The sequence below is a fragment of the Musca domestica genome, unplaced genomic scaffold, assembly GCF_030504385.1.
Source record: "Musca domestica strain aabys unplaced genomic scaffold, Musca_domestica.polishedcontigs.V.1.1 1, whole genome shotgun sequence".
In the NCBI taxonomy this organism is placed as follows: domain Eukaryota; kingdom Metazoa; phylum Arthropoda; class Insecta; order Diptera; family Muscidae; genus Musca; species Musca domestica.
Window position 1 is genome coordinate 34,152,195 of NW_026712114.1, and position 421,067 is coordinate 34,573,261.

Here is a 421,067-nt window from a genome sequence, read left to right on the forward strand (position 1 = left end):
TTGACATATCCACCTAGTTTAAATGGTCCTACGATCATTCATCAGTGGAATTCCATATTAATTTCAGAATTAATTTAGTAAAGAAATGAAAAAGAATGCAAGGTGGGCCGTGGGGGCCTGTCCTATCGGTCCATTCCTTATCCTACCTTTCCCACAAAAATGGTAAAGTAGGTTAATGGCTATACCGCCGCAAACAAACTACGCTTAAAATATAATTGTATCCCGATCGTTGTCTCACTGCTAGTTAAATATCAGAGTCTTCTCTTTGTAAGATATATGTCCCTGTGCAAACACCCTGCATATTACACGCACATTGAGACGAAAGGAAACGAACACTACCTAGACGTTTGTGGATTTCAACACTTTCGGGTAGATCCAAATTAGCCTGGTTATATAAACCGAATAATACCGAACCGAAAACATATCACCTATCTGTCACCGAGTCAAAATAAATTCGATTTTTTTCGACCCAAGAGCAACATAAACCCTAATATTACCGAGAACAAAACACCTTATCACCTCTATGTCAACCAAAATCCGAATACTTAAGAGCAGTAACTATTAAGCCTACTAGTCAGGTTCACAATCTGAATTGCGGGTTCAGCACTTATATAACTTGGCTGATGCATATTTCTTATACTATATCATCTACTGCTGCCACTAAGCCACTCGTCCGACAGAAATTGTTCGAAAACTAGAGAAGCGACTTGATCGAAACCCGCGTCGCAGTGGCCGAAAAATTGCTTGTCAGCTGAAAATATCGCAATATTCCATTCGGTAAATATTGGAAACTGAGCTCGAGCTGCAAGAACTTACACCGCAACAGAAAAAAAGACTCAAAAGAGCTAAAGAGTTGCTTCGCTTGGCCGAAAGTAGAGAACTGCCGAATTTGGTTTTCTCCGATGAGAAAACATTCGTTGTCCAGCAGTTTGTAAACAAATAAAATGATCGGGTTTACTTGCCAAAGAGGTCAGCTGAAAATGTGCACCATCGGTTGGCCATCAGAACTCAAGCGCCGGCCATGGTGATGGTATGGGATGGATGGTATGGCCATAACAGCCGATGGTCGCTCTCCGCTCATATTAATCGACCGTGGCATCAGAATATATACCGAATATTATCGCGAAAATATTCTGGAGAGTGTATTAAAGCCTTGGGCACGCAAACATTTTGGCCGCAAACATTTGGATATTCCAACAGGACTCAGCACGCGCCAGCTAGCAATGGTTACAAAATGAGGTTCCTCGCTTCATTTCCAGCGCACAATGGCCACCAAAATCTCCGGATACCAATCCGTTGCACTATTGTGTCTGGAGTATTCTAGAAAGTAAGGTTGGCACTACAAAATCACCTCAAGCAAGCGCTTCGCCGGGAATGGGCCAAAATACCACAGAGCAACATTCGGACAACGTGTGACGGTTTCATTGGCCGTTTGAAGGCCATAATTCATGCCAAAGTTGACCAATTCGAACAAATCTTAAAGTTGATGTAATTTCCGACATTTTTTCTTTCATTCAATAAAGTTAAAAAAAAATGTGAAAATGATGGCGTTTGACTTTATTTAAGTTATTGACATTATTTAAGGTATTTCTTCTGAAAATGTTGAACTTTTATAGGGGAAGATCCCAGAAGATGTCGATCATATTTGTTATCTCTGAACTCATTTTTAGTTTGATACAAATATTACGATGTAACAAATTTGTCTGTTGGGCCGTCTCGAAATGGTCTCGGTAGGCATTTCTGGCTGGCGGTGGTTGAGAGTATAAAAATTGATGGATTGGCAGTCATTGGATGGAATGAGGCAAACTCTATCCATTTCAATAGTTAAACGCCATTATGGTTGATTTAAGGAGTAGCTCCAACCCAAGATGGTTTTAACTTTTATAGATGACCCCTATAAAGTTTTCTCATAAAATGAAAAAAAAAAAAACATTCTTAGCCAATAATATTAATATCTTCATTTTCCTGGCGCCCAAATGATTTAGAGCATTTTAACACTTTTCGAGGTAGTATTCAATGTCTGTTTCGTTTTCCTTTCTTTTGTCTATTGTTGTTTTTTCTTTTAAATGCATTTGAATGAGGATTTATGTCCTTATCTCGAAAAATGAAAAGGAAGTCAGTGTTGGGGATGGCGTCTAAAGAAGGCCATAAAAATGTGACTCTCTTTTAAAACTCGTTGTCGCATTAAGGGAAGACTTTTGTTATTGTAGTTATTCTTACTTGTGTACTGCCAATTGGCTTTAGAGGACCTTTTTTTGTATAAAATCCTCCCATTAACCAAAAAGATTTCAATAGATGTTGACCTTTGGAATAATCTCACAGGAAGTGTGAATGTCAACGGCCATTATGGAAGAGCCAAAAAAAGAAGATTTGCTAAAGCCTTTAGAGGAATCCCAAGTGAATCCCAATTGTAACCAAAATTGATTTGTAAAATAATAATTAAAACTATTTATGATAAAGTGATGAATGATAGATTCCATGAAAATTATATTAGGAAAGCGTTCCCAAGGGACAATATTTTCGTTGAAAATGTCTTAAATTGAAACTCGATTTTAATTGAAAGATAAATCGCCTGGCAATTTATCTAAACAGACATCAGTCACTTCATAGCATGACAATGACATAAATTTTCTTCTTCTCATGGTCTTTCAATGTAATTTTTCCCACTTTTCCATCATTAAATCAATAGCCGAAATTTTCTTTCATCTTCCATTGTTGCTTCGATGATTTTCACAAAAACATCGAAATAAACCCAACCAAAACGAAATGAAATGTTTTTTCATTTCCAAATTCGAGGAAACTATCACTTTCCATTTCCATTGATTTCCGACTTTTTAATGTGATAAAGGTTCGTGCAACAAACCACACAGAGGCAGACTCACACACAGACCCACACACCATTGGCATTTGTCATCGAAAGGATGACTGGATAAAAATCAGACAGACAAACGAAGAGACATATCGACTAATGTCATAGGCACTCATTCCGTAGATGAAGGATGACAATGATGCTGGCTGGCGGACCGACTGACTGGCTGGTGTTAATGAAATTGCTGTAAACAAACAACAACAACAATAAAAGAACAACAATGAGACAACGACAATTGGTATAATGGCAGGCAACAAAATAAAACAACAAATCATGCAACAAAGTTTCTTCAAAATTCATCAATTCACTGGCTTTGCTGCAGAGACGAGACTGACATGAACATTTTATGTAAACACACAGCATTACCGATTTATTACCGGTGTCGCTGGCATCAGTCATCCTCTCCCTGGAAGTGTCGTTAGTACGGTAGATACATGTGCATGCATCTGTAATAAGGTTGAGGGTGTAAATGAGTATGGCTGTGTGTGCAATCTATCATGGTGCAGCAGCTGTACATGCAACACTTTTGGAGGAAGAAGACATTAATATTTAAGGAATTATGGCCATTTTAAAATATTCACTAATTCATGCCTTAAAACTGATAACAAATAATAGCTAAAAACCCCGACAAGTCAATATTTAAGGAGTTAAGGCCATTTTAAAATATACACTGAATTCATGCCCTTAAAACTGATCACAAATTATATATGAAAACCTCGACAAGTCAATATTTAGGGAGCTATGGCCATTTTAAAATGTTCGCTAATTCATACACTGAAAACTGATCACAAATAATAGCTAAAAACCCGAAAAGTCAATATTTAAGGAGTTATGGCGATTTTAAAATATTCACTTATTCATGCCCTAAAAACCGATCAGAAATAAAATATAAAAACCCCGAAAGGTCAATATTTAAGGTGTTATGGCCATTTTAAAATATTCACTAATTCATGCCCCAAAAACTGATCACGAATAATAGCTAAAAACCCCGAAAAGTCAATATTTAAAGAGTTATGGCCATTTTAAAATATTCACTAATTCATGCCCTAAAAAGTCCCTAAAACCCCAAAAAGTCAATATTTAAGGAGTTATGACCATTTTAAAATATTCACTAATTCATGCCCTAAAAACTGATCGCAGATAATAGCTAAAAACTACAACAAGTTAATATTTAAGGAGTTATGGCCATTTTAAAATATTCACAAATTCATGACCTAAAAGCTGATCAGAAATAAAAGATAAAAACCCCGAAAGGCCAATATTTAAGGTGTTATGGCCATTTGAAAATATTCACAAATTCATGGCCTAAAAACTGATCACAAAAAATAGCTAAAAACCCCGAAAAGTCAATATTAAAGATGTTATGGCCATTTTAAAATATTCACCAATTCATGCCCTGAAAACTGGTCACAAAAAATAGCTAAAAACTACGAAAAGTCAATATTTAAGGAGTTACGGCCATTTTATGGTTATTTTAAAAATTGTTATAAACTTTAAGAAACTAACAGATTAAACATGCTAAATAGAAAATTTTCAGACATCAGTCATGTTCTTTACTACAAATACTTCCCCAAAGTACAGGGTTGCCCATATTCGACGGACCCATCTGGCAACGCCATAACTTTTGACAGAGATGTCACATCGCTTAATGACATACCGCGTTTGAAGCGTCAGTCCAATCAGATTTTTAACATGAACCAATACACGCCACGCGAGCGCTGTGAAATAGTTGAAATTTACATTCAACAAAAGAAGTCAATTGTGAAAAAAAATGTGAGAAGTGCGCCTTCTAAGAACACCATTAAGCGTTTTTACGAAAAATTTTCGACTGGTAAGACTCTTTCTAATCCGAAGAGGCCACATAAAAGTCGACCAAGGCGATCGGCCGAGAATATCGCTGCCGTTCGAGCCAGTGTTTAGAGGTCCCCAAGAACATCCCAAAAACGCCGTTCTCAGCAGTTGGGCATGGCTCGGTCTACTTTACAACGGATTATTCGGACAAGCCTCGTCGATTGGAATGGGCCCAACCCAAGTTAAAAAGTTTCGGTCGGTTTTGCCGACAGATGTATACCCTCAGCCAATGTTCGATTATTTTAAAATCTGTTGACTTCTGGTTTGATTGATCAAATATTTAAACCTTTATGCAGTTGGTTCCGAAGGAATTGGCCAATATTGGCCATTTCGTGTCGGACCTAAATAAATATGATATAAATATTGCGGCGTGCTAGGTTTGGACTGTGTTGTGTTAATGGAAATTTTGGGATGTACCAGGTCATAAATAGAATCGGATGTCAATTTCGCTTTTTATGAGCTTCATGGATTTTCAAAATTTTGAGCATTTGTGGGAGAGGTACCAGAATGAGTGAACCGACGGATCTTTTCTTAGTGGAAATAATGGGATGTATGAAATATAAAGAGAACCTGATTTCGGGTTTTATAAAAGTTTTGGTTATTCAAAACTTTGACCCCTTGTGAGGGAGATACCAGAAAGAGTGGACCGATATATTCCATCTTAACACCAGATCTTGGATTTATGAAATATTGGAATTATAATTATTCAAAATGTTTACCCTTTGTGGGGGAGGTACTTGATGGAGTGGACCGATATTGTCCATTTTCACACCTGACCTTGCACTGGCGTAAATATTAGGATATGCAAAGTTGGAACAAAATCGGATTATCCTTTCTCTTTCTGTGCAAAAAATATTTTTTTTTTAAATTTCGACCTTTTGTGGGGGATGTACCAGAGGGAGTGGACCGATATATTCCGTCTTAACATCAGACCTTGGGTTAATATAAATATTGGGATGTGTGAAATTTGAAGACAATCGGACTCTTACATCACATTTTATGAGAGTTAATTATTCAAAATTTTGACCATTTGTGGGGGAGGTACTTGATGGAGTAGACCGATATTGTCTATTTTCACACCTGACCTAGCACGGACGCAAATATTAGTATATGCTAAGTTGGAGCAAAATCGGATTATCGTTTCTCTTTCTGTGCAGAAAATATATTTTTTGAAAATTTCGACCTTTTGTGGGGGAGGTACCAGAAGGAGTGGACCGATATTGCCCATCTCCGAACTCGATCTAAGTTTGACAAAAATATTACGATGTACCAAGTTTGGACCAAAGCGGATACTCCCTTCGAGAGTTATCGTGCCCACCAGCCAGCCAGACAGGCAGACGGACGGACGGACATCGCTAGATCGACTCCAAATGTTCTAAAACGGATTTGGTCCAAAGAGACCTAGGGTCTAAAACCGTTATTTCCACTAGGCACGTTTTGACCGTATCAAATGATATATACCCTCTGTAGCCATATGGCTGAGGGTATAAAAACATGGGTCCGTCGAATATGGGCAAACCTGTATTAAGAAACCTGCAAAAAATAAGTTTAGAATAGATTTCCATAAACACTATTTGCATCCAAAAAGTTCGTTAACACCCTTTTCGCTTCATACAAAAACAATTAAATTATACCCTCCCTACAGCACCAAAAAAAAAAACCATACACATTCACATTAAAAATGGAGGAGGTGTGCCAGATATTTCCTGTCTGTCATTTAATTAAATTATTTATTAAGATTACCCATAAAACAGTTATTATTTTGACACGCGGATACAAAACAATTTAAATATTTAATAACAGAGGGATTCCATTTACATCACAAGAAGGATAGAGGCACAATTTGGAACCCAAAACGTAGTAATGTTTTGAATGTTTTTCTGAACCAAAAAAATGTGGAAATTTTTAAAAGTATTTCTTGAAGACTGGTATAACCGCCAAACCTGTTTTTAATAGTTTTACTGAAAGAATATCAAAGCTATTAATTTGGTATTTTTTGAGAATTATTTTCAATAAGTGACTGAATTTTTTTTAGTTTTTTATACCCTACACCACATAGTGGTAAGGTAATTATGTCTTTGTGCATTTGTTTGTAACTGGGAAAAGTAAGCAAGATAGACCCATAGTTACTTTTGAGGATCTTCATAGAATCACTTTCTGAGTCGATTTATTCATTTCAGCCCGTCAGATCGCATTTATTGTCTGATTGAAATGAAACTTTGCAAACAATATTTATTTGGCCCAAGGACGAACCCTATTGAAATTGGTGATAATCGGATCAGATTTAGATATAGATCATATATATATACCTTCAACCGATTTCAGGTTAATTGTGCACCAAATGACCAATATAAGTCTAAATGACCTGCATTTTGGCACATCAAACCGAATTCAGATATATAACTATAGCACCCATATATATGTTTCATCTGATTTGGTGTTTAAGTCCCTCACATGCGTAATAAGCACTTCCCAACAATGATATTTGGTACCAGATATCAGATACAGCCCAGAAATACATCTTTCAAATTGCATCAAGATCCGTTCAGATTTGGATATAGCTCTCACATATATATCCGATTTCGTGTTAATTGTCTTGTCTAGGTCTTAAATATCCTTAATTCGATTTCAGGTTTATTGTGCAAATAATGGCTAATATCAGCCAAAATAGCGTGAATTTCGGGGCATATGTTTCCATTTTGTGGAACTCGGCTCCGATAAATATTTTTTAATATTATCCTTCTCATGCACTCTATAGCAATGTTATTTGGTATTAAAGAATTAAATGTCTACGCCAAAGTTCGTGAAAATCGATTCAGAATTGGATATGCCTCCCATATATTAGTTCCCTATGAAATCTAACTGATCTTAAGCCAAATGTTGGTAGGTGGTATGAGTAGCTGCTATATTAAATAAATTATTTTGTCACGGGAGATCTACTAAATATGCATAGTGGTGTAGGGTATCATAAAGTCGGCCCCGCCTGACTTTTGACTTTTCCTTACTTGTTTTCTGTTGGGATATCGGAGCCACCAATGTGGAGTTATTGAACAAATTTTCTATTAGACTTTTGCAGATTTTAACGTGAAATAATTTCAAAAATTTTCACATTCATATAAAAATATGAACTTTTACAATTTTTTTTAAACACCCAACAGAGCCACAACTGTTGATTTACCAATAATATATTTTTAAGAAGTATTGAAACTACAAGCCTGGAAATTTTTTGAGAATACTTTTCAAGAACCAATAAGCTAAAACCTTGGAGTTTTTAAGAACAACGATTTTTTGAGAATTTTTTTCAATTGCAATCAAGACTAGAAGCTTGGATCTGGATCTAACAGCTATAGGGCCTTGAATTACATTTTTCAAGGGCTTTTAGAGTTACAGGCGTAAATTAATGGATCTACAAGTGCGGATATTTTCGAGGACCAATATTGCGACAAGGGTGGATTTTTAAGAATATTTCTCCAGAAAAAATGTTACAAATTTCACATTATTCTTGGACAAATTCAAATGCTGGGTGAGATAAAAAAAAACTGCAACAAAGTCAAACGCCATCATTTTTACCATTTTTTTTAAGTTTTATTAAATGAGAGCAAAAAATGCCGGTAATAGCATCAAATTTTAGAATAAGTTTAAATTTGTTCGAATTGGCCACCTTTAGCACGAATTATGGCCTTCAAATGGCCAATGAAACCGTCACACGCTGCCCGAATGTTGCTCTGCGGTATTTTGGCCCATTCCCGGCGAAGCGCTTGCTCAGCTAACGAGCCATTTTTCGGCCACTGCGACACGGGTTTCGATCATGTCGCTTCTTTTTTTTTCGAACCATTTCTGCTGATGTTGCTGTTTTCTTCCATCCACTTCATTGACGTCGGGCTATGTTGCCAGTATCACAGTTACGAACGATGATACGAGACAAAAAAGATTTATTCACATTTAAATGCTGGAGTGCTCTAACAATAGCCACTTGTGGTTTTCCAGCCAAATATAAAGAAATCTCACTATCACGCTTGAATTCCATCACGAATAATTTTTTTCTGGAAAATGCTCACCAAAATGCTTTTGTACGCTTGTAAACAATATAATGAGCTGTTACTAGAATAATTTTAACGGCTGTCGGACGAGTGGCTTAGAAATGACAGCAGTCTGAAGTTGGTTGCAGTGCTTTGACCTCGTCCTGTATGTGAGAGCAATATCCAATTCTTGACCGATCTCGATAAAATTTAGCCAGGGTTTTTCTGAGTTGTATTTGTTATAATTCCTCAAATATCGTTTTTACAGAGTGCATATTATGGCTGCGGAGGACAAAAATAACAAATCAGGTGAACAATATATATGGGAGCTATAGCTATACTTGAAACGATTTCGATAAAATTTGGCATAAATATTTTCAGGCCTAATCTGGTCGTGAAAAATTCCATACTATTTGGGCTGATATTACACGTTAGGTGAACAATAAAAAGCATATTGGACGAAAATATATGTGGGATCTATATCTAAATTTTGACCGATTATCTCCATTTTCAATAGGGTTCGTCCTTGGTTCAAACTAATTATTTGTCCAAAATTTCATCTGGATCGGGCAATAAATGCGACCTGTAGTTACTTTTTAAAACAGATCGACTCAGAATGTGATTTTATGCAGATCATCAAAAGGAACAATGGGTCTATCTCGTTTCCTTTTGTCGGTTACAAACAAATGCACAAACCTTGGGGTATAAAAATTCTTTTAAACTCAGCATTACTATTTAGTAATTCATTACCATCGTTCTCCACTAATAAACAAACGTTGTTATAATAAAAACAACAATAAAGGGATTAAGCCTGACCATTTTGCAACAACAAAATATTATGGTATCCCGAACAAAAAAGGCAACATTGTTCTATTCAGAAAAATTTTTACAAAATTCACATTACTTCTGGACTAGTCCAAAATAGTTATTAAAAAAACTTCTTAATATTCCTTAATTAGGTCTTTCGAAAAAATGTCTTAAAATCCACATTTGTTGCTCTGATAGTCCCTTTAAAAAACTCTAAACCAACTCGACTTTTGTCGCTCTCATTGTTCTTGAGAAAATTTCTGTAAAAAATGCACTGTAATAATTACATTAAAGAGCTAGCGTTTATTGCTCTGCTAGTCCTTATGAAAATTTCTTTAAAAATCATGTCATTTATCGCTCTGTTAGTCCTTTTGATTTTTTTTTTTTTAAATCTAAGTTTTTAGATCTCATAGTCCTTAAGAAAATTTCTTTAAAAAGCCCACATTTTTCGCTCGCCTAGTCCTTTTGAAATGTTCTTTAATTTTTTTCTTTAAGAAAATTTCTTTAAAAGTCCACGTTTGTGGCTCTCATAGTTCTTAAAAAAATTTGTTTAAAAAGTCAACGTTTGTGGCTCTCATAGTCCTTAAAAAATTTGTTTAAAAAGTCAACGTTTGTGGCTCTCATAGGCCTTTAAAAAATTGTTTAAAAAGTCCACGTTTGTGGCTCTCATAGTCCTTAAAAAAATTGTTTAAAAAGTCCACGTTTGTAGCTCTCATAGTCCTTAAAAAAATTATTTAAAAAGTCCACGTTTGTAGCTCTCATAGTCCTTAAAAAAATTTGTTTAAAAAGTCCACGTTTGTGGCTCTCATAGTCCTTAAAAAAAATTCTTTAAAAAGTCCACGTTTGTGGCTCTCATAGTTCTTAAAAAAATTTGTTTAAAAAGTCAACGTTTGTGGCTCTCATAGTCCTTAAAAAATTTTGTTTAAAAAGTCCACGTTTGTGGCTCTCATAGTCCTTAAAAAAATTATTTAAAAAGTCCACGTTTGTAGCTCTCATAGTCCTTAAAAAAATTTGTTTAAAAAGTCCACGTTTGTGGCTCTCATAGTCCTTAAAAAAATTGTTTAAAAAGTCCATGTTTGTGGTTCTCATAGTCCTTAAAAAAATTTGTTTAAAAAGTCCACGATTGTGGCTCTCATAGTCCTTAAAAAACTGTTTAAAAAGTCCATGTTTGTGGTCCTTAAAAAAAATTGTTTAAAAAATCCACGTTTGTGGCTCTCATAGTACTTAAGAAAATTTGTTTAGAAAGTCCACGTTTTTGGCTCTCATAGTCCTTAAGAAAATTTGTTTAAAAAGTCCACGTTTATGGCTCTGCTAGCTAGCTTCTGCTAGCCCTTAAGAACATTTCTGTAAAAAATCCACGTTTATGGCTCTGTTAGTCCAAAGAAATTTAGTTTAAAAAATCCACGTTTATGGCTCTGTTAGTCCTTAAGAAATTTTCTTTAAAAATCCAGGTTTATGGCTCTGCTGCTCCTTGAACATTTTGATTAAAAATACAGTCTTCTAGTCGCTAAGAAAATTTTCTACAAATCCACGTTTGGAACTCTAGTATTTCTTGAGATTTCTTTTCTTTAAAAAATCCACTTGTGGCTCTGATAGTCCTTGGAAAAAATTCTTTAAATAATTTCCGTTTGTGGCACTGATAGTCCTAGAGGATATTTATTTAAAAAATCCACCTTTGTGGCTCTGATAGTCCTTGAGGAGATTTCTTTAAAAAATCCACGTTTGTGGCTCTGATAGTCCTTGAGAAAATTAAAAAAGAAAAATAAATGCACATTATGGATCAGCTAATCCTTGACGAAATTTCTTTGAAAGCTCTTTGGGGCTTTAATAGTCCTTGTGAAAATTTCTTTAAACAATCCCCGCTTGTGGCCCTGATTGACCTCCAGAAAATTTATTTTAAATATGCACACGTTTGTGGTTCTAAGAGTCCTTTTTACAATTCTTAAAAAATCTATTAAATTTTTAACCGGAAATTTAAAAATGTTGGTCTTTGTTACTTTCGTGGAAATTAAGTTATCAAACGTTGAACGTTGTTTTGACATTTAGCTGAAGTGTTAGCCAGACTATAATTATACATAATTAGTTAATGAGTTAATTGTCTGTTTACTGTCCCAAACTAGAAGAAAATGTTTTAATTGAAGCCAGTTTTATGCAATTTTAATGAGGCAAGTGTAAACAAAAGGACACCACCGAGACAGGGAAGTGTTTCAAATTTTCAACAGCCCTTGAAGGTAAAGGACCAAAAAAACCAAAAGTTGTAAGTGAAAACGCAACAACCCGCAATAAATTACTTGGGACATTATTTGCTTTTCGTTTGTGCCAGCTTGCAATTACCAAATGGCTGAAGTGGAGCGTTACTTTGAAGATTTCGTCAATCTTCCGTGTGTGCTGTTGAAAACATTGGGCTATGATTTTCTGGAAATATCCCGTCCATGGTTGGCAAGGTGGCTAATGAAGCTGTACTTTTTTCTGACCTTGATCTGCTGTTTGTATTGCACCTACTTTGTGACGGATGAAATTTTTGCGGACATTGTGTCCGGAGCCAACAATTTGCCACTGCTTCTGCGTCTTATCAACGATTTCAATTACAATGCCATTGGAATACTGAAAAGTTTCTATTTCTTTCGCAATATAAAATCAAAGAAGGAACTTTTTCGAAAATTTCGTGAAATTTTCCCCACATCCATTGAGGATCGTTTTGCCTATCGCGTAAATGAGAGCTATTGGCCGAGATGGATTACAACGACTCTGTATTTGTATTTTTGTGCCACGGCTTTGATACTCTTTTCACCCTTGGCCGAATCTATAATTGAATATTTTGTGGATCTGATAAAGGTGGGTTATGCTGATGCCGAATTCACCTATCATAAATTGTACGAGGAACAATCGTATGTCGTTGACCATCGGAATCCTTTGGGCTATATGGTGATTTATTCAATGGAAGTTATGAACAGTCATTATGCCATTGTATTCAATATTTGTCCCGATATTTGGTTAATTGCCTATGCCATACAGCTGTGCATGCATTTCGATTACATATCGAGGAATTTGGAGTCATATGAACCCATGGAAAAGAGACAACAAAAAGATTTAAAGGTCATGGCAGAATTGGTGAGAAAACATCAAATTTTATTGGAGTAAGTAAAGAATTGTTTTAAGAAATTTTCTCAAGGACAGAGAGCCAAAAATGTGGATTTTTTAAGAAATTTTTCTAAAGGACTATCAGAGCCAAACAAATTTTCAAAAGGATTGTAGAAGTTGCAAACGTTGATTTTTTCCAGAACTATCAGAGGAGCCCCAAACCTTGAGTCCCAAACTTGGACTATCAGAGTCAAAAACGTGGATTTTTAAAAGAACGTTTTCTGAAGAACTATCGGGACCATAAACGTGGATATTTAAAGAAAATTTCCTAAAGGACTATTTTGGCCATAAACATGGATTTTTAAAGGACTATTAGGAATATAAACGTGGATTTTTTAGAGAATATTTCCCAAAGGACTATTTTGGCCATAAACATTGATTTTTAAAGGACTATAAGGAATATAAACGTGGATTTTTTAGAGAATATTTCCTAAAGGACTAAATAAAATTTCCTAAAGGACTATCAGGACCATAAAGTGAATTTTTTAAAGAAAATTTCCTAAAGGACTATCAGGACCTTAAACGTGAAAGTGGATTTTTTAAAGAATATTTCCCAAAGGACTAAAGAAAATTTCCTAAAGGACTATCAGGACCATAAAGTGATTTTTAAAGAGCATTTCCTAAAGGACTATCCGGACCTTGAACGTGAAACGTTCCTAATGGACTATCAGGACCTTAAACGTGAAACGTGGATTTTTTAAAGAAAATTTCCTAAAGGACTATCAGGACCTTAAACGTAAAACGTGGACTTTTTTTAGAAAATTTCCTAAAGGACTTAAACGTGAAACGTGGATTTTTTTAAAGAAAATTTCCTAAAGGACTATAAGGACCATAAATGTGGATTTTTTTAAAGAAAATTTCCAAAAGGAATATTAAGACCATAGACGGGGATTTTTTTTAAAGAATATTTCCAAAAGGAGTATTAGGATCATAAGAAAATTTCCAAAGGGCCTCTAAGGGCCATAAACTTGGATTTTTTTAAAGAAAATTTCCAAAGGGCCTATAAGGACCATAAACGTGGATTTTTTTTTAAAGAAAATTTCCTAAAGGACTTTAACAGCCATTTTCAAGTTCTTTAGCAGCCATAAACTTCCATTTTTGCAGAATTGTTCTTTTTCAAACTTGGAATTAAAAAAAAATCCTCAAGTTCTTTCACAGCCATAAACTTGGATTTTTACAGAATTTTTCAAAAGGATTATCAGATACACAAACTTGGGTAATTTAAAGGAATTTTCCAAAAGACTATCACAACGACGAAAGTGGATTATATAGAAAATTTTTAAAGGATCATCACAACGACCAACGTGTTTTTTTTTAAAGAAATTGACTAAAGGACTATCAGAGCCATGGTGGCTTCAAGAAAATGTCTTATGGACTATTAGAGCCATAAAAGTGTATTGTTTAAAGAAATTCAAGGACTTTCAGAGTCACAAATGTGGATTACATAAATAAATTTCCTCAAGGACTATCAGAGCCACACACTTCGATTTGTTAAAGGAATTCTCTCAAGGACTATTAAACAAACGTGGATTTTTTAAAGAATTGTTAAAAAAGACTATCACAGCCACAAACGTATGTTAAAAACATTTTCTAAGAACTTCAGTGCCACAAACGTTTTTTAAATAATTTTTCAAGAGGATCGCGCTATCACAGCCATAAACATAGATTTTTTAAATAAATTTTCTTAAGGACACGAACTATCAAAAACACAAATTTGGTTTATTCAAAGAAATTTTCCCAAGGACTATCAGAAATTTCCTGGATTTTAAAAAGTAATCTTTTAAAGACTATCAGAGCCATAAATGTGAATTTTCTAAGAAATATTCCTAAGGACTAACAGAGTAACAAACGTGGATTTTTAAAGAAATTTTCTCAATGGTTATCAGATCTACAGGCTTCGATTTTTCAAAGAAATTTTGCCTCGGACTATCAGAGCCAGAAACGTGGATTTTATAATGCATTTTTATGTTTTTTTTTTTTGTTCTGTTTATTTTAAGACTGGCGGATGACCTAAAGGAAATCTTTAGTCTACTTGTTCTGGTCATGCTGTTCTCAACAGTAGCTACACTTTTCTGTGCAGCGGTGTATGTCCTCACTCAAGGTATAAATAAAAATGTTCTGGGATATATGGCTTTTTTGCCCACCAGTTTGGGTCAATATTTTATGGTTTGCTATTATGGTCAACTTATAATCAATAAGGTATTATTGAACATTTTGAAATATTCCGCAACTCAATTTTTTTTTTATTTTTAGAGCCTACAAATTGGCGAGGCGGCCTACAGTCAAACCTGGTACAATGGTTGCCAAAGCTACAAGAAATCCATTTTGGCAATATTGGGACGAGCTCAACGTCAGTGCGAAATAAATGCGGGAGGCTTTCAAACCACAAACCTTAAGGGTTTCGAATCGGTTGGTTTCTTAACATTTTAAAATAGATGAATACATTTTGATACCATATTTCGTTTCTTAGGTCATGCGTATGACTTTTCAGTTGTTTACCCTATGGCGTACCATGATGGAACCAAAATAATTTGTTTAACAGATCAAGCAATTAGTGTCATGAAAGAATAAGGTGATTAGTAACAGTTGAAATCCTAATAGAATGCATCACTCATTCTACCTATAGTTTTTAGCAAGTTAGTAGAGAGCAAAATAAATAAATAATAATGCTAATATAAATTTATTTATTTGAATTCAAAGATCGGTATTTTCTATAGGACATAGCGAAATGTATAACCTTTATTTAAAGTCAGCAACATTTATATACCAAGAAAACGTCAAAAGAGGTGATGATTGGCTATAACCCCCAAACTTTTTTTGTTTTGTAAAGTTTTTGTCTACACTTTAAGAATGAAAATTAGAACCAAACCAACCATTTGAAATAAACCCTACAAATAAACCATCAATTAATGATGTATTCTTCGAATACGGATTCGTTACTGGAATGTTCTAACAATTAGCTAACGGACACCTCTTCAGAACAGTTCAATTTAGTTGTAATTCAAAACTTCTGTGGAAAGGTGTACAGAAACTATGTGGACCTGCAGACTAATGTTCTGATTGAACAACAAACCAAAGGACAGCATTAGCAATCCGTTCACTAACATTCCATAAATCATCTCGTATCATGGGGACCCAGGTAATTAGCCAGGTTTACCAACCTCCGCATTTTCTCTCCCATGACAAAAGTGCATATCAATGTTTTAGTCAAAGAATATCGGATAAGCTTATCGCAGTGCGTACTGAATACTGGTAGTATAAGCACATTTAGCATAAGTAGAATAAGTGAATTATAAAGCATATTTTTCTCTATATCAGAATAATAACAAAGCCAACCATATTTCTCTACTTGTCACAAAAAAATGAATTTCTGTACGAATCCTTGACCCTGACGAACTACTCCATCCTAAGTTAAATAAACATTTATTTACAAGAGGTAACATTTTTCGAAATTCTTCCTCTGGTACGAGCGGTATTAGAACCAGGGGACATGGTTTTGCTTAGTTTCCTGGAATTCTTGGCGTAACCAAAGCAAATCGATAGCGTCGTTTTATTTCAATTTTGTCAAGAAGTCCTCAGAAGTCTTTGAAACCAAATGGTGAAATCCACATTTTTTTGCCATGAAGTTCGTTTTGGGAAATATAGAGTCACCTAAACAATATCCCATTTAATCAAAACTATTATCTTATCTTTTCCATGTTAAAATCTACAAAAAAGCTAGAAATGAAACAGGAGGAACGGACCCTACCTTCCACCGCTCCATACGTCTCTGATATCAGGTTGTAAAATTTTAATTCGTCTAGAAATGAAGAGTCGGCGAAAAATCGTAGATTTCAATATAAAAGTTGGGGCATTACAGGGTCAAAATATTGACACCTCTGTTATCAAAATATCATACCAACATAGTTACCAATGTCAGAAATTAAAAAATATATATATTATTTATTTTTATTATTACCCCCTTTAAAATCCGACTAGGAAATTTACGGTATGTCTATGTATGTCGAAAGAAAATGAATTGAATTTCTGGAAGAGGCGCCGCACAGAGGGGTCAAATCACAAAACACGGAGATGATTTGAAATATGAAATTCGTCTTTTGGAATAAATGCTTTTAAACTATTATAGAACACTAAATTCTACTTCAGTACCGAAAATTTCACACTGGTAAAGTTGAGAAATATTTCACTTTTTCGCAAGAAGAAGAAGAAAAAAAATGTCTTTGGTTTTTTGAAGTACAATAATTTTGTTTTTTTCTCTTTAGAAGTGATAATTTTAAAATTTCAACATCGAATACAGGTAGTTATCAGTGTTTTAGATTAAAAAAAAATTAAAAAATGCCGATTTTGTTTAATTAAAAAATTGGTGAAAATAGTCAATTTACGTTGATCTAGTTCTCTGTTTTACTTGTTTTTACACCCTCCACCACCCAGGGTTTATTAGCTTTGTCATTCACTTTGTAACTCCTCAAAATATTCATAATAGGCCCTACAAAGTAATGTAGCCGTTGTATTAGGACCTATACGACGGCGTGACCTGCATAGGCAACTTTTGTCATAAGCCATTAGAATATTTAAATGCGAAACTTGAAAAAGAAATCGGTGAATAATGTTGCTAAAATCATCAATGTACCGAATATCGGGAGCTACAATTTTCTGTCATAGGCTGTAGTATCCATTACGAATTTCAAATACCAAATTTAAAGCGATTTCGGTGAATACTGTCGCTAAAATAATCAAAATACCGAAAAGAGGGAGGTACCATTATATAAGGGCTATACCAAAACGTGGACCTACATGGCCCATTTTCAATACCAAAAGTCCTGGTTTTTGAAATCATGTCTAGAGCCCTGTCCAGATGTTAGCCTTATTCTTGACCGATGGCATTTGCCCAACATTTACGCACATCATCTATATATATGTATATGTATGTATGCGGAAAAACTTTACAAAATGTAAAATTCAAAATTTTAAAATTTATATATATATATATATATATATATATATATATAAATTTTAAAATTTTGAATTTTACATTTTGTAAAGTTTTTCCGCATACATACATATACATATATATAGATACATACATATACACACACACACACATATATATATATATATATATATATATATATATATATATATATATATATATATATATATATATATATATATATATATATATATATATATATATATATATATATATATATATATATATATACATATATATATATATATATATATATGTATATGTATGTATCTATATATATGTATATGTATGTATGCGGAAAAACTTTACAAAATGTAAAATTCAAAATTTAAATTTATATATATATATATATATATATATATATATATATATATATATATATATATATATATATATATATATATAGTATATATATACATATATAGTACCTTAAAACATAGTGTTGTGGTATGCGGAAAAACTTTACAAAATGTAAAATTCAAAATTTTAAGTCAAATTAAAAAAAATAGCATGCGATAAAAAAATGAAAAACATTTAACAAAAATATTTTATTGTCGTACTTTTACGCGATTTTCTTCGATTTTATTTAATCAACCTTCTGTGTTTCGTAACATCGCTCGTTACCGTGATACTGGTAACGTAGCCCGACGTCAAGGAAGTGTACGGAAGAAAACAGCAACATCAGCAGAAATGGTTCGAAAAGTAAAGAGGCGACTTGATCGAAACCCACGTCGCAGTTGCCGAAAAATGGCTCGTGGACGGAACATATCGCAATATTCCATTCAGCAAATATTGGAAAAAGAGTTCGGGGTAAAGTCATTGAAATTTCAAAAAATGCAAGAACTTTCACCGCAACAGAAAGAAAATAGACTCAAAAGAGGTAAAGAGTTGCTTTGCTTGGCCGAAAGTGGTGAACTGCCGAATTTGGTTTTCGCCAATGAGAAAACATTCGTTGTCCAGCAGTTTGTAAACAAAAAACATGATCTCTTTACTTGCCCATGAGGTCAGCTGAAAATGTGCACCTTCGGTTGGCCAAAAGAACTCAAGCGCCGGCCATGGTGATGGTGTGGGCCGCCATAACGATGGTTGCTTTCCGCTCGTATTAATTGACCGTGGCATTTGAATAAATGCCGAAAATATTCTGGAGGTTTAAAGCCTTGGGCACGCAAACATTTTGGTCGCAGACCTTGGACATTCCAACAGAACACAGCACCAAAAAATGAGGGTCCTCGCTTCATTTCCAGCGCACAATGGCCACCAAAATCTCCGGATTCTAATCCGCTGGACTATTGTGTCTGGAATATTTTGGAAAACAAGATTGGCACTAAAAAATACCAAAGTGTCGATCACCTCATGTAAGCGCTTCGCCGGGAATGGACCAAAATAGCGCAGGACAACATTTGGGCAGCGTGTGATGGTTTCATTGGGCGTTTGAAGGCCATAATTCGAGCTAAAGGTGACCAATTCGAAAAAATCTACACTTATTCTGAAATTTGATGCTATTTCCGACATTTTTTGCTTTTGTTCAATAAAATAATTAAAAAATATAAAAATGTAAAAATTATGGCGTTTGATTTTGTTGCAGCTTTTTTTATTTCACCCTGTATATATGATTTGGACGAGGTTAAAAATTAAATGAAATGAAAATGTTGGAAATGTTCGTATTTTTTGACATAAAAGTTATAGCTTATTTTACCCGCTAAATATTGCCCGATTACCTTCCAAATTGGTAGATTTCTTCCCAGTCCCAACTCCATGCAAAATTCCGCGTCGATTGGTTCCTAATTGTGGCTTGTAGAGCAACTTCAAAATCAGGAAATTTTTCTGTTTTTGGTCTATTTAACCCCTTAATATTTTGAGATCACCTCCAAAAACAATAGGCTTCTCTTCTGACCCAATCCCCACCTCCATTTTCAATTTCGTGAGAATCGGGCTATAATTAAGGCGGAAGGACATACAGAGCTAGATCGACTCAGCTCGGCCAGATAGAAAGATCCATATATATTTTCCGACATTGAGGACCAATATTTCGAGGTGTTAAATAATTTTTAGCCCAATTAAACTTATAATACCCCTAACACATAGTGGTGTAGGGTATAAACATAATTATAGAAACAATGACAAATAAAAGTTTGAATAATCCAAAAAAAAATGGTTTCGAAATTCTATTCCATAGACCTTCCCAAGTAATTGCACATTGTCTTAGCCGTTTAAAATAGCTAAATTGGTAACTATGTGGTTATGGTATCATAACAACAGAGCTATTTTCACCTGGTGACAATATTTTCAATGAAATGGGCGCGAAACGTTTTATAAATGTATTTGCTTGACAAATCCTGGCTAAAAGACAAAACACTGGTTAAATTTATACAGACATCATAATTATTTTATTTGGTTATTAACCTAATTGTCCGTTTAATAATGTGGCAATTAACTTGTTGTATTTTTCATTGAATCAAAGTGTAAATAGAAGGATTTGAGGTCAACAGAGGATATATTAAAATGACAACAATTAAAGGTAAATACGATCAGAGCACCGAATGGATGGAGAGTGAAAATAATAACAATGAGAAAATGAAAAAAAGAAAAATGTATTCAGTTTTCAACAACCATTGACCGTAATGGCTACAACAGAACGTTACTTTGAGGATTTTGTAAATATGCCCTGTGCGTTGCTGAGAACACTGGGCATTGATTTTCTCAATATATCCCGCTCATTGCTGGCAAAGTGCCTTATGCAGCTGTATTTTGTTCTCTCGTTGCTCTCCTGTCTCTATTGCACTTATTTTGTGATGGAAATGGCTGTGAGAGAAATCCACTGTGGATCAGGAAATTTACCATTGATTCTACGCCTCGTCGACGACATTTTTCACAGTCTCAATGGGTTACTTAAAAGTTATTATTTCTTTCGTATTTGGAAATCAAATAAAAGTTTGTTCAATAGATTTTGTGAAATTTTTCCCATTTCCATGGAAGATCGTCGGGAATATCGTGTCAATGACTACTATTGGCCCCGATGGATTACGTGCATGGTGTATGTGCAATGTGGTGCCATTGCTGTGATTATATTTTCACCATTTGCTGCAACATTAAAGGATTACTTTTTGGCCATATTGAAATTTGGATTTGCCGATGCGAAATTTAGTTATCATATATTGTATGAAGAACATACATATATCGTGGATCATCAGAGGCCTACAGGATACATATTTATCTACTCAGTGCTGGCTATGGGCACTCAATACGCGGTAATATTTAATATATGTCCCGACATATGGCTGGTTGCCTATGCCATACAGCTATGCATGCATTTCGATTACATTTCAAGGAATCTGGAAAACTATGAACCCAAAGAGGAAAGATCACACAAGGACTTGGAAGTTGTGGCGAAATTGGTTAAGAAACATCAAATTTTATTGGAGTAAGTAGTATTTTTTTCTAACTGATTCTGTCTGTCTCTCATTAGTTATACCTTCAGCCATATGGCTGATTTAATACGGCCAAATCGTGCTTCATCGAAAAAGCGGTTTTTGGTTTCTAGCTCTCTTTGGACCAAATCCACTTTAGGACATTTGTAGTCGATCTAGGGGTGTCCGTCCGTATGTCTGACTGGCTAGGGTTTGTTACAATAATAATATGGTACAATATGATTCAATATTTGGATTAATATGATTCAATATTTGCCGAATGGAATATTGCGATATGGTTAGCTCACGAGCCATTTTTCAGCCATTGCGGCGCAGGTTTCATTCAAGTCGCTTCCATACTTTTCGAACCATTTCTGCTGATGTTGCGGTTTTCTTCCGTCCACTTCCATTACGTCGGGCTACGCTACCAGTATCACGGTAACGAGCGATGGTACGAGACACAGAAGATTTATTCACATTTAAATGCTGGAGTGCTCTAATGATAGCCACTTGTGGTCTTCCAGTCAAATATAGAGAAATCACACTATCACGCTTAAATCCCACCACGAATAACTTTTTTTCTGAAAAATTCTCACCAAAGTGCTTTTGTACCCTCGTAAACAATATAATGAGCTGTCACTGGAATAATTTTACAGCAGTCTTAAGTTGGTTGCAGTTTTTTCTTCTCATCCTGTACTTAGTAAGGTCTATCATGAATATCTCGAGGAGTTATAAATGGAATGACAAAGCTAATATACCCTCCATAGAATGGTGGAGGATATAAAATCTTCACAATTTGTTCTCCAAAAATCTAAGATTATTAGGTCTTAAATTCATGAAAATTCACAATTTTTCTTCAGCAATTTTCAGGAGATGTCCTCGACTGTTTTATCTTTTTTCTTAAAAAAATTAACCATTTTTCCTAAAGAATGTTCATTCTTTGTGGGGAAGGTACCAGAAAGAGTAAATCGATTTCGTCCCTTTTCTCACCTGACCTATGAATATTAAATATTAAGCACTACACACTTTCAAACCAAATTTTATATAAAAATATTCTCAACTTCCAGTCTTGCCAATGACTTAAGGAAAACCTTCAACATACTGGTTCTCATCATGCTATTTTCAACTGTGGTAACTCTCTTCGGTGCAGCTGTTTATGTTCTAACCCAAGGAATCAATTCCAATGTTCTTGGCTATTTGGCTTTTCTACCCACAACGCTGGGACAATACTTTATGGTTTGCTATTATGGCCAATTAATTATCAATAAGGTAATAATTATTTTGCAACACGAAGGCACCATAGAAGACATTTTTTTTTTAATTTTCCTTCCTCTAGAGTTTACGAATTGGTGATGCGGCCTACAGTCAAACCTGGTACAACGGTTGTCAAAGCTATAAGAAATCTATATTGGCAATTTTGGGTCGATCACAATCTCAGTGTGAAATTAATGCAGGTGGATTTCAAACGACGAACCTAAAGGCGTTTGAGGGGGTAAAGTTTGGATATAAATTTGCTGAATCCATTTTAGAATTTAAGTTTTCTTTTTAGGTTATACGAATGACATTTCAACTGTTTGCCGTATGGCGTACCCTAATGGAACCGAAGTAATTGTTGATCCTTTAATATTTGTATTTAACTAGATATGTATACATATAAGGTTTAAATGTACTCGTCCGAATGAATAAATAAAAAACATTCTTTTGTAATATAAAATTTATATTTCATGAGCGTTTAGCAAATTTTCCTTCGAAAATGAAATTTTGCACTAGGGTTTTAGGAAATTCTTATTAAAAGTGTATGAAAAGTACTAAAAATTTAATACAAACGAAATGAGGAAGAATTCTGAAACTTGAAATGAGAGTTACTGATGGAGTGCAGGATGTCTGTACCAAAGGGTTTTTGGATATTCGAACTATAAGGCTCTGAAAGGCTCTAAAATGGTGCTAAATTTCTAAAATCGTACCTTTGGTACTATGTGAACTTGAAATTTGGTATTACAATCAAGGTTCGAAAGTAAATTTCTTACATGAAGGTGGTTTTGAAAATGTATACTATACGTGCGAACTGTACTAAATGGAAAAGTTCGGCTTAGGGTGAACGGATGAAGTTATAATTTTAAAAGTATGAAGTTATAATTGGGATCGCTGTTGGTGGTAGGTTTGTGTACAGAGGTGCTTTTAGAAATGTGTACTATAATTGTACGAAAAGTACTAAATAGTACTATATTCGGTAAAATTTGATATTGGGTGAATACAGGGTGAGATAAACAAAAACCTGCAACAAAGTCAAACGCCTTAATTTTTTACATTTTTTTTTTTAATTTTATTAAATGAAAGCAAAAAATGTCGGAAACAGCATCAAATTGTAGAATAAGTTTAGATTTGTTCGAATTGGTCACCTTTGGCACGAATTATGGTCTTCAAACGGCCAATGAAACAGTCACACGCTGCCCGAATATCGCTTGCTTGAGCTGATCGACACTTTGGTATTTTTTAGTGTCCACCTTTCTTTCTAAAATACTCCAGACACAAAAGTCCAACAGATTGGTATCCGGAGATTTTGGTGGCCATGTGCGCTGGAAACAGAGCAAGGAACCTCATTTTGTAACCATTCTTGGGTGGCGTGTGCTGAGTGCGATGGTACTTAGTTCTGTTGAAATGTCCAAGGTTCGCGGCCAAAATGTTTGCGTGCCCAACGCTTTAATACATCCTCCAGAATATTTTCGCAATAATATTCGGCATTTATTACGATAACACGGTCGATTAATACGTGCGGAGAGCGACCATCGGCTGTTATGGCGGCCCACACCATCACCATGCCCGGCGCTTGAGTTCTGGTGGCCAACCGAACGTGCACATTTTCAACTGACCTCTTTGGCAAGTAAACACGATAATTTTGTTTGTTTACAAACGGCTAGACAACGAATGTTTTCTCATCGGAGAAAACCAAATTCGGCAGTTCACTACTTTTGGCCAAGTGAAGCAACTCTTCAGCTCTTTTGAGTCTATTTTCTTTCCGTTGCGGTGTAAGTTCTTGCACTCTTTGCAAATTCAATGCCTTTATCTCGAGCTCATTTTTCAATATTTGCCGAATGGAATATCTGTCATAGACTCTAGTATCCATTACGAACTTCAAATACCAAATTTGAAACAGTTCCGGTGAATAATGTCGCTAAAATCATCAAAATACCGAATATCGAGAGGTACCATTATATGAGGGCTATATGAAAACGTGGAACTACATGGCCCATTTACGAACTTAACCTGCCTACTAGAAAAATAAACATGTGTGCAAAATTTTAGCCATCTATCTCAATTCATTCGAAAGATAGCGTGATTACAACAGACGGACAGACGGACAGACAGACAGACGGACATCGCTAAATCGTCTTAGAATTTTACGCTGATCAAGAATATATATACTTTGTTGGGTCTGACATGAGTATTTCGAGGAGTTACAAACGGAATGACAAAGTTAATTTACCCTCCATAGTATGGTGGAGGGTATAAAAAGGTACAACCTGCTCAATGTCGAGAATTTATTCAAGTTATTTTTTACTCGCATGACTACCCGTCCAAATTCGAACGAGTTTCATTTTTTAATCGAATTCGAATGAGTATTTCGCATCTCTGCCTTAAATCAACAACCCAGTCACGGAAGTCTATAAGAGGTCTTATTTTTATAGAAGACCTGTAAACTGTACTCTTCCTTCTTTATTGGGTGTTGCACTTCATTGAACGTATTGAATGCAATATACCTAATGACGGAAGAATTAGCTTATTGACACGGCTTAATTGCATTTCTTGTCAATCTTGCGGTTTGTCATGAAATAGAAAATAAGTTAATAAAATATGCCTTTAAGAATAATAAATTATTCCCTATTTCTTCTACAATAATGATGTAGTTTCAAAGGGACAAAGGGTAAAAGAAAGTATTTTATTCCCCAGTTTTTATATTGTCTTCAATCCTTGAAAGGAAATGAAGGTTACCGCGGTAAAAGTCAAGGTACTACCTTAAGTAAGGATATATTAATAAATATCAGTATTTTCTTTTTCTTTCAGTTCTCCTCTTCTGCTTTGAAAACAGCGGAAAAAGAACTGTACTTTGATGATTTTGTAAAACTACCATGCGTCTTGGTGAGGACGATTGGCTATGATTTTATCGACAAACCCCGTCCATTGTGGCTAAGGGCCTTGATGCTGCTGTATTTGGTTCTGTGTCTGATATTTTGTGCTTGGTTCACATATTTTGCATGGGATTTTATGATGGCCGAAATAGCTGCGGGAGCCAATGATCTGGCACTGGTTTTACGTCTCAGCGTTGATGTGATTTACAATGTTGCGGCCATTGTAAAAAGTTTATTTTTCTTTCGCAACTTGAAGTCTCTTAAAAGTTTGTTGCAAAGATTTCGCGACATTTTCCCGATTTCTCGGGAAGATCGTCTGGCATATCGCGTGAACGACTATTATTGGCCCAAATGGATAACGACGATACTTTATATGCAATTGTTTGCCCTTTCTATAATTCTGTTTTTGCCATTTGTTGAAGCAGTCTATGAATACTTTGGAGCCCTACTAACGGTTGGTTATGCCAATGCCAAGTTTGGTTATTATCGAATGTATCCGGAGACAACCTATGGCATTAATCATTATAACCCGCTGGGCTATATCATCGTCTATACGATGGACATTATGAATGGACATTATTGTACGGTTTGGATGATGGGTCCGGATGTGTGGCTGGTGGCATTTTCTATACAACTTTGCATGCATTTCGATTATGTTTCCCGGACTTTGGAAAACTACAAACCGTCTAAGAAGAGAGCTGCACAGGATTTGAGGGTCCTGGCAGAATTGGTTAGAAAACATCAGACAGTATTGAAGTAAGTTGAAAAGAAAAACAATTACAGCAGTTTCGGTCGGGTTTATAACCTCCTATATATGAAAACTTAACTTATGGCCATAAAAGATTTAATACAGGGTGAGATAAAAAACTGCAACAAAGTCAAACGCCAAAAGTTTTAATTTTTTTTTTTTCAATTTTATTGAATGAAAGCAAAAATGTCGGAAATAGCATCAATAGCAATAAGTTTAGATTTGTTCGAATTGGCCGCCTTTGGCACGAATTATGGCCTTCAATGAAACCGTCACACGCTGTCCGAATGTTGTTCTACGTTATTTTGGTCCATTCCCGGCGAAGCGCTTGCTTGAGGTGATCGACACTTTGGTATTTTTCAGTGCCAACCTTGCTTTCCAAAATACTCCAGACACAATAGTCCAAGGGATTGGTATCAGGAGATTTTGGTGCCCATTGTGCGCTGTAAATGTAGTAGTCCTCCAGAATATTTTCGCGATAATATTCGGCATTTATTGTGATGCCGCATTCGATTAATACGTGCTGAGACAGACCATCGGATGTTATGGCGGCCCACATCTTCACCATGGCCGGCGCTTGAGTTCTGGTGGCCAACCGAAGGTGCACATTTTCACCTGACCTCTTTGGCAAGCAAACACGATCAGTTTGTATGGTTATAAACTGCTGGAAAACGCATGTTTTCTCATCGGAGAAAACCAAATTCGGCAGTTCACCACTTTCGGCCAAGCGAAGCAACTCTTTAGCTTTTTTGAGTCTATTTTCTTTCTGTTGCTGTTGCGGTGTAAGTTCTTGCACTTTTTTAATTTCTAATTTTTCCGAATGGAATATTGCGATATGATCAGCTCAAAAGCCAAAGTCGCTTATTTACTTTTCGAACCATTTTTGTTGATGTTGCTGATTTCTCCCGTCCACTTCCTTGACGTCGGGCTACACTACCAGTATTACGGTAACGAGCGATAGGTACGAGACACAAAAGATTTATTCACATTTTAATGCTGGAGTTCTCTAACGATAACCACTTGTGGTTTTCCAGCCAAATATAAAGAAATCATACTATCACGCTTGAATTCCATCACAAAGAAGTTTTATTTTGGAAAATGCTCACCAAAATGCTTTTGTACGCTTGTAAACAATAAAATGTGCTGTCACTGGAATAATTTTGAACAGCTGTCGGACGAGTGGCTTAGAAATGACAACAGTCTGAAGTTGGTTGCCGTTTTTTCATCTCACCCTGTATGTACTTTGTCGGGTCTTCGAATATTCCGAGTTTTTGTAAATGGAATCCTCAATATAATTACCTTTTATTTTATGGTAGAGGGTGTAAAATGTAAGGTTCAACTATTCAAAATAAACAAATAATTCCTGTATTGAACCTTTTCTAGGTTAGCCGATGACGTGCAGGAAAATTTCAGTGTCCTGATTTTGGTTATGCTATTTTCGACCGCGTCCATTCTGTTCGGTGCTGCCGAATTGGTTATAACTCAAGGTATAACAGCCCATGTTCTAGGCTATTTGGCATTTGTCCCGACCGGTGTTGGGCAATTCTATATGATCTGCTATTATGGCCAATTAATTATCAATAAGGTATTAAGCGAAATTGAAAAAGGATTCCAAAACATTTTTGAATTTTTATTTTCCATTCAGAGTTTGCAGGTAAGTGAAGCGGCCTATAATCAAACCTGGTACAATGGCTGTCAGAGTTATAAAAAATCCATATTAACCATTATGCGTCGGGCTCAATGTCACAGTGAAATTAATGCTGGCGGTTTTCAAACAACCAATTTAATGGCCTTTGAGTCGGTAAGTTTTTGTTTGATTGGGTGACTTTTTGGAATTGGTATTGAATTTGCTTTTGTTTTTAAGGTTATGCGCATGACATATCAATTGTTTGCAATATGGAGTACTATGACGTCATCAAAATAGACATTTTTACTACAAGCTAAATACATTTTATTCTTGAGACACGATAATGTTTACCTTATTAAAAATCTTTAAATTTTTATTCACATAATTTGCCATATTATTTGCACCTTAATATCAGAAATATAAAAAAAAAAAAATTTGAATAAAATAATTACATTAAAAACTACTGATGTTCATACTGATTCATCTGGTTCTGCTTCTGAGTTCAAATTCAAAACGAAGAAGACCTGTACAGGGTTGCCCATATTCGACGGACCTTTGGGCCCATTCCAATCGACGAGGCTTGTCCGCAGGCAACAATCTTTGCGTCTATTGAATTTTGTACGGGAACAAATGCAAATCAATGCGAATAATCCGTTGTAAAGTGGACCGAGCCATGCCCAACTGCTGAGAACGGCGTTTTTGGGATGTTCTTGGGACCTCTCAACACTGGCTCGTACGGCAGCGATATGCTCGGCCGATCACCCTGGTCGACTTTTATATGGCCTCTTCGGATTAGAAAGAGCCTTATCAGTTGAAAATTTTTCGTATAAACGCTTAAAGGTGTTCTTAGAAGGCGCACTTCTCACATTTTTTAATGTTTTAAAACCACGTTGAGTTTTCACAATTGACTTCTTCTGTTGAATGGAAATTTCAACTATTTCAGAGCGCTCTTGAGGCGTGTATTGGTTCATGGTAAAAATCTCCTTGGACTGACGCTTCAAACGCGGTATGTCATTAAGCGATGTGACATCTCTGTCCAAAGTTATGGCGTTGCCAGATGGGTCCGTCGAATATGGGCAACCCTGTATTTGTAGGTTGGAGCAACAATTAACCATAAACTGTTTAGACCCAACAAAGTATATATATTCTTGATCATCAAAGTATATATATTGTAATCACGCTAGAGTCAAATCGAATAAAGATAGGAAGCTAAAATTTTGCACTGATCAGTCTTTTGTCTGCAGGCAGCTCAATTTCGAAGATGGGCTATATCGGTCCACGATATCGTATAGCAACCATATAACGGTACCCCATGATATTCGGTATTTTGATGTTTGTAGCCAATGAAATTACCTTAAAGTCCATACTAGAAGTTCGTTTTGGTTTTGGTTTTTCAAAACTGTGACCCTTTGTGGGGGAGGTACCTGAAGGAAAGGTCCGATCTCTACCATCTTTATAACAGATCTTAAGTTGATGGAAATATTGAGATGTGCCAAGTCTGAAAGATTTGACATTGATATTCAAAATTTTTACCCTATTTTGGGGAGGTACTAGAAGGAGTGGACCGATATATTCCATCTTCACACCAGACCTTGGGTTACTAAAAATATTATGATGTGTGTAATTTCAAGGCAATCGAGCTCTTACATCACATTATATGAATGTTAGAATTATTCAAAATGTTGACCCCTTGTGGGCAGGTACCAGAAGGAGTGGACCGATATTGTCTATTTTCGCACCTGACGTAGCACTGATGCAAATATTGGGATTCGCAAAGTGGTAGCGAAATCGGATTATCCTTCCTCTTTCTGTGCAGTAAAATCTGAAGTTGGTTGTAGTTTTTCATCTCACCCTGTATGTACTTTATCGGGTCTTCGAATATTCCGAGGTTTTGTAAATGGAATCCTCAATATAATTACCTTTTATTTTAAGGTAGAGGGTGTAAAATGTAAGGTTCAACTGAACAAATGAACAAATAATTCCTGTATTGAACCTTTTCTAGGTGAGCCGATGGCGTGCAGGACAATTTCAGTGTCGAAGTGGGAGCGAAATCGGATTATCCTTCCTCTTTCTGTGCAGTAAAATATTATTTTGAGGTACCAGAAGTAGTGGACCCATATTGCCCATCTCCGAACTCGATCTAAGTTTGATAATAATATTACGATGTACCAAGTTTGGACCAAATCGGATACTGTCTTCGAGAGCCAGCCAGACAGACGGACGGACGTCGCTAGATCGACTCCAAATTTCCCGAAACGGATTTGGTTCAAAGAGACTTAGGGTCTACAACCGTAATTTCGATGAGGCACGTTTTGACCGTATCAAATGATACATACCCTCCGTAGCCATATGGAGCACGTTTTAGCCGTATCAAATGATATATACCCTCTGTAGCCATATGGCTGAGGGTATAACTAAATATCCGATTGATTCGATTTTAATCGCGACTGAAGAATTCTCGCACGATGGAACACCCAAAAGTACGAGATTTACAATAAATTTACTCTGAACTCTTTTATATATGAGGGCTCTCCTGTTTGCAAAATATACAAGAGTAGAATCAACGAATCGATTTCGAACGAAGTTTACTCCCACTCGAAAATAGACAAAGCATACTCGTTTTTTTTCGAGTCGCATGAAGAAGAATTCTGCATATATATTTTTTCACACGCAGTAGCACTCCTGCTCGAATTCGATCGAATTTAACTTTTCACTCGAATTCGAGAGAGAACTTCTGAGCATAGCTTATGATTTATAACAATGTTACCTTATTATTTGACAAAGTCGGATTTTTGAAATTGAAAGTAATGTTTTCAAAACTGAGATCTAAGTTTCGCCTTAAAAATGCCTCAGAGCGAATGTCTGCTGTCAAACCTTTAGCCATATGGCTACCGGGGGTATATATCATTCGATACCGCAAAAAAGGTGCCCCATCGAAATAACGATTTTAGACCCTAGATCTCTCTTTGAACTAAATCCATAAATGGAAGAATAATCCTACATGCACAGCACTATTTCGTATAACACTCTGTTTGATGAAATGACTCAAAATGTTGAAAAGTAACTCCATTTTGTTAAGTAAATTCAGAATTTCGGTTGATTCTTTTTGAAATAATTTGTAAGTGCCAATAAATCGGTAAATATTGCAGCCCTGGTTGGGAACAACATTAATTCTGTAACAGAAAGGATTTTATTGGAACAGGCTTGTATTCCATAAAGATGCGAGGGAATTATTGTTCAAAACTTATTTATATACTCTGTTACGTTCCTATAATCCTGTAACAAGTAAGCAAAGGCTATAGTCGTGCGGGGCCGACCATGTGATACCCTACAACACTACAATATGTTAGAAGCCCCCTTATATCCAGATCGATTTTGGAAGATTTCGCTTTTGAAATTATGTCACGAGACATTGACTAGAGACATTTGCCCAATATTGAAGCACTCCGTCATGCTGTTAGTTGTTGTGGTCATTTTCCATCCAAAATGCTAGAATCCTTCCCTGTACTTAACGCTTTTCTCAGGCGTGTCGATTGGCTTCAATTGTGTGATCAGGAATTTTTTTCTGTTTTTGGTTCATTTGAACCCCTAAATATTTTACAATCATCTCCAAAATTAAGATGCCCCTCTGTATCTCTAAATTTAGAGTCATCTAAATGATTTGCTTGTCTACGATATTTGGCTATATTCGTCACCGAAATATTACAAAATGTACACTTTAATATTATAAGTCAAATTCAAAAAAATCGCATGCGATAAAAATGTGAAAAAATAAAAAAAATTCACAAAATACTACAAAACCTATATTAACATCAATATTGAAATCTTTTTAAGCGATTTTTTTAGATTTTATACTTTTATGCCAAGAGGGCATTCTGAATTGACAATTTTTGTTAAAATCGGTCCATCCATACTTGAGATAAAAGCATTATAGCTAAAATCCCCTTCCTTTGTATATACACATTGTATATATTTCGCTATATATATCCGATACATTAACTGTCGGCATCGACGTAACGGTAAGAATTGACCTGTTCGTCTGTTTGTGATTTCGTCGGGATTAAAAATATTCGCGTTTTAATGGAAAATTTGACTTTTATTTAACACAAATGTTATGGTCTATTTCACCCACTAAATATTACCCGATGATTATCAAAATTGGAAGACTTCTAGCACTCCCAAGCTCTAGCTCCATGCTAACTTCCGCTTCAATTGATCCATAATTGCAAAATCAGGAAATTTTTCAGTTTTTGGTCTAACCACTAAATATTATGCGATAATCTCCAAAAACAATAGGGTTCTATTCTGATCATAACCCCACCTCCATTTTCATTTTCGTGAGGATCGGTCTATAATTGCGACCTGTAGAGTGATTACAAATTAACATGGACAAGACGGACAGACGGACATACATAGCTAGATCGACTCAGCTCGGCGAGATAGGAAGATCCATACATACTTTCCTATGTGGGAAATCAATATTTCGAGGTGTTACATACTTTTTTGTCCAATCAAACTTATAATACCCCAACACATAGTGTTGTAGGGTATAAAAACCCAAAGCTCTATAAAGATTTTAAAGAAATTGAACGGTTAGAAAACATCAGACTATATTAGAGTAAGTACACATTTCAAACAAATTCAAAAGTTACAATCGAAATTGTATTTAAAAATTGAAGGTCTCCTCTCCAAATAAGCCTTATAAAAAGGAACTTAACTGTAGAAGGCCTACAAAACTTTTGTTTACTATGGAGATTTTGTGGCATTTCTCGCGGTGTAGGAAAACTCTTTCCACCCGGCATATCTTTGCATTTAAACCTCTATTCCAACATCTATGAATATTTCCTGAGCTTGCGGTTAATGCTTCACTCATAAGAATATACCAACTTCATTAAAACGATTATTAAGTAATTTTCCAATGTATCCTGTAATTTTATACAATTATATACCTCCATCATCATAGTACAAAGATTTGACCATGGCTAGATATTAAGGCATCACCAATCCTTAAAGGAAGTAAAGTTTGCAGTGCAGGTTCAAAGCTAGGTATTCTTGTTGTAAGTATATTTTCAAACTGATATTAATATTCCCGTAGCCCTCTTTTCAGGTTTTTTCTTCAAAAAATGACAACAAAAGAGCGGACCTTTGCAGATCTGGCTAAGCTGCCCTGTGTATTGCTGAAAACTTTGGGTTATGACTTTCTCGACCAGCCACGTCCGCGGTGGCTAAGGATGCTCTTGACGTTATATTTCGTACTGTGTCTAATGTGTTGTTCGTATTTCACTTATTTTGCATTGGATTTTGCTGTGGCCGAATTGGCTGTCGGAGCAAAAGATTTGCCATTGCTTCTACGGCTGATCGATGATATTGTCCACAATGTGGTTGGAATTCTTAAGAGTTATTTTTTCATTCGTAATTCGAGATCAATTAAAAAGTTGTACAAGAAATTTGGCGACATTTTTCCCATCTCTATGGAGGATCGTTTGGCCTATCGTGTGGATGAGTATTATTGGCCCAAATGGATTACAACCATACTCTATATGCAATTGTGTGCCCTGACAATAATACTTTTTGTGCCTTTTGCTGAATCGATTTTCGAATATGTAGGAGCCCTAATCAGCCTGGGTTATGGGAATGCTAAATTCGGTTACTATAGAATGTATGAGGAGACATCGTATGGCTTTGGTCATCACAATTTCCTGGGGTATGTTGTTTCGTATTCTCTGGACGTCATGAATGCTCTGTATTCCGCCATTTGGATGATATGTACAGATATTTGGCTCGTCGCCTTTGCTTTGCAACTCTGCATGCATTTCGATTATATTTCTCGAACCTTGGAAAACTACGAACCCCACAAGGAGAGATCACAGGACGACGAAAAAGTACTGGCAGGATTGGTTAGAAAACATCAGACTATATTAGAGTAAGTACACATTTCGAACAAATGTAAAAGTTACAATCGGTCTAAAATATCAACATAAATTAATGGAACTTAAGTTGATTTTCCGGAACTTAAGGGAAAATTTATTTTTTTGGTTCCAAAATCAAATTTCATTTAACCATATTTTCACAATTTTTTTTTCTTCCAGGCTAGCAGATGAATTGAAGATAAACTTCAGCGCCTTGATTCTGGTTATGTTATTCTCAACTATCTCAATGCTTTTTGGGGCAGCTGAATTGGTACTGACCCAAGGTATAACAACTCATGTTATTGGTTATTTGGCCTATGTACCCACCAGTGTTGGCCAGTTCTTTATGGTCTGCTACTATGGGCAATTAATTATCAATAAGGTACTAGGATTAAAAAAAAAAACGAATAAGTACAGGGTGAGATAAAAAAAAACTGCAACAAAGTCAAACCCCATAATTTTTTATTTATTTTTTTTTTTTAATTTTATTGAATGAAAACAAAAAATGTCGGAAATAGCATCAACTTTTAGAATAAGTTTAGATTTGTTCGAATTGATCACCTTTGGCATGAATTATGGCCTTCAAACGGCCAATGAAACGCTGCCCGAATGTTGCTCTCCGGTATTTTGACCCATTCCCGGCGAAGGCTTGATCGACTTTTTTTGTGCCAACCTTGCTTTACAAAATAATCCTGACACAATAATCCAACGGATTAGTATCCGGAAATTTTGGTGGCCATTGTGCGCTGGAAATGAGGCGGGGAACCTCATTTTGTAACCATTATTGGGGGGTAGGTTTCTGAGTGCGATGTTGCTGATGTTCCTGTTGGAATGTCTAAGGTCTGCGGCCAAAATCTTTGCGTGCCCAAGGCTTTACAACACCCTCCAGAATATTTTCGCGATAATATTCGGCATTTATTCTGTTGCCCTGTTGCCACGGTCGATTAATACGAGCGGAGAGCTACCATCGGCTGTTATGGCGGCCCACACAATCATCATGGCCGGCGCTTGAGTTCTGGTGGCCAACCGAAGGTGCACATTTTTAGCTGACCTCTTTGGCAATTAAACACGATCATTTGGTTTGTTTACAAACTGCTGGACAAAGAATGTTTTCTCATCGGAGAAAACCAAATTCGGCAGTTCACCACTTTCGGCCAAACGAAGCAACTCTTTAGCTCTTTTGAGTCTATTTTATTTCTGTTGCTGTTGCGGTGTAAGTTCTTGCACTTTTTGGAAGTTCAATGGCTTTATCCCGAGCTCATTTTTCAATAATTGTCGAATGGAATATTGCGATATGTTCAGCTCACGAGCCATTTTTCGGTCACTGCGACGACGCGAGTTTCGATCAAGTCGCTTCTTTGCTTTTCGCACCATTTCTGCTGATGTTGCTTTTTTCTTCCGTCCACTTCCTTGAGGTCGCGCTACGCTACCAGTATCACGGTAACGAGCAATGGTACGAGGCACAAAAGATTTATTCACAATTAAATGCTGGAGTGTTCTAACGACAGCCAATTGTGGTTTTCCAGACAGAAATGACAGCAGTCTGAAGTTGGTTGCAGTTTTTTCATCCCACCCTGTTTATATAAATTCAAAAATCTCATTTGACATTTAGAGTTTAAGGGTAAGTGAGGCGGCCTATAGCCAAACCTGGTACAATGGCTCACAAAGTTATAAAAAATCCATATTAACCATTATGCGTCGGGCTCAACGCCACAGTGAAATCAATGCTGGCGGTTTTCAAACAACTAATTTAATGGCCTTTGAGTCGGTAAGTGAATGGTGTCGAAGGAATTTAGTTTTTTTTTTATTATTTTTTGGTTTTTTTTAGGTTATGCGTATGACATATCAATTGTTTGCCATATGGAGCACTATCATGGAATCGAAATAAAAACAAACATATGGGATGGGAAAACTGTTAGAACGAATCAATTTTACCCAATTTAAAATATTTCAAGTTTTTATTATGAATTAAATGAATAAGTTGCATTTGAATATTTTATTCAATATTTAATGCTTGTAGCCTAAAAGTATGCATCACACATTTACTATAACATTTTTTCAGTAATCTATGTGTAAAAATAGTAACATTGTGTTAGTAATTGATGTTCACTAGAAAGCGTGAACCGATTTTATTTCTGCAAACTCCTTATAAAATGTGATGTCAATACCGAGGTTTTTATGTGTATTGGAGAATTTGTTACAGCTGTTTAAATGAACACTGCATTCATTTTGGCATATGTATTTTGGAAATATTTCACTGAGCCAGTGACTGACTGATTCATCAACATCGAGGCGAAACGGCTGAAGAAAGTATATTGAACCTTAGAAGATAAGTCAATGAGGGTGTGTAGGAGTAAATAATGCGAACTGTAAATGTACTATAATTGAAAGCAATATTTAATGCCTGTAGTCTAAAAGTATGCATCACACATTTACAATAAAATTTATTTCATTAGTCCCTATGTGTAAAAAAAGTAGCATTTTGTTAGTGATTGATGTTCTGTGGAATGCATGAACCGATTTATTTTCTACAAACTTCATATGAAAGGTGATGTCAATATCGAGGTTTTGATGTGTATCGGGTCATTTCGAAACATGTATTTTGGAAATATTTCATTCAGCGAGTGACTGACTGATTCATCAATACCCAGACGAAACAGCTAAAAGAAAAATTAAATTAGACAAACAGATAGAGCTGGAATTCTTAAATTTGGAACTAGGGTCTCAAATGGTTCTGCCTCTAAGTCCAGTCTCAGCCAGTAAAAAAGCTGTTAATATCCTCCACCATTTGGTACAAATTTCGCAATTTCCAAAAACAAAAAAATAAATCCCTTAAAAATTCTGTTAAAATCTGTTTATAATGTAGCTAAAATCATCAAAATACCGAATATGGGGGGTGCCGTTATATGGGGGCTATACGAAGACGTGGACCTGCACAGACAATTTTCTGGCATGGGCTGAAGTATCCATTACGAACTTCACATGCAAAATTTGAAACAATCCCGGTAAATAATGTCGCTAAAATCATTAAAATACCGAATATCGGGGGGTACCGCTATATGGGGGCTATATGAAGACGTGGACCTCCATGACTCATTTTTTGACTTAGGATGTAGTATCCATTACGAACCTCAAATACCAAATTTGAAACAATTCCGGTAAACAATGTCGCTAAAATCATCAAAATACCGAATATCGGGGGGTACCGTTATATGGGGGCTACACGAAGACGTGGACCTGCACAGATAATTTTCTGTTTAAGGCTGTAGTATTCATTTCGAACTTCAAGTGCCAAATTTGAAACAATTCCGGTGAATAATGTCTCTAAAATCATCAAAATACCGAATATCGGGAGGTGCCGTTATATGGGGGCTATATGATAACTTGGACCTACATGGCTCATTTACGAACTTAACCTGCCTACTGGCAAAATATACATGTGTGCAAAATTTTAGCCTTCTATCTCAATTTGTTCGATAGATAGCGTGATTACAACAGACAGACAGACAGACGGACATGGCTAAATCGTCTTAGAATTTTACGCTGATCAAGAATATATATACTTTGTTGGGTCTGACATGACTATTTCGAGGAGTTACAAACGGAATGACAAAATTAATATACCCTCCATAGTATAGTGGAGGGTATAAAAAGGATGCAACCTGTACGGGTTGGGTACAGAGACTGGAGTAAGGTGAGCAGGTTTGTCTGAACAGCGAAAAAGGTGCAGCGTGTCATGTGGACCTGTGCCAAAAGTTGGGCAGATGTTCTGCACATCGCTGTCGATCCGGACCCAATAGGAATTGTGGCGGCTGCACCATCCGGATCTTAATTGAGCCAAAACTACTCCGTTTGTCAGGGCAGCTCTTGCTCTTCAGCTGCGATGGGAGGGGGATAGTGTCCTAGTACAGTATTCACTCCTTCCATAACTTCTGAGACCGCGTTAGAGTGAATACTATTCAGTCCCGCTTGATAGGCCTGTTGATCTAGAGGCTCTCCCTTATACCTTTGTACCCCTCTCTCTAGATCATGAAGGTTTTTCCTTACGTGCCTGGGCGGAGGTTGCCTATGCACCAGATGGTGATTCGGATGGCTCTGTCGGTAACACCCAAGTAGGTATTGCATTGGCAGCATTTTTTATGCTGTCGCACCGGCTAGACCTTCACCTCCTCATGTAGGTGGTCGACAGGTGTCTTGAGGGCGCACCGAATGCACCAGGAGGCATGCACCATGAGGAGAATGCACCGTGAGGAGGCATTCTGGCAGGACTGCACCGGAGCCCCACAGTTTACCACAGACCGGCGTATCGCGTTGTAAGAGCTCAACAAGGTTTCCTTGTCAGCTCCCCAAGTGCTGTCGGCCAGAGACTTGAGAACCTTGTTCCTACTTTCAAACTTATCACAGATAGCTGTGGTATGAGCGGACGACTTGAAAAGTCTATCGAATGTGACCCTAAGACCTTGGGGTACCTGGTGGTCGGAATTACAACTCCATCGACCTGCACATTCGAAGATAACTCCTATATATCTGCCACCTGAACATCAGATGGGATAGGCAGTACTCTGAAGCGGCGATTGGTATATTCTCTGAACTCTTGACAATTGGCCTTCCCATGGTTAAGGATACTGCTGCGTTCAGAGTCTATGAAATCGAACGATGGATATGTCCAGCGAACTGTGAAAGTCTCCCCTTATTCTGGTTGGCGCGCCCTCATTCACTGTGCAAAACGTGAAGCTAGCGATTTGCTCAGCCAGCGCCATGCCTCTCTGGTCATTACCTAGGACGAATGAGGTTTTTATGTGTATCTATGATGGGAATTGACATCCCCTAGCACCAGACGTCTATAGCCTACCAGAAGTGAACTGATATTGGACATATAACGTGAGGCTCAACTATTTAACGGCGGACTTTACACGTTAAGCAACTCTAACTCGGCGATTCCACACTTGACCACTACCCCAAGACATTCCACGTACGGGTCACTAGGGTAAAGCTCAGGCGAGATAGGTTTGTACTGGACAGATTGGAGCAATATGAACGCTAATTCTCCACCTCTGGTGCGATCCTTTCTCAATACATTGTATCCATCACAACTTTGAAGCCTGAAAGTGGTACTCAACTTCCTTTTTCTGGATCGCTGCGACCTTGATGTTCTTCCGATTCATGAAGCTTACAATTTCGTTGATCTTACCTCGGAGACCATCACAGTTGAATTGGAGAAACAATGCATTGTGTAGAACTTGAAACTGCTGGTGGGTAGATTTGATCAAAATATATTTTTGTCCTGTGGAACTTAATGGTACTTTGGATTGGATATAAAGCGTACTACAAAGGTCATTGTGAGACAGGTAATGGGCAGTTTTTGTAACTGCTTGCTATGCAATGTATGAAAAGTATTAAATTCGGTACGAAATGTAGGAATAGAGTTGGAATTATGAATTTTGGTATTAGGATCATTATAAGCACTTTGCAGCTATTGGGCAAGGAAATGGATTTGGAAATGTGTAGTATATAAAAAGTACTAAATGGTATACGAGTATATTTATTTGGTATACATTTATATATATTATAAATGTTGTAATCTAGATAACTACGAAGTTCAGAAGACAAGGAGATAGGTCAACAATCAGAAGACCAAAATCTCATTACAAAATTATGGTTTTATAACGTGCATTTTGCCATCAATAAATAATTATCTAGTATCCTAAGACCTTGATTAAACATGGGAAGTAAAAACTTACCAAAGTGCCAACAAGAGCCAATAAATAATAATTAGATCCCTGCCCATGAAATTGATAGCTTTTTTTGGAAAATATAAATATTGGATACCATAAAGAGCATAGCAGAAAAGTATTAACACTTTATTGAAAGTGTTAAAGAAAAGTGTTAATATTTTATTGTTAAAAAATATAGTAAAAAATGTAATTATTTATTTTATTTAAAAGCAAACCAACATTCTCGCCCATCAATTCTTCTTATCGAAAACAGCATGTTTAAGCACAGCGAAAAACCGATAACTTTCACTCATAACCTAAAAATGTTTAAAATTGTATTTTTTGAGGTTTTTAAAAAAAATGGTGAGAGATGGATCGGAGAAAACTTAAAAATAGGTATCTCCAAAAGTCCTCGGTAGAATATTCCTAAAAAATCTATGACTTCAACTCTGATGATCATTTAAAAATTGTTCTTCAAAACCCCCCGAAAGGTTCTCAGATAATCCTTCCCAAAATATAACCTCAAATACTCATTCCTCAAAAAAATCCTTGGTTATGCCTCAAGAGTCTTTGAAAAATAATTTTTAAACATCTACAGGGTTGCCCATATTCGACGGACCTATGGGCTCTTTGGGCCGATTCCAATCGACGAGGCTTGTCCGCAGGCAACATTCTTTGCGTCAATTGAATTTTGTACGGGAACAAATGCAAATCAATGCGAATAATCCGTTGTAAAGTGGACCGAGCCATGCCCAACTGCTGAGAACGGCGTTTCTGGGATGTTCTTGGGGACCTCTTAACACTGGCTCGTACGGCAGCGATATTCTCGGCCGATCGCCGTGGTCGTCTTTTATATGGCCTCTTCGGATTAGAAAGAGCCTTACCTAAATTTCAACTATTTCAGAGCGCTCGCGTGGCGTGTATTGGTTCATGGTAAAAATCCGCTTGGACTGACGCTTCAAACGCGGTATGTCATTAAGCGATGTGACATCACTGTCAAAAGTTATGGCGTTGCCAGATGGGTCCGTCGAATATGGGCAACCCAAATTTGATATACTTGCTTCTAAACTGAATTTGGTTGGATTTACCAAAATTCAGGTCACTAGGACTTATATTGGCCATTTAGTGCACAATCAACCCAAAATCGCTTGAAGATATATGGAAGCTATATCCAAATCTGATCCGATTATCACCAATTTCAATAGGGTTCGTCCTTGGGCCAAACAAATATTGTTTGAAAAATGTGATCTCAATTGGATAATAAATGCGACCTGCATTTTGTTTACAAGAATACATGAACGGACGGATGGACGGACTGACATGCATAAATCGACTCAGAAAGTGATTCTATGAATATACTCAAAAGTAACTATGGCTCTCCCTCGTTTCCTTCTCCTTGTTACAAATAAATGCACAGTCTGGCTCTAGAAATTTAAAAGTCCAAGGTTTTTTGATCCTATAGTCTTTAAAAAATATATTTTTTTGAATCCAGGATAATCTCCCAAAATATAGCTACCGGACTCCAATAGTCTTTGAAAAATCAATTATATAAAATCCAGTCTTTAAAAATATGGATTATAATTTAAAAATTTTATGGATTTAAAAAATGCAGAATTTTGGGAAATCAGGATTTTAATATGATAGTCTTTAAAAAATATTCAAGTTTCGATAGCTTTGAAAGTCCTTGAAAAAAAAATATTTTTAAAAAATCCAAGATTCTGACTCAGAAATTCCTAGAAAACATATTGTGGAAATTAAAGATTCTGGCTCCAATAGCCCTTAACATATTTTTGTATTCCATGCTCAAATAGTTATTGAAAATGTACATTGGCTCTGATAGTCCTTAAACGATGTTTTTAATAAATCTGGGATTCTCTGATGATCCTTGAAATATTAAAAATCCTGGATTCTGTTGCTAATAATCATCGGCAAAATTATCTTGGAAATCTTTTTCTTGAAATCACAAGATAGTAACCTAGAAAAGAATGGAGGATTCTGGCCTTGATACACCTAAGAAAAAACTCTATAGTCATTCGTAACAATTTTTTTTTGAAAATCTACGCTTGGAGATCCTTGAAAAAAAAAACGTTAAAAATAAGAGACCTTTGAAAAATATTCTTATATACTAAGGCGTATAGAAGACCCTTCCCTGATCCATCGAAATTATTCACCAATTACAAAAAATCTGTTTAGAATTTCTTACCATCCGAAATGATCCTAAACTAACAGAACTAAGGCCATAGGCTTTCAATTTCATCGACCTCTGTGAGCGAGTCATAATAACTAAAACTGATTTTTTATATGATGGCGAACCATTGTACCAGGCATGATTGTAGGCAGCTGCACCCACATTTTCACTCTAAAAAAAATAATATTTTGACATACCAAATTTCGAAGCTTTGATTCATATTTTAAACTCACAGACGAAACAAGTCTTTGGCCATAGAAGCAAATCAAATAGTACTGGCCAACGACACAGGGCAGAAAGGCAACGTACTCCAGCAGTTCCTTCCCCACACCTTGTGTCAAGGTGTAAATGCCGGCACAGCAAATTGTGGCAGCAGTGGATATCAAAATTAGTAGCAGTTGGACACCAAATACCGTGTTGACATCATCTGCAATGCTAAGAGGATTTAAAGCATTAATCCCAACAACGAAAATAGAAAATCGAAAAATTACTTCAATAAAATTTGATGTTTTTGTGAAAACCCTGCAATAAATTGTGTATCCCTTAAATGATGTTCCACACGAGGCTCATAGTGCTCCAAAATCTTGATCAAATAATCCAAATGCATGCACAACTGCATGGCGTAGCATAGAAGCCAAATATCTCCACAAACATTACAGATGATGACAAACTGGGCGTGGAACAGTTCTATGCTGTAGGTGAGCACATAGGCAAATGGACTGCGATGATCGAAACTATAGGGAATATCATATAGTTTAATATAGCCAAATTGGGCCTCATTCCAACCCAAGCGACCGACACCAATTACAAACACAATAACACTTTCCAATAGCGGCGAAAGGACAATAAATGCCACTGCCCCGAAATAGAAATAAATCACCGTCAACATCCATTTGGGCCAGAAAAATGCATTAACGCGATACAAAATTCGCTCCCTTCCAGCTTTAGGATAGATTTCCCTCAACACTCGATTAATAGCTGCAGCATCCGTGATACGATTTTTAAATGCCAAATATTTCATTATCGCAAATAGGCCATAATTAAAACCGGAGAGCAGACGTAAAAACAATTCCAAGTTTGGTACTCCAGACAGAAACATCAAGAAGACCTGCTGCGAAATGAAATAGAAACAATAGATGTGACTGGAAACGGTCACCACAGCATACAGCCTCAGCAAGAGTGTTTGCCATTTTGTACGTTTGCGCTCCGAGAAATCTCTGCCATAAATTCGCATTAAATAATTTGGCAAATGGCAAAAGTCGCGAAAATCTCTTTGAAAATTCACTCGGGCTTTTTTCACACGAACTATGGACATTTTATTGGTTTAGAATTTACTTTAGGACTGCTACTCTTATTCTCTTTGGCAAGGCAAAGTAAATGATGAAATTTAAAATGCAACAATAATTTCTTTTTTCCGGTCTACCACCGGACACTTTGTAATTGCATTTCAGTTTTCTCGCCTTGACGAACTCTGCGCGCAAAGCCTTTAAATTTCCATTGAATTCAAAGTCAATTCATGAATTAATAATTTGAAAATGAAAACGTGTCATTTTACGTCACCTAAACCAATTGTTGACAGTGGCTTAACTAGTTTCGTGGTGGCGTTATTAACGACTGACTGATAATCAATGCACCAAAGGAAATGGCTTGGAGACAGAATCTTAAATTTTGAGAAATCAAAAATCGTGTAAAACAAGTTAAAATGTATCAGTCGGTTTTGCCGACAGGTGTATACCCCCAGCCTTGAGTTATGATTATTCAAACTGTTCAGCCTTTATGAGGGAGGTTCCGAAGCAGTTGGACAATATTGACCAGTTCGTATCAGGCCTAAGATGATAAAAATACAGGGTTGCCCATATTCGACGGACCCATCTGGCAACGCCATAACTTTTGACAGAGATGTCACATCGCTTAATGACATATCGCGTTTGAAGCATCAGTCCAAGCAGATTTTTACCATGAACCAATACACGCCACGCGAGCGCTCTGAAATTTACATTCAACAGAAGAAGTCAAGAAGGTAAGGCTCTTTTTAATCCGAAGAGGCCATATAAAATTCGACCAAGGCGATCGGCCGAGAATATCGCTGCCGTACGAGCCAGTGTTGAGAGGTCCCCAAGAACATCCCAAAAACGCCGTTCTCAGCAGTTGGGCATGGCTCGGTCCACTTTACAACGAATTATTCGCATTGATTTGCATTTGTTCCCGTACAAAATTCAATTGACGCAAAGAATGTTGCCTGCGGACAAGCCTCGTCGATTGGAATGGGCCCAAAGCACCCAAAGTTCCGTCGAATATGGGCAACCCTGTATTACAACGTACCGGACTACTTCCTATACTTTATATGAGATATTTGCAAATTCTTGGAAAAAGTGGAAATATGCGTGAAGTATTCCATTTTCATATTTCATCTAATACAAATAAAAATATTGGTATGCGCAAAATTTGAAGGGAATCGAACTTTTATATGCAATTTTATGTGAAATCATAAATTTCGATATATCACATATTCATATCAGATTTTTAAGAAGAAGAAGAAGAATTTAAGAGAAATATTTAGATATCGCAAGTTGTAAAGAATCGCCGACTTGTTTCACAAGTTATGACAGATATAAGTATTGGAAATTGTGACCCTTTGTGGGTGAGATACCAGAGGGGATTGGCAGATATATATCATCTTCATCTTCACAACAGATCTTGTGAAATCTGAGGAGAGTTGGATTCTTATTTCGATTTCTTTGAGCGTTTTGTTTTTCAAAAATCTTGAACCCTTTGTAGTGGTAGCGAAAGAAATGGTCCAATCTTTACCATATTTATAACATATCTTGTGTTGAGGTAAATATTGAATATTAATTGAATGGAATCGGAAGTTAATTTCGCGTTTTATGATCTTCATGAATATTCTAAATTTTGACCCTTTATGGCTGATATATTCCATTTTCACACCAGACCTTGCGTTAATAAAAGTATTGTGATGTGTGTAATTTGAAGACAATCGGACACTTAGATCACAATTTATAAGAGTTTTAATTATTCAAAATTTTGACCATTCATTGGGAAAGTACCAGAAGGATTGCACCGATATTGTCCATTTTCACACCTGATGCAAATATTTGAATTCCCAAAGTTGGAGCAAAATCGGATTATCATTTCTCTTCTTGTGTAGTAAAATATATATTTTTTTTTAAAATTTCTACCTTTTGTGGGGGATACACCAGAAGGAGTGGACCGATATTGCTTATCTCCGAACTCGATCTAATTTTGATAATAATATTACGATATACCAAGTTTGGACCAAGTCGGATACTCCCTTCGAGAGTTCTCGTGAGCACCAGCCAGACAGACAGACGGACGGACGGACATCGCTAGATCGCCTCCAAATATCCTGAAACGGATTTGGCCCAAAAAGACCTAGGTTCATGAATATTGTACCAGTGGCATTGGTACTAAAAATTACTAAAAGTGCTAAAAGTAGAGCTAAATTTGCTCGTTTCTAATCGTGAATAAAACATATTGTCGAGTGGGATTGCTTGAAGAATACCAGTTTTAAACGAAGTTAACTCTAAACTATTTTTTATTAAGTGGGAGTTATAAAATACTCCGGATTGATATCCGGAGATTTTGGTGGCCATTGTGCGCTGGAAATGAAGCGAGGAACCTCGTTTTGTAACCATTCTTGGATGGCGCGTGCTGAGTGCGATGGTGCTGAGTCCTGTTGGAATGTCCAAGGTCTGCGGCCAAAATGTTTGCGTGTCCAAGGCTTTAATACACCAGAATATTTTCGCCATAATATTCGGCATTTATTCTGATGCCACAGTCGATTAATACGAGCGGAGAGCCACCTTTGGCTGTTATGGCGGCCCACACCATCACCATGGCCGGCGCTTGAGTTCTGGTGGCCAACCGAAGGTGCACATTTTCAGCTGACCTCTCTGGCAAGTAAACACGATAATTTTGTTTGTTTACAAACTGCTGGACAACGAATGTTTTCTCATCGGGGAAAACCAAATTCGGCAGTTCACCGCTTTCGTCAAGCGAGGCAACTCCTTAGCTCTTTTGAGTGTATTTTCTTTCTGTTGCGGTGCAAGTTCTTGCACTTTTTGGAATTTCAATGGCTTTGCCTCCAGCTCATTTTTCAATATTTGTCGAATGGAATATGGCGATATTTTCAGCTCACGAGCCATTTTTCGGCTACTGCGACGCGAGTTTCGATCAAGTCGCTTCTTTACTTTTCGAACCATTTCTGCTGATGTTGCTGTTTTCTTCCATCCACTTCGTCCATCCACTGACGTCGCGCTAGAGCTACCGGTATCACGGTAACGAGCGATGATAGGAGACTCAAAAGATTTATTCACATTTAAATTCTGGAGTGTTCTAACGATTGCCACTTGTGGTTTTCCAGCCAAATATAAAGAAATCACACTATCACGCTTGAATTCCATCACGAATAACTTTTTGTCTAGAAAATTCTTACCAAAATACTTTTTTAAGGCCTGTAAACAATATAATGAGCCGTCACTGGAATAATTTTAACAGCTGTCGGAAGAGTGGCTTAGAAATGACAGCAGTCTGAAGTGGGTTGCATTTTTTTCATCTCACCCTGTATAGGTGACGAAAATGTCGGCATAACAACCTTTTAAATAAAAAGTTTCAAAATACATTTTATATAATACAGCTCGTTCTTATTTCACAATCTCGTACAAACTCGTTTGTGATGTGATATTATTTTTTATTTATTTGAAATATATATTGTTTTGAAGAATGTTGATGACATTAAATTCGATTCATATCATTAAGTACTTAAATGTTCTATTAAAAAGTCCTCACTTTAAACAAAACATCCATATAAACATAACTAGCAATTCAATTAACACCAGGCCAAATGTATGGCAGAATGCAAAAAACGATCAAAACTTTTTTATTTGAGAAATTGAAAAGAAGTCAGCGACACATTGCACAGATGGGCCTCCCTATGGCATAAAGGGTGGCTAATTAAAAAAAATTGAAAATATTCCATTAATTTACAAGAAGAATATGTCTGTCCATCGGAAAGGCATATTAAATAATTGCTTTAAGAATAAATGCTTGAAATGAAATATCATGTTACTTCGACTGAGTAGGGATGCCGACATGGAAAACACTTTCGATGAGTATCTTCTGCACTCATTGATTTCTGAAAGATGTTGATTTCTAAGAATATTTTTGAAGGATCTTAAGAACTATAATATTAGACGTTCGAAAGACCCTAAGAGCTACAATTCTCGTTTTTAGAATAGTTTTTAAGAACTTCCAGACGACCTTCAGGACCTTGAGGAACCTTCAAGGTTACAATCGTAAAATTTTAAAGCATGATTTAAAAACAAAAAAAATGAACGACTTCACCGCTTTAGTAGCGGAGTTTTTAGAAGACCATTCAGAGCTATAATTGAATTTTTTAAAGAATATTTTTCAAGGCCCTCAAAGCTATAATCGTGGATTTTTTAAAGAATATTTTTAATGGCCCTTAAGAGCTATAATCATGGATTTTTAAAAAATATTTTTTGAAGGTCCTTAGGGGCTATAATCTTGGATTTTTAAAAAATATTTTTTGAAGGCCCTTAAGTTATAATCGTGGATTTTTAGAAAATATTTTTTTAAAGGCCTTAAGAGCTATAATCGTGGATTTTTAAAAAATATTTTTTGAAGGCCCTTAAGAGCTATAATCGTGGATTTTTAAAAAATATTTTTAAAAGCCCTTAAGAGCTATAATCGTGGATTTTTAAGAAAATATTTTTGATGGCCCTCAAGAGCTATAATCTTGGATTTTTAAAAAATATTTTTTGAAGGCCCTTAAGAGCTATAATCGTGGATTTTTAAGAAAATATTTTTGATGGCCCTCAAGAGCTATAATCGTGGATTTTTAAAAAATATTTTTGAAAGCCCTTAAGAGCTATAATCGTGGATTTTTAAGAAAATATTTTTTGAAGGCCCTTAAGAGCTATAATCGTGGATTTTTAAAAAATATTTTTTGAAGGCCCTTAAGAGCTACAATCGTGGATTTTTAAAAAATATTTTTTGAAGGCCCTTAAGAGCTACAATCGTGGATTTTTAAAAAATATTTTTTGAAGGCCCTTAAGAGCTACCATCGTGGATTTTTTAAAAATATTTTTTGAAGGCCCTTAAGAGCTACAATCGTGGATTTTTAAAAAATATTTTTTGAAGGCCCTTAAGAGCTACAATCGTGGATTTTTTAAAAATATTTTTTGAAGGCCCTTAAGAGCTATAATCGTGGATTTTTTAAAAATATTTTTTGAAGGCCCTTAAGAGCTATAATCGTGGATTTTTAAGAAAATATTTTTTGATGGCCCTTAAGAGCTATAATCTTGGATTTTTAAAAAATATTTGTTGATGGCCCTTAAGAGCTATAATCGTGGATTTTTAAAAAATATTTTTTGAAGGCCCTTAAGAGCTATAATCGTGGATTTTTAAAAAATATTTTTTGAAGGCCCTTAAGAGCTATAATCGTGGATTTTTAAAAAATATTTTTTGAAGGCCCTTAAGAGCTATAATCGTGGATTTTTAAAAAATATTTTTTGAAGGCCCTTAAGAGCTACAATCGTGGATTTTTAAAAAATATTTTTTGAAGGCCCTTAAGAGCTACAATCGTGGATTTTTTAAAAATATTTTTTGAAGGCCCTTAAGAGCTACAATCGTGGATTTTTAAAAAATATTTTTTGAAGGCCCTTAAGAGCTACAATCGTGGATTTTTTAAAAATATTTTTTGAAGGCCCTTAAGAGCTATAATCGTGGATTTTTAAGAAAATATTTTTTGATGGCCCTTAAGAGCTATAATCGTGGATTTTTAAAAAATATTTTTTGAAGGCCCTTAAGAGCTATAATCGTGGATTTTTAAAAAATATTTTTTGAAGGCCCTTAAGAGCTATAATCGTGGATTTTTAAAAAATATTTTTGAAGGCCCTTAAGAGCTATAATCGTGGATTTTTAAAAAATATTTTTTGAAGGCCCTTAAGAGATATAATCTTGGATTTTAAGAAAATATTTTTTGATGGCCCTTAAGGGCTATAATCGTGGATTTTTAAAAAAATATTTTTGAAGGCCCTTAAGAGCTATAATCGTGTATTTTTAAGAAAATATTTTTTGATGGCCCTTAAAAGCTATATTCGTGGATTTTTAAAAAATATTTTTTGAAGGCCCTTAAGAGCTATAATCGTGGATTTTTAAGAAAATATTTTTTGAAGGCCCTTAAGAGCTATAATCGTGGATTTTTAAGAAAATATTTTTTGAAGGCCCTTAAGAGCTATAATCGTGAATTTTTAAAAAATATTTTTTTTTAGCCCTTAAGAGCCTATAATCGTGGATTTTTAAAAAATATTTTTTGAAGGCCCTTAAGGGCTATAATCGTGGATTTTTAAAAATATTTTTGAAGGCCCTTAAGAGCTATAATCATGGATTGTTTAAATAATATTTTTGAGGCCTTCAGACCTACAGTTGTGAGTTTTTTAAAGAATATTTTTGAATGCCCTTAGGAGCTATAATCGTGGATTTAAAAAAAGTTTTTGCAGGTCCTTAAGAGCTATAATCGTGGATTTTCAAAAAATGTTTTTGCAGGTCCTTAAGAGCTATAATCGTGGATTTTCAAAAAATGTTTTTGAAGGTCCTTACAGTCGTGGATTTTGTAGAAGACCCTTCAGAGCTATAACCGTTGCTTTTTTAAAATAATATTTTGAAGACCCTTCAGGTCTTTAATCGTGGATTTCTTAAAGAACATTTTTGAGGGCCCTTCAGAACAATAATCATGGATTCTTTAGAGATTTTTTTTGTGAGGGCCCTTCAAAGCTATAATCGTGGATTTTTAAAAAATATTTTTTGAAGGACCTTCTGAGCTAACAATATTTTTAGAAGGATCTTTAGTGGACTTTTTTACAGAACCTTCAGAGCTAAAAACGTGGATTTTTAAAAAAATATTTTTTGAAGGACCTTCATAATTCAGAGCTAAAAAATATTTTTGAAGGACTTTTTTAAAGGACCTTCAGAGCCATTATCATGGACTTTTTTAAAGAATCTTCAGAGCTATAACCGTGGACTTTTTAAAGGACCTTCAGAGCTATAATCGTGGACTTTTTAAAGGACCTGCAGACGTATAATCGGGGACTTTTTAAAGGACCTTCAGAGCTACAATCGTGAATTTTTTAAAGAATATTTTTGAAGGACATTCAGAGATAAACGTGGATTAAAAAATGATAAACCTTCAGAGCTATAATCGTAAATTTTTTAAAGAATATTTTTATATATTTTTTGAAATAATATTCATAAAAGGACTTTCAGATCTAAAATGTTTTTGAAGGACCTTCAGAGCTATAATCGTCGGCTGTTAAAGGATATTTTTTGAAGGACACTCAGAGCACAATCGAGGATTTTTTAAGAATGTTTCTTAAGGACCTATAATCGAGGATTTTTAAAGCATATTTTGGAAGAACCTTGAAAGCTATGATCGTGTATATTTTAAAGAATATTTTTTGTGAAGTATCTTCAGAAGTATAATTGAGGATTTTTGGAAATATTTCTGAAGGACCTTCAGATATACTCGTGAAATTTTAAAGTAAGTATTTAAAGGACAATAAAATTTATGATCCTGGTTGTTTAAAAACCAACAGGTTGGTCTTCGTATAGAAGACCTGCAGGTTGGATATTTTTGAAATGCCTTCAGAGCTACAGAATATTTGTTACAACGACCTTTAGACCTAAATCGTAGATTTTTTCAAGAATATTTTGAAAACTGTTGTTTTTTTAAATATATTTTCTTTGTTGAATTTTGTAAAATACTTTTTGAAGGACCTTCAGGGCGTACTCATCACTTTTTTTAAATATTTTTGAAGAATTCGCATATATTTTAAACAAATAATTTCAGGGGGTTTGTTGTTTCCGACATAGTAATCCCTAAATCATACCACCACATCACATTGGACACAAGTATAATGTCTAAGTGGTTATGTACCCATAACCACTAATGAAGAATGAACAAGAGGGCCAAAGTGGGAAGACCACAACCGCAGAAGCAGTTCATAAAATTATTTCATATGATTTGCATACGGAATAAATCTAAAGCAGCAGTCATAGGAGCTGAAAGAATGCTAAAAACAACAACAACGACGCCAACTAATAAGGAACACAGCCACAACAACATGTAGAAGCCAAGAAGTATGAAGGAGCAGAGCAGATCAAGGCAACACAACAAATGGGTGATATTGAAGAAATTGTATAAAAGATTGAGGTCTATCAACAAGAACAGCCAATAATAAAGTCATTGCGGAGGGGAGGCATAAAACCTGAAGTAAACTAGGGAGAAACGTCGACCCATCAGCTACTGCCAACTGATTGAATAAATGAATGAACTAAGGAAAGAATGAAAAAGGAACGAACCACTCAATAAAACTTCATATGAACGAACTGTCATAAGCATGCTTGCACCAGAAAGAACTGTTCAACAATGGCAGCAGTGTTAAGCATATAGTGTTTCTAGGGAGTAGCAACAACAGGAACAACAATAACAGCAACAATACTACTCGTTGTAATTGTTGAATCCATTGTTGTTTTAGTTGGTGTCAATGTTAAATTTCTGTCTATGCGGGTGGGTGGGTGTTTGCTTGGCGGGGTGCGGTAATTATTGAATACATCATCATCGTCGTTGCCGTTGCTGTCGCCGACATCGTAATCAGCAACATTGCAGAAAGTTATGAGCTAGCTGCTCAACTGCTGGCAATAAAGATGACGACTGTCTGATGTCTGTGTTATGAAGTGATATCAGAAAGAAGACATATTCGATATAAGTATGCACATTAAGTTAATAATAGGGTGTGACGAAAAAAATGTGTCCTTCAAAAGGTCATCTAAAGATATAAGACCTTTTGCAGTTTTTTAATACTCCTAACAAGTCTCGTGTTGATGAGAGAACTTTAATTGTTTTTTTAAAGATAGATTGGCTCTAAGATATTCTTAAGATTGAAAATCTTTTCAGGTCTTTTATGAATAGAAGACAATCGGATTTATGGTTGTAGTTATATTGAGAATATGTTCTAAAGGGCCATTGGAATAATATTTTTAGAGGAAGGAGTTTTTTAATGTTATAGAGGACATTTAGTTCTGATTCTGATTTTAAGGAATATTTTTAAAAAATCTTTAATGAATTGTTAGGAGTATTTTTAAAGGATCGTCAAAGCTATAATCGTGGACTTTGAATAATAATCTGGGGTTTAGAGTAGTTTTTTTATGGAACCTCAGAAATATTATATACAGGGTGAGATGAAAAAACAGCAACCAACTTCAAACTGCTGTCATTTCTAAGCCAATCGTCCGACAGCTGTTAAAATTATTCCAGTGACAGCTCATTACATTTACTTAAGCATTTTGGTGAGAATTTTCCAGAAAAAAAGTTATTCGTGATGGAATTCAAACGTGATTTCTTTATATTTGGCTGAAAAACCACAAGTGACTATCGTTAGACCATCCCAGCATTATAATGTGAATAAATCTTTTGTGTCTCGTACCATCGCTCATTACCATGATACTGGTAGCGTAGCCCAACGTCAAGGAAGTGGACGAATGAAAACAGAAACATCAGAAAAATGGTTCAAAAATAAGGAAGCGACTTGATCGAACTCGCGTCGCAATGGCTCGTGAACTAGACATATCACAATATTCCATTCAGCAAATATTGAAAAATGAACCATTGAAATTTCAAAAAGTGCAAGAACTTACACCGCAACAGAAAGAGAATAGACTCAAAAGAGCTAAAGAGTTGCTTAGCTTTGTCGAAAGTGGTGAACTGCCGAATTTAGTTTTCTACGATGGGAAAACATTTGTTGTCCAGCAGTTTGTAAACAAACAAAATTATCGTGTTTACTTGCCAAAGAGGTCAGCTGAAAATGTGCACCTTCGGTTGGCCACCAGAACTCAAGCGCCGGCCATGGTAATGGTGTGGGCCGCCATAACAGCCGATGGTCGTTCTCCGCTCGTATTAATCGACCGTGACATCAGAATAAATGCCGAATATTATCGCGAAAATATTCTGGAGGGTGTATTAAAGCCTTGGACATGCAAACATTTTGACCGAAGACCTTGGACATTCCAACAGGACTCTGCACCATCGCACTCAGCACGCGCCACCAAAGAATGGTTACAAAATTAGGTTCCTCGCTTTATTTCCAGTGCAAAATGACCACCAAAATCTCCAGATTCCAATCCGTTGGACTATTGTATCTGGAGTATTTTGGAAAGCAAGGTTGGCACTAAAAAATACCAAAGTGATGATCCCCTCAAGCAAGAGTTTCGCCGGGAATGGGCCAAAATACCGCAGAGCAACATTCGGGCAACGTGTGACGGTTTCATTGGCCATAATTCGTGCCAAAGGGGACCAATTCGAACAAATCTAAACTTATTTCAACCAGTAAAGAAAGTCCTAAAGTCGGGCGGGGCCGATTTTATGATACCCTACACCACTTTGCTAATTTAGTTGAGCTCCACTTAATAATTAAAAGTTTTTGTGGGAGAATTCAATCATACACGCTATGATTATAATTATAATTTAAAATTCAAAGGACTAAATATGCCGAAGCATTTGTATCTTTTAAATTCGGACTTGTATTGCCCATTTGGTGCGAAATTAATTAGAAATCGGATATGGGAACTATATCCAAATCTGAACCGATCTCGATAAAATTTGGCAAAGATATTTCGGAGCTGTATTTGATATATTTCCCTGAATATCGTTGTTACGGAGTGCATATTACGGCTGTGGGTAACAAATACAATAAATCGGATGAACAATATATATGGGGCTATAACTATATCTGAACCGATCTTCACTAAATTTGGCATACTACCTTCTAAACTAAATTCGGTCGTATGTGCCAAATTCCATCCCATTTGGACAAATATTAGATGTTTGGTGCACAATAAATGGTAAATCGGACGAAGTTATATATGGGAGTTATATCCAAATCTGAACCGATCTCGATAAAATGTAGCAAAGGTATTTCTGAGCTGCATTTGATATATTTCCCCAAATATTGTTGTTACAGAGTGCATATTACGGCTGCGGAGGACAAAAATAACAAATCGGATGAACAATATATATGGGAGCTAAAGCTATATTTGAACCGATTTCGATAAAATTTGGCATACTTATTTTCAGGCCTGATATTACACGTTTGGTGCACAATAAAAGGTAAATCGGACGAAGCTATATCTAAATTTTTACCGATTATCTCCAATTTCAATAGGGTTCGTCCTTGGGCCAAACATATGTTGTTTGCAAAATTTCATCTTAATCGGATAATAAATGCGACCTGCATTTTGTTCACAAGAATACATGGACAGACGGACTGACATGCATAAATCAACTCAGAAAGTGATTCTATGCAGATCATCAAAATGAACTATGGGTCTATCTCGTTTCCTTTTGCCTGTTACAAACAAATGCACAAAGATATAATACCCTGACCACCTTGTGGTGTAGGGTATAAAAATTTGATGTTATTTCCGACATTGTTTGCTTTCATTCTGTAAAATTTAAAAAAAATGGAAAAATTATGGCGTTTGACTTTGTTGCTGTGTTTTATCTCACCCTGTACGTCGTTAGCTGAAGTTACAACAACTGTGGAAATGGACTTTATTGTTCCACTCTTTTTGAATCCCTTCAAATTCAAAATTTACCGAAGAAATTCAGATATGTCACATATAAACGGAGGGAAGTATCCAATATAGTCCCGATTTGACACATCGTAACACACAACCCCCAAGGTTTAAAACAGAGAATACTAATACCAAAAACCTTTATTCATAAAAATGTCCACTCCTTCTGACACCTCTCTCACAAAGGGTCAACATATCTGCCGAAACACCGACTTAATGTTTTTAAGTAGTTGCACAGAATATTGATATAGGAATGTTGTAGATAATAATGTATGTTCCCACCATACTGAAAACTTGTCGACCATGGTCTCAATGAATCCTTTAATTTATATATTTTTAAATAAACTCCAAGAATATTGGTACATCTTTAATTTTGAACAATTTCAAAATTATTTAAATAGTTTGCATCTATTAAATCATTTATGTATATCTTTCCACATTTTCTTTATTAAAATAATAATGAATTTGGCCTTCTTTAATATTCTAATGGTTCTATCGCAATAATTTACTTGCCATAATTATAAAAATCCACAGTACATGGCAAACATTACTTAGTTCTCAAGTCATTGATGATTTTATTACCCTTTTCATTGTTTCTCCGTTGCTTTTTTCTTATGTCTTTTATCGCATTTCTACAGAAAGACATCTTTTAATTGAAAGCATTTATATTCGTGGAATAAATTATAAAGAAATTGATGAAAAAGTTCATGCAAGGCACCAAAATTCATTCTTCTGCTCCATCTCGAATGAAGAAAAAACTACTCTCCCATACGCACAGAATTGGTTTATGGCGACATACAGAGTCAGTCAGCCTGACGTTGCTCATTCATTCGATTAAAGATATTTTGCTTATTTTCTTCATCGCTTTGAGTTGTTCTGCGCTAAGGCGGAAAGAAGTATCTTTCTTGACTGGAAATTGACACAAATGACAAGTCATAAACTTGATGTACATTTGCTTTCAAAGAGAGAAGAGATCTTTTAACAAATTCTCCTTACCCCCACTCCTTTCCATAATGTGGAAATTGCAAAAGTGGGATTTATATAGAAATGAATGAAGCTCCCCAAGACCAGACGATGAGGAGAAGAGTCACTTTAATGCACCACATATAAACGAATACCTCCCCTCCCATATCAATGCAAGCAACCGTCGTTGTCGTCATCATCATCATCTTTTCACTCCACCACCCAATTCAGCGACAATTTTCACTTTATGATTTCATTTAATTTGTTCTTCGTTTATTTTCTTTCTTCACTTTTTATTGGTTGTTAAAGAATTATTTTTCTGTAATTATTATGGTTCGGCTGGTTATGGCTTTTATGATGACGATGATGATCGCTTGGCGATAAGAATGAAAAAATCAATTTATTTTCACTTTTATACGAGAAAGCTAATTGATTTGGATAAATGGTGGTCAAGCGGTTAATAAAAAACGTATATGACTTGAAGAACATTATTTTTTAAACGGTCTTCTATATTCGAAAACCCCGAAAAGGGGTCCAATTAACAGAATAAAGTTCTAAAAACTGGTAGGCCGAGAAAGGTTAAAAAAGTTAAAAAGTATCAGTCGGTTTACCCTCAGCCAGTGTTCGATTATTTAAATATATTTTGACTTCTAGGTAGGTTCCGAGGGAATGGGTCAATATTGTCCATTTCGTATCGGTCCTAAATAAATCTGATATAAATAGTGCAACGTGCCAGCTTTAGACTACATTGGTTACTTCCTCCATTATGTATGAAATGTGTGATAATTACTAGATGATGTTAAAATATGCGTGAGGTGCCAGATATATAGTCGACGGAAGTATTCCCTTCATCCTTCATACTTCATCTAATACAGATAAAAATATTGGTATGGCCAAAATTACAAGAAAATCGAACCTTTATATCCAATTTCAATCGTAAATTCATATTTATCCCAGGTTTCTGGTTGAGAGAGGCTTATTCACAAGTTATGACATTTTAAAGTATTGTGAAAATTGTGATCCTTTGTGGGTGAGGTACTAGACGGGGTTCGCAGATATATATCAATTCACAATAGATGTCGTGTAAGTAAAAATGTTTGGATGCTTATTTCGCTTTCTTTTAGCGTTTTGTTTTTCAAATCTTAACCCCAATGTGGGGGAGGTACCAGAAGAAATGGCCCGACACATTCGATCTTTATAACAGATCTTGTGTTGATGGAAATATGAATGGAATCGGATGTTAATTTCGCGTTTCATTAGTTTCATGGATATTCAAAAATTCTGAACCTTTGAGGTGCCAGAAGGAGTGGACCGATATATCCCATCTTTACAGCAGATCTTGTGTTAGTAGAAATAATGGGATGTGTGAAGTATGAAGAGACCCGGATGCCTATATCGTTGTGGTTATTCAATAAAGTTTGACCTTTTGTAGGTGAGGTACCAGAAGGAATGGTCCGATCTTGTGTTCATAGAAATAATTAGACGTGGCAAGTCTGAATAGAGTTGGCTGTTCATTTCGCCTTTTATGAACTTCATGAATATTCAAAATTTTGACCCTTTGTGGCGGAGGTACTGGAAGCAGTGGACCGATACATTCATCTTTACACCAGACCTTGAGTAATTAAAAATATTTTTTGAAGTGTGGACGTTGAAGGCATTCGGATTTTTACATCATCATCCGAGGGTTTAAATCCTTTATTTTGATGAGGCACGTTTTGGCCGTATTAAATGATATATACAGCGTGAGATAAATAAACTTCAAACGGCCAATGAAACCGTCACACGCTGCCCGAATGTTGCTCTGCGGTATTTTGGCTCATTCCCGGCGAAGAGCTTGCTTGAGGTGATCGACATTTTGGTATTTTTCAGTGCCAACCATGCTTCCCAAAATACTCCAGACACAATAGTCCAACGGATTGGTATCCGGAGATTTTGGTGGTCATTGTGCGCTGGAAATGAAGCGAGAAACCTCATTTTGTAACCATTCTTGGGTGGCGCGTGCTGAGTGCGATGGTGCTGAGTCCTATTGGAATGTCCAAGGTCTGCGGCCAAAATGTTTGCGTGCCAAGGCTTTAATACATTTCGCGATAATATTCGACATTTATTCTGTGCTTGAGTTCTAGTGGCCAACCGAAGGTAAACATTTCAGCTGACCTCTTTGGCAAGTTAACACGATGATGTTTTCTCATAGAAGAAAACCAAATTCGGCAGTTCACCACTTTCGGCCAAACGAAGCAATTCTTTAACTCTTTGAGTCTATTTTCATTCTGTTGCGGTGAAAGTTCTTAAACGTTTTGGAATTTCAATGGATTTACCCCAAGTTCATTGCAATATGTTCAGTTCGCAAGCCATTTTTCGGCCACTGCGACCCGGGCTTCGATCAAGTCGCTTCTTTACTTTTCGAACCATTTCTGCTGATGTGGCTGTTTCGATTTCCGTCCACTTTCTTGACGTGACGGTAACGAGCGATGGTACGAGACACAAAAGATTTATTCACATTTAAATACTGGAGTGCTCTAACGATAGCCACTTGTGGTTTTCCAGCCAAATATAAAGAAATCACACTATTACGCTTGAATTCCATCAGGAATAACTTTTTTCCTGGAAAATTTCCACCAAAATGCTTTTGTACGCTTGCAAACAATATAATGAGCTGTCACTGGAACAATTTTAACAGCTGTCGGACGAGTGGCTTAGAAATGACAGCAGTCTGAAGTTGGTTGCAGTTTTTTCATCTCACTATGTACATGTACGAAGTGTACAATACATCGTTCCTGGCACGCATTCCTGGAGCGGCTATAGCTAAGATGATATCTGATCAAATGCATTGACCAATTATCTCTCAAATAATACGACTTAAGAATTTTTGGTAATCTTTTTAAATAGTTGACGGACGGTACTGGTTGCAGCACTGTCCCGAGAATTCTGTTATGAAGCACTAGCATCAAACTCAGTTGAAAAACTATGTATGCGAATGACAGAGTTGTTGTTAAATTTCAGAAATCAAAGATTTTTAAAAACGAATCATACTATATTTAATGCAGCTGCATAAATTATATTGTTAATATAAATGATAAAGGCAAGGATGACGTAGACTCACTGGTATCATAATTAACACAGGGCATTCCAACATTAATTTAAATTCCGATCCAAACGAGTTTGGAGAAAACAATCCGCACAATAGTGAAATAATTCAAACCACTTAAAATTTTAAATCGACAGTTGCTATTTGAATCTTTTTATAAAAGGGAAGTTCTCTACATTCAATAGCAAAAATCGTCCTTACATACCAATATCCTAAAAATACATGAATCAAATGTTAAAAACAATATCAACTCTTTTAGAACCAATGGATTCTAGACCATGTTGGAATCTGAACAAAAATGAATGGTGGACATTGTGTGTTTTATTATTTGGGATATCTCAATTCGTCCTTGTATGACAAAGTTTTCACAGATGTATGTTACCATCGTATCGTTATGGTGTTATGCTATTTTCCGGCTTAAGTTGAGTTTAGGGCTAGGGTCAGATTGACCTGAAATGTTTACCACGTGTAGATCTTTTTGGAAAATGAAAAAATCCAAAAAATTGTTTTTGTACCGGAACTTTTCGAAAAACCCAAAAGTCGAAAATGGGCTCATTATGGGGTATTAAAAACATAGCCTACACCCTGCCCATTCCAAAATGGTGCCATAGGTATTGATATCTCTTGTAGTTCCGTAGACATTAGTGTTGCAAATCATGAAATTGGAATTTTCTCCACTAATATATATCTAACCTTATAGCTTTGTAGTTCCGAAGATATTGACTTTAAAGTCGAATTTCGACTACATACAAAAATTACAATGTTTAGAAAAACTATGGATCGCGTAGTCGGTGTTGAACATACCCCCGAGGAGAAAATGCGAAGAAAAGCCGAATACCGGCTAACTACAAAAATTAAAATGTTTAGAAAAACTAAAATCCCCGATCGACGTAAAAATGCTTAGATACAAAAGTGGGTACTTTTGTAGCTAAAATTTTAAAATGATCCGAGCATAACGCATAAACTCAACTTGCTCTCAGAAATTCATTGAATGGGATAACGTTCCGAAAAAGTACTCTTTTCGCACTCTTCTAGAATATATACAAATAAACGTATATGAATAATTTTTGGTACCTAAAGAAATAATGTTCAATAATCACAAACGGACTTGCAAACAAAAAGGCCCACGGTGTGATCAAAATTTAACTAAAATCCGATTTGAAGACTTTCCATTTCGATTAAATCAACATTTTATTTTTTATTCGCTTTAACACAACAACTATGAGCTATAATCTATCAATACGATGTAAACAGTTTCGGCCTCAAATTTAAACTGCTCCCTCACACATTAGTCCTTTGGGTCATGTGGCAATTTGAAACCAACCATATCGGCAGTTTCTCGCACAGTTCTTTCGCCTCGGCCATGAAACTCCTTGTACAGTTCATTGTATTTACGAATGCTGGACAAATAGGTTTGATAGGTCTGTGCCAAAGACAAAGCTTCATCGCGGGCCTTGCACAGTTGTTGATCTGTGGTTTGGAATTTTTTGTATTGAGCCAAAATGTAACGGGAGGCCAGGTTGTTCTTTATACAGCCATTTGGAGAGGCGGCACGAAGTTCTGCCAATAAACCGCGTAAAGTTTTGACAGCAGCCATTCTATTAGAAGGGAATGACATTTTAAGAGTTCTAATTAACAATCCGCAAATTATTTGTGAGGAAATCCATGAAAACTTACTTGAAGTTGATTATTAAACAACACAAACAGAACCACACTACAATCAATAAGTTTTTTTTCCTCCTTCGATTAAATAAACAAACAGCTGTTACGAATTACGGCAGCTGATTGTCAAATGTGAGAAATGTCAAACGTACAGTAACGAATGAGTACCACTCGTTGTAATTCTACTACTCGTTGGTAAATATTTCAATTTGAACCGTTTATTTACATATGAAACTCAGTTATTCGAAGTGCCAAAGCAATACAACAGTAAATATTTGAACACCTCCACCATTGGGTAAAGAAAAAAAATTTGTATAAAGGTATCTGAATTCAAACGTGTTACACTTTAAACTACGAATATCAGTAAAACCGTTCGGATAAAGCTGTTAAACTTTTCAAAAAAAAAAAACAAACCAGTAAGGAAAGTCCAAAAGTCCGGCGGGGCCGATATTATGATACCCTACACCACTTTGCTAATTTAGTTGAGCTCCACATAACAATTTAAAGTTTTTATGGGAGAATTCAATCATACACGCTATGATTATAATTATAATTTAAAATTCAAAGGACTAAATATGCCAAAGCATATGTATCTTTTAAATTCGGACTTGTATTGCCCATTTGGTTCAAAATTAATTTGGAATCAGATAAAGATATATATGAGATCTCGATAAAATTTGGCAAAGATATTTCCGAGCTGTATTTGATATATTTCCCTGAATATCGTTGTTACGGAGTGCATATTACGGCTGTGGGTAACAAATACAACAAATCGGACGAACAATATATATGGGAGCTATAGCTACATCTAAACCGATCTTCACCAAATTTGGCATACTACCTTCTAGACTCAATTCGGTCGCATGTGCCAAATTCCATCCCATTTGGGCAAATATTAGTTATATATGGGAGCTATATCCAAATCTGAACCGATTCTGGACAAATCCGTGATAAAATGTGGCAAAAATCATCAAGACACCGAATATCCGGAGTGAACCTATGTATACTAAGTTCCGCCACCGAAGCTAAAACCCATTGCGAACTACAAATGCCAATTTTTAGACAAATCCGTGGAAAATGTGTCAAAAATTATCAAAAAAGCGAATATTGGAAGGTACCTTTATATGGGGGCCATACAAAAACGTTAACCGATATATCTCATTTTCAATACCAACCACCCTAGACACAATGCAAATTGTTGTGTCAAATTTTGTAGTCTGTATGATGTGGACTGTATTGTGATACCAACAGACAGACAGACTTAATGACGGACATCGTTAAATCGACTTAGAATTTTATGCTGATCATGAATGAATATACAAGGTGAGATGAAAAAACTGCAACCAACTTCTTACTGCTGTCTTTTGTGTCTCGTACCATCGCTCGTAACCGTGATACTGGTAGCGTTGCCCAATGTCAACGCTGAACATATCGCAATATTCCATTCGGCATATATTGAAAAATAAGCTCGGAGTAAAGCCATTGAAATTCCAAAAAGTGCAAGAACTTACACCGCAACAGAATGAAAATAGACTCAAAAGAGCTAACGAGTTGCTTCGCTTGACCGAAAGTGGTGAACTGTCGAATTTGGTTTTCTCCGATGAGAAAACATTTGTTGTCCAGCAGTTTGTAAACAAACAAAATGATCGTGTTTACTTGCCAAAGAGGTCAGCTAAAAATGTGCTCCTTCGGTTGACCAACAGAACTCAAACGCCGGCCATGGTGATGGTGTGGGCCGTCATAACAGCCGATGGTCGCTCTCCGATCGTATTAATCGACCGTGGCATCAAAATAAATGCAGCGCACAATGGCCACCAAAATCTCCGGATACCAATCCGTTGGACTATTGTGTCTGGAGGAATTTGGAAAGCAAGGTTAGCACTAAAAACACCAGACGTTCTTCAGCTGCAATGGATGGGTGGATGCCGAGGAAGGCATTCATACTGTACTTGGTGGCATTTATGACTGCATGGAATGGTTCAGGTCTATTTGAAAGGCTTCATGTAAATATCAATATCATTGGACTTCTCTCTCTAGATCGTGCACGTCCTTCATGACACGCCTGGATTGGGGAGTTTTATCCACCATATTATAATTCGAATGACTTCCACGATAATACTCAAGCAGGTAGTGCAACGAAAGCATATGGTTATGCTGACGTACCGGAAGGACGTTCTCGACACCCTATCGCAGTTTTGAGGGCAACATTCTGGCAGATCTGAAAATTCTTCCTCTGCGTAGCACTTTTGTTCACAGGCCGTACTAAGGTCGCATAGCTGACCAGAGTGCAACCTATCGCGTTATAAGAGGTCAACAAGATATTCTTGTCCGTACACCAAACGGATTGACCCGAAACCACAACATCGCAGTTTCGACCAACGGCTGCAACCTCAGTGTATACATATTCGGGTCTTTCAAACTTTGTTGAGGTCCTTGACATCCTTGACTAGTAAGACGCGGTTTCTTATCCGTCGACATGAATGTAGACCACACAGTAAAGCCACTTCTCTGTCACTTCTTCCGAATGATAGACAAATATTATTCCGTGAGCATCCAACAAAACTGGTTAATTTACGGGGTACAAAAGGTCGCTTATCCTCATGGCGAAATTTAATCCTGGGGTAGGAATCCTAGCAGGTCACTGCAACATAAGGTTGATTATTTCCGAATGGGCCGGCAATTACACTGACTACTGTAGGCTCTGTCAGGATGATGAGGAGACTGAAACGTTTGAACATTTGCTTTGGAATTGTCCGATTTTGTTCGGTGTAAGTCTTATGGGAGCACAAATTACCCCCGATTTGACTTCCATCTACGATAAAGAACCAGCAACTATTCTACACCTGGTCAGGAAATAAAAGTGACTAAAACGATACGATAATATCCCAACATGAATAATAACATTTTATTTACAACCCTCACCTCTAATCTATTTCTGTGTACTATTTTTCAATTCTTCTCTACATATCTCTCACTCTATTCCTTTCTTTTATATATAGGTTGAACCTAATGAACCATTAGGTCTAACTCAGCGTATCTTTTTACTTCTATTGTCAGTTCTTTGACTCTGTGATATAGCGGAGCTCATTTTCTCTGAAAATCCCATGGAAATTTTTTTGGCTATCGAACATCGAATGGATTTGGTAGCTTTCGGATTTGTATAATTGAATTATTTGAATTCTTGAAGATATGGCTCCCAGATGTAAAGGATTCAGACAGTCTATAAATAAAACTGGGATGGGTTGAGACTAGAGAAATCTCGTAGGTCGTATAACTTAATTAACTCATCTTCACACATATCATTTCAAATACCGAATATAAAATAAGTTATCATTTTAGCAAAGGATTACCTAGCCTTCGTATTATTGCTAGATTTGTTAAATTGTATTAGCAACATGTTTATATGCTATATTCAGTATCTTGCTAGTGAGAAACCAACATTTGTCGTTACAGATAAAGACCTATAAAAAGTGACAATAATTCATAAAATCCGTCGGCAATATTGGGCTATGATAAAATATTCCAAAAATATAATGTCCCTGAAATTAGCTTTATGTAAAGGGTCTGTTTCTGTATGCCGATACGAAAGAGGATGCGTTAGAATCAACCATTTTAAATGTGTATTTTCTTTCGCATTCATTTCTTTATCGATTTACAAAAATATACCCTTAACTAAAACTAAGTTTAGGGCCGTAAACATTTTTATTGCCTAAATAAATTCGTTATGTAAATCTTCTTTTTTTATTTAAATGACATATTTGCTTACCACACTAATACTAAACTTATGGACAATTAGTTTGTAAATTCAATCCCGCCCACTAAGATGACAAAACAACGTCATCCATTTTGACATCATTATCATCCTTGTCGATACTCAACTCCAGAACAACATCCTCATCTATGGACATGAGCTCCTTGATGCTCTTGGCATCATCATCGTCTTTGATTTCAATTTTCTCCACAATATCACGTTCCATAAAACCACGTCTACGGCCAGTTTTTCCAGACTGCGATCCAGATTCAACTTCATCATCACTAAGACCATCGAGTAAGGTTAAATTAATAACATTTGATTTATTCGATCCTGAACCGACAATTTCTTCATCATCACTTTTACTAGTTTCCTCATCACTGGAACTATCTTCCGCCAATTGAGCTTCCAGCTCACGCACTGCATACATGAGAACAGAAAAATCTTTTTGTCTCTTTTCAAATTTACGTTCCAATTTCATTTTCTTTTCATTCAATTCGGCCAACTCCTTTTGTAATGATTCGATGTGTTTTTGTGTCTCCTTGCGATCCGGCTGCTGTTTAATCACCTTGGCCAATTGGTCATATTCCATTTTATTTTTACGTATTTGTTTGGCTGTTACTAGCTCTTTTTTGCTTTCTTCGATCTCCTGTTTGGCTGCTTCAATGTTTTTCTCAATGGTCTGTGATAGCTGCTGATAGTTTTCCAATTCTTTGTCAATCATTTGGCTGGTTCGTTCCGTTTTGGCTGCAGCGAACTGACATTGGGCTAATTGGGCCATCAAGCGATCGTAGATAATTTGGCTATAGAATTTTTGCAAAATGGGATAAATGTTGTGTTATTAAAGATGGGGAAATTGTCTTAAATGTAGTCGTTGGCTTATAGCTATGAATGAATTTCATGCAAATGAATGGATGCTTGCGGCTAAATTTATCGTATTGAACCCATAATCGACAAAAAGATAATAAATGTAATGTTAACGATGAAATTTCATTATTTCGTCCATAGAAAGTAAAACAAAACTTTTTTCCTCGGAAGACTTAATTTGATAAATAAGCGAGGATGTTTTTTTAGTAATGGCCATCGCAAATTAAATAATATGTATTACAGCAGTCCATGATGTGTTCCAACGTTGATAATTTAAAATTTTTACCCGTGGACTACTAAATTACTTGAATAAAATACTTCAAATCGTATACCCTTCAAATACTATCCACAAATTCTTTTGAGGCTACTTTAGCAGTCCAAAGGCTAATTCCATCACGAATAACTTTTTTTCTGAAAATTTTCATCAAAATGCTTTTGTACGTTTGTAAACAATATAATGTGCTGTCACTTGAATAATTTTAACAGCTGTCGGGCGAGTGGCTTAGAACTGACAGCAGTCTGAAGTTGGTTCCAGTTTTTTCATCTCACCCTGTGTAAATAGTAACGCAAATACGTGGATGGGTCTTGAAAAATTTCAATGTACAATCTATGGTTTAGAACCCAAAATAAATTGGTTTTATGCGAATGTGGGAACATAACCTGCAAATTTTGGAGTTATATACACTAATAATACCATATACAAAGCTTTTCATTCCGCTTCAGTTTTTTGCAGATAAAATCTGAACTAGAAAGACGCAAACTGACCAAGTAAAAATAATATCAATCAGTCGGTTAGCAACCCCTATGCCATATTGTCCAAGTGTTTAAAAATTAGTATTTAGGGAAGCAAGTTTGATATTCTATCCAAGAAACGGAAGAGAATATAGAGTCCCTAACGATGGACATTACTAAATAGCACAGAACTAACGTTTATTTCGAAAAACGCATAGTTTCAATAGCTCCCTTCTTTAAATATTGACAATAATTTAGAAAAATGCACTGAATAAACACTTGCCGAAGTCCAGGATTGTTCGAAAGGAATACAGTTGTTGAGTTCAGAGAGTCACCCTCCACATATGCAAGTATTTCATAATTCAATATATATTTTTCAATTAGTAAGAAGTGTTTTTAGATTTAAATTTACAAAATTAGGCTAAAAACACGTACGCTCCTAATAACAACCTACGGAGAACTTACCGCACAGGTGTACCAAGTATCGCCATAAATAATGTATTGTGCTTCTTAGATATAAAGCAGCCTCTTGAACAAAGACCTGTCAGGCAGACCAGACCAATACGTATCTGAAACAGCAGCCCTGACAAAATCGTTGTAGTCAATGGATACCCCTGTGGGAACGACTCTAGTTTAGTAAAAACTCTTCGATTGTTTCGAAGTTATTTTCCAGAGGTAGGTATTTTTAGCCTGATTCCAGAAAACTAGCTTATGAAAATACCTATCCAACAAGTGGTCACATTATGGGGTAAGTGGTTATAGTTCTGAAATTATAGTCAAATTATCGATTTCTTGGACCCGGTTTTTTTTAAAAACCCCCAAAAAGTCAAAAAATGGCCCATTATGGGGGTCAACAAAATTGATGCTAAATTATAGCTGACACCTTTCCAAAATTCTACAATTTGTGCTAATCCCTTTTTCGGGTCCAGATATATGGGTCTTTCCATCCGCATAACCCGATTCTAACCAGTTTATTAAAATTATGTTCTCAATAAAAAAGGTTTATTTCGCGTAGCCGTCGTTTGATACAAGCACCAAATTTAGAAAACTTTGATTCATGTTAGCCGGTATTGTACATAATCAGAGAAAATCACAAGCCCCGGCCGAAGTCTGGCTATTTACAAAAAGTGTTAAATTTAGAAAACTTTAGTTCGCGTGAGCCGGTGTAGGACATACTCAGAGGAGAAAATCTAAAGAACGGGCCGAAGACCGGCTACAATATTGTCTTTGTCGGGTAATTGGACCTGGTTCCAGTCGGGGTCTTAAATCCGGGCTTTGGGGTTAAAAATCGAAAAAATTGAAGAGTTTTTAATAAGCTAGAGTTAAGTCTCTTGAATGCAGCTGGTAGATGTGGAAATTAAAGCACGGTAATGCTATCAATTTAACACATATCCTGACCAAATATGACCAAATTTAAGTTGTCAATGAAGCGATGGGCCTTCTATGAAATTAGAATGAAAAAAAAAAAGATCAACACTCACTTGTTTTCCGGTGAATCGTTCTTTGAATACATCCACTTCAGGAACTGTTTCAACAGCATATTAAGACGCCGGTCGTCGCCTGTGCCATCTCCATCAATCAGGAGACGTTTCTTGATAATTTCCTCTAAAAACAATATGATATTAATTATTTCATTTACAATATAGTGACAACAACAAACCATCTGTCATTTTTAATTGATTTTTTAAGTAGTTGTAATAAAAAATTTAACTTTTTCCCCCGAAATGTATTCAAAACGCCACACGAAAAGGGAGAAAATAAAGAATGGGCAATAAATGCTCGTTGCAAAGCCAATTTGGCTTTGTTTACGAATGAGAAATGGGGAAATGTTACCATCAGCTGATGATTTGAAACCGAAGTCGAGCAATGTTGTCGGCGACGGCATACTGGAGTCTAGTTAATTCAACAGCCTGTTCCACGATCTCGAAAGAAAATTTGTGCGAACGAAGGCTACTCACTCACTTTCGTATAAGAATGCGTTCCACTAACTTTCGTTCTTTCTTTCGCATAGCCTTACGTGATTCAGTGTTGCTAAATATTTTTTTGGAAAAATTAATCGCGAAATAAGGCAAAAAAAAGCGCCAAATGTCTAATTTAAACGCGAAAAAGCAGCAGTGGCTCTGTCTCAGCTGACATTTCAGTTGTAAACAAACAAATTGTAAATAAACAAACAAAATAAAATTTCTAGTGATTGTGTTCAAACTATTTGTGCTCTTAGAAAATAAAAAAAAGAATATTTCCGTAGCCCTATTTTTTATGGATGATGTGGAGGAGGTTCAAAATGTGCCACGGAGGCATTTAAGAGATGCTTCGAATTTATTTGAAGTACCTAACAACCAGTAAGTATGATTGTATTTTTACATTTTTGAAATAATAAAAAATAATTTTTCTAGGTTTGTGGCCAATTTTCGTGTGTCGAAGCAAGTTTTCGGGCTCTTTTGGATATGATGGAAGAGAAGTGGGTGCCCGGTTGCAGAACTACCCAAATCCGCCCCGATTTAAAACTTCTTCTGCTGCTTCCAAAAATTGGCACTCCTCTGGCGAACACAGGATTCTCCTCCATATACCCGCAGCTGTGTAGTTGATGATTTTTTCGTGCTGGAATTGAGAAAATAAAAAAATATATATTTGTTGTTCACATATTAAATTGCATTTATTATTTTTACTTACCTTTTTGTTTCTATTTTGAATCAAGCAATGTTTATGTTAAAACAATTTTCCTTAATTGTTATTATACGATAGCAAACACACAAGTGACTGATTTTGACATTTGTGTTCGCATGCGTACGAAAGAAAAAAGATAGTGGAACGCAAAATTACACTGAAATGCTTACGTTTTCGTTCGCTTTGATTTTCGTGCAAATTTTCGTTCTGATGGATTTTAGTGGAACGGAAATCAGCTGTTTGTCGTGTAAAAGTTGTGCGAACGTGTTCTTTCGATATCGTGGAACTGGCTGCAAGTGTATAATAAAAAAATCCTCTTGAAGGAGTTTTAAGGTGAGAATAAACAAAGCGTACATCTGCTTGGCTTAAAGGTGAGAATATATGAAACGTTTTTTTGACAGGTCATCAGGTGGCTGCTTTGTGAAATAACAAATAAGTTTTATGGTGAAAATACATAAAAGGCCTATTTAACTGGCTTAAAGGTGAGGATGCATAAAACGCTCTTTTGACTGGAAGTTTTAGGTTTACTTAGTTCGATTTTGGCCCTGCCCCTTTGTTCTTTGACGAAAAAGCCAGCCGATGGCTTAGGTGGACGCATGGTACAAAAGATATCAAGGTAGGGCTATGATACCATATGATTTCAATTTTTTTATTTTCTTGGCTTAATATGTCATCTTTATTTGTTTATGTAAGTGTTTTCTTTTCAATAACAAAAAAATTGTTCAGAAAACATTCAAATTCGGATGTTTTCAAAGAGTTTTTGTAGCAAAATAATCCTTCAGAGATATATAGAACCTGGTTTTGAAAAGAAGTGTTGACCTTTCATTCAGTTTTCGCGGTTTTCAATTATTTATTCAAAATAAATGCAACAAGTTGTTTTACCTTGAATTCATTGTACCATGGGTGGACGCATGGTACAATGAATTCAAGGTAGGGCAGAACTACCATATGATTTCAATTTTTTTATTTTCTTGGCTTAATATGTCATCTTTATTTGTTTATGTATGTGTTTTCTTTTCAATAATAAAAAAATTGTTCAGAAAATATTCAAATTCGGGTGTTTTCAAAATGTTTATTTCAACGTATGCATCTACAAAATCTAGAGTTTTTGTAGCGAAATAATCCTATAGAGATATGTAGTACATGATTTTGAAAAGAAGTTTTGACCTTTCATTCAGTTATCGCGTTTTTCAATTATTTATTCAAAACAAATGCAACAAGTTGTTTGATTTTTTATTGTTTTGATACTAATTCTGACATTACAAGCCAAACAGGTAGACCTCTATACTTGCAATTTTTTCAAAGTTGACCTATCTTCTCTTCATTGTACCATGGGTGGACGTACATAAAGAGTTTTTTTGACTGACATAAGTCATCGGCTGACCTGTATTATTCTACCATGACAAAAATATATCATTCGACAAAGACGTTTGCTCTGTTCCTGAACCTGCAAGAATATCCTAGGTTTGCAATTTTTTTTGATATCATAGAGGGTATTGGTTATCTTAGTAAAAACTTTTACATTCTTGCAATTCTAGAACAGACCAGTTGCCATGGTAGGAGAATATTGGTAGACGCATCGATTCATCTGCTGGGACAATGAACTGTCCAACCATGGTACAATGAAGAGAAGGTAGGTCAACTTTGAAAAAATTACAAGTATAGAGGTTTACCTGTTTGGCTTGTAATGTCAGAATTAGTATCAAAACAATAAAAATTCAAACAACTTGTTGCATTTATTTTGAATAAATAATTGAAAACCGCGAAAACTGAATGAAAGGTCAACACTTCTTTTCAAAACCAGGTTCTATATATCTCTAAAGGATTATTTTGCTACAAAAACTCTAGATTTTGTCGATGCATACGTGAAAAAAACATTTTGAAAACACCCGAATTTGAATGTTTTCTGAACAATTTTTTGTTATTGAAAAGAAAACACTTACATAAACAAATAAATATGACATATTAAGCCAAGAAAATAAAAAAATTGAAATCATATGGTATCATAGCCCTACCTTGATATCATTGTACCATGTGTCCAACCAATTTTGGAATTGAAAATGTTGAATGAAAAATTATTTAAATTTGAAAAAATGTTTGAAAAATGCGTATTATAATTACCTCCGAATGACGTCGTATAAGAAATCATATAAAAATCTACTTATATTTGAAAAGACATTAAATTTTTTTTGACATATTAATGGTCCCTAGCGTTGATGCATCTACCTGTATTCTTTTACCATGCCAGTTGCTACACTTTGCATTCTAACAACAATAAAAAATTAACAGCCTGTTCCACGATCTCGAAAGAAAATTTGTGCGAACGAAGGCTACTCACTCACTTTCGTATAAGAATGCGTTCCACTAACTTTCGTTCTTTCTTTCGCATAGCCTTACGTGATTCAGTGTTGCTAAATATTTTTTTGGAAAAATTAATCGCGAAATAAGGCAAAAAAAGCGCCAAATGTCTAATTTAAACGCGAAAAAGCAGCAGTGGCTCTGTCTCAACTGACATTTCAGTTGTAAACAAACAAATTGTAAATAAACAAACAAAATAAAATTTCTAGTGATTGTGTTCAAACTATTTGTGCTCTTAGAAAATAAAAAAAAAGAATATTTCCGTAGCCCTATTTTTTATGGATGATGTGGAGGAGGTTCAAAATGTGCCACGGAGGCATTTAAGAGATGCTTCGAATTTATTTGAAGTACCTAACAACCAGTAAGTATGATTGTATTTTTACATTTTTGAAATAATAAAAAATGATTTTTTCTAGGTTTGTGGCCAATTTTCGTGTGTCGAAGCAAGTTTTCGGGCTCTTTTGGATATGATGGAAGAGAAGTGGGTGCCCGGTTGCAGAACTACCCAAATCCGCCCCGATTTAAAACTTCTTCTGCTGCTTCCAAAAATTGGCACTCCTCTGGCGAACACAGGATTCTCCTCCATATACCCGCAGCTGTGTAGTTGATGATTTTTTCGTGCTGGAATTGAGAAAATAAAAAAATATATATTTGTTGTTCACATATTAAATTGCATTTATTATTTTTACTTACCTTTTTGTTTCTATTTTGAATCAAGCAATGTTTATGTTAAAACAATTTTCCTTAATTGTTATTATACGATAGCAAACACACAAGTGACTGATTTTGACATTTGTGTTCGCATGCGTACGAAAGAAAAAAGATAGTGGAACGCAAAATTACACTGAAATGCTTACGTTTTCGTTCGCTTTGATTTTCGTGCAAATTTTCGTTCTGATGGATTTTAGTGGAACGGAAATCAGCTGTTTGTCGTGTAAAAGTTGTGCGAACGTGTTCTTTCGATATCGTGGAACTGGCTGTAAATTTGTATCTGCTGACAATTATACATAGAAATATGTATTATCTTTCTTGCAGACGGTCACTAATGTAAACAATGAACACATTCAATTGTCTTCTTAATAGCTTTTTCACTACATAATTTTTGGGTTGGCAACTCCAAATCTCTCTCTCTATTTCTTGTCTTGTTTCTCATATCTTTGGCACCACGGCGGTGGTTTTGCTCTGGCAGCTTTGTAATCCGTTTGTTTATAGATTGATAAAGAACAACACAACATTCGTTTTTTACCCAAAAAAGACTGCTTGTTTTTGTTCCACTGGTTGGGAGGAAAATCTTTGGATCTTTCATCCAACTACTAAACATGGATTACAACTCCTGCCCCCGTGTAAATGCCATATTCCGGAATCAGCCGAGTTACACATATTTCAACAAATCCATTGCTGATCCTAAGGATAATGTCTATTTGTTGCTACATGAAATCGAGAGCCATTTTATGGAGCCACAGCAGCTGGCAGACAAAAGGTGTTTTGAAAATGTTACAATTGTTGATCCTCGAAACCAAAAGTTGGTCACAGACATCGTATACGATTACACCACAACGCTGACCACAAAAGCATTTCATTCTCCACGAGCATCATGTTTAAATGGTGCACAGCATAGTATTGGAATGAGAGTGGTAAAGGCGCGTCAGGATGGTACAGAATTGGCAGAAGATGACTATCTGATATGGCATCGAATGGAAAGTAAATGTTTAAAAGAGACACAGCAATTCCAGAAATTCGTCTATGAATATAATCAAACAAATAAAGAATTGATATATAGCCCGGCAAGGCAGCTCATGGATTTATATAAACAATGGTATGGCAGGAAAGCGGAGAGGTTACTGAAGAAATGTCCTGAGGTATCGTATAATACACATTTGGGCTTGCCTCATTTAAGGGTGTGTAAGGATGCCCTAAAGGAACAATGGGCAGAAATTGTTGAAGTTCAAGTGGACCCATTAGTGAACATGTTAAGCAATAAGGAAATGAATATGCAAAATATAAAAAGAAAATTGGAAATGTATTGCCAAGATTTTGTTGATTCTGAGTCCCGTAGAGAGCAACTAGAAGAGGAAGCAAAGAATGATTTTGTAAAGTCAACAGAAGCTGCAGAGGAGTTCCCCTTATACTTCATACCTTTTGATTCATTATTGTTTCTCTTAACGGCAGGAGATTATCTGGACTTACCCATGGAAATGTTGCTAGACATAAAGGAAAGAGATACAGATCAGAAATATTTAGTTATGGATTTACCCTTGCCTCCACGCCAAATGGGCTGGCATACATGGAAACAAGTGGCGGAGCAAGCTGCCATGTCTTATCTCAGTCGAATTTCGGAACACCAGACAGATAAAGAGAAAGAAAATGAAGTGTTTCCTAATTCCGATCACAATATTCCCTATGAGTTAAAAACTATTGAGGAATATATGGAATCATATGGCCAACGAGATAAGAAATATTGCCAATTTTCTCAAACCAACTGCAAATGGCAGCTAAAGGCCAAAGAAAAGGATTTGATACAAAGTATCCACACAATTGTTCCAACTAATCTCACAAAGGATTCCATTAAATTGGAATATAAACCGACATTTGGTTGTGAACTACAAACAAAGTATGAATTGCTCAGGGAGTGGTTCAAACTAAAATTACTGAATAAAACATCCAGTACATGCCATCGTTTGGATGTAAACAATTTTCAAACTTTGCTAGCCGAATCGCAGACTCTGGATAAACTACAGTTTCAATTATCCACCATGTATCATATACAAATACCACAGCTACTTTGTAATCTTTATGAATTCCTAAACCTGTTAACACAAATGCCTTGCGGCCACTATATGTTACGTTTCAATCCCAAATTTCGGGATAAATTTATGCTTTGCAAGCCCTCGGATGAAATTACACAGAACACCATTCACCTACATCAGTTGCTTAAAACCGAACCCTCGGAATTGTTGTTTATGGCCCAACAAAGCTATTTACCCATAGCTGATAATCTTTGTAGTTTAATGCATGTTCAACACAAGCTTATACCTTGCACCTTTAGACCCATGGCTAGGTGGCGACATGAGAAGTTACAGAAAAATGAAAAAGGCAATGCCAATGATTTCATCATAAATGATCGAAAATGTATATTAAACAAGATAGAAAAGAAAAAGAAAGCAGTTGAGGACCGTTTATCTGCATTGCGCAAAGCTCGAAAGAAGAAAACCCAAAGAGAAAACAGAATAAAACGCAAATTAAACCAGAACAATGAAGAGAAAGATCTACAGCGGGAAATCGAGTTCGATCAGCAGATTATTGGTAGCTAAATTCGGAATGTAATTCCCGAGTTACTGATAATGGCCGTAGAACTAAAATTAAAGCTCAATATCAATTGGATTGGAATACATGTTTTAAAAAAACTGTGCCTTCATTTTGTTGTGTTGAGTAAGATATGTCTTCCTGGTATAAATAATCGGAAGCACTTTGTTATGGAATTTTACACAGTTGCTTCTGTCAATTTCGAAACAACAACAAAGAACCAAGAGCCTGTATTTGTGGAAATTTCACATCATTGTTGTTTTAAATCAATTATTTTACAATAATCAGTCTCTTCCGGAACTGCAAGAATGTACGAGTTTTTACTGCGAGAACCGATTTTCCCTTTATGATATCCTAAACAATTGCAAAATTATTAGATTCTTGCAGTTTCTGGAACAGAGCATTGGCTAGGATAATTAATAGCATTATTTTTATAATAATATTGTCCATATACCTTTAAGAACAAACCAAATGTATATTAAAATACATTAAAAATATTTTTATTAAAAAAACAAGAAAAATATATAGCAAAACTTGTAATTTTTGTCTTCTTACTCCTACATTGCCTATGCATCCTTACGCTATACTTAATTTAGCAAAATCTTCGGCAGAAATCATTTCCCCATCATTATCATTGTACTTTGGTGCCTCCTTTTTCGTCCAAAACGCGGCGTCATCCAATTTTAGCTTACCACGTGGAAATATATGCACCGACAAATCGTTAAATATATTTTGTACTTCATAATCATCGTCCAATGGCAATTCTTCGCCATATGGCATTATATCGAGTATGTAGGCAGCATCCAAACGCAATAAACGTTCTGGTTTTGAGCACGATAAACTCTCGAAACTATTATTTATTAATATTACATTCGATAATAAATCAGGTTGCCAATTGCTCCACAGTAGATTGTTGGTCAAACAGTTGGGGCAATGGGGCAAGTAAAATAACGTATAGACATCAGCTTCATATTTGCCTTCACAGTTCTCTGTCATTACCAGACATTTTAGCTTTTGCAGTATTTCCTTTTCACTCTGGCGAAATACAGGATCAAAGTATATTGCCTCTTGTATTTCGAAATGACTTTGGGTGCACAAAATAAATGCCAGTTGGTGGAGGGCTTGAAAGTTCCGGGTAAAGGGTCCAATGCCTAAACACACTAATCTTTTGGGTGTGACTGCAGGGCTATTTTCTTCCACCTTCGAATTGATTTTCGCAAAAGATTCTTTAAGTGTCACCATGGCCTGGGTAAAATAGTCACTGTCTTCCATGCGTTCCCGCAAGGCATCTAGTTTCCTTGAATCAAAACACAGTTAATTCTCAGTTTTAAATCTTCTTTAGTTTATAAATTCCTTACACCATAAACTTGTCCACATCAACCTCGGGGAAATCTTTCTCATATCCTTTGTCCGACAATCTACGGGTCCTTTTGTTTATACTTTTGTGGGCAATCCATTTCTTGCGTGTCACCGTACGAAACTCCTCACTCATAGTTAAGGTGGTCTACTTCTTTCTGAGGTAGTATTTGACTTTCCCGAGGAAAGTTTTAATACAAAATATATGAATAAAATTAATATTTTTTCATATAATACTAAACTCGTTTGTTTTTCTTTTTTTTGGTAAAATACGACGTATTTATGTTTACATTACAGCAACAGGCCGTGTAGTGTCAATGGAGCCATGCAAAAGCTGAGTGATGTGAAAACTACATGTACTTTCCAGTTACTGCAATACGTAACGTTAGTTTACTTTTTGTGTGACCTAGAATTGTACTGAATATAAATGTGAGAATATATATATAAAAAAACCAAAGGACTATAATAAAGACAAAAAGAATGAACAAACTGATGGGTTTAAAAAAAAAGTGGAAAGTCTTAAAAAAACACAGGTACTTAATTACGACCAAAAGATTTTTGAAGAGACCTGATGTGTTAATATAGAGCAAAGATATTCATAGAAAACAGTAGTGGGATTCTTTAATTCATTTTTCGAGTTAATTTTTTGTTATAAAAAGAAGTTAAAGTTGAAAAAAATTGGTATCTATCAGTAGGTCTTACCGACTGCTTTGATTTCGTCGCAAACTTACCGATAAATTTCGTAAATTACCGAAATTATAAGCATTTTAAGTTTACCGGCTATTGTCGGTAACTCAAAAAATGAGTTAGAGAATTCCACTACAGAGGACGTTTGAAATACTTGAAATCTTAATTGACTCCAGTATTTTTTAGAGGAACCTAAGACTTTAAAAAAACACAAGTCATTTTAAAGACCAAAGGCCATTTTAGGAACCCAAGGTCATTTTAAGACCAGAGGTCAGACTAGATGTTATTTCAAAGATCAAAGTCATGTTTAATGATTTTTAAGACCAGAGGCCGTTTTAAAGACCAGAGGTCATTTTAAAGAAAAAAAGTCATTTTAAAGACCAGAGGCCATTTTAAAAGACAAGAGGTCATTTGAAGGACCGGATGTAATTTTAGGAACCAAAGGTCATTTTAGGGACGAGATTTCCTTTTGAAGACTAGGGGTAATTTTAAAGACCAGAGGTAATATTAAGACCCGAGGTCATTTTAAAGGCCAGATGCCATTTTAAAGACCAGAAGTCAGTTTAACGATCAGATACCATTTTAAAGACCAGAGGTCATTTTAAAGATCAGAGGTCATTTTGAAGACCAGAGGTCATTTTAAAGGCCAGATGCCATTTTAAAGACCAGAAGTCAGTTTAAAGATCAGAGGTTATTTTAAAGACCAGTAGTCATTTTAGAGAACGGGACAGAGGATATATTGAAGATCAGAGATCATTTTAAAGACAGAGACAGAGGTTATATCGAAGGTCAGAGGTCATTTTAAAGACCGAGACAGAGGTTATAACGAAGGCCAGAGGCCATTTTAAAGATCAGAGGCCATTTTAAAGACCAGAGGTTATATTGAGGACCAGAGGCAACTTTAAAGACCAGAGGTTATATTGAAGACCAGAGGCCATTTTAAACACCAGAGGTAATTTTAAAGGCCAGGTCATTTTAAAGACATAGGATCACTTTAAAGACCTAAGGTCACTTTAAAGACCAGATGTCATTTTAAAGGTCGATCTCCAGACAATATAGTTTTTATAAAGCCAAACAGATTACCTCAGTGCCAACAGGCCTTTGTCCAGACAAACACTTCTTAATTAGGACCAAAAGTATTTTACGGAGAACACAACTCTCAGTGAGGTTCAGTGGTTTTTATGAGACTATCAGGTCTTTATCAGGCTTTAGGTGTGTCTGGTTACTTTTCCTGCAGGAATTGTCCAGCAACATCTTTCTGAATGAGAAGAAGAAGAGTTGCAAGTGATTGCAAGAAGAAATTTTTCCAGCAAGAATTTGCAAACTCTCACTGAAAGAACTGTCAAAATTTCTCTCTCTCGCTCTCTTTTGCAGAACTTTCGGGTTAGCAGACGAATTCCAGTAACAATTTGTAACAATTGTTACAAATTTTAGGGTAACCTGACACACCTTTTGTCAACCCCAATTAATGGCATCATCTGGTAAAAACATAAAAAAGGACCAGGAAGATAATTTTTTTAGTTTTTAAATTTTGACCCATTCCAATTAATGAGAAAATAAAAAAAAATGGAAAGAAAAATTCCAAGATCGAACTTGAGACTCCTCAATTTTCCAGATACAACATTTCCAAATTTGATCCACTCTCTACAATTATTGCGCTGTTTTAGATATGTCTCTCTCGGAATTTTTAACATTGCTTGGCATATTTACATATGTATTTTTCAGCAACTGTATTTTGGTTATTTTACAATATTTTTCATCAACTCGATTGAATATTTTTAAACCTTTTATGGTTTTTCACAAGAAATGCAATATTCATGTGAAATTCCGTACCGTACTAATTATGACAGGCGATTAGCGATTTTATCAAGAATTTTAATCTGTAGTTTAGAAGGGACTATCTTGAGGGAAGGCAATATCCTTTCATAAAATATGACACAATTACCTGCTAGCAAACACCTTTGGCATGAGAAAGGAAATACCTTCCTCTAAGCCTTACCTGAATGCAAGAGATTATTTTAAAAGCATTGCGTTAGAGCTATAAAAACACTGGTTTACGGAAAGCATTTTAACACTTCAATACTGGAAATAGAGGCTGACACATATCTTTTAAAACAGTGTTATTTTCAAAGTAATCGGTAAGAAATTAGTTCAACATGGATTCACAAGAGCCACGTAATAACAATGAGAATTTCTACTACATTGCCAAAGATAGGTGAGTCTCAAAATGAATACCCTAAAGTATTATAAAAATATAAAAAAAATATAATTAATTTTTAATTTGCAGATCATTCAATTCAAGCGGTTATCTGTCGGAGGACAATACCAGCATTATGGTATCGTGGGACGAAGATAGTTTCTATATTAATGACCAAAACGAGGACAATGTACCGATACTTGATGAGTCATCGGTCTCAGCGAATTCGGTTTGATCCAGCGATGCCACAGTTAAAAGGGAATTCAAATTTATAAAATTCTCCTAATTTAAGCTGTACGTGAAATGAGGATCAATCCGAATATAGTTCCTTAAGAGATTTGTAATTAATAAATAGGGTATACGTGTGTATCGATATCTTCTGAAAATGAGATGTAAAATATGAAAATGAAAAAAAAAAAAACAAAAATTATAATTTTAAATAAATAAGAGCAACTTTTATAAAAAAATGATGTTCGTTTGAATTAAAATACAGGATGAGAAGAAAAATCTGCAACCAACTTCAGACTGCTGTCATTTCTAAGCCACTCGTCGGACAGCTGTTAAAATTATTCCAGTGACAGCTCATTATATTGTTTACAAGCCTGCAAAAGCATTTTGGGTGGCATTGTTTGATTTTCTTGATTTCTTTATTTTTGCTGGAAAACCTCAAGTGGCTATCGTTAGAGCATCCAGCATTTGAATGTGAATAAATATTTTGTGTCTCGTACCTTCGCTCATTACTGTGATACGGTAGCGTAGCACGACGTCAAGCAATCGATTGGAAGAAACCAGCAACATCAGCAGAAATGGGTCGAAAAATAAAGAAGCGACTTGATCGAAACCCGCGTCGAAGTGGACGAAAAAAGGCTCGTGAGCTCAACATATCACAATATTCTATTCGGCAAATATCGAATTATGAGCTCGGGGTAAGGCCATTGAAATTCCAAAAAGTGCAAGAACTTACACCGCAACAGAAAGAAAATAGACTCAAAAAAAAAACTAAGGAGTTGCTTCACTTGGCCGAAAGTGGTGAACTGCCGAATTTGGTTTTCTCCGATGAGAAAACATTCGTTGTCCAACAGTTTGTAAACCAACAAAATGATCGTGTTTACTTGCCAAAGAGGCTAGCTGAAAATGTGCACCTACGGGTGGCCACCACAACTCAAGCATGGTGATGGTGTGGGCCGCCATAACAGCCGATGGTCGCTCTCCGCTCATATTAATCGACCGTGGCATCAGAATAAATGCAGCATATTATCACGAAAATATTCTGGAGGGCACGAACACATTTTGCCCGCAGACCTTGGACATTTAAACAGGACTCAGCAGCATCGCACTCAGCACGCGCCATCCAAAAAAGATAGCTAAAATCTAGCTATTTATCGACATGAATAAATGAAATATTCAAGGATTAAAAAAAAAAAAAAAAAAAAAAAAACAAGTAAAACGCTGAATACTCTCCACCATTCGGCAATTTTCAAAAAAATAAAATCCGTTAAAAATTCTGTTGAAATCTTAAAAATACCGAATGTAGCCGTTATATTATGGTCTGTACGACTACGTGGACCTGCATAGGCAACTTTTGTCCTAAGCCATTACAATAATCAAATGCGAAACTTGGAAAAAAATTCGGTGAATAATATAGCTAAAATCATCAAAATACCGAATATAGAGAGGTAATATTATATTGGGGCTATAACAAAAAGTGGACCTGCACAGACAATTTTCTGTTATAGGCTGTAGTATCCATTACGAACTTCAAATACCAAATTTGAAACAACTCGGGAGGTACCATTATATGGGTGTTATACCAAAACGTGGACCTACATGGCCCATTTTAAAAACCAAAAGTCCCGATGAAAAAGTATACATTTGAGTAAAATTTTATCAACCTACTTCATTTTGTTCGGAAGCTAGAGTGATTTCCACAGACGGGCATCGCTAAATCATAGAATTTTGAATAGTTTGGAATTTTGCACATACAACCGAATTTGGCCTTAAAATAAGTATGCCAAATTTGATCGAAATCGGTTCGGATATAGCGCATATATTGTTCATCCGATTTGTTATTTTTGCCTCCGCAGCCGTAATATGCACTCTGTAACAATAATATTTGGGGAAATATATCAAATGCAGCTCAGAAATACCCTTGCTAAATTTTATCGAGATCGGTTCAGATATATAGATGGATATAGCTCCCATATATAACTTCGTCCGATTTACCTTTTATTGTGTACCAAATGCCTAATATTTGCCCAAATAGGATGGAATTTGGCACATACGACCGAATTTAGTCTAGAAGGTAGTATGCCAAATTTGGTGAAGATCGGTTCAGATATAGCTATAGCTCCCATATATATTGTTCATCCGATTTGTTGTATTTGTTACCCACAGCCATAATATGTACTCCGTAACAACGATATTCAGGGAAATATACCAAATACAGCTCAGAAATATCTTTGCCAAATTTTATTGAGATCGGTTCAGATTTGGATATAGCTCCCATATATATCTTTATCCGATTTCAAATTAATTCTGCATCAAATGGGCAATACAAGTCCGAATTTAAAAGATACAAATGCTTCGGCACATTTAGTCCTTCGAACTTTAAATTATAATTATAATCATAGCTTGTATGATTGAATTCTCCCATAAAAACTTATAATTATTATTTGGAGCTATACAAAATTAGCAAAGTGGGGTAGGGTATCATAAATTCGGCCCCGCCTTACTTTAGGACTTTCTTTATTGGTTTTTAGACTAAAAGACTTATATTTTGGTGTTTTTTCCAAATATTTCAAATTATCATACCCAAACTTGGAAATTGGCGTTGCTTTTATTTAGTCTGCGGTAGGCACATCATACAACTTGTATTTATTTCGTATTCCGAGAGATTAAATCCATTTTGCTATTTAGGTATGCACTCGAGGTGCATTTTTAATTCGATCATCATTCCGGAAATTCATGTGGCTTCGATATTCTGCTGAGTTTTTCTTATTTTTTTTTAATTTAAATGAACGAGAGCATTGTTTTGAAGAGATATATTGACTTACAATTACAAATGCATTGCATTCAAAGAGAATGATCTCCTGAACTGAATATCTCCCGAAAATTAAGAGACTAAAAAAAAGAGTTTACTGCATGTCTTACAAGTGTTTTTCTAATTTTTAAGAATGGCATTATGTTTTCAGTGGTTGGAGTGGGGGGTCTTCAATAGAAGAGGCCATTATCCCACTATCGAACATTTTCATCGTCATTCAGTCTCAATGCTTTATTTTTTGGGGTACTACTCCACACATCTATTACGATCATGTTCGTCGTGGATAATGGAAAAACAGTGAAAATAAAACTAAAAGAAAACAATGAAAATAGTAAAAATGTACAGTGATTTAAACTGATATTTAAAAGTGAAAGAGTGTTTGAGTGTTTACAAAGCTCAGCATAAGTTGTAAATACTTGTTCACAAATTCACGGTAATAGCACCTGATACAGGCTCTAAAAACTCTTCGTTTGTAGATTTTTAAATAATTGTTGTAAAATCCACGGTAATAGAGCCTGGTACAGATTCTACAAATGTTTAAAAATCCACGTTTATAGGCCTGGTTTCAAAAAATCCTCGATATAGTACAGTTTGAAAAAACTGTTACCGTTATAAGGGGACTATACGAAAACGTGATTCTGCACAGACAGTAATATTTGTAGTATCCATTACGATCTTTAAATACGACATCTCAAACAATTCCGGTGAATAATGTCGCTAAAATCATCAAAATTCCGAATATAGGGAGTTACCGTTATATGGGGGCTATACGAAGACGTGGACTTGCACAGACAATTTTCTGTCATACGTTGTAGTACCCATTACGAACTTCAAATTTGAAACAACTCCTGTAAAGATTGACGCTAAAATCATCAAAATACCAAAAAAAGGGAGGTATCATTATATGGGGGCTATACCAAAACGTGGACTTACATCACCCATTTTCAATACCAAAAGTCCTGCAGACATAATACACATTTGAGTAAAATTTTATCAACCTATTTCATTTCGTTTGGAAGCTAGAGTGATTTCCACAGACGGATATACGGACGGACATCGCTAAATCGACATAGAATTTTATGCTGATCAAGAATATATACATACTTTGTGGGGTCTAAAATGTATGTAAAAAGTCCTAGGAAAAGTTGATCAAAAAAATTGGGGAAATTTTCCGGATATTTTTTTTGGAACATTTGAGCAGTTTATAGTAAAATTTGATGAGGAATATTTTTGTCTTTGACGTTATCCTTCTAAAATGATGCTTTATTGAAGATTTTAAACTCTTAAAAAGTACGCCTTCTACCCTAAAACGTTTTGGTTAAGGTATATATATGAATTCCTGACTTTTATATAAGATTTAGACTCTTCGTGTCTTCTAGTTTTATGACAAATAATTTTGTAGAATATTTTGACTTGCTACGATCAAATTTACACATAGTTTTTAACCATATTCTAAAAATGCTGGCCAAAAAGGTCTTTTTAATCCTTTTCCAAAAATAAAGCAAATATAAATATATAAAAGGATTAAAAACATCGTTTGTCCTCCATATACCAAATATCCTCCTGTCCACAATATTCCTTGGAATATGGAGGATATTTTGGAATATGGAGGAGTAAGGCTTTTTGGTCTTTTTTATATATTTATATTTGCTTTATTTTTGGAAAAGGACTAAAAAGACCTTTTTTGGCTAGCTCGAGGTTAAACATTTTCAAAATATTCTTCGTATTTTTAACTCCAATATTGCTGAAGACACTACATACCTAAAATTCACGGAATTCCAAGGAATCTTAGCCTGAAAATTGCCAAAAGTGTGGAGGAGAGGGAACTTGGCATTCCCTATTTTGGTTACTTTGTCGATGTAAATTTTCAAAACGTATCTTCATATTTTAGCTCCACTTTCATAATCTCTTGAGATTTCCCCTTATTTATTGGAAAAAATTTGAATTTTGTCGCCCAGTGTAAACTCTTACTTTTCTTGAGAATAATAAAAATAAAAAAATTACTAAACACTTCATTATTTCTTTAGCTTTATGTGGTATTGTAGGCTTTTATACTGAGTATAGGTTTAAAGATAATGTTTAAAATCCACACCTCAGTTGTAGAAAGAAATTAAAAAAAAAATCCAGGTTTATAGAGCCCAGTATAGGTTTGAAACCTTTTTATATAGAGCCTACGTTAAAAAAATTAATGTTTATAGGGCTTAGGTTATGGTCGATGAATACAGGCATCAACGCTTAGGAACATCATATGTCACAAATTTTAAAAGTTTTTTTCAAAAATAAGTAGATTTTTATATGTTATACGACGACAATCGGAGCTTGTTATGCATTATTTATTTTCCAGAATTGGTTTGACAGTTTATTGTCCCAGCAGCTGTGCCGATGCCACTACAGGTTATAGTTATAGCTTTAAAATAATGTTGACAAATCCTGGTTTATAGGAGCTCAAGAGAGATTTGTGAGATTGTTTAAAAATCCATGTTAATAAAGGTCAGCAAATTGAATATAATGTTAAAAATTCACATTTATATGGATCAGCATAATGTCAACAGTTTGACCGGGCCGAAGTTTTCATACCCTCCACTATTTGGAAGGAACTTGAAAATTAAAAAAAATAAATCGTCGAAAAGTATTGTTTAAATGAAAACCGTTATATGGGTGCTATACGAAGACGTGGCGCTAGATAAGTAAATTTTTGTCATAGGCTGTAGTACCGAATCCGAACTTCAAACACGAAATGTAAAACAGTTTCGTTAAATAATGTCGTTAAAATCATCAAAATACCGTTATATGTGGGCTATACAAAGACATGAAGCTGCATAGACAATTTTCTGCCATAAGCTGTAGTGCCCATTCAGATCTTTAAATACGAAATTTGATTTTTTTTTAATATTATTGAATGAAAGCAATAAATGTCGGAAATAGCATCAACTTTTAGAATAAGTTTAGATTTGTTCGAATTGGTCACCTATGGCACGAATTATAGCCTTCAAACGGCCAATGATGCAATGGCCTTCAAACGACCGTCACACACTGCTTCAATGTTGCTTTGCGGTATTTTTGCCCATTCCGTGCGAAGCGCTTACTTGAGGTGATCGACACTTTGGTATTTTTTAGTGCCAACCTTGCTTTTGAAAATACTCCAGACACAATAGTCCAACGGATTGGCATTTGGAGATTTTGGTGGCCATTGTGCGCTGAAAATGAAGCGAGGAACCTCATTTTGTAACCATTATTGCGTGTGCTGAGTACGATAGTGTTGAGTCCTGTTGGAATGTCCAAGATCTGCGGCCAAAATGTTTGCGTGCCCAAGGCTTTAATACACCCTCTAGAATATTTTCGCGATAATATTCGGCATTTATTCTGATGCCACAGTCGATTAATACGAGCGGAGAGCGATAACCGGCTGTTATGGCGGCCCACCCATCACCATGGCCGGCGCTTGAGTTCTGGTGGCCAGCCGAAGCTGCACATTTTCAGCTAGCCTCTTTGGCAAGTAAACACGATCATTTTGTTTGTTTACAAACTGCTAGACAACGAATGTTTTCTCATCGGAAAAAAACAAATTCGGGAGTTCACTATTCCATCACGAATAACTTTTTTTCTGGAAAATTCTCACCAAAATGCTTTTGTACGCTTGTAAACAATATAATGAGCTGTCACTGGAATAATTTTAAGAACTGTCGGTCGATTGGCTTGGAAATGACAGCAGTCTGAATTTGGTTGCAATTGGCTCAGCTCAGATATGTTGAAAGTATGCGTTATCTATTTTTGAGATTTCCAACCACTGTGCCCTGTTAATAGACATAAACAGTGGGTAGCCATGCAACAATGGTGCAGTTGATCGATGCATCAAAAGACAAATAAACATAAAAAGCAAAAAAGAAACATAAAATGTAACTTTGTACAAATCTTAGCAATGCATTTTCTTATAACTCGGAAAGGGAGATGAGGGTACACTTCATACACTCAATGGGAGAGTGGGAGAAGCCGTTCAAGTAACGGATAAAATTTAAAGTGTCCGTTGAAAAAAAATTTAAAGAGCATCTTAGTGGAGAACACTTGCTCTGAGTGGTTGGATTTTAGTTTTGGGGTCTCTCTGCTCTCTCGCTCAGTAAAGTCTTATAAGGTAAAGTGAAGTGGAGCATGTGTTTCATTTGTTGTTGCTGCTCATGTTTTGTGGTCACTGCTGTTTTGTTTCTGTTGTGCATTGAGAAAACACGTTTTTGGTGTGTTTCTTTGCCCAGAGAGTCTGTTGTCTCGGCATGTTTGGATATTTGGATAGTGGGGAGCAACAATGGATAAAGTTTTCTTATTTTATAGATGTGTATGTGTGCGAGTTGTGCAAAATTGTAGGCCTTTGGTACGTTCACTGTCGGTCGTTCAAGAAAGATCAGTTAGTTTGTGAGCGTCAAGTAAAGGAGTTTAAACGTCTGCGTATCGCTAGATTTTTGAATGAAATTTCGAATGATCGTTAAGATTTGTGTGTTCTTTTAAGTTCATGTTTTATTGATCGATCAGTGGAATTTCGTTAAACGAGTAAACGGTAAACGGCGTGTCTTATTAATAAATGTGCGGTTTGTTTTTCGTGCGACTAACACAAAAAGTTCAGCAAGCCGGAATTCAAACCTATGGATAATTTTTGCGCAAATAAATAAAAATCCTAACAGAAAAAAGAAAACCGCTTTCTAAAAGTCATTTGATTCTATGCAAAGAAATACAACAAAAAAACCGCCTGCAAATTGTTCAAGTCAATACAAATATTACAGTGAATCATTTTGAGTGAAAAAAGTGTTTCGAATTGAAATCAAAAAATAAATAAAGAAAAAAAAAACAAACAAATACAAATAAAACTTCAAAACTAACATTGCGAATTGCCGAACAACAAAAACCAACAACGACTTAAGTACGAATCGAGCAGAAAAACCTGTATCAATCATCCAATATTATTAAAGTGGAATTGATTTTCAAACGAAGTGTTAATTCTTTTCCAAACCATACAAGAACAACAACATCAACGAGAAGAAGAAAAAAATCGAAATCTTTTGTTGTTTACCAAATTATTAGAACCGTTATTCACAAATCGTTATTTTGATTTAGCTTGGCTTAACATCCCATCGCGGTGTCCCCAAAAAAAGTAAGACACCAACATCAGCAACAACAAAACAAACAAATCATTTTGAATTCTGCTGCTACTGCTGCTTGTTCTACCAAAGACAATCAATCGTGCTGAAATTTGCATAAATTGTGTCTATCTCCCTCTCTCCGCGGTGTTCGTCTGTTCTCATTTCACCTGAACGCAGTTAACTGGCCGCGTATTTTTACGAGAGTGTATATTTGTGTGTATGTGTGCGTATCGAGTATTTTGTGTGGTGTAAATCCATCCCCCCACAACCGCCACCCCTTTTTAACTGCTTTTGTGAGAATTTTGTGAATTGTGTGTTCTTCGTTCATTCGACGAGAAACGATTTTTTTCCAGCTGGATATTCGGATTGGATTTCTTTACGGATATTTTTCATCGTCATCATCCTCTGCAAGAATACGATACCACACCGGAGTTTTGTTTTTGTTGGAGTAATTTAAACGAAAAGGTAAGCATAAAGTATGAATGGATAACTATTTCGGTGTAAATTAATATCTCCCGAAAAAATCATATTTTTTACACTGAGGGAAATAATTGGGTTTTGGAAGTGAAATGATGAGTTTAGGAGGGAAAAGGAAAAACGTGGAAGAAGTAATCGATACTTTTATACCTATAAAATTAAAAAAAATCCGGCGCTTTTAAAGTAACCATTGCAAATTAACCTAAATAGAGCCGTCGAAGTGATATTTTTGTCCCTTTTTAAAAAAAAAGTGACTAAAAATTCCCTTTTTTGTCGTAAAATTCTGTTTTAGGATTCAAAATCTATCGAAACTATTTACGGTACCTAAATGCCACATGTTTATAAATATTAAATACCTTCACGTTTTAGGGTTAAGATCGTCTATATGTAAAATTCTCCTACTAAACATGAATTCGAAATATTCTTGATTGAATTCCACTTTAATTCATCAAATAACTGATTCCAATATATAAAACACATCTTTGTAACAATGTTGCCGAAAAACCCGGAATAATTTCTTATATCTTGAGTATTATTTTTATACCCTCCCTCCGTTTGTAACTTATACAAAATAATCATTTCGATCAGCATAAAATCGAAAATTTATTTAGTCATGTCCATCCGTCTGTCTATTGCTCGTTTCCGCCTTACGATAGAAAGTTCGCAAAGAGCTTTATTTTTCAGCAGGAAGTACAATTTTCGAAAATTGGCTATATCACTTAATATCATTTACTTATACATCTCATTGTACCCTCCACCTTGGAAAGAATTCAATTTGTCATTTCGTTTGTAACACCTCTAAATATCCGTCATAGACCGCATAAAGTATATATTCATGATCAGCATTATCTGATCTGTCTGTCTGTTGAAACCACGATACAGCTCACATTATTTGACATACAGCTTTCAAATTTGGCACAGTTGTTTGCATTGTGTCTAGGATGGTTGGTATTGAAAATGAGATATATCGCTCCACGTTTTCGTATAGCCTCCATATTAGAGTACATCCCGGTATTCGGTATTTTCATGGTTTTTAGCACATTTTTCTACGGATTTGTCTAAAGATTGGTATTTGTAGGTCATAATGGGTTGTAGCTCCTGTGGCGGAACATTGTATCTATAGGTCCACGTATAGCCCCTACATAATGGGACGTCCGGATGTTCAGCATTTTGATGATTTTTGACACATTTTTCCACGGATTTGTCTAAAAATTGGTATTTGTAGTTTGTTATAGGTTCTAGCTCTAGTGGCAGAACATTGTACATATAGGTCCACGTTTTCGTATAGCCCCCACATAATGGGACGTCCGGATATTCAGTATTTTTCCACATTTTTCCACGGATTTGTCTAAAAATTAGTATTTGTACTTCTTAATGGGTTTTCTCTCCGGTGCAAAACATTGAATATCTAGGTCCATGTTTTCCTATACCCCTAACACAACGGTAAATCCCTATAGTCGGTATTTTAATGATTTTTGCCACATTTTTTCCACGGATTTGTCTAAAAATTGGTATCTGTAGTTAGTAATGAGTTCTGGTTTCGGAGCAATTACGTGGAATATCTAGGTCCACCTTTTCCTAAAGCGCACATATAACGGTTCCTTCGGATGTTCGGTATTTTGACGAGTTATTTCCACATTTTCTAATAGATTAGTGTGAAATTTGGTATTTGTACTTCATAATGGGCTCTACAACCGGTGTCAAAACATTGCCCACATTTGTCCTTGTCATCCAAGTGACATTTATCCACGAAATTATGTCAACTTTGGTATTTAAGACTCGCAACCGTTGTCTATATAGGTTCCCGTTTTAATATGGTCCTCATATAACGGCACCAACCATTCTCCTACCGACCTTACTGGAGTTTGTAGTTTAAAGTGGAACACGTTTGAATCCAGATACTTTTGCATGAAAACGTTTTCTTTACCCAATGGTGGAGTGTATTAAAAGTTCGGCCCGGCCGAATTTATTGTCTTTTTCCTTGTTTTTAAGTCATTTCCAAACGAAAATGTTTAAAGTTTTGTAGTTAAAGTTATTTATGGGAACTAAGTTCTATGGCAGAAAAAAATTTCTTTACAGGTCTATGTTTTCCTATACAATATACAACTGTGGCTCCCGTTATTGGAAATTTTGATTACATTGACATTTTCAACGTTATATGATACAATTTGGTACTTGGAGCTATTAATGAACACTCAACTCATTTGGCATAAAAGTTTTTATACACTGCCATGTTTCGCAATAGGTCCGATATGACGACAATTGGGTATTTTCATAATTTTCATAAAAGAGCTGGGTATTTGCCAGATACATTCAAAATTTGACGATTATATTAAAAAGTAAAAAACTGAAAGTTCGGCCGGGCTAAACTTTGTATACCCTCAACCATTTGAAACTAATTTGGCAATTTTCAAAAAAATAAAATCCGTTAACAATTCTGTTAAAATCTTACAAATACCGAATGTAACCGTTATATTAGGGTTTATACGACGACGTGGAAAAAATCGGTGAATAATGTAGCTAAAATCATCAAAATACCGAATATAGGGAGGTACCATGGGCTATACCAAAACTTGGACCTTCACAGACACTTTTTTGTCATAGGCTGTAGTATTCATTACGAACTTAAAATACCAAATTTGAGTAATATCGCTAAAATCGTCAAAATACCGAATATCATGGACCTTCACAAACAATTTTCTGCCTTAGACTGTAGTATCCATTACAAACATAAAATACCGAATTTGAAATAATTCCGGTGAATAATGTCGCTAAAATCATCAAAATACCGAAAATAGGGAGGTGCAATTATGTGGGGGCTAGCTATACCAAAACGTTTACCTATATGGTCCATTTTCAATACCAAAAGTCCTGCAGACATAATAGACATTTGAGTAAAATTTTATCAATCTACTTCATTTCGTTCGGAAGCTAGAGTGATTTCCACAGACGGATAGAAGGACGGACATCGGATAGACGGACTGATCAAGGATATATATATATATAAACTTTGTGGGGTCTAAAATGTATATTTCGAGGTGTTACAAACGGAATGACAAACTTAATATACCCTCCATACTATGGTGAAGGGTATAAAAACACGGATGATTTTTAAAAGTTTGATCTTCTAGCACTTTTTTAACTGCCCGTGGAAATTACTGCACAATAAAATTTCAAACATAATTTGTAATAAATATAAATAATACATCCCTTAAAGCTTACGTCAGTGATTTCTAAACACAAAAAAATCCCAATGTCAATATATCAATAACAATCTTTATTGTTCTAATATCTCATTGTTATGGGATCTTATGACCCCAAAAATAGAAAAAAAAAACACATTGCCCCAAGAATCTATCGAAACGAAAATGTTAATTTTTCATCGGGAAACAAAAACAAAAATGTGTAAATGAACTTTTTTAGATAAAAAAATATTCTTTTGTGTGGTCTAATCCGAATTGAGATCATGACCAGCTTATTGGTCACAGTCATTGGGACGTGAATTGGGGATATGTCACGATCTACTTCATTTCGATTGTTTGTGATTAGGGATTTATTAACACTTTATTATACCATATATTTGTTTTGTTTTCTCTCGTTTTTTTCGTTTAAATAAGAGAAAGGAAATGTGGAACATGTCGGATAAATATTCCAAAGAATTTTTTGGGTTTACTTAAAAATTGTTTATGAAAATTGTAAATAAAAATTAATTTTAAGAAATGTTTGTTTGTTTTGTATTTTTTTAATAAATGGCAAAGTATGAAGGCTATATTAACTTTGTCATTCCATTTGTAACTCCTCGAAACACCTATGTCCGACATAATAAAGTATATATTCTTGATTAGTGTCTCTGTTGTAATCACGCTATCTTTCGAATGAATAGAGATAGAAGGGTAACATTTCGCATACATGTGTATTTTTCCAGTAAATGGAAAATGTCGGTCCACGTTTTCACATAGCTCTCCTCCCCCTTTTAACGGTACCTCTTAATATTCGGTATTTTGATGATTTTAACGACATTATAGACCGGAATTATTTCGAATTTCGTATTTAAAGTTCGTAATGGATACTTCAAGCTATGATATGTATACCTCACATGTAACGGTGCCTCCCTTTTTCGGTATTTTGATGATATTATTGACGTCATTTAACGGAATTGTTTTAAACTTCGCATTTTTAAAGGTCCTAATGAGTACTACAGCCTATGAAAAAAATATTTATGCAGCTCCACGTCTTCGTATAGCCCCTATAAAACGGTACCTCCCAATTTTCGGTATTTTTATAATGTTAGAGTTATTAAAGACTGGAATTTCGTATTTAAGGTTCGTAATAGTCTATGTCTTCGTATAGCCCCCGTCTGCAGGCCCATGTCTTCGTATAGCCGCCATATAACGATGTTCCTCAATATATATGATATATTATTTTAGCGACATTATTCACCGGAATTTTTTCAAATTTCGTATTTAAATTTCGTAATGGTGGAGGGTATTAAAAGTTCGGAACGGCCAAACTTAGGTGATTTTTTACTTGTTTTATTTCCTGTAAGATTGATCGATCTAAGATCATAGCTTTTTATACCATGGTTATAGAGCATTTATCATTTAGACCCTACGTCTTTTTGGACTAAATCCGTTTCAGGACATTAAGATTCGATCTGGGGGTGTCCGTCCATCCGTTCGTCCATCTGGCTGGTCTCTCGAAACCAGAATCCGATTAGGTCAAAACTTGGTACATCGTAATATAGATATCAGACTTAGATCGAGTTCGGAGATGGACAATATTGGTGTACTCTTTCTGGTACCTCCTCCACAAAAGGTCAACATTTTCACAGAAAATAATGTACCTCATTCAAAAAGGGAGGAAAATCCAAATTTGTGCAATCTAATATTTTTATTGATACTAATTGAAGTGTAAAAATGGGTAATATCGGCCCACTCCATTTAGTACCTCCCTACAAAGAGTCATATATTGACTATATTGGTCCACTCCTTCTTTTATCTCACCCACAAAGGGTCAGAATTTTGTAAAACTAAAACGCTCATAAAATGAGAAATATGTGTCCGATTCTCTTCAAATTGTACACATCCCAATTTTTCTATGAACAGAAGAGCTGAGGTGAAGATGGAATATACCGGACTACTCCTTCTAGTACCTCTCTCACACAAGGGGTCAAAATTTTGAATATCCAAAACAGTCATAAGATGCGAAGTAAGCTTCCGATTCTCTTCAAATTTTAATTCCAATATGATTACCAAGTTTTACAAGATCTGGAATATACCGGCTCACTCCTTCTAGTACCTCCACCACAAATGTGTCAACATTTTAGAACCAAAACGCACATAAAACGGGAAATAAACTTCCATTTCTTTTTTTTTTTCAAATTCAATACATTCCAATATTTCTATGAGTACAAGAAGATGGAATATATCGAACTACCTCCCCCACAAGAAGGTCAACATTTTGAATAGCCAAAATACTCATAAAATGGGAACTAAGCTAAGGATTCTCTTCATATTCAGATATTTCGTCCAACACAAGATCTTGTTTTCAGATGATAGATGTTGGCCCAACACTTCTAGTAACTGCCTCAAATTTTTGAAACAAAACGCTCATAAAATGCGTAATAAGCTGCGGATTCTCTTCAAGTTTTACACATCCCAATACTAGTATTTGTATCAATACAAGAGCAGATGATGGTGGAATATATCGGACTACTTCTTTTGGTTCCTCCACTACAAACATTTATTCTCATAAAATTTGAATAAAAATTCGATTTTATTTAAATTTTAGGCATTTAAATCGGTATGGATGAAGTGGAATACTTCAGCCCACTTTATCTTTTACCTCATGCACATTTCTATATTTTCCAACAAAATTATCACATCCAGGGTGAGATGAAAAAACTGCAACCAACTTCAGACTGCTGTCATATCTTAGCCACTCTTCCGAAAGCGCTTAAAGTTATTCCAGTGACAGCTTATTATATTGTTTACAAGCGTAAAAAAGCATTTTGGTGATAATTTTCCAGAAAAAAGTTATTTGTGATGGAAATCAAGCGTGATAGTGTGATTCTTTATATTTGGCTGGCAAACCACAAGTGGCTATCGTTAGAGCACTACAGCATTTAAATGTGAAAAAAAGGTTGGGTCTCGTACCATCGCTCGTTACCGTGATACTGGTAGCGTAGCCCGACGTCAAGGAAGTGGACGAAAGAAAACAACAAGAAGTGAAAAATGGCACCGTGGCATCAGAATAAATGCCGAATATGATCGCGAAAATATTCTGGAGGGTGTATTAAAGTCTTGGGTACGCAAACATTTTGGCCGCAGACCTTGGACATTTCAACAGGACTCAGCACCATCACACTCAGCACGCGCCACCCAAGAATAGTTATAAAATAAGGTTCCACGCTTCATTTCCAGCGCACAATGGCCACCAAAATCTCCGGATACCAACCTGTTGGACTATTGTCTCTGGAGTATTTTGGAAAGCAAGGTTGGCACTGATATTTTTTCAAAGTGTCGATCAACTCAAGTAAGCGCTTCGCCGGGAATGGTCCAAAATACCGCAGAGCAACATTAGGGCAGCGTGTGACGGTTTCATTGACCGTTTAAAGGCCATAATTCGTGCTAAAGGAGACTATTTTTTAATGTAAAAATTGTGGCGTTTGACTTTGTTGCAGTTTTTTTAAATCTCACCCTGTACTCATAAGTCGCGAACTAAGCTACCGCTTCTCTTCAGATTTCACACATCCCAATACTTCGTCCAACACAAGATCTTATTTTCAGATGCTAGTAACTACACCAATTTTTTGAAACAAAACGCCCATTAAAAGCTAAATAAGCTTCCGATTCTCTTCAAGTGAAGAAACTTTTTAACGTGTTATGTTTTATTCCGATCGTTGGGAAATGAATGTAGTTACCATTGAAATTAAATATGGAACAATAATTTACATATTGCCCCATATTCAAAACGATTACTCTTACCCCAAAATGTTGTGGAACTAAAAAATTAATTAATTAAAATTAACCTTGTTAAGAAAGACAAACAAAATTATGTTAACAAAAGAATGGAGCATCAGGGAAATGCTCCGAAGCTCCAAAAAAGACCTTGTCAAAAATCATAAACCATAACATTATTTTGCCCAATAAGGGGGTGAAGATTTGCGCAAAGCAATGCCTACAAAATTATGAAAATTTCATCAAAACAAATGGCGGAAGCATAAGCATGAAGGGTCACATACCTACATACCTACATCAGTAAAAACAAACTTTCAATTTTTGTTAAGTAAATCTGAACAAAAAAGAAACAAACAATAAATTATGTTTTCAGATGAAGTACTTGGTGGTGTGACACAGCGTTTTTTGGGGACGATTCTCAACCGTGAACTTATATTTTTTATGTGATTTTTTTTCGGATGAAAGATAGGTAGGAAATCATGATCATGGTTATGTATGTTTGAGTTAAATATGGAAGGCAAAAGGAAAATGTCAACTCATATTTTGATGTTAACAAATGGAGTAATTCCAAAAATCATATCTAAAATTAAAAGCATAACCTCTAACAAAGGTTCACTTTGAATGTGGGTTAAGCTGCCACTTTTCAGACGGGAATGTTAGCCAACCTTGAAATTTTTTGGATAACCATTAGAAGTGTGCGATAAGTTTAAGGAGTTGTTGGTCCATAAAAGGCAAAGGCTTTGTTTGCCTACTATCAACATTTATTTATTTATTTTTCTTTCGAATATCAAGATTTTTAGCTGTCAATTAAAGCCGGATCATGAAAAAAATGTGGTCCCACAAAAATCAATTCATTTGAGTCACTGGCTATTAATTTCCGCTTTTTATTCTCTCAACAACAAAGCCAGTCGTTTGTTTTGATACCTGACATTCACATGTTTGTTGTTATTGCTATTGCTTTTTCAGATTTAATTATTTCTATTCTCCAACATTTATTCGCTATGTAGATGACGAAAGCCCATAATAGCTAGCCAGCTTAGGCCGGCAATCTTTTATTTATTGACCATATCTTGTCAATTAGAAGTCAGGGTGCTCCCTTTCCACCATCCTCTCTTTCTGTGGGGCTGTTTGATTTCATTTTAATTTGATTTCTTACCAATTGGAGAACTTTTGCTATTTTGAAAACAAAAAAAAAAAACAAATCTGTCTACTGTCTGTCGGGGTCCATTCATCACAATTCATTAACAGACATGATTTTATGGTAGAAAAAAAAAGCAGCGTAGCAGTAGTTCATCGTCTAATATGCTGTGGGTGTACACCATCGCTGGCTTCCATAAAAGTAAGCTGCGGCAGTATTTGATTAAAACGACGCCATCTACCAGAAAGGTTTCCAAGAAATCAACGAAGCGGCTTAATTTGTCTTTGATATTTATTTCTGATTTGCAACATTTACAACATTTTAATTGATTTGGAATTTTGCGTGGATTTTTGTTTTAAACTTTGTCGTTTTTTTTTTTTAAATTAACTAAATTAACAATTCATGGCATTTGATTACACAAGGTGGTGTCATGCTAATTAGCATTTATTCTTGTGGGAGAGAATGTTACGTATTTAGCAAAACAAACTTGGTATAGGCTTTATTTATTTTCCTCTGAGATGAGAAAGGAAAACTGTCCCTCAGACATATTTTATTTAATTTATTTAAAAAGTGGGTAGAATTTTTATCACAGATATTCCGGTAACGCATTTTCGAATCGAATTCTTTAAAAAAATAATTAATTTTTTTTGGTTGGTTTAATGGTTGAGTGATCTGTTTGATAATTTTATTTGGCTTTGTTTATTAATGTTCTCAATTGATCTCAATCCATGGCTTTAAAATTTTTCGAGATTTGCCTTCATCAAAAATAAAACTTTTCGATCTTTCGATTTTGTGCAATCAGCTAAAATTCGATTTAAGATATTGACTTTTGAAGCATTCCAATTTAGCTTTCAGCAAAATTCGTCCTTCCGATTTTGTCTAATCAGCTAATACCGACTTTCAATATCGATCAAATTCGATTTTGATTTCAATGTTTTTATACCCTCCATTATAGTATGGTAGGTATATTATGTTTGTCATTCCGTTTGTAACACCTCTAAATATTCACTTTAGACCCCATAAAGTATATATATTCTTGATCAGCATAAAATTTCTATAGTTTCCGTCTATCCGTCTGTGGAAATCACACCAGCTTCCGAAATTGAAAATGGGACATGTAGTTCCACGTTTTGGTATAGTCCCCATATAATGGTACCTCCCCATATTCAGTATTTTGATGATTTTAGCGACATTATTCACCAGAATGGTTTCAAATTTGGTACTTAAAGTTCATAATGGATACTACAGCCTAAAACAGAAAAGTGTCTGTGCAGATTCACGTCTTCGTATAGGCCCCATATAACGGTACCTCCCATTATTTGGTATTTTGATGATTTTAGTGACATTATTCACCAGAATGGTTTCAAATTTGTTACTTAAAGTTCGTAATGGATACTACAGCCTAAAACAGAAAAGTGTATGTTCAGGTTCATCCCCCATATAACGGTAACGGTATATCCCCCACATAACGGTACCTCCCGATATTCTGTATTTTTATGATTTTAGCGACATTATTCACCGGAATTGTTTCAATTTTGGTATTAGAAGTTCGTAATAGATACTACAGCCTATGACAGAAAATTGTCGGTGCAGGTCCACGTTTTGGTATAGTACCTCCATATATTCTGTATTTTGATGATGCTTCTCCACGTCGTCGTATAGACCCTAATTTAAAGGCTACATTCGGTATTTTTAAGATTTTAGCAACATTTTTAAAGGATTTTATTTTTTTTTTGCAAATGGCCGAATTCGTTCCAAATGCTAGAGGGTACTCAAATTTCAGTCTGGCCGAACTTACAGCATTTTTACTTGTTTTGGATATCTGGCTTGAATGAAAATGAAAATTCGAAAAAATCTCAAAATTAAAAGTCAATTAATCCGATTTATTGTTTTAGGTATGACTTTCTTTTTCTCTTTAATTTTCAACGAGTACTGCTGCCAGAATTCTATGATATTATCAATCGCACTATTTTAGCTGGCTTTGTTAATATACACAAAATGTCCAATTAGCAGCTTCACGAAGTCGCTTGACTTCTAAACCGCAATGATAATTCTTTCGATCATCTGTCTAGCCGACTACTGCACCGAACAACTCTTAAAAGGAGAATCCGATTCGGCCTACACATGAAACATTGTAATATTTTTATACCCTCAGCCATATGGCTACAGAAGGTATTCAGGGTGAGATAAAAAAAACTGCAACAAAGTCAAACGCCATAATTTTTCTATTTTTTTTTTTTACATTTTATTGAATGAAAACAAAAAAATGTATGAAATAGAATCAAATTTTAGAATAAGTTTAGATTCGTTCGAATTGGTTATCTTTAGCACGAATTATTTCCTTCAAACAGCCAATGAAACCGTCACACGTCACCGAATGTTGCTCTGCGGTGATCGACTCTTTGGAATTTTTTAGTGTCAACCTTGATTTCCAAAATACTCCAGCCACAATAGTCCAACGGATTAGTATCCGGAAATGTTGGTGTCCATTGTTCGCTGGAAATGAAGCGAGGAACCTCATTTTGTAACCATTCTTGGGTGGCGCGTGCTGAATGCGATGAGCCCTATTGGAATATCCTCTAGAATATTTTCGCGATAATATTCGGCATTTATTCTGATGTCGATTAATACGAGTGGAGAGCGACCATCAGTTGTTATGGCGGCCCACATCGTCACCATGGCCGGCGCTTGAGTTCTGGTGGCCAATCGAAGTTGCACATTTTCAGCTGACCTCTTTGGCAAGTAAACGCGATAATTTTGTTTGTTTATAAACTTCTGCTCAATGAATGTTTTCTCATCGCACAAAGCCAAATTCGGCAGTTCACCACTTTCGGCCAAGCTAAGCAACTCTTTAGCTCTTTTGAGCCTATTTTCTTTCTGTTGCGGTTCTTGCACTTTTTGAAATTTCAATGTCATTTTTCAATATCTGCCGAATGGAATATTGCGATATGTTTAGCTCACGATCCAATTTTCGGCCACCGCGACACGGGTTTCGATCAAGTTGCTTCTTTACTTTTTGAGCCATTTCTGCTGATGTTGCTGTTTTCTTCGCCCCTTTCCCCAAATAGCCAAATTTACGATTTCTGTGCATCCTAATCCATGCAATGTCTTTTGTTGGGATAAAAATCCAGAATCAAATTGCTTTTAACAATGTTGTTTGCCATTTAAATGTATTTATTTCAGAATAAACAGAGCTCAGAAATGAATGTAAGTTTCACTCTTTAGTCGAATTCGAGCGGTAGTAGAATAAATAGCGAGTATACACCTTTTTCCCTTCTCTTCTGCTCGAATAAGAGCAACTATGCTTTGCACATTAATGAGTGGAGTAAAGTTCTCTCTAATCCGAGCAGATTCTACTATTGCCGAGTACTTTTTTTAAGTATGTGAATTTTTCAACTATGTGCCGATATTACTCATTACTTGGTAATGTCAAACAAAATCCAATTCCAAATAGTATTTAATAAAGCAATTATTTGTTAAGGAAATTTTTTAGCCAAATTTAATTTGGATCTCCTAGTTTTAAATATCCATAAACCTCTTTGATTTTCCATTTTTCCAAAACATTCTCATAATTCGATTTTTTGTTCGCTGTTTATACCCTACAACACTATGTGTTGGGGGTATTATAAGTTTGATTGGGCCAAAAATTATGTAACACCTCGAAATATTGGTTTCCCACATAGGAAAGTATATATGGATCTTCCTAGCTCGCCGAGCTGAGTCGATCTAGCTATGTATGTCCGTCCGTCCGTCTGTCCGTCTGTCCATGTTAATTTGTAATCACTCTACAGGTCGCAATTATGGCCCGATCTTCATGAAATTTAGAATGTAAGTGGGGCTTGGACCAGAATAGAACCCTATTGCTTTTTGAGATGATCGCCAAATGTTTAGGGGTTGAAATGGACCAAATACTGAAAAAATGTCGGATTTTGCAGTAGCTATACAGGTCGCAATTATAGACCATTCGACGCAAAATTTCGTGTATAGATAGAGTTTAGGGCGGGGAAGAAGCCTACTAATTTGGGTGGTCATCGGATAATATTTAGCGGGTAAAATAGACCATATCTTTTGTGTTGAAAAAAATCAAAATTTTTCATTAAACCGTGAATATTTTAAATCCCGGCGAAATCACAAAGCCATCACAAGGTTACTTTTGACCTTACATTGATGTTATTATCCAACAAATCGGATATATAGCAATATATGTGCGATATATATGTCTATCAAAGAAGATATGCTTGAAAGATCTCTTATATGTCGAGAACGGCTGAACTGATTTCGACAGTTCTCATTAATTCAGAATGGCCTCTTGGCAGGAAAGAAGAAACGTCTAAAAAAATCGCATAAAAATATCTCTCTAAAGATGAAAATATTGATTTTGTAAAATTGTCTCATATTTTTTCAATTTTGTCATATTTTTGGCATATTTTCATTTTGAATTAAACATTTGGTAATATTTCTACAGCTAAAAAAACTAAGTAGTTAGAATATCAAGATATAATATACAGATCTCATTTACGGCCCGATCCTTACGAAATTTTGCATGGGGATAAGATGAGGGTCAGAATAGAAACCTACTCTTTTTGGAGATGATCGCCATATATTTAAGGGTTGAAATGGACCAAAAAACTGCAAAATTGTCGGCAGGTCGTAATTATCGCCCGATTCTCACGCACATTTGAATGGGGGTTACCTCACATTGCAAAAGCCAAGCAGTTTCGGATGGCCATCCAAAAATATTCAATGTGTGAAGGAGTTTGCCAACTTTTATAGACAAAATACGAAAATGTCCATTCCAGTGACTTTTTGGAGAATTCACAAATACAGGAAAGACGCACTTCCGACTATTTCGTTAACGCTGATTTTGTTGAAGAATATAGTCAAATGTCAGTATCTCATATAGATGCGTTTCAGTCAAAAAACAATAATAAATGTTAATCTTTTGCCACTTCTGAGAGGTTATAAGTCTTTGGGAAATATTGGTTCCAGATCTAGGAAGACCATTTACGTGCAACATCTACCAATAAATTGGAAATGAGCAAATTAGTTTAAGTTGCTATTATTCGAAAATTAGAGAACGAAACCTGATGGTTTTCTTTTATTATTTGTCACAATATCTTGTGGAATTCTTTCGAGTATCTTGCCTATATAAACTGTATCGTTTATTGTAGTGTTGTAGGGTACTCAACGGTCGGCCCCGCTCGACTGTAGCCTTTGCTTACTTGTTTTTTTTTTTTGCTTTTATTTGTGGCGCTGGTCGCATTGTTACATAAAATGTTATTACAACTTCTTTGTTCGAATGAAAAACTAAGACATTGTAAGTAGATGGATTTTTATCTTTGCCATCCACCCCAACTCTCCCTGGCAACAATGTATATACATCGATGTAACTGCTAGCCTCAAAGTAACGGCTCTGTTAATGGTGATGGCGTTAAGACGGCATTAAAAATTAACACCACTCGAGAGTGAAATCCTCCTAAAAAAAGAGTTTTTCGTTAGTACAAGGCGCGATGACTTGGAATTGGATGGAGGAGACCCAGAGATACCATCTCACCAATTGTGTGTCTGTCCCATCATTAATGTTTTCTACAATTTGTTTATCTATTTTCTTTTCAGTTGTTATTTCTCGAATAAAATAGCTGATGGGGCCTTTTTAGTCTTACACTGTTTTGTAATGTAAAACACAATTTTTTTTCTCCTCGTTTTACTCTTCCTATTACTGGCAGTTTTGTGGTTTTTCAAAATCCCCAACATGCACAATTCGCATTAACACTTTTGTCTGGGTCGAAGTGGGTAACAATGTGGCATGGATTTTTGGACAAAGTGGTTTGTTGTTAAAACCGGTGGTTTTTTCCCTTGGATGGTGTCATTAAGTGTTAGTAATACTCCTGTGTGGTGTCAGAGAATTAAGTCTTATCGCAATTGTTAAATCTCCTTGTGTTGAAGGTATGGTGAAGTACCATAACCATCTAGTTGCAGTTTAGTGCTGTAAATAAAATATTAAAGATAATTTAGGTATATTTTAGAATAGGAGATCAGAAGGACTGCATATTACACGATCGGAAGGTCTTCTTCTTATAGAAGACGAGAAGATTTTTTTTGTAGAAGACGAAAAGGTCTTCTTATAGACGACCCGAAAATCCTCGCATAGAATACGAGAAGTTCTTCGCATAGAAGACGAGAAGGTCTACTTATATAGGGCTGTGAATAGTTTTTTGGAAGAAGGTTCCATAAAGAAAGCCCATAAAAAAGACCAAAAATTCTTCCCAAAGAAGACCAGAAGATCCCTCTCATAGAAGACAACAAGGTATTCTCATATAAGGCCAGAAGACAAGAAGAAGGTAATCTCATTGAAGATCAGAAGAAGATCTTCTCATTGCACACCATGGAAGATCTTCTCATGGAGGACCAGAAGAAGGTCTTCGCATGGAAGACCAGAAGGAGGTCTTCTCATGGACGACTAGAAGAAGGTCTTCTCATAGAAGGCCAGAAGAAGGTCTTCGTATAGAAGACCGAAAGAAGGTATTCTTATAGATGACCAGAAGGTCTTTCATTGAAGAAGATCAGAAGATGTTAATATAGAAGACCAGATGGCTTTCTTTTAGAAGAAGACCAGAAGGTCTTCTTATAGAAGACCAGAAGAAGGTATTCTCATAGAAGACCAGAAGAAGGTCTTCTCATAGAAGACCAGAAGAAGGTCTTCTCATAGAAGACCAGAAGAAGGTCTTCTCATAGAAGACCAGAAGAAGGTCTTCTCATAGAAGACCAGAAGAAGGTCTTCTCATAGAAGACCAGAAGAAGATCTTCTCATAGAAGACCAGAAGAAGGTCTTCTTATGGAAGACCGAAGGAAGGTCTTCTTATTGAATACCAAAAAAAGGTCTTTTCATAGATGACCAGAAGAAAGTTTTCTTCTCATAGAACACAAGAAAAAGGTCTTACCATAGAAGACCAGAAAAAGGTCTTCTTATAGAAGACCAGAAAAAGCTCTTCTTATAGCAGACCAGAAGAAGGTCTTCTCATAGAAGTCCAGAAGAAGGTCTTCTCATAGATTACCAGAAGATGGTCTTCTCATAGAAGACCCGAAGGAGGTCTTCTTATTAAAGACCGAAAGAAGGTATTCCCATTGAAGAGGGTCGTCTCATAGAAGACCACAAGATGGTCTTCTCATAGAGAACCACAAGAAGGTCTTCTAATCGTAGACCGCATGAAGGTCTTCTTATAGAAGACCAGAAGCTTGGCTTCTCGTGGAAAACCAGAAGATTGGCTTCTCGTGGAAAACCAGAAGCTTGGCTTCTCATGGAAAACCAGAAGCTGGTCTTCTCAAAGAACACCAGAAGCTGGTCTTCTCAAAGAACACCAGAAGCCGGTCTTCTCAAAGAGCATCAACAGCTGATCTTATCATAGAATACCAGAAGCTGATCTTCTCAAAGAAGGCCAGAAGCAGGTCTTCTCAAAGAAGGCCAGAAGCAGGTCTTCTCATAGAAGACCAGAAGGAGCTCTTCTCATATAAGATCAGAAGGAAGTTTTCTTATAGAAGACCTGAAGAAAGGTCTTCTCATAGAAGACAAGAAGAAGATCTTCTCATAGAAGACCAAAGGAACGTCTTCTCATAGAAGGCCAGCAGCAGGTCTTCTCACAGAAGACCAGAAGGAGGTCTTCTCATATAAGACCAGAAGGAAGTTTTCTTATAGAAGACCTGAAGAAGGTCTTCGTGAAGAAGACCTGAAGAAATTCTTCGCAAGGAAGACCTGAAGAAGGTCTTCGTGAAGAAGACCAGAAGCTTGACTTCTCATGGAAAACCAGAAACTGGTCTCTCAAAGAACACCAGCAGCTGATTCCCAAAGAAGACCAGAAGATCCCTCTCATAGAAGACAACAAGGTATTCTCATATAAGGCCAGAAGACAAGAAGAAGGTAATCTCATTGAAGATCAGAAGAAGATCTTCTCATTGCACACCATGGAAGATCTTCTCATGGAGGACCAGAAGAAGGTCTTCGCATGGAAGACCAGAAGGAGGTCTTCTCATGGACGACTAGAAGAAGGTCTTCTCATAGAAGGCCAGAAGAAGACCAGAAGCTGCTCTTCTCAAAGAAGGCCAGAAGCAGGTCTTCTCACAGAAGGCCAGAAGCAAGTCTTCTCATAGAAGACCAAAAGGAGGCCTTCGCATAGAAGACCAGAAGAAGGCCTTTCTATAGAAGACCAGAAGAAGGCCTTTCTATAGAAGACCAGAAGAAAGCCTTTCTATAGAATACCAGCAGAAGGCCTTCTATAGCCTTCTATAAGAAGATGAGAAGAAGGTCTTCGAAAAGAAAACCAGAAGAAGGCATTCTCATTGAAGACCAGAGAAGGTCTTCTCATAGAAGACCAAAAACAGGTGTTCTCTCAGAGAAGACCTGAAGAAGGTCTTCTCATAGAAGACCTAAAAAGGTCTTTTCAGAGGTCTTGTAATAGAATACCAGAAGATGGTCTTCTCATAGAAGACCCGAAGGGGGTCTTCTCAAAGAAGTCCAGAATGTCTTTCTATAGAAGACCAGAAGAAGGTCTTCTCATAGATAATGAGAAGTAGGTCTTCGCATAAAAAACCAGAAGAAGGTCTTCTCATAGAAGACCAGTATGTTTTCTTAAGAAGTACACCAGAGGTTCTTCGTCTATAACAAAACCAGAAAGTCTTTACCCAGTGCTCCTAGTCCAAGAATTAATTTTTTTTTTCATTTTGATACCTTCTACTTTGAATGGATGAGGTCACATATTTGTGGCCACTTACACGTGTGGCTATCCAAACGCAATTGTGGCGGTAATTGCGTCTAGTTGGTTTTTCGCATGACAAAACATTCAAAACGGTGAATTACCAAGGTGATGACAGCGGAGGCAGTTCCGTTGATTATTGTGGGAGGTAAGGCAATTGGAAATATTCAAAGGTCAAAATTGAAAAAACCCCAAACATCATCATCATCATCATCATGAAAGTGTGAAGCAACATTTTTGGCCCTGGGCAATGTCCAAAGAAGACAATTCAACTTTTACAAAAAAAAAAAAAAAAAAAATATTCATTTTTTAGGTTAAATATTTTACAAATATTTGAAGAAATTCAATGAATTCCATATTGAATAAAAAAGTCAAACTACACTGCTCAATATCATTGCCTACTTGAGAAAGAAAGCGAAATTGAAAATTACCAACAACAACGGCTACAGTACGGATTGATATAGCCGTCATATTTCATTGGAAACAAAAAAAGCACACACTCATACATATCTGTCGAATATGGATGGATTCACGCACTGGGATGTTTGTATGGGGCACTGTCATCATTACCGCTAATCAATGTTTTGTACAACAACAAAAACATTGTGATGGATCGGACAGATCGGACATCAATGTTGATGATTGTTGTATTTTTGTTTACTTCAATGACATGGTGCTGTTTCTTAACTAAATTAGTCCCGCTTTACAACCGACTGGGGCCAGATCATTCATACAGCCAGTCAAGTACTGGATTCCATTATGTTTTATTATTCACTTTTAATTTTGTTTTTCATTCATTCACTCTTCCCTCTCTGCCTGCTTTTCTTCTTCCCCCTTCCCCCTTCCCCCACGCTCTCCACATTTGTTAAAAAAAAATTAAAACTTTCTCTTGGCCTAAGTCTGCCACTTTTGGATCTGTAAGTGTTTTTTGGTTTGTTTGTAACTTGATTTAAACGACTGTCTGTCTGTCCGTCCGTCCACCCGACCACCCGCCAGCCAATTGGCCTGCTCTCTCATCTCTTACCTCTGTTGGGGTTTTAGTTACAGTTGGTGTTTATTTTTTTCCCTCAGCTTTAAAATTTTCTTACACATAACGTGTTTATTGCCGTCAAAACAATGCTCCGCACAATGCTCTGATGACAACAACAAACACAACTGGTGCGGGATTCAGAAAATTGAGGGTATATTCAATTTGTCATTGCGTTTGCAACACTTGGAAATATTAGTCGGAGACCCCACAAGGTGAGGAGGGTGGGAGGTAATCCACAAAGGGCCAGACTCAGACTATTATAGTTTTTTTTACCAGGTGGTATTTCTACTTATTTAAGCCGATTTAGCGAAGTCTCTATGTCTTCAAAAAAAAAAAAAAAAAAAAAATGAATGTATGAAGTTTTGTAAATATGTTTGAAGAACTCCTAAATTGTTTTGCATTGAAAAAAAAGGGCCACGTTAATATCCCGACCCTTTATCACAGTATATTCAGATTTTCGGATTTTTGCAATTTCAGCAAAAATGTTCAATCAAAACAGCTGTATTTCAATACTTCGGGCTCTCCTTATGTTATTTGTTATTCTTCCTAAAATCATCACTAAAGGTCCTTCTTCATTTGTAAAATATGACAATACAGGGTGAGATGAAAAAACTGCAACCAATTTCAGACTGTTGTCATTTCTAAGCCACTCGTCCGACAGCTGTTAAAATTATTTCAGTGACAGCTCATTATATTGTTTACAAGCGTACAAAAGCATTTTGGTGAGAATTTTCCAGAAAAAACGTTATTCGTGATGGGAAACCACAAGTGGCTATCGTCAGAGCAATTCAGCATTTAAATGTGTACCATCGCTCGTTACCCTGATGCTGGTAGCGTAGGCCGATGTCAAGAAAGTGGACGGAAAAAAACAGCAACATCAGCAGAAATGGTTCGAAGAGTAAAGAAGCGACTTGATCGAAACCCGCGTCGCAGTGGCTGAAAAATGGCTCGTGAGCTGGACATATCGCAATATTCCATTGGGCATATATTAAAAAAAAATAACTCGGGATAAAGCCATTAAAATTCCAAAAATTACAAGAACTTATACCGCAACAGAAAAAAATAGACTTAAAAGAGCTAAAGAGTTGCTTCGCTTGGCCGAAAGTGGTGAACTGCCGAATTTGGGTTTCTCCGATGAGAAAACATTCGTTGTCCTGCAGTTTGTAAACAAACATAACGATCATGTTTTCTTGCCAAAGAGGTCAGCTGAAAATGTGCACCTTCGGTTGGCCACCAAAACTCAAGCGCCGACCATGGTGATGGTGTGTGCCGCCATATCAGCCGATGGTCGCTGTCCGCTCGTATTAATCGAACGTGGCATCAAAATAAATGCCGAATATTATCGCGAAAATATTCTGGAGGGTGTATTAAAGCCTTGGGCACGAAAACATTTTGGGCGCAGGCCTTGGGCATGAGAACATATTGACCATTAGGACTCAGCACCGTCTCACTCAGCACGCGCCACCCATGAATGGTTACAAAATGAGGTTTCTCGCTTCATTTTCAGCGCTGGTAGGGGATGTAGGAATAGAGCCGGATCGAGATGAGTACAGGGTGAGATAAAAAAAAATTGCAACAAAGTCAAACGCCATAATTTTTATTTATTTTTTTTTAAATTTTATTGAATGAAAGCAAAAAATTTCGGAAATCACATCAACATTTAGAATAAGTTTAGATTTGTTCGAATTGGTCACCTTTGGCACGAATTTTGGCCTGTGAAACCGTCACACGCTGCCCAAATGTTGCTCTGCTTGAGGTGATCGACACTTTGGTATTTTTTAGTGCCAACCTTGCTTTATAAATTACTCCAGACACAATAGTCCAACAGATTGGTATTCGGCAGTTCACCACTTTCGGCCAAGCGAAGCAACTCTCTAGCTCTTTTGAGTCTATTTTCTTTATGTTGCGGTGTAAGTTCTTACACTTTTTGAAATTCATCACGCTTGAATTACATCACGAATATTTTTTTTTCTGGAAAATTCTCACCAAAATGCTTTTGTACACTTGTAAACAATAAAATGAGCTGTCACTGGAATAATTTTAACAGCTGTCGGACGGGTGGCTTGGAAATGACAGCAGTCCGAAGTTGGCTGCAGTTTTTTTATCTCACCTTGCATATTAAATTTAGTACCATTTAGATTTTTTCGTACACGTTATAGTACGGATATCACCGAAATTCACCCTTTATCTAAGAGCTAACTCACTCACAGTAATTCCTATATCAAGATTCACAATCGAAGCTCTATTTCTACACTTTACTCCAACTTTCGTACCAATTCCAGTTTTATTCCTTCCCTCTAGGCCAAATTTAGTACCATTTAGTATTTTTCGTAAACTTATTGTACGGATTTTCAGAACGATCTATTTCTATAGTAATTTCAACATTCGACTTTTAACAATACACCCCAAAACCAAATTGGACCCAAATTAGTACTATTTGGTACAGATCTTAGACTAAGTACGCCTTTCCGAACCACCTCCACATATCAGCCCTAATTTCCAAAATTGATTCTCACACCAAAATTCAAGATTATTTTTCTCCCCGTTTACATAAATCCATATGGTACTAAATCTAGTGCATTTTAGTACGATTGGTACACTTAGTTTTCGAATTTCTACTTTTGTGTACTTTTCGTACATTTTCTGTACTGGTTTCCCGAACGCCTTCTTTCTATACTCAATTTTATCCATTCACCCCAAACCAAATTTTTCCGAAATCAAGAACCACTCTCTTATATCTACCTTGCATCCCAGACTTAATTCTGATATCAAATTTCAAGATTTTACTTCTATCCGTTCATTTGAAAGGAACTTGACAAAAAAATCGTAGAACAATGCCATTTAAATGGAAACCGTTATTTGGGGGCTATACGAAGTCATGGACCTACATAGATAATTTTCAGTCTTAGGTTGAAGTATTCATTACGAACTTCAAATTCGAAATTTGAAACAATTTCGGTGAGTAATGTCGCTAAAATCATCAAAATACGGAGGGTATAAAAATGGTACCAAATTTAGAACCATTTAGTGCAATTCTCACACTTACTACACATTTTTATCCACTCTACTTTCCAAACTTAATTCAAAGAAAGAATGATCAAGATTTTGCTTCTATCCCTTGACATACTAACAAATGTGTACAAAATTAAGAGCTCTTGGTTCACCTATAGATCGAATTTCAGAAAAAACAAGTAAGCAAAGGCTATAGTCGTGCGGTGCCGATCATGTGATACTCTACAACACTACAATATGTTCAAAGTCTCCTTATATCCAAATCCATTTTGTAAAGTTTAGTTTTTGAAATAATGTCAGAGAGCCCTGCCCAGATGTTACCCTGTCTTACCCTATTCATGTACTCCGACGTGTTATATTCAATTTCACACGAAAGTTGTGGTCCGTTTTATAGTTAAATATAATCCAATAGTCATACAAAATGCTAGACTTCTTCATTGTCCTTAACACGCTTCTAATGCGAAATTTCGTGTCGATTAGTTTTCAATTGTGGTTTAATGGAAATTGTCCTATTTTCTTACATAAAAGTTAGGGTCTATTTTATCCGCTAAATATTGTCTGATGGCCGCCCAAATTGGTAGGCTTCTGCCCAGTCCTAAACTCTAACTCCATGCAAATTTCCGCGTCATTTGGTTCATAATTGTGGTCTACAGAGCAACTGTAAAATCAAGAAAATTGTCTGTTTTTGGTCCATTTCAACCCCTAAATATCGTGCGATCATCTCCAAAAACAATAGGGTTCTTTTCTGATCATAACCCCACCTCCATTTTCAATTTCGTGAGGATCGGTTCATAATTGCGACCTGTAGATTGATTACAAATTAACATGGACAGACGGACGGACGGACATGCATAGCTAGATCGACTCAGCTCGGCGAGCTAGGAAGATCCATATATACTTTCCTATGTGGGAAAAAAATATTTCGATGTCTTACATAATTTTTGGCCCAACCAAACTTATAATACCCCCAACACATAGTGTTGTAGGTTATAAATAGTACAGCCTACTGCTACTACTACAGTCCTACCCACCGTCAGCGACCCTCATTCGTGGCACCTTGCGTTTGTCCAATACAATAGATTATATTTTTAGAACACTTATAGTTCGACTTACCAAAACAACCCAGCTTTGCCTCACTTTTTTTAGACCCACATGCAAAATGTCGAGATTAGTTCTAATTTGGTATTTCATTTTCTCAGAGGATACAATCGGCTTAAATGTTCAATGCAGATCCACTTTTTGGTAAAGATGCCATGCTATATTTTCGGTAATTCATATTTTAGGCTTTCAGTGAGTAGTTCAACTAGTCTAAAAATATTCAATATAACTATGGCCTCCTTATAACGGGACTTCCGAAATTTAAAGATTTTGAGGATAACCTATTTGGCCATAAGTCAAATTTTGACATGGTGTAGGGTATAAAAAATTCGGCTGTCGGAATTTAAAGCCGTTTTTTATACCCTACACCACAAGGTGGTCAGGGTATTATGTCTTTGCGAATTTGTTTGTAACAGGGAGAAGGAAGCGAGATAGACCCATAGTTCCTTTTGATGATCTGCATAGAATCACATTCTGAGTCGATTTATGCATGTCCGTCCGTCTGTCCATGTATTTTTGTAAACAAAGTACAGTTCGCATTTATTACCCTATCCAGATGAAATTTTGCACAAATCATTTGTTTGGCCCAAGGACGAACCCTATTGAAATTGGAGGTAATCGACCAAAATTTAGATATAGCTTCCATATATATCTTCGTCCGATTTGCTTTTTATTGTGCACCAAACGTGTAATATCAGTCCGAATAGTATGGAATTTTGCACGTACGATCAGATTGGACCTGAAAATAAGTATGCCAAATTTGATCGAAATCGGTTCAGATATAGCTATAGCTCCCATATATATTGTTTATCCGATTTGTTATTTTTGTCCTCCGCAGCCGTAATATGCAGTCTGTAACAACAATATTTGGGGAAATATATCAAATGCAGCTCAGAAATACCTTTGCTAAATTTTATCGAGATCGGTTCAGATTTTGATATAGCTCCCATATGAAACTTCGTCCGATTTACCTTTTATTGTACAGCAAACTTCTAATATGAGCCCAAATTGGATGAAATTCGGCACTTACGACCGAATTGAGCCTAGAAGCTAGTATGTCAAATTTGGTGAAGATCGGTTCAGATAAAGCTATAGCTCCCATATATACTGTTCATCCGATTTGTCATATTTGTTACCCACGGCCGTAATGTGCACTCCGTATTCAAGGAAATATATCAAATACAGCTCAGAAATATCTTTGCCAAATTTTATCGAGATTGGTTCCGATTTGGATATAGCTCCCATATATATCTTTATCCGATTTCAAATTAATTGTGCACCAAAAGGGTAATACAAGTCCGAATTTAAAAGATACAAATGCTTCGGCACATTTAGTCCTTTGAACTTTAAATTATAATTATAATCATAGCGTGTATGATTAAATTCTCCCATAAAAACTTTTAATTGTTATGCGCTGCTCTACTAAATTAGCAAAGTGGTGTAGGGTATCATAAAGTCGGCCCGACCGACTTTAAGACTTTCCTTACTGCTTCTTTTATTGCATTACATATTGTGATTTCAACTCATTTGTCAAGTTGTTTATTCGTCGTCGTCGACTTTTTTGTAGCTGCTTTGTTTTAGTTGTTGTTATTTACTTTTTCCTTTGCTACTTTTCAATTTAGAAAAAAAACAACTTTTTTGTTTGTTATCGTTTTATTGTCGTGGAGACGACAGATACAATAGGTTTCGGATTTCATTACTTGCACTTGTAGTTCGGATTAAACTTTTCCATGTAGCCTTTTTTCGCTAAAAATGGGAATGAAGGTTTGTCGTTGTTGTCTTGGTGTGTGTTTGTAATACTGTTACACCTTTCATGCATTATTAAAAACAACTTAGAATCAGTAAAAATAATTCTTGGAAATATATTGCAAAGTTTAAACTTCAGTGAAAGTAAAAAAAAAAATGGGAAATTCAAGGAAGTATCCCGATTAGTCACAATCTAGCGCCATATGTCATGAGATGGACATATATCAAATTTGTCATTCCGTTTGCTACAATTCGAAATATAAATACTAACGTAGAACTTATACAAAATTACGAATTGGATGCAATTTCATCATTATGGTGCTCAGGAAATACGAACCCTGCAGAAAATCTTCAATATGGCTCCACTAGTCAAGTTCGTAGATTCTGATGCTGATTCGTACAAAAACTCTTGAAGGGGGTATAACGTCGTAATGGTTTCATAAAACGTTCATCAAGTTCGAAGATTGGTCATATCAGTGGTACCTCCACACAAGGTAGGGCAGAACTACCATATGATTTCAATTTTTTTATTTTATTGGCTTAATATGTCATCTTTATTTCTTTATGTATGTGTTTTCTTTTCAATAATAAAAAAATTGTTCAGAAAATATTCAAATTCGGGTGTTTTCAAAATGTTTATTTCAACGTATGCATCTACAAAATCTAGAGTTTTTGTAGCGAAATAATCCTATAGAGATATGTAGTACATGATTTTGAAAAGAAGTTTTGACCTTTCATTCAGTTATCGCGTTTTTCAATTATCTATTCAAAACAAATGCAACAAGTTGTTTGATTTTTTATTGTTTTGATACTAATTCTGACATTACAAGCCAAACAGGTAGACCTCTATACTTGCAATTTTTTCAAAGTTGACCTACCTTCTCTTCATTGTACCATGGTTGTAACTATTATTAAATTCGAAATGCTATTCCGATTTCTACAAATTTCGCTCATGACATTCTCTCCACCAATATTAGAGCTGGTGTGAAGATGGAATATTAAGGAGCATTTTTCGAAGCCTCTCCCATTAATTGTGAAAGCTAGAGAATAGAGTTCTATTAGATAGAGAAGTTTTTTTTCATATTTTTTGCATATATTTAATGCAACAAAGTCAAACGCCATAATTTTTACATATTTTTTTTTAAATTTATTGAATGAAAGGAAAAAATGTCGGAATAACATCAAATTTTAGAATAAGTTTAGATTTGTTCGAATTGGTCACCTTTTGCACGAATTATTGCCTTCAAACGGCCAATGAAACCGTCACACGCTGCCCGAATGTTGCTCTGCGGTATTTTGGCCCATTCCCGGCGAAGCGCTTGCTTGGGGTGATCGACACCGGTATTTTTTAGTACCAACTTTTCCAAAATGCTCCAGGCACAATAGTCCAACGGATTGATATCTGGAGATTTTGGTGGCCATTGTGCGCTGGAAATGAAACGAGAAACCTTACCAAAATGTTTGCGTGCCCAAGGCTTTAATAGGCCCTCCAGAATATTTTCGCGATAATATTCGGCATTTATTCTGATGCCACGGTCGATTAATACGAGCGGAGAGCGACCAACGGCTGTTATGGCGGCCCACACCTGCTCTTGAGTTCTGGTGGTCAAACGCACATTTTCAGCTGACCTCTTTGGAAAGTTTGTTTGCTTACAAACTGCTGGACAAGGAATGTTTTCTCATCGGAGAAAACCAAATTCGGCAGTTCACCACCTTCGGCCAAGAGAGTATATTTTCTTTCTGCTGCGGTATAAGTTCTTGCACTTTTTGGAATTTCAATGGCTTTTCCCCGAGCTCATGTTTCAATGTTTGCCGAATGGAATATTGCGATATGTTCAGCTCACGACCCATTTTTCGCGATGGAGGTGTCGATCAAGTCGCATCTTTAATTTTCGAACCATTTCTGCTGATGTTGCTGTTTCCTTCCGTCAACCTCATTGACGTCGGTATCACGGTAATGAACGATGATACAAAAGTTTTATTCACATTTAAATGTTGGAGTGCTCTAACGATAGCCACATGTGGTTTTTCAGCCAAATATAAAGAAATAACACTATCACGCTTTAATTCCATCACGAATAACTTTTTTTTCTGGAAAATTCTCACCAAAATATAATGAGCTGTTATTGGAATAATTTTATCAGCTTTCGGACGAGTGACTTAGGAAGGGCAGAAGTCTGACGTTGGTTGCAGTTTTTTCATCTCAACCTGTAAGAATCTTCCTATCCCACCGATCTGAGTCAATCTAGATTTGTGTGTCCGCCCGCCAGTCTGCCATGTTAATTTATAACCCGCTACAGGTCAAATGGATGGCCCGAACCTCACCTCAAATTTCGCATTGAGTTAGGGGATAGAAGCCTATTGTTGTTGAAGATGATCGCAAAATATTTAGAGGTTGAAATGGACCAAAAATTGAGAACAATTGTCACGGAATTTAGCATGAAGAAAGAGATTTGGACGGAGGAATGTAATAATGACAAAATCCTAATCATTACATCTTGAATTCCAATGATTTTTTCAAGTCCAATTATATATCCTATATATATTATAGTGTTGTAGGGTATCGCATGGTCGGCCGCGCACGTCTATAGCCTGCGCTTACTTGCTTTCCAAAGTTTTTATATATCAAATGGTATCAACATTCCGTCCCGGATGAGCTTAACACATTTCACTTGTTTTTATATTCACTTTAACTTTTCTTCCAAAACTAACTGTATTTTTTTGAAAACGTTTATGTCAATCTTAGTCTCTTCGAATCCTTATTAATGCAGTAATGTGTGTCATTTCCGTTTTGCCAACATCCATTAGATAATCAGATAATTGATGGATATGCAAATGAAACGTGATAACATGTTTATTGCCTTTTCATCGGCGAAACATTTGATGATTACATGTTCATTAAATAATAATAATATTTATGCAAATGTACGAAAACAAACAACAGGTGGTGTTGTTTATATAAATTAAAATTTAATTACAGGTTATATAATTTTTTCTGCTATAAACAATTTCCAAAACAAAAAAAAAAAAACATTACTTCCTTTATTAATAATCATTTGATAGCATTGACACCATAAATATGACGATTATTGGAAACATTTCTCAGTGAAAAGATCTTAATTTTCCTTTAAATGTCTACTAGGAAGCTGTGAGAGAAAATTTTAAATGAAACTGTATCCATTAGAATTTAATGATTCTGATTTCTTCTTTTATGTTAAACCAATGCATTACAATTCTCATTGACTTCATCAAAACACATATTGCAACACAGTTTGATTTATTTCCTACAAAACCAAGTATTTTTAAACCCTCCACCATACTATGGAGGGTATATCAATTTTGTCATTCCGTTTGTAACTCCTCGAAATACTCATGTCAGACCCAACAAAGTATATATATTCTTGATCAGCGTATTATTGATCATGTCCGTCTGTCTGTCTGTCTGTCTGTTGTAATCACGCTATCTTTCGAACAAATTGAGATAGAAGACTAAAACTTTGCACACATGTATATTTTGCCAGTAGGCAGGTTAAGTTCGTAAATGGGCCATGTAGGTCCAAGTTATCATATAGCCCGCATATAACGGCACCTCCCGATATTCGGTATTTTGATGATTTTAGCGACATTATTCACCGGAATTGTTTAAAATTTGGCATTTGAAGTTCGCAACGGATACTACAGCCTAAGACAGAAAATTATCTGTGCAGGTCCACGTCTTCGTATAGCCCCCATATAACGGTACCCCCGATATTCGGTATTTTAATGATTTCAGCGACATTATTTACCGGAATCGTTGCAAATTTGTTCTTTGAAGTTCGTAATGGATACTACATCCTAAATCAAAAAATGGGCCATGTAGGTCCACGTCTTCATATAGCCCCCATATAACGGTACCCCCTGATATTCGGTATTTTGATGATTTTAGCGACATTATTTAACGGAATCTTTCCAAATTTGGTATTTGAAGTTCGCAATAGATACTTACGCATAAAACAGAAAATGGGCCATGTCAGTCCACGTCTTGGTATAGCCCCCATATACCGCACCCCCCGACATTCGGTATTTTGATGATTTTAGCGACATTATTTACCGGGATTGTTTAAAATTTCGCATGTGAAGTTCGTAATGGGTACTTCAGCCCATGCCAGAAAATTGTCTGTGCAGGTCCACGTCTTCATATAGCCCCCATATAACGGTACCCCCCGATATTCGGTATTTTGATGATTTTAGCGACATTATTTAACGGAATTGTTTTAAATTTGGTATTTGAAGTTCGCAATAGATACAGCAGCATAAAACAGAAAATGGGCCATGTAGGTCCACGTCTTCGTATAGCCCCTATATACCGTACCCCACGATATTCGTTATTTTGATGATTTTAGCGACACTATTTAACGGAATCGTTCCAAATTTGGTATTTGAAGTTCGTAATAGATACTGCAGCATAAAATAGAAAATGGGCTATGTAGGTCCACTTTTTCGTATAGCCCCCATATACCGTACCCCCCGATATTCGGTATTTTGATGATTTTAGCGACATTATTTACCGGGATTGTTTAAAATTTTGCATGTGAAGTTCGTACTGGATACTACATCCTAAGTCAAAAAATGAGCCATGTAGGTCCACGTCTTCGTATAGCCCCCATATAACGGTACCCCCTATATTCGGTATTTTGATAATTTTAGCTACATTATAAACTGATTTTTCTCTAAGTTTCGCATTTAAATATTGTAATAACTTATGACAAAAGTTGCCTATGCAGGTCTACGTCGCCGTTTAGGCATTCGGCATTTTTAAGATTTTAACAGAATTTTTAACGGATTTTATTTTTTTCTTTGGAAATTGCCAAATTTGTACCAAATGGTGGAGGATATTAAAAGTTCGGCCCGGCCGAACTTACAGCTTTTTTACTTGTTAATTAATGGAGTTGTAAAACCATTTCATTTTTTTAAGACAAGAAGGTTAAGGAAAGCTCATAATTGCTGTCATTTCTCTTTGAAATCTATTTAAACGAGAAAAAAAATCGACTGCATAAAGTAATGAATTTTTCCTTTCTGTACAAATCTCCACTGACATACAAAAATGATGGACTTGCTTTTTTGATTTGAAAGTAAAAAAAAAACTACATTGCTCCAATTTTTTGTTGTGGCTGTTGTTTTTCTTTGCTACTCAAATACCTACATGAGCTTCATTAGCAAAGAAAATCAATTCAATAATTGAAACAATCAATCAATCAAGTTTTCACCTCATCTCGCATAGCTCTCGGTTTTTTTTGTTGCTTTTGGGATGGGTTGGCAGTTGGTTTGTTGATTTCATTTTCAAATCTAACCAGGCAGTGAAAATGGTCATGAGGTGTGTGCACACACACACACCCATAGCATTGCAGCTTAGCTTTAGATAGACATCTTCACTTTTTATCACGTTTCTTTGTTAATAATTGAGTTTTAATAGAAATTTATTGTTGTCGATTTTTTATGCAGTTATGTGCATATTTATGTATGTTTGTTTTCTTGTATGGTATTCCACAATTGTAGAAATTTTCATTTTTTTTTTGTTAACATGAAATCGAAATGATTTAGTTTCTAAAAGGAAAGTAGTATATGATTTTTCTCATTTACTGCTAGTTTTTCTTATCAATGTAGAAAATGCTGAAAATCGGATGCTGTATTTACACAACAACCATAAATTATGCGATGACCACCTGTTTTCCGTATTTCCAGACTTTGATAGGCATCTGTATGCGAAAACCCGGAAAATATATTCCAGAATTTCCGATCAGGATGTCTCCTACAAGCTGTTTTATCATATTCTTAAAAAAATAAATAAAATAGACACAACTATGAACATTTAGTAGAGCTCTCGTAAAAAAGGTTTATATTGGGAATTTCTGAGCTCTATAAGATATCTGGTATAAAATATTTTTATTATAGACTGCATATTCCGAAACTGGGAGATTTAAACACCAAATCGATTGATACATGTATGAGAACAAATTTGAAATACTTGCTTCTAGGCAAAATTCGGTTGGAAGTGCAAAAATTCACTCCATTTGGGCTAATATTAGCCATTTTGTGCACAACAAACCTGAAATCGGATAATGATATATATGACAGCTTTATCCAAATCTTAAACCATCTTTATAAAATTGAATACAATTAGTTCTTGGCTGTATCTAATAGCAAGCACCAAAAATTATTCTTGTATCGAGCATTTTACGAATTTTAGGGACTTAAACACCAAATAGATATGGGAGCTATAGCTATATCTCCAAATCTGAACCGATTTCGATAAAATTGCCAAATATCACGGTTGTGGAGTGCATATTAGGAATGTGAGGGACCTAAAGACCATATCGGATGAAACATATATATGGGAGCTATAGCTATATCTGAACCGATTTTAATGCACTTGTTTTTAGACTGAACTCGGTCGGATATTCCATAATTCAGGTCATTTGGTGCACAACTAACCAGAAATCGGTTGAGGATATATTTGGGAGCTATATCCCAATCTGAACCGATATACTTATTTCAGAGCTGTATTTGATATCTGGTACCAAAAATCATTTTTGTGGAATGCATCATACGCTTGTGAGGAACTTTAAACCCCAAATTGGATTTACTTGCTTCTACATGACATAATTCGGTGGATATACCATGACCGGTGCTTGAAGGTACATATTTTCAGCTGACCTCTATGGCAAGTAAACACGATCATTTTGTTTGTTTACAAACTGCTGGACAACAAATGTTTTCTCATCGGAGAAAATCAAATTCGGCAGTTCACCACTTTTGGCTACGAACGAAAACGAAGCTACTCTTTAGCTCTTTGAGTCTATTTTCTTTCTGTTGCGGTGTAAGTTCATGCACTTTTTGGAATTTCAATGGCTTTACCCCGAGCTCATTTTTCAATATTTGCCGAATGGAATACTCCGATATGTTCAGCTCACGAGCCATTTTACTGCGACGCGGGTTTTCATCAAGTCGCTTCTTTACTTTTCGAACAATTTCTGCTGGTGTTGCTGTTTTCTTCCGTCCACTTCTTTGACGTCGGGGTACGCTACTAGTATCACGGTAACGAGCGATGATACGAGACAAAAAAGATTTATTCACATTTAAATGCTGGAGTGCTCTAACGATAGCTAAATGTAAATATAATGAGCTGTCATTTGACTAATTTTAACAGCTGTCGGACGATTGGCTTAGAAATGACAGTAGTCTGAAGTTGGTTGCAGATTTTTCATCTCACTCTGTATACTTTCTTGGCTTTAAACATTTCAATGTAATTTTTGGTATATGGCCACCACGACTATATTACACAAAGACCATTCTGGAGGTTTAATTTTCGACCAGCTTTATATATTTTTGCTCTAAATGCGTCAATTTTGCTTGTAGACATATCCATTCAACAAAAAATGCACCTCATCATTGAAGAGAAATTTGTTCTATATACAATTCTGATTGACCACTGTCTTTCGAAATAAATTTCCAGGATTTGAAAGCGTTGCTCTGGAGTTAACGTACTCACAATGATTTACCAAACAATACTGTCTTTCTGTGGAAATCTATCTAGCTTCGGAACGAAATTAAGTTAGTCGATGAAAGTTTGCCGAGATGCATATTAGGGCCGTAGAATTGTTGGTATTAGAAATAGGTAAGAAATATCTTTGCCAAGTTTGCCTGTTAATAGAGATTCATGTTCAGTTATAGTCTCCATATAACTGTGCCCCGGGTAATTCGGTAGTTTCTTGATTTATGTCACATTATTGGCCGGAATTGAACCTCCCTATAATCGCTATTTTGCTGATTTTAGCCACTCTTTTCACAGGAATTGGAATTTGGAGTTCGCAACGGGTACTATTTCTTATGACAGAAAATTGCCTGTGCAGATCCACGTTTTCGTATAGGTCCCGATATAACGGTAACTCACTGTATTTTTATACCCTGTGCATTTGTTTGTAACAGGCAAAAGGAAACGATATAGACCCATAGTTCCTTTTGATGATCTGCATAGAATCACATTCTTATTCGATTTATGCATGTCCGTCCGTCTGTCCATGTATTTTTGTAAACAAAGTACAGTTCGCAATTATTGTCCTATCCAGATGAAATTTTGCACAAATCATTTGTTTGGCTCAAGGACGAACCCTATTGAAATTGGAGATAATCGAACAAAATTTAGATATAGCTCCCATATATATCTTCGTCCGATTTGCCTTTTATTGTGCACCAAACGTGTAATATCAGCCCGAATAGTATAAAATTTTGCACATACAACCAAATTAGGCCTGAAAATAAGTATTTGATCGAAATCGGTTCAGATATAGCTATAGCTTCCATATATATTGTTCATCCGATTTGTTATTTTTGTCCTTCGCAGCCGTAATATGCACTCTGTTTCAACAATATTTGGGGGAAAATATATCAAATACAGCTCAGAAATACATTTGCTAAATTGTATCGAAATCGGTTCAGATTTGGATATAGCCCACATATATAACTTCGTCCGATTTACATTTCATTGTGCACGAAACGTCTAATATTTGCCCAAATTGGATGAAATTTGGCACTTACGACCGAATTGAATCTAGAAGCTAGTATGTCAAATTTGGTGAAGATCGGGGCAGATATGGCTATAGCTCCCATATATACTGTTTGTTCATCCGATTTGTCATATTTGTTACCCACAGCCGTAATATGCACTCCGTAACAACGATATTCAGGGAAATATATCAAATACAGCTCAGAAATATCTTTGCTAAATTTTATCGAGATCGGTTCCTATTTGGATATAGCTCCCATATGTATTTTTATTTGATTTCAAATTAATTGTCAAATAAGTCCGAATTTATAAGATACAAATGCTTCGGCATATTTAGTCCTTTGAACTTTAAATTATAATTATGATCATAGCTTGTATGATTGAATTCTCCCATAAAAACTTTTAATTGTTATGCGGAGCTCTACTAAATTAGCAAAGTGGTGTAGGGTATCATAAAGTCGGCCCCGCCCGACTTTAAGACCTTCTTTACTGGTTTTAAATTGAAAAATATTAAAAATGTATGCCTTTGTTTTAACAATTTATATTTTTTACTTTTTTCCAGGTACATTTGTAAACTCATCTTTTATCTTAAAGGTAATTTTTAAAAAAATATAAATTTTATTTTATTCATTTTGCTTCTTCTTTTTTAAATCCACCCAACTTTGTTTGTAATGCTTTGAAAACAATTTTGTGTAATTTTATGTAGTCTTCAATGGAAAGCCCTTGATGATTTCATTTTTTTTCTTCATCATCCTTATCGAAGTTATTATTGCTATTACAATCAAACCAAGTGCTTTAAAGTTTCAAGGCACAGTGGTGTCGAAAGAAACCTTTGGTAGACATTATTTTAGTCCATTTTTTAAAATCGAACAGTGGTAAGGGTATTATGCCTTTGTGCATTTGTTTGTTACAGGGAGAAGGAAGCGAGACGGACCCACAGTTACTTTTGAGGATATTCATAGAATCACTTTCTGAGTCGATTTAAGCATGTCAGTCCGTCTATGCATTTTTGTGAACAAAATACAGGTCACATTTATTATCCGATTGAGGTGAAACTTTGCAAACAATATTTGTTTGGCCCAAGGACGAACCCTATTGAAATTGGTGATAATCGGATCAGATTTAGATAAAGCTCCGATATATCTTCAACCTATTTGGGGTTAATGGTGCTCTAAATCGCCAATATAAGTCCAAATGACCTGTATTTTGGTACATACGACCGAATTCAGTTCAGAAGCAAGTACATCAAATTTGGAGAAAAACCGGTTCAGATATAGCTATAGCTCCCATATATATGTTTCATCCGATTTGGGGATTTAAGTCCCTCACATACACTCCACAAGAATTATATTTGTACCAAATGTTAGATACATCCCAGAAATACCTCTAACAAATCGGTCGGTTCTGATTTGTATATAGCTACCATATATATCTTTAACCGTTTTCGGGTTAATTGTGCGCCAAATTGCCAATATCAGTCCAAATGACCTGAATTTTGGCACATCCGACCGAACTCAGTCTAGAAGCAAGTACATCAAATTTGGAAAATCGGTTCAGATATAGTTATAGCTCCCATATGTATGTTTCATCCGATTTGGTGTTTAAGTCCCTCACATTGGCAATATGCATTCGACAACAATCATATTTGATACCAGATATCTTATAAAACTGGGAAATACCTTTGCCAAATTTTGTCGATAACAGCTAACATTTGGATATAGCTCCCATGTATATCCTTAATCCGATTTCAAGTTTATTGTGCAAATAATGGTTAATATCATCCCAAATGGAATGACGTACGTTCCCATTTTGTGCAACTCGGCTCCGATACACACACACACACACACACACACACACACACACATATATATATATATATATATATATATATATATATATATATATATATATATATATATATATATATATATATATATATATATATATATATATGTTTAGTAGAGCTCCCGCAAAAAAAGAATTTATTTCAAGTAGAACATACCACACAAAAGTCGGGCATGTTTAGTAGAGCTCCAGCAAAAAAAGAATTTATTTCAAGTAGAACATACCACATATATATATATATATATATATATATATATATATATATATATATATATATATATATATATATATATATATATATATATATGTGGTATGTTCTACTTGAAATAAATTCTTTTTTTGCTGGAGCTCTACTAAACATGCCCGACTTTTGACTTTTCCTTACTGGTATTTTTATACCCTCAGCCATATGGCTACAGAGGGTATATATCATTTGATACGGTCAAAACGTGCCCAGTCGAAATAATAGTTTTAGACCTTAGGTCTCTTTGGACCAAATCCGTTTCAGAACATTTGGAGTCGATCTACGGATGTCCGTCCGTCCGTCCGTCCGTCCGTCTGTCTGGCTGGTGCGCACGATAACTCTCAAAGGGAATATCCGATTTGATTCAAACTTGGTACATCGTCATATTTTTGTCAAACTTAGATCGAGTTCGGAGATGAGCAATATCGGCCCAGTCCTTCTGGTACCTCCCACACAAAATGTCAAAATTTTCAAAGAAAATAATTTATTGCACAGAAAGAGAAAGGATAATCCGATTTTTCTCGAACTTTGCGAATCCTAATATTTTCATCAGTGCTACGTCATGTGCGAAAATGGACAATATCGGTCCACTCCATCAGGAAGATCCCCCACAAAGGGTCAAAACTCTTTTAAAATGTTATGTAAGAGTCCGATAATCTTCAAATTTCACACATCCCAATAATTTTATTAGCCCAAGGAAACGGAATGTATCCGTCCACTCCTTCTGGTACCTCCCCCACAAAAGGTCGAAATTTTACAAAAATAATTTTTGCACAAAAAGAGAAACGATAATCCGACTTTGCTCGAACTTTGCAAATCCTCATATTTTCATCAGTGCTAGGTCATGTGCGACAATATCGGTCCACTCCATCAAGTACCTCCCCCACAAAGGGTAAAAATTTTGAATAATTAAAGCTCTTATAAAATGTGATGTAAGACTCCGATAGCCTTCAAATTCCACACATCCCAATAATTTTATTAGTCCAAGTCTGGTGCAAAAACGGAATGTATCGGTTCACTCCTTCTGGTACCTCCCCCACAAAAGGTCAAAATTAAAAAAAAAAAAAAAAAAATATATATATATATATATATATATATATATATATATATATATATATATATATATATATATATATATAATATATTCTTTGCAAAGAAAGAGAAACGATTAGCCGATTTTGCTCTAACTTTGCAAATCCTAATATTTGCGTCAGTGCTAGGCCGGGTGCGAAAATGGACAGTATCGGTCCACTCCATCAAGTACCTCACCCATAAAGGGTCAACATTTTGAATAATTATAACTCTTAAATAATGTGATGTAAGGATCCGAACGTCCTCAAATTTCACGTATTCCAATAATTGTATAAACCCAAGATCTAGTGTTAACATGGGATGTATAGAACCACTCCTTCTGGTATCTCCCCCACAAAGTGTCGAAATTTTGAATACCCATGAAGCTCATAAAACACCAAATTAACATCAAATTCCATTTAGACTTGGCACATCTCAATATTTCTATCAACACAAGATCTGTTATAAAGGTGGTATAGATTGAACCATTTCTTCTCCCCCATACATAGGGTTCAAGATTTTGAAAAACAAAACACTCAAATAAAGCGAATATATATGAGTCGATATAATCCATACCAGGAACGTCGGAATATTTATATCCTATTTTTGGGTCCGATACAAAATTACAATATTGGCCCATTCCTTCGGAACCTGCTCCATAGAAGGTCAAACGTTTGAAAAATTGTAACACTAGTCAAATTATATTTAAATAATCGAACACAGGCTGAGGGTAGATATCTGTCGGCGATACCGACCTGTACTTTTTAACTTGTTTTTAAAGATTTTTCTTCGAGATTTGGTCTTTTAGGTGTGTTTTTTATGTCACAAAAAAAGTTCGATATAAAACTTAAGAAAAAATTGTTCTCATCAGAACACAGAACCTATTGAATCACTAGGGACTATATGAAATATTCTACTGACATACATAAGTTAGTAATATGAAAAATGAAATATCTTGCTCTTGTTTGTCTTTTTCGATTAATTTCCATCCCTTTCTTACCCCGATATTGCTCTACAAACAGCACTGAGCCAAATGAGTTTTCTGTGGCCAATGATGATTCTTAAGATGCTCAATTTATACTCATTCATATGTAGATTTGTTTTAATCACCTTTTGCTTCACTGTACCCAGACTGCAGTTTTGCTCCAACTTTGTAAACTTTTAGCCAAGTTGTGACAACGAAGTTGTTTTCTTTTTTAATGCAACGCTCCCTCTGCCCCCGCCCCCGACCACTGCAGTTGGTTGTTGTCACTGCCGATTGTCTGCAAAGTGTTGTGTCTGCGTTGTCTTGTTGTGTTTTTACACCACCATAAAATATATAAAAAACACAATTTTGTAGTAACAACTTTTTATCCGATTTAAGAAAAATCTACAACAATTACTAGAGGAGAAAAACATTTGTAAGCTGTAAACTAAGGTAAAAAATGCGTACATTCGCACTGTCCTGACTTGGGGAAAACACGTTTTGTGTGATCAATCGAAATGTTTTGGTTTTTCTTTTTCGAATGCATTTTTTGCCTCTAAAATTCATAACAAATACATTTTTTTTGCATTGGCTAAAATCTATCTTCGATGGTGGTTGGTGGTGGGGCTGGTGTGTGTGGTCCGTCGGTCAGTTCATCAATGGTGGAGTATTGAAAGATTACAAGTTTTAGAAAAAAATATTTCAAAAATTTTTATGGACACTGGAGAAGTTGGATTTAATGATGATGTTGCTGTTGTTGGTGTTGATGGTGTCTAATGAAGATTTCACTTTATTTTTATCGATTTAATGGAGGGAAAAATCCAGGCAAGCAATAATAAGTTAAGGTGGCATTGGAATTTGTCAGGTTTTTATGTCCTTTTAGAGGGAGAATTGCAGTAAACAAAATCTGATGACCTTTTATGTAGAATTATTTTTTAGGAACATTTAAAATAGATTTCGAAAACTTAATGTTGGTTTTGAAATAAATTGGGACTTAGTTTCCACTTTGAGACAGCTCACAGTAGTTTTATACCCTCAGCCATATGGCTAGAGATGGTTAATATCATTTGATACGGTCAAAACGTGCCTAGTCGAAATAATGGTTTTAGACCCTAGATCTCTTTGGACTAAATCTGTTTCAGGACATTTGGAGACAATGTAGCGATGTCCGTCCCTATGTCTGGAAGGGAGTATCCGATCCGGTCCAAACTTGTACAACGTAATATTACTGTCGAACTTAGATCGAGTTCGGAGATGGGCGATATCGAACCCATCAAAAAAATTTGAAATTTTCAAAAAATATATTTTCTGCGCAGAAGATAATAATAATAATATAAGATAATCCGATTTTTCTCCAAATTTGCAAATTCAAATATTTGCGTCAAAGCTAGGTCGGGTGCGAAAATGGACAATAATGTGAACTCTATCAAGTACCTCCCCACAAGGCGTCAAAATTTTGAATAATTACAACTCTTATAAAATGTGATGTAAGAGTCCGATTGTTTTTTAGATTTAACACATCCCAATAATTTTATTAACCCAAGGTCTGACGTAAAGGTGGAATACATCGGACCACTCATTCTGGTACACCCCCCAAAAGGTCGAAATTTTTAATATGCATTATGCTTATATAAAACGCGAAATAAACATTCGATTCCATTTAGACTTGGCACATCTGAATATTGCCATCAACACAGGATCTGTTATAAAGGCGGAAGGGATCGGACCATTCCTTCTGGTATTTTGTCCCATTCTCGGCAGTGCCAATCATGCTTTCCAAAATACTCCAGACACAATTGTCCAACGAATTGGTATCTGGAGATTTTGGTCGCCATAGTGCGCTGGAAATGAAGCGAGGTACCTCATTTTGTAACCATTCTTGGGTGGCGAGTGCTGAGTCCTGCTGGAATGTTTGCCCTTTAATAAGCCTTCAGAATATTTTCGCGGTAATATTCGGCATTTTTTCTGATGCCACGGTCAATTAATACGAGCGGAGAGCGACCATCGGCTGTTATGGGGGCCCACACCATCACCATGGCCGTCGCTTGAGTTCTGGTGGCCAACCGAAGGTGCACATTTTCAGCTGACCTCTTTGGCAAGTGAACACGATCATTTTGTTTGTTTACAAACTGCTGGACAACGAATGTTTTCTCATCGGAGAAGACCAAATTCGGCAGTTCACCACTTTCGGTCACGCGAAGCAACTCTTTAGCTCTTTTGAGTCTATCTTCTTTTTGTTGCGGTGTAAGTTCTTGCACTTTTTGAAATCTCAATGGCTTTACCCCGAGTTCATTTTTCAGTATTTGCCGAATGGAATATTGCGATATGTTCAGCTCACGAGCCATTTTTCGGCCACTGCGACGCGTGTTTCGATCAAGTCGCTTCTTTACTTTTCGAACCATACCTGCTGATGTTGCTATTTTTTTTCGGGCTACGCTACCAGTACGAGACACAAAAGATTTATTCACAAATAAATGCAGGATGCTACTGCTCTAACGATAGCCACATTTGGTTTTCCAGTCAAATATAAAGAAATCACACTATCACGCTTGAATTCCATCCCAAATAACTTTTTTTCTGGAAAATCCTCACCAAAATGATTTTGTACGCTTGTAAACAATATAATGGGCTGTCACTGGAATAATTTTAACAGCTGTCGAACGAGTGGCTGAGAAATGACAGCAGTCTGAAGTTGGCTGCAGTTTTTTTTATCTCTCTCTTTGTGGATGATCGGGAGGTCTTCCCTCATAGAAATCCGGACGGTATTCTGCCGTAGAAGACCGAGAGGGTTTCTGTCATAGGAGACCGGGAGGTCTTCTGTCATTGAAGATCAGGAGATCTTCTCTCGTGGAATACCTGGACGTCTTTTCTCATGAAATTCCTTGACGTTTTCTCTGATAGAAGACGTGGAGGTCTTTTCTCATGAAATTCCTTGACGTTTTCTCTCATAGAAGACGTGGAGGTCTTCTCTCATAGAAAGTCATGAAAACTTTGTCCTGACCATCTCATTTTAAATACATCGAATTGCCATGAAAATTTACAAAACAAGACAGTAAATATTTTCAAATTTTTTTAATATGGATATAAAAGTTTCAATATTTTTGGGAGAGGGTGGCCTTTATTGAGCGCATTTCATGACTGGATGGTAAAAGTTCATTATGCAACCAAGGTATTTGTTGGGTTATTTCTTCCAAACCTGAAATAATTCCCACCTAACATGATGTGGGTACACCGGGTGAAAAACAAAAAAAAAAAATCATAAACTTTCAGATGATCCAGTTACCACAACTTACCAATATCAATATTATTGATGTTCAAAACTAGTTGTCCAACCATGCCTTGAAACTCTTGCACTTGAAATCATGTTTACTTCCTTTCCGATAAGCAATGAAAACTTGTAAAGTTTTCCTCAACAACAACAGCAACATCCAAACTACCACCCAGAGGGGTAAAAAAGAAAAACATAAAATTCGTGAAAATACTTTCACAAGCCCACGGACGAACTAACCATTCGACAAACAAACAAATAAAATATGGAAAAATAAACCAGAAGTTGGAATTGAAAATCTGAGAAAATATTTGTGAATGCCACATTGTTTTTGTTTGGCTGCGGCTGTGAGCTTTTATGGGGTCTGTCTGCCTGCAGAAATTTATACAACCGGTGAAAAAAAAAAAAACTAACCAAGCACTTCAGGTGGATGAAAAGCCATTGGAAGTTTTTTCACAAACACACAAAAATTAATGAAAAACTATTTTTTTTCCTCTCATTTTATCGCTACAAGGAAATAAAAAACAAAACAACAAAAAATATTCATTAACATCACTTGATAGCTTCAGATATTTATTTCAGCAGTTTTCCTGTATTCTCTTTTCGTCTATCTTTTTCCCCTCTCGCCCACCGCTTTGAAATCCATCGCATTTGTGAAATGTTGTGTGTTTTTTCTTTCTTTCTCATTACCCTTGTCACGCACAGCTTTGTGGCGGATTTTTAATTGGTTTTGACTTGTTAAGTTAAATCGTGGCAAATAAGTGTTAAGGCTTTGATTTAAACAATTAACTTTGGTCTAAATAATATGCGGCTAGGAAATAATTATAAAATCTTAAAGCAACGGCAAAAACATTGCCCAAAGATAATTGACGACAGGCCTTTGGAGAAGGAAGGAAGTTGCATTGTTTTGAGGTGTAGGCTTTAGCGTTGGGCATTAATTGAATTCGACACATCGTACAATGAGCCGTAGTGAAATTGCGATTTTCACATTCCATTTCAAAATCACAATTTTGTTTATCTTTGAAATGTTCACACGAAATTATGCAACAATAATTGATTTTTTAATGAAAAATGTCAGCTTTCTGTAAGAGGTTTAAGTAGCAATACAGGGCTGGAAAATTAATAAGGAAGATCTCATAGAAGCATTAGGGCATTTTACCACAGAAGACAAAAAGGTCTTGGAATTCTTTTTTTAGAGATGACCTGGAGGCCCTCTTTTAGAGAAGACCTGAAACTTCTCTAAACAATGTCTAATTTACCTGGAGGTTTTTTTGTCATAGAATACCTTGAGATCTTTTTTATAGAAGGCATGGAAGTTACCTTTTTCCATAGAAAACCCGGAGTTCTGTTTCTTTTATGGAAGACCCGGATATATTATTTGTCTATAGAAGACATGGAGATATTCTCTCATAAAACACCGGGAGTTCTTCTCTCGTAGAACGACGGGAGGTCTTCTCTCATAGAAGACCAAGACTAGTAGAAGACCTTATAAAAGACCTGGAGATCTTCTCCCATGGAAGACCTGGAGGTCTTCTCACATAGAAGACCGGGAGATCTTCTTTCATAGAAGGCCGAGAGGTTCTCTCTCATATAAGACCTGGAGGTATTCTCTCATAGAAGACCAAAAGGTATTTTCTCATAAAAGGATTGTAGCTTTTTAGAAGTCTTCTGCCATAGAAGACTTGGAGGTCTTCTCTCATAGAAGACTTGAAGATCTTCTCACATAAAGACTTAGAGGTCTTCTCACATACGAGACCTGGTTACCTCCTATCGTAGAAGAAATGGAGTTCCCCTTTCATTGAAGATCTAGAGGTATTTTCTTTAATAGAAGAAGTGGTGGTCTTCTTTCCCAGAAGACCTGGAGGTCTTCTCTCATAAAAGACGTAGAGGTCTTCTCTCATAGAAGACGTAGAGGTCTTCTCTCATAAAAAACGTAGAGGTCTTCTCTGATAGAAGAAGATCTCCTATTGTAGAAGAAATGGAGTTATTCTTTCATTGAAGACATGGAGGTCCTCGGTCATAGAAGACCTGAAGTTCCTTTCTCATAGGAGAGGCAGAGGTATTTCCTCATAGAAGACCTGGAGGTCTTCTTTCGTAGAAGAATTGGAGGTATTCTCTCAAAGAAAGCCTGGAGGTCTTCTCTCTTTGACGACATGGAGACCCTAGGTCATAGAAGGCCTAGAGGTCTTCTCTAATAGAAGACGTAGAGGTCTTCATTCATAGAAGACGCAGAGGTCTTCTTTCGTGGAGGACCTGAAAAATGTTTTCTCATACCTGGAGGTCTTCTCTATCAGAAGTCCTGTATGTCTTCTCTAACAAGGAGGTCTTCTCTCATAGAAGAAGTGGTGGTTTTTTTCCTTTCTCATAAAAGACGTGGAGGTATTTTTTCATAAAAACGTGTAGGTTTTCTCTTACAGAAGACTTAAAAATGTTCTCTCATAGAAGACCTGGAGGTCTTCTATCATAGAAGATGGAGGCCTTTCCTCGTGAAAGACCTGGAGGTCATGGCACGTAGAAGCCCAGAAGGGCTTCTCTCATTGAAGATCTGTAGGTCTTCTCTCAAAGAAGACATGATAAATGTTATTTCATAGAAGACTTGGAGGTCTTCCCTGACAGAAGAAGATCAGAAGTTCTTCTCACATAGAAGAAGACCAGGAGGTCGTCTCTTATAGAATATCTTATGTCACAGAAAATCTTTAGGTCTTCTTTCATGGAAGACTAGGAGGTCTTCTCCTATAGAAGATCTAGAGTCACAAAAAAACCTAAAGGTTAATCTTCTGATGTAGAAGTTCGAAAACCGGATTTCCCCCGAAAGAAGTCTTGGTCTTGAGACCATGTTTTTTTGTAAAGGGCAGGGGGCTGGTCCTGTGCTTGAGAAGACCAGAAGCTTGTCTTCAGAAGACCACAAGCAAGACTTTTGCTAAAGAATACCCCAAGCTAGTCTTCCTGAATCCGGTATTTTTTCATTAGATACCATAGGGTGTTAATTTTCTCTCGTTGCATTTCAGAATTTCCTCTCATTTTGTTTGGCTTTCCAATTAAGACATTTATTTGTTTTAACACTGACCACATAATTTCCCTTTCATTCGACAAAACGCATTTCTTTTCTCTTCACTTCTGAAGGGTTTATTAGTCGCTAAAATTAAATTAAAATCGTTTCACTTTAATTAGCAGCGTCCCATCGATTGCTGCAGTTTTGGAAGAAAGCCCAACATTCCATTATGCATTCAACAGCAGCGACGGCAGCGGCAGCAGCAGCAACAGCGATGAGGCAATACTTACAGAGTTAATTTCTTTAATATTTTTGTTGTTGTTGTCGTCGTCAAAGTCATTTGGCCTCTGCCATGATGACGTTGGAATGGATACCCATCGATCCATCCACCACCACCATCGCCACCCATTTGCAACGCATTTTTCAGTTTTCAAAAGAAAATGTTTCGAATATTTGACTTCCAGTGAGAGGGCTGACTGCGTTGATTTGGAATTTTGACTTGAGAAAATTGTCTCACTCGATCGTCTGCCGCTCTGGCAGATTGTCTGTCAGCCCAGCCCGCCTGCCCATTCGTGTGTGTGACTTGGAAGTTCAAGCATTTGCATTGTCTTTAATGCTGTCACTACCACTGCTGGTTGGCTGGCTGGCTGACAGACTACTTGGACTCTCCACAATTTCGAGGGGTTTCAGTTTCACCACAGCCCCTCCACTCAGTCAGTATCATTTCAGAGTTGACCGTGTGAGTTGGTTTTCGATTTCACGTTTCGTGCGTTCGGTGCTTTTCTTAAGTTTATTTTCATTTATTTATTTAGTTTTGTGTGTTTCTCTGTGCACTGCGCTCTTGTCCGTTTGTTTGGATTGGATTCGGTTCGCTACGTTTCGGTGTTTTTGTTTTTATTTATGTTTGACGGCGAAAGTTGTTCCACCATCATCATCATCGGTTTGATCTTCTTCTTTTTCGCCCGTTCGTCTTCTGATATTTTTTTTCGAAAAGTGAAGTGAAATGCGTTGCTTGCTTTTGTCCATTTTAAGAAAAAAGAGTAGTGAGGCGGAATTGTAGAGAAGAAACCAGAAAAGTGATAACAAAAAAGTCTGTTGTTTTAAATAAATTATTTTTGGAAGAAAATAATAATAAAAAATAAATATTAAAAAAATATATAAATTGTTTTTCAAGTGAAGAAAATTATAATAAAATAGTTTAACCGACATTTGCTGGAGAAGACGGAGAAAGTCATTGATTTATGGAATATACATATTTTTTGGAGTAATTTTCATTTAATATTAAAATTTTAAAATAACTTTAAAGGTAAAAAATAAATTAATTGTTTTTGTGTGACTGAAATTATTTTTATGTTTGAGAATATTTTATATTATGTAGTTGCCAATGGTCTAAATTAATAAAAAAAAAATAATTTGGCATCAAACATTTTGTGTTTAAAGCGATCGGTGGCCCTTAGAAGACTGTCATAGAGCCCGCCAGATTTTTCTTAACTCCTTCGTTGCGGAGAAATTTGTTTTCCGCTTTTTATTCACAATCATCAATTTTGGGCTGCTGATTCCCGAAATGAAAATACATACGACTGAAAGTAGTACCGGTGTGTTGGGAATATTCCCCAGAATTATCCAAAATTCCTACCACAATTATAATTTCCGAGCATCAAAACTAGTTAAGATCCAGTTTATTGGACGGAATTTACAGTGTGAGATGAAAAACTGCAATCAACTTCACACCTCTGTCATTTCTAAGCCACTCGTCCGACAGCTGTTAAAATTATTCCAGTGACAGCTCATTATATTGTTAACAAGCGTACAAAAGCATTTTGGCGAGAATTTTCCAGAAAAAAAGTTATTCGTGATGTAATTCAAGCGTGATAGTGTGTTTTCTTGCCAAAGAGGTCAGCTGAAAATGTGCACCTTCGGTTGGCCATCAGAACTCAAGCGAAGGCCATTGTGATGGTATGTGCCGTACATAAGAGCGGATGGTCGCTCTCTACTCGTATAAATCGACCGTGGCATTAGAAAAAATGCCGAATATTATCGCGAAAATATTCTGAAGGGAGTATCGCGACAATATTCTGGAGGGGGTATTTAAGCCTTGGGCACGCAAACATTTTGGCCGCAGACCTTGGACATTCAAACAGGACTTAGCACGCGACACCCAAAAATGGTTACAAAATGAGGTTCCTCGCTTCATTTGCAGCGCACAATGGCCACCAAAATATCCGGATACCAATCCGTTGGACTATTGTGGCTGGAGTATTCTGGAAAGCAAGGTTGGCACTAAAAATACCAAAGTGTCGATCACCTCAAGCAAGCGCTTCGCAGGGAATGGACCAAAATAGAGCAGAGCAACATTCGGGCAGCATGTAACGGTTTCATTGGCCGTTTGAAGGCCATAATTCATGCCAAAGGTGACCAATTCGAACAAATCTAAACTTATTCTAAAATTTGATGCTATTTCCGACATTTTTTGCATTCATTCAATAAAATGTAAAAAATAAAAAAAATTGTCTAAAATCATTAAATTACGAAATGTTTGGCGTACTTTTCTGTGGTGACTATATGAAAACATGGTTCTGCATAGAAATGACGGAATACCAACCAACTTTGAAAAAATTTAATTGAAAATTATGTTTTAAATCATCCAAAGACGGGATATGAAGTAGGTACCGCTATATGGTCTCTATACCACCATTTGGAGCGATATAACAAATCATGGACCTACAGGGTTGCCCATATTCGACGGACCCATTTGGCAACGCCATAACTTTTGACAGAGATGTCACATCGCTTAATGACATACCGCGTTTGAAGCGTCAGTCCAAGCAGATTTTTACCATGAACCAATACACGCCACGCGGGCGCTCTGATATAGTTGAAATTTACATTCAACAGAAGAAGTCAATGTGCTTTTAAAACATTAAAAAATGTGAGAAGTGCGCCTTCTAGGAACACCATTAAGCGTTTATACGAAAAATTTTCGACTGGTAAGGCTCTTTCTAATCCGAAGAGGCCATATAAAAGTCGACCAAGGCGATCGGCCGAGAATATCGCTGCCGTACGAGCCAGTGTTAAGAGGTCCCCAAGAACATCCCAAAAAACGCCGTTCTCAGCAGTTGGGCATGTCTCGGTCCACTTTACTACGGATTATTCGCATTGATTTGCATTTGTTCTCGTACAAAATTCAATTGACCAAAGGGCCCAATAGTCCGTCGAATATGGGCAACCCTGTATATGTCAATACCAATAACTCTAGTGACTTTAAATACATTTCAGTTAAATTTGGTCATTTCGGAAGCTAGAGTGATTTTCACAGACGGACGGACAGAATGATTGGCTAAAGGGAGAGAAAAAAAAATAAACTTTGTCTAATAAGAATTTATACTATTTGCTTTTCCTTTTTTCAAAATACCTTTACTATAATTAAAGATTCTTCTCCCTTTGAAATATGATATTATGGATATCGATTTCTGTACGAAAAATTTTAATTGCATCCCAAAATAAAACAATACCGAACCAACGCCACCAAAAGTAAACAAAATATTAAAAACCACTTCCTCCTAATGGTGGACCATCCGCAACAATATTTTGTTGTGATTTACAGCCACAGGCCTGCATGGTGTCGTGTTGTTACTTGAGGGTGGTTATGCGCGTGTCATTGACACATTCAATTTTCCAAAAACAGAAGAGGAAAAATCAGAGCACTAAGAAAATAAACAAAAAAACAAAATTTTCACATTTAGGAAAAATTCCACAGTTAATTGAGTTTTTTCCGTCGACTAAGGCGTCTTCTTATGCCCTATAATGATCTCAAGTACCCTGATCTCAATTTGTAAGTGTGTTTTGGTATTCTGCTGCGGGTGCGTAAGAGAAAAGAGGGGGAGGAATGACGATGGAATCAATAAAATGATATTTATTACAAGTGAGAGTGTGAGAGGGAGAAGGGCAATACAATGTGATACTCTGTTAATTGATCTGTTATGAAATGCAGCCATTTGAAGAAAGTGTCATTTTCAGTATATATAAAAAATAAATAAAAACAAGTAAGCAAAGGCTATAGTCGAGCGGGGCCGACCCTACAACACTATAATAAGTGATACAGTTTATATAGGCGAGATACTCGAATGAATTCCACAAGATATTGTGACAAATAATAAAAGAAAACCATCAGGTTTCCTTCTTTAATTTTCGAATAATAGCAACTTAAACTAATTTGCTCATTTCCAATTTATTGGTAGATGTTGCACGTAAATGGTCTTCCTAGATCTGAAACCAATATTTCCCAAAGACCTATAATCTCTCAGAAGTGGAAAAGATTAACATTTATTATTGGTTTTTGACTGAAACGCATCTATATGAGATACAGACATTTGACTATATTCTTCAACGAAATCAGCGTTAACGACATAGTCAGAAGTGTGTCTTTCCTGTATTTGTGAATTCTCCAAAAAGTCACTGGAATCGACATTTTCGTATTTTGTCTACAAAAGTTGGCAAACTATTTCACACATTGAATATTCTTGGATGGCCATCCAAAACTGCTTGGCTTTTGCAATGTCCGGTAACCCCCATTCAAATGTGCGTGAGGGTCGGGCGATAATTACGACCTGCTGACAATTTTGCAGTTTTTTGGTCCATTTCAACTCCTAAATATATGGCGATCATCTCCAAAAAGAGTAGGCTTCTATTCTGACCCTCTCCATGCAAAATTTCGGACCATAAATTCGATCTGTGTATGATATCCTGATATCCTAACTACTTTGTTTTGTTAGCTGTAGAAATATTACCAAATGTTTAATTCAAAATGAAAATATGCCAAAAATATGACAAAATTGAAAAAATATGAGAAAATTTTACAAAATCAATATTTTCATCTTTAGAGAGATATTTTTATGCCATTTTTTTAGACGTTTTTTTTTTCCTGCCAAGAGGCTATTCTGAATTAATGAGAACTGTCGAAATCAGTTCAACCGTTCTCGACATATATGACATCTTTCAAGCATATCTTCTTTGATAGACATATATATCGCACATATTTTGCTATATATCCGATTTGTTGTCTGTTAACATCAATGTAAAGATCAGAAGTAACCTTGTCATGGCTTTGTGATTTCGCCGGGATTTAAAATATTCGCGGTTTAATGAAAAATTTTGAATTTTTTTAACAAAAAAGATATGGTCTATTTTACCCGCTAAATATTATCCGATGACCACCCGAATTGGTAGGCTTCTTCCCTGCCCTAAACTCTAGCTACATGCGAATTTCCGCGTCGATTGGTCTATAATTGCGACCTGTATAGCTACTGCAAAATCCGACATTTTTTCAGTATTTGGTCCATTTCAACCCCTAAACATTTGGCGATCATCTCCAAAAGCAATAGGGTTTTATTCTGACCCGAACCCCACCTTCGTGCAAAATTTCATAAGGATCGGGCCATAATTGCGACCTGTAGTGTTATTACAAATTAACAAATTAACTTTGTCATTCTTCTTCGAAATATTTAAGTTAGACCCTACAGGGTATATATATTCGTGATCAGTGTACAATCAAAGCCAATTAAGCGAAGTCCGTTGTTTAAGGGACAATATCGGTCCACGATCCTCATATATAATTGAACCTCCCTGTATTCTGATATTCTCAGGCACATTGCAGAATTGATTAGGGGGTTGTATTAGGTTATTTTTTGGTGGTCCATGTTTTCCTATAGCACCGATATAATTGTATGTCCGGATATTTGGTGTTTTTAAGATTTTAACCACATTTTCTTTTTTATACCCTCAGCCACATGGCTAGAGAGCGTATATATCATTTGATACCACCAAAACGTGGCTCATCGAAATAACGGTTTTAGACCCTAGGTCTCTTTGGACCAAATCCGTTTCAAGACATTTAGAGTCGATCTAGCGACGTCTGTCTGGCTGGCTAGTGTGCATGATAACTCTCAAAGGGAGTATCCGATTTGGTCCAAAGTCAGTACATCATAATAATATTATCAAACTTAGAACGAGTTCGGAGATGGGCAATATCGGTTCACTCCTTCTGGTACCTCCACCACAAAGGGTCGAAATTTTCAAAACAATATTTAACTGCACAGAAAGAGAAAGGATAATCCGATTTTGCTGCGACTTAGCAAATCCTAATATTTGCATCAGTGCTAGGTCACGTGCAATGGGAAATATCGGTCCACTACATCAAGTCCACTCCTTCTGCTACTTCCCCCACAAAGGGTTAAAATTTTTAATATCCATCAAACTCACAAAACGCGAAATTTACATCCAAATCCATTCAGACTTGGCACATCTCAATATTTCCATCAACACAAGATCTGTTATAAAGTTAGTAGAGATCGGACCATTTCTTCCGGTAACTCCTTCACAAGAACGCTCAAAGAAAGCGAAATAATCACCAAACTCTTTTCAACTCTCTTATATATCTATAAACCCCTTGTGGTACCTCACCCACAAAGGGTCATAATTTTCAATACTTTTATCTGTCATAACTTGTCATAATTGTCGACAAAACCGACTAATATTTTTAACTTCTTTTTCAATAACTTTGGCTTTAACTTTGTTTCTTTAGGCATAGAACACTTCTACTTCAGAGTACCGTCCATATACAGGGTGATATAAAAAATCGCAACCAATTCAAACACCATAATCTTTAAATTTTATTGAATGAAAGTAAAAAATGTCGGAAATAGCATAAAATTTTAGAATAAGTTTAGATTTATTCGAATTGGCCACCTTTGGCACGAATTATGGCCTTCAAACGGCCAATGAAACCGTCACATGCTGCTCGAATGTTGCTCTGCGGTATTTTGACCCATTTCCGGTGAAGCGCTTACTTGAGGTAATCGACACATTGGTTTTTTTAGTGCCAAACTTGCTTACCAAAATACTCCAGAAACAATAGTCCAACGGATTGGTATCCGGAGATTTTGGTGGCCATTGTGCGCTGGAAATGAAGCGAGGAACCTCATTCTGTAATCATTCTTGGGTGGCGCGTGCTGAGTGCGATGGTGCTGAGTCCTGTTGGAAGGTCCACGGTCTGCGGCCAAAGTGTTTGCGTGCCCAAGGCATTAATACACCCTCCAGGATATTTTCGCCATAATATTCGGCATTTCGTCAACCGAAGATGCACATTTTCAGCTGACTTCTTTGGCAAGTATGATCGTGTTATTTTGTTTGTTTACAAACTGCTGGACTACGAAAGTTTTTTCATCGGAGAAAACCAAATCCGGCAGTTCACCACTTTCGGACAAGCGAAGCAACTTTTTAGCTCTATTGAGTCTATTTTCTTTCTGTTGCGGTGTAAGCTTTTGCACTTTTTGGGATTTCAATGGCTTTACCCCCAACTCATTTTTCAATATTTGCCGAATAGAATATTGCGATATGTTCAGTTCACGAGCCATTTTTCGGCCAATGTAACGCGGGTTTCGATCAAGTCGTCTTTTTTTACTTTTCGAACCATTTCTGCTGATGTTGCTGTTTTCTTCCGTCCACTTCCTATCACGCTTTAATTTGATCACGAATAACTTTTTTTCTGAAAAATTTTCACCAAAATGCATTTGTGCGCTTGTAAATAATGTAATGATCTGTCACTGGAATAATTTTGAACAGTTGTTGGATGAGTGGCTTAGAAATGACAGCAGTCTGAAATTGGTTACAGTTTTTTCAGCTCACCCTGTGTAGGATCATCCTGATTTCATTAACTTTGAGCGTCTTAACATTATTTCCCAGTTGTTGATAAGAATGATGTTTTCTAGAGTATTTATTTTGGAATACCCCCTATTTATCCCAAGTTCACGTTCCTAACTAATTTAGTCTGATATGGGGCAGATTTTAGCGCAGTTGTTGGTTTAAATTAGAAAAGCAGTACTCCAAAAGAGTTTTACATTTCCTAATTGATTTTCAGTTTTATGACCCTTTCCTTTTCCACGAGGAAACCAACATGCGCAATCTAAGCCAAATCGACTATATAACATTGAGAAGGTGTGGCTAAGGGCCATACCAAAAGGGGGACCTATATTGATAATTTTTTGTAAATAGCATTTGTAAACAATAAAAGAAAAAATATCTAGTAGCTCTTCGGTTCATGGGAAACAGTTCAAAAGACCTATTAAACCACCTTTAAAAGAATTTTGGTAAGAGGGCCCTTAAAAGGCCCTATGCCTATTTAAGGTTTAAAGTCTCCTGTCTGTGGTACGGTTAGAGGACCTCCACCCATAGCAGATCTCTATACGTCTTCCTTCTAGAGACAACGTTTTACAGCTTTTCTAACAATATAAGCTCACTTAAAAGTCCCACGTTCATAACAGAAAACCAGGATCCCTAAATATTTACGGAGAATAATGTACTTTTACTTTTCGAAAATGTAAATTCAAAAATTTCAATTCATTATATTGCAATTTGCATTTCCTAATTATTGTTTAAACAAATATTATTTTTCTTATGAACAACATTAAAACACCAGTGAGAGTGAATGTGTGTTAAAATGCTTTCTTTTTTATTTTCTTTTTTTTTCAATTTTTCCCCCAATATTTCTTAAAAATTATGACTACAACAACAAAAACGATTGTGCAATAGCCAATTTAAAATAACAATTTCTTTTCTTTTTCTACAATTTCTATTTTCAGGTATGTACCTGCCAATGGACTGGCGATTTATGCAAATTACCACCACCCAATAGTCATCCGACGGTCCGTCCGTCCCCCACTCACCAAATCGAATTGTCAATGAATGGTCGTTTTTACATGATGTAAGTCAACAGTTGGCCAAAAACAACCAACGGGTCTTTACTTTCTTTGAGTGTGCGGTTTCGGTAAATTGTTTACTTTGATTAACATCACGTTTTGGTCATTCACTTGTTGCTGTCACTGTTGTGGTTGTTGTTATTATTTGGTTGTCCAAATTTGCTATTAACCATTATTTAATTTTCTTTACCAAATATAGTTAAAGGTTTGTTTATGCTGGTCTTTCCCTCTGCGTCTCTCTCAACCATGGCTAAACGATTTTGGCACCCCCCCTTTATTTCTCCATTCAACATGTGATCTGCTTCGAATGCATAGCCAACTGGTGTTGATGTCGATGATGATTGTGGTCAGCTACACAGACATCAGCTACTGAAGTGAACCGAACATTGCTCACGTTTCTTTACAAAATGTTATTTCACCTGTTTATCGATTCAAATCAGAGCCATCAATGAGTTTAGGGTTCAAATGATGTGTCTGTCATTCATGAGGTTGGGGAGGAGGCGGAGATATAAAAACTATCATTCGATGAGTTGTAAAAGTTTTATTGTGGCATAAAATGTTTTGAGTGATTTTTGGGAATGAATGAAAATTAAATTGAAAATTAAAAGGCTTTTAAATTGAAGTGAGTGAGAATTATATAAGATTAGATTTTTCCACACAAATTTCCTCCTAGACATTCTCACGGCTGAAAATTATATATTTTTATACTCAGCATATAGCTACAGCGGGTATATATAATTTGATACGTGCAAAATGTGCCTTATCGAATTAACGGTTTTAGACTCTAGGTCCCTTTGGACTAAATCCGTTTCAGAACATTTGGAGTCGATCTAAGGGTGTCCGTCTGCGTGCCTGGTGCGACCGATAACTCTCGAAGGGGGTATCCGATTTGGTCCAAGTTTGATATATGGACAATATCGGTCTTCCTCTTCTAGTACCACAAAAATCCACCACCCTCCCCAAAAGGTCAACATTTTCAAAAAAAACAGAAAGGATACTCCCATTTTGTTCAAACTTTGCAAATCCTAATATTTGTAAAAATTCTAGGTAAGATACGAAAATAGACAATATAGAACCTCCCACACAAAGGGCCAAATTTTTGAATAATTATACAGGGTGAGATGAAAAACCTGCAAACAACTTCTGACTGCTGTCATTTCTAAGCCACTCGTCCGACAGCTCTTAAAATTACTCCAGTGACAGCTCATTATATTTTTTACAAGCGTACAAAAGCATTTTGGTGAGAATTTTCCAGAAAAAAGTTATTCGGGATGGAATTCAAGCGTGATAGTGTGATTTCTTTATATTTGGCAGGAAAACCACAAGTGGCTATCGTTAAAGCACTCCAGCATTTAAATGTGAATAAAACTTTTGTGTCTTCTACTATCGCTTGTTACCGTGATACTGGCAGCGTAGCCCGACGTCAAGGAAGTGGAGGAAGAAAACAGCAACAGCAGAACTGGACAACAATATTCCATTCGGCAAATATTGAAAAATGAGCTCGGGGTAAAGCCATTGAAATTCCGAAAAGTGCAAGAACTTACATCGCAACAGAAAGAAAATAGACACAAAAGAGCTAAAGAGTTGCTTCGCTTCCCCGAAAGTGGTGAACTGTCGAATTCAGTTTTCTCAGATGAGAAAACATTCGTTGTCATTCGCAGTTTGTAAACAAACAAAATGATCGTGTTTACTCGGCAAAGAGTTCAGCTGAAAATGTGCACCTTCGGTTGGCCACCAGAACTCATGCGCCAGCAATGGTGATAGTGTGGGCTTCCATAACAGCCGATGGCCGGTATTCTGAAGGGTGTATTAAAGCCTTGGGCACGCAGACATTTTTGTCGCAGACCTTGGACATTCCAACAGGACTCAGCACCATCGCACTCAGCACGCGCCACCCAAGAATGGTTACAAAATGAGGTTTCTCGCTTCATTTCCAGCGCACAATGGCCACCAAAATCTCCGGATACCAATCCCTTTGATTTTTGTGTCTAGAGTATTTAGGAAAGCAAGGTTGGCACTTAAAAATACCAAAGTGTCGATCACCTCAAGCAAGCGCTTCTCCGGGAATGGGCGAAAATACCACAGAGCAACATTCGGGCAGCATGTGACGGTTTCATTTGCCGTTTGAAGGGTACAATTCCTGCCAATGAAGACCAATTCGAACAAATCTAAACTTATTCTAAAATTTGATGCTATTTCCGACATTTGTTGCTTTCATTCAATAAAATTAAAAAAATGTAAAAATGATGGCGTTTGACTTTGTTTTAGTTTTTTTAACTCTCCATGTTATATAGCATAGAAGACACCTGTCCTTCTATAGCATAAGAGACCCTTTGGTATTGTTTAGCATGCTAACACTATAGTCTAGACCTTGAGTCTTAAAAAAATCGCCTTTTATGAATGTCTTTTGTAAACTTTTTTTTAGATAAAAAAAAATATTTTTTAAAGAAAATTTTCAATTTACCTGGAGAGAAAAATCATTCAGTTTATCCTTTAAAAGAAAAATAAAATCATTCAAAAAAACTGAGCATCGAATAGAAACAAACCTAAATTGAATAATTCCATAGACACCGGTATTTCACATTTGCAATATACGAAAAGTAAAAAAACTACAAAAAAACTCAAAAAAAAAAAAAAACACTCCAAAGTCTAACACCAGCATTTTAACAACAAAACAAAAACACATCTAATATCCAATTGTTTTTGGGTTGCACAATAGAAAAATTTGCGAAAAATTCACAAACCAAATGGAAACAACGAAAACAATGCAGTTGATTTTGGTAGTCGAAGGGGGGGTGGGTAGTGATGGCAGGTGGTGATGACGGCAAGTGGTGGCAAATGATTTAAAACAATGAACTCACTCGATTTACAAAAAAAAAAAACCGCCCTCTACCTCCTGACGCTGCTGCAACTCACCGCCATTGATTTCGTGGAACCCCGGCGTAAATAATGAAAACTTTTTGAGTTAGAAATACCCGACCAAACGACGGACGGACGAACTACCGACCAACCGACCATTGTTGCGAATTGAAATCACTTTTGTGTTTTGTTCAATTCACTACGAGCTGTTTTGTGCTACTCAATTATTAAACAATTGTTGTTATGGTTGTTGTTGTTGCTCTTATTCCAATTCTATGGACCTGCTGCATCGTATTTAGAAATTTTACAAGGTGTTAAATTGGTCTGTTTTTTGTTTTTGTTTTATTTAATAATGGCTACAATAAATGCACTTGTTTTGGTGTAATTGAATGGAAAATTGTCACCATTGTTGGTCGCGGTACTTGAAGCGTTTCGAAGTTATTTAACAACAAACGATTGTGGATCTTTGTTTCAGTTGTTGAAAAATATTCATTTGTTTGGGGAGGCTGGAAAATGTCTATAGAAATTCATTTGTTCCCAGTCAGAGCTGGCTACTTTATGAGTGATTAGTCCATATTGATCATGAAAAAAGACAATATTTGCAAGTTAGAAAAACCAGAAGTTTGAATGAATTTAAAATCATATTGCCAAAAATTCGTAATTCATCAGATAACCAATATTAAGTGCCCAGAATTCCAATCGCAATCATATACAAAAGGTTCCCAATTATTTTCGTTATACTATTTTGTGAAATATTTTACAACTTTGCTCAGAAATTAACCTTACGATAAATTTCAAAGTTTTGTACAATTTTGTACCACTTATTTTTGTAAGTACCAATTTTGTTAGAGATCCCATGTTATCGCAGCCCAAAACCAAAAACGTTACTTATACAAAATTTCGAATTTCTATATCCTTCCGATTACTCAATGTCTAACAGTACTTGCTTACCTTTAAAGTACAAATTTCCAGAAAAGCTACATTATCTAAGAACTTTATACCAAGATAAACCCTGAATTAAAATTTCTAAGAGTAAACTCTTACCGATAACAAAGTCTATTGTTTTTAATTTTGGTACTGTTTGTACTAAAAAATCCCGACGAAAAATTTCGAAATTGTAGCTTTTAACGATCTCACATTTTCTGCGAACCATTTTGTGTCACTTAACACATTTCCCTCCTTTCAACTCTCACTTCATATACTTGACTTCTCACTTCACTACGCTTAGCATGAACCGTAAGTCAAATTTTAAGCTCTTACAGTAAGTTCTACAGGGTGAGATAAAAAAACTGCATTGGTCTTCTTTGGCAAGAATTATAGCCTTCAAACGGCAAATGAAACCGTCGCACGCTGCCCGAATGTTGCTCTTTAAAAAATATTTTTTTTTAATTAGAAAAAAGTTTACAAAAAACATTCATAAAAGGCGATTTTTTTTTTAAGACTCAAGGTCTAGACTATAGTGTTAGCATGCTAAACAATACCAAAGGGTATCTTATGCTATAGAAGGACAGGTGTCTTCTATGCTATATAACATGGAAAGTTAAAAAAACTAAAACAAAGTCAAACGCCATAATTTTTACATTTTTTTTTTTAATTTTATTGAATGAAAGCAACAAATATCGGAAATAGCATAAAATTTTAGAATAAGTTTAGATTTGTTCGAATTGGTCTCCTTTGGCAGGAATTATACCCTTCAAACGGCAAATGAAACCGTCACACGCTGCCCGAATGTTGTTCTGTGGTATTTTGGCCCATTACCGGCGAAACGCTTGCTTGAGGTGATCGACATTTTGGTATTTTTAAGTGCCAACCTTGCTTTCCAAAATACTCCAGACACAAAATTCAAAGGGATTGGTATCCGGAGATTTTGGTGGCCATTGTGCGCTGGAAATGAAGCGAGGAACCCCATTTTGTAACCATTCTTGGATGGCGCATGCTGAGTGCGATGGTGCTGGTCCCTGTTGGAATGTCCAAGGTCTACGGCCAAAATGTTTGCGTGTCCGAGGCTTTAATACAACCTCCAGATTATTTTCGCGATAATATTCGGCAATTTATTCTGATGCCACTGTCGATTAATACGAGCGGAGAGCGACCATCGGCTGTTATGGCGGCCCACACCATCACCATGACCGGTGCTTGAGTTCTGGTGGCCAACCGAAGGTGCACATTTTCAGCCAGACCTCTTTGGCAAGTAAACACGATCATTTTGTTTGTTTACAAACTGCTGGACAACGCATATTTTCTCATCGGAGAACACCAAATTCGGCAGTTAACCACTTTCGGCCAAGCGAAGCAACTCTTTAGCTCTTTTGAGTCTATTTTGTTTCTGTTGCGGTGTAAGTTCTTGCACTTTTTGGAATTTCAATGGCTTTACCTCGAGCTCATTTTTTCAATATTTTCCGAATGGAATATTGCGATATGTTCACCTTACGAGCCATTTTTCGGTCGCTTCTTAATTTTTCGAACCATTTTTGCTGATGTTGCTGTTTTCTTCCGTCCACTTCCTTGACGTCGGGCTACGCTACCAGTATCACGGTAACGAGCGATGGTACGAGACACAAAAGATTTATTCACATTTAAATGCTGGAGTGCTCTAACGATAGCCTCTTTTGGTTTTCCAGCCAAATATAAAGCAATCACACTATCACGCTTGAATTCCATCACGAATAACTTTTTTTTCTGGAAAATTCTCTCCAAAATGCTTTTGTATTTGCTTGTAAACAATATAAAGTGCTGTCAATGGAATAATTTTAACAGCTGTCGGACGAGTGGCTTAGAAATGACAGTCGTCTGAAGTTGTTTGCAGTTTTTTTCATTTCACCCTGTAGGTACAAACGGTCTTCCATGCTATTGAAGACCAAAGGATCTTTTATGCCATTAGAGGCCAAAGGGTCTTCTATGCTATAGAAGAACTAATGTTCTCCTATTCTATATATGCTCCAGAAGACCCAATTGTCCTCTATTCTATAGAAGACCCAATGGTCCTCTTTTCTATAGAAGACCAAATGGTTTTTAATGCTAAAGAAGACCTAGGGGTCTTCTATGCTATAGGAGACCAAGGGGTCTTCTATGCTATAGAATACCAAATGGTCTTCTGTGCTTTAGAGGACCAAAGGGTCTTTTATGCCATAGAAGACCAAAGGGTCCTTATTGCTATAGAAGTCTTAAAGCTGTTTTATGCTACCAAAAGGTCTTCTATGCTATAGAAGACCAAAGGGAAGACCAAGACCAAGGTTTCTATGCTATAGAATGCCAAAGGGTCTTCAATGCTATAGAAGAACAAAGGGCCGAAAGCACCACGCATACCACGCATAGCACCACGCATACCAGTTTGGAGCCTATCAGCTCCGGAATAACATGGAATGGATGCAAACGCATACGGATGTGGAATTGATCCTTATCCTATTGAAGTCCAAAGGATCTTTTATACTAAAGAAACGGTCTTCTGTGCTATGGAAGAACAAAGGTTCTTCTGTGATATAGAAGCCCAAAGGGTCTTCTGTGCTATAGCAGTCCATAGAGTCTTCCATGTTATAGAAGACCAAGGGGTCTTCCATGTTATAGAAGACCAAGGGGTCTTCTATGCTATAGAAGACCAAAGGGTAATTCTATAATTGCTTTGGAATGGCTCTGGATATTTTCTAAATATTTTCTATTATTTTTCCTCCTGCACACCACATTTTCAAACTCAATCTGAAGAAGTGTTTCCATAGTTCAATGCTATGCAGGAATTTGATTTTTACCAATAATCCATTCAGTCCAGTCAATAGAAAATTTCAAATTCTTTTCTCTGTGTGTGTGTGTGTGTATGTTTCTGTACACGCGCAATATCGGCTATAATTTAATTAAAATTTTGCGGTTTATTAATTATTCATGCCCGTCTTTTGTTCTCTTTGATTTCAGTTTGAGGCTACATCCGTTCTTCTTTCGTTGGTTGTTTGTGGTGTTGTTGTTGTTTGCCTTACATCCATCCCACCGTTTTGCATATTTTTCAAATGCACTGCCACATTTCTAACGTTGTTCAATTGGAAACTGTAAACAATCATTTGCTATTGTTAGTTGTTTTTTCTTCTTTCCCCAAGAACCCCCACCCCCCACATCCACTGCTCCCGCATTCATTGCATCTGCATATCATTGCTTTATTGGCATACTTTGAATATAGCATCTTTGTGCTGCAGTACATTTCAATGAATCTAAGGCAAATGTTTTCACAGACATTTTCAACTGCTGGCAGCTATATCTTCTTCCTCTTCCTCTTCGCCATCGTCCTCACCCTCATCATCTTGGCAATCTGCATATCAACGCATATGTTTTGTTCAATTTTCTAAGATGTTTGCTTGCTGCTTGCAAGATGAATGAACTCTATCCATCCAACCAATCAGACAATCATTCAGGAAACCAAGCAAACAGCCATTCCATGGAAGCCCTGTCCATGCCATACCATGCCACGCCACGCCACGCCACGCCATACCATCCAATGCTATGCACCCAACATCACATCAGCCAAACCGCATTCGTTCGTTCATTCATAGCTGAGTTAAGTTGTGTGGAATATCTTTATAGCTCTGACGATTCAGATCATCTCCACATTAAGTCACACGCAGAAGCATTATTTTTTATTTTCTTTATTTTTTTTTATAAATAAAAAACTGTGGTTTTTTGTTACGGCATTAGCAGTCTTATGTGTGTGAGAAGAAATGTTTTATTTTAAATTGCTGTTGTTATAAAAATGCTCATTTTTATAAACGATTTTTTTTTGGAGACCCAAAAAGGGGCCAACATTTCTCTCCAAAAAATAGCAAAACGTCTGTTTCTATGTATCCCTTAATCAAAACGTCAAAAAGATAATTGTTCACCCAATGATGGTACAGGTGGTACATTTGTAGTACTTTTTGCTCTTTTTGGTACAGGTGGTACATTTGTAGTACTTTTTGCACCCCTTTAGTAAGCATTTTCACAATAACAATATTTGTAAGTTTTAGTACCTTTAGACTAGAAATAACAACACATCCGGTTTAGTTCAAAAATTAGTGAACTCAATGCAAATTTTTCTGATCGCTTAATGGGATGTCCCTTTTGTACTTTTTGTTACCTTGAGGCACTAACTCCTGTCATATACCCTTAGTCAAATGTTGTATGTTCTAACCTCTATCAATCGCTTGCTTTATGTCCGGCTTAACTAACCCCTCCGCACCAATAGTGACTCCTTGATAAATTCCACGAATCTTTCTTTAATTTTTTATCTACGGTTATATTAAACCGTCCCTCAGCCATTACTTAATCTACAGGATGAGATGAAAAAACTGCAACAAACTTCAGACTGCTGTCATTCCTAAGCCACTCGTCCGACAGCTGTTAAAATTATTCCAGTGACAGCTCATTATATTGTTTACAAGCGTACAAAAGCATTTTGGTGAGAATTTTTCAGAAATAAAAGTTATTCGTGATGGAATTCAAGCGTGATAATGTGATTTCTTTACATTTGGCTGGAAACCCACAAGTGGCTATCGTTAGAGCACTCCAGCATTTAAATGTGAATAAATCTTTTTTGTCTCGTACAATCGCTCGTTACCGTTACCGACACTGGTAGCGTAGCCCGACGTCAAGGAAATGGACGGAAGAAAACAGCAACATCAGCAGAAATGGTTCGAAAAGTAAAGAAGCGACTTGATCGAAACCCACGTCGCATGACCGAAAAATGACTCGTGAGATATACATATCGCAATATGCTATTCGGCAAATATTGAAAAATGAGCTCGGGGTAAAGTCATTGAAATTCCCAAAAGTCCAAAAACTTACACCTCAACAGAAAGAAAATAGACTCAAAAGAGCTAAAGAGTTGCTTCGCTTGACCGAAAGTCATGAACTGCCGATTTTGGATTTCTCCGATGAGAAAAGATTCGTTGTCCAGCAGTTTGTAAACAAACAAAATGATCGTGTTTACTTGCCAAAGAAGTCATCTGAGCATGTGAACCTTCGGTTGGCCACCAGAACTGAAGAGCCGGCCATGGTGATGGCGTGGACCGCCACAACAGACGATGGTCGCTCTACGCTCGTATTAATCGACCGTGGCATCAGAATAAATGCCGAATATTATCGCGAAAATATTCTGGAGGGTGTGTTAAAGCCTTGGGCACGCAAACATTTTGGCCGCAGACCTTGGACATTCCAACAGGACTCAGCACCATCGCACTCAGCACGTGGTGTGCACAAGAATGGTTACAAAATGAGGTTCCTCGCTTCATTTCCAGAGCACAATGGCCACCAAAATCTCCGGATACCAATCCGTTGGACTATTTTGTCTGGAGTATTTTGGAAAGCAAGGCAAGAAAGCAAGCAATACCAAAGTGTTGATCACCTCAAGCAAGCGCTTCGCCGGGAATGGGTCAAAATACCGCAGAGCAACATTCGGGCAGCGTGTGACGGTTTCGTTGGCCGTTTGAAGGATATAATTCGTGCCAAAGGTGACCACTTCGAACAAATCTAAACTTATTCTAAAATTTAATGCTATTTCCGGCATTTGTTGCTTTAATGCAATAAAATTTAAAAAAAAAAAAAAATTTAAAAATTATGGCGTTTGACTTTGTTGCAGTTTTTATCTCACCTTGTATTTGGGAATTCTAAATCCGTATTTCCCAAAACAACCACTGTCCAATGCTATGATGCCAGCATCCATTTCTTTCCCAAAATACAACATGTGGCTGTGACATTACGTTGACATTCTGTATCTGTTGTCCGTATTACAAAAGTGCATCAACATGTGTCTGTCTGTCGCACTGGCGACTCCATGGTATTCACTTAACATATGCGTTTTTTAAAGAATACAAAGTGTCCATATATGTTTTGTTTTTTTTTTTTTCTCCGACGAAATGAAAGCAAAACTGAAAGCAGAGGAAAATCGGCAATAAATATTGTGGTCTCTAAGAAAAGTTTCGAATGTACACATTTAAGATACATGCTCATAATGAGCAGACATATGTTCTCGTTGGCTATCCTTTCTTTGGTGACTGAATTTCCCAAACCCCCTTTTTTGTCTCTCTCGTCAGGTCCCTTAAATTGTCATTATGTAAAGTGATAGGCGACAGTTGATGATCGCGATGAGATGACAGAGAAGTGATCATTAGAGCCATGGGTTTTTTTTCGTGACATTTCATCTCAATAATGATGTTTGCATACATGTGTGTCAAATGGTGATCGACAACAATGATGCTGTTGTTTGTTGTTGATGGCGAATATGATAATCAGGTTATTGTTAATGTTGTAGGAGGAGATATATGATGACATTTGTTGTTGTTGTCGTTATTGTTATTGTTTGTTTCTGTGATGTGGCAAAACGCGATTCTGATTGCTGTTGAATATGTCACCAGTTCATCATTGTCATTTCATTTGTCTCTCACCATGAAATTGTATGAGATCGATGTTGGTGACATATGTGTGATTGTGATGGTTGGTGTCTCTGTGTCTTTGTGTGTGTGTGAATATTTATGACATCAATTGTTTAAACTGTTGTTTTCCGGCTCCTCCGATAATTATCTTCGAAGACGGATCAGTTTTGTTTGTGTATCCATTTGGTTCATTTTTACTGCCATGCTGCTGTTGTTTTTGTTGATCGTCGGACATTATTTCACTGCTTCGCTCGTTTGCATGATTTTAATGGAGAGGATCATTAATCTGTCATTTTTATGGAATTAATTGCTTTGTCACTCAGATTTGGAAACAGTTGATGTGCTCCCCAACAAAAATGGGTCTATACGAGAGGGGTACAAATGAGGGGCATAATTGGGTAAATTTATATTTTTAGTATGGCAAAGGGTCACTCCTGGTGTTAAGGTATGGGATAGGGCTGGATATTGAGAAACTCGTACTTTACAAATGCGAAAAGCTAACGGATACGAATTTTTTGCAGGTCTTTGTCAACGGTAATCATAATGTAGTACAGGGTACAGAATATTGAAAGTTCGTATTCTGCAGATGCGAAAAGTACAAAATATTGTATTATTGGAATGGAGCGATCACAAAGAGCTAAAGGTATGCATATATTTCATTTGGAAGTTTACCGAGGAGAATATTAGTAAAACCATAATGGACCCACTTCATTTTTTTCTGTCCAAAACTATTTCAACGTCTCTATATGTAACACTAGAAACAAACAGTGACCTCAATATCAAATTTCAGCTCTATTTCTTTACCTAATACACAATTTAATAACATTTAATATGCAAATATGCAACAATCTACATCTCTCCGTCCTAGACAGCAGACACAATGTAGTAAAATTTAGAACTTTCAAACAATTATATATTATATATGTTGTTTATATTACAATTTACCAAACCACCACTGGATCTTAACTCCAAAGACCAACAGAGACCTCAATATCAAGTTTCTGAATTCCAATACCAAATTCAGTACTTTCCGTTGACTCGTAATAAATATTTCGAAAACCATACAATACCTTAATCCTAGATAGCAACAGTAATATAAAATTTCAGGGTATCAGCTCTATCCCCTCACCCAATAACAAATTGAGAACTATTTACTACTTTTCGTACAAATATGGGACACATTTCCAAACCCAACTCTAAATCTCAATTCCATATACCCCAATATCAAAATTTGGGATTCCAGCACTATCTTTTCATCCAATTTAGTACCACTTTGTTCTTTTGAACAATTATAGTAAACACTTTCAAATCCACCTATATATCTTAACCACAGACCCCAATAGGTACCTTAACATCAAATTTGAGGATTTTAGCCCTATCTTTTCACCCAATACCAAATATACAGGGTGAGAAAGAAAAACTGCAACAAAGTCAAAAGCCATAATTTTTACATTTTTTTAAATTTTATTGAATGAAAGCAAAAAATGTCGGAAATAGCTCCAAATTTTAGAATATGATTAGATTTGTTTATTATTTAGAATAAGTTTATACTTTGCCCGAATTATGGCCTTCAAATGGCCAATGAAACCGTCACACGTTGCCGGAATGTTGCTTTGCTGTATTTTGGCCCACTCCCGGCGAAGCGCTTGCTTGACATTTGGTATTTGGTATTTTTCAGACACAAAAGTACAAGCGATTGGTATCCTGAGATTTTGGTGGCCATTGTGCGCTGGAAATGAAGCGAGGAACCAGTTTGTAACCATTCTTGGGTGGCGAGTGCAATGGTGCTGTGTCCTGTAGGAATGTCCAAGGTCTGCGGCCAAATACTAATAATTAATACACCCTTCAGAATATTTTCGCAATAATATTCGGCATTTATTTTGATGCCACGCGCGAGCGACCATCGGCTATTATGGCGGCCCACACCATCACCATGGCCGGCGCTTGAGTTCTGGTGGCCAACCGAAGGTGAACATTTTCAGCTGACCTCTTTGGCCAGTATACACGATCATTTTGTTTGTTTACAAACTGCTGGACAACGAATGTTTTCTCATCAGAGAAAACCAAATTCGACAGTTCTCCACTTTCGGTCAAGCGAAGCAACTCTATAGCTCTATTGAGTCTAGTTTCTTTCTGTTGCTGTTGCGGTGTAAGTTCTTGCACTTTTTGGAATTTCAATGGCTTTATCCCGAGTTAATTTTTTCAATATTTGGCGGATGAAATATTGCAATATGTTCTGCTCACAAGTCATTTTTCTTCGATCACTGCGACGCGGGTTTCGTTCAAGTCGCTTCCTTACTTTTCGAACCATTTCTGCTGATGTTGCTGTTTTCTTCCGTCCACTTGCTTGACGTCGGGCTACGCTGCCAGTATCACGGTAACGAGCGATGGTACGAGACACAAAAGGTTTATTCACATTTAAATGCTGGAGTGCTCTAACGAGAGCCACATGTGGTTTTCCAGTAAAATATATAGAAATCACACTATCACGCTTGATTTCCATCACGAATAACTTTTTTTCTGGAAAATTCTCACCAAAATGCTTTGGTACGCTTGTAAACAATATAATGAGCTGTCGCTGGAATAGTTTTAACAGCTGTCGGATGAGTGGCTTAGAAATGACAGCAGTCTGTTTAGATTAAGATTCACACAGATGGCCCCACAGCCTTCTTGATTTTTATACCCTCCACTTTGGAAAGGAGGGTATATTAACTTTGTCATTCCGTTTGTAACATCCATAAATATTCGTCGTAGACCCCATAAAGTATATATATTCATAATCAGCATAAAATTCTAAGTCGATATAACGATGTCCGTCTGTCTGTCTGTCCGTCTGTCTGTCTGTTGAAATCATGATACAGCTCACATTATTTGACGTAGAGCGCCAAAATTTAGCAGAGCTATTTGTATTGTGTCTGGGATGGTTGGTATTGAAAATGAGATATATCGGTCCACGTTCTGGTATAGTCCCCATATAACGGTACCTCTAGATATTCGGTATTTTGATTATTTATTCCACATTTTTTCACGGATTTGTCTGAAAATTGGTACTTGTAGGTCATAATCGGTCCCTGTGCTTGTAGCAAAACATTGCATGTATGGGTCCACATTTTGGTATAGCCCCCATATAAAAGTACCTCCAGATATTCGGTATTTTAATTTTTTTTGCCACATTTTTTGACGGATTTGTCTAAAAATTGGTATTTTTTGGTTTTTTGATGATTTATGCCACATTTTTTCAAGAATTTCTCTAAAAATTGGTAGTTGTAGATCATAATGGGTCCCAGTTCGTGTGGCGAGTCATTGTAATTATAGGTCCACGTTTTGGTATAGCCCCCATATAACGGTACCTTCCGATATTCGGTAATTTGATGATTTTTGCAACATTTTTTTAAGGATTTGTCTGAAAATTGGTATTTGTAGATCATAATGGGTTCTAGCTCCTTTGGCGAAACATTGTATGTGTAGGTGTAGGATTTGGTATATGCCCGATATTTTAATGGTTTTTGCCACATTTCTTCTAATGATTCCTCTACCCTAAGGTGGAGGGTATTAAAAGTTAGGCCCGGCCGAGCTTAATGTTTTTTTACTTGTTGTTTTATAATTTGGCTGTTTTAGGGGAGTTTAAGCCATTAATGCTTAAAGTTACTATATTTGGGGAAAATAAAACTAATTTTTGAATAAACATTTTGGGATACACCCTTCAACCTTGGGCGAGAAAACGTTGTAACATGATTGTCAATTTCTGAATGGCTGATATGGCTGATTTAAAGATTTGTCATATTTTTTGAATTTTTTTCCCGATATACTATATTTTTTATATAAAATAGTTCTTTATATAAAATAGTTCTCCAAAATCGATAGATCTTCTCGTTTCTTCACTGCAAAATTTCATTTATAAAGCACTAAGCACATATTTCATATTTCAATCCCACTTGAATCACTTCTCTCATTTATCACAACGAACGCGTATTGTTCCCCATTTGATTTATCATTTCAAATCAATGACACAAAAAAAAGAAACCAGCTCAAATCCATGTCGATTGTCTATTTTTATTTCCGCAGACAATAATTTAAGAATTATTGTTGTTGTGTCATTAAGTCACATTTATTTATAAATAATTACATTGCAAATATGAAATTATAACAGAAAAAAAAATTATGTCCAATTTTGAAATAGGGGAGGGGGAAAATGTTAGCAAGACATTGCAGAAAATATTTACAACCAACACAATTGGCCATTTATAAGTCATTTTGAAATGAAAAATCTTTCTTCACTTCTACGCCTTTAATAATTACATTTTGGAATTGGCTTGTGTCTCGGGGTGGTGGTAGTGCTGGTGATTATTATAAAATTAATGTCATATTAATGTGGCTATTTTGCGGTCGAATTTAGTTTATAATTTAATATTTTGTTGTTGGAATACGGTCAAAGGGGGGTACAATAAAAATTAAAATCTTGTTATCTTTAAACTTATGGAAACTACATTTTTTTTATTTTTAAAAGTAAATGAGAGCTCTTGACTCATGTTCACTTAATAAATTAAAGGATACAAATTTTAACAGAAAATGTCAAATAAATAATTATAAACATATTTTTCATTTCATATTTTTAGTTGATAAGATTCCAAGCCCTTAGCTCAAAGCTTTACAGATTATCTTTCGAAAACATTGCAGGTCCCACTGTAATCCATAAACCACAGTCGTTTTTTCTTATTTTTTCAAATCAACTGGGCGTCTTAAGAAACAGTTATGACAGCATGCCACGATGACAAATGGAGTGACTGACTGAAGTCAATTTGAATCATCAAACTTTATTGTAAAAATGGTTGACAATTTGTTAAGCGTTGACTTAGTTTCCTTGTAGGGCGGACAGCTGAACAGAACAACACTGCGGATTCTAAAGCCATTCAAATGGAAAATTAATTAGCTGAGATCATTAAATCTGTTTATAGAAATGATTGCAATGATTAAATAAAACAAAATGACTGACGAAGATAATGATATTTAGATAAAATCGCAACTTAAAGCAGAGAACAATCACACACACACACATACAATGACATTAACTCTTCACCAGAAATTACCCAACCCCTTACCAACAAGTTAAAAAGTATCAGTCGGTATTGCCGCCAGATATATACCCTCAGCCTAAATTCGATTATTTAAATATATTTTGACTAGTGCTAAGATTATTCAAACGTTTGACCCTCCATGTAGCAGGTCCCGAAGGAATGGGCCAATATTGCCCATTTCCTATCGGACTCAAAAATATGATATAAATATTGAGACAGATGTGCCAAGTCTAAATGAAATCGGATGTTAATTTGGCGTTTTATGAACTTCCTGGGTACTCAAAATTTCAATATTTTGTGGGGAAGGTACAAGAAGGAGTGGACCGATGTATTCGCCCTTCACACCAGACCATGGGTTAATACAAATATTAGGATGTGTGAAATTTGAAGACAATCGGATTCTTACATCACATTTTATGAGAGTTGTAATTATTCAAAATTTTTACCATTTGTGGGGGAGGTACTTGATGGAGTGGACCGATATTGTCCATTTTCACACCTGATCTAGCACTGACGCAAATATTAGGATTTGCAAAGTTGGAGCAAAATCGGATTATCCTTTCTCTTTCTGTGCAAAAAATATATTTTTTGAAAATTTCGAAGGCCGTATCAAATGATGTATACCCTCTGAAGCCATATGGCTGAGAATATAAAAATATATTTGGCGACAATACAGCTTGATAATAATGTTATAACAAGTCCCAGAAGAAATGGTTTGATCTCTACCATCTTTATAACAGATCTTGCGTTGATGGAATTATTGAGATGTACTAAGTCTGAATGGAATCAGATGTTAATTTCGCATTTTACGTGCTTCATGGATATTCAAAATTGTTGGGGAGGTACAGAAGGAGCGATATATCCCATCACGAAACTGATCTTGTGTTAGTAGAAATAATGGGATGTATGAAATATAAAGAGAACCTAATGCTTATTTCGGATGTTATAAACGTTTTGGTTATTCGAAACATTGACCCTTTGTGGAGGAGGTACCAGAAGGAATGGTCCAATATCTTTCGTCTTTATAACAGATACTGTGTTGATAAAAATATTTAGAGGTGCTTCATGGATATTCAAAATTTCGACCTTATGTGGGGGAGGTACCAGAAGGAGTGGACCTATATATTCCATCTTAACACCAGACCTTGGATTAATAAAAATATTGGGATGTGTGAACTTTGAATACATTCGGACTCCTACTTTACATTTTATAAGAGTTGTTATTGTTCAAAATTGTGACCCTTTGGGGGAGAGGTAGTTGATAGAGTGAACCGATACTGTTCATTTCCGCCCCTTACCTAGCCCTGAAGCAAGCACTAGGTTTTGCAAAGTTGGGAAAAAAATGAATTATCCTTTCTCTCTCTGTGCAGTAAAATGTTTTCTTTAAAAATTCCGGTCTTTTGTGGAGTTGGTACCAGAAGGAGTGAACCAATATTGCCCATCTCCGAACTCGATCTAAGTTTGACAAAAATATTACGACGTACCATGTTTGGACCAAATCGGATACTCCCATCGGGAGTTAATGTGCGCACCAGTAAGTCGGACTGACAGACGGACGGATTTCTTGTAAAATTGTCGCTCGAAATTGTTTTCTTTTGGTAAAAAGCAAAATCACGTGAATTAAGGACCCATTTCCGTACTTAGTAATATTAGTGGATGAGATGCAGAAGCTAAAATAAGGGAGGATCAAGTAATGATTGACGGCGGTGCAGACTTAGTACGTCCAACTATAAAACCTACTTATGTTGAATTTTATACCCTACACCATAGTATGAAGGGTATATTAAGTTTGTCATTCCGTTTGTAACACATCGAAATATGAATTTTAGACCCCAAAAAATATTTATTCTTGATCAGCATAAAATTATATGTCGATTTAGCGATGCCTGTCCATCTGTCCGTCATTCTAGCCTCCGAATGAATTGAAGTAGGTTGATACAATTTTACTCAAATGTGGGTTTGGTCTGCAGGACTTTTGATATTGAAAATCGGCTATATATAGTTTTACGTTTTCGTATAGCCCCCATATATCTGTACCTCCAGATATTCGATATTCTGATGCTTTTAGCATAATGACGCATAAAGACCGGAATTGTTTCAAATTTCGTATTTCAAGTTCCTAATGGGTTCTACAGCCTACGACAGAAAATTGTATATGCAGATCCACGTCTTTGTATAGCCCCAATATAACAGAATTTGGATGATTTTAGCGACATTATTCACCGATTTTTTTTATTCAAGTTTCGCATTTGAATATTGTAATGGTTTATGACAAAAGTTGCCTATGCAGGTCCACGTTGTCATATAGACCCTAATATAACCGCTACATTCGGTATTTTTAAGATTTTAACAGAATATTTAACTGAATTTATTATTATTGAAACTTGCCAAAATCGTTCCTATTGGTGGAGGGTATTCGAAGATCGGCCCAGCCGAACTTACAGCTTTTTTACTTGTTTTATAGAAGAGAAGGTACATAGAGAGATCTACAGAAAGTCTCCTATATTAAGAATGGTTATTTTGGTGCTCTAAATGTATACCTTGGAAAAATTCTACTTATTAATAACCTCTAGAAGGGCTTGTAGATAAAGAAGACGTATAAATGACCTTCGTTTATAAAAGATTTTCTAAGCAAGTATGCTGCTTAAAATCTTAGTGTCTGTAAAAAACAAGTGAAAAATATCCTACTTTAAAGAAGACCTCCGAAAAAAATCGATCGAATTTGTAAAAAAAGTGAAACTTACTCGAATTCGAGTAGAAAAAAAAATGAGCAAACTCAATTGATTTAAATCAGGGAAATATGAAACGTGTCGGATGTTTGATTCAAAATTCTGAAAATTCTCGGATGTTTGACCTGCAATTTGGCAAATTTTCGGATGTATGATCCAAATTCCGGAAAAATATGATTATTTTCGATAATTATATCCGAAAATCGGGCAAATTGATTATTTTTTCCGAAATTAGGAAAGTTATCGGAAAAAAGTCTAATATTGAAAAAAGATTTTTCCGAAAATCGTTTGATGTTCCTTTCTATGGCACATCCCATAGTTCCATAGTTAGTTTTTAGAGCACTAGAGTTGAGTTGTTTAATTTCACCACTTTTAGTACCCTTGGGGTTATGTTACCTTTGTTATTCTGTTTGTAACTCCTCGAAATATTCATGAGAGATCTTAAAAAGTATATACATTCTGGATGAGGTTGAAATTCTTACTTTCTTACTTTCTGTGACATGCCAGTGGTTGAATAAGGGGTTTGGTTGCTGTTTTGTAAGTAATTACGTTTGCCATTATTTGGTATTATGATATTATTGTATTTTCTAGATAAAAATCCTCAGGGGCATCCTAATACTCTTTGGAAAACACCTTTTCCTTTCTTCTTTAAGTATCTCTCGATTATCCTCTAGTATTTTACAATCAAAATGCAATAACATTTTACAACTTCTTGGCCCCATCCCATTTGATAACCCCAAGTTAACTACGTCAAGGTTATTTTTAGTCGCTTCCATGAAATCCAATAATAGCTTAACAAAAAAAAAATAACCACCTTCACCAAAAAAGGAGAAACGAATTCAACAACAGCAGAAGATTAGTGTGGGTGTTGCTGTTGCAAATCCAAAAAAAAAAAAAAGCGAAAAAAAAAACATGAAAGAAAGAAGAAAAACATTATCATGGCTAACATGCAAAATACCAGCCACGCATTGTGGCCAATAAACCTTTGGCTATCTGTGGCAGATAAGACAGCAGCTCAGCTCAAGACAGCAAACAGATGGACTGAACTGGACTGACAGTCAGACAGACAAACAAAAAAGTTCATTGAATTTCAAAATTATACAATTTGTTGTTGTCTTTTTTTTTTGTTTGTTTGATTTCTTTGTTGCTTAAGTTCGAACCGAACAGATTTTGGTAGGAGAAAAAGACACGGGGAGGTGGGTAAAGATAATCCGAATTAGTTATTATTTGTTTATTTCGTTAGTATTACAATACAGATGTGGATTTATATATTTCTTGTTTGCGTTTATGATTTCGTTAACGAACCACGTACGTACATACGAGTACTGTGTCAAAAATGTTGTTATTTTCTCGTAACTAATCTCTATTGCAAAATAGTTTACTCCGCGGTATAGTTCTCCTTTTTTGTACAAGCGGGAAGTTACGCAAATTTGTTTTTGTTATTGGTATGGCTAACACTCAGGTTACTCAGGTCTTTTTTAAAATGTGGTTTTAAAATGAAAATAGATTTTCTATTATTTTTGGCTTGTGCCAAATTTTTTCTGTCAACCTGTAAAAATCTTCCATATGCGTAAACTGATTAAAAACGAGTCATATATGCCATGGAATGACAACCAAAGATTTGACTATATTTGTATGTACCGTGGATGAAGAAAAAAAAGCAATGGGATTATGTGATTGGTCGTTAATACAGGGTGAGATGAAAAAACTGCAATCAATTTCAGATTGCTGTCATTTCTAAGCCACTCGTCCGACAGCTGTTAAATTATTCCAGTGACAGCTCATTATAATGTTTACAAGCGTACAAAAGCATTTTGGTAAGAATTTTCCAGAAAAAAAGTTATTCGTGATGAAATTCAAGCGTGATAGTGTGATTTCTTCATATTTGGCTGGAAAACCACAAGTGGCTATCGTTAGAGCACTCCAGCATTTAAATGTAAATAAATCTTTTGTGTCTGGTATCATCGCTCCTAATCGTGATACTGGTAGCGTATCCCGACGTCATGCAAGTGGATGCAAGAAAACAGAAATATCAGCAGAAATGTTTCGAAAAGTTAAGAAGCGACTTGATCGAAACCCGCGTCACTGTGGCCGAAAAAGGGTTCGTCAGCTGAATATATCGCAATATTCCATTCGGCAAATATTGAAAAATGAGCTCGGGGTAAAACCATTGAAATTCCAACAAGTAAAAAAGCTGTAAGTTCCCGAACTTTTAATACCCTCCACTATTTGGTAAAAAATTTGGCAATTTCCAAAAAAAAAAAAAAAAATCCGTGAAAAATGCTGTTAAAATCTTAAAAATACCGAATGCCTATACGACGACTTGGACCTGCATAGGCAACTTTTGTCATAAGTTATTACAATATTTAAATGCGAAACTTGAAGAAAACTCTGTTTATGATGTAGCTAAAATCATCAAAATACCGAATATAGGGGGTACCGTTATATGGGGGCTATACGAAGACGTGGACCTGCACAGATAATTTTCTAGCATGGGCTGAACTATCCATTACGAACTTCACATGCGAAATTTGAAACAATCCCGGTAAATAATGTTGCTAAAATCATCAAAATACCGAATGTCGGAGGGTACGGTCTATGGGGCTATACGAAGACGTGGACCTACATGGCCCATTTCCTATTTTATGCTGCAGTATCTATTACGAACTTTAAATACCAAATTTGGAACGATTCCGTTAAATAATGTCGCTAAAATCATTAAAATACCGAATATCGGGGGGTACCGTTATATGGGGGCTATATGAAGACGTGTACCTACATATCTCATTTTTTGACTTAGGATGTAGTATCCATTACGAACTTCCAATGCCAAATTTGAAACAATTCCGGTGAATAATGGCGCTAAAATCATCAAAATACCGAATTTTGGGAGGTACCGTTATATGGGGGCTATACACAGACGTGGACCTGCGCAGACAATTTTCTGTCATAGGCTGTAGCATCAATTACGAATCTCAAATACAAAATTTGAAACAATTCCGGGGAATAATGTCGCTAATATCATAAAAATACCGAATATCGGGAGGTACCGTTATATGGGGGCTATATGAAAACGTGGACCTACATGGCCTATTTACGAACTTAACCTGCCTACTGGAAAAATAAACACGTGTGCAAAATTTAAGCCTTCTATCTCAATTCGTTCGAAAGACAGCGTGATTACAACAGACAGACAGACGGACATGGCTAAATCGACTTAGAATTTTACTCTGATCGAGAATATATATACTTTGTTGGGTCTGACATGAGTATTTCGAGGAGTTACAAACGGAATGACAAAGTTTATATACCCTCCATAGTATGGTGGAGGGTATAAATAGACTCCAAAGAGCTAAAGAGTTGCTTCGCTTGGCCGACAGTGGTGGAACTGCCGAATTTGGTTTACTCCGATGAGAAAACATTCGTTGTCCAGCAGTTTGTAAACAAACAAAATGATCGTGTTTACTTGCCAAAGAGGTCTGCTGAAAATGTGCACCTTCGGTTGGCTACCAGAACTCAAGCACCGGCAATGGTGATGGTGTGGGCCGCCATAACAGCCGAAGGTCGCTCTCCGCTCGTATTAATCGACCATGGCATCAGAATATCATCGTGAAAATATTACACGTTTGGTGCACAATCAAAGGTAAATCGGACGAAGTTATATATGGGAGCTATATCCAAATCCGAACCGATCTCAATAAAATTTAGCAAATGTATTTCTGAGCTGCATTTGATATATTTCCCCAAATATTGTTGTTGCAGAGTGCATGTTACGGCTGCAGAAGACAAAAATAACAAATCGGATGAACATTATATATCGGAGCTATAGCTATATCTGAACCGATTTCGATCAAATTTAGCATACTTATTTTCAGGCCTTATTTGGTTGTATGTGCAAAATTCCATAAAATTCGGGCTGATATTACACGTTTGGTGCACAATAAAATTAAAATCGGAGGAAGATATATACGGGAGCTACGTCTAAATTTTGACCGATTATCTCCAATTTCAATAGGGTTCGTCCTTGGGCCAAACAAATGATCTGTGCAAAATTTCATCTGGATCGGGCAATAAATGCGACCTGTACTTTGTTTACAAAAATACATGGACAGACGGACGGACGGACGGACGGACATAAATCGACTCAGAATGTGATTCTATGCAGATCATCAAAAGGAACTATGGGTCTATCTCGTTTCCTTTTGCCTGTTACAAACAAATGCACAAAGACATAATATCCTGACCACCTTGTGGTGTAGGGTATAAAAACAAAAAGGTAGAAACGATTTTGTCTGTGACTGGGTATAGATTTTTATACCCTCCACCTTGGAAAGGAGGGTATATTAACTTTGTCATTCCGTTTGTAACATCCCTAAATATTCGTTTTAGACCCCATAAAGTATATATATTCATAATCAGCATAAAATTCTAAGTCGATTTAACGATGTCCGTCTGTCTGTCTGTCCGTCTGTCTGTCCGTCTGTCTGTCTGTTGAAATCACGATACAGCCCACATTATTTGACGTAGAGCTCCAAAATTTAGCAGAGCTATTTGCATTGTGTCTAGGATGGTTGGTATTGAAAATGAGATATATCGGTCCACGTTCTGGTATAGTCCCCATATAACGGTACCTCCCGATATTCGGTATTTTGATGATTTATGCCACATTTTTTCACGGATTTGTCTTAAAATTGGTATTTGTAGGACATAGCGGGTCCCTGAGCGTGTGGCAAAACATTGCATGTATAGGTCCACGTTGTGGTATAGCCCCCATATAAAGGTTCCTCCCGATATTTAGTATTTTAGTTTTTGTTTTTACCACATTTTTTCACGGATTTGTCTGAAAATCGGTATTTGTTGGTCGTAATGGGTTCCAGCTCCGGTGGCGAAACATTGTAATTATAGGTCCACGTTTTGGTATAGCCCCCATATAACGGTACCTCCCCATAATCGGCATTTTAATGGTTTTTGCCACATTTCTTCTAATGTTTCTTTTACCCTAAGGTGGAGGGTATTAAAAGTTTGGCCCGGCCGAACTTAATGTTTTTTTACTTGTTTTCTATTAAAAAAGAATCATTTATAATAAATTATTAATTTATATTTTTATAAGCTAACTAACTTTTTGTTCTTTTTTCTTTCTTTCAGGTATGTTTTGGAAATTTAAGCAAATTGTAATTCATAAATCCATTAAAAAATGTAAGTTTACCAAAAATTGTATTTTTCATACGATAAATAATTTCTGTAAAACCAAACAAACTGATTATCTTCTATTATCTAATTTGTTTAAATTTACAAACAAGTTTCTACGCAAAATACAACATTATGCCATAATTGAATTATGTCTAAAATTTGTTGGTCCGTCATCTTTATTGCTAGTGAACTTGCACCTTGCACAACCGTCCGCCCGCAAGCCCATACACATTTTTCTGTGTGCATTTAATAACAAAATACCATTTTGTAATTTTCAGAATTCGCCATTCATTCAATTTTGTGTTTGTTTTCAAATATTTTTATCTACATCACCGAGGATTTCCTTTTCAATTACCTTTCACGGCATTTGATTTCACTTGGAAATAAAAGAAGAAAAAAAAAAACAACATCGTCCAAAAAGACGGTCAAGATCATAGCTAACTGAATAAATGGCCACACTGATGGACAACAGCTGAAACCATTTTTGGTTTTTGATTGCCAGGCTGACCAAATATGTAAAATAGCCATCACTTAGATCTCTGAACGCAAACAATGGCGCTGGAAATGAAGAAGATTATCCAAAAAACTGCAAACGATGATATATAAGGCCCCATTCACAAGAAGCATTCATTGGCCATTTTTTGTTGATGATTTCAAATGGAAATGAAGATGAGTTTGTCGTTTTTGTGACTATTTATGGCCACTCACGGTGGCGTACCATTTAGAGGCCATTTTCGGTTTGCGCTACTTCATTTAGGTAGCTTTTTTCTGCTGAAGTTATATATAAATTGTAGTAATTTTTTAACAAAGTATTATTAGCACTATCTACAATGTACAGGGTGAGATAAAACAGAAACTGCAACAAAGTCAAACGCCATAATTTTTATATATTTTTATTGAAATGAAAGCAAAAATGTCGGCAATAGCATCAAATTTTAGAATAAGTTTAGATTTATTAGAATTGGACACTTATGGCACGAATTATGGCCTTTAAACGGCCAATGAAACTGTCACACGAATGTTGTTTTGCGGTATTTGCCAATTTCCGGCGAAGCGTTTGCTTGAGGTGCTTTCCAAAATACTCCAGACACAATAGCCCAACGGATTGGTATCCGGAGATTTTGGTGGCCATTGTTCGCTGGAAATATAGCGAGGAGCCTTACCATTCTTTGTTGGCGTGTGATGAGCAAGATGTGTCTGTGTGCCCAAGACTATAAACCACTCTCCAGAATATTTTCACAATTTATTCGGCATTTATTCTGATGCCACGGTCGATTAATACGAGCGTAGAGCGACCATCGGCTGTTATGGTGGCCCACACCATCACCATTGCCGGCGCTTGAGTTATGGTGGCCAGCGATCCAACAACCGACCAACGATAGGTGTCAAAAGTTCGGATATAGGGTCAAAAGTTCGAATAATCTTAACTGAAGTCAAATTACATTTAAATAATCGAATATTGGATGAGGGTATACATCTGTCGGCAAAACCGACTGATTCTTTTTAACTTGTTTTTTTTTTTTAAATTTCGACCTTTGGTGGGGAGGTACCAAAAGTAGTGGACCGATATGTTCCATATTAACACCAGACTTTGTGCTAATAAAAATATTGGGATGTGTGAAGTTTAAAGATAACCAGACTCTTACATAACATTTTATAAGCGTTGTAATTTTTCAAAATTTTGATCCTTAGTAGGGAGGGAGGTACTTGATGGAGTGGATCGATATTATCAATTTTCGCACCTGACCCAGCTAATGTAAATAATGGGACTTACAAAGTTGAAGCAAAATCGGACTGTCCTTTCTCTTTCTGTGCAGTAAAATATCTTTTTTGACAATTTCTACCTTTTGTGGGGGATACACCAGAAGGAGTGGGCCGATATTGCTTATCTCCGAACTCGATCTAATTTTGATAATAATATTACGATATACCAAGTTTGGACCAAATCGGATACTCCCTTCGAGAGTTATCGAGCGCACCAGCCAGCCAGCCAGACAGACGGACGGATATCGCTAGATTGACTCCAAATGTCCTAAAACGGATTTGGTCCAAAGAGACCTAGAGTCTAAAACTGTTATTTCGGCTAGGCACGTTTTGACCGTATCAAATGATACATCTCTCTCTCTAGCCATATGGCTGAGGGTATAGAAATAGACTCTTGATTTTAAAGTGTATTTTTTTATACCCTCCACCATACTATGGAGGGTATATTAATTTTGTCATTCCGTTTGTAACTCCTCGAAATACTCATGTCAGGCCCAATAAAGTATATATATTCTTGATCAGCGTAAAATTCTAAGACGATTTAGCAATGTCCGTCTGTCTCTCTGTCTGTCTGTTGTACTCACGCTATCTTTCGAACAAATTGAGATAGAAGGCTAAAATTTTGCACACATGTATATTTTGCCAGTAGGCAGGTTAAGTTCGTAAATGGGCCATGTAGGTCCAAGTTATCATATAGCTCCCATATAACGGTACCTCCCGATATTCGGTATTTTGATGATTTTCGCGACATTGTTTGACGGAGTCGTTTCAAATTTGGTATTTGAAGTTCGTAATGGATACTACAGCCTAAGACAGAAAATTATCTGTGCAGGTCCACGTCTTCGTGTAGCCCCCATATAACGGTACCCCCCGATATTCGGTATTTTGATGATTTTATCGACATTATTCACGGGAATTGTTTCAAATTTGGTACTTGAAGTTCAAAATGGATAATACACCCTTAAGACAGAAAATTGTCTGTGCAGGTTCACGTCTTCGTATAGCTCCCATATAACGGTACCCCCCATATTTGATATTTTGATGATTTTAGCTACATTATTCACCGGAATTTTTTCAAAATTGGTATTTGAAGTTCGTTATGGGAACTACAGTCTGTGACAGAAAATTGTCTATGCTGGTCCAGGTCTTCGCACTGCTCCAATTTACCGGCACCTCCTTATATACGATATTTTGATGATTTTAGCTACACTATTCACCGTTTATTTCAAGTTTTGAATTTGAATATGGTAATGGCTTATGACAAACAATGCCTATGAATGTCCACGTTGTATAGACTCCAATATTACGGCTATATTCGGTATTTTTAAAATTTTAACAGAATTTTTTAAGGATTTTATTTTTTGAAAATTTCCAACTTCGTTGCAAATTGTGCTTTTTAACTTGTTAAACCTTAGAATTTTATCTAAAAAAGCAAATTTTAGGGCCCCTAAAGATCTATACTGAAGAGATTCCCTTGCAATTAACTCAAAATCAAGTTGTTATGAATCTCTCTCTGAAGGGAGGGACTCTGTCCACTAATTCAAACACGTTTTTCATCATGACATGCTGATTCTTCTTTAACAAACCATAAACACAAATCTAACAAAATAAAAATCCAAAAAGAAATAATACCAGAGACCTTTAGGGGCCAAGCAACGGTTTAATGTAATTGTTGTGTTGTTTTTCTTTAAACGCGTTTTGTTGTTATTATCATCATCATCATCGAATGCAACAAAGCAAGCGGCAGTGGCGAGTGGCTGCCGGCCAGAATGGTTGTTGGTCTTTGCTTGTTGTCCATGATGTTGATGATGCAGATGATAATCTCAAAAGTTTCTTCTTCAGTTTCTGTTGTCTTTCAAATGCGAATGCATTTCCATCAGAGGTTTTTCCAACTGCATCTTCATCATCAGTGGGCTTGCTTCTTTTTCTTTGTTGTTGCTGTCGTTCGTCTTTTCTATTTAGTTATTGCTTTGTTGAAAATTTATGTAAATAAATATATGGTCCAATAGTTTGATGTCAAGGAAACACAACTAATGCTCACCACCACCATCACCATGGCCACTTGGCCATTTGTTGCATGGGTGTTGGTTGCAGGCATGTATTTGTATGCATGCATGTATATATGTGAATTGTGTGCCGGCCTCTATGTCATTTACCTTTTGTTGGTGTTGTGTGGTTTTGGGGGGATTATTGTTCTCTTTTTTTATATTTTGTTAAGTTTATTTTTGTTTGAATGTTGCAATCGTAAATTTTGTTAACTTAAAAAGGCCCATAAAAATGTTGAATGTATTCTTTTGTCGCCTAAAAGGGAGACAAGAGGCGAGGTTTAATGGGCGAGTGTTTATCCCCATTGTGTGTTTTTCCCTTTTTATGTCTTCCAATTTAGGACCAATTTAAGGTAGATTCTTTGTAATATTGTCATTCGTTTTATGTTTTTTTTTTCTTCTTTCTTTTCCCTCCTCTCATTTTTTGAGATTGAGATATGTTACGATGTCACAATTTACCTTACAAATTGTTGTTGAGAGCCAAAGGGAAATTTATGGGATTTTAAATTCTGTTGAAAGTCAATAGGGATTTTCTTTTGATTTTTGATTTATAGCCGAAATAAATTTTAAAAATAAAAATTTATTAAATATTGAAATAACCGGATATGAGTTGTCTTATGAAAATACGTATTTCTTGGTAATTTGGAGATGAAATGTTGTGTCTACAGGTTGAGATGATAAAAACTGCAAGCAACTTCAGACTGCTGTGATTTCTAAGCCACTCGTCCGACAGTTGTTAAAATTATTCCAGTGACAGCTCATTTTATTGTTTACAAGCGTACAAAAGCATTTTGGTTAGAATTTTCCAGAAAAAAAAGTTATTCGTAATGGAATTCAAGCGTGATAGGTGATTTCTTTATATTTGGCTGGCTATCGCTAGAGCACTCCAGTATTTAAATGTGAATAAATCTTTTGTGTCTCGTACCATCGCTCGTTACCGTGATACTGGTAGCGTATCCCGACGTCAAGGAAGTGGACGGAAGAAAACAGCAACATCAGCAGAAATGGTTCGAAAAATGGCTTGTAAGCTATACACATCGCAATATTCCAATCGGCAAATATTAAAAAATGTGCTCGGGGTAAAGCCATTGAAATTCCCAAAAGTGCAAGAACTTACATCGCAACATAAAGAAAATAGACTCAAAAGAGCTAAAGAGTTGCTTCGCGTGACCGAAAGTGGTGAATTTGGTTTTCTCCGGTGATTGAACATTCGTTGTCCAGCAGTTTGTAAACAAACAGAATTATCGTTTTTACTTGCCAAAGAGGTCAGCTGAAAATGGGTGCCTTCGGTTGCCCACCAGAACTCAAGCGCCGGCCATGGTAATGGTGTGGGCCGCCATAACAGCCGATGTTCGCTCTCCGCTCGTATTAATCGATAGTGGCATCAGAATAAATGTCGAATATTATAGCGAAAATAATCTGGAGGGTATATTAAAGCCTTGGCACGCAAATATTTTGGACCATGGATATTCCAACAGAACTCAGCACCATCGCACTCAGCACGCGCCACCCAATAATGGTTACAAAATTAGGTTCCTCGCTTCATTTCCAGCGCAAAATCGCTACCAAAATCTCCGGATTGTGGAAAGCAAGGTTGACACTAAAAAACATCAAAGTGTTGATCACCTCAAGCAAGCGCTTCGCCGGGAATGGGCCACAATACCGCAGAGCAACATTCGGGCAGCGTGTGACGTTTTCATTGACCGTTTGAAGGCCATAATTCGTGCCAAAGGTGACCAATTCGAACAAATCTAAACTTAGTCTGAAATTTGATGCTATTTCCGATTTTTTTTCTTTCATTCAATGAAAAAAAAAAAAAATGTAAAAATTATGGCGTTTGACTTTCTTGCCGTTTTTATACCCTCCACCATACTATGGAGGGTATATTAATTTTGTCATTCCCTTTTGTAACTCCTCGAAATACTCATGTCAGACCCAACAAAGTATATATATTCTCGATCAGCGTAAAATTCTAAGTCGATTTAGCCATGTCCACGCTACGCTATCTTTCGAACAAATTGAGATAGAAGGCTAAAATTTTGCACACATGTATATTTTGCCAGTAGGCAGATTAAGTTCGTAAATGGGCCATGTGGGTCTAAGTTGTCATATAGCCCCCATATAACGGTACCTCCCGATATTCGGTATTTTGATGATTTTAGCGACATTATTCACCGGAATTGTTTCAAATTTGGCATTTGAAGTTCGTAATGGATACTACAGCCTAAGACAGAAAATAATCTGTGTAGGTCCACGTCTTCGTATAGCCCCTATATAACGGTACCTCCCGATATTCGGTACTTTGATGATTTTAGCGACATTATTTAACGGAATCGTTCCAAATTTGGTATTTGAAGTTCGTAATGGATGCTGCAGCATAAAACAGAAAATGGGCCATGTAGGTCCACGTCTTCGTATAGCCCCTATATAACGGTACCCCCCGATATTCGGTATTTTGATGATTTTAGCGACATTATTTACCGGAATCGTTTCAAAGTTGGCATTTGTAGTTCGTAATAGATGCTGCAGCATAAAACAGAAAATGGGCCATGTAGGTCCACGTCTTCGTATAGCCCCCATATACCGTACCCCCCGATATTCGGTATTTTGATGATTTTAGCGACATTATTCACCGGAATTGTTTCAAATTTGGCATTTGAAGTTCGTAATGGATGCTTCAGCCCATGCCAGAAAATTGTCTGTGCAGGCCTCCATAACGGTACACCCTATATTCGGTGTTTTGATGATTTTAGCTATATTATAAACAGATTTTTCTTCAAGTTTCGCATTAAAATATTGTAATAACTTATGACAAAAGTTGCCTATGCAGGTCCACGTCGTCGTATAGGCATTCGGTATTTTTAATATTTTAACAGAATTTTTAACGGATTTTATTTTTTGGGAAATTGCCAAATTTGTACCAAATGGTGGAGGCTATTTAAAGTTCGGCTCGGCCGAACTTACAGCTTATTTACTTGTTTTTTTTTCATTCAATGACATAAAAAATGTAAAAATTATGGCGTTTGACTTTCTTGCCGTTTTTTTTATCTCACCCTTACGAAATACAGACAATTTTATTGAAAATGTTTCTAAATGTTGCTGTGAATATTTATTGGTCATTCCCCATTTGCTTTGTTTTTTAACAAATAAATTTATTCATTTCTTTAAAGTTTTATGTTTTCCGCTTCCCTGTGAACTTTCCAATCCATTCTCACAAAAGTTTTCGCACATTTTCACAACCCGCCCCAAAAGAAAACATTTTACTTAAGAAACAACAAATGGGAAATGCGAAAGGAAAACTCAAACCCATATTTATTTGTTACCTCTAATAATTCGCAATGGTTGGAATACAACTGCACACATTCTGGCTTAATTGATTAGACTCCATGCTCTCTGCTTAGCATTTGTTGGAACCTTTTGTGTTGTGTGGGATGAAGCCCAACTCCATATTTCTTGCAAAGAGTGGCTTAGAAATATCCGCATGAATATTCATAATTCCTTCGTGCTGTTTAGTTGTAAAATAATCACATTATCATTTTATTGTTGTTCATAATTTAATTGTATACATTTTGTTGACGTTTAAGCGATCTTCATCTTATCTTAAGTGGAGACCATGGCCCTCTGGACAACCGACAAGTTGTGCGAAAGGTGGAGGAGAAAAAAAGCTATAGATGATGAATAACAAATAATAGCCTGGGAGAACTTAAGTTCAGGCACGCACGATTTTCATCTTTAGAACCGGATTTGAAGATATTATATTGTGTGTGTGTGTGTGACAAGTGCCTGCAGTTGTATGGAGATTGCGAAAAGAAGTTGTGAGAATGCCTCATATTTTAAAATGAATAGAAACGCTAATGGGTATTGAGACTGTTGTGAAACAAAAATCAGTTTGAGTTTCAGTATTTTCAAATATTGAAAACTTCATAAATCATAATAATTCCAACAAATTTTAATGCTTACTAAGCTATAGAAAATACTTTTCAAATATTTTCAGAAAATTATTTATACTAGTAGAAGAGTAAATTGATTGACTGACTATAATCTTGAAATTTCGGGTGAAATTTCACTCTTGGTTCGCAGGTGTTAGATAAGGCTGTATTTTTGGAAAATCGTTCTAGAACTAACCGGTACTTTATATGGTACCTTTTGTATTTGACGAACCAGTCGAGCTTGGAATGGGGGTGACTAATGGTGGCTGTACCAAAGCGTTTTATGGAAACTCACACTGGAAGTGTACGAAAAGTACTTAAATGAACAACATTTGGTCTTTTTTCGTATAATGTGAAACGTTAGAGTTAGCAATACCCTCCACCATTTGCAACGAAATTGGCAATTTTCAAAAAAAAAAAACTGTTTAAAATTCTTTTAAAATCATAAGAATACCGAATATAGGGAGGTACCGTTATATGGGTGCTATACGAAGACGTGGGCCTGCACAGACAATTTTCCATCTAATTTTGAACAATTCCGATTAATAATTTCGCTAAAATTATCAAAATACCAAATATCGGGAGGTTCAGTTATATGGGGGCTATACGAAGACGTGGACTTGCAGTGACAATTTTCTGTCTTAGGCTGAAGTATCCATTTCGAACTTCAAATACTAAACTATTCCGGTGAATAATGTCCCTTAACTCACCAAAATACCGAAAATAGGGAAGTACCATTATATGGGGGCTATACCAAAACGTGGACCTACATGACCCTTTTTTAATATCAATAGTCCAGCAGACATGATATACATTTGAGTAAAATTTTATCAACTTTCTTCATTTCGTTCGGAAGCTATAGTGATTTCCACTGACGGACAGTCGGGCGGACATCGCTAAATCGGCATAAAATTTTATGGTGATCAAGAATTTATATGCTTTGTGGGGTCTAAAATGTACAGGCTGAGATAAAAACTGCAACAAAGTCAAAAGCCATACTTTTTATATTTTTTTTTAAATATTATTGAATAACGTTTAGATTTTTTCGAACTGGTCACCTTTGGCACCGATTATGGCCTTCAAACGGCAAATGAAAAAGTCACACGCTGCCCGAATGTTGCTCTGCGGTTTTAGGCCCATTCTCGGCGAAGCGCTTGCTTAAGGTGATCGACACTTTGGTATTTTTTAGTGCCAACCTTGCTCTATAAAATACTCCAGATACAATAGTTCAACGGATTGGTATCCGGAGATTTTGGGAGAATGAAGCAAGGACCTCATTTTGTAACCATTCTTGGGTGGCGCGTGCTGAGTGCGGTGGTGTTGAGTCCTGTTGGCATGTCCAAGGTTTGCGGCCAAAATGTTTGAGTGCCCAAGGCTTTAATACACCCTCCAGAATATTTTCGCGATAATATTCGGCATTTATCCACGGTCTATTAATACAAGTGGAGAGCACCCTCGCCTGTTATGGCGGCCCACACCATCACCATGCCCGATGCTTGAGTTCGGGTTGCCAACCGAATGTGCACATTTTCAGCTGACCTCGTTGGCAAGTAAACACGACCATTTTGTTTGTTTACAAACTGCTTCTCATCGGAGAAAACAAAATTCGGCAGTTCACCACTTTCGGGCAAGCGAAGCAACTCTTTAGCTCTTTTGAGTCTATTTTCTTTCTGTTGCGGTGTAAGTTCTTGGACTTTTTGGAATTTCAATGGCTTTACCTCGAGCTCATTTTTCAATATTTGCCGAATGGAATATTGCGATATGTTCAGCTCACGAGCCATTTTTCGGCCACTACGACGCGGTTCGTTACTTTTCGAACCATTTCTGCTGATGTTGCTTTTTTCTTCCGTCCCCTTCCTTGACGTCGGGCTACGCTACCAGTTTCACGGTAATGAGCTGTCACTGGAATAATTTTAACAGCTGTCGGACCAGTAGCTTAGAAATGACAGCACTCTGAAGTAGGTTGCAGTTTTTATACCCTCCACCATAGTATGGATGGTATATTAAGTTTGTCATTCCGTTTGTAACACCTCGAAATATACATTTTAGACCTCACAAGGCATATATATTCTTGATCTGCATAAAATTCTATGTCGATTTAGCGATGTCCGTCTATCCGTCTGTGGAAATCACTCTAGCTTCCGAACGAAATGAAGTAGGTTGATAAAATTTTACTCAAATGTTTATTATGTCTGCATGACTTTTGGCATTGAAATGGAAAATGGACACATTTTGATATAGCCCCCACATAACGGTACCGATATTCGGTATTTTAATGATTTTACGACATTATTCACCGGAATTGTTTCAAATTTGGTATTTTATGTCCGTAGTGGATACTACAAGCTAAGACAGAAAATTGTCTGCGCAGGTCCACGTCTTCGTATAGCCCCCATAGAAGAGTACATCCCGATATTCGGTATTTTTATGATTTTAGATACAGTATTCACCGATTTTTTTTTTAAGATTCGCATTTGAATATTGTAATGGCTTTTGGCAAAAGTGGTCTATGCAGGTCCATGTCGTCGTATAGACCTTAATATTACGGCTACATTCGGTATTTTTAAGATTTTAACAGCATTTTTTTTATCGGATTTATTTTTTTGAAAATTGCCAAATTCGTTCCAAATGGTGGAGGGTGTTCAAAGTTCGTCTCGGCCGAACATAAAGATTTTCACTTGTTTCATCGCACCCTGTCCAGCTTTTGGTAAGGCCCTTACAAAAAGATACCCCCTGATTTTATTTATTCTGGTGGCCATGTCATATTTACCAAAAGGAGATTCATTTGGTTGCGAATTTTTTCTATCATAAAGCTCCCAATCTCATAAAGCTCCCAAGTTTAAGCTATGTTATTTATTTTAATAAATTTTAATAATTTAGTAATTTTGTTCAACCTTGAACCAAACGTGATGATTTATTCGTAAATCAACCGGACATAACATACAATGTTTAAAGAAGCGGCTTTAAATCCCCTTTCCCGACACGTAGCCAGTTTTCAAGTACTCAGATGAGCGCAGAAGCACAAGTATTTAAGCCATGACATAGACATGGAATTTAATGTCAAATTTTCCTCTTCACATTGGCGTTGATGACATGTTGTTAAGTGAGAAAGCGTGTACGACAGCAGCGCTAGTTGTTGTCGTCGTCGTCGTCCAAACAGCCATTACTAGGAAAATGTTATATAAGCATTATTTACGCTTATTTAAAAAGAAGACAACGCAAGAACGACAACAGAACAAGTTCGAGAAAAAAAAAAAAACTGAAAAACAGTTTTGTTTCGGCTTAAATAACGTAATTTCATATTTAAAGCCCGACTTTAGAAGAACGAGAAGCGACAAGAGTAATGGCTACAAAAATAAAACTTCAAAGCACATTACGTTTGGTGGCAGCAGAACTATTTTCTTGGAACCCCCCCCCCCCCCCCCTTTTTTTTATACGAGTCTGTGTTTCAGGCAAAACAGATGTTTGTCACCGCAATTCTGTGCTGCGTTTGCTTCATTCTTTTGGGCTGTGGCTCCATCTTCAGTCAATGACACATTTACCTCTCATCCATGCAAGCAAACGCTTGGAGACTTGGTGCGTGTATGGTGCAATTCAAGAACAAATAAGGCGCCTTTACGGGAACTTGTTTGACAAAAGAAAACTCATAATTTTTCCTAACGTTTCTCTCTGCAAAAAAAAACAAAAACGATTTTAAGCTGGCAAACCAAGCCTAACAAATTGTCAGTTTTAACAAGCCTCCTCTATGGCATTTTATGCAAACCGTTATTCTATTAAAAAAAAAACCAAAAACGCTTAAAACCACTTTTTTCTTGACAATTTTTATTAAACTTTTAACTCCTTGGATACAATTCGAAGCCAAATGAACTGCCAGTTTTACGCTTCAATTAATCAAAAACAAAATACAACAAAGGCAAAAAAATTAAGTCAAGGAAGCCTATTGTTGTACACCACCCGGCCCGCCTGCCACTGCATTTGATTGAGAGTTATGGTTGAAGGCAAATCAGGCTGAAAGAAGTTAAAAGCCCAGCCGATATCGGTAGCAATTGCATGTGTGTGTGTGTGGAAGGAAGTAAAAGAAAAACACAAATTGTTGCCTAGAATTCAATTGAAATGAATTGCTACGAAACTGTCAATTCTATGCTTCATTGAAGCAGAAAACTTTTGTATTTCGGATTCCGATTTGAGGGCCTTTTTTCTCCTTTTTTGTTAGCAGTTTCTTCGATTTTCCTCAAGTCGTCAAAGCGGCAATATTTTTTTTTTACATTTGATTACCCAAAATAACCATTGAAAGTCAGTCATGCCAATTGCTGTTCGCAACAATGTTTGCTACAGTTTCTTTTTTGGGTGGAGTTTTTTGAACTGTCTTTCTTTTTTTTGACGTAAAAGGGGAAGTGCATATGTATTTTAATGCAACAATGAATGCAATTCCATATTGTGGGGGTCATCAATTTTTAAAAATAAGTTTATATGGAAATTTCCTATGAATTCAAAACCTATAGAAGATCTTCAGAACATATAAAATATATAAAGTTTGTCATTCCGTTTGTAACACCTTGAAATATTTACATTTTAGACCCCACAAAGTATTTATATTCTTCATCAGCACTATGTCTATTTAGCGAATTCCGTCCGTCTGTCGAAATCACTCTAGCTTCCGAACGAAATGATGTAGGTTGATAAAATTTTACTCAAATGTGTATCCATCTGCAGAATTTTTCGTATTGAATATGGGTCATGTAGGTCCATGATTTCGTATAGCCCCCATATTACGTTACCTACCGATATTCGGTACTTTGATGATTATAACGAGATTATATACCGGAATTGTATCAAATTTGGTATTTGAAGTTCGTAATGGATACTACAGCCTATGATAGAAAATTGCCTGTGCAGGTCCACGTCTTCGTATAGCTCCCATATAACGGTACCTCGCGATATTCGGTATTTTGATGATTTTAGCGACATCATTCACCGGAGTTGTCTCAAATTTGGCATTTGAATTTCGTAGTGAATACTACAGCCTATGGCAGAAAATTTTGTGTGCAGATCCACGTCTTCGCCACGCCCTCATATAATTGTACCCCCCTATATTCGGTATTTTGATGATTTTTGCGACATTATTAACCGGAATTGTTTCCAATTTGGTATTTGAATTTCGTAGTGGATACTACAGTCTATACCAGAAAATTATCTCTTCAGGTCATCGTTTTGGTATAACCTCCATAGTACCTCCCTATATTCGATTATTGGTGATTTTAGCAACATTATAAACAGATATTTTTTTTTTCAAGTTTCGCATTTGAATATTGTAGAAGCTTATGACAGAAGTTGCCTATGCAGGTCCACGTCGTCGTATATATCCTAATATAACGGCTACATTCGGTATTTTTAAGATTTTAACAGAATTTTTAACGGTTTTTATTTTTTTGAAAATTGCCTAGTTCGTTCCAAATGGTGGAGATTATTCAAAGTTCGGCCAGGTCGACCTTAGCTGCTTTTTTATACCCTCCACCTTGGAAAGAAGGGTATCTTAACTTTGTCATTCCGTTTGTAAAATCCTTAAATATTCGTCGTAGACCCCATAAAGTATATATATTCATAATCAGCATAAAATTCTAAGTCGATTTAACGATGTCCGTCTGTCTGTCCGTCTGTCGTTGAAATCACGATACAGCCCACATTATTTGACGTAGAGCGCCAAAATTTAGCAGAGCAATTTGTGTCTTGGATGGTTGGTATTGAAAATGAGATATATCGGTCCACGTTCTGGTATAGTCCCCATATAACGGTACCTCCCGATATTCGGTATTTTGATGATTTATGCCACATTTTTTCACGGATTTGTCTGAAAATTGGTATTTGTAGGTCATAACGGGTCCCTGTGCGTGTGGCAAAACATTGCATGTATAGGTCCACGTTATGGTATAGTCCCCATATAAAGGTACCTCCCGATATTCGGTATTTTAATTTTTTTTTGCCACAATTTTTCACGGATTTGTCTAAAAATTAGTATTTGTTGGTCATAATGGGTTCCAGCTCCGGTGGCGAAACTTTACATGTATGGGTCCACGATTTGGTATAGCCCCCATATAACGGTACCTCCCGATATTCGGCGTTTTAATGGTTTTTGCCACATTTCTTCTAATGTTTCCTTTACCCTAAGGTGGAGGGTATTAAAAGTTTGTCCCGGCCGAACTTAATGTTTTTTACTTGTTACTTGTTATATCTATAAATGGCCTTCCAAGGTTTGAGGACTTCTATTGATAGAACATCTTTAAGAGGTCTTCTGCAGATGAACTCTGAAAGGAATACTATGGATATAGTGCCTGTAGAACGTATTCTAGTTGGAAGACTTATTATGGTCTTCTGAGTAGAGAAAAGTATTTTGAATGAGAATCTTCTGAATATCTTTTAAAGGTATAAAGCCTGCACATGGGCTTGTACGACTGAATAGGCTTTTAATTTACGATCTTTAGAGTATCTTCTGTTCAAAAAGATAAAATATACGTTTAAATCCCTGGGAAACATATTTCTTTAAAAATATCCCATATATGGTCTCCTATGAATGGAGGATGTATAGAAAGTTTTCCAATAAATGAATACTCCTGTATGAATGCCCTGTTTAACTAGCTCAACATAGTTAACCCGGCTCACTATAGTCACCTGCTCATTTAGTTCCCCTTGATCGCTAAAGTTTCCCGTGCCCACCTGATTTACTAGATATTTCTAATCCAAATTTTTTCGTTTGAATACAAAAACAAAACGCATTCGAATCCCACTAAAAATTGGTCCATTGACCTCATCGTCGTCTATGCTATGAAAAATAGACACTTAATAAATTAAATTTCGGATTTCTAAATACATATTTCCCGTTAAGTTTTCTTATTATACCGCCCAGCCCGCTGAGTGAATTTTTATTACACATTGTCGAACATATTTTTAATTATTGTGGTTATTATTGAGGAGGAACTATGGATTTAATTAAAGAAAGCAAACACAAAAACAAACATTTTCGAAGCCAATACGCCATGTCGACGATACATTACCACCAATGAAGTTAGAGAAAAATGGGAGATGGAATGGAACTACGACCACCACATGTTGAGTTCATCGATGAATATAATTCTGGGGGTAATGTTTTGTGTTTTTTTTTTTTTTGGAAATTTCGGTAGTGGTGGCGGCTGCTGCTGTGCCTAAATTGGTAGCTTTACAATAACCACAGATGGCATACGAGTATCAATGGACAAACAAGGGAAATATGTTAATTATTGTTGTATACCGTTGTAATTACCATGTTGCTGTTTTTAGGGCGCAACCATGGGGGAGGATGTGCTGCTGCTGCTGCTACAAATGCTGTGCAAATTTAACAGCATGACTATTTATAGGAAAGAATAAAAAAAGTTTAGTTCTTAATAGTTTTTTGAGGTTATTGGCATAGAAAATGGGTGTTACGTTTTCACAGGGGTAGGGGAAAGGGAATTGAAGTAATTTATACATTTTAACAACAAGTGATTTAATTGTATATGGAGGTTAATGACTTTTGGTTTATGGATGTGTTCTATAATTAAAATATGGTTTTCTTATACCACATTTTGGTTTGTGGCATTACTTAGAGAACTCTATAATGGAATTACTACATTATTCTAGTTACTTTAATACATACTTCCAACTCCCAGCTAACATTTTTTCAGAGACCTCTGATTTTAGATTTTTTCCGAGATTTCGAATGATTTTTTTTTAGAAATTTGCCGATTTCTCAAAACAAGTAAAAAAGCAATATGTTTGGCCGGGCCGAACTATAAATACCCTCCACCATTTAGAACGAGTTTGGAAACTTTCAAAAAAAAAATCCGTTAAAAATTCTGTTAAAATTAAAAAGAACGAATAAAGAAAGTCCATGCGAAGACATGGATATAACATTCAAATACGAAATTTAAAAAAATCCAGTGAGTAATGTAGCTAAAATCGTCAAAATACTGAATATAGGGAGGTACTGTTATATCGGGGCTATACGTCGTCCTGGACCTGTGTGCTATGCGATATCGTGGACCTATATAGACATTTCTCTTCCAGGGGGCAAAGTGCTTAGAAAGATCTTCCAGTACAGGGTGAGATAAAAACAAGTTAAAAAGCAGTAAGTTCGGCCGGGCCGAACTTTTAACACCCTCCACCATTTGCAACGAATTTGGACATTTTTAAAAAATAAAATCCTTAAAAAATTCTGTTAAAATTTTAAAAATGTCTAATATAGCCGTTATATTGGGGTCTATACGACGTGGACATACATAGGCATTGTTTGTCATAAGCCATTACCATATTCAAATTCGAAACTTGAAATAAACGGTGAATAATGTAGCTAAAATCATCAAAATATCGTATATAAGGAGGTGCCGTTAAATTGGAGCTGTGCGAAGACCTGGACCAGCATAGACAATTTTCTGTCACAGGCTGTAACATCCATTACGAACTTCAAATACCACATCTCAAACAATTTCGGTGGGTATTGTACCTAAAATGGTCAAAATACCGAATATAGGAATGTACTGATATATGGGGCCTATACGAAGACCTAGACCCGCACAGACAATTTCCTGTCACAGACTGTGGTTCCCATAACGAACTTCAAATACCAATTTTGAAACAATTCCGGTGAATAATGTCGCTAAAATCATCAAAATACCGAATATAGGGAGGTACCGTTATATGGGGGCTATACGAAGACGTGGACCTGCACAGACAATTTTCTGTCTTAGGCTGTAGTATTCATTTTGAACTTCAAATACCAAAGTAGAAACAATCCCGGTGAATAATGTCACTAAAATCATCAAAATACCGAATATAGGGAGGTACCGTTATATGGGGGCTATATGAAAACGTGGACCTACATCGCCCATTTACGAACTTAACCTGCCTACTGGAAAAATAAACATGTGTGCAAATTTTTAGCCATCTATTTCAATTCATTCGAAAGATTGAATGATTGTCTGTTGAAAGCGTGATTACAACAGACAGACGGACAGACAGACGGACAGGCAGACAGACAGACAGACGGAGATCGCTAAATCGACTTAGAATTTTACGCTGATCAAGAATATATATACTTTGTTGGGTCTGACATGAGTATTTCGAGGAGTTACAAACGGAATGACAGAGTTAATATACCCTCCATAGTATGGTGGAGGGTATAAAAACTGCAACCAACTTAAATGCCTTAATTTTTAGATTTTTTTTAAATTTTATTGAATGAAAGCATGAAATGTCGGAAATAGCATCAAATTTTAGAATAAGTTTAGATTTGTTCGAATTGGCCACCTTTGCCACGAATTATGACCTTCAAACGGCCAATGAAACCCTCATACGCTGTCCTGCGGTATTTTGGCCCATTCCCGGCAAAGCGCTTGCTTGAAGTGATCGACACTTTGGTATTTTTTAGGGCCAACCTTGCTTTCCAAAATACTCCGTACACAATAGTCCAGCGGATTCGTATCTGAAGATTTTGGTGGCAATTGTGCGCTGGAAATGAAGCAAGGAACCTCATTTTGTAACAATTCTTGGGTGGCGCGTGCTGAGTCCTGTTGGAATGGATGGTGCTGAGTCCTGTTGGAATGTCCAAGGTCTGCGGCCAAAATGTTTGTGTACCCAAGGCGTTAATACACCCTCCAGAATATTTTCGTGATAATATTCGGCATTTATTCTGATGCCACGGTCGATTAATTAGAGCGGAGACCATCAGCTGTTATGGCGGCCCACACCATCACCATGGCCGGTGCTTGAATTCTGGTGGCCAACCGAAGGCGCAAATTTTCAGCTGACCTCTTTGGCAAGTAAACACGATCATTTTGTTTGTTAACAAACTGCTGGACAATGAATGTTTTCTCATCGGAGAAAACCAAAATCGGCAGTTCACCACTTTCGGTCAAGCGAAGCAACTCTTAAGTTCTTTTGAGTCTATTTTCTTTCTGTTGCGGTGTAAGTTCTTGCACTTTTTGGAATTTCAATGGCTTTACCCCTAGCAATATGTTAAGCTCACGAGCCATTTTTCGGCCACGGCGATGAGGGTTTCGTTCAAGTCGCTTCTTTACTTTTCATACCATTTCTGCTGATGTTGCTGTTTTCTTCGGGCTACGCTACAAATATCACGGTAACGAGGGATGATACGAGACACAAAAGATTTATTCACATTTAAATGCTGGAGTGATCTAACGACAGTCACTTGTGCTTTTCCAGCCAAATACAAAGAAAACACACTATCGCGCTTGAGTTCCATCACGAATATCTTTTTTTTCTGGAAAACTCTCGCCAAAATGCTTTTGTACGCTTGTAAACAATATAATCAGCTGTCACTGGAATAATTTTAACAGCTGTCGGACGAGTGGCTCAAAAATGACAGCAGTCTGAAATTGATTGTAGTTTTTTCATCTCACCCTGTATAAACAATACTCTTGCAGGGGGGAAAGTACTAAGAAGGAACACCTTTTGTGGATTTCCAGACAATTTCATTCAAAAATTTGACTACAGTCATCAAAATACCGAATATCGGGGGATACCGTTCGAAAATACCGTTCAGCAGATATTCGGTCCGAACCCGGCATAAAATTTTATCTAGGTAAGTTTTTCAACAAAGTCGTTAACAAATTTTCGCCACCTCCAATTACAAGAGAAACAAAATTTCTACAAATTGTTTTTGATTAAAAAATATTTAAAAGCCAAGAAAAGCAATTACACCATCAACATCAGACCCGGCCAATAGAGAGACCAAAACCTTTTTTGTTTTGTTTTTGCCACCCGGCTTGTCAGCTGCAACTAAATGGTCAAGGTGAAAGTTGTGACACATGTTAAGCTTAGATACTGACAACAACAACGCCAGCACCATTACTAACTAACTGACAACGACCATAACTAAGTGATTTTAGCCAAAAAAAAGCAAAAAACACACCAAAATGGCCACTTAATAAGACTGTCAGCCTGGCTAGCAAACCATTTACCCCCACCACCAGCACCACCACCACCGTCATTTTAACTGGACAGCATCGTTTAAAGTTTAAAACTCGCTCCAAATCAAGTTAACGATTTCTTACCTTAGATAAGCGAACCCATTTCTATTGAAATTGTGGCTTGCAAAACTAAGAAATCGTCAGAAAAAAGTTATTTCGAAATAATTTTAAACAGGTTGCCAGGTTGCAGAGATAGATAGATTGTGTTAACGACTATGAAATTTAACGGATGATTTATGGTTAAGAAAACCGAAAAAATTTGCTTCCATTAAAATGGAAATCAAAACGGAAAACAACAAACAACAAGAAAAGCGTGTGCGCTTTAATGATGTTGCCAATGGTGCCTTTTGGCCAGAAACGAAAAATATTTTAGAATTCAAAAAAAAAAAAAAAAAAAATATTGAAAATGGTTGTTAATGATTTAGTTTATAATAGTGGCCAATAGGGACGTTTTAAGGGAATTTCAAATATTCCGGGAAATTTGTTGAACATTTGTAAGGAAATCAGATTCTGGTGATCTACAGCCAGGCAAATAATCGTCAGTCAGGAGAACCTTTGGGAACCTGGTGAATTAAGTGAACTATTAAAAGAAAAGTGAACAATAATTTTCATAGAGGCAGTCAGGTGAAGTTGGAATAGATAGATTGACGAGTATGGAAATTGAAAACAAACGAGTAGATTGCAGCAGTTTAAATTCAGTTACCATTCGTTTGAGGTCAGATTTGATAGTTCTGCCAAGAAATTGATTTTCTTTCAAAGACCAATTTTCAAAGTGTGATTTTGACAAAGACTTTTTCATTTTGAACTATAGTGATCGAGGTGAACTGTAGTGAGCCTAGTGAACTACTGTGAGCCAGGTGAACTATAGAGATCCAGGTGAACTGTAGTGAGCCATGAGAACTATAGCGAGCCAGGTGAACTATTGTGAGCAAGGTGAACTATAGTGAGCAAGGTGAACTATAGTGAGCAAGGTGAACTATAGTGAGCCTAGTGAACCACAGTGAACGAGGTGAACTACAGGGTGAGTTGAAAAAGTTGCAAACAACTTCAGTCTGCTGTCATTTCTAAGCCACTAGTCCGATATCAGTTAAAATTATTCCAGTGACAGCTCATTATATTGTTTATAAGCGTTCAAAAGCATTTTGGTGAGAATTTTCCAGAAAAAAAGTTATTCGTGATGGAATTCAAGCGTGTGATGTCTTTATATTTGGCTGGAAAAAACACAAGTGGCTATCGTTAGAGCGCTCCAACATTTAAATGTGAATAAATTTTTGTGTCTCGTACCATCGTTCGTTACCGTGATACTGGTAGTGTAGCCCAACGTCAAGGAAGTGGACGGAAGAAAACAGCAACATCAGCAGAAATGGTTTGAAAAGTAAAGAAGCGACTTGATCGAAACCCGCGTCGCAGTGACCGAAAAATGGCTCGTAAGCTGAACATGTCGCAATATTCCATTCGACAAATATTGACAAATGAGCTCGGGGTAAAATTCTAAAAAGTGCAAGAACATACACCGCATCAGAAAGAAAATAGACTCAAAAGAGCTGAGGAGTTGCTTCGCTTGGCCGAAACTGGTGAACTGACGAATTTGGTTTTCTCCGATGAGAAAACATTCGTTGTCCTGCAGTTTGTAAACAAACAAAATTATGGTGTTTACTTGCCTAAGAGGTCAGCTAGAAATGTGCACTTTCGGTTGGCCACCAGAACTCAAGCGCTGGCCATGGTGATGGTGTAGGCCACCAAAACAGCCGAAGGTCGCTCTCCGCTCGTATTAATTGTCCGTGACATTAGAAAAATGCCGAATATTATCGCGAAAATATTCCCGAGGTGTATTAAAGCCTTGGGAACGCAAACATTTTGGCAGCGCCACCCAAGAATTGTTAAAAAATGAGGTTCCTCGTTTCATTTCCAGCGCACAATGGCCACCAAAATCTTCGGATACCAATTCGTTGGACTATTGTGTCGGGAGTATTTTGAAAAGCAAGGTTGGGACTAAACAATACCAAAGTGTCGATCACCTCAAGCAAGCGCTTCACCGGCAATGGGTCAAAATACCGCAGAGCAACATTGGGAAGCGTGTGACGGTTTCATTGACCGTATGAAGGTCATAGTTCGTGCCAAAGGTGACCAATTCGAACAACTCTGAACCTATTCTAAAAGTTTATGTTATTTCCGACATTTCATGCTTTCATTCAATAAATTTAAAAAAATGTAAAGATAATGGCATTTGGCTTTGTTGCAGTTTTTTTTTTATTTCACCCTGTTTATCTGCAAAAATTAGAACTTTTCCCAATTTGCTGCAAATTTTCTTTCGCTGTGGAATAGCCAGCCTGGGTTGTGATATATTCCAAATCGACTCGACATTTGGCCGAAGAACACAGAACTCCTTTAAGGTTCTTCGGCCAAATGTTGTTAAGAACCTTATATATAGTTTTGACCATATACAAAGTAAGATCCCTGTAGTTTGATATATGTTTCTTAATATTTAGGATAGAGCTTTGTAATTTGATAGAGATTTTTAAATTTCATTCAGAGTCATTAGAGCAGAAAATGGGTCATATCGGTCCACTATTTGGACTAGTCTCCTTGTAAGAATAATTCTGATTTCAAATATTTTTACTACATACTTCCCTAAAATATTCCCCTATTTTTATCTACATTTATTTCATTTTTTTCTTGTTTCTGAAATTAATCTTAGGTGGATTTTCCTTCAAAAATATGATCGAAACTATTTAATCTTTCACTGCCATAGCAAAAATGATAAGCAATGCACGCTGCCTTCAACCACTGATTTTGAAAATATTTTGGTTTAATTTTTTTAGAACAATAACTACATTCACAAAATTGAAGTGAGGTACACCCTAAAAAAATTGTAATCAGCTGGTCGATATGTTATGGGTCTAGATTTCATTACGATTACCATTTTTATACAATTGTTTCGAACTTTTCGCCCCGTCGTTTGTTTACCTCTGAAGAAGAATTCCGAATTAATATGATTCTCTGGTTTCCTTTTGTGGGTTATTTGATATTTCCATAGGTTGTGGCAACACGTTTTGTTAAATTAGCTGTTTGTGTCATTTCGTTTGCCATTTTAGCAGCGCAAATTGTGCTGGATATTCATTCTTACGAAAATGTCATTTACATGAACTTTACAAAACAAATTTTAAAGGTTAAAATTTCAAAAGTTTTTGGCAAGCAAAAAAGAAAAACAATTAAGAATACAAATACCATTTACATTTCCTTTAGCAATTCGAATAAGAAATTCAATACTTTTTGAGGTTTTTCGTGTGTTTGAAAATTAATTACAAGGAAGTTGAACAAAATGTGGGGTTCAAAGCCATTTTGGAGGGGAGGATAAAACACAAAGAGACCGGTTAAAATTCTTGTTCAAATATTTGAAAATGAGGCTAAAGTGGGACATTGCTCAGAGTGGAGAAGTCCTATTGCTTAAGTCCCCTTTGCTTACAAAAACTAGCTACTAAAAATCTGGTTGTCTTTGGCGTTTGCATATCAACCACAACTTTGGTATTTGGTCGCTGGTCTTTGCTATGAATGTGGAGAAATCGCATTCATGGGAATAGAATGTATCTATTTGATGTCAAGTTGTTGTTTTTAATGCATGTTACCAATGCCACCACCAATCAAACCAACCAACCAACTCCCCTACCCCCTCTCTAACCGGTAGGACTCATATAATCAAGTGTTTAGCTCAAAGTCTTTGGTTACAATATTTTTATACCCTCCACCATAGTATGCAGGGTATATTTAGTTTGTCATTCTTTTTGTAACACCTCGAAATATACATTTTAGACCCCACAAAGTATATATATTCTTGATCAGCATAAAATTCTATGTCGATTTAGCTATATCCGCCCGTTTGTGGAAATCACTCTAGCTTCCGAACGAAATAAAGTAGGTTGATAAAATTTTACTCAAATGTATATTATGTCTGCAGGACTTTAGGTATTGAAAATGGGTCATGTGGGTCCACGTAGCCCCCTATAACGGTATTCTCCTCCCGATATTCGGATTTTTGATGATTTTAGCTATATTATTTATCGGAATTGTTTCATATTTGGTATTTGATGTTCGTATTGGATACTACAGCCTATGATAGAAAATTGTCTGTGCAAGTGCACGTCTTCGTAATGCCCCGATATATCGGAACCTCCCTATATTCAGTATTTTGATGATTTGAACGACATAGGTTTCAAATTTGTTATGTAAAGTTCGTAATGGATACTACAGCCTATGACAGAAAAGTGTCTGTGCATGTCCACGTTGTGGTGTAGCATTCATATTCGGTATTTTGATGATTTTAGTTAGATTATTCACCTCTTTTTTTCAAATGTTGCCTATACAGGTCCGCGTCGTCCTATAGACCCTAATATAACGGCTACATTAGATAGAATTTTTAACGGTTTTAATCTTCTTTAAAATTGCCAAATTCGTTCCAAATGGTGGAGTTTGTTCAAAGATCGACCCGGCTGAACTTATAGGTTTTTATACCCGACACCACAAGGTGGTCAGGGTATTATGTCTTTGTGCATTTGTTTGTAATAGGCAAAAGGAAACGAGATAGACCCATAGTTCCTTTTGATGATTTGCATAGAATCACATTCTGAGTCGATTCATGTCCGTCCGTCTGTCCATTTATTTTTGTAAACAAAGTACAGGTCGCATTTATTGCCCGATCCAGTTAATATTTTGCACAGATCATTTGTTTGACCCAAGGACGAACCCTATTGAAATTGGAAATAATCGGTTAAAATTTAGATATAGCTCCCATATATATCTTCGTCCGATTTGCTTTTTATTGTGCACTAAACGTGTAATATCAGTCGGAATAGTATGGAATTTTGCACGTACGATCAGATTGGACCTGAAAATAAGTATGCCAAATTTGATCGAAATCGGTTCAGATATAGCTATAGCTCCCATATATATTGTTCATCCGATTTGTTATTTTTGTCCACCGCCGCCGTAATATACACTCTGCAACAACAATATTTGGGGAAATATATCAAATACAGCTCAGAAATACCTTTGCTAAATTTTATCGAGATCGGTTCAGATTTGGATATAGCTCCCATATATAACTTCGTCCGATTTACCTTTTATTGTGCACCAAACGTCTAATATTTGTCCAAATGGGATGGAATTTGGCACTTACGACCGAATTGAGTGTTGAAGCTAGTATATCAAATTTGGTGAAGATCGGTTCTGATATTGCTATAGCTCTCATATATACTCTTCATCCGATTTGTTATCTTTGTTACCCACAGCTGTAATCCGTAACAACGATATTCAGGAAAATATATCAAATACAGCTCAGAAATATCTTTGCCAAATTTTATCGAGATCGGTTCAGATTTGGATATAGCTCCCATATATCTTTATCCGATTTCAAGTTAATTGTGCACAAAATGGGCAATACAATTCCGAATTTAAAAGATACAAAAGCTTCGGCATATTTAGTCCTTTGAACTTTAAATTATAATTATATTCATAGCGTGTATGATTGAATTCTACCATAAAAACTTTTAATTGCTATACGGAGCTCTACTAAATTAGCAAAGTGGTGTAGGGTATCATAAAGTCGGCCCCGCCCGACTTTAAGACTTTCTTTACTGTTTTTTTTTTTTTTTTCAAATATTGCCTATGCAGGTCCGCGTCGTCCTATAGACCCTAATATAACGGCTACATTTGACAGAATTTTTAACGGATTTTATTTTTTTTTTTGAAAATTGCCAAATTCGTTCCAAATGGTGCAGGGTATTCAAAGATCGACCCGGCTGTATTTACAGCTTTTTTACTTGTTTCCGCTGGTGTGTCTCTTAGAGGAGAATATCAACAAAAAATAACAGTTTACAGTTCTAATCATAGCTTTGACTTCCTTAAGTTTTTCTTACGTTCCGTTGCCCTCCCTCTTACCACTCTGCGCTCATACTGTGGCATAAATTCTATTGCAGTTGGCGTCAGGACCAACTGGTTTTTATTTTTGCGCTGCTGTTACTAGTTTTCTGGTTGCCTGGTTGGCACAAAAAATCTATTACTCAAGAATATAGCCGTTCTTTTGACCAACTTTTTCTTTTGAATGACCAATCTTGGTTGTGCCGGTTGACTGGTTGACTGGCTGGCTGACTTGTTGAGTTGTTGTTATTGTATCCAAACAAATCGGGCTTTCATTTCTAACATGGATTACCATTAGATACCTGGTGCCTGGAGATGTTGCCAATTTAATTTGTATGTCTTTCCTTGGAAAAATCTTGTCTATTGGCATTTTTCTGCCATTTGCCGGAAATTAGGTTAAATCATCGAATAAATATTCTGCCTGCCTGCCGGTCAATGCAATGCAATTTTTTTGGCTAATTTAGGTCATGGCTTACTATGTTTGTTCCTTCGTTCATTTTTACTGGCAATGCGTTTCTTTGGAAAACTTTAAGAAACAGGCTTCCAAAGTAGTTGTATTGGCTGGAAGTTATGACGTTCTTTCAGGTCAGGAATTTCATGTTAACCGTTACCACTAAAAATAAGTAACTGGGTTTTTGGTGGCAACAATATTGGCAAACTGTTAGATAGCATAGTATATGGAAATTCGTGAAAAATATTGACTATTTGACCTCGATTTCGCAACAATTACGTAATTAGGTTAAATTGGTATGCTATATTAAAAGTAGATTGGTGGAGAGATATTTCTTCCAACATAGACTTGGTTTTGAATTTACATTTACATAAAAAATGATCTAAATTGCGTTCGATTTAAACAGGAAATTATTAATTTCATTATTTTTTTTTGTAAATTTCAGGTACATATATATTTCAATTTCTTCCTGGATATTTGATGGTTATTTCAAAAAAGGTATTTTTAAACTGTATCTTATTGCCATTCATCTTTGCAAAATTTGGGTGGTATAAGTTTACCCAAACAAAATCATTGTGACTTTGCTTGTCCTGTCATTCCTGGCCAATCATCTGTATATTTTGAAAAGATAAAGATATTTTCATTGGCAGAGAGTTATAATAATTCAATTTTTTTACCCATTATGGTGGAGTTATCATAGGAGTGAATCCATATAACCCATATCTAAACCAGATTCCATGGTTGTTGATAGAGATATTCGAAGTTTCAAGAAATTAGTATAAATGGTTTGCATCATTAAAAATTTTTACTTTTTGCTGGGGAGGTACCAAAAGGAGTGGACCCATAAAATCCATATTCATACTAAATCTAGGGAAGGGTGGAGTTTTGCGTTGAGCGATTTTTTTTTCGTTTTAATATACTCGTTTGCTCTATGCTACGTAAAGTTAAAGATAGAGCTTTTATATTTGGTACATACCTACAGAGTGAGATAAAGAAACTGCAACCAAGTCAAATCCCATAATTTTTACATTTTTATACCCTACACCACAAGGTGGTCAGGGTATTATGTCTTTGTGCATTTGTTTGTAACAGGCAAAAGGAAACGAGATAGACCCATAGTTCCTTTTGATGATCTGCATAGAATCACATTCTCAGTCGATTTATGCATGTCCGTCCGTCCGTCTGTCCGTCTGCCCATGTATTTCTGTAAACAAAGTACAGGTCCCATTTTTTGCCCGATCCAGATGAAATTTTGCACAGATCATTTGTTTGGCCCAAGGTCGAACCCTATTGAAATTGGAGATAATCGGTCAAAATTTAGATATAGCTCCCATATATATCTTCGTTCGATTTGCCTTTTATTGTGCACCAAACGTGTAATATCAGTCCGAATAGTGTGGAATTTTGCAAGTACGATCAGATTGGACCTGAAAATAAGTATGCCAAAATTGATCGAAATCGGTTCAGATATAGCTATAGCTCCCATATATATATTGTTCATCCGATTTGTTATTTTTGTCCTCCGCAGCCGCAATATTCACTCTGTAAAAACGATATTTGGGGTAATATATCAAATTCAGCTCAGAAATACATTTGCTAAATTTTATTGAGATCGGTTCAGATTTGGATATAGCTCCCATATATAGCTTCGTCCGATTTACCTTTTATTGTGCACCAAACCTCTAATATTTGCCCAAATTGGATGAAATTTGGCACTTACGACCGAATTGAGTCTAGAAGCCAGTATGTCAAATTCGGTTCAGATATAGCTATAGCTCCCATATATACTGTTCATCCGATTTGTCATATTTGTTACCCACAGCCGTAATATGCACTCCGTACCAACGATATTCAGGGAAATATATCAAATACAACTCGGAAATATCTTATCCAAATTTTATCGAGATCGGTTCCGATTTGGATATAGCTCCCATATATACTTTTATCCGATTTCAAATTAATTGTGCACCAAATGGGCAATACAATTCCGAATTTAAAAGATACAAATGCTTCGGCATATTTAGTTCTTTGAACTTTAAATTATAATTATAATCATAGCGTGTATGATTGAATTCTCCCATAAAAATTTTTAATTGTTATGCGCAGCTCTACTAAATTAGCAAAGTCGGCCCCGCCCGACTTTAAGACTTTCATTATTGTTTTTTTTTTTAATTTACTGTCGGGAGTAGCATCAAATTTTAGAATAAGTTTAGATTTGTTCGAATTGGTCACCTTTTCACGAATTATGGCCTTCAAATGAAACCGTCACACGCTGCCCGAATGTTGCTCTGCGGTATTTTGGCCCATTCCCGGCGAAGCACTTGCTTGAGGTTATCGATACTTTGGTATTTTTTAATGTCAACCTTGCTTTCCAAAATGCTCCAGACAATAGTGCAACATATTGGTATATGGAGATTTTGGTGCGCTGGAAATGAAGCGAGGAACCTCATTTTGTAACCATTGTTGGGTGGCGCGTGCTGAGTGCAATGGTGCCGAGTCCTGTTGAAATGTCCAAGGTCTGCGGCGAAAATGTTTGCGTGCCCAAGGCTTAATACAACCTCCAGAATATTTTGGCGATAATATTCGGCATTTATTTTGATGCTACGGTCGATTAATACGTGCGGAGAGCTACCATCGGTTGCTATGGCGGCCCACACCATCACCATGGCCGGCGCTTGATTTCTGGTGGCCAACCAAAGTTGCATATTTTCAGCTGACCTCTTTGGCAAGTTTGGCAAGCTGGAAAACAAATGTTTTATCATCGGAGAAAACTAAATTCGGCAGTTCACCCCTTTCTGTCAAGCGAAGCAACTCTTTAGCTCTTTTGAGTCTATTTTCATTCAGTTGCGGTGTAAGCTCTTGCACTTTTTCGAATTTCAATGGCTTTACGCCGAACTCATTTTTCAATATTTGTCAAATGGGATATTGCGATATGTTCAGCTTACAAGCCATTATTCAGCCACTGCGACGCGGGTTTCGATCACGCTTATTTACTTTTCACCATTACCATTTCTGCTGATGTTGCTGTTTTCTTCCGTCCACTTCCTTGAAGTCGGGCTACGCTACCAGTAGCACGGTAACGAGCGATGATACGAGACACAAAAGATTTATTCACATTTAAATGCTGGAGTGCTCTTACGATAGCCACTTATGGTTTTCCAGCCAACACTATCACGCTTGAATTTCATTACGAATAACTTTTTTTTGGGGAAAATTCTCACCAAAATGCTTTTGTACGCATGTAAACAATATAATGAGCTGTCACTGGAATAATTTTAAGAGCTGTCGGACGAGTGGCTTAGAAATGACAGCAGTCTGAAGTTGGTTGCAGTTATTTCATCTCACCCTGTATGGAAGAGCAGAGCGCAAATAAAACGTAAACATATCGCAGGTTATGGGACAATATTTAGAGGACTAATCAACTATGGAAAAATATCTCCAAGGAATACACTATAGGAAGAAAACCTCTTAAAGGTCTTCTGGGAAAGGGAGATATTTAGAAGAACTTTTGGTGGACCCTTGCTTTTAAAAACCTTAAGATCGATTGGTGAATTATTAAAATATTTTTAATATATTTTTCATAAACCTCCAAAACCATTATCGTGAAATTCGTACAGGTATTTTTTTTTCAAAAACCATCAGCGTCATAATCGTGGTTTTTTAAATATATTTCGGTGTTCTTCAGAAAAATATTCAAGTATTTTTGAACATTATTTTTCAAGACCATATATAGATATATATATATTATAAAAATATATTTTTAATATATTTTTCAAAAGCCTCCAGAACCATTATCGTGAAACTTGTACAGGTATTTTTCCAAAAACCATCAGTGTCATAATCGTGGGTTTCTAAATATTTTTTCGGTGTTCTTCATCAAGGATTTTTGAAAATTTTTTTTAAAGACCACAGGAAATATAACTGTGGATTTTTTAATTCTATTTTCTTTTTCCTTTTTTTTATTTTTTTTCCTTACGTCAGACGTTTTAAAAATTACCTTTCAAGAAGTCATAATATTTTATTTATATTTTTTGAAATTACTCTGTGGAGTTTTACTGATAAAAAAAATAGGAGCATCACAGTAAACATCATTCAAAAATCGTTCGTATAGGCTACTTTTAATAGATTTTACCAAAAAAGTTAATTGCCACTAATGACAAGCGGTTTCTTTTTTTTCTCTCTCCCAAATCTCCATAGAATTTGCAAAAGAAAAATAAATCATTTGCGCCAAACACAAACATACATAAACATTCATATGTACATATCTACATGTGATAAATTCTGGGTATTGAAAACAAACAACTCCGCAATTCCGATTGAACAAAAAAAAAACAATTCTTTTCGATATTTATGATAAATCATTGTCTAAAAAAACACCAGCTACCAGCAAATGACAGTAGAAAATATTTATTTTAGCAAAAAATTAAAAAAACGACGTCCACAAAAAAAAAAAAAAACGCATAGCTGAAGGTCATTACTGGATAAACGAGTTTCTGTTATGGTGTTCATGTTGGTTCGTTGTTTTTTTTTTTTTGTTCACGCCATTGTCTTTAAATGCCGAAACGACGACAGTAAACGGCAAAAAAATGTATTCCTCCGACAGAGCATCAAGTATCACCTTTATGGCCAAGTGAGTGTGACAGGCTTGATTTGCTGAGGAGCAACTGGCACAGGGGTGGACAACAACGAATAAAAGATGCAAGATCCCCCCAATGCTCTCCCCCATCACCGCCAAGCTACCAAATTGCCATACCTGAGGGGTCGTTAAATGTCAGACACGATACGACGATGCCACAGCCAGTCATTCCATTAAATGTTAAACGCTGCTCCAGTCTTGACGTTCGTAAGCGTTTTGTGTTCATATTTACAGTTGCATTATTAACATATTAAATCTATGACATGAATGTGCCTGCAATGTGAAAATTATTGTAGGAAAATAGTTATGTGGCTGTGGCTGCTGCCGCATGCTACCGATAAACGGAAGAAAATAGCACAAGAGACAACATAAGACACTGACAGGTACCGGGATGCTTATTACATACAAAATAAGGAAGAAAACTCACTGAATATTAATTCATTAATACAAGGCAATAACAAAAACCACATATCTCTACAATATAGCTATGGCAGGGATGGGAGGACAATAATAAGGAAAACTGTCGTAGGTTATGGGACAAGATCTTTGAGAGGTCTACAGGTAGAAAGTTTGATTGGTCTTCAATATAAATAGGAGATATCTCAAAATTCTTCTTCCTCTACGAGGTATTTTGAAAAAAGGCCTAAGGGGTCTCCGGGAGAAGGACCACCAAAGCCAAAATTGTGGATTTTAAAATATACAATTCAAAGAACACCAGAAGCAGTATTGTGGAATTTTGCAAGTATCACCGTAATCGTGAATTTATTTTGATATATATTTTAGGCACCGCCAGCGCCATAGTCATAGATTGAGCAGTTATTTAAGGACCCCCAGGGCCATTATCGTTGATTATCACATATATTTTTAAGGACCAACAGAGCTATAATCGTGGATTTTTAATAATATTTTTTCAAAGGTCAATCAGAGCCATAGTCATGAATTTGTATGAATATATTTTTCAAGGAGCACCAGAACCATTACCTAGGGTTTTTATTTTAATTTAGCAGACAGACCTATAAGAGAAAGAGCTCAAAGAGGTCTTCTGTAAAACGGAATACATCCGAAAGTCTTCTGAGAAGTCTTATAGATCAAAGGCCAATGGTGGGTTTCTGAGGACCTCCATAAGTCTTTTTCCCTCCAGAGATCTTCAATAGAAATAAGACTAAGAAAAATAATCTAAATAAAGAAGACCCACTTTTTGCAGAAAAAGAAGACCTTACGTGGGTTGTCTACCAAAAAGACATTCTAGGTGTTTTTTTCTAAAAAAGAGCTCACAAGACTTCTTAGAATAGTAAAAGGTTTACCCTACACCACAAGGTGGTCAGGGTATTATGTCTTTGTGCATTTGTTTGTAACAGGCAGTAGGAAACGAGATAGACCCATAGTTCCTTTTGATGGTCTGCATAGAATCACATTCTGAGTCGATTTATGTATGTCCGTCCGTCTGTCCATGTATTTTTGTAAACAAAGTACAGGTCGCATTTATTGCCGATCCAGATGAAATTTAGCACAGATCATTTGTTTGGCCCAAGGACGAACCCTATTAAAATTGGAGATAATCGGTCACAATTTAGATATAGCTCCCATATATATCTTCGTCCGATTTACCTTTTATTGTGCACAAAACGTGTAATATCAGGCCGAATAGTATGGAATTTTTTCAGATTGGACCTGAAAATAAGTATGCCAAATTTGATCGAAATCGGTTCAGATATAGCTATAGCTCCCATATATATTGTTCATCCGATTTGTTATTTTTGTCCCCCGCAGCCGTAATATGCACTCTGTAACAACAATATTTGGGGAAATATATCAAATACAGGTCAGAAATACATTTGCTAAATTTTATCGAGATCGGTTCAGATTTGGATATAGCTCCCATATATAACTTCGTCCGATTTACCTTTGATTGTGCACCAAACGTCTAATATTTGCCCAAATTGGATGAAATTTGGCACTTACGACCGAATTGAGTCTAGAAGCTAGTATGTCAAATTTGGTGAAGATAGGTTCAGATATAGCAATAGCTTCCATATATATTGTTCATCCGATTTCTTATATTTGTTACCCACAACCGTAATATGCACTCCGTAACAACGATATTCAGGGAAATGTATCAAATACAGGTCAGAAATATCTTTGCCAAATTTTATGGAGATCGGTTCAGATTTCGATATAGCTCCCATATATATCTTTATATGATTTCAAATGGGCAATACAAGTCCGAATTTAAAAGATACAAATGCTTCGGCACATTTAGTCCTTTGAACTTTAAATTATAATTATAATCATAGCGTTTATGATTGAATTCTCCCGTAAAAACTTTTAATTGTTATGCGCAGCTTTACTAAATTAGGAAAGTGGCGTAGGGTATCATAAAATCGGCCCCGCCCGACTTTAAGACTTTCTTTACTGGATTTATTTTGTATTTTATGGAAAACTTTTAAGAAGCCTTTTACAGAAACACAGAGAGATCTTCCATCTAAAAGAGTATCCAAGATAATAATGTCTTAATAGATATTCTATAAAACCCCTTTAAGGCTTCTGTAGAAGTAATAAAATTGAAATTTCTATGGACAAAGACAGAGATCTTCTGATGTAAAAAAACACTTTTAAGGGCACTTCTATGGAGTCAAGATATTTAGATAATGTTTTATTGAAAAAAGAAAAATATTTAAGAAGGCTTCAATGGAAAAAAAACTCCGTTGGCCAGTTTACTATAGACTAAAACCTTTTGAGTACGGCTTCTGTATTTGTTCTTTTTTTTAGATAGAAAACCTTTTGAAAGGTATTCCCCATACAGAATGCTTTTGAGGATTTCTCACACTTGATCCGGCAGAATGATACTCATGGCGCAATGGGGATTCGGAAACACCAAATTTGGCTCCTCTGAAATTAAATTTGAAACTTTTTAATACAGGGTTGTCCATATTCGACGGACCCATGTTTTTTTTTTTTTTAAATCAAAGAAACAAATAAAAATTTGGCGGTTGGCAATGTTAATCATTTAATTTGTTCCAAGTAGATTTGTTTGCATCAATTTTTGAATATGATATCTCTCAAATTGCCGCCTCTGCCCTTTTTGCTGCATTTTCCATCGTTTTTGCCAACATTTCGGCCGGAATAGCGGATATTTCTTCACGAATGTTGTCCTTGAGCTCTTCTACGGTCCTTGGCTTGTTAACGTAAACCTTTGACTTCAAATATCCCCACAAGAAGAAGTCAGGCGGCGTCAAATCGGGCGAACGCGGTGGCCAGTCCAAATCACCACTTTTCGACATCAAACGGCCCGGAAACAAATTCTTCAGAAAATCGATTGTTATGCGACTTGTGTGCGGTGGAGCACACAGAACCAGAACTGCCTCATACGCTTACGACGAATAATTGGCATTTCAAAATTGGTCATCATGTCGCGATAACGCTCCTGATTGATGGTAACAGCATGGCCATTTTCATTTTGGAAGAAAAACGGCACAATGACCGTTTTCACACTAACGCCGCACCAAACTGTGACTTTTTCGTCATGAAGAGGCACTTCTTGAATCTCCTGAGGATTTTCAGTGGCGTAAAAACGGCAATTTTGCTTGTTTACGGTCCCATTCAATCTGAAATGGGATTCATCGCACATGATAATTTTGTTCCAAAATTGCTCGTCATCTTCGGCCATTTCGACGACTCTTTAGGCCCATTCCAATCGACGAGGCTTGTCCGCAGGCAACATTATTTGCGTCAATTGAATTTTGTACGGGAACGAATGCAAATCAATGCGAGAATGGCGTTTTTGGGATGTTCTCGGGGACCTCTCAACACTGGCTCGTACGGCAGCGATATTCTCGGCCGATCGCCTTGGTTGACTTTCATATGGCCTCTTCGGATTAGAAAGAGCCTTACCAGTCGAAAATTTTTCGTATAAACGCTTAATGGTGTTCTTAGAAGGCGCACTTCTCACATTTTCTGTTGAATGTAAATTTCAACTATTTCAGAGCGCTCGCGTGGCGTGTATTGGTTCATGGTAAAAATCTGCTTGGACTGACGCTTCAAACGCGGTATGTCATTAAGCGATGTGACATCGCTGTCAAAAGTTATGGCGTTGCCAGATGGGTCCGTCGAATATGGGCAACCCTGTATTTGGGAACGAAGTACACTTCATAAGCTGACGGTTAACTACGGTTATTACTTTGACTTATTATTGTATTGGGAATATTTAAAAAAAGTGACATATTTTTTCCAGAAAATATCCTTTTTTTGTTTTTAAATGAGTAAAATATTTTTTTTTTTTGGTGGATCTGTTTACGAACCTATTAACGACTGTGCAAAATGTGCGGTTTGTACCTTGGCTAACTTTTTTATACTAAGAAAATCTTCTGAAGTTAAAGTTTCTCCATTGATCCCGAAATATGTGGACAATTCCAAATTCCTAAACCGTCCCTTTTTTATTAAATAGTCCCTTTTTTATTAAATAAATAAAACGCAGTGACATGAAGCGCTAGAGTGTACAGATACTGCAGTAGAAACCAACAACACCAAAATCTGTAATTTATACATAAATAATGAATGCAATCAATTCAACTCAGCTGGCAGAGTCAATGCATGGAAGAGTTGACGTTGAAAACGTTTTAATGAACGGTCGTCATCAATATCGAAAAAAAAAAATAAATAAAAAAAAACAGCATCCACACCAACCTTCATTCTGGTTACTTCAAGCAACCGTATCCACATCACATTCACACTAACACACATGGGGCTCTGGAGCTAAAACCAAACATACCACCAAAATCCATGCAGAGTAAATTGCAGTTCAAAGTGCCACAAGTACGTGTTTATGATTGTGGTGGTGGAAGTAGTGGTAAGGAAGGTGTTCGTTGTTGTTTTCAATTCGAGCTGGATGACTGATTAAATGACACTTGCCACCAAAAAAGCAAAAACACAAAAGCAAAAATAAAGCATTGGCGTTAATGCGTTGTCATGCACTCACCATCCAGAGGCCACATAATCTTCACTCCGCACACATCTCACCGTTCGATACCACGAATGTCACCATAACCACCGCCACGCCGCCATCATCATCATCATCAGCATCGTTCGCGTATCCACCATTTTTATGGACATATTACAAGAGTTCAGTTAATGGAAGCGAGAGCAAAAGCCATAATCCTCTACACGTGTCTTTGTGTGGTGTTGGCTTGTCAATGGCTTTTTGTTATGTTTTTAACGGAAATTTTGAATAATTCTATGAAAATTGTGGAAAATAATTAAAAGTGGGAAAAATCCGAGGAACTTTTCAATGGGATTGTTCAGGGATTAACATGATAGTCTTATTCCGCGCGCGCTCTCTCTCTCACTTCACTTTGTTCTTTCCTGCTGTTATGAGTAAGGGCGTATAATTGTTAACATAAAGTATACGCAGTCCAGTGCAACTCGAGTGTGGCACATAGTTTCTCAGTAGAAAATTAGATATGAAAATATATACACTTAAGACTCAGATTTTCAAATATACAAATCATTTTAAAAGACAACGACGAAGTTTTGAATTTCATACACAGTAACTCTCAAAGTACTAATCCAAAAATCATACCATCATCATAATGATGGTCAAACAAATCTTGAAAGATTCTTGACACTTGTATTCCTCCTGAGCTAGGAATATTCTTCAAAATATTTGTTAAGTAAATTTTGCCGCAAACTATCATACAGAGATTTAAAATTCCGAACACTAATGGTCGGGCCGAACTTTTAATAGCCTGGAAAGAATTTGGCACTTTTACAAAAAAAAAAAAAAATAAATAAATAAATAAATAAAAAAATAATAAATAAAATCGGTAAAAAATTCTCTTAAAATCTTAAAACTACCGATTGTAGCCGTTATATTATATGACGACGTGGGCCTGCATAGGCAACTTTTGCCATAAGCCATTACAATACTCAAATGCGAAACTAAAAAAAAAAATCGATAAATAATGTAGCTAAAACAATCAAAATACTATTACATGGGGGGCTATACGCAGACATGGGCCTTAGGCTGTAGTATCCATTACTCCGATGAATACCAAATGAGTACAGGGTGAAATGAAAAAACTGCAACAAACTTCAGACTGCTGTGATTTCTAAGCCACTCGTCCGACAGCTGTTAAAATTATTCCAGTGATAGTCCATTATATTATTTATAAGCGTTCAAAAGCATTTTGGTGAGAATTTTCCAGAAAAAAAGTTATTCGTGATGGAATTCAAGCGTGATAGTGTGATTTCTTTATATTTGGCTGGAAAACCACAAGTGGCTAGCGTTAGAGCACTCCAGCATTTAAATGTGGATAAATCTTTTGTATCTGGTACCATCGCTCATTACCGCTCATGATACTGGTAGCGTAGCCCGACATCAAGAAAGTGGGCGGAAGAAAACAGCAACATCAGCAGAAATGGTTCGAGAAGTAAAGAAACGACTTGATCGAAACCCCCGTCGCAGTAGCCGACAAATGGCACGTGAGCTGAACATATCGCAATATTCCATTCGCAAATAATGAAAAATGAGCTCGGGGTAAAGCCATTGAAATTACAAAAAGTGCAAGAACTTACACCGCAACTGAAATAAAATAGACTCAAAAGAGCAAAAGAGTTGTTTCGCTTGGCCAAAAGTGGTGAACTGCTGAATTTTTTCTTTTCTCCGATGAGAAAACATTCGTTGTCCAGCAGTTTGTAAACAAACAAAATGAGCGTGTTTACTTGCCAAAGAGGTCAGCTGAAAATGTGCACCAGAACTCAAGCGATGCCGATGGTCGCTCTCCGCTCGTATTAAGCGGCCGTGGCATCAGATAAATGCCGAATATTACCGCGAAAATATTCTGGAGGGTGTATTAAAGCCTTGGGCACCCAAGCAAGCACCATCGCACTCAGCACGCGCCACCCAACAAAATGAGGTTCCTCACTTCATTTCCAGCGCACAGTGGCCACCAATATCTCCGGATACCAATCCGTTGAACTACTGTGTCTGGAGTATTTTGGAAAGCAAGGTTGGCACTAAAAATACTTAAGTGTCGATCAGCTCAAGCAAGCGCTTCGCCGGGAATGGGCCAACATACCGCAGAGCATCATTCGGGCAGCGGTTTCATTGGTGGTTTGAAGGCCATGGTGACCAATTCGAACAAATCTAAACTTATTCTAACATGTTATGCTATTTCCGACATATTTTACTTCCATTCAAAAGAATTACTTTCGTTTGACTTTTTTGCATTTTTTTTATCTCACCCTGTATTTAAACATGTAAAAAAGTTGAAAGTTCTGCCGGGCCGAACTTTTAACACCCTCCACCATTTGGAACGAATATGGCAATTTTCAAAAAAATAAAATCCGTTAAAAATTCTGTTAAAATCTTAAAAATAACGAATGTAGCCGTTATATTAGGACTTATACGACTACGTGGGCCTGTATAGGCAACTTTTGTCATAGCCATTGGAATATTCAAATGCGAAACTTCAAAGAAAATTTCGGTGACTAATGTAGCTAAAGTCATAAAAAAAGAATATAGGGAGGAACCATTATATGGGGGCTTTAACAAAATGTGGACATGCATAGATAACTTTCTGCCATAGGATGCAGTATTCATCACGAATTTCAATTACCATTATATGGGTGCTGTACCAAAATGTAGACCTGCACAGACAACATTCTGTCATAGGCTACAGTATCCATTACGAACTTCAAAGAGCAAATTTGAAAATAATCAAAAAACCGAATGTAGGTAGGTACCATTATATGGGTGCTATACCAAAAAGTGGACCTGCACAGACAACTTTCTGGCATAGGCTGCAGTATTCATTACGAACTTCAAACACCAAATTTGAAACAATTCCGGTATATATTGTCGATAAAATCATCAAAATAACGAATATACAGAGGTACCATTATATGAGGGCTATACCAAAACGTGGATCTACATGTCCTATTTTCAATACCAAAAGTCCTGCAGACATGATACACCTTTGAGTAAAACTTTATCAACCTTGTTTTATTTCGACATATAATTTATGCTGATCAAGAATATACATATCTTGCGGGGTCTACAATGTATATTTCGAGGTGTTACAAACGGAATGACAAACTTAATATACCCTCCATACTATGGTGGAGGGTATAAAAATCCACGTCTATATCCCTGATAGTTCTTCAAAATTACATTTAAAAATCCCAGATAATACCTCTAGTGGTCTTTGGAAAAGTAAATTGAAAACTCCACGATCACCACGATGATGTCTTTGGAAAAAAATGTTCAGAAATCTTCGGTTAAAGTTAAAAAATCCACGATAAAAAAATCTACGATTGAATATTTACAAAATAGACGATTATGACTCTGGTGGTTCTTAAAACAATATAAAAACTCACGATTGAGGGTCTGGCGGTTTTGGAAAAAATATATTTAAAAAATACACGAATATAGCTATGCAGGGACTACCTACAATTGTCCAGCATAAATCCTCTTTTGATATGTTATGAAATCCAATGTCACCCGATCATATCATCCTGTTTTTTTTTTGTTAAATCCATTAATTTTAATGACATGTCGTTAATAACTTAACCATCATCGATTTGAAAAAATCACGTTTTTCCCATCATGTTTTGAAAAGTGTTTTACCTTCAATCATCCTAGCCTGATATGGCTCAGACCCCCTTGCTCAATAAACTATGGCTCCGTATCAAAATATCAATATCTGCCAATGCAAGCAAATGCTAGAAAATACCATGAAAAATGCGCGCGCGCAATAAAACGTTTTATTTATTTGGACTTTTAAAACGTTTAAAGTTTATTCAACCCTAAATTTTTTGTAAAAAAAAAAATAAATAAAAATTGTAGACGTCGTCGTTTTTTTTCATTATTGACAACAATTTAATGCAATTTTATGTTTTTGTGGGAAAGAAAAACAATGACATCGTCTCGCTGCTGCCACTGCTGCTGATATCGCCAACGAAATCAAGTTTGGCAATGCCAAAGTGTAGTTGAGAAAAAAAAAAACGAAACATTAAACGAAAATTAAATTTGCAATAAATTTCCAAAAAAACAGACAACAACAATCCATTGTCAATGCGCGAGTTTATTTAAGCCCGACTTGTCTTAAAGGCTACAGCTGCCTTAGCAGAGGAGCAGGGCTTAAACAATTGGTGAAGCCAAAGTTTTGTTTGGCGTTTTACAATTTTTGTTTGCATAAACTTGTCCCATTGGCGATGGAGAAAAATAAAAAACAAGTAATGAAATCAAAATTTCAAATTAAATAATTGCCAATGACAAGCTTGGCAAATAATGAATTGTTGTCCCAAATTCCAAGCACGTAAAAACGTTTCAAGTTTGAAATTCAAATACGCTTTTTCTTTCTTTTGTTCGTCTGCCAAGAAGTTGCCAAAGAAGAAGATTTCTAGAGAATATCAAAAACTCATTCATTTTTGGATGAGAAATAATGGGCAAAATTTTACCTTGGGCTATCAAAGCTTTGGTAGTCTTCCAAAACTAATCTTTAAAGACTCCCTGAAAAAATAAAATCAAACAAACATATTGAGGTCTAAACGACAACGTCGACCTGCATAGATAACTTTTGTCGTAAGCCATAACAATACTCAAATGCGAAACTTGAAAAAAAAAAATCGGTGAATAATGTAGCTAAAATCATCAATATAGGGAGGTACTATTATATGGAGGATATACCAAAATGTGGACCTTTACAGACAATTTTCTGTCTTAGGCTGCAGTATACATTACAAACTCTAAATACCAAAACAATTCCGATGAATAATGTCGAAAAATCATTAAAATACGAATTTCGGGAGGTATGTGGGCTATACAAAGATGTAGGCCTGCACAGACAATTTTCTGTCATAGGCTGTATTATTCATTACGAACTTCAAATACCAAATTTGAAACAACTCCGGTGAATACTGTTGCTAAAATCAACAAAGTACCGAAAATCGGGTGGTACCGTTATATGGGGGATATACGAAGACGTAGACCTGCAAAGACAATATCCTGAGGCTGTGGTATTCATTACGAACTTCAAATACCAAATTTAAAACAATTCCGGTGAATATTGTTTCTAAAATCAACAAAGTACCGAATATCGGGAGCTAGCGTTATATGGGGGCTATAATCTACTTCATTTCGTTCGGAAGTTAGAGAGATTTCCACAGACGAACAGACGGAGCTGATCAAGAATATATGTACTTTGTGGGGTGTAAAATGTACAGGGTTGTCCATATTCGAGAGGTCCCCAAGAACATCCCAAAAACGCCGTTCTCAGCAGTTGGGCATGGCTCGGTCCACTTTACAACGGATTATTCGCATTGATTTGCATTTGTTCCCGTACAAAATTCAATTGACGCAAAGAATGTTGCCTGCGGACAAGCCTCGTCGATTGGAATGGGCCCAAAGAGTCATGGGTCCGTCGAATATGGGCAACCCGTATATTTCGAGCTGTTACAAACGGAATAACAAACTTAATATACCCTCCATACTATGGTGTAGGGTATAAAAATATATACTGGGTTCTTGTAGCTGTGTTTATCCTTCAAAAATGATTTTAAAAAATCCAAAAAAAGAAATATAATCGTGGATTTTATCAGTGAACGTTTTCAAGGACCTCACGTGACATAATCACTATAGCCATAATGGAGGATTTCATAAATACGTTTTACAGAACCTCCAGAGTCATCATTCGACAAAATCGACGGATATTTTTTAACTTGTTTAGAACTTGTTCATGATACTATTTTGTTCAGATCCATTCTATGAGAAATGGTTGATTTTTATACGTTCCACCATGTCATTCCGTTTGTAACACCTCGAAATATACATTTTAGACCCAACAAAGTATATATATTCTTGATCAGCATAAAATTCTCTGTCGATTTAGCAATGTTCGTCACTCTAACTTCTGAAAGAACTGAAGTAGATTGATAAAATTTTACTCAAATGTATATTATGTCTGCAGGACTTTTGGTGTTGAAAATGGGTCATCAGGTCCACTTTTTGGTATAGCCCCCATATAACGGCACCTCCCGATATTCCGTATTTTGATGATTTCAGCGTCATTATTGACCGGATTTGTTTCAAATTTGGTATTTGAAGTTCGTAATGGATACTACAGCCCAAGGCAGAAAATTGTCTGTGCAGGTCCACGTCTTCGTATAGCCCCATATAACGGTACCTCCCGATATTCGGTATTTCGATGATTTTGGCGACATTATTTATCGGAATTGTTTCAAATTTGGTATTTGAAGCTCCTAATAAATACTATAACCTATGACAGAAAGTTGCCTGTGCCGGTCCATAGCACCCATAGTTATTCGATATTTTGATGAATTTATCGACTTTATTCACCGGAATTGTTTCAAATTTGGTATTCTGTAGTATCTATTACAGCCTAAGGCAGAAAATTGTCAGTGCAGGTCGACGTTTTCGTATAGCCCCCATATAACGGTACCTTCCGATATTCGGTATTTTGATGACTTTAACTACATCATTCACCGATTTTTTTTTCTAAGTTTCGCTTTTGAATATTGTAATGGCTTATGACAAAAGTTACCTATGCAGCTCCATGTCGTCGTATTGACCCTAATATAACAGCTATATTCGGTATTTCTAAGATTTCAACGGAATTTGTAACGGATTTTATTGTTTTTGAGAATTGCTAAATTCGCTCCAAATGGTGGAGGGTATTCAAAGTTCGGCCCGGCCGAACTTACAGCTTTTTTACTTGTTTTAAATAATATTGAAGATCTATTTGATCCGTAATCGCAATTGCAATTTCTTTACTTTTCTCTAAACAATGGCTCCATATATGCAAATTCCTCGGCGAACACTCTTCTAAATAATTGCTCCATCATTCTGTTTTCTTCAATCTAATTTTCCGTTGTTATTTGAATTAAAAAAAAAAAAAAAAACACAAAACAAAAGAATGCCAACATTTTTCTATGCGCTCTGATTCCATTACAGTTGTGCTGAGAATATAAATATGATTTATGCAAATATTCTCGTGGAGAGAGGGGACGTGTGATGGGGGAGAGGACAACAATTGTGGCACTATTAAGAGCCACTTAGACAATCACATTTCTGCCATTTGTCTTAAGCAAAAAATAAGAAAAAGAGATTGCTGAGCCCATTGCTCTAGTTTGCCTTGATCTATTGTAAACTTGTTGCTGTTGTTACTGGCGTTCTTTAAATGGATAGCTATTCTAGGTTGAGCTTCGGGCTTCAATGACGTATTATTTTTAGCTTTTATTATTTTGCTATAATTTTCGCATTAAATCATGGCGATAGTTAAATTTTTTTCGCCTCAAAACACTTAATTAATTGATTTGTGCTGTTTATGAAGTTAATTGGTGGTGTTCTGGTTATGTTTATTATAGCCTTCACCATTGTATAGAGGGTATATTAAGTTTGTTATTCCGTTTGTAACATCCCTAAATATTCGTCGTAGACCTCATATATAAATATATATATATTCATAATCAGCATAAATTTCTGAGTCGATTTAGCGAAGTCCGTCTGTCCGTCCGGCTGTCTGTTGAAATCACGATACAGCCCACATCATTTGACGTAGAGCGTCAAAATTTAGCATAACAATTTGTATTATGTCTAGGATGGTTGGTATTGAAAATGAGATATATCGGTCCACATTTTGGTATATTACCCACATAACGGTACCTCCAGATATTCGGTATTTTGGTGACTTTTGCCACACTTTTTTCACAGATTTGTCTAAAAGTTGGTATTTGTTGGTCACAATGGGTTCTAGCTCCGGTGGTGAGACATTGCATGAATAGGTCCACGTTTTGGTATAGCTCCCATATAATGGTACCTGCCGATATTCGGTATTTTGATGATTTTTGCTCCATTTTCCCACGAATATGTCTAAAAATTGGTATTTGTGGGTTATAATGAGCTCTAATGTTTTCTTTACCCTAAGGTGGAGGGTATTAAAAGTTTGGCCCCGTCGAACTTAATGTTTTTTTACTTGTTATTTTTACGAATATCGAATATAATATTTTTAATCTTATCAGAGTATTAAATCGTGGATATTTTTTGAAGCTTCTTAGAAATTACAATTGTGGATTATTTTTAAAAAACTTGAAGGACCTGCAGTCATAACCGGGGATTACAAACTTTTACATAAAAATATTTTTTTTTTAAATATTTTTGAAGAACTATTGGAAATGTTCACTTGGAGTTGTTAAAAAAATGTTTTTGAAGGACTTTGCGGGATATGAAAGTATATTTTCTAGGAATATTTCTGTAGGACCTTCAGATACGTACTCTTGGATTTTTAAGAATAATTTTTTATTTTGAAAAAATTCTTGAAGGATCTTTTTTATAGTTTTTTTAGGTTTCAAAAGGCTTATTTCTGAAGGATCTTCAGAGAGATACTCATGGATTTTTAAGAATATTTTTACGGATATTTGATTATTATAATCATGATTTGTAATACTTTTTAAAAGACTTTATAATTAAAAAAAAAGACTAATAATTAACGTGGTTTTAAAGATAACATTTTTTATGATTTATGGGCCAATAATCGCGATTTTCAAAAAAAAAAAAAAAAAAAAATAGAAGGACTTTAGGAATAGTATTCGTGGATTTACAAATAAGGATTTTGAAGATCATTTCTTGAAAGGCTTTGGGGCAAGAATAATTGAAAAAAATCATAATTTTTTTATATTTTGTTGAAAAACATTGGAACGAGCTTTAAATACCCTGCACCATTTGGAACGAATTTGGCAAATTTCAAAAAATAAAATGCGTTACAAATTCAGTTAAAATCTTAAAAATGCCGCATGTATACGGCGACGTGGACCTGCATAGGCAACTCATGTTCTAAGCCATTACAATATACAAATGCGAAACTTGGAAAAAATATGTGGGCTATACCAAAATGTGGACCTGCACAAACAAATTTCTGTCATAGAACTTCAAATACCAAATTAAAAAAAATTCCGGTAAATAATATCGCTAAAATCATAAAAATACCGAATATCGGGAGGTACCGAATATGGGAGCCATACGAACACACCTGCACAATTTTTTGTTATAGGCTGTAATATCCATTACGAACTTCAAATAGCAAATTTGAAACAATTCCGGTGAATAAAGTCATAAAAATACCAAAAAGAAAAAATAAGAAGAAACCATTATTTGGGGGCTATATCAAAAGTCCTACAAACATAATATACATTTAAGTAAAATTGTATCAACCTACTTCATTTCGTTTGGAAGCTAGAATGATTTCCACAGACGAACAGACATCGCTAAATCGACATAGAATTTAATGGTGATCAAGAATATATATACTTTGTGGGGTCTAAAATTCATATTTCGAGCTATTACAAATGGAATGACAAACTTACTATACTATGGTGGAGAGTATACAAATTCTCTAATCGAAATTATGTTGGGTTCTGAGCACTAGCAATTCCCTGTCTTCTGGCCCATACAAACAGGCAAATTTCTAAATTTATGACGAAATCTGACTTAAATTCTCAGTTTTTTCCATTCTTGCTAAATGCATATAATTAATTCTTCTTTGAGCACGGCCTTGTGCAGGTGATTTATTCAGAATTACATTTTTTTAAGAAAAAGCCAAAGCCTAACCACTTGACTCCATTAGCTTGTAAAGCGCACCAAAACGACACGCCTTTATTTATATACGATACAAGATTTCAATCACGACTAAGAAAAACAATGCCAGAGCTCTCGATAGACATTGTGAAATTCAAGTTTATGGTTCATAGCTAAACAACAATCATGGTTATTTGTTAGTGTTTAAAAGTCCGCATATGCAGCTGCAACAAATTGTTACTCGATGGTGGTGGCCAAGGTGTAGCCAGAGAATTCTTGAGGTATCGGTTAGTAGTAATTAGATTCTGAGTTGCGGTTATTTTCTAAAAAGAAAAACAAGCATAAGTACATACATACATACATAAATATATAGATAGATACAGATATTCTAATTGTTAGTGATTTGTATTAGAGTTATTTGTATTCTTGGTATTATTGAAGAGAATTATTGATTGTACACTTAAAAAGACTTAGTGAACAATACACACGTACATAGAAGTCCTTTCAAAGGCTTTTAGTTCATGGAAAAAACATGTAAAAAGCTGTAAGTTCGGCCGGGCCGAACTTTTAATACCCTCCACCATTTGGAATAAATTTGGCAATTTTCACAAAAAAAAAAAAACGAAATCCGTTAAAAATTCTGTTAAAATATTAAAAAATACTGAATGTAGCCATTATATTAGGGTGTATACGACGACGTGGACCTGCATAGGCACTTTTGTCATTAGCCATTACAATATTAAATTTGAAAAAAAAAAGAAATCGCTGAATAATGTCGCTAAAATCATCAAAATACCGAATATCGGGGTGTACCGTTATATAGGGGCTATACGAAGACGGATACCTGCACAGACAATTTTCTGTCATAGGCTGTAGTATCCATTACGAACTTAAAATACCAAATTTGATACACTTCCAGTTAATAATGTCGCTAATATCATCAAAATACCAAATATCGGGAGGTATCGTTATATCAGGGCTACACGAAGACGTGGAGCTGCACAAACAATTTTCGGTCATAGGCTGTAGTTTCCATTTCGAACTTCAAATAACAAATTTGAAACATTTTGCGGTGAATAATGTCGCTTAAATCACCAAAATAACGAAAATAGTAGTACATCCCTATAGCTCCCTTATATGGGGACTTTACCAAAACGTGGACCTACATGGCCCATTTTCAATACCAAAGGTCCTGCAGATATATTAAACATTTGAGTAAAATTGTATCAACCTACTTAATTTTGTTCGAAAGGTAGAGTGATTTCTACAGACGTAGAGACCGACGGACATTGTTTAATCGACGTAGAATTTTATGCTGATCAAGAATATACAGGGTTGCCCATATTCGACGGGCCTTTGGGCCCATTCCAATCGACGAGGCTTGTCCGCAGGCAAAATTCTTTGCGTCAATTGAACAAATGCAAATAAATGCGAATAATCCGTTGTAAAGTGGACCGAGCCATGCCCAACTGCTGGGAACGGCGTTTTTGGGATGTTCTTGGGGACCTCTTAACACTGGAAAATTTTTCGTATAAACGCTTAATGGTGTTCTTAGAAGGCGCACTTCTCACATTTTTTAATGTTTTAGAAGCACGTTGAGTTTTCAGAATTGACTTCTTGTAAATTTCAACTATTTCAGAGCGCTCGTGTGGCGTGTATTGGTTCATGGTAAAAATCTGCTTGGACTGACGCTTCAAACGCGGTATGTCATTAAGCGATGTGACATCTCTGTCAAAAGTTATGGCGTTGCCAGATGGGTCCGTCGAATATGGGTAACCCTTATATACTTTGTGGGGTCTAAAATGTTTATTTCGAGGTGTTGACGGAATGACAAACTTAGTATGCACTCCATACTATGGTGGAGGGTATAAAAAGGTCGAACGCGAACTGTTAAAACAAATCTAAAATTTTAAGGTGGACTTTTCGCCGACGAAGTAGATAGCACCTGCTAGTCAATCTATAAAATATCTACAGCCTATAGTAGATCTTGGAAAGGTTTGATGGGATACTCTGTGTGTAGGCGTATGAACAACATGGATGAACCTTAGGAGAACTTTTCTCTAGAGTAGATCTTAGGAAAGTGACAGCACCCCTCATCGGTCGTCTATAGTGATAAGAGGACCTCTGGAAGGTCTTCCTTCTACAGAAAATATTGTGAAGGTCTTCTATTTGTAAATTACCTGTAACAGTTTTTGTCTTTAGAAAACCTCAAGTAGACCTCTTAAAAGCCTTCTTCATGAAGAAACCTTATTTGACGACCTTTTTTTTGCTCAGTGTAATATTTCTGAAACATTGTCCATTCCCTGAATCACACACATGCTCGTATGTATGTACATTTCTATATTCATATCGTTTGGATTTCTTAACATTCTCAATGATCTCTAACTGGTTCTTTAAGTTTTGTGTGATTGCTTTACGACTTCGAACATTCACCACCACAACTCGCCATGGAAAATTTGTTATTGCTTCCAGCAGAAATTTAATTAAACAACAATTTCTTATATCTTTTTCTTATTTCTATGTTTTTTTTTTTATTGTTCATAACATTGTTTTTACACTTTTACACAAAATAAAGCACAAATCAAGAATATTGTTGTCCGCAAGAAAAGCAAAAAAAAACACAAACAGTTATTATGAATTCTAAATGAGAGCCAGAGGATTTCTAAACTTCTGTTCGTTTCTAGTTGTGGTGATAGTGGTGGCGGCATATTTGTGGTTGGTTTTTTTTATTTTTTTCAGTTCTGTTCTAGCAGCTACTCTCTGCTAATGGTGGTATCGAATTTTAGCCTTAGGTCGAAATAAGCCAGCCAGTCAGCCAGTCAGCTATCTAGCTAGCTTAGCTAGACCACAAATCTGTCGATCATATCAAAGGTATATTTCACAGGGGCAATATAGAATTCTAATGGTATATTCGAAATCAAAGTATTGTAATCTGTCAATTTCTGGAATTGAATTCTCAGCTGTATTGAAATGATACATGTACATGTGTATGGGAATGTACCAGTGTCAGTTGGATTAATTATCTGAATATTTGGATACATGTGAGTGTTTGTTTTCAGTTCAAAGAAAAATGCTTTGGTGTCATGAAAATCAATGTTATTGGTTTTATTTTCGAATTAGAATTTTATCGGTTTTGGTTGTCATAGAAGCCAATGTTATTGGAAATAAACCAAGTTGCTTACAGCTGTCACTTTTCAATTGCTTTGGATTTTTTTAAACAATTTTTAAAGGATATTCAAAGGACCAAAACTGTGGATTTTTTAAACAATTTTTAAAGGACTAGGAACTTGGATTTTTTAAAGAATTTTTAAAGGACATTTAAAGGACAATAAACGTGGATTTTTAAAGAATTTTTAAAGGATATTCAAAGGACTAAAAATGTGTATTCTTTAAACAATTTTTAAAGCATATTTAAAAGACCATAAACGTGGATTTTTTAAAGAATTTTTAAAGGACCATAAACGTGGATTTTTAAAGATTTTTTAAAGGACTATAAACGTGGATTTTTAAAGATTTTTTAAAGGATATTTAAAGGACCATAAACGTGGATTTTTTAAAGGACTATAAACGTGGATTTTTAAAGATTTTTTAAAGGATATTTAAAGGACCATAAACGTGGATTTTTTAAGGATTTTTTAAAGAATTTTTAAAGGACCATAAACGTGGATTTTTTAATGATTTTTTAAAGAATTTTTAAAGGACCATAAACGTGGATTTTTTAAGGATTTTTTAAAGAATTTTTAAAGGACCATAAACGTGGGTTTTTTAAAGGACTATAAACGTGGATTTTTAAATATTTTTTAAAGGATATTTAAAGGACCATAAACGTGGATTTTTAAATATTTTTAAAGGATATTTAAAGGACCATAAACGTGGATTTTTAAAGATTTTTTAAAGGATATTTAAAGGACCATAAACGTGGATTTTTAAAGATTTTTTAAAGGATATTTAAAGGACCATAAACGTGGATTTTTAAAGATTTTTTAAAGGATATTTAAAGGACCATAAACGTGGATTTTTAAAGATTTTTTAAAGGATATTTAAAGGACCATAAACGTGGATTTTTAAAGATTTTTTAAAGGACATTTAAAGGACCATAAACGTGGATTTTTAAAGATTTTTTAAAGGATATTTAAAGGACCATAAACATGGATTTTTCAAATAATTTTTAAAGGACCATAAACCTCAAATCTGCAAAGCAGCTTTATGAGTAAGTTCACAATAAAAAAAATACTTACGCTATCTCCGGCAACTCCAGTGGGTTGCTGAAAGCTTTTCTCGTCACCTTTTCTGAGCGTTCTTCGTCCAACAACACAAAAACTACCACTGCTGAGGCCATCTTACTTTATTTATAGCGACTTATTCCTTTTGTTATTTACTTTACTTTTACTGATATTTTAATGACAAATAAACAAACAACACATGTAAGCAACAGCAGCTGTTTCGAACATTGGTTTTATTTACATTCGAAATTGACAAAACCAACTTGGTTTCATGACACCAAATGAAACCAACATTGGTTTACAAAAACGACAATAAGCAAAACCGACATGGTTTCTGTGACAGCCCTGATTAAGTTTGTCATTCCGTTTGGTTTGGAATTGTCTGAAAATCCACACAAGGAGTTCCTTGTGAGTACCTAACCCCTGGAAGAGAATTGTCTACATAGGTCCACAATATCCCCCCTATAATGGCACATTCCGATATTCAATATTTTTATGATTTTAGCCACATTTATCAGTGGAATTTTCTTAAAATTCACACAAGGGGTAACTGTACCCCCAGATATTTGTTATTTTCATAACTTCTGCCATTATTCAACGAAATTGTTTCAAATTTCGTATATGAAGATCGGAACCGTTACTACAACCTATGACACAAATCACTTATGTATGTCTTCGTATAGCCTTCATATAGCGGTTTTCATTTGGGCGGTATTTTTCAACGGAATTTTTTTTGAAAATGGAATAAGAAGTTTGTCCCGGCCGAACTTAGCTGCTTTTTTACTTGTTATACATGAATTAATTTAATAAATTGTTACAAAATCCGCGATTTTTTGATATAACTTCTTGAAAATCAGCAATTTTTGGCAAAGAAATATGTGGTCATTGGAAAAACCCTCCATATGTGGCTGGGAAATCTTCAGTACATATTTCTATAAAAATACCCAATTTGACACCGGAAACCTCGAAAAAACCTAAAGGTGTACAATTTTTGGATGAAAGTTTTTAAAATGATATTAATAAATTTACGATTCTTTTCCTGAGCTATGAAATTTTGAATATATTCTTCTTTACATTCAATATTTTGTGGCTAAAATATTTCTGAAATAAAAAACATTAAAGACAATATCTTCAATTTATCCTTAAATAATTCACAAGTTTTGAGTAAAATTAGGAAAAAAATCGAGTTTAAATGATTAATTTATACCTTGGAAGTCCATTAACAAGCATAAAAGAGGCTATGTTCGAACATTTAATACCCTCCACCATTTGGAAGAAACTTGTAATTTTCCCAAAAAAAAAAAAAAATCCGAAAACTACTACTTAATTGAAACCCGTTATATGGGGACCATACGAAGACGAAGGCCTGCTAACGAAATTGTTTGGCATAGGTTGTAGTACCCATTAAGACCTTCCAATACGAAGTTTGAAATGATTCCGGTGAATAATGTTGCTGAAATCATCAAAATACCGAGTATCGGGAGGAACTATCATATGGGGGCTATACGAAGACGTGGACCAGCACGGACAATTTTCTGTCATAGGCTGTAGTATCCATTGCGAACTTCAAATACCAAAGTAGAAACAATTTCGGTGAATAATGTCACCAAAATCATAAAAATACCGAAAATAGAATGGTACCTCCATTCTATGGTGGCTATACCAAAAGGTGGACCTACATGGCCCATTTTCAATACCAAAAGTCCTGCGGTCATAGTACATATACATTTGAGTAAAATTTTATCAGCCTACTTCATTTCGTTCGGAAGCTAGAGTGATTTCCACAGACGGACGGACATGGCTAAATCGACATAGAATTTAATGCTGATGAAGAATATTTATACTTTGTGGACTCTAAAATCTATATTTCGAGGTGTTACAAACGGAATGACAAACTTAATATATCCTCCATACTATTGTGGAGGGATCAGGATGAAATATTAGGTCGACTTTCATTTTTGACAGTGAAATGTGTTGATGAAAAGCTTTTGAAATACTGTCAAGTCGATGGTACCAAAGCAATGTAAGATAGCTTTTTCCAGCAGTATTCTGCAACAGAAGAAGGAACCCATTACAAACTCTACTTACCAAATTATATACGATTCCGCTGAAAATGTTTCTAAGATCATCGGAATACCGAATAAAGGCAGGTGCCGCAATATGGGGACTATGGGAAAACGCGAAACAACATACACAACATTCTGGCAAAGGAGTTAAAACACGTTACCAACCCTAAGTACAGAATTGTGAACAATCGTCAAAATACCGAATATCGGGAGGTACGTTTTCGTATAGCCTCCATCTATTCGAAAACATGGACAAAATGGCCCATTTACGCACTTAACATTCAAACGCCAATGAAACCATCACACGCTGCCCAAATGTTTCTCTGTGGTATTTTGACCCATTACCGGCGAAGCGCTTGCTTGTGATGATCCACACTTTGATATATTTTAGTGCCAACCTTGCGTTCCAAAATAATCCAGACACAATAGTCCAACGGATTGGATTCCGAAGATTTTGGTGGCAATTGTGCGCTCTAAATGAACCTGAAGGAACGTCATTTTGTAACCATTCTTGGGTGACGCGTCCTGAGAGCGATGGTGCTAAGTCCTGTTGGAATGTCCAAGGTCTGCGGCCAAAATGTTTGCGTGCCCAAGGCTTTAATACACCCTCCAGAATATTTTCGCGATAATATTTGGCATTTATTCTGATGCCACGGTCGATTAATACGAGCGTAGAGCGACTATCGGCTGTTATGGCGGTCCACACCATCACCATGGCCGGGACTTGAGTTCTGGTGTCCAACCAAAGGTGCACATTTTCAGCTGACCTCTTTGGCAAATAAACACGATCATTTTGTTTGTTTACAAACTGCTGAAAAACGAATGTTGTCTCATCGGAGAAAACCAAATACGGCAGCTCACCACTTTCAGCCAACTCGGAAGCAATTTTGTAGCTCTTTTGAGTCTACTTTCTCTATGTTGCGGTGTAAGCTCTTGCAATTTTTGGAATTTCAATGGCTTTACCTCGAGCTCATTTTTCAATATTTGCCGAATGGAATATTGCGATATATTCAGCTCACGAGCCATTTTTCGGCCAGCACGGGGTTCGATCACGTTTTTTTTTTAGTTTTCGAACCAATTCTGCTGATGTTGCTGTTTTCTTCCGTCCACTTCCTTGATGTCGGGCTACGCCACCAGTATTACGGTACGAGACCCAAAAGATTTATTCACATTTAAATGCTGAAGTGCCCTGACAATAGCCACTTGTGGGTTTCCAGCCAAATATAAAGAAATCACATTATCACGATTGAATTCTATCACGAATAACTTTTTTTCTAGAAAATTCTCACCAATATGCTTTTGCATGCTTGTAAACAATATAACAGCTTTTAACAGCTGTCGGACTAGTGGCTTGGAAATGACAGCAGTCTGTAGTTGGTTGTAGCTGTTTCATCTCACCCAATGACAAAGATAATGTACCTTCAATACAAAATATTTGACTTAATAAAAATATTGCGATATTTGGATATTATTTCGCTTTATTTGGGGAAGGTACCAAAAGGGGTGAACCTATGCAGCCGTGCGGTGTTTGAAGAAAATCAGGGTCTAGTTTTACAGGGTTGTCTATATTCGACGGACCCATCTGGCAACGCCATAACTTTTGACAGAGATGTCACATCGCTACCGCGTGAAGCGTTAGTCCAAGCAGATTTTTACCATGAACCAATACACGCGCTCTGAAATAGTTGAAATTTACATTCAACAGAAGAAGTCAATTGTGAAAAAAAAAAATGTGAGAAGTGCGCCTTAAGAACACCATTAAGCGTTTATACGAAAAATTTTCGACTGGTAAAGCTCTTTCTAATCCGAAGAGGCCATATAAAAGTCGACCAAGGCGATCGGCCGAGAATATCGCTGCCGTACGAGCCAGTGTTAAAAGGTCCCCAAGAACATCCCAAAAACGCCGTTCTCAGCAGTTGGGCATGGTTCGGTCCACTTTACAACGGATTGTTCGCATTGATTTGCATTTGTTCCTGTACAAAATTCAATTGACGCAAAGAATGTTGCCTGCGGACAAGCCTCGTCGATTGGAATGGGCCCCTGTACATATCTTCAGTATAATCTTTATTTAATTTATTAAAGATTTTTAACCTAAATTTTTGATAAAATTCAGCGAATTTGATTAAATTTTAGAATTATTCTCATTATTCACATTTAATTATGTTTAGGAGCAATTATTTTTACATACAAAATTCTATTGCCCTCCAATTGTTCCCCTACATATTTCTGCTTAAACTCTTGTCATAAATTCCCATTTATTAACAGCCAACATTTCGCTTCTCTATTTTTTTCTAACTTTAATTACAGATTACTGGATAATTGTATGTCTTCACTTTCATCAAACCAGCAGCAAATAAAAACAACAACAACAACGTCACTAGGGTAAGTAAAAATCAAGCTATCCATATGCCAAACAGCAAAAGACTGCGGCATAACATTTCACTTACCGAGCCACAATAAGAATCTCATCAACTCGTCTTAAAACTAAGATGCCACAAAGCACTTACCCTTTAGAGAACGCACCACGGAAAGAAAGTCTGGATGGATGGTTGGATGGTCGGTAGACCGTTACGCATGCGTTTAAGAATTTTTCATTGCCATGGAGGGGTGAGGAGCCGGGGACGGGGAGGGGGCAGGTCAATTTCAATGGCTTAATGAAGAAAAGAATGTGGTTTTATTGAAATGAAATGAAAGAAAGAAAAGAAAAAGAATAAAGAAAACATAAATTAAGATCTACAAATAGAAGAAATGCTATTATTAACTGCAACATTGTTGGGATCTTGTGGGTTTTCATAGCCAATGGATTTTATACGATTTCACTTGAATGGAAATGAAAAAAATTAAAAATCTGACAATAGGGGAAATTAAAAAGCAAGACTTATGTATACTCTCCTCTATGTAAACACCTGATTTATGTCGAAAAGTCGGATCTAAAATCCCGAAATAGCTATATACCAGGACTAGGCAGAGAAATTCGAATTCGATTTTGTGATTGATAAAGATAAGAAAAAAGAAGATAAAACAAGTAAAAAATCAGTAAGTTCGGCCGGGCCGAACTTTGAATACCCTCCACCATTTGGAACGAATTAGAAAATTTTCAAAAAAATAAAATCCATTAAAAATTCGTTTAAAATCTTTAAAATATCTAATATAGGAAGGTGCCGATATATGGGGGATATACGATATTGTGGACCTATAAAGACCAATCTATGTCTGCGTGTAAAGTACTCACAAGGAACTCCTTGTCTGGATTTTCAGATAATTCCATTGGAAAAAGTGGCTAAAATCAACAAAATACCGAATATAGGGGAGTACCGTTATATGGGGGATATACGATATAGTGGACCTATATAAACAACTGTTTTTGAGGGCCCACAAGGGAATCCTTTTGTGGAATTTCAGGCAATTCCATTGAAAAATGTGGCTAAAATCATCAAAATACCGAATACCGTAGGGGTACCGTTATATGGGAGATATAGGATATTGTGGACCTATATAGATAATTCTCTGCTGAGGTATAAAGTACCGACAAGGAACTTCTTGTGTGGATTTTCGGGGAGTACCGTTATACGGGAGATATACGATATCGTGGACCTGTATAGACAATTCTCTCACAGGGGGTAAAGTACTTGCAAGGAACTACTTGTGTGGATTTTAAGACAATTCCATTGAAAAATGTGGCTAACATAATCAAAATACCAAATATCGGGGGTACCGTTATATGGGGGCTATACGATATTGTGGACCTATATAGATAATTCTCTGCCGAGACATAAAGTACCCACAAGGAACTTCTTGTGTGGATTTTCAGACAGTTCCGTTGAAAAATATGGCTAAAATCATCAAAATGCCTAATACCGGGGGGTACTGTTATATGGGGGCTATACGATATTGTGGACCTATATAGATAATTCTCTGTCGAGGTATAAAGTACCCACAAGGAACTACTTTTGTGGATTTTCAGACAATTCCATTGAAAAATGTGGCTAACATAATCAAAATACCGAATATCGGGGGTACCGTTATATGGGGCTATACGATATCGTGGACCGATATAGCCCATCTTCGAACCAGCATAAATTCCGAATTTTATCGCGAAAATATTCTGGAGGGTGTATCAAACATTTTGGCCGCAGACCTTGCACATTCCAACAGGACTCAGCACCATCGCACTCAGCATGCGCCACCCGCCAATCTCCGAATACCTATCCGTTGGACTATTGTGTCTGGAGTATTTTGGAAATCAAGGTTGGCACTAAAAAATACCAAAGTGTCGATCACCGAAAATGGAAACCTTCGGTTGGCCACCAGAACTCAAGCGCCGGTCATGGTGATGGTGTGGGACGCTCTTATTAATCGACCGTGACATCAAAATAAATGCCGAATATTATAGCGAAAATATTCTGGAGGGTGTATTAAAGACTTGGAGACGCAAACATTTTGGCCGTACCCTTAGACATTCCAACAGGACTCAGCCCATCGCACACCAAGAATGATTACAAAATGATGTTCTTCGCTTCATTTCCAGCACACAATGGCCACCAAAATCTCCGGATACCAATCCGTTGAACTATTGTGTCTGGAGTATTTTGTAAGGTTGGCACTAAAAAATACCAAAGTATCGATCACCTCAAGCAAGCGATTCGCCTTGAATGGGCCAAAATACCGCAAAGCAACATTCGGCAGCGTGTGACGGTTTCATTGGCCGTTTGAAGGCCATAATTCGTGCCAAAGGTGACCAATTCGAACAAATCTAAACATATTCTAAAATTTGATGCTGTTTCTGACATTTTTGGTTTTCATTCAATAAAATTAAAAAAAAAAAAAATTAAAAATGATGGCGTTTGATTTTGTTGCAGTTTTTTATCTCATCCTGTATATATTGTTGATCAGCATAAAATTCTATGTCGATTTAGCTCTCCGTCTGTCCGTCTATGGAAATCACTTTAGCTTTCGAAAGTAAAAATAGTAGGTTGATAAAATTGTACTCAAATGTATATCGTGCCTGCAGGACTTTTGGTATTGAAAACGGGCCATGTAGGTCCACGTTTTCGAATAGCCCCCATATAATGGAACCTCCCGATATTCGGTATTTTAGTGATTTAAGCGTCATTATTCGCCGGAGCGACATTTTTCAAATTTGGTATTTGAAGTTCGTAATGCATACTCTAGCCTATAGCAAAAAAAAAATGGCTCTGCAGGTCCACGTCTTCGCATAGCCGCCATATAACGGTACCTCTCGATATTATTAACCGGAATTGTTTCAAATTACCTATTTAGAGTTCGTAATGGGAACTACAGTCTGTGACAGAAAATCGTCTATGCAGGTCCAGGTCTTCGTATAGCCCCCATATAACTGCACCTTCCGATATTTTGATGATATTAGCGACATTATTCACCAGAACTGTTTCAAATTTCGTATTTTAAGTTTGGAAAAAAACAATAAATAACCATTAAAGAAAGTCTTAAAGTCGGGCGGGGCCGACTTTATGATACCCTACACCACTTTTCTAATTTAGTAGAGCTCCGCATAACAATTAAAAGTTTTTATGGGAGAATTCAATCATACACGCTATGATTATAATAATAATTTAAAGTTCAAAGGACTAAATATGACGAAGCATTTGTATCTTTTAAATTCGGACTTGTATTGTCCATTTGGTCGCAATTAATTTGAAATCGGATAAAAATATATATGGGAGCTATATCCAAATCGGAACCGATCTTGATAAACTTTGGCAAAGATATTTCTGAGCTGTATTTGATATATTTCCTTGAATATCGTTGAAATGGATATTACGGCTGTGGGTAACAAATATAACAAATCGGATGAACAGTACATATAGGAGCTATGTCTATATCTACCTTCTAGACTCAATTCGGTCGTATGTGCCAAATCCAATTTGGGCAAATATTAGACGTTTGATGCACAATAAAAGGTAAATCGGACGAAGATATATATGGGAGCTATATCCAAATCTGAACCGATCTCGATAAAATTTAGCAAAGGTATTTCTGAGCTGCATTTGATATATTTCCCCAAATATTGTTGTAACAGAGTGCATATAACGGCTGCGGAGGACAAAAATAACAAATCGGATGTTCAATATATATGGCTATATCTGAACCGATATCGATCGAATTTAGCATACTTATTTTCAGGTCCAATCTAATCGTACGTGCAAAATTCCATACTATTCGGACTGATATTACACGTTTGGTGCACAATAAAAGGCAAATCGGACGAAGATATATATGGGAGCTATATCTAAATTTTTACCGATTATCTCCAATTTCAATAGGGTTCCTCCTTGGGCCAAACAAATAATTGGTGCAAAATTTCATCTGGATAGAGCAATAAATGCGAACTGTACTTTGTTTACAAAAATACATGGACAGACGGACAGACGGACGGACGGACGGACATGCATAAATCGACTCAGAATGTGATTCTATGCAGATCATCAAAAGGAACTATGTGTCTATCTCGTTTCCTTTTGCCTGTTACAAACAAATGCACAAAGACATAATACCCTGACCACCTTGTGGTGTAGGGTATAATTACTTATGCAGCACCTCGTCTTTGTATAGCTTCCATATAAAGGATTTCATTGTGGCATTATTTTTCAGTGGATTTTTTGAAAATTTTCAAATTATAAAAAGTTCGGCCCCAGCGAACTTAGCTGCTTTTATACCCTCCACCATACTATGGAGGGTATATTAACTTTGTCATTCCGTTTGTAACTCCTCGAAATACTCATGTCAGGCCCAATAAAGTATATACATTCTTGATCAGCGTAAAATTCTAAGTCGATTTAGCCATGTACGTCTGTCTGTCTGTTGTAATCACGCTATCTTTCGAACGAATTGAGATAGAAGGCTAAAATTTTGCACAAATGCTTATTTTTTCAGTAGGCACGTTAAGTTCGTAAATGGGCCATGTAGGTCCACGTTTTCATATAGCCCCCATATAACGGTACCTCCCGATATTCGGTATTTTGATGATTTTAGCGACATTATTTACCGGAATTGTTTCAACTTTGATATTTGAAGTTCGAAATGGTTACTACAGCCTATGACAGAAAATTATCTGGGCAGGTCCACGTCTTCGTATAGCCCCCATATAACGGTACCTCCCTATATTCGGTATTTTGATGATATTAGCGACATTATTCACCGGAATTGTTCCAAATTACGTATTTAGAGTTCGTAATGGGAACTACAGTCTGTGACAGAAAAATGTCTATGCAGGTCCAGGTCTTCGTATAGACCCCATATATCAGTACCTCCCTATATTCGGTATTTTGACGAGTTTAGGTACAATACCCACCGAAAGTGTTTGAGATGTCGTATTTGACGTTCGTAGTGGATGCTAGAGCCTTTGACATGCTGGTCCAGGTGTTCGCACAGCTCCGATATAACGGTACCTCCCTATATACGATATTTTGATTATTTTAGAAACATTATTCACCGTTTATTTCAAGTTTGGAATTTGAATATGGTAATGACTTATGTCAAACAATGCCTATGTCGATCCACGTCATATAGACCCCAATATAAGGGCAATATTCGGAATTTTTAAAATTTAACAGAATTTTTTAAGGATTTTATTTTTTTTAAATTTCCAAATTCGTTCCAAATGGTACACGGTATTCAAAGTTTGGCCCGGTCGAACTTACTGCTATTAAACATTTTATTTCTCTTTCAGTATTTCTATTAGATTTTTTTTTAAATCTGTTACAAACTTAGCACTTTATACAAATTCTCATTTTAAATTTGTTCATGGCTAAAAATGTTCAAAATGTCGTGTTGTAAGACGCAGGCATTCTCTCGTTCATTCACAGACAAAATACTTTGTCCTAAAGTTTATAGAACGGTCAAATGAAATTTTGTTAAAAATAGAAAACGAACGATGATTTTTTTCTGTTTATGCTTTGTTTTGGTTTCTGGTTTTTTGGAAGTAAAACTTTTGGGTTGACATTAGCATGACAAATGCAGAACAAATAAATAAAATAAAAAAAAAACAACAAAGAAAAACAGATGCGATTGTTTGTGATGGTTGGTCACAACGAATCAACTTCAAAATCAAAGTACAAAAGAAAACTTAAAAAGTTTATTTTTTATACTTGAGAGTTTTCTTTTAATACTCTTAAAATCGTTCCGCCTATAATAATTTTAGAAGAAAATTATACTCTTTATTTTAAAGCAAAAGCATCGATTTTATTTGTTTGATATTTGATACACATTTAATTTCCTTAATCTCATAAACTTTTGTTTTCCTTCTCCTCCAACCCTCTTTTTTGATTTTTTCGCTCTTAACCCATTTTCCAATTATCCTTAACTTTGGATATTATTACTTCCACTACTATGATTGTTGTGGAGAGGAAATTTCATTTTATTACTCGTACCCCTGCAAGAGCTGTTATTACCAGTCTCAAACGTCATTAGCTTAACGTTTGCAAACGGCAAAATGAAAATGGCAAACAATTCCCATTCCCAATACCATTTCCATAAAACAACACCACTCTGCACCACTCAGCGGCTGCCGATTGCAGCATCGATAATAAACAGCCTTGCCAAAGTTATCGTAGAGGCAGACAGGCTGGGCTTTCCTCTTGCAACTCTGAGCATCTGCAATATTTGGATTTGTATCGCAGCATAGAGAGTGGTTGCCGCTGCATTGGGGGAAATTAAATAAGAGCAGTGCCACACCCCAACCGAAATCTCCTTTTGTGGCCGAAAAATTCATTCAACGAAAATCACGAAACACTTTCGAAATACATAGCTGCAGAGTGCAGTGGTGCCAGCTAGGGCACAGTGGTTCGAAATGGAGAGATTGTAGGAGAGTTATTATTTGTTTGGAAAAATGTTGGTATGTAAAGGGTGTTTGTTTAAGTGCGATAGAACTTGAAATTGTAAAAAATAACACAAAAAATTAAATTTTAATCAATTTTTTTTAATCGAAAGATCAATACGTGACATTAACATTTGAAAATGATTTCGGGCATATGGGCACCGCGGCTGTTCTTAACGAAGTGCATTCTGGACGAGCACTGCTGGCGTATGTCACGTCAAAGAAAATAATCGAGAGGTGTCAAATCGGACGACCTTGGAGGCCAATTGACAGGTCCACTTCTCGAAATCAACTTATCGACAAATTTTGATTTCAATAAGTCGATGGTTGCGTTCGCCGTATGGCACGTAGCGCCATCCTGTTGAAACCACATCTCCTCCGGATCAATGTCATCCATATTTTTAAACAAAAAATCATTGATCATGGTGCGGTAACGATCTCCATTGACCGTAACGCGAGCTCCGGGATCATTTTTAAAGATAATAAGGTCCGATGATGCCACCAGCGTGAAAAGCGCACCATACGGTGCATTTTTCTGGATGTAATGAAGTCTTCAGGGTCTCTTGTGGTTTGGTCTCACTCCATATGCGGAAATTCTGCTTATTATCAAACCCGTTAAGCCAAAATGCTCCTCATCGCTGAACACAATTTTGCGATAAAACAATGGGTCATTTGCCAACTGCTCTAGAGCCTGATTTTCAAAGTAAATTCGAATAATAATTTAAAAAACACCCTTTATAACCCAGCTATGGAAAAAGGATAATTTTTCACCTTAAAATTTTTGCAGAAGGCCTCTGAAGTATACACAAATGCAATGTTAATCTAATCATTTTCGTTTGTTGAGTTCATGAAAGATTCCGTGTCTAAGATTTATATCCAATTTTATTCGAAATCATAAATTCCACATTCATCTCAGGTTTCTGGTTGAGAGAAGTATTTTAGATATAGCAAGTTTTAAAGAATCGCTGACTTGATTCGCAAGTTATGACAGACAAAGGTATTGGAAACTGTGACTCTTTTTTTGTGAGGTACACGAAGGAGTTCGCAGATATATATCATCTTCATAAGAGTTCTTGTGAATCTTGTGTTAGGAAAAATGCTTGTGTGTGTGAAAATTGGCGAGTGTTGGAGTTTCGCTTTCCTTGAGCATTTTTTATACCCTACAACACTATGTGTTGGGGGTATTGTAAGGTTGATTGGGCCAAAAATTATGTAACACATCCAAAATATTGGTTTCCAACATAGGAAAGTATATATGGATCTTCCTATCTCGCCAAGCTGAGTCGATCTAGCTATGCATGTCCGTCCGTCCGTCTGTCCGTCTGTCCATGTTAATTTGTAAACACTCTACAGGTCGCAATTATGGCCGGATCTTCACGAAATTAATGGAGGTAGGGCTAGGGTCAGAAGAGAACCCTATTTCTTTTGGAGATGATCGCATAATATTTACCGGTTGAAATGGACCAAAAACTGAAAAAATCCTGATTTTTCAGTTGCTCTATAGGTCGCAATTATAGACCAATCAAAGCGGAAGTTAGCATGGGGCTAGAGCTTAGGGCTGGGCAGGAGTCTTCCACTTTTGATGGTCATCGGGTAATATTTAGTGGGTAAAAAAGGCTACAACATTTGTGTTAAATAAAAGTCAAATTTGCTATTAAACCGCGAATATTTTTAATTCCGGCGAAATCATAAATCGACGAACTGGTCAATTCTGACCGTTACGTAGATGCCGCTGGTAAATATATCAGATATATATAGAAAAATATATACAATGTATATATACAAAGGAGCATCCCCTAGCTGGAATGCTTATATCTCAAGAATGGCTGGACAGATTTTGACAAATGTTGTCAATTCAGAATGTCCTCTTGGCATAAAAGTATAAAATCTAAAAAAATCGCATAAAAAATGCCAATAATGATGTTAATAGAGATTTTGTAGTATTTTGTGACATTTTTTTATATTTTCATATTTTTATCGCATGCGATTTTTTCAATTTGACTTATAAAATTTTTTAAAAATTTTCACCTTACAAAACAGGTTGGATTTATTATATAAGGATTGCAAATATCGTCCGATCCTCACGAAAATGTTCACAAGGGTAGGGTAAGGCTGGGAAGGGCTATTCCTATAGTTTTCAAAGATGTCCGCAATATATTAGGGGTTAAAATGGACCAACAACTAAAAATTTTCCTGAATTTGTAGCCAATATAAAAGTCCCAAATAGAAAACAGAGGACTCGAAATCTCGCATAAAGTCATAGTTTAGGACAGCGGGTACAATGGACCACTAATTTTGTGTGAAAAAAATAACAGCATTACTTACAGGCGATATCCGAAATACACAAAAAGCAAACTTCTGGCTTTTTTATGCTGATTTCGTTGACGAATGTAGCCAAATATATAGATGAGTCTCAATTTGGAGATAAAGAGGACATACTTTTGGAGATGATCGCAAAATATTTAGGGGTTAAAATGAACCAAAAACAGAAAAAAATTCCTGATCACACAGTTGAAGACAATCGACACGCCTAAGAAGAGAGTTAAGAACAGCGAAGAATTCTAGCATTTTTGATGACCATTGGATTATATTTAGCTTCAAAGTGGACCACACAACTAAAAGCACGACGGAGTGCGTAAATATTGGGCAAATGTCCCTTGTGACATAAGCGAAATCTTCCAAAATGGATTTGGACATAAGGGGGCTGCTAAGATATTTTAGTGTTGTAGGGTATCACATGGTCGGCCCCGCACGGCTATAGCCTTTGCTTACTTGTTTTTTTTTTTTTTTTTTTTTTTCAAAATATTGAACCCTATGTGGTGGAGGTACCAAATGGTCCGATCTCAACCATCTTCATAACAGATCTTGTGTTCATGGAAATGTATCAAGTCTGAATGAATTCGGATGTTAATTTCACGTTATATGATTCAACATTTTGACCCTTTGTGGAAGAGGTACCAGAAGGAATGCATTGATCCCTACCATCTTTTTAACAGATCTTGTGTTGATAGAAATATTGAGTTTTCCCAAATCTGAATGGAATCGAATGTCAATTTCGTGTTTTATGAGCTTCACGGATATACAAAATTTTGACACCTAGTAGGGGAGGTTTTGATGGAGTGAACCGATATGGTCCATTTTCGCACCTGACCTACCACTGATGCGAATATTAGTATTTGCAAAGTAGGAGTATAATTTGATTATCATTTCACCTTACTCCCTTCGAGAGTTGTCGTGCGCACCAGCCAACTAGACGGACGGAAGGACGAACATCATTAAATCCAAAATCGTTATTTCGATGAGGCATCCTTTGTAGCCATATGGTTGAGGGTATAACAAGTAAAAAAACATTAAGTTCGGCCGGGCCAAACTTTTAATACCCTCCACCTCAGGGTAAATGAAACATTAGAAGAAATGTGGCAAAAACCATAAAAATGCCGAATATCGGGAGGTACCGTTATATGGGGGCTATACCAAATCGTGGACCTAAACATGCAATGTTTCGCCAAAGGAGCTAGGACCCATTATGACCTACAAATACCAACTTTCAGACAAATCCGTGAAAAAATGTGGCAAAAATCATCAAATTACCGAACATCGGGACGTACCGTTATATGGGGCCTATACCAAAACGTGGACCTATAATTACAATGACTCGCCACACGAACTGGGACCCATTATAATCTACAACTACCAATTTTCAGGGAAATTCTTGAAAAAATGTGTCAAAAATCATCGAAATACCGAATATTGGGAGGTACCGTTATATGGGGACTATATCAAAACGTGGACCTGTACATACAATGTTTCGCCACACGAACTAGGACCCGTTATGATCCACAAATACCAATTTTTAGACAAATCAGTGAATACAAATTGCTCTGCTCACTCTGTGAGGGATCACTTTTAATCCGAAGGTTTCAGATAAAGCTGGGTTTTTGGAAACTAGTACTAGAACGGTACGAGAAGTAGAGCTTTTAAATTTGGAATGAAGGCTACTGATGGTGTGTATGAAGGATGTGTCAAAGGTTTTTTTTGGAAATTCACACTATAAGTGTACAAAAAGTACTTGAATGTATTACTTTTGGTACCATTTCGTAACATGTGAACGGTTAGAGGTAAAAATTTACAATAGAAATCATTGTTGGTACAATTAGAATTTAGGGGATGGGATGGAGCTGGAATCCTGAAATTTGAAAGTAATATTGTTGGCTGGGTGTAGGATTGCGAAATGGAGGTAGTTTTCCAAATGTATACTTATGTGTACGAAAAGTACTGCGTGTTACTCAATTTGGTACAACTTGTTTTTGAGTAAAACGATACTGAGATTAGGAATTACTGTGGGATTACTGTGAGAGTGTAAGATATACCACAATCATAGGAAGCTTTAGAAATTCGTACTTCGTGTACTAAATGGTACTAAATTTGGTACATTTTGGATTAGTATGAACCGATAGGGCTGGAATCCTGAAATAGCAAACTGGGATTTCTATTGGATTGTATGATGCAGGTTGTTATGGATATGTGTACATTTGTGTGTACTAAATTTGGTACAAATTGGAATTCTGTTGTATCGGTACAACACAAAAAAGTACACATATCCAAGTAAAATTCTGAAATTTGAAAATAAAATTTCGACGGAATTGTATGATTGATGTATGGAGATTGTTTTGGAAATTTGAAGTATAGGATTGGGGTATATAGGAAATTTTGGGAAATTTGTACTTATGTGTACTAATTTTGGTACAATTTGGATATGTGGAGTTGGAATTTCGAAATTTTGTTGGAGTTGGAATCCTGAAATTTGATATTAAGGTCACTCACTGTTAGTGTATGTGTTTAAGATATGGAGGTGATTTTGGAAATCTATACTATGATTGTTCGAAAATTACTAAGTGGTACTTAATTGGGTATTGGATGAAGAGATAGAGTTGCAAACCCGAAATTTGATATTAAGGTCTCTGTTGGTATTTGCAACTGAGACATGACGGTTTTAAAAAATATCTGTTACAGATGTTCGAAATGTGCTAAATTGAGCTATATTTGGTATTAGGTGAAGGAATAGAGCGGACACCGTAAAGGTACAGTCTTATGCTATATCCAACCATCACGGGACCTGTGATATAATTTCAAATATTAATTTTAAACTTTAAAACTTTAAGATAATATCTTTTTATTTTACCATACTTAACCCACTGTCCAGCAACGACATAACCAGCAACCAACCATTCAATCCCAAGTGTATCAAAAATGTACAATTGTTATTCATGTTGATGGTGATGACTTCTATCAGAGCCAAAACTAGGCTTTTAAAAATTCATATAGACTTGCTTGTGTGTGTGTGCGTTTGATACTATGCAGCTATGTAGCTTAGGGTATTTTATTCCATATGGATTTGTGTCTATAAAAAAAAATTTCGAAAATACACACACACAAAGAGCTTTCCGTTATTATAGATAGGATGACATCTCCAAAAACTGACAGCAGCTACGTTTTTACAAATGCCCCGAAAATCAGTGCATTTTGATGCATGCATTGGTGCATCATCTTCATAGCTCTTTGTTTTTGAATTGTTGGTATCACTTTCACTAACTGCTGCTGGCCTATAAATCATTTTCTTAATTTCCCTTTTTGTTATCAAAAAAAAGGTTTGTGGTTTGTTACATATGTAACTGTTGTTAGGTTATTGTCTGAATTTTTGTTAGTTACATTGTCTATGGCCAAGAAAAAGGAAAAATCCGTTAGATCCATTGAAAACTCTTCAATAGCATTCAAATTAGGAAATATATGCATATTTCTTCTTGTACTTGAATTGTGGAATTTCAGATTACCAGAGAAACGAAAGTACCGTATTAAACCAGTAAGGAAAATACAAAAGTCGGGCGGGGCCGACTATATGGTACCCTACACCACTATGTATATTTAGCAGAGCTCCCGTAACAAAATAATTTATTTCAAGTAGGTCATACCACCTATCAATATTTGCTTGGCGAAGGATCATATCAAAAAAATATATATCGGACCCGAGTTGCACAAAATGGAAACATACGTCCCGAAATTCACTCCATTTGGGCTGATATAAGCCATTGCACAATAAACCTGAAATCGGATTAAGGATATATATTTGGGAGCTATATCCAAATCTTAGCCGTTCTCGATAAAATTTGTCAAAATTTTGAATAATTACAACTCTCATAAAATGTGATGTAAGAGTCCGATGGTCTTCAAATTTCCCACATCCCAATATTTATATTTACCCAAGGTCTGGTGTTGAGATGAACAATGCTGGTTCACTCCTTTTGGTACCTCCCCCACAAAATGTCGAAATTTTCAACAAATATATTTTTTGCACAGAAAGAGAAAGGATAATCCGATTTGGCTCCAACTTTGCATATCCTAAAATTTGCGTCAGTACTAGGTCAGGTGTGAAAATGGATAATATGGGTCCACTCCATCAAGTACCTCCCCCACAAATGGTCAAAATTTTTAATAATTACAATCTCACTAAATGTGATTTAAAAGTCCGATTGTCTTCAAATTTCACACATCCTAATACTTGTATTAACCCATGGCCTGGTGTGAAGGGGGAATACATCGGTCCACTCCTTCTGGTACCTCCTCCACAAAATATTGAAATTTTGAGTACCCAGGAAGCTCATAAAACGCCAAATTAACATCCGATTCCATTTAGACTTGGCACATCAGTCTCAATATTTATATCATATTTTTGGGTCCGATAGGAAATGGGCAATATTGGCCCATTCCTTCGGGACCTGCTCCATGGAGGGTCAAACGTTTGAATAATCTTAACACTAGTCAAAATATATTTAAATAATCGAATATAGGCTGAGGGTATACATATATCTGGCGGCAATACCGACTGATACTTTTCAACTTGTGGGCCACTTTAAAAACTTTTTTACAAGGACTTTGTGATCAAAAACCATGCTCCTCCTGACAAAACTCGAGGTTTTCTAAGGATATCATTATGAGGACTTTCTCGCTAAATGGGTTATTAGGGTGTTAATCTGGTTCTAATGATTAAAGACTTTTTAGCAAAAATGGTATCAGGTTTGTCATAGGCCTTCCCTTAATCTTACAAAATGAGTTATCCATGACTCATAAACTGTCCATGGAATGGGGGTTTCTTTTTTTAAATCACATTTGCTTAACATCCCCTCAGCTATTACATAAACTGATTAAATTTTCCCATACGTGAACCAATTCAAATTGTGTGTTGGTGTGTGTGTGTGCTCTGTCACCTCTTCTTCACATCATTCGCCATAATAAGTTTTAATTTAATTTATTATTTGCAAGTCTTCTTTACGGTGATGAGGAAGATTCGTATATTTTTTCATTTCTTTGAGCGACAACAAAATCTTATTTAATATGATTGAGAATGATAAGCAAACGCGTGTAGCTGCAGTAGCGCGTTAATGAATGACTGCCATACGCACACGATCAACAGCAGAAGCAGCAGCAACATCTATGTATGAAAGCATTAGGTTTGCTTGTAATACTTACACGCTTCTTCTTCATCATATTGTTATTAACTTTAAATGAATGCAGCACAGAGAAAAAGTTTATGTTTAATAAGAAGAAATGAAGTTAATTAAAAAAACTGGGGAGAAATGGGGAGAGAAAGGCGAACGCCAAAGGAAAAAAATTGAATTATGAAATACAACTTTTCAATTCCGCATACCACCGTCGTCAGTCAACAGCAACAATGACGACGAAGACTGCTTTTCATTTAAAGAATGCAGTGTTTTGAATGGTAATGGAATTATTGAATTGATGCTGAACGTGTTACAATGACACACTGATGTAATAGGTTTTTTAAGTAGTGAATGCAATTCATTGAATATTACTCGTGTGATGATCCAGTTGTAATAAAGCAACAAATATTAAAAATATTTTATTTTTATTTTACAAAAATATAAAGTTTATAAAAAACCAAAGAAATTTAATGGCACTAACTTCGGTCATAATTTGAGTTTGCTTTATGGCGAAGAGCAACGAATACAAAAGGCGAAACTAAAATATTGTGAAAATCCTTCTTTTTCTAACGTCTGTTTCAAATAGGGGGCTAAAAAACTAAAAATACCAGACGGTGACCCAAATTATTATACCCTACACCACATAGTGGTAAGGGTATTATGTCTTTGTGCATTTGTTTGTAACATGTAGAAGGAAGTGAGATAGGCCCATAGTTGCTTTTGATAATCTTCATAGAATCACTTTCTGAGTCGATTTATGCATGTCAGTCCGTCTGTTCGTCCATCCATCCATGTATTCTTGTGAACAAAATGCAGGTCGCATTTATTATCCGATTGAGGTGAAATTTTGCAAGTAATATTTGTTTGACCCAAGGACGAACCCTATTGATTGATAATAATCGGATCAGATATCTTCAACCGATTTCGGGTTAATTGTGCACCAAATGGCTAATATAATTCCTTAATCAGATTGAGATATAGCTTTCATATATATTTTTACCCGATATCAGGTTTATTGTGCTTCAAATGGCTAATATCAGCCTGAATGGACTGAATTTTGACAATTCTGACTGAATTCATCCAAGAGCAAGTATTTCAATATTAGTGAAATTGGGTTCAGATATAGCTGTTGCTCTCATATATATGTTTCATCCGATTTGAGGTTTTAAGTCCCTCACAAGCGTAGTATGGAGTCCTCAACAATGATATTTGATACCGAAAATCAGACACAGCTCTGAAATAAGCGTATCAAATCGTTTCAGATTTGGATATAGCTCCCATATAAATCCTCAACCGATCGATTGTGTTCAAAATAGTCAATATCAGTCTAAAAGACCTGAATTTTGGAATATCCGTCCGAATTCTGTCTAGAAGCAAGTACATTAAATTTACTGAAAATCGGTCCAGATATACCTATAGCTACCATATGTATGCTTCATCTGATTTGATGTTTAAGTCCCTCACATTCGTAATATGCATTCCACAACAATGATATTTGGTACCAGATATCTTATAAAGCTCGGAAATATCTCTGCCAAATTTTATAAAGATCAGTTAATATTTGGATACAGGTCCCATATATATCTTCAACCGATTTCGGGTTAATTGTGCACCAAATGGCCAATATCTGTCAAAAAGTCCGCAATTTTGGTTCATCCGACCGAAGTCAGTCTGGAAGCAAGTACATCAAATTTCGAGAAAATCGGTTCAGATATAGCTATAGCACCCATATATAAGTTTCATCCTATTTGGTGTTTAAGCCCCTCACATTCTTAATATGTATTCGACAACAATGATATTTGGTACAAGATATCTTATAAAGCTAGGAAATACCTTTGCAAATTTTTATCGAGAACGAGTAAGATTTAGATATAGCTCCCAAGTATATATCCTTAATCCGATTTCAGGTTTATTGTGCAAATAATGACTAATATCAGGATGGAGTGAATTTCGGGATGGACGTTTCCATTTTGTACAACTCGACTCCGATGTATATTTTTTTATATAATCCTTCTCTAAGTGATATCACGTACACTACAATGTACGACAAAAATAAATTTTTCCGAGATTTTTTTTCAAATTTTGCATTTAAAGTTCGTAATGAGTACTACAATCTATAAAAAAATCGCCTAAGCAGGTTCACTTTTTAGTATAACCCCCAGATAACGATAATTACTTATATTCGGTATTTTGATGATTTTGGCGGTATTTTTCACCAGAATTGTTTTGAATTTCGTAATTGAGGTTCGAAATGGGTACTACAGCCAATTACAAAAAATACTTCTGAAGGAACAAGTCTTCGTAAAGCTTTAATGTAAGGAGTACTATTTTAGAGGCATTTTCTAGGGAATTATTATGAAATTTTTAAGTTCCTTCAAAATGATGGGTGTTAAAAGTTTGACCCGACTGCACCTGCCTGCTTTTTTACTTGTTTTAGCTCTAATTTCAAAATCAATGATTTTCATGATTTCCCTCGCCCCACACATATTTTTTGCAAATTTTATTGCTGCTTATTTTTAGATTCCATGGCTAATTTTGATGATATCCACCATCCAAGGTCTACAAAAAAAAAAAAAAAAATACAAATTAACAAATTAACATTTTGCAACTGCACAATTATTGTTATTCATAATTTGTAGTAATAACCTAATATAATGTATTTTTAATCGTTTGCGCACTTTAGATATATTTTTCCCATCCGCATTATAACATTTTATAAAATAGTACTTGAAAAAAAAACTTGTGCTTTAGTCGGATGGAACTCATGATGGACCTTGTGATTACATTTTAATGATTCTTGCATTGCAACAACGCCTTGAACAAATAACTGGCCAATTTTTTAGTTCGAGTCTCAAAAATTACAAACAAATGGTGACCATAAACAGAGAGCAGACCTTGTATCTGCTAAATTTGTGCATTTTGTTGGAAATAATTTTGTTTTTCAAAAGACAACAAATTTTAAATCCATAAACAAATATTGGTTGGATGATATCAACAGCTTATTTTTCCCATCAACTAAAACGACTTTAAATGGCCAGTCAGCCACTCAATGCAAATATTTTCAAAATTCGAGAAAAAAACAATGCATTTATTTTCAAAACAAATTTCAAATCTTATTAACCCACTCACAAAATTGGGCACTCAGACAGAAAAAAATAATAAACAAGCAATGACAGAATTGAAACGAATGAAAGAGCATTACCAAAATTGTTAATTTCACATTTGTCAGATTTGGATTAGAGGCAGTGGTGGGGCTGTGTCGGTTGTGTGACAGTATTTTGGATGACTGTCTGATTGTTCTTCCCACCAAATTAACTGTAACCATGAAAACCAGACACGAGAGAGCTATAGAGAAAGAAGTCTTCAAAGTTCGAGTTTAATCTGAAACCATTGCCACTGAGACATCATTACCGTCATCATCGTCAAATGTGGCAACCATTTGAAAGATGGTTGTAGGTCGGTTCATTTTTCATTTGACTGCTTTTTTTTGTTTAATTATAAGTTTCTTACTTGGTTTTGATTTTTTTTCTGTTTTTTTTTGTTACTTTTTGTCTCGCCGCTTAATTGCTGTGAGACCGTAAATTTGGAAATTAACATGAAAAATCTTTGTTCCACAAAAAAAAAAAAAAAAAACACTTTCACTTGTTGTAACTTCATTGAAACCCCACAGAAAAAAAAACCGAAGAGAAAAAAGTTAGAGGCAGTACCAAGTTATTTGTTGTTGCTGGCAACTTATGTCGTATGCCAACTCAAAGGCTAATGTAAATGAACTACTGAATAGGCAGTCGTTTCAACACAATGCTTTTTTTTGATAAGAAACAAGCAGTAAGGAAAACTCAAAAGTCGGGCCGGGCAGACTCTATGATACCCTACACCACTATGCATATTTAGTAGAGCTCCCGTAACAAAAGAATTTATTTCAAGTAGATCATACCACCTACCAACATTTGCCTTTAGAGCAGCTATAATTTGCAGTTCAGTGGGAACTAAGATATGGGAGGCATATCCAATTTTGAATCGATTTTCACAAAATTTGACGAACACATTTTAATTTTATATACAAAATAAAATTGCTATAGAGTGCATGAGAAAGATTATATTAAAAAACCAGTAAAGAAAGTCCTAAAGTCGGGCGGGGCCGACTTTATGATACCCTACACCACTTTGCTAATTTAGTAGAGCTCCACATAACAATTAAAAGTTTTTATGGGAGAATTATAATTATAATTTAAAGTTCAAAGGACTAAATATGCCGAAGCCTCTGTATCTTTTGAAATTCGGATTTGTATTGCACATTTGGTGCACAATAAATTTAAAATCAGATAAAGATATAGATGGGAGCTATATCCAAATCTGAACCGATCTCGATAGAATTCGGCTAAGATTTTTCTGTGCTGTATTTGATATATTTCCCTGAATATCGTTGTTACGGAGTGCATATTACGGTTGTGGGTAACAAATATAACAAATCGGATGAATAATATATATGGAAGCTATAGCTATATCGGAACCGATCTTCACCAAATTTGACATACTAGCTTCTAGAATCAATTCGATCGTAAGTGCCAAATTTTATCCAATTTGGGCAAATATTAGACGCTTGGTGCACAATAAAAGGTAAATCGGACGAAGTTATATATGGGAGCTATATCCAAATCTGAACCGATCTCGATAAAATTTAGCAAATGTATTTCTGAGCTGTATTTGATATATTTCCCCAAATATTGTTGTTGCATAGTGAATATTACGGCGGCGGTGGACAAAAATAACAAATCGGATGAACAATATATATGGGAGCTATAGCTATATCTATACCGATTTCGATCAAATTTGGCATACATATTTTCAGGCCTAATTTGGGTGTATATGCAAAATTCCATACAATTCGGGCTGATATTACACGTTTGGTGCACAATAAAAGGCAAATCGGACGAATATATATATGGGAGCTATATCTAAATTTTGACCCATTATCTCCAATTTCAATAGGGTTCGTCCTTGGTCCAAACAAAAGATCTTTGCAAATTTTCATCTGGATCGGGCAATAAATGCGACCTGTACCTTGTTTACAAAAATACATGGACAGACGGACGGACGGACATGCATAATTCGACTCAGAATGTGATTCTATGCAGATCCTCAAAAGGAACTATGGGTCTATCTTGTTTCCTTCTGCCTGTTACAAACAAATGCACAAAGACATAATACCCTGACCACCTTGTGGTGTAGGGTATAAATATATATCGGAGGCGAGTTCCACAAAAGTCACACCATTTGGGCTGATATTAACCATTATTTGCACAATAAACCTGAAATCGGATTAATGATATTTTGGAGCTATATCCAAATCTTAGCCGATCTCGATAAATTTTGGGAAAGGTATTTCCGAGCTCTATAAGATATCTGGTACCAAATATCATTGTTGTCGAATGTATATTATGAATTTTAGGGACTTAAACACCAAATCGGATGAATAATTTTTACTTTTTAAAAATTTAGGAAATAGTATCAAATTCCAGAATAAGTTTAGATTTGTTTGAATTGGTCACCTTTAGCACGAATTATGGCCTTCAAAGGGCCAATGAAACTGTCACACGCTGCCCGAATGTTGCTCTGCCATATTTTGGTCCATTCCCGGCGAAGCGCTTGCTTGAGGTGATCGACACTTTGGAATTTTTTAGTGCCAACCTTGCTTTCCAAACTACTCCAGACACAATAGTCCAACGGATTGGTATCTGGAGATTTTGGTGACCATTTTGCGCTGGAAATGAAACGGGAAACATAATTTTCATCCTCCAGAATATTTTCGCGATAATATTCGGCATTTATTCTGATGTGACGGTCGATTAATACGAACCGCGAGCGACCATCGGCTGTTATGGCGGCCCACACCATCACCATTGCCGCACTTGAGGTCTGGTGGCCAACCGAAGGTGCATATTTTCAACAGGTAAACACGATCATTTTGTTTGTTTACAAACTGCTGGACAACGAATGTTTTCTCATCGGAATAAACCAAATTCGGCAGTTCACCACTTTCGGGCAAGCGAAGCAACTCTTTAGCTCTTTTGAGTCTATTTTACTTCTGTTGCGGTGTAAGTTCTTGCACTTTTTGAAATTTCTAAGGTTTTACCCCGAGTTCATTTTTCAATATTTGCCGAAAGGAATATTGCGATATGTTCAGTTCAGGAGCCATTTTTCGGACACTGTAAACAAGTATTTCAATTTTAGAGAAAATCAGTTCAGATATAGCTATAGCTCCCATACTTATGTTTCATCCGATTTGGTATTTGAAGTCCCTCACAAGCGTAATATGCATTCCACAACAATGATCTTTGGTACCAGATATCAAATACAGCGCTGAAATAAGCGTATCAAATTTTGTCAAGATCGGTTCAGATTTGGATATAGTTCCCATATATATCCTCAACCGATTTCGGGTTGATTGTACACCAAATGACCAATATCTGTCAAAAAGTCCGGAATTTTGGTTCATCCGACCGAATTCAGTCTAGAAGCAAGTACTTCAAATTTGGAAAAAATCGGTTCAGATATAGCTATAGCTCCCATATATAAGTTTCATCTTATTTGGTGTTTAAGCCCCTCACATTCGTAATATGTATTCGACAACAATGATATTTGGTACCAGATATCTTATAAAGCTAGGAAATACCTTTGCAAATTTTTATCGAGAACGACTAAGATTTAGATATAGCTCCCAAGTATTTCAGGTTTATTGTGCAAATAATGTCTAATATCAGGCCAAATGGAGTGAATTTCGGGATGGACGTTTCCATTTTGTGCAACTCGACTCCGATATATATTTTTTTAATATAATCCTTCGCCAATGCGGCCTGTATTTTGTTCACAAGAATATATGGACGGTCGGACGGACTGACATGCATAAATCGACTCAGAAAGTAAATCTATGAAGATCCTCAAAAGTAACTATGGTCCTAACTCGCTTCCCGCTACATGTTACAAACAAATGCAAAAAGACATTATACCCTTACCACTATGTGGTGTAGGGTATAATAACTGGTAGTCGACTTAGAGTTTGGTTGGGATGAAAGCTTTCATGTAACCCAGTGCAGATCTTTTGCTCTCAAGGAAACAAAAATACATAGACATGTACATGTGTAGCTAGGTATGTAGTTTTTCTGGGTGGATATGCTAATATAGCTGATGTCTTGACAAGACACTTGACATGTGACATGTTATGTGAATTTGAAAATGAATAGACAAATAATTATAGGAATTATAGGAATGCATAGGAGGAAATCATTTTTCGTTGAAAATAGGAAATTAGTGAGGATTTGAGCAAGAGATTCGGAATGGAAAATAATGGAATGCTGATTCTTTCCGTCATCTGTTTCCCTAATTTTCGTAAATTAATGGGTAAGGGCAATATTAATAAGTCATGGTCAAACGAAATATTAGCCTCTAAAATTATTTAAAGATCGGAGCTCGGATTTTAAGAACATGTTTAAAGGTCTATACAAATTGTTGTTGTTCAATATTGTACAATAAATATAAACTAAAAAACTTTTCACTGCTGATGTATACCCCGAGCCTTACGTTATGATCATTCAATCTGTTGACCCTTTTAGGAGGGAGGTTCCGAAGAAGTGGGCCAATATCGTATTACATTTAGGCTATATCGACTACTTTATTCATTTTTGGAAAATGTTGAACTTTGCCTTAGGTACAAGATATCTAGGTAGGTCGATATCTATCATCTTCAGGAAAGATCTTTTATTAGTTGGAGTATTGGAATTTGCGAAGTTTAGAAAGAGTTTTAATTATTCAAAAGTTTGACCCTTTACGCCGGAGATACTTGATGGGGTGGCCGATATATTCCTGTTTCGTACCATATATAGCACTGATGAAAAATTTGGGATTTGCAAAGGTTGCAAAAAATTGGATGATTCTTTCTTGTTCTATTTGGCTAATTATTTTCTGTGTTAATTTTGGGGGAGGTCAGACCTGTCGGAGCTTCAACAATGGAATGTTGGAGATCTGTCGGATTTCGTAGCTAAACTCATGATTTTTATACCCTCAGCCACATGGCTAGAGAGGGTATCTATCATTTGATACGGTCAAAACTTGCCTCATCGAAATAACGGTTTTAGACCCTAGGTCTCGTCGGACCAAATCCTTTTCAGGACATTTTGATTCGAACTAGCGTTGTCCGTCGGTCCGTCAGTCTGCCTGCTGGTGCGCACGATAACTGTCGAAAGGAGTATCCGATTCGGTCCAAACTTGGTACATTGTCAAACTTAGATTGAGTTTGGAGATGGGCATAATCGGTACCTCCTCCACAAAAGGTCGAAATTTTCAAAACATATATATATATATATAGATATATATATAGATTTTGCTCCAACTTTGCAAATCCTAATATTTGCGTCAGTGATAGGTTAGGTGCAAAAATGGACTATATCGGTACACTGCATCAAGTACACCCCCCCCCCACAAAGGGTCAAAATTTTGATTAATAACAACTCTTATAAAATGTGAATAAGAGTCCGATTATCTTCAAATTTCACATATCCCAATATTTTTATTACCCCAAGATCTGGTGTTAAGATGGAATATATCGGTCCACTCGTTCTGGTACCTCCCCCACAAAAAGTCGAAATTTTGCAAAAAAAAAATAAATAAATAAAAAAATATTTTCTGCCTAGAAAGAGAAGCGATAATCCGATTTTGTTGCAACTTTGGAAATTCTAATACTTGCGTCACTGATAGGTTAGGTGCGAAAATGGACAATATCGGTCCACTGCATCAAGTACCTCCCCACAAAGGGTCAAAATTTTGAGTAATAACAACTCTTATAAAATGTGAATAAGAGTCCGATTATCTTCAAATTTCACACATCCCAATATTTTTATTAATCCAAGATCTGGTGTTAAGATGGTATATTTATGGGTCCACTCCTTCCGGTACCTTCCGGTACCTCCACCACAATTTTTTTTTTTGAATATCAATTAAAGTCATAAAACGCGAAATTAAAAGCCGATTCCATTTAGACTTGGCACATCTCAATAATTCTATCCACACAGGATCTGTTATAAAGACGGTAGAGATCGGACCCTTCCTTCTGGTACCTCCCCCACAAGGGTCAACGTTTTGAATAACCGAAACGTTTATGAAATCCGAAATAAGCATTATATTTTCACACATCCCATTATTTCTACTAAAACAAGATCTGTCGTGAAGATGGGATATATCGGTACACTCCTTGTAGTACCTCCCCCACAAAGGCTCACAATTTTTAATATCTATGAAGCTCTTAAAACGTGAAATTAACATCTGATACCATGTAGACTTAGTACACATCAACATTTTAATAAACGCGAGATCTGTTATAAAGATGGTAGAGATCGGTTAATTCATTCTAGTACCTCCCCTTCACAGGGTTCAAGCTTTTTATGAACAAGACGCTCAAAGAAAGCGAAATAAATGATACATATCTGAATATTGGGAAGTTATATGGGGGCTATACGAAGACGTGGACCTGCACAGACAATTTTCTGTCTTAAGCTGAAGTATCCATTACGAACTTCAAGTACCAAATTTGAAACAATTCCGGTGAATAATGCCGCTTAAATCACCAAAATATCAAATCGGAGGTACCGTTTTATGGGGGCTATACCAAAACGTGGACCTACATGGCCAATTTTCAATACCAAAAGTCCTGCAGACGTAATATATATTTGAGTATAATTTTATCAATCAACTTCATTTCGTTCGGAAGCTAGAGTGATTTCCACAGACGGACATCGCTAAATCGACATAATTTTTTTTTGTTGATCGGGATTTTTGAGGTCTAAAATTTATATTTCATGGTGTTACAAACAGAATGTCAAACTCAATATACCCTCCATACTATGGTGGAGGGTGTATTAATATAAAATTATCCGTCGACATGGTTTGTTTTACAAAAATTAGATCCATTAAAATATGGGATATATCGGTCCAGTATTTCTGGTATTTTTGGTACAAATGGTCAAATCATAAAAATAATAATGATTCCACATATTAATCTAAGCTTTATGAAAAGTAATATTTTTAGCATCCTAAAGTCAAGCGAAAATAGACAGAGCCCAAATTTCGAATAATCATATTTTTCTATAAAAGTGAAGTGAGTTTTTGTTTTTTTTCAATCTAAGCACATCTCAATATTACTGTCAACATTAAACATATATGGGCTACGTGGTTCCAATATTTCTGGTACCCAGCCTCAAATTGCAAACATTTTGAAAACTCATAAATCGATCATGTAGTCCATGATTAAGTCCCAAATTAGCGAAACATAATATCACTCTTTAATCAGGTTTGAACATCATCAGTGTCGGATTGTAAATCTCATAGAAAGCTATGGATGTGCCCAAAGAAATCGAACATTTCCTTTTGTAGTATTTAAATTATTTTGTTTTATAAATTTAATCGTTTTATTATTTAAACTATAATTTTGTTCTAAATCAAAAAATAACACATAATGCAAAAAAATTTTAGTCACTTTCCAGTAGCGAAAAATGTTCCTAATAAGCCTTATGATACGGGGTACTGGATCGTCTAAGCAAATAGCTCTTCCATTTTTGTAGTATTTGAAAACACAATTTTAATATTCACTCGCACATGCCTAAAATTCTCATAAGACTCTCAGACACAATAAAGGTTCCGACTACCATTCACTCTTTTTTTTTAAGCAGCCCATGCATCCTCCTTATTCAGGATGCAAACAATTTAGAAATTGTTAAGTGTCTAGCATATAATTTCCTTTTATTTAAAGCGCATAAAGAAGGACGAAAAAAAAACATTTGTGAGTGTGTGTGTGTGTGTGTGTATTTGCAGCCAGGGAGGGGTAATGGGGTTCTGCTATTAAATATAATTAAACAGTAGCTGGTGGAAAATTGAAGTTAATTGTAATTGAAGGGTTTCTTGGGTCGCCTGTTCTTGTTGTTGTTGTTTGTCGGCTAGTAATGAAATAATTATTACTTGTTGCCCTTTTCTGCACTTCAGAGTGCAGCGAAACAAAGCGAAGAAGAGTGAATGAAAATCCTATTTCAATTTTCGTTTTTTTTTTTTTTTTTTTTTTTTTTTTTTTTCAAAAAACAACAATAAAATTGCGTGGTGTGAGAAACGCTAAATAATTGGCAGATTGTCGTTTGTCTTCGCAGCCAAAGTTCATTGTCTTGGCAGACATGTTTCCAGACTAATGAAGAAGGGGGTGAGGAAGGGTGGGGTTGTAGAGGAGAGGGGGAGAAGAAACAAGTAAAAAAGCTGTAAGTTCGGCCGGGTCGAACTTTGTATATCCTCCACCATTTGGTTCAAATTTGGCAATTTTTAAAAAAATAAAATCCGTTAAAAATTCTGTTAAAATCTTAAAAATACCGAATGTAGCCGTATATTAGGGTCTATACGACGACGTGGACCTTCATTGGCAAAGAAACATAAAACAAAACATCTGTTTATAATGTAGCTAAAATCATCAAAATACCGAATATATGGAGGTACCATGAGGGTTATAAACGTGGACCTGCACAGACAATTTTCTAGCATAGGCTATAGTATCCATTACGAACTTCAAATGCGAAATTTGAAACAAGTCCGGTAAATAATATCGCTAAAATCATCAAAATACCGAATATGAGGAGGACCGTTATATGGGGGCTATTCGAAGACGTCGACCTTCACAGGCTATAGTATTCATTACGAAATTCAAATTTCAAATATGAAATCGTTCAGGTAAATAATGCCGCTAAAATCATCGAAATACCGAATATCGGGAGGTAACGTTATATTGGGGCTATACGAAGACATGACATGATGATTTATGCATGTCAGTCCGTCTGTCCGTCCGTCCGTCCGTCCGTCTGTCCATGTATTCTTGTGAACAAAACGCAGGTCGCATTTATTATCCGATTGAGATGAAATTTTGCAAACAACATTTGTTTGGCCCAAGGACGAACCCTATTGAAATTGGAGATAATCGGTAAAAATTTAGATATAGCTCCCATATATATCTTCGTCCGATTTGCCTTTTATTGTGCACCAAACGTGTAATATCAGGCCGAATAGTATGGAATTTTGCACATACAACCAAATTAGGCCTGAAAATAAGTATGCTAAATTTTATCGAAATCGCTTCAGATATAGCTATAGCTCCCATATATATTGTTCATCCGATTTGTTATTTTTGTCCTCCGCAGACGTAATATGCACTCTGTAACAACAATATTTGGGAAAATATATCAAATGCAGCTCAGAAATACCTTTGCTAAATTTTATCGAGATCGGTTCAGATTTGGATATAGCTTCTATAAATAACTTCGTCCGATTTACCCTTTATTTTGCACCAAACGTCTAATATTTGCCCAAATGGGATGGAATTTGGCACATACGACCGAATTGAGTCTAGAAGCTAGTATGTCAAATTTTGTGAAGATCGGTTCAGATATAGCTATAGCTTCCATATATACTGTTCATCCGATTTGTTATATATGTTCCCCACAGCCGTAATATGCACTCCGTAACAAATATATCAAATACAGCTCAAAAATATCTTTACCAAATTTTATCGAGATCGGTTCAGATTTGGATATAGTTCCCATATATATTTTTATCCGATTTCAAATTAATTTCGCACCAAATGGGCAATACAAGTCCGAATTTAAAAGATACAAATGATTCGGCATATTTAGTCCTTTGAATTTTAAATTTTAATTATAGTCATAGCGTGTATGATTGAATTCTCCCATAAAAATTTTTAATTATTAAGTGAAGCTCAACTAAATTAGCAAAGTGGTGTAGGGTATCATAAAATCGGCCCCGCCCGACTTTAGGACTTTCTTTACTGGTTTGTTTGTATATATCTTCATCATCACTTGGTTTGTCCCTTTCATTTTTATTTAATTTGTCATTCAGTCATGCAGCCAGTCAGTCAGTCATTTATTTATTCATTCATTAGAGTAATATCTCTGCTGCATTGCCTGGGCTGCTTGATAAGCTTGGCCATTGGCCCGCCAGCCATCCACGTTCATTTTCATTATTGTCATTTGGCAAAGAAAAAAAGTTTTTCTTACGTTTCTCTATTTGAGTTTTTTTCAGGTTTTTTTTTTGGCCAACTGTCACTTTGGTCTCTGTTGACATCGGCAACAGCCAAAACATGGCCATTGTCTTGCTGCTGTTACAACAGCCCTTCGCCTTCATCTCCACCTCCACTTCCAATGTACCAAACGCATTCATTCCTATATTTCCCTACAATAGTTGACTGAATGGCTGGCTGGCTGGCTGACTATATTTGGACATCATCAAAGTCATTGTCATATGGATGACAATGTCATCATCATCATCATTATTATGCATTCGTAGATGACAATGGCTTCGCCGATTCGAATGTGCATTTGGGTGTTGAGTGTTGACACTTTCGCGCAACACATGTTCAGCCAAATTGGATACTTCTCCTTTTGTCATTGCCCTCATCATCATTGTCTAACTTCCCTGTTATCTGGCCTACCCATTGAAGAAGAGGTCTCCCACATCTGCTGGACTGCATTTTGGACTATTGTCACAAAACCTATTAAAAATTTTAATCATTTTGTCAACGTTTTCATATTCAAAGTGGCATTAACTGAAGTGTCAATCAAATAACAGTGCCAACAAAAATAATAATAATAACAACAATGACAACGACAACGACAGCAATAAAATAATAATGCTAAATGACACTTAAATTGACACTAACATTGTCAACATTTTGGCGGGGGCTAATTCTGAAGGACATGTCCTTGAAATGAATTTTAAACACATAGAAATTGGTACTTGATGCTTGGGAGCGTTGTCGATACAAGGAAGGTAATATTTATAATGTTCGATATTTAGGTGGGTGCGTATACAGTGTGAGATAAAAAAAACTGCAACAAAGTACATTTTTTTCAATGTTATTGAATGAAAACAAAAGATGTCGGAAATACAGGGTTGCCCATATTTGACGGACCTTCGGGCCCTTTGGGCCCATTCCAATCGACGGCTTGTCCGCAGGCAACATTCTTTGCGTCAATTGAATTTTGTACGGGAACAAATGCAAATCAATGCGAATAATCCGTTGTAAAGTGGACCGAGCCATGCCCAACTGCTGACAACGGCGTTTTTGGGATGTTCTTGGGGACCTCTCAACACTGGCTCGTACGGCAGTGATATTCTCGGCCGATCGCCTTGGTCGACTTTTATATGGCCTCTTCGGATTAGAAAGAGCCTTACCAGTCGAACATTTTTCGTATAAACGCTTAATGGTGTTCTTTGAAGGCGCACTTCTCAAATTTTTTAATGTTTTAAAATCAGGTTGAGTTTTCACAATTGACTTCTTCTGTTGAATGTAAATTTCAACTATTTCAGAACGCTCGCGTGGCGTGTATTGGTTCATGGTAAAAATCTGTTTGGACTGACGCTTCAAACGCGGTACGTCATCAAACGATGTGACGTCTCTATCAAAAGTTATGGCGTTGCCAGATGGGTCCGACGAATATGGGCAATCCTGCAGCATTAAATTTTAGAATAAGTTTAGATATGTTTGAATTGGTGACCTTTGGCACGAATTATGGCCTTCAATCGGCCAATGAAACCGTCACACGCTGCCCGAATGTTGCTCTGCGGTATTTTAGTCCATTCCCGTCGAAACGCTTGCTGGAGGTGATCGACACTTTGGTATTTTTTAGTGCCAACCTTGATTTCCAAAATACTCCAGACACAATACTCCAACGGATAGGTATTCGGAGATTTTGGTAGCCATTGTGCGCTGGAAATGAAGCGAGGAACTCATTTTGTAACCATTCTTGAGTGACGCGTGCTGAGTGCGATGTTGCTGAACCCTGTTGGAATGTCCAAGGTCTCCGGCCTAAATGTTTGCGTGCCCAAGGCTTTCATACACCCTCCAGAATATTTTCGTGTATATATATTCGGAATATATATATCGAATATATATTCGGAATTTATTCTGATGCCACGGCCGATTAATACGAGCGGAGAGCGACCATCGGCTGTTATGGCGACCCACACCATCACCGTGGCTGGCGCTTGAGTTTTGGTGGCCAACCGAAGGTGCCCATTTGCAGCTGACCTCTTTTGCAAGTAAACACGATCATTTTGGTTGTTTATAAACTGCTCGACAACGAATGTTTTCTCATCGGAGAAAACCAAATTCGGCAGTTCACCACTTTCGGTCAAGCGAAGTAACTCTCTCTCTCTTTTGAGTCTATTTTCTTTCTGTTGCGGTGTAAGTTCTTGGACTTTTTGGAATTTCAATGGCTCGCTTTTCAATATTTGCCGAATGGAATATTGCGATATGTTCAGCTCACGAGCCATTTTACGGCCACTGCGACGCGGGTTTCGATCAAGTCGCTTCTTTACTTTTCGAATAATTTTTGCTGATGTTGCTGTTTTCTTCCGTCCACTTCCTTGACGTCGGCCTACGCTACCAGTATCACACTAACGAGCGATGGTACGAGACACAAATGATTTATTCACATTTAAATACTGGAGTTCTCTAACGATAGCCACTTGTGGTTTTCTAGACAAATATAAAGAAATCACACTGTCACGCTTGAATAACTTTTTTTCTGGAAAACTCTAACCAAAATGTTTTTGTACGCTTGTAAACAATATAATGAGCTGTTACTGCAATAATTTTAACAACTGTCGGACGAGTGGCTTATGACATGACAGCAGTCTGAAGTTGGTTGCAGTTTTTTCATCTCACCCTATAGATGTCACTGTTGGTGTCTCTGATTAAGGTATGCAGGTGGTTTTGGAAACGTTTACTATAAATGTACGAAAAGTACCAAAAAGTACTATATTTGGTACAATTTGGTATTGGATGAACAGATAGTGCTTGAAATCTGAAATTTGGTATTAGGGTCTCTGTTCTGCCTGGACTGGACTGGACCATGGATGTAGTTTCAAAAATGCGTTTAAAAATGGTACGAAAAATACTAAATTGTACTAAATTTGTTATTGGGTGAAGAAAATTATGGAATTCTCAAAGCTAACATTGAGGTCTCTGTTGGTATATGGGATGGAGTACCTATCTCCATTTGGAAATATCTACTATAATTTTTAGAAAAGTACTAAGTTATACTAAATTTGCTATTGGGTGAAGGAAAAGAGCTGAAATTATGAAATTTGATAGGGATGTCTTTCTTGGTGTCTGTGGCTGAGAGAAGGAGGTGGTTTTGAAATTGTTTGCTAAAATTGGTCCAATAGTACTAAATGGTACTAAATTGGGTATTGGATGAAGAGATAGAGCTTGAATCCTGACGTTTGATATTGAGGTCTCTGTTGTTATCTGGAATTGAGATACGGAGGTGTTTTAGAAAAGGTATACTATAATTATACGAAAAGTACCAAATAGTACTGAATATGGCATTGGGTGAATGAATAGAGCTGGAATACTGAAATTTAATATGGAGGCCACTGGAGGTGGAGGTGGGTGTTGGAATAGAGCTTTAATCCTGAAATGTGATATTAAGGTCTCTGTTGGTTTCTGACAAACGTTGAAACAGTTTTGTACTGTTGTACCTTCGGGATATTAAAAAAAAACAGGGTATTAATTTCAGCCATTTTAACACGAATCTTAAGGCATAATCAATAGCCAAGTTTCCAGCCGATTTGTATATTATATAATTGTTTTCTCATTATACAAGACATACAAATTCATTTTTTGTAATTCATATTTCCATTCCCCCTCCCCGCCTAATGTTGTTATAGCTCCTCTCAACAAAGAACTAACTTTAAAAAGCATTTTGAAAATGTTCAAATTTAATTTAAAGCTTAAATATTTTGTAGCACTTCCATTATCCATCATCGCCAAATGTTTGATGTGCTGCTGCTGGAAATTTCCCCCCGCCACCACAGCAGCAACGACATGACACTTTAATTTCTCACGAATTTTCCTTCAAACAAATGAACAAGCAAACAATAGACACGAACGTGATCCTTGGAGAGCACGTTTTCCTACAGATTTTCAAATGAAAGTACGAAATAACTAATGCTTTGTAAATTTATTTTGATGGAGAAGCAAAGAGGAACGTGGCGAATGAACAGAGATGCTTAGGAAATTGGATTAAAGTGAAATAAAAACAAGTTAAAAAGTATCAGTCGGTTTTGCCGACGGACCATAGTATGGAGGATATGTGAAGTTTGTCATTCCATTTCTAAAACCTCGAAATATACATTTTAGACCCCACAAAGTATATATATTCTTGATCAGCATAAAATTCTATGTTGGATTAGCGATGTCCGTCCGTCCTTCCGTGTGCCCGTCTGTGGTAATCACTCTAGCTTCCGTTGATAAAATATATATAGAGTATAGAGTATATTATATCTGCGTGCCGTTTGGTACTGAAAATGGGCCATGTAGGTCTACGTGTTGCTATAGCCCCCATATAATAGGACCTCCCTATTTTTGGTATTTTGGTGATTTAAGCGACATTATTAATCGGAATTGTTTCAAATTTGACATACGTGTTGCTATAGCCCCCATATAATAGGACCTCCCTATTTTTGGTATTTTGGTGATTTAAGCGACATTATTAATCGGAATTGTTTCAAATTTGACATTTGAAGTTCGTAATGGACACTGCAGCCTTTGAGAGCCCCTATATACAGGGTTGCCCATATTCCCAAAGAGTCATCGAAATGGCCGAAGATGACGAGCAATTTTGGAACAAAATTATCATGTCCGATGAAGCCCATTTCACATTAAATGGGACCGTAAATAAGCAAAATTGCCGTTTTTACGCCACTGAAAATCCTCAGGAGATTCAAGAAGTGCCTCTTCATGACGAAAAAGTTACAGTTTGGTGCGGCGTTAGTGCGAAAACGGTCATTGGGCCGTTTTTCTTCCAAAATGAAAATGGCCATGCTGTTACCATCAATCAGGAGCGTTATCGCGACATGATGACCAATTTTGTGATGCCAATTATTCGTCGAAAGCGTATAAGGCAGTTCTGGTTTCAACAAGATGGCGCTCCACCGCACACAACTCGCATAACAATCGATTTTCTGAAGAATTTGTTTCCGGGCCGTTTGATGTCGAAAAGTGGTGATTTGGACTGGCCACCGCGTTCGCCCGATTTGACGCCGCCTGACTTCTTCTTGTGGGGATATTTGATGTCAAAGGTTTACGTTAACAAGCCAAGGACCGTAGAAGAGCTCAAGGACAACATTCGTGAAGAAATAGCCGCTATTCCGGCCGAAATGTTGGAAAATGCAGCAAAAAGGGCACAATACGTCATCAACGCCAGAGGCGGCCATTTGAGAGATATCATATTCAAAAATTGATGTAAAATTAAATGATTAAAATTGCCAACCGCCAAATTTTTATTTTTTTTCTTTGATTTAAAAAAAAAAAAAAAACATGGGTCCGTCGAATATGGGCAACCCTGTAATAGTATCGATATTTTAAAGATTTTACCAGAATTTTTAACGGACTTTATTTTTTTTTTTTTTTTTTGAAAATTGCCAAATTCTATCCATAAGATGGAGGGTATTAAAAGTTCGGCCCGGCCGAATTTCATATTCATCTCAGGTTTCTGGTTGAGAGAAATATTTGGATATAGGAAGTTGTTAAAAATCTCTGACGCAAATTATGAGAGATAAAAGTATTGAATGGTAATATGGAGATTAAGCAAGTCTGAATTGAATCGGATGTTAATTTTACGTCTTATGAGCTTCATGGTGATTCAAAATTGCCTGAAGGATCGGTTTAATCTCTACCATCTTTATAACAGATCCTATGTTGATAGAAATACGCCAGATACGCCAAGTGTAAGTGGCCTCGGATATTATTTTCGCGTTTAATGATCTTACTGGATATTCAAAATTTTGTGGGGGAGATACTGGAAGAAGTGGACCGATGTATTCCACTTTAGCACCAAATCTTAGAAATCTTGAAGACAATCGGATTCTTAAATTACATTTTATAAATGTCATAATTATTCAAAATTTTAACCCTTTGTGGGGGAGGTACTTGATGGAGTAGACCGATATTGTCAATTTTCGCACCTAACCTAGCACTGACGCAAATATTAGGATTTGCAAAGTTGGAGCAAAATCGGATTATCGCTTCTCTTTCTGTACAAACAATACATATTTCGTTTTGAAGATTTCGACCTTTAGTGGGGTGGTACAAGAAGTAGTGGTCCGATATATTCCATCTGAACACCAGACCTCGGGTTAATAAAATTATTGGGATGTGTGAAAATTTTAAGACATCCGATTCTTACATCACATTTTATAAAAGATGTACAGGGTCCTATATTCGACGGACCCATTTCAATCGACGAGGCTTGTCCGCAGGCAACATTCTTTGCGTCAATTGAATTTTGTATGGGAACAAATGCAAATCAATGCGAATAATCCGTTGTAAAGTGGACCGAGCCATGCCAAACTACTGAGAACCTCGTTCTTGGGATGTTCTTGGGGACCTCTCAACACTGGCTCGTACGGCAGCAATATTCTCGGCCGATCGCCTTGGTCGACTTTTATATGGCCTCTTCGGATTAGAAAGAGCCTTACCAGTCGAAAATGTTTCGTATAAACGCTTAATGGTGTTCTTAGAAGGCGCACTTCTCACATTTTTTTTGTATTGGTTCATGGTAAAAATCTGCTTGGACTGACGCTTCAAACGCGATATGTCATTAAGCGATGTGGCATCTCTGTCAAAAGTTATGGCGTTGCCGGATGGGTCCGTCGAATATGGGCAACCCTGTAATTATTGAAAATGTTGAACCTTTGTGGGAGAGGTACTTGATGGAGTGAAGCGATAGGATTTGTAAGGTTGGAGCAAAATCGGATTATCGTTTCTCTTTCTGTAAAGAAAATATATTTTTTTTTAAATTTCGACCTTTTGTGGGGGAGGTGCTAGAAGGAGGGGACCGAACTCAATCTAAGTTTGACAAGAATATTACGATGTACCAAGTTTGGACCAAATCAGATACTCCCTTCGAGAGTTATCGTGCGCACCAGCCAGCCAGACAGACAGACAGATGGACGGACATCGCTAGATCGACTCCAAATGTCCTGAAACGGATTTGAGAGCTAGGGTCTAAAAACGTTATTTCGAATAGGCACGTTTTGACCGTATCAAATGATATATACCCTATCTAGACTTATGGCTGAGGGTATAAAAATAGAAATTACTAACTCAAAAAATACATCCATTGGCTTTGACCACTATTTAAGTAAATTAGCGATATGTATTTATTTGTGATAAATACTTTTATTATCTGAAAGTCTACCTAATTTATATAAGCTATGAAATCTCTTACATTAGCATAATTATCTAGTATTCAAATAATTACATAAAGTTTCGAAAAAATACTCAAAACCTTTGTAATAAAATTAAATTTAAAAAACAAACACCAATGTGCTGGCTGTTGCCCGGTTTGCCCAATTTGACATAGAGTTCATTTCAAATGCTCTGTTTTTTTTTAAATCAGTGAAAAAAAAGTGAAATGAAGTCACGTGCCTGACAGACGGACAGACGACCTGCCTTCCTGGTGGTGTTGTAAAACCCAAAGACATTGTTTCGTAGTCTAACTGCTGGAACACATTGAAAATTAGATTAAAATTTAAATAAAAACGATGGAGAAATGCAAACGAAACGAAATTGCATGGCCGAGATTGCACAAAACATTTCCAGGGAAATGTACGTTTTTCGAAGAAAAGTTACGAAAATGTAAATGAAGTAAGGCAACAATGTTTGGAAATAGGGAGAAATTTGAAAATTAAAAATTAAAAATAATATGCATATTTTAAAGGTTTTTTTGTCAAATGTTTGCCTCGTTTGTGTAGCCCCCATTAAATTTTGAACATTTTTTAAATGAATCATAAAATGCATAATAAATTACCCCCAATTCAAAATATGCGCTCACAACTCATTACTGGCTAATAAAGTCACATTTAGTCAGAGATGGCGTTGCTGCAACGCTGGCTGTTAGTTGAAGGACTCGATGTCGGTCTCCCTCCCCAATACTTGTCATTTCCTAATTAAGCTAAATGTTGGTGATACTCGCTCGGGTGTTGGTTTCATTGCTCACTCTTTACATTGAAACATATTTATGGACACACACACACACACACAAACACATATGGATATGCCAAGGAATCTAGAACATTGCTCTTGGTATGTGTGTGTGTGTGTGTTTACACACATTAACATCAATATTTACGCAATGAAACCGAAACTGCAAAAGCTAAACAAAATGTTGATGCTTTAAACAACATCGAAGGAAGGCTGCTTGGCATGGCTTGGCTGACTGAATGACTGACTGCCAGTTTGCCATTCAAGCTGCCAACTACAAAGCTCTCCGATGGTGGAACACACTCCACTCTACTCGACACATGAGGGCGCCATCAAGTAGTGTTTGTGGGTTTCACTTACAAAAATTATGAAATTCTATATGATTCGGATGTTGTGTTGTTGTAGGGGGCTATTTCAATGTTTTCTCTGTTCGTTGTTGTTGTTGTTGTTTGTCTTTAGTTTTGTTATTTTTGCATATAATTATGGCTCAGGCAAAAAAAAAAAAAACAAAAAAAAAACGAAACTTGGCAAATGCCGCAAAAACGAAACTACAAAACATATGTTGTTAAAATAAACGCACTGCCAAGTCTCTATGAGTCGGGGTAAAACATCTGAAAAAGGGGGGTCAATTGTAAGAATTATTGGGATGACAGTATTTCGAGTTTTACAGGGTTGCCCGTATTCGACGGACCCATCTGGCAACGCCATAACTTTTAACAGAGATGTCACATCGCTTAATGACATACCACGTTTGAAGCGTCAGTCCAAGCAGATTTTTACCATGAACCAATACACGCCACGCGAACGCTCTGAAATAGTTGAAATTTACAAGAAGTCAATTGTGAAAACTCAACGTGCTTTTAAAACATTAAAAAATGTGAGAAGTGCGCCTTCTAAGAACACCATTAAGCGTTTATATAAAAAATTTTCGACTGGTAAGGCTCTTTCTAATCCGAAGATGCCATATAAAAGTCGACCAAGGTGATCGGCCGAGAATATCGCTGCCGTACTAGCTAGTGTTGAGAGGTCTCCAAGAACATCCCAAAAACGCCGTTCTCAGCAGTTGGGCATGGCTCGGTCCACTTTACAACGGATTATTCGCATTGATTTGCATTTGTTCCCGTACAAAATTCAATTGACGCAAAGAATGTTGCCTGCGGACAAGCCTCGTCGATTGGAATGGGCCCAAAGGGCTCAAAGGTCCGTCGAATATGGGCAACCCTGTATTTATGTAAGAACTTTTGGTAGCCCAGGTTTTAATTATTTCCAGGTTCTTGACCATATTTGCCATATTTTCGAATCGATCTTTGAGAACATTTGCGGAAGATATTTTACATGCGTATAAAGGATGCCCAAAACAAAGAGCCATAGAATAAAATATTGCTCTTGGAATTCAAAATTAGGGGGTACATTGATAAGTAATTTATGTCATAGGCTGTAGTAAAGGTTCCGAACTTTATGTACGAAAATACCGAATATTTGGGGGGTAGACAATTCTCTTATAGGGTAAAAATTACTCACAAGGAACTCCTTGTGTGAATTTTCAGACAACTCCCTTGAAAAATGTGGTTAAAATCTTCAAAATACCGAATATCGGGAGGAACCGTTATATAGGGGATATATATAGACAATTCTCTTTCAGAGGGGGTAATGTACTCACAAGGAACTCCTTTTGTGGATTTCAAGTCAATTCTATTGAAAAATGTGGCTACAATCATCAAAATACCGAATATCGGGGGGCTATACGATATCGTGGACCGATATAACCCATCTTCAAACTTGACTTGCCTCCAGACATAAGACAGATCTGTGCAAAATTTAAGCTTCCTATCTTAATTCGTTTTGACTGTAGCGTGATTACACAGACGAACGGACGGACGGACAGGGCTAAATCGGCTGTTGCACAGTGGCGTCTTAGGAAAAAGTGCAGCAAATCCGGAAAAAGTGCTAAATTTTGTCAAGAATAAAACTTATTGATATTTTTTTTTTATGGTAAGCATTAAGGTGAAAATACCCAAAACGTTTTTTAACTGGCTTAAGACATCGGCTGGCTTCTTCCTAAATTTATTCCTAAATTTATGGTTTATTCTGATAAATATACAGGATGAGATAAAAAAAAAAACTGCAAAAAGTCAAACGTCATAATTTTTAATTTTTTTTTTAATTCTATAGAATGAAGCAAAAAATGTCGGAAATACCATCAAATTTCTGAATAAGTTTAGATATGTTCGAATTGGTCACCTTTGGCACGAATTATGGCCTTCAAACGGCCAATATAACCGTTACACACTGCCCGAATGTTGCTCTGCGGCATTTTGACCCATTCCCGGCGAAGCGCTTGCTTGTGGTGATCGACACTGGCATTTTTCTAAAATACTCCAGACACAATATTCCAACCGATTGGTATCCGGAGATTTTGGTGGCCATTGTGCGCTAGAAATGAAGAGAGGAACCTCATTTTGTAACCATTCTCGGGTGGCTCGTGCTAAGTCTTGTTGGAATGTACAAGCTCTGCGGCCAAAATGTCTGCGTGATCAAGGCTTAAATACACCCTCCAGAATATTTTCGCGATAATATTCGGCATTTATACTGATGCCACGGTCGATTAATACGAGCGGAGAGCGACCATCGGCTGTTATGGTGGCCCACAACATCACCATGACCGGCGATTGGGTTCTGGTGGTCAACCGACCTCAGCTGACCTCTTTGGCAAGTAAACATGTTTGTTTACAAACTGCTGGACAACGAAGGTTTTCTCATCGGAGAAAACCAAATTCGGCAGTTCACCACTTTCGGCCAAGCGAAGCAACTCTCTCTCTCTTTTGAGTCTATTTTCTTTCTGTTGCAGTGTAAGTTCTTGCACTTATTGGAATATCAATGGCTTTACCCCGAGCTCAGTTTTCAATATTTGCCGAAAGGAATATTGCGATATATTCAGCTCACGTGCCATTTTTCGGCCACTGCTATGTGGGTTTCGATCAAGACGCTTCTTTATTTTTAAACCATTTCTGCTGATGTTGCTGTTTTCCTCCGTCCAACTCCTTGACGCCGGGCTACGCTACCAGTATCACGGTAATAAGCGATGGTACGAGACACAAACGATTTATTCGCATTTAAATGCTGGAGTGCTCTAACGATAGCCACTTGTGGTTTTCCAGCCAAATATAAAGAAATCACACCATCACGCGTGAGTTCCATCACGAATAACTTTTTTTCTGGAAAATTCTCACCAAAATTCTTTTGTACGATTGTAAACAATACTGGAATTATTTAAACAGCTGACGGACGAGTGGCTTAGAAATGACAGCAGTCTGAAGTTGGTTGCTGTTTTTTTTTTCATCTCACCCTGTAGAGAAGTTCTTTTCAAGCACTTTACTCCCTGGAGGGGAAATATCTATATAGGTCTACGATATCGTATAGCCCACAGACAACGATGCCCCATGGATATAAAATATTTTAGGGTCATCATTCACCGGAGTTGTTTCAAATTTCGTACCTAGAATTCGTAATGGATAATATAGCCTATGACATAAAATTGTACGCAGGCCCACGCCTTTGAATAGTCTCCATATACCGGTACATCCCAATATTTGGAATTTTGATGATTTAAGGGACATTATGCACCAGAATTGTTTCAAATTTCGTATTTAGAGTTCGTAATGGGAACTACACTATGACAGAAAATTGTGTATGCAGGTCCAGGCATTCGTATAGGCCTCATATGTCTACACTGAGGGAAAAATCCCGTTGCGAAATCAAGCACGTATGTTGTCATTTTCGCAACGACCCGTTGTTATATTTTTCAACAACGGCTGTTGGTGAATTGTGCACGAACGTGCTCAAATTGACACCGAGACGTGGTCAACTTTCGGTACCAACAACAGCCGTGCTTAATTTGTCCATTTGTAATATTGGTAATTGCAGCCGATTACACACGAGTAAAAAATGACAACGGTGGTGCATGATTCACACACGGTCGTTGTCAATATGACACCGGTCGTGTATGAATTATGCACCACCACCTGCATAATGATGCACCACCGTTGTTACTTTGTACACCGACGTGCATGAATCGTACACGATCGTTGCCATTTTAGCAACTACCGTGTATGAATCATGCACCACCGTTGTCATTTTTTTTACTCGTGTGCAATCGGCTGCATATTTACCATTTTTTCCGTGTTATTGAAAGAGAAAGGACGCATTGTGCAAAAAATTTATTGAAAATGAATAATAATTCGCAAGATCCTCAAAATATCATTGGTGAGTTGTTAGAAATCGATGGCAATATTGTTGTGGTTCGCGATACAAACCATTGCAGCAGTCAAGATGCGGAAAACAATGAGGACGATTATATGTTAAGGGAGTTCTTAAAAGGAATAAATATGGAGTCGCTTTTTGAACAATTAAAAGGTAAGTAAATAAAAATGAATTTTTCAGTTAATCAGTGTAATTAACAAAGAATTTTCTTTTTTGTTCTTTTAGCATCACATGTAACATTTCGCAGCTTGCAGTACTTGAAAAAAGAAGATTTAAAGGAAGCAGTGCCACCATTGGGACTGCGTGTTGAATTCAGAGAAAAGCTCTTTGCTTGGAAAAAACGAAAGGTACGTATTATTTGTTTTACAGAGTTGAACTCAGTATTAATATTGTCATAACAATAGCTCGGGATTGATGACGAAACTATGTCAGTTCCATCTAAAATAGGTGAATGGTGGAAACGCAACGAGACACCTGCAAGTACTCCTGGTACTCCCGACACTACAGGTTCGAACTGCTCAAAAGCCAAAGGAATTTTGTCAGAGGTAAGGTAAGAGTAATATTTGTGTAAGCATAGTTAATGTAGTTTTTTTATTTAATATAGGATCTAACGGAATTGTTAACACATACCTCGAAGGGGAAACTAGCGCTTGAATGTAGTAGCGTTAATAAGAAATTAAGTGACGAGCAAAGAGATGATATAATTAATATAATTATTGAAGATATTTTAACCAACAATGTTACTCTTTACACTCAAGACTATATGCGCATATTGGATGAAATTTGTTCCGTTTTTCCTCTTGAAAACGAAATGAGGGTAAGATTAACAATATAAACAACGTATCTGATTATGTAGTTTCTTAACTTATAATATGTCTTTATTTTTAGGATTATTATTACATTTCAAGAAAAGGAAAGAACAACGCAAGCGGAAAACTTTATGCCAAGTATAGAAACAAGAAGTCCAAAAGAATAAAGCTTTTGATTTCCGAGCCTAGCACAAGCAAAGCAGCAACTCACACATCTCCTAATTTTTGTAACAAAGATGTTCCCGAAATTGATGAATCAGTTGAAAATTCATTGAAAGCTTCCTTACTAAGAGAATGTAATGATTGGGGATCGATCTGCGAAAAATTTGTTAAATCAAATATGTATTTATATTGAATTTATGTAATTGGTTTCGTTCAATAAAATACTTTTCAAAAAATGTCGTTTCTTCTACTAAGGGTATAAAATGGAAAAGGAACGGATATCAAAAAATGACTACCATTGATTTCAATCTGACAACGGGCGTTGACAATCCGACAACGGAGCGTTGACAATCTGACAACGAAGCGTTGACGATCTGACAACGAAGCGTTGACAATCTGACAACGGGGCGTGCTCGAAATGACCACGTATGTGCTCATTTCATGCACATCTGTTGTTGAAATCGTTGCCAAAATCTCGGTGTCAAAATGACAACAGCGTGCTCATTTTGACACCAAACGTGGTTGATACACTATCATACACGGATGTGGTCATTTCATACACGGATGTTGTCATTTTTTCTCTGGGTGTATACATCCATATAACGATACATCCCAATATACGGTATTTTGATGATTTTAGCTACATTATTCACCGAACTTTTTTTCAAGCTTCGTATTTGAATGTTTTAATGGTTTATGACAGACCCGTATAGACCTCAATATAACGGCTATATTCGGTATTTTAAAGATTTTAACAGAATTTTTAGATGATGTCATTTAGAGGATGTTACTTTTTATAACAGTGTTGGCTTGTTTGTTTGGGATACCATAGTATTTTGTTGTTGCAAAATGGTCAGGCTTAATCCGTATATTGTTGTTTTTATAAAAACAATGCTTGTTTATTAGTGGAGAATGATGGTAATGTTTACCAGGGGTAAGGCAGGGAATACATAGGTTTCGGAAAGAGCCATCAGTCCTCATCAGATCCCTTGTTTTTTTGCCTGGGATTATTTTAAAAATATAAAAAAATAAAAATAAATATAGCCCTCCAAAAAATCCTTGACAAATTTCCAATTTTTTTTTTTAGTAATTAACCTTCAACCTACTGTAAATAAAGTTATATATAAACATCTTTTATAGGCCCTTTAACTTCACAATTTCTCTCACCCCAAATAACTTTAACCCAATTTACCCTTTAATTCACTGAAGTTTACTTGAAGTTGGAGTTAAGTAATTTTTTTTAACAATTTGTTTTGTGTGTTTTTTTGTGGGTTTAAAATTTTTGCTGAAATTTATTGTGGTTACATAGAGGGCGATATCCGTTTTTTTTGCAATAAACACCTTCAACAAATCCAAAAATAAAAAAACGAACAATATTGCATAGCTTACAGCACCAAACGACCACATAATTAATTACTCAACAGCAATTATTCATTTATCACATAAAATCTAATAATTGTTTTTCCATAAAACAAAAAATAATTACAACACTTTACATTTGGAATAACTCAATTATAGTTTGTCAAAGTAATTGCCAAATTTAAATAATAAATTTGAAAATTACACTTTAGAATTTCTCAAAAGTGGGAGTGTTAATAAGATTTAGAGTGGGGGATTTTTTAATGAAGCCGAAGAAGGATGATAGAAAACTCTATGGAAAATATATATGATGGATCCAAGCCACGCCTTTACCTTGGCCCCTAGCTATCTATGGTCCTTAGAAATATTCCATAATCGTCAAAGAGGACTATGTAAAAGTTGCCTGTTGCAATTTTATAACTAAATGTGGTTTGAAAAAAATATATATAAACAAGTTAAAAAGCAGTAAGTTCGGCCGGGCCGATCTTTTAATACCCTCCACCATTTGAAACGAATTTGGAAATTTTCAAAAAATAAAATCCTTAAAAAATTCTGTTAAAATTTTAAAAATGCCGAATATAGCCGTTATATTTGGGTCTATACGACGTGGACATACATAGGCATTGTTTGTCATAAGCCATTACCATATTCAAATTCGAAACTTGAAATAAACCGTGAATAATGTAGCTAAAATCATCAAAATGTCGTATATCAAGAGGTGCCGTTAAATTGGAGCTGTGCGAAGACCTGGACTAGCATAGACAATTTTCTGTCACAGGCTGTAGCATCCATTAAGAACGTCAAATACCACATCTCAAACAATTTCGGTGGGTATTGTACCTAAAATCGTCAAAATACCGAATATAGGGAGGTACTGATATATGGGGCCTATACGAAGACCTGGACCCGCACAGGCAATTTTCTGTCACAGACTGTAGTTCCCATAACGAACTTCAAATACCAATTTTGAAACAATTCGGGCAAATAATGTCGCTAAAATCATCAAAATACCGAATATAGGGAGGTACCGTTATATGGAAGGCGTGGACCTGCACAGACAATTTTCTGTCTTAGGGTGTAGTATCGATTTTGAAAACCAAATACCAAATTTGAAACAATTCCCGTGAATAATGTCGTTAAAATCATTAAAATACCGAATATCGGGAGGTACCGTTATATGGGGGCTATATGATAACATGGACCTACATGGCCCATTTACGAACTTAACCTGCCTACTGGAAAAATAAACATGTGTGCAAAATTTTAACCATCTATCTCAATTCATTCGAAAGATAGCGTGATTACAACAGACAGACGGACAGATAGACAGAGGGACATCGCTATATCGACTTAGAATTTTATGCTGATCAAAAATATATATATACTTTGTTGGGTCTGACATGAGTATTTTGAGGAGTTACAAACGAAATGACAAAGTTATATACCCTCCATAGTATGGTGGAGGGTATAAAAATGCTAAAAATGTTTGTCAAGAGTTTTTTTTTCGATTTTTGTTTAGGGACCGCTTTACCAATAATTTCAAAAAAATCTTATTATTTTTTTTTAATCCCAAAGAAAGTTCATAGAAACTCAATATGACCTTCGGGCTACAACTTTTTCTACAGCATAGCTTTTGTCCATTACCACTTTTTTTCTTTAATTTGAAGATGTTCCTTCTGTCTACCATCAATGTCTGTAAAATCTAGAAATCCTCTCTAAAGTTAATTAAAATTATTCTTTGTTTAATACTTCAAGTGTACGCCAACAACAACTTAAAAAAACTCACAGTATCTATGGGATACAAACACTAAAAATGCCTTGAAAATTACATAGAAAAGGCCAATCAATGCACAAAACTTTGAGATGGCCTTTAACAATAAAGAAGAAAAAAAAAAATAATAGTAATAATAACAAAACATACACAAACACAGCAACCACTTGACTGGCTAATGGAGAAAGACATACAATCAGTGGGACGGACGGACGGACAGACAAGACAATACCTGTGTAGAGCTAAGCTATACACTTTACAACTTTTTAAGAAGAACAAAAAAGCGACGAGTAGACAGCATAAGAATCAGATAACGCCGGCTAACCCAGCAAACATCGTCATGTAAAATTCACGATTATAGAAAATATTAAACTATGGTTACAACAGTATACAGGGTGAGATAAAAAAATGCAACCAATTTCAGACTGCTATAATTTCTAAGCCACTCGTCCGACAGCTGCTAAAATTGTTCATTATATTGTTTACAAGCGTACAAAAGCAAATTTTCCGGAAAACAAGTAATTCGCGATGGAATTCAAGCGTGATAGTGTGATTTCTTTATATTTGGCTGGAAAACCACAAGTGGCTATCGTTAGAGCACTACAGCAATTAAATGTGAAATGTGTGAATCTCGTATCATCGCTCGTCACCGTGATACTGGTAGCATAGCCCGACGTCAAGGAAGTGGACGGAAGAAAACAGCGACATCGGAAGAAAACAGCAACATCCGCAGAAATGGCTCGAAAAGTAAAGAAGCGACTTGGTCGAAACCCGCATCGCAGTGGCCGAAAAATGGCTCGAGAGCTGAACATATCGCAATATTCCATTCGCCCATCGCCAAAAAGTGCAAGATTTACACCGCAACAGATAGAAAATAGACTCAAAAGAGGTAAAGAGTTGCTTCAATTGACCGAAAGTGGTGAACTGCCGAATTTCGTTTTCTTTGACGAGAAAATATTCGTTGTTCAGGAGTTTGTAAATAAACAAAATAATTGTGTTTACTTGCCAACGACGTCAGCTGATAATGTGTACCTTCGGTTGGCCACCAGAAGTCAAGTGCTGGCCATGGTGATGGTGTGGACCGCCACAACAGCCGATGTTCGCTCGTATTAATCCACCGCGGCAGCGAATTTTATCGCGAAAATATTCTGGAGTGTGTATTAAAGCCTTAGGCACGCAAACATTTTGGCCGCAGACTTTGGACATTCCAACAAGACTCAGCACCATCGCACTCAGCACGCGCTACCCATGATTGGTTACAGAATGATGTTCCCCGCTTCATTTCCAGCGCACAATGGCCACCAAAATCTCCGCATACCAATCCGTTGGATTGTTGTGTCTGGAGTATTTTGGAGAGCAATGTTGGCACTAAAAAATACCAAAGTGTCGATCACCTCAAGCAAGCGCTTCGCCGGGAATGGGTCAAAATACCGCAGAATAACATTCGGGCAGCGTGTGACGGTTTCATTGGCCATTTGAAGGCCATATTCGTGCCAAAGGTGACCAATTCGAACAAATCTAAACATATTCTAAAATTTGATGCTATTTCCGACATTTTTGGCTTTCGTTCAATAAAATTAAAAAAAGTAAAAATTATGGTGTTTGACTTTGTTGCAGTTTTTTTTTTATCTCACTCTGTAGTATCCATTACGAACTTCAAATACCAAATTTGAAACGATTCCGGTGAATAATGCCCCCTACTATATGGGGCATTATTCTATACCAGAACTAGGTCCACGTTTTGGTATAGCTCCCATGGCCCATTTTCAATACCAAAAATCCTGCAAACATAATATACATTTGAGTAAAATTTTATCAACGTACTTCATTTCGTTCGGAAGCTAGAGTGATTTCCATAGTCGGACGGACATCGCTAAATCAACATAGAATTTTATGCTGATCAAGGATATATATACTTAGAGGGGTCTAAAATGTATATTTCGAGTTGTTACAAACGGAATGACAAACATAATATACCCTCCATAATATAAAAACATTCTTAAAATATAATAGTCACGGCCCCACTAATACTTAAAAATTATGGTTCTAATAGTCATTTTAAAAAATTCGCAAAAAAAAAAATATATAATATTACTTAAAAGTTTCAATGACGTTCATGGACTTTTTCAGACACATTTTTATGCTTCCAATTTCCTTTAAATACATTCTAAAAAACAACGTTCTTGGGGTTTTGACCTCCGTCCAAAACATCCACAACTATAGCTGCGATGGTTTTTATCAATCCATTCCTTTTCTCCTTGTTCACTGGGTTTTTTCTTTTGTAAGCTTGTTTCAATCCAAAATGCACTTAGACTTTGTTTTATCTAGCGCATGTACATAGTTAGCATGGAACATGGAAAACTAACATAGAACTTATATACAGACGACGCACACACTCGGCCATACTCATACTTGTGTGTGATTATCGTAAATGCTTACCCACAAATTTAGTTTGGAGAGGCTCAGAGAAACCCAGAAAGGTGCACCAAACACACACAGAAAAACTAAAATGTACTCGTACACAAGTAACGAATGCACACACACACACTGGGAGCTACATACGTTTTACAATCCAACCTTACTTTAATTGGTAACTTGTATTACCAGACATTACTTAATTTGAGAACACAGCAACAGCAAAAACCTGAGCTTCAAAACAATCCCCAAAAAAATAAGTATAAAAACCACATGTGTACAAAATACAAGTGACACATTCACACACATATACAAAAACTTACAAAAAAAAAGTTGAAGAACAAAACCAGAGAATGTCATATTGAGATTCTATGCCACATTGTTTTCAAACAAAAGTGAACTTTGGCAAAAACTATGTCTTTGTTGTAGAGCAGCAGCAGCAGCAGCAACAAAGGTTATTGGGTGGGTCAAAAGTTAGTGGAACAAAGAATAAAAAAGGAAATTATGAAAGGGGTCTTTAAAGCACAAATGGAATTAGAAAGTGATGATAGGTTATCTTCTATTGGTTTGAAAAGAAAAAATATTCTTTGTCTAGACGATATTTTCAAGTTCTTCTATAGTCTGTAAATATCCAGTATTATGTCTCCAAAGGTCCTTCAAAAAACTTAGAACCTAGAAAGTTATATATCCAAAGATTCATAAATATTTTTTTAAAAAATCCCCGATTATGCCTCCATAGGTCTGTCAATAGTGAACAGATTTCGAAGGTATCGTACAGTCTCTAAGACCCATAACCGAGGAGTTTTTAGAAAATATTATGAGAAACTATTTTTGTTAAATTATTTGTTGAAGAAGAATTTTTAAGATTAGCGGAACTTCTATTATTTCCATTACAGCCATAATCATAAATTTTCAAGATTATTTTTTAAAGGACCGCAGACCACAAAGTTTGTTGCCATAATAGATTTTTAAAAATAAATTGAGGACATACTGAGTTTTAATTAAAATCAAAATAGTGAATTTGGTATAATAATCGGGATAATGACACATCCCGATATTCGGTATTTTGGTGATTTAAGCGACATTATTCATACTCCATATCGTAATGGATACTACAGCCTATGACAGAAAATTGTCCGTGCGGCTCCACTCCTTTGTATAGCCCCCATATAATGATACATCCCGATATTCGGTATTTTGATGATTTTAACAATACTTCAGCCTAAGATAGAAATTGTCTGTGCAGGTCCACGTTTTCGTATGGCCCTAATATAACAGTACCTACCGATATTCGGTACTTTGATGATTTTAGCAACATTATTCACCAGAATTGTTTCCAATTTGGTATTTGATATTCGTAATGGACTCTACAGCCTGAGACCGAAAATTGTTTGTGCAGGTTCACGTCTTCGTATAGCCCCCATACAACGGCACCTCCCGATATTCGGTATTTTGTTGATTTTATCGAGACGAAAAAACTGCAAACAACTTCAGACTGCTGTCATTCCTAAGCCACTCGTCCGACAATTGTTAAAATTATTTCAGTGACAGCTCATTATATTGTTTACAAGCGTAGAAAAGCATTTTGGTGAGAGTTTTCCAGGAAAAAAGTTATTAGTGATGGAATTCAAGCGTGATTTCTTTATATTTGGCTGCAAAGCAACAAGTGGCTATCGTTAGAGCACTCCAGCATTTAAATGTGAATAAATATTTTGTGTCTCGTACCATCGCTCGTTACCGTGATACTGGCAGCGTAGCCAGACGTCATGGAAGTGGACGGAAGAAAACAGCAACATCAGCAGAAATGGTTTGAAAAGTAAATGGTTTGAAAAAATGGCTCGTGAGCTGAACATATCGCAATATTCCATTCCGTAAATATTTAAAAATGAGCTCGAGGTAAACTATTGAAATTGTAAAAAGTGCAAGAACTAACACCGCCACAGAAAGAGAATAGACTCAAAAGAGCTAAAAAGTTGTTTCGCTTGGCCTAAAGTGGTGAACTGCTGAATTTGGTTTTCTCCGATAAGAATAGATTCGTTGTCCAGCAGTTTGAAAACAAATAAAATGATCGTGTTTACTTTCCAAAGAGTTCAGCTGAAAATGTGCACCTTCGGTTGGCCACCAGAGCTCAAGCGCCGGCCTTGGTGATGGTGTGGGCCGCCATAACAGACGATGGTCGCTCTACGCTCGTATTAATCGACCGTGGCATCAGAATAAATGCCGAATATTATCGCGAAAATATTCTGGAGGGTGTATTAAAGCTTTGGGCACGCAAACATTTTTGCCGTAGACCTTGGACAGGACCAACAGGACTCAGCATCCTGGCACTCAGCACGCGCCACCGAAGAATGGTTACAAAATAAGGCTCCTCGCTTCATTTCCAGCGCACAATGGCCACCAGAATTTCCGGATACCCATCCGTCGGACTATTGTGTCCGGAGTATTTTGGAAAGCAAGGTTGGCACTAAAAAATACAAAGTGTCGATCACCTTAAGCAAGCGCTTCGCCGGGAATTTTCCAAAATACCGCATAGCAACATTCGAGCATCGTGTGAAGGTTTCATTGGCCGTTTAAGGCCATAATTCGTGGCAGAGGTGACCAATTCGAACAAATCTAAACTTATTCTAAAATTTGCTGCTATTGCCAACTTATGCTTTTATTCAAGAAAATAAAAATAATGGCGGATTGATAAATATATTTTTAGAAAATCGTGGCTTTTTTTTAAATTAATATATTTTTTTAGAAAATTTTGGATTTTTTAAAAGAAAATCATGGATTTTTTAATTTTTTTTAAGAAAATCGTGGATTTTTATTAAATATTTTCTTAAGAGGATTTTTTAACAATATTTTTTAAAGAAAATAGTAAAATATTTTTGAAAAGAAAGGAAACTAAAAATCAGGAAAAAAGAAAATAGTGGATTTAAAAAAATGTATGGGAAATAGGATTGCCGTGGATTTATTAACAAATGAGCTTGCCGTGACCAATTCGCACAAATCTAAACTTATTCTAAAATTTGATGCTATTTCCGACTTTTTAGATATTCCTGTGGCGAAATTTTTTATACACTACAACACTATGTGTTGGGGGTATTATAAGTTTGATTGGGCAAAAAATTATGTAACACCACGAAATATTGGTTTCCCACATAGGAAAGTATATATGGACCTTCCTAGCTCGCCGAGCTGAGTCGATCTAGCTATGTATGTCCGTCCGTCCGTCTGTCCGTCTGTCCATGTTAATTTGTAATCACTCTACAGGTCGCAATTATGGCCCGATCTTCACGAAATTTAGAATGGAGTTTGGGGCTAGGGCCAGAATAGAACCCTATTTCTTTTGGAGATGATCGCATAATATTTAGGGGTTGAAATGGACCAAAAACTGAAAAAAAACCTGATTTTGCAGTTGCTCTACAGGTCGCAATTGTAGACCAATCAAAGCGGAAGTTAGCATGGCGCTAGAGCTTAGGGCTGGGCAGAAGCCTTCCAATTTTGATGGTTATCGGGTAATATTTAGTGGGTGAAAGAGGCCACAACATTTGTGTTAAATAAAAGTCAAAATTTCCTTTAAACAGCGAATATTTTAAACCCCGGCGAAATCACAAATAGACGAACAGGTCAATTCTGATCGTAACGTAGATGCCGATAGCAAATATGTCGGTTATATATAGCGAAATATATAAAATGTGTATATACAAAGGAAGGGGATGTGCATTTTATGCTTATATCTCAAGAATGGCTGAACCGATTTTGACAAATTTTGTCAATTCAGAATGCCCTCTTCACATAAAGGAATAAAATGTAAAAAAATCGCATAAAAAGGTATCAATAATTATGCTAGTATAGATTTTGTAGTATTTTGTGACATTTTTTTTATTTTTTCATATTTTTTATCGCATACGATTTTTTCAATTTGACTTATAATATTGAAACTATAAATATTACAAAATATGATATTTTTTCACCTTACAACACAGGTTGGGGTTTTTATATACAGATTGCAATTATCGTCCGATCCTCACGAAAATTTATACAAGGGTAGGGTTAGGCACAGAAAGGCTAGGCCTATTGTTTTCAAAGATGTCCGCAATATATTAGGGGTTGAAATTGACCAACAACTAAAAATTTTCCTGATTTTGCAGCCGTTGTAAAGGTCACAAGTAAAAACCAAAGGACACAAAATCTCACATGAAGTTAGAGTTTAGGACAGCGGGTTGAATGGACCACTACTTTTGTGTGAAAAAATACTAGCATTACTTACAGACGATATCCGAAATACACAAAAGGCGAACTTCTGGCTTTTTTATGCTGATTTCGCTGACGAATATAGCAGCATTTCGTATACAAGCAAATCATATAGATGAGCCTAAATTTGAGATACAGAGGGGCCTATGGCACTTTTTTGCATTTTAGATAATCGCAAAATATTTAGGTTTTCAAATGAACCACAAACAGAAAAATGTTTCCAAAATAAATTTGGACGTAAGGGGACTTCTAACATATTGCAGTGTTGTAGGGTATCACATGGTCGTCCCCGCACGGCTATAGCCTTTGCTTACTTGTTTTTAAATAAAATCTTTATAAAGCATTTTCTTTATATAGAAGATCTGTTACAGATAGAAGAGTTTTACAGGTCTTTGGTTGGCGGTAGATGTTTTCTAAAATCCTCTATAGACAAAAATAGTTTAATGGTCTTGCAAGACAGAAATCTTCTAAAAGTTGATACCGATTAAATTTTTGTATACTATATTTCGTGTCACCCTGTATCAATTATTATAGTCCGACAGCAAGCGATTGTTATCGTAGATATTGTTGTAGTTAAAGAAACAGAAGAGAAAAATTCAAGTGCTCCACTCTAGGTGTTTCTTACTTCTTCTTCTTCTTCATTTTTTACTCCTATGCTTTGATGCAGATGGTCTTCTTCGTATTGACATTTATACGAGTATCTGTGTCTATGTACATGTGTTTTGTATTTTGTATCTAACGCCAAAACAACTAAACTAAACTAAAGTAGATGTTGTAGAAACAATAACAATTTCCCAAACAAATAACATTTACACTCGACAGACAACCAAAAGATGAGTGTAGCCGCACAAAATAATGACTTCAAATCCAACCATGGATTTGACAAATTTTTTAACATTTTTTTCCCCAAACTGGTTAACACTGCCACTAACTAATAAAGGCAATTGCAAGAAATAGAAACTGACAAGCTTAACTGACAAAGACATTTATTGTTTTGTTGTCAAATTTGCTTTAGAGAACTTCATGGCAAGTTGTCTGTTTTTGTTTGTCGGATGGATTAACTAACAAATAAAGCAAATCTCATAATATTTAAGCTTTTAAATTAACAAGTCACTAAATGTAAATTTGTTTTCAAAGTTATTTTTTTAAATTTATTTTTTATATTTCAGTTCATGAGAAATATTTTTTTCATGATTATTTCCAAAAATTGTTGTTTTAAAAAAACAAATAATTTCAACGTCATTTGTCCACTGAGTCATTCCAAAATAACAAATTTGCATAAACCGCTAAAATGTTATTGATTTCGATTGTTTTTGTTTCCTATATAATAAAAAAAATATTGGCATGGAGATTTGTGAGTCTGATTTTGTGTGTCTCTCCCTGCAAATAAATGAGCAATTTATTTGGCAATCATTCAATAAATATTGCTTTAAAGAAATGACATAACAAAAAATGTGCAAGCCATGAGAAAATTAAATCATAAACAATATTCGAAAATTTATTGGGGTTTCTGTTTTGAAGATTTTATTCGATATTTCAATTTTGAAGCCTTCTGTTTTTTATTGTCCAAGAATGGTTTTTAATGGAATTTTTGGTGAGGAATGTAGACTGTGGGCTATATTTTAAATGTAGAAACAAAGGGAGAGTCCGGGCCCACAAAACAGTGGTAATGATGGATCTTCGGAAAAATTCTTAAAAATTAAGAAAAACATCAAAGTATGGCTCCATTGTTTTTGAGAATTATTTTCATTGCCCCCAAGAATTATATTTAAAAAGTCCACGACAACCTTATCGCTCCAAGAATTTTTTTAAAAAGTCCACGACAACCTTATCGCTCCAAGAATTTTTTTAAAAAGTCCACGACAACCTCATCGCCCAAGAATTATTTTTAAAATCCACGGCTATATTATTTGCTCTAAAAATATATTTTAAAAAATCCACAACTATATTATTTGCCCTAAAAATATATTTTAAAAAATCCACGACTATATTATTTACCCTAAAAATATATTCTAAAAAATCCACGACTATATTATTTGCCCTAAAAATATATTTAAATAAAAATCCACGACTATATTATTTGCCCTAAAATGTTTAAAAAAATTCGGGACTATATTATTTGCCCTAAAAATATTTTTAAAAATCCACGGCTATATTATTTGCCCTAAAAATATATTTTCAAAAATCCACAACTATATTATTTTCCCGAAAAATATTTTTAAAAATCCACGGCTATATTATTTGCCCAAAAAATATATTTTAAAAAATCTAAACTATATTATTTGCCCTAAAAATATTTTTAAAAATCCACAACTATATTATTTACCCTAAAATATTTGTAAAAAATCAACGACTATTTATTTGCAATAAAATATTTTTTTTTAATGCACGACAAACTTATTGGTGTTAAAAAATTAAAAAAGGATGACAATCTCATTGTCCATAACAATTTTTTTCTAAATCCACGACAAGCTCATTTCCCTTAATTTGTTTATAAATCTACGACAACTTTATTTCCCATATGTTTTTTTTTTAAATCCACGATTTCCTTTTTTCCTGATTTTTAGTTTCATTTAACAAGTACGCGATTTTCTTTTCAAATACATTTTACAATTTTCTTTAAAAAACATTGTTAAAAAATCTTCTTAAGAAAATATTTATAAAAAAATTCACGATTTTCTTAAAAAAAATAAAAAATCCATGATTTTCTTTTAAAAAATATTTTTAAAAATCCAAGATATTCTTTAGAAATATATTTATTTTTAAAAGAGATTTTCTAAAAATATATTTGTAAATCCGCCATTATTTTTAATTTTTTAAATTTTTTTGAATGAAAGTATGTGTCAGAAATAACTGATGCCACGGTCGATTAATACGAGTAAAGAGCGACCATAGGCTGTTATGGCTGCCTACACCATGAGGGCATAAAACAATTCACACCTATCCCATTTTTCAAAAAATATTTTTAAAAAATCCAGGACAATCTCATAGTCCACGACTATCTTTGTGGACCTTAAAATAAATTTAGAAAATCCACGACTCTCTTTGTGGACTTTAAAATAATTTTAGAAAATCCACGACTATCTTTGTGGACCTTAAAATAATTTTAGAAAATCCACGACTATCTTTGTGGACTTTAAAATAATTTTAGAAAATCCACGACTATCTTTGTGGACCTAAAAATAATTTTAGAAAATCCACGACTATCTTTTTGGACCTAAAAATAATTTTAGAAACTTCACGACTATATTTTTGGACCTAAAAATAATTTTAGAAAATCCACGACTATCTTTTTGTCCCTAAAAATAATTTTATAAAATCCACGACTATTTTTGGCCCTAAAAATATATCTAAAAAATCCGCTATTATTATTATGGCCCTAAAAATAATTTTAAAAAATCGAGGACTAGCTTTTTGGCCATAAAAATAATTTTAAAAAATCGACGACTATCTTTTTGGCTCCATAAAATAATTTAAAAAATTGCACGAAAATCTCAAGGCCCTTAAAATATTAAAAAAACACGACAATCTCATATTCTCTAATTCAAAAAACAAATCCTGAAAAAAATCAATTTTCACACTTTTCGCGAAATAAAATGTTCCTTTATTCGCCCCATTTTTTAAACATCTTTGCGATTTTAAATTAAACATTTTTGAGTTAAACGAACAAAAATTGTTTCCCCACCAATTGAGGCGGCAAATTATCAAAGAGAAGACATCATGACTGGATGCCACACTGCTGGCTAAATGTTTGACTGACTGGCAAAGTGCACAAAAATTCCTTAATGCACTGCTTTTGTTTTAAAGAGCCAACGAGAAGGAGAAGCAAGAAAAAAAAAAAAACAAAGAATAATCGACTGTATAAATGTTACAAACGATCCGACAGAAACAACAACAACAATGAATGCACTCGACATGGAACCCTTCAAAGAAGCAATTATAAAACATTTTTCGCTAGAGATTCTTGTAAGAAGTTCATGTAGACCGATTTTGTTGCTGCTAAAAAGCCCAAAATGAGAAAAAACATTGTAGCAAAGTGAAACTAAAAATTTTTTTAAGACAAACAACAACAAAGAAAATATATTTTTTGCAATTAAAACAAATAATTTTAATGGGTGTTATTTTTTCTCTCTATTTTTTGCAGATAGAATTTTGGAAACAAATCACAAGAACCCAGGAGACAAGGAAAGGCAATATTTCTTTAAGGAAACAATTTAAGGTGAGTCATAATTTTCAACTTTGAACAACGAATTTATTCCAGAATTTTGGAAATCATAAATTCTCATATTTTGAAATTTCGATTTTAAAAATATTATATTTACGGTTTTATGGTATTATTTTTCAAAATGTCCATTTTATAAATATTCAAATTGTATAATTTATTGTCAAAACGTTTCGAAAGATATTAATAGCCTAAACTAGAATAGAAACATTTCATTAATCAGATTAACAGCAGAGACAACATCTGTGAGATTATATCTCCCCATTCATTCATTCAGATATCTTCAAATCATTGCCTATTCCTAATTTCCATATTCATATTAATACATACATATATAAGTGTGAATCAACCAGGTCATCTCTCCACAATCTTCACATAATTTATGGTAATCCGCCACAATATCAAACTGGGCCACAATTTTTTTTTTTTCTTTCATACATGTCGAAGAAGTCTAGACTAGAACCATTCGTGCAGACCGAACACAGACGGTAGGAATTAAATCAAAGTGAAATAATTTAAACTGAAGACTGATATTTGTAAACATTCAGACAAACAGACAGACCTTCACTTTTTTCCGCTTATGTAGGCAAAGTAGGCGAGTTTAAGGTGATATATGCGGCAATCAATTGCAGAAGACAGGGAGGAAGAGAAATAGCTTCTTTCTTCCATATTTTTCAAATAAGAAAAATATGCATAAATTTAAATGCAATTAACTAACAAATAATAAATCTCTCTAAAGGAATTCTTATAATTTAGTCGTGAAGAGTCCAGAAGTGTTGCACCGTATTTTTGTGTGGATAAATAGGGGTTGAAATTCCATATTTATACCCTACACCACATAGTGGTAAGGGTATTATGTCTTTGTGCATTTGTTATACCCTACACCACAAGGTGGTCAGGGTATTATGTCTTTGTGTATTTGTTTGTAACAGGCAAAAGGAAACGAGATAGACCCATAGTTCCTTTTGATGATCTGCATAGAATCACATTCTGAGTCGATTTATGCATGTCCGTCCGTCCGTCTGTCTAAGTATTTTTGTAAACAAGGCACAGTTCGCATGAAATTTTGCACAAATCATTTGTTTGGCCCAAGGACGAACCCTATTGAAATTGGAGATAATCGGTCAAAATTTAGATATAGCTCCCATATATATCTTCGTCCGATTTGCTTTTATTGTGCACCAAACGTGTAATATCAGTCCGAATAGTATGGAATTTTGCACGTACGATCAGATTGGACCTGAAAATAAGTATGCCAAATTTGATCGAAATCGGTTCAGATATAGCTATAGCTCCCATGTATATTTTTCATCCGATTTGTTATTTTAGTCCTCCGCAGCCGTAATATGCACTCTGTAACAACAATATTTGGGGAAATATATCAAATACAGTTCAGAAATACCTTTGCTAAATTTTATCGAGATCGGTTCAGATTTGGATATAGCTCCCATATATAACTTCGTCCGATTTACCTTTTATTGTACACCAAACTTCTAATATTTTCCCAAATTAGATGAAATTTGGCACTTACTGAATTGAGTCTAGAAGCTAGTGTGCCAAATTTGATGAAGATCGGTTCAGATATAGCTATAGCTCCCATATATACTGTTCATGCGATTTGTCATATTTGTTACCCGCAGCCGTAATGTGCACTCCGTAACAACGATATTCAAGGAAATATATGAAATACAGCTCAGAAATATCTTTGCCAAATTTTATCGAGATCGGTTCCGATTTGGATATAGCTCCTATATATATCTTCATCTGATTTCAAAGTAATTTTGCACCAAATGGGCAATACAAGTCGGAACTTAAAAGATACAAATGCTTCGGCATATTTTGTCCTTTGAATTTTAAATTATAATTTTAATCATAGCGTGTATGATTGAATTCTCCCATAAAAACTTTTAATTGTTATGCGCAGCTCTACTAAATTAGCAACGTGGTGTAGGGTATCATAAAGTCGGCCCCGCCCGTCTTTAAGACTTTCTTTACTGGTTTGTAACATGAAGAAGGGCATAGAATCATATTTTGAGTCGATTTATGCATGTCAGTCCGTCTGTCCATGTATTTTTGTAAACAAAATGCAGGTCGCATTTATTATTCGATTGAGATGAAATTTTCCAAATAACATTTGTATGACTCAAGGACGAATCCTATTGAAATTGGTGAAAATCTGTCCAAATTTAGATATAACTTCCATATATATCTACGACCGATTTTAGGTCAGGATTATTGTGGCCCAAATGGCTAATATCAGCCCAAATGGGCATGAATTTTGGTATTTCCTACCGAATTCAGCCTACTAGCATGTACTTCAAATTTGGTTAAAATTGGTTCAGATATAGCTATAGCTCCCATATAAATGTTTCGTCCGTTTTTAGGTTTCTTGTGCACCAAATGGCTAATATAAGTCCGAATGGTGTGAATTTGGGCACTTCCGACCGAATTTAGTATAGAAATAAGTACTTTAAATTTGTTGGGAATCGGCTCAGATATAACTACAGCTCCCATATATACGGTTCATCCGATTTGGTGTTTAAGTCCCTTAAATTCGTAAAATGCACGATAAAAGAATAATATTTGGTATTTGACATCAGATCTTGGCTGTATCTGTTTTCAATTTTATAAAGATCGGTTCCGATTTGGATATAGCTCCCATATATATAATTATCAGATGTCAGGTTTATTGTGAACCAAATGGCTAATATTATACCAAATGGTGTGAATTTTCGCAATTCAACCGGGTTTAGCATAGAAGCAAGAATTTCAATTTTGCTCCCATATATATGTTTCATCCGAATTTTAAAAGTCCGCAATGTCGGATGGGCCTTATAAAAACATTACGCCCAACGATCGGTTTAAAGTATACACATACTTGATCAGCATAAAATCCTATGTCGGTTTAGCGATGACCGTCCGTCTATCTGTCTGTCTATTTGTGGAAATCGCTCAAGCTTTCGAACGAAATGAAGAAGGTTGATGAAATTTTACACAAATGTAGGGCTTCTGCAAGACTTTTGGTATTGAAAATGGTTCATGTAGGTCCACGTTTTGTAAAGCCTCCATATAATGGTACCTCCCTATTTTCGGAATTTTGGTGATTTAAGCGACATAACTCCCCGAAAATGTTTTAAATTTGGTATTTGAAGTTCGAAATGGATACTACAGCCTAAGACAGAAAATTGCCCGTGCAGGTCCACGTCTTCTTATAGCCCCCATATAACGGTACCGCCCGATATTCAGTATTTTGATGATTTTAGCGACATTACTCACCTGAATTATTTCAGATTTGGTATTTGAAGATCGTAATGGATACTACAGTCTATTACAGAAAATTTTGTGTTCCGGTTCACGTTTTCGTATAACTTCCCTGGTACCTCTCTATATTCGGTATTTTGATGATTTTAGCTACCTTATGAACAGATTCTTTTTTCAAGTTCCGCATTTGAATATTGTAATTCTTAAGACAAAAGTTGCCCATGCAGGTGCACGTCGTCGACCATTAAATAACGACTACATTCGGTATTTTAAAGATTTTTACAGAATTTTTAACGGATTTTATTATTATTATTATTGTTTTTTTTTTTTTTTAAATTCCCAATTCCGTTCCAAATGGTGGAGGGTATTCAAAGTTCGGCCTGGCCGAACTTACAGCTTTTTTACTTGTTTTTTTTTTACAAAACTTTTCCAAAGTCTCCATGAGATTCCAGCAATGTACGTTTACTCAATACCAAATTTAGGAAGATTTACTACTTTCAGAATAATCTAAGTACTCATTTACAAAACCGTTCCATATCTCAACCCAAGACTCCAGCAGTTACTGCTTTATAAAATGTCACCGTTTCAGTTCAATTTCTTTACCCAATGCCAATTTTAGTACCATTTAATACTTTCACTACATCAATAGAACGGATTTCTAAACCACCGCCAAATCTCAAACACAGATACCATCAATAATATCAAAATTATATCCAAATACCTTCACCCAATACCAAATATGGATGGTACACAGTACTTATCTCAAAATAATTATATTTCCAAAACCTTCTCCATATATTCAGGTTACACATGAACAGCTACTTTAAGAACAATTTTCAGAAAAACCTTAGAAATCACCAATATCGTAAAGATTCAAATATGGCATATGAAACACTTAAGCATGGGAGCGTCCACATACATATACATATGTGTCTGTAAATGTATAGATGTTCTACTTTTATTCCCGATTTCTTGTCGAGCTCATGTACCACACCGATTTTCAAAATCAAAGTATTATTTTCTCCCTAACCACTGTCCAATATCGGAACTAAATTTCACGAAAATCCACAACTGTTTAAGAAATATTGATGACATACTTCCCCACTTCTGTGTCTTTTCTACTCATTCTTTGCCATTTCACACTTCGTAGATACAAATCACATTTCATTGAGTTGTAAATCATTAAGACAAATAAACACCACTACGACCTGGAAAACTAACGTTCCTCAAAGTAATTTCTCCCCGCCAGTAATGGTTCTATGAGTGGAGAATTTCAAACAAACAGAGATATTTTAAAGCCAAATGAATGCATTTATTTCCAATGTCCAACTGTGATTTATTTATTTACTCTGGCTCAAGTTGAAATGAATTCTCCTCTCCAATTTGAGGAACAAATTAAATTTCAGAATTTATCTATTGTTTGTGATTTACTGAACTTTAAGATATTAATTGAAGATATTGCGGGTGTGGGTTTTCTGCAGTCTGCTTGGGTTTATTTGTTTTTTTTTTTTTTTTTTTTTTTTTTCTTTTATCGTAAGTAAACAAATTGTCGCATTTGTTTTAATCTTTGTTTTTCGTTCTTCGCTAGTTTTTTGTTTAGAGATTCATTGATAATTAAAAAATTTAATCCAAGCCGACAATAAAAATGAAAAGTTTTGAAATTGTCACGTTGCTGATTGATAAGTTGATAAAAAGACAAATAATGGAATATCGGAAGCAATTTTTAAACGGAGACAAAGATCAGAGAGGCAGTATATAAATTTGTTTTGATTACAATTCCAAAATGCATGGACAGTTGCATAGTTTTTTTATACCCTCCACCAAAAAAAGTATGGAGGGTATATTAAGTTCGTCATTCCGTTAGTAACTAATCGAAATAATCATTTTAAACCCAACAAAGTATGTATATTCTTGATCAGCGTAAAATTCTAAGACGATTTAGCCCTGTCTACCCGTCTGTTGTAATCACGCTACAGTCTAAACGAATTAAGATAGGAAGCTAAAATTTTGCACAGATCTCTCATTTGTCTGCAGGCAGGTCAAGTTCGAAGATGGGGTATATCGGTCCACGATATCGTATAGCCCCCATATAACGGTACCCCCGATATTTGGTATTTTGATGATTTTATCCACATTTTTGAATGGAATTGTCTGAAATTCCACAAAAGAAGTCCCTTGTGGGCATTTTACCCCCTCAAAAAGAATTGTCTATATGGGTCCACGATATCGTATATTCCCCATATAACTGTACCCCACGATATTCGGTATTTTGATGATGTTAGCCACACTTTGCAATGGAATTGTCTTAAAATCCACACAAGTAGTTCCTTGTGAGTACTTCACCCCCTGAGAGAGAATTGTCTACACAGGTTCACGATATCGTATATCCCCCATATAACAGTACCCCCCAATATTCGGTATTTTTATGATTTTACCCACATTTTTTATCGGAATTGTCTGAAAATCCACACAAGGAGTTCCTTGTGGGTACTTTATACCTCGACAGAGAATTATCTATATAGGTCCACGATATCGTATAGCCCTTATATAACGGTACCCCCGATATGCGGTATTTTGGTGTTTTTAGCCATATTTTTCAACGGAATGGTCACAAGGGGTTCTTTGTACACAAGGGGTTCTTTGTGAGCACTTTACCCCCCGACAGAGAATTCTCTATATAGGTTAACGATAACGTATAGCCCCCATATAGCGGTATCCCCGATATTCGGGATTTTGATGATTTTAGCCACAATTCCCAATGGAAATTTTTGAAAATCCACACAAGGAGTTCCTTGTGAGTACTTTACCTCCAGACATAGATTTGTCTATATAGGTCCACAATAGCGTATATCCCCCATATATCGGCACCTTCCGATATTAGGTATTTTAAAGATTTAACAGAATTTTCAATGGATTTTATTTTTTGAATATTTTCTAATTCGTTCCAAATGGTGGAGGGTATTCAAAGTTCGGCCTGGCCGAACTTGTATAGAGAAGATGACATTACTAAATGACATTTGGAGTTCTCTACCATGGGGCTCATAACATCAGGGGTCTACTATAGATGACAATATTGGTAATCTCTCTTGTAAAATAGATGCCACAATTGGCTATATACTATAGAGTAGGTTATAGCAGTGGTCATCTGCTGCAGAGTAGATGCCTTCAGTGGTCATCTGTTGAAGATTAGATCTTCTAATGGAGGGTAGATGCCACCAGTGATATTCTACTGTAGAACAGATGCCACCAGTGGTCATATACGGTAGAGTAGATGACACCAGTGATCATCTACGGTACAGTAGAAGACACCAGAGCTCATCTACGGTAGAGTATATGACACCAGTGGTCATCTACGGTAGAGTATATGACACCAGTAGTCATCTACGGTATAGTAGATGCCACCAGCGGACATCTAGGGTAGAGAAGACGACACCAGTGGTCATCTAATGTAAAGTAGATGGCACCAGTGGTCATATAAGGTAGAGTAAATGACACCAGAGGTCATCTACGGTAGAGTAAATGACACCAGTGGCCATCTACGGTAGACACCAGTGGTCATCTACGGTGGAGTAGGTGACACCAGTGGTCATCTACGGTAGAGTAGGTGACACCAGTGGTCATCTACGTTAGAGTAGATGACACCAGTGGTCATCTACGGTAGAGTAGATGACACCAGTGGTCATCTACGGTAGAGTAGACGAAATTAGTGATCATCTACTGCAGAGTATATGACATCAGTGGTCTTCTACTATAGAACACATAAAATCAGGGTTCTTCTACAATAGAGTAAATGAAATCAGAGGTCATTCACTCTACACCACTTGTCTACTCTACAGTGATGTTCAGAAGGTGACACCCCTCTTCATAGTGAAATTACATTTTCTCTTGCATCTTTCAATTTCAAACTTTTTATTTCTTTCATCCCGCTACTGCACTTTCTCTAATTTCCACTCTCTGTAATTTATATTTCCCAATCAATTTTCAAAATATTTATTTGTGTAATTCATTTTCCCCCACTCACAATTAAATGCTAATTTTCAATACTATTGACAATTATTTCCTCCATCGTCCTTACATCATCTCTCCAATTCAAAATCAATAATAATAAAAATCAAAATTCAATTTCCTTTATTACCATATTTAGCAACAGCAGAAACATCAAAATTTTGGCATATTTCACTTTTCCTTGTTTACTCTGACAGGGAAACACAGAGAAAACCTAAACTGCACACAACACCAACAAAAACAAATGTTACATGATTTTCAATTTGCCATTTATGGTTTGTTGGTTGATTATTTAGAAAACCAAACAACCCCGCCCGTTCCCTGTAGTCCTCCTCCTCCACCTCCTGCTCCTCGTCAGCTGCCGCCCATTCTGTTACTAAAATATTGATTTTACATGTCAAAATCATGACAATTCACTTCACTTCACTTCATTGCAATTGTTATGACTCTAGTCACTGCACAATTTTTGTGGCTGATTTTGTGACAGTCAGTTTGTCTGACTGGGCTGGCTGACTGACAAAGAGTGCGGGTGTACGAGTCAGTCATTTCATGAAAAATCTCCATGGGCCTTAGGCATTTTCTATTGAAAAATCAAACAGCAGCTCTACACTTTTATGTCACTGACAGACTCTGAAATCAAACAGTAGGGATACACGCACACTTGCAAACACATAAACATACAGAGACACGAAATCAGTGTGATTACTCTCCCACCAGATGTGCAAATGATAATTTGAATGAATGAAAATTGTGACAAAACACAGTGGCTTTGGAAAGTATGGGACAGGGGGTATCCTCAAATGAAATAGCTTCTTAAAATGAAATAGCTTCTTAAAAGCATCTACTCTGAGGAGTGGATGACATCGGAGTCATCTACTGCAAACCAGGTGACATCAGTATTTATCTACTAAAAAGTAGGTGACATCAGTGGTCATCTACCGTAGAGTAGATAACATCAGACATCATCTAGTGAAAAGTAGATGACATCAGTGGTCATCTACTGTCGAGTAGATGATATCAGAGGTCATTAACTGTAGACTAGTTGCCATCAGTGGTCATTTACTGCATTAGTGGTCATCTACTGTAGAGTAGGTGATATCAGTGGACATCTATACAGGGTGAGATAAAACAAGTAAAATAGGTGTAAGTTCGGCCGGGCCCTCCACCATTTGGTACAAATTTAATAATTTTCAAAAAATAAAATCCGTTAAAAATTCTGTTAAAATCTTAAAAATACCGAATGTCGTATATTAGGGTCTATACGACGACGTGGCCCTGCATAGGCAACTTTTATCACAAGCTATTACAATATTCAAATGCGAAACTTGAAAAAAAATCTCTTTATAATGTAGCTAAAATCATCAAAATACCGAATATAGGGAGGTACCATGGGGGTTATAAAACGTGGACCTGCACAGACAATTTTCTGTCATAGGCTGTAGTATTCATTATGAAATTCAAATGCCAAATTTGAAATAGTTCCAGTAAATAATGTTCCTAAAATCATCAAAATACCGAATATCGGGGGGTTCCGTTATATGGGGGCTATACGAAGACGTGGACCTACATGGCCCATTTTCTGTCTTAAGCCGTAGTATCTATTACGAACTTTAAATATTAATTTTCATAAAATTCCGGTAAATAATGTCACTAAAATCATTAAAATACGGAATATCGGGTGGTACCATTGTATGGGGGCTAAACCAAAACGTGGAACTACATTGCCCCTTTTTAATACCAAAAGTCCTGCAGACATAATATACATTTGGGTAAAATTCATCCACCGACGGACATTGATAAATCAACATAGAATTTTATGCTGATCAAGAATACATATACTTTGTGGGGTCTAGAATTTATATGTCGAAGTGTTACAAACGGAATGACAAACTTAATATACCCTCCATACTATGGTGGAGGGTATAAAAACTGCAACAAAGTCAAAAGTCATAATTTTTACTTTTTTTTAAATTTTATTGAATGAAAGCAAAAAATTTCGGAATAGATTTAAATTTTAGAATAAGTTTATAATTGTTCGAATTGGTCACCTTTGGTACGAATTATGGCTCCAACGTACAATGAAACCGTCACACCCTCCCCTAATGTTGTTTTGCGGTAGTTTGGTCCGTTCCCGGCAAAGCGCTAGTGCCAACCTTGCTTTCCAAAATACTCCAGACACAATAGTCCAACGAAGATTTTGGTGGCCATTGTGCGCTGGAAATCATGCGAAGTACCTCATTTTGTAACCATTCTTGGGTGGCGCGTGCCGAGTGCGATGGTGCTGAGTCCTGTTGGAATGTCAAAGATCTATTGGCCGCAGATCTTGTTTGTGTGCCCAAGGCTTTAATACACCCTCCAGAATATTTTCGCGATAATATTCGACATTTATTCTGATACCATGGTCTATTAATTCGAGCGTAGAGCGACCATCGACTGTTATGGTGGCTCATACCACCACCATGACCGGAGCTTGATTTCTGGTGGCCAACCGAAGGTGCACATTTTCAGCTGACCTCTTTGGCAAGTAAACACGATCAACGAATGTTTTCTCATCGGAGGAAACTAAATTTGGCAGTTCACCCCTTTCGGTCAAGCGAAGCAATTCTTTAGCTCTTTTGAGTCTATTTTCTTTCAGTTGCGGTATAAGTTTTTTCACTTTTTGGAATTTCAATGGCTTTATTCCGAGCACATTTTTCAATATTTGCTGAATGGAATATTGCGATATGTTCAGCTTACGAGTCATTTTTCGGCCACTGCGACGTGGGTTCCGATCAAGTTGCTTCTTTACTTTTCAAACCATTTCTGCTGATGTTGCTGTTTTCTTCCGTCCACTTCCTTGACGTCGGGCTACGCTACCAGTATCACGGTAACGAGCGATGGTACGAGGTACAAACATTTCATTCATATTTAAATGCTGGAGTGCTCCCACGATAGCCACTTGTTTTTTCCAGTCAAATGTAAAGAAATCAGCCTATCACCCTTGAATTCCATCACGAAGAACTTTTTTTCTGGAAAATTCTGTCCAAAATACTTGTGTGCGCTTGTAAACAATATAATGAGCTGTCCCGGGAATAATTTTAACAGCTGTCGGACAAGTGGCTTAAAAATGACAGCAGTCTGAAGTTGGTTGCAGTTTTTTTCATCTCACCCTATAGTTATCCAGTGGAAAATCCAGTCCCAAACCACTCTGCTCCTATTTTACATGTTACAACTGTGTAAAAATAGATATTTTATAAATTCATAATTTGATAGAAAGATGAAGTGAATAGTGGGAGACAGACTGACATTTGGCGATGGCGCTCTCTGTATGACATGATGGCACGTTAGGTTCTGGCATTTCAGTTTTCAATGTTACATTGCAAATTGCATATGGATTTTATAATGTGCACAGTGCTGCTCCAAATGCCACCGCCATTACCTACCAATGAAGAAGATAATGACGATGATGGCGGTGGTTATGACTATGACTATAGTTGTGAACGACAACACGACGTCGTCTATGACGTACAATGATGTCGCTGATGAAGGCGACAATGAGTAACATTTTGGATGCATCACCAGCGGGCAATATTAAAGGTTAAATGGCATTTTCTTTTTCGAGTCAAGAGATGAAAGGCATGAAAATCACATGTTTGCAAAAGTTGTTGTTAAAAACTATCCTTTTGATGGATAATCATGCGATTTAAAGAATGAATAGCAAGAATAAATGAATGAAGTGAAAATATTTTGAGGAAGATTTTTAAAGGAACTACATGCAACTGAGTAAATTTTTAAAAAAACATTTAATTTAACACAGATTTTTAAACAAAATATTATTAGTTTTAAAATTAAACAGATGTCCAACGGTTTTTATACCCTACACCACAAGGTGGTCAGGGTATTATGTCTTTGTGCATTTGTTTGTAACAGCCAAAAGGAAACGAGATAGGCCCATAGTTCCTTTTGATGATCTGCATAGAATCACATTCTGAGTCGATTTATGCATGTCCGTCCGTCCGTCCGTCTGTCCATGTATTTTTGTAAACAAAGTTCAGGTCGCATTTATTGCCCGATCCAGATGAAAATTTGCACAGATCATTTGCTTGGCCCAAGGACGAACCCTATTGAAATTGGAGATAATCGGTCAAAACTTATATATAGCTCCCATATATATCTTCGTCCGATTTGCTTTTTATTGTCTACCAAACGTGTAATATCAGCCCGAATAGTATAGAATTTTGCATATAGATCCAAATTTGGCCTAAAAATAAGTATGCCAAATTTGATCGAAATCGCTTCAGATATAGCTGTAGCTCTCATATATATTGTTCATCCGATTTGTTATTTTTGTCCTTCGCAGCCGTAATATGCACTTTGCAACAACAACATTTGGGGAAATATATCATATACAGCTCAGAAATATATTTGCCAAATGTTATAGAGATCGGTTCAGATTTGGATATAGCTCCCATATATAACTTCGTCCGATTTACCTTTTATTGTGCACCAAACGTCTAATATTTGCCCAAATGGGATGGAATTTTACACTTACGACTGAATTGAGTCTAGAACCAAGTATGTCAAATTTGGTGAAGATCGGTTCAGATATAGCTATAGCTCCCATATATATTGTTCATCCGATTTGTTATATTTGTTACCCACTGACGGAATATACACTCCGTAACAACGATATTCAAGGAAATATATCAAATACAGCTCAGAAATATCTTTGCCAAATTATATCGAGATCGGTTCAGATTTGGATATAGCTCCCATATATATTATTATCCGATTTTAAATTATTTGTGCACCAAATGGGCAACATATGTCCGAATTTAAAAGATACAAATGCTTCGGCATATTTAGTCCTTTGAACTTTAAATTATAATTATAATCATAGCGTGTATGATTGAATTCTCCCATAAAAAACTTTTAATTGTTATGTGGAGCTCTACGAAATTAGCAAAGTGGTGTAGGGTATCATAAAGTCGGCCCCGCCCGACTTTAAGACGTTTTTTACTGTTTTTTATTGTATTTATTGCACTTCTCCGCTATATCTAATTATTTCTGGAATTTATGAATTTTATGGAATTTAGTAACAAAGCCACTTGCTCAATAAACCGCACACTACTAGTTTCCCAATTGATATTTAATAGATGTCCCATTTCTTCATGGCTTTCAATCAACCTGATGGCAAAACACGTTTCCAGGATCGATTCACTTGCCAATTTTATCATGAATGTGCCTTCTCTTCACCACTGGAAAATTGTTTCCACAACATGTTCGTTATAAAGACATGAAAATTAAATGGAAAAATTATTGTCCATTTACTGCGACATCAAAAATTGTGTCATCTCAAATAGATGTTCATCGAGCGAAGCTATTGGACTTTGATGGCAAATCGTCGTCATCAGACGTGGAATAAGCAATGAGTAACACTTTGAAGTGGAACCTTTCCCGTGTAATAGCTGGTGTTCTATTTTTAATTCGTGATTTAGAAGTTTCTGCAAAAAAAAAAAAAAAAAACACATGGCCCGATGAATAAGAACATAACATGGAAGCAATATAATTTTTGTTCCAGAAAATTGTTAGGTATTTGCGTTAAGCTTCCTCAAGAGGAAGACAAGCAAGTCCATCGGCAAGTGACGTATGCAAGAAAATATTAATATATTATGGCACTTCAAACCTCTTGAATCAAAATGACATAAAAGAATTTCCAACGGGAAGGAAGAATATCATTTAGATTTCTTGGGAATTTAACTCAATCTGAGTAGGACGTATTAAAGTATTAAGTTTTTCAAGGAATGAAAAGGTCTAAAGGATATATCCATGTATAAACCAGTAAAGAAAGTCTTAAAGTCGGGCGGGACCGACTTTATGATACCCTACACCACTTTGCTAATTTAGTAGAGCTCCACATAATAAATAAAAGTTTTTATGGGAGAATTCAATCATACAAGCTAGGATTATAATTATAATTTAAAGTTCAAAGGACAAAATATGCGAAGCATTTGTGTTGCCCATTTGGTGCACAAATAATTTAAAATCGGATACAAATATATATGGGAGCTATATCCAAATCTGAACCGATTTCTATAAAATTTGGCAAAGATATTTCTGAGCTGTATTTGATATATTTTCCTGAATATCGTTGTTACGGTGTGCATATTACGGCTGTGGGAAACAAATACAACAAATCGGATGAACAATATATATGGGAGCTATAGCTATATCTGAACCGATCTTCACCAAATTTGTCATACTAGCTTCTAGACTCAATTCGGTCGCATGTGCCGAATTCCATCCCATTTAGGCAAATATTATACGTTTGGTGCACAATAAAAGGTAAATCGGACGAAGTCATATATGGCAGATATATTCAAATCTGAACCGATCTCGATAAAATTTAGCAAATGTATTTCTGAGATGTATTTGATATATTTCCCCAAATATTGTTGTTGCAGAGTGCATATTACGGCTGAGGAGGACAAAAATAACAAATCGGATGAACAATATATATGGGAGCTATAGCTATATCTGAACGGATTTGGATCAAATTTGGCATACTTATTTTCATGCCTAATTTGGGTGTATGTGCAAAATTCCATACTATTCGGGCTGATATTACACGTTTGGTGCACAATAAAAGGCCAATCGGACGAAGAAATATATGGGAGCTATATCTAAATTGTGACCGATTATCTCCAATTTCAATAGGGTTCGTCCTTGGGCCAAACAAATGATCTGTGCAAAATTTCATCTGGATCGAGCAATAAATGCGACCTGTACCTTGTTTACAAAAATACATGGACAGACGGACGGACATGCATAAATCGACTCAGAATGTAATTCTATGCAGATCATCAAAAGGAACTATGGATCTATCTCGTTTCTTTTTGCCTGTTACAAACAAATGCACAAAGACATAATACCCACCCTGACCACCTTGTGGTGTAGGGTATAAAAAGGGTAGTAACTAGCTGTCTGACTGAGAATAAACGCTCAGTAGAAACCGTTGAAGCTGGAATCTTGAAATTTTGCTTGAGGGTCAGTCTTGGTGCGTGATAAGGTTGAGTTTTTTTTTTTTGAAATTCGTACTAAAAGGGTACATAAGTAATAAAAATTTTATACTTTGTATTGGCCAAACGGTATGAACTAGTATCCTGATATTTTAAAATGATTTTTGGAAATTCCAACCTTAAGTTTACGAAAAATTCTAAAATGTGAACGGATAGAGGTAAACGATTGAAATTTGGAACGAGAATCGAGGTTTGAAAGCAAGTTTGATATATGAATGAAGTTTCGAAAATGGGTACTAAGTGTGCGAACAATACCAAATGGTACTAAATTGGTGAAATTTGGAATTTTGAAATTTTGTATTGGGGTCCCTGTTGGTGATAGGCTAGTGATAATGATTTATAAGTATATACGCACTCATTTCCAAAACCACGAAAAATACTAAATAGTACTATAGTTGGTACAATTTGGTCTTGGGTGGTCTTGCAATTTTGTATTATGGTAGCTATTCATGTGTAGCTTTGCCATATACAGGGTGAAATGAAAAAAAAAACTGCAACCAACTCCAGACTGCTGTCATTTCTAAGTCACTCATTTTACATAGAAATATTATTGATCTCCAGGTATTATTAAGAATTTGTTTAATATATTTTTTTATGAAAATCAACAGCGAATTTCATAAATTTCCTCCCAAAATTAATATGCAACAGCATCTTGCAATTGGAAACATTGCCGCTGATGCAAATGCAAAGCAACAGCACCTCCATTTTGCGAAAACCAAATACAACAACAAGGCAGCTACGAAACTTTACAACACAAACAAAACGTTTAGCATAACTTAAACTGGGTTATCTCAGGCGATGCAGCAACCATCCAGCCAGCACTGACTGGCTAGTGAATTTACTGCCGGCAGATGCTCTAGCATAAATGTGGCTTGATTTGCATAAATCTTGAGAGATATTTTGTTGTTGGCTTTTTTTCGTAAGCCTATTAGCAACTCTTAAGCTGTGGCTGAATATTTTTGTTTACTCAAAAAAAAAAAATGCACGAGAAGGAAAAAAAGTGACCCAAAAATGGATAATAAATGCAGTTTTGTGCTGTGTTTTTTTCCTCTCCTTATTTCCAATGTTAAGTAATGACGAGAGTACAGACGAAAAATGTTTTTTTTTTTTTTTGTTTTTTGCTTCAGAAGATGCAATACACCGATATAATTGTAAAATAAATTTTGTGGCAGAAAAACCGTCGGCCTGACTGACTGACAGGTCTGTAATAATGGAATCGTTCATGTTATGAAAGAATTTGAAAACGGTAACATGAAATAATACATTTGTGAAATAATCATCATAAACATGGGATGTGTAATCAGGGGGGGGGGGACCAAAAGAAAATGAAGTGATGCGTATAAAAGACAGTTCAATGGAAATTATAAAATGCTTGGAAAATATGTTATGGCGGAATGAGTTGGTATTGATTGATGATGTAACCACAAAGATTGCGTAGATGCGGTCCTGTCATAACATCTCCCAATAAAAAAAACAATTTCAATTGAATAAAATATGTAGATCTTTAATAAGCATCTCTTCAGAACTTCTAAAGAAAACCAATAGTTCTCGTATAAATCTTCTATAACAAGATGCATAGATTGTTATTTAGAAGGAAAATAGATAAATATGGAGATCTACAGATAATATGTAAAATATAAGAAAAAGTCGACCAACATAGTATGCGGTACATACACTCCGTGAAAAAAATGTGGCTAAAACCATCAATATACCGAATATCGGGTGGTGCCGTTTGGCGCCATAATTTTTACATTTTTGTTTAATTTTATTGATTGAAAGCAAAAAATGTCGGAAATAGCATCAAATTTTAGAATAAGTTTATATTTGTTCGAATTGATCACCTTTAGCACGAATTATGGCCTTCAAACGGACAATGAAACCGTCACACGCTGCCCAAATGTTGCTCTGCGGTATTTTGGCCCATTCTCGGCGAAGCGCTTGCTTGAGGTGATCGAAACCATGGGTGTGAAGATAAATTGGAAAGTGAAATTGGATGTTAACAGAACACAGTTACTTAACAGAGCTCTGTTAAGGACTTAACAGCCCATATATAGGTTATAGTCCAAAACCGTTTCAGAGACCCAAATTTTTTGGACTATAACCTACATATGGGCTGAAAGTGCTCGGATAGGCCTTTCATTTAAGCCTAGTTTGATACTCAGGTTTTATAGCCTTTGCACAGTGGTTCAATCCGTTAGGACCTTCTTATTATCTGGATGGGTCCAATTTGGGTTTTGGTTTTGGACTATAACCTATATATGGACTGAAAGTACTCAGAGAGACCTTTCATTTAAGCTTAGTTTGTTCGGCGCAGGTTTCAATCTGTTAGGACCTTCTTATTATCAAATTTATCTTCACACCCATATCGACACTTTGGTATTTTTTTCACACCCATATCGACACTTTGGTATTCAGACCAAGGTCTGCGGTCAAAATGTTTGCGTGTTCAAGGCTTTAAAACATCCTCCAGAATGTTTTCGCGATAATCCATCACCATGGCCGGTGCTTGAGTTCTGGTGGCCAACCGAAAGTGCACATTTTCAGCTGACCTCTTTGGAAAGTAAACACGATCATTTTGTTTGTTTACAAACTGCTGGAGAACGATGTTTTCTCATCGGAGAAAACCAAATTTGGCAGACCACCACTTTCGGCCAAGCGATGCAACTCTTTAGCTCTTTCGAGTCTATTTTCTTTCTATTGCGGTGTAAGTTCTTGTACCTTTTTGGAATTTCAGTAGCTTTACCGCGAGCTCATTTTTCAATATTTGCCGAATGGAATATTGCGATACGTTCAGCTCACGAGCCATTTTTCAGCCACTGCGATGCGGGATCCGATCAAGTTGCTTCTTTACTTTTCGAACCTTTCTGCCGATGTTGCTGTTTTTCTCCGACCACTTCCTTGACGTCGGAATACGCTAACAGTATCACGGTAATGAGCGATGGTACGAGACACAAAAGATTTATTCACATTTAAATGCTGGAGTTCTCTAACGATAGCCACTTGTGGTTTTCCAGCCAAATATAAAAAAATCAGAGTATAACGCTTGAAGTCCATCACGAATAACTTTTTTTCTGAAAAATTTTCACCAAAATACTTTTTTACGCTTGTAAACAATATAATGAGCTGTCACTGGAATAATTTTAGCAGCTGTCGAACGACTTGCTTAGAAATGACAGCAGTCTAAAGTTAGTTGCAGTTTTTTCATCTCACCCTGTATAATTCATTTTTACTTTCATAAAACATAACTCCTAATTTCAGAAAAGTTAACATTTGTTATGCTAGTCATCCCAAAATCGACTTCGTGATCGATTTTCGATTCTGTGACCATGGATTCGGGTTGGGAGTCAAATTTTCATACTTTTCAAACAAATCCCAAACGTCATCACACAAAAAAACGTCAAAATCGAATTTTGAGTGGGAAATTAATAATCGCAAATCGATTCCTTGTTGACATATGAAACGAAATGCCGACTGATGTTGTTACGCATCGCTATGTTATCCACGATGAAGTAGGCTTTCATTTTATAAAATTGTAACTTTTAAGTCCATTAGAATATTATCCCGCTGTGTGGGAATATTCAAGAAACAAAAACTCGTAACATAATTCCCTACCCATTAGAACACAATATTTTTTCATAAAAAACATTCAATCAAAAAACTTGAAATTCATACCACCACTCTATTTCGTCACGATTTTCCTCCAAAAAAATAACATAACAATTATGTAACAATTGAAACACCCATTGTAACAGAAAATTTAAGAGCGACAGATAAAAGCAAAGAAAAAAACCTTCAACCCAAAATTACCATAAATAGCCAACACCAATTTGGCCGGTGATACCCATGAGTACCACGTGTTTCCTATTGCCATAAAGTTGTCTGTTAAGTTTTTGCAAAACACACAAAAAAAAAATCCCTAAATCATGTAAGCCGTTGGTTCCCAAAATGATTTTTTTTTTTTTTTTTGCTGCAACACCCCACAAAAGTTTCGACAACAACTCATGCCGAAAATATGTGCTGCGGAAAATGCAAACCGTCAACGTTTGTTACACCTCCACCTAAGAAGCTTAGGTGAGACTTAAGTCCCACCAACAATTTTATCGCCAAACTATGGCCAACAAAAAACAATTAATCGTTGCTGTTACTTCTTGTTGTTACAGCAGTTGAAAGAGGTTTGCAATATTGTTCCCCGGAGCAAGCCACTGTCAGGCTGAAATACATATGGGCAAATGTTATTGGAGTAAAGTAGACCAAAAATATTTCGTTTGTCAAGTATCCAACCGGCAGGCAATTGGTGATGGATAGACGACCACATTTTTATATTATTTTTAAGACTAGCGGATTTGTCTTAAATAGAGGATTGAAAAGCTTTGAACTATTGAAAAGCGATACATTTTCCCTTATTCCTTATCTAGAGCGACAATTTTTGTGAAAAATTCTACTGACGTGATCTACATGGGAAGACCAATTGAGAAGATCTTCAGATCCTTTCGGAAAACATAAATCGATCTTCCCTGAAAAGATCTACCGATCTTCTATGATATAATATTATACGAGAAGATCTACTTATCTTCTATGAAATGATCCACTGATCTATGAGAAGGTTAACCGATATTCTGTGCGAAGATCAACTGATTTTCTATGAAAAATCTAACGAAATTCTCTGAGAACATCTAATGGTGGGGATCAACTGATGGTGGGAAAATCAACTGATCTTCAAGGAGAAAATCATATGCTCTCCTATGAGCATATCAACTGATCTTCTATGAGAAGATCTATCGATCCACGATTCTCTTATGAGAAGAATTACTGATCTTCCATGAGAACATATAGGTCTTCTGTGAGAAGATCGACTCATTATCTGTGAAAGAATCATGAGAAGATTCTCTGATATTTTATGAGATGATCCTCCGAGTTTCTATGAGAAGAACCTCTGATCTTTTATGAAAAGTTCCTTTTAGCTTTTACAAAAATACCAAATGACACAGATCAAGATTCTACTATGAGAAGAATTATGGACCTTCTATGAGAAGATCAGCTGATCTTCTATTAGAAGATCAAACAATCTGCCATTAGATGATCAAATGATCTTCTATGAGGAGATTTACTAATCTCTACATCAAGATCTAATATATTTTTTTTTTTTTTTGGGAATTTCTACCGATCTTCTATGCGAAGATCTTCTGTGGGAAGATCAATTGATCTTCTATGAGACGGCTAAATGATCTTATACAAGAAGATACAGAAGAAGATCTACAGATCTTCTACAAGAAGATATACAGATCTTCTACGAGAAGATCTACAGATCTTCCACGAAAAGATCTACAGATCTTCTTTGGTATTGCCCTCGTATACTCTTAGTTTACCAAAATTCGGCTTTGTTTTATTCCCTAATTTGTGTGGTATTTCATATGCTCGACCCCGCCCCATTTTAATTCCATCCCATTAAGGTTATGATTGATTGCCCGATTGAATGACGCTTTCACATCTACATAATGTGTTATCAAATCCAACACTTGCCGGCATCCGCCCGCTTGACCTCTTATTTAATGCCAAATATAAAAAATTCAAAATTACATCATTTCTTCTCTCATATAAATCACGTTTACGACTTCTTCTTCTGTTGCCAAACAAGTAATCAATTAACTTTCTCTGTGCGCTCTATTCAACGACCTCTGTTATCTTTCTCACATTACCACCACTTCTATACTTTTTTTATTTTTCCATCACAGCCATTGTTTATTCCTGATCCGCCTTATTTCATAGTTTTTTTTTTAATAAAATATTTTTGGACAAGTGATTGGACAATAGTTGTGTGTTTGAAATTTGAGTTCCCAGTGTCAATTTGAAACAAAAAATAAAAAAACTAAAAGTTAAGAAAATTGTAATAACATTTTTTAAATTACATTTAAAAATTGTAAATTGTATGAAACCCAAAAATTAAGGATTAAGGTTTGAAAATGTTGCACAATATACAGGGTGAGATAAAAAACTCCAACCAACTTCAGGCTGCTGACATTTCTAAGCCACCCGCCAGACAGCTGTTAAAATTATTCCAGTGACAGCTCATTATATTGTTTACAAGCGTACGAAAGTATTTTTGGTGAGAATTGTCCAACGAAAAAGTTATTCGTGATGGAATTCAAGCGTGATAGTGCGACTTCGTTATATTTGGCTGGAAACCCACAAGTGGCTATCGTTAGAGCACTCTAGCATTTAAATGTAAATAAATATTTTGTGTTTCCTACCATCGCTCGTTACTGTGATACTGGTAGCGTAGCCCGACGTCAAGGAAGTGGACGGAAGAAAACAGCAACATCAGAAGAAATGTTTCGAAAAGTAAAGAAGCGACTTTATCGAAACCCGCGTTGCAGTGGCCGAAAAATGGCTCGTGAGCTGAACATATCGCAATATTCCATTCGGCAAATATTGAAGAATGAGCTCGGGCTACATCCATTTAAATTCCAAAAAGTGGAAGAAGTTACACCGCAACAGAAAGAAAATAGACTCAAAAAGGTAAAAAGTTGGTTTTCTCCGATGAGAAAACATTCGTTGTCCAGCAGTTTGTAAGCAAACAAAATGATCTCGTTTACTCGCCAAAGAGGTCAGCTGAAAATGTGCACCTTCGGTTGGCCACCAAAACTCAATCACCGACCATGGTGATGGTGTGGGCCGCCATAACGGCCGATGGTCGTTCTACGCTCGTATTAATCGACCGTGGCATCAGCATAAATGCCGAGTATTATCGCGAAATTTGTCTGGAGGGTGTATTAAAGCATTGGGCACACAAACATTTTGACCGCAGACCTTGGTCATTCCAATAGGACTCAACACCATCGCACTCAGCACGCGCCGCCCAAGAATGGTTACAAAATTAGGTTCCTCGCTTCATTTCCAGCGCACAATGGCCACCAAAATCTCCGGATACCAATTCATTGGACTACTGTGTCTAAAGTATTTTAGAAAGCAAGGTTGGCACTAAAAAATACCAAAGTGTCGATAACTCAATCAAGCGCTTGACCGGGAATGTGCCAAAATACTGCAGAGCAACATTCGGGCAGCGTGTGACGCTTTCATTGGCCGTTTGAAGGCCATAATTCGTGCCAAAGGGGTCCAATTCGAACAAATCTAAACATATTCTAAAATTTGATGCTATTTCCGACATTTTTGCTTTCATTCAAAAAAAAAAAAATTAAAAAAAAATGTAAAAATTATTGCGTTTGACTTTGTTGCAGTTTTTTTATCTCACCCTCTATATTCCGTATATTATTGGACATTTTAAAAAATCATTTAAATCTTTGATTTAACGAATAGAATTTTGTAAGTTTTACATTCCTCAGTCTAAACCTCTAACCTCAAACAAAATTCCGTGTCAATTGTTATTTAATTGTTAATTGCTTACCATCATCTCTGAAAATAATAGGTTTCTATTCTGACCCTACCCCTACCTCCATGCACATGAACAGATGGATGGACACACATAGCTAGATTGACTCAAATCGGCGAGATAAAAAGATCCATATATAACATTCTACGTCCAGGACCAATATTTTGAGGTCCACGAGCATTTGTAGTCTTTCAAATATATTTTTTTAAAAATCCACGAGCATTTATAGTCGTTCAAAAATATTTTTAAAAAATCCACGAGCATTTATAGACTTCTAAAAATATTTTTTAATATTCCAAAAGCATTTATAGTCGTTCAAAAATATTTTAAAAAGATCCAAAAGCATTTACAGTCATTCAAAAATATTTTTAAAAAATCCACTAGCATTTATATTCTTTCAAAACTATTTTTAAAAATCTACGCCATTTATAGACTTCCAAAAATAGTCATTCAAAAATATTTTTAGAAAATCCACTTGCATTTATATTCATTCAAAACTATTTTTAAAAATCCAAAAGCATTTATAGTCGTTCAAAAATTTTTTAAAAAATCCACAAGCATTTATATTCTTTCAAAAATATTTTCAAAAAATACACGAGCATTTCTAATCTTTCAAAAATATTTTTAAAAAATACACGAGCATTTCTATTCTTTCAAATATATTTTTAAAAAATCCACGAGGATTTATAGTCTTTCAAAAATATTTTTAAAAATCCAGTAGTCTTTCAAAAATAATTTTTAAAATTCACGAGTCTTTCAAAAATATATTTAAAAAATCTACGAACATTTATAGTCTTTCAAAAATATTTTTAAAAATCCAGGAGTCTTTCAAAAATATTTTTAAAAAAATCACGAGCTCCTTTCAAAAGCATTTATTCAACACAGTGTTGTAGGGCTCTTTCTTAACAATTTTTTACCAAAACGTTTTTCCAAAACATCTTACAGATACCAATGACCCCCGAGCAAAACCATTAATTAAAAACAATTATTTTTAGTTTCAGTCAGGCGGCCATTTCTTCTGCTCCCTAACTAGGCCAAAAACTAAACATTCTCCAATCAAGTCTTAACCCAAATCCTCTATGCAAATTTCTCGATGTGAACTACATCGCCCGCCTCTCTTTCTCTGGCTCTAACCCCCAATTAAATTTCCATTTCAGTGACGGGAAGAAAAACCCCATCCAACTCATTAGAGAGAAGAAACACAGTTAAAAGTGAAAAGTAACCAATTTTTCTTGGCACAACAACAAATCTATAATTATCTCCAAGAATTCAGTTTTTTTCTTCGAAATCTTTTCCACAAAAATTAAACAAATTCTAACTTGGTCTTCTTTGGTTTCTTAGAATGAGAATACGAAAAAAGTACTCAAACTTTCTTCGTTCGTCTTATTTGAACAATAGCAGAAATGTATATTCAAACATTCTATTTCTGCCAGAAGAAGATTGAAAGAAAAGTTCATTACTTTCTATTCAGATGGTCACAGACGACCGATGAGGGAGGCAGCGAGCGGGTGATTGAGTGACTGCATGAACGAATGAGTGGTTTGACTTTCTTGGTTGGCATGGTAATGTAACTGTATTAAAGCCACCTCTTCGAGGGGACATGTGGTGTACAAACACCAAACTTTTCAGTTCCAATGAACCGTCTCAAAGATAGGGAGAACAGAAAAAGTTTTATTTTAATTTTTTTTTTTTGGGAAAAAAAAAGTTTTCTTGGGAAATTTCCTTATGATTGGTTAAAGTTCTAAAGTTTTTTTTGGGGGAAGATTTACTTAGAAACCGAAACGAAATTAATATAATTCTTTGGTTCTTTGGTTGGTGAATGATTTGAAGAAAAAACCGAAGGGACGACAAGTCAATCCTAATTTGTTAAATTTCTGACAGGGCTTCTATAACATGTTAGCTCAGGAAATGATGAAATTGTCAAACCTAAAATCTTCATTTCAATCTGCAGTGATTCAGAATCCAAATTTTCTTTCCATTTTTTTGCAGTCTTTGAACCAAATTTTTATAGAATTTCTTGTTTAGCATTCTTATTTTTTCTTAAATTGTAAATTTCCTTACATTTTATGTTTAAAATTTTACATTTCCAAAACCTTCTGTGAGTTATATGTTTCGATCATTCGATTCCCCTACCATTCTCCACTCAAAAAAACCAAGCTCCAATCACAGAAACCTGCATTTCAATTGACGACCTCTTTCATATTCACACATCCGTATGAGGTCAAAGATTTTTCACTCCAGACGTTATGCAATTGTGCTAATTAATCGTTTATAGACCGACCGACCAATAGGCAGACAGACAGCCAATTCAGCCCAAGTAGCGGTTACGGTAGCCAGCCACACAATCGAGACGATGACCCAAAAGTGGTGTGAGAAATGGAGCAACAAACAAACGTGCAATTTGAAATATCGTTTAATCTCCAAATGCAGTAGCCGCTGGTATTTGCATCATGGAACACTTGGAATTGAATGGAAATGTTTTCAGTTTGCAAATGAAAGAAACACGAACAACGGCTGAAATGTAGAAACTTTTTCAGACCAAAATAATGGTGCAATTGCAGAAATTAGCAAACGTTTGTCTAAGCGGAATGCACTGTGAAAAAACTTTTAGTGGAATGTACCAAGAAAACGGAGGTGATTTTCAAGAAAATTATAAAATATATTTCAAGGACCATATTTCAATCGGGGACCCAGTTTTTAAAAATATTTTGAGCGGACTATCAGCGTTATAATCGCGGATTTTTTAATAATAGGAGAATTTAAAATTTTCCGGGACAATTAGAGCAATATCGTAGACTATCAAGTACCCGCTACTTCGTTCACCATACATTTTAAGATTCGCTTCAACAAATCGTATTAAGCCTTTTTACTTCTCAAAATGCACAATTTGTTCTGTTTGACAACATTTTTTAATCAGGACGTCATACGTCGTACTAAATATTCAGACTTTCAGGGTTTAATATATTATTCAAGCTATTCCTTTTTCGGAAAGAATATAGGGAATTTTTTATCTTCTACTTCAATGGACCCACATCCAATTTTTGTGTCCTATGTAAATCCTAGAAAACAACAGCGACCTCAATATAAAATTTCATAATTTCACCTGTATTTCCTCACCCAATACCAAATTTAGTAATACACCCATATCCAAAACAAACTACATCACTACATCCTGGACACCAACAGTGATACAAATTTAGTACTTTTCATACAATTATAGTACACATATTCAAAACCACCTCTATAACTCAATTCCAGGCACCAACAGAGACCTCAATACCAAATTTGAGAATTCCAGTCCTATTCCTTCACCCAATCCCAAATTTATCCCCATATCTCAATTCCAGATACCAACGGAGACCTCAATATCAAATTTGAGGATTCCAGCCCTATTCCTTTATCCAATACCACATTTAGTAAGATTTAGTACTTTTAAAATCTCCCAATCTCAAACACAGATATCATTAGTAGTCTATATAACAAATTTCACAACTCTATCTCTTCACCCAATACCAAATTTAGTACCATTTTGTACTTTTCGTACAATTATAGCAAACTTTTCTAATAATCACCTCTTTATTACAATCTTAGATACCAACCTCAATATCAACTTTCGGGATTCCAGCTATATCCTTTCACCCAATACCAAATTTGGTACTAGTTAGTAAGTTTCGTACAAGTATATTATACATTTGCAAGCCTACCTTCATACCTGAATTCCAGATACCAACAGAGATTTCAATATCAGATTTCAGGATTCAGCTCTACCCCTTCACCCAATATCATATATAGTACCATTTTGTACTTTTCGTACAATTATAACACACACTTCCAAAACCACCTGCATACCTCAGTTCCAGATACCAACACAGATCTCAATTTCAAATTTCGAGATTCCAGCTCTATCCCCTTACCAAATTCCAAATATAGTACCATTCAGTATTTTTCGTACGACTATAATACACATTTCTATAATCACATCCATATCTCAATTCCAGATACCAAGAGAGACCTCAATATCACATTTCAGTTCTATTCCTTAACCCAATACCAAATTTAGTACAAATATAGGTCGCATTTCCAAAGCCGCCTCCATTTCTCAATCCTAGATACCAACAAAGACCTCAATATTAAATTTGAGAATTACAGTCTCATACTTTCACCCAATACCCAATTAAGTACCATTTGGTACTTTTCAGAAATTAATCTATACCTTAATACCAAATGTAGTATCAATTAGTACTTTTCGTAAAATTATAATACAAACTTCCGAAACCACCTCCATATCCAGGCAACACGTGAACAGTGACCCTAATACACAATTTCAGATCTCATGGCACCATTCACTCAATATCAAATGGTACATAATATAGTACTATTTATAGCATCCATTTCCAAAACCATATCTTTATCGGAAACCAACTGCAAAGGGACTCCAATACAAAATTTCAAAATTCCAGCTTCATCTGTTCACTCTATACCAAACTGTTCCAAATTTAGTACCATTTTACTACCGAACGCACAGTTAGTACACATTTCCAAAAACCACCTTCATATCTTGGTTCTCATACCAAATGCCAAGTCTTAAGCTCCAACCTTGGTTCTCATACCAAATGTCAAGTTTAAGCTCTGTGGTATCCAAATAGTACCATTGTATATGTTTCGTACCATTTTATAACTTTTCGTAACATTTCAGTTCGAATATCCGAAAACACTTTGGTACATCTATCCTGCACTCAATCAGTGATGATTTTTGAAGAAAATATCAACTGTATTTTGTAAAGTTATTGAATATCTGCATAATCATCCAATAAAAATTTATATATTTTTTACTCTTCGTTTCAGATTATGGCCTTTTATCGAACGGAATAAGAAGAAAACCCCCTTCAAAACGTCAGGTGTAACGTCCGTTAAACACACACACACACACCACCCCAACATGTCTTCGTCCATATGTACACATTTCTCCCAGAATGCCTGGAAAAAAGATTTGTGTTCGAACTGTTTCAAATCGAAAGATGAACACAAACAAGCTGCTGCTGCCTTGGCGGCGTCACGTTCCAAATACACAGCGCTTTCATCGAGTCTAAGTAGCAGCCTCAGCTCCAAGTCCACTACCGATCCAAAGACTGATTATCCAAATAAGAATAAAAAACCGACAAAGAGTATCATCAAGCGGGCAGCAGGAAAGGCAACGGGGAAACACAAGTCGCACAAGGTGAATTTTCCCAAAAATATCTCCGAGGTTATTGGCTACGGGGGAGAATGGTCCGATGATTCGGATGATGATCATGATTTTATGAATTTAGCCAATGATAAGGATGATGATAAAATATCGGGTTCCGATGATGAGGAGACCATTGAATTGAAGCGTATCACTCGGGCCAATACCGATTTTAATATGAATAATGGCAACCTCTTAGGAGATCCGCAAGAGAATATCAAGAAAACGTTTGCTGCCTTAAAATTGGGTGCCCCTCAGGTGGATAAGGAGGGTAAGAAACAAACATTGCAAATAAATGTTTTGCCATTTGGGGCCAATGAAACAAAGGAGGTGAGCACAAAGAGTCAGCTCTCAACCACATCAACGGTGGCAAGTACCAGCAAGACAGCTGTAAAAGCCAAATTTGAAACCAAAACAGAGACTACAACAACAACCAGCAATACAAAAACTGTGGTGAAGAAATCCACGACTACATCTGCAAGCAGTTCGATGTTGTCCAGTAAATCCATTAGTGAACCCTTGCCCTCCATGGAAAGTGATGGCAAGGATAGTCCACCAATTGAAAGGGCCATGGAGAAATCTCTGCTGGATGAAATTTCCGAGACCTTGGAAAAGAAACAAACCGAGAAATTGGCCACAGAACAAAAGGCCTCTGCAGCAGCTGGCGGCACTGCCTCCACCTCCAGCAGCTCTGCAGGTAAAATTAAATTTGAAATTGGCAGTTTAGCCGAGTCGCTGGAGAACAAAACCTTTCTCGACCTTAAGAAGCCAATCGTGCGTAACCCGCCTATCACAAAGGATCAAGTCAAACCCAAAGTGAATGTCTTCAATAAATATTCCGATTCGGATAGCAATTGCTCGGATACGGAAAATGGTATTTCGGCCTATTACGATGTGGTGGAGACATCACAGACTTACGAAAATTTACCCGACGGAAAATATGAAAATAAAGACAAGGCTAAGGCCCAAAGCTCGGCGAAGGCGGATCAAACGGATTCCTCTTCGAGTGTTTTCTCTTCCTCACAATATATTACCGATATGTTGCTCTCCTCCAAGACCCGGGCGGCCTCCTATAATCTACATGAGGGTAACTTTATGACCAGTAAAATTACATCGGATGGTTTGATTGTCACCAAATGTAGCTCCGATGATGCGTTGGACTCTACAGGTAGCAGCTTTGATGGCAGCAGTGACGAGGAGACTTCATACAACATGATACGCAGCGAATCGGACTCGGGTATTGGCATTAGCATAGGTCATGATTACAAAAATATTCATGTGGCCGAAAAGGACAGAGATCGCCTGAGAATTGAAAAGAAGCTAAGTGCCAGTACCAATAATTCCGACTATGAAGATATTCAAGTTGCCGATCAGAAGCCCCCGATGACTTTGAGGGAAATTAAGCTTAACGAAGATGTGGAAAAATCGGCTCCCTTTATTTTGGAAAAGTCCAGGGAATTGCATGGCGAACCGGATGGTAGTGCCGATCCGGATGGTAGTCTTGAAAATCAAGAGCCGCAGGAAATTCCGCCCTTACCTAAGTCACCACCTCCCACAACAAAGGTCATTGATGCCCGACCTTCGTTTTTGCATGGATTGCAAAAGCAACATCCTCCCATACTCTTGAAGAAACCTGATTTGCCAGTTAAGCCCTTGGTTTCACCCACTCCCAGTCCCATGAAGACTTTCCTAACAAAACGGGGTCCACCAACCTCAAACAGTGCTGTTAGTGGCATGCAAGGGCAATCCAATGATCAACAGCAAGTCATTTCACAGCTGCAAATGATCATGTCCAAATCCATGGAAAATCAAGACAACGACTCCTCAAAGGATGACAATAAACTGAAAAAGGGCAAAGCTCCCAATCCTCCTCCGGCCACTGAAACCAAATCAAGTGCTCCATCATCTCCGGAGACTGATTACAACATGGAGGAGGAATTTTCCAAGCAACAAAGTAATGAGACAGCCAACAAGACACACACTACAGCAGCAGCTGCTAAGGAAGAGAAACCCAAAGAATCCTCGTCTGCTGGAAATGATTTTGGTAACTCCTCCCCAGTCTCCTCAATGTATACCCGTAAAATTGGCGCCATGACCAGTGCTGGGACGGTGGGTAAAAATTCTGCAGCCGCTGCTGCCATACGCGAAAAAGATAAACGCGAAAGAGCCATAATTAATCCAAAATTCCGAAGTCTCAACACCTTTGCCACTCAACGCAGCAATGCCATTAAGAATCTGCAACTTCAGAATGCCACCTCCTCGATCAGCTTCAATCAGTCGCTTACACCTGAACCCAAGCCACGTACCCCCAAAACCCTATCTGCCTCTGAAGAAAATCTCACTGCCGACTCATATCCTGGTGGCAGCGCCACCAAAACTGTTACCACATCCATGTCCATCACGAATATTGCCGCCGCCTCCTCCTCCTCCTCACAGGCAGGCGATAAGAAATCCTCTGCCAATCAAGCCAAAACAAAAACGAAGTTTTCCATTAAGAAATTTTTACGCATGGGAGCCAGTAAAACTACCGAGAATCTAACCAAACAAAAGGAAAGTATTTATTCGGAAATTTGCACGGGCGAGGAGGTGGGAGTCTCGGGCAAGCCACGTTTAGTCATCATCCATCCCATAGACATTAATACCACAGCTGTCGAAGTGGTCAAGGACATAACAAAGACAAATGATTCGGTTACGGCCCAAACAGTGGCTGTGGTCACGGCCAAACCGCCGGCACCTCCTCTACGTTCGGTGGACACGCAACGTAGTCACGAAATGAATAAGCCAGCAAGGCCACCGCCACCAAAAAGTGCAGAATTACGTAGAAAGCAACAGATTGCATTAACCACATCATTGCCAATGGCATCATCGGGAGCAGCAGCGGCAGGAACATCGACATCAGCAGCATCCTCATCCGCAAACGCCAGCAATGGAACAGGCAATGCCAACAGCAGCAGCAACATTAGTTCCTCGCCCAAATCAACCGCCACATCTTCAACCTCATCATCAGCCGCCAGTAACAACACCAACAACATCCGCATCATAGGAGGCGCTGGTGCTGCAGGGGACCAACAAAGCGGTTCGATAAAAAGCAAGTCGGACAATGTTTATGCCAATTTAGGTGAGTACATAAAACCTTAAAAGCTCATAAAAACAATGGCAAATATTTATGCTGTCTTGAATGTCGGCTTTAAAAGGCCGAAGAGAAAAAACAGAGACGTAGCAAAGGATAATATTCTACGACCATCTTTTAAAAAGAAGATCTTCAATTGATCTTCTTTGCGTAAAAGGGAGTTTTTGTACATAGGATAGTTCCAGGATGTATTCTATAGGAAGAAGAAGTCCCACAGGTATCTGAAAGACGAAAGCTCTTTCATGTATGTACAGATATGTCGATAGATGAGTAGGTAGATAGTTTAGATATTTCTGAGATGTTTATACATAGAGGACCTTCTAGAATCTTCCAAACCTCCTATCAAGTGGTCACTTATTCCTAGAAGATCGGTAAGTGGTCTTAACTTCAAGTGGTCTCTTATGACTAAAAGACCATTCTAAGAACTTCCATCTCTCAAAAGATTGAAAGCCTGCCAGAGGTCTTTAATGCACGTAAGACATTTCCGAAACCTTCATTGCCTAAGGGATCTTCCAGCATTGTTCTGATGCTAGAGGGCCTTCCAGAGGCTCTCAATGTCTGGATGGCCTTCGAGAGGTGTTTTATGCATAGAATATCTTCCAATGGAATTTAATTTCTAGAATATCTTTTAGAGCCTTTATGAAAATAAGAGATTTTTCATGGGTCCCTTACACCCTTTGGAACTTCATGAGAGCTTTTTTATGTTGAGACCTATCAAAAGCTTTTTTGCATGGATGAAGAACAATTTTCAAAGATCTTCTTTATAGAGAACTTTCAAAGGTCATTTTAATTAGGAAGATCACTCAGAGACTCTATATACATAAAGAGGGTTTCTTTATCTGAAAGAGTTTCAAGAACACCCTTTCCTAAAAGCGTAGCTCCTATAGACTCGAACTCGGGTGGCAGTACTCCTGCATGTAAAAACGTAATCGAGAATACTCCATTTTTCTATGGCGCTCGAATAATAAAGAGCTGATATCTTCTACACCTGTGGGAACATCCAATGATCTCTTGGAAGCACTTCCACACATCTTCTTTACTGAAAAGAATTTTGAATGAGAAAGGCCTTTCGGGCGCCCTACACATAAGGATCTTTCAGAGGGACTCTTTTATCTAGAAGCATAGTTCCGAAATAGAATATATTTGTTCTCATTTTTACTCACAGGGTTACTGCCACTCGAATTCGAACGAGATTTGCTCTTTACTCGAATTCGAGTGGCAGTTCCCCTGTGAGTAACACGATAACATTCGAATAAGAACGAAAAGACTTTGTTAGTTTCCGAGTGAGAATAAAATGCTAAAAGGTTGAAGTGCATTTTCGCCTAGCTGTACAAACAAAGGCTATGGTATTGTTGTTGCTTTCGTTGTCCTACACAAAATCCACGGGTCCCTTGCTTCCATTCAAGAACTCTTACTCTATTTCGAGCATTTTGAGTCCCACTCTTACTTCCAAAACAGGAGTAACATGCGACCACTCCAAACTAAAACAAAAATTTGAAGAGTAACCTTCATGTAAAACTTCTACTCTTCGAGCATGCGAGTATGTTTCACTCACGAGTATAAACGAGCAAATCTAAGATTTTCCAAAACACTTTCAAACCCGGAAAACTTTTTTAAGATATTTTTTTTCTCTTGAAGGTTTTTTTTTTCAGAGATATATTCAGACGGTTTTCAGAACTACCAGAAAACTTCTCAGCTTAAAACAATTTCTAGTGACCTTATAGAAGAATTTCTTTCAGAGGGACTCTTTTATCTAGAAGCATAGTTTCGAAATGCTCGCTCGAATTCGAGTAAAGAGCAAATGTCGTTCGAATTCGAGTGGCAGTACCCCTGTGAGTAGAAATGAAAACAAATATACTCTATTAATCGATAACATTCGAAATTCTACGAGCATGCGAGTATGTTTCACTCGCCAGTATAAACGAGCAAATCTAAGATTTTCCAAACCACTTTAAAACCCGGAAAACTGTTTTAAGATCTTTTTTCTCTTGAAGGTTTTTGTATACTAAACAGACTTATCAGAAATATATTCAGACGATTTTCAGAACTACCAGAAAACTTCTCAGCTTAAAACAATTTCTAGTGACCTTATAGAAGAATTTTCCAAGAAAAATTAAAAATGTCATTATCAGAAGCCTTAAATGTCTAGAAGATTATCTAGAGGTCTTCTGAACCTTTCCAGACATTTACACCATGCAACTAGAATTCTCCCCAGCTGTTTTCTAGAGGTCCGGTTATGGAACACCGCAACTGATCCCAAAAGTTGACTCATTGCTTACATCCTCTCCTTGGTAACCCAAATCATAGATAAGTATATCCCCTTGTACAAATACTTGTGGATATAATCTCCTACTCCATGCTGTATTCTCTTCAAAAAAACATTGCGTGTTTAGGAGGCATTATAGTCATTGCCATGATGACGATGGCGATGTTGATGATGATGATGAGGAACCATAAACGGACGAAGCAGCAGTACAAAACACACACTGAAAAAACATTCAACATTCAAAAAAACGACAGCTTATGTCAGATGACAGAATACCTTGAAGGCTGTAGTCAACACAGTTGTTTGATGAATTTACAAGCTGCTCCAGACGCCCTCTCTCGCTTCCCCAGAACTAACCCGGTCAATTCAACGAGTATCGTTTAAAAGTAATTAATTGCAAACAATTTTTTCCATAGCCCAACTTGGCTGCCGTGACCAGTCTTCATGTCATGCCATGAATGATGTTTGATGCTGTGCGGACATCACTCTCACAACAACAACAACATCATTGTAGTCATCATCCTCATCTTTTTGATGGAAAACTTCATGAACAGATATGAAAAGTTTACGTAGTTGCGTAATGCTTTAGGGTTTTTTCCTTCTTCTTCTCTTTTTCTAATCATCTATCGTTCTTTTCTGTTAGTTGGGCGTTGTTCGGACTGTTGTTGTAACTTTTGTTCCATTGGTGTGCACAACACTTCCTGGAAATGAGGCATTAGACCAGATGAACCAAAAAGTCCTCAGTTCTTTGTAATGGTTCTTTTTAGCTCTCTTTATTCCTATCTCCGACCACAGGATGCAATGCTTTGGCCAGGAAGTTTACGATTTGAGATTAAATTGAATTTAATGATGTGTCATGAAATGTAGAAACATTGTTGCAACTTTGTGGGAGAACTACTTACAGGAGGGAGAGACAATTGAAGTGATGTATTTCATGAGGAATTTTTGTAGTTCAGTATACCCTACACAACAGGCAAAAGGAAACGAGATAGACCCATAGTTCCTTTTGATGATCTGCATAGAATCACATTTTGAGTTGATTTATGAATGTCCGTCCGTCCGTCTGTCCATGTATTTTTGTAAACAAAGTACAGTTCGCATTTATTGTCCTATCCAGATGAAATTTTGCACAAATCATTTGTTTGGCCCAAGGACGCACCCTATTGAAATTGGAGATAATCGGTCAAAATTTAGATATAGCTCCCATATATATCTTCGTCCGATTTGCTTTTTTTTTGTGCACCAAACGTGTAATATCAGTCCGAATAATATGGAATTTTGCACGTACGATCAGATTGGATCTGAAAATAAGTATGCCAAATTTGATCGAAATCGGTTCAGATATAGTTATAGCTCCCATATATATTGTTCATCCGATTTGTTATTTTTGTCCTCCGCTGCCGTAATATGCACTCCGTAACAACGATATTCAGGGAAATATATCAAATACAGCTCCGAAATATCTTTGCCAAATTTTATCGAGATCGGTTCAGATATAGCTATAGCTCCCATATATATTGTTCATCCGATTTGTTATTTTTATCCTTCGCAGTCGTAATATGCTCTCCGTAACTACGATATTCAGGGAAATACATGAAATACAGCTCAGAAATATCTTTGCCAAATTTTATCGAGATCGGTTCCGATTTGTATATGGCTCCCATATATATTTTTATACGATTTCAAATTAATTGTGCACCAAATGGACAATACAAGTCCGAATTTAAAAGATACAAATGCTTCGGCATATTTGGTCGTTTGAACTTTAAATTATAATTATAATCGTAGCGTTTATGATTGAATTCTCCCATAAAAACTGTTAATTGTTATGCGAAGCTTTACTAAATTAGCAAAATGGTGTAGGGTATCATAAAGTCGGCCCCGCCCGACTTTAAGACTTTCTTTACTGGTTTTTATCAGAAAATTCCTAAACTCACTTTTTTTGTTCTGGTTAGAAAAAGGGGAAATGTTCTTTCACGAACCATTTCATTTTAGGAAAGAACGTGAGACTTATTGATCTCGATTAAAACTCAGCATTACAAACTATTAAACAAGCTAAAAAGTATCAGTCGGTTTTGCCGACAGATGTGTACTCTGAGCCAATGTCGGCTTTTAAAATTTATTTTGATTGTTGTCCCCTTATGGGGGAACCCCCAAAGTAGTGGACCAATATTGTCTATTTGGTATCCGATCTTTGCCTTATATAAATATAGTGCAACCATAGTACTTCGTTCTCCACTTCATATAATACCAATGAAAATATTGGCATGTGCAAAATTTAAAGAAAGTCGAACATTTGGGAGAAATGTATAACAACACTTAGTTGAAAAAGAATCGCTGATTTCTTCCCAAGTTATGAGAGCTATAAATATTGAAAACTGTGAAACTTTCTGGGGGAGGTTCCCGGAGGGTTTGGGACGATATCTATAATCTTCACACAAGATCTTGTGATGGAACAAACTTGGGATGTGTGAAATTTGAAGAGATCGGATTTCATTTCGCATTGTTTGACGCCATGGTTGTGGAGGTACCACACGGAATAGACTGATATTTTCCATTTTCACTCAAGTTCTTGTCTTAGTTTAAATATTGGGAAGTGTGAAATTTGAAGAGAATCGCATATTTATTTCATCAGTTATGACAGTTTTAATTATTCAAAATTTTTACCGCTGTGGGGAAGGTACCCAAGGGAGTGGGCCGATATTATATTGTGTTGATAGAAATATTGGAATGTGCTGAGTTTAGAAGTAATCCGGTGCTCATTTCGACTTTATGAGTTTCATGATCGACTCCAAATGTTCCGAGGATATGGTGCAAAGAGAGCTAGGGTTTCGATGAGGCAAATTTTGGCCGTATCAAATGATAAACAGGGTGAGATGAAAAACTGCAACTAACTTCAGACTGCTGTCATTTCTAAGCCACTCCTCCGTCAACTGTTAAAATTATTCCAGTGACAGCTCATTATGTTGTTTACAAGCGTACAAAAGCATTTTGTTGAGAATTTTCCAGAAAAAAAGTTATTCGTGATGGAATACAAGCCTGATAGTGAGATTTCTTTATATTCGGCTGGAAAACCACAAGTGGCTATCGTCAGAGCACTCCAGCATTTAAATGTAAATAAATCTTTTGTGTCTCGTACCATCGCTCGTTACCGTGATACTGGTAGCGCTCGTTACCGCAAATATTGAGAAATGAGTTTATCCCGAGCCATTGAAATTCCAAAAAGTGCAAGAACTTACACCGCAACAGAAAGAAAATAGACTCAAAAGATCTAAAAAGTTGCTTTGCTTAGTCGAAAGTGGTGAACTGCCGAATTTGGTTTTCTTCGATGAGAAAACATTCGTTGTCCAGCAGTTGGTAAACAAACAAAATGATCGTGTTTACTTAAAAAAAGATACGCTGAAAATGTGCGCCTTTGGGTGGCCACCAGAACTCAAGCGTCGGCCATGGTGATGGTGTGGGCCGCTACAACAGCCGATAGTTGATCTCCGCTCGTAATAATCGACAGTGGCATCAGAATAAATGCCGAATATTATCGCGAAAATATCTTGGAGGGTGTATTAAAGCCTTGGGCACGCAAACATTTTGGCCGCAGACCTTGGACATTCCGACAGGACTCAGCATCATCGCATTCAGCACGCGCCACCCAAGTATGGTTACAAAATGAGGTTCCTCGCTTCATTTCCAGCGCACAATGGCCACCAAAATCCCCGGATACCAATCCCTTGGACTATTGTGTCTGGAGTATTTTAGAAGCAAGATTCGCACTAAAAAACACCAATGTGTCGATCACCTCAAGCAAGCACTTCGCCGGGAATGGGCTTAAATTCCGCAGAGCAACATTCGGGCAGCGTGTGGCAGTTTCATTGGCCGTTTGAAGGCCATAATTTATGTCATAGGTGACCAATTCGAACAAATCTAAACTTATTCTGAAATTTGAGGCTATTTCCGACATATTTTGCTTTCATTCAATAAAATTTAAAAAAAAAACGTAAAAATTATGGCGTTTGACTTTGTTGCAGTTTTTTATCTCAGTAAAAGAGAAGGCATATCTAAGATATTTTCTAATTCTATAGTGAAACATAAGGAAAAAAAGGAGAAACCCAACACTCAATAAAGATTTAACGATTTCAATTTTGGAAGCTTAGTTATTCCTGAAAATAATGTAAAGGACATTTATACTATATACGCAATACCTATCTACCTACACTACATTTACACTATACCTATTCTATAAATATTTTCATTTACACTCTACTCCACTGGATTTAACTTAAGTTCAAAAATGGTGTCTGACTTTAACAATTTAACACAGATCATAAATATACCGGAATTCTTCACGAATTATTTTTAATTGTTCATAATCCGCTATTGTTGTATGCAGCACATTAGTTATGCTTTCGATAATATTAATGACCACCAACCACACCCAGCCGCAATTATCTCCAATTAACCTGTAACGGTTTCCATTGGCACTCAACAATCAACAAATGCAGAGATCCCCGGCCTTGGAGGGAAATTTAACCTTTTCTTGGCCTTAATAAACAAAAATCTCAAATGAAAATAAATGCCCAATGCAATTCAATGGAAGCCATGATTTATGGAATTATCACCAGCTGATGGTTGTTTGGCTATTGTAAATTCACACACACACACATCTTGAGAAAACCAGCCATACGCACTTGACTTTTACAAACCAATGTTTTCTAATCACACTTGACCATATGTGGATTTTCTTCATGGAGATGATATGCACATATGAATATGACAGAGATGATCCCTTCAACATCACCTCCGGCTGTGGGCACACAAGATCCACACACACATTTCAACAATAACATCAACACTGTATTGCGTTAAAGTGTTATTATTTTTGTATATATGTATGTATGAGTGAGTTCTTCTTGTTGTCCATGTGTGTTTTGATAAATAAGTGGCCCAAAAATCTTATTGACATTTTGACCCATATTCCCCCATGCAGTGTCGGTTGAGACCCAAATCAATTTTGAAAATTGTTACAAGTACTGAGTGTTGGCAATAACAGAACAGGTATGGTCAGTTGCGATGATTTCTACCGATATGGTTGTGATTGTGTGGTGTGTTGGGAGAAAAGAGGAGATGTAGGAAAAACTGTGCTGAACATTCTTTCTTCAATAGGGGTACTCACTTCTTGTGCATTGAAAAACATTTACAAATATTTTTTTCTAAACATCATTAAAAGAAGTTGCCACAATAGGTGAACAAAAATATATACGTAGAGCATTTTGTTACGTTGGAGTCATATGAAAAGTTAGTTTCTAAAGTTTTATAACATATTTTGTTGTTGCAAAATGGTTTTATCCCTTTTTTTTGTTGTTTTTATAAAAACAACGTTTGTTTATTAGTGGAGAACGATGCTAATGTTTACCAGGGGGTAAGGCAGGGAATACCTAGGTTTCGGAAAGAGCCACCAATCCTCATCAGTTCCCTTGTTTTTTGTCTGGGATATTCTCCCCAGAAGTTATTTTAAAAATAACTTCTATGACAAAAAACAACAAAACAAAAACAAAAAATAACTTCGGGGGAGAATATCCCAGACAAAAAACAAGGGAACTGATGAGGATTGGTGGCTCTTTCCGAAACCTAGGTATTCCCTGCCTTACCCCCTGGTAAACATTAGCATCGTTCTCCACTAATAAACAAGCGTTGTTTTTATAAAAACAACAAAAAAAGGGATAAAGCCTGACCATTTTGCAACAACAAAATACTACGGTATCCCGAACAAACAAGCCACACTGTTCTGTTTTATAACATATTTATATATATCTAGTGTATTTATATACAATACTTTTACTATAAATATATTAATTTATAATATATATCAAGCTAATAAATAAATAAAAAAAGTGGGATGCATTTAAAAATTCAAATTGATTAATAACACAGTGCGACAAAATTTAGTTTTTTTCAATAGTTACGAGAAAAATCCAGCAGATTATGAAAGTAGAGATAAAGAAGGAGACACGTGTATTGGCGTTTTGAAAGTTGACAGGGTGAGATAAAAAAAACTGCAACAAAGTCAAACGCCATAATTTTTAAATTCTTTTTAAAATTTATTGAATGAAATGTCGAGAATAGCATCAAATTTTAGAATAAGTTTAGATTTATTCGAATTGGTCACCTTTGGCACGAATGGCCTTCAAACGGCCAATGAAACTGTCACACGCTGCCCGAATGTTGCTCTGCGGTATTTTCACCCATTCCCGGCGAAGCGCATGCTTGAGGTTATCGACACTTTGGTATTTTTAGTGCCAACTTTGTTTTCCAAAATACTCCGGACACAAAAGTCCACGGATTGGTATCCGGAGATTTTGGTGGCCATTGTGCGCTGGAAATGAAGCGAGGAACCTCATTTTGTAACCATTCTTGGGTGGCTCGTACTGAGTGCTATGGTGCCGAGTCCTATTGGAATGTCCAAAGTCTGCGGCCAAAATGTTTGCGTGCCCAAGGCTTTAATACACCCTCCAGAATATTTTCGCCATAATATTCGGCAGTTATTATGATGCGACAGTCGATTAATACAAGCGGAGTGCGCCCATCGGCTGTTATGGCAGCCCACACCATCACCATGGACGGCGCTTGAGTTCTGGTGGCCAACCGAAGGTGAACATTTTCAGTTGACCTCTTTGGCATGTAACGATCACGATCATTTTGTTTGTTTACAAACCTCTGGATAACGAATGTTTTCTCATCGGAGAAAATCAAATTCAGCTTTTCACCGCTTTCGGCCAAGCGAAGCAACTCTTTAGCTCTTTTGTGTCTATTTTCTTTCTGTGGCGGTATAAGTTCTTGTACCTTTTTGGAATATCAATAGCTTTACCCCGAGCTAATTTTTCAATATTTGACGAATTGAATATTGCGATATGTTCAGCTCACGCGGATTTCGATCAAGTCGCTTCTTTACTTTTCGAACTATTCCTCCTGATGTTGCTGTTTTCTTCCGTCTACTTCCTTGACGTCGGGCTACACTACCAGTATCACGGAAACGAGCGATGGTATGAAACACAAAAGATTTATTCACATTTAAATGCTGGAGTGCTCTAACGATAGCCACTTGTGGTTTTCCAGCCAAATAAAAAGAAATCACACTATAATGTTTGAAATCCATCACGAATAAATTTTTTTTTCTGGAAAATTCTCACCAAAATTCTTTTGTACGCTTGTAAACATTATAATGAGCTGTCACTGGAATAATTTTAACAGCTGTCGGACGAGTGGTTTGTAAATGACAGCAGTCTGCAATTGGTTGAAGCTTATTTAATTTAACCCTGTATACCTTTTGTAGGCTGAGGATATAAAAAGGAGACACGTTTTGAAAGTTTACAACGAAAAGTAACAAAAATAGAGGGGGAAAGTTCCCCCTCTTCCAAAATTTTAAAAATTTTCAGAAAGCCCACTCGATTGGATAATAAAATAATTAAAATCGAGGATAATCTTTATATAATGGCTGTACCAAAAAGTGGAACTATTTTTAAAATAAAAACCTGAAAGTATTGTCAAAGCTTTGTAAGGACCTTAACAACATTTGGGTTAAGAACCCAGGATTCCTAAGATGTGTTTTTAATATTCATGAATTCCTATTTAGACTCTTAACGGCATCTAGGACCTATATTAGAATATTAAGACAAATAATTTGGTGAATATTTTGATTTGCCGCGATCCACATTTTTGGAGCACATTTAAAAAAGGGCCAAAAAAAGACCTATTCGTTGGCTCATTATCTGCTGGAAATTCCCAGGAATTATTTTTTGTGTTGTACAGCTAAATATGTACTTTATGGATTTTTAAATCTTTATCTCGTAAAACATTTGCAATGGAAATTTCAACTTGCACTTAAATACCCCTAATGAAAAAAAAAACCTCAATAAAATCTCGTTCTTCCAGTGCTAGTCTTTTAACTCACTATGACAACGGGTTTTCCATATGGAACTTCATTATATCGAAAACCGTTCTAAGTCGCACTTGTGTGCAATAAAAGCAGGTGTAACAAGTTACCCAAAGAAGTTGAAGTAGGAGATGGCTGGCGGTCACACGAAGACACAATAATGATGACTACACAATGGCATAATGACGCCGATGATAATGGCTGGCGTTGAAGTAAAAAAGGTTAATATACAGGTTCTGACTTCCACCTCGGGCATTGCATATTGACACCTTCTCTCCATGTGTTAGTTACAAAGATTCTTGTTCTTCTTTCAAAAACTCTTCTCCCCTCCCGCTACGAAGAGAATTTCTTTCTTTCATTCATTTATTTTTATTCCTCACCCGTTTGTCTTAACGCCCCCCTTCCCGCTGGCCATTTATTCATCCGTTTTGGAATCTTGCTTAACCATTTCGATTCTCTCTGCATGTTGTTGTTGTTGTTTTGGTCATAATCTCTGTATTCAAGTTTAAAAGTTTTTATTATTATTGTAGCTTCTGTTTTTGTGTGCTGGCAAATAAGTGATGGTGTTGGTGTCTGTTGTGCACTTAACCCACTTTAATCTTTAGCTGTATTACAGCTCAGCCATGCCGCAGTGTTGTTGCTCATCATGGAATTTTGAGATTGCTTTCCCGTCAACCGTCGTCGTAATGGTCGCTTTACTTCTTCTTTTTCGTCTTCTATGTGTTCCTTCCTTCTCAGCTTTGGTGTCATTGTGGCTTAGACTTGTTACCAAGAATTATATTTTGTCTGCCTCGTTTTGGGTTTATTCTAAGCTTTCTTATTCGTTATATGGTACCGTTAACTTGATTAAAATGCGTGGCTGCCGTTTTTGGTTGCTGCTTCTTACCACCAAAGATAGTAAGACGAGGCCACCAAAAAAAAGACCCTAAAGTAATCAATGATGCCGGTTTCGAGGTGCGAACAGTAGTAAAGTTAGGAGACAAGTACGAAAATATAATCCGTGCAGTTTATACATATAATGTCTTTTTAAGTATTGCAGAAAAAATAGGAGGAGCCTAGAAAGGAGCCCATCCGATCCCTTTTTTAAATATAGTTAAAAACTTATTTTAAACCGGATCGAAGCAAGTCCTTGAGGACGTGAAGAGTCTATATCTTACCTACATATACGCCAGAAATCCATATACAGGGTGAGATGAAAAAACTGCAACCAACTTCAGACTGCTGTTATTTCTAAATCACTCGTCCGATAGATGTTAAAAAAGATGTGACAGCTCATTATATTGTTTACAAGCGTACAAAAGTATTTTGGTGAGAATTTTCCAGAAAAAAAGTTATTCGTGATGGAATTCAAGTGTGATACCTTTATATTTGGCTGAAAAACCACAAGTGGCTATCGTTAGAGCATTCCAGCATTTAAATGTGAATAAATCTTTTGTGTCTCGTACCAATGCTCCTTCCCGTGATACTGGTAGCGTAGCCCGACGCCAAGGAAGTGGACGGAAGAAAACAGCAACATCATCTTAAATGGTTTGAAAAGTAAAGAAGCGACTTAATCGAAAAATGGCTCGTAAGCTGAACATATCGCAAAATTCCATTCGGCAAATATTAAAAAATGAGCTCGGGGTAAAGCCATTGAAATGTCAAAAAGTCCAAGAACTTACACCGCAAGAGAAAGAAAACAGACTCAAAGGAGCTAAAGAGTTGATTCGCTTAGCCGAAAGTGTGAAAACTGACGAATTTGGCTTTCTCCGATGAGGAAACATTATAATAATAAGGAATATATATTTTTAAAATTACGACCATTTGTGGGGGAGGTACCAGAAGAAGTGGACCGATATACTCCATCTTTACACCAGACCTTGGGCTAATAAAATGATTGGGATGTGTGAAATTTGAAGACAATCGCACTCTTACATCACATTTTATGAGAGTTGTAACTCCTCAAAATTTTGACCATTTGTGGGGGCGGCACCAGACCTAGCACCGATGCAAATATTAGAATTTGCAAAGTTGGAGCAAAATCGGATTATCCTTTCTGTTTCTGACCTTTTTTGAGGGGAGGGGTTTACCAGAAGGAGTGGACCGATATTGCCCATCTCCGAACTCGATCTAAGTTTGACGAAGATATTACCATGTACCAAGTTCGGACCAAATCGGATACTCCTTTCGAGAGTTATCGTGCGCACCAGTCAGCCAGACAGACAGACAGACAGACAGACGGACGGACGGACATCGCTAGATCGACTCCAAATGTTCTGAAACGGATTTGGTCCAAAGAGACCGTTATTTCGACTAATCACGTTTTGACTGTATCAAATGATATATACCCTCTGTGGCCATATGGCTGAGGGTATAATAAGTCGCCAACATGATATATAAATTGTCCTTAAATACGTAAAAAGTAAAATCCCATTCCCTTTATGTTGGTGATTATAAAAAAAATTCAACTGAAACCACTGTTCACCTGACAATGACCATATTGAGGGCCTCGCCTCGCCTCCTATGTGTGCTAACACATTTTTGCGTATTTTCGTATTCAAGGTGTAATGGATGGGCGGTTAGATTAGTTGGTTGTTTCGTTCATGATTCATAGGAAAGCTCATAAAAATGTGATAGAAACCAAACAACTTTGATTATAAACTGATGTTGGTAAACTTTTCATGGAGATGACGATGGCAATGATGAAGATGATCACAACCAATTAATGTTGGTATAATAATAATGACCATCCATAAACATTTACACATACATACAAACCCGGCGGGATGATGTATTTCATTTTGGTAAAGACTTTGGCTTTAACAATTTTTATTGGGTATTTAGATGATTCCTGCGTGTAACCCCCTTAGCCGCCCATCTACCAAGTTTATTAGCATTTATTGACAGGTCCATTGTAGGTATGTGTTTTGAAGGTGGGGGGGAGGTGTGCTATTTTAGCTGGGGATAATATCTTAAAGTTGAGATTCTTTGCGATTACCACAACTTTTCTGTTTTGCCGGTTTATGTGGATGGCTCTTTTTATTGAGGTTAATGGGTAAACTTCACATATTCTTGAAGGTCGTAGCTTGTTTTGGTATTTATTTTGTTTGTTGTCTATGTGTATGTATTTATACCTGAATGTGTGTATGCGTTTGCTATTTTGCAAAATTGCTCAGCCATACGACGTGATTTGGGTTCTTTAAGTGTCCGCTTTATGACTTTGTCAATCTTGTGGGTTGGCTGGAGAAATGTTATCAACCATTCCCCACTTACAAAGATATGTACGTATGTAGGCAGGAATGTGGTTAGATAGCTTTATATGTATGTATGTATGTAAATGAATGGATTCCATAGACAAGAGGAATTTCGATTTGGCTCTTTTATCTGCTGCAAACGTATTTAAAATCTTTCTGCCACACAAAATCATGATTAATTATAGAAAATTGTCTTCGAACAGCAGAAGAGATTTCTTAATATTGATTAATGATCGTGATGAAATAGAACATCGTTACCGTTATGACGATATCCAAAAATAGACGAAACAAAATTGGTATTGAAATGTTTATCTAGTTTATGAAAGCAATCAATTAATATTCATTATGAGAATATTTTTATTAGGTCATATTATTAGGTGTATTGATGACAGCTTGACGATTCCAAGACTAGGGCGGACTATTGTTTTCTTTCAGAGGAGGGAATATATAAATTGTATTTTTTCTTGATCAGTGTATGAATTTGAACAAATTTAACAATGTTCCCCTCTCTGTCTGACAATGTGCCAAAATCACGATACAAATTACAATATTTATGATAAATCTTTGTAACATTGTTTCAGGATGTTTGGTATCGAAAACGGTTCAGAAACATTAAATACATCAGCCTCAATTTGCTGTAATTTAGTATTTAGAGTTCTAAGTATGTAGAATCTTTTTCTGCCGGAATTTTCAATAAAATGTCCTGCAATTTGGAATTTTAGGTTGTAGGAGAATGAAACACCCTCCATGTAGAAAATATCACCCTCCATGTTTTTCTACGTATCTTTATTTGAGTTTATTCCCAATGTTGCGGTACCTCCTGATATTTGGTCTTTCTCAAAGTTTCCAATTTCCAATTCTTAGCATTAAAGTTGGTAATTTAAAAATTTTAGTTCTCATAGAATGGAAACATCCTAATATTACAGGGTGAGGTAAAAAAACGACACCAAAGTAAAACGCAATAATTTTTGCATTTTTTTTTAATGTTATTGAATGAAAGCAAAAAATGTCGGAAATAACATCAAATTTTAGAATAAATTTAGATTTGTTCGAATTGGTCATCTTGGCACGAATTATAGCCTTCAAACGGCCAATGAAACCGTCACACGCTGCCCGAATGTTGCTCTGCAGTATTTTGACCCATTCCCGGCGAAGCGCTTGCTTGAGGTGATCGACACTTTGGTATTTTTTAGTGCCAACCTTGCTTTCCAAAATACTCCAGAAACAAGAGAGATTTTGGTGGTCATTGTGCGCTAAAAATGAAGCGTGGAACCTCATTTTGTAACCATTTTTGGGTGCCGAGTGCTGAGTGCGATAGTGCTAAGTCCTGTTGGAATGTCCAAGGTCTGCGGCCAGAGTGTTTGCATACCCAAGGCTTTAATACACCCTCCAGAATATTTTCGTGACAATATTCGGCATTTATTCTGATGCCACGGTCAATTAATTCGACCTTATAGCGAACATCGGCAGTTATGGCGGTCCACACATAACCATGGCCGGCGCTTGAGTTCTGGTGGCCAACCGAAGGCGCACATTTTTAGCTGACCTCTTTGGCAAGTAAACACGATCATTTTGTTTGTTTAAAAACTGCAGGACAACGAATGTTTTCTCATCGGAGAAAACCAAATTCGGCAGTTTACCACTTTCGGCCAAGCGAGGCAACTCTTTAGCTCTTCTGAGTATATTTTCTTTCTGTTGCGGTGTAAATTCTTGCACTTTTTGGAATTTCAATGGCTTTACCCCGAGCTCATTTTTCAATATTTGCCGAATGGAATATTGCGATATGTTCAGCTCACGAGCCATTTTTTGGCCACTGCGTTGCTGTTTTCTTCCGTCCACTTCCTTGACGTTGGGCTACGCTACAAGTATCACGGTAATAGTACGTTTATATATATGAGGGTTAACCCACTGGATTTTGATTTAAATTGTCATATCCATTACTTTTACTTCAAATAAATCCTCTCAAAGTAGGTTTACCCTACAAAATGTCCTAACGTAAACATGGCATAAGACACCAAGATTATACCTTTCGGCTACAGAGGGTATATATAATTTGATACGAGCAAAGTCCACTCCAGAGTCGCTCTAGCTATCAACAATTCAATTTTGATTAAACTTAGATCGAATTCGAGGATGAGAAATGGCGTTTATTCCTCTCCTTCTTTACAAATTTTCAAAACTTTCAAAAATTACTATATTTCATAGAAAACAATGGGACCATCGTATGTGGTTAAAATTTCGCATTAATTAAGATTTTTTGGAGCAGGTATGAAAATAAACAAGACCTAGTATATTTCTTCTTTTAACTACCCATAAAGGGTCAACATTTTAAATAATCTTAACGAGAAATGTTCCACCGATTTTCTTCTAACTAAATCTCAATATTTCTATCAATCCTTATATCGGTCCACTTTTTCCGTGTCTAACCCAACAAAGTTCAAAATTCTTAAAATGAATATATTTTATATATCATTTAATGCACCTGGAGGATGGTTCTCGCTCATTCTCCAATAAAGGTCAAAATTTTGAATAAAAATTATTATTACAATTGAGAAGAAATTGATGCTCGTTTTCCCCATTTTCGTATATGCCAATATCTCGGTCAATATTGCATCTGGTGCTTGGATGGAGTATATCGTTTCACTGATTTAAGTAGTACTTCCCACAGAGAACAGTCAAAATATGGATTTTAATAAATCACAAATAATTTCGAAAAAAATTAAAATTTCTCTTCTCTCATCTTACAGGCGAAATTCGTTCATCAATAGCTCCACGCAAACCTGAACGTACGGCCAGTATGCGTGAACGTGAGGCCCAATTGGAATTGGCACGTAAACGTCATATTGGAATAAATCAACAGCCCAATGGAAACAACAGCAGTACTAACAACAACAACAAGGAAAACGCTGATACTCTCTCAATTTGCTCGTCAAATGGTGAAAATGTATCTGCGGATCAACAACATTCCACAAATCCCAATGGTTCTAACAATGCAGCAACAACAACACCAATCATTACAAATAACAACAAACAGCAACAAAATGCCATTAAAAATATACAAAGTCCACAATTGGGTGGCATCGCCGCCGCCGCCTCACGTCATGAAGGTAAGCCACCAACCGCGAACAATGGTGGTGGTGGCAGCAGTCGCACCAGTACCTTCGAACGCAAGAAGAACGAAGCGAAACCAACAATGTCCAATAAATTGGAAATATTCGAAACAGCACAACAAATTAACAACTCCAACAGCAATAACAATAGCAACGCATCCGATACTTGTTCGATCAAGAGTGACAGTCGTACGAATAGCCTTAAGGACACGGTACGTAAAATCAACAGTACCATTGATAATTATCTCAAGGATAAGAGGGACTATGAGAATATGTATGAAATGGTTAAGAGCCCATCATCGCCACCACCGCCCCCGGCCAGGTCGGCGGATTTACAGGCCTCCCAGCGCCTAATGCAGGCAAGACGGCGGGAAAATCTCCAATTGGATACCATATCTGTGGCCAGTTATACACGCAGTGAATATGGACCGGTGAGGCCTTATGGCCTCAACAATAGTTTGGGTGAGTAGTTGAGATTTGTACAACTTTTCCACAGAGATTAATGGATTTCATGATGTTTATTTTTCTCTGCCAATTTTTTTCTGGCTTTTGTTGTTTTTCCAGCGAACATTCCCCGCATGATTTCAGCTTCATATTGTGGCAGCGAAATGGGTGATTTGGATATTTATTCACCCTACAGTTATTATGGCAGCGAAGCGGGCGGTGATATCTCAGCCGATATAAATGACAGTGTTTGGGGTATACCATCGGTGAGTTGGAGACGATTTTGATTGTGTGGAAAATAAATAATTAAAAATGTTTCATTGTTTTTGTTACAGGGCATGAAAACCAGAGTTAAAGCTACAAATCGTTTGCGCATGCGCAAAGGTCGCAGTGTTGTCCACAAAACCATCGAGGACAACTATTCAGCTGTTGTGGGAGCCAATCATGAGGCATTGGCACAAGTTTTAGAGCAGGTGAGAACACATTTGGAAATTTCACTAAAGGTTCAAAGGTCACTGTCAATCTTATTTAAGGCCAGTTTGCACATCGTGTTAGTGGTATGTAAAGTGGTCTTTTAATATTTTATAATTAACGTTTTTTTTTGTAGTAGGACTGTAAGTGCGCCCTACGATTTTTAAATTAAAACGAAACTCTATATGTAATATATTTATATTACATTAATACTATGAATATATTAATGTATACTATCCCATAAAGCGTTTTCTTGCAGATAACAATGTTCAAGGCGCCTTAAAGTATGTTATACAAATGCTTAACATCTAGAAAATGTTGCTTTACATATGACTTTAATTTTATATATATATACTAACCCTTTCTTGGAATTATTGTAAAAATCCCAAATTTTTACATGTCGATTAATATTTGGTAGTTAGGCTTGGATTGGTATAAACTCCATCATAAGGTTGTAGCTCTGGGTAACATCTCGTTTAGAGCAGCATGAGCACATTTACACAAAATGCTCATGGGTTCATCTTCGATTTATTGAATATACTGGAAGCGATGGAAACAAATCAAAAATTAATATTGTTTGTCAAGTTGCAATTAAAAGGTGGGATGCGGTATTCTAACGTTTAACTGATCAATAGAACGAATTTCTTCAAGAGGACCAAACTGGATGGAAGACTCTTTTGAAGTCCTTTTGGTAGAAGGCCTACATATTTTCCATGGAAAAGACCTCTTTGACAGATAGAAGTATGCTACAGACAAAAGATATTTTCGAAGTTGTCTAAAAGTCCCATATCTAACGGATGAACATTTATGGACCGTAAAACTTCAAGTGGTCTTTGGGGCTTCTTACTCGCCCTACATGCAGAGTATCCTCCAGAAATCTTTTATCGACACAAGTCCTCCGAAAAGAAATTCTCCATAATTTACAAAACTTCTAGACAGAATACCTATAAAGGTTCTCTAATATCTTCTATTTAAAAGATATTCCGTCTTTAGAAGCTCTTCTATACATCGAAAACTGTGTATTTCTGTAGAAAACCCCAAAGGTTTCATCTATCTACAGGAGCAATATAGATTGTATTTTAAAATGTCTTCTGTGTCTATCGAAGACTTCCAAAAGGTCTCGTGCCTACGGACTATTTGTAAACAGAATACTCTCTATTAAAAACCTTTTCTTCAAAAGAATTATAAAAAACCTTAATTTTATTGAATGTTTTGGAAAATCCTCTCTCAGCAGGAGACCCTAAAAAGTCACTGTCTAATGAATCCTTCTCAAAGGATTTTATTTTATAGAAGCTCTCTGAAAGGTCTTCCGTCTACAAAAGAACTCTAACAGATAATGTCTTAATTCTAGAGAACAGATTTAAATTTTGCTTCCAGATATCCCTGCAAAGGTTTAATAGCTATTAAATAGCTCTATAAGATTATCTCTCTTAATAAGGCCTCTGATATATAATCAGGAAGGTGTTATGTGAAATGAAAAACCTCGAAACGATCTTCTGCCTCCAGATAACATATTGTAGGTCTTAATACTAAAGAAAAACTTTAAAAAGTCTTCCACCTACAAGTGAATTCCAAAAAGCATTTTATCCTTCTATCCCTTGAGCTATCCGCAGTTCATTTGAGTTTATGTAAAATTCTCTTACAAAGCATAATTTAAAAGAAATACAAAAATGTTCCCCAAGGAATTAAAAAAAAAAATAAAAATATGTGGTAGATGGACCTTGCCCCACTCTTTTTGCTTTATTTGCCATGTAAACTTTTAAAATGCCGATAAAGGTGTCTTCTGATTCTAGCTTTATGAGAACTTAAGGAATATTTATGTTCTGGACAGTTCCAGTAAATGGCTCCCATCGGTCGAGTTATCCAAAGGCATGTTTCTGCTTATAAAGATTTATGTCATGAAACATTCTATAGAATAATATAGATAGTGTCGCAAAAATAATCTGAAACGACAGTTTTTAAGGCTACTTGATTTCCACTCTTTTCTCCAGTCGTATATATTTCAAATAATATACACTACCTCTATTGTTTCCTATAGATATCCAATAACAAACATCATTCCATCTTTCTTTTTTTTTCAGCTCCAACAAACTCCCATTATACCACCAGCCCTGAGACCACTTGCCAATGCCATAAATTTGCGTTTTGAAGATTTCACCATACTGGAGGGAGCCCAAGCTTTTGTGGTCGGCAAAAAAGCATTCCATGCTGCTCTATGGACAACAGCACCAGTGACATTGGCACTTTCGGCCGATTGCAATCAATTGGCTGGAGTAGGCGGTGAATTAAGTCAACTGTCCGGTGGTGTATCGGGTGCTCTAAATCCCATTACCGAATTTTGTGATGTTGTGCCCAGTTATCATTTGCCATTAATGCCAAGCACAGAGATGACATTGCTACAGGCCACAATCTCGGTATTGCCACGTCTGCAGTTGGATACATTGCAGTCGATAGGAGCCATACTCAAGGGTAAATCCCATGTCTTGGATAAGAGTAATTTCAATTTCCGTGGTTCAATACCTAATCTGACAATATTGAAAGATGTTGGAGGTGTTGTTAACGGCATCAACAACAACATGAGAAATGGCTTGTCCATTCAAAATCTAAGCACACTCAATGAAGAAATTGGTGGTGGTGGTGATGTGAGTTTGAAATTGCCCGAACAACAGCAACAGGAACACAATTCAGCTGGCAACGGCAGCAATGGCATGCCAGCCTTCGATGATGTCATGACCCGAGAGGTGGCTTTCATTATGCTACAACTTATCAATGGTATGAAACATTTGCAAGTCAAAGCTGTCGAAGAGATGCCTTTGAGTTTGTCGAATGTGGTGCTATCCAAGGAGTATGACAACAAAGATGCCCAGGCGCGTTTATGTGTATTACAGGGGTGAGTATTGATTCCGGATTTAGTTGGACACCTTTATTATACAAATAACACTTTGCAACATTATAACAGGAAAAGTTCAGTAATACTTTAAGAATTGCTCTGAAAACCCAAGATCGACTCAAGGTATTTCCTAGACAGAATCATTTTTAAAAAAAATACATTTCAGAATACTTATTAAAATAGATGACCTTTCAGGGTTCTTCTTTAGAATCTAAAGGAGTTTTGGGAGGAGACAACCTTATACATATTTTATTATTATTATTTATTTTTTTTTTTTCTCGTAAATAGCCCTCTAAATGTATCTCATTTTATAGAATTCCTCTGATAGGCCTGCCGTCTTCAGAAGAACTCTAACAGAACATTTGCCATCAGAAAGCCTTTTAAGACCTTAATTGTATAGAAGAGCTTTAAAAATTATTATATTTACTAGAAGGTCTCCGTAGACATGCGATTCTTTATAGCTCTTTTGTATAAGTAAAACCTAAAAGGGATCTCCTGGAGGAAAAAGTTTTGTTAGAGACCTTCTGAAAACGTAAGACCTTTCAGAGGAGAATTCCTACTAGAGGGCTTGTATAGACAGAAAATCTTCTATTACAATTTCCAGATGTCTCCTTCCAGAACTTTCTACAGAGTTAAGACCTTTGCAGTTCTTCTGGAGGTTTGCCATATAGAAAAATCCTTTTGGAAATCTTTCAAAGGCAAAAGGTCTTCTGGGGGTATTTGACAGATAGAATACACTCTAAAGGTCTCCAGTAAGCAAACGAAATGTTTAGGGTCTTCAATATAAAGAAGAGAAGACCCTTAGAAGATTTACTCTTTTTAGAAGACTTTTATTATTGAATTTTTTTTTTTTTTTTTTTTGGTTTGAAGCTGTTCGGTCTCTAAAAGTCCTGCTTACTGAAGACCCCCAGTAGATCTTCTGTTTTCTCGAGAATGTCTGTCTTTTTATACCCTCCACCATTCTTTCGTTTGTTAGTCCTCGAAATATTTATAATATTCCCCATGTGACGGTACCTCCTGATATTCGGTATTTTCATAATTTTAGCGACGTTATTTACAAGAATTATTTCAAATTTCATATTTAAAGTTCGTAATGGGTACTACAGCCTATGACAAAAATTTGTGTATTCAAGTCCACGTCTTCGTATATCCCCCATACAACGGTACCTCCAAATAGTCGGTATTTTGATGATTTCAGCAACATTATTTACCGGAATCTTTTCAAATATCGTATTGGAAGATCTTAATGGGTACTACAATCTATGACCAAAAAATTTCGTATGCAGGTCCACGTCTTCGTATAGTCCCCATATAACGGTTGTCATATAAGTGATAGTTTTCGGATATTTTTTTAAATTTTTTCAAGTTCCTTCTAAATGGTGGAGGGTATTAAATGTTCGACCCGAACTTAACTGCTTTTTTACTTTTTTTTTGTTTTCTGAAGGTCCTCTACCTGTAAATTGCTTGGAAAATTTGTCTATAGAATACTTTTCCCTATCAAAGATGACCTTTCTATGGAAAATGTGTGGGTCTTCCATACGGCTTCCATTAAGAATATTTAAGGCTTTTTTGGAACGCCAGAAAAAAGAGCCGCCTCCTTTTAAATCCCTCTTAACCGTCAATATTAACTTTTGCTTTTCTCTTTCCATCGCTTCTAGTACTCAACAAGACGAAGATGAACCCATGGGCACTTTGTGTAAATGTGCCCACGCAGCTCTAACCGAGATGTTGCCCACAACCAAAATGACACCCATTGTTGCGGATATTCTGAAGCAAGATCGCTCCGAATCTCTTTCGAAATCGAAATCTGTACTCGAATACATACTGTGGGGTCCTTCGGATGTGGTACTTACCGGTTCGACAAAGGAACGTGAAACAGCACTACAACGTTGGTTGGATTTGGAGAGGGCCACCGTGCTGCATGGCCTTGTGCGTACACGTGTCGAATTGACAGTTTACGATGAATGTCATTTGATGTTTTTGGTGCGTTCCACGGCGAAAATTATGAATGATGCAGCAAAAATCATTGCCAATTACCAGGAGCAACAGCAACAGCTGCAGCAACAATAATGTTTAACAAAATCTTGTGGATTCGAAATCCAAAATTAGTTTTTAATTTAGGAAATATTTATAAATATTAAAAAAAAAAATAATATTTTATTCATCAAATAGTTTGCTTTGAAAAAAGCCTTAAAATAAAATATCAAATATTATTGTCACTTTCAATTTCAAGCTTGCCCTTGAAGCGTAAGCGTGTGCCAAATTTTCATATCTGTTTAACGTTTAACCTGCTCCCTTAAAATTCTCTTTAAATTAATATTTGTTATGATATATACTTTTTCATTTCATTTCGTTTCGTTTTTTTTAATTTTATTCTTGTTAAATTGTAAAATAAAAAGAATTAAATGTGAATTTTATAAAAAAAATCTTATTTTTATGTTGTTGCAGAAAAAAGAATACTTAATTACTGTTCTCTCTCCATTTATCTGCAAAAATCAATATAATAATTATTTTTAATACTTGTGTACATTTATATGAATATTTATGTTAATTTCTATTATTATTTTTTTTTCATTTAATATTATTAATTAATTTTTTTATAATAATTGGTGTTTGCGAACAAATTTATGAATATTATATCGAATCGAATTATTGTAACGGATACAAGCATACATACATATACAAACATTATTATATTATTTTGTAATAATAAACAAATATTTATATTATTATATATTTAATTAAAAACAAGTTGTTGTTGTTGTTTTATTTGACTAGCTGGAATAAGGATGTACTTTCTTTATTTGATTTATTTCCATTAAAAAATATTTTGCGAAATGTCTATATATTTCACCAAATGAATTGCCATTCATCTACTAAATAGTTTTCTGGCTATAGGTGATATTGAAATGCAGGGTGAGATGAAAAAAACTGCAACCAATTTCAGACTGCTGTCATTTCTAAGCCACCCGTCCGAAAGCTGTTAAAATTATTTCAGTGACAGCTCATTATATTGTTTACAAGCGTACGAAAGCATGTTGGTGAGAATCTTCTAGAAGAAAAGTTATTCGTGTTGGAATTCAAGCGTGTCTTTTGGGTCTCGTACCATCGCTCGTGATTACTTGCCAAAGAGGTCAGCTGAAAATGTGCACCTTCGGTTGGCCACCAAAACTCAAGCGCCGGCCATGGCGATGGTGTGGGCCGCTATAACAGCCTATGGTCGCTCTTCGCTCGTATTAATCGATCGTGGCATCGGAATACATGCCGAATATTATCGCGGAAACATTCTGAAGGGTGTATTAAAGCCTTGGGTACGCAAACATTTTGGCCGCAGACCTTAGACATTCCAACAGGACTCAGCACCATCGCACTCAGAACGCGCCACCCAAGAATGGTTACACAATGGCCACCAAAATCTCCGGATACCAATCCGTTAGAATATTGTGTCTGGAGTATTTTGGAACACAAGGTTGGCTCTAAAAAATACCAAAGTATCGATCACCTCAAGCAAGCTCTTCGCCGGGAATGGGCCAAAATACCGCAGAGCAACATTCGGGCAGCGTGTGACGGTTTCATTGGCCGTTTGAATTCGTGCCAAAGATGACAAGTTCGAACAAATCTAAACTTATTCTAAAATTTGATGGTATTTCCGACATTTTTTGCTTTCATTCAATAAATTGAAATGAAAACAATGTAAAAAGTATGGCGTTTTACTTTGTTGCAGTTTTTTATCTCACCATGTATATTTTACATACCTTTGGAACCCTAAATATGAACTGTCTTATGGCAAAAATCTATTATTATTTTATTGAAACTACGATGGAACATTACAAATATTTATTTGTAAGAACATTCTGCCAAAAAACAATATATCTATTCATCCTCAAAGACCACCAACATATATATATATCCAATTCCGTATCACTTTTCACCTCAAGTTGATTGTCAAGTCTGGGTTGCAGTCAGTGGCAATCTGTCAATTTATTTTCATTTGAGATATTTATTCCTCATAAAAACGGAGCATACTTTGAGGAACTAGTAAAAAATAAATTTGCCTTAAAGTACGCTTTTCATTTATACCGTGTTAATAGACTGCACACAAATATCATTTTTCGGCAGACCAATCCTTCACTGGGTGATTTCTGTATACTAGGCAAACAGAAGTAATTAGTAAGCGCATTTGTGGACATGTCGTATTTCAAATTGAAATATCTCTAGAACTACTTGAGCGATTTTTGTCAACTTTTCGTCAATATGTGGAGAAAATATTAAAGTTATCTTAAATGTAGACAGTTAATGGAAATTGTATAGTTTTATAAGATAAATTGGCGAATGTGTACAACCTTGGAAAAGCTGTTGGGAATTGATTAAATTTTAAAAAAATGTGAAAATATACATAATATCTGGAAGTGACAGATTATATACTTCGCAAAATAACATAATGGAAGGGAATTAGAAGACAGTTTCCACACAAAAGGCCACAATGTGCTAAGGTGTTCCAATTAAGTTCCAATGGCCAAAAATGAATTTGTTATTTTTAATACATATTTGCGAACACAATTGTTAAATACAGACTTAATAGATCGTAGCAAAAAGTGCATTTTTGCAAATAGGAGTTCTCTCCAATAGAAAATAGAAAAAATCTTTCTTTCATTTTATGTCAAATTCGTAGGAGATAGAATGCTTAAATATTTTTTTATTTTTTTATTTTTAAAATTCTATTTTTATATAGGCTTTTAAATTTCTAGCTATAAAATCGAGCCGGATGTCATATAGATAAAAATTATGAATAAAAAATTGTTCAGAGAGCTCCTGGAGACATTGATAGAAATTTTAGCTCTATATCTTCTCATGTTAGAGTCTGGAGGCCGATTTTTCTTCGAAAATGAGCAAGGAGTGGCCATTACGTTATCGGGCCATATTTAACGAATTTTTGTTTACAAAAATTGAAGTGGAGGATATTGGCAATAATAACAGCTGAAGTTACGGTAAATGTTGTACAAAATTTGTTTTCGGAGGTGCTTCCTTAAATACTCATCATATACAGGGTGAGTTAAAAAAAAACTGCAACAAATTCAGAAGCCAAAAGTTTTACATATTTTTTTTTTTTTTAAATTTTATTGAATACAAACAAAAAATGTCGGAAATATCGTCAAATTTTAGAATAAGTTTAGATTTGTTCGAATTGATCACCTTTGGTCTGAATTATGGTCTTTAAACGGCCAATAAAACCAGCACACGCTGCCCGAATGTTTCTCTGCGGTATTTTGGCCCATTCCCGGCGAAGCGCTTGCTTGAGGTGATCGACACTTTGGTATTTTTTAGTGCCAACCTTGGTTTCCAAAATACTCCAGACACAATAGTCCAATGGATTCGGCATTTATTCTGATGTCATGGTCGATTAATACGAGCGTAGAGCGACCATCGGCTGTTATGGTGGCCCACACCATCACCATGGCCGGCGCTTGAGTTCTGGTGGCAAACCGAAGGTCCACATTTTGAGCTGACCTCTTTGGCATGTAAACACGATTATTTTGTTTGTTTACAAACTGCGGGACAAGGAATGTTTTCTCATCTGAGAAAGCCAAATTCGGCAGTTCACAATTTTCGGCCAATCGAAGCAACTCTTTAGCTCTTTGGAGTCTATTTTCTTTTTGTGTCGGTTTTTTCACTTTTTAGAATTTCAATGGCTTTATCCCGAGCTCATTTTTTCAATATTTGTCGATTGAAATATTGCGATATGTTGAGCTCACGAGCCATTATTCGGCCACTGTGACGCGGGTTTAGATCAATTCGCTTCTTTACTTTTCGAACCATTTCTGCTGATGTTGCTGTTTTCTTCCGTCCACTTCTTTGACGTAGGGCTACGCTACTAGCATCACGGTAACGAGCGATGGAGCGAGACACAAAATATTTATTCACATTTAAATACTAGAGTGCTCTAACGATAGCCACTTGTGGTTTTCCACCTAAATATAAAGACATCACACTATCCAGCTTGAATTGCAACACGAATAACTTTTTTTCTGGAAAATTCTCAACAAAATACTTTTGTAAACAATGTAATGAGCTGTCACTGGAATAATGAATTAATTTCAGCTGTCGGACGAGTGCCTTAGAAATGACAGCAGTCTGAAGGTGGTTGCAGTTTTTTGATCTTACCCTGCATGTATCACATAATCTAAACCCAAGAGAGAAATACGTTTTAATAGATTTCATAAATTCTGTAGTCATAAAATTCTACTTCAAATAGCTGTGTGATAGTTTATCAAAATTCAGCGAAGTCAGTTGTATTACATTGCTTATTCGAAAAAAAAAAAAAAAATAAAATTGCTAAAACAAGTAAACGCTAAATTTGAGTTCAAATACAAAAAATAATAATAAAAATTGAAGAATACGAATTGAATTTGAATTTGTGAATACGTAATTCAATTCGTATTCATTCAATTTTTATTATTTTGAAAAAATAAGTAAATAAAAATTCCATTTGTAAATTACCATAGCTTTTTGTGGCCACCTACACCAAATTTTGATCAATTCACCTGTAGAAATTAGGAAATTACCTCTTGTCTTCCAAAACATGTTTGCAAAAATTGCATATATGATATGCCACTTGTGTGTAAAAACCTCATCACAACTTCGCCCCACTTGGTTGCAGTAATACATAAATGAGCTTTTAGTGATAAATGTGTTGTAAATTACGGGTTTTTAAAAAAATTTCTAAGAAATTTGAATTTTTCTTAACTTCATATAAAATGGTAAATTTCTGCCACAAAACAAAACACCTTCAAATATATGTTAATATGCTACAAATCTACAATATTCAATCTCAACGTTAATGAAAAAATCTTGAATATCGGTTAAATATCTGCTGAGATATTTCAATTTGAATTTTACAATGTGTCAAAATAGCCCTACTCTTCAATTCTGGGCACCTGTTACGGCAAATTGTAAAACACCACAAAATCTGCCTTTTCAAGGGTGGGCATATTTAATGCAATGTTGCCATATTGTTCTCCAAGTAAGTTTATACTATCGTTTTGCAACAAATACTCAAAGCCTATTTTTAGGCGCCCATGAAAAATGAATTAAACATTCCCCTATCGTTGCATATGCATAGTTTAAAATGCAAATAAATTTAGTAATAATTAAGCGTTTATTAAGATTTCCTAAAAAAAGAAAACATTTTTATACCCTCTACCATACTATGGAGGGTATATTAATTTTGTCATTCCGTTTGTAACTCCTCGAAATACGACAGACCAAACAAAGTATATATATTCTTGATCAGCGTAAAATTCTAAGACGATTTAGCCATGTCCGTCTGTCTGTCTGTGAGTCTGTCTGTCTGTCTGTCTGTCCGTCTGTCTGTTGTAATCACGCTATCTTTCGAACAAATTGAGATAGAAGGCTAAAATTTTGCACACATGTTTATTTTGCCAGTAGGCAGGTTAAGTTCGTAAATGGGTCATGTAGGTCCAAGTTTTCATATAGCCCCCATATAACGGTACCTCTCGATATTCGGTATTTTGATGATTTTAGCGACATTATTCACCGGAATTGCTTCAAATTTGGCATTTGAAGTTCGTAACAGACACTGCAGCAGAAAACAGAAAATGCGCCATGTAGGTCCACGTCTTCGTATAGCCCCCATATACCGTACCCCCCGATATTCGGTATTTTGATGATTTTAGCGACATTATTTAACGGAACCGTTCCAAATTTGGTATTTGAAGTTCGTAATAGATACTGCAGCAGAAAACAGAAAATGGACCGTGTAGGTCCACGTCTTCGTATAGGCCCCATATACCGTACCCCCCGATATTCGGTATTTTGATGATTTTAGTGACATTATTTACCGGGATTGTTTTAAATTTCGCATTTGAAGTTCGTAATGGATATTTCAGCCCATGCCAGAAAATTGTCTGTGCAGGTCCACGTCTTCGTATAGCCCCCATATAACGGTACCCCCTATATTCGGTATTTTGATGATTTTAGCTACATTATAAAAAAATTTTTCTTCAAGTTTCGCATTTAAATGTTGTAATAACTTATGACAAAAGTTGCCTATGCAGGTATACGTCGTCGTATAGACATTCGGTATTTTTAAGATTTTAACAGAATTTTTAGAGGATTTTTTTATTTTATTTATTTATTTTATTTTATTTTTTTTTTTTTTTGGAAATTGCCAAATTTGTTCCAAATGGTGGAGGGTATTAAAAGTTCGGCCCGGCCGAACTTACTGCTTTTTTACTTGTTGAGTATGGAAACAACAAGTATTTCAAAAATTCCATTAAACATCTTTATTTAAAACATAAATAAATGAAAAATACATGTTTACATTTAAGACATTTTATTTATTTATTGCAATTGATTATTATGGAAAACTATCTTATTAATCTATATTTTTATTTACAAAGCAAATGGAAGTTCCAAAATCATGATTCGCCGCTACTCATATTGGATTCTTTCATTATTTACCTTAGATAATCTTATTAAGAGAATCCCTCTTATAACTGATCTGAAATGAGAAGAAAAAAACAAAATAGGATAATATATGATGAAATGTAACAGGTAAAGGATCGCTAGAGAAATAAATAAAAACAAAGAAAAATTGATGGTATGTTGTGTCGATTGACATTTTTGATATCTCATGGTTCGGGTATAATTAGAAATGTGTTAAGTTTACACCAAATTGGAAACTGCCTTATTTCTATGTTTGACGGAAGGAGTGAATGTTTCAATAAGAATCAAAATGATATATATTTTTTTTGATGATGTATGATATATATTTTCAGTAAAAATAAATTGGAAATTCTTTTAAAAGTTTACCAACAGCAATGTGCAGTTAAAATATTCCATACCCCATTTAACTGTTTTGAAAAAAGTGCATTTCAGAATCTGCATTTCCCTTTGCAAGAAGTTTATTGGATTTATTTTTATATTTGCGACTTCATTTGTTAAGAATAATTGTCTAATGCTTATAAAAATAAAAAATAAAATTTACATAAAACAAGTTAAAAAAGTATCGGTCGGTTTTGCCGACAGATGTATACCCTCAGCCAATGTTCGATTATTTAAATATATTTTGACTTCTGTTACCACTATTCAAATTGTTGATCCTCTATTTCGTATCGGACCTAAATAAAAATGATATAAATATTACGACATGCCAGGTTTAGACTATATGGGTTACTACCTTCACTTTATATAAGATATGTGATTTTTAGAAAATGTTAAAATGTGCGGGATGTACCTGAAGTATTCATACTTCATCTAATACAAATAAAAACAAATTACAAGAACCACGAACATTTGTATCCAATCGAAATCATAAATTCTATATTCATCTCAGGTTTCTGGTTGAGAGATATAGCATTAGATATAGCAAGTTGTAAAGAATTGCTGACTTGTTTCGCAAGTCATGAGAGATAAAACTATTGAAATCTGTGACCCTTTGTGTGTGAGGTACCAGAAGGGGTTAGCAGATATATATCATCTTCACAACAGATCTTGTATTAGCAAAAATGTATGTATGTGTGAAATTTCAGGAGAGTTGGATGCTTATTTCGCTTTTTTGAGCGTTTTTTTCTTCTTCAAAATACTGAACCCTATTTGGGACAGGTATCAGAAGAAATGGTCCGATTTCTACCATCTTCATAACAGATCTTGTGTTGATGGAAATGATGAGATGTACCATGTCTGAATGCAATTGAATGTTAATTTCGTTTTTTATGAGCTTCATGGATATTCAAAATGTTGAATTTTGGTGGGGGAGAAGGATTGGACTGTTATATCCCATCTTCACATCAGATCTTGTGTTAGTAGAAATAATTTGATGTGTGAATTATAAGGAGAACCTGATGCTTATTTCCCGAAAGCACTTGATGGAGTGGACCGATATTATCTATTTTTTGCACCTAACCGAGAACTGAGGTAAATATTAGGATTTGCAACGTTGTAGCAAAATCGGATTATTGCCTATCTTTCTGTCCAGAAAATATATATTTTTTTTTTTTGGAAATTTCGACATTTTGTGGGGGATGAGGAGGAGGAGTGGACCGATGTATTCTATCTGAATAATATAGATCACATTTCCCAGCCATCGCCAAATCTCGAACGCAGATACCATCAGTAATCTAGAGGAAAAATTTCAGAATTTAGACTCTATCCCTTTCAATTGCCATCTTCTCCCGTTCACCCAAAACGGAATTGTATAAAATTTAGTGCTATTTAGCTCTTACACTTAGTACACATTTCCAAAATCACCTCCTTATATCAACCTATTTCTAAGAATTTATTCTCATTTCAAGATTTTTTCACTATACGTTCACATAATTCCACATTTGGGTACCAAAATGTAGTGCATCTTAGTACAACCATGTACCAAACGAACCGCACAAAGGTGATACTAATGCCTAATGTTAGACTTCCAACTCAATTCCTCACCTAAACGCCAAATTTACTACCGTTTAGCACTTTTTAGTATGTATTTCCAAAACCAAAAAATCAATAAAGTGGCGGGGCTTTAGTATAGCAACGATAAACTCCAAGTCTACAAATTTTAAAGTTTTAAAACTTTCATACAAAATAGGTTAAAACATTTTCTCCGATTAAATATTTATCAATATTTCATGACACCAGTGACCTGCATTCTTGGCGAAATTACCCAACAAGCTGTACATTACAATATGTAATAGCATCAACTCTTTAATGGTAATGTAAATGTAAGTGTTGATATTTTTTTGTGCAATAGCTTCATGCATATACATTTTTGATTTTATATGAAATGACATTTTTTGTTTGGAATTATCATGAACTTGAATTTTCCAAATTTTTTGCTTTGACCCATTCACGACACGATAAACAGTCAAAAGAGATTTGATGAAATACCGCTGCAAACATGTTCTGGTTTAAAGAAATGCATTGCTAGATAGCCAATTGAAGTTCATTTCAGTTCAGTTTCTGGTAGACAATTGAAGTCGTCGCAAGCAAAAGTCATAGTTTTCAATAACGTTTTCAAATAATCATTAACGAGTATGGTGCATTTTCTCAGAGGTAGTGTTATTTCCCACTTTGGTTATACGTGTGGAGACAAAATGTCTAAAAACGATGTGTGAAAACAAAAAAACAAGAAATACAAAAAAACAGAAATTTGCTTATTTTTTTATCTGCATATAAGTTATTCATGCAGATTTGTGGTTTTTTATATGAGTCGGAATTATTTAAAAAATAAGAATTTTGAAATTTTAACTAAATGTGACTCTTTGGAATGGAAACATTAAAAACCAGTAAAGAAAGTCTTAAAGTCGGGCGGGGCCGACTTTATGATACCCTACACCACTTTGCTAATTTAGTAGAGCTCCGCATAATAATTACGCTATGCTATGATTATAATTATAATTTAAAGTTCAAAGGACTAAATATGCCGAAGAATTTGTATCTTTTAAATTCGAACTTGTATTGCACATTTGGTGCACAATTAATTTGAAATCAGATAACGATATATATGGGAGCTATATCCAAATCAGAACCGATCTCGATAAAATTTGGCAAAGATATTTCTGAGCTGTATTTGATATATTTCCCTGAATATCGTTGTTACGGAGTGCATATTACGGTTGTGGGTAACAAATATAATAAATCGGATGAACAGTATATATGGGAGCTATAGCTATATCTGAACCGATCTTCACCAAATTTGGCATAATAGCTTCTAGACTAAATTCGGTGCCAAATTCCATCCCATTTGGACAAATATTAGACGTTTGGTGCACAATATAAGGTAAATCGGACGAAGTTATATATGGGAGCTATATCCAAATCTGAACCGATCTCGATAAAATTTGGCACATGTATTTCTGGGCTGTATTTGAAATATTTCCCCAAATATTGTTGTTACAGAGTGTATATTACGGCTGCGGAGGACAAAAATAACAAATCGGATGAACAATATATATGGGAGCTATAGCTATATCTGAACCGATTTCGATCAAATTTGGCATACTTATTTTCAGGCCTAATTTAATTGTATGTGCAAAATTCCATACTAATCGGGCTGATATTACACGTTTGGTGCACAATAAAAGGCAAATCGGACGAAGATATATATGGGAGCTATATCTAAATTTTGACCGATTATCTCCAATTTCAATAGGGTTCGTCCTTGGGCCAAACAAATGATTTGTGTAAAATTTCATCTGGATAGGGCAATAAATGTGAACTGTACTTTGTTTACAAAAATACATGGACAGACGGACGGACGGACCCACATGCATAAATTGACTCAGAATGTGATTCTATGCAGATCATCAAAAGGAACTATGGGTCTATCTCGTTTTTTTTTGCCTGTTACAAACAAATGCACAAATACATAATGGTGTAGGGTATAAAAATTGATTCACAGGCAAGTTGGGATAAAAATTTTATGCGCCTACTGACTCTCAGTCTAAGGAGGTTAATAAGGCCAAATTAAGCCTTATCAAAATAATGATTTTAGATCATATCTCTTTGGACGACATCCATTTCAGGACATTTGAAGTCAATCTAGCTGTGTTCGTAAGTCTTGTTGGTGCACACGATAGCTCTCGAAGGGAGTTATAGGTTTAACGAACTTAGATGGAATTCAAAGATAGACTATATCGTTAAAAATCGTGACACACAAACTAATCAATTGATAACCTCAATGAAGTCTATACTTTCTATACATGTGAAATTAGTCTCAGATTTTCTTCAAACTTTACGATCGTCCCACTCATTGTGGTACCTTCCCCACAAACAAAGGTCAAAGTTGTGAAAAATAATTCTCAGAAAATCCCATAATATACACCAAGTTAGATGAAGGACAAACACCCACCAAAAATGGTAGATTTGTTATTAATTTATTCGCGAACCTTATGCCCAAAAATAAATTTTAAATTTTAAATTTTAAAAGGTAGTGGATTAATAAAATGTGGCCTATAAGGGCTTCTTGGACAAAACGTGTCTATTATTAAGAATAATTGCAGGGGTTTAAGGGGTTTTTGAATAACGTATTAATTCAGGAACTCCCCACCGAGAACAATAAACAAAAATTGTGTTTTTTTTTTAAATCACTGCTTTAATTTTTTTTCAAGTACGCCGCGACTGAGTGCCATGATATTTTAGAAATATTTTTAGGATTTCCTGGCTAAAAATCGTTTAAAGGCAATTTTTAAGATTACCTGGCCAAAAATAGACGATTTTTACGATTTCTGTGCCAAAAATCCTACGATCTAAGATAACAAAAGTTGTGTTTAAAAAAAGATTTGGAAGTCTGGGATTTTTCTTAAATTCAGTTAAAATTTTCTGACCAAAAACAAACCGTGAATTTTCCAAGGTCTTTCTGGTTAAATGGATTTTGGATTTTGTGAATAGTTTCCTGACCGTTAATTGCAGTGTTTTAACCCTCCACATTGGAAAGGAGGCTATATTAAAATTGTCATTCCGTTTGTAAGACCTCAAAATATTCGTCGTAATTTTATAGAGCAAACAATGTCGGAAATAATATCAAATTTTAGAATACGTTTAGATTTGTTCGAATTGATCAATTTTGGCTCGAATTATGGCCTTCAAACGGCCAATGAAACCGTCACACGCTGCCCGAATGTTGCTCTGCGGTATTTTGGTCCATTCCCGGCGAAGCGCTTGCTTGAGGTGATCGACAATTTAATATTTTTTAGTGCCAACCTTGCTTTCCAAAATACTCCAGACACAATAGTCCAACGGATTGGTATCAGGAGATTTTGGTGGCCATTGAGCGTGCTGAGTCTTGTTGGAATGTTCAAGGTCTGCGGCCAAAATGTTTGAGTGCCCAAAGCTTTTATACACCCTCCAGAATATTTTCGCAATAATATTCGGCATTTATTCTGATGCCACGGTCGATTAATACGAGCGGAGAGCGACCATCGACTGCTATGGCCAACCGAAGGTGCACATTTTCAGCTGACCTCTTTGGCGAGTAAACGCGATCATTTTGTTTGTTTACAAACTGCTGGACAACGAAAGTTTTCTCATCGGAAGCAAAGAAACACCTTAGCTCGTTTGAGTCTATTTTCTTTCTGTTGCGGTGAAAGTTCTTGCACTTTTTGGAATAACAATGGATTTACCCTGAGCTCATTTTTCAAGCCCACGAGCCATTTTTCGGCCACAGTGATGCGGGTTTCGATCAAGTCCCATCTTTACATTTCGAACCATTTCTGCTGTTGTTACTGTTTTCTTCCGTCCATTTCCTTGACATCGGGCTACGCTACCAGTATCACGGCAACGAGCGATGGTACGGGACACAAAAGATTTATTCACATTTAAATGCTGGAATGCTCTAACGCTGGCCACTTGTGGTTTTTCAGACAAATATAAAGAAATCACTCTATCACGCTTGAATTCCATCACAAATAACTTTTTTCTGGAAAATTCTCACCAAAATGTTTTTGTACGGTTGTAAACAATGTCACTGCAGCTGTCGGACGAGTGGCTTAGAAATTGCAGCAGTTGCAGTTTTTTAATCTCACCCTGTATATCTTCGCCCGATTACATGTAATTGTGCACCAAATGTGTTATTGCATAAATAACATAAATCCACACATAAATTTGAAACTAGAAATAGTTGTGTCAAATTTTGTGGAAATCGGTTCATATATAGCTATAGCTCCCAAGTACTTGTTCTCCACAGACGTAATATGCACTCCGTAACCACGATATCGGTGAAGATTTGGATATAGCTCACATATATGTCTTCATCCGATTTCACGTTTATTGTGCCACAAATGGTTTATATAAGCCTAATTGAATTGATTTTGGCACATAAGAACGAATTTAGCCTGAAAGAAAGTGTATCAATCTTAGTGAAAATCGGTTAAGATATAGCAATGGGTGCCATATATATATTTCATTCGATTTTGTATTTAACTCCCTCACACCCGTAAAATGCTCTCCACAAAAACGATATTTGGTGTCAACTATCAGATACAGTAAGTATAGAAATACCTGTGATAAAACTTATAAAGATCGGTTCGGAAGTGTAATATTAGCTCAAAGAGAATGAATTTTGATGAATTTCGGTTCAGACACAAATGCCTTCGTAGAATATGAAAGAATCATGCGATATATTAGTTTTATGTCGTTTTTAAATAATAACTGCTTTAACGATTATAGTTGGTATGTTTAAATTCTCATAAATTCCCCTTAAAAAATTTAATTTGTTATATGTAGCTATACTATGCATGGAAAGTGATGTAGGGTATTATAAAGTCGGCCCAGCCCGACTTTGGACTTTCTTTATTGGTTTCTATTTTTTATTACTCTTTTTATACCCTCCACCATGGGTAGGAGGGTATATTAACTTTGTCATTCCGTTTGTAACACCTCTAAATATTCGTCGTAGACCCCATAAAGTATATATATTCATAATCAGCATAAAATTCTAAGACGATTTAGCGATGTCCGTCTGTCTGTCCGTCTGTCTGTCCGTCTGTCTGTCTGTCTGTCTGTCCGTCTGTCTGTCTGTCTGTTGAAATCACGATAGAGCCCACATTATTTGACGTAGACCTTTGAAATTTGGCACAAGTGTGTGTATTGTCCCTAGGATAGTTGGTATTGAAAATGAGATATATCGGTCCACGTTCTGGTATAGTCCCCATATAACGGTACCTCCCGATATTCGGTATTTTGATGATTTATGACACATTTTTTCACGGATTTATCTGAAAATTGGTATTTGTAGGTCACAACGGGTCCCTGAGCGTGTGGCAAAACATTGCATGTATAGGTCCACGTTCTGGTATAGTCCCCATATAACGGTACCTCCCGATATTCGGTATTTTGATGATTTATGCCACATTTTTTCACGGATTTGTCTGAAAATTGGTATTTGTAGTCACAACGGGTCCCTGAGCGTGTGGCAAAACATTGCATGTATAGGTCCACGTTCTGGTATAGTCCCCATATAACGGTACCTCCCGATATTCGGTATTTTGATGATTTATGCCACATTTTTTCACTGATTTGTGTAAAAGTTGGTATTTGTGGGTCATAATGGGTCCTAGTTCCTGTGGCGAAACATTGTAATTGTGCACGTGTTGGTGTAGCCCCTATATAACGGTACCTCCCGATATTCGGCATTTTAATGTTTTTTGCCACATTTCTTCTAATGTTCTTTTACCCTAGGGTGGAGGGTATTAAAAGTTTGGCCCGGCCGAACTTAATGTTTTTTTACTTGTTTTTTCTTAATTCTTCCAAATGTTTCTACCTTAGGTTTCCTTCCCCGTGTTTTGCTGTTATTGATGATCCACATTTTGGGCACAGTGGCCAGACCGTTACCCCTATCATATTACAGCACATATGAACCACCCGCATATGGATATGTTACAGGATACCGGCCTCTTTTTGAAGATAAACTTTTGGATGCCGACTACTACGGAGAAGTATTTTACGATGACAATTTTTTCGATTATTTTATGAATGGTTTTGATTGTTAGCTGCGCAATTTGTTATTCTAATTTAGATCTTAGATAAGCTAAAGCAATTGTTATAAGATAAATATTTATTTTCTAAATTTTTACCTTTTCAATAAAATTATTTTTTATGTTACTCTAAAGTGCATATCCGAAGCAAAATACAATTTTTTTAAAGAAAGAAAATCAAGATTAGGTTCGAAATTATGGCTGGAAAGGGTTTGGTTGGATCAATGCTGATTTAATGACTGACTGATAATTTTGCACAAGGATTGAAATTGATTGCGAACGTCTGTGATAAGGCAGGAATTGTAGAAAGAGTACGGAAAATGGGAATAGGAAAGATATCTTGCATTAGGTGGATATTTTGCCTGAAGTTGGAATCGTGAAATTTTGCCTAAAGTTTTATTATCACAAGGTTAAGAAATATTTTATATTAAATTGTACGAAACAATGTACTGTAACATTAATTTTAGAATATTGTATAAATTGAGATTTTTCAAAGATTTTTGATCGATTATGGATTTTTAATTTGTTAAACGTGGAATTTTCAAAAACATTTTTAAGGTACGTCACGAGGACGTTTTGATTTTGACCATTAAATATCGATTTAATAATTGTTTTTATACCCTCCACCATAGTATGGAGGGTATATTAAGTTTGTCATTCCGTTTGTATTACCACGAAATATAAATTTTAGACCCCACAAAGCATGATCAGCACAAAATTCTATGTCGAGTTAGCGAAGTCTGTCCGTCTATCTATCTGTGGAAATCACTCTAGCTTCCGAACGAAATGAAGTAGGTTGATAAAATTTTACTCAAATGTATATTATATCTGCAGGACTTTTGGTGTTGAAAATGGGCCATGTAGGTCCACGTTTTGGTATAGCCCCGATATAACGTTACCTCCCGATATTCGACATTTTGATGATTTTAGCGACATTATTCACCGGAATTGTTTGAAATTTGGTATTTAAAGTTTGTAATGGATACTACAGTCTAAGACAGAAAAGTGTCTGTGCAGACCCAAGTCATCGTATAGCCCCCATATAACGGTACCCCCGATATTTGGTATTTTGATGATTTTAGCGACATTATTCACCGGAATAGCTTCAAATTTGGTATTTGATGTTCGTAATGGATACTACAGCCTATGACAGAAAATTGTCTATGCAGGTCCACGTTTTGGTAAACATTTTGGCCGCAGACCTTGGACATTCCAACAGGACTCAGAACCATCGAACAATAAGGTTCCTCTCTTCATTTTCAGCGCTCAATGGCCACGAAAATCTCCGGATACCAATCCGTTGGAGTATTTTGGAAAGCAAGGTTGGCACTAAAAAATACCAAAGTGTCGATCACCTTAAGCAAGCGCTTCGCCGGTAATGGTCCAAAATACCGCAGAGCAACATTCGGGCTGCGTGTGATGGTTTCATTGGTCGTTTGTAGCCCATAATTCGTGCCAAAAGTGACCACTTCGAACAAAGATAAGCTTATTCTATGCTCACCGGTAATTTCAATTTTGATTTTTAAATATTAATAATTTAATTTAGTAGTGAAATTTTAGTAGGCATTTTGCACTGATTCTATATTTTTGACCAAAAATAATGTAAACGCCATTGGCAATCTCTACCCACAAAATACATTTTAATTCCTTAGGGGGAGAGAGTAAACGAATTACTTTTCTCTCAGAGAAATTAGTGGCACATAATTTTAAACAATGGTGATCACATAAATCTAATTGTTTAGTATAATGCGCGTTCTTAAGTATACATGTACCGAGAGATAGCCCACAAACCGCTTTTTCGGAGCACATATTGGCACTGGCATTTGCTTTGTTTTCACGACGATGTTGCAGTTTACATTTGCCCGTGACGCAGATAGCTTGGCGAAATGTTGATATTAAAAAGCGGCAATGCTGCAAGTTTTTCGAAAAATTCAATTTTAAGAGTGAATTTAATCTCTTATAAAATACGAAATAAAGTGAGTGATGTCAACAAATAATGATGTGAAATGAATTTCAAATAATCAACAACTATTTCGTAGTTTCTGTCTCTGCCGGGTGCATTGCAGTTTGTCTTCACGGCAACGCGAACGTGTTCAACTTTATCGGATGAATGGAAAGATGCTAAAGCTTTCGAAGACATCCCAAAAATTGGCGCTTGGAAACTATTACGAAATTTTCTTCCTGGCGGCAAATATAGAAATCTTGATTCAGCCCAGTTGATGTTGGCATTCAAGGAGGATTTGGGTCCAATTGGTCTGGTCAAAGGTGTATTTGGCAAAGCAGATGCGGTACTCTGCCACAGTCCTCAGGATTTTGAAAAAGTCTATCGCAATGAAGGCGTGTGGCCAACAAGACCCGGCATGACGGTGTTATACCATTATCGTAATGTTTTACGTCCAGAGATTTTTCAAGGCGTCGAAGGATTGTCGGGAACGTAAGTTGAACTATTTAATAGTTTTATTTTGTTTAATATTTCTAAAAATACCCATGTACTAATTATTATGTATAAGATTAAAGGTGAGAACATTTAAAATGCATTTTTGGCTGGCATATGTCATCAGCTGACAAAGGAGCGTAGGGTGAACAAGTATGAATTATAGGTCAAAGTAGAACTACGTTAACCTAAGACTCCTTTGTTCTTTTACGAAGAAGCCAGTCGAAGTCGATGACTTAAGCCAGTCAAAAAAGACTTCTATGTATTCTCACCTTAAGATTCCATAAATTTACGCTTAAACTAGTAAAGAATGATACCCTACATCATTGAAGGTATTTGGTAGTAATATTTCCCGCAACCAAAAAGTTTTATTGGGAGTTCATGTGGAGTAGATCATACCAACTATGGTAAAATTTTGGTTGTATATCAAAAAATCTATTCAATTTGGGCTGATATTACATATATGGTGAGCAGTTACCGTAAAATCGGATAAAGATGTATATCGAAGCTATATCATAATCTGAATCGACTTCGATAGAATTTGGCAGAAGTATTTTCGATGTGAAGGACTTGCTTTTAGACATGTGAGGGACTTGCTTTTAGGCAGAATTCAGTCGGAAGTGCCAAAATTCAGTCCATTTGGGCTGATATTAGCCATTTGGTGCACAATAAACCTCATATCATATAAAGATATATATGGGAGCTATATCCAAATCTGAGCCGATCTTGACAAAATTTTAAACACTTAGAGATTATTGTTGTGAAGAGCATATTACATATGTGAGTGCCTTTAACACCAAATCGGATGAAACATTTATATGGGAGCTATAGCTATATCTGAACCGATTTTCGCCAAATTTGATGCACTTGTTTCTAGGATGAATTTAGTCGGAATTGCCAAAATTCAGACCATTTGGTGGGTAGATATTAGGCATTTGGAACACAATTAAAATGATATCGGGTAAAGATATATAAATAATATTTTTAATAATAAAGATATCGACGCTATTTCCTATCTGATCCGATCTCGATCAAATTTGAGCGTTATCTTGTACAAAATATCATTCTTGTGGAGTGCATATTAAGTATGTGAGGGACTTAAAACCCCAAATCTGATTAAACATATACATGGGAGCTATCGCTATATCTGAACCGATTTTCTCTAAATATAATGTACTTGCTTCTAGACAGGATTTGGTCAGATGTGCCAAAATTCAGGTCATTTGGACTGATATTGGCCATTTGGCGTGTAATTAATCGAAATAGGTTGAAGTTACATATGGGAGCTATATCTAAATTGAACCGATTCTCACCAATTTCAATAGGGTTCGTCCTTGAGTGAAACAAGTATTGTTTGGAAAATTTCATCTCAATGGCTTGGCAACCTAATTTATAATGAGTACTTTTGTAGGGAACTTGAGATCTCGAAAAATTTCTATGGAATTTATATAATTTTGTAGAAAGAGTGGAGCAAATTATCTCATCTTTATATCAGCTCCAATATTATCAAAAATATTAGAACGTGCGAAGCTTGCAGAAAATTACTTTTTAATGTTATGGCTTTCATGAGGGAGGAATAGGATATTTTCTTTTAAAATTTCTGAACTTTTTTTAGGAATGAGTAGAATATTATATCCAATTTTATGCAGAATCTAAGATTGGCAGAAATATTACGATGTTCAAAGTTGTAAGGAAATTATTTCGCGATCTTTGAGGGTTATTAATATCTAAAATTATTGAGTCCGTGTTAGGAAGTGCACAGGCATTTTCGAATTTCAAATTTGGTAAAAATATTGCGTGATATCTTTCGCATCAGCTGGCCTGGAAAGACGGACGGACAAAGGTACCCAGTAAAAGTTGTATGAATTGAATATCCTTTTAAAAGGCATAGCTCTGAGCGTGTTCACTATCAACTTGAATTCTACTCTAGCCAGGTACTTTTTGAGTTGGAATACTCTTATTTTATTTGGAACTATTTGTTTTTTTTTTTTTAACACAGCGGAAAAGAAAAAAAAAAGAAAATTGAAAATAATGATTGAATCCATTTCGGGATAGACAACAAAGAAAAGTAGGCAAAGTTCCAAATAAGCAAAATCAGTCACGATACTCGTTATCTAAGTCAATTTTAGATATTTTCATTGACTCCAATGCATGGCAAAGACCTCACAAAACGTTCTTTGTCCACTGTTTAGCTGTGTTTGTATATTTGAGTTGAAGTAATTAAATACTTACCCAAATAATAAAGACAATTGTGAGTAATGTTCAAGAAATTAATTTTAAAATGACTTAATGACATGATAATACATCTTAAAATAAATAATTTAGGAAAAGATTACATATCATTAACTTAAGATAATATAGATTTTGATAAATATATTTTCGTCTTGGAGACTCATCCACTTCAGTAAGGTTTATATGATCACAATGTTAATAAATCAGCTGTTCTCAACTTATCTCTTTTAATGCCTTACTCACCTAACTCGGAATTAACCAGCAATATACCATTATATGAAAAACGTTCGTAAGTGTGGAGAATAAGTTCAGCTGAGCCGATCTTTATACTCTCCACCATTGGGTAAAGAAAACATTTGTATATAAAAGTATCTGAATTCAAACGTGTTCCACTTTAAACTACTAACACCAGTAAGACCGTTTGGATAAGGCTGTTAAACTTTTTAAAAAACCATAACCGGAAACCTCTATAGACAATTTTATAATTCAAGGATTGTCATCTGTCAAATCTACAAAATACCAAATTTGAAAAAATTTCGATAGTAAATGTGACTAGGATTATTAAAATACCGAATATCGGAAAATGTGGACCTAAATATTCAATTTCTGCCGCCGCAGCTAGAACCCATTATGAACTACAAAAACCAATTTTTAGACAAATCCGTGTGCAAAAATACCCGGAGCTACCATAATGTGAGGACTATACGCAAACGTGGACCTATTAGGGCGAGATGAAAAAACTGCAACCAACTTCAGGCTGCTGTCATTTCCAAGCCACTCGTCCGGCAGCTGTTAAAATTATTAAAGTGACAGCATTTTGGTGCGAATTTTTCAGAAAAAAAAGTTATTCGTGGTGGAATTCAAGCGTGAAGTGTGATTTCTTTATATTTGGCTGGAAAACCACAAGTGGCTATCGTTAGAGCACTCCAGCATTTAAATATGTCTCGTACCATCGCTCGTTACCGTCATACTGGTAGCATAGCCCGACGTCAAGGACGTGGATGGAAGAAAACAACAACATCAGCAGAAATGGTTCGAAAAGTAAAGAAGCGACTTGGTCGAAACCCGCGTCGCAGAGACCGAAAAATGGCTCGTGAGCTGAACATATCGAAATATTCGATTCGGCAAATATTGAAAAACTTACACAGCAAAAGGAATAAAATAGACTTAAAAGAGCTAAGAAGTTGCTTCGCTTGGCCAAAAGTGGTGAACTGCCGAATTTGGTTTTCCCCGATGAGAAAACATTCGTTGTACAGCAGTTTGCAAACAAACAAAATGATCGTGTTTACTTGCCAAAGAGGTCAGTTGAAAATGTACACCTTAGTTGGCCACCAGAACTCAAGCGCCGGCCATGGTGATGTGGGCCGCCATAACAGCCGGTGGTCGCTCTCCGCTCGTATTATTCGACTGTGGCACCAGAATATATGCCTAATATTATCGCGAAAATGTTCTGGAGGTTGTAAAAAAGCCTTGGCCACGCAAACATTTTGGCCGCAGACCTTGGACACTCCCAGAGGACTCAGCACCATCGCACTCAGCACGCGCCTCCCAAGAATGGTTACAAAATTAGGTTCCTCGCTTCATTTCCAGCGTACGATGGCCACCAAAAATCTCCGGATACCAATCCGTTGGACTATTGTGTCTGGAGTATTTTGGAAAGCAAGGTTTGCACTAAAAAACACCAAAGTGTCGATCACATCAAGCAAGCGCTTCGCCGGGAATGGGCCAAAATACCGCAGAGCAACATTCGGGCAGCGTGTGAAGGTTTCATTGGCCGTTTGAAAGCCATAATTTGTGCCAAAGGTGACCAATTCAAACAAATCTGACCTTATTCAAAAATTTGATGTTATTTCCGACATTTTTTGCTTTCATTCAAAAACATTTAAAAAATGTAAAAATTATGGCGTTTGACTTTGTTGCAGTTTTTTATCTCACCTTGTATATATGAAAGTTCTTTGAATTTTACGCACCTAAAGTACATCTCAGTAAACTTTTATCGTTTCATTCGGAAGCTAGAGTTATTTACACAGACGGACAGACAAACATTGATAAATCGACATCGAATTTCATGTGAATACTTTGTGGGGTCTAAAATGCTTATTTCGAGAAATCACAAACGGAATGATAAGCTTAATATACCCTCTATAGTATAGTAGAAAGGATTAAAAAGGTCTCTTCTTATTACCGAGCAATTAGCTACGTCCGATAAAAAAATTGTTTATAATGGAAGTTTTGGTCGGATAATGGTGGGCATTTCATTATGTCCATAACTTATACAAAGTAAAAACAACAAATTCTTTATCCATCGCCCCTATTTCTAGGTAGACTTTCCACCCAAATAATATTATTTTAATATTTTAAAAATTCAATTTTATTTTCAGGCAGGGAGAGAAATGGGGAAATTTTAGAACAGTTGTCAATCCCATATTGATGCAACCAAGGAATGTTCGTGTCTATTTTCATAAAATGTCCCAGGTCAATAGAGAATTTATTGAAAGGTATGTTGGAACATACAAAAAGTTATGACTTAGCGTAGGTTTAATTTTGAAGGTCCTCTTTCCGACAAAAAGTTTTACAAGGGTTTCATATTTATAAATTATTATTTCAATTTTCAGAATTCAACAAATTCGCGATCCTCAAACCCATGAGGTTCCTGAAAATTTCGAAGAAGAAATTAATCGTTGGACCTTAGAATCGGTATCAGTTGTGGCATTGGACAAACAGCTGGGTCTGATAAGCAAGCACCGTGATAATCCACAAGCCAAACTTCTATTCAAATCGTTGACTGAAATGTTTGTCTATTCAATGGACTTGGAAATAAAACCGTCGATTTGGAAATATTACACAACACCAACAATGAAAAAGGCAGTGCGATCTTTGGATCAAATTACAGAGATAACAAAAGCGTATATTGAAGAGGCTATTGCACGCATTGAAAATGAATCGCAAAACGATCTATCGAACAAATCATCTGAAAGAGAGAAAAGTGTTTTGGAAAAATTGATAAATGTTGATAAACAAACCGCCATGGTAATGGCAATGGATATGTTGATGGCCGGCGTGGATACGGTAGGTGGGAATGACATTTAAAGCCTTGCTTTAAAATTTATAAATAAAACTAAATTTATTGAAAATAAATTATTTAATAAAATTAAAAACAATTCATTCAATCAATATAATTTGTAGTAATAAAATTAATTTCTTTCCAGACTACCTCAACATTTACCGGCCTCCTGCTATGTCTGGCAAAGAATCCCGACAAACAAGAAAAACTGCGCAAAGAAGTATGCAAGTTATTACCCCACAAAAATTCAGAATTCAATGAAGCTGTATTTAAAAATATGCCATATTTAAAGGCTTGCATTAAAGAATCCCTGCGCATGTATCCATTGACATTGGGTAACACCAGAGTACCAGTTAATGACATTGTGTTGAGCGGCTACAGAGTACCCAGGGGAACACAAGTCCTTATGATATCAACTTCACTGATGAGAGATGAAAACCATTATCCACGTGCCAACGAATTTCTACCCGAACGTTGGTTGAGGCCAACCGAAGCAGGAAGTCATGGTGAATGTCCAAATTTTCTGAAGCCCAGCAGCCCTTTTATTTATTTGCCTTTCGGATTTGGTTCGCGTAGTTTTATTGGCCGTCGTATTGTTGAAATGGAACTAGAAATGGGCATTGCACGTTTAATACGGAACTTTTATGTAGATTTTAAATATCCCGTGGACAATGCCTTTAGATGTGTTTTGATAAATGTTCCGAATATTCCATTGAAATTTCAATTTACAGATGTCGAGAATTAGCAAGAAATTTTGTAAAATTGTATAAAACTAATTTATTTGTAAGTAATAAAATATTACGAATTAAGACAGAGCAAAGATCTGTTGTTCGGGAGACCAACAATCCGATTGTGTAATAACGCTTATGTACAAAAAGAAAAACTAGTTAGAGTCGACTGTTAGTTAGAGTAGGCTGTCTCGACAGCTGCTTTCAGACTATGTAGACGTTTATTTATTTATTTCAGTGTGATTTTCAAAATGTTTACAGTTAAGAAGGGTAAGGGAGAAATCAAAGCAAACCCTTTGCGAAAAGGGTTCCTGAGAGAGTGGTCTCATAGAATCTACTTTTTACTTACCTAGCAAAAAGTTGGGAGCAGTATGATCCGAACCGAATTTGAATTTGAGTTCAGGGCATATGGAGAAAAACATTAAAGAATGACGTAAAGTTGGGCGAGGCTTAACAAATAAATGCTATAACACTTTTGAAGAATTTTTAGCAGGTAAAGCTGAACATTTTTGATGCTATTGCTAAACTGGTGCAATTTACGTGTGAAACTTTTTATTGGGATTGAGTTAGGGCCAGAATGTTCGTTAAAGATATTCACAGAATATTTAGAGGCTGAAACGGGATAAAAACTTAAAATTGCCTAAGAAAATCTAAGGACCTAAAATCGTAGATCTCCTGACTTTAAATCATAGCTTTTTTATGGAAAATTATTTAGGTTATATGGGTTATATAAGATGTTTTTACGACAATAAAATTAAGGATCACCAAATCATCTTATTCTCATTATACCCTCAGCCATATGGCTACAGAGGGTATATATCATTTGATACGGTCAAAACGTGCCTAGTCGAAATAACGGTTTTAGACCCTAGGTCTCTTTGGACCAAATCCGTTTCAGAACATTTGGAGTCGATCTACCGATGTCCGTCCGTCCGTCTGTCTGTCTGGCTGGTGCGCACGATAACTCTCGAAGGAAGTATCCGATTTGATCCAAACTTGGTACATCGTAATATTTTTGTCAAACTTAGATGGAGTTCGGAGATGGGCGATATCGGTCCACTCCTTCTGGTACCTCCCACACAAAATGTCAAAATTTTCAAAGAAACGAATTTATTGCTCAGAAAGAGAAAGGATAATCCAATTTTGCTCGAACTTTGCTTTGCTCTTATATTTTCATCAGTGATAGGTTAGGTGTGAAAATGGACAATATCGGTCCACTCCATCAAGTACCTCCCCCACAAATGGTCAAAATTTTGAATAATTACAACTCTTATAAAATGTGATTTAAGAGTCCGATAGTCTTTAAATTTCACACATCCTATTAATTTTATTAGACCAAGGTCTGGGGTGAAAATGGAATGTATCGGTCCACTCCTTCTGGTACCTCCCCCCAAAAGGTAGAAATTTTCAAAAAATATTTCTGCACAGAAAGAGAAACGATAATCTGATTTTGCTCTAACTTTGCAAATCCTAATATTTTCATCAGTGCTATGTCAGGTGCGAAAATGGACAATATCGGTCCACCCCATCAAGTACCTCCCCCACAAAGGGTCAAAATTTTGAATAATTACAACTCTTATAAAATGTGATGTAAGAGTCCGATTGTCTTCAAATTTCGCATATATTTTTATTAACCTAAGGTCTGGTGTTAAGAGTGAATACATCGGTCCATTCCTTTTGGTACCTCCCCCACAAAAGGTCGAAATTTTCAAAAAAAATATAAAATATATTTTTTGCACAGAAAAAGAAACGATTATCCGATTTTGCTCTAACTTTGCAAATCCTAATATTTGTGTCAGTCCCAGATCAGTGCTAAAATGGACAGTATCGGTCCACTCCATCAAGTACCTCCTCCACAAAGGGTCAACATTTTGAATAATTATAACTCTTATAAAATGTGATGTAAGGATCCGAACGTCTTCAAATTCCACACATTCCAATATTTTTATAAACCCAAGATCTGGTGTTGACATGGAATGTATCGGTCCACTCCTTCTGGTACCTCCCCCACAAAGTGTCGAAATTTTGAATATCCATGAAGCTCATAAAACGCCAAATTAACATCCGACAAAATCTGTTATAAAGGTGGTATAGATCGAACCATTTCTTCTGGTACCTCCCCCATACATAGGGTTCAAGATTTTGAAAAACAAAACACTCAAATAAAGCGAAATAAGCATTCAACTCTCTTCAAATTTCACACATACAAACATTTTTGCCAACACAAGATCTGTTGTGAAGTTGATATATATCTGCGAACCACTTCTGGTACCTCACCCACAAAGGGTCACAATTTTAAATAATTTTATCTGTCATAACTTTCGAAACAATTTAGACATTCTTTACTACTTGCTATGCTCAAATATTTCTCTCAATAAGAAGCCTGATATGATAATGAAATTTATCGGAATTTATGATTTCGCATAAAATTGCAAATAAATATCCTTTCTTGTAATTGTGCCCAATATTTCGCTCAATATTTTTTTTTTTATTTGTATCAGATGAAGTATAAAAATGGAATATTTCGGTAGGCTCTATCTGGTACATCACGCACATTTTAACATTTTCTAAAAATTATTACATTCTCATATAAAGTGAAGGAGTGTGTCGATATAATCCATACCAGTAACGTCGGAATATTTATATTATATTTTTGGGTCCGATACGAAATGGACAATATTGGTCCATTCCTTCGGGACCTGCTCCATAGAGGGCCAAACGTTTGAATAATTGTAACACTAGTCAAATATTTCGATTATTTAATCGGGTATATATCTGTCGGTAATACCGACTGATACTTTTTAACTTGTTTTTTTTTTTAAGATAATGTATTTAAGGAATCTGGAACAAAAATTTTGAATTTTTATACGATGTCAGCAAAATAAGAAATATGTTTTTGATTCTCTAGAAAGTTTACTCATCGTAATATTTCTTCTTACACAAGATCTGGTGGGAAGATGATAAATATCGGCCATCCCCTTCTGGTACCTTACCCATAAAAGGGTTAATATTTTGAATAACCAATAATAATAAGCATTCGGTTCATTCTAAACTTCACATTTTCCAATATTTCTACTGACACAAGATTTGCTGTAAAAATGGAACATGGAATAAAAAGGATTAACATAAAATACGAAATAAGTTTCCCATACTCATCACACTTCACACATCTGAATATTTCTACTTACACAAGATCTGGTGTGAAGATATCCGATATCTAGGACTGAGAAATCCGAATGTACTAAACGGGGACAGATCGACACCGGAAAGTGGATTTCGTCCAAAGGGGCTCAGAGTCTAAAACAGTTATTTGATAAAACTCATTTTGATTGCATTCCATGCTATATATACCCTCTGAAGCCTTCTTGCTGAGGGTGTAAAAATTGAAACCTTTTGTGAGGAAGCGATATTTTCCATTTCCAAACACGAAGTAGATTTAATAGAAATATGACGTTGTAAACTCAGTACGTTTTTATTCTCCTCTGACCTATTCAAACCAGCAGCACTGTGTGATACATGCATTGATGCTTGCAATGCATCACCACTGGATTGTCATAATAAATGTTAAAAAGCTATTGTCCCAATGACCCAATTTTTATGTACTCTTAAAACCGGTTCTAAGAATATTTTGTGTTCGAAAATAAATTATATTGATTAGCTTCGAAGTAAAATAATTCAATAATTAACTGTATATTGAAGAGAAACGTTTTAAATAAATTGCAGCGAGACATTTAGCTATGTTTAAAACAAATAAATATTTTGTGAAAAATAAAGGATTTCGGAAATTCTCATCGGAAGTAAAGGTAACATTTTAAATTCCTATAAAAACAATTGATTTTCAAACTTTCCAATTTAGCATCCTTCCAATCGTGCTACAGAATGGCAGAATGCAAAACCGCTGAGTGAAATGCCAACATTGAAACCACTGAAATTGCTTTGGAACTTGTTACCAGGTGGAGTATATTCTAAACTCGACACCTTCCAATTGATGTTGGCTGTTAAAAGAGACATTGGGTCAATATGTTGGCTACGCGGTGCATTTGGAAATCCCGATTTTGTTATGACACACAATCCGCAAGATTTTGAAAAGGCGTTTCGCAATGAGGGCCCTACGCCCATGAGACCTGGATTTGAGTATTTGTCCTACTATCGTAATGTAGTGAAACCGGACATATTCCAAGGCGTTGAAGGACTTTTGGGATCGTAAGTGTTGTATTTAAATGTGGTACCTATGTTCATGGTTTATCGTGTTATATTGAAATTTCGACTAAAACGAGGTTTCTTTCCGATTTGTAGGAGATTTAAGGTTGGGCCGAACATTGACACTTGGTAAAGAAGTAACTAGAAGATAAGCTGAAAAGTACATATTCCAAAGAGATTTAACTTCGATATGAGCACAACGTCTTAAGAAATTGGGAATTACCTTATATGAGTGATATGATTGTTTTCTCACAATTGAACCGATATAGTACTTCTTGAAAGTTAATGTAAGATCGCCAGAAATATAGCGATGTGTAAACTCTAGGCTGTCTCGGTGACTCATTTTTATACCCTACACCACAAGGTGGTCAAGGTATTATGTCTTTTGCATTTGTTTGTAATGGACAAAAGGAAACGAGATAGACAAATAGTTCCTTTTGATGATCGGCATAGAATCACATTCTGAGTCGATTTATGCATATCCGCCCGTCTGTCTGTCCATGTATTTTTGTAAACAAAGTGCATATCGCATTCATTGCCCGACCCCGATGAAATTTTGCACAACTCATTTCTTTGAGCCAAGGACGAACCCTATTGAAATTGGAGATAATCTGTCTAAATTAAGATAAAGGCCCCATGTATATCTTGGTCCGATTTTCTATTTATTGTGCATCAACCCAAATAGTATGAAATGCATATACGATCAAATTAAGCCTGGAAATAAGTATGCCAAATTTGATGGAATCGGTTCGGATATTGCTATGGCTCCCATATATATTGTTCATCCGATTGGATATTTTTGTCAAGGAGATTTGGCGAAATATTTCAAATAAAAAGGAAAAAATATCGAGATCGGTTCAGATTTGGATATAGCACCAATATAAACAGAGTGAGATGAAACTGCAACAATGCCAAATGCCATATTTTTACATATTTTTTTTTTAAATTTATTTGAATGAAAGCAATAAATGTTTGAAAAAGCATTAAATTTTAAAATAAGTTTAGATTTGTTCGAATTGCACGAATTATGGCCTTCAAACGGCCAATGAAACCGTCACACGCTGCCCGAATGTTGCTCTGCGGTATTTTTGCAATTCCTGGCGAAACGCTTGCTTGAGGTGATCGACACTTTGGTACTTTTTTGTGCCAACCTTGCTTTCCAAAATACTCCAGATACAATAGTCCAACGATTGGTATCCGGAGATTTTAGTGGCCATTGTGCGCTGGAAATGAAGCGAGGAACCTAATTTTGTAACAATTCTTGGTTGGCGAGTGTTAAATGCGATGGTGCTGAGTCCTGTTGGAATGTCCAAGGTCTGCGGCCAAAATTATTGCGTGCCCGAGGCTTTAGTACACCCTCCAGAATATTTTCGCGATAATATTCGGCATTTATTCTGATGTCACGGTCGATTAATACGGCTGTTATAGCGGCCCATACCATCACCATGGCCGGTGCTTGAGTTCTGGTGGCCAACCGAAGGTGCACATTTTCAACTGACCTCTTTGGCAAGTAAACACGATCATTTTGATTGTTTACAAACTGCTGGACAACGAATGTTTTCTCATCGAAGAAAACCTAATTCGGCAGTTCAACACTCTTCCCCAAGCGAAGCAACTCTTTAGCTCGCGGTGTATGTTGTTGCATTTTTGGGATTTCAATGGCTTTATCCCGAGCTCAATTTTCAATATTTGCCGAATGGAATATTGATTGCTCACGAGCCATTTTGCGGTCACTGCGATGCGGGTTTCAATCAAGTCACTTCTTTACTTTTCGCACCATTTCTGCTGATGTTGCTGTTTTCTTCCGTCCACTTTCTTGACGTCGAGCTATGCTACCAGTATCACGGTAACGAGCGATGGTACGAGACACGAAAGATTTGTTCACATTTGAATGCTGGAGTGCTCTAACGACAGCCACTTGTGATTTTCCAGCCAAATATAAAGAAATCACCCTATCACGCTTAAATAACTTTTTTTCTGGAAAATTCTCACCAAAATGCTTTTGTACGCTTGTAAACAATATAATGAGCTGTCACTAAAATAATTTTTACAGCTGTCGGGAGAGTGGCTTTCATCTCACCCTGTATAAAGCATTAAAGAAAGTCCTTCAAAATATATTCAAGACTCTAAGATTCGTGGTCAGAAAGTCCTTGCAAAACCTATTTGGAATTCCTGGAATTCTTTAAAATTCACCATTCTTTACAAAATGTCTTGCAGATCTAAGATGATTGGCCGGAAAGTCCTTGTCAAATATTTTAAAAATTTGGTGTAGAACTCCAAAATCCATGATTCTCCATCTGAAAGTTATATAAATAAATCCATGAGTCTCGCCCAGGAACTCGTAGTAAGAGATTAAAATGGCTAGAATATCTGAAAAAAAACGCATTAAATATTTGCGATTTGTGGTCAGGAAGTCTATGCAAAGCCTTTTTTAAAAATCTACAATTTTCAAGAACAGAAAGTCCTTTAATACCTATTTACCATTTTAAAGAAATCTACGATTTTTGACTGAAAATTCTTGCAAAACATTTAAAAAATGCACTATTCTTGGTATGATTAACCTATCCTCATAAACCTCCAATATTAACTACAATTCTGGTACAGGGTATCTCTTAGTCCAAAGTCTGTTCACATTTTTTTAGACAAGGAGAAAAGTGGGCCAAATTTCGATCAGTAGTGAATCCTGTTATGTTACAACCTCGAAATATATGTTTGTATTTACACAGTCTGTCCGATGTTAACAAAGAATTCATTGAAAGGTAATGTGAAAGAGAAAAAGAGCGGCATCAATGAGTATATTTAAGTATTTGTATATTTTTCAGAATTCAACAAATTCGCAATCCCCGAACTCAAGAAGTCCCAGCTACTTTTGTCGAGGAAATACATCGATGGGCCGTGGAGTCAGTGGGCGTGATAGCACTTGATCACCGACTAGACATGCTAAGCAGAAAACAGAGAGACGCCACTGCAGAACGCTTAATTGAGTCTATAATGACATTTTTCGAGTGTGCCGGAGAATTGGAATTTAAACCGACAATTTGGAAATATTACAAAACGCCTACATTTAAGAAACTCATCAAAAGTTTAGATGGAATTACAACAATAACAAAAATATTTATTGATCAAGCAGTGGAAGAAATTAAAAAGGAATGTAAAACTCCCGGCGTAGAAAACGCAAATCACAAAACAAGTGTTTTGAAGCAATTGATAAAAATTGACAAAAATATTGCCATGGTAATGGCAATGGATATGTTTTTGGCTGGTGTAGATACGGTAAGAAATTTTGAAATTAAAAACAATAGTTTTTTAATCTATCTATTTGTTTAGACCACAACATTATTTGCCGGTATACTGTTGTGTCTGGCCAAAAATCCCGAAAAACAAGAAAAATTGCGCAACGAAATTTTTCAGCTCTTACCCCAAAAAGATTCCGAATTGAGAGAAAATCACCTCAATTGTATGCCCTATTTGAGGGCGTGCCTTAAAGAGTCACTAAGATTACATCCATTAGCAGTGGGTAATGCTCGCGCCCAGGCAAATAATGTTGTACTGAGTGGTTATCGTGTACCCAAGGGATCGCTTGTTTCCATGATTCATGCCTCAATAGTGCGGGATGCTAAATATTATCCCCAACCAGATGCATTTTTACCCGAACGTTGGCTGAGACAGCCGAGGAGTGAGAACAATGTGTTGAAGAGCAAAGCACCGTTTCAATATTTGCCCTTCGGTTTTGGTCCACGTAGCTGTATTGGGCGACGAATTTCACAGCTGGAGTTAGAATTGGTCATCGTGCGTTTGATACGTAATTTCCGGGTGGAATTTATTTATTCCACCGAGAAAGCATTCCGGGGTGCCTTTATTAGTGTTCCCAACATTCCATTAAGATTTAAATTTATCGATATTGAAGAGTGAAATAAAAAACGTATCTTACTTTCAATTTGACGTTTTTCACCACACAAGTTAAATGCATGTTTAATATGAATGCTGCCGAAATATGTCGAGCGTACGAAATTTTGAAGATGAATAAATTCAACATTGATTAAATAATTTATGTTTTTTTGTGTTTAGTGTAAAAGTAGAATTGAATTGAATTTGTAATAGAAAACCAGTAAAGAAAGTCTTACAGTCGGGCGGGCCGACTTTATTTTTTATTTAATAGAGCTCAACATAACAAATAAAAATTTTTATGGGGAATTTATGAGAATTAAATCATACTAACTATGATTATACATGGTGAGATAAAAAAACCACAACAAAGTCAAACGCCATAATTTTTACATTTTTTTTAAATTTTATTAAATGAAAGCAAACAATGTCGGAAATAGCAACAAATTTTAGAATAAGTTTAGATTTGTTCGAAATGGTCACCTTTGGCACGAATTATGGCCTTCAAACGGCCAATGAAACCGTCACACGTTGCTCGAAAGTTGCTCTGCGGTATTTTGGCCCATTCCCGGCGAATCGCTTACTTGAGGTAATCGATACTTTGGTATTTTTTAGTGCCAACCTTACAAAATACTCCAAACACAATAGTTCAACGGATTGGTATCCGGAGATTTTGGTGGTCATTGTATGCTGGTAATGAAGCGAAGAATATCATTTTGTAATCATTCTTGGTGTGCTGAGTGCGATGGGCTGAGTCCTGTTGGAATGTCTAAGGGTACGGCCAAAATGTTTGCGTCTGCAAGGCTTTAATCCAACCCTCCAGAATATTTTCGCTATAATATTCGGCATTTATTTTGATGCCACGGTCGATTAATAAGAGCGGAGAGCGACCATCGTCTGTTATGGCAGCCCACACCATAACCATGGCCGGCGCTTGAGTTCTGGTGGCCAAACGAAGGTGCATATTTTCAGCTGACCTCTTTGGCAACTAAACACGTTCATTTTGTTTGTTTACAAACGAATGTTTTCTCATCGGAGAAAACCAAATTCGGCAGGAAAACCACAAGTGGCTATCGTTAGAGCACTCCAGCATTTAAATGTGAATACATCGTTTGTGTCTCGTACCATCGCTCGTTACCTTGATACTGGTAGCGTAGCCCGACACCAAGGATGTGGACGGAAGAAAACAGCAAAATCAGCAGAAATGGTTCGAAAAGTAAAGAAGCGACTTGATCGAAACCCGCGTGGCAATGGCCGAAAAATGGCTCGTGAGCTGAACATATCGCAATATTCTATTCGGCAAATATTGAAAAATGAGCTCGGGGTAAAGCCATTGAAATTCCAAAAAGTGCAAGAACTTACACCGCAAAAGAATGAAAATAGACTCAAAAGAGCTAAAGAGTTGCTTCGCTTGGCCGAAGTTGTGAACTGTCGAATTTGGTTTTCTCCGTTGAAAAAACATTCGTTGTCCAGCAGTTTGTAAACCAACAAAATTATCGTATTTCCTTTCAAAAGTTGGTTGGTGGTTGGTCGCTCTCCGCTCGTATTCATTGACCGTGGCATCAGTATAAATGCCGAGTATTATCGCGAAAATATTCTGGAGGGTGTACTAAAGTCTTGAGCACGCAAACATTTTGGCCGCTGACCTTGGACATTCCAACAGGACTTCGCACCATCGCACTCAGCACGCACCACCCAAGATTGGTTACAAAATGAGGTTCTTCGCTTTATTTCCAGAGCAAAATGGCCACCAAAATCTCCGGATACCAATCCGTAGTACAATTGTGTCTGGAGTTTTTTGGAAAGCAAGCTTGCACTAAAAAGTAGCAAAGTGTGGATCACCTCTAGCAAGCGCTTCGCCAGAAATGGGCCAAAATACCGCAAACCAGCATTCGGGCAGCGTGTGACGGTTTCATTGACCGCTTGGAGGCCATAATTCGTGCCAAACGTAACCAATTCGAACAAATCCAAACTTATTTTAAAATTTTATATAATTTCCGATATTTTTTCATTCAGTAAAATTTAAAAAAAAATGTAAAAATTATGGCGTTTGACTTTGTTGCAGGTTTTTATTTCTGCAATTAAAAAATTTGCTGTATTTGGTCCAAAGATCATAGGAGAAATGTCGTTTTTTCGAAAAAGTCTGCTTAGGAAGTCTCGATATTTAGTCATTAACAAATTCTTTAAACATCCAGGATATTTAGTTAGGAGGATCTTACAAAAACTTTTTTTTTTAAATATTTGTCTCAAATATTAGTTTTGGAAGACCCTGAAAAAGTTTAATGCTTCAAAGAGAACCGGAGAACGTTGAATACTTTTTCTTTAAATTTCTATGATATTCGATCAATTTTCAAAGGACCATGGAAGAATGAATAAAAAAGTCTAAGATGCTTGGTTGGGAAATAGTTGAGAAAATTTCTGAAGCTTTTTAAAAGGTTTTTCCTTAGAAAATGTAAGTTAGTTACTCCGATGACGCGGCATTAGTTTGAAAAAAAACGGCAAAAAAATCGTTTGTCTAGCAGGGCCTATCCAAGATATTGTCATATTGAAAATGTTTCTTAAGACACAACCTTCTTAAGAACAATTCTTATATTTTTAGGTCCACGATATTTGGTTAAAAATTCATGATTTTTTTCTTAATATTTTCATAAAAATCTACGACATTAAGTCCGCAGGTGGTAAAAGAAATAAAAAAATTCACAATATTTGGGTTGAGACTTAAAAAGAAATCTACGAAATTGTGTTCTCTAAAATGTTTCTTGAAGATTAACCTTATTAAATAAAATTCCACGATATTTGGTCCGGAATTTCCTTAAAAATTCATGATATTTTCTAAAAAAAATCTACGACATTTAGTCCGACGATACTAGAAAAAAATTAAAAAAACAACAATATTTGATTTTAAAAAAAATATTGAAAAAATCTAAGCACTTCCATGATAATGTTTTCTTAAAAATAACCAATTTAGATCGGAGGTTCTTGTAAAAATACAAGCTATTTGCTTCGGAAATTCTTGAAAAAACCTCTATAGAAACTCTCTTGTTCCAAGTACACTTTAAGTTCTAACACTCATTCTCCAATCTTTTTTTTTAATAAATCCCACAATATGACGCGTTCTGATCGATAAACAAATAACCATGTAGTTGTCAAGTTCATGTTTTCTTTTCTAATTATTAATCAACCGGCACACTTCGTAGATAAATGCCGAACACAGGCCCCCTAGCCCAACAAGCGGCATAATCTGCAAAGCTTATTTCGACAGAGCTTTTGCTCGCTCAATGGAACAGAACAATTTTCAATGGTAGTTGGCGAAAAAATTACTCAACATTTCATCAGTCTTAAATCGTAAGCGGTGAAGAGAATTTACGATACGATATTGACGGTAAATAGCAAAGTATCCAAGCGAGCAGACAAACATTCAGTGAAAACAACTCAACGCGAAAATGTTGAAAACGAAACAACAAATAATAGCTCTGAATAGATTCAGATGTTGGACATCTAACCTTCCGGGTTTGCAACAACAAGTAAGTTTAAATGTGTTTAGAGAAATTTGTTTACATTTGGTTTTTAATAATTATTTTAATAATTATAGTGCCGCAACCAATCCACAGTGACAGCTGCATCATCCAAATGGGAACAGGCCAAGCCATTGAGTGAAATGCCCACCATAAGTCCCTTTCAACTTTTGCGTCATTTTTTTCCGGGTGGCAAATATACCAATCTTGATACCACCCAACTGATGTTGGCTTTTAGACGAGATTTTGGCCCGATAGTCTACTTAAAGGGTAGTCTTGGCAAACCCGATGTTGTCATGACCAATAATCCCCATGACTTCGAAAAGGCTTTACATAATCAAGGCATTTGGCCCATGCGTCCTGGCATGGAATATTTAAGTTATCATCGTCAAGTCCATCGCAAAGACATATTCCAGGGTGTGGAGGGTCTTTTGGGATCGTAAGTATAAATATATGTAGATGAGAAGTGTTAGAAAATAATCAATTATTGTTTTGCACGATAGCAAAGTAGCATTTTTGAAACCCAGAAATGCCTTTAAATGTTATGATTAATATTAAAACAGTTTTTACAACATCGTCAGTTAAGCCATGTATTTCAACAATCTGAGACTTTCTAAATCGCAATGTATTAAGAATTTCGTAAAATTATGGGTTGAACATATACCAAAGACTTTAGAATGATCAGACGGATGATATCTAATTTTGACAATGCTATTACTTCCGAGAAACCAATCGGTGTTTAACCCAATATATTCAAAATATGACCAAAAAATTAAGATAACTAAAATTAAAATAAAGTGAAGCCAAATTCAATATTTTGTGAAACAAATTCAACTTTTTATACCTCACAGCGTGTATATGCTGCGTATATTGCCTTATCGAGATATCGGTTGATACAGAATATTTTGAGTCGATCTACGATATCCGGCGCGCGATAATCTGGATAGGAGTAGTCGAACAAGTTTAAACTTTGTACGAAAGACGGACCAAACCTTTTGGTAGCTCCTACACAAAGAAGCAATATTTTTAAAATAAAAATCATCTCCAAAAAGATTCAAAATGTTTAAAAATCAATTTCAAACTTTGCATATCGTAATATTTGATCGAAAGATAGATCGAAAATAAAAAATATTGTCCCTATGAGCACAATTTTTAATAATCCCTAATTACATATGTGATGGAAATCGAAATATGTAGGGATTTTAAAATTGGTTTTTCTAAAGCTTTCGTATGTATTTCAAGGGTTATATGACATTTCGGCTATATACGTCATGGATTGTAAATAAAAACAAGTAAGCAAAGGCTATAGTCATGCAGGGCCGACCATGTGATACCATACAACACTACAATATGTTGGACGACCCCTTATGTCCAAATCCATTTTAGAAGATTTCACTTTTGAAATTATGTCATAGAGCCCGGTCTAAATATTACTCTAAGGTTTTTGACCGGGGGCATTTACCCAATATTTACTCACTCCGTCTTGTTGTTAGCTATTCAAAACAATTTTACACGAAAGTTGTGGTCCCTTTTTACAGCTTAATATAATCCAATGGTCATCCAAAGTGCTAGATTTCTTCCCTGCCTTAATTCTCTTTTAAAGCAAAATTCCGTGTCGATTGTTTTTCAATTGTGACCAGTACAGCGACTGCAAAGTCCGGACAATTTTAATTGTTTGGTCCATTTGAACCCCTGAATGTACATTTTCTGACCCTAACCCTACGCCCATTCACAATTTCCTGAGGATCGGACGATAATTGCGCTCTGTACATAATACCCTCCACACATGGTGTAAAAAAGAAAATTTACAAAATAAACAATTCAAAATTGTAAGTCAAATTGAAAAAATCGCATGCGCAAGAGACCATTTCGAATTGCTGAGAATTTTGAAAATCAGTCCAGCGGTTCTTGAACAGATTAACAAAGATCTATTTCTTTTACATATATATTGTACATATTTTGCTACGTATCCCATAGCTTGGCTATCGGAAGTGACATTGTGTTTTGCCGGGATTAAAAATGTTCGTGGTTTAATGGAAATTTTCTAATTTTTTAACATTAACAGGCGTGGTTCATTTTACCCGCTAAATATTGTCCGACGATCGTCCAAATTGTTAGGCTTCTGTCCAGCCCCTAACTCTAACTCCATGTAAAATTACGCGTCGATTGGTCGCGTCGATGTGGCTTCTAAAGCAACGGCAAAATCAGGAAACTTTTCTTTTCAATCCCTACATATTCAAAAACAATAGCCTTATATTCTGACACAAATAAAAGAAAGAATTCCGGCTACAAAAGTCGAGGGCTTTTAAAAGGTTTGTCAAAATCTTTTGAGACAGTTAAGTGAATTCCCTGCATATATTTTTTAAACACTTCCTGGCTATATAAATAGTGGATTTCTTTAAATATTTTTGAAAAATTAAGGGTTTTCAAAAAATTATATTGATGGTGTATTTAAAAATATATATTTTTAAAAAACTTCCTGGTCATATGTTTATCAAAAGCTATCGAATCAAGTAAGTTGGATTAAAAAAAAAAGACTTTCCAGGTAAAAATTAAGGATTGTTTTAATTTCAAATTTAATTTCATTTTTCGAATGAAAACTTTTTAAGTTTACCTCTGATTTTAAACCTATTTTTATGTTTTCACCATTTTTTGTAAAATTTTATGTCACTTTCAGGAGTAAACTCGAAAAAAGTCCAAGAAAAAATTGACCAAAAAAAATATAATAAGAAATATTTTAATTTACAATACAATTTGATAAAGAATATTTCTGTCTTTGAGAAGAATATTTTCTATTTCATCCTTCTAAGATGATGAGTTATTGCAGATTTTTGCACAAACTCACACAAATACGGCTTTAATATATATGAATTACTAGCGTTTAGGTAAGATTTATACATTTTAAGATTTATAAATTTTATGATAAGTCATTTTGTAAATTATTTAATTAATTATTCTACGATCCCGTTTAAATTGATTTTTAACCATATTGTCCCCTCTATTTAGTTACTTTGCTATGTAAACTTTCAAACGCCGATTCTTCTTTTTTTAGTTAGTTATATTTGTGGCACAGTGTTATAGAGTCAACAGCCCGGGTGGAAATTCAACTGAGGTCAAACAGAAAACTTATAAGTATATTTACAATTGTCTACAATTGTCGGTGAGAAAAACCTATTTTAAGCAAGATACGAATAAATTCGTAATTTTATTAATGTAATCTGCTATTTCTGCCAAATACTCCACAAAGAAGTAATGAAATTTACCAACAAGTATTTATCTGTAAAAGAGCATAGTCATTGCTACTTGTTATCAGTAGAATTTAGACATCAATAATTTTGATAGCATCAAACTCTATATACAATAACAAATTCAGATAATTAAAATTATATTTGTTAACATTTCGCGGTTCTTGTCCGTGGGGGTGGGAAACTGTGATATATAGGTACGTAGGTACTACGTACGCAGGACACACTTTGATTGGATTTTAAGGGACACTATACGCTTGCAAATCGTTGAATTTTATTATAAAAATGCGTGCTCTGTTAAGAAAGTTTATCGACCGCGACACTCTTTATATGGTCAGATTAATCGGCCTATTTCAATTTTGGCTATTGTAACTAAATTTCGCCCTAAATGTTTTACTCTACACCACACTGTGTTCATTGGCCATTTAACCACCAAAACGCTAAGGTAGAGTGCGAAAAAAATATGGCAGATGATGGCCATCAATTACTCTGTGCGAAGAAATTCAATTTTTTCAATAATTACAAGGAAAATCAAGCAAATTATTAAAGTAGATCTATCACAAGAAGACACACACAAGGCGTTTTTGAAGTTCACATCGAAAAGTAGCCAAAATAGAGGGAATAAGTTCTCCCCTCTTCCATACTTTTGGAAATTGTTCTACAATATTATTTGTTACAGTGAGTTTGTGCAAAAACCTCTAATAAAGCATTATTTTAGAAGAATGACTTCAGAGACAAAAATATGCTTCATCAAATTTCACTATAAGTCACCAAAGAAAAGAAATCTCTATTTCCAATGTATATCAAAAAAATATTTGCAATGTTCCCAAAATAAGGCGAAAATATTTCCTATTTTTTTTTTTTTATAAATTTTTCTTTTTTCGAATTGATACCTGAAAGTAACATATGATTACGTTTTAGACGAAAGGTGTCAAAAGAAGATTTATTCTACACAAAATTTCAGTATAAATTTCAGAATAAACCATTTATCTAGGTACAATAATTTTTTATGAAAATTACATTCAAAATTTATGTATCCATTTAACACGGTTCCAACCCTACTCAAAATCTTTCTTTGCATACATAAATTTTCGGAGAAAGTGTTAAAGTAAGAATTATTCTAAATAAAATTGGAAAATGACAACTGGACTTGATATTTCTCATTTTTAGATCAAAACTTCAAAGTGATTTTGGGCTAATAGGCCAAATGTTGTTAAGGTCCTTAGTTTTTCTTAGTTTTCACCATATACAAAATTGAGATCCATATAGTTTATATTCCGCTATAATTGGGATATATAGACGTCGATTCACATGTCATTTATTTCTTTAATTTCCTTCTTTTATTTTTTAATTATTTACCAGACATTTCTTGTAATTATGGAAAAAATAATTTTGTCGCACAGTGTCATTCCGAGTGATTTCAACAGATTCTATTCTGCAAAAAAATTATTTTTGGCTGAAAGACATTTTGCTCTTCTGAAAATATGAACTGACATAAATCATATCACCCAGGTGTAAAACATTTCGAAAGCATGTTTTAATACATTTTCCAATCTCTATATTGTGAACATAAAGAATTTAAGTAAAGAACTTGAAACATTTTCATATTTTTTTGAGTTTGTATCTTAGAGTGCATATTGACATAATTTAGTCTGACGACTGATTTAAATTAATTTCGCTTTATATTTACAGACAAGGAGAAGCATGGGGTTCATTTCGATCGGCCGTAAATCCAGTTTTAATGCAACCCAAGAATGTCCATTTATATTTCAATAAAATGTCGGAAGTCAATAAGGAATTTATGGAGCGGTAAGTTCCCATTTCTAAATAAACTCCATGAATAATATACCTAAAACTAACCTCTTTTCAAATAGAATTCGTAAAATTCGTGATCCTCAAACCCTGGAAGTTCCCGATAATTTCGAGGAAGAAATTAATCGTTGGACATTGGAATCGGTATCTGTGGTGGCGCTGGACAAACAATTGGGTTTGATTACCAAAAATCGTGATGATCCAACACCGAAACGTCTCTTCAAAGCTCTGACGGATTTCTTTGAAGCATCTGGTGATTTGGAATTCCAGCCATCCATATGGAAGTACATTAAGACACCAACATTTAAAAAGGCCATCAGAAGTTTGGATGAAATCACCGATATTACCAAAATGTATGTGGATGAGGCCTTCGAACGCATCGAGACTGAGAACAAAAATCGCAATGAGGAAAAGCCGGAAAATGAAAAGAGTGTTTTGGAGAAGCTCGTCAAGATTGACAAACAAATTGCCATGGTTATGGCCATGGATATGCTGATGGCTGGGGTGGATACGGTAAGGAGAATTTTAAAATGTGTGTGTTGGTTTTTTGTTAACATATTTCCACTTTTTCTAGACTTCTTCCACCTTTACGGGTCTTTTACTATGCTTGGCCAAAAATCCCGAAAAGCAACAAAAATTGCGCGAGGAAATCATGCAATTGTTACCCCAAAAGGATTCAGAATTCAATGAAGCTGTTTTCAAAAACATGCCCTATTTGAGGGCCTGCATCAAGGAATCGCTACGTGTCTATCCCTTGACGGTGGGTAATGCTCGCACCCAGGCCAATGATGTTGTGATCAGTGGCTATCGTGTTCCCAAAGGTACTCTGATATCCATGAACTCGGTGACTCTAATCAAAGATGATGCTCATTATCCTCGTGCCCGTGAATTTTTACCCGAACGCTGGTTGAGAGCTTCCAAGGAAAATGAAAAATCCGCTGAATGTCCACATGCCTTGAAGGCCAGCAGTCCTTTCGTTTATTTACCTTTTGGTTTTGGATCCCGTAGTTGTATTGGCCGCCGTATTGCCGAAATGGAATTGGAATTGGGCATAGCGCGTCTGATTCGCAATTTCCATGTGGAATTCAATTATCCCACTGATAAGGCTTTCAAGAGTCTGTTGATAAGTGTCCCCAATATCCCATTGAAATTTAAATTTACTGATGTAAACAATTAAAAAAAAATGAATGTGAGAAATATTTGTAGAAAAAAAAATTGTAAAAAATTATTTATTGTACAGTATTTATGGTTTATCTAGAAATATTAAAAAAGAAACTGTGTGAAAGAATAAAACATAAATAAAATATTAAGAAAAGAAATGTGGTGAAATTAAGCAAGAGCCCAGCTATAGTTTTCAAAAAGTCCAACGACTTATTCTTTAAAATTTTGGCTTTACAGGGTGAGAAAAAAAAATGCAATAAAGTCACACGCCATAACATTTACCTTCTTTTAATTTGTTTTTGAATGAAAGCAAAATATAGTGTCAAAATAGAATAGTGTCAAATTTTAGAATAAGTTTAGATTTGTTCGAATTGGTCATATGGGGCCATACCAAAAAGTTGGCCCATATGGCCCATTTTCCGTTTGTCTGTCCATCGCATAGTATAACTATTGAGATGAAATTTTCCAAACAATATTTGTTTGGACCAAGGACGACCCTATTGAAATTGGTGCAAATCAGTTCAAATGCACATAAACAGGATGAGATAAAAAACTGCAACCAAATTCAGACTGCTGTCATTTCTAACTGGCTGACTGTTAAAATTATTGACAGCTCATTATATTGGTTACATGTGTGCTAAAGCATTTTGGTGAGGATTTTCCGAAATATAGTTATTCGTGATGGAGTTTAAGCGTGATAACGTGATTTTTTTTATATTTGGCTAGAAAACCACTAGTGGCTATCGTTAGAGTACTCCAGCATTTAAATGTGAATAAATCTTTTGTGTCTCGTACCATCGATCGTTACCGTGATGAGCCCGACATCAAGGAAGTGGACGGAAGAAAACAGCAACATCAGCAGAAATGGTTCGAAAAATAAAGAAGCTACTTGTTCGAAACCCGCGTCGTAGTGGCCGAAAAATGGCAGGTGAGCTGAACATATCGCAATATTCCATTCGGCAAATATTGAAAAATGAAAAAAAGTGTTTACCTGCCAAAGAGCTCAGCTAAAAATGTTCACCCTTGGTTGGCCATCAAAACTCAAGCGCCGGCCATGGTGATGGTGTGGGCTGCTATAACAGCCGATGCTCGCTCTCCGCTTGTATTAATCGACCGAAAGTAGCGAAAATATTCTGGAGGGTGTATAAAAACCTTGGGTTCGCAAACATTTTGGCCGAAGACCTTGGACATTCCAACAGGTCTCAGCACCATCGCACTCAGCACGCGCCTCCCAAGAATAGTTACAAAATGAGGTCCCTCGCTTTATTTCCAGCGTACAATGACTACAAAAATCTCCGGATACTAATCCGTTGGACTATTGTGTCTGGAGTATTTTGGAAACCAAGGTTGGCACTAAAAAATACCAAAGTGTCGATCACTTCAAGCAAGCGCTTCGTCGGGAATGGGCCATAATACCGCAGAGCAACATTCGGGCAGCGTGTGACGGTTTCATTCAATAAAATTTCAAAAATTTAAAAATTATGGCGTTTGACTTTGTTGTAGTTTTTTATCTCGCCCTGAATATATATTCGGTGTCAGCGTAAAATTCTATGTCGATTTAGCAATGTCCGTCTGTTGCAATCACGCTACCTTTCGAACGAATTGGGATAGAAGGCTAGCATTTTACACTCATGTTCGTAAAAGGGCCATATTGTTTCACACTTTCGTATAGCCCATATATATATAAGATTTGCTTCAAACTTTTCATTTGAGGATTTCAATGAGTTCAACAGCTTATGACAAAAAATTGCGTATGCAGGTCAACGTCTTCGTATAGCCCTCATATGACTATACATCCCTATATACGGTATGTTGATGATTTTAGCCACATTATTCATTCATCGTTTTACATTTGGCATTTGAAGATCGTAATGGTTACTACAACCTACGATAGAAAATTATCTATGCAGGTCCGCGTCTTCGCATAGCACACATGTAACGATATCTCCCTTTACTCGGTATTTTGATAATATTAGCGAAATTATTCTGGGGAATTGTTTCATTTTTCGTATTTGAAGTTCTGAAACGGCATTTTTGATGCAAAAAATAATATCAATATGATAAATAAAATTTAATTTTTTTACTGTGCATATTTTGTTGACAAATTATATACAACTGATAAAAATATCACAGGGTCACTTTTGACTAAAACATAATGCAAAGACCTGTCCACTTTTTGATAGTATATAATAATTGATATGAGTCAATGGAATAACTTTCGTAAGGGTCCATTGAATAAAGATATCAATGCATAAATTATACTAACAAGAATTAGATACATACAATTTTATAGCCATACTTTTTAACAAAATTCTTAAATAATTCCTTCCCCCTCCGTAGTGTTTCTGCCCAATATTTCACCTCTACATAATTTTTTTACCGATTTCTGTTTTCAAACACATATTCGTAATATAAACAATTAAAAAAAGAAATAAAGGGAGAGAGCGAAATCAATTAATAAATTATTTGACGCGAATTAAAATTTCGCTATACGCTTGAAAAGCTCTCATTTGAGCGAGAATATTTTGTTATCAGTCTGCCTACACTCAATCAAAGCACGTCTATTATCATTTGAGGAATTAAGAAGCGTATAGTTAATGATTGGCCGTTTCGTCTGTTTGTCTATCCATTCTAACACGATGACAATGTTCATGCTTTCTTTAGATATTTACGAGGGTAGTATTGCAATTTGGATCAAAAGTTAAAAAGTTTCAGTCGGCAACACACAATATGGGTATGTACACATGGACTAAGCAATTACCACAAAAAAAATAAAGAAATAATAATAAAAATTCAGATTCGTGAAGTTTTGTAGAATCACTATCACTAAAATTAATTTTACCAATTCCAGGGATAATGGATAGAAAGAGCTTGAATTGAAAAATAACTTCTATGAAAAAAAACATTTTTTTTTTACCCAAGTGACGAGATCGTAAGCTCAATAGAAGAGGAACCAAAGAATTAAATAAAAGTACAATTCATTTGGAAAATCTTCTAAATCTTACAACCGCACTTATAAACATTTACATCATTCTCCATTAATAAACAATCGTTGTTTTTATAAAAACAACAATAAAAGGGATTAAGCCTGACCATTTTGAAATAACAAAATACTATGGTATCCCGAACAAACAAAGCCAACACTGTTCTATTCTTAAAATATTTATAAAAACCTCACCATTTTTCAATAATGTTCCTAAGAAGCCCAAAATGTTTGTCCGGGAATATTTATGGTTCGGAAGTTTCGAGAAATATTTTTAAAAATCCAAAAGCTCATTCCAAGTGTTTTAAGAAATCTAAAATTTTTAGACAAGTCGTCCTTGATACCCATTTTTATACCCTACACCCATGTCATGGTATTATGTCTTTGTGCATTTGTTTGTAACAGGCAAAAGGAAACGAGATAGACCGATAGTTCCTTTTGATGATATGCAGCATCACATTCTGAGTCGATCCGTCAGTCTGTCTATGCATGTTGTAAACAAAGTACAGTAAATTATTTTTGAAAAACCTCCACGATTCATAATTGAAAAATTATTTTTTAAAACTTAGATTTTTTTTAATTCAGCTACTTAAAAAAATTATTTAAAACAAAAATCATGGTTAAGGTTCCTGCATTTCATGAAAGTATATGGTCAATAAATCCTTGAAAATTATTTTTAACCAGTAAAGAAAGTCTTAAAGTCGGGCGGGGCCGACTTTATGATACCCTACACCACTTTGCTAATTTAGTAGAGCTCCGCATAACAATTAAAAGTTTTTATGGGAGATTTCAATCATACACGCTATGATTATAATTATAATTTAAAGTTCAAAGGACTAAATATGCCGATGCATTTGTATCTTTTAAATTCGGACTTGTTTTGCCCAATTGGTGCACAATTAATTTGAAATCGGATAAAAATATATATGGGAGCTATATCCAAATCGAAACCGATCTCGAAAAAAGTTGGCAAAGATATTTCGGAGCTGTATTTGATATATTTCCCTGAATATCGTTGTTACGGAGTGCATATTACGGTTGTGGGTAACAAATATGACAAATCGGATGAACCGTATATATGGGAGCTATAGCTATATCTGAACCGATCTTCACCAAATTTGACATACCAACTTCTAGACTCAGTTCGGTCGTAAGTGCCAAATTTCATAAAATTTGGGCAAATATTAGACGTTTGGTGCACAATCAAAGGTAAATCGGACGAAGTTATATATTGGAGCTATATCCAAATCTGAACCGATCTCGATAAAATTTAGCAAATGTATTTCTGAGGTGTATTTGATATATTTCCCCAAATATTGTTGTTACAGAGTGCATATTACGGCTGCGAACGGCAAAAATAGCAAATCGGATGAAAAATATATATGGGAGCTATAGCTATATCTGAACCGATTTCGATCAAATTTGGCGTACTTATTTTCAGGCTTAATTTGGTTGTATGTGCAAAATTCCATACTATTCGAGCTGATATTACACGTTTGGTGCACAATAAAATGCAAATCGGACGAAGATATATATGGGAGCTATATCCAAATTTTGACCGATTATATCCAATTTCAATAGGGTTCGTCCTTGGGCCAAACAAATGATTTGTGCCAAATTTCATCCGGATAGGGCAATAAATGCGATCTGTATTTTGTTTACAAAAATACATGGACAGACGGACGGACGGACATGCATAAATCGACTCAGAATGTGATTCTATGCAGATCATATGGGTCTATCTTATTTCTTTTTGCCTGTTACAAACAAATGCACAAATACATAATACCCTGACCACCTTGTGGTGTAGGGTATAAGAATCCACGGTTCAAGGCCCTTAAAATTATTTTGAAAAAATCTGCGACAAGCTTACAAAAAACATTTTTTAAAAAAATTACAACTGAAAAATATTGAAAAAACTACGATTCATGGTCAAAAAAAATATTTAAAAAAAATTCAATTCATGTAAAATATTTTTTAAAACATTAAAATTTGTGGTTCGAATTCGTGATCAGGAAAAACATGACCAGAAAAAAAATAAAATTAGAAATCCATGATTAACAGTTGGAAAAAACCACTTTAAGTTCCCCCTCAGCTAGAAGGATTGCTTTTTCCAATTGACGACTAAAGAAATATGACTAGAAAGAACTTATTTACATTTTGCAATCCCACCTCGTAAATGCCAAATATTAAAAGCTCTGCTAATGATCTAGCATGAGAATTTTGCGAATAGTTTTCTAGCACCCAGTTAGTCGCAAAACTGCTGTGGAAGAAGTCGTTTGATATTTAAGAATAAATCAAAATTGGAAAAATAGTTAAACACAGCAATGTTAAAAACAAGAATTTGCCAAATCACCACAAAAAATTCTAATTTTCGAAGTATTATTCTGCTCAATTCCGCCCCAGCTCTAAAGAATCAAGTGAGAAAGAAAAAAATAAATAAATTAATAGAAAAAAAGCATTTTTTATTAAATTAATTCTAGTGGCGTTCGCGTTCATCAATTGCCGCCACGACAGATATAAACAATGGCGAAGCGAATATTGCCAACAGTCAAACGGAATGGGAACAGGCCAAACCATTCGAAGAAATGCCCAAAATGAGTGGTTTCCAATTTCTTAAGAATTTTCTTCCTGGAGGAAAGTACTCTAAATTGGATACATCACAACTGATGTTGGCTTTGAAGGAGGACTTGGGACCAATTGGTCGTTTGAAAATTTCTCCCGGCCAACCCTACGCCGTTTTCACTCACAATCCTCAGGATTTTGAAATGGCTCTGCGCAATGAAGGCATTTGGCCCGTCCGTCCCGGTTCAGAGGCTTTATTTTATCATCGTAACGTCCATCGGGCTGATGTCTTTCAAGGCGTTGAGGGTCTTATCGGAACGTAAGTGAATCTCATTTGTTTTGTGAATATAACAGTTTTTGCTTATTTGTTCTTTACCGTTCTGCTAAATTTAAGTGCAAAGTGATTTTGAGGCATGACAAGTCATTTTGTATTTGTCAAACTATGACGTAGAATAATTATAGATTGTAAACAATTTAATATTATGGAGTGGAAACAATGACGTATTAAGCATTCTTTTTTGAAGATTAACAATAATTTTGAATTTTTCTGTCACACATGATAGACAAACAAACAATTAAATAAGTTTGACCATTGCGTGACATTCAAATGTCAAAAAGTGGAATTAATTTTTTTTTTTAATGTTGCCTAAAAAAGAAGAATCAGTCCGAATTTATGAAAGTAATGATTATTATTTGTTCTAATGCTCTCGAATTGCGATATACGAAGTTTGAACAAAATCAGAATCTGACTTCGAATTGTACAAGAGTTTCTATAAATTAAACTATTTTACTACGTAGTGAAAGGCGCAGGAAAGTAAGTGGGCCAATATTTTGCATTATCTCTCCTGTTCTAAGCTTTACATAAATCCCACAACGGACCAAGTTTGGACAATATCGGTTTATATGAGTTATGCATGATTTTTTTATTTATTTCGAAATTGTTGAACTTTTTGGAGGTAGAACCAAAGTAGATTTTAGATTTTACATTTTTGTGCATTCTTACACTAGTTCAAAATAGACAAAAAAATTGGGATGTGAACAATTTGAAGAAAATCGGACTTTGAGCTTCATGAACTTTTGTGGGGGAGCTACATTAATATGCGGACTATTATTGTCCATTTTCGATTTTGACCTATATCTTGTCTAAGTGTTAGGATATACTCAGTTTAAACTACATCGGATTCTCCATTCGCTCAATATGAGTTTTTAATGTTTTTTGTAAAAATTTTGAAGTTATGCGGGAGAGGTACCTTAGTGAGTGGACCGATTTAGTCGAATTTCACACTTTCTTTTAATATACCCGGCGAGGTGAAAATACTGCAACCAACTTCAGACTGCTGTCATTTCTAAGCCACTCGTCCGACAGCTCATTATATTGTTTACAAGCGTACAAAAGCATTTTGGTGAGAATTTTCCAGAAAAAAAAGTTATTCGTGATGGAATTCAATCGTAATAGTGTGATTTCTTTATATTTGGCTGGAAAACCACAAATGGATATCGTTAGAGTACTCCAGCATTTAAATGTGAATAAATCTTTTATGTCTCGTACCATTGCTCGTTACCGTGATACTGATAGCGTACTCCGACGTCAAGGAAGTGGACGGAAGAAAACAGAAACATCAGCAGAAATGGTTCGCAAAGTAAAGAAGCGACTTGATCGAAACCCGCGTCGCAGTGGTCGCAAAATGGCTCGTGAGCTGAACCTATCGCAATATTCCATTCAGCAGATATTGAAAAATGAGCTGGGGGTAAAGCCATTGAAATTCGAAAAAGTGCAAGAACTTACACTGCAATAGAAAGAAAATAGACTCAAAAGAGCTAAAGAGTTGCTTCTCTTGGCCAAAAGTGGTGAACTGCCGAATTTGGTTTGAGAAAACATTCGTTGAACAACAGTTTGCAAACAAACAAAATTATCGTGTTTACTTGCCAAAGAGGTCAGCTGCACATTCGGTTGGCCACCAGAACTCAATCGCCGACTATGGTGAATATGTGTGGCGCCCTAACAGCCGATGGTTGCTCTCCGCTCGTATTAATCGACCGTGGCATCAGAATAAATGCCGAATAATATCGCGAAAATATTATGGAGGGTGTATTAAAGCCTTGGGTACGCAAACAATTTGGCCGCAGACCTTGGACATTCCAAAAGGACTCAGCACCATCGCACTCAGCACGCGCCACCCAAGAATGGTTACAAAATGAGGTTCCTCGGACAAATTTATTTCCAGCGCACAATGGCCACCAAAATCTCCGGATACCAATCCGGTGGGTTATTGTGTCTGGAGTATTTTGGAAAGTAAGGTTGGCACCAAAGTGTCGATCACCACAAACAAGCGCTTGGCCGGGAATGGGCCAAAATACAGCAGAGCAACATTCGGGCAGCGTGTGATGGTTTCCTTGACCAAATGTGATCGAAATGTAATATTTGGATGTATGTTGGTATCAGATATGGAGATGGTTTTTTGAATATCCGTACTATAATTGTACAAAATGGTGCTAAATTTAGTAATGGGGAGAATACTGAGCTGAAATCCTGAAATAACATATTAAGGTCACTGTTAGTATCTGGTGTTGAGATCTGGCTGTTCTAAAAGTACCTAATGCTACCGAATTTGGTATAAGTTGAAGTGATAGAGCTGGAATCCTGAAATTTGCTTTGGATGACATTGTTGGTGTCTGTGGTTGAGAGAAAGAGCTGATAGAAAGAGCTCTTTCAATGAAACATGGAAAAATAGAATTTTTGAACATTGTTACGGGTCATATCAGTATATTACGATAAATGGGCTTTTAAAATTGTTAAACATCAAAATTTTAACTTTTGTTAGTGATTTTCGATTTTGAGATCAAACATTTTTTTCATCAAACATTCAATTCCAGGCAAGGCGAAAAATGGGGCACATTTCGATCAACAGTAAATCCGGTTCTTATGCAACCCAAGAATGTACGCCTGTACTTCCAGAAAATGTCGCAGGTCAATAAGGAATTTATGGAAAGGTAAGATCCCAAAAAATCTCTCCCAAAACTTTGCCTTGAATTCTAATGCCTTTTTCCAGAATCCGACAAATTCGCGATCCTCAAACATTGGAAGTTCCCGACACTTTCGAAGAAGAAATGAATCGCTGGACCTTGGAATCAGTATCGGTTGTGGCACTGGATAAACAATTGGGTTTGATTAGTGAAAATCGTGATAATCCCACAGCAAAGCGTATGTTCCAAGCTTTGACCGATTTCTTTAACTACTCCCTGGAAATTGAATTCAAACCTTCGATTTGGAAATATTACAAAACAAAAACGTTCAAAAATTTAATGAAAAGTCTAGATGAAATAACGGATATAACCAGGGATTTTGTTGAAGAGGCCATTGTTCGGCTGGAAGAAGAGCGGAAGATGGGAGTGCCTGAGAAACCGGATAGTGAGAAAAGTGTTTTGGAGAAACTGATTAAAATCGACAAGAAAATTGCCATGGTTATGGCCATGGATATGTTGATGGCTGGGGTGGATACGGTAAGAAACTGTAAACAACACAATTAAAATAAATTATAAATAAAAATTTCTTAACAGACCTCTACAACGTTTACTGGGCTCCTACTGTGCTTGGCCAAGAATCCCGAGAAACAAGAAAAACTACGCGAAGAAGTGCGAAAACTTTTGCCCCACAAGGATTCCGAGTTTAATGAAGCTGTTTTCAAAAATATGCCCTATTTGAGGGCCTGCATCAAGGAGTCGCTGCGTGTCTATCCCTTGGCTATTGGCAATGCTCGTGAACCTGTAAATGATGTGGTATTAAGTGGTTACCGGGTACCCAAGGGAACGCGCGTTTCAATGATTTCTACTTCATTGCTAAACGATGATAATCATTATCCCAGAGCTAAGGAATTTTTGCCGGAACGTTGGCTAAGACCATCCAAAGAGACTGACGGTACCGCCGAATGCCCACACGCTTTGAAGGCTAGCAGTCCATTCATTTATTTACCTTTCGGATTTGGTTCACGTAGCTGCATTGGCCGTCGCATTGTAGAAATGGAGTTGGAACTGGGCATTGCACGTCTGATACGCAACTTCCAAGTGGAATTCAATTATCCCACCGAAAACGCTTTCAAGAGTCTTTTGATTAATGTTCCCAATATTCCATTGAAATTTAAATTTACCGATATCAAAGATTAGGATTTTCGCTTTTTAGGACCAGATTTTAAAAAATGTATGTGTCACGATTTGTAAATTGATTAATAAATATCGATTGTAAATATTACAATTACTATTAGTTATTAGCACTGAACAAAATAAGAAAGTATCAGCCAGTTTGTTGACAAACTGGCATTCAATGACGATTTATGCACGTTTACAGGGTGAGATAAAAAAAAAAGACTGCAACAAAGTCAAACGCCATAATTTTTACATTTTTCTTTTAATTTTATTGAATGGAAGCAGATAATGTCGGAAATAGTATTAAATTTTAGGATAATTTTAGATTTGTTCCAATTGGTCACTTTTGGCACGAATTATGACCTTCAAACTGCCAATGAAACCGTCACACGCTGCCCGAAGGTTGCTCTGCGGTTTTGGCCCATTCCCGGCGAAGCGCTTGCATGAGGTGTTCGACACTGTGGTATTTTTTAGTGTCAACCTTGCTTTCCAAAATACTCCAGACACAATAGTCCAACGTATTCGTATCCGGAGATTTTGGTGGAGATTTTGGAAATGAAGCGAGGAACCTCATTTTGTAACCATTCTTGGGTGGCGCGTGCTGAGTCCTGTTGGAATGTCCAAGGTTGTGGCCAAAATGTTTGTGTGCCCAAGGCTTTAATACACCCTTCAGATGCCACGGTTGATTAATACGAGAGAGCGACCCAAACCATCACCATGGCCGGTGCTTGAGTTCTGGTGGCCAACCGAAGACGCACATTTTAAGCTGATCTCTTTGGCAAGTAAACACGATCATTTAGTTAGTTTACAAACTGCTGGACAACGAATCTTTCTCATCGGAGAAAACCAAATTTAGCTCATTTGAGTTTATTTTCTTTCTGTTGCGGTGTAAGTTCTTGCTCTTTTTGGAATTTCAATGGCTTTACCTCGAGCTCATTTTTTAATATTTGCCGAATGGAATATTCCGATATGTACAGCTCACGAGCCATTTTTCGTCCACCGCTTCACTGCGTCCGCTCCTTTACTTTTCAAACCATTTCTGCTGATGTTGCTGTTTTCTTCCGTCCATTTCCTTGACGTAGCTACCAGTATCACGGTAACAAGCGATGGTATGAGACACAAAAGATTTATTCACATTTAAATGCTGGAGTTCTCTAACGAAAGCCACTTGTTTTTTTCCAGCCAACTATAAAGAAATCACACTATCACGCTTGAATATCATCAAGAATAACTTCTTTTCTGGTAAATTCTCACAAAATTGTAAACAATATAATGAGCTGTCACCGGAATAATTTTAACAGCTGTCGGACGAGTGGCTTAGAAATGAAAGCAGTCTGAAGTTGGTTGCAGTTTTTTTCATCTTACCCTGTACATTGTTAAAAACTGCCTTTAAACGGATTCGTAGCAAATACCCGCATCACAATAAATGCCGAATATTATCGCGAAAATATTCTGGAGGGTGTATTAAAGCCTTGGGCACGCAAACATTTTGCCGCAGACCTTGGACATTCCAACAGGACTCAGCACCATCGTATTCAGCACGCGCCACCCAAGAATGGTTACAAATTGAGGTTCCTCGCTTCATTTCCAGCGCACAATGGCCACCAAAATCTCCGGATACCAATCCGCATTTTAGAAAGCAAGGTCGGCACTAAAAAATACCAAAGTGTCGATCACCTCAGGCAAACGCTTCGTCGTGATGTATGATGATGTAAATATTATGGCGTTTGACTTTGTTGCAGTTTTTTTTTTTATCTCACCCGGAATGGAAAAAAATTACGAAAATTATACCTATTGTAACTCGCTTAAGGAACCAAAATGTAGACCAAAATATTTCTCGTTAATATTGTCAATAATATTGCACACAACACCCTATGCAATGCAATATTTCCAAAAAAAAAACTCAATTCGATAATTTCAACAAATGGCACAATGTAAAATGTAGCTCTACTTAAATAATCTTCTGGGGTTTCCTCTAATTATAGAAAAATTTAATTTCTGTCTCCCTGGGTAATCAAAATACAAATATGTTGTTAAACTGCCTCTTAGCATTCAAAGCTACAGAATTTTGATTAGAAACAAAACAATTTTTGATCCACTGTGCATCGTATGAAAAGCGTTCATCTACCTTTTATCAAAAAGCTTTAAATTGTAATTCTTTTTTTAATAGTTGATATTTTTGTTTTGACCACTTAGCGAACTATTGTGGAACAAACGAGTTAAAGTTGTTAAGCAGTATTATTGGAGAGCAGCTTGAAACCAAACGCAAAATGTTAAAAGGAAGGATTTATACAATTTCCAGAATTAATTTTAATTCTGGGAAACTATTTCCTATAAATGTTACTGCTAGAGGTCTAGAGGAAACAAAACAAGTGCGAAAATAATTTTAAAAATACAATATATTGTTAAAATAAATAAAAAAAATGTCATTTCCAGCAACGTCAACGCTCAACGGTTGCAGCTGCATCGAATATAGAAAAACCGCTGGAGACGGAGTTAGGGAACAACAGCGCGCAAGTGGAATGGGATAAAGCAAAACCTTTCGATGAAATACCCACCATGGGTGCCTTGCAATTTCTTATGAAATTTCTTCCTGGGGGAAAATATTCGAAAATGGACTCTTCGCAAATGATGTTGGCCTTCCGCGAAGATATTGGTCCGATTGGTCGTTTGAAAATCTTTCCCGGTAGACCATACATTGTCTTCACACATAATCCACAAGATTTTGAAAAGGTTTTCCGCAACGAAGGCATTTGGCCTGTGCGTCCTGGTTCCGAAACATCCTATTATCATCGAAGTGTACATCAAGCTAATTTATTTCAAGGAATTGAGGGTCTAATCGGAACGTAAGTGTTTTGATAATTTATTTTGTTATTATACTCCAAATGCATTATATTGCAAATTGTTAGAAAAATATTTTCTTATGCCCAAGCGTATTTGTGTATGCTCGCGAGAGAGTGAGATAATGAGAAAATGATAAACAAATATTACAAGTCATTTTGTTTATTTAAATTGATAGCGATTAATAGTGAGTTTTAATAATATTGATACCCGGCACAATGGGTGGCGACATAGCTTTGATGACAGCAGAAATTTAAAATTATTATAAACCTAAAATTTAAATTAAAAAATTGTGTCCTTAAGAATAATTTACCTTTTGAAAACATCTCGTACATCAAACTTGAAGATTAAGGCATGATAGTAGTTTCCCAAATAACAGCTACACCACCTGAATTCGTTCAAAGAACCCTGCTACAACTCGACCCACTCCGTCTGGTAATTTCTTCATAATCCACGGAATGTTATATAAATTAACTGAGCAAAGAAGCATACTTGGTGAAATAACAAAAAAACTACAACAAAGTCAAACGCCATAATTGTTACATCTTTTTTTTTAATGTTATTGAATGAAAGCAAAAAATGTCGGAAATAGCATCACATCATAGAATTAAATTTAAATTTGTTCAATTGGTCACCTTTGGCAGGAATTATGGCCTTCAAACTGCCATCATACGCTGCCCGAATGTTGCTCTGCGGTATTTTGGCCCATTCTCTGCGAAGCGCTTGCTTGGGGTGATCGACACTTTGGTATTTTTGAGTGCCAACCTTGCTTTTCAAAATACTCCAGACACAATAGTCCAACGGATTGGTATCCTGAGATCTGGGTGGACATGAAGCGAGGATCCTCATCTAGTAACCATTCTTGGTCTGCGGCCAAAATGTTCCTGTGCCCAAGGCTTTTATACACCCTCCAGAATATTTTCGCGATAATAATTGGCGAACTAATAACGGCAGTTATTTTGATGCCACGGTCGATTAATACGAGCGTAGAGCGACCATTGGCCCGTCCACTTCAATGACGTCGGGCTACGCTACCAGTACGACGGTAAAGAGCGACGATACGAGACACAAAATATTTATTCACATTTAAATGCTGGAGTGCTCTAACGCTCTATTTGTGGTTTTCCAGCCAAATATAAAGAAATCCCACTATCACGCTTGAATTCCATCACGAATAACTTTTTTTCTGGAAAATTCTCACCAAAATGCTGTTGTACGCTTGTAAACAATATAATGAATTGTCACTGGAATAATTTTAACAGCTGTTTAAAAATGACAGCAGTGTGACCCTGTATATATGCGTAAAAGATTTTGTCCTCTTCTGATTTTCATATCAATGATCACTTTTATTTTTAGATATATTTTACTTTTGTCGGAATACTATTTAATAGTTACAATAGAGAATATATATAAAAAAAGATTGCTACGATTCTCTTTAAAGAGATTTTGAAAAAAGGACCAAAAGTACAGCTTTTGTGGACTGACTTGTGGGTTACAATTTCCATAAATGTAATGATTACAAGAAGTACTAATCCTTATATTTCAGAATCTATCAGTGAAGGTAAAATAAGTTGCCTTGTGGTGCAAACTATTAAAATTTTGTTTTATTTCCTCTCAATTTCTCTCTATGTACATATCCATAGTTTGCCCTCTCTTTAACATACACTCTACGCTTTGATCAAAATGGTCTTGGTGATTTCAGTCCTCATTCGCTCTCTTTGTTTTGATAACGACTTCTCTCTCTCTCTCTCTCTCTTGTTAACCGATTCTCCGCAGTCTAGAAAGGGTTTTTTTATAGACGAGCTGAAAGGGAGTCTTTTATACACGAGGTGACAAGGAGTTTTTGATATACGAATTGACAGGGAATCTCTGATAGACAAGCTGACAGGGAGTCTTGGATTGACGAACTGAAGAGAATTTTTAAAGACAAGCTTAAGATAACCGAGCTGAAGGAAGTCTTTGATAGACTAGTTGACATGGAGTCTTAGATAGGCGAGCTGACAGGGAGTATAGACGAGATAGACGGAGGGAAAGAACCCTTTGATTGGCGAACAGAAAGGGATATTTGAAGACGAGCTTATTTGACGAACTGAAGGGAATCTTTAAAGACGAGCTGATGATAGTCTTCGATAAACGAGTTGGCAGGGAGTCTTTGATTGGCGAGCTGGCAGGGAATCTTTGATTGGCGAGCTGGCAGGGAGTCTTTGATTGGCTAACTGAATGGAATCTTTAAAGACGATCTGATGGGAGTCTTTGATTGACAAACTGAAGGGAATTTTTAAAGACAAGCTAATGATAAACGATCTGAAAGAAGCCTTTAATATACGAGCTGAAGGAAGTCTTTAATAGACGAGCTAAAAGGGAGTCTTCGATAGACGAGCTGATGGAAGTCTTTGATTGTCAAATTGAAGGGATTTTGTAAAAAAGACAAGCTGATGGGAGTCTTTGATTGACAACCTGAAGGGAATTTTTAAAGACAAGCTGATGACAGTCGATCTGAAGGGGATCTTTGGTAACCGAGCTGAAGGAAGTTTTTGATAGACGAACTGAGAGGGAATCTTTGTAGGCGATCTGACAGGGTGTCTTTATAGACGGGCTGAAAGAGAGTTTTGAGAGACGAGTAAAAGGGAGTCTTAAGAGACGAGTTAAAGGTAGACCTGAAAAACTATTTGAACGGGATCTTCAGAGAGTCTAGAGAGACCAGTTGAAGTGATCCTTGATAGACGAGTTGAAGATATTCCTAATTTTTTGGAACTATAATATCATCATGCTCATTTATCATGATCACTTATTATTTTTTTTTATCTTACAGAAATGGTGAAAAATGGGGTACCTTCCGATCAACTGTCAATCCCGTTTTGATGCAACCAAAAAATGTGCGCTTGTACTTTCAAAAAATGTCTCAGGTCAATAAAGAGTTTATGGAGAGGTAAAATTCCAATAACAACTTTCACAACAATTTACTGCAACTGTTTATATTTTTTTCAGAATCCGTCAAATCCGTGACCCCCAAACCCTGGAAGTTCCCGGCACGTTCGAGGAAGAAATCAATCGCTGGACATTAGAATCAGTGTCGGTGGTGGCATTGGATAAACAATTGGGTTTATTAACAACGAATCGTGATGATCCTGTAACGAGACGTATGTTTCAAGCTTTAACGGATTTCTTTACATATTCGGTGGAAATAGAATTTAAGCCCTCAATCTGGAAATTTTACAAGACGGCGACATTTATGAAACTGATGAAAAGCTTAGATGAAATTACAGAGATAACAAAGAATTTTGTCGAAGAGGCCATACAGCGTCTAGAGGCGGAACGTGAGAGTGGAACGCCAGAGAAACCTGACAATGAAAAAAGTGTTTTGGAGAAACTCATTAAAATTGATAAGAAAATTGCAATGGTCATGGCCATGGATATGCTGATGGCTGGTGTGGATACGGTAAGTTGGAAAAATCTTTAAAATATGTATAAAGAAGGTTCTGAATTATTCGATATGGATGACATTGAAATAATTACTAATTAAAAAAAAACTATTATTTTTTTGCAGACCTCCTCCACATTTACCGGAATTCTTCTGTGTTTGGCCAAAAATCCAGAGAAACAGGAAATCTTGCGCGAAGAAGTCCGCAAACTTTTGCCCCACAAGGATTCAGAGTTCAATGAGACCGTTTTCAAAAATATGCCCTATTTGAGGGCCTGCATTAAGGAATCGCTACGCATGTATCCCCTGACTGTGGGTAATGCACGCGAACCAGCAAAGGATGTGGTTTTAAGCGGCTATCGCATCCCCAAAGGAACTCAAGTTTCAATGGTATTTACTTCCTTGTTAAAGGACGAAAATCATTTCGCACGAGCAGGAGAATTTTTACCCGAACGATGGTTGAGAGCTTCTAACGAGCCTCAGGCCAACACCTCCGAGTGTCCACATGCATTGAAGGCGAGCAATCCATTTATTTATTTACCTTTTGGTTTTGGTTCACGTAGTTGCATTGGGCGCCGCATTGTCGAAATGGAACTGGAGTTGGGTGTCGCTCGTTTGATACGTAATTTTCAGGTGGAATTCAACTATCCCACAGAGAATGCCTTCAAGGGTCTTTTGATCAATGTTCCCAATATTCCATTGACATTTAAATTCACTGATGTTAGAGATTAATCAATTGAGAATATGGAGCATTGCTTGTTTTGCTTTGATTATAAAAGAGTTATTTGTATTGTTAATTAATATTACTTATGTTGATAAAGGAAACAAATAAAAGTTCTTATTAATTTTCGTTGTAATCTAAAACTCAATAGCTTAGAAAAATAATTAGCTTAGAAAAAATTTGTTGTCAGAACAATTGAGAAGTGGCCATGGATATTTTTATGGCGGTTTTTGATAGGATTGGTATGACAAGTATATTCGGCATTTACGTCCATCCTCTTTTGTTTGGTCAGAAATCGGTAGAAACAAGAAATTTTACTTAAGGTAATAAAAAGTAGAGCTACGCAAACCTGCCAACGGATAGTCAAGGAGACACAAGCATAAATCGTACCCACAACACTGTTTAAGGATGGTAATAAATGTCCATGAAGTGACTAATGGCTCATCTTCATAAGGTAACCACGCCCATTCAGTTTTGGTTTCCGGAGTTGCGTCTGCCGGCGTATCCTTGAAATGGAACTGGAATCGTGTATCGCAATTTCCAGGTTGAATTTAACTACCCCACCAAAAAGGCATTTACAAGTCTTTTAATAAATTGTCAAAATATTGGAAAATTAAATTTGCAGATTGATGAGGTATTGTGGTGTATAAAATAAATAGTGGAGTAATAATTGTATAATACATACCTCGATCACTTATAGCATCCAAAAAATTCTGAAATGAAGACATAATAAAAAAATAAAAAACTGTCAATGTTTAGAGACTACGATTTGTAAGTATTAACAAGTAAAAAAGCAGTAAGTTCGGCCTCGAATTAGGACATTTTCAAAAAAAAAAAAAAAAAAATCCATTAAAAATTCTGTTAAAATCTCGGAAGGTGCCGATATATGGGGGGATTAACGATATTGTGGACCTATATAGACAAATCTATGTCTAGGGAAAAATTACTCACAAATAAGACAATTCCGTTTAAAAATGTGGCAAAAATCATCAAAATACCGAATATCGGGGGGTACCGTTATATGGGGGACATACGATATCGTGGACCTATATAGATAATTCTCAGCCAAGGGATAAACTACTCACAAAGAAATCCTTGTGTGGATTTTCATACAATTCCATTAGAAAAGTGACTTAAATCATCGAAATACCAAATATCGGGGGGTACCGTTGTATGGGGGTTATACGATATCCTGGACCGATATAGCCCATCTTCGAACTTGACCTGCCTGCAGACAAAAGACAGATCTGGGCAAAATTTTAGCTTCCTATCCTAATTCGTTTAGCTTGTAGCGTGATTACAACAGACGGACAGACCGACGGACGGACAGGGCTAAATCGTCTTAGAATTTTACGCTGGTCAAGAATGTATATACTTTGTTGGGTCTAAAATGATTATTTCGATGAGTTACAAACGGAAATTAATATACCCTCCATACTATGTATGGTGGAGGGTATAAAAATTTTTATAAACCACTTTGGTCGAGAAATTCTTTAAATTACCCCAAAGAAATCGACGATATTTTTGGTAAAGAGTCATGGATTGAGTAAAATACCTGGAATCCCGCTTTTGAACATATTCTTGAGCTGAACATATCGCAATATTCCATTCGGCAAATATTAAAAAATGAGCCATTGAAATTCCAAAAAGTGCAAGAATTTACACCGCAACATAAAGAAAATAGATCCAAAAGAGCTAAAGACTTCCTTTGGTTGGCCGAAAGTGGTGAACTGCCGAATTTGGTTTTCTCCGCTCGTATTAATCGACAGTGGCATTAGAATTAATGCCGAATATTATTGCGAAAATATTCTGGGGATGTATTGAGTCTTGGGCACGCAAACATTTTTGCCGCAGATCTTGGACATTCCAACAGGACTCAGCACCATCGCACTCAGCACACGCCACCCAAGATGTGTTACAAAATGAGATTCCTCGCTTCATTTCCAGCTCACAATAACCACCAAAATCTCGGGCAGCGAGTGAGTGGCAAAGGTGACCAATTCGAACAAATTTTGATTTCATTCAAATTTTTTTTTTAAAAATATGTAAAAATTATGGCCTTTGACTTTGTTGCAGTTGTTTTTATCGCACCCTGTATTGGTATGGGAAAAATTACAAAAAACAAAAACCGAACATTAAATCCAAGTTTATGCGAAATTACATATTTATCTCAGGTTTCTGTTTGAGAGAAATACTTAGATGTAGCAAGTTGCAAAGAATCACTAACTTGTTTCGCAAGTCATGACAGATAAAAGTATTGAATATTTTGACCCTTTGTGGGTGAGGTACAAGAAGGTCTTTGCAGATATATATCATCTTCACAACAGATCTTGTGTTAGCAAAAATATTTTTTTGTGTAAAAGAGAAGAGAGTTTGATGCTTATTTCGCTTTCTTTGAGCGTTTTGTTTATCAAAATTCGATCAATGGTCTGATCTCTAATGTTTTATATCACATCCTGTGTAAATAGAAGTATTGAGATGTACCAATTCTGAATGATATTGGATGTAAATTTTGCTTTTTTTTGAGCTTTATGGATATTTAAAATTTTGGCCCTTTATGGGGGAGGTACCAGAAGGACCAATATATTCCATTATAATATTAATAAAAATATTGTGATGTGTGATGTAAGTTGAAGACAATCGGACTATAGATGAAGTGGGCCGAAATTGTCCATTTTCGCACCTGACCTGATGCAAATATTCGGATTTTCAAAGTTAGAGCAAAATCAGATTATCCTTTCACTTTCTGTGCAGCAAAACATTTTTTATTTTTTTTTTTTATTTATTTATTTATTTTTTTTTTTTTTAATGCTACCTTTTGTGGGGAGGTAACAGAAGGAGTGGGCCGGTATTGCCTATCTCCGAACTCGATCTATGTTTGATAATAATATAGCGATGTACCAAGATTGGACCAAATCGGATACTCCTTTCGGGAGTTATCGTGCTCATCAGCCAGACAGACAGACGGGCGGATGTTCTGAAACGGATTTTAGTCCAATGAGACTTAAGGTCTAAAACCCTTATTTCTATGAGGCACGTTTTGGCCGGATGAAATATACCCCCGCTGAAGGTATAATAATCATGAATCGCATAAGTCTAATTCCGAATTTCCCAATATTAATTTCAATATCTTTAATCACAGATAAAAAATATATGAAAATATGCAAAGTTGTCGGAACATCGAAAAAAATCTTAATTTTATGAGAGAGTGGACCTTATTATGCATTTTTACATCTGATTTAAGCATAATGCAAATACGTTCGAGTTGTCGTATCAAATAATATGTACCCTCTGCTGTCATAATGCTGAGGGTATTAAATAAGTGCAAATGCGGATATTTAAAAATTTTGGCCCAAAACACTCTCCACACTCATTTGAATAGCACATACAAGAATTTTTGAGAGACAAGCTTAAAATGGCAACGATACACAGAACCATTGTTTATTGCGTGAATACATTTAATTGAATAATTTGTTTAATGTGTTTTGTTTTCGTAATCATATTCATAACAAGTACGAAACTACGAAGCCAGATACAAAAGAAAGACAAAAATAGCACAACAAATATTGAAAAAAGCTTTAGTGTTTGAGAGAACAGAACACTGAGCGTTATGCATTATGCTCAAATATTTTCTAGACACCAATATTAGATCAGTGCTTGGCCGAACTCTGTGCAATAAACTATTGAATAAAATGGTCACAACGATGATTAAATCTCCAAACTATTTGTTTGGAAATAAGCAAAAATACTCGTTATTGAAAAAGAAATTATGTCAAGTAAGAGAAGTAATTAAATATAAATTGTTAATTTCATTATTTTTTTATGGATTTTTAATATTTAAGTTTCGATTCTTGGCATCACAATCCACCAACTCAGTGCGGGAACCGGAATCGAAAAATTCCTTCACACAACAATGGCAAGCGGCTAAACCATACGAAGATATTCCTACAATGCCACCCCTGAAAATGTTGCTAAATTTTTTACCCGGAGGAAAATTTGCCAAACTTGACATTTCCGATATGTTTATGGCATTGCGTTCGGAATTGGGTCCGATATGTAAGATGAAAGGCGTATTTGGTCGACCCGATATGGTCATCACTCATAATCCCCAGGATTTTGAAACGCTGCTACGAAACGAAGGTGTCTGGCCCAATCGTCCCGGTTCGGAGGGTCTGAGCTATTATCGACGTGTTCATCGTGCGGATTTTTTTCAGGGCGTCGAGGGACTAATTGCCTCGTAAGTTAAAAAAGGGCATTTGAATAGATGTTTTCATATCTTTTATTAAAAAAAAAAAAATTGCGCCATGAGTAGTAGACTAATACAAGAGACCGTTTAGAGAAAATCTCTATATCTTCTAAGAGAAAATATAGAGATCTGGAGTTTTTTCTCTTAGAAAGGATCTTGATTTATAAATCTTGTCTTCGAAGATCCTCCATCTGTGAGATCTTGCTATTGTTAATACAGAAATATTTTTGTAGAAGATCATCTTCTAAAAGACTTGGAGATTTTTGTGATATTAAGATTATTTTTAGAACAGATCTAGATATCTTTTTATAGCAGGTCTGGACTTCTTCTTTTAGAATGTCTAGAGATCCTTTATAAAAAATATCTTAAGATCTCTTCTTAAATGATCTGGAGAACATCAGGAGATCTTTTCTTAAAAGATGTGCACATCTGCTCTCAGAAGATCTACATATCTTCTCTTAGGATGTTTAAAGTCCTTCTCTTCGAAAATCAAGGGATATTTCCTCAGAAGTTCTAGACATATTCAATCAGATCTAATTGTCTCTCAGAATATGTAGATATATTCTCCCAGAAGATCTAGAGATCTTCTCCTAGAGGATGTATGTATATATTCCTCCAGTAGATCTAGAGATTTTTTCCCAGAAGATGTAGAGATATTCTCTCAGAAGATCTAGAGATATTCTCTCAGAAGATCTAGAGATATTTTCTCTCAGAAGATATAAAGATCTTCTTTCAAAAGGTGTAGAGGTCTTCTTTCAGAAGATCTAGATATCTTCTCTCAGAAGTCTAGAGATCTTCTCCTAGAAGGTTTCGAGATCTTCTCTCAGAAGATTTAGAGATATAGTCTTTAAAGAGAGAGATCTTCTCTAAGAAGATCTAGTTGTCTCTCAGAAGATGTAGATATATTGTCCCAGAAGATCTAGAGATTTTCTCCTAGAAGATGTATGTATACATTCCTTCAGAAGACCTAGAGATCTTCTCCCAGAAGATCTAGAGATCTTTTCCCAGAAGATGAAGAGATATTCTCTCAGAAGATCTTGAGATGTTCCCTAAGAAGATCTAGAGGTATTCTCCCAGAAGATCTAGAGATCTTTTCTCAGAAGGTTTAGAGATCTTCTCTCAAAAGATTTAGAGATCTACTCTTTAAAGATGTAGAAATCTTCTCTTTAAAGATGTAGATGAATTATCTTGGAAAATCTGGAGATATTCCCTCAGAAGATCTGGAGGTCTTCTCTCGGATTCTCTGAAGGCAACATTTCACATGAAGATATGCTCTACGAAGTTCTAAGGGGGGATCTTGAGAGATCTTCCCATAGAGAATTTCCAGAGATCTTTCTATAGAAGATTCCTAGAGATCTTCATATCTTCTTCCTCGAGAGATTGGGAAATATGATTAGAAAAGATCTGTAGATCTTCCTATAGAAAATCTGTAAGTCTTTTCATAGGAAATATAAATAAAATAAAATAGGATAAAATAAAGCCAAATACTCTCAAATTTTGTTACACCAATTCATTTTAGTCAAGGCGAACAATGGGGTTCATTTCGTACCAAAGTTAATCCGATTTTAATGCAACCCAAAAATGTACGCTTGTATATGGACAGAATCTCACAAGTCAACAAGGAATTTATAAAAAGGTAAGGTCGCCCAATTAAAGTAACAACTTCATCACGCATTTGCCTATTACATTTCAGAATTATTGAAATCCGCAACCCAAACACTAACGAAGTTCCTGAAAATTTCGAAGAAGAACTCAACTTGTGGGCTCTGGAATCGATTTCGATTGTGGCTCTCGATCAAAAATTAGGCCTTTTAAGTGGCAAACGCAATAATCCAGAGGTTCGCAAATTATTCCGCCTACTAATCGATTTATTTACACTTTCGGTAGATATTGAATTTAAGCCACCAATTTGGAAATATTACAAGACAAAGACCTTCAGAAAGATGATGAAGACAATGGATGGTATTACTGACATTGTCAGCCGTCATGTGGAGCAGGCCATAGAGCGTATTGAAAAGGCGGAGCTAAATGATTCATCTGCCAATGGCAACAGAGAGCCAAGTGTGTTGGAGAAATTAATAAAAATCGACAAAAAGGTGGCCACCGTTATGGCTATGGATATGTTGATGGCGGGCATTGATACGGTTAGGGGACATTTGTTAGACCATATATTAAATTAAAAAAATATTAATTCCTTTTTATCCAATAGACCACATCTGCCTTTACCGGCTTGCTCTTGGTTTTGGCAAAAAATCCCGACAAACAGGAGAAGTTACGTGAAGAAGTCATGCGGTTATTACCCCACAAAGACTCCGAATTTGATGAGCAGACCTTCAAAAATATGCCCTACTTGAGGGCCTGTTTAAAAGAGTCTCTTCGCATTCATCCCTTGGTCTTGGGCAACGCTCGTGTCTCTGCGACAGACATGATCTTAAGTGGTTATCGAGTACCAAAGGAAACACAAATTATGATTGTTTACCTCTCGCTTATCAACAATGACAGTTATTATCCCAGATCGGGGGAATATTTACCTGAACGTTGGCTCCGGTCGGAAGTAGAAAATGAGGAAAATCCCATAAAACCTCGCAGCGCCTTTGTAAATTTTCCTTTTGGATTTGGTGCTCGCAGTTGTATTGGCCGTCGTATTGTTGAAATGGAAATGGAACTGGGCATAGCCCGTTTGGTTCGGAATTTTCATGTGGAATTTGACTATCCCACGGAGAATGCCTTTAAAACTCTACTGTTTAGAGTACCCAATATTCCGCTGAAATTTAAATTCACTGATGTTGAAAATTGAATAAATTCGTAAGAGAATATAAATAAATAATGGGGAAATTAATATACAAGTTTATAAAAGTTCGAGGATGTAACAAAAAATTGGAACACAATAAACGCTCGTGCATTTTTAAAAATTTGATTGAATGCCTATATAGGTTCGTGAATTTAAAAAAATGAACGACAATAAACGCTCGTGGATTTTTAAAAATATCTCTGAAAGACTATAAACGCTCGTGTTTTTTTTTAGCTCGCGGTTTTATTTAATTTTTTATTTTTGAAAACCAATAAACGCTCGCGGACTTTTTAAAAATATTTTTGAAAGATTATAAACGCTCTTGGGTTTTTTAAAAATATTTTTGAAAAATTTTAAACCCTCGTGTTTTTTTTTTTTTGAAAGACCACTAACGCTTGTGGATTTTTAAAAATATTTTTGAAAGACTTTTTTTAAAAATTCGTGTATTTTTTTAAAATATTTAATATTCAAACGCCACAATTTTATTTTTTAGTTTTATTGAATGAAAGCAAAAAATGTCGGAAATATCATAACATTTTAGAATAAGTTCAGATTTTTTCGAATTTGTCACCTTTGGCACGAATTATGGCCATCAAACGGCCAATAACACCGTCACACGCTGCCCGAATGTTGCTCTGCGGTATTTTGGCCCATTCCCGGCGAAGCGCTTGCTTGAGATGATCGACACTTTGGTATTTTTTAGTGGCAACCTTGCTTTCCAAAATACTCCAGACACAATAGTCCAACGGATTGGTATTCGGAGATTTTGAAGCGAGGAACCTCATTTTGTAACCATTCTTGGGTGGTGCGTGCTGAATGCGATGGTGCTGAGTCCTGTTGGAATGTCCAAGGTCTGCGGCCAAAATGTTTGCGTGACTAAGGTTTTAATACACCCTCCAGAATATTTTCGCTATAATATCTGGCATTTATTCTGATTCCACGGTCGATTAATACGACCAGAGAGCGATCATCGACTGTTATGGCGGCGCACACCATCACCATGGCCGCCGCTTGAGTTCTGGTGGCCAATTGAAGGTGCACATTTTCAGATGACCTCTTTGGCAAGAAAACACGATCATTTTGTTTGTTTACAAACTGCTGGACAACGAATGTTTTCTCTTCGGAGAAAACCAAATTCGGCAGTTAACCACTTTCGGCTAAGCGAAGCAACTCTTTAGCTCTTTTGAGTCTATTTTCTTTCTGCTGCGGTTTAAGTTCTTGTCATTTTTGGAATTTCAATGGCTTTGCCCCAAGCTCATTTTTCAATATATGCCGAATGGAATATTGCGATATGTTCAGCTCACGAGCCATTTTTCGGTCACTGCGACGAGGGTTTATCTTTTTGAGGGTCGCATCTTTTCGAACCATTTCTGCTGATGTTGCTGCTTTCTTCCGTCCACTCCCTTGACGTCGCCCTACGCTACCAGTATCACGGTAACGAGCGATGGTACGAGACCCAATAGATTTATTCACATTTAAATGCTGAGGTACTCTAACGATAGCCACTTGTGGTTTTCCAGCCAAATATAAAGAAATCACACTATCACGCTTTAATTCCATCACGAATATTTTTTTTTCTTTTTTTTTGGAAAATTTTCTCCAAAGTGCTTTTTTACGCTTTTAAACCATAGAATGAGCTGTCACTGGAATAATTTTAACAGCTGTCGGACGAGTGGCTTAGAAATGAAAGAAATCTGAAATTGATTGCGGTTTTTTTCTCCCACCCTGTATATAGTGTAGCAGTGCCGAAGCATTTGTACAAGGCTTTGGGATATCAAGTAGATATATCGAGGCAATATCAAAACTTTAAACTAACTACTTCCCACTTGCACATATCTCAATAATACATTCAAATAATTTTGGTTAAATTCTGGTGGGAAATTAATTCTTAATCCAACAATGCCATTGCAAACGTAAAACATGTAGTACCAAATTTTCCATCCCTGAAAAACTCACAATTATCGCTTTCATTTTGAAGTAAATAATGGGAGAGCGTTCTGTTTTCGGCCGGCTTATCAATTAATAAAAAGCGTATTCATGACAACATAAACAACTAGTTCACAGGCAGACGCTGGCAAAGCCATAGCTTTTATTTTGTTTTGACTTATTTTGTGTTTTTTACGCTTTCGCGAATATGATAAAATATAAACAATACTCGAGAGCCATTGTGGCACTACGACAAAGGGGAGCGCAACAGGTAATAACAATAGCAGAAATTGAATTAAAAATCACTCGATTTAATTAAATTGAAATTATTCTCTTTTCTTAGTATTCAACAAATGTCACGAGCGCTTCACAGCCTGATGTCAAGGCCAACAACACCACCACCATTAGTCCAGAATGGCAGGAGGCCAAACCTTTCGAGGAGATGCCATCGATGAACTCTTGGCCCATCATCAAAAATATGTTACCTTGGGGTAAATATGGCAAAATGGAACCGACGCAATTCCTAATGGCCCTGCGCGATGACATGGGACCGATTGTAAGAACTGCTGCTTTTATGGGCCGACCACCCACAGTGATTACCCACAATCCACATGATTTTGAAATGGTATTTCGCAATGAGGGCATTTGGCCCATAAGACCCGGCGGCGATGCCCAAATGTATCATCGCACGGTGCTGCGAGAGGATTTCTTTCAGGGTGTCACCGGTCTGGTGTCTGTGTGAGTATTTATGTTTTCAGTTTTTATAACCTCCACCATACATAGTAACTCATCGAAATAATAATTTTAGACCCAACAAAGTATATATATTCTCGATCAGCTCAAAATTCTAAGACGATTTAGACCTCTCCGTCCGTCCGTCTGTTGTAATCACGCTACAAATTTTTCAAAGGAAGTGTCGTAAAATCCAAACAAGGGGTTAATTCTTTACCCTCTAGAAGAGAATCGTCCACGTCTTCGAATAGCCCCCATATAAGGGTTTTCATTTGAGCAGTATTTTCCGAAGGAATTTTTTTTTAAATTTCTTCCAAATTGTAGAGGGTATCCAAAGCTGCTTTTTTACTTATTTTTATTTTATCCGACAATAAGTTGAAACATGAAATCAAGCACACACAACTGAACACCTTTATACCTACCTACCTACCTTATCACTAAATTGAAATGTAGACATCTGTTGGGTGATACAGCAAATTTGGAAGGAAAAACAACAGCAACAAATAATATGCGATAAAATTAGTCCACTAAATTGATAATCATTTGATCGATTTGTGGGTGACTCATTACTTGCCAGTTTATAATGTAGATAAAAATTTTGGAATGACCCAGTCGCGTCAGCAAACTTTTAGGTATACCTCTTCTTTCTGTAAGGAGATCTATTTTTCTTTTACATAAAAGCCGCTTGTTTCTTCTTATGGCAGCAGATTAGGTCTTTTATAGAAAAACCAAATTTTTTCTAATACAAGATAAGTCTTTTTACACAAGTGGGTCGTCTTCTACAAATCTAATGAGTCTTTTTATAGAGATATAGTAATAAAGGGTTAGATAAATAAACTGCAACAAAGTCAAACGACATAATTTTTACTTTTTTTTTATATATTAGCGAATGAAAGCAAAAAAAGTCGGAAATAGCATCAAATATTAGAAAAAGTGTAGATTTATTCGAATTGGTCACCTTTGGCACGAATTATGGCCTTAATACGGCCAATGAAACCGTCACACGCTATCCGAATGTTGCTCCGCGGTATTTTGTCTCATTTCCGGCGATGCGCTTGTTTGAGGTGATCGACACTTTGGTATTTGCCAATCTTGCTTTAAAAAATACGCCAGACACAATAGTCCAATGGTTTGGTATTCGGAGATTTTGGTGCCCTGTGCGCTGGAAATGAAGCGAGGAGCCTCATTTTGTAACCATTATTGGGTGGCGCCAAAATGTGGCCAAAATGTTTGCTTGCGATTAATATGAGCGGCGAGCGACCATCGGCTTTTATGGCTGCCTACACCATCCCCATGGCCGGCACTTGAGTTCTGCTGGCCAACCGAAGGTGCACATTTTCAGCTGACCTCTTTGGCACGTAAACACGATCATTTTGTTTGTTTACAAACTGCTGGACAAATAATGTTTTCTCATCGGAGGAAACCAAATTCGGCAGTTCACCACTTTCGGACAAGAGAAGCAACTCTTCAGCTCTTTTGAGTCTATATTCTTTTTGTTGCGGTGTAAGTTTTTGGACTTTTTGGAATTTCAATGACTTTACCCCGAGCTCATTTTTCAATATTTGCCGAATGGAATATTGCGATATGTTCAGCTCACGAGCCATTTTTCGGCCACTGCGAAACGGGTTTCGATCAAGTCGATTATTTACTTTTCGGACCATTCCTCCTGATGTTGCTGTTCTCTTCCCTCCACTCCATTGACGTCGGGTTACGCTACCAGTACCACGGTAATGAGCGCCAAAAGATTTATTCACATTTAAATGCTGGAGTGATCTAACGATAGCCACTTGTGGTTTTCCTGCCAAACACAAAGAAATCACACTATCACGCTTGAATTCCATCTCGAATAACTTTTTTCTGGAAAATTCTCACTAAAATGCTTTTGTACGCTTGTAATAATATAATCAGCTGTCACTGGAATAATTTTAACAGCTGTCAGACGAGTGGCTTAGAAATGACAGCAGTCTGAAGTTGATTGCAGTTTTTTCATCTCACCCTGTATAATAATAGATCTTCCTGTAGAGGCCAATGGGTCTTCTTATAGAAGAGAAATTAGTCTACTCATACAAGTCCAATATATCGTCATATAGAAACCAACGGGTCTTCTTACATAAAAAAACCAATAAAGGATTTTTGCAGAAATCTAATGGGTCCATTTGTAAATGAACAACAGGTCGACTTTTAGATGATCACATAGACTCCTTATAGAAAACTAATAAGCCTTCTTATAGAAGACCAATAGGTCATCTTAGAGAAGACCTTATAGAAGACTAATAGGTCTTCTGCTCGTAATGTAGGAGAAAAGTAGGCCTTCCGTAGACCAATAGGTCCTCTTATAGGAGAACAATATGTTTTCTTATAGAAGCACAATAGGCCTTGTTACAGAAGACAAAAAATTCCCTTATTGTCCCCAATAGGTCTTCTTATAAAAGGCCAATATGACTTCTTATAGAAGACCAAAAGGTCTTCTTATAGTAGACTAATAGATTTTCTTATAGAAGACCAGTAGGTCTGCTTATAGGAGACCAATAGATATTTTTATAGAAGATCAAAAGATATTTTTATAAAAGACCAAAATGCCTTATTATAGAAAACCAATAGGTTTTTTAGAAGACCAATAGATTTTTGTGAAAGCGGACAAAATAACTTTGTAAATTTCCTTGCTCTTATTTTTCAAACTTTTGGTATATCTCTCATTAGCCACGGAGAAAAATGGGGCAGTTTTCGATCCACTGTAAATCCCGTTCTAATGCAACCAAAAAATGTTCGACTGTATTTGAATAAAATGGCCCAGGTAAACGATGAGTTTATGGCAAGGTAAGTAGTTATTTTTATTTCCTTAATAATTTATCGAACAAATAGTCATCCATTTTAGAATTCGTCAAATTCGTGGCCCCGAAACGCTGGAAGTCCCCGCCAGTTTCCAAGAAGAAATGAATCGTTGGACTTTGGAATCGGTTTCAGTTGTGGCTTTAGATAAACAATTGGGACTGATTACCACCAACCGTGATAATCCCGATCTCAAGAAACTAATTGGGCTGCTGAATGATTTCTTTGAACTGGGTCAGAAAATTGAATTCGGTCTGCCGTTTTGGAAATATATAAAGACACCGACATTTAAGCTATTTATGAAAACTCTGGATGGACTCTTGGAAATTGGTAATAAATATGTCAATGAGGCCATTGACCGTTTGGAGGCCGAACGCCAAAGTGGAGTGCCAGAGAAACCGGAAAATGAAAAGAGTGTGCTGGAGAAGTTGATAAAGATAGACAGGAAAATTGCCACGGTAATGGCCATTGATATGATATTGGCTGGTGTGGATACGGTGAGTGATCAAATTTCAAACTTTCCAAAAAAAGTACGTATAATATAATTTTTACAGACCTCGACCACATTTTGTTTTCGTAATCATATTCATAACAAATTATCTACGAAGCCAGATACAAAAGAAAGACAAAAATAGCACAACAAATATAGAAAAAAGCTTCCGATTTCACGAGTGTTTGAGAGAACAAAAAACTGAGCGTTATGCATTATGCTCAAATATTTTCTAGACACCAATATTAGATCAGTGCTTGACCGAACTCTGTGCAATAAACTATTGAATAAAATGGCCACAACGATGATTAAATCTCCAAACTATTTGTTTGGAAATAAGCAAAAATACTCGTTATTGAAAACGAAATTATGTCAAGTAAGAGAGAGAAGTAATTAAATATAAATTGTGAATTTCATTATTTTTTATGGATTTTTAATATTTAAGTTTCGATTCTTGGCATCACAATCCACCAACTCAGTGCGGGAACTGGAATCGAAAAATTCCTTCACACAACAATGGCAAGCGGCTAAACCATACGAAGATATTCCTACAATGCCACCCCTGAAAATGTTGCTAAACTTTTTGCCGGGGGGTAAATTTGCCAAACTTGACATCTCCGATATGTTTATGGCATTGCGTTCGGAATTGGGACCGATATGTAAGATGAAAGGCGTATTTGGTCGACCCGATATGGTCATCACTCATAATCCCCAGGATTTTGAAACGCTGCTACGAAACGAAGGTGTCTGGCCCAATCGTCCCGGTTCGGAGGGTCTGAGCTATTATCGACGTGTTCATCGTGCGGATTTTTTTCAGGGCGTCGAGGGACTAATTGCCTCCTAAGTTAAAAAAGGGCATTTGAATAGACGTTTTCATATCTTTTATTAAAAAAAAAAATTGCGCCATGAGTAGTAGACTAATACAAGAGACCGTTTAGAGAAAATCTCTATATCTTCTAAGAGAAAATATAGAGATCTGGAGTTTTTTCTCTTAGAAAGGATCTTGATTTATAAATCTTGTCTTCGAAGATCCTCCATCTGTGAGATCTTGCTATTGTTAATACAGAAATATTTTTGTAGAAGATCATCTTCTAAAAGACTTGGAGATTTTTGTGATATTAAGATTATTTTTAGAACAGATCTAGATATCTTTTTATAGCAGGTCTGGACTTCTTCTTTTAGAATGTCTAGAGATCCTTTATAAAAAATATCTTAAGATCTCTTCTTAAATGATCTGGAGAACATCAGGAGATCTTTTCTTAAAAGATGTGCACATCTGCTCTCAGAAGATCTACATATCTTCTCTTAGGATGTTTAAAGTCCTTCTCTTCGAAAATCAAGGGATATTTCCTCAGAAGTTCTAGACATATTCAATCAGATCTAATTGTCTCTCAGAATATGTAGATATATTCTCCCAGAAGATCTAGAGATCTTCTCCTAGAGGATGTATGTATATATTCCTCCAGTAGATCTAGAGATTTTTTCCCAGAAGATGTAGAGATATTCTCTCAGAAGATCTAGAGATATTCTCTCAGAAGATCTAGAGATATTTTCTCTCAGAAGATATAAAGATCTTCTTTCAAAAGGTGTAGAGGTCTTCTTTCAGAAGATCTAGATATCTTCTCTCAGAAGTCTAGAGATCTTCTCCTAGAAGGTTTCGAGATCTTCTCTCAGAAGATTTAGAGATATAGTCTTTAAAGAGAGAGATCTTCTCTAAGAAGATCTAGTTGTCTCTCAGAAGATGTAAATATATTCTCTAGAAGATCTAGAGATATTCTCCTAGAAGATGTATGTATACATTCTTCCAGAAGACCTAGAGATATTCTCCCAGAAGATCTAGAGATCTGTTCCCAGAAGATGTAGAGATATTGAGAAGATCTCTTCTTAAATGATCTAGATATCTTTTCTCAGAAGGTTTAGAGATCTTCTCTCAAAAGATCTAGAGATCTACTCTTTAAAGATTTAGAGATCTTCTCTTTAAAGATGTAGATGAATTATCTTGGAAAATCTGGAGATATTCCCTCAGAAGATCTGGAGGTCTTCTCTCGGATCCTCTGAAGGCAACATTTCACATGAAGATATTCTCTACGAAGATCAAAGGGAAGATCTTGAGAGATCTTCCCATAGAGAATTCCCAGAGATCTTTCTATAGAATATTATTAGAGATCTTCATATCCTCTTCCTGGAGAGATTGGGAGACATGATTAGGGAAGATCTTTAGATCTGCCTATAGAAAATCTGTAAGTCTTTTCATAGAAAATATAAATAAAATAAAATAAAATAAAATAAAGCCAAATACTCTCAAATTTTGTTATACCAATCCATTTTAGTCAAGGCGAACAATGGGGTTCATTTCGTACCAAAGTTAATCCGATTTTAATGCAACCCAAAAATGTACGCTTGTATATGGACAGAATCTCACAAGTCAACAAGGAATTTATAAAAAGGTAAGGTCGCCCAATTAAAGTAACAACTTCATCACGCATTTGCCCATTACATTCCAGAATTATTGAAATCCGCAACCCAAACACTAACGAAGTTCCCGAAAATTTCGAAGAAGAACTCAACTTGTGGGCTCTGGAATCGATTTCGATTGTGGCTCTCGATCAAAAATTAGGCCTTTTAAGTGGCAACCGCAACAATCCAGAGGTTCGCAAATTATTCCGGCTACTAATCGATTTCTTTACACTTTCGGTAGATATTGAATTTAAGCCACCAATTTGGAAATATTACAAGACAAAGACCTTCAGAAAGATGATGGAGACAATGGATGGTATTACAGACATTGTCAGCCGTCATGTGGAGCAGGCCATAGATCGTATTGAAAAGACGGAGCTAAATGATTCATCTGCCAATGGCAACATCGAACCAAGTGTGTTGGAGAAATTAATAAGAATCGACAAAAAGGTGGCCACCGTTATGGCTATGGATATGTTGATGGCGGGCATTGATACGGTTAGGGGACATTTGTTAGACCATATATTGAATTAAAAAAAATATTAATTCCTTTTTTCCCAATAGACCACATCTGCCTTTACCGGCTTGCTCTTGGTTTTGGCAAAAAATCCCGACAAACAGCAGAAGTTACGTGAAGAAGTCATGCGGTTATTACCCCACAAAGACTCCGAATTTGATGAGCAGACCTTCAAAAATATGCCCTACTTGAGGGCCTGTTTAAAAGAGTCCCTTCGCATTCATCCCCTGGCCTTGGGCAACGCTCGTGTTTCTGCGACAGACATGATCTTAAGTGGTTATCGAGTACCAAAGGAAACACAAATTATGATTGTTTACCTCTCGCTTATCAACAATGACAGTTATTATCCCAGATCAGGGGAATATTTACCTGAACGTTGGCTCCGGTCGGAAGTAGAAAATGAGGAAAATCCCATAAAACCTCGCAGCGCCTTTGTAAATTTTCCTTTTGGATTCGGTGCTCGCAGTTGTATTGGCCGTCGTATTGTTGAAATGGAAATGGAACTGGGCATAGCCCGTTTGGTTCGGAATTTTCATGTGGAATTTGACTATCCCACGGAGAATGCCTTTAAAACTCTACTGTTTAGAGTACCCAATATTCCGCTGAAGTTTAAATTCACTGATGTTGAGAATTGAATAGAGTCGTAAGAGAATATAAATAAATATTGGGGAAATTAATATACAAGTTTATAAAAGTTCGAGGATGTAACAAAAAATTGGAACACAATAAACGCTCGTGCATTTTTAAAAATTTGATTGAATGCCTATATAGGTTCGTGAATTTAAAAAAAATGAACGACAATAAACGCTCGTGGATTTTTAAAAATATCTCTGAAAGACTATAAACGCTCGTGGTTTTTTTAAAATTATGATTGAAAGTTCGTGGTTTTATTTAATTTTTTCTTTTTCTTTCTTTTTTGAAAGCTAATAAAAGCTTGTGGACTTTTGAAAAATATGATAGGAAGACTACAAAAGCTCGCGGTTTTATTTAATTTTTTATTTTTGAAAACCAATAAACGCTCGTGGACTTTTTAAAAATATTTTTGAAAGATCATAAACGCTTCTGGGTTTTTTTTTAAATATTTTTGAAAAACTATAAACGCTCGTGTTTTTTTAATATTTTTGAAAGACCACTAACGCTTGTGGATTTTTAAAAATATTTTTGAAAGACTTTTAAAAGCTCGTGAATTTTTTAAAAATATTTAATATTCAAACGCCACAATTTCACTTTATAGTTTTATTTAATGAAAGCAAAAAATGTCGGAAATAGCATAACATTTTAGAATAAGTTCAGATTTTTTCGAATTCATCACCTTTGGCACAATTATGGCCATCAAACGATAAATGAAACCGTCACACGCTGCCCGAATGTTGCTTTGCGGTATTCTGGCCCATTCCCGGTGAAGCGCTTGCTTTAGGTGATCGACACTTTGGCATTTTTTTAGTGTCAACCTTGCTTTTCAAAATACTCCAGACACAATAGTCCAACGGATTGATATCCGGAGATTTTGGTGGCCATCGTACGCTGGAAATAACCATTCTTGGGTGGTGCGTGCTAAATGCGATGGTGCTGAGTCCTGTTGGAATGTCCAAGGTCTGCGGCCAAAATGTTTGCGTGACTAAGGTTTTAATACACCCTGCAGAATATTTTCGCGATAATATCCGGCATTTATTCTGATGCCACGGTCGATTAATATGAGCAGAGAGCGATCATCGACTGTTATGGCGGCGCACACCATCACCATGGCCGCCGCTTGAGTTCTGGTGGCCAATCGAAGGTGCACATTTCCAGCTGACCTCTTTGGCAAGAAAACACGATCATTTAGTTTGTTTGCAAACTGCTGGACAACGAATGTTTTCTCATCGGAGAAAACCAAATTCGGCAGTTCATCACTTTCGGTTAAGCGAAGCAACTCTTTAACTCTTTTGGGTCTATTTTCTTTCTGTTGCGGAATTTCCATGGCTTTACCCCCAGCTCATTTTTCAATATATGCCGAATGGGATATTGCGATATGTTCAGCTCACGAGCCATTTTTTGGCCAATGCGACGCGGGTTTCGATCAAGTCGGTTCTCTACTTTTCGAACCATTTCTGCTGATGTAGCTGTTTTCTTCCGTCCACTTCCTTGATGTCGGGCTACGCTACCAGTATCACGGTAACGAGCAATGGTACGAGACCCAATAGATTTATTCACATTTAAATGCTGAGGTGCTCTAACGATAGCCACTTGTGGTTATCAAAACGATTTAAGATAGGAAGCTAAAATTTTGTACAAATCTGTCTTTTGTCTACAGGCAGGTCAAGTTCAAAGATGGGCTATATCGTTCCAAGATATCGTATAGCCCCCATATAACGGTATCCCCGATATTCGGTATTTTAATGATTTTAACCACATTTTTCAACGGAATTTTCTGAAATTCTACACAAGGACTTCCTTGTAAGTACTTTATCTCCTAAAAGAAAATTGTCTATATAGGTCCACGATATCGCATATCCCCCATGTACCGATACCCCCGATATTCGATATTCTGATGATTTCAGAATTTCATTGTTCAATGGAATTTTCTGAAAATTCACCCACGAAGTTCTTTGTGAGTACTTTACCCTCTAAAAGAAAACTGTCTATATGGGTCCACGATATCGTACATCCCCCATATATGACGATACCCCCGATATTCGACATTTTAACGATTTCAGCCAATTTGTTAATGGAATTGTCATAAAATCCATACTAGGGGTTAATTCCTTACCCCCTAGAAGAGAATCGTCTGCATAGGGCCACGTTTTCGAATGCCCCCATATAAAGATTTTCATTTGTGCAGTTTTTCCGACGGAAAAGTTTCTTTCAAATGGTGGAGGGTATCCAAAGTTAGGCTCGGCCGAACATAGCTGCTTTTTACTTATTTTTATTTTACTCGACAATAAGTTGAAACATGAAATCTAGCACACACAACTGAACACCTTTATACCAACCTACCTTATCACTAAATTGATACGTAGACATCTGTTGGGTGATATAGCAAATTTGAAAGGAAAAACAACAGCAACAAATAATATGCGATAAAATTAGTCCACTAAATTGATAATCATTTGATCGATTTGTGGGTGACTCATTACTTGCCAGTTTATAATGTAGATAAATATTTTGGAAAGACCCAGTCGCATCAGCAAACATTTTAGGTATACTTCTTCTTTTTTTATAAGGAGATCTATTTTTCTTTTACATGACAGCCGCTTGTTTCTTCGTATGGCAGCAGATTAGGTCATTTTTAGAAAAACCAAAAATTTTCTAAGATAAGTCTTTTACGGAAGTGGGTCTTTTTCTACAAATCTAATTAGTCTTTTTATAGAGATCTAATAATAGAGGATTAGATAAAGAAAACGGCAACAAAGTGAAACGACATAATTTTTACATTTTTTTAAATGTTATTGAATGAAAGCCAAAAAATGTCGGAAATAGCATCAAATTTTAGAAAAAGTTTAGATTTATTCGAATTGGTCACCTTTGGCACGAGTTATGGCCTTCAAACGGCCAATGAAACCGTCACACGCTAGCCGAATGTTGCTCCGCGGTATTTTGTCCCATTTCCGGCGAAGTGCTTTGTGCCAATCTTGCTTTAAAAAATACGCCAGACACAATAGTCCAATGGTTTGGTATTCGGAGATTTTGGTGCCGATTGTGCGCTGGAAATGAAGCGAGGAACCTCATTTTGTAACCATTCTTGAGTGGCACGTTCTGAGTGTGATGGTGCTGAGTCCTGTTGGAATGTCCAAGAAATGCGGCCAAAATGTTTGCTTGCGATTAATATGTGCGGCGAGCGACCATCGGCTTTTATGGCGGCCTACACCATCCCCATGGCCGGCACTTGAGTTCTGGTGGCCAATCGAAGGTGCACATTTTCAGCTGACCTCGTTGGCAAGTAAACACGATCATTTTGTTTGTTTACAAACTGCTGGACAACGAATGTTTTCTCATCGGAGGAAACCAAATTCGGCAGTTCACCACTTTCGTACTAGAGAAGCAACTCTTTAGCTCTTTCGAGTCTATTTTCTTTCAGTTGCGGTGTAAGTTTTTGGAATTTCAATGACTTTACCCCGAGCTCATTTTTCAATATTTGCCGAATGGAATATTGGGATATGTTCAGCTCACGAGCCATTTTTCGGCCACTGCGAAGCGGGTTTCGATCAAGTCGATTCTTTACTTTTGGGACCATTTCTGCTAATGTTGCTGTTCTCTTCGCTCCACTCCCTTGACGTCGGTTTACGCTACCAGTACCACGATAACGAGCGATGGTACGAGACACAAAAGATTTATTTACATTTAAATGCTGGATTGCTCTAACGATAGCCACTTGTGGTTTTCCAGCAAAATATAAAGAAATCACACTATCACGCTTGAATTCCATCACGAATAACTTTTTTCTGGAAAATTCTCACTAAAATGCTTTTGTACGCTTGTAATAATGTAATGAGCTGTCACTGGAATAATTTTAACAGCTGTCGGACGAGTGGCTTAGAAATGGCAACAGTCTGAAGTTGGTTGCAGTTTTTTTCATCTCACCCTGTATAATAATAGATCTTCCTGTAGAGGCCAATCGGTCTTCTTATAGAAGAGAAATTAGTCTACTCATAGAAGTCCAATATATCGTCTTATTGAAACCAACGGGTCTTCTTCATAAAAAAACAATATAGGATTTTTATAGAAATCTAATGGGTCCATTTGTAAAAGAACAACAGGTCGACTTTTAGATGATCACATAGACTCCTTAGACCTTATAGAAGACTAATAGGTCTTCTGCTCGTAATGCAGAAGAAAAGTAGGCCTTCCCGTATACCAATAGGTCCTCTTATAGAAGAACAATATGTTTCCTTATAGAAGCACAATAGGCCTTGTTACAGAAGACAAAAAATTCCCTCATTGTCCCCAATAGGTCTTCTTATAAAAGGCCAATATGACTTCTTATAGAAGACCAAAAGGTCTTCTTATAGTAGACTAATAGATTTTCTTATAGAAGACCAGTAGGTCTGCTTATAGGAGACCAATAGATATTTTTATAGAAGATCAAAAGATATTTTTATAAAAGACCAAAATGCCTTATTATAGAAAACCAATAGGTTTTTTCAGGAGACCAATAGATTTTTGTGAAAGCGGACAAAATAACTTTGTAAATTTCCTTGCTCTTATTTTTCAAACTTTTGGTATATCTCTCATTAGCCACGGAGAAAAATGGGGCAATTTTCGATCCACTGTAAATCCCGTTCTAATGCAACCAAAAAATGTTCGACTGTATTTGAATAAAATGGCCCAGGTAAACGATGAGTTTATGGCAAGGTAAGTAGTTATTTTTATTCCCTTAATAATTTATCGAACAAATCGTCATCCATTTTAGAATTCGTCAAATTCGTGACCCCGAAACGCTGGAAGTCCCCGCCAGTTTCCAAGAAGAAATGAATCGTTGGACTTTGGAATCGGTTTCAGTTGTGGCTTTAGATAAACAATTGGGACTGATTACCACCAACCGTGATAATCCGGATCTCAAGAAACTAATAGGGCTGCTGAATGATTTCTTTGAACTGGGTCAGAAAATTGAATTCGGTCTGCCGTTTTGGAAATATATAAAGACACCGACATTTAAGCTATTTATGAAAACTTTGGATGGACTCTTGGAAATTGGTAATAAATATGTCAATGAGGCCATTGACCGTTTGGAGGCCGAACGCCAAAGTGGAGTGCCAGAGAAACCGGAAAATGAAAAGAGTGTGCTGGAGAAGTTGATAAAGATAGACAGGAAAATTGCCACGGTAATGGCCATTGATATGATATTGGCTGGTGTGGATACGGTGAGTGATCAAACTGCAAACTTTCCAAAAAAGTACGTATAATATAATTTTTACAGACCTCGACCACATTTACGGCCTTGCTGCTGTGCTTGGCCAAAAATCCTGGGAAACAAGAGAAGCTGCGCCAAGAAATTCGCCAAATTCTACCCCGCAAAGGTTCACAATTCGAGCCAAGCTCTCTCAATCATATTCCCTATACAAGAGCTTGCATAAAGGAAGCCTTACGAATGTATCCGTTGACCTTAGGAAATGCTCGCATCTTAGCCAACGATACTGTCCTAAGTGGTTATCGTGTTCCAAAGGGCACCCTAGTGAGCATGATATCAACAGGTTTGCTGCATGATGACAATCACTATACAAAAGCCAAGGAATATTTACCAGAACGTTGGATGCGTCCAACCAAAGAAGAAGCCGAAGATTCTGCCACATGTCCCCACGTCTTAAAGGCCAGCAGCCCCTTCATTTATTTACCCTTTGGTTTTGGTCCCCGTAGTTGTGTTGGTCGCCGCATTGTCGAAATGGAACTGGAATTGGGCATTGCCCGCTTGGTACGCAATTTCCGTATTGAATTCAATTATCCCACGGAGAATGCTTTCAAATTTAAATTAATTAATGTTCCAAATATTCCATTGAAATTTAAATTTACTGATGTTGAAAATTAAAACATGGCGGAAATTTATCAGAATATATCTATTAATATGAACAAATCTAAAAAAAATATTTATTAATACAAAACAAATGTCTAGCAGTTTTAATTGATCGATAGGCGGAAAATGTAAAATTGTTACATTAGAAGACCTCTTGAGGGTCTTCTGTCTATAGAAGACCTCTCGAGGGTCGTCTGGCTATAAAAACCTCTCGAGGGCCCTCCGCCTAAAAAAAGAACTCTCAAGGGTCCTCTGACAAAAAAAGACCACTCGATGGTCTTCTCTCTATAGAAAACCAGTTGCGGGTAACCCGCCCACTGAAGACCTCTAGTGGGAAAACAAAAAGACCTCAATGGAAGACCTCTTGAGGATCTTCTGTCTATAGAAGACCTCCCGTGCGTCTTCTATCAATAGAAGATCTTTTTGATGACTTATTAGGGTCTATAGAACCCATGTTAGTCTTCTTCTATAGGAAAAAGCAAGATGCTACAAGAATTAGCAAAGATACTACGACAAGAAATTCTAATAAGTACTCAACCTAGGCCATACAAGGATACTACTGCAAGTGACCTTAATGTGTATTTAAGCAATGCGCTACAAGGATATTCCTCGCATATCCTGCGAGAGACGTTAAATAAATACGTTTTAAAAGGACTTGAAAGGATACTACGACCAGAGACCTTCAAAGATACTTAAGTGAGACTACAAGATTATAATATCATATCTCAGAAAGAGACCTCAATAAGTAAGAGCGATAAAAGGATTTGCAAGTATACTACAGCAATATATTTTAATAGGTATTACAGCAAGGCTCTACAAGGATACTACTGCAAGATATTTTAATAGGTATTACAAAAAAGCTCGAAAATAATTTTTAAGTATGCTACGGCAAGGCTCAAGACTCTACAATGATATGCAAGAATAATACTACGAGCGACCTTAATAAGAATTCAGGCAAGGCTCTACAATGGTATGGAAGGTTACTACTCCGAGAGACAAGCATCAACAAGCAAGGAACTAAAAGGATATGCAAGTATACTTATGCAAGTGACCTTAATGAATACCAGACTCTACATGAATGCTATTGCAAGAGACTTTAATAAGTTCTCAAGGAAGGCTCTACAACAGGGGTATTATAACAAGCAATCTTAATAAGTACTCAAATAAGTCGCTGCAAGAAGTTACTACAGATGACCCTAAAAACTACGCAAGGGTATAAAAGGATATGCAAGGATACTACTGCCCGAGACATTGAAAAGTTTTCAAGCTTGACTATAAGCTTATTATATCATACTACTGAAAGATACCTTAATAGTACCTCCAGAGAGGCACTACATGGATACTAAGGATATATCAGGATAAAGGATTTGGAGACAAAAAAGTACTCTGAGGCGGGATGTCTTTGGTTAATTGATGTTGCCACTTTCTAGGTCTGGCCCTAACTGTCTGTCCCAACTCTACAATTTTTCATTCTTTTATACCTGGCTTTATCATGACTTCTTAAGCTGTAGGGAAACTGTTTAAGGCCTTCCTTCCATAGAAGACTTGCTAAAACTCTTCTCTCCATAGAAGACTACAGGGACCAAATCACCGCATAAGACATCGAGTTCTGTTATACGTTATAGAGAAACATTTCGATTGCTGTAAATTTTTGGATCACTGCATTCGTTTGTAAATTATTTTGTCTACTCCTTTCTTACATTGCTGGTAAGAAACATATGGTAATAAGAAATTGGAAGCGAAAGAGACTTTCAAAATAAATTTCCCATATAAAGGGTGAGATAAAAAAACTGCAATGAAGTAAAACGTCATAATTTTTACTTTTTTATAATTTTATTGAATGAAATCAATGGCCCGATTATCGATAACAACTATCGTTGAGTGGCGTTGCCAGTTGCCAAAATTACATTATGTATGGCAACTTTCAACTGAAGTTGCGAATTTCAGTTGCTACAACGGCCATATTTGAGCAACCACATTTTCAAAGAAGAAAAAGTAAAATTGAGAAGTAAATACACATTTTCTTAACAATTATTGATTTTTTAGCTTCACTAAATCATTTTGCATATCATTTTAGATTAAATATGGTGAAAGTAACAACAAAACATCAGTTCGAAATTCTTATAGAAAAAAATGGGTGCTAATCCAAACTTAGCTCGAGGAATCCGTGTCTTTGGTGAAACCAAAGCCACTGCAGATGAAGCGTAGAAGAAAATTTCCGACAACCTAAACAGTCATAGTCCACCAACAAGGACACCAGAAGAATGACAGAGAGTATGGATCCTGGATGTGTACGTGTGTTCCATCTATACAGCCCACAACGCCGGGAAATTTCGTTTTTGAGTAAAAGTAGTTTCTATTTAGTCTTTTCTCTTCCTCCGTTAACTTCGAAACAATCCAAAGTTTACATAATTCGTACTCTATCAAGTGCACTACTTCGCTCAGGACGTTCGAGAATGTGGGTTGAGCTATACAATTGTTGTAATCATTTCCATGGGACGTTTGGAAACTTCCCTCCGCAAAAAAACCTCAGAGCAGCACAAACTTTTAAAAGTGGAGGAATTGCTGTTGATTTATAGCATACTTTGAAGTCATATTTAAGAGTCTACACTATGTATACTACGGCATCTTTTGGAAGCCGAAAATACGCCTTCAACCTAAAATAGTTACATGCTTATTTAGACCATTCCAACATGACATATACTTACAGCACCGATGGCAATTCCAACGGATTTGAATTATCTCTCAAGCTTCGTCGAATAGATGCAACGTCCTGAACATTTTCTTCTTCATCAAAAAATAATTCCACATTTTAAAAATTCTTTTATTGTTTAAATTGTGTTTTGTTATTTCGAATTTATTGACATTTTTGAAGTTTAGAGTTCACAAGATGGAAAATACACTGATCGATAACACGTTTATCGACAACTCAATTGGGTTGCCTTCTATAATAAAACATTTTATTTCAGTCGAGCTGACAACTGATAACGCAACTTAAGTTTGGTGGCAATGCATAATCGAATAACTTTAGATTTGTTCCAATTGGTTACCTTTGGCACGAATTATGGCCTTCAAACGGCCAATTAAACCGTCACACGCTGCCCGAATGTTGCTCTGCGGTATTTTGACCCATTCCCGGTATTTTTAATGACAATCTTGATTTCCAAAATACTCCAGACACAATAGTCCAACGGATTGATATCTGGAAATTTTGGCGGCCATTGTGCTGAGTGCGATGGAGTCCTGTTGAAATGTCCAAGGTCTGCGGCCAAAATGTTTGCGTGCACCCTCCAGAATATTTTCGCGATAATATTCGGCATTTATTCTGATGCCACGGTCGATTAATACAAGCGGAGAGAGCGACCATCGGCCGTTATGGCGTCCCACACAATCACCATGGCCGCCGTTTGAGTTCTGTTTGCGAACCGAGGGTGGACATTTTCAGCTGACCTCTTTGGCAAGTAACCACAATCATTTTGTTTATTTACAAACTGCTGGACAATGAATGTTTTCTCATCGGAGAACACCAAATTCGACAGTTCACCACTTTCGATCAAGCGAAGCAACTCTTTAACTCTTTTGAGTCTATTTTCTATCTGTTGCGGTGTTAAATTCTTGCACTTTTTGGAATTTCAATGGATTTACCCCGATCTCATTTTTCAATATTTGCCGAATGAAATATTGGGAAATATTCAGCTCAACGAGCCATTTTACAGCCACTGCGATGCGGGTTTCGATCATGTCGCTTCTTTACTTTTCGAACCATTTCTGCTGATGTTGCTGTTTTCTTCCGACCACTTCCTTGACGTCGGGCTACGCTACCAGTATCACGGTATCGAGCGACAAAAGATTTATTCACATTTAAATGCTGGAGTGCTCTAACGATCGCCACTTGTGGTTTTCCAGCCAAACATAAAGAAATTACACTATCTCGCTTGAATTCCGAATAACTTTTTTTCTGGAAAATTCTCACCAGAATGCTTTTGTACTCTTTTAAACAATATAATGAGCTGTCAGCTGAATAATTTTAACAGATGTCGGATAAGTGGCTTAGAAATGACAGCAGTCTGAAGTTGGTTGCAGTTTTTTCATCTCATATTGTTTTTGTGTGCGTCAAAATATATGTATGAAAATATATTATGAATCTTAGTCTTTTAGCATTGCCTGAAATAGAGTAAGAGATTACATATATTCAAAATAGAATTATACTTACATCTTCTCTAACTTCTTATTTCTTTTTGTTTACCCTTTTTCCGCGCAAAAAATGTACTACATACTTTGTTTTCGATAACATACTCCCTATCGTGTAGGAATTCGAGTAGAAACAATTTGATAACGACTGCTGCGATCCTATTGCGGCAAACAATATTACGATGCCGAAGTACTCGATTTCGATTGCGGTGATTTGGCTCCAGGTCTTCGTCTATGGAAGCCCTTCAAAAACTTTATAAAAAATAAAACTATGGAATTTTTTTTATTAGACGTTTAAAGCTATTTTTATTTATTATTATTTTCTTTACACAATAAAATTTGTTTAATTTTTACGACATAGTATTTTTTATTTGTTACACAATAATATTCTGATGTTTAGAATTAATATATGGTCTTAAATGATTTTCCCAAATTAAATAAGGGAATTTTTTTCCATGTTTTTTTTTTTTCAAATACGATTCTCGGACAAATTATAGAGAGAGAGAGAGAGAGATAGGGGCCTATCTCCATATGAATATAATATATATTTGTTTTTTTCTTTATTATTTTTTAACCCTACGATCCATAACCAGGGTGCCCGTGTATCCCAAGTGAATTTTTTTTAGATTATATTCAAATAAAATAATATTTATATGCACAGATAATTAAAAACGTTTGTCAGATAAAATTTGTTGCGAAATGCTCATATTTCGCTACCAAAAATGCTAACATGAAAGGAGTGGTTTTGTGTTTCTAGGTAGAACTTGTTGGGTCTTATTATTTGCGTTTCTAGGCACATGAGGGTTTCAAAAAAGAAGGACTGGTTTTGTGTGTTTAGGTAACAAATGATAAATATAAATAGTATCAAGGTATATTAAATTCGATATCAAGGTATGGTGGTGGATATACGATGTCAAAAATTCATATCCTCTTCAAGAGAGTGTTCGCGAAATCGACATTGGCGAAAGAGTTGTAAGAGATTTAGTTGGCCCATATCACAATAGAGGACGTAGTATCACTATGGATATTTTTTTTCACAACGCTGCCACTGGCAAAGCTGCTGCTATCCGTCAAACTCATCATTGCACAGTGGTCGAGGTCGTATGAGCGGCCAAAATATACTTTCAGTTCAGATATCAATATGAATCTTTGGTTATGGTACTTTGATGGGATAAAAATAAAAAAATGTGATAAAATGGATATGGTCGGTGAATGTTTTGGCATTGTCCCCTTACAACGTACCACCCGAATAAGAGTTACAGGGTTGCCCATATTCGACGGACCCATCTGGCAACGCCATAACTTTTGACAGAGAAATCACATCGCTTAATGACATACCGCGTTTGAAGCGTCAGTACAAGCAGATTTGTACCATAAACCAATACACGCCACGCGAGCGCTCTGAAATAGTTGAAATTTACATTCAACAGAAGAAGTCAATTGTGAAAACTCAACGTGCTTTTAAAACATTAAAAAATGTGAGAAGTGCGCCTTCTAAGAACACCATTAAGCGTTTATACGAAAAATTTTCGACTGGTAAGGCTCTTTCTAATCCGAAGAGGCCATGTAAAAGTCGACCAAGGCGATCGGCCGAGAATATCGCTGCCGTACGAGCCAGTGTTGAGAGGTCCCCAAGAACGTCCCAAAAACGCCGTTCTCAGCAGTCGGGCATGGCTCGGTCCACTTTTGCATTTGTTTCCGTACAAAATTCAATTGACGCAAAGAATGTTGCCTGCGGACAAGCCTCGTCGATTGGAATGGGCCCAAAGGTCCGTCGAATATGGGCAACCCTGTATTTGTCCAATTCTTGTCACATTTTCACACCAGATTGTTCTGTTATTTGACATTTTACGTTCTAAACAGTTAAAGAATAATCTTATTGATAATTATTTGGAACGGCCGGCCTTCAGGTAGAGTCCCCCGTTAAAGGTACCCTCCGTTATAAAAGAGTCAGAGTTCAGCAGAAGACGGTTAATAAGATGTGTATTTGTTGAAACACGAGCAATTTTTCGGGTATAATTTAGTCGAAACTTTTTTATATCTTTGTTTCTAGACTCCGCGGCCTCCTCTTGTAATTCTCCAATCAATACAATAGCATTTTTTTTAATGTCGGGAGCATGTATTAAAATTTTATGAGCTGTGGGTGGAAGATAGTACCATGTATATCTATTTGTTAATTCTTTAGCAGTTTCCAGTGCAACGTCCTTAAATTTTTCGACATTAATATTGCATCCAGGAATCAATGCTTGTAACAATATTGAACACCTCTCAATTACATCTTTATCAATCCCAAACAACAAAAACATGTTCTATGTCACTAGCACCATAAAACTGACAAAATTGCAGCGAAGTCACTTCAGTATTTTAGGCATAACATACACATCTGACAAAATCTGAGAGTTAAATTAGCACTTATAGAATCTTAGGACCATTACTAATAGCGTTAAAAAAATCACATTGAAGGATTCAGGGGGGAAGACAATTTAAACTTTAACTGAAACCCAAATTTATAGGCAACTCAGAACACATCTTCTATATAATACAAAACTACTAAACACACACATTACTGCACTGAAAATAAGTCGGTACCTTGCTTTTCAATAATTATGCCAAGATTTGTCATTTTGAAATGAATTTAATTTTGTAATACAGTTCTATTTTTACACCACTTTTACACTGATGCCACTGAAAAAAAAAAAACTAATTTCTTTTTGTGCTATTCTCGAAGTGAGCCGTTAGAATGAAGCCATTATTATTATGTTTCCAAAAAAACCTTAACCCCTTAAGAGTTAATGTGTACACATTTGACAAAAAATATCTGATTTTCATTTTTTGAATTTTGGTCAAAGGCAGCAACCACCGTGCAATCGTGAAAAAGATAAAACTTATTTTTTGGCCAAATTTGATACAATTTTCCAGTTTAGTAGAAATATCTGGGGATCCGGAGTTCCATGTTGATATCTTGAAAAATAAAAGAAAAGCAGCATTTCAAAGTCGAAAAAAATACCCGGTTACCTGTTTATGGATCGTTAATTTTTACAACATATTATTTTTCCTATTTGTTACACAATAATATTCTGATGTTTAAAATTGAGGACCATATAGAAAGAAAAGAAATCATTATATATGTTCTTAAATGGTTTTCCCAAATTAAAGAAGGGAATTTTTCCAAGTTTTTTTTTTTCAAATACAATTCTCGGACAAATTATAGAGATAGATATAGAGACCTATCTCCATATGAATATTATATATTTGTTTTCCTTCTTGTATTATTAGTTTTTTTTTAATGATATAAATTGTTTAGTAAATGTTTTGCTATGTATATATGTTTTTGATATATTGTTTTTATTTATGTTTATTTTTATATTTTTGTTGGTCCAATTTATAATGGAAACGTATAATTTTTTAAGGATTCTAATTGGTTCACATCATATATTTTATTTTTTAGGGCCTAGTTTAGTCATTCTTCTAAGTTGTTGGTTGTTGTTTGTTCTGGTTTGTTGTTCTGGAGAAATTGTTTCTAAGAACTAATTTGTGTGTTTTTTATATGATTTTCTTTAAGTTTCCACAAGGCTTTATCATTTACTCCTTAAACTGGAGCTGTAATTTTTAATAAACTCGTTAGATCTTTGCTGTTGCTTATACTGACCTCTTAGTAGGTTTGGTATTTTTCAAAATTTAAATATTTTGATTTATTGTTCAAATAACAGTTATATAAAATTTTGTTTGTATTTTTTATTTCATTTATTTAATTATTTATTTTTATACATTTTTTGCTTAAATTTAAACATTTGTTTTGAAAGCTTTTACAAAGTTTTAGTTTTTTTTAACACATTTAACTTATATATTAAATTTCTATTAAATTTTTATTTCTCTTTCATTCTCCACAAAAAAAAAACATTATTTTGATTTACTTAAAATAAAACCTTAAAAAAATAAAAACTAAAGCTAAGATAGTTTTGGTTTTTGTTGTTGTGTTTCTTTTCTAATTTCACCTATACTTGGTTTTCTTTTTATTAATATGTATAATTTTTAAATGATTTTCATTGAATTTTATTTTTCCATGTTGTTTTTGTTTTTCTTTGTTATAATATTAACATCAGTTCAATCAGTCCTACATTTTGGATATGAAATTGGTTTTAGTTGTTTTTTTTTTCACTTATATTTAACTGATAGAAGGGGGATCCTAGCATTTTTGAATTATATTTTTAAATTATCTAATCAAATAAAGCATATTCTTAGATGTTATCGGAAATGATGTCATGATGGCTGTATTGAAAATGTATGGGGATGAAAACAGGAAGATGTCATGCATGAACAATGTTGCAGGCTTTTAGGGGACGTTTTTTGGCATGTGATACTTATTTATTTTAGAATATTAAAGCATACATTAAAAATGAAAATAGTAGAAAATTCAAAGTTCCTTTTTGGAAAAATGTATTATTTCATGTTGGAGCTTGATCTAATAAAGGGTGATTTTTTTGAGGTTAGGATTTTCATGCATTAGTATTTGACAGATCACGTGGGATTTCAGACATGGTGTCAAAGAGAAAGATGCTCAGTACGATTTGACATTTCATCATGAATAGACTTACTAACGAGCAACGCTTGCAAATCATTGAATTTTATTACCAAAATCAGTGTTCGGTTCGAAATGTGTTTCGCGCTTTACGTCCGATTTATGGTCTACATAATCGACCAAGTGAGCAAACAATTAATGCGATTGTGACCAAGTTTCGCACTCAGTTTACTTTATTGGACATTAAACCAACCACACGAATGCGTACAGTGCGTACAGAAGAGAATATTGCGTCTGTTTCTGAGAGTGTTGCTGAAGACCGTGAAATGTCGATTCGTCGCCGTTCGCAGCAATTGGGTTTGTGTTATTCGACCACATGGAAGATTTTACGCAAAGATCTTGGTGTAAAACCGTATAAAATACAGCTCGTGCAAGAACTGAAGCCGAACGATCTGCCACAACGTCGAATTTTCAGTGAATGGGCCCTAGAAAAGTTGGCAGAAAATCCGCTTTTTTATCGACAAATTTTGTTCAACGATGAGGCTCATTTCTGGTTGAATGGCTACGTAAATAAGCAAAATTGCCGCATTTGGAGTGAAGAGCAACCAGAAGCCGTTCAAGAACTGCCCATGCATCCCGAAAAATGCACTGTTTGGTGTGGTTTGTACGCTGGTGGAATCATTGGACCATATTTTTTCAAAGATGCTGTTGGACGCCACGTTACGGTGAATGGCGATCGCTATCGTTCGATGCTAACAAACTTTTTGTTGCCAAAAATGGAAGAACTGAACTTGGTTGACATGTGGTTTCAACAAGATGGCGCTACATGCCACACAGCTCGCGATTCTATGGCCATTTTGAGGGAGAACTTCGGAGAACAATTCATCTCAAGAAATGGACCGGTAAGTTGGCCACCAAGATCATGCGATTTGACGCCTTTAGACTATTTTTGTGGGGCTACGTCAAGTCTAAAGTCTACAGAAATAAGCCAGCAACTATTCCAGCTTTGGAAGACAACATTTCCGAAGAAATTCGGGCTATATTAATGAAGAAACTTTATCTCGAAACTTGTTTCGATAAAATATCTTGCATGGATTGGTTAAATTGTTGACAGTAAATTATTGGTGGATTAAATTATGAACAGGACTTTGAAGATAAATTATAAATAAATCCTAAACGAGTCGAATTATTTGAAGGGTTTGCGATAAAATGTCTTGCAAGGATTGGTAAATAGTTTGAAAGTAAACTTTAGGTGGAGAATATTATGAACAGGACTTTTAAGGAAATTATACATTTTGATTGTTTAGTATTACATTTGATAAGTTCAGAACAAATTGTTACACTTGGAGATAGAATTAAGTGAATTATTGGAGAGTCTCACAAAAAAGCATATGAAATAGAAATGGAACTTAAAAAAATATGACAACAATTTAAGTCATTGGGAATTATTAGCTCACAAAAAGTAATATGAAAAGTGGGGTAGAGCCTAACAAAAAACTCCATAATATGTAATTTAAGGTTACGAATTAAAAACTTTAATTTTAAATCAGATTTCCTAAGTGAGGATCATACGATCCTCTCTGGACAACTTTTTCTAAATCATAGGCATAGTTGTGATCAAACAATTTTTTATTTGAAAAGGGCAAATTTTTATTTTACTCATGTAAGAAACTTATTCATATGCTATAGACATAGTACTCAAAAAATGAGAAATAACTAAAAAAGGAGCAGCCCTTAAAAACTGATCCTCTTTGATAACCTGTCTTTGTGACAGAGTTATCAAGACCTGAAAAGCGAATGTATTTGCTTTAAGATACTGAGAAATTTGAATATATGTAACTTGTTGAAATTTTAAAATTAAAGAAATTCTATAAGCGGGAAACTATGCTTTGAAGTACAGTTTCCAAGAATACGTTTAAATCTGGAGGTACAGTTGAGATTGTATGCTTATACCATAATAAAATTGAATATGTGAAAGAGATGGGACTAAAATTGGGATAGCAGAAGGAATGAAATCCCAGATAGATGGCAGAATTAAAGCAACAAAAAAACCGGTATATAGTCTTTGTCCATTGAACATAAATATTTTTTTAAACTGGAAAATGTATGGCTAAAAATGTTGTTGCAACATTATTCGTGGTTTTGTTACTATTGCCTCAACATTGTCTTTTCGAAAAATTATTCCCAACGTTTGTGGCCAATGATGTTCCTGCAACATGTTTACTTTGTTTCGACCACATTTTGTTACGTTGAGAGAACATTTGTTCCAGTTGAAAGCAACAATGTTTATTGTTGCAACAATATTTCCCTTGTTGAATCATCAACATTCTAAGTGATCCAATATCCCCAAATTAAAGAAAAAATATACGACGTTGATCATACATTTAACAGATTAAACCTTATTTTAGATCAATTCACATCTGATGACACATCTCGCATGCTCAGCAACAATTCTCTATGTTGCGCAACATTTGTTTCTTTAATTCACAACATGTTTTAGAAGTGTTTTGATCTTAAATACAAATATTTTAATTACCATGTTACCAATTTAAAACTGATAAAGCTTTGAATAGATTGGTGAAGTGTAGAGCAATTTTTTTTATCAAAAATTTGGTTTCATCATAAGTTGCTAAAAAAATTTGAAAATGTTTCACAACATGTTCGTATTTTCTGGCAACATGTTGAATGTCAATTGGATAGCGATATTTGCAACATGGGCATTGAAATATATTTCGGATTGTACTTAACATTTATTATTTTATTTCGATCTTAAACAGTTGTCAGGAAAGCTGTCCAAAAATTAATTGGTTTTCTTGTTATGGACGAGAGAGAATTTGCATGCAAAAATATTGAAGACGCATAAATTTTCCCTCTCCAGTCCAATCTTTAACGTGTTGCGGTAAAAATTTCTACACATAAGATCCAAAATCTTATATGAAGATATTTTACATATTTCATATAGCAAAAGGACATTAATTATCATGTACAAACGGGGTAACACCTACATTTCATTTAAATTTGCATAAACATATGTCATTGAAATGATACGAAAATGAGTATATCAAGAATCTAAACTATAACATTTGTGAAACCAAAAATCTTAAAAGAAAAGTTGGTGTCACAATTTGTTTAGCAATTTCCTAGCGGGAATTCATTAATACCAACATTGAGTGACTTTTACAAAAATATTAGATGACATATGTAAAGGATTTGGTCCCACAAGTAAAAGGAAACACGACACAAGGATACAAAATACAGAATGAAATGAAGAAAATAAATTCCATTCCACACAAAATATGAGGAGAGTTTCTGGAAAAATCAGCAAAATCTTTCCATCTCCTCCATAGGTAAGAATTTCATTTATGTACAGATTTATATGACATACAAAAGACATTTAATTACAATACACAGAATTTATAGACGCCTACATACGAGTAAATGTATGGAGAAGACATAACGAAAACGAACACGTTATCAAAAGATAGGAGAAGTTACTTTTACAAGAAGAAATATCAAAATTATAGGGACTATTAAATCAACATAGGATACATATGTGAGGGAAATGATACAAGAGGATGTCGTTGGAAAAATTCAACACGAATGTTTAAAAAGCCATGCCAAAAAGTGTCTCGATCGATACGTTTTTCTACCACATACTATGGAAGAAAACCGTTTGGAAAACAAAGCAAGTTTTGTCATGGCTTTTAAAATATGTTTCTAACTTATATATCAACACTGGATGCATATGTGAAATAAATGGCACTGTACCAAAATAAAGTACTGATACCTAATGTATAAAGTTTTAGATTCACAAACGTGTTGTATAGTGTTTGCTCTTGGAAAAAGATGGGAAAGATTACCTCCATCTTAATTACTTTTAAATCAACACTGGATGCATATGTGAAGGATACGGTACTAACAAATACAGAAAATATATATTCTTCCAACAGAATTTCTATGAAATTGCTAAATAAAATTCATCCCTGCTACTCACTTTTATATCAACAGTGGATACATATGTGAAAGATATGGTACTACTGTACGCATAAAAAATACCAACGAAAAACATTTTAAAATTGTAGGCGAAGGTCCATAGGAATTTTCCAAAATATAAAAATAACTTAACAAATTTGAAAAATTCCCTATGGGGATTAAAAGAAAAAATAGCCTTTAATGACCATGACATAATGAAACTTTGAAAAAGTCCCTAATTTTTTTTGAGCGTGTAATTTACGAACAACTCGAAATCCATTGTTAGGAGTTGATATATCGCACTTAGTTCTAAAACTCAAATGAATCCATATGTAATAGAGTTGATACCCAAGGAAGATAGTTAATAAACTGTTTGGTTCTAAAATGAACCAAAGAAATAAATGCCGAAACAACATATATTTTTTTTAAAGATTAATCGTTAAATTATAAAATCATTTCAAGACTTTAGCATGAAAAGTATTGACAATAATTGCAGTCCGTTTAAGGATTTGAAATATCGCACTTACTTGTAGATCTAAAAGAATTCTGCATGTGTAATTTAGATGGTATTGATCAAATATTAATAATATTGAATTGAAAAGGGATACTGGACTAAAATCCAAAGAGTAAAGGAGATTTTACATTGAATTGATATTTTTTATGATCAAGAGTTGCATGACACTACTTTAGGACAGTGAAAACTGTGATCGAAAAATATTGATATTCATGTACAATTTTGTCCTTAGAGGTTATATGTATAAAATCATTTCAAGACTTGTAAAAATGGAGGACAAATGCTAATAGCAGTCCATGCGAGGATTTGAAACATCGCACTTAATTTCAAATCTAGGCAAATTTTACTGTTTACAAACGTTTCATTTATAAAATCATTTCAAGAATTTTGCAAGTAAATAACTATGTCTGATAGCAGTCCCTGAGAGGAATTAAAATATCGCACTTACTTTCAAATCTAAGGATATTTTTCTGTTCTCAAACGTTAAATTTATAAAATCATTTCAAGACTTTTACAGATAGAGGACAAAAGCTACGGACAATCCTTGCTAGGAATTGATATATCGCACTTACTTTTTAATCAAAGGATATTTTTCTGTTGTCAAACGTTAAATTTATAAAATCATTTCAAGACTTTTACAGGTAAAGGACACATACTAATGGCAGTCCTTGTTAGGAATTGATATATCGCACTTACTTTTAAATCTAAAATTTTTGTCATATGTGATTTAGATGGTATACAAAATGTTGATGTTATATTGCATTTCACTTCAAGGTTATATTCATGTTATAAGAATATGGGATAGATGTTGAATTTTAAAGGATATTTTATCTAATTTCCAAAAAAAGGCTTTGAAATTGATTTTAGCTTGTCTAAGGTAGAAATACTTAAATCGACTTTCTTTTGATCAACTTTTATTTAATTACTCGAGTTCCATTTAATCAACTATTATAGTCAAGATGGACTTTTTATTTTAATTCAAGATCGTCCGTAGTCAAATTTCGATTTGGGTCTAATTTTAAGATTTATAAGAAGTAACGTTTGGTATGATATTCTCTCTGTTTAATAACATGGACCAGATACGATTCCATATTTTCTGTTAATAAAGCTTCGTACGAAAATAACCCGCCAAGTAAAACGACTCAAGCAGACGTTAGATAATAGTTTTGGACTTTAAAATTTATATCAATTTTGTATATATAAAAGTCAATATATACATATATATATATACATATATATATATATATATATATATATATATATATATATATATATATATATATATATATATATATATATATATATATATATATATATATATATATATATATATATATCTGAGAGTGTTGCTGAAGACCGTGAAATGTCGATTCGTCGCCGTTCGCAGCAATTGGGTTTGTGTTATTCGACCACATGGAAGATTTTACGCAAAGATCTTGGTGTAAAACCGTATAAAATACAGCTCGTGCAAGAACTGAAGCCGAACGATCTGCCACAACGTCAAATTTTCAGTGAATGGGCCCTAGAAAAGTTGGCAGAAAATCCGCTTTTTTATCGACAAATTTTGTTCAGCGATGAGGCTCATTTCTGGTTGAATGGCTACGTAAATAAGCAAAATTGCCGCATTTGGAGTGAAGAGCAACCAGAAGCCGTTCAAGAACTGCCCATGCATCCCGAAAAATGCACGGTTTGGTACGCTGGTGGAATCATTGGACCGTATTTTTTCAAAGATGCTGTTGGACGCAACGTTACGGTGAATGGCGATCGCTATCGTTCGATGCTAACAAACTTTTTGTTGCCAAAAATGGAAGAACTGAACTTGGTTGACATGTGGTTTCAACAAGATGGCGCTACATGCCACACAGCTCGCGATTCTATGGCCATTTTGAGGGAAAACTTCGGAGAACAATTCATCTCAAGAAATGGACCGGTAAGTTGGCCACCAAGATCATGCGATTTGACGCCTTTAGACTATTTTTTGTGGGGCTACGTCAAGTTGGAAAAAAAGCAACCTAACTGTAACTTTTTGTTGAAGGAAGAATCGACTTCTTAACCCTTTTTAATTCTCAGCTTTTGACACAAATATAGCCAAAAATCACTTTAGTTTGAATAACTAATTTTATGTTCCTTTAAAGGAACTAATTTAACGTTTAATACTTTGTCAGGGAAACATTTGTTAAAAGGCTACAACAAATATTTCCCCATGATAAATTGTCAAACCTTGATTTACTATTGAATGTACTGTTATTTTAAAAAATAAAAAAGTGAACTTGTTGAAAATCTAAATCTAAAGAAATTTAACAATAACGGATAAGCACATAGAACTCTCTACTGCAAATAGTAACAATCTCATTATTGACAAATTTCCACAACAAACTAAACGGGCAATATTGACCTTGAATTTTGATATATAGGAAAAATATGTTCCCATTCAGAATAGGGACAAGTAACATTGAAATTGCATTGTAATGACATATTGGCCTTTATTCATTTATGCATGTCTTTACCTAGACGCTTTAGTAAACACAAAATTTTGTATGATGATTTTGATGATTTGTGATGATTTGTATGATATTAATGTATGATTGTAAACTTGATTTTAAAGTAAAAAAATGTCTAATGGGCAAAATTGCAATTTAATAATAGCTGAAAATGATTACACTTTAATTCCACGAATTTTAATCGTATGATTTGAATGTAAAAAATGTCTAATAAAAAATGTAACTTAATAATGGCTTAAAATCAGTTTAAGTTTTAGAAATAAAGTACGATCCAAACAGATAAATTGGGTTTCTTGTGTTTTTATTTTTAACCCTATCAACCCTCATGCGTTGAAAATTGAAACGGTTGGAAATTTACTAACTGGGATCCACACTAAGACAAAGACTAAGTTTAACAAGAAATGCCACTGACTTGATGAAAATTTAAAACTAAAGGAAATAATTTCATGTTAGCTTCCATATTTCAATTATTTTCCTACAAATGTTCTGTCCAAAGCATTACTTGGTGAAATTTTTGTAGGAAAAAATGGGTTCACACATATGACCGGGACATGGAAATTCCAACATCCCACGCGCTTAATCTTACAAGGCGGAAATTAACTAACTGGGATCCACACTAAGACAAAGACTAAGTTTTACAAGAAATGCCACTGACTTGATGAAAATCTAAAACTAAAGGAGCTAGTTTCACTTTAGCTTTCACATTTCAATATTCTGAAGATAACTCTTTTCCAAAAATTAAAAGGGATAATCTGGTAAAAATTTTGAAGGATAAAAAAAAATACAAATATGGTCACGGAACTATTAACATCATCTAAGCGCTTGATGTCTCGTTTTCCGTAACCCAGGGCGATGTGGCTAAAAATCATATTTTTCATACAAAGTAGTATTTTTTAGATCATGTTTGCGTTTCACTTAATTTTTAGATCAAGTTTGCGTTTCACTTAATCGTTGTGTAAATGTTTAATCAACTTAACCGACTTTGATAAGAAATGTTAGTATACATTGTTGAAAATCTAAATTAAAAAAAAAAATAAAATTATAGGAAGGTCCCTAAGTTTCAAGGAAACTGAATGAATCCCCAGCATTGACAACTTTAAAAAGGAAGATTTCGACTTTAACGGCGTCGTTTTATTCTGAAGTAAATTTCTTGTGCTTCTATTGGAACTTTTTGTACAAAAACTGGATCGCTTTTTGTTTATTTCCAAACTTGACCTGCCGAATTGGTTATCTTCCACGAAGTCCACTTCCTTCTCTTCCTTCACACTTAAAGTCCTGTTAGTAAATTTCTTTGACGCTTAAATTTTAGAGCCACCTTCCGACCATATTCTTACCCCACCCCACCCCCACCCCTCTCTCTCCCTAAGGAATATTGACAAGTAAGGCAAAACATCCATACCGTGGGGGAATGTAATGACCTGAAGTTTGGCACGTGTCGCAGCATAACTGACTTAATTCGTTTAACCAAAGTAAGTACATAATAAAAATTGACGAAACATGAAGAGAAAATGTTCGAATGAGCTGGAGAAGGAAAACACTAACAATAAAGTTAAGTGAAAAAAGAAACAAAACAAAAAAACTAAATTAATTTTTGTTAATAACAATCATAGTCAGGGGGACGGAACGCAAAATCAATTAAATGTGGGTGTGGGAGGCAAGAAAAAATGAAGCATACTTTGAGTGCGCACGAATAAAGCTTAAAGTTTATAGCATAACTTACAAAGTATGTGTCTATATGCAAGAAGATCATAGTTTTCATAGGTTATGATGGACGATAACAATTAATGAAAGTGTTCCTATTAGGTCACACACAAATAAACAAAATTTTAACGCAGCCAATAAGTTCACAAGTCTAGGCGTCGATAATGATGGAAACTACGTAATTGAGAAACTGGACAAAAAGTATGTAGCATAACTTATAGACGCCAAGGTATGTGTCTGTGTAATAATGGAGAGCATTATTTTAGATGTTGGTGGACCGATTAGAGCATAGAGCCCAGATCTGGTCTTCAATAATGATCGAAGGTAACAATCTTAGAAGCTGGGAAAATGATGTCACTTAAAAAGTAGGTGGAATTTCAGAGGATCATATTCCACTGAACGGTGGGAACAACATTTAGCAGTTAATGCAAGTGGCGTGATCGCCACAGCACTCCTCAATTATAGTTATAGGACACAATTAAAATCAATTCTAAGCTGACTTCTGAATAAAGAGGTGCATAGCACCGCAAAAGCAATTAACAAGATTTTTGATTTCAATTAACTTTGACTTCTAAATAAAGAGGTGCATAGCATCGCAATAACAATCAGGAAGATTTCTGATCACAATTAACTTAACTTACATATATTTTGCTAGGTATTAGGAAGATTAATGGCCAACGTAACTAGATACCTAAGCCCACTTCTTCAAAACATTTATCTTCCTTTTCCAAATAACTCTAAGTGGTTCGGGATATTAAATTTTAAAAATATCCATAGCAGGTATTTTATTTATACTTATTGACATGATGGTTAACAAAACTTTATTTTAAGAAAATATATATTACATATATTTTCTTTTTCTATTGACTATTTTTAAAACAGTCAACTCCATGTGAGCTTTTAACAGGGACTACATTTGTTAAGAAATGATCCTAACAATGTTGGTAAAAGATCGATGATTCTTTGTCTATAGTACTTTTATCTCAAACAATTTCTAAGGGGAAACAATTCTTTTCAAAAATAGAACCAAGGGATTTAGGCAAACTTTGAAGTGGAAGGGTTTCTATGTTTACCCTAAGAAAATTAAATTCATTCCACATTTTGCAAATAAAAAATAATAGCAAGAACATGAGATGAAATGTTTAAGTGGTGGAATTTGAAATCATCTGCCAAATTCATTTCTCGTTCAATAGTACAATATTTCGGTTTTGAATTTCATGTTTGGTATACGAAAAGCAGCTTATGATATAATATATAAACTACTTTTAATTAGATGGGAGCATTCGTAATCATCATTCTATAAATTTATCCCTTAATATCTTTCTGAGAAAAACATTTTGATGATATCCCACTTTCCATTTGTTTTAATGTTCTTGAAGAAATAATAGATAATGTGTTATTCATATAAAAAACTGATTACTTTTTAATATAGAGTTTCCCGGCCCTGTGTGTAATAAAAACATTTTTTTCAAAGAAAATATCTTTCGCTGAAATTCATTCCTTTCAGTCTGTTAAAGATGTTGACACTTTACAATACTATTACTTTCCATTACTAATTAAATCTATTATATTGCAGTGTAATGAGTTCGCCTGTCACAAAAAATTTAGTGTTCCTTAGACGTTTAAACTCAAAATATAACAAATTATTAATCCAAATTTTGAATATAATTACTTAAAAATGTATTTTTATTAAACAATATACAAAACAAAATGTATATCTTTTGCCATCAAACTGAATAGGCAAAGGAAATTAACTTGAATAAAAGTCTATTTCAAGTCGAAAAAGTAGTTTTACATTTTTTGTTTAATTTTATATAAAAGGACATAAAAACATGGTGGTGACACATAACACAGTCACATTTATCTACAACAATAAAAGTCAACAGGTAATTTTCTAACAAAAATGTCAATTAGAAAAATTGACTTGATTGCAATCTCCCAAAGTGCAATTGCGTCAAACAATTTGTTATAAAAAAGCAGGCAAGTACTTTGAAAAATCCATACAGACAATATTGTGTATATTCACATCAATTTTACTTTTGACATTTAAACGAAGTTTTGAAAAAATAGTAGGCATGTATAAAAAATTGTCAGTAATATTTAGGGTAAATTATTTTCTATTCGAATGAATACTATGAAGTTAATACATAATGATACATTAAATAACAAATATATATGTTTCTTTTTACATTATTTTTCCTCCAATCACTGCTGAAATTAATGACAGAAGAAAAATTGAATTCCTTTTTGGGCAATGTTCTCCCGGAGAAAAAATGTAACTGATCAAGGCTCAGTAAACTATATTAAACATTGAACACAAGTTGAAATTGTAATTGCTCAGTAATGTTAAAACATATGACGCCTTGGGCGCCGGAAATTCTGCAATTAATTAAAAATTTTTAAATGAAGATTTGTAGGGTTTTCTTATCAAAATGAATGCCTCTGCTGCGCATTACAACTTAATTTATATTTCTGAGTTGTAAAACGCAACGGAGGCATAACAAAATGTTATGCCTTATAGTATGTAAAGTCAATTCCTAGTCTTCATCTTATATCTAGAAGAGAATATCGATAAACTAAATTGTTACAAAGCGTAATAATAACAAATGATTTATAAAATTATTTCAAATTAAAAGAAACTCGTGGCAAAACACGGAAACTCCTAGTCGTTTTATTAGGACTAGAAAAGAATATGTTATAGATATGTTTAAATATATAAATCATGTACTTATTTTTGGGGGTTCACAAAAATTAGGGAACAAAGTAATTTTAAATTAATAATAAAACAAACAAAAATCGTTGTGAAAAATGCAGAAGATTTAACAAAATTTCGTACCGGAGAAGGCCTGCAAATTGTAAGAAATAAGATGACAATTTACAGAAAACATGTAAGAATAAATTTCTAGCTTATTTGTTTTTCCATACCCACAATTTGCAGGCCTTAGCCTAATTTTGTCAATGGTTAAAAATGCGATATTAAAATATACAATCTGTATTCAATTGTACAAAAATATTGTGGTAAACTTCATTTTTTATGCTCTTATCAGAAACTTTACATCAAATTGTAAAAAACTG

At 35.9% G+C, this 421,067-nt stretch overlaps 18 protein-coding genes and 4 long non-coding RNA genes across 25 annotated transcripts; 17 read left to right on the forward strand and 5 right to left on the reverse strand.

Annotated features, from left to right (window-relative positions):
* Positions 1-11,771: 11,771 nt before the first annotated feature.
* On the forward strand, positions 11,772-15,510 carry LOC101892313 (odorant receptor 49a-like). Its single transcript, XM_059127428.1, has 4 exons — positions 11,772-12,683; positions 14,685-14,886; positions 14,941-15,096; positions 15,158-15,510. The coding sequence occupies exons 1-4, from the start codon at positions 11,884-11,886 to the stop codon at positions 15,215-15,217; spliced, it is 1,218 nt and encodes a 405-aa protein (XP_058983411.1). The 5' UTR covers positions 11,772-11,883; the 3' UTR covers positions 15,218-15,510.
* Positions 15,511-20,084: 4,574 nt separating this feature from the next.
* On the forward strand, positions 20,085-22,761 carry LOC105261597 (odorant receptor 49a-like). Its single transcript, XM_011292781.3, has 4 exons — positions 20,085-21,098; positions 22,152-22,353; positions 22,421-22,576; positions 22,634-22,761. The coding sequence occupies exons 1-4, from the start codon at positions 20,299-20,301 to the stop codon at positions 22,691-22,693; spliced, it is 1,218 nt and encodes a 405-aa protein (XP_011291083.3). The 5' UTR covers positions 20,085-20,298; the 3' UTR covers positions 22,694-22,761.
* Positions 22,762-24,990: 2,229 nt separating this feature from the next.
* Positions 24,991-28,021, forward strand: LOC101891973 (odorant receptor 49a-like). The gene is made up of 5 exons (XM_020035543.2): positions 24,991-25,078; positions 25,147-25,967; positions 27,343-27,544; positions 27,605-27,760; positions 27,824-28,021. Exons 1-5 carry the CDS (start codon positions 25,064-25,066, stop codon positions 27,881-27,883), a joined length of 1,254 nt encoding a protein of 417 aa, XP_019891102.2. The 5' UTR covers positions 24,991-25,063; the 3' UTR covers positions 27,884-28,021.
* A 4,544-nt stretch (positions 28,022-32,565) lies between these two features.
* On the forward strand, positions 32,566-35,917 carry LOC109611997 (odorant receptor 49a-like). Its single transcript, XM_020035542.2, has 5 exons — positions 32,566-32,632; positions 32,682-33,509; positions 33,676-33,877; positions 35,108-35,263; positions 35,324-35,917. Exons 2-5 carry the CDS (start codon positions 32,710-32,712, stop codon positions 35,381-35,383), a joined length of 1,218 nt encoding a protein of 405 aa, XP_019891101.2. The 5' UTR covers positions 32,566-32,632; positions 32,682-32,709; the 3' UTR covers positions 35,384-35,917.
* Positions 35,918-39,380: 3,463 nt separating this feature from the next.
* Positions 39,381-42,855, reverse strand: LOC101891800 (odorant receptor 49a-like). Its single transcript, XM_005180010.4, has 4 exons — positions 41,889-42,855; positions 41,631-41,832; positions 41,413-41,568; positions 39,381-39,526 (listed from the first exon to the last, which is right to left on the reverse strand). Exons 1-4 carry the CDS (start codon positions 42,710-42,712, stop codon positions 39,461-39,463), a joined length of 1,248 nt encoding a protein of 415 aa, XP_005180067.3. The 5' UTR covers positions 42,713-42,855; the 3' UTR covers positions 39,381-39,460.
* A 16,446-nt stretch (positions 42,856-59,301) lies between these two features.
* LOC101890587 (protein FMC1 homolog) lies at positions 59,302-59,934 on the reverse strand. Its single transcript, XM_005180003.4, has 2 exons — positions 59,813-59,934; positions 59,302-59,733 (listed from the first exon to the last, which is right to left on the reverse strand). Exon 2 carries the CDS (start codon positions 59,730-59,732, stop codon positions 59,424-59,426), a length of 309 nt encoding a protein of 102 aa, XP_005180060.1. The 5' UTR covers position 59,733; positions 59,813-59,934; the 3' UTR covers positions 59,302-59,423.
* A 3,581-nt stretch (positions 59,935-63,515) lies between these two features.
* LOC101890417 (THO complex protein 7) lies at positions 63,516-66,910 on the reverse strand. The gene is made up of 3 exons (XM_005180002.3): positions 66,808-66,910; positions 66,629-66,752; positions 63,516-64,351 (listed from the first exon to the last, which is right to left on the reverse strand). Exons 1-3 carry the CDS (start codon positions 66,815-66,817, stop codon positions 63,616-63,618), a joined length of 870 nt encoding a protein of 289 aa, XP_005180059.1. The 5' UTR covers positions 66,818-66,910; the 3' UTR covers positions 63,516-63,615.
* Positions 66,911-67,057: 147 nt separating this feature from the next.
* Positions 67,058-67,794, forward strand: LOC131802234 (uncharacterized). The gene is made up of 2 exons (XR_009342106.1): positions 67,058-67,486; positions 67,541-67,794. It is a non-coding gene; the product is annotated as an uncharacterized LOC131802234 (long non-coding RNA).
* Positions 67,795-70,087: 2,293 nt separating this feature from the next.
* LOC131804585 (uncharacterized) lies at positions 70,088-70,839 on the forward strand. Its single transcript, XR_009343190.1, has 2 exons — positions 70,088-70,530; positions 70,586-70,839. It is a non-coding gene; the product is annotated as an uncharacterized LOC131804585 (long non-coding RNA).
* LOC131804617 (uncharacterized) lies at positions 70,489-71,157 on the reverse strand. The gene is made up of 2 exons (XR_009343197.1): positions 70,863-71,157; positions 70,489-70,790 (listed from the first exon to the last, which is right to left on the reverse strand). It is a non-coding gene; the product is annotated as an uncharacterized LOC131804617 (long non-coding RNA).
* A 234-nt stretch (positions 71,158-71,391) lies between these two features.
* Positions 71,392-73,847, forward strand: LOC101891630 (little elongation complex subunit 2). Its single transcript, XM_005180009.4, has one exon. It carries the CDS (start codon positions 71,489-71,491, stop codon positions 73,478-73,480), a length of 1,992 nt encoding a protein of 663 aa, XP_005180066.2. The 5' UTR covers positions 71,392-71,488; the 3' UTR covers positions 73,481-73,847.
* A 98-nt stretch (positions 73,848-73,945) lies between these two features.
* On the reverse strand, positions 73,946-75,105 carry LOC101891449 (SRR1-like protein). 2 transcript variants are annotated; one of them, XM_059122041.1, is made up of 2 exons: positions 74,831-74,966; positions 73,946-74,761 (listed from the first exon to the last, which is right to left on the reverse strand). In XM_059122041.1, exons 1-2 carry the CDS (start codon positions 74,871-74,873, stop codon positions 74,049-74,051), a joined length of 756 nt encoding a protein of 251 aa, XP_058978024.1. In that variant the 5' UTR covers positions 74,874-74,966; the 3' UTR covers positions 73,946-74,048. The 2 variants fall into 2 exon arrangements, with proteins under 2 accessions (XP_058978024.1, XP_005180065.1); XM_005180008.4 differs by having other exon boundaries at positions 73,956-74,769; positions 74,831-75,105.
* Positions 75,106-77,226: 2,121 nt separating this feature from the next.
* LOC131804652 (uncharacterized) lies at positions 77,227-78,179 on the forward strand. Its single transcript, XR_009343217.1, has 2 exons — positions 77,227-77,730; positions 77,803-78,179. It is a non-coding gene; the product is annotated as an uncharacterized LOC131804652 (long non-coding RNA).
* A 6,945-nt stretch (positions 78,180-85,124) lies between these two features.
* On the forward strand, positions 85,125-321,439 carry LOC131802235 (probable serine/threonine-protein kinase DDB_G0282963). Its single transcript, XM_059122046.1, has 9 exons — positions 85,125-86,343; positions 213,921-213,995; positions 268,214-268,288; positions 294,848-298,344; positions 314,527-315,351; positions 315,454-315,599; positions 315,669-315,806; positions 317,886-318,694; positions 320,353-321,439. Exons 4-9 carry the CDS (start codon positions 294,942-294,944, stop codon positions 320,762-320,764), a joined length of 5,733 nt encoding a protein of 1,910 aa, XP_058978029.1. The 5' UTR covers positions 85,125-86,343; positions 213,921-213,995; positions 268,214-268,288; positions 294,848-294,941; the 3' UTR covers positions 320,765-321,439.
* Positions 321,440-336,991: 15,552 nt separating this feature from the next.
* Positions 336,992-343,746, forward strand: LOC101891274 (cytochrome P450 CYP12A2-like). The gene is made up of 5 exons (XM_005180007.4): positions 336,992-337,148; positions 337,212-337,606; positions 342,220-342,336; positions 342,454-342,907; positions 343,048-343,746. Exons 1-5 carry the CDS (start codon positions 337,059-337,061, stop codon positions 343,645-343,647), a joined length of 1,656 nt encoding a protein of 551 aa, XP_005180064.1. The 5' UTR covers positions 336,992-337,058; the 3' UTR covers positions 343,648-343,746.
* Positions 343,747-347,313: 3,567 nt separating this feature from the next.
* On the forward strand, positions 347,314-351,771 carry LOC101891103 (cytochrome P450 CYP12A2-like). 3 transcript variants are annotated; one of them, XM_005180006.3, is made up of 5 exons: positions 347,314-347,433; positions 347,487-347,833; positions 350,473-350,589; positions 350,653-351,103; positions 351,158-351,771. In XM_005180006.3, exons 1-5 carry the CDS (start codon positions 347,368-347,370, stop codon positions 351,740-351,742), a joined length of 1,566 nt encoding a protein of 521 aa, XP_005180063.1. In that variant the 5' UTR covers positions 347,314-347,367; the 3' UTR covers positions 351,743-351,771. The 3 variants fall into 3 exon arrangements, with proteins under 3 accessions (XP_005180063.1, XP_058978069.1, XP_058978073.1); XM_059122086.1 differs by lacking the exon at positions 350,473-350,589 and having other exon boundaries at positions 350,635-351,103; XM_059122090.1 differs by lacking the exon at positions 350,473-350,589.
* A 3,310-nt stretch (positions 351,772-355,081) lies between these two features.
* On the forward strand, positions 355,082-361,600 carry CYP12A2 (cytochrome P450 CYP12A2). Its single transcript, NM_001309003.1, is given in 5 exon segments — positions 355,082-355,239; positions 355,308-355,669; positions 360,168-360,284; positions 360,350-360,800; positions 360,862-361,600. Coding segments are annotated over 5 exon segments (1,614 nt in total). The 5' UTR covers positions 355,082-355,158; the 3' UTR covers positions 361,465-361,600.
* A 5,070-nt stretch (positions 361,601-366,670) lies between these two features.
* On the forward strand, positions 366,671-371,245 carry LOC101889684 (cytochrome P450 CYP12A2-like). The gene is made up of 5 exons (XM_005179997.4): positions 366,671-366,851; positions 366,915-367,315; positions 369,871-369,987; positions 370,047-370,497; positions 370,555-371,245. Exons 1-5 carry the CDS (start codon positions 366,759-366,761, stop codon positions 371,155-371,157), a joined length of 1,665 nt encoding a protein of 554 aa, XP_005180054.1. The 5' UTR covers positions 366,671-366,758; the 3' UTR covers positions 371,158-371,245.
* Positions 371,246-373,241: 1,996 nt separating this feature from the next.
* On the forward strand, positions 373,242-378,267 carry LOC101889524 (cytochrome P450 CYP12A2-like). Its single transcript, XM_005179996.4, has 5 exons — positions 373,242-373,508; positions 373,573-373,982; positions 376,790-376,906; positions 376,966-377,416; positions 377,525-378,267. Exons 1-5 carry the CDS (start codon positions 373,407-373,409, stop codon positions 378,128-378,130), a joined length of 1,686 nt encoding a protein of 561 aa, XP_005180053.1. The 5' UTR covers positions 373,242-373,406; the 3' UTR covers positions 378,131-378,267.
* Positions 378,268-381,737: 3,470 nt separating this feature from the next.
* LOC101890931 (cytochrome P450 CYP12A2-like) lies at positions 381,738-385,337 on the forward strand. Its single transcript, XM_005180005.3, has 5 exons — positions 381,738-381,895; positions 381,962-382,356; positions 383,885-384,001; positions 384,059-384,509; positions 384,575-385,337. Exons 1-5 carry the CDS (start codon positions 381,812-381,814, stop codon positions 385,160-385,162), a joined length of 1,635 nt encoding a protein of 544 aa, XP_005180062.3. The 5' UTR covers positions 381,738-381,811; the 3' UTR covers positions 385,163-385,337.
* A 1,888-nt stretch (positions 385,338-387,225) lies between these two features.
* On the forward strand, positions 387,226-400,683 carry CYP12A1 (cytochrome P450 CYP12A2-like). The gene is given in 5 exon segments (NM_001286905.1): positions 387,226-387,353; positions 387,426-387,820; positions 390,515-390,631; positions 390,690-391,140; positions 400,004-400,683. Coding segments are annotated over 5 exon segments (1,632 nt in total). The 5' UTR covers positions 387,226-387,290; the 3' UTR covers positions 400,610-400,683.
* LOC101896195 (cytochrome P450 CYP12A2-like) lies at positions 391,339-395,106 on the forward strand. The gene is made up of 5 exons (XM_005190663.4): positions 391,339-391,509; positions 391,579-391,973; positions 393,464-393,580; positions 393,638-394,088; positions 394,155-395,106. The coding sequence occupies exons 1-5, from the start codon at positions 391,351-391,353 to the stop codon at positions 394,740-394,742; spliced, it is 1,710 nt and encodes a 569-aa protein (XP_005190720.2). The 5' UTR covers positions 391,339-391,350; the 3' UTR covers positions 394,743-395,106.
* Positions 400,684-421,067: the final 20,384 nt, after the last annotated feature.

What these genes read in the sequence shown, in the direction of transcription:
- LOC101890587 (XM_005180003.4), bottom strand. Translation starts at nt 59,732, where the DNA reads ATGGCTGCTGTCAAAACTTTACGCGGTTTATTGGCAGAACTTCGTGCC.
- LOC101891274 (XM_005180007.4), top strand. Translation starts at nt 337,059, where the DNA reads ATGTTGATATTAAAAAGCGGCAATGCTGCAAGTTTTTCGAAAAATTCA. An exon ending in GTCGAAGGATTGTCGGGAAC is followed by an intron (nt 337,607 to 342,219) that starts GTAAGTTGAACT and finishes TTTTATTTTCAG; the next exon opens with GCAGGGAGAGAAATGGGGAA. An exon ending in AATAGAGAATTTATTGAAAG is followed by an intron (nt 342,337 to 342,453) that starts GTATGTTGGAAC and finishes TTCAATTTTCAG; the next exon opens with AATTCAACAAATTCGCGATC.
- LOC101896195 (XM_005190663.4), top strand. Translation starts at nt 391,351, where the DNA reads ATGCTCAAATATTTTCTAGACACCAATATTAGATCAGTGCTTGACCGA. An exon ending in TGAAAACGAAATTATGTCAA is followed by an intron (nt 391,510 to 391,578) that starts GTAAGAGAGAGA and finishes TTAATATTTAAG; the next exon opens with TTTCGATTCTTGGCATCACA. An exon ending in AACAAGGAATTTATAAAAAG is followed by an intron (nt 393,581 to 393,637) that starts GTAAGGTCGCCC and finishes ATTACATTCCAG; the next exon opens with AATTATTGAAATCCGCAACC.
- LOC101891630 (XM_005180009.4), top strand. Translation starts at nt 71,489, where the DNA reads ATGGATTACAACTCCTGCCCCCGTGTAAATGCCATATTCCGGAATCAG.
- LOC101890931 (XM_005180005.3), top strand. Translation starts at nt 381,812, where the DNA reads ATGGTCACAACGATGATTAAATCTCCAAACTATTTGTTTGGAAATAAG. An exon ending in TGAAAAAGAAATTATGTCAA is followed by an intron (nt 381,896 to 381,961) that starts GTAAGAGAAGTA and finishes TTAATATTTAAG; the next exon opens with TTTCGATTCTTGGCATCACA. An exon ending in GTCGAGGGACTAATTGCCTC is followed by an intron (nt 382,357 to 383,884) that starts GTAAGTTAAAAA and finishes AATTCATTTTAG; the next exon opens with TCAAGGCGAACAATGGGGTT.
- LOC101891449 (XM_005180008.4), bottom strand. Translation starts at nt 74,964, where the DNA reads ATGAGTGAGGAGTTTCGTACGGTGACACGCAAGAAATGGATTGCCCAC. An exon ending in GATGTGGACAAGTTTATGGT is followed by an intron (nt 74,770 to 74,830) that starts GTAAGGAATTTA and finishes TTTTGATTCAAG; the next exon opens with GAAACTAGATGCCTTGCGGG.
- LOC101891973 (XM_020035543.2), top strand. An exon ending in GCCAATTAATTATCAATAAG is followed by an intron (nt 27,545 to 27,604) that starts GTATTAAGCGAA and finishes TTTTCCATTCAG; the next exon opens with AGTTTGCAGGTAAGTGAAGC. An exon ending in ATTTAATGGCCTTTGAGTCG is followed by an intron (nt 27,761 to 27,823) that starts GTAAGTTTTTGT and finishes TTTGTTTTTAAG; the next exon opens with GTTATGCGCATGACATATCA.
- LOC105261597 (XM_011292781.3), top strand. Translation starts at nt 20,299, where the DNA reads ATGGCTACAACAGAACGTTACTTTGAGGATTTTGTAAATATGCCCTGT. An exon ending in GCCAATTAATTATCAATAAG is followed by an intron (nt 22,354 to 22,420) that starts GTAATAATTATT and finishes TCCTTCCTCTAG; the next exon opens with AGTTTACGAATTGGTGATGC. An exon ending in ACCTAAAGGCGTTTGAGGGG is followed by an intron (nt 22,577 to 22,633) that starts GTAAAGTTTGGA and finishes TTTTCTTTTTAG; the next exon opens with GTTATACGAATGACATTTCA.
- LOC101892313 (XM_059127428.1), top strand. Translation starts at nt 11,884, where the DNA reads ATGGCTGAAGTGGAGCGTTACTTTGAAGATTTCGTCAATCTTCCGTGT. An exon ending in GTCAACTTATAATCAATAAG is followed by an intron (nt 14,887 to 14,940) that starts GTATTATTGAAC and finishes TTTTATTTTTAG; the next exon opens with AGCCTACAAATTGGCGAGGC. An exon ending in ACCTTAAGGGTTTCGAATCG is followed by an intron (nt 15,097 to 15,157) that starts GTTGGTTTCTTA and finishes TTCGTTTCTTAG; the next exon opens with GTCATGCGTATGACTTTTCA.
- LOC101889684 (XM_005179997.4), top strand. Translation starts at nt 366,759, where the DNA reads ATGTTAAAAACAAGAATTTGCCAAATCACCACAAAAAATTCTAATTTT. An exon ending in AATAAGGAATTTATGGAAAG is followed by an intron (nt 369,988 to 370,046) that starts GTAAGATCCCAA and finishes GCCTTTTTCCAG; the next exon opens with AATCCGACAAATTCGCGATC. An exon ending in TGATGGCTGGGGTGGATACG is followed by an intron (nt 370,498 to 370,554) that starts GTAAGAAACTGT and finishes ATTTCTTAACAG; the next exon opens with ACCTCTACAACGTTTACTGG.
- LOC101889524 (XM_005179996.4), top strand. Translation starts at nt 373,407, where the DNA reads ATGTTAAAAGGAAGGATTTATACAATTTCCAGAATTAATTTTAATTCT. An exon ending in GTCTAGAGGAAACAAAACAA is followed by an intron (nt 373,509 to 373,572) that starts GTGCGAAAATAA and finishes TGTCATTTCCAG; the next exon opens with CAACGTCAACGCTCAACGGT. An exon ending in AATAAAGAGTTTATGGAGAG is followed by an intron (nt 376,907 to 376,965) that starts GTAAAATTCCAA and finishes TATTTTTTTCAG; the next exon opens with AATCCGTCAAATCCGTGACC.
- LOC131802235 (XM_059122046.1), top strand. Translation starts at nt 294,942, where the DNA reads ATGTCTTCGTCCATATGTACACATTTCTCCCAGAATGCCTGGAAAAAA. An exon ending in CAATGTTTATGCCAATTTAG is followed by an intron (nt 298,345 to 314,526) that starts GTGAGTACATAA and finishes CTCATCTTACAG; the next exon opens with GCGAAATTCGTTCATCAATA. An exon ending in TGGCACAAGTTTTAGAGCAG is followed by an intron (nt 315,807 to 317,885) that starts GTGAGAACACAT and finishes TTTTTTTTTCAG; the next exon opens with CTCCAACAAACTCCCATTAT.
- LOC101890417 (XM_005180002.3), bottom strand. An exon ending in AACGATTCACCGGAAAACAA is followed by an intron (nt 64,352 to 66,628) that starts GTGAGTGTTGAT and finishes AAAATTCTATAG; the next exon opens with CCAAATTATCTACGATCGCT.
- LOC109611997 (XM_020035542.2), top strand. Translation starts at nt 32,710, where the DNA reads ATGACAACAAAAGAGCGGACCTTTGCAGATCTGGCTAAGCTGCCCTGT. An exon ending in AAACATCAGACTATATTAGA is followed by an intron (nt 33,510 to 33,675) that starts GTAAGTACACAT and finishes TTTTTCTTCCAG; the next exon opens with GCTAGCAGATGAATTGAAGA. An exon ending in ATTTAATGGCCTTTGAGTCG is followed by an intron (nt 35,264 to 35,323) that starts GTAAGTGAATGG and finishes GGTTTTTTTTAG; the next exon opens with GTTATGCGTATGACATATCA.
- LOC101891103 (XM_005180006.3), top strand. Translation starts at nt 347,368, where the DNA reads ATGTTTAAAACAAATAAATATTTTGTGAAAAATAAAGGATTTCGGAAA. An exon ending in AACAAAGAATTCATTGAAAG is followed by an intron (nt 350,590 to 350,652) that starts GTAATGTGAAAG and finishes TATATTTTTCAG; the next exon opens with AATTCAACAAATTCGCAATC. An exon ending in TTTTGGCTGGTGTAGATACG is followed by an intron (nt 351,104 to 351,157) that starts GTAAGAAATTTT and finishes CTATTTGTTTAG; the next exon opens with ACCACAACATTATTTGCCGG.
- LOC101891800 (XM_005180010.4), bottom strand. Translation starts at nt 42,712, where the DNA reads ATGTCCATAGTTCGTGTGAAAAAAGCCCGAGTGAATTTTCAAAGAGAT. An exon ending in GCCAAAGACTTGTTTCGTCT is followed by an intron (nt 41,569 to 41,630) that starts GTGAGTTTAAAA and finishes TATTTTTTTTAG; the next exon opens with AGTGAAAATGTGGGTGCAGC. An exon ending in GTTTAGGATCATTTCGGATG is followed by an intron (nt 39,527 to 41,412) that starts GTAAGAAATTCT and finishes AAACATTTTTAG; the next exon opens with GTTATGAGTGAAAGTTATCG.